Raw genomic sequence first — 576,716 nt, forward strand, 5'->3', positions numbered from 1 at the left:
GCATATACAACTGAGCAAAGTAATCAACATTACGAGCAAACTGTATACAATGAAAAGCTCTATCATGGCGAATTATATATTTGTCTAAGCCTACCCTCACTACGTGAGCACAGGAATATATCAATGATCGCTCGGATTAGAAGCATATCCCATACCTGGTATTTTGTAGTTAGGTGGTCCGCATCATAAGCGTAAACTCAGTTTACGCAAGGCTGGGGCGCCTGTTTCATGACCTGTCCCTCTGCAAGAATCCTACTCTCTGTTTTCCAAAGGGCAAGTCTTGGTTTACATAAAACAAAATGCTGTGCTGGAAAAGAGCAGCTGGGCCTCTGTGTTATGTCTAAATGTTACAAGGTGTTACTAACCCAGCACAGAAAATCAGGACTCCACGTTGTTCAACCTTGTACGAAATGTTCCGATTGAATCCCACTATGAATAACTGAAAAAGAATAACATGTATAGCGTATTTCTAAAATAACATCATGGCACAAAATAAAGTGTTACGTGTGGCTTTGCAAAATGAAAGCGGCCCAAAACGTGCAGTTACTTGTTTGGGGGATGTTTGGATAAGTCAGGATCGATTTTCGATCTATTTTTACCTTTATATTCATAGGCTTTCTTCCTAGAGGAGACATAGCAGTCGTCTGTTCTCGGTTTCCATTCCGTGGTGCGTTTTCCACGTACCACGTGATCACGTCACGTCATATCGAAGAAATCCCCATCCGGTGTTCTCCGTAAAAGCCGACGGTATCACTAGCCGCCTACGCGATCCTGGAAACCCGGCTGCAAGATGTATCGTCTTTTAGACCAGGTAAGCAATGGCTACATAACAGGGCTGTAATGCTACTATTTAGACACTCCAGCGATTTACAGGATAGCAACAGTTGTAGCGCGAAGTTTGAACAGCGGTCTTTATTGTACATTTAACTTTAACGATTTTCCTAAGGTAGTGACGTTATGCATCTATGTAGTAAAGCTCTTGGTTTTGGAGCACTATCCTGTATAGCGTTCATCAGCTTGTCGACCTGGCCCTCCATGCTTTTATAGTGGGTGTTACACTCCATTGCTATTTATAGATAGAGCAGCATTTTTCTCCCGCAATCGGACCACTATCGTGGGATTGTTCCGAAGAACTGGTCGCTTTTAACCACTTTTGCACCAGAGGCATATGGCGTCTTTTATTCTTGCCCTAGGTAAACCTACATGTGCTATCTGGCACCTGTCTCTTGCCACATGTCATTACACCTCCATATTCGGACCTTGTATATATTCTTCTTTTTTCTTTTCAGAGTGTTTCTTATCGTTACAGAAACTTTTACACGGTTCCGATTAAATCAGCAACCTTGGATTTATATGTTTTACTGATAGCATAAAGGTAAACATATATATACAGATATGCATCAATTTAATCCTTGGACCACACCTACATTTTAGTAATTTAGGCTTTTTTTTGCCTTCACAGAATTTCATCCTGGTCATCATACATAGGGACCATTTTGGAGGACCCGGCTGGGTTGCCCTGGTGAATTGGATATCATATCATATGTATGCATCTGCAATAGTAGGCTTTATCTGGTTTTAGGTGATTTATCCCTTTTTCTTACATTGTTGTACTCATCAGTCTTTTAACACTACTCCCTTTAGTTCGTGATAACATTGGGATGCCATTTCTATATTTTATAGATAATTCTGGTCTCTCTGTTTACAGTATTATTTATCCTTCAGATGAATGACTGACTTTCCATATATCCTTGGCTTGCCAGTTTTCAACAAGTAGGTACAAAGACACTACATAGAGAGATATAGCATATTTTTTCCTCTTCTCTCTGGTTAGTCTAAAGGTCTCTTCATCATCTTGTCTTTCCTACATAGGTAATTGAGTTACCTTCAGTCCAAACACAGCGTGTTGGTTCAATTTGCATACCTCTTCTAGGTAAGCTTGTGCCACATCAAGCCGTTTCATCTTTATATCCACCTCCAGTTATCCTTAGTTTGACCGTCTGTCTCATTACATGCTATTGAGCTTGTTACTCACATTTTATTTTCGGTTGGTACTATGGGCCTTATCTTTTTTCGATTCATTCTATCCTCCATTGCTTGTTCATTGATATGCTCTATTCTTTCTTCTTTCAGCGCACGCTTAGATTGCATGCCTTATTTACACAGAAAACTGCTGTTATCATTATTGGTTTTATATGTACCATGTGTTGTTTAGTATAGGTTTGTCTGACTCAGTGTACTTAGTTTGTATGTATTGATGTTATATATTGTGTCCATCTATGTTTGTTCAGGTTGCTGTGGCTGTCCTGAAGAAGGCGCTTACAATCCGAAACGCGCATAGACAAAAATAAGAACTTGTCCAAACATTTAGCCACGTTTGTCCGATAAGCAACAATGTATTCATTTCGATATGTTTATATGTCGTAGGTCTGAAATCTATATATTGTATTAAAATTTTTGTGCATGTACGATACATGTGTTAATATGTTGTCAAATGGAACATGTCGTCATATTTTGGATCAGATTGTGTTTTTATGAATTTACAAGAATAAAATGTATATTTTAATCTAAATGTTGAGTACACCGAGTCACTGAAATGTATTAGGTCCTTGCTTGACTAGTTAATTGCCTAGGTATTTACTGTCTTCAGTTACTTACATCCCCTCCATGGTCCGGAAAGTAACATAGCGACTAGCTAAATAATAAGAGGCAGAAGCACAAGGCAAGAAAAGTCAACGTTTTGCTAATAGGCATGGTATGTATTAAAAAAATTATAATTATAATAAAAAAATATAATATAACAATTTCGAGAATGTAGCCAAATTAAGGTGAGCCGGAGGCACACAGGATTTTTTCCACAAGTTCAATGGATAGTGAATCCAGAATGATTTTTCCTCACCAGCTGATGATTCCACAATTGCCCAATTTAAAAACTCCAGAGTTCAGTGTTCCATGTGCCGAAGCCCTCCTCTCTGGTTGAAAGTGTGGCTCATATGGTGCTCACTGTAGCAACTGTAAGTTCATGGGACAACTCTGAGCATGGGTATGTATAGAATCCATCAACAGTTTTATGTGCACAGGAACCAGCTTCCACATAGCTAGTCAAAGATACAGTGCCCATTCAAATGGGCATCACAGGCAATGAAACACAGGTTGTACGCAGGTAAACCAGGCAATTCAGAATGACAATGACCAGTTCCTGAGGCAAGGAAATTCCAAATATTCATAGCATGCGCTTATGGCCCAGCTGGACCGGTGGTATTTCCAGTGGGCTTTGAAACGGAACATCCATTGCGGGGAAGCAAAAATAGAACCAAGATGCTGCAAATGAGGAATAAAACCAATGGTATGCCTCGGAGCAAGACCACTGACTCGTTGTCAGTGAAATTGCTCTCCTCCCCTTGGTAGCTCCACCATCAAGTGAGGCCTTTCCCCGAGCCTCTGCACTCTCAAGTGCTGGTGTTCGAGGCCCTCCTCCACCCGCAGGTTTTACCTGCGCCTCCTTCCTGGTGGTCCAGTGGACCTCTGTCTCCTTTCTCTCGCTCTGCTCTTTCCCTCTGTTTTCACTTGTTTTTCACTAATTTCAATCTCCCCCTTTTACTCTCCTTCTGTGTCTTTCCTCTGTTTTCTCTCGTTTTTTTACTGATTTCAATCTCCCCCTTTCACTCCCCCTCTGTGTCTTTCCTCCGTTTTCACTCGTTTTTTACTGATTTCAATCTCCCCCTTTCACTCCCCCTCTGTGTCTTTCCTCCGTTTTCACTCGTTTTTCACTGATTTAATCTTCCCCTCTCACTCTCCTTCTGTATCTTTCCCCCACTTTTTTTGCACCTTTCACTGCCTCAGTTTCACACTTTCCTCTCTTTTTGACTTTTCTGCATGTTTTTCCCTGCCGCTGCCACCCCCGCGCCCCCCCCCCCAGCACGACCAACGCGACCGGCCCAATCCAGCTCTCTTCCCCACTCCCACCTCCCAGCTGTCCAGCCCTCCCCGACCCCTACTTAACAGCGGCTGCTGCGCACCCACGCAGCAGACGCGGGCAACGGGCGAATCGCTGGCGTGCCAAAGGCGCACCATAGGCAAGCCCGTCTGCCCCCGTCCGTGACCCGACCGTGACTAGCGCCAGGAGCCCTGGACCTCCTCAACGCCAACGCTATGATCCAGCAGCACTCCACGCTCTCAAACCAGGACGCAACAACAACTGCAAGCTAGCATCACCAGCCGACACCCACGGACCCTTCAGCTGTCACCGCTGCCGACACACCTACAGCACCACCAAGATCATGGACCCGGCGCAACCCGCCCGCAAGACCACAACCCAACCAAAGACCCTCCAATGCATCCTCCTCAACGTCCGATCCTTAAACAAACATGCCACCGAAATCTGGGACCTGCTCGACAGCACCAACCCGGACGTAGCGTTCTTCACCGAAACATGGGCCAACACCACCTCGGGACCGGACATCGCCATCGCCATTCCCCAAGGATACAAGATCTCCAGAAAGGACCGCCCCACCCGCCTGGGAGGAGGAATTGCCATCGTCCACAAATCCAACCTCCGCCTGAGCACACTCCCTGACGAGCCCACAGACCTGATGGAACACCTTCACTTCAAGATACTGGCAAGCCCTACCACCACCCTCTGAGGAACCCTCATCTACCGACCCCCTGGACCCCACGGACTTTTCGCCAACTCCATCACGGACATCATCTCCCCGGATGCCATCGCGTCCACCAACTACACCCTACTGGGAGACCTCAACTTCCACCTCGACAACCAACTGGACCCCAGCACCACATTCCTCCAGGACAACCTCCACAACATTGGACTCTGCCAGATCGTGACCGAACCCACGCACTCAGCAGGACACACCCTCGACCCTCTCTTCACAACAGGTAACTCCATCACCTTCAGCCACACCACCGAACTCCCATGGACTGACCATCGATGCGTCCACTTCATCCTCAGAACACCCACCATCCACAGACACCTGCACCTGCTCCCACGAAGAAACTGGACCAGAATCACCGACGACCAGCTAACCTCCTCACTCAGCAACTCCACCCCAACCATCGTGGAAAACGACGATCCCAACACTGCAGCCCGAACCCTACACAGATGGATCTCCGACAGCGTCAACACCATAGCCCCCCTCAAGAAAAACAACAACACCCACGCCAAGAAAGTCAGATGGTTTACCACCAAACTTCGAGAGTCCAGACACACTTGCCACCACCTCGAAAACGCCTGGAGGAACACCAAATCCCCAGAAGCCTACAACAGCTTCAGAGCCACCACCAACGCCCACCACCAACTCATCAGGAAAACGAGGAAAAAAGCGATTGAAGATAGAATCTCCACTCACGCACACAACAGCAAAGAACTCTTCAACATCATCAAGGAGTTCGCCCAACCCACCAGCGAGTCCACCGACATCCCTCCCTCACAAGACCTATGCGACAAACTCAGCACCTTTTTCCACCACAAAATCAAGAGCATCAACGACAACTTTGATGAAGACAACCAACACACTGAACCCTCACCAACCACCCCGACACCCTTAAGCCAGCGATTGACAACTGGACAGCCCTCACCACCGAAGACACACTAAAGACGATGAAGTCAATCCACTCCGGGGCCCCCACGAACCCCTGCCCCCACCACATTTTCAACAGAGCCGCCGACACCATCGCACCCATGCTCTGCCACACCATCAACCGCTTCCTGGCAACCGCCATGTTCCCCAATGACTGGAAACACGCCGAGGTCAACCCCCTCCTGAAGAAACCCTCGGCGGACCCCACCGACCTCAGAAACTACAGACCCATCTCCCTGCTCCTGTTCCCAGCATAAGTCATCAAGAAAGCCATCAACAGCCAACTCGCCACATTCATCGAAGAGCACAACATCCTCGACTTTATCTAAATTATCTTGATCAATTTGTCTTAAACGTGTGGCAGCTTCCATTTGTGATAATTTCCAAATTTCGTTATAGGTGGCATAAATAAATCTTATAGAACACTGAGGCTTATGACCCCACAGGAAATCACATAGGCCCATGTCTTCCAATAGGAGGAAACATTTTTGTTTTACTGCAGACAGTGTGGAATTTTCCAACCATAGTTGACCCAATTTCCCTACAGAATACCTGGTAACAATACCTGAATGTTGAGAGTGGGAATAACAAGGGTCAGATCTGCTTGCCTTAAACCCGGACTGGAATTTAAAACAATGAGCATTGCAACAATTTGTGTCTATTGGTTACAATAACCAGCCGTGAGGACCTGAAAGTGTGGAATTAAACGTACAATTCGGCAACACCTTATCGAGTTGTTCTTCAGTGTAATCTGTTAAATGTTGCTAATTATCAAATCAGGCAATAGAGGGTATGTTTGGTGAGTGCATCCATGTCTTTAATTTTTGCTAGTCCCAGACATGCAGTGTGCTGAACTGTATTCTGGAGAAAAATCATTTGTGTTAGAATTGAGCGAGCTCAAAACAAATGTCCGTCCTCTGAACTCGCTAAGGTTTGTTACCCCAAATGGATTTCATGTCAATGGTATCATTCCAATAATCATAGCCTTTTACAGCTAATTTTGAGACAAACAAATCTGTACATTTTAGCTTAGTTTGTATAAGCATATTTGTCTTTGGTGCTGTAGGGACTAGTTGAAAACAATATGATTTCGGGACTGATGTGTCATATCCAGAAATATATGTGACTTTATCTCTATATGGTTTTGAGCTCCCTTGTAGGGAGGTGGGGCAATGTTCCTATTGTGTGTAATTCAAAAGTGTGTGTTGAACACTAGCTCGATGTAAAGAGTGATGTCTATACTGATGGTAACAGAACATTTCACCATAATTAGCAGAATTTAAATATAGGTGCTCTGATCAAAAACAGTATAGTATTTCAGCTCTGCAAGCATGGAGTTTATAGGTTACATATACCAATCATCAGAATATAACCTAGGTACAATTACATCACCCATAGAAACCCTAAATACTTAAATAATCTACAGAATTTCTGTAGGACAGAATTTATTATAAGGTACTTTATCCCAACCAATTCCATCAGTTACTGGAACAGCTGAAATGTTCACAAGAGGCAAGTCTCTTTTTAGCTTACGCAAAGATGAGTGAGGCATCAACAACTTATCAACCAGTTCTGTAGCAGAGCCTTCTGGAAGATAATGGCTATTTATCGCAAGAAGAAAACAATCAAAAATCCAATCCACAGAAATAGAAGAAACAAGGACAGTGTGATCCAACATGTATCCAAGGTGGGGCCAGATAAGTGTGTTGCAGCCATGAAAAGAAAACACAGACCTTTGTAGGTGGAGTGTCTATAATGTAAGAATTATCAAAAGAGTCAGAAGAAAAATCATCTGGACCTACATAGTAACCTGAAGCAGTTTGTTGAAAAACTGGTGCCACAAGCACAGTAAAAATACCGGAAAAATCCAAAAGAGGTAGACAGAAACAACATCAGCAGCAGTAGACACAGTAGTAAGTACAGTACTCACTTAAGTCGTGTGGCTAGAAGTTGTAGCGGTATTGGGAAGTCATTGAAGTTCATTCTACACCCCCCACCCCAGCTGGGGAGAAACAGCTTCAGCTCACTAGCTGTAGAGGAATTTCCTGTATGGTAGCGAGAGGAGTTAGGGAATTACCAGGGACTCCTCGTGGCCTCTTGTTGAGAATTGGCCACATGATGTAACTTGATGTGATCAATAGAGACAAAACTATTGTATTTAGAACCAGGAAGTGGTGGCAAGATTACAGTTCTTGTACCTTGAATGCGAAGGACAGGCACTGGTGCTTGGTATGATGGGCCAAACTCCTTTTTCATCGCAATATTTTCCAGTATGAGATCCCTAACTTGTGGAATCCAGACAGAAGATTCTGGCTTCTCCTTAATTGCAAGAGAGCCAGACGTCTTCAACTGTTCGTTGGGTTGGTTGTCACAGATGTTCTGTACATCCTATAAGACACCACAAAAATTATTTATGTAAAAATGCATGGCTGCCACCACAATGTTTGGAACGTCAAGGTCTGGAATGCACATGTTGATGCCAAAGAGGACCTCACGTGGGTCTGGCCACCCAGAAATCTTTTAGGGAGATTGTTAAGTGCTCGTTGTACCCCATATAGGTGATAGATCCAACTGCACCCTGTGCCCAATACTCTAACTGTTAATGAATGCTTTAAATCATGGTTCATCCTCTACACAACAAAATTGCCCTTGGGCGGATATGAATGAGAAGAATTCATTGATACACCCAGGGAAGTCATAGTTTCTCTGATACGCTTTTGAAGCGAAAGCCATGCCCAGGTATGAGTAGAATGTAGAGCATGCATATGTTCCGATAAAAACTTGCATATGTTTAAAATAGTGTGGGCGTCAGTCAAAAGTTGTGGCCAAACACAGAGGAACCTGGAGCAAGAATCAATTGCAACTAAGATGAATTTTAATGCAGTATCTGAAATGAGGGGACCACAGTGGTCCATTTAAATGAAACTGAAAGTTTTGTTGGAAATCAACAGGTGTGTCTGCAGTGAAAGAGCCACAGTGGAACCTTTAATTTGTTGACAAATGTCACAAGAAAGGACATCGTTTTTTGCCTCTGTATATTAGCCTGCCACCAATAAGGTTGCAGTAGCAGCAAAATTGTGGCCGCCACACCTGCATGTGCAGAAGCAACACCTTCATGCGCAGCTATCACTAAAGCTAGTCTGTGGTCTTGGTTGGGAATCAAATGAGCACCAACCCCTAGAATCATTACAAAAGAAATGTTTTGTTCACTTAAGTGGTATGTATATTTAGATGCAAAGCCCTTAGGTAAAGGAGTGCTGTCTTTGTTAGCATTACCGGCAGCTAGTATGTCATTATCTATCCTCGTTTTTGAACAAGTAATGGCAGCAACAACAGCAGGCACAACTGCAAATTTGTCCACATCATCGGCCAGATAATTCCCTCAACGTATGAATAAGGTGAGTCAGTGGCAACCTATCTTTAAGGCCCACCACTTTCATCTAGAGCGGTTTATGCTTGATTGTGTTGCCTTCAGAATATTTTAATCCATTTTGGCACCAATAATTTAAATTATCATTTTAGGACTGGACAAAGTAATACAAATCACACACTATAAGTGTGGGGAATGCAGGATCCATTTGTTCTAGTGCAAGAAGCAAAGTTTTCAGTTCAGTCAACTGCACAGTGCAGTCTTCTTAAGGACTGGGTGAGTTAGAATTTTCCGTCAAACGTTACACCAAGAACAGTGGTGCATGCTGTCGAATATTGGTGCCTGGTTCCCATAGCAGGCTGGAATTAACCATCGGTATAAATAATATATTTATACTGTTCAAGAGGTAAACCAGTGCTGGCCATGTGATACACATGCTCATATTGTAGAAATTCTTGTGTCTGTAAAGACGGGTCAAAGACTAAGGGCCTTATGACGACTATGGTGGTCTATGGGACCGCCATAGTCGTGGTGGCGGTCCGACCATCGCCACACTGCGGTACCGCCCACAGTATCATAAGTGTGGTGGTTGGACCGCCACTGAACTACTGCTACTGCCTTGGATTAAGGATCCTGCGGCAGTCTGGCAGAAGTTTGAGGCCAAAATATGTTGACGGTGCCGCAGAGGCACAGCTGAACATATTTTGAGTTGCCTCACCTCCACCCCATTCAAGGTGCACAGGGGTGCATGCAGGGGTCATATGTTGTGCCCCCGAAGTTTTGCACCTCCACTTTGTGCATGGGAAGAAATGCACGACATGGTGCATCCTGCCCATGCATGCTTGTGCACTGGTGGTCCCTTGGAGGTGCTGTTTAAGGCTCACAATGAGCCTTTAAACATCACTGCAGTGGGACCACCATGCTGCCCACCTACCAGACCACAAGATTACTTTCAGGCAGAGGTAAGTTTCAGCAGTCCTGGAGTCCTGGAGTGGAGCGGTTGCATATCGCCCGCTCCAGGGCCGCCGAAACTCGTAATGAGGACTAAAGTCTACATCAACAGCTGTTAAGGATGTTGCCCACTGTATCCATCTAGGATGATGGGCTTTAGCATTAGGAAAGTTAGCTTTTTTGACAGCCTCTAAGGCTGGTACGGGAGTAATGACAATGATGCGTTTCCCTTGTGCAACTGGGTGCTCTTCAAGAATAGCCGTCTGCACTTCAGTCAGTATTTTTGGGTGTGAAACGCATTTCCACATTGGAATATAAATACCATGTAAATGCACTGTTTCACCTTTGTTAAAGTTGTTATAGTTACACTCATTATGACACGGCTGATCAAATTTGTGTTGTTTACAGGTGTATGTAAATGACGTGTTGCAAGTAAGTCAGATTGTAAGGATATGAGTGTTCTGATGTCCAAAAAGTGAGGGGCAAGACTCTTCCCCTCATGAGTAAGTTCATATACCAAGAAAAAGACACATAGAAATGCTATATTAGATTTTTAAAATTGAACTTGGAGCCAAACTCAGCAAATCCCAATATTATGCAATCCACTCTGGCTAACTGTAGATTTAACTGATCGTCCGTCAGGGAGATATCATCTACATAGAACAATACGTCTGGGTCAATACCTTATAAAATTGACATTATACTGGCAAGAAACAGTCCTGGGCTTTTTCTTAGAATTGGGCAACACACCCACTCCTAAGGACTCGGTCAGGAATCTAGGTGTGAGGTGGGACAAAGATTTGTCCCTTCCGACCCATGTTCAATCAGTCTCGGCGGTTTGCTTTGGCAAAATTAAAACTATTAGGAAATTTATAAACTTCCTGCCTGATGCAACCCGCAAAACCATGATCCATGCTCTAATCACCTCCCACCTTGATTATGCGAATGGCCTGTACATGGGCCTGCCGCTCGGTTTGATTCACAGACTTCAGATCATTCAAAATACCCCAGCTTGACTGGTCTGCGGCGTCCCACTTCGACACCACATCTCTCCTTACCTCAGGCAACTTCACTGGCTGCCAATAGCCAAACGGATTGAATTCAAGGCCCTGACATTTGCCTTTCGAGCAGACAAAGGGAGAGGGCCGATTTATCTGAGAAGGAGACTCCACCTTTATCAACAAGCCAGACCTTTAAGGTCCAGCAACAAATGCTTTCTCTCCATACCACGTTTTGCGAAAGCTAGAATGGGAGGCAGAACATTCGAGGTGGGTACTACCAAATGCTGAAACAACCACCCTCCTCCCCATTTACGTATGATACAGTCCGAACAGTAATTCAGAAAGACCCTGAAAACCTGGCTTTTTAGTCAGAATTACTAGTTTTGCACCGTCCTCTACCTTGTACACTGTCTGTTATAGCGCCGGGACACCCCATTTGGGGTAGCTGCGCGCTCTACAAATGCCTTTTATTATTATTATTATTATTAGAGTATTTTTCTAACAGGTGCTTTAGAATCTCGTTTGATAGGATATTGTGGTTTCACTTGCGAGTTGGACCTTATGGGTATAACATGGTAAGGAAAGTCCTTATCTCTGCTACATAATAAGGAGAGTCCTTATCTCAGCCAACATGATTGTGATATAAAGCTGGGGCTTGTGCAAGAGGCCATTCTGCTGTATAGGCTTGTTTGACCTAATCAGGCACAAGCGCAGAAAATGAAGTAATTATTTCATTCTGATCTTGTGGGCATGCTTGGACAAATTACGGGGGCCAATCGACTTCCGCTAAAAGGATGTCATAGGACAATGTCTCCCAGAATATTACTCTTATGGTGCACGATATGTCACCCTCAATTTCTATATCCAAATCATATAATCTGTCTGGAGGTGCTCCGTGCCTATATGGGGTTTCAACTGTGACAAAGTAAGTCTCGATGCCAGAAACTCCTGAAGATTCCGGAGCTATAGGGACTTCTGCAGTGCTGTACAGGAGAGTCATTGCTTAACTCCTGTTCATGAGGAGAGTTCTAAGTATTTGTGGCATACTTTGGGGTTATAGCCATAAAACAAAATATGTGAAAAAGGGGGTTTAAACTGAGGAGGTTTTTCCTGCCTCTTTTCCTTTACATCAGAAGAGCGCTGTGAGTCCCTCTTTGGTTTTACATGGTCTTCTTGCCTGCGATCAGATCACCCTCCTCTCTCATACTGCTTGTCAGTTGAGTCCTGAAAGGAACAAGGAGAACTCGTATCAGAAATCTGATACCTGTATGGAGCCTTGATTTGTCTGTCACCATACAAATTATACCATCTCTCAGAGAGCTCTGGGGGTGGAGAACCTCCTAGAGGTTTCTGTTTTGTTGAGATTTGTCCCATTTGTTTTTAACAAACTCAGGGTTCTGCTTGGCTTTTTTGTTGGTACTAGGTTTGCCAAGTGGTGGTTTAGTAGATCTGGTTTCCAAATAATTATTGTGTCCTAACAAAGTATAGACATCTGCAATAATTATAGGTAGCTCAAGTTCTCTGCAGTAAAGTTACGAGTGCAGAGTCTACGCACTCAGGTTGAGTCTCCGCACTGAGCACTGCAGTGCGGAGATTCCACCACAAGACATTCTGCCACAAGTGCAGAGACTCCACCCCGAGTGCAGACACTCCACACTCGGAACTTTACGAGTCATAAGTTCCTTTGTGAATCGGGTCCTCAGTAGGTGGACATGGCCTAAGGGAGACTGAACAGGATGCACAGGGATTTACAGACTTGCAACTTGGATATATGGGCTGATTCTCAGGTTACATAAATGATACAGCAGGTGTAAGTAACAGAAGTGAGCTATGTCTCAAGATGCACTATAATTATAGGCTTGCACATAGATTGCAGGACTGTCTGTCACGTTACATAAGTGATACAGCTGGTGTAAATAAGAGATTATCTATTTCTCATTATATATTGGAATTAAAGGTTTGCACATAGATTGCAGGACTGTATCTAAAGTTACGTAGACGACAGTGGGTATAAATGAGAGATCAGCTCGGCAGCGGTCCTTAATGGTGGAGGGGCCAAGACTTCCCACCTTTTTTCCCGACATAAAAAGTATGTGTCAGGTAGAGAGAAGGTAGGCCTGACAGACACACTTTATGTTCATGTCCGGCAGGCCGGTGCTATAAATGTGCAAAATATTCAGGCACCTGGCTGCCTGAGCTGAACTTTGCTGGGCTGATGATGTCACAGCTCCTCTGGGGGTGTGACCTCTTTAGCCTGGAAAAGCACTTGGAGGACCTCCCCCCTCATGACCAAGGTAGTGTCACTGATAGCTCCACACCTGGATACTACAGTTTTAAGCCCTGAAGGTCCCAGGGCCAAGTGTCTGTCATTGACACCTCATCACAGAATGGGGTTGTGTCATCAACTCTCACTGACTACATCCCGGTCTGTGGCGTGGTAGGGACCTAATGTCAGCCAATGAGAGGAGATGAGAGTCCCAACCCTACTGGAACCTATGAATCTTTCCTCCAGTGACGCTGCAGAAAGTAAGTGTTATGGTTTTACTTAATGTTTTGTGCGCGTATGTATGAATGTATGTGTATATGTGAGTGTGTGATGTCAATGGGTGTGCGTGAATGCATGGGTGTGAGTGAGTGTGCATGTGTGCGTGCGTGGCCCAACCAGTAATCCCATATGCTCTAATTACTGCCCACCACTGGATGAGCTGTGTCTTAAGATGCACTGAAATTAAAGCTGTAGGGCAGTCTCTCAGCTTACATAAGAGGTATAGTGGGTGCAAATGAAACAGTAAACCAATCTCTTGTGGACACAGGTGATGCAGGTAGATGCTTCTCCCGGCAGGGACATGACTGCAGACTGCTGTTCTAATTAGTATGTGGGTGTCAGTACATTACTCATTCTGTGATGTGTTAAAGGCGCTTCACTCTGCTTAGGGGCTGACGGGGGAGCTGCTACTGTTGTGTAACACTTGTACCTTGCTGAATGAACTTTACTCAAGGTAAACAGCAGAGCTGCTTCTCAGTCTGTAATAAGTGTGACATTTAAGAGGACTGCAGAACTATCTGTGTTTTTTTTTTCATCAGTCCGAATTGGATTGGTAAATAAAAGAGAAAAATAATCATTAGGATGGGTGGGGTAAGCAACTTGAAGTGGGAGAGCGAAGCAACACTGAGGGAGGGCATGCTGTGGTGGTGAAACAAAATTGAGATCAAGTGGGGGGTAGGCGTAGTAACACACCTGAAGGAAGTGACCCGAATAGGGTTACCTGGGTCACTGGGGACTACCTCTCAGCCTTCCATACAAATGAAGAGTCGGTCAGACAGTAGAGAATATAAACCAAGTAATTTATTAGTATTGCGCTGCAGCGGAGCCCGGTCCGAGCAGCCTCCTTAGATGAATGCAGAGGGACTGACTCTTCTCAACATAACATCAGATATTATACATTTCCAATACCCAATGGGTCCTGCCCAGACTGGAAATTTCCAGTTGGAGCAAGTTAACAAAGGAGGCACAGAAGGATGAGCTACCATCCTGAGACCAAGAACACCTTATCTTAGTCTCAAGGTTGATCAGCCCATGCCCGTCTCTGAACAGTGGGAGTAGGGCTACATACGAAGAAAAGTATGCAAACACAGAACAAGCTATTCATTAGTGTAATGAAGTTCAGCCTTGAATAATAAAGGAACAAGCGAGGCTGTTTTCCACTGAAGCAGACAGCAGAGAGAGAAGTTTGGCTTCGGTCATAGAACTAAATGGCGGCTGCTAATTAAATGGCACCATGAATGCTAACTTAATACAGAATGAAAAATGAAGAATAGGATAGTAAAGTTTTCAATTCTAACAGACCCTCCTTTTAGCAGTCATTGCTAAATGTTATTATTGCCAGCAGGTTTACAATTCTAAAGGAAGGGAAAATGTTCGAGCATAAGCAACAGTTTACTTTAACGAAAGCTACATGCAATATATAAAGGCCATCAATATATATATTACAACAAACAAATGATGGACGGAATGCTGACAATGCATACATTCTCCCCCAGTCAAGAGATCTGGGTTAAATCCATCGTTCTTTTGCCCACTACACCACCCCAGTTTAGTCATGGCCATATGCAAATCAGTCTTGACCCTGTGCCTCATGGGAACAGTCCAGCCCGAACTGCCAAGCCATGTCTTCCCTGGACCGGAATCAAGCATCCTAGGACCGGTTTCTGGCTATCAGCCGTCATCAACCAGGATAGCTTAACTCCAGTGGCGTAGTGAGCACGGGTCCCACGTCTGGGAATACCCATCCCACTTAGGGCGAAAAGCGTTACAACAAACAAATGATGGACGGAATGCTGACAATACATACATTCTCCCCCAGTCAAGAGATCTGGGTTAAATCCATCGTTCTTTTGCCCACTACAACACCCCAGTTTAGACATGGCCATATGCAAATCAGTCTTGACCCTGTGCCTCATGGGAACAGTCCAGCCCGAACTGCCAAGCCATGTCTTCCCTGGACCGGAATCAAGCATCCTAGGACCGGTTTCTGGCTATCAGCCGTCATCAGCCAGGATAGCTTGACTCCAGTGGCGTAGTGAGCACGGGTCCCACGTCTGGGAATACCCATCCCACTTAGGGCGAAAAGCGTTACAACAAACAAATGATGGACGGAATGCTGACAATGCATACATTCTCCCCCAGTCAAGAGATCTGGGTTAAATCCATCGTTCTTTTGCCCACTACACCACCCCAGTTTAGACATGGCCATATGCAAATCAGTCTTGACCCTGTGCCTCATGGGAACAGTCCAGCCCGAACTGCCAAGCCATGTCTTCCCTGGACCGGAATCAAGCATCCTAGGACCGGTTTCTGGCTATCAGCCGTCATCAGCCAGGATTGCTTGACTCCAGTGGCGTAGTGAGCACGGGTCCCACGTCTGGGAATACCCATCCCACTTAGGGCGAAAAGCGTTACAACAAACAAATGATGGACGGAATGCTGACAATGCATACATTCTCCCCCAGTCAAGAGATCTGGGTTAAATCCATCGTTCTTTTGCCCACTACACCACCCCAGTTTAGACATGGCCATATGCAAATCAGTCTTGACCCTGTGCCTCATGGGAACAGTCCAGCCCGAACTGCCACGCCATGTCTTCCCTGGACCGGCATCAAGCATCCTAGGACCGGTTTCTGGCTATCAGCCGTCATCAGCCAGGATAGCTTGACTCCAGTGGCGTAGTGAGCACGGGTCCCACGTCTGGGAATACCCATCCCACTTAGGGCGAAAAGCGTTACAACAAACAAATGATGGACGGAATGCTGACAATGCATACATTCTCCCCCAGTCAAGAGATCTGGGTTAAATCCAACGTTCTTTTGCCCACTACACCACCCCAGTTTAGACATGGCCATATGCAAATCAGTCTTGACCCTGTGCCTCATGGGAACAGTCCAGCCCGAATATATATATATCAGCACACACATGAGTAATATTCATAAAATAGCATACAAGGACATACATTAAGTCGTTGACAGCCTGTATATTCATTAGGGGTGTTATTTGAAATGCATAGAGACATCAGCATTGAATATTATCCGTGATTTCAATATCAGGAATAGAAGTTGCAAGGGATGTGGTAGAACTGAAGATGTCCTCATCCATCTGCATCATTTAATAAATATCCTTCTGCAACATAATTGCAGTAGTGTCACGGACTGTCTTCTGCAGCTTAGGGGTGAGGAGCGTTGTACAGTAAGAGCAGCATAAGGGGAGGCACTGCACCAGAATGCAACAGACAACCAAAATCACAACAAAATAGATGGCCATTGTAATCCTGTGCTCTCTTTAATCTTTGCTGCTTCAATTTGATGGTACCGTTGTACTTCTCAACTAAACCTGCCGACTGGGGATGATTAGCGGCATTAACTTTTTATCTGATGTGCAAACCATCGCTCACTAACTGGATAACTCTTGCCTTGAAGTGACTTCTGTTGTCACTCCAGATCAAACGGGGTGAACCAAAACGCGGGAAGAACTCTTTCATGAGTGCCTTCGCTGTCGCCATGGCTGTGTTTTCTTTGGTGGGGTAAGCGTCAATCCATTTACTGAATGCAGAAACAACCACTAACACATATTTTAGATTGTTGACTCATTCCATTTTGATGTAATCCATCTGGAGAACCTCGAAAGGGAAAAGGGGTGGTGCAAACTGACCAGAAGGGGTAGAAGTACCTTTTCCAGGTTTATGCATCATGCATACCATACAATACTTCACCAGGTGAGCAGCGACCTTAGGTATGTGATCATTTTGCCATACAGGATCTAACACTTTACATATCTCCTTCGCACTTATATGAGCTGGCCCGTGCGCCATAGTGACCACAGGAAGGACATCTGCATCTTGTAACATCCATCTCTGCTTTTATGACGTATCTGTCCAAAACCCATTTTCATCTAAGCGTGCTGTGCTCTCCTGCTTTACAGCTAATTCCTCAAGCGTTGCCTCACCAAACATAGCAACCTCGGGCACCCACCTGGCAGGACCCGCTACAAACATTCTTTTCATCTTCATTTGAGCTGTCTCCTTAGCTGTCTGGTCTGCAAATGCATTTCCCTTTCCTATACCGTCAGTAATTGCTTTGTGGGCACTGCACTTGATAATGGCCAATTTCTTAGGGAGCGTCAGAGCAGTCAATAGCCTATGTATCAGAGGGTCATGTTCTATGCGTGTCCCATGCGATGTAAGAAACCCTTTCTCTCCCCAGAGCCACCCAAAATTATGGGCGACCCTGAATGCGTACTGGCTGTCAGTATAAATATCGACAGCCAGTCCTTCGCTCAACTCACAAGCTCTAACTAAGCTGCTTGGGTGGACTGATAAGGAACTTGTGATGTTTCAACCACCATGTGCAGTGTAGTGAGTGCATATGCTGCAGCAGTGGTGCTATCTGGTAATCTGAAACAAGAGCCATCAACATATATTTCCCCTTGGGGGGTTAGATAGGGGAACATCAGTCAAGTCTACCCGTCCCTTCGTCTCCGCCTCTGTCCGAAACAGACAATCATGTATGTCTATTTCGTCACTCTCCGCAGGAAGGGGTAGTAACGTGGTAGGGTTCATAGTTGCACATCTTATGATCGTAACATGTGGGGAGAAAGGAGTTAGCTTGTAACCGGTCAGACGTGCACTGGTAAGGTGCTGAGTCTTGGTCTTATTCAAAAGAGTGTCCATAGCATGCTGTACCATGACTGTGAGATCAGTATCAAGTACAAGCCCAGCCGATTGCCTTATCGAGACGGCCACAGCCGCGACCGCTCTTAGACAGCTTGGGAGGGCTCTGGCGATGGGGTCAAGCAAAGCGGAGATATAGGCCCACTGCCGTTGCTTACCTCCAAAGGCCTGTGTTAAGACAGAAAGTGCACAACTAGCCATCTTGTGCAGATGCAACATGAACGGCTTGCATAATCAGGGGTGCCTAGCACAGGAGCAGAGCAAAGCGCAATTTTTAGTTGCTCAAAAGACTGCTGGCATTCATGCCTCCAAGGCAAGGGCTCACGCACATCTTTAGTGGTTAACGCTAGCAAGTGCTTCGTTAGTAATGAATAACCAGGGATCCAATGCCGACAGTAGGAAATAATACCAATGAAGGCACGTACATCCCTTTGAGTTTTAGGGATGGGCATTTTTACAATGGAGCTAATGAGCTTAGGGGTCAATCTCCGCCCCTGTAGGTGACCTAAATCGGTGTATGTCCATGGTATGCCAAATGAAGCAACAATTTAACCGTACTGTTGTTGCATCCCTGTTCAGTATCAGGGGCTATTAGTAAGTCATCCACATACTGAAGCAATACATTACCTGAGGAAAGCGTAAGGGAGTCCAGTTGACTTTTCAAGTCATGGCTATATATACTAGGGCTCTCAGTATAGTCCTGAGGAGCGCAGCAGAATCTAAAGCTTCTACCAGCTAGTGTAAAACCGAACAAATAACGGCTATCAGGATGAATTGGAATACTAAAGAACGCATTCTTCAAATCAATGACAGAAAAGATTTGGGCAGAGGAAGGAATCATTGTGAGATGGGCAGTAATGTCAGGGACTACTGGGAATTGAGGAACCCCTATCTTGTTAACTGTGCGCAAGTCAATCACAAAACGATAAACATCGGCATTGCCATTGGGGGAGTCTGAGGAGGCCTTTTTGAGACTAGGAAGAATAGGGCTATTACACAGATTTGATGTTGTCTCCTCAACTACCCCTGATTGAATCAAATCCTGTATAATACGTAATAAAGTCAGCTCCACCTCTTGTGGTATTTTGTACTGGGGAATATGGGGCAAAACGGCATTGTCCTTAACCCTGATGGAGACTGGGGAAATTTGTAAGAGTCATACATCCATATCGCCCGTCGCCCACACAATGGATGGCACACCCTTAAACTCATCAGGAAGGGGCGCATCTTTAGACAAACACTGCTCAGAACTTACTACATTTGGTCCCATTGTCATGTAGACACTGTCCAGAGAACAAAAAATAGTCCCATGCAATTGCTTCAACGAATCTAAACCCATTAAATTTTCCCCACAATTGGATGTCAAAAGAAAGGGCGAATCTACAGTAAAAGGACCAATAGTCAAGGCTAGTAGCTTGGAAATGGGGCTCACAACCGGTACACCTGAAAAACCTGCTGAAACATTAGTTTGTCCAGACAGAGCTGCCCAGGGACCAGGGAACGAGAAATAGAGTTATTCATTGCACGTGTGTCCACTAAGAATTTCTTAACCGAGCCTTGCAAATCTGTGGTGACATAAGGACCGTACTGATCTACAGGTATCTGAACTTGGTCCTCACCCTGTCCCTGGCTGTCCTAGCTGTAGGACATCCCTGTCGCCTAAGTCCAAATAATAATCATCATGATAATATTGCCTTCCTCGAGGCTCATCTAAATAGTTCTGATCAGAGCGACCCTGCGATGTCCCATCCTCCCAAACTTGTCCTGATCACTTACTCCGCAACCCTGTCCACGAGAACCATGTCCTCGAGGGGCCGCAACCTTCTGTAATAACACCGGACACTTGCTACACCAGTGACCCTCCTCTTTCCAATACGCACACTGATTCGGCCCTACAGGCACAGCATTCCTGCTAGTACGGGGAAGCTGCCGGGCCGGACCAGCACCACGTCCCCTTCCATTCCCCCTAGACGCCTGCTGTAATAGCACCTTCGATTTCAACTCTTTATGCTTCTTCTCCACCTTCTCCTTTTCCGCATTCTCCATGTGTTTATAATACTGTGCCATACTCAAAATTACGGAAGGGGAGGATGTTGTCCAGGTGCCCTCTGAAGCCTGTAACCGGGTGGCTATCTCTGGGAGCAAGTTTGTAATAAACCTATTGACAAACAATCAAACACCCCCTTCCACTGACAAATCCTGTCCACTAAAATCCCAAAAGACCCCCTCAAACAGCATGAAAAAGTCGGACAAGCTTTCATCCTTCTTCTGATGACATGCCGCTAACTTGTCCCAATCGACTCTTTTCGGAGGAATAAGGGAGTGCATATATGTAATATTCCAGCCGGGTAAAGCTAATATCTCGGCCTTTGGCTTCTCCCCAGGCTTCCTTACCTTATCCCATGCTTTCATCTGATCCCATGTACCACCCAATTCTCCGGCATGATCCTGCGTATGCACCTGTCTCCAAATATCGACAGGCACCAATAACCGCAAAAACATTTCAATATCAGCAAGTGTCATTACTGGCGACGAAACGGCCTCAGTCAATTCCTTATAATATGCAGTAGGATTTTTTCTAGGGTCAGGTAACTGGGTCTTGAGGGATAACACCTCACTCCTCTTCCACTGTTCTTGGAAGTGTGCCTCTACCTTTGGTCTAATGACAGCATCCTGCTGAATTTGAAGCTCTGGTATCTCTGGGTGATAGATGGGGTGCACTTCCCTTGTTGGGAACTGGGATACCGTGGTTGGACTCTTTTTGAACAGCCTACTAAGCTACCAATGTTGCGACGTTTCCGAAGACCTCCTCAGGTGCCAAGCCAGCTACATATACATTATCTCTGATATCATAAATAATCCGTGGCGCTATAGCATTGAAGCACTGTTCCCATAATCCACTCAGGGTAGCTGACATGTGCTTAAAGGCATGCTACTGCACAAACGGCTCATAATCCCTCATCACACTCCACACATCTTCAGTGCTGTAGATGGGATGACGCACCCACTGCGCAGCCTGATTCGCTACTGCTTTATTTTCTTCCTCCCCCACATCAGATCGTATTAGAATTCGCCCCAACCGCTCCCTAGCTGTCGCCCATCTGTCGTCTCCCAGCCCGCGCACAGGCTTTCCACTACCTAATGCAACTGGGGAGTGAGGAAAGAGGGAAAGAGTGGTAACCAAATGGGTAGGCACCAATGTTGCCAATGGCTGGGTTGTGGGTGTAAGGGCTGGAGAAAGAAAAGACATCGACACAAGGGGCACTGCAGAGACACTAGCACTTATTGTAGGCGCGGAGGGCGAAGCTACAGAATGGAAAGGAGACATAGTTAGTAAAGCAACTGTGTCTACAACAGTCGAAACAGAAACAGCTGGGGCAGAAGAGACTGAGACAGCTGGTGAAAGATGCGGCACAACAGGATATATTCTCTGCGGGGCATATGGAGGCAGGGGCTGGGTATCTAACAACTCCTCCACAAATGTATCGCCTTCCTCTTGGGCAACATAAGATTTGTCACATTGCAATCGAAACTGTCTATCAGCACACTCTATACCCATTTCTATTTTCTCTCTATCATACGCTACTGTTTTCTGTGTCACTGTCTGCATTCTTCCCCTTCCGGCCTTCTTTTCTGCCTTCATCTGTCTCTGCTTAGCTTCCTTCTGCCATACCTGAAGAAAATCAAACATTGACTGTTTACTCTGTTTTGCAAACAGTTTATCTTGCAGGAAATTCAATTTTGTACATCAAAGGTACCTGTTAGCGGCCACTGCAACTTGGCATTGTCCCTCGTATATTTGTGCCATAATGTACAAAATATAATAGGGCCAAGGCCGTGCTTTACATACCTGTTGAATTTTGGGGAACACACTGGGGGCGCCGGCTGCCTTTCCGCCAATCGAGCATCAGCAGAACGACAACGACAACTCACACCAAATAATTGACTAAAACAAGTCATCTTGCGGTCCACAAACTAAATCAAAACAATACCATGTTTACAAAGAATTCAAACAAATGTAAGTGCTTTTCCAAAACGATCCTCAGACTGTACCAAACTCAAACAAACAATGCCATGGCCCAAAGCAAACCCACCTGGTGCACACAGGTCAAACGAAGTGATTCTCCACTGCCAACTCTTCGGACCAAATGGTCAAATCCAAGGATTTCGTCTTTTCAGGACCCCAGCTGGGATGACCACTGGGCGAGGCACCGCCCGATCAGACAGGCGGGCAGCTGCGAGTTCTAGGCTCTATCATGCAGGGATCCTGGATCCGCCAATCCAATCTGACGCGGCCCTGTCCTCGGAACCCGTCCGTGGGCGAGGATGGGTCACCCCATGGAGTCCCTGTTCGGGCACCAACTGAAGGAAGTGACCCGATCAGGGTCTCCCGGGTCACTCGCGACCACCTCTCAGCCTTCCATACAAATGAAGAGTCGGTCAGGCAGTAGAGAATACAAACCAAGTAATTTATTAGTATTGCTTTGCAGCGGACCCAGTCTGACCAGCCTCCTAAGATGACTGCCAAGGGACTGACTCTTCTCAACATAACATCAGATATTATACATTTCCAATTCCCAACGGGACCTGCCCAGACTGGAAATTTCCAGTTAGAGCAAGTTAACAAAGGAGGCACAGAAGGATGAGCTTCCATCCTGAGACCAAGAGCACCTTTTTTTAGTCTCAAGGTTGATCAGCCCGTGCCCGTCTCTCTGAACAGTGGGAGTAGGGCTACATATGAAGAAAGGTATGCAAACACAGAACAAGCTATTAATTAAAGTAACAAAGTTCAGCCTTGAATAATAAAGGAACAAGCGAGGCTGTTTTCCACTGAAGCAGACAGTAGAGAAAGAAGTTTGGCTTCGATCATAGAACAAAATGGCGGCTGCTAATAAAGTAGCCCCATGAATGCTAACTTAATATAGAACGAAATATGAAGAATAGGACAGTAACGTTTTCAATTCTAACACACCGAGGGAATACAAATGAGGAGGGCAGGGGCGGAGAGGACACATACATGCCAATATTTTAAAACTAGGAAGAGAAATATTTTCCTAGAAACAAAAATCTATAGTCTTCATTTTCCCCAATGACATATATCGAAGCTGTAAATTTTTAGGCAGGAGATTGTTAAAATAAAGTCAGTTTTTTAACCTAAAAAATCAGGTTAGTTGGCATGCATGAGAGCCTGCGGGGGTAGGGGGTAAAGAGTACATGAGGGTGACTGAAAAAGACTCACACTCTATTAGACAGCTTAAACATAAACAAAAAAGTAGCTCCCGAAACGGAAGCAATGGCAGGACAAAAGTATTTTAGCTATGCTCCAGAGTAGGAACAAACACAAGAACCTAATATCAACGCTTCATGCTCCAACTAATGAAAAGCAAGCAAACGAGATTGTCAATGAAGCCAACCAATCAAAAGCAATGAACGGCTATTAAACCCACTGCATGTAATTCCCTGGATACCCATTGGTAATCGGCCTTACCTTTAGTCCATCTTGTTCTCATCACAGTCATTACAAGCGAGGTGATGTTACTATACAAAATAAACAAAGCAGGAGAATCCTGGAGGCCAGTTCCATCCATCCCACAAGATGCGATAAAGAAGGCTGGCACCTTTGGCCCCTCCTGTATATATCCAAAGGACTGTAGGGAGGGAGGGTGGTTGGAATTTAATGACTTCGACCTGAATGAGATGGACTAAGGGTAATGCTGAATTTACACAGCAGTACCCAGTTATAACTGAAACAGAATTACGGCTATAATGTTTTACAAATGTGTGTTCAGTAGCCCAAGTGGTGGCACCACAGATTTCCTGTATCGATTCGCCCTGCAATTCCACCCCATAAGTGGTTATCCTTCTCGTGGATATCTGCTGGATACATAGACCTGAAGCAAGATCTTGAAATGCCAAAACAATAGTAGATTTGAGCCATCAGCTGAGAGTTATACTGGTTGCTCTTTTACCTCTTCCAAACAGCCCAAAATTTTCAAAGAAATAATCAGCCTTTCTGTATTGTTATGAACTGTTAACATGAATCAAAAGAGCTAATTGAACATAAGAGTATTCAACAACTGTTCCTCTGCATTAGAAGGAGAGGGAAAGAAGGAAGGAAGAATTATCTCGAAACTTATGAAAGATAGAGTTGATTTTAGAAATAAAAGTTGGATCAAGGTTTAACACAACCCCATCAGCCATAATTATAATGAACAGAGGAATACATCTCAAGGCCCCTAATTCACCACATCTAAGAGCCGAGATAAAGGACACTACAAAGAAGACTTTAAAGGAAAGAAATTTCTCATTCACACACTCCAAAGACTCAAAAGTATGAAAATGTAAGGCCTTTAATAATGTAGGAAGAATGAATTCAGGGAAGTGTTGAAACAGTAACCGCAAGTCACGACTCTTTGCCTATGTATAATGTGGTCGGCGAAAATGTTAACAAAGATGATACTCTGTGTGTGATTATTGCAAAATTTCAACAAAATGTTATCACAAAAACAATATAATAATGTAGAAAGATTTCAAGTTGGAGAGATAGGATTCCTCCTAGATTTTGCCATCAAAAAGATCTTAAATAGTCTAGCAATTAAAGATTAAATCATAGTTCCGAAAATTCCTGAAAGGCTTTGCTAGGAAACCACTGACATCTGAGCATTCAAATTGAAAGATTTAAGTAACAGCCATCCAAAAGAAATTGTAAAACAGATGAGAATTTACAAACAGATGCAGATAGATTATGAGAAGAACATCAAGTGTCAAAAGATGGGGGGTGATTATTCCTGAACTGAGCCACTTACCTGCGGACCTGTACTTCGATTCTTTGGCCATCTTGCCGCTCCTGGGGTGCTGACGCTGTGGGTCTCCCCAGTCGCCGCTTAGTTCAATCGCGGCCGTGACAGGGGGAGACTACAGCTCCCAGGCTGCTTTGCGGCAAACTTCCGGTTCTCTTCGCGCCCGGAGGCGCTCAAAAGGTCGGAGCTCCCTCGGTGGAGCGGGGGTGATTATTCCTGAACTGAGCCACTTACCTGCGGACCTGTACTTTGATTCTTTGGCCATCTTGCCGCTCCTGGGGTGCTGACGCTGTGGGTCTCCCCTGTCGCCGCTTAATTCAATCGCGGCCGTGACAGGGGGAGACTACAGCTCCCAGGCTGCTTTGCGGCAAACTTACGGTTCTCTTCGCGCCCGGAGGCGCTCAAAAGGTCGGAGCTCCCTCGGTGGAGCGGGGGTGATTATTCCTGAACTGAGCCACTTACCTGCGGACCTGTACTTCGATTCTTTGGCCATCTTGCCGCTCCTGGGGTGCTGACGCTGTGGGTCTCCCCTGTCGCCGCTTAATTCAATCGCGGCCGTGAGAGGGGGAGACTACAGCTCCCAGGCTGCTTTGCGGCAAACTTCCGGTTCTCTTCGCGCCCGGAGGTGCTAAAAAGGTCGGAGCTCCCTCGGTGGAGCGGGGGTGATTATTCCTGAACTGAGCCACTTACCTGCGGACCTGTACTTCGATTCTTTGGCCATCTTGCCGCTCCTGGGGTGCTGACGCTGTGGGTCTCCCCTGTCGCCGCTTAATTCAATCGCGGCCGTGACAGGGGGAGACTACAGCTCCTAGGCTGCTTTGCGGCAAACTTCCGGTTCTCTTCGCGCCCGGAGGCGCTCAAAACGTCGGAGCTCCCTCGGTGGAGCGGGGGTGATTATTCCTGAACTGAGCCACTTACCTGCGGACCTGTACTTCGATTCTCTGGCCATCTTGCCGCTCCTGGGGTGCTGACGCTGTGGGTCTCCCCTGTCGCCGCTTAATTCAATCGCGGCCGTGAGAGGGGGAGACTACAGCTCCCAGGCTGCTTTGCGGCAAACTTCCGGTTCTCTTCGCGCCCGGAGGTGCTCAAAAGGTCGGAGCTCCCTCGGTGGAGCGGGGGTGATTATTCCTGAACTGAGCCACTTACCTGCGGACCTGTACTTCGATTCTTTGGCCATCTTGCCGCTCCTGGGGTGCTGACGCTGTGGGTCTCCCCTGTCGCCACTTAATTCAATCGCGGCCGTGACAGGGGGAGACTACAGCTCCTAGGCTGCTTTGCGGCAAACTTCCGGTTCTCTTCGCGCCCGGAGGCGCTCAAAACGTCGGAGCTCCCTCGGTGGAGCGGGGGTGATTATTCCTGAACTGAGCCACTTACCTGCGGACCTGTACTTCGATTCTTTGGCCATCTTGCCGCTCCTCGGGTGCTGACGCTGTGGGTCTCCCCTGTCGCCGCTTAATTCAATCGCGGCCGTGACAGGGGGAGACTACAGCTCCCAGGCTGCTTTGCGGCAAACTTCCGGTTCTCTTCACGCCCGGAGGCGCTCAAAAGGTCAGAGCTTCCTCCGCGTCGTGGGACGCGCGCGGGCGGCGCCGGGCTAAGCCTGGGCAAAGGGCGGGCCCGTTTAAGCCCGTTCAAGACCGGGTAAGACTGGACTGGGCTTCCCCTCTTATATTTGCTCTTTGGACTGCCGTGTTATTCGTATGCTGTACATTGTACCATTGTTGCCTATTTGATACTATTGCAATTGATTGTGTGGTAGATTGATCACATTAGTAGTGGTATGATGACTCGAGGCAGCAAGAATAAATCTTCACAAGGGGTAGTGCATGCAATTGGCCCAATCGATCAATACATCACCAGGGCCAATGAGGCAATCAATCATGGTATATCTCTTCTGGAACGCAGGGTGTCCCAGGACCTAGCCTTAGCTAGACGATCCTCAATAGGCCCCTTGGCACTAGCCAAAACACCCACTAATCATGGGGAGATTAGGCCCCTAATTGACCTCTCAGTATCACTGGCACTCTCGGATGCGCAATTAAGCGAGGTGCCCGAGAGGATACCGCAATCTGTCGCGAGCCCAAGACAGGAGGTTTCCACTATTGAGCACTCAAGAGGGAAGAGGGAGGGTGCTGTCCTTAAACGGAAGAAGTCTAGGGCAATGAACAAATGTAAACCTAATAAAAAACCTCCAATCATCCATAAGCCTACTAAGAGTGCACCCCTCCAAAGCACCTCTACCAATTCTGTAGTTGATACGTTTCCTTGTTCTGTGATCCCTACTAATGCCAGTGGGTTAGACAGTTCTGGTGAGGGTTGTAAAGTTTGTGAGGTAAATAACCAATTATTATATATACTGGGTGAACTTATTAAGATTCATCTGCAGCCCTTACAACTTTCACTCTCTACCATAGAAAAGCAGATAGCTTCCCTGAATGCAACCCTTAAGATCCAGACGGAGGTTGCGTTGGTTCAATCAGGACAGCCAAAAATAATCAACACAAATCTAACGGTGGGGTCGAAAGCATCTAATATAACTCCTAATGGCTCTAACACAAGCTTAAAACCACCCCCTGCTGCATTGAAGAAGGGTATACAGCCATGTGAATCTCCTGTCCACCCTAATATTAACATCATGGAAACTGCACTTGCTAAACAAACAGCCCCTTTGCCCCTTAATGCCAAGAGTTTAGGTGCTAGCGGGCTCCCTATCCATCTACCATCTGAAGCAGGCCCATACGTTGCAGTCATGACCGGGGTCCCTGAGTTAAATCCAAATACAGAAGAACTGACATTGTCCTTAAAAAACAAGGTACTTCATTGGCTTACCACCAATAGACCGCTCCCAGCTCATTGTGGTAGCAAGATTTTAATGGTGCGTAGGGTGCCCTGGCTAGGTAATGAGATGAAATCGATTCGGGGGGATTGTGTTATAGTAAAATTTGATAACCCCCGTACTGTTGACTATATTTGTAATAGGGGTATGTGGGATAAGATCGATGGCATAGAAACAAAAAGGCTTTCTTTCTTTTATCCCCCTACAAATAGGTACATTGATAACCCGGCTAGGAATTGGTCCCATATTAGAACTCGTGACAGAAGAAGGGAGTGGGACGATTGGTCTGTACAGGAAACTAGAAATATAGCTTCCTCTGTAGGCTGGAGTGGTGTACCAGTTACTAACAGGTTCAGTTGTTTGGAAGCAGTGGATTGACCACCATTGCGATCAGGTTATGGTCTTGAGGGCATTGAACAACCCAGCCCCAAATTTCTACAAACTCTTGCCAGACCTATGATCGAGAAAAACTCTGTCAATTGCTACATACCTCCGGTTTTCCAGACTAATAATCAAGAAATTCTGCAACCCATAGTTCTATGCCCCTCCCCTGCTTCTCAATCAGGGCTTATCGATGCCCAGTTTTCCTCCCCTATTGAATTTAGTCCACCTGTTGCACTTCCGTCCTCTACTGACTACTTGGGCACTCATATTAATACTGCTCACGAATCTATGGGCACCCTCAAGATCCTCAGTTGGAACCTAGCAGGCATCCATAGGAAACTATGCATGCTCGACTGGAATGCTTTAGTGGGGAGGCATGAGATCTGTTTATTCCAAGAGACTTGGAGTCTGGAACCCCTACACCGAGTTGGTTACACTACATATTTCGTCCCAGCAGTATCACCTAGAAATGGGAAGGGTCCACCTTCGGGAGGCCTTCTCATTTGGGTAAGCATTGATCTAAATTGCAATACAAAACCTAAGCAAATTAATAGCCTTGACATCCTAAGACTATCCTTAAGAGGCCCTTGTAGAGGTTTAACCCTTGATTTGTACAACATATATGTTAGAGGCACTAAATATGGGGCTATGTCTCCGATAGTGGCAATCCTAGAAACGGAGCTTAGAGAAAATATAGCCGGCGCCCAAGTCCTGGTCGCGGGTGACTTTAACCCCTTCAGTGCCCATGACGAGCTGGACTCGTCATGGGCCGCGGTGGCGCTGTGCCCATGACGAGTCCAGCTCGTCATAGACCCCGCCCGCTAATGCAACGGCCGGCACTGGGCGGGGAAAGGGGCGGGCACTGAAGGGGTTAATTGCACCTATGAGCCGTTACAGATTGGTGATACTCTTGACCTGGGCGAGGAAGATGCTAGATGGGGGATTCCAGCTCTAACGATCCCCCCGATTAAAAAATGGTCCCACTGTGCGATCCAGCTCAATGCTCTCTCGCTGGAGTTTGGCCTACGAGCCACAAACGGCCGTACAACCTCAGACACCATGGGTGCCGCTACATATAATAGAGTCAATCACACTTCAAGGATTGACTATATCTTGTTAGATTTTATACTTTGGGGTATGGTACAGGATATGGTGGTTTTACCCTCTGTTGAAAGCGACCACAACTCGCTTTCCTTATCCCTTAAAAATCCTTGGATCAACAATTCAACCAAAACTTCTTCTAAGCCAACCCAGAATATTTCAGTCTCCGCATGCGGGAGGCGTTTGAAGTGGAATATAGTCTCAGTTGATGAAACCAAACTTAATACTATCAATACTGTCCTTATAGTCTCACAGACGAAGTTGGACAGTATTGACTTGGCTTTGTCAAACTATGGAAAAGCTACATCTATTTTCGAAGGAACACTTACGACAATTGGGAATGTATTCTTGAAAAAGGAGTGCATGGCCAAAAATGTGGTAACTCGAAAATCAAGAGGCATAAACGAATGGTATACATCAGCTTGCAGGCATGCAAAAACCCTCTTGATTGGGGCTATAAAAAGCAAATCCCAAGTAGCTATACAGCGAGCTAGGAATAAATATAAACAACTATTGGCTGGCGCAAGGAAGGACTGGGAAGAAGATTTCTGGCGCTCCCTAAAAGAGGCAAGCCATGGGAAAGATTCAAGGCGCTTTTGGGACACAATCAGGGCTAAAAAAAGACCAGACTCTGACCTTATAACATGTAACATCTCTAGTCAAGTCTGGGTTAACCACTTTGCCAAATTGTACTCCTGCCCTTTTAGTAGTATTATTACTGGCACCCCCAAGGATGATCAGGAAATGGAGGTGGCCTTAGTAAACCGCGACCTCTTAATGAGAAGAGTAGAATGTGCTACTGACACAACTGGTACTACTACTTTACAAAAGGACTGGGATGTAGACCTAGCTGATCCCGGTTCCAACTTCTCTATAAAAGAAATTGAGTATGCCATCAGTACTATTAAGCCCCAAAAGGCGGCTGGGCCAGATGGTATCCCTGGGGATTTGCTACGTTATGATGTCTCGAAATGGGCTAAACTTATCCACTGCTTGCTTATTCAATTTGTAAGGGTGCTCGAATCCCTTCATCTTGGAAAGGGGCCGAGGTCGTACCCATTTTTAAAAAAGGGGCTAGGGACGACCCAGCAAACTATAGACCTATAAGCCTGCTGGACATAACCCAAAAGGTGGTCGGTAAAGTACTGTTGGTTAGAATATCACAATGGATTAGTGATAACAACATCCTTTCCGACTACCAGGCAGGCTTTAGAGCGGGCACTGGTACAATAGAGCAAGCATTTAGATTATTGTTAATTTATTGGAAGGTGGTGGTCATAGGCAAAGGCAGCCTTTACCTTGCGTTTATTGATTTAAAGACTGCCTTTGATCTTGTCCCTAGGCAGACCCTGTGGAGAGTGCTTGGTAACATGGGGTTACCCCATTATATTTTACGGCTAATTGTAAGACTTCATGAAGACACTTTTGCTCAGATTAGATGGGGATCAGAAGGCGAGAAGACTAGTAGAATCCCGGTTGAGAGAGGGGTTCGCCAGGGATGTGTTCTTGCTCCCACCCTTTTCTCATTATATGTTAATGGTGTGGTCGAGCATCTGCTGAAAGATCCTTCAGACGAACCATCCCTGGCGGGGGAGCGTATTCCCACCCTCCTCTTTGCGGATGACACGCTCTTACTGTCTAAATCCCCGATGGGCCTACAAAAATTACTTAATAACTTTCAGCATTTTTGTGTACAAAGGGGCTTGGTAATTAACATCGAGAAAACCAAGTTCCTTGTGATGAACCCCCCAAAAAAATCTGTGCGTTCCCCTAAGTTGAACGCCACACTCCTGGAAAGGGTGGACGTATTCGACTACCTGGGTATTCGATTGTCACATAATATGCAGTGGGCTCCCCATTTATGCAAAATGCTGTTAGCACATAAGAGGGTAACTGGGGCACTTCTGAAAGAGCAGCGCTCCTGTGTATTTAGACCTATTGCCCCTGTTATTGAAATTTATGCTGCAAGGGGAGTCAGTTCTGCTCTTTATGGGGCCGAACTGTGGGGCTCATACAATATTAGCGAGTTAACAAGATCTGAGAGGAAGTTTTATAGAGTGATTATGTCACTCCCCCAGGGCACTCTAATGACCCCGCTAATGTTGGATTTGGGTTGCCAACCTATCAGCGATCTAGCAAAACTTCGCCCCCTACTTTTATGGGCTAGGTTGTGGAGGGTCCCTGAGTTAGCAAAATATGCAAAGGGCCTTTCTGAAGTAATGTCATTTCCCGGGTGGCACAAGATAAAATGGCTGAGAGACATGAAAGCCCTCTTATGTAATTTGGGTCTAAGCGAAGCCTGGGAGAATAGGTCTTCTCCTCCGAAAGCAACACTGAAGAAGCTATTCTGGAATTGGATCACGACCCAACGGAACACCAGCAGTGCTCTGGGCAGCCTCACGGAGGACTTCTTGAAATTTAAGGATATGCCATTCCGGGAACCATATTTAGACATCATTGAAAGACCCTTTGACAGGACCCTTTACTTCAAATTCAGAACTGGTTCTCTTCCACTTAGTGCTTTTACTTCTCGGTGGAAAACTAAAGAACAGACCACTGAATTTTGCCCCTTTTGCACGCTTAGAGAAGAATCTGTGGCACACTTTTTGTCTGAATGTAAGGAGTATGCTCACCCAAGAAGTAGATGGCTAAAGCAATTGTGTCGCTTGTTGGGTACCAGGTACCATGCTGAAGCATTGCGTATTTTAATGTCTGACTCCCGCCCTTTTTATGCTTGTGTTCTTTCAAAATTTCTATCATGGGCGTGGTCTATTAGAACCAAAAGGCTAAAAACAATTGTTTAATCTGTTTCTTAAATATTTATGATGTATCTATTTTTTACTGAAAAGGCATATTTTTAGGTGAAACTGTAATCAAATTCTTTTTTAATTGTGAAGCTTTTATGATAAATTTTATCGAAATAAAGCATTTGACTGACTGACTGTGTCAAAAGATGTCCAGTGTTTGCAGTAAGCTTTTAGTGTGGAAAGCCTCCTGGATCACTGAATAACCTCTTTTCAACTTCCAAACACTGTGAGTTGAAGTTGAAAGAGCAATGGAAAGGTTTTGAGTGGAGAAGGGAATCTCAAAAGTACTAAAGTGGACAGGAGTGCCAGGGATTTCAGAAGAGGAAACCAAGATGTCTAAGGCCAGTATAGAACCACCAAGATCAATTCTACTCCCTGCAGCTGAAACTTGTGAAGAAACATCTGGATCAATAGACAAGGAGAGAAAGATATAGAGCAGGCGTCTTGGACATTTGATCACCAAAGTGTCCACTCCCCAGCAATGCTTCCTCCCATTTGCCTCCTCTAAGTGCGGCAATAAAGGTGCTATGTGCAGTGCTTATTTACTTCTTCCTTTATTTATCTCACTTCCATAGCTCATCCTCTCCATACATCCCACTTTTTCTCTCCATCTTTGCATTATTTCTGTCCTTCCTACATTTCGCCTAGCTATCCAGCACCTTTTCTTTCTTTCCTAGCCCGGTTCTTATCTTTACTCCTTTTTTCTACTCTTCCATCTTTCTTTCCATTCTGTCTTTTCTCACTCCTTGCCCATTTTCTAATGCCTTCTCTTCTCTTCTTTCATTCTCTCTGCCTCATATCCTGTTCTCACCCCACCATTTTTTCCCTCTTTAATATCACACCACCATTGCTGCACTCCTCTTCCCAACCATTTTCTATCCTTGTCTATTTCATTCCACCCTTCTGTTTTTCTTCATTTATGCTGCCTTTTCAACTTACCCATCACCTTCTACCATGTCTCCTTGTCCTCTTGCACAAACCCATTGAATGAATGTTTAGCCTCTGCTCTGCTGTATCCTCTGTTCGAAGTCTTACCAGTGGTTGTCGGGGTCTGGTTTCATTCTCAGTGGCAACGGCTCTTCCCCAGCCCCTCACAGAAGAAGAGACCACACAGAGCTAAACCCAGGGAGGCACTTCCAAAAACTTCTTAGCAAAATCAGGGTGAAACTGGTCTTAGGTTTCTTGTGTTCCGGATCAGGGTTGATCTGGCCCGGTAGTTCATCTGGACTGTTCCTATTGCAGCACGGTCAAGACAGATTTGCATATGGCTGGGTCCAAACTGAGGTAGCATGGTGGGTAATAGATTAATGGATTGGAATGCTACCCAGAGCGATTGTCAGGGGTTAGACTTATTGCAACAATTCATCTCATCGTTTTGTGTGTGTCTGATGTTAAATAAATGGCAGCCAGTGCACAGAAGACTGGGCCTCTCTCTTATCAAGGATGTGGTCCCTTTACACTGGCAAAAGCAAAAAAAGCCACCCTCTCACTAAAATCACATGTAAAGACTCAGTATTGGTTTGTACTGCCTTTCTCCTCTGCCCCACTTGTCTAACCCACTCTAGAAACTTCACAAGGTAATGGGGCAGGTAGCCTTAGCCTGTCCAAGTGCCACCACTCTTGCTACCATTAAGAGGCGCGCATCCACCCCTCACCATTTGTGATGACTTTAGAAAAGGAACATTGATATGGTTGGTTGGTCCTCTTGCAATTATATAGTGCTTAATACTCTGGACAAAGGTGTGATGTATTGTGATTCTGGGCATCCTTTTGGACTGCATAGTTGATAAGGAAGTTGGAAGTAGTAGTGCGGCCTATATGAGAGGTGTGGGGTGAAGCACATACATCTCAAAGGCATGATTCAAACATGCTTCTGTGAACATCACTGCAGATAAATATGAGGTGCTGCAGAGAATGAAAATTGACCTATCATTTTGATAAAAAACAGTAATGCGCGGTTAAGTGAATTGGCACAGCTATATTTTCAGTCACCCCTGAAATTTTGGATTTTTATAAATGACATTTTATGAATTAGCACTCTGTAAGAACCATAAATAAATGATAGCTGTAAGAGCAAGTTTATATTTTCTACAGAAATTTGAAACGCTCAATGTCGGGCTCAAACCATTTTTTCTCATGCCTCAGGGGCCTCTTATCTTTGGCTTCTTCATTGCCTTCTGATTTTATATAGCACAGCAAACTTTGCTCTGCATTGATCATTTGCTTTAGCAGGCAAAAAGAACATAAATCATCCTAATAATATTGACAAGTACCTGTTTAGAGATTCTGTCCCAGATTTACTAACACTTTGTGCCGAGTTTGCATTACAAACTTGATGTAAACCAAGCACATAGTGTTGTGGTGGGATTTACTTTCCAACTCATATCATGATTTGTGTGGAAAAGTTGCCCACAGTAACGCAAATTAGCACTATGCCTTACATTGCACTACTTTGTATCATCGGGGCATACCATGGGTGGTACATGGGCATTCCCATGCAACCACCATGGGTTTTGGGGTAAACCGCTATCTACTAACATTTATAGACAGAAATTTGAGCCCAAAAATAACTTCTGCTTTAGGAAGGCGTAACAGTGGAGCAACTTTTAAAAGTCTCCATATTTTTCAAACTTTGCATGTATGTTGCACTGTACAGCACACATATAGTGGGAACAGCCTTAAGGGATAGTTTTTGCACTGGAAGGATCCCCTTCCAGTGCGAAGTCTATGCTTTGCAGAACACCCTTGTACTAAGTCAGGGCCACTGGAATTATACAACTTTGGCAGCTATATTTTCCGCATAACTATGGATTAGCTACATGTGCCACATAATCCATCATCTGTAATTTAATCTGCAGATATTAATCCCCAAAAATTATTTCTAGCTTGAATTGATCAAGAGTTACTAACACCGTGACAACCCGTACTGTGGAGTGGAAGACCCTTTACAAAGGTTGACTGCTCTCTTTCTCTCGCTAATTGAGCAAAACTCTATTCTGTACCCCTTGGAGACCACCTGAAGAACCCATGAGTCAGAGGATATTTCTCACCACTCAGAAATGAACTATCTTCTTCCCAACACAGTCAGGACCTTTAATTGTTGCTGTTGATGTCCTGCTTCTGAAAGATTGGAAGGACAACTTTGCTTAGAACATCGAGGACTGCTATCGGCTCTGCTGTCTCCTTGAAGACTGACAAAAAAAAGGAATTCTTTGATTTTAACAAACTGAAACCACTATAGGATTGTCTCTGAAATGATGACAAATGCTTCCTCCCCTTAAAAACTATGATGGAGCTTATCTTCCAGCTCTGCACCAAATAATCTGGAAGCCTCCAATTGCATCTTAAGAGCAGTCAAATTCTGGGCAGCATTGGTGTTCCAATCTTTCAGGTACAAGTTTCTTCTAGCCACTGTAGAAGCTTTGCTTACTAAAGCAGCCGGTCTGACCACATCAAATGAAATATCAAAAAGAAATTCAATTTGATGCTCCATATCCTCCAAAAGTGGGAGATAATCCGATTTATCCTGGATGTCAAGAAAAGATTCTTAAAATCTGAAATTAGAGATTGAGCTATGTATGCTTAATAAATCTCGACTCTCAATGCTACATGTGAACCAGAAAAAAAACATTTTCAAAGCAGAATCCACTTTCTTATCTGATGGATCCTTCAGCATATGCTCCTCCGCAGTAGAAGAAGGACCCACAAGGCTTGCCACTCAGAATGCACATGCACATTATCTGGTAACACTGTATCGCTATTCTCCAAGAATAGGCACTAGCCATAAATCTTGGTAAAATTATTGTCTGGATCTTTCCATTCTTGATTGATAATGTCCAAATGAAACTGATAAATGGGCAATCTCACATTGTAAGGCCATTGAAACTGCCTTAGTAGAGACTCATCTGACGTTTCTGGTTTCTCTAAGGCAGTAAAGTTCATATTAGCTCTAACAGGAGCCAGTATGTCCACCATCATCTCCTTTGAGATATATTTGCCCTTTAATTCCAAAGGAAGATGGAGCTTCATCCATAGAACTGGAATTATCAGAATCAGGCAATATTACTGATGACTTATTCACTGGGACTGGTAAGGGAACATTATTTTTAAAGGCTTCCAAACTCTGGAGGACAATTTTTCATGGTATCTCATCACACCCTGATAAGAAGACTGCATCACATCAGTATCCAAGATAACGCCCTCAAATGGATCGCCTCCTACCTCACTGGAAGAATGCCTACCTCCATTTACCACTGAACCCAAAGAAATCATCTGCAGTGCCCCTTAATGATCCTCCCTCAGCCCTACCCTCTTCAGTACCTTCATGACCCCTTTGGCCAACATTGTCAGATCCCACGGACTAAACATCATATCCTATGCAGATGAAATTCAGCTCATCCTCTCGCATTCAGAAGATCCCGCCAACACAAGTACCAACTTCCACAGGTGCATGAAGAGCGTCAACAACTGGATGAAGGACAACGGCCTGAAGCTTAACATGGAAAAAATGAAGTCCTCATCTGTGGCAACAATACCATCCCAGGGAACGACTCCTGGTGGCCCTCGTATCTAGGACCATCACCGAAACCAGCAGACCACACCAGAAACCTCTGCATAATTCTGGACAGCAAACTGACCATGAAGTTCAAGATCAACACAGTCTCCTCTGCTTGCTTTATCACCCTTTGCATATTAGGAAAAAGACTTCATATGGCTCCTCCTGAACACCAGATGTTCCGTCACTCAGGCCCTGCTCACCAGCCGATTAGGCTACGGCAACGCAATCTACACTGGGATCCCCAAACACCTTCTGCACAGAGTCCACACCATACAGAACTCTGCCGCCAGACTCATCCTCGACCTCCCCAGACGGATGCACATCACTCCCATCTCAGAAAACTCTGCTGGCTCCCTGTACAGAAGAGATGCCTATTCAAGCTGATGATCCATGCCTAAAAAGCACTGCACAATCACCACCTGAACTTCTACCATCCTACCAGACAACTATGCTCCACCTTCCTCTCACTCGCCCACACCCCTGGCTTCCACCAAAGCAACAGTGAATGACGCTACTTCTCTTACCTCGCAGCAAAAACTTGGAACGACATCTCTCTGCAGCTACGGACCTCCACCTCTCTCCTGGAATTCCAGAGAGCACTTAAGACCTGGTTGTTAGATTGAGCCACCTGAACCATTATGACCATCAAGCACCTGGAAACGCTCTTGGGTGATTAGTTGCACTATATAAATCCACTTATTGATTGATTGATTCTTGTAATCCTTTGGAGGAGGTGGATGATCAGACGACAAAGATGAAGAAGGTAAAGTAGAAGTATGCCTTCTCTTGGAAGAATGCTTGCTCATAATTAGATTGGGAAGAAAGGACTGCTGCCAACAAATAACCAGTATTAATACACACATGCACACCACAACAACAAAAACACTTACCCGGGAGCATTTATATGGAGCAAAAAAAGCATGCTGCTCTCTTTCGTCAAAAATGAAAGCTCATCTTCTATACACCGGAGTGCTGCGACGGAGGACTAGACAGGGGTGCCCATTGTCTCCGCTAATATTCTCTCTTATACTGGAGCCGCTGGCGGCCTGGGTGCGAAGAGACGTTGGGGTGCGAGGGCTGCGGTGGGTGGAAGGCTTGGAAGACCGTATATCCCTATACGCAGATGATGTGCTGTTATATCTAGCCTCTCCATACAAATCTATCATAGCGGTACTCGGCATATTCACAAATTTTGGTAAATATTCGGGATATGCCATTAATTGGCATAAATCCATATTATATATGCTGAAAGGTCGGGCCCCCCGACTCCCGTCGCACTGTAATATAACAGTGGCAATGGAGGGCTTTCGCTACTTGGGAGTCTTCATAACACCGGACCCCGACTGTTTCTATAGATCCAACCTGGCTCCCCCTCTAGCTAGGCTGCGAGCTGATGTGAAGCATTGGCGGTCGCTCTCCTTGTCGCTGTTGGGGAGGGCGGCGCTTTTCAAGATGCTGGCTCTGCCTCGTTTCCTCTATATATTGCAAAATTGCCCACATAAGGTCCCAGACTCGTATTTTAGAGCTGTCGAAGGGGAGATTCTCAACCTGTTGTGGGACGGAGGGGCCTCCAGGATTGCACTGAAAAAACTAACGAAGGGCTGGTACGATGGAGGCATTGCACTCCCAGACCTGCAGCGCTACTACTGGGCGGCGCAGCTGGTCGCGGTAAATCACTGGATCTATCACCCTCCGGATGACCCAGCTTACGTGCTTGATCGATATCAAACAGACAGGTCCGGCTATCTGGGGGCTTTGTACACTCCTGATAGGAAGAGAAGGGAGAGGTTCTTCGGTCCTACACAACATACAATAGAGACCTGGCATCTAGTTAACTCTCGGTTGGGATGGGCGGGGACTCTCTCGAGGGCCACGCCGCTGTGGTTCTCTCAGAGGCTAGGCATGTTATGCCGCCAGCCCGGGTTTGATAAATGGGACCTTGTTGGGATCTCAGCGGTAATAGACCTGGTACAGAGGGGAGCATTGCTCTCATTTAAGGACCTTCAGAAACGCTACCAGATGGCACCGGGAGAAGTATACAGGTATATGCAGATCAGCCACGCGATGAAAGCGGCGTTCCCATCTTTTAAAGATATACCGGAAATATCACCATTGGAAGACCGTCTATTAGACGGACCCCTTAACTCGAAGGCGATATCCCATACCTATAAAAAGTTGAGCAATAACTGGCCAGATACCTTCTCACAGCTCAGAGAATGGTGGCAGGAGGACCTGGGCCCACTGGATGAGGAGGATTGGCAAACGGCCCTCATGTCCCCCCGGGAGGCTGCCATCACGCAAAGATTCAGGCTGATCCAGCTTCGCATACTGCACCGTTCATACATCACAGGGAAAGTTCTGGCGAAAATAGGAGCTAGACAGGATAACTTATGTGCTAGGGGGTGTGGACAACAGGCTACTTTTTATCATACATTGTGTAGTTGCCCAGAGGTGAGGGCACTATGGGAGGGGGCCTCGGAGCACATGCAAACCGCCCTGGGCAAAGAAATAGGATTGACCCCACAAATGGGACTGCTAAACATATGGGAGGCAACTGACCTTACCGAAACCGAACAACACTTCGTTACACTGGGATACACGTTGGTGAAATGAGAACTGGCCCGGGGATGGGGGGGAGTGCACTCACCGCGGGTCGCCGCGTGGGCAAATGAGATGGATAGATGTATGCTGGCAGAGTCCGCAGTCTTTGAGGCCAGGGGTTGCCCCAAGAACTGGGATATAAAGTGGTCACAGTGGAATGTGTATCGAGGAAATCTATGTGTGTCACCTACTGTTGCAATGGGAATGAACACTCGTATGGGCCGGGAGGAGAGGTTATAATCCACAGTAAGTACTAACAGTTGGCATTTGATCTGTCGAGCATATTAGAGTTGTTGTCCGATCATGTATGTATGGCTTTGATGTAAAAACCAATAAACAAATGTAAAAAAAAAAAAAAAATGAAAGCTCATGCATGCGCAGACCATATCAGCTTGCTCCTGGAAGCACTAGCAAACTCCCTCTGCCCACACAAAAAGATGCACAGAGAAACATAATTGGTTATCCCTCGAAGTCTGCAGAACTCTAGTGGCCAAGAGGCCAGAATGCTTAGCTTAGGAATTAGTGGAGTAAGGAGGAATTGGAAGGCTGTCTCTTCGGACTCCATCGCTGAAATCCTGATGTCTTTCGTACCCCCCTACACACACCGACATAAATCAATCCTTGACGTCGTACATCAGTTCTCTGACTCAGGTCTCTGATAATATCGCTCTACTCAAATGACCATCTCCAATCTCATCTAGAGGCCACTTTCCTTGGAACTCTGATGAACTGCACCTGAAACAATCTGAATTCAAACATCTAGAAACACAGATGGCCCCTGACTAAATGTTCTACGGACAAAGAAATTTACAGGGTGTTGCTTAAACGCTACCACAAACACATTAAAGTCATCTGTAAACACTACATCACAAACAAAATAGATCTAGCAGGAAACTCTACTAAAGAGGTTTCCAAAATGCTGAATGAATTTGTGAAGCCATGGGCTCCTCAATTGTTATGGGACTTTTTCGCAAACTTTTCAGAAGACAAGATCAGTGCCATCTATGACAATTTTCATGCCACACAGGGTCAACCGAGAGCTGCTACAGATTTCAATGTACCTTCGTCTTATAGTACCTCTATATTAGAAAAATTTGAGTCATGCTCACAGTGGAGCAGGTTCAAGCGATACTGGCCAGTGCCAAAGATGGCTCCCCTCGGGACATATGGCCCCTAAGGCCCCTTCCTCCCTTGCCCATTGTATTGCACCCAATCTTCCTGACCTTTTTAATATTTCTCTAGACTCTGCCTTTCTCCAGGGTGAGTAACGTCAATCCTAAAAAAATACTGAAAAAATCAAATGTAACCCTGAAATTCTTTCTAATTATCGGCCTAACTCTTTGCTTCCTCTGTTAGGAAAGTGTGTAGAATCCCACATAAATAAACAACTGGCCACCCATCTGGAAGAGTATAAGATCCTAGACCCGGCACAATCAGTCTTTAGATTAACGCACAGCATGGAAACTGCACAAGTGGCAGTCACAGATACCATTAGACTCTCATTGGATGAAGGTATCTGTAGACGGCACGATGTGGGTATACATGATAGAGCACTACATTGGCTCAGGGATTTTCTCAGCAACCGTACCCAAACCATCTCCATAGACTCCTTTAAATCCTGCACTATGCTGGGCAATAAAGGAGTCTGCAAGGGTTCATCCCGGAGCCCGTCATTATTAAATGTCTACATCGCCCCGCTTGCACAGATTGTTATTTCTTGAGGGGTTGAGGTCGTTTCTTAAGGAGTTGACATCCAATTAGTCTTCTCTTTTGGGCAGGCTCCTGATATGGCTAAAACATGGTTTGCGGACAGCATGGAAAAAATTGCTGACTGGATGACTAACAACTGTGAAAAGAAGATGGCACGGTTGGTACAGCAGAGCTTCTTTATTCCGTCCGGTAGTACAGATCCCCCGGCAGCAACTGCCGTCCCAGTCTGTTCCACATTCCCTGCACGGAACCTTCATTCCAGGTTCCGTGCAGAGAACCCGAACAGAACACCCGATCAGAACACCCAACACACCCCCCTCCCTTCACAAAAAACACACCAAATTGCATAAAAACAATTACAACCCACATGAAACTGCATTGGTCACAAAATACAGAAAATCAAAATCTAACATAGTCCTGTAATTTAACAGGAGATGACCTGGCTCTGGCAGGAAGAAACTTAGTCTTCAAGGAACCCTGATGGGGAGCAAGGTTGCTTCCCGATGCACGACCCCTAGGAGTATCAATGCTGGAAGGTAGAATTGTACCTTGAGTATTGACACCAAATTTACTTCTCACAAACTCCACTTTGGGCTTAGGCACAACTGAAACAGCAGACTTATTCCAGACCTTGCCATTTTCCAGAACGACTACATGATCTCTCACTTTACTGACCTTAACAGGAGCAGAAAAACGAGAGACACCCTTACGGACAAACACTGGTTTCTTGATCCTTACCCAATCCCCTTCACACACAGAAGACTGCTTGGAACAATTAGAACCATACCTGGCTTGAGTAGCAGCTCTAACATCCGCCACCACTCCTAACCTTTGTGGATCCACCACCTTCCTTAGCATCCAATCTTTGTTGAGTTTGGAACCCGCAACTCTCCCCCTTAACAAGGAAAATGGAGACATTCCAGTACTACAGTGTGGAGTAGTTCTCATTGCCCACAGCACATCCGAAATCACTACCTTCCAATCAAGACCATTTATGGAGGCCAACTGTAACTGTTCCTTGATGACACGATTAAAACGCTCAACTAACCCATTACTACCTGGATGATAAAGGGAAGTGAGTGTATGTTTGATCCCATGCCTCCTCAGAAAATCTTGCATTTCAGTAGACACTAACTGAGTACCATTATCCGTTATCAATTCCTCCGGAAATCCCTCCCGAAGGAAAACCTCCATCAAAAATTTGATAATGATACCAGAGTTGATTCCATCCACAAACCTAACCTCTGGCCACTTGGACATGTAATCAATTAGAACTAGCACATACTTGGGAGAACCCCCCAACCCACTGAATGGACCAGCCACATCAAAAGCCAATTTAAACCAAGGAGCTTCCTTGACAGGAATGGGACTGACCGAGGACGGGCATGTTACTTGAGATTTGTCACTCAACACACACGCACCACAATCTCTGACGCAATGTTCAATGGACCTATCAACACCAGGCCACCAAAAATCTTCCCTGACTCTTCGCTTCATTGCTCGAATACCCAAATGGCCTTCATGGGCTAAGTCTAAAACCTTCTTCCGTAATGACAAGGGAACAACCAGCAACCCACCCCTGTGCAAAATCCCATCAACCAGAGACAACTCGTCACCAATCCTCGAATAAGGAATCAGTTCCGAAGGAATAGTAGTACTGTTGGGCCACCCCTGAGTTACAAAATCAATTACCCTGCAAAGCTCAACATCCTCAGAAATAGCCAGTTTCCAATCCCCTTCCGATAAAGCAGCTCCCGTATCAGCTACAGTGCTGACTGCACACACCATTTCCAAAAAATCATTTGCAGGTTCACTGACACTTTCAGAAAGAGGCAACCTAGACAAACAGTCAGCCACACAATTCTTCACACCCGCCACATACTCCAGACGATAATTGAATTCATTTAATCTGTACTGCCACTTGGCAATACGAGGCGTAGCTCTCCCTCCACCACTGGTGGTAAACAGGTCTACCAAAGGCTTGTGGTCAGTCCTGAGAACAAAACCATTACCCCACAGGAAATTCCGAAAATACTGTACACCCCACCATAGTGCTAAGGCTTCCTTTTCAATGGTAGAATAGGTTCCTTCGGCACCACGAAGTGTTCTTGAAGCAAAAGCAGTAATCTCTTCCCTATTGTCCGATCTCTTCTGCATTAAAACGGCACCAAGACCAACATTGCTGGCGTCGGTGGTGACAATGCACTGGTCATTGATGTTGAAAAGTTTAAGTGGCTGTGCATGTACTATAGCCTCTTTGAGCAACTTGAAATCGGACGCACATTGATCAGACCACACATACTTCACATTCTTCCTAAGAAGACCACGCAGACATACAGTTCTATCTGAAAAGTTGGGTACAAATTTTGCGTAATACTCAATTAGCCCCAGAAAGGAGCGTAATTGATCCTTGTTCGTAGGTTCAGGTGCTTCCTTAATGGCATCAAGTAACTTCATTTTTGGTTCTACACCCTTAGCGGAGATATGGTGACCAAGTTAATCCACCCCCTCTTGAAGAAATCTGCATTTGTCTCTTCTTAACGTCAAACCACTAGACTTGACTATTTCTAATATGTGCTTGACCCTAGCATTGTGCTCCTGTATGGTCTTCCCGTGAATAAGAATGTCATCCTGGAAGAACATCACCCCCGCAGTGTTCTTGAACAAGTTTCCCATGAGACGTTGGAACACTGCGGAAGCCGATGCTAACCCAAACGGCATACGTAAATATCGGAAAGCTCCATCAGGAGTCACAAATGACGTAAGATATCTGGAGTCCTTGCACAGTTCGACTTGGTGGTACGCAGAAGATATATCAAGAGAAGAAAAATACTTGGCACCCTCTAAAGTTGACAAAATCTCATTGATGTTGGGTAGAGGTTGGCGATCCACCCAGATACAAGCATTCAGATCGCGCAAGTCTACACACATCCTAAGAGACTTATCGGCTTTGCGCGCTAAAACAATGGGTGACAACCATTCAGACCATTCAATAGCTTCAATCACCCCCAACGCGCATAACCGTTCTAACTCATGTCTCAATTCACTACGCATACTAAGTGGTACCTTCCGTACCTTGTGCGCCACAGCTCTAGCACCTTCTTTGAGAACAATGCGGTGATGAAACCCTTTAAGTTTGCCTAACTTTCCATTGAAAACCTCAGGGTAATTTTTGATCCAGTCATTCTCGACGCACACATCAATCGTGATAGTATGCACCGGAACAACATCCGAAAGACTGGCATAATACTGTCTAGCTTCCCGTTTGGATAGAACCATGTCAGCATGATTTGGATCAAGGATGATTCCAAGTTCCCCTTGTTCATGCCATCCTAGCAAATTCGCACCCTCCTCCACAATGAATACCGTACCGAAAATGCAATCACTCTTGAATTCTAAGTTCCCCTTGAATTTGCCTATTACCTTCACTCTTTTGCCACCATAAGCAAAAATCCTTATACTAGAGTGAGCTACTGGGATGTCGCCCAAACCTTTAAAATCCTTGACATTAATGAGAGTAAAAGGGGACCCGGAATCGGCAAGAAACTTCATGCCTTTGCCATTCACATTTATAGTACACATGGGACTTTTCCTTCTTTGACCCTCTCCAATGGAAGCTATTTCTCCTACCCCTTCTTCTTGTATAGATGACGAAGATAGCATTAATAACTCATAACATTCATCATCTTCATACACGCAGTCCTCTTCTATGGCCCTCACAGTAGGTGGAAGTACTCTGTGGGGTAAAGTTGCTTTGCACATACTGCTAAGTGTCCCTTCTTCCCACACTTGAAGCAAGACTGATTGATGGCGTAGCAAAACTTGAAATTTCCCAGATGAGAGGTGCTACCGCAACGATAGCATGAAGGATGTTGTTCCACTCTTGTTTTCGGGGAATTAGGCACGGAAGCATTAACGTTAGTACCCTTGACTGATTTAACAGGAGCTTTAGTGGTAACCAACTTAATTTCAGATGCAGATGTGGTTTCAGACGCCGATAAAGGTGTATTTAACTCCTTCATACAGAGTTGTGAATGTTCAACACTCTTTGCCAAGATAAGAGCAGTCTCAAGGTCAGGATCATCAGAAGATAGAAGTTTCTGTTGAACTTTCTTGTCACATGTGCGTTCAATGAGTTGATCGCGAATTATTTCATCACGAAATTCCTTGAGAGCCAAAATTCTGAGAGCAGCAACAAAGTCATAAATAGATTCACCAGGCATCTGTGCACGCTGCAAAATTTTGTGCCGTTCCAGAACAACATTGCGCTTAGGATTAAACCTTTTGTCCAGAGTTTTTACCAACGAAGCATAGTCATCAACAATTAGTGAATCACCATCTTCACCTCCGCTGGTGCACGTCCACACCGACTCCAGGGGTAGAGTTTGCAAAATTGACCTGGCCTCAGCACCAACATTGTACATAAGTAAGGCCTTCTTTTTTTTAGATGTGAAAGTATCACCATCGATTGCTGCCAGATAAGCTTCAAAAGTGGCCTTCCATTGTTGCCATAGCATAGGAGGAGGACCAGGTAACTGTAAAAATGGAGGTGGAGCAGCAATGTTATCCATTGTTAATCTTGCGTGGGTGAGTTGCTGCCACTTAAGATAAACACTGTCCTGCAGATGTCACCTTGAAATCCTTCTACTGTTAGTGAAAGTGTCTTTTAAAGGTAGAACATCAAAATTGTCTAATTTACTTAAAAATGCCTTCTTGTGTACATAGCTTTTATTTCCACAGAGTTTGGATATTTTCCTTTTATATTATTGTATCAGCAATCTCCACTGGTGATACTTCGCTCTAGCAAGGCGAACTGAACTTGATAAACAGTAGCGCATGAAATCCGAAAGCGCTGAAATCCTCACACGGCCTTCGACCGAAGCGCATGCTTTAAAAGCGCAACGGTTGCCAAGGAGACCGTAAACAGCAGGAGCAAGGAGAGAAAGGCACGCGATGACGCTCGCGCTGACGCCGCGCGTCGATATACGCGCCGAACAACTCACAAGGAAACGGAAAGGAAAGGCAAAAGGACGTCTCACCCCTGAAGATCGCTGGCAGAAAGAACAGCAGGGAAGGATTCCAGATACACCAACATCCCAGCTCACAAAGTTCAATTCCTTCGTGTCTGCCGCATCGACAGCAATCGAGAAGAGAAAACAGCAGAGCAGGAACACATGGAGGGAAACTGGTCACCGGACCAGCCCATCGCCAATGAAAAGAAGATGGCACGGTTGGTACAGCAGAGCTTCTTTATTCCGTCCGGTAGTACAGATCCCCCGGCAGCAACTGCCGTCCCAGTCTGTTCCACATTCCCTGCACGGAACCTTCATTCCAGGTTCCGTGCAGAGAACCCGAACAGAACACCCGATCAGAACACCCAACAAACTGTCTTCAATTAAATGGCAAAAAAACAGAGATAGTGCTGTTTGGCAAGCCTCAGGAGTCTTGGTCAGCGGCCTGGTGGCCTGCTGAATTAGACCCTGCCCATTGCCCAAAACAGGTGGTAATAAATCTCGCCATCAATTTAGAACAGGCATTTTCTATGAAGAACCAAGTTAGCACAATATGCTTTTCCACTCTCCTTGGGAAATGTTTCCACGACTCCCCACATCATCAAGAAAGACCCTAGTCCAGGAAATTATTGCGGGATGCCCGGACTACGACAATGCACTAGTGGCAGCAAATGATACAGAATACCGCAGTCCAAATAATTTGCAACCTCCCCTCTCGTTCATCCTCTGCTCCCATTTTGAAAGCCCTCCACTGGCTTCTTATCAGTAAATCGCCATCTTTAAACTGTGCTGTCAGATGCACAAAAGACTAACCAAATGGCTTCCCTCATACTTGCATGACATACTCAGTCTATACCAGCCTACGCAACTGCTTAGATTGTTGAATCAAGCTTTACAAAAAATCCATTGTAGCCGCACCTCCAGATTTTGGCAGATCATTTTCATATCTTGCCCCAGTCTACTGGAACGAAGCTTTCTTTGCAAATCCGGATGTGCCAAGATCTTCAACATTTTTTTAAAAACTTCTAAAAATGTGGATGCTTTTAACTGATCAACCTGCACTTGACGTTTTCTGGTTGCAAAGTGCTGAGATGCACCTTACTGGTGTGAGTGGTTTGCGCAATATAAATGCATTTAACATAACATAACAACATATAATATAACATAACCAAGGAAGGAAACAAATACCACCTTAGAAGGGCTCCACGGCGACCTCTCTTTGGGAATCGATGCTCCCCAGCGCAGGCTTGAACCTTCCAGGTTTGAGGAAAGGTAAATCGACCCAACGCGATAAGGGACCTCCCCCGTCCTAATCCCCGTCATGCAGGAAACAAAATATGGGGAGCCAGGAGTGTCAGCCCTCTTTATGACACCCAGGTGCATACATGCCAACAGACCCAATCCACGCGGAAGACCCCCAAATTTTTAAGCCAAATTTGGCTTTATTTTTAAGCAATCTCGCGCCTAAAATTAATTGCCTGTGCTTCTGTAGTGCCTTGGTCTGACGCCGGCAGTGTGAGGGTACTGTGGCTTCGCTATGCAATAATCACTCGAAGCCAAAAGTATGTGTCTCTGCTCCGGCACACGTGGTCTCCCTGGACCCGCATGGCCTTCACCGTTATTTATTACCCAGGTCACGTGATACGAAGGACATACCACCTCCAGGGGAAACCAGTTCTGCAAACATGCAGAACACCCCTATTAAACGGGTCACATTTAAATAATTTATCAGTCCAGTTCACGTCACTGGGTTGACACTACATTCCTTCCCACACATAGAAATCAAATAACGATAAGCATGAAATTGCAGCATGACAGTGGTAGCGAAGTGGTGGGTGCATAAACGGTGTACTACATCCTAAAACTACCACTGTCCACCTTGAGTGTCCTTCGTATCACTTTGAAATGTCAGTTTCTGTCCACACCATACCTGTCACGTGGTTTACCTGGTACCCAAGAAACACTTTGTGTCACACCACATGATCCTGCAGCCTGCTCGATGGTGTAGGGTTGCTGTAAAGCCTGCTCATGGTGTGAGTGTCACGGCTGGAAAGTAGCTCAGGCTGTGATGAACCAGGGCATCGCAGATAGTCGCAGGTAGATTGGAGCCATCTGGCTTACAGTTCACGGGTCCTGGCAAGAAGAAAACACTTTCCCCCTGCTCAGGGACATTGTATTGATCATCTGATGGAACCTCAGTGCTGGCTAACTCGGGATGAGCAGGGGCACTAGAGTAGAACTGTTTAAACACTGAAATGCTCCTTTAAATTTCTTCAGGATGTCGCTGAGCGGTTACCTTAGTGCCATGCAGACGTGTAATGGTCCACAGAGCTGGCTTGAAAGGCAGACGGAACTTGCTTCCCGTTGATCAATCTTTGACCAATACCATATCTCCTACTCGAACAGTGGACTTCTTGGCTAGCTGGGGCTTAGTGGCTCTAGAATTGGACTCCATTCTTTTGTCGTGCACTCATTTGTCATCAGTGACACCAGGGCACCACTCCGGGTAATGAGGGATGGAATCAATACGAACTCTTCCGAATGAAATATGTCCTGGAGCTTGTCCTGTTGTAGAGTATGGAGTCTGGTGGTAGTCTCGCACAAATGAGTAGATGGCTAGCTCTCAGGGCCGGACTGGGAATCAAAACCGGCCCTGGCAAAGTGCCGGCTTGGGGGTGCCGCAGAGTTCTTTGCCAGGGCCCGTTTTCGGCCGATTTTGTTACAGGGCCGATTTTGCAGCTATGCTGCAAAAACGGCCCTGTAACAAAAACGGCCCCCAGGGGCCCAAAACCGGCCCCCACCCGTGCGGTGCACCGGGGGATTGCCCGGTGCCCGCTACGGCCAGTCCAGCCCTGCTAGCTCTGGTGACTGTTGGGTTGAGATGGCAATCCAGATGACTTTATTCAAAGTTCGCATTAAACGTTCTACCTCTCTGTTGGTTTGGGGCCAATGAGGGGTGATCCTTTTTGTGAGTGATGCCCAGGGATGTGAGGTACAATGCAATCTCTTATCCTTGGAATGGCGGGCCATTATCCGCCTGCAGCTCCTGAATCAGACTATGAGTGGCTATTATCTTCTCCAGCTTGGGAATTACTTCTTGAGCATTTAGGGATGGAAGGATTTCCACTTCTGAAGTATTTCGAGTGGTCATTAGTGTGCTTCCCATCTTGCAAGCTCACAAAATCTAGGCTTACACATTTCCATGTGGGTTGGGGTCCCACTTCAGTCTCCACTGGTGCAGGCGGGTTGGCTTCACCAGTGGCTTGGCACCAGTTGCAAGATCGTATCACTGTTTCAACGCGAACGTGTTCATCCATTAAAGGTAACAATACCTTGCTCCTTAATCCGTTTTTTTTTTTTACTATTCCTTGATGCCTGGGATGGGCAAGTTGAATCACGTGGTTGGTTAGACTCTCTGGGAATTAGATATTGTCTGAGAAGGCAGGTCTCTGGGTTGACACTCAGCTTGTGTCGGACATTATATAGGCATTCCAATCTCTGGCATGCTTCTGAAATGTACAGGGCCCACTGGGCTTTGAGTGTGTGCAATTTGTTAGTTCTGATGTGCTCCAAGGCCTTTTGCAGACAGTTGTTCTGTGTAGGGGCGTGGCGAATTGTGGCCAATGACAGTGGCCAAGGGCAAGACCTGTTATATTCTAATGTAAGCCACTGTTTCGTCAGTGTCATCTTCTCGGATTTAGCCGCTCGAGGATGACCCGATAGGTTATCTGCATGGTTTTTGGACCAGGCCCTGTATTACACTTGGCAGTTGTACTCCGGAAGTTGGAGCATCCATTTTTCAATCCATGGGGGTGGTTTGGATGCCTTCCCTCGAAACAAAGGAATTAAGGGCTTGTGATCAGTAGTGACTGTGAAAGGATGACCATACACTTACAAATGAAAGTGGGGGCATCCCCAATGTATTGCGATCACCTCATTTTCAATTTGAGAGTACCTCTGCTCAGCTTCCTTCAGGGGCCTACTGGCAAAAGCTACTGAGGTCCAAGCTACTAAGGCCCATTCATCGTCCCTATGCCGCTGCATCAACACTGCTCCAAGGCCTCTAGGAACGGCATCAACAGCTATGGTGGCATCTTTCCGGAGGGTGAAATATATCAAAGTCGTATATGTAGAAAGGGCATCATTCGTTGCCTGAAAAGCCAGTCCTTGTTCCTGACCCTGGGAACTGAGAATTTCATGAGCTCTCTCAGAGGTTGATTCAGTGTGGTCACATCCTTGATAAATCTCCTACAGTAATTTATCATGCCCAGGAAAGTACAGACTTCTGACATCGAAGTTGGTGGGAGAGCCTTTTTGATGCACCTTTTCAGGATCAGAGGCTACTCCCTCAGATGAGAAAACGTAACCAAAAAAATTTAGATTTGGTTTGAGAAACTCACATTTTCTGCAATGCAGTATCAGACCAGATTCCTGAATTCTTTGGAGGACCTTCCGGAGTCGTAAGTTGTGTTCCGGTATGGACTTTGTGTGTATCCTGATGTCATCACTGACATTGACGACTCTTGGGAGATCAGCTGGGTGTTTGTGGATCACATTTTGGAACACTTCGGTGGCACTAGAGATGTCAAAGTTTATCTACCTATAGCGCCGTAGTCCTGCGCGGGTCGAAAAATTTGGTATATTATGGGACTTCTCTGCCAGGACGATCTGGTGATAGCCAGAACATAGATCTAGCTATGAGAACCATCAGGCCCTGCTCGACTCACTGATCAGTTTGTCAATGGTGGGAGTGAGGTGCGGCTCTTTCTTTATGGGCAAATTGGGGAGGTGCATGTGAACACAAATGCGCACCTCCCCTGATTGTTTGGGCTTCCCGGCCACCACGATTCGGGACAGCCATGGTGTGGGCCCAGTTATCTACTCAATAATCCCAGCACTTTCTAGTATGTTCAGCTCTTGCTACACTTGTGGCCTGAGGTGAAAAGCAATGCGTCTGTGCCGGAGGGCCATGGGCTGCACTGTTGGATCTATATGCAGCTTTTACTCTTTACATTGGAGGCATCCTATGGCATCGAAGACTTTGGGGAGTTCTTTCAAAAGGTGCATGATTTCTTCCTGATAAACTCCAAAAGCAAAAGTGACTATGCCTAGGGCTTCTGCTGCTCGACATCCTAACAACAATCTCTGGCCTTCTGCCACGGACACTAGCACTTCTATGGAGAGCTCCTTATGGCTGATGGTCATTCTGAACTTCCCTCTTATTGCTGAGGGTTGGTCTTGACCATATGAAAACACTTTAATTTTTGCTGGGTGCAGATGTGGTGTTTGTGATGCTGTGCCGATGGTGAAAATGTTATGGATTGTATGTTTTTCACTATCATCGTCATCCATGTCGCTGTTCTGTGCTTGAACTTCCGAAACAGTGTTGCCCGAGAAGTTTTTCCTTTGCTCCTGTGGCACCTTTGCTAAGTGATTGAATTTTCTGCACCCTGCTCACTTTTTTCTCTCTCACTGGGCACTTAGCTGGGTGGTATGTTGGGCCTCCGTAGTATCCACAGGATTTAGATTGTGTTCCACTCTTCATCGATCGCCCAGGGCTTGGGATTGAAGAGATTGCATTTACTGGTTCCATCGTGACTGTTTTGTTGAGTTTGGCCTCCATGTGGGACGCTCGAGCTTTTGAGAGTTCCTCGGTCTTGCCCATGGTGAGAATGTCAGCCACAGATTTTCTGAACTCCACCAGAATCAGCTCGCAAAGCTTCGCCGAAGCGCACCCCTGAATTATCTGGCCTCTTTTTTCCTAATTTTCATCCGTAAACCCACATGTGCTGGCTTGTTCCCTGAGCCTTGTATAGAATGCATATATTGACTCTTCTACCTGTTGTCTGGCTTGGCGGAATACGAACCTTTGGTAATCGAGGAATAACATCGGTTCAAAGTAGGCATTCAGGGGCGCATCGAGCGTGACATGTGTTTTGGGTGCGGCTTCCACAATGATTTTGGAGACTCTGTGCACCTCTTTGCCTCTGAGATGGGGGCTCATGGCCCTCTTTGGCACATCCTCTAGCTTAGTGGCTTAAAAAAAAAGAAATACCCTCTCGATCCAGCCTCTCCATCTGGGTGCTTGATCTGACGGGGCACCCTTAATGATGAAGGCTTCAACAGGGGGGATGATGGACATGATTGATTTGGTTATGGGTTCTTGTATTTTTTTTGTGTTTTTGTAACCTTGGAGTCCTTCCCCTATTATATTCTCTCCCTTTTTCTTCCCCGAATAATTAACAGGTGAAGGAGGATTTGCAGGGTGGGGCTGTTGGCAGCCTGGTATATAGATGAAGGAGTGTCTTGCAGTGGGATTTGACAAGCGTTGAGGCCAAAGATTGGAATAGGCACACTATTCTTCCAATCCTGGGTAGTGAAGAGCGGAGGGGGAGTGAAAGCCCTACAAGGAGAGCGTAGGCACTCTGTGCTGCACAGTCTGTGGGCTGCGTGGGCTGCTTGTAGACAGAATAAAGCTCTGATTGGGAGCACTGTGCTTGGCATGGCTAGTTCGCGCCTCACTGCCTGGCTGTCCGCAACGAGATGCTGGTCGGCGACGGAAAAGCCACTTGGGAGGTTGTAGGGCGTTCAGGATGAGTAGCCGCAGGGAGGGGCGGCACTCAGTGGGCCATTGGAATCTAATGCGCGGACTGGCCCTGAAACAGCTCCACTGCGATGTTGGAACATCTACGGGCGGGGCAAACAGCATAACTCCTTGCGACGTGAGCATTGCTCACCTGGGCTGAGTATGTGGCTGCCGCACAACAGGGCAAACAGCTCCTGCACCCTCATTGGTGTGGTGTCCAGGCCTGGCTGGACATGCACCTGGCTGAGGATAGGCCTCTGGCGTGATTACGCAGCACAAAATGAAAGACACACACACACAGTGGTTATCGTGTGTGCCAAAGACCCCGAGCGGTCTTGCGCTCATTTTTTATTTAAGCCTTCGGGCGAGCCCGCCCTCCGTGTGCGTGCTTGTTTGAAATACAATGTATAGTGCAGCCCGAGTGGCACCATCACTACATCTCTCCAATCTTTTAAATGTTAAGATCTTTTAATGTTGCATCTTCAGTGCTTGTACACACAGCATCCAAAGTCTATTAGTCTTTGGCTGGGGGCAGGATTCGGCTGAAGACCATACCTCTGGCTCCGGGAGTTGTTTTCCACTCCTGTCGCTCCAGCGTCCCCTTCCAATGACGGGGGGCTTGCACTCGGGTTTATCTGCTCTTCACCAGCAGTTGATTGTCCTTCTGGACGTTGTGGCGCCTTTGTCTGTCTGCTTCGTGGGGTGCTCAGTGGTATCATTTTTTCTCCCCCTTCTTCGATTCCCGCCTCTTCACCTGTTGTTGTGAGTTGGACCCCCACCTTCTTAAACCAGGACACATTTCTAGTGACCACTCGAGTCCTGTGCTTGGCCGACACCATGGTTCCTTGCACATCGATTACCTCCCACACCTCCGGCTCGTACGGGGTGCGATACTTCCATCCCGGGTATCGATCCTTCACAATGACTCGGTCTCCTAATTGAATGTCCATCATTTGTGCCCGGCGCGCTTGGCTTTCCATGTCGTTGGTACTTCTTCTTCTGTAGGGTCTTGATCCAGCTCAGGTGGATTCCAGGACGGGTCATTAGGAATGCTGTCCCGAGGCACCTTCCGGAACAGCAGGTGCGCCGGGTCACATTGTGTTGTACAGTACGGTGTCTGACGGTATGCACTTAAGAACTGCTGGAGGCAGGGCTTGACATCATCGCTCTTTTTGTGGCCAATCCTGAGAGCCCTGTTAAGAGTCCGCATGAAGCATTTAACTTCTCCATTTGCCTGCGGCCATTGTGGCGTGATATTGCGATGTCGATTGGCGCAAGATGACAGGTACTCCTGAAACTCTCTCCCTTGGAAGCGTAGACCATTATCTGACTTTTTTTATTGGGAAGACGCGGTCAAACGCAGCCTTGACATGGAGAAAAGCCGTTGATGACACTACTTCCACCACAGGGAATTTTGAGTGAGGGTCAATGAGGACCAGGCTGCTCCGCCTGTCGGGGAATGACCCAAAGTCAATACTAACTTGTGTCCATGGTTTCGGGCATAGCGCTTCGGTGATGACCGGGTGTGGTGTGGGGTCACCTCCAGGGATGTTGCACGAGCGGCATGTGCGGATAGCTTCTTCAACCATGGCGCCCATGCCAGGGAACCATACCTTACTTCTGAGACGGGTTTTGGTTTTAGCTATCCCTTGGTATCCTTGATGCGCCAGGCAGACCACTCTCTCTTGAAGGCTCCTGGGGATTACTAGGGTGGTGCCGTGTAGAACAACCCCATGAAGACCCTTGCTGAGCTCGGTTCGGGCTCTCCAAAGCTGTTGACAGAGTCGTCTTTCCTCCTCTGTCAAGGCACTGACTCCATCGAGAAAGTGATGCCAGTTCCGGTCCACCAATGTTGCTTTGACCTTGGTCAGACATTGATCAGTCTCAGTGGCTCTACCGATGTCCTCGAGCGTGACAGCATTCGGGCAGGCCTCTTGAGAGATCATTCGAACAAATTCTTTTCAGATTACTTCATCTTTAGAGATCACAATCCGCTAGTCCTGATTTTACAGGATTCTGACCAAGTTAGGCATCCCCCCTGTAAACAGATTAGAGGCTCCATTAAAGCCACGGACCAGGGAAGGAGATTAAGATGGGCAAATATTAATTCTGATAAACTTTGCAAGGTATTAATAACAGAGGAACATCAACAGATATGGAAGTGCCTAGACCTCGCTATCGTGGGGGCGGGCTTAATCACTGCTTTTGAGGGGGTTGCACATTGTTTAGATGGACAGCTTAGAATTAGAAGCAGAAAAGAAGCAGATGACACCCCCAGGTGGTTCGACCAGCAATGTTCCAGCGCCTTGAGAGACCTAAAAGCAGTATTAAAGATCGTCCCCAAAGATAATACCAGGGTGTCCATGTGCAGGGGGAGGTATAAACAGCCTCTCAAACAACGAAAAACCTCACTGCAAAATGAGGCATGGGAAAATCGGAGGGAAGCAGCCGAAGCGAGGAACATGACTGCCTTCTGGAAAACTGTCAATGATCCATTCTTCCAAGATTAGAACAAATCTAAAATTGCCTGTCATGTTTTACCAGAGGCCTGGGTGGAGCATTTCAAAGGACTTTACAATCATGAATGCTTAAGCATAGCACCTCCACTCGAGGGGGCAGGAAATCGAATAGTTTTGAAAACCCCTTTCGCTTTAAGTGAAATAAAAGCAGGAATTGAAGGCTTGACCCGTAACAAGGCCCGAGGCCCGGATGGGATCCCCCCGGACCTTCTGCTTTCTCAAGTAGACTTATGGGCGCCTATCCTAGTAAGAGTAATCAACACAGCAGTGGAGGAAGGTATGCCCCCTTCATGGTCCACTGCGATAATTGTCCCAATCTTTAAAAAGGGTAATAAAGACAACCCACAATGTTATAGGCCAATTTCCCTCATTGACGTCTCAGTGAAAGTCATGGGGAGAGCAATTCTTAACCGCCTTATGGATTGGGCGGATGAGCATGACATCATCTCGGACATACAATATGGTTTCAGGCCGGGTCGTTCAACATCTGACCAATGCCTGAATCTTTATCTCCTTGTTGCCAAATACACTGTCGCTAGTAAAGAGACAATGTTCCTGGCTTTCATGGACTTGACAGCAGTTTTTGACCGGGTTAATCGTACAAAATTGTGGGAGTTATTGGGGGCCATGGGCGTGGACCCAGGATTGGTTAGTATTTTATGTACGTTACACCAGCACACCTCAGCCCGAGTCTGATATAATGATGAGGGTGACATGTCGTACTCCTTTCCCTGCTCCAGGGGGGTTAGACAGGGCTGTATATTGGCACCCTTTCTATTCACACTATATATTAATGGCCTAGAGAAGTCATTGGAGGTATTGGGGGCGGATAGCCCAAGGATAGGCAATAGAGAAATACCGGTTTTACTGTATGCGGATGACGCAGTGCTTCTGTCACGCACCGCGCGGGGCCTCCAGCTACTAATTGATGGTTTCGTTATTTTCATGGAGAAACTGGAGTTGTCCGCTAACCTCTCCAAATCTTACATCATGGAGATGGGAAACAGACCAGGCAGGAAAGTCACCTTTAGGATTGGCTCCCACCCCACAGAAAAAGTGCAGGCATTTTCATACTTGGGAACTGTGTTTGATACCAGCATCAGATTTAACAAATTGATAGAAGAGAAATGTACATCACTCACTAGCTCTTCGGGGGCAATTATGAAATTCGCACACAGGTTGGGACGATGGGCCCCTGAACAAATCGTGAATTTGTATAGGGCTATCTGTAAGGCAAAAATGCTATACGGTAGCGAGGTATGTGGATTCGCAGACCCATCAAGGATACAAGTTGAAGAAAACAAATGTATGCGAAGGTTACTTAAGAGTCCCACAGAGCACTCCATCCTACTCAATTCACGAAGAGCTAGGTCTCTCTTATATCAGAGATGAGATACAATTAAAACCTCTATTGTGTTGGTTAAAAATATGGATTAACCCAGAAGCCACTTTGGGTAGGCAGATTTTAACCGATTGCATCAACAGGGAGCATGGGCATAATATTCATTGGCTGAAATATGTAAAGGAAACCCTTTCTGGTTTGGGTCTAGCCAACTATTATAATAAACCGGAACTGTTGGCAGCAAGGGATAAGACGATCATCAAGTTGGCATTTTTAAACCAGAGGGCATCTGCCAGAGAAGACACTGAGATGGTTAAACCTATTGTGAGAGCCCACTTACTCACAAAATCTAGCCCAGGCTTGGAACCATACCTGGTGTACCTTTATAACGCCCATGACAGATTCCTGATGACTAGATTTAGGATGAACCTACTCCACCAAACATTGGGGAGCCCATCAGGGTTTTTTACGTCAGTCGAATTGCGGGGTCCATGCGGCTGCGACTATAAGTCTCCGCAGGACACGCTTCATTTTGTTTTATTGTGCTCTTTTTATGCTCACCCCAGGAGGCTGTTTTTAAAGAGTATTTTAAAGTTCTTGAGGTTCAAACACGCAAGGGTTGCGTTGTTATTTTTAAAACTGTCCAAGGAGGCTCTTACACTTTACTGCACTGTGAATTTTTTAAGGATGGCCACGAGATTAAGAAATACGATAGATTCTGGCTGCTGAATTGGGTTATGAAATTCCTCTTCCGGTATTTGGGTGGTTCTGTATGCTGTTTTATATAGTTTTTTTTTTTTAAATACAGATGAATTCTTTTCGTTGTGATCGGGCGTAAATCCCCCCTTCTCAGGTTGGACTTATTGTTGTTTCGGTCCGGAAACCCATATCCTTGCTTTTTACTGTGACGTGGAGCTTCATTTAAAATAATTGTTAGTCTGACCTAGTAGTATTCTTACGATGTCTTGCACTGATATCCGTACATAATTATATTAATTATTTAAACAAATGTAGAGTGTTTTATTGATTGTGTTTTTAAATAACTGTTCGGCACTTTTATGGTATTGTTGGATACCGAATAAAGTAAATTTTAATTGAATTGAATTGAGTGAGAGTCAATGAGGACCAGGGTGCTCCGCCTGTCGGGGAATGACCCAAAGTCAATACTAACTTGTGTCCATGGTTTCGGGCATAGCGCTTCGGTGATGACCGGGTGTGGTGTGGGGTCACCTCCAGGGATGTTGCACGAGTGGCATGTGCGGATAGCTTCTTCAACCATGGCGTCCATGCCAGGGAACCGTACCTTACTTCTGAGACGGGCTTTGGTTTTAGCTATCCCTTGGTGTCCTTGATGCACCAGGCAGACCACTCTCTCTTGAAGGCTCCTGGGGATTACCAGGGTGGTGCCGCGTAGAACAACCCCATGAAGACCTTCGCTGAGCTCGGTTCGGGCTCTCCAAAGCTGTTGACAGAGTCGTCTTTCCTCCTCTGTCAAGGCACTGACTCCATCGAGAAAGTGATGCCAGTTCCGGTCCACCAATGTTGCTTTGACCTTGGTCAGACATTCATCAGACTCAGTGGCTCTACCGATGTCCTCGAACATGACAGCATTCAGGCAGGCCTCTTGAGAGATCATTCGAACAAATTCCTTTGTGTTGACTTCATCAGCCAAGTGCCCTGGTGGAGCAGTCGTGCCAGGGTGACACGACAGAAAGTCAGCCCGGGTTATCGACCCCGGTTCGAAAGATCACATCAAAGCGGTAGGCTTGCAGTTGAACTGCTCATCTCTCGATCCTTGGGGGAGTCAACATGGACGTGCCTGCGAAGAGTGGAACGAGAAGCTTATGGTCAGTGACCACACAAAATTCCTTTCCATAGAGATAGAGATGAAAATGTTGGCACGCCCATTTGATGGCCAGGGCTTCACGCTCTATCTGGGCATACCGCATCTCTGTTTCTGTGAGTGCTCTTCTAACATAAGCAGGTGGGACCCACTCCTTCGCATCCGTTTCCTGCATGATAACCGCACCTAACCCCATGGGCTTAGCATCCACCACCCCCTTCGTGCATCTGTTGGGTCGAAAGTACGCCATAACTTTGTTGTCAATGAGGGCCTCTTTCACTGCATGAAATGCCATGTCTTCTTTTGCGGTCCACGCCCATTGCTGACCTGACTTCGTAAGGTTGCGTAGAAGTTCTGAGAGGGACGCCAGATTGGGAATGAACCGTCGGCAATATGTGGCCATGCCGAGGAAGCTACGGACTTCTGTGGGCGACGTAGGTCTCGGGGCAGCGCGTATGGCCATGGCCTTCTTTGGATCGACCTGAGGCCATCTCTGGAAAAGATGTAACCGAAGAACTCCACCTACTCTTGGTAGAAGGAGCACTTCGCTTGGTGAAGGGTGAGTCCACTTTCCGCCAGCCATTGAAGGGTGTCCCTGAGGTGTACATGGTGCTCTTCCAGTGTCTTTGAGAACACGAGGATATCATCACTCAAATTGATAACACCTTGCAACCCCAAGAGTGTCTCCCTTATTGCGTTCTGAAAAACTTCCGCCGCGGAGGACACCCCGAAGCACAGTCGCTTTTAATGACATAGCCCCACATGGGTGGAGAAAGTCGTGATGTTCCTGCTATCGGGATGAAGCTCCAGCTGGTGGTAGCCGGCGGTGTGGTCGAGTTTTGTAAACCACTTGGCCCTGTTGAGGTCGGCCACTATGTCATCCATGGTGGGCGTGAGATGGTGATCCCGCTTCACAGCTTTGTTCGGAAGGCACATGTTGACTGCTTCGGCTTGGGGGCAACGACCAAAGGTGACACCCACGGAGTGGGGCCTGACACCTTCTCAATTACCCCCAACTGCTCCAACTTTTGCAGCTCCTCCTCCACTTGAGGGCGGAGGTGGAATGGCACCCTCCTGTGCCTCAGGGAGTAGGCTTGACCGTTGGATCGATGTGTAGTTTGAATAGCTTTCCTTTCAGGCACCCCAGCCCTTCGAATAACATGGGATAGTCTCGGAGGATGCCTCGGGCGTGCAGGTTATGCACCTGATTGGCGAAAAAGACCAGTTCCAGGTCTTCTGCCATGTGGCAACTGAGGAGCGTCCCTCGCTTTCCTTCGGTGACATGAAGCCGTGTGTGCAGGTGGCGCCCTTCGCTGGTGACCTCAACCGCCGTGACTCCTCATAGGGGAAGTGGCTCCGTCCCAACGTAGGTGTATATTTTTGCTTTGGAGGGTGCGAGCGGGGGTCGCGGTGACAACTGCTCTTATTGATCGCTGTCCATCACGTTCACCGACGCTCCGATGTCTATGAGCACTTTTACAGAGGAGCCTGCCACTGTGATGGGGAGGGTGGAGGTCGACGCGTCGGACTTTCTTGACTCACAAATGACACAATGAAGACGTCATCGTCATCTGCACCTAGGCCAAACCCTGGCAGTGTCGTGTCCACTTGATCCAACTGGTTTTCCAGCGTCAGTTGCCTCACTGCCGTTGACGGTCCACGCTGCCCTGCTGTGTTCGTTCTCGCTCTACCTCCTTGGCATACGTTCGCGAAGTGGTTGAGCTTTCCTCATTGGGAGCCGATCTTCCCCCTTGCGAAGCATCTCCCCGCCGGTGGGTGATCCAAACCGCAATTACCACATGCGATCTACTGTGGCGGCTTTCTGGACCCTCTTGGTGTCTCTGAATCACGTCCACTCTCTCCTCTTTTATCACTGGAGGACAGGAGGTCCCAGATTGCGTACTGGGCCGGTTGAGAGCTGCCTCCATCTCGTCAGCATGAGCGTTGGACAGCTCGTGTGAGCTGGCGAACACGAGGATCTCATCCAGGGTGATGCCTGGTTGCCTGAGTATCAGGCGTCGCAGCGTCACCGAGCGGCACCCTTGTATGACTTGCGCCCTGATCTCCTCCCTCTGGTCATATAGCATGCAGGAGCTCGCCAGCTTTCTCAGATGGGCATAGAACACATCTATGATCTCGACCTCCCCTTGTCTTGCTTGGCGGAGCTTGAATCGTTTGAAATCAGAGTTTATTTGCGGGTCAAAGTGCCTGTTTAAGGCCTCCACCACCTCATCATAGTTGTCATCTGCCCGTGTTAGGTAGCATCTCGAATAAATCGTACAATTCTCCCCTCCATAGCACATGTGGAGTGACCTTTTCACCTTCCCGTCCGTCTCCCTCATTCCCACAAAGTAGTGGTCTAGGTGGCCGATCCAGAATTTCCATCGCGCTGCTGCAGTGTCCGGATCTGCGAGTTCGCTGAACGGGGGCAGGGGGGCTGCCGTGGCGTGACCAGGTTGCGGTGGTGCGTGCAGGGGCACCTGCTGTAGGACTGGCAGTTGCGCCCTAGGAGCACCAGCTACGTTGGGCATGCTCATGTCTGCTCCTCCTACAGTGGCGGATGGCTGGGCTAGGGTCTTGACTGCTGTGGGTGCTGAGCAGGGACAGACTGGTGATCAGTTGCACTTGCCAGTGCTTGTTGGTGGTTGCAAATGAGCAAACTGCAGGGCACAGGGCCAATGCAGGCAGTGTACTTTGCAGTTGCCAGTTGTGAGCAGAAACAGACCTGTGGACAGATGCATCTGCCAATGCTTGATTGCTGTGGTTAGCGAGGGTGGTCTGCGTGCTGCGGGCGCTGGGCAGGTGAAGCCTGGGTGAAAAGCAGTTAATGCCCTCCGTGGCTGGCGTGGTTAAATGTGGGAGGATCTATGCACCGTTCAGTGTTTGTTGCCAAATGCTTGTTTATTTTCTCTTGGTGCAGGGGATGTGCGTGTGGGAGCGCTGTGCCGCTACGGACACCAATCTGCAAACTGCTCTGTAGAGATGGCCACACTTTTCGCCCGCCGGCCGCAGGCTCGACCACGTGACAGTGGGAGCGCTGAGCACAGTCGGATCAGGTCTTGTAAACGCTGAGGCCGCAGGCTTGACCACGCGGCAGTGGGTGCGCCGCGCCCAGCTGGAGCAGAAGCACGCACAGGGCTGGTGCGGCCTCACCTCAGTGACGCAACTCCAGGCGCCGCCCCGACAGCTCCGCTCGTGTTCCGCTGGGTCTCCACGGTAGGACAGGGCACCAGGCAGCTTCGCAGTCCGGGGTGGACACCTGGTGATGCAGCACATGCCGGTGCTCGATCGACCGGAACTCTCCCGCCGCACTGAAGGCTGCGATGGCGGCGACCTGCCACGATCCGCGGCGCTGGGGAGGCTGTCAAAGCAAGTAATGCGCGGCAGAGGCATGGGTGGGACCCGCCTCGTCGCCAATGTGGTGTCCAGACGAGGCTGGACATGCGCTGCGCTGAGGCTAGGCCTCTGGCGTGATTACGCAGCACAAAATGAAAAACACACACACACAGTGGTTTTCGTGTGAGCCAAAGACCCCGAGCGTTCTTGCACTCATTAATTTAAACCTTCGGGCGAGCCCGCCCTCCGTGTGCGTGCCTGTTTGAAATACAATGTATAGTGTGGGCCGGGTGGCACCGTCACTACATCCCTCCAATCTTTTAGATGTTAAGATCTTTTAATGTTGCATCTTCAGTGCTTGTACACACAGCACGCAAAGTCTCTTAGTATTTGGCTGGGGGCAGGATTCGGCCGAAGACCATACCTCTGGCTTCGGGAGTTGTTTTCCACTCCTGTAGCTCCAGCTTCCCTTCCGATGACGGGGGGCTTGCACTCGGGCTTATCTGCTCTTCACCAGCAGGTGATTCTCCTTCTGGACGTTGTGGCGTCTTTGATGGTACTGTAGCTTTGCTATGCAATAATTACTCAGAGGCAAAAGTATGTGTCTTGGCTCCGGTTGTACCCTTCGTCCCGCCTGGCCTGCACCGTTATTTATTACTCAGGTCACGTAGTACAAAGGACTTAGCACCTTGCGGGGAAACCAGTTTGCTAACATGCAGAACACACCTATAAAACGGGTCACTTTTAAACAATGTATCGGTCAAGTTCACGTCACTGGGCCGGCACTATGTGCTTCAATGGGAAAAATAAAGTCCCCCGATTTATTTTTCAAAAACTCCCTCTTTGTAGTGTTGAAATGTTAGCATGTATGCAGGTGGCTTGGTGGGCAAGCTTTCTGGATTCTCCTGCTTTGTTCCAGTTGTGAGATAACAGCACCTCACACCTCAATTGTAGTGACTGGGACGAGGTGGTAATTGATTACCTCTATCTTAGGCGCGACCCAAAAAATGGAAAATGTATAAATAAGTCTCTGTTTAGTTTGCACATTTATTATTAGCACATTTCATTATCTGTATTTACAAGACGCTGACTCAAGGCTGTTGGTGAATAAAATCACAGCTGAGGCCACAGTAAAATAAGTGAAAGTCTACAGTGTTTTAGTGATGGTGTTGTGCAGCACAAACATCACAACGTTGTAAATATGTATTCTATACCTGTATTAACCTAATTTTGCCACCTTTTATCTTATTTTTTACTTTTTAGGACTCGCCTAGCGGTGCAGCACATGCGCTGCTCGCTTTGAGAGGCATGGCGTATATACTATAGGTGCGGGAAGCCCCTCCCACTCCCCCACCCACTTTCTTATTGGCTTAGGTATTGCCTTGCGGTGCAGCGCATGCGCTGCTCGCTTTGCGATGCATGCAGTATACACTATAGGTGAGGGAAGCCCTGCCCACTCCCCCTCCCACTTTTTCATTGGCTTGTGGCTTTTTCCTTTCTAAATGCTGCCTTCTGATTGGTTTAGAGGCTGTTAAACCCGGCTTATGATGGCCATGTCTCCTTCCACGGCTATTGACCCCTTTACTGCGTGTTTCCTGAGCACTACTTTGCAGTCGATCATCATTTGGGCTTCTTTTTGGTAGGATGGTAGGTAGTTTTGGGCTTTGTTTTAAGGAGGATTGGGCATGTTCCTCTTGTGAAAGCTGCTGCTACAGCGCGCTCTGTGTACAGGCAGCATGCTTAAAAGGCATACACACTGGGCACCTGGTGATTTGTAACTTTTAATTACTCCTCACGGTGCCCGCTTTCACTTTTAAATATTCAGCGTCAGGGCAGCCTTAACTTTAGAATACTAAGTCTGAGCCTGCCTTCGCTTCTACATCCAAGCACAACGGCCTCCTTCACTTATCCCACATTCACTTTTATTTCTAAGCGTCACAGCCGCATTCACTTTTAATTATTAAGCGCGATGCACTCCTTCACTTTTAATTTGTTAAAGCTTCCGAGGCATTCTGCGTTTTAACTCACATTCCATTCAAAATATGGCCGTGAGCTTTGCTGCTTCTAAATCACGCCCCCATTTGCAGCTCCCCGTCTGTATGTGCTCCCCCCTTGTTTGTGCGCATGCTTAATATTACAAGCATACGCACAAGGTTTGGTCGTCCCGAGCCTCAGGGTGCAAACAAGTAAGACACTCCTCCCACAGAAGAGCAGCTTTAGTGCTTTGAAGTGCTTCTCGAGCTTTTTTGTGTTCATTTTTCAGTGCTTCACGCGATGACCCTTTCCAACCTGACAATAACCCTAGCTCTAGGACTGTCCCTTGGACAGCTGTGCATCCTCCGCCCTAGGCTAGGTTTCCAATGAGGCCCTGGGGCGCCATTAATTTTTCCCGACCCGCAGGCAGCACACGAACCCGGAGTCTGCACTGTGCGAGGGAGGCATGCATTGCTTCTCAGCATATCGGCTTATGCGATCTCGAGGGAGGTGATTAAACGCATGGCAGAGGTCCGTTATCACACCCCTGCCTCCAGCGCTCTTCACAGGAGGAGTTCAGTCCCGAAGCATTCGGGGACTTGCGTGCTTCAGTCATTCCACTTGCTTGTTGTTTTGCTGCAGGTTGGTGGGCAACGCATTCTGTCCTTGCCATGACAACAGCTATTGTGTTTCCATTAGCGATCTGTTGGTGGTGTTGTGATCTGGCCATAGCAGTTTGGGCGTGGAGATATGAGGCAGCGAGGTTTGAGAGATTTACAACCAGTGTTTGAAGTGGTGAGAACAAGTGTGTCTTCACCGAGTCCACTTCCTAAAGAGAAGTGTATGTAGAGTGTTTGTGTCAGTAAGTATAGCAACTCATCTGTGATTGGGAAGCACTGGCACTGAGGCTGAGAAGTGCCACATAGCGTGCCATTGGATACATAGAGGCACCACCGAGGAATGCTTCTGTACACTTGCACATACATCACTGCTGACAAGTGACAGTACTGTGCTATTCTTAGTAAGGCAGAACTGCACAGAAGAGGTGCAAGAATTGTGCAATTATATGTATAACCGCACTATTGAGAAGGCCATGTACTGTCTGCAATATAGGTAGAGCAGCACCACTGAGAAGTACAGGTACTGTGCCATTATAATATTGCAGCTATATTAAGACGTGTCTAATGTGTGACATTAGCCATTAGCATCTTTGGTTAAAAGTCATAGGTACGGGAGCTCAGCTGGGGGATGGCAGTACTGTGATATAATTACAGCAGCACTGCTGTGAAGTTATGGTACTATGCATTATAAATATAGCAGGATCACGATCTAGGGGTTTGCCCACGTTATCCCACCACAAGCTGGGCAGAAAACACAATCAATCAAAACACGTGTAAGTGTAGGAAAAAATACACTGGAAAAATTAGGGAGAGAAAATATTAATTAATCTCTCTCCTGCCATGGCATTATACCCACCAAAATATCTTTACTTTTTTAAATCAAAAATGCATTAAATAAAGAAATAAATAAACATCAGGTACAACGGATAGCCTGGCAGAGGAACTCGAACAGCACTGCCCACGACGTATTTCTATAGCAGGATTATCTCGGCTCGGCGTGCAGCTGCTTCTGCCTGAATCAGAGAAAGGGCTGAGGCTTGCTCTCCCTGATTGGGCGGACCTCCGGAAGAGCCGTTCGAGCTACCCAATAGGGCACTGCTCCGAAGACAGCTGAAAAGCAAGGGGAAACGGAATTTCGCTGAGACCCCAAATATTTTACAACACAGGTAAGTTACCGGGACAGTGCAATCGATTACGTACTTTTATTTAAAAAAAAAAAAAAATTCTGTAAAAGAAAAGAATAGTCTGGTGCTCGTCCGTCCACTTCATGTAGTCTCATCTTATTTCATGGGTACGATAGTCTTTTTACTGTGTTCATGTAACCTAGGACTCGCACACAGTTTGGAGAGGAGATGAGGGAGTGCTGTTTCACATACAGGCAAGTAAAATAACTTATTTACCATTACTACTACTCCCCCGCGAAGTTTTAGACAACACAACTCCCCGTTGCGCTTATAAAAAGTAAAAGCGGAAAGGGGCATATTACTGTTGTATATTATCCTTTTCTTCAGTACTATTCTTACCCTGCTGTTGTATCCCTTTCTTTCATCCGCACAATTAAGAGGGGCGTTGAAAGGCAGGAATGGAAAGTTTTGACTTGAAAAAGAAGAGGCTTCTGCAGTAAGGGTGAATGCCACCAGACGTCCAGGATTTGCTCAGAGTGTTTTTTCTGTATTTTCGAGGATTAGTAGTGGTTATGCAGATAGAAATCCAATAGTCTGGCCAGTGGTCGAAGTGGGGAAAAAAACAGTAGGGGAACTGTGGGCGTGGCATCAGGGGGCGGGAATATTCCGAGGATTGGGTCAGTGGGCGGAGTCAGAGGTGTAGCTAAAAAAAAGAGCAAAACATCCCAATTTTTAGTATGTTTGGCATTTCACTGACGAGTTACAGCTTATGATGTTATTTAATGCAACCAATAGATACACGTTTATTTGAGGTTTAATAGATGAGTTATTGACATTAAAATACATTTACAATGTGGGATACGTATTCAATCACAGAATGTCCCAAATACGCATATAGATGGAATCATAAGCCATTTCTTTCCGAGTCATGCAGTTTCTTTCATTAGCACTTCTCCTTCCTTTTTCTAACCATTTCTGAACATAACATTTGGCTTTAGATTCGATGACAGGAAGCCCCACGTGTTGGGGAGCACTGTTGATGACATCATTCTGTGCCCCACGGTCAATGCAAAATTGTATTCATGTGTTTTTACATGCTTCACGTAACATGTCATTAAGCCAGCATTAGATGCCTCTTAGTTTCCAGTTATTGTATCTAGACCTACCACTCTAAAACAACCCAGACCTGTTGGTTTTGCAGATGCTTTTAGCAGTATCAGTTGAATGAGATACAACTAATTTATGAGTAGTTTGTGTAATTACCACTCAAGTTAGATAGCTATCCGAATTGCAAATGCATCAATTCTGAATTATGAGACTCAAACATTGGTAGAGTCAAAAATAGGTAGTGGCCCTCAGATTATTTCAATCAGTTATTTTCTCCCCTACAGGCTACTATCCTCTGCAATCACTATTAGGCACCTTCCTCCTTTGTCTCTCCATGAGCACTGTAGGTGTATAGGAATACCACCCACCAGAGACTGCATGAGAGAAGTTCAAACATGAATGGCAAAATATCCTAGTTTGCAAATGTTTTCCACATAATTATAACTCTGCCGTGTTTGCCACATAAAGCACCATCTGCTTCATAAGCTGATGGTTTTACCTAAAAATGTGTTTGCATCTCAAATGGATCAAAACAACGTGACTTGTGTTGCTGTGAAGTGCCGGGCCCTTTACAAAGGTTGACTGGTCACGTTCTCAGGGCTGCTATTAATGAGGCGAAAGCTTTACAGAGACTGTTAGTATGTGTAAAAATTTCAAAATAACAAAGTATCAGAAAATGTACCACATTAAGCTGCAGTCTTTCTTTGCTGCATAATTTAGTCAACACTGCAACATAATGTTGCCCTCCATTGCTGCGTAATTGCAGCGGCCCAAAAGCAGGCAGCACATGTTAAAAGTGCTTGCTGCTTGAAGCAAAGAGACACCGTGAAGTTTGAGAACTTAGGGACATATCTACGGGAATGGTGGTGCAACGCATCAAGTTACTTTGCTGTGCTGCCCTGGGTCACAGGGAAAGGGCAGAAATGCACCGTCTTTATCCAAGACGGTGCATTCCTGCCCTTTCCAAGTGTGCTGGTGCCGTTTTGTCAGCCTAGCGCCAACGCAGGCACCCTTGCACCAGGGTGCAAGGGTGCCTCCATTGCATGCAGCGTTGTTTTTGTGCACAAAAGCAAACCTGAGAGGCTTTTTCCTCTTTGTATGAGTGCTCCACATATAGAAAGAGGAAAACAGGGAGAAATAAAGATGTTTCTCCTTGTTGTGCCTCCCTTGGGGAGGCGTCGGATTTTGAATCAGTCCCAGGTTTACAAGTCCTTGTAAATCTGGGAATGCATAAAAAACGTGAGAGTTGAGTGGGAACACCCACTGCAACGCCTCCCTTGTGCAGAGTAAGTCAAAGCAGCAATTTGCGCTGTGTTGATTTACTCCATATTTATGAAACCATTCAAAGCCATGCAAAGTGGCTTTGCGTGGCTTCATAAATATGATTTGCAGATTTGTGACGCGCATTTACCACGTTCCATGGTGCAAGCATGACGCAAGTGAAGTACTGGAAATTTTAAGCCCAGCGGTGCAGGGGAACACACACTATGACTTCGGGTTCTTCCTGTTTCAGACCTACAGAAACACAGAGTCTTCTGGGTGAAGTCAAAGATCAGTTCAGGGGAGGGGAATTCATATCGCCCGACGCCCGAGACATGTTGATTTCTGTCAGGGGCAAGAAGATTTAATGTCTATTTTGTCCGATGGACAACTAGACATTAAATCAAAGTAAATGGAGACCTCCCTACTTGGCCCCGCCCCTACAGCTATCGGCTCGGTGAGTGGCCGGTAGTGTTCTCTCAGATGCACTTCTCTTCGCTACTGGTAGTAGCTTCTGCACGCATGCATAGCTCTTGTGCGCACAAGAACAATTGTCTGCCTATGAGAGCTCTACAAGTCTCTCTCGCTCCATTTACTAATGCCATAGTATTCGTGATGGCACGGGATGCCGAATACAGAACTTGCAATTTATTTTCCTTGCAGGCTAGGATTTTAAAAACACGTTTTTGTGTTTTACTAGCAGCTAATGCCTGTGTGGCTAGTGCTGATAACTGGACACTTTTGCTCCGCAAGCCTATGAAGTAGGAGATAGAGGCAGCAGAAAGAGAATGAAACTGGGATGAGCAAGGAGCGAGGTCTTAGAGAGCGGCCGTAGACTCTGCCAGTATATGTTTTTTTCTCACTAACTGCCACAATAATACACGAAGGAACTCAATTGTAACGTTATTTTTTCTTGCCTTTTAGGTTATAATAAGACGCAATATAAAATCTGCTGAGGCACGGCTGTAACTCCTTTCCTCCGTCTGTTTTGTTGTCCGTTTTCACTTTCTCCTGTGGTGCGTCTGTTCAAAGAAATCGAAAGTGTGGTGGAGATTGCTCATGCAGGATAGTGAGTTTGCATTTACAAGCCTTATTTGCTGGTGCGCAAGGAAGCATTCCTGCATGTGTAACACTGGAAAGGACTGTCTCATCTGGCGTGCGGGGTCCCATTTGGCTCAGATTTTCTCCGGATCTGACCATGGCAGCTTTGCAGGGGTTGGAGCAGTCGGCTGTAATTGTGCTAAAGAGAGCAGAGGAGTTGGCTGGTGCATCAAGTTCCAAGAGACCCCGATTTGCTGCTCGGAGGGCAAAGACCTTGTTATTCAGGTTCTGATAGGTGAGCTTTTGTTTGGGAGAGGTGCTGACAAGTTGTCAGTGTGCTTAGGCATTTCAGGGTATTTTTTATTTAGTGTGGTCTTAGTTTATGTGTAAAAAGGAAGACTTATGCTTTTGGCTCTTTTAGCTTTGGCTCGTTTAGCTACACACTTAGCCCAGCATTTTGAAGGCCTTTTGTGTGATGTGATACTCATAGCTGCCGATTTTTCATTGCTTATGGGTGACATTTCCGTGGTTACAGTGTACTTAAAACGAGTGACATTCTGCTGCCAAATGTTGGACACCTCAAGTGACATTTTATTGTGAGTAAATGAATAACAAAGACATGTAAAGAAATGCATATCAGAAATTAACCCTTTTGAGAAACGAGAACTGCAGCGAAACACCTGAAATGGACGACCTAGCCTACTGGGCATGTTTTGAAAAGAAAACAAGTAAAGAATGTGAGGCTGTCTGTCTGAGGAACCAATGCATAATATTAGGAATGAATATAATCTACAATTAACCAATGTAGGAATAGGTTCAATTTAATTCTCAAAAATACTTTGCCATCTGTGGTCATTTTGAAAGTCTGGCCATTGAGTCTGACCTGCCCTCATGGACCTATGCTGGACATCATTGCCACCTAATCCTAAACTTCCTACAAATTATTTCCCTTCTGCAACATACATTTGTATTTTTTATACATCTGTAGAATGTCCTACCTTAGAAGAGAAAATGAGTGGCTTCTTCCAGCCTTTTTTTGGAAATCCGTGGATATCTTTGCGGGCAGTATCTCTGCTCCAGTCAGTGCCAAATTAGGGCACATGTTATGCAAACCGTTCCTGTTAGGTACAGTTTGTTTATAGAGAGCGCTTGGGTCTATCTATAGTGGGTGTGTTTATGTCTGCACGGGGGCAAGTTTCTAGGGGTGTGGTCCTGCATGTGTTTGTGTGTTTGTCCATTAAGTGATGTATGAGTCTATGCATCTATAGCGTAGCTTTGTGTCTGTGCCATGGCATTTGAGTGTGCAGTGAGTCTGTTTTTTCGTCCCGGGAGGGTGTGTCATTTTATTTGGGTTGTGTGTATGTGCAGTGAGTATGTCAGTTTGGCAAGATGAAAGGAAAGAACCAATTAGGCTGGAAGCAGGCCAGACATCTCGTGACAGACAACACCTCCTCAACTGCACAGAATTTCTCATCTATTTCTTTTTTACTGCAACCCTGAGGTACTCTACCTAAATTTTGCCTTCAGAATATCGTGCTACCAGAATAATATATACAAAATATTGAGGGCCAAAATTTTGAGAAGGTAATTGTTAAGTAAAAATTTACTATTCTTAACTCCAGATTCTATATTTTGGTTCTCAATATTTTGGCAGCATGTACTTCCACATACACCCAACATGGATCGATATGCAAATAAGCTGCAGCTTGTTTTTGGACCAGTATATCCAAACTACCATACCTAAAGTCAGCTATTCAAGATCCTTCCAAGATAATACAGAGGCAGCTTTTCACAATTTCAAACAATGTCTTAGAGCAGTCGCAACTCGAATGGATGCAAATTGTTTAAACAAAATTCTGACAAAACAAAAGATTTGGTTTTTACCAAAATGGCTCCTGCCACCTTTTGTCTGTTGGCCTGCCAAACCTGTCCTAATCATACCACAAACCTGCTAGAAATGTGTGCATCATATTTGACTCAACCCTCTCTTTTACGTCACAAATTAAACATATTTTGCCTGTCTGAAAATTATAAAGACGTTTCTTGGTCTGGTTCCTGAAGAGACTGGGAAAACAATGTATTCTTTAATTATGTCCCACGTTTACTTTAACAGTCTCTACCTTGGTCTTCCTGCATATTTGACTTAAGCTAATTCAAAGTGCAGCGGCATGACTAATCAGGAGAGTGTTGAGGCACCATTTAACGATGGCTTCCAGCGCTTATCATGGTGAGGCCCCACATATCTGCTGAATAGACAGTCCCTGTATACTCAAAAGTGGGTGCGTATATCCAACAATAGTCATCTTCAGAGGCCTACAAAAATTCTCAAGTCTCGCTGTGGCGGCAACCGCTTTACTGTACACAAGGCAAAATTAATTTTTCAGTTAATGTTAATTGACTCGTCAGCCTAAAAAAGGCAACTTAAAACTTGCTGTTTGACTCCGTTTAGTTTCGAGTTACTTTGGCATGCCTTTACGGTCTGCTAGAGTGCTGGGTTGCTGCCTTCGAAACAGCTGTGCGCTTTAACAAGTGTCATTTGATTGATTTATTGAAGATCATTTATTGTTATGTTTCAGCACTTCAGGAGAATATCGCTTTTCTCAGCAATAAAGTCAAGTTTGCCAACAACATTTTTGAAAATCACTGATTAACCACTGGTCAGTTTTATGAAAAAAATCCACTAATGGCTGTGTGTCATCCCACGTAATTGATTTGTGAATAGGTGGGACAAGTTGATTGCCTTACAGGACATGTAGGTTTATGTTGCATTTTGTCCCATGGACAAGTAGATTATTTTAAAATTTCCACACCCCTGTCAGTTTATTGGCTGCAGACCAATTACAGGTATCCTAGAAGTACAACAGCGTGTATGTTCTCAGGAGACTGCTAAAAGTTACAGAAACTAGCTTCTCCTTAAATACAAAATATCATGCTTCAGGCACACATTCCTTGTTTTATGGCATGGTCATTCATAGGTATACATTACAAACGAAAAGGCAGAGTCATGATGACCATCCCACATTCCAGTTAAGCCAGCCCACAATTATTTACCCAGCAAGGCTCAGATCCCACATCAGATATCGATAGGCCCCAATAAACATGAGCATCTCCTGTTTGGAAAACAAGCCATAAAGCAGGAAGAGTCAGGTGTGAAAGAGATTAGCTGGAGGCTCGTGTAGGATGAAAAGGCTTTATGGTGTGTCAAGCCCTGATGCTAATCACAGGTGGCCAGAGGACGGGGAGCTCGTGAGACCGGACTGACCTGGGGCAGCGGAGCCAAGCTGCCCAGGTCACAGAGAAGTCAAAGGAAGGCACATGTGCTCTAAAAGGCCCGTATTTGCTTCATGATATGTAGCCTATGTGAGGGCAACCATAAGATGGCCACCGCTCCAAGATGGAACCCACGTAGTGATGTATAATAACGTATACACAGTGCATTCATAGCTAGAACGTTACACAAAGCACTTGTACATACCGCATTGACCATTCGCGGTTCGCTAATACCGAGATAGACAGGGGTAGGGCCCTGCCTCCTACGTGGTACCAAATTCTAAAGTACGACAGACCCTCCTTTTGCCCTTACATAGGCAATAACTATACTTATTTCAATCCGAGTGTAGGTCAATATTCACGAAGTCATGGAGATGTTGCTGTAGCATCATCCTATTACTTAACTCGTCCCTCGATACAGGTTTCCTTACACATAATGTAGCACAGAGGCCACATATCGCAGGAGCACACTGTATGCACAGACAGAACAGGAAAAGGATGGCTAAGATCATTCCAATGACCATCAGAACTTTCCAACCCCAGGCAGATATCAGTTCCCAGAACCACCCCACCAGTGACCAATCTCCTTTATCCACGTGTATGGATTCAGATATTTTATGCAGTTTGGAGATGGCTTGATAAACTGTTGGAGCGTTGTCTGGTATGAAAATGCAACAACTAGATTGGATAACCTTACATACCCCACCGCGGTCTGCAAGTATAACGTCTAGAACCATGCTGTTCTGCAAAGTCATGAGGCGATCCGCTTGGGGCTCAGCTGTCAAATTACCAAGGGCACCAGCCGTAACATTAACGGTGGATTCAACCACACGAGTCAGTTGTCTCAGGTTTCTACTATTGACCATAGGTCCCCAAAACGGCAGGAAACCCAAAAAGAAGTCTCCCGCTTCCTGACCGGCAGTATCCTCCTTACTAATCACGCCTCTAACAACTCTGGTCTTGTGATAGTCAGAGGCAGCAGTAAATGTTGGCGGTAGCAGATTTGCAATATAGCATGTGCCCGAAAAATCAGGGGGCAACCATGTATATGCTCGGTCATTGCAGATAAAATATGTACCCTTGGCAGCCAAAAACGCAGGGGAAAACTGTGACGGAAAGGTGTACGTTTCAGTACAGTCACATCTCCCCAGCTGAGCTCTTGGATTCTGACCATTACCTTGTAAACAGAACCGACCTATGTGGGGTACGACCCAGATTGGGGATGACATTTTTCGCTGTCTTTCTCCCAGACTAATACTATACCCCGTCGCGTTCCACCCTACATAAGCTCTCAATTCCTCCTTAGGAATAGATGAGTATGCGTCGATATCTCTGCTCATATCGGCAACTCCTTTCATTAAAGCTTTATTATTTGTGCTAGGTCTGATGGAACGCGGTTTTTGCGGGGAGTACGCATCTAGAGCAAAGAGAAACATGGTCTGGAATGCCCACGACGATCCATTGTAACTAAACGGCAGCACTAGATAAGGAATACCCTTATTAATGGTATGTGGCATTAAACCACACACCCAGCAATTGGTTGTATTCATGACTAGTTGGTGCTGGTGCAGGAGCTGAATAAACGAGTTGTTTACAAACTCTGATCGTCTAGCTTGTTCGTGTTCAGGCAGAGGGTGAAAAGAGTGTGAGGAGACAGTAGGAGGAGGTATAGGCTGTACAGTGGGTGCAATGGGCTCTTGAGAGGAGAAGAATACAAATCCTACAGTAAACACTACCATACCACATAATATAAACAGACATAATAATACAAAACGTTTGCTCCTCATTATTTTACACATTCTTGCTTTAAAGTTCATTTCCTCAGCGAGTCTCTCCATCTTGAAAAACTCCATCCTCTAATCGTGCCGCTCGCGGCGGGTGAGTATCTTCTGCTAAGGAGTACGCCTGTCAGTCCAGGGAACGCCCTAGACCAACCAGAACCGTTGACCTAACGTCTTCGGCCTATACCCCAAAGTCTTGGCACCGCGACCCTGCGGCTGAACCCGGATGGTGGTTCGAAAAACAAAAATCAAGAAAGTCCTTCAGATGGGAGAGCTATGGTATCAAAAAATAAAAGGGTAAGAAAAAAGAATATTTATTTGTCCATAGGCCTTGGTCTTAGATTATAATGAAAACGGCCAGGTACTGTCTGATCTTGAAACAAGAGTTCAGGCTCTGTGGTGTCCAATCGAATTGACGGTGGCACAGCTTCTTGCAAAATATCGTCACTCTGTTGTGCTGAAGTTGTGCCTTTTATGCGTGCATCACTGAACGGCACAAAACGAGGTACAGTGTCTGTTTCAGAGTCAGCGATACCCTCCTGGACCCACTGGTCATACGGCAGAGGCTAAGGTATCCTTTTGACGTGGGCGCCGTGGATCCGGTTCTTCTTCCCCTTTACTCGAACAGCTGATCTTGTAGACAGAAGTACGAGATGAGGGCCGATCCAACGAGGCTCATCGTTGCTTTTGCGCTGGAAATTTTTCACCAAAACCCACGTGCCAGGGTCGACAGGGTGTCCTGGAGCTTCAGAGGCCTGGGGAAGAGTATCGTGCACCTGTCGGTGTAAAACACGCAATTTAGCCGTCAATTCATACAAGTAATCAAGCAGTACTGGATGTTCGATTTCGCTGAATTTCGTCGGGCTTGGCACACCCCATACATTGGCCGGGCAGCCAAAAACCACCTCGTATGGGCTAAGTCCCACTCGTGAGTGTACGGTCATTCTGGTGGACAGGAGTGCTAGAGGCAGAGCGTCAGGCCATTTAAGACCGGAGCTCGCCTGGATTTTGGCCAGCTTGAGATTTAGAGCGCCATTGTAGCGCTCTACTAATCCAGCTGATTGGGGGTGATTTGCAGCGTGGAACTTCTGCTTGATCCCTAATCCCTCACACACATTCTTCATCACTTGACCCACAAATTCACTCCCATTATCACTCCACACCATTCTTGGCATTCCAAACCTAGGGAAAAATTCCTTCACAAGGGCTTTGGCTGTGGATAGAGCAGTGTTGTCTTTTAGGGGATAGGCCTCTATCCATTTTGAAAAAGCGCAGACAACCACCAATACATATTTCAGGTTGTTGCACCTTTCCATGTGGATAAAATCTAGCTGCAAAACTTCAAATGGATGTGATGGAGGCGCAAAATGACCAGCTGGAGTTGGGGTTCCCCTACCAGGGTTGTACTTCAAGCATACCATACAATTCTTGACCACATTCTCTGCACACTTGGGAATTCCAGCATTCTGCCATACTGGAGCAAACAACTTACAGATTCCTTTCATACTGATATGTGCCATTCCATGTGCCATAGTAACCACTGGAAGCACATATGCATCAGGTAACAACCATCGCCTATGTTCTGACAAATCGACCCAACAACCATTCTCATCCAACTTACCCGTACTTTCTCTCCACTTGCTCAACTCTTTCTCTGTGGCTTCAGCTTGAAGAGACTTTACACTCTCTATTGTGTTTTCACACATTCCAACATCACTAACCCATCTTGCAGGGCCTGCAACATACATTCGAGTCTTCACATCTTTTGCTGTTTCTTTCGCGACTTCATCAGCAAACGCATTACCACGACCAACATCATCAGTGATTTTCTTGTGCGCACTGCATTTCATAATCGCAGCTTGCAACGGTAGGGTCAGTGACTCAAGAAGATCATTCACCAACTTGCCATTCTGAATCTTAGCTCCATGCGAAGTCAGGAACCCACGTTCTTTCCACAATCACCCAAAACTGTGCGCCACGCCAAAGGCGTTCTGGCTATCCGTATATATGTTCACTTTCATTCCTTCAGACAACACGCATGCTCTCGTAAGGGAACATCAATTCAGCTGCTTGAGCCAAATTTTGTGGCACACGTGCAGTTTCCACAATCGTGTGCAAAGTCGTGATAGCATATGCAGCAGTCGTATCACCATTTGGAAGCTTGAAACACAAACCATCCACCCATAAAGTACCATCACACTCAGTCAGGGGAGTATCTTTAAGATCTACTCTCCCTTTCGTCTCTTCTTCTGTTCTGAACAGACAATCATGTTGCTCAATCTCATCTAGGTCTGCTGGGATTGGTAACAATGTAGCTGGATTCAACGTGTTGCATCTCTTTATGTGTATATGATTTGCTAACAGTGTCAGCTCATATCCAGATAATCGCGCACTAGTTAAGTGTTGCGTCTTGGTCCTGTTTAACAATGTGTCCACAGCATGTGGAACCATAACAATCAATGTATTATCCATTACTAGGCCAGCAGACTGTCGAATAGACATAGCTGCGGCAGCTGTAGCTCTCAGACAACTTGGCAATGTCCTAGCTACTGGATCCAAGGTTGACGAAAAATATGCGCATGGACGCGGTCTGTTGCCAAAAGGCTGTGTTAACACTGATAATGCGCAACCGTTCTTTTCGTGAACATACAATGTAAAAGGCTTGCTGTATTCAGGGGTACCCAACACAGGAGCTGAACATAATGCATTGCGCAATTACCAAAAACTTTTCTGACACTCTTCAGACCATGGGATAGGATTCGGTGTGTCTTTGCATGTTAATGCTAACAAAGGTTTTGCCAGCAAGGAAAAATTGGGAATCCAATGCCTACAGTATGAAGTAATGCCCAAGAAAGCACGTACTTCTTTCTGTGTTCTAGGCACACTCAACTGTGCAATGGCCTGAATTCTTTCTGGGGTCAGTTTCCTTCCCTCCTTCGATAAGAGATGACCTAAGTAGGTCACTTCTTGTCGACAATATTGCAGCTTTGAGAGAGACACTTTGTGATGGAAGGCAGACAAATGACGCAACAATGACAATGTAGCTTCTTTGCAAATCTTTTCAGTATCCGCGGCGATTAGCAAATCGTCAACATACTGAATAAGGATAGCGCCACTGGGCAAAACCAGTGCATCAAGCTGCGCTTTTAAAGCCTGACTGTATATTGATGGACTTTCACAGTAGCCCTGGGGAGCGCGTTTAAAGCGGAAGCTTCGGCCTCCTAAACTAAAGCCAAAAATGTCTCTGCTCTCCTCTGCAATTGGGATGCTAAAGAAGGCATTCTTCAGATCGATCACTGAGAACCATGCAGTGGAGGCTGGAATCATGGTTAACAAGGCAGTTATATCAGGGACAACTGGAAACTGTGGCACAACAATCTTATTAACCTCTCTAAGATCAATCACAAATCTGTAAACAGGTGGCTGTGAAGGGTCCGTTCGTTTTAAGACAGGTAAAACAGGACTATTGCAAACGTTGTCTCTTGTCTCTTCAATTACACCCTTTTTAACCAAATCGCTGACAATTGCTAACAAAGCTTTCTGACCTTCATTGGAGATCTTGTACTGGGGAATGCGTGGCAATCTGACATTGGCTTTTAAAGTGACCACATATGACGGTATTTCCAGGAGACCCACATCATTGGGACCAGTAGCCCAAAGGACATCCGGAAGGGATGACAATTCAGGTGGCATTGCATTCTTAGACAAATACATTGGGGAAATCACTTTCTTACCTAATGTAAGTTGTACTCCTGAGGGAGAACAATACAGCGTCGCATGCAATCTTTTTAGCAAATCTAATCCTAGCAAATTTTCACCACAACCTGTCGTTAAGATGAGGGGTGCTTTTAGCTCACAAGGTCCAACAGACAGTGACATAGGACTAGAAATCGGGTTCCTAACTGGGGCGCCAGAAAAACCTACTGAGACATTCATTTCGCCAGACAAAGGCGCGCCAGGGAGTTTTGAATGCATGATTGAACTCTTTGCTGCACCAGTATCCAGCAGAAAGGGCTCCGTTACATTTGCTGTAGTTACTTTAACATAAGGTCCGCTCTGATCCACTGGCACTGAAACAACTCCCTCTCTCTGTCTACGGCTGTCCTAGTAATCATTATCTTCTACATTGTCATTTTCTGCATAATAAATCATTATTGTAGTACTGAGCTGTATTACCAGTCGCGTTGGCTTGCTGATCAAAGCTATTTATGGTATTTTGAGGCGGAAGAGGACGCGCGTTCTGGGGAACATTTCCACGCCCTCTGCCTCTAGGAGCTTGCTGACCACCTCTACCTCTTGCGCCATACGCATTACTGTTACGCTGCATTAATTTAGGGCAACTATATTTAAAATGACCTTCCTCTTTGCAATATGAACATTGGTTGGGACCTACAGGGATTCGTGGTTGATAATACCCATTCATTTGCTGATTACTCTGAAACTGTTGGGGTTGCTGATAGATACCTTGTGTTTGCCTATAATTATTCTGTCCTCCACGTGGCGGATAAGCCTGCTGTAAGAGGACCTTTGTTTTCAGTTCTTTCGTTTTCTTATCTGTTCTATCCTTATCATCTTTGTCTCTATTTTCATAATACTGTGCAGTAGCCAGTAATTGTGCTGAAGAGGAAACAGCCCAGGAACTTTCTGAGTCTTTTAATTTTTTACACAACTCGGGAAGTAGATTCTGCACAAATTTATCAACAAATAACCGTTGGCCACCTTCAGTGCTCATGTCTTGACCACTGTGGTCGATAAACGTTTCTTCAAACCTGGTGAAGAAATCAGACACTGTCTCGTCCTTTTTCTGCTTGCATGCGGACAGTTTATCCCAATTTACGCGCATCGCAGGCATTATAGTTTTCATGTAGGTAATAATTCGACCAGGGAGTTCTGCTACCAAAGGATCAGGTTTCGCGACACCAACTTGTCTAGCGTCTGCAGCAACAATATTAGCCCATGTACCCCCTAGTTCTGCCGCATGATCCGTATTACGGATGGATCCCCATAAAGGCTGTGGAACAACATTCCCAAATAACATGTCTATGTCAGCCAGATTCATTACACATGATTCTGCAGTTTGTGATAACTCCTTATAATAACCTGTAGGGTTTTTACGGGGGTCAGGCAATGTCTGTTTAAGCGCTAAGACCTCAGAACGCTTCCAAGGGACATGCACCCAAACACGCTGAAAATGTGCTGGAGCAGCAGCAATACCTTGAGCGGCATTAGCCGCAACGGCTTCTTTCCATACCGGAGGGACTTCTCTCATAGGGTATTGTCGCGCTTTTCCCTTCTTCCCCACAGGGAATTCCTGTTCGAACAATGATTGCTGACAATCCCCATTTCTGAGGGACAGTAAAGTCGCAACTGCTTTATCTACATTGGGGCCCACAATTATACCTGTTTCAAAATCAAATCGCACTCGACACAATTCCTGTGGGTTTGGGTTTGCACCATTATCCTCCAATTCCTCACAGAGGAATTCACACATCTTATCAAAGACATACCTCTGCTTTGGGGCATCCCATTGGTGAAAAACGTTAACAACTGATTCCACATCATAGAGTGAAGGGAAACCAATCCACCTACGCGCCAGATGATCTAACACCTCTTTCTCGTCGGGACCAGGCAGCTGACTGCGCAATTGCTTACGCTGTAAGCCAGGAGTCGCACTAGATGACCCAAAGAGAGGCGACATTAAACTAGTAACTACATTAGCTAGTCGTTGTCGTGCTGAAGGAGAAGTGGAGGCGAAAACGGGGGGATAGACAGAGGGAAGAAAAACGGATTCAGATACAGGTACCTGGGTAGTGTAAGAAGGAGCGCCAGGGGAAGCCGCTGGCGTGCTAGGCAAAGTCGCAGGAAGCGCAGGGGCAACAGGTAGCAAAACTGGCGGCCCTTGAGAGGGCTGCATTGCAGGGATAGGAGCCAGCTGAGGAGGAGCTGGCGGCTGTGGGAAGGCTTGCGGCATATTTACTGGAGGCTGCACATTTACAAGCTGTGGAGGTGCGGTGGCATTTTGCGCATACGGGGGTGGCGAACTTAACAAATGGGACATTAGGGAATCTTTTTCTTTCTCTTTTGTCTCATCTTGCACAAGGGGTGACAAAACAGGGTAACATTTATCAATCCCTAGTTCGCGCTGTCTGTGCAATTGCTCATTCATTTGTTCCTCCTCATTATCTTTAAATTGCACAGCTGCTTGCATCACTGACATACCTCTTTCTCTCTTGTTTCTTTTCGCTAGCTTAATTTCCTTCTGTTTGGCTTCCTTTCGCCATAGGCGGAAAGAATCAAACCTCGCCGGCCGGGCTTTCTTTTTAAACAATTTCACTTCCAAATTATCTAAGATATCTGTATCGAAACTACCATTTTGGGGCCATTTTAAAACACCGTCCTTTCTGGTATATCGGATCCATACTTCATTATATGCAATGGGGCCCACGCCATGTTTTACATAAAGCTCATAAGTTGGAGTTCCAATTGGAGGAACCGGACATGAATCCTCTAACTGGAAATCCCTTCCACAACTCAAACAAAACAATCTTCCAAATACACTAGCACCAGGCATCTTTGCTCACTAGTCTAGTTCCAAACTTCAAAGGATTATCGATTACGATAGTCTCGTGAATACACGAGTCCTCTGGCTTTGGCGTTTGCAAACTCCAAATCGAAATGTTCCCGAAGGATACCAAACAAACCGGGAGACGCTCCACTTATACTTAACTGAATATCGATGATCGATGGCCTCACCAGAAGACTCTCTCGATTGTTTCGCTCTACCAAAATCGTCAAGGGTCCAAAACAGGGCGATTAATCAGGGCAGCAGTCCTTCGTAGCCGTCGGGACACGGAGAACCTCGCAGAAAAGACTTTCGGACCACGTCGACATGCAGGGGTCGATGAAGTGGCGGCCTTCCTCCAGAATTTCCACACGAAGCTCCTCACGAACCTCTGGCTTGGACCGGTACCGCTGAAATCGCCCTACGTTGGGCGCCAACTGAAGTACTGGGAATTTTAAGCCCAGCGGTGCAGGGGAACACACCCTATGACTTCGGGTTCTTCCTGTTTCAGACCTACAGAAACACAGAGTCTTCTGGGTGAAGTCAAAGATCAGTTTATTGGCTGCAGATCAATTACAGGTATCCTAGAAGTACAACAGCGTGTATGTTCTCAGGAGACTGCTAAAAGTTACAGAAACGAGCTTCTCCTTAAATACAAAATATCATGCTTCAGGCACACATTCCTTGTTTTATGGCATGGTCATTCATAGGTATACATTACAAACGAAAAGGCAGAGTCATGATGACCATCCCACATTCCAGTTAAGCCAGCCCACAATTATTTACCCAGCAAGGCTCAGATCCCACATCAGATATCGATAGGCCCCAATAAACATGAGCATCTCCTGTTTGGAAAACAAGCCACAAAGCAGGAACAGTCAGGTGTGAAAGAGATTAGCTGGAGGCTCGTGTAGGATGAAAAGGCTTTATGGTGTGTCAAGCCCTGATGCTAATCACAGGTGGCCAGAGGACGGGGAGCTCGTGAGACCGGACTGACCTGGGGCAGCGGAGCCAAGCTGCCCAGGTCACAGAGAAGTCAAAGGAAGGCACATGTGCTCTAAAAGGCCCGTATTTACTTCATGATATGTAGCCTATGTGAGGGCAACCATAAGATGGCCACCGCTCCAAGATGGAACCCACGTAGTGATGTATAATAACGTATACACAGTGCATTCATAGCTAGAACGTTACACAAAGCACTTGTACATACCGCATTGACCATTCGCGGTTCGCTAATACCGGGATAGACAGGGGTAGGGCCCTGCCTCCTACGTGGTCCCAAATTCTAAAGTACGACACAAGGCCCTTGTAAACATGCCCCTTAGTCTGGTGTGCATGCAAATCCTGCATTGCCAATCCCTGGTGAGTTGCATTAATACCACTGGAACAAGGCCAATGGAGGCACCTATGTGTGAGGCGGACTGGCCTCAAGGGTCCTGTGACCTCAGTGACAAAGTCACTGCTGTTCTAGGGTGTACTGCTTCGTAGGCCTACCCACAAGACTGTAGGTGAACTTCAGTATGGATTGTGGTGGATAGGCCTTCAAGGTTAACCCACAATGGCCACCGGTAGGGTCCACCTGCTAGTGCTAAGAGACCAGGGCTTCTATGGTCTAGTATGGCCTTCTAAGGTCTAGTAGGGGAATGTGCTCCCTCAGGAGAGTGGTCTGGTGGACTGGTCATGAAGCCCGATTCCCCAGTTCCAGATTTTGTAGCTCTGGCCGTAGTGCCACATCCTATCCTCCTTGAGCACCCTTCTGTCCCACTGAGAGACACTTGCACTGCCTTCAGCTACAGCCCAATTCTGCCCCATTATAAACACCTGGGTGTGACTCAATTCAAATTACGCACTGCCTGAAAAAAGTAACAACATCCTTGAAAAAGCAAACACTCATAGGCACAGGAAGATTATGTAAAGCGTGCGAAATATAAGCAGGAACGACATGGCTACTTTAGTTTTGACACTCCTTTTTTAGAAATCAATGAGTGTTTTTTGCCTCAAACGTTGAGGACATGAAAACTGTGCTTTTAGTGTACACAGGTGTGCCTTTGGTGTACTCGTGGACAGCAAGGAAGGGCATAAGCAGGGCTCAGAAGATTAAGGTATTCTTGAGGAAAATCTGATCTGACTCACAGAAACCCACAGGGCTCCTCTACATTCATGTATCCAGCAAGCTGCTCAAACATCGACATTATGTATTCAGGGGTGTGGAAATTTTAAAATAATCTACTTGTCCATGGGACAAAATGCAACATAAACCTACATGTCCTGTAAGGCAATCAACTTGTCCCACCTATTCCCAAATCAATTACGTGGGATGACACACAGCCATTAGTGGATTTTTTTCATAAAACTGACCAGTGGTTAATCAGTGATTTTCAAAAATGTTGTTGGCAAACTTGACTTTATTGCTGAGAAAAGCGATATTCTCCTGAAGTGCTGAAACATAACAATAAATGATCTTCAATAAATCAATCAAATGACACTTGTTAAAGCGCACAGCTGTTTTGAAGGCAGCAACCCAGCACTCTAGCAGACCGTAAAGGCATGCCAAAGTAACTCGAAACTAAACGGAGTCAAACAGCAAGTTTTAAGTTGCCTTTTTTAGGCTGACGAGTCAATTAACATTAACTGAAAAATTAATTTTGCCTTGTGTACAGTAAAGCGGTTGCCGCCACAGCGAGACTTGAGAATTTTTGTAGGCCTCTGAAGATGACTATTGTTGGATATACGCACCCACTTTTGAGTATACAGGGACTGTCTATTCAGCAGATATGTGGGGCCTCACCATGATAAGCGCTGGAAGCCATCGTTAAATGGTGCCTCAACACTCTCCTGATTAGTCATGCCGCTGCACTTTGAATTAGCTTAAGTCAAATATGCAGGAAGACCAAGGTAGAGACTGTTAAAGTAAACGTGGGACATAATTAAAGAATACATTGTTTTCCCAGTCTCTTCAGGAACCAGACCAAGAAACGTCTTTATAATTTTCATCTTCAAAAGGCAGACAGGCAAAATATGTTTAATTTGTGACGTAAAAGAGAGGGTTGAGTCAAATATGATGCACACATTTCTAGCAGGTTTGTGGTATGATTAGGACAGGTTTGGCAGGCCAACAGACAAAAGGTGGCAGGAGCCATTTTGGTAAAAACCAAATCTTTTGTTTTGTCAGAATTTTGTTTAAACAATTTGCATCCATTCGAGTTGCGACTGCTCTAAGACATTGTTTGAAATTGTGAAAAGCTGCCTCCGTATTATCTTGGAAGGATCTTGAATAGCTGACTTTAGGTATGGTAGTTTGGATATACTGGTCCAAAAACAAGCTGCAGCTTATTTGCATATCGATCCATGTTGGGTGTATGTGGAAGTACCTACTGCGGAAACATCATGCTGCCAAAATATTGAGAACCAAAATATAGAATCTGGAGTTAAGAATAGTAAATTTTTACTTAACAATTACCTTCTCAAAATTTTGGCCCTCAATATTTTGTATATATTATTCTGGTAGCACGATATTCTGAAGGCAAAATTTAGGTAGAGTACCTCAGGGTTGCAGTAAAAAAGAAATAGATGAGAAATTCTGTGCAGTTGAGGAGGTGTTGTCTGTCACGAGATGTCTGGCCTGCTTCCAGCCTAATTGGTTCTTTCCTTTCATCTTGCCAAACTGACATACTCACTGCACATACACACAACCCAAATAAAATGACACACCCTCCCGGGACGAAAAAACAGACTCACTGCACACTCAAATGCCATGGCACAGACACAAAGCTACGCTATAGATGCATAGACTCATACATCACTTAATGGACAAACACACAAACACATGCAGGACCACACCCCTAGAAACTTGCCCCCGTGCAGACATAAACACACCCACTATAGATAGACCCAAGCGCTCTCTATAAACAAACTGTACCTAACAGGAACGGTTTGCATAACATGTGCCCTAATTTGGCACTGACTGGAGCAGAGATACTGCCAGCAAAGATATCCACGGATTTCCAAAAAAAGGCTGGAAGAAGCCACTCATTTTCTCTTCTAAGGTAGGACATTCTACAGATGTATAAAAAATACAAATGTATGTTGCAGAAGGGAAATAATTTGTAGGAAGTTTAGGATTAGGTGGCAATGATGTCCAGCATAGGTCCATGAGGGCAGGTCAGACTCAATGGCCAGACTTTCAAAATGACCACAGATGGCAAAGTATTTTTGAGAATTAAATTGAACCTATTCCTACATTGGTTAATTGTAGATTATATTCATTCCTAATATTATGCATTGGTTCCTCAGACAGACAGCCTCACATTCTTTACTTGTTTTCTTTTCAAAACATGCCCAGTAGGCTAGGTCGTCCATTTCAGGTGTTTCGCTGCAGTTCTCGTTTCTCAAAAGGGTTAATTTCTGATATGCATTTCTTTACATGTCTTTGTTATTCATTTACTCACAATAAAATGTCACTTGAGGTGTCCAACATTTGGCAGCAGAATGTCACTCGTTTTAAGTACACTGTAACCACGGAAATATCACCCATAAGCAATGAAAAATCGGCAGCTATGAGTATCACATCACACAAAAGGCCTTCAAAATGCTGGGCTAAGTGTGTAGCTAAACGAGCCAAAGCTAAAAGAGCCAAAAGCATAAGTCTTCCTTTTTACACATAAACTAAGACCACACTAAATAAAAAATACCCTGAAATGCCTAAGCACACTGACAACTTGTCAGCACCTCTCCCGAACAAAAGCTCACCTATCAGAACCTGAATAACAAGGTCTTTGCCCTCCGAGCAGCAAATCGGGGTCTCTTGGAACTTGATGCACCAGCCAACTCCTCTGCTCTCTTTAGCACAATTACAGCCGACTGCTCCAACCCCTGCAAAGCTGCCATGGTCAGATCCGGAGAAAATCTGAGCCAAATGGGACCCCGCACGCCAGATGAGACAGTCCTTTCCAGTGTTACACATGCAGGAATGCTTCCTTGCGCACCAGCAAATAAGGCTTGTAAATGCAAACTCACTATCCTGCATGAGCAATCTCCACCACACTTTCGATTTCTTTGAACAGACGCACCACAGGAGAAAGTGAAAACGGACAACAAAACAGACGGAGGAAAGGAGTTACAGCCGTGCCTCAGCAGATTTTATATTGCGTCTTATTATAACCTAAAAGGCAAGAAAAAATAACGTTACAATTGAGTTCCTTCGTGTATTATTGTGGCAGTTAGTGAGAAAAAAACATATACTGGCAGAGTCTACGGCCGCTCTCTAAGACCTCGCTCCTTGCTCATCCCAGTTTCATTCTCTTTCTGCTGCCTCTATCTCCTACTTCATAGGCTTGCGGAGCAAAAGTGTCCAGTTATCAGCACTAGCCACACAGGCATTAGCTGCTAGTAAAACACAAAAACGTGTTTTTAAAATCCTAGCCTGCAAGGAAAATAAATTGCAAGTTCTGTATTCGGCATCCCGTGCCATCACGAATACTATGGCATTAGTAAATGGAGCGAGAGAGACTTGTAGAGCTCTCATAGGCAGACAATTGTTCTTGTGCGCACAAGAGCTATGCATGCGTGCAGAAGCTACTACCAGTAGCGAAGAGAAGTGCATCTGAGAGAACACTACCGGCCACTCACCGAGCCGATAGCTGTAGGGGCGGGGCCAAGTAGGGAGGTCTCCATTTACTTTGATTTAATGTCTAGTTGTCCATCGGACAAAATAGACATTAAATCTTCTTGCCCCTGACAGAAATCAACATGTCTCGGGCGTCGGGCGATATGAATTCCCCTCCCCTGTGTATTCAAGTGTCCTGCTAACTATACCTTTTGAACTGTCTGGCTTGCTAACTCTCCTACCCACAAAACACTTGAAAGAGCTCTTGAGGGTAAAAGGCAAAATTATATTTTCATTCGGGAAGTGAAGGATACATCCAACTTTATTTTTTGTGGCGACACAATCGTACATTAGTTAGGCTGTAATGCATTGCTAAAACAAAATCATAAACCTAAGAGGTCCCAAAGGCAAGACCTATTGGCTTTGCCAATGCTTGTTTAGATATCTCATTTGCTAAATGGGGCACTTTTAATTTGGTGCCAGACAGGGCCAAACTGGGAACCCAAAGCAGCCCTGGCAAATTTGTGTCCATCCCCTGCACAGTGTGATGCGAGCGAACGCAGCAAGCAAGCCTGATGACTGCAAAAGGGACCCGGGGAGAGGGTGTTCTCTCCCCTAGAAAATTTTGGAAAAAATTACATAAATAGTGCATTCTACAACACATTGTATTATGTATTCCATTGTATTAGCTTTTAGAGAACAGTAAATGATGACCTTACGGTGCACCAGGATGCGACAATCTTGTTGGGGCCCTTCAAGGAATCCCTCACTATCACCCTCCAACAGTGCCCCTCATCTCTCCACTGCCCCTTTCTCACATGTATTTAAATTGTTTTATAGTGCCTCTCATACCAGTGAGGGACTTGGAGCACTTTACATCATGCACACATACAGAGACAATTAATCATACGTGTGTAAATCAATGTTTAGAAAATGTTTACAAGACAAAAGGGGCTAGAAGGTGTTAGGATTCACATGCCATCAATTCTGGTTGGCATTTTTTTAAGATCTGGAACACAACCCGAGGGTTCAAAATGTAACACAGTAGTTGGCTTTTCTAATAAGAATGTATTTCTTCCCAAACAAACCAATTTTAGCAGTATTAGGATAATGAATGACTGGGGAAAAAACATAACTTCCAAACCCTCACCATGCAGTTTGCATGCAGCTCTCTGTGACAAAAGCAGTAACCGACTGAGCTTTGCCCATTAAATACAGTTCTGTGATTTGTATGGTACAGGTTCTTTGCAGCAGGCATTTTAACCCTCTGCGCTACAATGGATGGGTCAAAACTGGCAATAGACAATACTCCAATCTCTCTCCAACAGGAAGTCAACCACCAGAGATATAAATCTTGACTCTTTTATTGTTGCCTGAAATCTGCTGGGCTTACAAGGAATCCTGCAGTAATTTTTGCGTTTTTGAGAGTGAGAAGTGAGTCATTGTGCTGGACAGCCCTGCGGGTTTTGTTACTGGGGGTCGGTTTTGCAGCCTCCAGTAATAAAACCAGCCTCCCTTCCGATGCCAAGTACACCAGCCCGGCCTTGGTGCCTGGACTGATTTGTTTTCACAGTCAGACCCTGGATGGGGTTCACAAGGGGCTCTGGTGCTCGGTGTCACAGAAATGGACACCTCGGGCTGCTCTTATGTTATATCCTTAGAAAAGGGTAAACTGTATTTTCAAAAAGACCACATCCCTGAACATAGACAGAGAAGCAATACACATTTTATAAAATATAATACGGAAAACAGCAGTTAAGACATTAAACATTTTGCACATTTTTTAGGTCTCGACCTTGCTATCGCGTAAGCGATCGCAAAGCGAGACTATTGTAAAGGGGCTTTTCAAAGTGCTCCCAAAAGCGGATTGCATGGCTAGCACGCTCCCAATCACGCGCATCGTGCCGCCATGCACTCCGCTTTTGGGAGCACTTCAAAGGGTCCGCTCCCCCGCCTGGAATGCGCTCCCCCCGCCAAGCGCGCGCGCCACGCTCCGCCGGGCTTGTCTTGTTTTTCAATGCCTTCCATAAACTGTCCAGAAGTTTCCTTTTGATCTGGTCTTCATTGAGACCTCTCTGATCGGCAGGATTCTCACTGCTTAATGAAGCAGATAGTGTAAACAGCTTGTTAACTGCCTCCCTTCGTTTAACTTCTCTTGATGTTGCCATACTATCGATCCCTCTATAATCATTCGGGGATCCTGCAGTAAATGCCAGCACTCACGCTGTTAATGACCAACTCTCTTCGGGTGAATTATACTCCCGTTTAGCACGCCGCACCTTGGAATAACCAGCCCGAAACCACAAAGTTAGTGTTGCCGCTCACCTGTGTAGTACCGGTACCAGGGAGGGGGGTCCTCCGACTCCGACTCCTCACTACTCACGCACTTCTCGATGCGAGCAACTGCTACAGTTCGTTTCCGGTTAACACTGCTTGGAGATAATTCGAGTGGTTTTTTTTTCTCATGTAACGTAACTTTTGTTCTTGTACTATGCATACTTGTAATTTTTTCCTCAGGTAACGTTACTGTTCCTATTGTGGAGCGCTCTAACACCTTCGGGTAAAGTCCGGGCTATATAAAAACGCATAAATAAATAATAATAAAACAGGTAACTGCATGTGATAGCGTTCCACATTCATTATTGGTGGAACGCTATCACATGGAGTTACCTGTTTTATGGATTCTCCCACATTAATTCGATCAAATCATTATTGTTAAAACCACTCGCATTATCTCAAATGCAACTTTATTCAAAAAGAAAATTGCAGAAACTGACAACAATCTGTTGTCTATGTTTTTGACTTGCACGACAGCACTTGTGGTGGTCTCTTTAAATGAAAGAAAGTAAAACCTAACCCGTGACCAAGGAGCGAAGGCTCCGAAACGCGTTGGGATGTTTGTTGCCAATTTGTAAAATAATCACGCTGATTTATTGAAGCCTCCACACTGTGATTCTTCTGGTTGGAGTTAAAAGGACCTGGCCGTACCAACAGACTGTTGTATGGTGTATGTATATATATATATATTCACTGAAAAAACCATAGGTTTCACACACGTTATAGTTAGGAATTAGCATTTAAAAAACCTTGCAAATTCACTGAAAAAACCATAGGTTTCACACATGTTATAGTTAGCGGAAATTTTACTGATAAAAAACCAATGAAATTCCCCCGTTATAGTTAGTGCAGGCAACTATAACTCACGCGACCGCAATCCTCTGCTGATGCTAATACTGTATTTAGACACTTATTTGCCCATGTCTTCTTCCATACATTTTTAGCTATACATATATTACAAATATTTTTTTTTCATAAAGACACATATGTCATCAGCAGAAGATTGCGGTCGCGTGAGTTATAGTTGCCTGCACTAACTATAACGGGGGAATTTCATTGGTTTTTTATCAGTAAAATTTCCGCTAACTATAACATGTGTGAAACCTATGGTTTTTTCAGTGAATTTGCAAGGTTTTTTAAATGCTAATTCCTAACTATAACGTGTGTGAAACCTATGGTTTTTTCAGTGAATTTGTACGGTTTTTTAAATGCTAAGTTACTTTACGCCATTCGTGGCGTGCGCGCCCACTTAACGCAGTTCGTTCCGTGCGCGCACCGTGCGCGCACAGTGAGCACGCGGTGCGCTTCGCGCACCGCGCGCCCACTTTACGCAGTTAGTGCCGTGCACGCACGGTGGGCACGCGGTGCGATGACAAAGCAAGAAAGCACGTCAACAAATCTGTTTCTGCTTTCCTCCGTGACTATGGTATGGGTGCCATTTACCACAACAACTTGCGTTATGACATGCAAGACATTTATAGAGGAGATGGTGTGCACTTCAATGATGAAGGGAACAGAGTCTTCCTCTTGAACCTTAGACTCTGCATCGGTACTTACTTGTAGGTACCACTAAAAAATCATTTCATAAACACAACGGCTCTTTTTAGAGCCCCCTAATATCTAAACACTTAAATCTGATTTTCATTTTTTTTTTTTTTTTTTTTTTCTACCGTACGCTTACCGTAAGCTTACCGTACGCGTACCCCGTGATTTTTTTTAAAATCAATAAATGTTTTCTTTGTACTTTACAGTCCTTCTTTGACCCCCTCACAAATGTAAGGGGGTCTGTAACTCTCCTCATTGCCCCCTTTTCTTGTTTTCACTCTTTTTTTTCTGAGTGAAATACACAAAATGGCGGCCGCCGCTTCCTGGTTTCGGCCGATTCGAATGTTTACTAAGATCTAAGAGCCAATCGGAATCGCGCTCGCGCACGCCACCGTACGCTTACGGTAAGCGTACGGTAAGCGTACCGTAAGCGGGCTCAGATATATATATTGATTTAAAGGCTATTTTCTCAGAATCTACTGAACAGATTTACACCAAACCTACAAAAGGCACTTCCTTGACCTAGGGACTACCTCTCTGCCAAATTTCGAGTAATTCTGTTCAGCCGTTCGGGCTGTAGCTCGTTCTAAAGGTCCTATGGAAAAATGCATGGGGAAAACGCGTTTTGGGACCCCCCTTTTATCTCAGCCCCCGCTTGACGGATCCCCCCGAGACTTTCAGGGTAGGAGCGGAGCGTAGCGCCCCACCTATTTTGAGAAATTCGCGAGGATTCATCGACCGGCGCCAAAGTTATTCAAAATAGAATGTTGAGGTTTTCCTATGGAAAAGGGGTCCTAACTATAACTACCTACTGGCGACCGCCAGTAGGTAATATATATTCTTTCAAATGCACTTATAACAAAAGGCGTGGCGCACACTGCTCCAATTTTCAAAATCGCTTTATTGTGCTTTATTTATTTTTTTACAGGTGTTGTGTCAGTAGTAAATCGTAAAATGTGATGCTGAAAATCATCAGTGTGACGACCCCCCCAGCCTAATCTAAGTCAGCATGAGATCTAGAGGAATACCACTTTACGGGGCATTCCTATATTATATCACCAAGTATTGCAGTGAAGGTGTTTTGTTCATTAACCTTACTCATACCCTGAAAAATCTAATTTTATAGATTTTTTTTTTTTTTTTTTTTTTTGCATCTTTTATACAGCGCGAACTCAACCCAAAGGTATTGGAGCGCTGTACACGAGCACTGTATTTACATTACATATTCAGGCACGGGGAGATTAAATGATTTGCCCAGAATCACAGGATGTGGACGCGACCTCGAGGCTCGAACCCTGGTTTCCTGCACCAAAGTGCCCCCATAGGTTTGTGCCAGATGTCTGTTCCTTCCTCCACTCACAGCTGCTGCCCAGCTCCTGCCAACAGGCTAAGTTACTTGCTGTTTATTACCTTCATCATAAATCTGCTTGCTGGTAGATAAGCAGAACGTGAGAGCTGTGACAAACTAACCTTTCCCCCAGCTAGGGGTTCAGCATACACTCCATGATGGGCATATCAATGTAACTAGATCTCAACAGTCCGAATCTGTATTTGTTTTCATAGGCTGCTGTTCAATACTCTTACAGTTGCATCCATCAGAGTGGTGTACTCACAGGTGAATTCACTACGGGGGAACCACCAGAGTCGTGCACTCACAGGTGAATTCACTGCATGAAATAGACCAGAGGCGCGCACTCACAGGTGAATTCACTGCATGGAATAGACCAGAGGCGCGCACTCACAGGTGAATTTACTGCACAGAATCCACCGGAGCGTGCACTCACAGGTGAATTCACTGCACGGAATCCACCAGAGCCATGCACTCATGAGTGAATTCACTGCATGGAATAGACCAGAGCTGTGCACTCACAAGTAAATTCACTGCACGGAATCCATCAGAGCCGTGCACTCACGGGTGAATTAACTGCACGGAATCCATCAGAGCGGTGCACTCACGGGTGAATTCACTGCACGGAATCCACTGGAGCCGTTCACTCACAGGGAATTCAGTGCATGGAATAGACCAGAGCAGTACACTCACAGGTGAATTCACTGCACAGCATCGATCAGAGCCGTGCACTCATGGGTGAATTTACTGCACAGAATCCACCAGAGTGTGCACTCGCAGGTGAATTCAGTGCACAAAATATACCAGAGCAGTGCACTCACAGGTGAATTCACTGCACGGAATCCATCGGAGCGGTGCACTCACGGGTGCATTCACTGCGGGGAATCCACCAGAGTCGTGCACTCACAGGTGAATTCACTGCATGGAATAGACCAGAGCAGTACACTCACGGCTGAATTCACTGCACGACATCGATCAGAGCCGTGCACTTACGGGTGAATTTACTGCACGGAATCCATCAGAGCGGTGCACTCACAGGTGAATTCACTGCGGGGAATCCACCAGAGCCGTGCACTCACAGGTGAATTCACTGCATGGAATAAACCAGAGCCATGCTCTCATGGGTGAATTTACTGTATAGAATCCACCAGAGTGTGCACTCACAGGTGAATTCACTGCACAGAAACCACCAGAGCCGTGCAGTCACAAGTGAATTCACTGCATGTAATAGACCAGAGCCGTGCACTCACAGATAAATTCACTGCACGGAATCCATCAGAGTGGTGCACTCATGGGTGAATTCACTGCACGGCATCCATTAGAGCCGTGCACTCACGAGTGAATTCACTGCACGGTGATGAGGAGACAAAAGGGAACAAACATGGCTATCGACACTTCCTAAAGGCTCACAGAGGCAGCACGTGCGGCTGTTGCTAATATGTAACAGACCACCCAAGACATGTTCAGACCACAGAGGGCGAGTGCAGTCTTATAGCGCCTCGCTCATTAACCGTAAGACGTGCAGCTGCATCTGTGCAGTGACTTGCATTTGTGGCAAAATGTAATAGGCTCCGCGGTATAGTTTTATAGTCCATTAAATCAAACATATGAGATGCTTTTACAGCACACATCTAAAACATAAGTATTTAAAAATGTTCTGTTACGTAATAATTAAGAACAAGCATTTGCAATGCAATAGGTCTCGCGTTTACGCGAGTTTAAGCTATCGGCATTGTAAATGATTGCCTTTTATTTATGTTTTAAAAACGAAAACAAAAATAAAAGGCATTGTTATTTGCTATGTCAATAGCTCAGACCCACGTAAATGCGAGACCTATTGCATTGCAAATGCTTGTTTTAAAAAGTTCCAAGGTTTGAGCACAGTCTGCCACGAATTCCACATGAAGTCCTCTTCCTTTCCGTGTGGCATCGTCAGTCTGGGTGAGCTGGAAAATAAAGGGCAGATGAGGTCAAGGGCGGGGCCGCCAATGCGTCCTAATGTGTCCATTGTATTGGTCACAGTGAGGGCAGGTGGGTGGCCTCCTCACTAAATGAGGTGTAAATCACCGCACAGCCGGGCCCATCAGAGGTAGCCGGGTTTTTGTGCCGATTGATTGCTCCTCCATTGCACCACGGCTCCTACAGTGTTGCTGGGCAGGTCCCTGCCCACAGATAGGGTGGGGAAGGGGGAGGGGGTCCTGGCACACCGGCCTGGATGATCCTGTAGTTTTTTTTTTTAGCTCAGAGCATTCCTGCCGTCCCGGGACGCATTCTTGAAATGAAGAAGTAGGGGAACGTACTTTGTTAAATTAAATAAGTAGGGGCACGCCGTGCCCCTCCGTTCCCGCCCACTTCGACCACTGAGTCTGGCACATTCTCAGATATCCACGGAGCTCTTGTGTTGCCAGATCCATACGTGAGTAGCTCAGTACAACTTTTTTTGTATTCTGAGATTTATAGTTCAGATTTTTTTAATGTTCTCGATAGAGCTACAAATCACAGAATGCAAGGTAAAAAGATTTGACTGCCCCTAAACCATGGACCTGGTAAACTTAAGAGCTCTATCCAATGGCCTCCTCAGGTTGTGTTTTTTAGAAGAGAATTGTTATTTAAAAGAAATTTACAGTAGGTCGTCACAAAAGGTGAATGTGATGGTGTCATCACTCTGTCGGTTTGGATGCATTGAGAGTGTTGTGAAATTACAGCAGACATTTGTGTATAGAGCCCACGTAATGTTGCCAGGTTCTTAGCATTTCTCAGGACTTTGTTCAATGTCTTCAAGAGGCACTTGACTTCCCATTGGCTTGGGGGCATTGAGGCATGATCTAAGGGAGTCGGTATGAATGAAGCACGCTCATTGTTTTGAAATGGCGCCATTATACTTTAAGATCTCGAATGTACTTGCGCAACCGGGGTATTTGCTGTGGTCATAAGATAGATGACGTATTTGGGAGGGTTGGAGGGGCGTCAAGAAAAGTTACCACATATGCAAGACCCTGGAGATGGGGGATCTGGCATCTTTTCGTGGCCAATTTGCTTTCTTTCTAATTCAGCCATATAGCTAACTTTTCACCTGCTGGTATCCCACGTCAGTGAGTTTCAGAATACCTGGAACCAAGGTTGCCGTGATGCCATTATGGCATCTATTAGGAACACATCATGAGCCTTTCCTCATTTACAGATAGTTTGTTCACTTCGCGCGTTGTATGATGCCGTTAGCATTCTCATGGCTTCCTTCCTGCGGTGATAGTACCCTTTCAGGATGTCCTGACATTCATTCTTCATTGTAGCCATCTTGGTAATTGAGAGGTATTTGTTCTACGGAGTCCTGACCACCGTGCCATCAAGGCAACAGTCACAACCAGCTCCTTTTCCTCAATCTCAGTCACTTGGACAGACTATTTAGCATTATTTTTTTATTGTATGATATCTCAAGAGGTAATCTGTGAATTTGCTCATTCCAGGGGCTATAAACCTGTGGCATTGCCGCACAGGAATGTGAAACATGGGGGGACTGGCGTGTGCCAGCATCAAATTGGAATGGTGGGGAAAGGGAGTTCGCGGGAATGACAGTTGAGGGACAGTTGGTGGGTATAAGCGGCGGTGAATGGAGCGCCACTCTTCACCTGGCACTTTGTTATTAAACCTGTACCTTTGGCGGGCTCTTTAGCAGTTGTTTTTTTATTTGGGGGGGATGTCTCAAGAGGTAATCTGTTGATTTGCTCATTCCAGGTCTATAAACCTGTGGCATCCCCGCACAAGAATGTGGAACGTTGGGGGACTGGCATGTGCCAGAATCCAATTGGAATGTTGGGCAAAGGGAGTTCGGGGGAATGACAGTTGAGGGACGGTTGGTGGGTATACGCGGAAGCGAAGGGAGTTGTAAAGTGGAGCCAGACATGAGTGAAGGAGAAAGTTCTTTATTTCAGAAAACGAAACACTGATGCAGCAAGAAGGGGAGACCCTTCATCCATCTCCAGCTCCTAACGTCCACTGCCAACAATCACGAATAGAATCACTGACGTGGGCAAGGAGCTGGGCGCGGAGCATGGAAAACACACTTGTAATAAATAGCATACATAAGAATGGTAAACACAGCACATCTTCCCCCTTAAAATAACAACATAATAAAAAGAAAGAAAACAACCAAATAGAGGAAATTATTATTTACATACTTCATCGCAAATGAAATCTGATATCCATTTGAGTTTGGTGCGTACACCCTTGTCACGGTCCTCAGGGCACTCGCCTTCTCCACCAACCACACCACCAGAACAAACATCCATGCTTTGCTCCACCACAGCAAAACCACTGTCAACGACTTCGTCACCTGTGGTACCTGAGGAATTCGCATGATTATTATTGGTGGCATGATCACTCAGCCCTGCATCATCAGCACGCACGCCCCACTCTTAATGAGCGTTCCGAGACATATTATTGCAATCTCTGTTACCATTTTCCACCGAATTCAAACCATTGTGAAAAACAGTAACACATCTCAAATTGCAGACTGACTTTACCATCACTCAATTGCACAGCATTTCTCAAAACTTACGTGGCTCCTAAGGGTTCCGAACATTGGCTCTCACCGTTCCTCACCTTCCAAGGTGTTTTTAATTTTGACCCAACAACCCACATTGATGGCAACGCCCATTGGACCTCGTCTACGATCAAACATCTCCTTATACTTCTTGTGCTTCTTCACAATTCTGGTTCTCACAACATCCACGGGTGCAGTACTTCTAACATCCACTCAGGGTTACACTTGGTTCTTGCACCACAACCTCTCATAACCTCAAAAGGAAGATTCTAAGTTTATTAAATATAACTGGATTTCTCAAATGGCTTGCTCTCTGGCAGAACATAAAAAAAGGGTGTAATTACTCTGATATATAAAAAGTCTAATATTTCGCTGGAGTCACAGACTCATGCTAGTGAGGGTAGGCTATTGGTTACCCACTTTAAGAAAGGTGAAGATTTTATTCATGTGGTGAACATATATAGAACTAACACAGATGATCCTGTCTATTGGAATGGTATCTCAAGCACCATAGAACATCTTCATCAAGATGATTTTATCATAGTTGCTGGTGACTTTAATATCCCATTAGATCCAATAATCGATAGACAGTCTACTTGCCATTATCATCCTACCGGCTCACATGCCATAATTCAGACTATATGTTCTAAATTTAATCTCCAAGATGCGTAGCGTCTTCAACATCCAGAAACCATAGATTATACTTTTTATTTCACTCCCCATAACTCTTATACTAGAATTGATTACATTCTAATATCTGATTCGTTTACACATTTAATTGAACACTCAGATATACCCCCCAGGTTAGTGTCCGATCATTCGTGTATTAGTGTCAAATTGGCGGGTAGCTACGATGAACCTACATCTAAAAGATGGCGTTTTAATAATGATGTTCTGACAGACCCGGAGGATAAAAGAAAATCGAGGAAGCTATCATAGATTATCTTACACATAATGACTCCACAGAAACCAATGTCAACACTCTTTGGGATGCCTTGAACACTACTATTAGGGGAATAATTATTGAGATTAAAACAAAGATAAATACATGTATGAATGCTCGATTGTTTCAACTAGAACAAGAAATCAAAACTTTGGAGACCTCTCATGCTATGTCTTTACACAATACTACTATTCTCACTTTGTTAACACAAAAGAACTATGAATGTAACAACATTTTGAGCAAACGAGCTGGAGTGTGGATCAATAAATTCAAAGCCCTTAATCTATGTGAAGCCAATAAAGCGGGTAAATTACTTGCTTCATATCTTAAACCTAAGCAGAGCCAGAATGTTATCTTATCTATTAAAGATGCTCGTAACCAAATTCCCACAAAACCAAAGGATATCCTCCGTGCTTTTAAGTCGTTTTATGAGGGGTTATACAAAAACGAACAAAACTTTAAATTGGAGGAGTGTACCTGATATTTAAATAGGCTTAAACTTCCCTAATTGTCTGAAGCAGACAAGTTAGTTAGGACAACCTATTTGCCTTTCGGAAGTTGAGAAGTCAATCAAATCCTTTACAGCCACCTTTTATAAAACCTTTTCAGATCAACTAAAATCGACCATGCTGAAAGTCTTCAATCATATAGCGTATAATGGGACTACGACAGACTCTATGTCAGAAGCCAACATAATTGTTATACCAAAAGAAGGGAAGGATCCCGTTTTACCTAAGAATTATAGGCCAATATCTCTTATCAACGTAGATTGTAAAATGTATGCAAAAAATAGCTACACGACTTAATACTGTCCTCCCACAATTAATCAGTAATTCTCAGGTTGGATTTCTCAGATCTCGTATGTCTAACGATAATACTCAGTTGTTGTGCCATATTCTAGAGAATGCCCTGTTTAAAACAGATCCATCCATTGCTATCACATTAGATGCAGAAAAAGCCTTTGATAGGGTCTCTTGGGCTTTTTAAAAATATTGTATGCACACGTTTAATTTGGGAGAGCCCTATATAAAAATGGTATGTCCCTTTATCTGAAACCTTCGGCCTGTATTGCTGTTAATGGCTCTCTCTGTGAATCTTTTACCCTTCAACAAGGTACTAGACAGGGTTGTCCCCTGTCTCCATCTTTGTTTTTGTTGGCATTAGAACCTCTTATGCAGGACATTAAATTAAATACGGACATAAAGGGAGTTAACATTAATGACGTCCAGGTTAAATTAGCTGCTTATGCAGATGATATTCTAAGAATGACGTAACAGCCGAGACCTTCAATTGCAGCTTTGATGTCCACGATCGCAGAGACAAATCGGAAGTAAAACCACTGAATGCGCACTATACCAAAGATGTTTTACGTGATTCAGGTCTGATGTGGCAATTGGGATATATAAAATATTTGGGAATTGAATTTGGAAGTAATATTATTGACACACTTCATCATAACCAGAAATTATTACTGGAAAAGATTACAAAAAAAGAATAGAAACCATAAAAATGATGATCACTTCTTTAGTTAATTATCTTATAAGCATGCTGCCACTCCTCCTGATGGATGACTTCCACCGTAGATTAGATAATCTTCTCACTAAATTTTTATGACGTGGCAAGAAGGCTCGAATTAGTATTAAAAGACTAAGACTTGATAAATCCTTGGGTGGTGTGAAATTGGCTGATTTTAGGATATATCAATTAGCTTTTTTAGCGAAGCACGGTTCTTATTGGATTTCTCCCCCTGCCCCTTATATTCCAGTGTGGTTGGAAGCAGAAAAGCTATTCTTGATACCCTTAATCCTCTGTCACTTCTCACATCTAATTAGCTTCATCCGACCTGTTCTAAATCGATCTTTAAAAACACAAAAATGGTACTTCTGCGGATAGATACGAAACTCGATTAGAGTATCGGGGGATCTAAAATGGAATCCTTATGGTATAACCGTAGAATAGTATATAAAGGTAAAAACTTTTGATACTTGGATTAACCAAGGTATTTTTTTTCCCTTATCAGTTGGAACATGCCTCGTATCCAGTTAAATTTTCGGATCTTCAAACCAGATATAATCTAGATAACATTGAATTTTATAATTTATTGAAGGTGAGAGCGGCATTAACAAAAGCCAAGCTAGTCAACAGACAACCATTCTTACCAATGTTCGTGACAAAAATCAACAGATTGGGCCATCAGGTTTCCCATATTTATAAACTTCTTCGCCCCAAAACCTCTAACCTCAATAATAATCTTATCACTTTTTGGGATTCGCATTCCTCTGACCCGCTATCTAAATCCTTGTGGCCGCAGGTCTGGAGTTCAATATTAGGTAATAAAATATCTTCAGCACTTTCCCAATCTAAGTGTTGGCTTCTGCCCAAAGCTTATTGGACTCCTGCTAGGTTACACTCCTTAGGTATTCGAGATGACCCTTTGTGCTGGAATTGTAATTTAGAAACTGTTGATTTAGCCCATCTTATTTTACACTGCAAGTTTGTGGTGCCATTTTGGGACAAGATTTTTGATTTTCTATCTAAAATATTTAAATGTGAATTGAAGAGAGAATTCTCTACATTATCTATGGGTTTTCTAATGGTTGACACATGTACTGATACAGACAAAGCCCTCCTCGATCTTCTGCTTACGTCAGTTATGAAGATGGTTCTTACTAATTAGAAAGACACAAGTAAGACTTCATATAAGGGTTGGTTAAATTGGATCGCGCATCTTAGGGGCACAGACAATATTGCTTTACAGAATTCTCCATGGAAACCCTCGTCTAGGTCTCTGAGGAATACCTTGGACAATTATTTCAACTCCCATAAACTTCCGTGAATTCACAAGTATGTTTGCACTCTAGGTCAAATATACTGTATTTTGTGTCTTTGTTCTTTTCCTTGGTTTTGTTTTTGTTTTTGTATTTACATTTATAATGTTGGTTTATTCCAGCTCCATGGGTCTATTGGGAGAATTTACCAACTGCCTTAGTACATGGTACTCGTATTTTCATTTAGGTTGCCTTTTGTTGTTTAGTTATATAGGAGCTCTCTATCTTTCTTCTTCTTTTCTTCTTTCTCCTCTTTTCTTTTTCTTCTATCTTCTTCTTTCTTCTTTACCATTGCTTATATATAGGTTGGAATATTAGGCTTTGTAATTGGGCGAACATTTCAGCCTATGTTCTTATATAATATGGGGTTGTTTGTTTCACATATATGTTATCCTAACCTTGATATGCTGATCATTTGTTTATTGGAAAATACAATAAAGCATTTGAAAAACAAAATATATATATAGCACTAAATGATGAATTTGCATAAGTAATTACTGGTACCCCCAAAAAAGACATTATAGATCATCTTCTCTTAGGAAGATGATCATTCTAAGATTTAGGAAAGCCGGATTGGGTGGCCGTTCTTTCTCAGGAGCTGCAGCCATACTATCTAGAACACTCTGCCCACTCATATTGCGAGTCTGGATTCCTTGGCAGTCTTTTAGGAGCAATTGAAAATACGGCTCTTTTTCCTTCCGTGATGGCAGCTCTTTGGGATGTAGTGGATGCCCTTTGCCTTGCAACCTTAGCGCTGGCACAATGCTCTTTATAAGTTTTCCTCCATTCCATTCTGTGCTTAATTTCTTTGAAATTCCGTGTAATTAAGCAAGAGCAAATTATGCGAATTTCGCACACCTCTACACAAAACTGTTTCTATGGAGGAACAGCGAAAGTGGACCCAAACGTGTGATGGGGAGAAGGATGGAATACTAAGAGATGCTTTGATCCTTATCTAACAAGAAGAGTAGTTTCGTTTGCATTATTTTCCATGTAATAGACAGGTGGAATACAGAAACTCTGCATTGTTCCCTCTAGACAGAATGATGGCTAAAGCAGAGTCTTTGTTGGTCTCTGTGCAACAGAAGGGTGGTATTACATTATTCCTAAAAGAACAGGACAAAAGAAACGTGGAACAAAAATATCTGCATTACGCCTTTTGAAAAATGGGAAGTGTGTAAAAAGGAAAGGTTACATCATTCTCTGTAGAACTGGGTGAGCATGGAATACAGACTAAATTGAGTATTTAGTATGGGATGCAACACGACCCACTTAGATTCTTTCACAGCTCAACCCACGGCTGTTAAGCTAGGATCTTCCCCACTCTCACTAACCGCATCGTACTCACTTCCCTGTATTCTAAAATACCATAAGTGACCTTCAGTCGAAGCATAAAATACTAATGAAAAGAGCAAGCAGATCTCATTTACAGAAGAAAATAGAAAAATACAAATGACGCAGAGTGCACTTGTAGAAATCCTGCACCACTGTCACACTAATCAAGACCAATTGTGTCCAAAAAGCTATCATCGAGTGGCACCTGAAATTAATTTGTTTTTGTTAATCCAGGGGAGACTGGAAGAGCTAACCATTCCGAGGGTGCATTGTGCAGTGTGTGATCAGACAGTATGGTCTCTTATCACAGCTTCCTCACTTGACCAAATTGCGTGATCACTTTACTTGACAGGCCTCATTTTACAGGATTGAGCAATTTGAGAAGACCATGAAGTAATTCTGTTCAGGATGTGCATAGTACCAATATCACTTCTATATGACCTAAAAGGCAACAGTGGTGCTTCAAATAGATCAATCCCGTTGGGTTTATGCACAAGGCAAACAGATTCCTTTGTTGGTTGACTCATGACATGACTAGTGGTTGGATTGCAAGGGGGATAAAGATAGAATGCTGATGCGACCACGCAGCATAGAATCATTGTGAAGTCAGGAATCCGCTTGCTTGGTCATATAGCTAAATGTCACGCCAGCCTGCGTTTTTTAAAGCATTTCTCCTAGCTAAGTTTTAAAAATCACTCTTACCATTGTTCAATTGTACCTGCACCTTGGACTTTCACCGCTTGTTTAGAACGCCATTTTTAAGATAACCTGGGCGAGTTGCTCATCCCTGTACCTGACCGCTGTGCCCGTATGTAAGAGCGGGCCCGTCTCCAAACAGTCAGCGTATTAGTGGTTGGACTGCAAGGGGGATAAAGATAAAATGCTGACGCAACCGCGCAGCATAGAATAATTGTGAAGTCAGGAATCCACTTGCTCGGTCATATAGCTAAATGCCGTGCTAGCCTGCGTTTTTTAAAGCATTTCTCTTAGCTAAGTTTTAAAAATCAGTCTTACCATTGTTCAATTTTACCTGCACCCTGCTCTTTCGCTTCTTGTTTTAGAACGCCATTTTTAAGATTGCCTGGGGGGAGTTGCTCAGCCCTGTACCTGACCGCAGTGCCCGTATGTAAGAGCGGGCCCGCATCCATACAGTCCGCGTACTAGTGGTTGGATTAGAAGGGGGATAAAGATAGAATGCTGACGCAACCGCGCAGCAGACGCACGCAGCGGATGCAGCGCCAAAGGCAAGCCCGTCTGCGCCCATCAGGGCCTGGAATGTGCCATGCGCCAGGACCCCTGCCCGTTTTTTTTTTTACTTAACCTACACCAGGGAACAGCTACTGTCCTTACATTTTGGTAGGTGTGGCAATGCTGCGTTTCTACTCAGTGAAAGGAGCAATAACGCCCAGCTATGCCCCCACTCCAAGTATGGACTTTTAGCCAATAACCTCCTTGCCACCTCCCCGGCCTTCGGCTTCCTCGAAGAGATGGGTCTGCAAACGGACGCAGTTAGGGGATCCAAGAACCTGAACTCCCCGTGTACGTCTCCATCCCCGGATTCCATAGAGGGTACTAATGTTCCACAATCCGAGGGTGGTTTACTTAGCGCTATTCTACTTAACGCTAGATCTGCTATTAAACACAAATATGAATTTGAATGTCTGCTCCAAGCCGCGAATCCCGATGTAGTGTTTCTTCCTGAAGCATGGGCTACTGCTTCGTCTTAACCGCATTGGGTGGTAACACTACCAATGGGTTACTCGCTTGCCAGCCTGCCCAGATCAGGATAAATGGGTGGTTGGATTGCTATTATCTATAGGTCCGAGTTTAAAATAGCTTTTGAGCCTGCTCTGCTGCCAGGAGCAGAAGCCATGACATTCAACATCAAAATCAGGAATGTGTTAACCTTTCCTGGGCTGCTCCTCTACAGACTCAAAAAGAACTATTGATGGACAGAATGCAGAACAATGTCATACATTCACCCCAGTACAGAGATCTGGGCCTAAATCATCAAATTTCTTTGCTCACCATGCCATTCCAGTTTGGACCCAGCCATATGCAAATCAGTCTTGACCCTGTGCCCAATGGGAACAGTCCAGCCCGAACTGCCAAACTGGGTCCAAACTGGAATGGCATGGTGAGCAAAAAAACGATCTGGGTCCAAACTGGAATGGCATGGTGAGCAAAAAAAGATGGATTTAGGCCCAGATCTCTGTACTGGGGTGAATGTATGACATTGTTCTGCATTCTGTCCTTCAATAGTTCTTTTTGCATTTGTCACCCCGAGTGGGACAGGTATGCTCAGACGTGAGTCCCGTGCTCTCCATGCCACTGGAATCAAGCTATCCTGGCCGAAGAGGGGTGAAACCCCGAAACCGGTCCTAGGAGGCTTGTTTCCAGTCCAGGAAGGACCTGGCCTGGCAGTTCGGGCTGGACTGTTCCCATTGGGCACAGGGTCAAGACTGATTTGCATATTGCTGGGTCCAAACTGGAATGGCATGGTGAGCAAAAAAACGATGGATTTAGGCGCAGATCTCTGTACTGGGGTGAATGTATGACATTGTTCTGCATTTTGTCCATCAATAGTTCTTTTTGCTCCTCTACAGACAGCCCGTACCGAAGTCCCTATTTTCTCAAGCCCTAACGTCCTTATCGGAATGATGCCTAGACTCCCCCACCTTCACCTAATTAGGGGATTTCAACTTTCATCTAGAACTTGGGGATGATGCTTGTACCTCATGCTGACATTCGCGAAGCCTTTGGTCTTAGATAGTCTCAGAACCAACTCATTAGGCACTTCATACGTTGGATGAAAGTAACCCCTCTATTAGTATCAAAAGAATTCAGCCACTTACCTGGACCGACCACATGGCAATTTTTTTCAACCTTCCAAATGAGCACAAAAAGGACCCGCCACTATCCCCCCGCCTCCGACCAAGGTACGGTCCTAGCGTAACATCAAGTCTGAGGTTCTAACAGTCCTATTGGACAACAGTATGCCCACCTTAGTGGCAGATTCAAACTTGGCGGCCAAAAGCTATGATTACTGGATTAGGTCAGCCATTAATCAACTGGCTGTAGAATGTATAATTGTCAAACAACGTAGGAATAAACCCACCGCCCCATGGTACAACCTAGAGTTGAAAACATTAAAATCCACATACAGTCGCTTAGAACACGTTTGGAGGGTGGACTACTACACGACGGTCAAAAAGAATTATAACCAAGCACTGAATGACTATAAAACAGCTATCATCAGCTCTATAAAGAACCTTTACACTAGCAAAATAGAGGGGGCCAAAACTTCTGCAAGAGAACTCTTTAAGACCATCAATGCAACTCCAACAGGGTGATGCTTTTGCCCCAGATCAAGTGCTCTGTGATAAAATGGCCACTTTCTTTCAGCCAAAGGTTCAAATAATATATCAGGAGTTAGGGAGCCAGATTTCCAGCCCTCCCTCCCCTCAGATCACACTCTCGGAAGACGTGACCTCTATCGCCTGTCACCTGACCAGTTTCTCCCCCGTGAGAATCGACATTGTAAATGACCTCTTAATGACGATCAAGTCTGGCTCTCCAACAGACCCATGCCTGCTGGACATCATTCATGGTGTCTCGAACTAAGTCAGTGTCCTACTTGCCCCCTCCTGAACAATGTTGTTAATACTGGTGTCTTCCCAACCTCCTGGAAGAAGGCCTGTATCCGATCCAATATAAAGAAACTCTCCCTTGATCCTCTCACAGTAACAAACAACCGCCCGATCTCTTGTCTGCTTCTAGCAGCCACAGTCCTGGAAAAAGCCACTAATTCAGAGCTCACGAAATACCTAGATACTAACAACCTCTTAGACTCAACACCACATGGTTTTCGATCGGGCCACTCCACAGAGTCTGCATTAATCATGGCCACTGAGGAAATACGATGGCAAATTGACTGAGGTGGTAGGACTATCCTGATCCTACTTGTCCTATCATCCGTGTTCGATACGGTTAATCACACTGTACTTATACAATAGCTGGAGGCAGTAGGTATTGGAGGCACTGCACTCAAACTTCTCACCTCTTTCCTCTCAGCTAGAGAACAGAGGGTGTGCTGAGACACCATGGAATTGGGCAAATTCTATCTTCCTGGGGTAGTGCCACAAGGTTTAGCACTCTCTCCAACGTTGTTTAACATTTATGTAACCTCATTGGTCACACTAATCAGGGACCATAGCTTCTCGCTAGTATTGTATGCTAACGATACTCAAATCATTATCTTCATTTCATCAATGACAGATCTGGTGGAAGACAGATTCCATAGCTGTCTTGGCCACATCATGAATTGGATGTATAAGAACTATTTAAAACTAAACACGAACAAGACAGAGGTCATGGAATTCGGAAATGGGCCTCCTATCTGGACCCAAACATGGTGGCCAGCAGCAGCAGGAGCTTGTCCTGTCCCTGGTACCAAAGTGAGAAACCTTGGTTTTTAGGTCTCGCCTGACCCAGCACATGAAAGCAGAGGCGCCATATGGCTTTCATCACCATGCTCATTAAGCGCGCCGCGATCACTTTCACTTTAGCGGCCGCTTTGCTGTTTTCAGCCTCCCCCCCCCCCTTCCTATACTGAGCGCGAGGAGTGCGCGTGGCCAGTGCTTGTTTAAAATGTTTACTTTCCCTCGCTGCTGCTCACTCAGGCACTCACATGCATGCGCTTATGTGTCCTTTGTTTCTACCGCTTATGTGTCCTTTGTTTCTACCTGATAGTGTGCCTGAGTTTCCTCCTCTGAACGTGTCTTCCCCTGTGAGTGCCGATTCCCCTTCTGCTTCATAAAAGCCCTCCCCACACCCTCCGAGCGCACACAGCTCCTGCAGCAGTTGTTTTTTTATTTTAGCCCGTCGATGTGCCCTTCCACACAAACGCAGCATTTCCCGGTTTGCAGAGAGACCCCGACACATGCTGTGTTGCCTTGGTATCCTTCTCTATTTTGAATAACAGCTTCCACTACGTGCTCTGGGAATTATGGCTTTAGAAACACGGTCGGAGAGTTTGCCTTTGTTTCTCCCATGCGAGTGCCTCGCACCCTGATGCCGGTATGTTTATGCTTTTGGTTGTCACTGGGCCTTTTGATTCCTCATATCTTCATTATAAGCCTTCCCCCTACCCTCCGAGCACCCACAGCCCCTGAAGCACTAATTTTTGATTTTATTTATTGTAGACCATCAATGTGCCCTTCCACACAAACGCAGCATTTCCGTGTTTGCAGAGTGGGCCCGACACATGCTGCATCACTTTGGTATCCTGCTCTATTTTGAATAACAGCTTCCACTTGATACAGCTGGATTCTTGCCTGCCTTACAATTGCCAAGAATCCTTTCAGGTTGCCAGGATCTTTTTATCTGCTAAATAGTGTAGAGGGGAGGAAATTCAATTCTTGGTACATAATCGACAGAATCAAATCTCAGTTCAAAAGGACCACTGACTCCAAATCTAACATTTTTAGGATTTTATTACAACCAAGAATAACTACACATACAAACACCTCAATACAAGGTGAAGAAAATAAATGGGCACTAATACAAAGGAAAGTCTACGCAAGAGTCTAATTCGACTCAGAATAAGAAGAATAATCAATTCCAATAGCATCAGAAATGCCATAGTTAGTCCAATCTCTATATTAGAAGTAATTAGCCTAAAAGAAAAAACAGTTAGTCTATCCCTACTCTATCTCTAAGGTGACATCCCTACTTAGCATTTCCCTTCCAGGCATGAGAGTAAAAAGGTGTCAGAAGTGAAGACTTCCTTAGAAGTACACTCACTTAGTCAGAGCTCGTTCTAAGATGCTCCTTCTAGCTTCCGATCTAAACCTCAACTGCTCCACCCTCGGGGCACTGTCCCTAATACAAAATCCCAAAAAGATAGAACACGCCCTTCGGCACACCTCTACAACCAGGTCTTCTTCCAGTACTTTTCCAGCGAAACTTGTACTTCAACCATCGACGGTTAGCTTGACCTTGGGTCCCAGGCACCATCTCTGCTGAAAGTATCATCCGTAAATTCCAATGTACTCCCCTGTTGGCTTCTCGTACCATCCTAACTCCTAAATCAAAGACCTAGTCTCTCAAACAAGCTAAATGTCCTTGCACCTGCAACAGAAACATGGGAACGAAAAACTTTTCACTTCTCTAAGGTTTTCCATCCTCCTGAAACCCAAAGCCTTTACCAAGGGAAATCATTTTCGGCCTACAATATTTAGCTAACATAAGAATTGAACAGGCCTTTCTCTTTAAACGTATATGCGATCAGGCCTTTACACTGTTAAACACACTCCTAAAATTACACTATAAGCATTAGTTCATTACTCCTATATACATGAATAAGCAGACGGTACGTGCAACTTTAATATGGTGCACATTTAAACCTAATACATTGCATTACATAAAAACCAAACACTATGATTTACTAAGAATACATTTGCAATGATCTACGACCTTATTCTTCATGAAAAGCATGGTTACATTTCTAATCACTCTTATGTTTAACAATTCTAGTTATACAATTTCTATGTCACACCTAAACTACTTTGATTAATATGTGGGTGCGGACTAACAGTGAATATGGTGCACCCCTACAAATTTCAGAATAATGTGGCGCTCTACCACACTCGTGCTCAGGGAATTCTGGCTTTACAAATATGGTAGCGTTGAGAGCGTTCTTGTAGCATACATAACGAGTGAATAGAAATGTGTGATTTGCAACATGCCAACGATTTGTAGGTTCTCATCAGCATCGCCAGAGACTGGCATCGGCGTTTAAAGGATTGTGTTTCCCTCCGTGTATGCTGGCTCGAGATAAACGAAGCTCACCACTGCATAAAATATTTTGAATAGTGCACACTTCTTTAAAAACATCAGCCGCATACCTCTGTTTAGTCTCCCACTGTAAAATGTCTTTCCCGTTTATTTAAACTTGCGGTCTGTGGCCCATTGTCTGCGCTTAAGAGATTTTTACGCTCTTCGATTGTAATAAAACAGTCGCGATATGTCAGAGCTTTAATTCAAAAGTAAGCCTGACATTTTATTTGCTTCTTGTAATTTGTTGCTTAGATCTCATAATTTAACTCCACAAATGCAAATGGCACAGATTTAAAAGGTAACGCTAAGGATACATAAAGCAGAACAAACCATAGAATTCCTGACCTCCTTCTTATGGTTTTCCGTTTTCTCATGTTCTTTCAGTATTGTTAGTGATGAGTCATAATAAAGCTGTGCAATTATTTAAAACAAACCAGTGCTTGCGTTCGTCTTCAGCTCCTAATGAGTTACTGCAGGGTAGGTGTTAGTTCAAACATTCGAGGAAGAAACTAACCAAGTCCCTTTTAGTGTAGCCAGGTAAATTACCTGCCATCGATCTTGGAGCAGACAAGTGGCAGCAAACTGGGCAAATGTGGATATATATTGTACGGAGAAATCAAGAAACACAAATAGTTGTTTAGTATTACACCGTGCACATTTCGCGTGCGACCATGTTTTGCTAGCAAGCAATACAGCACTTGCTTGTTTAGCATTTTACATGATCCCAACTGGAATCAACTGGTTTTCTGATCCAGGCTGGTGATGTTGGGTGACAGTGTCTCCAGTGCGTACATACATTTCAGTTTGCTCCAGCTCTGCATTTCACATTATAATTCTAAGCATTGCATATTTATGTCCCTCTATCTTCACATGCTGAAGTTTGTTAGGTGTGGAGGCAAGACAATCTGTTTAAAATTTCGTGACCGAAGGTATGAACACATTTTGCCATCTTGAACCTTGCACCATCACTCCGTACATTAGCATTCTATCAAACATTTCCGTTTTATTGTTTGGAAAGCTTTAAAAGCAGTGTGCTGAAACTGTCCGTATTCCTGCAATGGATCACATGGTGCACAGTGGAACATTAAAAGGCACAGGCAATTAGATGCGACATCAGTGGGCTGGAATTTCCACAGATATTTTGCCTTCATATCGCTTGATTTGGTGAATTCGTTTTTTGTTGGCTTTAGGACTGCAAACTTTACCAGTGGTAACCACTACTAAAGTGCTTATGCTCTCTCCTTCAAACATGGTAACATTGCCTTACATCGGATTAGCAGATTTAATTACTTTAAAGTCCCTAGAAAAGTGGTACCACCTTTACCCATGCCCTGCAGTACTCATTGTGCCACCCACTAAAGTAGCTATCACTCATGCCTGGTACTGCAGCCTTTAGTGCAGTTTTAAACTGCCATTTCAACCTGGCAAAATAAACCCTTTGCCAGCCCTAAACATCTTACTTTTTAATGCCTATTGGTCACCCTAACATAGGGCATACCTTAGGCATGCCCTATGGGCACATAGGGGAGGGTGCGTAGTATTTAACAAGAATTTGCAATGCAATAGGTCTCGCATTTGCAATAGTTTGAACTATTGCCATTGTACGCACCGCTTGCACCTTTTCAAAACATATAAATAAAAGACATTACCATTTACAATGCCAATAACTAAAACTCTTGCAAATGCGAGACCTATTGCATTGCAAATGCTTGTTTATGTGATGCCCAGCTCAACTTCTCAGGGCAGATCAATCCGTTGACATCAGCCTGTACTTCCTTTTAAAAATGCTACAAAAAATCCTACCTTTTCTACCGATGGAGTTGAGGAAAACAGTTGTGGTGGATCTTATTCTCTCCCGCCTAGACTATTGTAACACCCTTTACCTAGGTGTCAACAAACACCAGCTGTCTAAGCTTCAATCCCTGCAGAATGTGGCTGCACTTATCCTGCTAAACATTCCAAAATATAGTCATATTTCCGGTGCCATTAGAAATCTGCATTGGCTTCCAGTTAAGCAGCGAATTGAGTTTAAGTCACTATGCCTTGTCAATAAAGCCTTATGTAGGGGGACCCTGGGGGGTAACGACTACCACAAATTACTCCAATTGCATGCTTCCCCGCCGGATATTAAGATCTGCCTATAAAGCTCTGGTCCACAGCCCTAGAGACCAGATGGGAAGGCAGATGTCTCTCTCATCTGGCAGCTAAGCTTTAGAATCAACTTCCACTAAATATTAGGCTTCTATCATCCAGGTCCCAGTTTAGGATCCAGGTTAAAACATGGCTTTTCCCTCCCCAATAGCGACCGAGCACCTCCTGACTTCTGCACTTTCCTGCTTCCTCCAGCACCAAGACGCCTTGGCATTCGCGTGCTTTTTATGTTTAAATCTTTTTTTATTACTGACAGAGTATCATCAACGGCATCAGCACCTAGCGCCTACAACCCTGCGGGCCGGCGGGTTACTGCACATTTATATTAGCATGTCAAAAGCCCCATCGTGATCATTGCGGACAGTTCATACCTAAACACAGCATGCCGCCTACAACCCCTCTGGGCCGGCCGCGTCTCAAACTGGAAGGGACGGGAAAACACCCTGTCTACTTGAGGCTGATGCTGGAAAACCATCCTTTAGGTGTAACACATGCTATGAATATACGATGTAGAAGAAAAAACCCAGAGGATACAAGCCACTACTTGGCGGCCAAGGCCCCATACTGGGCGGAAGGCTCTGCAACTAAAAACCGTCCATTAGATCTGCAAACCGCCATGATACTCAGAAAGAAGGAACAAATTCCCCCCCCATAATCACCCTCCCAGAACCCCAACTCCCGAACCCCCCCTATCCCTGACCCTCCCCTCGTCCAGTGCGTAATTCTGGTCAACCCCACCCTTCCCCGTTGTCCCCTCCCAGGTATCCCCGTCTCGAGCTCATTCAAGAGGCCAAGTCCTCTGGCTTGGTGAGCCGTAGGAGTCGAAGATATCTCGGGCAGGTCAGCTCTCTGAATTCTGTGACCAGCAAGGACTGGAACGGTTGCCAGATGTCAAGGAACTGCCCCACATCCCCTGCCACTGTCAACAACATCTTCTCCATCCCCAGCACATGCCATAGTCTGTGGAGCCAGCCCGTAACCGAGGGGAGTGTAGTGGAACGCCAGTGTACAAGAATGTTCTGTAGCGCCGACCCCAGCGCAATGGCTATCTGCCGACATCTGCGGGATTTTAAGGGATACATCAGCCTGTTCGGGAGACCCAATAAGATATAGGCTGGGAGGCGCGGCAGTTCAGTATCAAAATGGGAGTCTACATTGTCTATCACCTCTTTCCAGTAGGTGTCGAGGAGGGGACAGTCCCATAGGACATGCGTCAGCGTACCCACCCGCCCACATCCCCTCCAGCAGGTGTCCTCTTTACTATGGTCCATGTCATGTGTGCGTTCCGGGGTATAGTACCAGTATGTTGAGACTTTAGTGAAGGTTTCTGTGAGGCCCGTGTGATATGCCGAGTGTCTGGCTCTGTAGGCTATCTGTTCCCATTCTTTATGACTCCGGGACCTACCCAATTCCTTCTCCCAGCGCTCCCTCCCTGGATTATAGAAGTGCGAAGAAGGTGTTTGGAGAAACTGATAAAGGTCGCTGATGAGCTTCGTGTCAGACGTGCGAGATAGAAGCCAGCGTTCATAAGGGAGAAATCTCCTATCAGCCGTCTCTCGCACCTGCGGGTGCATCGCCCAGTGGCGAACTTGCATGTAACGCAACCTCTCAGTCTCTGGGAGTGTATATTCTTGTCGGAAGCACGTGAAGGGAATGACTCCTTCCGAATCCTACATATGGCACAAGGCCCTACATCCCGCCGCACGCCAGTGAGCAAATGCTCCCCCTTCCATTCCTGGGGTGAAGTCAGGATTGTGCACCAGGGGCGTTAGCGGCGAAGGAAATGTCGTCAGGCCGTGCGCGGTGTTTGTGGCGTCCCATACCCGCAGAGGCACCCTGGTGATAAAGGAGGCATATTGATTTGCGGGACGGTGAGCCCTGCGTAGGAACGGCACCTCCTGTAGAGGCCTACCCGCCACCGCTTGATCCTGGAAGAGCCAGTGCTTGTCAGACTCCCACCTGCTCCATTCCACGAGATAGCGCAACTGCGCCGCTTGAACGTTCTTGCGGAGATCCGGAATTCCGAGTCCTCCAGCCTCCGGTGCCAGCATTGAGAGTGCCCGCATCATCCTGGGCTTCTTGCCCTGCCATATAAAGCGTGCCAGGTCAGACTGCATCTTCTGAATCCATCCAACCGGCGGCTGCAGCGGAAGCGCCCTGAACAAATACAGAATCTGCGGTAAGATCGTCATTTTAACGGCCGCTATTCTACCCAGCAACAAAAGGGTGTTACGGTCCCACCGGGCTAATTCCTCCCGTATCTTTCTACCTAAGGCGGTATAGTTAGCCGTTACCATAGCGGGCAGGGTGGGGGCCAGCTGGATGCCCAGGTATGGCACCGTGTCCTTCGACTAGACTATCGGAACAAGGCTTTGTAAGTGGGTTCTGGTTGCTGGCAGGAGAGACAGATCCAAGGCTTCCGACTTTCCCATGTTCATCTTGAAGCCCGCGACCGCCGCATAGGAGGTCAACTCCTCGATGCAGGCCGGAAGGGTATGGAGCGTATCTTCCAATGATAGTATAACGTCATCAGCGTATAAGCTAACGGTATGAATAAAGCCGCCAAACTTCACCCCCCGCCACTGCCGAGTTGCGACGTATCCGCTGTGCAAAAGGCTCCCATGTATAAAGCGAAGAGTAGAGGCGACAGCGGGCATCCCTGCCTCGTGCCTCTTTCAATGTTAAAACTCTTGGAGCTATACCCATTCACCCGTACCACCGCTGTCGGGGACCTGTAGCAGTTAAGAAACATGCAGCGGAATTTTTCCCCCATCCCTACCTTCAATAACACCTGTTCCAGATAAGGCCAGTGAACGCGGTCAAACGCCTTTTCTGCGTCGACCGATAGTAACATTCTCTCCCCCGGAATCCGCGATGCCTTTTCTATGAGATGAGTAATCCTTTTGGTATTGTCCACTGTTTGCCGTCCCGGGACGAAGCCCGCCTGATCCGGGTCTATAAGTCCCAGCAGATGGGGGGGCTAAGCGAGCTGCCAGAATCCCGGTGTACAACTTGAGGTCTATATTTAAAAGAGATATTGGTCTGTAAGAGCCGCATTGCGTCCTGTCCTTCCCCGGTTTGGGGATAATCGCGAGAGACGCTCGCAACAGGTCCGGCGGAATGGCCCCCGGCTCAGCGAAGGTATTGAAAAGGCGCGTGAGGATCAGCGCTAGCGATGCACAAAACGTCTTATAGAAGAGGGGCGTATAGCCGTCCGGCCCTGGGGATTTGCCATGCTTAAGGTTGGCAATGGCGGAAATAACTTCTTCGACCTGTATATCCTTATCGAGAACCTCCGCCTGTGAAGGGGTCAAGGATGGGAGAGAGACCGAATCCAGATACGTCACCGTTGCAAGTTCATCCGGAGGATCCCCGGCGTAGAGGTCGGCATAAACCCTGCGAAAGATCTCAGCTATCTGGGCATCCTCCATGACTGTCGATCCCGTGGGGTCGGAGATCACCCTCACCAGCCGTTTCTGTCGTGCCACCCGAAGCTTATTCGCCAGCACCCGGCCACACCTGTCCCCCCCCCCGTGTAATAGGCGTGCCTTAGGCGCAACGCTGCGTATTCCGCGCGATCCATGTCTAAAGCCGTCAGGAGCTTTCTCGCTTCCTTGAGCTGCCGGCAGATCCGGGGAGCCCCCGTCCTGCCATGCATTTGCTCCAGTTCACGAACCCGCTGGGTGAGTTCCTCTCGCTTATGCCGCCGTTCTTTATTGTCCGCTGAGGAGATAGCGATAAATTCCCCCCGGAGCACCACTTTCAAAGCAGCCCATTGGGTCGCCCGGGATGTTTCGGAGTCCTCATTGTGGGTCAGATATTCCCGAATCGCGTTCGTTATATGCGTGACCACTTCCCGCCTGTGTAGTAAGGTGTCCCGGAGACGCTAGACCCGAGGAGGGCAGGAGATCGGCGGCAAGCAAAGCGTGGCCGTGACTGGGGCGTGGTCCGACAGTGAGACCACCCCCATCTCCGCTGCCGTGACCAGGGTGCATACCGGCCCTGTGACCAGAAAGTGGTCCAGCCGTGCGTACGTTTTGTGTGCGTGGGAGTAATAAGAATAGTCCCTATCCGTAGGGTGTAGGCGGCACCAGAGGTCATGGAGGTCCATATCCATCAGCTCTGCCTTGCACCCTGCCGAGAACTCCCCGGTCTGCGGCGAGCGATGTGCGGATCTATCGAGAGCTGAGTCAAAGACCATATTGAAATCACCTCCGAGTATAATGTGCCTGTCCGGTGTAGCCGTGACGTCCCCCAGTGCTGAGCAAAGAAAGTGCTCCTGCCGGTCGTTCGGGCTGTAGAGGGACCCTACCGTAAAGGAGAGACCCGCAACTTTGAACCGATAGACTAACAGCCTGCCCTTCTGTTCCGCTTGTTTGTGGAGGACCTCTCCTCGAAAGTGCCGGGCTACCAGGATCGGCACCCCCACTGTCTTAGTGTTGCAGGACGAGAAGAATTGTGTCGGGAATGTGTGTGAGCGTAGTCTAAGGCAATCCCGGGGTAAGAGGTGCGTCTCCTGAAGGAGACAAATATCCGCTTGGGTGCTTTCTAACAGGGACAGTACAGCGCGCCGCTTAACCGGGTTGTTGAGGCCCCGGACATTAAGCGTCACATTCTTAAGAGTTGTGGGCAGCATGTGGAAGGACAGTGGTGACCGTGCGGGCCGTCAGTAGACCCAGAGTCTGTGTCATGAGTGCCGCTGCCGCGGCCGGAACCCCGAGCACGCACTGGACGACTCCCCCTCCCTTCCTGGTCCCCCCCCACCCTCCCACCCTGCACCGAGGCCTCCCTCCCTCCCCCTCCCTCCCCAACATCCCAGAAAAAAAAAAAAACTACCAACCATCCCGTCCACCGGCAACGTGCCAACAACCCTGGGTCCCCCCCTCTCCATCCCCCCCTCCCCAACCCCAGACCCTGGCACATCATAGTCCAAGTCAAGTCCCCAGGGGAACAAGTCTTTGGTAAAGTACTCAAGTGGACGTCCAGCCACCATCCCCACCCCGCCAGCCCCCACACCTGCATTATGAAGTAGGCCATGGTGATCTCCCCCCGGAGTGTTCTTACGCTGTCAGTGCTACGTCGCTGGGGCCGGTGTCCTCAGCCACTTCGAGCACCGCGTTGTCCATGCCGGCCTTAATGGTGGGCGAGTCCGGCCTCATGGAACGTTCGTGGGAGCGTCGCCCTGACACCCGCTGCCAGCCACCCCTCCCAGAGCGCCGTCGTCGCTGCGTAGTTGCGTCGTCCTCCATCGCGGTGATGCCCAGGACCTCGCATGTCTCTTGCAGGGAGCGTAGTTGGTGCATAGTGCCATTCCACCGAAATATAAGTCGAAAAGGGTGACCCCAGGCGTAGGGCGTTCCATGTCCTCTCAGAAAGTCAGTAGCGATTTTGAATGCTTTGCGTTTATGAAGCGTGATGGCAGATAAGTCCTGATAGTGGGCGACTGGGTGTCCCTGGAAGGTCAAGGGCTGCCGCTTCCGCGCTTCCGCCAGGATGCGTTCTATGAGTGGAAAGTCGGGGAGAAAGGCCAGAATATCCGGGGGTGGCGCAGATGCCCTTCGCTGCGGCCCCACTCTGTGCGCCCTGTCGATCCTGATGGGGAAGTCCTCCGATTCTCCCAAGACCTCCCTAAACAGGCCCCGTGGATAGCTCGCTACGTCCGTCCCCTCTTCTTTGGACGGAATTCCCCGGACCCGAACGTTGTTGCGCCGGGATCTGTTTTCGAGGTCTTCGGCATGCGCCTGGAGGTCTATCTGTTGGTCCCTGAGGCGCAGCACCTCCTGCTGTAATTGTTCGAACTCTTCATCTCTCCGTTGGCCTGCATCTTCCACCGTTGCCACACGTTCTCCCAGGCCATCCACCTCCCGCCGCATCTCCCGCACTTCACTGGCCACCTCTTTTTTCAACGTTTGGAAGTCTTCCCTGAGGGAACCAAAGAGGGACTCCATAAAGGACCTGGTGACCGGAGGCTCCCCTCCGCCAGCCTCCTGCGAACCTCCGGCGGAGCATGGCGACGGCTGCCCCCTATCCACTCTCTGTTGGTGCCTGCCCAGTAGCTCTGGGAGAGTGCGTTCCCCCTTCTTTCCTCCTTTGTTGCCTGCCATGGTTGTGGGGACGTAAGGCAGCCCGAGCCGTCGGCGCCACCAGCACCCTGCAAGGTCCTCTGTCCGCTTCTGCCGCTTTCAGGCCTCTTAGGCAGCCTCCACGTTCAGACCCTTTTGCAGCCCCGACCTCAGGTTCCCGGCGGCTCCCTGCGTCAGGCAACAGGACCCTCCCCAGGCCCCGGTCACCCGGACCAGCATCCGTTCACTCACCGCCGCAGCTAGGGCTCCGCACTCTGCTCCGGTCTGTCCGCAGCCGGCCCCGGGCCCCCCGGCGGGCGGCTCCACTGTATGTTCACCCGCTCGTGGCCGGGCTCAGCCACTGGGGCAGACACAGGCCTCAGTTCCCTCCACGCGCTCCAGGCCCCATGTCGTCATGAGCCTCGGGCCCCCGTCCACTCCGCTGCTCTCCCTCCGGTGCCAGTCTGTCAGGGAAACAGCCGGCGGGGGGGCCCTCACCCCTGCTTCCTGCGTTATTTGTTGGGCTGCTCCCTGCAAGAGCCCCTCTCCAGGGTCAGGCAACAGGCCTCAGGGACCTGGTCGCGCTCGCGCGGACCCCCGATGGGTCCCGCCACCGCAGCTCCTTCTCCTCGTAGTTCGCTCCACCCCCTCTCCGTGAGCTAGGGCCTCGCCGCCTCCGTCGCTGTCTTCTCTTGTCCAAAGTAGTCCCGCTCCCGAGGGCCCGGAGGTTCACTCAAGACCGCAGCCCCGTTGGCCAGCCCCCTCACCTTCTGTCCGCCGGGAGGGCCTCCGTGCTTGCCAGAGGCTCCGACCGACACAGCGTCCTCCGCCGATCACCCGCTGAGTTCTTCGCCTGGCGCTGCTCCACCGCCGGCACCCGTCTCGTAACCACAGCCACCCGGGCCTCACTCAGGGATTAGGTCACCTCTCGTAACTGCTTTGTCGCCGGCCACGTGTGGGGGGGCGACATATGCCCCTGGGCTCAATAGCACCTCCGATCATCGCTAGAAGGCTCCGTCCCCCGCGTGTCCCTCCGCAGCTCTCTACAGCCCTCCACCAGGCCTCTCCGCCGTGTAGCGGCAGTCCTCGCCTTGGGCCCGGGCACTCGAGTTGTCGACAATCCGGGGCCGCGTCTGCAGGGCCCAGGCCGCGGCTCCGCCTCCTCCCCGCTCTTTCTCTTGTTCAGGCGGCTGGGCGCCGCAGGCGCTTCCCGGGGACCTCAGGCTCCAGAACAACATCTGCCAGCACTCCGTAACCTTCTCCGTCAATTCCCCCGCAGAACAGGGGGAGATTCTGCAAAGAAACCCGGTCTAGGGGCTTAGGGGTCCGGGAGCCCGCGGGGAAGTCGACGGCTCACCGCGCCATCTTGGCCACGACCCCTCGCGTGCTTTTTAAGCCCGTACTTAGTTACTATGACATCACTGGCACGGCACAAATGTATTCCTGAATGTTTCTGAATTCATATTTAAAATGTGTTATTTTCAGTCAATGTGTTTAATCTACTGTAGTAAAACGAAACACTTACAAATGTTGAAGAAAAAGCCTTTTCTTAAATATCAAAGAACCTTCCTCATATTTTTCATGATTTACGTGCCAAATCTTTCTATGGCTTGTATCTTGGCTCTTAGGACTCTGGCTAAGCTTTCTTTATGAATTCTAGACTTGCCATCTCTGAGAAGCCATTTTATATTTGACATGATAGCAGTGGAGAATTCTACTAGATGAGGCTCCTTTCTAATCAGTAACAGCAGCAGTAAATAGCTGGGGTGCATTATGGATGAGGGCAATGGGTTGAAATAGTACCATAATATTCATCATGACCTAAATCTGTCTTCAGGTGAGGTTTTTGAAGTTGACAACTGTTAATTCTAAGAGAACACACATGGATGTGCCATTTTCAGCTGACGTTAAGCATCCCTCTAATCTTGCAGGCTTTCCGTAGGCCTCCTCAACATGTCACCTGCTCATAGTCAGGGCTTTAAGTGGGCCGGGTCTGTCCGGGTCGGAGCACCGGCAGTTATTTTTAGGGGGCCTCAAAACTGGTCTCTATCGGGCTCTATTTTCGGGCCTCGCAGAGGTAGTCCGTTTTCTTTTTTTTTCTCTTGGACTATTGTTACACACATACTTAAGCAAAACAAGCTAATGCGCTCCCAGTACCCCTGGCATCCCCACACCAGCTTGATCAGAGGCGCAACTAGAGTGCCCACAACTCCTTATTAGTGTGCTTTCATTGCACCATTGTGTCGATCAATGGTAACTCAAGTGGGATCATTTAGCAGCTTAAACCACTTCATGTGAGAAACTGCCTACATTTTGATATCTCTTCTTTACTTCTGATCATGGGAAACTTGCTTGTAAAAGTCCAGTCAAACAAAAGTTAGACGTGAAATAATACAAACGTGTTTGCACAGAAGGGCATTTTATGTGACCGCATCATAATGAGGATGTGACAGCCCTATTTTGCAAGTGTGAGAACAGGAGGCTGATTTCGTGCACTGCGACGCTGGCCTGCAGCATCGCCCAGTTGTTTGGAACACCACAAGCCTCTCGGCGTGTTTACTGCCAGTGTTAAAGCCACCGAGGGGCCTATTCAGTGTCCTGGCGACAAGCACCCACTGGCATACCCACGGGGCGACGAAGGGGAGGAGGGAGCGTTTGCACTGTTGAACAAAACGCCCGTGGGCACAGTAGTAGGAAGCGTGGAGATGCAGGGGCTCTAAGACAGGTTGAAACAAGCATTGGCATAGCCAATAGGTCTCGCCTTTGGGACCTTATAAGTGTTTAGCCATGCACAGTTGCATAACTAAATACTTATAAGGTCCCAAAAGCGAGACCTATTGGCTATGTAAAGCGGCCCTGCGGCCGTGATCACGCGCAAACATCAAAGCGGCCGTGCGGCCGCGAAAGTGAAAGTAATCGCGGTAAAGCGCGGCGCGCGCGCCCGCGTACATGCACTGTAGCTCTAGGCTGGCCTGGTAGCACTTTTTGGAGCCCTCTCAATAAGTCTCGCCAGACCAGCGCATGCGCTGGGTCAGGCGAGACCTAAAAACGACAAAGAATCATTAACATGCAAATGGTCTTTTAAAGACCTGTGAAGTGCTTGGGTGCGGCTGTGTGTGTACCCGGGAAGCTGTCTCAGCCTGGGCTGCCACACACGGGGGGGGCGGGGGGGGGGCTGAGGAGTCCTAGAGCTGACGGCTTGTCAGAGCAGGGGGTACTGCTACACTAGTTATCTTAATTTAGACCACGCCCCTACTTAGCCCACACCCCTTTGAGGTTTGCCTGCCCGTTTTAGAGCACCCCCAGTTTCTTTTCCCACTTAAAGCCCTGTCATAACTACTCAGTTTCTAACCTGCTGACGGAGGGCACCGGCATTGCTGAGTACGTAGACAACCCACATTTTTTCACATTTTGTATTTAGTGATCTAAGCACAAAAAAAGTGTAGAAACTGTGACGCAGGACGCATAGCCTTGGGAATGATCATGACAACTGGGTCGGAGGGGTGGGGTGGGGAGGAGGCAGCGTGGATAGAAACAGACATTCACTAACCTGTAATATAAAAAAAAATACAGAACTACAATGTCCCGGATGCAAAACGCTGATATCAAAAAATCTAAACCTTGATTAAGGTGTCACACATGAGAGGGGGTCGTCTAGCAGCATACATTGATTTTCCATGCGTAACAAGAAGTCGCATTTTCTGAAATAGTTCACACATTCTAGGAAGAAGTTAATGCTAATCCAGAGTAGTGGGGCAAATGGTATAGGTAGTCTTTCAAGTGCAGATGTGTGCATCAAAATGCTAATCATAAAAATCTACACAACAACAAAGGGGCTTGGTATCGAGCATTATTGGGCTGCACAACAAGTGCCTGGAGGGTCCTGAGCCCTAGGGTAAGCGCTACTTCCCGCCTCACTCCTCCGGTGATGATGTCTGCAGCAGAAGCCAAGTGCCTGAAAAGACATCATTCTCTTTTACTTTATCGAATTGAGCACAGGCTTGTCAGTGAATTCACGAGCTGCACCTGTGGGTCTTTGCTCAAATTGATATGTTTAAAGATAACCGAGCCCGTTTTCGAACTCTGTGTCTCTGGCTACTCGTTTGAGTGCAACAGGGCCCTCTCTGGTCCCCTCACCCACTGTTTCTCCACTTGCTATGATGAGTGCACCTGGTACACGATCGTCCACTTGACAGTCCCTTATGTAATGCCCCTGTACGTGACACTTATACCAAGTGTTCACCTTAAGCCTTGATAAACCTTTCTGTTGCCCCTTCTCCAATTGTTCCTGACTTGGAACCGAACTCCCTATTTCCCTGTGCCCTCCCTTGGACACTCGGGGATTACCCTGGCCCTTACCCTCTGGTTTGAAACTAGTCTGTGGAGAGTTCGTCTCTCCTTTTGTCTTCGAGCCAAGCTGCCCAACCATGTTAACTAAGCACATGTCAAGCAGCACAGCTCTCCTCTGGATCCTTTTCTGTCAAGTCTGACAGGGATTGCCTAGGTGGATTAGAGCAACCCTTCTTGAGTTGGTTAATGGCATAAATATCCTTTGCCCCATTCCTCTCACCTACTCATCCAATCATGATACTCACTGTGAGTTAAATTTTTAAACGGAACTCCATTTGCTCTCTTGTTCTCTTTGAACCTCTGGAGGTACTGTGTGCGCTTCAGCACAACTCTCGCCTAATCAGAGCTTCCTTCATAGTTCATTTATCTGCTATAGGCATCCTCTAAATTACTGCTGTGCCTGCTAAGGGCAAGCAGCTCATTAGAGTGGCTCCCATAGGTTTGTCATTTAAAGTCTGCACTCTACAGGTGATCTTAAAAATAACAAACCATTCAAAAATATCGTGGCCATCCACACGAGCACCTGCTGTTTTGGTACTTTTACAGGTATTGCGAGTTCGAATCACTCCCCCTAGATGTAGCTGCCTTTGCTGCACACCTGAGCTTTTCCCTCTCTAAAGCTGTTCTTTCTCTCAGATTGTCTTTTTCCCTTGCTTTTACGTTTCCTGTTGCTGCCTCTTTCCTTCCTCGCAGTGCCGTTTCTCCTTACTCTCGCACCTCTTTTCCTATTGTTCCTAGCGTGCTACTCTCACCTTCACCCCTCAAAATGCCTGGTCTTCTCCTCTTCCCTACCCTTTGCTTTCTGGAGAGCCAACTGCAAGTTCGGGGTCTCAGCTAGACTTAACCAATCCCAGGGAATAACTCCTGGAGTTAGTGAAAGGGTAGAGGGAAAAATGCCTTTGAAGAGTCTCAGCTACAGCACTCTTTCTCTGGCTTTCAGAGGCCCTCCCAGTTTTCTCCCTATTGCCCAGTTGCTCGGTGTCTTTAACTAGTCCTTAAAGAAGACTAATAAGGATCTCTCTATCCTTGTTCACGGGAACCCCCCACCCTAAAACTGATCCCTTTACTGATTTATGGACAAGGTGTCTACTCCCACCAATCTTGTATCTATGACTGTGCTGTGCAGGTGCTTTGTTGAATGTGAATGTATTGTACTGTTCAAGAAGTTGGAACTGGCAGTTGCTGCCTATTTCACACAATGTGTTCCCAATTGCCAGACTCAGTTTGATGGGCTGATGGGAGCACAGGTCTAGCAGGGGTTACCGGCTCCGTGGCCCCACAGTGATTAAGGTCATTTTCCACATGTGTTCAGCTGGGAGTTCTTCCCTCTATGACTCTGCAAACTGGGCCAAGTGCAAACCTTTTCGCACTGACTTTCAGGCTTGTGAGGGTGAACAGTCACAGGCTTCTCAGGGAGGTAGTGTAAGGACATGAGTTCAGAACTAAACAACTGATTAGTAGACAAAACAAGTTAAATGTCCAGCTCACTACTTGTCCTTTTAGAAAAGAAAATACTTTTTTAATTTGCTGCAGTACTAAATATTACAAAATTCAATTTAGTATTCCAAGTAGTGATCCTGGTCATTAATTTCGCTTGCAGCACTACAACCACTTATCCCACTCTGAGCCTTGATAAGCTTACCCCCCAGCAATTATTGAAGAAGTTTGAATCTGTCTCAGTCGTAGATTCTAGTGCCCCATAAGTTGTTCATGCGTAGGAAGTTAGCCTCCAGGTCTCTTATGCTCGAGTAGTGTGATCTGGTGGCTTAGTCCCCCCCACCCTCCAGGACAGAGGACAGTGGCAGTTGAAGTCAGTCTTTGGAAGCCGTTGAGGGGGCCAGGCGCAGCCTGTGTCTCTTCTCATGTGGTCGCTTGGGCTTAGTCCATCTTCGATCCTTCATGAGTGTGGGCCCGACTGCTGCGGCCATGTCCGGCCAGTGAGACGGAGGGCGCCTCGCTTAGTCTGTTCGCTGATGCTGAATAAGATACGAGCCCCAACCAATATGATGAGCTTTTCCCCCTGCCGATCTCTTCTCTGGCAGGACCAGGTAGGCTTCTAAACCAGGGAATGGAGCGAATAAGAGTGTATGCACGCCAAGCTGGATTATAATATGATGAACAAAATGTGTGGTAGACTAAGGGTGTGCTTCAGACTTTTTTCAGTGAATTAGGCTTCTAAACCAGGCCATGAAAAATATGAAACATGTTACTAGACCTGCAGGTCAAGTGACTTGAACAATCTACTTGACGTACCTTTAATGAGCTTGACCCATAAACTCGTCTCAAATTTTGTGATCCTAGGCAAATATTTTATTTTACAGTCGCCTTTTTCTTAATTATGACATACAAAAGCACTTTAAAATATGTGAGTTCAGCATGTCTGCCACAAACCTTCCCACTGACATACAGTTTTAATGATAAAACTACATAGCGTACAGATGATAATGTGTGGATATCAGGTTTCAGCAAATATTTACTATTTGCATATCGCCAAGTAAAGCATTGTGATTTGGTTTGATCCTATTAAAATCTTTGTTTCCATCACACTTCAGACTTTAAAAAAAAGTGCTTTCCTAATTACTGAAATTTATTTTGAAATATTTGTACATATCATTTACAAGCTATTTAAATGTTGTTTGCCTGCCAGGTTGTCAAACAGCCCACTTTACAAATCCAACTTTGATGTATGTACAAGATAGACAGGTAAACACCAATCTCCTGATAAAATATGCAGCAATTTATAAGACATAAACTGAAATTTGATCTCTGTCTTAGAATGAACAGCCAATGTGACAAGAGAAGCAAGATTTAAAGGCATACATTCACTTACTTAATTAACAGAATACCTGTTAATTTCTCAGCTGAAGCTCTCGCCAGACCGGGCTAGTAAGCCCTAAAAAAATCTTGCCCTGATAAAATCTCACTCGCCATAGCGAGTGAGCGAGTAGACACCAGCTCTCGTCACACAGCAGTCCTTAAAGTACTTTGCAGTGAACTCTCTTCTTTGGTCATGAAGGATAAGGGAATAGAATAAAGTGGGGTGGGCTGTTTTCTACATTTATATGCATTTTCTACACAGAGAATGCACTTTCATAGTTCCAATCTTCAGAGCTAATTTGGAGTGGGTCTCTTGCAAGTGTCCTTCTTGTGCTACTCTCCGGACACAGCTTTGTATAGAGTGATGCTTCTTACATCTGGCAGTACTGGGGCTGTATCAAAACTGGGGCATCCACAACTTGGGGACAATGAAGTGTGTAGTTTCTTCACCTTACTGTATCAGCATTTCAGAAGCAGTCATCAAAGATACTGAAAAGGGTAGGCCTGACCTAGAAACTTTCTTGCCTTGTGCAACATAAACGGCAATCTTATCCCTCACCCCAACAATTGTTCAAATGGTAGTAGGCAGAACTGATCAGACGCCCCTTGCTAACTAAAGTCTTCATGGAATTTCTAAAGGTTGCCTTGTCTCCATCCGCCCCCCTTTAGTGTCTGGTTCACCACCCTTCAGTCCCAGGAATGCATTCAAACAGTTACACTGCTTCTAGAAGAAAGCTGGCCTGGAGCCCAAAGAGATGAATGTCATCCCCACCCACTTGATGGTTATGGAACAATTTGTGGCCACATGAAAATATTGAACAGTCACAAATATTTTAAAATAATGTGGTTATACCCTGTTCTGTAATACCCTTCTGATTGATTAGGAGAATATTTTTTGGTGCAGTGGTACTCAATAAGCTGTTATGATTTAAATATTCTTAAATCTTAAATGTGGATAAGATATTTGATCCCTCTACTCCCCCCCCCCCCCCCCCTGCCACCACTTATTTTTATTTGTTTTGTATGACACAGGGATCGAGTTTCCGTGTCATTAACCCCTTCCCTGCTCATGACGGAACCGTTCCGTCATGAGCCACGGTTGCCGTGTGCTCATGACGGAACGGTTCCGTCATGACACGCCCGTTGGCGGCCGCTCCGCCTGCGCGGCACTGTTTCCCCGCCTGTGCGGGGGGACAACGCAAATGGGCGTAGTCATGACGGAACCGTTCCGTCATGAGCACAGCCCAACCGTGGCTCATGACGGAGCGGCTCCGTCATGAGCACAGCGCCACCGCGCTGCCCCCCGCACCCCCCAGCACCGCGGCGGGATTCCCGCCGCGGTGAAAGGGTTAAATGGCACCCCCAACTTTCTCTTCATGTTGCGGCCAGTCAATCAGATCACGTATTTTGACCTCAAAGTACCATGCTAGCCAATCGGACAACATATTTTCAGCTCACAATACTCAGCAGAAGTACCGTGAAGTCACAGCCTCGCTAGATATCTACAAATGTTAAACCTTCATTCCTCAAACACTACTGAAAACAATTGCACCAAATCACAAAAAGCACAGTTTCTGGATCAAGACCTAGCTTTCTGGCAAATTTGGTGTAATTTAGTTCAGCTGTTTTAGCTGTCGCAGTGTCTAAAATTCCTATGGAAAATTGTACGGGGATTAACCTTTTTATTTTCTTTCTTTTATTTGGGAACATTGAAGATGTGTCAAACTGTGACAAAGTTATTTGCAAACCCCAAAAAATCTGCTTGCTATGGATATCTGGCCTTAACTATAACAAGACAGTGGCAACAACCAATGTGTTATTTTATATGTGTGTGTGTATGTATGTATATATATATTCACTTAAAAAACCATAGGTTTCACACATGTTATAGTTAGCTGGACATTTCACTCATAAAAAACCAATGAAATTCCCCCGTTATAGTTACTGCAGGCAACTATAACTCACGCGACCGTAATCCTCTGCTGATGCTAATACTGTATTTAGACACTTATTTACCCATGTCTTCTTCCATTAATCTTTAGCTATACATATATTACAAATATTTATTTTTCAGAAAGACACATATGTCATCAGTGATGTAATATCTGACGTCATCAGCAGAGGATTGCGGTCGCGTGAGTTATAGTTGCCTGCAGTAACTATAACGGGGGAATTTCATTGGTTTTTTATGAGTGAAATGTCCAGCTAACTATAACATGTGTGAAACCTATGGTTTTTTAAGTGAATTTGCTAGGTTTTTTAAATGCTAATTCCTAACTATAACGTGTGTGAAACCTATGGTTTTTTCAGTGAATTTGTACGGTTTTTTAAATGCTAATTTATTTATGTATTATTTTTTTTGTATATATTTATTTTACAATAAACTACGTATTAAAAATTATTTTTTTTTTTTGGGGGGTTTTCACCCTGCGAATTTTTTTTTTTTTTTTGTAAAAAAAAATTTTTTTTTTTTGTGTTTTTCAGGGTGCGCGCACTGTGCGCGCACCCCCGCGATTTTAAAAAAAAAAAAATTTTTTTTTTTGCCTTCGGGGTCCTTCAGGGACCCCCTGACAAAGGCTAGGGGGTCAGGAACTCTCTACCCTGCTCCCTTTTCACGTTCGCCACCTTCCTTTTTCACTCTCGCACTGAAAACAAACAAAATGGCGGCCGACACTTCCTGATTTCGACCGATTCGAACGTTGACTAACATGTAACCACCAATCAGAATTACGCTCGCGCACGTTAGGGTGCTCGCATGGTGCTCGCACGGTGCGCGCACCCTGCGCGCATATAGATATATATATGCTTTTAAATGCTATTTTCTCCGGAAATACTGAACAGATTTACACCAGACCTGCAAAAGGCACTTCCTTGACCTTATGGCTACCTCTCTGCCAAATTTCAAGTAATTCTGTTCAGCCGTTCGGGCTGTAGCTGTGTCTAAAGGTCCTATGGAAAAATGCATGGGAAAAACGCGTTTTGGGACCCCCCTTTTATCTCAGCCACCGCTTGACGAATCCCCCCGAGACTTTCAGGGTAGGAGCGGAGCGGAGCGCCCCACCTATTTTGAAAAATTCGCGAGGATTCGTCGACCGGCGCCAAAGTTATTCAAAATAGAATGTTGCGGATTTCCTATGGAAACGTGGTCCTAACTATAACTACCTACTGGCGACCGCCAGTAGGTAATATATATATATATATATATATATATATATATATTTTTTTTTTTCCTAAAGTTTTTCTTTAACCACCATTTTGTGAAGTAAACATTGACGGTATATATACCGTCCTATGGAAAAAAGATTACAGGGACTTTATAGTTAGGCTCGCATTTCACTCAAACAAAACCAGAGAAATACAGCAATTATAGGTACCTGAACTAACTGTAACTTATGCCCCTGCAATAAACTGCTTAAAGTTTGTAGATTTAAATAGCGCAGCTTATCACCCGTGAGGGTATCCAGGCGCTGCCCATGGGCATGGGAAGATTAAGTGATTTGCCCAGAATCACAGGATTTTGTATCGAAGCTGAGACTCGAACCTGGATCCCAGGCTCCTGAGTCGGCAGCTCTGGCCACTGAGCTACATCCTCTCTTATGACCGCACATATTACATCACCCATGACTTGTTAAACATTTACAATAAGCCACTCCAAAAGTTAAATTAGTATACTAGGTTTACAACTAATGAGTAATACTATTTCTAACATATATTATGTGAGTGGCAGTGTGACTGTGTATCTGTGTGTGAGAGGGTATCTGAGTGGCTGTATAGGTGTATAAATGGGTGTGTAAGTAGTTGTGTGGGTCAGTGAGTGGCTGTATTTAGTGAGTGAATGGGTGCGTCAGTGGCTGTATGGGTGTGTGAGTGACTATAGGTGAGTGATTGGGTGTCTGAATGGCTGTATGAGTGATTGACTGGGTGTGTAAGTGGCTATATGGTTGAGTGAATAGCTGTTTGAGTAAGTGTTCAGTTAAGTGAGCTAGTGTGTGAGTGGCTGTATTGGAGACTGTTTCTCTGTGTGAATGGCTGTATGGGTGAGTGAGCGGATGTGGGAGTGCTTGTATGGATGTGTACATGGGTATGTGAGTGACTGTGTGAGTGAGTGTGTCTGAGTGTTGTATGAGTGAGAGAGTGGCTGTGTTGAGAGGCTGTATGTGTGAGTGAATGGGTGTGTGATTAGTTGTATGGGTGAGTGTGTGCCTGTATGGCTGTAAAGGTGAATGACTGGTTGTATGATAAGCTGTTTGGGTGATTGAGTGGTAGTGAGTGGCTCTATGGTTGTGTGAGTGGTTGTGTGAGTACTTGTATGGATCTGTGTATGGGTATGCAAGTGGGTGTATGAGAGGTTGTATAGTGGTGTGTATTGATGTGTGAGTGGTTGTGTTGATGATGCCATCAGTGATGTCATTTGAGATGTCATGAATGTTGTTATCAGTGATGTCACTGACCATGTCATTAGTGATGTAATATCTGAGGTCATAAACAATGCATTACGTGGACGTAAGTTATAGTTAGCTCAGGTACTGTTACTATTACATTTCTCTGAAGCAGAACCCTAAGATGGCTTCCAACACTTTCCGTGTGAAGTATTGTCAGCCAATCAGAGCTCTGCATTTCCCTTTACAAACTCGTCATGTTTTGTGATTAATCGCGAAGGACCCGCTGCCACAAATATCCCCATCTTTATTTTCTTACATTTCTCAACAAATCCTGAACTAATTTACACCAAATAATTGGAAAACGTGATCTGCATGACCAAATCTTGCTGTCGACCAAAGGTACTATGGGAATTACCATGAAACATGGTCCACCAGTAGGTATATATATATTTTTTTTAGGTCTCGCTGAATCTGCGCGCATGCGCTGTTCGGAGAGACATTTTGTAGGTGAGTTATTAAAGTGCTGCTGGCTGGCCTAGCGCTTGCGTTCACGTGAGCGTGTACGCGCGAACCGCCAGCCTTCAGCAGCACTTTGAAAACTCGCTCCGCCTCTCCACAATCTTTGCTGCTTGATGACGTGCTCAACCAATGGTTTCTTTGCTGAGATGGACGCCGCAACACTCCCTCGTTATTGTTTCGAGCCGCCAGCTTTGTTTACTTTTGCTCAAGGCCGCGCGATGTCATTAAGCATTTTTTTTTAATCCTCTCCCCTACACCCTCCCTTCTCCGACTCCCTCGTCATTCTTTCGTTATTCTAATGCTTTTGTAGCAGGTGCCCGCGCACCACTCGCCAGCCTACTTTTGCCGTCGCGCGGACACCACTCGCTCGGCGCGCATGCTTGTTTTTCACAGTTTGCGCTTTTTGCAAGCGCTCCTGTTTTTAAGTCAAAATTCTACTGTAAGGTTTGTGAAATCAATACACCACAGTAGACATATTTCTAGACTCTTCCCCTGCCTCTCCATCCCGCTTTGTCTCTGCTCTGGCTCTTCCTTCTTTTTGATTCCACCAGCGTGCTTCAGCCTGTGCCGTCACAGAAGAGCAGCGGAGCTAGGTGGACAAAGAAGAAGGGCTATGCTAGAGTCAAAACACGACAAAACCTTAGGGGGCTCTTTGCTACCTACCACTCACCTGCTGGCTTACTGCACTGCAGTCTCCGGCTTGAGACGACTTGGGCTGCTGGCATAAAAAAAGCATGCTAAGGGCTGCCTAATCCGACAGTCACATCTAAATTTACAGCTCCAGGCACAAAGGGAAGCTACCAGTGCTTAGACCCGGGCACAGAGAAGGAGGGCTTTACACATTATTGCACAACTCTGTGCTTGCCTACATCAATAACCAGTGAATTCCTCAGATGTCATGCATAATAACATCAGATATGAGCGCTTTGTTCCTTGTTTAATTACTGTGCACACGCGCCACACTTTGTTTTAGCACGGTGCCCGCATTTATATTTAACAAGGGTGCTGTGCTTTATGTTTGAGCCCAAAGTTTAAACCAAGCATTGGCATAGCCAATAGGTCTCGCCTTTGGGACCTTATAAGTGTTTAGTTATCCAGGACAATATCCTTGGTGCAACAACATCAACTGTTGCATGGCTAAACACTTATAAGGTCCCACAGGCGAGACCTATTGGCTATGCCAATGCTTGTTTTTCATTGAAAAGGTTAAAGTAACGTTATAGGTGTGTGGGATAAAAAGTTCTGTGTTTGTTATGAAAAAAAAAAAACGTAGAAATTTACTGAAAAAACAAAGGTTAAGTAATCTGATAGGTGAATTTGTCAGTGGCAACATTAGCGTTTTGACCTAAAAAAAAAAAAAGCTGAAATTAACCAGTTATAGTTGGCAACGTTAATATTTTCACTGACCTCTTTACCTAGCTATTACGTTACTTTAACTGTGATTGTTTGTGTGTGTAAGTGTGTGTGTATATACTGTCAGTTTGATTTAAGGCATGATATGTAGGTTTATTGAACTCCATATGCTAACAATAACTGAACACAAAGCACTGACCTAGCTTGCCAAATTGTGTAATCCACGACCTGTCAATTTACTTCACTTTGTATAATTTTCCTTAATCATCCAGTTTGAGAGCGCATAGAGGTAATTCAGTACAGGATCTGCAAAAGCCTCACTCTTAGCTCTCCTTAAGGCTATCAGTACCACCTCTTCCATCCCAGTAGTTTAGTGTCTTCTACGGCTTTGAGACCCCCTGTTCAGATCACGCAGAAGCTCAGGTAAAAGCTATCAAAGTGTAGCAAACAAAACTTTTTGCAGATGTCCCCCCCACTTTTTTCAGCTAGATGCTGTGGTAATTGATCTGAAATGTGCTGGGTCCTTCTAACCAGACCGTTTACCAGTGTTTATTCCCTCAAGCTGTTAATGTGAATTTGTACATCCACTTGGCAAGTGCTTTTACGCTCCCGTACGGCCCTTGTATATGGTGGTACCCAGGGCAGGGATGTAGAAACGGAACCAGGGCTTTAGCACTCATTTTTCCACACTGAGTGATCCGAGTGAAACCAAAGGCTTCAGGGCCGCCGTGCCAGCCCTGCACGAGCAGCTTTCCTGCTAGAGTTCGGCCCTGCAGCTTTCCTGCTAGAGTTCGTCCCTGCACACAGCATGTGTGACAAGGTCACCTCACTGCATTTAACATATGTCAGTCACCCCTAAGGTAGGGGTCCTGTAGCCACTCTTTCATAGTAAAATCTAGGATACAGTTGGCTCACTGTAAAGGCCAGCACCTGTGTTTTTAACGATTGGAAGCTGCCCTGTTATTAAAATTATTTCTGGGTGCAACTTGCCATCTTTTAAAACTGCACCTCCCTTTTTTTGCACTATCACACTGTCAAAAAAACTCAAAAATAGAGGTTTTTTCCATCACACCTGCCCCTCTTTTTGTTGTTACTTTATTTCTACACCAATAGTCACTCTTTTGTTGATTAATAGAAATATATTTGCAAGCACATATTGCCCAGTGGTGGAATTCTAAACGTAATTCTACCGCAATTGACCAACCCTCAATATGATAACTTGGGCTGGACACTGGAAATACCTCAGATGACCAGCTCCGTTATGGAACGTTCGATTTTCTCATGTTTGGTATCAAATGGCACCAAACACAGTGCTTTTTAACCCCTGACACTATGGTGGTGTCGAGGTTTAACCTAGGTTGCTTCACCGGTGCCATGGGACAAAGGAACTTTCCCCCACTCGAGGACAAAGCCTCCCCCGGCCCCATGCACTATTTTTTGCGGGCAGACGGGAAATTAGCTATGAGGCATGTACATCCACAAGGCTGACCACACCTCTTGGTTGGCGCAGCTGAGGGATACAGTTAAGGATGGGTTTGACCCTCTTGAATTTAGACTAAAAAGCAGGTTCTCACTAGTTTTATTGAAATACTCCCACCGGATATGGTCTCTACTGGGGCGAATTAGCTGCAGGACTAGATGCCCATTGGCTACTAGTTCTCACACATACTAGCACCCCCTAAATCCAGGATTTAGGGGGCACCCCAGACACCAGACCTTCAGATTTGACATGATAAGAAGACATGTTTCCATGACAAGGGAGGACTCCACGAAGAGAGACGCTAAGCTGTGCACCTGTGGCAGCCACCCTGCACCCACTGGATTGCGACTCGACCAAGGGAAGAGACTGGTTTTAAAAAGGAAGGTGAACCCCTCTGCAAACTACAGACTTCACAAGAACTCCCTTGGGCTACAGGAACTAGTCTCCTGCAGTTGGCAGGCACAAACTGCTAAATCCATGACCTTGAAGTACTGTCTACCGAGCCGTCCGCCATGGCCGCTCAGTCACTGGGCAGGTGGCTTCTGGGAACTGTAGTACTGACCCTCAGTAATGCTCAACTTTTGACACCTTTCTCCTGGTCCTCTGCAGTGCTTGCCGGTAACAAGGCTTGCTGGTGGTCAATCTGAATGCTACCTTCTTTACTCAACCCTTCAAGAGGAGAGATCCAACTGCTCGAACTACCAACTACCGCTGTGGCTTCAATGTAAAGATCCTGTATTTGTTTTCACCCTCTCTTGGCACGCCTGTCAGTACCGATGGCTGCGAATCTGTTTAGAACCAAGGATAGCCAAGAGCACCTCTGCACCCAGGTCCGCCGAGCCAGGTAGAGTTGGCCATCTTCTTGCTTAAGTTACAAAGGTTTTTGCTCAAAACGACCCGCAAGTACCTTTTTCACTAAGGTAACCATTTACAGATCTCAAGCCTGGTTGACAACTCCATTTGAGAGCTAGAGTGAACCTCCGCATCCTGCTCCTCTGAGCAAGGTTAAATTGTGCTAGCTTTCGTGAACTGGTCTAGGGACTGTCAAGGCCTTAACCCAAGTGGGTTCAGTTGAACTCACTCTCTTAGTAACAGATTGCATATATGTGTTTTTCCCATTGTCCGCAACTAATGTTTTTCCACTCTGCAAAGTACAGATTTATTCAATGCTTTAAAATTGATAACGCTGGTTATTCTGTATGTATCTATTTTGTTTTAGTGTCTAAAAATATTTAAAAACCAAATCTATTTTTATAAATTAGATATTAACTGTTGGCCATTTACTGCTGCCATAAGCATTCCTGCTCCCCCCCCCACACTTTCCTGACCAAGTGGTTATTGATCTGCCCTTGTTTCCTGATAGCTATTTCTAAAACTGTTCTTTCCATTTTTGTTCACATGCAACAAAACGGTATAAAAGGGACAATGGTTTGTGAATTCAGTGTACTACCTCCTGCAGCACTTGAGAGTTTTGTGTGGATGTGGTCCCACTTTAGAGTGATTTATAAACTAGTTATTTATTCCAACTCCAGTGCTGATCTCTATTTTGTTGGACTTTGGACCCGTGGACAAGAGGGTGACCCTGCACCAGTGTGCCCACTTTTAGGCACATTTCCTTAGTATGTCTTGTCTGCATTGAGTTTTAAAGCAGCTCTGCCAAGTACCATGCATTGTGGGACATAATACCACATTTCAGTACCTGTCCCTGGTCACCCGTGAAATGCAGTGTCACACAATTAGATTGCTGCTGGGTGTCCAGGCAGTGACAGAGAGTCTGTCCGGCTTTGAACGGAGGTAAGGTTGATGGATATGGCAGTGCTAGGGCTTGTTGTGATCAGGGTGTGATTAGCCCCCATCTTCACCCTCTGCTGTGATGGCGGGCGCTGCAGGAAGTGGCAGCCTAACATTCTTCAGACATTGCACTCTCACTGAGTCTATGCCCCTCAAGTGAGACTGACTTTCAGGCCGGGGCTTCTTAATGAGGTTTGGGCAGCAGCTGAAGGGCGATGTTTTGTCACCTTGGAACGGATCACAACCCACTGGGCCACAGTGTTATCTCCCTTCAGCTCCATTCAGAGCTACACTTGAGGATTTTATATTTTAGATCTCACCTGGAAGAGCTCATGTGCTGTCGCTTGCTAAGATCTTTTTTACTTTTACAATAAAAAACTAAAAAAGCTTTTTGAAAACCCATTGCTTACCGTTGGTTGACTTCAATGTCTATCACTCTTATTTTTATGCTTCTAAGCGTCGGCTTCAGTTTGTCTTTGTGTGTTTGTCTCTTCCCTGGAGCATGGACCAAGTACTGTTTGATATCATCATTGGTCTTCTTCGCTGCTTGGGCTGGGATCATGGGATTTTTTTGTTTGTTTCTTTCTTTCCGCACAACTTGATTACTAGTTGGTGAGAACTTTTCAGGTGCAAATTACACTGTTAAGCTGTTTCTGGAAAGCATGCAAACAAGTAATAAATCAGTTTATGATCTAAAGTAATTTTGAAGCTACAACGTTCTGTCTGATTAGTAAGCATGAAAGGATATTTTATTCATAATCCAATATGCAATGTTTTCAAAGGGTTTATATTTTACCGATACTTCCCTTTACACACCCCTAACATCACCTTTAAATCCCTTTTACCTCTACCCACCCTATAACCCTAAAATCACCTTTACCTTTCTTTACCTCTACCCAGCCCAGATCTCTAAAATCTCCCTTACCTCCCCTTACCTCTACCCATCCCTAAACTCACCCTTACCTCCCTTTAGCTCTACCCATCCCTAAACTCTAAAAGGACTCTTACCTCCACACAGTCCTGAAACCCTAAAATCAGCCTTTCCTCATTTTACATCTCTGCATCCCTAAACCCTAATATCACCCTTACTTCCCTTAACATCTACCCATTCCTAAACTCTAAATCCTTTTTTTTTGTAATAATATGTTAGGCTTTTGCACCTCAGGCAAGACACATTCCTGCCCACTCCTTTAACACCCTCCTGCCTTCACCCTAGCACCCATTAATGTTTGCAGTGCACTGTCAGTTGTTTTATGCCCTACTGTATGTTTGGTGGCACCTTCACTTCTTTGACAATTTGCCACATCCCTCCTCTCCCACATCCTGTACTTTAGGTCTGGACTGAAACAGTGCATGCACTGTTGCTTGCAAGACATTTTGTTTACTTACAGGGGACTTAGAGCCCGACCATTTCTTACTATTAGTTGACTTCATTGACACGCTCATTTCCTTGCTACTTTGGTCAGTGAGTGTTGGCTTTACTTCCTCTTCGTCTGCTTGTCCGTACCCTGGAGAATGGCCTAAGAACTACTTCCATTTCCCAGTGTCCTTGCACTGCTCACCGCTTTGAGAGGTACATTTATTTTCTTTTAGTTATGGCCATCCACTCTCACACCTCCCGCGTTGTTGCTTGCAACCCTCTTGCACCACCCTTCTGCATTGTTGCTTGTCTGGTCTGCCCTGCCCCCTCCCCTATTGTTGCTTGACCTGTCTACCCTGTCACCCCCCCGCTCACCATTCCCCCATTGTTGTGTGACTTCTCCAATCCCGCCAGAAAAAAACTCGTAAAACTCATGCCAGCGGGTCTGAAGATGATACAGAAATGCTGAAGGCACTGCGCTCCTTACTCTGCATGTACTTTTTGGCTCTGTCTTCATGATGGGACAACATGGCGAACTTCAGCTTGGAGGTTTCTCTTTGAATGCCTTTTATGTATTTGTGAGTTTTAGACATAAGAGCCATGCCGTGATCGTTCTTGCTTTTGACAATTTCAGACTGCTTTCAGTAGATTGCAACCCTCCACCCATTTATAGATGGCGGTTGTCCAGATAACGATGAGAAACATTGTGCTGACCTTGTTTGGTGCGCATGGTTTAGAAATGGCAGTGAGCTGCTCTTGGGTACATTGGTTCTTGTACTTTTTTCTTAAATCTTTAGAGAGATATTTTGGCCGTAATCTGCGTGAGCCCTTTTATGATTTATATCAAATCAAATCAAATCAAAAACAACGTTATTCGGTTTTAAGATAAAACCATAAAAGTTACACATTTCCACGTTACAAATAAAACATGCAGTTCCGATAAAATATATACACAAAATACAGGAATAATAAAAGGAGAGAGAACAGAATGCCCATGGCTAAAAATCAACTTCATAGGGTGATGACGGGGAGTGCCTACCATCGTCAAGGGGGAACTAGCTGTCCATACAAGTCCTGAAGTTCAATGTGGATTTCAGGAAACCTACTATAAAAGGTATACAATCTGGTTTCAGCAGCTGCAAGTAAAAAAGGGCTGGACGAACCTGGTTAAAATGCAACCTTTATGAAAGCGGTGTTAAAAAATGTCTACGAGGTACTTCATAAAATGTACAAAAAAACATAAAGTGTAGCAAATCCTGTGGAGATAGGCCGTCGCAGCCACAGGATGCTAACACCTGACCTCTACAGCTCCCTTTTGGAACAGCAAGTAATAAATGGAAGAAATCCAATCGGAACCTGGACAGTAAAAAACGCTTGTGGGTTGACAATGGCCCCAGAAGATATGGCTCTGTAAAAGGGGTTGTTTTAAGCATCACAAATTTACGGACACTCGATTTACAATTTCTGACTCATCTCTTTCAAACTTTTTTAAGCTGATAAAACTTTTCTTTACAAACTCCACGTCTTTCGGGGTAATAGAATCAGGCTTTGAGAAGAGATCCGGGCGCCCCAGCTCTTCAAAACATCCCTTGATGTATTTCAGCCATGGTATACGTAGCATGTGATCAAGACTTAAACACTTCCTTAAAGATCGGATGGTTAAGAGCTAAGTCATTGTTTAACAAACATTTGAGCCAAAACACCAGTGGACGCAAAGTCAGTATGTCGCATAAGTATGGATCCCCATTCCTTTGTGAACCACCAAGTTTGATGTGCCACTAGGCACCCCTAAGAGGTGTTTTAAAAAACTGTTCTCCACCACCTGCAGTGCATCTGTAGCTTTATACCCCCAGATTTCACTCCCATAGCTGGCAGTAGCAATACTTTTAGCCTGATATATTTTCAACATCGCCGTTATTGGGCGCTTACCCATTTTGGCAGCGAAGTTTAAAATAGCGGCATTCACCCTTGTAATCTCCCCCTTTTTTTCTGTATGAGGGGCCCCCAGTTCAAGCGATCATCCACTAAAACCCCCAATAAGAAAAAATGTATTTCGTTGGTACTTTCTCCTTGCCCACTTTAAAAGGGTACTGTATCGTAGACCGAATCCCGACCTGCAGAATATACGATTTGGAGTTGTTAATTGCCAAATCATGTGCGTTCATAAAACTCAGGAAGGTATCAAGCAGAGACTGGAGTCCCCTTGCAGTTCTGGCAATGAGGACAGCATTGTCCGCATAAAGCAGGACGGGTAGCCCTCTTCGCCCCACATATGGGAAGTCAACCCCAGTATTTACCAAAGTTTCATCCAGTTCATTAATACATAAATTGAATAAAAAAGGGGCCATAATACATCCCTGCCGAACCACCCTCTCAATTTTAAAATCCCTTGATACACGGAGGTCCTAGGCATATCTGATGTTAGCCTTGGTTGCTCTATGCAGATCCTTCAGAAAATTGACCAAATTGTCGTCTACCCCCATGGCCCTCATGGATTGCCACAGCTTCTCACGGTTGACACAGTCGAAAGCAGAGGAAAGATCCATGAAGGCCATGTAGATCGTGCCTGGATGAGCAATCGTGTACTTCCCCAAGATCATATTTAAATTAAGGCATTGGGCCAGGGTCGAACGACCTGGGCGGAACCCATGTTGAATGTCGGAGATGATCTTAAACTCCTCTGCCCAGGAAGATAATCTTTCCAATAACACCCCTCGCCACCTTTACCACGGAATCAAGAAGGGAGATCGGTCTATAGCACAAAGTGCTATTATGATCGCCCTTCTTGAAAACCGGCACAATGGTTGAGGTGGCCCAAGAGGCCGGACTGCCTTCCTTGGCTGCCGCATTAAGCACTGTCACCAGCATCGCAGCCCAAAAGGATGGGTTTGATTTAAAAAGGTCTGGTAGAATGCCGTCCAGACCAGGGGCCTTGTTGCATGTCAACCCTAAAATACCTGCCTCAACCTCCTTCTGCTCAAAAATCACAGGGGCGGTAACATTGGGCCTATCGTGGTGATATGATTGATCTATAGGGCACCTGAAGATGGATTTAAAGTGTGCCACCCATTCGTCCTTGGTTATATGGGCACCTAATTCACCATCCCTGTTCTTCTCAAACAATGGGCGATTAACAATACCCCAGAATCTCGAGCTGTTCCCTAAGGTACTAGACTCCAATAAGTCTCTCCAAATCTCCTCCTTCACTTTTGCCTTACGGGTGGCCAGGGCCCGTTTATACTCAATTCGACGCGCACGAATTAAGGGTTGATTTCTTGGGGTAGCTTTTAAGGCTTCCTTCAGATTTCTCACAGCCCTAGAGCAGGAGGGGTCGAACCACCTAGGAACAGTGGACACTATACTATGTGAGGGGACACTTAAAAGTTCCCCAATCTTAGTAATAATGATATCAAAAGCACTTAAAACATCCCCCGAGGATGAGCCAGATGAGACACAAAGTGCTTATTCAGTTGCACAAGAAACTATTACCTCACCATGGAAAGTGTCCGGGGATATCTATGACCATTTTAGGCAACGCTTTCCATCCGTAGGTCTTAAAAGGCCAGGTACTACCAGCCTATCTTGTGTTAACAGCCTCCCAGGTGCACACAAAGGGGGTCACAAAATTCAGACTGAGAGCAGGAAGAAATCAGAATATGATCAATAAAGGATCCCACACCTCGCCCTTTGAAAGAAGGGACAGAATGTATGCTATGGGGGGCGGACAGGGACATTAATGACATCAGGTCAAATTCATTAAGCAAATTATTCAATACGTCCCCCTGGGTGGAATGCTTAAAATGAAATCCCCGCATCCTTGCATATCCCAGCCCAGCCATACATACAAGATTAAGGTCTCCACAGGGGTGAGTGTTAAAATCTCCTGCCACCATAAGATTGTGCGTAACGGAGCCGCACGACTGCCTTATATAACAGCCCAACTGGGCAATCTTGCAGTCTCCCTGTGGACTTATCGCGTTATAAAAATTAATAATGCCCATACTATCGTTTCCCCTCCTCAGGACAATAACTTGAAAATCTTTACTGGCAGATGAAAGCTGCTGGATCTTACAGGACACAGCCAGAGTTACAAAAATAACCAAGCCACCCCTAGCTCTGCCACAAACGGACGGGGAAGCAGGAACAAAAAAAGCTTTATAGCTCTCTAAAAATAGATCACAGTTCACCAGCCACGTCTCCTTGAGGCAAATCACCGAGAATTGTTTGATAAACTTGATCCATAATGGATCCTGAAATTTAGCCGCCAGTCCTGCGATGTTCCACGACAAGACATTATTTAAGACTACATTAGGAATCACCCCATGATTTACTCCCAATGGAGAAACCCTCTGCTGTGGTTCAGTCCCCCAACCATCTCTGTCCCACAGCCCACCCCACTTAAAATGGGATGGCCGGGGGACCCCTGTCGATGGGAAATCTCTGCACAGAGCTCTACGTTCTTATGAAGTCAATCACACTCGTCCAGCCTTGATAAAAGTGAACATTTATTGGACAGCTAAAGTAGGGGAACGGGATAGTGCCCCGTTATTTGAGACGAAACCCTTGGAATTTGAGGGTACATGCCAGTAGTACTTGCAAAAGGTCTTTGAGTCGACTTTTCCTGTGGAACACTTGAGTTATGGAGCCGTATGGGATCAACCTTATAGAAAAATCCCAGATTAAGGATCTGAATATCCGAACCCCGATATCTGTGGCTAGAAATATCATCCCGTAGGATACTATCCACGAGGAAAGATCTGGTGAAGTTCACAATAATGCAATCACCCCCTCCGGGTTTCCTCAAACTCCCTATCCAGCCAACACGACGCACCATAATGATATTGCGTTCCACTCTTACACCCACAGAGGTATTATTCGATAACCAATGAAGAACCTTATTTTTAAGTTGGTTAAAATCCTCTTGGGACCCTGGCGGTAGCGGTGGCACATTCCCCAGGATTACTACAAGGGGTGTGGATTGCGGGGGAAGGTTGATAACCGATAGATTCTGGATGACACTTGTTTACTGCCCCTGCATCTCCTCCAATGGGCTGCCTGATCTATGGGGACCCAGACCCTGATGATGAATGGCTGGAACCTCCCTGGATGCCTGTCTATCGCGGGTATCATCTACTATCCCACCTACTACTTTGGAGGGTAAACTCTTAAAGTTGGACTGGACTCCACTAGGGGGCCCACGATCAGGGAGGTCTGTGGATGGACCGGGCACAGGTATAGCACTGGCGGCTGTGATGTCTCTGGTCCTGTCTAAAATCACAGGTTGAACGGGTTGAGCAGGCCTGTTACGCTCTGTTAAACATTTCTCAATAGAATCTAACCTATCCATAATTGGACTCAGCTTGGCATCCAACAAGCTATTCAAAGTTGAATTAAAGGCTTCCATCATAGCCGCATGAGCTATATTTTCAGCTGTCGATACAGGTGTCAGGTTTTTATTGGCTGCCTTAGCGGATACGTTAGGTTTTACTTTTTTGGCTTTACTCCCTAATGGCTGAGATTTTCATTTTATACTCCCGCAGGGCCTTGGTTATTGGGGAGGGTTATCACTACTGGGCACTTCTAAGGGTGGCATTTTTACCAATGCCACCGATTCCAGATATAGGACAAGAAGCACCACTCCCCCTGTTCTCAATGACAATAATTGGGGATAGTGGTCTATGTGGCACCTCATTCAAAGTTCTTCGCGAGGGTGATGGAGCAACATTATCTGGTGAACCAACCCCCAACCCAAGACTACAAGGCGAACTTGAGGATTCAGAAATTACTTCCCTTAATGGGTCTGTTGGTCCAGCCAAACTAGAAAGAAGGCCTTTTGATGGAGATCTAGAGAGACGCCTATTCACAAGTTCGATCTCCTTGTCAATAACCGATGTAGCTCTTAACAAAAAAGCATCCATAGTTCCAACATTAGCCCTCGTAACAGTTTTAGGTCCTTCTTGGGTGGCTTGGGTCTTCCACCTCCCCATAGTTCGGAAACAAACCAAGTCCCCAAAATATAATTAGTAAGTAACCACTAACAAGTTACATATGGATGCCAACACAACACGACACAAAAACCTTGAATATTATAAGATATGCTGGATTAATAAAGTGTTCCCACAATGGTCCCCTGCCGTGTGACTACGGTGGTTCAAATAAGACCCGTTAGTATGATGCTCCACCTGCAAAAATAGCACCACACTTGTGAGAAGTTGGCCTGATGTATGATGTCACTAGTTATAGTGTACACCTTATATCAGTCCAAATACCCTTATGGTGATTGGTTGTAAAGTCAACCTTATAGACCAGCTATCCTAGTGGTAGCATGGACAAGAGCAGTCTTAGGCTAAACTCTGAATGGCATGTGAAGCCAGCTGTGATACCATATATAATCCCTTGAATACCAAATGAAAGGACACCACAACAGATATATATCTAAAATAAAGTGTATTTATTCTAAGCAAACCCTCAGCACTCTTTATGAGATTAGAGGTAAGTACAACACAGTCTTATTTATGCATACATTAAGTCACACAGGTAAGTAATACAGTTAGGCCCTAGGGGCCACGCAAACCATATACTAAGTAAGTGGTATAAGAACCACTGTCACGGAAATAGAGTAGGCCTAGGCCTAGGGAATCGCTGGGGCTACACTACACTAGCGTTAGTTAGGAAGTGGGAGGCCCACGGGATTCGTGTGCAGAGTGGAAACACTCACGCGTAATGCGTAAAAGTCAATAGCAATAGTACAGTTTAGGAAACGGTAGATTTAGGACACTTCCGGAGTAGCTAGGAAGTTGAGACTTGAAAACTAGACACTAGGATAGTCACTATCCTGATGAGCACCGGAGTACCCAAGTTACCTAGCCCACAGGCTGCGGGTGCATAGGGGTGAAGATGCGTCGTTTTCGTCGTCGACTCCTATGGATGCCTGAAGAAAGATGCTGACAGGCAGTCAGTGAAGAGTGTCCGGTGGATCCCAAGGCTGGGATCAAGAAGATAAGAAACCTGCAAGCAGAAGGGACAGAGTCAAGGTCACTAGCCAGTGACCACGTGGAACCAGGAAGGAACCAGGCGATGTCGTGAAGACTTGCAGGTGAAGGTGAAGCTTGTCGCTGCAGCCAGGAGGACCAGGAAGCGTCGAGGACGACCAGGACCAGGAGGCGAGCTGTCCCACGAAGGCTCTTGCTGTCGGCGGCGTCGAAGTTGGACTAGGACTCACCAAGCCTTGGCAAGCGGAACCCACGAAGAACGAAGGACTTGCTTCTGGTGCAGACCAGGAAGGTCTGGGGTGCTTCTTCTTTGCAGAGAAGCGGGAGCCAGTCTGGAGGAGCCAAACCAGTGCAGAAGATTTCAGGGTGCGTCGTCACAGAGGCCACTAGCCAGCGGGCAAGCAACCGGACAGACGCGGCAAGCAGGAAAATGCTGAAGGGCCCCACGCAGGACTCGTGGAGTGTGGGGGGCTGATCTTCGGTGCAGATGGTGCTTGGGGTTGGGGCTTCTCAATCCCCGGTGCACAACTTCGAGGGTACCTCAGAAGCTGCGCTGTAAGTTACTAGCCACTTTTTCCAGGTAGCCGGTCCCACGTCGCTCGTCGCCTCCACGGATCTCAGCTCTGCTGCAGATGTGGATGAGGGTCGGAGAAGTCTGGAAGTCAAGGTTCTGGTCGGGCTCTGCAGTCGGTTCCTCGTAGAACGGTCGCAAAGCAAAGGGTAGTCTCTTGATGGTGCCTGTTTGCACAGGGTAGCCACTCCTTGGCTACAAGGGAGATTCTTCAGTCTTCTTCTTTCGTCGAATGTCGAAGGTCCAGAGTTTCTGTTCAGTTTTGCAGGTTCAGGATAATCTAAAGTCTTGAGGCCCAACTCCCACTCTTATACTAATCTGGGGGGCTGGGATACCTGCTAGGTCACGCCTTATGGGTGGGACCTGGGAGGGGGTGGTTACACCCACTTCCCTTTGTCCAGTTTCGCGCCAGAGCTGGGGCTGGAGTGCCCCAGCGCCGGTTTGAACTGGACTATGCAAGGAACACCTTGTGTGCCCCAGGCATGTCTCATTCCTTTCAGCCCACCCTGCCCCAATACACTAAAGGCTGTCTGGGGAGGTGCTAGCACCTCCCCAAGCAGGAAACCTATTGTCCAGGCCTCCCTGGCTGGGATCACTCCCAGCTGCAGGAGGTCAGACTTGTGTCGTGGCAGCAGCATCCATTTTGTGATGCTGAGGCTTTGGTCAGAGGCTAACAGTTGAAGTATGATTTTAACATGTCTTTCCCTCTAGAAGGGGGGAATAATATTCTCATGTCCAGAAATGGCATGGGGGTATTATTCCCTAGTGTTAGACACCTTACACGACATGTTTTGATAAAGCCAAACCATAGTTACCATAACCGTCTAAGATTATAAGGCACTTTAAGAGTATATGGTAGGCTATATCATAGAACAGCTATAAGGACTTGGTTCCGAAAGCTGCAGACAGGCTCAGCTCATGCTAGAGCACCATCTCACATGTTACCAAGCACTCTGCCTCCAGGATTGTTAAGGCCTGCCATAGGAGTGACTGATAGGTACACATGTGTCTATATATAAGGGTAGATATAGGCATACTATACTTAAGCAAGGGGTGATTACACGACCTTGCCCCAGCTGAGTGATCAGCCAGTTGTGTCTGATTGGAAGGCCAGACCAGGGGTGGCATAATACATGCTGCAGCCCCTGGGAGGCCTAGGGCACACCTATGCCCTGGGTACCTAGGGTACACTGTACAGGGGCTAATAAGGTGATCCTTACCAATTGGTTATGTACCTAGGGTACATGGAGTCCATTTTAAAGAGAGAGCAGACAGCCTGAGACCCTGAATGGCAGGATCTCAGGCCAACTAAGTCGAAAAACCAGCTAGACACTAGGCAAAAAGTTGGGGGTAACCATAGTCAGATATCCACCTTCCTACACAACCCCCCCCCAAACGAAAGGAGATAAGGCTGGCCTTGACAAGGTAAGCCTCTATTGCCTAAGTGGCCATATAAGGAAGAACCAGCACTGGCATGGTTACCCCCTGTCTCATGGTCCACTAAGCAATCCCTCATCCTAAAGATATCATAGGGTCTCCACCATAGGGAATCTCTACATTTGGTGTGTCTTTGCAAAGTAAAAGGCTGGTGTTGAGATGGAGTACTGAAGTGAGTGCCCTCAAAGTGAGGCCTCAGCTTCCTCCAATCATCCTCCACCATGGATGCCTTTCTTTCTCTAACTGAGTTGCACTGTGCTCTCAGGGTCAGCCTCTGGCTACCTAAAGCTGGAGGCTGGGTCCCTTTTGTGGGCTTACTGGAGGGACAGGTCAGGTTTGGGGCCCTAAGGTCCCATGTTTGCCTGTGCCCAGCAGAATCCCTCTGGGGGAGGTCCCTAACTACCTGTAAAGGGGATCCCTCAGGAATGTTTTTACCCATCACCTGGCTAGGGCTACTAGCCAGGCAATCCTCATTCTTTTGATGGGGGGGTTCTTGTGGACAGGGGCCCTCTTGGGGTCCACTGGCCTCCCTGACCTCTGCAGCCCTGGGCTGACTGAGGCAGGGTAGAGAGAGGCAGGCTACCTGCACCAGACTGGGTCCCACCTTGGAAGGGGCCACTGACATCAGAGGCTCTGCCAGGCCAGGCCTGGCTACCTCTGGGGCAGTTCCTTCACAAGGGGTGAGGTCAGATCCCTGAGGAGGCTGACCTTTTCCTAATGTCTGGGGAGAGGGAGACTTTTCTTCCTCCCCACTACTCTCTGTTTGTTTGGAGTGATCCATAGTTTCAGGCTTCACTACACCTAAGTCAGTCTGAGTATGGGCTGAGACCATTACAGCCTTGCCAACCTTTTCAGGAAGGCACTCAGTTTGTGTTTGAGCTGTGACTGTCACAGCTCTGCCAATCTCTACAGGGAAGTCTGTCTTTGCCTGGGCTGTGGCTACCACTGCCCTTCCAACCTTTTCAGGGAGGAAATCTACTTGGACAGGGGTTGTGACTGGCACAACCCCACTACCCTTTTGTGAAAGGCCTACCATTTTAGAATGGGTGTCTTGTTCAACTCCAGCCCAAGCTGAGAGTTCTAAGTCATTCCCCAGTAAGCAGTCCACAGGCAAGGTTGGAGACACTGCCACCCTTTTAGGGCCAGTGACCCCTCCCCAGCTGAGACATACCTCTGCCATGGGATGACTGTTCTGTTTGCCATCAATGTTAGTTACCTGGTATGAGAAACCAGGCAAAAGCTGCTCAGAGGGAACTAGCCTATGGGCCACCATAGTGATGCTAGCTCCAGTGTCTCTGTAGGCCTCAGCTTTTCTACCATTGATGTAGGGTTCCTGTCTGTACCTACCCAAAGTGTTGGGACAGGCAGTGAAGTTGGCAAACCCCATGCCACCATCACAGACAAGAGTAGCTGCTGTAGGGGAATTGGCTAAGCCAGGATCCCCCTGTGTTCCCCAAGAAAACCCAACCAAATTTTTGGGGGCACTCCCACCACCTGGGGGATTACTGCTGACAGTAATAGGTGGTGTGACAGGAGTAGTTGGAGGAACAGTTTTGTTTTTAGCCTGTGGGCAACTGCTGTCAGTTTTCCAATGCCCAGGTGTTTTACACACATGGCAGTAAGGCTTTTTAACTGTGGTAGAGGAGGGAGCTTGGGACCCACCACCCTGTGTGGAGTTTTGGGGCCCTGAGGAAGATTTCTCTTTTGCTTTATCCCCACCCTTCTCTTGAGGCTTGGTGGTATCTTTCTTTTGGTCACCACCCTGATTCTTAGGCCTAATCCTGGTCCTGACCCATTTATCTGCCCTCTTTCCCAATTCTTGGGGAGAGGTCAAATCTGAGTCTACCAGGTGTTGATGGAGAAGCTGGTTCTGACAATTACTAAGGATCTGCTCCCTCATAATCAAGTTGTACAATCCTGTATAGTCCTGCACCTTGCTGCCATTTAACCAACCTTCCAAAGCCTTAGTGGCACAATCCACAAAATCAGACCAGTCCTGTGTCTGTGTCTTCTGGGTGTCTCTGAACAACAACCTATATTGCTCAGTGGTTAAGCCAAACCCATCTATCAGAGCACTCTTCAGGACTTTGTAATTGTTTGCATCCTCATCACTGACTGTGAGGAGCTTGTCTCTACCTTTGTCAGAAAAGGAGAGCCACAAGATAGCTGCCCACTGACTCTGGGGTACCTGCTGTACTTTGCAGGCCCTCTCCAAAGCAGTCATCCACTTGTGGATGTCATCCCCATTCTGATATGGGGGGACTATCTTGCTTAGGTTTCTATGGTCATAAGACCTATCCCTATCTCTAGGGATATTGCTGCCACCAGTGGGTTCTGACCCACACACTTTTTGCTCTCTAGCCAGAGCAAGCTTCTCTTTGGCAAGGGCAAGTTCTTCCCTCTGAATCCTCAGATTAGCTTCCCTCATTCTGGCTTCATGTTCCTTTCTCTCAGGGGAAGTCATTCCCCTGTGAGAGGAAACACTAGAGATGCTAGAGACCTGGGAGTGGATGGATTCCCTTGAAGGGGATCTGTCCCTCCTGCTTCTCTGGTTAAGCCTACTTGGGGGTCTGTATGGGGGTACCCCATGCAAACTCCCATGCAAACTTAGGTTAGCCTGGCTAAGTCTTCCTACTTGGCCCTGGCTGTCTACCTCCCCATCTGAAGCCCCATCTGACTCCTCTGTGGTGGGTAGACCCTCCTCTGTACCTAGGGCACCTGCCTGAGATGCCCTAAGAGTATCATACTCCTCTAGGAGTTGTCTTAACTGAAGGAGGGTAGGGTTTGCACCCTGTTTTATTCCTCTGGAGGTACACAAGTGTCTCATCTCCTGGAATGTTAAGGTATCGTATCTAGAGGGGGTCTTTTGCAGACCTGATCCTCCTGAGAGAGCATCTACTTGATCTCCTCTCAGAGACATGATCTAGTGAGGGTGTGGTGTGTGCACCTACCTACACTAGTTGTATCTACTAAACCTCTCTAGTAGTTGTAGTCAGGGTGTGTTACTCCCTTCAACCTACAACTACAAAGTCCAGTAGGACTTAAGTATAATAATCTATGTTATATGTACCTAGACGATATCTGTGTGATCTTTCAATTTAGTATCTCAAGATTACAATGGTATTACAACAGCAAGCTCAGATCCCAACCGCTGCTCACCAATGTGAGAAGTTGGCCTGATGTATGATGTCACTAGTTATAGTGTACACCTTACATCAGTCCAAATACCCTTATGGTGATTGGTTGTAAAGTCAACCTTATAGACCAGCTATCCTAGTGGTAGCATGGACAAGAGCAGTCTTAGGCTAAACTCTGAATGGCATGTGAAGCCAGCTGTGATACCATATATAATCCCTTGAATACCAAATGAAAGGACACCACAACAGATATATATCTAAAATAAAGTGTATTTATTCTAAGCAAACCCTCAGCACTCTTTATGAGATTAGAGGTAAGTACAACACAGTCTTATTTATGCATACATTAAGTCACACAGGTAAGTAATACAGTTAGGCCCTAGGGGCCACGCAAACCATATACTAAGTAAGTGGTATAAGAACCACTGTCACGGAAATAGAGTAGGCCTAGGCCTAGGGAATCGCTGGGGCTACACTACACTAGCGTTAGTTAGGAAGTGGGAGGCCCACGGGATTCGTGTGCAGAGTGGAAACACTCACGCGTAATGCGTAAAAGTCAATAGCAATAGTACAGTTTAGGAAACGGTAGATTTAGGACACTTCCGGAGTAGCTAGGAAGTTGAGACTTGAAAACTAGACACTAGGATAGTCACTATCCTGATGAGCACCGGAGTACCCAAGTTACCTAGCCCACAGGCTGCGGGTGCATAGGGGTGAAGATGCGTCGTTTTCGTCGTCGACTCCTATGGATGCCTGAAGAAAGATGCTGACAGGCAGTCAGTGAAGAGTGTCCGGTGGATCCCAAGGCTGGGATCAAGAAGAGAAGAAACCTGCAAGCAGAAGGGACAGAGTCAAGGTCACTAGCCAGTGACCACGTGGAACCAGGAAGGAACCAGGCGATGTCGTGAAGACTTGCAGGTGAAGGTGAAGCTTGTCGCTGCAGCCAGGAGGACCAGGAAGCGTCGAGGACGACCAGGACCAGGAGGCGAGCTGTCCCACGAAGGCTCTTGCTGTCGGCGGCGTCGAAGTTGGACTAGGACTCACCAAGCCTTGGCAAGCGGAACCCACGAAGAACGAAGGACTTGCTTCTGGTGCAGACCAGGAAGGTCTGGGGTGCTTCTTCTTTGCAGAGAAGCGGGAGCCAGTCTGGAGGAGCCAAACCAGCGCAGAAGATTTCAGGGTGCGTCGTCACAGAGGCCACTAGCCAGCGGGCAAGCAACCGGACAGACGCGGCAAGCAGGAAAATGCTGAAGGGCCCCACGCAGGACTCGTGGAGTGTGGGGGGCTGATCTTCGGTGCAGATGGTGCTTGGGGTTGGGGCTTCTCAATCCCCGGTGCACAACTTCGAGGGTACCTCAGAAGCTGCGCTGTAAGTTACTAGCCACTTTTTCCAGGTAGCCGGTCCCACGTCGCTCGTCGCCTCCACGGATCTCAGCTCTGCTGCAGATATGGATGAGGGTCGGAGAAGTCTGGAAGTCAAGGCTCTGGTCGGGCTCTGCAGTCGGTTCCTCGTAGAACGGTCGCAAAGCAAAGGGTAGTCTCTTGATGGTGCCTGTTTGCACAGGGTAGCCACTCCTTGGCTACAAGGGAGATTCTTCAGTCTTCTTCTTTCGTCGAATGTCGAAGGTCCAGAGTTTCTGTTCAGTTTTGCAGGTTCAGGATAATCTAAAGTCTTGAGGCCCAACTCCCACTCTTATACTAATCTGGGGGGCTGGGATACCTGCTAGGTCACGCCTTATGGGTGGGACCTGGGAGGGGGTGGTTACACCCACTTCCCTTTGTCCAGTTTCGCGCCAGAGCTGGGGCTGGAGTGCCCCAGCGCCGGTTTGAACTGGACTATGCAAGGAACACCTTGTGTGCCCCAGGCATGTCTCATTCCTTTCAGCCCACCCTGCCCCAATACACTAAAGGCTGTCTGGGGAGGTGCTAGCACCTCCCCAAGCAGGAAACCTATTGTCCAGGCCTCCCTGGCTGGGATCACTCCCAGCTGCAGGAGGTCAGACTTGTGTCGTGGCAGCAGCATCCATTTTGTGATGCTGAGGCTTTGGTCAGAGGCTAACAGTTGAAGTATGATTTTAACATGTCTTTCCCTCTAGAAGGGGGGAATAATATTCTCATGTCCAGAAATGGCATGGGGGTATTATTCCCTAGTGTTAGACACCTTACACGACATGTTTTGATAAAGCCAAACCATAGTTACCATAACCGTCTAAGATTATAAGGCACTTTAAGAGTATATGGTAGGCTATATCATAGAACAGCTATAAGGACTTGGTTCCGAAAGCTGCAGACAGGCTCAGCTCATGCTAGAGCACCATCTCACATGTTACCAAGCACTCTGCCTCCAGGATTGTTAAGGCCTGCCATAGGAGTGACTGATAGGTACACATGTGTCTATATATAAGGGTAGATATAGGCATACTATACTTAAGCAAGGGGTGATTACACGACCTTGCCCCAGCTGAGTGATCAGCCAGTTGTGTCTGATTGGAAGGCCAGACCAGGGGTGGCATAATACATGCTGCAGCCCCTGGGAGGCCTAGGGCACACCTATGCCCTGGGTACCTAGGGTACACTGTACAGGGGCTAATAAGGTGATCCTTACCAATTGGTTATGTACCTAGGGTACATGGAGTCCATTTTAAAGAGAGAGCAGACAGCCTGAGACCCTGAATGGCAGGATCTCAGGCCAACTAAGTCGAAAAACCAGCTAGACACTAGGCAAAAAGTTGGGGGTAACCATAGTCAGATATCCACCTTCCTACAACACTTATACACATCTGTGGGTTAGCCGGCCTAGAAATAATAGTGTCCCAGTCCCGAATGACCAATGGTACCCTATACACAGTAAATGTTACTCCTAGTTGGTAGCAAAAACCGGAATCAGGGGAGGTGGCCCAGCCCAGCCTCTTCCAGCCCCTGATGGCCACAGACAGGCCCGCCCTTGGCCCGGGCTTCGCCCGGCACGTCCCGCGCAGCGAGGTGCGAGGCAGCGCTTTGTGGCGCGATGGGGAACACCTCCGCCCTCAGCAGCTGCGGGTAATTTCCAGGGATGCACTCTAGGACACCGAGTCCCACCAGAGTGTGAGCGCCACCATATCGGGACCAGCAGCGGGAGATCCAGCGGGGTCCAGGTACACCTCAAAGCGACCAGGTCAGTTCAAACCACCACGCGAGACCAGGTGATTGTCCCCTATATATCAAATAGCATGATATTATTACTTTGTATATGCCTCTTTGCTTTTTTTTCATATTCTCACTTTGTACTAGTCTAGGATGAGCATGTTGAGGATGTTGAGGATGACCTTAAGGGTAGCTGTTGTTTATTGTTCCTGGGTTGTTATTCCTGCTGTGTGCCAGGTGCCACTTATTGTAGCAGTTAACTCAGGTTGCAAGATATCCTTACCCATTTGACATATGCCTCTTCGCTTTCTGGTGAACGAATGTTGAGTTTTCTTTGAATGGCAGTGGAAATTGATAGATGTGGTGCCGTTTTGTCCATTATTACCTGCATGCAACAGTGTTCTGTGTTGGGTGAGGTGCTCTGCATATGATGTTCACACGATACCATGCCACTGGTGGGGCGAGCATTGAGCTCCACTTGTTTGTGATGTTCTGCAATATCCCCTGTTTTAGTGGTCGAGTTATATCTGTAGCCCGCTGCTGGCACAAAGATGTTGTCTATACATAGTTGTTTTATTCTTTTTTGCCTAATTGTTCATATAAGGTGCATAGTTTGTATTGTCGGTGGTTTATGCAGGGGTATTAGATCTTGCTCTATTCGGAGAGTGGAATGTTGTACCTGAGTGGATTGGGAGGGTGAACTTGTGGTTAGTAGTGTGTGGTAGTATTTAGGGCCATTAAAAGACCAATCCATTGCAGAAAAGGGGTTATTTCCAAAATGTATTTCTTTATGCGGATGTTACTCGTTTGTTCTATTCGTCTGGTGTGTCACTCGTGAGTGTTGCACATGAGGCACTATGAATATGGAAAGGTCACCCATAAGCAAACCAAAACTTGGAAGCCATTCTCTTGAGAAGGGTACTTGACTGGTAGTTAGAGATTACCCAAGAGTCCCGATGTTCAGTATTTTTCAGGGGGTCTTGGATAATAATTCCTTTTTTTCCAGTGCCGATCACTCTTAATAAAATTGTTCTAAGGTACTCCTGGACAGACTTTGCCACCGCTGGTTTCATAGCCTGCAAGATGCGCGGAGGGCAAGGGTCTAGGTGTGAGTCTAATGTAATGCCTAAAATGAAGTTTTCTAATATCTTTTCGTCCAGAAGGTCAAAGGATGATCAGGTGTTCTTTAGAGCTCCCATGACCTGTTCTTGGCCGAATGGTTGTATTGATGCTCGTGTCTCTTCAGCCTCAGTAGATACTTTGATTGGTTTCATTGAGAAAACCTGAGCGCTTCTACTAATCCTAGTGGCTTTTGTGGTGCGATTTCAAGGCCTTTTAGTTTTATAAAGGTTTCATTTATGAGGAAAACGTTTGTTGTACATTTGCTATGGGCTTTAGAATCCGCAGTTTCTACTTATTGAACCGGGTGTAGCAAGCTATACAATCCTTCTCAATATACAACCTGTTCCATCCTCATTCCACTTGTCTAGTGCGCAGTTTTACAACTTTGGTTTGATTTGTGAACCACCTTGTTTTGGGGTCCGTGGCATGGGGCCTCGCATGCACTAGTGGCATGTGGGGGCGATTATTTGAATAAAGTGGAATAATCACTGATGTCTTCTCCTTGTGTTGAAGCTAATTGGGCGACTGAATTAGTTATTACATTCTGGACTTCAAGTCAATCCAACTAAATAACTGCATTCATTGAATTGAATTTGTTGTTGTTTTCGGATTAGTGGAGATCTTATGACATTAAATTAGGCTGTGATCAGTCCAGGCTGTGGCAACATCGTTAGTGACCCTTCTGGTGCAAAAAATAGATCCATAGTATATTTTGCGACATTTGTATTATCCGTTACCTGAGAGCTTAACTGTTCACATGCATTTTCAATACGTCAAAAGTGACACAAAGTGTGGTTACATCTCCACCAGATACTGTTGAAACGTAGCACTAATTGACAGTCAGCAGATGTAGCCTGTTAGCACAGAACGTGTAGTTAAAGTTTCTGTGCTTGCATACTGTTTTTGGTTTAGAATGCATTAGGTAATGGAAACCTGCGTTGATTAAAGGCCATCGTTAAGATGTTTAATGTAAGTGCCCTTTGGATTGCCACTGAAACTAATGAAGAGATTGAATTTCCCATCATCCAACTGAGAGAGCGTTGCACTTTGGTCAGATATTTAGCAATGCGTGCTACCTATATTTTAGTTTTGCTTTATATTTTTTTCATTATTAATTGTCGTAGAATATCAATGGCCTACATTCAGTTCAGGCATACATATTATCACAGTTCACATAAAGTACATTCCCGGATAGATGACCAGGTATTAAACTCTGGAAAAAGGCAGTTGTATAGAAAGATATCAGTTTTTTTTGTTGCATATATTTAGTGTAATTGATAAAACATTTAATACGTTTGCTGCACAGTAAGGCACTTGCAATATTTTCAGAGGCTGCTGCCATGGAAATGTTTTGCAATAAGAGCCAAACCTTAATTGTTGTACAAAAGCAATATAATCATCTGTAATTGAATTGTCAGAAATGCAAATGTTATCTGTGTGACATTTAGTATTGCTGTACTGCCCTTTCTAATTATCTTTATTAAAGGCTGAGTCTAACAAAAGAGATGCTTGAAAATTAGAACTGGTTTGTTGCATCAGGTGACATTTATTTCCTGGGTAACTTTGTCTAGACCTTGATGTTTAATTATTGGCTTTTTTCACCTCAAGGGTTTTTGTGCAAAATTGGAACTGTCTACACTGTTCTGCATTACGGAGTGCCTGCTAAAGATGCAACAGCAGGTTGGTGTTTTTCTTTTTCCCCCTCTTTTTTATGTAAATACGTCTGCATTGCAATCGCATGAACAGGAACGTGACCACATTTTTGTTACTATGATGACCGCTTTTAAATGGGAGATTTTTGCCTGCTTAAGAATAGGTGTGAAAAATTCTCCATACCACACGTCAACCAGAAGATTTTCTAGGCGGTGTTAGAATGTTGACTTTGTCAGCTTATTCCCATGGTGGAGGGGTGTAGAATTCAGATAGCTACTGAGCATGTAACCTGTGGGATGTCTCCATGTGAGTACAGACTCCCTGTGGGACTGTACAAAACCAATAGGAAGACCAGGCTTTCCTCTCACGTATGAGCTATATTTGCTGATGCAAAATCCTCTGATGCGATATCCCTTGAGTTTAGCAGGGCACTAATCTCGCTCATCTCAGCTGCTTTGGTCCTAATTTTATGCATTGCTATCAAATCCTCCCTGTAGATGGTTACAGTTATTCCTTTCTGCAAACAAGGCATTGTCTTACATCTCCGAGAAGAAGCAGGCCTGAATCCCAACGAGATTGTGAATTGTTATCACCCTCCTGATTATGGACCGTTTTGTAGCCAGGTGGCTGGCCAAGAGGCTAGAAAATCTTGAAGTGTCACAATAATTTTTAAAATAACGTTGTTATGGCCTTGTCCATAATACTCTCGAGATTTATTTGCAGAACATTTTTTCTGCAGTGGTACTATTCTCAAAATAGCAATGACAATAAGCAGGTATAGCTTAAATATTCTTAACTCTTAAATGTGAAATGGCCCTGATATTTGGTTACTTGGGTCTGCCCCAGTCTCCTGGTGGCCTCTCTTACTCCACCTTCCCAACTGCCCAGTTTAGTCATTTAATTCTCTTTATAATGCATGTCTCCGCCAACCTCCAAACGATAGCCCTTCCTTCACCCTCATTGTTCATACAGCCCGGCATTCATCTTTTTTTCCAGTTGCGCTGTCCCCCTCACTGGGTGCTCAAAATTGAGATCACCAATTCTTTGAATATGGATTCTCTTGGATTCCATTTTCTCCACTTCTTCTAGAGGCATTCTTCCCATGTTCACTTAAAGGGGGGCGTAACTTAACTTGAACTCTCCAACACCCGCTCATTGTCATGGCAAACTACTGGACCATATCTTATGCCTCAGCTCCATAATAAGCACCCCCACCATCTTTTCATCTGACCATTTCATGTTTACTGTTCCTACCTTTGACACTTATGAAACCGCCCTATGCAGTTACCTAAACTTAAAATCTACTGAGTGACTTACCACCGTGGTACTGTCCATCAAATGCCCACTGGGATTCCTCCTTCCCCAAAAGCTTGCTCACTGCTCTCGTCAAGTACGCATGTAATGCCCCTCATCTGCCTTGTACCGCAGTACACCTTAAAGTCTGATACCCTCCCCTCCTGCTATCCGCATACTGAAAATCGATATTCAATCTCACCTTTGCGAATGGAGGACATCTTGCACACAATGGCTCTCAACCAGACGAAAGCCTCCTGCTCATAGTGTGTATGCACAGTCATCAACTGATTTGTATCCTTTTGTCTCAGCTCGACCCCTTCCTCAAGCATCTTCCTTAGGCAATGGCTCTCTACACTTTGCTCCTAAAGAAATCACTAATATGTGTGCTCCTTTAAGAGATTCTGAGTTATCCTTACTTCTCCCCTTAAGGTACCCATTTGAGAGGATTTGTGTATATATCTTTCACCACAAACTTGCTTAAGTTTCTGTTCTTTTTTATAGCTTATGCACGTTGTTACTCCAAGTTAAACCATTTTATTTTGACCTTGACTTTTCAGAATTATTTAAGTAAAGTGCATCAGTCAACACCAGCGGTAAGACTAGAGACAAAGGCTTCCCACAACGTGTCAAACCAGCTCCAGGAGAAAGAGACGTCGCCAAGAGCAAGAAGCTACGAGCAGGCCACGGTAGCCTCCAAATCGCGATCTCCATCTCCTTATACAAAAAGACGAATGTGTGAGCTGTCAGACGACGCCAGGCAACGACTAGCCCATTTAAATTTGGGTCCATATGAGTTCAAAAAAGAAACCGACTCTAAACCGCCATTTGTAGTAAGACATGTATGTGTCCCTTTCTCTAAACTGTCATGCTTTGATTGGGATTATTTCACTCTATGATTTGCTTTACAAAGGTAAAGATCAAAGATTACAGTTCAAGAGCCAGTCGATCCCAATTCAAACCTGAATAGGAAGCCATTTTTAAGTGTATATACTAATGCAAATATCAGTCTTGCCTTGGCCATGCAGGGCCTAGAGGATTCCCTGGTAAGATGTCAGGGGAGGGATCGATTTCAGGGCTGGATAGGTCATATATTCACCCCTGATGGATTGTCCCCTGCCATACAGCAATCCTGTCCAGGCTGCACGTTGCTGGCAGGTTGAGGTTATAGAGTGGCACGCTCGATCCCCTCATCCAGTCCAAGGGAAAGGGGCTGTAGTTGGATGTAATGGTCTGCTAAATGAAATCACTAGTCCATTTGTTGTGCCAGGTTTCCTATGATCGTGTGTTGCTTCTTACTTCAGTAGCCCATGTGCATGTGAGCGTTTGCTGGCTCTAAGAACCAGACTCCCAGACTGGAAGGCAGAAGCAGGTGGAAAGAACTGTGGAGAAGAACTTGTTATTTTTCTCAGTGAGACACCCTAGATGAGACAGGTATGCCCAGATGTTAATCCCATTGCCCAATGTGCGCCTGAACTCAAGCTGCAGTCACTGATAATGACAAACAAGGCTGAAACCAATCTCTGGTTGGTTGTGTTTCTTTTCGGAGAGAACACTGCGATAACAGTTACGTATGGTTAGATACTTTAATTTTTTCTTTCTCTCAATCTCAGTTCATCCCCCTACTTCCTCATTCATCCCCACTTACCTTCCCCCTTACTCGTAGACAGAATAGTGATGAGCAGGAGAGGAGTGGCTTAAGCTGGCAATGGCGCTTGACATGGATAGAATGTGTGCAATACCTAGCAATGGTGCTTATAATTACAAACAAAGTAAATGCAGCTACTACTGGGGGTCTTCTCCTTTTCTTCTAAGCCTTGTCTGGATTTAGTTTTTTTCCCCCCATTGTGCATTTTGCTCGATCCTTTGATCACAAAGCCGGGCACCTATTAGAATATTGTAAGCTGGAAAAAAATCATGAAAGGTGCTTCTTTATGATAGTGGAGAGAAGAGGTGAAGCAGGAGGGTAGGAAGGTAGAGAGGAGCAGCTGAGGAGAGGGAGGAAAGGTGAAGAAGAAGAAAATACAGAGGTGCTATTGGCAACCTGGGCTCCCTAAAGTGTAAAAGTATCTACAGTGTGAGCCTTCATTAGACATACATGAGATGGACTTTGGGGGTTATTTAGAGCCCACCTTCCACACTTACTTCCAGCCAGGACATGAGTGACACAAAATGTTACCATGGCCTGTTACAGAGTGCCTCACTGTCCGTGGCACCTCCACAGAGCCCCCAAACTAAAAACGCATCAATGTTTTAACAAGATGTTCCTCTTTGCCAGTACCTGGAACCCCTCCCCCAGCCCTTGTGATCATTCGATCCTCCCTAGTTTTAGACTTCTGCTTTAGATTCACCGATAATCATTAATGAAGTCTTGCAGGCAATCAAGCAGCTGAAACCAGCTTAGGCCTCACGTTCGAACATCTTTTCAGCACATTGAACAAAAACCTTTGTCCCCAGGATAGTCACCTCATTGACTGAATTGTGTAATGGATTCTGTGAGGCCGGGTAGAGCACTACCTGGCTGTGCTCTTATACCAACCCTCATCATTGTTCATTCCAGATGCATTGATGAGCGCAAGAATCTGGGCAAACCGACCAGATGGGGATCTACTGGTGCTAATACATGCAGATCAGCCTGGTTTCATGCATGGTTGTAACTGCAGCGATAATACAAAGAAGGCAGCCTCGCGCTGATATTGCACAGCAGAGAGCGAGATGCTGTACTGATCTCTGTTGACTCTAAGAAAATGTTCAACAGAGACGTCTGGGGCACTATATTAGATGCCTTACAGGCATTCAGGGTCGGCAAGTGTTGAACCAAAAGCAAATGTTAGAGTGAATGTACACCTTACGGAGGATGTGGTCATTTGGGGGGTACTCTCCAGGGCTGCCCTTTCTACCCCCTGCTTTTCGCCCTCTTTCTAAAACAACAGCTTCAAAAGATCAAGTGAAATGAAGACCATAAATGGAGTCTAGTTGTGGCATGACATGTTCAAGGTCAAGCTTTCTATAATGTCATTCTGGTTAGTTTGATGAAACCTGCGTGCTCCTTACTCATAGCCAAGCTGAAGTCTTTCAAGCACTGTCTGGATTTCATATCAATCTGGGTAAAGCCAATTATTCATACTGGCCTGGGTGGGAGCCTGACTACTGACAACCATAGAGGTGCCCCCACCACCACCTTCTGTTTGATAACATTTGGCATTCATTTTATGGGTATTAGGTAAACCTCCAACTTACGAGTCTCTACTGTTGAGAGTATAGCAGCCCTCATTAAAACTGCCATCCTTATGTTCTTGTATGTTGTCACTGGTAGGGAGGGAGTATAGCTGGATTTAAAAATCCTATCCTTCCTAGAATTGTAACTTTCAGACTGTCCTTTACTTAAGAACTTTAGTGACATTATGTGGCTTCTGTGGTTTGTAATGCGTGTGTCTGGTGAGGGAAGACCCCTATACAGAGCTGGAAGACGTGTTAGGAATCCTAGTCGAGGTGGTCTTGGGGTCCTTCACCTACCAGTTCTCCCAGCTAAGAAACTTGATAGAGTGGAATGGGAGGAAATTGGATAAATGATGGTGTTTTATCAATCAGAATCTCAAACTGTTGCCTGGGCGAAGTCCCATGTGTTTCAAGAGTACATCAAGGAGAATATGTGTATCACTTCCTGTCACAAGTTCCTCTCGCAAGGTTTGGGATAGTGAAACTACTCTTAATTCGGGGATAAAGACTGAATGCCAGGAATTTACAGGTTTACATTTCAGTTTTTTGAGAGAGGTTGAGTGTAAAGAAGCTACAAGACCTATTTAGTGCCAGATTCACTCATTTGTAGTTATCATCGCAAACCAGCAGGAGTCATAACTGTGCACATCATATGAATATATAAAATACCTTGGCTACTTGGTTTCAGGAAAGTAATGTTGTGTTTCTTTAATCTCTACCCACTTGCCATCCTGCTTGTCTAGTACCAATGCATGTATACCACATTACTATGTGGAAATAAAAGCATTGAGGGTGCGAGTGTCAATGGAGGGCTAATATGAAGTACACGCATGACTTTCGATGACACATCTGCTCGCGTTTTGTTTTAACATAACTCAGTTAAATTGAAATATCTTTGTTGTAATCACTGAAAATCAACATCTATATTTACGATCACAGATTCTCAAACTTTGTAGTGTCTATCTACAGGCATTTTGTAATTTAATGCCAATTGTTATTCAAAAGGGCCCTTCAAAATATTTAAGCTTGTGAAAAGTGATGTGAACATATTCCTGAATCTGAGAAATTAAGACAACCGAGTTGCTATGCAGCACCCTCTCAGAGAGGAGAATCTGTACTGGCAACCTGGCTGACCCAACATCCCAAAATGCAGTGCAGAAAGCACCAAATGTAGAATATATGTGTTCAGATGGGAAGAGACAGAGTGGGGTAATGTCATTTCTGTACATCTTTCTTCATGCTCTTATAGCAATTTAGTGAATGTCGGAGTTGTTGATCCGGGTAAAGTGTTTCAAGACCAGAATAATCCTGATTTCATCAGGGTTTGCTGTGGTTCCTGCGCCCACTTCGGCTCTCAGAAGAACCACATCTGATATTGCTTTGCAGGCCTGATCTCCTGTCCAGGCTCTAACACATGTTCTTAAGTCTCTGAAGTCTCGCTCCTCAATACCTCAAAACAGTTGAACTTGATTCCCGGTTATCATTTTTTTTTCTAGATTCTTTTAACCTTTCAAGTTGAAAAAGATTTTGCATCTAGTCTTGGGAGATGTCCATCAACGCCAAGTCATGATAAGGAACATATATATATAGTTGCTATTCTGTTTGACAACATCTGGATTCCTGAATTCGCTAGAATTCACACATCCATCACAATTCACAGGAAAATCCTTCTGAAACCTTTTTCATAATTTAATTCATAAAGCATGTCAATGTAACATTAAAAAATTGTATCCATCAGTAGATAGCATAGGAATAATTTTCTCTCCAAGCTAATGGGGCCAAAGGTCCTTTAAGTTAATGAGATACCGTACTTGTGTTTTCATTAGCTTCCATGTGAGCTAGGTTGCTTTAAGGCAACAATGCTTCCTTCTGATGGAATTAATATCGGTTTTCATTTAAATTAGTTATCTGATTTATAATCCGTCTTCCCAGCAGAGGTGCCTTTCATGCCTGCTTGGAGAAAGGACCTTTCTTGATTGTTTTAACAAAACAAAAATTGGATGAGAAAGTGTAATCAGTTATGTTGCTTACCACACATGCTTAGGAAAATCTGAAGATTCCACAACATGACTGATTGAACTTTATATAAATGTAACTAGAATGCCAACAGGCCATTTCACTATAGGCGAGTTTGTTAATACACTCCTCATTAATATCCATATTGGCATACTTTATAGAGCATTTAACTGGCCATTAATCTATAAATTTGCAAGACCGTGCTATTTAGACTCAACCTTCAGGGTGAAATGGGTCGAGCTTCTCTGATAAATCACGTTCAGGTCATCTTATTTCTGGTCCCTAAAGTGCCATTCTCGTGGCTTTCCCATTGCCTACTGGTGGGGAATAGCTTTCTTTTCTGTCAAGTGTTAATAATATCATTGAAGATTCCCTCATAGAAAAGTAAGTTGCTTATTTTTAAGTGTCGTTTCTTAATTTATTTAGTTATCTTTATTAAATTTATAAGCGAAACTCCGCCTCCCAGTAATCCACTGGTTTGTACTTGGTCTCTGGGTTAAGACCCTACTGCATGCACAACGCTGTCAAAATAAGCTGCGCTAATGCGACTGGAATGTGTTTGGGCAAAAAGTGGATCGAGCTGCTTTGAACTGAAAGTGTAGATTTTCCTTTCTTTCCAATTAGAGCTGGGGTTCAATTGGTTCAAGGTTACCTGATCACTAGGGCTATTAAAATAGGGCTATTTATCTCGGGGATTCCAGGTAAAGGACGACAGGTTAAGGGTTTTGCCTGTTAGGGTCTGAAAAGGGCATAGGGCCAGAAACTCTGCATCTCCACCATAAGCATTTCAGGTAAGCAACCTCCCACTTACAAAATCTTTCTCAACTAATAATCCCTAAATCTCCACCTTCACAAATTGTACACCCCTAACACTTAGTAACTGTGACTAAAAAAAAATCTCCCTATCATCCATCTAACGTTTTGCAAAACAAAAACAACCAATACCCCAACACTACACAACCTATCATAAACAATATAACAATTCAACAACCACAACCCAAATAAGCTACAAACACAATGTCACTTGCCAGAAGGAAACTAAAAGTCAAGTGAAGGCGTGAATTTGTGATCACAAGGATCCCCATTCATACCTCCCCACCAAAACTCACCACACTCTACACAGATCACCAGACAACACCGCAATTACAACGCCACCGCCCACCAAAATCAGCCCACACACACATATCTCAAAGTGTCACTTTCTTTAAACAAACAACCTCCCATGCACCTTTACCAAAAGCCGCAAGCGCAGTAAACCTCTGTTAGACCTGGCGTCCTTGGCGTGGCTTTCCCCCTAATTTTTTGCCTTCAACCCTCCTGTTTGTTGGCTTTGTTTTTGCTAACTTTTAGACTCTGCACACTTTACCACTTCTAACCAGTGCAAAAGTGCTTGTGGACTCTCCTGAAAAGATGGCAGAATTGGCTTATACCCAATTGGCATATTTAATGTACTTGTAAACCCTAGTAACTCTGGCAATACCTGTGCCCAGGGCCTGTAAACTAAATGCTACTGTTATGCTCCTCCCCCCCCGAACATCGAGCGTACCGTGTAAACCTCTGACCTCGCGGAGAGGTGGTGGGGGCATACGACAAGAAATCAAAGCAAAGGCCCTTTGGGGATGGCTGACCGAGTGGTGGGGGCGACTTGAGAGAAATAACAGAGACGGACAGCCCGGACAGAACATGCGCCAGGCAGCAGGACTACAGTTCCCAGGTTACTCAGCTCGCCGTTACTGACGCCGATCACGTGGGCGTAACCCGGAAGCGGCTCCTGTTCAAAACGCCGCTTGGCGTTTCCTTCGCTGCTGGTTATTCCTGGATGCAGCCGAGAACTTCTAAGCAGCTATTCGATTCCCAGATCTACAGACCACCCGTGTAGGGTAAGGGTGCACCTGCACCATCGAGAACCTTGTGAGCCGACCGGCTCTCGTGACATTAACGCGGAAGAACGCGTTGCTCTTGGCAAAGTCGTACGCTACAGGCATTGCTCGTATTCCTGTGTGCTGAGTACCGGAAACATTGTAAACTAACTTGAAATACCAATGCAATTCTTAAGGGGGTTAGGGGATTAGGAACCAGTACCCCTGTTGAGGCATTGTAACCCTGTGATCAGAGCAACATTCATGGAGTTGAAAGACGTATTTTAACTCACCTTTCCTTGTATGCTTTAACAGGGGGTTTAAGAGGCGGCAGTCTGCTCTTCCCCTGTGACGAGAAGCACGGCATTGGCTCTGGTGTGTATGGTTACCGGGCGAGGCTGGGAGTTGTTGCATGGTTGAGCTGTGAAGGGTGCAAGTACTTACCAGGTCTCCTTTTCTCCATAGAAACCATAGTGGCATACAGAACCTATTATTGATTGTGTGAAGTCCAGGATGATTACACCTGGAGAACAAGAGTTTTATTGATTTACAGGTGTGTTAGATACGATATTCCAACAAGCTGGAGTCACCTCCATTGAGGGCCAGGAGGCTAATGTTTTAGTGTCTTTTTCTTTTCAGATCTCCCTCCCTGCTGTTCCCATCCTTTCCTTCCCCCGCTTGACCATCCCGCTCTCCTGTGCTTTAACAGCATTCAGGGTTGGGGCTGTCGAGAGGTGGACCCCTTTTGGCATCGATCCGCTCCCGAGGAATCTTCGAGGCAACAGCTACTAATAGGCATGCAGCACTGGCTGTGCCACCCACTTAAGTAGCACTTTAAGCACGTATCAGGCCTGCCATTTCAATCTGCTTGTGCAGTTTTAAGCTGCCATTTCGACCTGGCAAATAAACCCTTTGCCAATCCCAAACCTACTTTTAAATGCACACAAATCACCCCTAGGTTAGGCCGTGGACAGCCCAGAGGACGAGGTGCAATGTATTTAAAAAGTAGGAGATGTACTTTAAAGTTTTACATGTTCTGGTAGTAAAAAAACTCTTAAATTCGTTTTTCACTACTGCAAGGCCTGCCTCTTCTATAGAATAACATTGGAGTTCCCTTATTACATTCAATAAGCTGTAATTTCCAAATGGGAGCAGGTAACCAGTTCATTTTTTTTGTCTTAGTTGCAATTCTAAAAATGCCACTTTTTTGAAGTTGGTATTTTCCTGCCTCAGCCATTTTGTGCCAACAGCCTGTCTCTGGGTCACCTGACTGGGTGTAGCTGACAGTTGGGCTTTGTATATTTCTCCTAGCCAGTCACACACAATAGAGAGCTTAGGTGTGTCTGGATGGGCCATCACTGGCAGGTTGGGAGGGCAGAGCTTGACACACCCCTACTTATACTTGGACGGGCCGCATCCTGCCTCTACACAAAGGACTGCATGCCCCCCTGTAGTTAATCTGGAGCCAGAACAGGAAAGGCAGGATGCCTGGGGACTTCATAGGGAAACCTCTAGAAGCTTCTCCCACTATAAAGAAAGGCCCAAGTATAAATATTGAACCCCACACACCACCTTTTCAGTACATAGGTTAATGACAACATCAGAAGAATGAAAACACAACTCTGCATACTACAATGAAAATCAGGAGATGAAACAGACAAAAGCTCACTGCAGCACAATAACAGAGCCTACAAAAGTGACATCAGTATGACAAGAAGACACACACATAACTGAAACAGATTGCTCTTCTAAGGAACTCCTTAAAATTCTAACAGAATTCCACAATCCAGTATCTAATCACAGACGCACAATGATCACAATTCTTCTGTGACAAAAAACGCCACTGAATTGATCTAAAAAATTACAAAGATTGAAAGTCACGTGAAGGAGAACACACACAACACATGACATAATCGCCACAGAAAAAGACACTAATAATCATACAACAGTGAATACCCTCAGTACCTTATCACATAAAGATTTCCTCTATATATTTCATTGCAGCCTGACAGACCATCAGGGTCCCCTTCAGTCCCAGAGCCACCAAATCTTTAAAGATATCCTCCACTCAACCTGTGCAGGGGTGGTAGCCAAATGCCTACTCAACTAGTCCATGGAATTAGGTTCATTTCACCTGAACTCAAAAGTTCCTTAATAAAACCTCTCTTCAGAAAAAAAACATTGTCCTCTCTGACCCAGCAAACTACAGTCCCATATTAAATGGGCCATTCTAAGGAGAGAAAAAAATTGAGGGGCAAGTGTTTGCTCACCTGTTTAACGAACGTTATAGCTTACTGTTAGACCAACACCCCGGTTTCAGACCTGGCAGGGACACAGAGTCAGACATCATATCCATCTGGCATGATCTAAAACTCAAAGTGGGCGAAAATGGAGTTACTGCTTTATTACTTCTCAATTGCTCAGTTGCATTCGACACTGTCCACCACCGTATCCTACTGCAAAGAAATGGAATCCTTGACATTTCTTCAAAATGTATTGCTTTTTATTTCCACAGACAAAGTGTGGTCTACCTACTTTGTTTCACATCGCCTCCTCACACAGAACGCTGTGGTGTTCCTCAGGGGTCCATCATATCTCCTCTATTCATCAATATCTACCTAAACATGTTATGAAAGCTGATGAAATCGTACAACCTCGCCTGTTACAACTTTGAGGGGACACCAAAATCATTTAAACGTGGATATCCCTGAAGACCTCTACAATTCACAAAACAATGACTGCCTTCGTGCTATAAGCACATGGATGATGACTAGCCATCTAAAGCTCAATACCACAAAGAATGATTACGACCTTTGGAAGTAGCAAAACTACCAGCTTTCTTTCATAAGGACTAAGGAACTTGTAGCTCCTCCAATAACATCAACAGAAGGTAGAAACCCTGGAGTAACCAAGGATTTGTGCCTATCCTTGATAACGCTTGGTAATAACATCACAAAGAGTACCTTCTACACAATGAAAACAATGTCCTATCATCATACGTCATATACCATGCACACTAGTATAAACAGCAAGCCATCCTCACACTCCTCATCTCCAAGCTCGACCATGCCAGAAAGCTATACCATGGTGCACCGCTTTCATTGTATGCAAAATACAACTCATCCAAAATGATACTGCAAGGCTTCTTCTCTGCCTTCACCCAAGAGAATGCATGACTCCAGGCCTGCAATCACACCACTAGCTACATTCAGGTAGAAGGGCAAGGTTCAAGGCAGTCACTCTGTATTGTGTACAGAGCCTCCCAAGGAAAAGGACAGCTATTACCTACAAGTTAAATTCAAGCAATGCAAACCAAACAGAACTCTGTGCTCCAGTTTTCCATCATTTTTCGTCATACTGCTTTACCATAAGAAATCTGTAGGAGGCATGCTTTCTCAATACAAGCCGCCAAACAATGGAACTCACTACCAGCCAGCATAAGAAGCACCCAGAAGCATATACATTTCTGAATACAGTTGAAAACATGACTATGTCTTAGATACCTGCATTACCCACACCCTAGCAACTGAGCCAAAGAAACAGTTGCACCATCAAGCGCAATCCTCTGCTTACAATGACGAATTACAAACTACACAACCTGCTCTTGTTATGCAGGCAAGCAATGAAGATCTGACCTATGGTTCACAGTGGCATCATATAGTTATGTACATCCTCATATAACAGTTATGGCCCTCAATACTGAAATCATAATGCAGAGTGATCAGCAACAAGCTGTAATGTATGCCTCTTCAAATCACATAAGACATATATTCTATGAGGGTTGGCCATCACCAGCACTATACAGCGAAAAAAAACAGCCATCACCAAAAGAACAGGCATGTAGTAACTGATAGAGTAACAGAGAGATATGTCACTGCAAGGCCTGTCTGTTCCATAGAATAACATTGGAGTTCCCTTATTACATTCAATAAGCTGTAATTTCCAAATGGGAGCAGGTAACCAGTTTTCGAGTACTTTAACGTAGTCCACCACTGCATGTTGCAAACATCTTTACAATCTGACCACTTCTTTACAGCTCAAAGAGGCACTCTGCTATAGGATGATAAAAATGCCCACTCCAATAGATCTATGCACTTCGCTCTTCCTCCAGCCGTACCAGCTCATCATCACAACCATACACACAATCCTAGACAGGACAATCCAGTGCAAAATCGCTTTAACCTCTTTGACCTGATATCAGAAACAACACTGCTCCTCACCATCATAACAAAACCCTCGCTCAGCAAAGACTCCACTCCCAATTACACAAAGCCGTCCCTCCTAATTTTCGAATCATTAACAAAAATCATATTGTCAGAACTGGAAGAGGTCTAGCTGTCATGCATAAGCTGACTGTATCATAGAAATCAAAACCAAAGGAAATGATGGACGGAGTGTTGAACATTGCAAGCACTCACCCCCAGTCAACTGATCTGGGTTTAATCCATCACCGTTCTTTAGCCCGAGCGCCACCCCAGTTCGGGCTGGACTGTTCCCATGAGGCACAGGGTCAGACTGATTTGCATATGCCCATGTCTGAACTGGGGTGGCAGAGTGGGCTAAAGAACGGTGATGGATTAAACCCAGATCAGTTGACTGGGGGTGAGTGCTTGCAATGTTCAACACTCCGTCCATCATTTCCTTTGGTTTTTGCTTTGTATCATAGAAATACCATAAAGGCACCTACAGAGCTGTTCAAAGCTACCAGCATGCTGAAAAACATAAAACTGCTAGTCTGTCACTCACACTTCGCCACCCAACACACTGCTAGGCGCTGCGTCACATAACACGATAACAGCACTTTGGTGGGCATCACACACGACATGGAATCTTCCCACACAGTTTCAAAACAGAGTCAACATTCTGAAAACCACACACCTTACATAGTTTAGCGTTCTCCTCATGTAGGCAAGTGCTTCAGCGCCCACAAAGGGGTAGTAAGTGCTATTTAAGTGCTGCAATACAATACAATACTATTCAGAAAAAAGTGAAGAGGAAGCAAGGAGATTAAGTGAGCACAGGAGGCAAAGTGTGTGCAGGCACAGACTAGTGGAGGATGTGATGACGGGGAGAGAAAGGGAAGAATAATTCATATTTGTAAAGCGCAAACATATCATCACGTATGGTTTTCAAGGCGCAGGTGGTCGTCGGGGAGCTTAAGTGAGCTATTGCCTAGAGTCACATGATGAGCTTAGCTGCAGCCAGTGCCGGGGATCGAACCGTGAGCCCCACTCTCTGGGGTCTGCCGCTCTGTCCACTGTGCCACACCTCTCTTACTTGAGAATGGGGCACTGATGGCTAGGTGAAGTCTGGGAGCGAGCAGAAAACTAATGGTAACGATTTTGAGTGGCAGGTGCAGGGCCTCAAAAAGCAAGGCAAAACTGCTCTATAATCTTGGACCTCCTCAGTTCCTTCAATTTTATGTTAAGGCACCTGTTAGTCAAGATCTCCTAGCGTCTTAAGGGAGGGTGTTGTACCCTTTTCTTTGGAACTCACTCTTGGTTTTGAATGATATCCATTTTCTAGATCACGTCACAGGTTCATCTGGAGCACGTTATTAAATGTAATCTAAACTTTTTATGTCAGCCACTTTAAGTGACAAAGATCAGGCCCTTCCATGGCTGCTGTGCGTACATCCTTGGAGTGCCCCTTCAGTTCCTTCCAGAGCACACAAAGCAGTGTTCTAGCTCCATTAATCGTACTTGAAAGAAATTGACGTTCGGATTGAAAGCAGCAAGAGAGGATTTGAAAGGAGCGCAGAATATTTTATGGCAAGGAAGATTTCCTCTCCTAGAGAAATGATAATTTCAAGTAAGTTATCTTTGAAACAAGCTTCTCCTCGGGGTGGACGCTGTACAAAGTCCTGCGAATCATATGAAGAAAAGCAACCTTGAGGGGAGAAAAAGCTTTACAAATGCATCAGTATAAAAATGGCATCCTAAACCTGTTCGCTAAGCTTTCTGGGTTACGATTACCCCTGTTGAGACTTTGAAAATAGGGTCAGCATTGCCCTTTAAGCAAATAACGAAAAATAGCTGTTTTTTGTCTCTGTTTTGCAAGACATAGTCGTTTTATTTTTTGCATTCCTCCTGCTGCCTTTCCTATTCTTGCTGCTCCTATGTTTTGTCCCAAATCTGCGGTGAGCGAAATCGTATGTATGCCAGAGCCAGCGGCTGCATCTCTGGGAGCCTCACAATGCATTACCATTTTTCTTGCCTTCCAAAATCCCACTTGCTTAGTTTGTTTATGTCCCCAAGCAATTCCTTTGTATATAGAAATATTCTACTGCCGATAAGAATTGCTGCTCATTTCCTGACTTCTCTTGATGCAAATTCACAGATCCCTCTAGTTCCTCTCATTACACTAGCTCCTATGACTCTGTCCAAGAACCTTTTGGGCCCATTAGCTGTTCCTCGGTGCCACCCTCTTTGGTGGTGGTACCATACCATCACAACTCTTTCAATGAACACTTTCTTCATACTTCTCTTGAGACTGTACTCACTTCTACAGCCCCCCCCCCCCATTCAGCCTTAGACCCATGAATGTTAGTGACATACAGGAATCTTAGGGGTCCCGTCACCACAACACACACCGGTACACATCATTTTGCCTTACGTTACTGCGTGTACGGGTGATCTTCAATGGACCTTCAGTGCAGTCTTCGTCACACCTGGTCCCTTATAATGGCAAAATCATGTCTGGAACTTAGGCCCTCGCTTGACAATTTTGACCCTTTTCCCAGAAATGAAGCCTAAACACTTTAATTGAAGCCAGTGGCTCCACAGGGGGATGGGAGGGAATGAAATTAGGACTGATGATGTTTTAGCAAAGACTACTGGCAAGTATTCAACACATTACCACTTAGTTCTTGTATCACACACCAAACAAGCTGACAAACATGCTTACAGACCTCCTGCTCCTGTTTCCCCCATACATTGTAACTGTACTAACAGTACAGTTTATGAACTCAAGCTGCCGTGCAAGAGAAGCTTTCAAGCATAGGCCCCATTGCTGAACTAAAACTAGATTTTAGGCCAGATTTGCATATGTCCCCCTCATGTCTCCTTCCCAGGGGACTGTCTAAATAGGCAACAAGAAAGTTGTTGTTCAGAACTCGGCAGATTAGTCTATGACATCTGCAGGATCACATTTAGAATCCGCCTGTAGCCTAATTCTCAAAAGGCATAAGAAAGAATATAGGCGCTACACACAAATTAAATATCATACCGGTCACCTAAGATCCAGATAGAGAGCCAAGTCATTGGAAGGAGAATGGCTATGGCAAGTTGGGTTTGAAGAGAATGAGGAAATCTAGCTACCCCAGAACGTGACAGTCACTGGTTGGGGAGATTCTTGTAGGAGAATAAGGTAAATGTAAACCCCTCGAAATAGTAAAATGTGCTCTAAGGGAGAATCAAGACCGAAACACCAACAAAATTGGTTTCTGATTATTGAAGAATATGCCCACCAACTCATCACATTTCCAAAAAGGTGTGTCATTTATAATCTACACTGCCTTCATCTTGGCTGACTAAAACTGACCTCAAAGCCAAAAAGACCATTTAAAAAAATACTTTTCGAACAACCGCTGCTAAAGCCACTTCCATAACACAAGGTTAGCGGAGCACGTGACCACAGGAACACGAAGAACAATCACAGCATTTTAACAGCCCTTTTAAGAATTACGTTGTTGATTAAAGACAAAGACTGGCAGTCATCGCTTCTTAGAGCTGCAATAGAGAACAGATATTTGTCAGAGGCATCCAAACACCTTAAAAATGTTCTTCCTTTTAATGCAGCGTGGATGGTCCCTGCCTACCCTGGTTGCGATTTAGTCTATCCTTGACATTTAAAAAAAAATACTGTTCTGTACTTTCCCCCTGTACTCTTCAACCTATATGCTGTCAACTTCAAAATGCTATAAGTTCTCCTTGAAAATCAACAACTTGCTGGCACTGCTTTCCTGCTGGTGATGCAAGTCTGTGAGGACCTCTAACCTCTTGTATTCTGCAGTGGAAAGAAATAAACATTTTTTGGTAGATACTTCTAAGCACAGCTTCCTCCCCTTGAGAATATCTCCAGGTGCCAGACTGGATCTGTAAGATTTAAAGAGTATTCCTCCAATGCCCAGATGGCACTGTGCAGCCCCTTCACTCTGCCAGGAAATGACTATGGAGTAGCGTATAAGCGCCACCCCTACTCACCATTGTAAGTTGCTTTCTTCCCACGCCTTCATATGAGGATCCAGAGCTTCCTCCCTGTGTTTCACGTCAGTTGGTAAGTTTTTTTTCTTCAAATAATTTTTTTCCAGTGTGCAAGGGAACTGTGCCCCTCCTAAAACTAAGGGGCTTAAACCTTGTAGGAACTGTGGAAAACAGATGTCTGTGATAGACCCCCGCCAGTGGTGTTTGGCTTCGCTGCGACTAGTGTCCCTTTATGAATCTGAAGGTGATTGCGGAAGGTGAAGTGAAACTGAATGTCACCGAGCAACAAAGGAAGTCACAGAAATCCCACTCCTGCTCCTGATCATGGGGCTATTCTTGTGACCACTCCTCATCATGGTCTATATCTTGGAAGAAGTCAAAGTGGAATTGCAAGAAAGCAAACTGGACTCACTACATCCAGTCAGTGGCTGAGGTTAATTCAACAGATTATGCAACAGACTGAAGCCCTTAGAGCAGCATTGTTGCAAATCTATAGCACTCTCCTGGCTCACACCAGCGTGCTTTTGGACCCCTGGGATCCATGGATACCTATAGTTGGGTAACTGGTGGTAAGTAAAAAATCGAATACAAAAATATTATTTTTAGATAAGCTAAATAATCTCTAAACGTGCTTTGTAAACCTAACCCCTGTATTCTTATAAAAATTGTCACATATGACAGGTTTTCCAGCATTGTTTTTTTCTGCAGCTAAATTTAACAACCCATTCTTTTTTTGAAGTTTATTGTCAGTACACACACAATAATATAAAACGGAATCTGGAAACCACTGTTCACTGATAAACATGAAACCATTACCGTGAGCATACCTGCACAACCAAATAGTCTACTACAGGGAGCCTTTACAGATGAGACCAGCCGACAAATGGGAACTTATGTTAGTTCAGAGGCGAACTGAGGCAAGGGTATCAGCCATTATAAATCAAGAAACCTAAAACATAATACAGAAAACAAATGAAAAATACAGAACAATAATTTTACTAGGGCTGGAAAGACCTGCTTCTCCCTCGACATAAGCTATTCTGCTACAACCGTCTTAAATGGACTATAGGGATAACGTGCATTTTACTGAAGAGAAAATCATAGGTTTATACGAATGGATTGCTGTGAACCATCAGTCTGTTCAAGGGGAGTTGAGCATAGACCTGGAAAAATGGCACTAGACTTAAATACATAATTTGTAAGCAGTCCACCTACTAACCATTTATCCTCAATTGGCACAAAGCGTATTAATAGAAAACTCCAATGCATTTCTCCAAGGCTAGTGTGTCAGGAACTTAGACTTCAGGATTTGCTTTCATGTTGCCTAAAGAGTCCCCATATGTGTCCAAGATGCCAGTTTGATCATTGACCCTATGACTAATGTGTTCGCAGTAGGCAATTCGGAATAGTTCTGCTAATCATTGTTTAGAGGAGGCAGTTCCACTAATCTCCAGTGTTTTATTATGCATTTCCTGGGTGCTGGAAAGAAACTTACCAGACAGCTTTTATTATGAGACAAAGGTCTGTTGATATCCAACATACTGTGAAATAGGGCTCTGTGTACTGATGGGATAATATGGAGCCAACTAGCGTACTCCAAATGCCAATCCAGTATGGTGTAATGTTAAAGCAGGTCCACAGAATGCATAGTACGTTACGCCCTGATTGGTTATATCTCAAGCAGTCCGAATGCTGGAGAAGGCATGCCTATTGCAGGCTAAGGTGAGACCAGTACCAATTGTGCAGCTTCTTGAAATACATTCATTTAAGTTGTTTCTCTTATAAACCTGTTATGTGATTGCAATTTGGGCCAACCAGTCTTTAGGGTAATATGTGCTTTTTAATATATCCTGCTACTGTAATCCAGGCATATATTCAACATGTGAAGAGTATAAATGATTATTAATATTGTTTATAATCCTGACACCACAACTTTGAAATTACCCCCATTCCGATGCCCCTCCCCCCAACACATTTATAAACTGTTGAATAGGGGGTAGTGGTCGTCCGTAGAAAAGAGACATAGATGTTGTCACAAACATTGTGACAGTTGACAGACTTGCCATATGGTGGCTAGCTCTGGCCAAATTCAGTACACAAAGGTAGCATATGGGATCCATAAGTGAACAACTGGTCAAGAATTGAGATCTTCCTGGCTCTCTACTCCATCCAGTGGATCGATGATCCTCCAAGGAATATTTCATCCTTTTTGCATATGGGGACAGAATGGTGTACTAAGGGGTCAGTTCCACGTTTCTTGTGTTCGTTTTTTCAGCAGGCCAACAAGGCTCTATTCACGAGTGTGTCCAATGAAGGTGATAGTGATTTTTATAAATAGATTGGGGATAACCCCTCCGTATGTCATCTCGAGGAGGAGAAGCTGTAGTCCGATGTAGGCGATAGATCAATCGAATCACTGACAGAATATCGACGTCAAAAATACCGACGTCAAAAATATCGGAGCCGAAATATCGATGTCAAGAATATCGAAGTCCTATCTATATTATGGTAAAAACAAAAATATCGGAAACAAAATATCGTCAAAAATATCGTTGTTAAAAATATCGTTTTTTTAATGTTAAATAATGTAAAATAAAGTAAATCATACATATATTTAAAATAAACATAGTTAAAAATATGTTTAAAATTATAAGTAATACATATAATGTAAAAATAAATAAACATATACATATAAAATATAATATATATACTTAATAATATTTACAAGTAATTATTGTAATAACTTATAAATTGTTAAAAACATTTTATAAATTATAAATACATACATACACATACAACAATAATATAAATAAAAATATAAAAAATATATATAACACATTTTTTTTAAGATTGTTAAATTATACACTACATTAAAACAGTAAATATTGGATAGCATAGGGGTAAAAATTACTATTCCCACTCCAGAGACTGCAATAATAGGGAAAATGTTGTATAGCGGTAAAAGTTACTATTCCAACTCCAGAGAGTGCAATAGTAGGGAAAGTGTTGGATAGGGTAGAGGTTAAAATTACTATTCCAACTCCAGAGAGTGCAACAGTAGGGAAAGTTTGGATAGCATAGGGGTTAAAATTACTATTCCAACTCCAGAGAGTGCAACAATAGGGAACGTGTTGGATAGCGTAGGGGTTAAAATTATTATTCCAACTCCAGAGAGTGCAACAGTAGGGAAAGTCTTGGATAGCGTAGGGGTTAAAATTTCTATTCCAACTCCAGAGAGTGCAACAGTAGGGAAAGTCTTGGATAGCGTAGATGTTAAAATTACTATTCCAACTCCAGAGAGTGCAACAGTAGGGAAAATGTTGGATAGCGTAGGGGTAAAAATAACTTAGAAATAATTACAATATTTTTTTTTAATAAATAATAATTTAATTATTAAATAACAATAAATTAATTACCAATACCAATAAATAAGTACTTAAAATTATTACCAATTAATAATTACCAATTAAATTGATGATAAATACAATTAAATAATATTCAACAATTACCAGATAATAAAATAAAAAATACTTAATTTCCAATACCAAAAACCAATAATTATTCAAACATATTTAGCAATTAATAATTAATTAACAATAAATTATTGATAAATACCAATACATAATAATTAATGACTATTAATTACCAATTATTAATTAATGAAAAAATTAATGTCCAAAACATACAAATACTAATTATTAAAAAGGTATTACCAATTAATAATTAACAATAAATGAATTATCAATACTCAACAATAAAATAAATAATTACTTAATTACAATTAAATTACTTCCCACCCTATTGCCCTATAAACTCACAACACACTTCAATAATAAATGAATACACTTAGGGGCCGATTCCAATCCTGGAAAAAGGCTGTACAAATCGTTGTATGGAGCGTTTTTCCCCGTACAACTCGTACACGGTAAACTTTTCTTACAACCTAGGAAGTACGATTCGTACAGAAAGCCTCTTTCCACACAAATCGTACAAAAGACCATACAGCTAAAATAAACCAACGATTCTGATCCGGAACAGCTTGCACGCGACGTCTGTATGTATTTAAGCAGCGGTTTCCAGCCCAGCAAGTACGATTCGTCCCTACGGCACTCCGTACAGCTCTTTTCTTACGGGAGCCAAAAACAGCTGTAAAAGCAGAGTCACCAGGGGTACGAGTCGTACAGGCATACACCCCCGTGCGTTGTGTATGTACGGTGCATACCCCAACATCGCGTATGTACTGTGCATACCCCCAACATTGCGTACCCCAACATCGCATACCCCAACATCGCGTATGTACGCACCGTACATACGCGATGTTGGGGTATGCGATGTTGGGGTACGCAATGTTGGGGTACGCAATGTTGGGGTACGCGATGTTGGGGTATGCGATGTTGGGGTATGCGATGTTGGGGTACGCAATCTTGGGGGTACGCACAGTACATACGCGATGTTGGGGTACACACCGTACATACGCGATGTTGGGGTACGCACCGTACATACACAACGCATGGGGGTGTACCCCTGTACGACTCGCAATCCGGGAACAACTTTACCCGGGATACGAGTCGTACAAAGTTCGCTTCGTAGTGGGTAATGGCATTCCCCGTGTACGGGACGTTTTCCGTACAAATCGTAAATCGGAAAGCCGGTCCGGATCGTACTACTACGGTTGGACTGCATTTTTACAATTTGTATGGAAAAGTGTCCAGGTCCGTCTGGTACAACTTTTCCCGATCTGATTTGTAAGGATTGGGCCGATCCGTACAAATCGGATCGGGAAAAGTTGTATTTTTCCCGTATGAATCGTACTTCACGGGTCGGACGGGAATTGTACGATTTGTATGGAAAAATTTACCGATACGAGTCGGGCGGGAAAAAAAAATACAGGTTCGGAATCGGCCCCTTAATAGAATGACCAAATAATAAATTAATAAAAATTAATTACCAATTAATAAAAAATAATTACCAATTAATAATTATTTAACATAAAACTAATTATCAATACCAATAAAAAAAAAAATAATTACACAATTCCAATTAAATTACTTCCCACCCTATTCCCCTATAAACTCACACCCCGCTACGGTACTAAAAGGCTTAAGTTACTTTAATTTTTGTTTTACTAACTTCTAAAAATGTTATACATATATTTTAAAACTAGTACAATAATTAACAAAAAATATAAACACAAACATATAAAATACATAATAAAATACATAACACTAATATAAATATCGAGATTAGTAACATCGATATTTTTGCTATTGATATCACTAACTTCGATATTAACAAAAACGATATTTCTTACCTTCAGGTAGTCAATATTCTTGACTTCGATATTGTGTCCCTACGATATTTCAAATTCGATATTTTTGTAGGTCGAAATTAAAAACTCGATATTTAGACTGTTTACCAGATCAATCGTAATAGATCATGAGCCTCATAATAACATGGCATGTATTTAAACCTTAGTCCTCCACACCTGGTATGAGCATATAATGTATATGTTTTTATCCAGGTGCGCATTCCTCCCAAACATATCTTTTCGTGTCGGAGTCTGTCAATTAAGCGATATTTCCCCCGCCTGCGGACTGTAACAGCTGTTGGGGTGGTGGTACTTAACAACCATTATTGTCCTACAGGTAAGTGAAGTAAGGTTCTGAGCTGGAGTCTCTCATAGCGCCCCATCCGCCTCTTCACATGCAGCCGGTTAACACAGGCTGTTGGTCCCCCTGCCTTGCTTTTGGTGAGAGTGTGCACCTTTTGTGAGGCAGCATTAACCACTTAAGCATTTTCTTACTATGCTTAATATAAGGAACTGTCAATGAGAAACCACACTGCTGATCTCAGAAGCAAAGCATAGTGGGTGTTGAGAAGTCCGTGTGTTCCCTTCCGCTAGTGATCTGTGCCGAGTCCAACCTGTGCTGTGTCAGGGCAGGTTCCACGCATTTCTCACTGAGATGCCGATGATGATTTAGTTGTTGAGGTTGTGGTGAGCATCATTTCGGCAAAGGCTACTTTCAGCATTCAAACTGAGGAGACTTTGCACCGAAAGAGGTTGCCTCCTAAATTCTTCCACTTCCACTGTGTCTAACCATATCTGTCGAAAAGCTTGTCTTCAATGCGGGCAGGTGATCACCTGAATATGTGAGCAACCACTCCTCTTGCAAACGTATTGTAATGGAGATGTCTTTGAGAGCTGCTCGTTCGAGGATGCAACTAGCATATTTATGTTTTGTAAGAGTTACTTGGTGAAATGTACTTAAATAGACACTTCAATTGAGTCGTCAAGCAGTGTCTCCTTAGCAGTTATAATGTGAAATGGCATAAGAAGGCTGCCCAGTTAACAATACAATGCAGTTCCTTTTCTTCATATTTAAATAATTCGTGTTTTGTACATGATAGCTATCAATGTTCAAATGTTATCCCTCCATTTTCTGCTTTTCCATTGCAGATTGAAAAAAGCCCTTCGCCCGACACGTCTCTTCTCACATGCTCACCCAGAGAAAGAACATGTGAGAGCTGGCCCGATCAGGAAGGTGAGACCTCTTTGTAGAGTTTGTTTGAAAGCTGAAAATAGATGGGCTTTTTTTCATTATTGCCTTTTCCGTGCGGTCCCCTTAAATGCTTTGCCCTTTTGTAGACTGCTTTATGCTGGCATTACATCTCAGTGCGCTGTGACCCTGTCGTTCAGTGTCACAATGTGCGTGTTGTCCCTTTAAGCATAGGTTAAAATTAGTTACACCAAATTGCCTTACTTAACGTTGCTGTAAGGCCATGGTGCGTCAAACAGAAAGCACACCGGTGGTATGAAAGTTCAATGCCATATGTGGGCTTCAATGTTGATTTACACCACTCATATATACCACTAAAAATGTATGACTCCAGGGAAACCGTTTTGACCTGGCTAATTGCAGTTTAAAACTATAAAATGTCAGTGCAGCATTCTGCTTTGTATAACAAAAAAAAAATTACATTAGCTAAGTAACCTCTAAATGTATGTTTTAAGCCTACAGGGGTGGGTGTTTAATGTATACGGGTGAGACATGCTACCAAATGGTGTTTGCCACTGTGTAGGTAAAGTGGCATTTTTCTGTAGAGAGACCTGATTGTGAATAAAAGCTAACTTTCAAATTTTGTCTACGAAAATGCTAGAACATTGCTGATCACGTTTTTACTTCTTATCAAAAGAAGTTCAGGGCTAAACGTAGATTTTTTGGTTTCTGTAGGGGAAAATGTCAACATGTTGTGCTGCCTTTAGGCCTATCGGTAGCTAAAATACATCTGCTGGCTTCATCTGCCCTCCTTTGGTATCCATTTGCATTCTAAATATGTGTGAATATGTGTGCTGCCAGGAAACAATACAGCAATTTGTAAAGTGAGGAAGACTGTTGTGGCAAATTCTTTGAACACTACGCTCTAATGGGGTATTTGGTAGAGGGCAGAAACAGATGGCATACCAAAGGACCAGAGCGGAAGCCTGACCAAATGATACAAGCCTTTTATCCTGAGAGTCCTCTCAGGCAAGTGTATGCTCCCGCACCTCTACCCAAATTAGGAATTCGCATGGGAGCCACATGCAAGAGGGCTCTTCACTGGGAGAGCTCCGATGGCTACCCTGACAGACCTGCACAGTTGTAGAGGTATCTCTGACCACTGGCAAGCACGGATCGGAGGTTGCGAGTGGGGGGAGGCGTTCTAAGGAGGGGTGTAAGAAAACAAAAAAAACCTCCAAAAACGTACCTTCTCGTTGCGTCCCTCCCACATCGTCTCTCCTCCTCGCCTGAGACCATCAGGAAGCACCCAGGCCCCACTGAGCCAATCACAACTTTGCAATGCAGTGTTGTGATTGGTCAGCGCTGTGGCTCTGCGAATGGGAATGGGGGCCTAGGCATGTTCTCCACCCAGGCTGTAACGCCCGAGACGGCCGGCCAAAGCGTCATGCGCACTTACAGTGTGCCCATCACTCATCCCCTGCCCAGCTCTGTGAGCCGAGCAGACCCACCCCCTCAGCCAAGATGCTGCAGCAGGAACAAATAAAATGATAATAACATCGTTATTATCATTTTATTTTTCCTTTCTTTCACTGCTGCTAAGCAGTGGGGCGATGCTTCTCCACCTTAGTGGAGGAGCTGCCACTGTGGAAGACTCCAGTATAACCACAAAGGGGCCGATTCCGATCCGGGTCGAAAGGGCACCGAACGCGATCCGGCCGGAAAAACTATGAGCTGTACGCGTGTTTTCCGGCCGACTCGTACAGCAGTACGAGCGAGCAAGTACGAGGCGAGCTACGTGAAATTCACCGACCGAGTCGTTTCCGGGTCCGAACCGCTCCATACGTCTTGGTCGTAAGCTAACCGTGGCGTGCAATAGATGCAATTCACGACCGAGCCAGTACGATGCACGCGTCGGACAGCCTGTGCTAGACGGAGTGTCCGGCTCGCAAATTGTCCGGGTGGTTGCCTTTGGGGGTCCACATCGGACCCCCAGCCCTACGACTCGGACACAGGGGGAGACCCATGGGTCTCCCCAACACAGGCATGTACGGTGCGGATGGCACCGACGCGTACCCACTGTAGGGGGTGCACTTGTCCGCGACATACCCATTCAGTCAATGGGAGCTCATGTACGTGTCGTACGACCGGCTCCCATTGACTTCTATGGAAGTCCGACCGAACCGAGTCCGGCAGCATACGGCTGCATCGTACTCGCTCGGTCGGACTGCAGGACTCCGGCTCGGTCGGAGTGCTTTCCGAGCCGGATCGGAATCGGCCCCTAAGTGTGTTCCCTAATGCCCCTATTGCGGGCTCTGCAAGGACTAAAGGCCTGAACTGGAAAGAGACAGATCATGGATCATGCCACCACTCAGTTGCCATACAACAGACCTCGACCTACTATTACATGTCTGCTGAAACACCATCATTCCTGGATGATCCTGCATCTTGCCAAGAAAAAATGTGGCACTTTCTGTTTTGAAGGGCAAACCATCCACATCTGGCTAATGTCTCTCACGATTAAAACATTAATCAAATACGTTTTTGCCTATCCTCCCTCAGTTGGGAAAGGTGAGATAGTAAGTATTGCCTATTTGACTCACAGTAATGCTGTGGATGTCAAAAAATGAAATGCACTCACCCAGATTTGTTAGAGGACTACATGGACTCTTTTGGCTCCACATCAATTGATTGTTAATGGAACATGATGATAATGTGCTGATGCATCGTGATATCCTTTACGTGCATGATGCCATATAGGTCCTGTCCTGAATTTGTCATGTATCGCGGTTTTAAGAGTGGAAGAATGTATGATGGTTGCTTGTGTGGTTCTGATAGAGTTTTTGTTCATAGATGCCATCACTGATAGACATATATTACACGTAGTCTCAGACCCCTCTGGCTAGCCGGCTCTCAATCATACTTAACCTGTATGGCGTCCAAGCTTGGTTCTGTCTAACTTTAGCTGGTAAACAGATAACGCTCTACTTTTGCTAGCCTAGCCATATTGTTACCTAACATAACTTGAACACTCCCATTTGGATCCACCCCAACGTGAATAGGCTCTGGGGATTGCCGGCTGGTGATGCTAGAGTTCAGCACACAGACATTAATGCATGTGAAAGGCTTCTTCCACAAGAAGTTTTCAATTACCCATTTACACTGTGGACTTTGAGACTGGTTGATGCCTCAACACTACTATAGAATCAGGTGTGGCATAACCTCAGGTGCCAATGTTTTCTGAATGTTGTTTTTCTAATTTGGGGAAGATGAAACACCATAACATCTGAGACATTGGAAGCAGAATAAACTTAACAAAACAATAAAATAGAAATTTTGCATTGGCCAGCCTATTGGCCGCCCGCCTCAATCATGGCCTCCCCTCTCTCATTCATCATTTGCAGGTGGGGTTTGTCCAACCATCTTTGAAAACTATCGCTGTCTGGTTAGCAGCGGATCTACCAGATGAGGCTCTTGCTTTGTCATTGGACACTGAGAAAGGCTTCAACTGGGTAGAATGGGACTACCTGTTTGCAGTGCTCGAAAAATTTGCCTGGGTGATGACATCATCTCCAGAGTGAGGCGGCTTTGCAACTCTCCCCCCTCGGTGCAGGTCAACTGTGGGGCTTCCTTCCTGACCCTTTCCCGGCCAATAGGGGAACCGTCAGGGCTGCCTGCTATCCCCCCTACACTTTCTCTGTGCAGTGCAGCCCTTGGCCGTGTCGCTACACCAATCGGATCGGATTGCGGGGATCCCCACGCCGGGTGGTCCACCATGGTACTAGAACTTATTGACACCTTCGTGTCAATTTCTGGTTATAGGGTTAACTGGGGGAAGAGTGAGGTCATACCATTGTCAAGGGTCGCCATGTGTGCCGGCATTGCAGGCTTTCCCTTCCAGTGGAAGACTTCTCGCCTCAGGTACTTGGGTGTCCTTATCAACAGGCTTATCTCCCATAGATCAGCAGGTGGTCTGGGTTGCCATCAGTGGAACATTACTACCTGCCTCTTCATTTAGGGCAAATGATGTACATGCACCACGCGTCCAGGACCCACTGCTACGGGTCGCAATCGAATGTGGGCTCAAGGATGGCCCAGAAAGACTGAAGGCCCTCTATCTTCCTAGCCCCGCCTACACGGAACCCCCCAACCCCATGCTGAAAGCCATGCACACCACCTGGATTCGGGCCCACAAGCTCCATTCGGTAGACGCTCATCTTCATGACAAGGCTCCCCTATGGAACAATACTGGTCTCCGCATAGGAGGGGCCATGGTTGACTGGAGCCTTTGGTACAGGGCCCTACACCTAGCCCACCTGATCTCCGGCTGCAAAATCAAGTCCTTTGCGACCTTGCAAGGTGAGGATGCCTGCCACACTCCAAACAGTCAAGGAGGTAACCTGTAAACCCAGTTGGGACCTAGGTAATAAGTATATGCAGCAAATAACAATATTTGGTGGCAAATATTTATAAACGTGCACAACAGTTGTAGGAAAGCAATGGAGACAGGGAGACATCGATGATTTATGTAGTAATTGGTGGAAGCAGTTTATATTCAACATTAAAATAGAGAAGAAGCACTGTATTACATTAAATGGCATGTAACCTGTACCACTTGTGCGAATTTGTGCTCGTGAAAAAGTGAACGGCGCAAAGTGACTAGTGAAGCCAGCGAGAGGCGGCGCAAAAGAACAGTGATACCAATATTTACAAAGGAGCATATATAGTGGTCCAATTTCATTTGATAACAACTTAGAGATGAATCAGTTGGTTAATAAACCAAAACAAGTATGCACCAAACAATTGCGCTAGTGAGTCAACGTCTTTTTTACCTGATAGCAATACAGATCATCATCAGGACCAGGTTACTAAATATTTGCAGTGTTGCGTGGTATTAGAATTGCAATCATGGAGGGGCCAACATATAGGGCACCTAACTGGTATTCCGCGGAGCAAGGGGCGAATGGATCGCCTAATAGATCCAATTGGAGACCAAATTGTTTGTTAGGGATATTTGTAACATGCGACCATGAGGAGGGATCCGTAACAAATAAGATGCCAATACAGGGGGTCAAGAAGGAATTTTGTCGGCACGGCGTCCAGTGAAGTCGGGGTCTGGCGTTGGTGTCTTAGGGTACAATTATTACTGTCATATTGATAATTCAGCACGGTTCCGCCGAGAGCATCTGGAACCGCAAAACGGAACTGCAGATAGTGGCTCGATGCAGGGCGTTGAGTAGGGATATTTACGGGACCGGCATCCAGGGTAAGAGGCGTCCGGTGTGGGCCTCTTAGGGTACAGTGAGTGTTGTTGTATCGGTAAGTCAGCCAGGTTTACCGACGGCTGGAACTATAAAGAGCCTGAGAAACAACGGTGTGAGTCTGGGTAGGCTCAAGGGGACCCCGGTGTGTTCAATCAAGACACTCCAAACAATGGTGCTACATGTAACTCCCCGCTGCCTTCTGATCAGACTCTGTCCCCAGCCCTGGACAATCCCCCATTCTCCTATACTTTCCTACTTCAACACCTGAGGTCAGTTTAGAGACGTAATATCCGGATTCTGCAACCTCCTAGTACATCACCTCTACTTGTGGCCGCAGCTGATCAGCTTCAGGAGGACTTGGCAAGCATGTCTGCAGGTGAGGAGGAAGAGTGAGATGATGGAGGACCTGGACCGAGGCATCCGAAAGGCATGGATAAAGCTCACTTTCTTTAAGATTCTCCAAAGTTGGCATTTGTCCCTGGCACAGCTTAGATGCGATTATGCGTCATGCAACATTGTTAATATACTACTTATTTGTTCTGCCATCTGCCCCTACTGGACAGGAGTGGGATCGACCCTCTGGGAAACTATGGACCTAGCACTGCCGCTCCTGAGCCCCATGATTCTTTTCCATGACCTAGCGGACCTTTCTAATTTGGATTGTCGTATCTGTCGCCTGCTTGTCACCGCCCTCACAACTGCCAAGATCTGTATTCTACGGTACTGGCACTCCCCTCAATTGTCACATGAGGAATGGCTTGCCTCGATGTACAAAGCTGCATTCTGTGAGAAAATCATTTACAACATGATGGACAAGGCTGACCTTTTCCTTCTCACGTGGTCCTCCTTTTTTTGCAAAACTACCCCCACCGCACCTGATTAGCAATGACCCTGACTTTTGTGTCCTTCCTCTGCTGCCCTCCAGTCTGTCGTTTCACTTGCCCACCCCTTCTCCATCCCCCCTTATTGATGTGGTACGCGTCTTTGGGCTCTGCCTAACCGACCTGCTGCCCCTGCTCTCTTTCAGTTCAACCCCCCTTCTCTGTCTCGTAGTTTTGTTTTTTCCTCTCTTCTCTCTTTTCTATCCCCCTCCCCCTCTCCTCTTCTTTTCTCCCCTTCTCTCTGTTTATAGTTTACCCCCCCTCTTTGCACGCTTTCATTAGGTCTCGCCTGACCCAGCGCATGCGCTGGTTTAGCGAGACTTATTGAGAGGGCTCCAAAAAGTGCTACCAGGCCAGCCTAGAGCTACAGTGCATGTGCGCGGGCGCGCGCGCTGCGCTTTACCGCGATTACTTTCGGTTTCGCGGTGCTTTGATGTTTGATCGAGATCGCGATCACTTTAACTTTCGCGGCCGCTTTGCATAGCCAATAGGTCTCGCTTTTGGGACCTTATAAGTATTTAGTTATGCAACTGTTGCATGGCTAAACACTTATAAGGTCCCAAAGGCGAGACCTATTGGCTATGCCAATTCTTGTTTTTCTCATGTTCCTCTTAATTGACTATTGTATCCGTATTGTGCTCACCATTTGTATTACTTTATGGTTCTTTGTTGGCCTTGCATGTCCTTGGACTTTTTGTTGGTTTTTTTGTGCTGTATTTTTGCTAGTAAAAATTATTGCTACAAAGAAATAATGATTTTGGAACAGGAAGGTCCCCCCGCATGATATATGGACATATTCCACTGCCCTGAGTGCCCTACTATATGTATACCTCAGGTCCTGGGTTTTATTTTGGCCCAAGTGTCATGCTCATTTAGCATTTTTGCTGAGGCACTGGCCAGTCCCTGACTATGTGGGGGGTGTATCAAGAATGCCCTTTCTGTGGGCAGTAGACTGGAATCAAGGGTAAGCACTGCTATTTGGTAGCTAGTTGGAGTGAGACTGAAGTCGGATGTGAGGGGATTTCTAAGTTAGGCCTGCCTCTTTTGTCTGTCTCTGATTACTCCTTCAGTTGGGCTGTTGACAGCCAGGTGCTGAATTCTCACACCTTTTCTGTTTCTGTTGTGCGTGCACCAGGTTGGAAACCGCTCCGGTGCTACGTGCTGTTGTAAGAATCACTCTACACAAAGGTTGTGCCTGGAGAGGCACATGAGAAGGACACTTGAAATTAAAACCACCCCAAATTTGTCCACTGAACATCCTAGAACAGCCCTACATACCTCCCAAGCTGATAAACTGACTGAAAAACATTAACAAATAGGTCAAAATGAACACACAGAGTCAGTGAGACCGGGTATATGCGCAAAGAAGATCTGAGAAAGACTATCTGGGCACATCGTAACGCACATAATAGTATTATCCATTCTTAGCTTTAGTGTGTTTGAGGGGATGACTTGCTGGATCCAACCGGAGTCCTTTGTGGCATAAGAATGGATCGATGGTCAGGAATTCTCAGGAGGGGAGTTCCGCCAGGAAGAAATTGTTTTGTCAAAGCAAGTACAAAAGGTAGTGAAAGGTGTCTTGCAGAAGGATTGGTGTATAATTGAGACGGTTTATATCAGGAACTTCATTTTTGTGATAAAGGAACCATCAATATTTTGGGGCTATTTTGAGACTAGTAAGTGGTTCTGGAGTATGTCTGGCTAGTCAGTTGCTGTGATGTTAGTTGGAAGATTGGTGTATGACTGGGATAGTGGCCATTTCCTCTGAGCGAGAGAATGGCTGTGCAAAGAACTGGCTGGTGGTAGTAGGGCTGTGCATGAAGTAAGATTGTGGTTCACGTTTTCTTTGCAGTACATTGTTTGCTTCTGAGGATGTTTAATGCATTGATAACTGTTCTAGGGCTGTATAAAAGTTAGCTCATTGATGATTTGTTCATTTTCCATTTCTTTTACTTTGTTGTTTTTCTTATAATTTCTTAGCTGATGAGGTTTTGTTCTTTTGGGCTGCCGGGGACGATGTGTTGTTGGTATGCTATTTAAGGGTGGTCATTGGGGTTAGAATATTTCAAGTGGATTGTTCTAGCACTATCTTCATTTGGAGCATGGTGGCCAGGTGGTTGGCTGTATCTTGATGGTGTCTTGTTTTATACTGTATAAATCTGACAACTGCACTCCTCCTTATATCAGAGTCTGCTTGAAACAAATTGTTTAGCATCTCTGTTGTTAACCCTTTCGCTGCTAGGCCTTTTCCTCCCCTGTGCAAAGCCTTTTTTGGGGTTTTGTGGTAATTTGCGCTTAGGTCCCTGTAACTATAATTGTTTTTAAACTAGACACCCAGGGGAATCCAGGAGGGGGTGACTTATGTTGCTCTCATCAGGATCTGTTACCCAGAATCTTTTGCAAACCTCAAACTTTGTAAAAACAAAAACACATTTTCTTCACATTTCTGTGATGGACAGTTCTGGAATCTGTGTGGATCCACAAAATTCCACCCACTCCGCATTCCCCGAAGTCTTCCAATAAAAATGGTACATCACTTACGTGGGTAGGCCTAGTGCCCATTACAGGAAATAGACCAAAACGCCACGTGGATACACCACATTTTTACTGTGAAAACTGTCCCTTTTTTTGCAAAGTGCCTAACTGTAGATTTTGAACCCTGGCTCGGCCGGCACCTAGAGAAACCTTGCAAAACTATACATTTTTGAAAACAAGATACCAAGGGGAATCCAGGAGGGGGTGACTTGGGTGCCTCTCACCAGGTTCTGTTACCCAGAATCCCCTGCAAACCTCAAACTTTATCAACAAAACCACCTTTTCCTCACATTTCTGTGATGGAAAGTTCTGGAATCTGCATGGATCCACAAAATTCCACCCACCCTGCATTCTCCAAAGTCTTCTGATAAAAATGGCACCTCACTTGCGTGGGTGGACCAAGTACCCGCAACAGGCAAGGGCTCAAAACGTATTGAGGAGACATCCAATTTACCTATCACAAAACAACCTGGTTTTGCAAGGGGGGGGGGTCACCTGGGTTTTTGGCCCCGGGCTCGGTGGCCATCTTGGGAAACTACCAAGCCCCCAAGTTTTTGAAAACCAGACACCTGGCGGAGTCCGGCGAGGTATGGCTTGCGTGGACCCCCCTATGTTTTCTTACCCAGAATCCCCTGCAAACCTCAAATATAGCTAAAAAAATCAAATTTTCCACATATATTTGCTTGGGATCACCGTGCCGGCACAAATATCCTACCACACAGCATTCCACACAGTCTTCCGAGTAAAAGGGCAATGCTGGGTGGTAGGAAATGTGTGCCAGCGCGGTATTCCTACGACCTACCCATACAGAAATATCAGGAAAATGTGAGGTTTGTGAGCGATTCTGGGTAAGAAAATGCTGGGGCATCCATGCAAACCACACTGCCAGCCATGAGTCAGTATACTCACACCCCCATCCACACATACCACCAGCCAAGTGCCATCCACGCACACCGCCAGCCAAGTGCCATCCACACACACCGCAAGCTAAGCGCCATCCATGTACACCACCAGCCAGATGCCATCCATGTACACCGCCTGCCAAATTCTGTCGATGCACACTGCCAGCCAAGCGCCACCCACACATTCCGCCAGCCAAGCAAGCGTCATCCCCGCACACCGCCAGCCAAGCAAGGCCCCACTGGGAAGAGCAACCAGCCCTGATGAAATAGCGAAATGTGGACCTTTGCCTATGGGGCTTCCCTTTTGGCCCCCCGGGGGGTGGGGAATTGGGGGCTACTGCCCAAATCTGCCACCCAGGAGGGGGCAGAAAGACTGGAATTCCGCTGGGGGCATTGGCATGCCCATCTTGGGCAGCCCCCACCCCTAAACCAATTTTCTTTTTTTTAAATCCCTGGTTTGAAGTGAAGACTGGAACTTTGCTGGGAGTGGGGTTGGGGGCATTGGTATGCCCATCTTGGGCAGCCCCCACTCCTGAATCACATTTTTTTTAAATCCCTGGCTTTTGCAGATTGGGGACTACTGCTCCATCTGCCCCCCCCCAGGGGGCAGAAAGACTGGATTTGTGCTGGGGGGCGGTGGGTACATCTGCATGCCTATCTTGGCTAGCCCCCACACCTACATAGTATTAAAACAAGCATTGGCATTGCCAATAGGTCTCGCCTTTGGGACCTTATAAGTGTTTAGCCTTGCACAACAGTTGATGTTGTTGCACCAAGGATATTGTGCTGCATAACTAAATACTTTTAAGGTCCCACAAGCGAGACCTATTGGCTAAGCCAATGCTTGTTAATGTAATTTACTTTCATTACAGCCCCACCATTTTATATGTCACCGACTGCCGCTGACAGACACTCATTTAGGGCCTGGTTACGACCATATGTAGTAGTTATGGCACATGATAAAAAAAACAATACTATAGGATACGTTATGTATTAAGTTCGATAAATACTACCTATCACGAGATGTTGGAGAAGAACATGCGGATTTTGGTGCACCAAAACCTGGATGATACGGAAATTAACTATGGTTTTTCCCTGTTATTTTTCTGCAGGTTTGTTCTGCTGAAATTTAAGGAAGGTTGAGTCATTTAACACATCCGATAACGAGAACTATGCATTAAATACCTTCAATCTCGTAATGAAATACCTTCAAATCTCTTAAATTCATTACCTAACCCACTCGTAATCAGGCCCGGAGTGCTGGTTGAAAACTGGAGTGAGGGTACCTGCGTCCATGGTCACTGGATTGGTGTATGCAGAGTGTAGATTTGTGGAAAGCAGGCCTTTACTTTTAGCTAGTGCCCTCTTTCCCAGTGAACCGACTGACCGGTGCAGCCTGAACTTTAAATAGTGTGTGCTTTATAATTACGATTTATGAGACTGGGCCGTGTTAGAAATTGATACTGTCGTGATGGTAACAAATTATTTTGGGCACCTTGCATTCAGAACGTTTTGATATTTACTTTGCTAAGGAACTAGCGTGATTCTAGTCTGCCTGTAATACAATAGGCGCCGGTGCTGGCTCTTGCTCCGTGGTCGCGTGATCTGCAGTACTTTTGTTTCCATTGTTGCCGAGGGAATGCGCAGACCTGCAAAATACATACGCATTGCAAGAAGCAGAAGTGAGGAAGAGCAGGTAAAATATTTCATTTAAACTTTTATGTAGAAGTTTCGGTGGAGGGAAGGAAGGCTTCCACTCTGGCGATGAATCAAAGTGGCTAGAGCAAGGGAATCAGTTGAAAACCAAGGTGAGGAAAAGACTAGAAATAACAAGTGGGTGGGGTGGGGTTGTGCGGCCGAGATCAGGGACACGCAGCGTTTACCTTGCGGGTGCGAGCGCGATAATAGCTAACACATGGCGCTGCTGCTCGCTCCCACAAGGGAAACGCCAAACGTGCACGTGTTGCAATACAAAGCAATGCAAAACGTGCACGTTTTTGCCCAAAAAGCTAATCGATTCCAAAAGGCCCCCTCCTAATCAACGCATGTGCGCTGCCTAGGAGAGACCTAACTAAAACTGACCCCATCAGGACCCCTATGAGGGCTTACGCCATAAAACCCCACCAGCTGCATAAATCACAAACAATCCATCAGGCCGCTCGAAACCTCAAGATGTGAGCACTCTACAGCCCTCCCCTCCACCAGCCCCCGCCCCCTGCTCACCCACTTCTCCATCAGCCCCTGCCCCCTGCTCACCCACTCCTCCATCAGCCCGCCCCCTGCTCACCCACTCCTCCATCAGCCCCCGCCCCTCCATCAGCCCCAGCACCCTGCTCACACACCCCTCCATCAGCCAGCGCCCTTCCATCACCCCCAGAGCCCTGCTCACCCACCCCTCCATCAGCCCCTGCCTCTCCATCAGCCCCAGCACCCTGCGCACTCACCCCACCATCAGCCCCTGCCTATCCATCAGTCCCAGCACCCTGCACACCCACCCCACCATCAGCCTTCTGGGATGTCTGCACAGGTTACTTCCACCAACAACAAGCATTTTGGGCTAACCACTAGGCTAAAGGTCTGCGGTGTAAAGGAGAGTGAAGTGTCGCAGAGTGTTATGGAGTGGCGTAGAAAGCCCTGGAATGGCGTAGAGTTGGGTGGTGTGAAGTGGAGTGGAGTAAAGTGGCATAGTGTCATGGAGTGGTGCACAGCAGAGTGGCACAGAGTGGTGTACAGCAGAGTAGAGTGACAGTGTTGTTGGGTGGTGTACAGCAGAGTGGAGTGGCACAGAGCGGTGTGCAGCAGAGTAGAGTGACAGTGTCGTGGAGTGGTGTGGCACAGAGGGTGAAGAGTTGAGTGGAGTAGCGTGTAGAATAGAGTATAGTGGAATCAAGTGACGTAGAACACCGTATGGTGGAGTAGTGTCATAAAGTGGAGAAGAGTATCAGAGTGGAGCAGAGTTTAATGGAGTAGAGTGTCAGAGTGGAGTGCACTAGATTGAAGTGGTGTAAAGTACAGTGGCGCAGAGTAGATTGGCGTAGAGTGCATTGGCTTTGGGTAAAGTGGTGTAGAGTTCATTGGCGTTGAGTACAGTGGTGCAGAGTAGATTGTAGCATCGTAGAGTGGAGTAGGGTGCAGTGACGCATTGTAGATCATTTCAGAGTGGAGCAGGGAGGGTACAGTGGTGCAGAGTAAAGTGACGCCGAGTGTAGAGTAGTTCACATTACAGTGACAAAGAGGGCAGTGGTGCACAGTAGATTACAGTGGAGTATAGTGACGAATGTCAGAATCGAGTGGTGCAGTGTAAAGTGACTTGGAGTGCAATGATGTAGATGAGAGGGTCGTAAAGTGCAGTGATGCAGAGCAGATTAGAGTAGCGTGTTGCCGAGTAAAGTTGAGTGCAGCAGCGTGGAGTTGTGCAGAAAAAAGTGCAGTGACGAAGTGTGGAGTGGTGTAGTGTGGAGTGATGCAGAGTAGAGTGCAGTGACGCAGTGTTGAAGTGGTGTAGTGTGGAGTGCACTGCCATTACAGACAACACATCTTCAATTCAAATGACCGCTACATTTGCACCGCCAGACAGTTTAAGTGATAAAAGTATACAGCACACAAACGATAATGTATGGAAATGTCATCACGTAGGGTATTGATTTCTTTTGGTCGTATTCAAATATTTGTTTCCACCACAATTCGGAATTACCAAAAAATGTGCTTCAGTTGTGTTTTTTATATCCTTAAACACATGCACAGTTCATTTGCTGACATTTACATTTTGTGCTAGAAAATAAGACATCTGTACAGCCTTCCTCCAGCACACCCCCAGTATCCAGCATGACTGTCACATATATCATCTCACTTTGAAGTCAAAGAAAGTAAAGTAAAGCCACCGGGCAACGACCGCCCTGACGTCATTAGCTGATGGTGAAATGAATGGTGCAGTAGAGTCGACTGACAAGTGCTTCTGCACTGCACTGGGGTTTGCAGGTCAAAGGACACCCACCTGCTGCCACAGCGCCTAGAGTGGGCCTCAGGGCGCCTGTTAAGCCAGGCCGCAGCCACATTCTAAGTCCGGAGTCTTAGCCCTGATGACGTCACCACACCACTTCCCCCTAAACACAGGCCCTGGGGGCTGTAACGTGCAGACAGTGCTGTAACGGGGTGAGGGGTTTGGGGGCAGAGCCTGCAACGCGCAGTCAGTACAGTAACCTGGGGGGTGCAAAGCCTGTAACATGCAGACAGTGCTGTAACCTGTGGGGGGGGGGGGTCAGAGCCTGTAGCGCGCAGACAGTGCTGTAACCTTGGAGGTGGGGGGGACAGAGCCTGTGACGCGTACAGTACAGTAACCTGGGGGGTGCAGAGCCTGTAACGTGCTGACAATGCTGTAACCGGGGGGAGGGGGGGCAGGGCCTGTAACATACGCTGCAATGACCCCATATCTCAACACCTTACAGGAGCCCACCCCATGGCATACACCCCCCTGTTCACCTACACCTCACCACCTGGCATGAGCCTCAAACCACCGCGTCCAAAAGACTGCCCAGGCCCCATCCTCCCTACCAACACCCCCCCACACACCTCTCAACGTCCTTCAGAATCAGTATCACTCCCAGGTCTGTTTGGAGACCTTGGCAGACTCCCAAACCTTCCAGGTGTGCCCCTTCCCCGTCCCCCCTCAGCCGCCTATGCCGGGTGTCTCCATCCCCATCTTACCCCATTCCGTCGGTACCCAGTTCACCCCCCCCTTTCCACACAGTCCTGCAATCTCACCTGCACGCCCTCCCAGAAAGCAAACACCCCCACACACACACTGCAGGGATGTTACCCCCTCACCCTGCAGGGAAGCTGCCCCCCCTCCACAAACACACTCTGTAGGGTCGCCGAAACCCCTCACCATCACCCAGTTAGTGGGACTAGGAATGTTTTCTCTCAGCCTGAAAATAGATAATACAATATATGAACCTTAAAGTTCAAAGAGATTATTCAGGACACACGACAGAGGTGTGATTAAAAGGAGAGAACCTTTTATTCACCGGTTGAATCAGCATAAAAAAGGACGACCTGTTCTTATGTGTTTTACGTTTCAATACTTAAAATCTCACGGTGTATAACAAATTACCAAAGTGCAGCGCTACAGGCACAAGTTCGACTCAGAAGCGCCTGCCCAATGGCCTCAGTGCGCTCTCCCATTGACGTACCGCACTTGTGGAACATCACAAAAGATTTCAGTTCTGCAAGAGCGGATTTATTGTCCCATCAACAGCCCTGGACACCAACATTAAGTAACACCCACCATTGTCCCCTAAAACAATTAACGATTACTTGTCTACTCCCACCTCCCTTGCGTGCCCGGGTCACGTCTGGGTCATATCCATCCCGGGTGGAATAAAAGGAGCGCATATTTAATTTGCACCGTTTAGTTTATGTCACCGTGTACTTAAGGGGGCGCACACAGACTCACACTGGAATAACGCACATACACTGAGCTGCTGAAGAGAAACAGCTGGCAACGGGGGAGGGTATATTCAGTTTGTAGGAGAGACCCCCCAGCACCTCTGAGGGGCGGGGGGCACATACAGAGCTATACAACGGTGTTGTGTGGGTGGGGGTATTTTGAAAGCCGCCGGTCCCACCCAGCCCAGGGAGCTGCCGCCGTGGTACACACCCAGCCCTCACCTGGCAGGGAGGGGGCAGCTCCCACACCTGAAAACAGGCGCACAAACTCCTGAAAGCAACAACAACTTCCGAACCGACAATCACACAAGGTGCAAATAGACGCACGACCCACCCGTGCGGGAAAAGAACTGCAAAACTTCAAATAAACACACAAGGAAACCTAAAAGTTTCAGACAATTCCAGGAAGGGCCGACCCACACCTCGTGTCACTTCACCTCGCACAGGTACAATGTTTAAACTCGGGACCATTTCTCGTAAGCGCAGGGGGGCACTCACCTCCTCGGCCTAGCAGCCCTGCGCCTCCTCCGGTTACTTTCTTGTCGTTTCTGATGTTTTTGTTCCAATTCAAGTCACAACAAAAGCCCAGAACGTGCAGGAAAAACTGAAAATAAACACAAGATATCCCCGGGTGACCTTGAGTTCCTGTCACAGCAGAAAAAGGATAACAAGCGCGGTCCCGAAAGTGAAAGAGGACCGCGCTGGAGCCGGAACATGGGGACCTCTTATCTTTATGAGGCCATGTGTTTCTAATTAGAAACACATGGCCCCATAAAGATAAGAAAGTGCTTTGTGACAGCAGCAAAGCAGGGGAAAGGGAGTCCAATGGAAATGAGGGGTGGGGCTTAAAGCCCTCTTCTGAAAGTCCTTGTAAGCAGCAACACTAGGCGAGACCTAAAGAATCCCTGACTTTTAGTGAACTTTCTGCCCCCCAGGGAGGGCAGAAAGGCTGTTTTTTTTCAAAATATTTTGGGGGAGCAAAGGCCCTTGCCGAAGGGGCTGCTCCCTCCTCCTTGTTGCCTAGTAAGTGGATCCCAGCTTGGGGATCACCCTCCTGGGGCGATCCCCAAGCATGGTACCACTAGGAAGGGGTACCATTGAAAAGGGTAAATTCTCTCCTTTCCAATGATACATCTCCTGACTTTCTACGTGCTTGGAGGGTTGAGATAACCCCCTGGGCACGAAGAAAGTGAAACTGAAATTAGCCTATCTGCACATTTCGGTTTCTGTGCAATGACGCCAGCACCACGTGCGCGCTTATTGTCATTGCACAGAAATGAGAGAGACAGCCTCGTGAGCTGGGGAAGGCCTTCCCCCAGCTCCTGAGGCTGTTGGGGGGGGGGGGAATCCCTCTGGTGCCCGCCCCATCAGGATTCCTTGTGCCTTGTGATCAGATGGCCGGGGGCTGTCCGACGCACATGAGCACTGGTGCGTCAGATGGCCTGGGGCTGTCTGAAGCACTGAAGGGGTTAATGGGATACAACCTCCTTTGATGTAAACATTCTCAGTAGTTATAAAGTATTCCCCTTGCTATGCAGTGCTGAGAGACCTGTTGTACATGTGAATTCTGAAGTAAATATGAAAATTAAAGCCAGTGTCACTTTTTTATAATAACAGTAAATGTTTGATGGGGCGACTATTGCGTGTCTGATCATTTAAGGCACAAGCGCGTGCCCATGCCGAGTCAGCACTTGATTATGTGCTTTGGTGCTTAGAGTTCACTGTTGCAAACAATGTATTACTGTTAAAAGGAGCTTCGGTGACATTTGTGTTCCTCTCTTTAAGATCCCTCTCTCCTGGGAAGCTACAGACCAAAGAATGCACTGGTAAGAATTCATTTAATCTTTGTGAGCGATAAAAGGTTTGTCGAATTGTAATAAGTGCAATTTTAATGTAAACTTTGTTGGTAACTTTAGCTATGTGTGGTATAGCTTTATTTTTAATGTGAAATGTTGCCACAATCTAAAATGAGCCTCCGTGCATTAAATGAGAGGAATGTTTAAAGAATTTAAAATTTGGTATATCTTTGAAATATATAAGGGGATGACAAAGCACAAGGAAATGTAACCCTTTGGCTGACTTGTTAACATGTACATAGGTCAGTGGACTGCGTTATAGGTGGAGCTAACAGTAGTGATCACTGCCTACAGCTTCTTCCTAGCCATGCCCACTGGTCCAATCCAGTTTCTCATCAGTCTTCCCTTCTACAATCCCTCCCACTTCAACAACAGTTATAAAATACTAGAACGAGAGTAACTAGCCCGGTTTCTAGTTCCTCCCTTTCCAATGTCCTCTTTCTGGTTAATTTCACACAAGTCCTTTGTCTCACAGTGTCAAGCATTGTGAAAGAACTGAGCTGTGTGGCTGTACCCCAGAAAGGAGCCAGACGCTATTTGGATTTTTTTTTCACAAACCATACAGTGTAGAGGGAAATGCTTGTGATTGACCATTCAGTTTGCCAAAGGCTAGACACTAAAACTGAAGAATGGTCCTACCAGTAGATATACTCCTGTATTACCAGTCTCCTACAAGACAAAATAGTTCTTAATTTTTAAAAAGGAGTCTCTCCCACCCAATGTGTGCTTGATGCCAGGATCGAGATGTCTAAGGTAAAGTCCGCAAGTGGTCATTTAGTCGAATCCCCAGGGACTAGAGCTCAAATGGGCCGAGGTCCACAGCATACTTCCAGCGACCTATTTTAGTTGCAGAGTCTGTAAGGCATTGGCGCTCATTCTGGAGATCCTCTATTCCCTCATCATTAGATTTAGATGGGAGGTCGCCCGCCACCTCTTGTAATGTCCGCCACTCTGGGAGCACCTCACCAGTCGCGGTGGGGGCCACGTTTCCGGCACTTCCCCAGAGTCCGTTGTATAGAGTTCTCATAAGGATCATTTCCAGGGCGTGGGGCACTTACAGCCAGATGCATCTCCAACCAGTCCCAGACACTTTCAGAGTTATTAACTGTCTGTCATAAAGTACCTTTTGTCATGCTGGAAAATACAGCCTAGACATTAAATGCACATTTTTGTTTGACCTCCTGAAATGAACAACGTTGCTGTTAGATCTTCAACGTATAGTTTGTGAATGCCATGGTGGGATTAGCCCCAGACTTCAGGATGCCTTTCCTCTTAGCCGCCTGTGTCCCGGAACATATAGTTCAGGAGGCGGAGTATGAGAGACCAACGAAGAGCACCCGGGGGAGCAGAGGCTTGCGGCCAGGGATCGATGCACCCTCTCCACTGCGCAGCACTGAGATAGATATTCCTTCGGCACCCATTATTGAAGCCTCATCATGGCAAATAGAGTTGGCTGGGGACCCTCTGCTCCTTCCAGCAGCCCAACCACCCATATATTATTCTGCCGGGTGCGTCCCTTAACATCTCTGCATGGCTCTCCAGCTCTCTGATGGTCCTCAAAAGCCGGGTCACCTAGCCCTGAAGGGTCCACAAAGAATCCTCTGCTCAAGAGATGCATTTAAGTAACTCTATCCACGGCATTATGGAGGTTTTGGCATAGGAGAGAAAGAGATCAATGCTGACCTCACTGGTTTTAGGTCCAGAGAGGGGTGTTTGTCCTTTATAGTCTGCAAAATGTTTACGTCCCTCATTACTCCGCTCTCACCTCGCCAATTCCGCCATAGAGGTTGGTATGGTAAACCTGTCCATGGTCTTCTGCCCCCAAGGTGAGCCCACTTTATCCTTACCCATGTAAGATATAGATTGAAGTAAAAAAAAACAGGCCCAAAGAAATATCCTAACTCCACCTCCATCCGGGAGGGTCTTCTCAAATCCTTGGGGCTGCAGCAGTCCAAAGCAAGGACCACCTAGTACCCCTGCATGTTGACAACCCTCTCCAAAGGAGCGGGAGCATTGAGGAATGATAGATAAGGTGAGGGTCTTCTTAGATCACAGATCCAGAAAGGTGAGATGAGCTTTCCGGATCCAGGTGAGGTTTTGGGTGAAAAATGTAAGATTGAGTATTCCTTAGCACGTATCCATTATTTAGTTTCCTCACTGCAGAGGTGTAGTCGGAGCCCTCACAGTACCGCAGGAGGGCTTGTGCAACTCCGGATGGGGGCCGACGGTAGCTCACTCAGTCCCACTTCGGTGGGGTCTATATGATCTGTGTTCCCCCATGGGATACACAGTGGTACAATACCTCACTCGTGTCACACACAAGTTCACTTTTCATTAAGTATAATGGGGTTACCCAGTGACCCTTAGAATCTGGGTGTCTGAATTCAAAGGTAAGGTAGGTTCTGCCAGGAGTTAGATAATTACTTTAACAGCATTTATAAATAAAAAGGTAATACACCTAGATTGATGTAATCAATATCAATTGTATTAGTTAAATTAATTCATTTTTCTGGTATACAATTAGGGTTACATCTTAGGCTGTCACAAAAAAAATATTTTTAAAAGGTCGGCACAAACAATAAACTAATCAGTGATAAGGTGATCTAGAAGTGACAAAGTGCTTTGGGTGAATAAGATATATACAGTGCTGTACAAAATGTATATAAAATGTTCATTCAGTAGACATCAATCCCAATTTCATTGAATCTCCAATCCATACATGGTTCTGCTATTACATGGAGTGTAGAGAATGGAGAAGGATTGTGTAGGCACGTCGACGTTTCACCCAAGAATGTGCTTGATTCAATTGAAGTCACGTTGTGTCTTCTTCAGGACGAGGTAGGACAGCCAGTAGTAGTAACCATCAAAGATCTGATAAGTGCTTCGATTGTCGATCCACCAGGAGTTGGATTCTAGTCAAGAATGAAAAACTGCGTCATTTTAGAGCCATCAAGGGTAGGTTTAGTTGGATTCTGAATGCCGTGTGAATTAGGGGCTCTGGCCAGCTGGTGAAGTTCACAGCTAAGATGTTGGGTTCAAATTCAGGACAGATTCACTCCACTGTAGGCCCAAGAGCAGGTGCTTTTCTCCCACCCAGTGTGCTCATGGGGGTGCAGCAAATGAACTGGTGCACCAGGGCCTTTTCGAGTGGACCCCAACTGGTTTAATCCATGTAACAGAAGACTCTGCCTCAACAGTATAGGGGGACCTCCATTCCTCTTCCTGCCGCCAGGAAACCCAGTGCTTTGTGGCTATTTGCTGAGGCTCAAGTAAGGTCATGTGGGGCCGTGGCCTCAGATCAGGTCCGGCTCCTCCAATACCTCCCCCTCAATGAGTGTCCAGAGCACGAGAGCACTCGAGCAGCCACCTAGGAGGCCACGCCCAAACTCCAACACATGGGAACTCGGAGCCGCCAGAAGAATCTTCAGTCTTGTCTCCCGGGATCAGTCATGTCCCCACCCTAATCGGGTTTTGCGGCGGTACCTCAGCTGATTGTGGACCGTCAGTTTGAATTCAGGCAGTGCCATTGGCGATGATCGCATATCAACAAGATAGGAAGGCCTCCGTCCACAAGACGCATGCGGCCGGCCCCTCTTGCTCATCTGTGATGCACGGGCTGCAGATGGCAGTAGTTGTGGTAGTTTCAAGCAGCAAGTTGGTTCGGGACAAAATCCCCAATGGTTCAGTGCCTCACAGATATCAGGAATACCAGATATTGACAACAGCTGCACTTCAATAGAATCAGGATTCCAAGGACAGAATACTAGTGCTCTGATGGTGTCTATCGTTCGCCAAGCATTTACCTGTCAGAGTTGTGTCAAACAGATATTTGTACTACCCCATACACATTCCAAGTGCAAGGAAGCCAAGAGTGTTCCGCACAATCTCCTTGCCTAGGCCTAAACTGCCTGATGCTTCTGATCGAGTGCTCTTGGCCAACCCTCTCCCCATTTGTCCTCTGATTAATGTTTTCTTCGTCACCTGTGAGGTAATGGGAGTTAACATTACATTTATAAATTTCAATTAACAGTGTCACCCATTGAGCTACACAACAAGAGCCGGAAATCAGTGACTATAGCCAATAAGGTTTATTACTAACTGAAGTTGTCAGAATGTACAGTTGATCTGCTGAAAACCTGGACCCCGGCACATTGAAACTCTTTTTAAAACACTTGACTTCAAGAATAAGCTATGATCTTGATTTCCAGCACTGTACAAAACTGCAATGTTATAAGATATATGCTGAGTCAATTGAATTCAAATAAAGGCAACAATATCTCTCTTTCACTTTAAGACACAGCGCCCGGCGTTGCATGATTTTACTTCGGTTTGGGATCCTTCCTCTCAAATCTTTCACCTGTAAATGGACAAATCACAATAATGCAGTAGCTTATGTGACCTCTGTAAAGGAGGAGTTCAAGATCTGATGCATATTTTGTTTGTAACTCCACAGTAGTCGTCGCCAGAAAGCGCTTTTTAAAACCAATTCAAACTAGTGTACAGAGTTTGATTTCCATTCTTAAATCACCTCCCAATGAATTTGTATGCTACAATCTGTTTAAATTTTTTAAAACTTTTTAAAATTTGTATTTGGATAAGTGTTCACAATTTTGATAAATTATAAATGTAATTTTATTGTTTTATCATCTTATTTGTTATTCTCAGTAGAGAACTAAATCAAAGAAATTTGAATTTATTATTAATTATTATTAATTATGATTTACTAATTAGCAGCACCGTGATGTAAAGGTACAGAATAACAACCGGGAAACCCAACCTCCTAAAGAGGTTTAGGCGTACCAGTATAAGGCACACGAGTAGTTCAGTCACTGCAATACAAAAGACCAATAGCAAGAGAAGAGTTTCTGGTTTTCTCTTCTATACGCGAGTAAAATCTAAAATCATCCAAGAGCCTACCACTAAGAGTTTCACAATCATCATAAAGGTAATTGTGCTTTTGGTCGCACATCTCTGTGCTGTGGGCCATTTTAGTCCCTGTATTCCATTTTTTCATAATAAATATTAGGGTGCAACTATTTAATTGTTAATGACCACACCGTTCCTACTCTAAAAATGTTGACATATTTTGTAAATTACTCCGTTAATGCAGAATTGTTTTATACATCTGAATCCGTTCTTCATAATGATATTCTAATTTAACACAGAGAGAGAGAGAGAGAGAGTGTGTGTGTGTTATCTCTATGTATCTATAATATACAGAGAGAAAGGGATTTAGATAGCGAGAGAGATAGATGTATTTACCGGCTTTAAAGTATATGTATTTACTGATGCGATCAAAGATGTAACGTGTATCTCTGTAATGTGTCTAAGGTGGCTTTTTGTGCCGGATGGGCTGGTAGTTTCGCCCTCTAGCCGCAGCCAGCCTTCGCCGTTACAGACACGCCGCCACCTGCGGTACATATTAACTTATACCCCTGCCACCCTAACTTCACACTGAGAAATGCCAGACCATGAAAATCCAATATGTTTTTCTTGCTGTGGACACTTGCATTCTTATAAATCACGATCTGCTCAAAGAGAACTTTTAGAAGACTGTTTTTTATCATAGACATTTTAATTAAAATTGATTTCTGGAAGGGAAAAAGTTATTAGCAGCAGCTCTTATTCGACGCCCACAGACAGTAGCGCTGCCGGTTAATTCATCACTCCCTCTGTGCCCCTAAGCATCTCTGCTTCCCGGCAGTGGGGGCAGTGGGAGCGGAGGGTGGGCCCTTTTGGGTGCCTGGAATACTGTGCTGCATTTAAAGAAGAGGCTTACCTTCATTTCTCTCCCCCAAGAAACCCGTTCCAATAATGTTCATTTGTAACATTAGGAAGGAGGGCTGTAGGTGTCTGTTTTCAGCTCTGACGTCCCCGTGGTGCTTTGTGTGTTCTTGGCCAATTCAAGATTTTATCTTTTGTTTTGTTCAAGTCCAGCTCACTGGTTGTCCTTTAGAATGGGCGTCTCTGCAAAGACCAATGGGGGTATCTTTTTAGTGCATGGTTTCAAGGCTAAATAACTGAACATGCTACCACTGCGGGCAGAAGAAAGAAAACGGAAGCTGTCGCGATTAGTTAATTGCATTTGAAGCTAAATGCAGTGAAGTGCTTCTGTGTCGCTGCAGTGCAAGCACACACCCCAATAGGGTGCTTCGGGCCGCTGGTACACCCAGCTGGTAAATGTTGCATGTGGAAAGCTGAGGTTCTAGTATGAAATTCTGACCATTACAATATGTTCCCTTGCAATGAAACCGGTGGCACGATTCAAAAGGTAGGTCAACCATGATTGATGTTGGGATGAACATGATCGTTTGGGTTCATTCCATTAGATAGATCACATTATCAATCAAGGATGTATATGAGATCATTGATCTGAAGAGGTTGTACGTATATGTGTTAAAACCATTTGAGCTCTTTGTTTCTGCCTTGTTTTCTTCTGTGTTCTGCATAGCCTACTGAATACACGTCACACCCCCTCATGTGTCGCTGTAGTCTTATTAGGTGCTTCTCTAGCACAATAATTGTGTTCGAAATACTTGCTTTTGAGTATTGTTTACCATGTCTAGCTTGTGCAAGAACTGTTTCCTTTTTACAAGCATTATCTATGTTTGTCTTCCCTTTCTGCAACGTAGCTGTGTTAGTACCTGAAGGTTGGACATTGTTCCTCAAGCTCAAGGCTTGGAGTCCAGTTGATACCCCTGTAATAATCGTGGTGATTCACGTGTGAGCCATTGAGTGGGGGTTATGAAGCCTGGTTCTGCAGGAGAGATGTGTGAATAACTAGGTTTCCCTGAATGTTGACATTTTTTGTTCCCATGACTGTTTCAGAGGACTGCCCTTGTGTCCAGTGTTCTTAACGAAGTACAGGTGTGAAAGATCCCCTAAGATTAGCCAGCCTCCTGTCTTTTCCTTTTCCGGTATCTTCTGCCTCATGTTTTCCAAAAAATAGCATAACAAAAATACATCCTCCACCACTCCACTATGCAAATTAATTCCATGTTTCCCTATACCAGCTCCCCTTCACCTTCCTTTTACTCATACCAAACCCACTCCTACTGCTATAAACTCCCCCCCACAAATTTAATATGTCTAATATTTCTAGACCCTTCCCACTTTGATCCCTCCACTGTTCTTTTTCAATCCAAATAACAGACTAACATGTCCACCACTCAAATTAATTGCATATTTCCCTAAAGTAATTCCCACTAATCTGGCCGAAAATGCGCTTCAACACCTAATCAGGGGTAGCAAGCACTATATAAATGCAAACCTTTTACCTGTTCTTTCCCTCCACTATCCTTCTCAATCCAAAAAACAACCTAACAAATCCACCGCTCAAATTAGTTTCTTATTTCACTATACTAATTCACCACTAATCCTTTATGGGTTCCGGAGTAGCGTGCTACTCACTGAAAAAGCGCTTCAAAGCCTCGTCAGGGGTAGTAAGCACTATATAAATGCAATTACAGTACAATACAGTTAGAGTACAATACAGAGTACTGCATGGGAGCCTAGTACTCCAATTAGATTTCATCACTGTGAGTGGTGGCATTTTGAGCATGCACATGTGCACATCTACCCAAAAAGTAGTCTACTTTAGTGCCAATGCTGGTTGGCCTTCTGCATAATAATAATTTTTTAGGTCTTGCCTGAGACAGCGCATGCTACCTATTCCCGAGCCCTCATGTCACTCTCACCTCTCTTTACCTCTGGCACCCCTGAGCCCTCAAGTCATGGCCACCTTCCTTTACCTCTGCCCACCCCATAACCCTCAAGTCACCCTAACCTCCCTTTACCTTACCCAGCCCTGAACCCTCAAGCCACCCTCACCTCCCTTTTACCTCTGCCCGCCCTTGAACCCTCTAGCCACCATCTCCTCCCTTTACGTCTAGCCACCCCTCAACCTTCAAGTCACCCTCCCCTCCCTTTACCGCTACCCAGCACTCAACCCTAAAGACACCCTTACCTCTCTATACCTCTACACATCCCTGAACCTAAAATGATTTTTTTCCACATTAAAAGTAGTTTGTAAAAAAAAAGGAAACCTTTCCTTACTCGTGTCATAAAGTACTGCTTGATAAAGATCCAATATTTACCTTATGTGGTCCTTAACTGCATGGTAAAGGTACTGCATGGTAAAGGCTGTTTTCTTTAAGGGAAAAGACACATCCCCTCCCCTTCTGTAAACACTCTCCTGGCTACACCCTAGCTCTTCTATTTGTTCTGGGGGCACTGTTGATTGTTTTATGCCTTTCAGTCTGTTTGGCGGTCATCTTAGTCTCTTTTACAATTTCTCCTCTACCCCCCACACCCTATACTTTAGGTCTGTCCTGAGGCAGCACTTGGCTCTATCGCTTGCAAGACATTTTGTTTAGTTACAGGGGGCTTAGAGTTCGCCCATTGCTTACAATTGGTTGGCTTGATCGTCACACTCATTTCCTTGCTTCTCTTTGGTCAGCGAATGCTGGCTTCACTTCCTCTTGATGTGTTTGTTCCTACCGTCGAGCATGGCCCAAGTACTGCTTCCCTTGCCCAATGTCCTTTTGCTGCATGCAGCTTTCAGAGGTATTTTTTCTTTTTACTTGCACCCCCTCACTTCCTCTCTTCACCCGCATTGTTTCTTGCCCTATTTCCCACCCTTGTCCTGCGTTGTTGTTTGTTTGGACAGTCCGCCCCGCCTCTTCCTCATTGTTGCTTGCTCCGTCCATCCCAAACTTCCCCCGTTGCTTGCCCCCTCCAGTCCCGCCAGGTAAAAGAGCAACTCAAAATGACACCCACTGGTTTCAAGATGCTACAAAATGCAGACGGCGCTGCACTACCTGCTATGAGTGGCCTTTTTGGTGCTGTCTCGATGCTAGGATAACATGGCAAACTTCAACTCAGACGTAAAATAATTAAACTTTTCTGTGTGGAGGCAGATAATAATCCCATACTAAGAAAATGGACCACTGCCCCTCATGGTCAGTGCTAGCCCCATCATCGCACTTTTTTCCTAACTTTCAGCAATGCTGCACAGGAGCCTCACTGTTGGTTCACATGGCTAAAAGAAATTGACAAAGCCAATATCTCTCCCTTGGACAAGTCCTGTTGACTTTGCTAATGCTTGTTTATAAATGTATTTTTGTAATGGGTAATTGTTCGGTCCTTTCGATTTTCCTATAATTATATGTACAATCTATTTATAGGGCTTTCAGTCAGCCCTCTCGTTTCACTGGAAAGTTAGTGCATCATTCTGTTCTCTTCCACGCACTGCAGCATATAGCATGGGGCAATGTATCAGCCCACTTCAGCCATTGAATACCTTCACTACAAGTGACCGTATTCTTTCACAAAGAGAAAACCAACACACAAAACAGCTCCCTTCAGTGCAGTGCCTGCTATGGCAAAGTGTGCTTTTTGTGTCCCGAAATATGTTTGGTTCGTGTTAGTTAGCTAGTGTTAGTGTTACGATGATGAAGATCGGGTTGCCTCCCCAACAATAAAGTTTTGCAAAAATCAAGCACTGACCAAACCAGAAGGCTGGTGGTCAACTGTAGACATTGTTTGGTCTAGCATTACTCAAGACGTTCTACTTTTTCTAACATTATATGTATAATACACTTATTTAGAGGGCCTTTTAGCAGGTCTTCCTCACCCATTGACCTGTTGTGTCATTGTTATTTTTTCCATCCACTACAGCTTACACAATGGGGCAGTGTGTCAATCCTGCCATTGGCTAACTTCGCAAAAGTGGCTGCATTCTGCTCTTTCACAATAGTAAATATACACACACAAAATAGGTTCGTTCAGTACCTGTGATTACTATGGCAACGTGTGCTTTTTGAGACTAAAAACATTTCAGCTAATGGTGGCACTTCCCCCAAAAATAAAATGTTACAAAAACCATTACAAACCAAAACAGGCATTTACAAATTCAGAAGGCTGGAAGAGAGCACCAGGCCTATTAGCTATGAAAATGCTCTATTATAAGTGCCGCCACCTTTAGTTAGTGTCTTTTTTTGTTGCTTTTTATTGCTTTAAAAATTGTAATGCTTGTTTAATATATTTGCAAAGATGAAACACTCACAGGCTTGACAAGGCGACTACTATTGACTTTGCAAAGGCTTGTTATGTTTAGCTTGGTGGCAATATGAGCAGCTTCAGATGGATGAATGCCTTCAGCTATGGCCTCTGGAGAGGTGTTAAACCCAGGAAGTAGCTCACTGCAGTGTAATGGTATAGGGGAATATTGACCGTAGCGATAGTGAGTCCACAGTTATGTCAATGAGTGCAGGTGAGTAGTTGCCTCCAGCAATGACCTCTGGAGCGAAGTATGCAGATGTTAAGTACAAGAACGACCCCACACCCGGGTGTTCCCACCTCAATGATGGACGCGGCATGTCCACTGCTACAGTGGCATTGCAGGTATTCCAGGCAGTCAGACGACTGCACCAAAGGCTGGGAGATTCACAAGATGCTGGAGAACTAGTGAGAAGGGAACTCTTTAAATGCTGCAGGAAGCATGGCTGACCAGGCGCAGGTGTAGACCCATTGCACAGATGAGGGCGGCAAGATGGAAGCAGAAGAAGCAAAGCGAGTCCCAGACGTGGAGGGGCTAGCAGAACCAGCCAGCTGTGTGCCAGTTGATGTCAGCCTAAACCTCATGTGTAGGACAAGAGGGCGGTCAAGTAGATCTTTGCATAGCTTGAATCGTAGGATAAGGATAAGGCATGGCGTGTAAATGGAGATCAGAGGAATCGAGTGAGCCAGATGGCTCTGGTCCGGCAGTACTCGCACAGCTATGGATGAAGCCCGACTGCCATTTTATTTTTGTCTAAAATGTGTTGCTACTGTTCCACTGGATTACAAATAAAAGTACAAAGGGTACAATGCATTTTCTTGTCTTTTCTGATATCAGTTTAGGGATTCGTAGTTAATTGCACAAGGCTATTAATACCTACAACATAACAGTACATAGAAAATGGACAGATTATGGCCCCTTGACCATTGTTTCCAAATCATCCATGACACTCCACCTAGTGGACATCTTGTGCCACTTCCCTATCTTCCACCATCTTCGTCCAAAGCTTCTTTCTGCGGAGTATTTAATGCACCACTAATATTCCTTCCGTTTTTAAGTAAATAATCTCATTCTAGGTGGTGCATCTTTAAAAATTAGGTCGATTTGTAATTTTGGGGAGTTCTTCTACCATGAACCAATGCCTGGATGCTGTTATTTATCAGTGTGTTTAAATTGTTTCGGGGAATAGTTCCGGATTTGCTCTTCCATATGCAGTAGGAAGATAACCAGCTCCCGATCCGCTCCTGCTGTCTGCTCTGCTCAAAACTTTGTTTTCTGTGTTTGTGTTAACAGATTATCACCAAGCCTCGCAGGGATGACCTTGACGGCTCTTTTGACAGCTCTGATGAGCGCCTGATAGCTGGGCCAGCTGGCAGGCAGTTCCATTCTGCTAGGTTGTTAATGACCCATTCAGCCCCCTCATCAGCTCAGAAAGATTCCCTAACTCCTGTCTTAAATCGATCTTCTCTTCGGGAAAGGTAATGTTGGCTCCAGTCTTCTCTTTTGTGAGATGGTGAATTGCTTCCACCTTGGCGCGAATTAACTGCAGTTTATTATTATTAGACGGCTGCGCTTTATTGCAAGGAAAGCGCTGGCAATAAATACAGCAGTGGCAGGACTACCTAGGAGTGTGAAGCTTGCAACAGCTGTCTGAAGGAGCTCTTCATGTATCGTTTATTTTGTTGGTTTGATGAAATGCATTTGCTTAAAATTGAAGCATTTGTCTACTGATGAGTTCGACATGGCGCTGTCACGATATGTGTCTTGCATATCGTAGTGGTAGATAAAAGCGCAAAGTCCTAAACGTAATGAAAACATGAAATCAAGCACTGGCATCATTTTGAGTTCAGACTAAAATATATATATTTTTAAAAGTTTGCTCCTGTGTAGAAAATAAAACAAAAGGCTCTTTTTTGTCTGTATACAATGCAGACGTAATAATGTAATGTGTGATGACTACTTTTGAGATGTAAAACCATCCTTCATGTTTTACCATGCAAGCTCTCCATAAGAGATGGAACGACACATCAAATATCCAATAGCATGATGTGAAAGTCATCCTGGGATGAGCCAAAGCCCACTGCATGTATTTGGCCACTTGGTTTTACTGGGCCCAGCATTGCTATCAGTCTTTCAAAATAGTTGGGTTTATTATCATCTTAACACACATTTTGTAGTTCCTTCTTACTTCATTCTCTGCTTTTGGTTCATGTAGATCTTAAAATATTTTCAAGTGCACACCTAGCCAGGCGGCTGTGGAGCTATTCACAAAAACATAAAGCCAAACAAAATATTGAATGTCAGGATGACTGCAGAAGTGTAACAAAAGGGGAAATAATCTTGGTTCAAGAATCGTTGATGCACTGTTTTTATAGAACCTACTTGTATATTGACTTGACTTTTACGAAGTTTAAAATAGCATTTTTTCTTTTGTAGCTTCACTGTCTTGAAAATGCATTTGCTGCTTTTTATTAGTCATTGTTCTCATTATGTAGTGTTTAAACTTGCCAGAATGGTGTTGAGTGATTTCTTTAATGTTTGTTTCTTAGTTGTAGACACTTTAATGTATTTGTTCATTTTATTTATTTACATTGTTTTTCTAAATTGCTGCTTTTCTAAACTGTATTAGAGAACTGCACAGCATTAACATAGAACTACATATGAGGTAATAAACTTACAAAGAACACCAAACGTAATCGGTATAGCATGAAATAAGAGGTTGACGGGTATGGTAGGTTAGAGAGACATTAGTGGGAAATGCCTGATACGTGGATAAAATAACATCTGGAAGAGAGGAGGCTGCTACATTTCAGTTCACTATGGGTCAGATTCAGTGGTGAGGAGTGAGGAAGAGAACAGCCTGATGTATCTTCAAACCAGTTGTCCAGTGAATGAGAAAGTGTTGAATCTTTTTCTGAAGGACAGAATGTCAGAATCTATTCTTAATTGGCTTCGAAGGGAGTGCCCGATTGTAGGAGCATAATCAGAAAGCGACTGTCTTTGAGCTTGAGATGCTCTGAATTTGGGGGGTTAGAACAAGAGGCAGTCTTTAGTGTGGGATTTTCCTGCACTGGCCAAGATGTTCAGTAGGGTAGCTGGGTCTGCAAGAGTGTAGTGCCTTAAAGGTGATAAAGCGGAGTTTGAAGTTGCACCTCTATTGGAAGACCATGAAGATACTTCAATATGGAGATAATATTTTCTTTTGCCCAGTGTTACACCTGGCATTTCTTGGCGTGGTTACCCCTCCCTCTTTGCCTCTACCTCCTCTATTTTTGATGCTGTGATGTATTTCGTTTTATTGGCTTAGATGCTTTGGGCACTTTGCCATTGCTGATCAGTATCGAAGTACAAGTGCTTCCTGTATAAAGCGTTATGGTAATTGGTTGTCCATAATTGGTATGTTTGTCTTACTAGTAAAGTGCACTATGTGTGCCAGGGCTGGTAATGCAAATGCTACTAGTGGGCCTGCAGCACTAATTGTGCCACCAACACAAGTAGCCCTAAAAAGAGATCTCAGGCCTGCCACTGCAGTGCCTGGGTGCAGTTTGTTAACTGCCTTGTTGTCCTGACAAGTGCACCCACTTGCCAGGCCTTACCCTTCCCTTTTTATGCACATCATACACCGCTATAGTAGGCCCAAGGTACCCCCCTGGGCAGTGTGCAGTGTATGTTAAAGGTAGGACATGTACTGAGGTGTGTACCATGTCCTGACAGTGAAATACTGCTAAATTTGTTTTTCACTGTTGCAAGGCCATCTTGCCTATAAGACAGAATGGGGAAGGCTGTGTCACATGTTCCCAGCCTTCCATCCCATAGGCATAAGATGGAGAGATGGAGTTTAGTGTGCCTGAACTCAGAATTTAATAACACATCTTTTTGTGAAGACGGTTTTTAAATTGTGTGTTTAGAAACCACGCTTTTAGAAGTGGCTGGTTTCTTGTCCTAACCATCCTGCATGCCTCCGCCTGGTTGTGTATTGACTATCTGGGTTTGAATGTGACAGGGTCTGGGAAGTGTCCTGACAACAGGGAGGAGTAGGTGAGACAGCAGCAGGCTGTCCTGCATTTGGTGTGGTGAGAAGAGTAGCCCCTTTGATGCGAAGAAGGCTGTGCTGCTGCCACAAAAGAATGGTTCCACCTCCTGCTGAGTGTCTGAGGCCCAGACCCTGATTATCAAAGAAAGAAGGTGTGCACTGGCAGGAAGACACCCAGGTCTGGTTTGGACCGAGCTCAGAGCCCCCTTAATACAAAGACTTCAAAGGCATTTAAGGGTATAAATGTGAGACCTGAAACCCCTAAAGTCAAGACTGAACTCAAGCCTGAAAAAGGATTGAAACTACTTTGTGATCAAGAGGAACCTCTGCCAAGGAAGAACAGCTGAAGAGACTGAGAAGAGAAGGACTGCCCTTGCTGTGTGTTCTGGGGCTGGCCTGCAGTTTGCTGATTTGACTTAGGAGAGAACACGGGACTTTGCTGTGTTCCCCTGCTTGAAAGGACTTTGCTGTGTACTGAGGTAACTTGTCTCCAAGGGCCCGAGAGGAGCTGGCTTCCTGTTGTGGAAACTCAGGAACATAAAAGTTTCCAAGTGTGTCTCAGCGACGCTGTGTGCGTATGCTTTTTGCAGCCAGAGACCTTCGTGAGAATTGCCCCTTGACCGTGTGGCCCAGAGCAGTCTTGCGTTCTACTTCGATCAACATCGTGACAAGAAGTGCTGTGATAGTTATTGCCATCGGCCTGGACCGTCGTCCCAAGGGGGAGCCGTGAGAAATCACTGCCACCGGCCCGAGCCTGTGTAGAAGTGAGATTCCTACCTGTCTCATTGGTGCAGGGACACCCTTTGTCTACAGTTTCAGTAAATGAGGATTGACACTGGAGTGGAACAAAACACAGGTTTATTATATCTCATGAGATGGCTCCGTCATACAGACACTACAAGTGCCTGAGAGGGAACGAACTAGAACTGTTTCAAACCTGCCTTTTATACATTTTGGGTACCATAGGAAGTCACCAGAAACCCCTTTGTCATGGTTACATCACACTTTACATAACCCTCCTATGGCATTTTTTTACTTAACGCTTACACAACCCCTTACACAACGCCTACATGCTGTACTGTGGAATCCTGATAAACCCCTACCCATTATTACTTGCCTTTACGATCTGCATTAGTACTTGCATTACAAACTGCATTATTACTTGCCTTTACGATCCGCATTAGTACTTGCATTACGAACTGCATTATTACTTGCTTTTACGCTCCACATTAGTACTTGCATTACGCACTGCATTATTAATTGCTTTACGAACCGCATTAGTACTTGCATTAAGGACTGTCTTATTTCTACATTACGAACTGCATTACAAACTGCATAGCATTGCATTAGGACTGCATTAGATTATCGTGAACTGCTCATTAATACCGCAAGAACCTAAAAGTGATTGTTGGCCTAATAACTGGACCGTGAAATATTACGAATACGCATATGCTGGATATTTTTATCGTTTGAACTCATCGTATTTCTTCTTGATAAAGATACCGCTATTTTCCTAAATCAATGTGGTGTCCATTTGTGGTGTTATCACTGTTACTGGGAGTATGGTTGCAAATACTTTACACATTGCCTTAGAGATAAGCCCGGCTGCTCGTGCCAAGCTACCGGGGGTGAGCAGGGGTTATCTAAAGGGGTGTCCCTCCTTTCCCTGACTAGAAGCAAGGGTCCCTATTTGGACTAAGGTACTTACCTCAGCCAACTAGAGACCCTCAGTTCTAACATTGGTGGTCAGCGGTTGGTATTTGAACTTGTATTTGCAACTGACTCACAGTGATTGGTGTACATCACTAGTTTTAGCATAGACAATGACACAACCACATATTGTGTTTTCTAATTCTTGGTTCTATTTTTGAGCGACCTTTAAGCCACACATCATGTCTCAAAGGAGTCAAGTAGCCAGTGAGGCTGCAGAATTGGAATTCAACATTGAGCCATTGCTTACCTACAAAGTAGATCAATTGAGGCAATTCTGCAGAGCTTTGGGATGTCTCATGAAAAGTAGCACCAAGAAGGAGGAGCTGCAAACAGGCTTGGGGGCCTGGTGGGAAGCCAAAGAGGCTGAGGAGACGGGTGATGTTGAGGTGGCCCAGGGAATGGACTTGGTCCACAGGATTTGCCGGTGGGAGGACCAGCGTCAGGGGCTGGTAGTAACCATTCAGGGAGAAGCTTTTCCCCAGAGGAGCTGGAGGAAAACCAAAGAGTCAGAGCGCATGAGTTGGAGGTTTTAAAACTTAAGGCTCAAGCAGAGGAGAAGAAGCTGCTCATTGAAAGTGAAAAGCGAGCAGAGGAGAGCAAGAAGGCTCTCACCTTGGAAGAGAAGAAGATTCTCCTAACTCATGAGTTAAGCATGAGGGAATTGGACATTAAGGCTAAACAGGTGGAGTCCAGTTCAAATGGTGGCAGCACACAACCAGTGCCAGCGGGTAAAGTGTACATTTACAAAGACTTAGTGCGAGATTACCAACGGGGTGATGATATTTATGCGTGGTTTACAGCATATGAGATCGCACTGAGGATGAATGAGGTGCCTGAGAAGCATTGGGGGCGAGTCTATGGAAACACGTTGAGGCTTCTGGGAGGGATGTTTTACCACCTTTAGAGATGGGGGGAACCCTGACCTACTCCAACATGAAGGAGGCTTTATGCCTCAGGTAGGGGCTCACTCCTGAACAGTACAGGCAGAAATTCAGGAACTTCAAGAAACTGGAATCCAGTACTTGGGTGGAGTGTGTGAATGCGTACATGCATGCACCGGATGCTTGGATGACGGGCAGCAAGGTAACTGATTTTAAGGGCTTATGCAATTTAATTAGTTGGGAGCACTTGAGTAGTCTGTGTGTTCCAGAGCTGCTCAAAAGAAGCAAGGGCCCCCCCTAATTTACTTCTAGGCCCAAGAGGAGGGGGGAAACAACAGCTAACGAACAACAAAACATCTTATCTAAACTATATTGCTTTGATGCGACCTATTTAGGTTCTGACATGCCAACAACCCAACATAATACAGAAAACCAAGTAATATCAGAGATAGTTTTATTATTCATTATATTGCATCTCTGACAATTATTATTTCATATATAAATAAAACATTTTTTGGTATGTGTTATTTTTCTTTCTTTTTTTGTTTTGTGTGTACATTTACTGAAAAAATACATACATATATACATGTGTCATTGTCTGTACATTTAATTGCTTTAACGTTTTAGCTAGTCCAGTATTAATTTCTTTAAAGAAAACATATGTATCACCCCACAACAATGTATCAACAAAATCATTCTCACCAATCAAACTCCTCTCATACAAACTCAATCATACATAAAAGAAGAAGAGATTCAGCCCTATGAGGGATCCCAAAAAGGTCTGGAGAGAACAAAGTTAGCTGATGGAAGATCTCGTACATCAGTTGCTTGTGATGACACTGTCTCTCAGGGGCCACTCCTCATGGGTATAGTGTTGGTCTACACTTGTTTCAGTAGTATAACCACCTTCCTCATACCAATGTTTATTTTAAAAATGGATCTCAAAACAACAAACGAGCTGGATTTATCTGTGGGGTAATAGAAGAATGATAATGGGTGAAGACATATATGGAATTGCTAATTAAAAAATTACTTTAAACCATCCCGTGCTCTTATTATTGTGCGTTGCATAACAGATTCATAATATGTACTCACTGTTTGTGGAGTTCCTTATCCCAAAGTGAGTAGCAAACCTATAGGTTTGTATCACATCTCTAGGATTCAGTGTCATAGGTGAGAATAGAAAGAATCAAGAGTGCATGTTGCGTAAAAACAATGTCAATAACACCTAAAAATCATGCCCCATCAGATACGATGGCATGCAAGGATTAATCGGCAGGACATGCAGAGAGAGAGAGTTTAGAAATCAGTACATAGCAACACCCGAAAAAGTGATAAAAAGAAGATGAAAGCACTGTCAAAAGCTATCGCAATTGAGTACAGAAAGTAAGTGGTGACTAAGTGTCCTCAGACTAGTTAAATGCCACAGTGAGATTATCTGTTGCTACTGAACCAGTGGGGGATAAATTCAATTTCGACAAATAAGACGTATAATCTGGAGAAGTGACTGCAATTGAAGGAACAGCGCACTGTCTGGTCAGGCGAACAAAATATTGTCTGAAGAATGGAAAAAACATTTTTAAGTTTATTTAAAAAAAGATTTTTTGTTTAGGCTTATAGACTATATCCAAATGTTGGTATCATGGGGATTCCAGAGCTGCGCCAGCACCTTTCAGACAGTAAGCTAACTGATCCTGGTAAGCTTGCTAAGGAGGTGGACCGCTGGACCAGCACCAGGGTCCACAAGGGGATTGGGGGTACCACTGCCAAAGGTGTACAGGGTCCCCAGCAGAAGGTGTGGGAGGACAAGGGTAACCACAAGGAGTTCTCTAAAGGGCCCCAAAGTAGTTCCGAGGCGAAGGAGTCCCAGTCCCCAAGGCTAAGAGGTCCTTAGCCCCCTAAAGGCAAGCGGGACCACAGAGGTCCTCCAACTTGGTATTTTTGTAAAGAGGTGGGTCACATTGCCGCTAAATGCCCCAAGAAACCACCTGCACCCACTGGTGCTCCAACACTGGGTTTAGTGAGTGTAGTGTTGGGGGAGGAATTGAGTCCTTGGGTTGGGGAGGAGCAAGCAGTTATGATCCTGGTCTCATTAGGAGATCAAGTGATGGTCCAAGAAGCCTCTCTGCCTGAGAACACTAGGAAGTACAGGCAGTGGGTGACCATCAATGGAGGCTCTAAGAGACACAGGAGCCAGTGTGACATCTGTCAGGTGTCAGTGAGTGTCTGAGGAGCAGGTAATTCCCAATGTACTTTACCCTGTAGTTGCAGCAGACAACTCCGTGCGTCTCTGCAAGGTGGCGCTAGTTCCCTTTGAGTGGGGGTGAGGGGGTCTCAGGGTCCTTGAAGGTCATTGTAATTCTGTCCATGCCTGTAGACTGTCTGCTAGGGAATGACCTGGAGAGTTCCCCCTGGAAGGAGGTGGAGCGCCATGCGCATTTGGAGATGTTGGGTCTGCCTGAGTGGACTTGTGTGACCACTCGGTCTATGGCAGCCAGTAAGGGTGTTCAAGAGGACCTGGAGCCTGAAACTGTGGACCAGGTGCCTGCCTTAAAGAGAGGAGGCAAGGGGCCCGGGAAACCAGCCCCCAACGTTTCCACAATGCAGGAGGAGGCAAACCTTGAGGAGGATGCCCTGGAGCCTACGGGGGAGCTGACCCAATGGCAGCAGGAGGAAGGGCCCTCCAGGGAGTAATTTTGTGAGGAGCAGAAAAAGTGCCCTTCTCTTGTAGGTTTGCGGCAACAGGCAGCAAACCAGGCAGCAGGTGATCAGTCCGGGTCACATTTGATTTACTGGGAGAATGATCTCCTATATAGCGAGCCTAAGGTTGCTGAGCCTGGGTCAGCCCGTGTGTTGGTGGTACCCCAGTGCTTCAGAGCCTTCCTACTGGGGTTGGCTCATGATGTACCTTTAGCAGGACATTTGGGACAGGACAAGACCTTTTTGAGAGGCTTGTCACCCACTTCTACTGGCCTCAAATGCGCAAGAGTTGTGATACTCATTGCAGGACCTGTCAGACTTGCCAGGCTCGTGGTAAGAGTGGGAGGAAGCGCAAGGCTCCTCTCCAACCTTACCCTGTAGTCAGCACCCCCTTTGAGAGGGTGGGCATTGACATTGTGGGGCCTCTGGATCCCAAGACAGCCATGGGTAACAGGTTCATCCTGGTCTTGAAGGACCATGCCACCCGGTACCCGGAAGCCATTCCTCTCCGTACGGTGACAGCCACCGTGGTGGGCCGGGCACTGATGGGCATTTTCTCCCGCGTGGGGTTCCCCAAAGAGGTGGTGTCAGACCAGGGTACTAATTTCCTATCTAGGTATATGAAATCTCTGTGGAAGGAGTGCTGTGTCACCTATAAGTCTCAACCAGCCCAAGGTAATGGGCTGGTTGAGAGATTTAACTGGACCCTGAAGGGCATGATTATGGGTCCTGAGGAACCCATGAGGCGTAAGTGGTACGTCCTCTTACCATGCCTGCTGTTTGCTTACAGAGAGGTGCCACAGAAGTCCTTGAGGTTCAGTCCCTTTGAGCTACTGTATGGTCACTCTGTAAGAGGACCCTTGAGTTTGGTGAAGGAGGGCTGAGAGAAATCCCCCAGGATTTGTATAGCTAGATGGTGGCCTTCAGGAACCAAACTAGGCGTTTCAGGCAACTCGCTCAGGCAAATCTGGAAGCCAGCCAGGAAGAAATTAAACGGTGGTATGACCAGAATGCCACTTTGGTCGAGTTTCAACCTGGGCAAAAAGTGTGGGTGATGGCACCAGTGGAGCCCTGCATGCTCCAGGATAAATGGACTGGGCCTTATGAGGTGGTGGAGCGCAGGAGCAAAGTGACCTACCTGGTTGACTTACAGTCTCCTAGGGACCCTCTGAGGGTCCTCCATGTGAACCGCCTCAAACCCCACTTTGAGAGGTCTGATGTGACCATGCTCTTGGCTACAGATGATGGGGCAGAAGAGGAGAGTGAACCTCTTCCTGACCTCCTGTCAGCCAGAGAAAAGGATGGGTCAGTGGATGGGGTGAACCTCTCGCCTACAGCACAGAACAGCAGAGGGACTGTCGCCAGGTGTTGGGTCAGTTCGCCTCCCTGTTCTGTAGTAGGGGATCTCTGTGTATAGTTATAATCTAGTGAATAGTCCTGCCCATGTGCGTGGACCCCGGAGCAATAAAAATAATCTCTTAAGTTGTCAAGCCATGCAGACCTGCATCTACACTTAAGAGAGAATTCAAAGACAGACAATGCAGCCTATATCCACAGGCTACACTGTCCAGTACTTCAACTAGAAAATTCCACCAACATCCACAAACAGCACTGCCTGCCCAGCTTTTTCCACAGAGAAAAAACCTGCCTCTACCAGCAAAAGCCTCTGGAATGATAGAGAGGGAGGAATGGACAGACAAGCCCCATAGGCTGCCATTATGTGGGTCAGAACAGGATACTGTGCCTTTAAGAAAACTTTCCAGAACTTTTCCAGTATCCCAGAATGCACAGCAGGTCCCTTTTACTTTCAGTTCTTTTTTCTGGCTCCTGCTAGCAGGACGCTGGAGCATTGAGCTCCCCTTTTCAAGGGTTTATTTGGTGATTTTGTCATTTTTCAAGTGTTTTAGTGTTGGGGGCTTCCTTCTGGTGTTGTCAACATGCCTGGCTTGTTTGACAAGTGCCCAGAGTGCGATAGGAAGAATGCTAAGTCAGACCCACACAGGGTGTGCATCGTCTGCCTTACCCAGTCCCATGTGCCGGAGGAGTGTGAAATCTGCCACTCGTTCTCAGCCAGGACCCTGAGAGAAAGATTGAAGATCAGGCTCCAAGTCCTGGTGGACAGAAGGCTGAAGGCACAAGGTGGGTCAGGAGGGGCTGATTCTGCCCATGCTGAGGCCTGTGGGGGGCTCCCCAGGGGCAGGAAAACCGGCAAACGTCCCCATTCTCCACCGACGTCGATGGGGTCGACTACGGCGTCGAGGGGGATGACTACGGTCTGTTCACCTTCTCCCCAGGGCTCTGGGGAGAAGCTACGTCTACGCTCAACATCGAGGGAGGTGAACAGGCCGCCATCGACGACTTCGTCACCGTCTTCGTCGACGCAGTCAACTTCGTCGTCGAGTCATCGACGTCGAGATCAGGCCCGGCGTCGGCGCTCACCGTCGAGGGGAGGTCGCCTGTCGCCGTCGAGGCACTCGCCGTTGAGGCGGCGTTCGCCGTCGAGGCGGCGTTCGCCGTCGAGGTGGCATTCGACGTCGAGGTGGCATTCGACGTCGAGGCGGTGTTCGTCGCGAAGAGGCGATCTACGTCGAAGAGGCGATCTACGTCCAGGAGGCGATCGACGTCGAGGAGACGATCGACGTCGAGGAGGCGATCGGCGTCAAGGAGGCGATCGACGTCGAGGAGGGATTCATCGACGTCGAGGCGGCGCAGGGGGCGCCCGGACACCAGGAGTCCCTCGGGGTCACGTAAAAGGATAACGGAGTCCCCGGGCTCGGGGTACTCAGTGGTGTATACGCCGCCTCCTCCTCCGCCACCACCACTGCCACCACCACCACTGCCTCCTCCTCCTCCTCCTCCTTCGGCTATTCCGCCTCGCAGGCCTTCGGGCCCACCCGTGGTTCCGACACGATCGGTCTCGTTGTCCAGGTATCCGACGCCGCTGCAGGGAACGCCTAGGCCGCGGCGCCAGGGTAAGCCACCGTCGCCGGGCCCGGCGAGGCCGGCGGACAGACCGAAGCCAAGGAGATCACGCTCCCGCTCCGGACGGAGAGGAAGATCGCGGAGCCGTGGGCGTTCGTCGTCAACATCGGGGCGACGCCGCAGGAGGCGCAGATCCAGATCACGCACTCGATCATCTGCCAGGGACTTCTCACCGACGCTGTCGGACTCGCCAGGGACGAGGGTGTCGTCGGTTGACGATCTAGTCTCCTTCCAGGAGGTACTACTGAGGGGTGCAGCCAAGTTGGGCATCACGGTGACGGTACCGACACCTACGACATCCGTGATATTCGAGATGCTGCACAAGAAGCACCTGTCTCGCCCCCTGCTGCCTCTAGTGCCGGGACTGGTGGAGCCCGCTATGGAGTTGTTCCTCACTCCGGCGGTGACGAAATCCGCCCCCTCCCGGCTCCTGAAGAAGTATCGGGCGCCGGACTCGGACCCGACCTTTTTGAGGATGGACCCGAAGCCGGATTCAGTCATTGTGACGGCGGCGAGGAAGCAGCATGCTACCACCCCTTCATCGACAGTTCCGCCCGACAAGGAGAGCCGATGGCTAGATTCGGCGGGCAGGAAGGTCTGTGGGACGGCTTCTACCACCATGAAGGCGGCAAGTGCCGGGGCTCTGTTGGGGCGTTACGACCGTGCCCTGTGGGAGTCTCTCCAGCAGTACGCGGTGCTGCTGCCTCGCGACAAGAAGGAGGACTTCTTGGAGACTTTGCGCGAGGGGATGCTGGTATCAAACCAGGTTATCAGTGCGGCAGCTGATGTGTCTCTGCTGGCGGCGCATGGGTATTGTCATGGCGTCCACCAACGACGTCACGCGTGGCTTCGCCTTACCTCGCTCAAGCCGGAGGCTCAACATAGAGTGACCAATCTGCCTTTCTCGGGGGAAACCCTGTTCGGCCAGCATGCGGACGACAAAATGGCCCGCATGAAGACGGAGGCAGAGACCCTGACGGCTGTCGGGTTGGAGAAGCCCGAGAAGAAGAAGCGCCCGTTCCAGAGACGGTTCGGGTCTGCGGGCAGAGGGCGTGGGCAGGCCTCGGGACAGCAGCAACACCAGCAGCAGCAGTTCCGGAAACCCTTCCAGAAACGCCAGAAGGGTAGAGGGGGCCAGCAGTCCGCTACTGCTACCAAGGGCCCGGCCGGGTCTCGGCCCTGAGCGTCTACTTCCCCTGCAACCGTTACCCACTCCAGTGGGGGGAAGCATTCAATTTTTTCTGGCAGAGTGGAGAAAAATTACTCAGGACAAGTGGGTGCTGAATATTGTTTGCAATGGATACAGTCTTCGGTTCATCAGGCCGCCTCCAGCGATTCCGCTGGTAAGCTCGCGGTATCAACTGCGAGAGCTCCAGGCGGAGGCAGACATCCTGTTACGGAAAAAGGCGGTGGAAGACGTACCTCTGTCTCAAAGGGGAAGAGGTCTGTACTCTCGGTTCTTCCTGGTTCGCAAGAAGGACAAGAACGAGTTCAGGCCCATTCTGGATTTGCGGCAAGCAAACAAATGGATTCGCAGAGAGAAGTTTCGTATGCTATCTTTGCATCAGATTTACCCTCAGCTGCAACGGGGAGACTGGCTCTGTGCCATAGACCTACAGGACGCGTACTTCCATGTGCCCATTGCACGGAAACACAGGAAGTTCCTACGATTCCAAGTCGGCGCCAATCATTATCAATACACAGTACTGCCATTCGGGCTAAAGTCTGCGCCCAGGACCTTCTTGAAGTGCATGGCAGTGGTAGCGGCGCACCTGCGGAGGAACAAGGTGTTTGTCTACCCGTACCTGGACGACTGGTTGATCAAGGCCTCATCTTTCTCGGAAGCGCAGGCGCACTTCCGGAGGACGTGCGCTCTCTTGAACAAGCTGGGGTTACACGTCAACATGTCCAAATCTGTCCCGACTACGGTCCAGTGCATACAGTACTTGAGGGCCTCCATCGATACACGGTCAGCAAGCGTGTCTCCTTCGGAGGAGAGACGGTTATCGCTCCTTCGGAAGGCTCAGGACCTCATGGCCGCTCCATCGACGACAGTGAGGAAGGTGTCTTCGCTGCTGGGGTCGATGGCCTCCTGTATCTTCCTCACTCCTCACGCACGGCTGCACATGAGACCACTGCAGGAGTGCTTGGAGGATCAGTGGGATCAGAGGACAGGTTCTTGGGACGACAAGATACGGCTGTCTCTACATGCTCTTCAGTCTCTGAAATGGTGGTGTTCGGCGGAAAATCTCCTCAGGGGGGTTCCCTTCCACAAGGACATTCCCAAGACGAGTATCGTGACGGATGCTTCTCTCCAAGGCTGGGGAGCGCACTCCGGAGACTTACAGATACAAGGAAAGTGGTCCCTGTTGGAGTCTACGTACCACATCAATTTCCTGGAACTCAGAGCCGTTTACTTGGCATTGAAGGCCTTCCATCCGTCCTTCCAGACCAACTCGCTGCTGATACAGACGGACAATACAACCACGATTTATTACCTCAACAAGCAGGGGGGGTCGAGATCGCGCACTCTGTCGCAGGAGGCGCAGGCGATCTGGCGCTGGCTTCTGGCCCGGGGACTGATGATCACGGCCACGCATCTGCCGGGGGTGCAGAATGTTCAGGCGGACGCACTGAGCAGACTGCTTTAGGAAAACCACGAATGGGTCATAAACGACGAGGTACTAGGAGAAGTCTTCGCAAGGTGGGGAACTCCAGACATAGATCTGTTCGCCACCGCCGAAAACAGCAAATGCCGAGACTTCGCATCCAGGTACTACCAGAAGGGGACGCTGGGGAATGCGCTATGGATCGACTGGTCGAACAGCTTTCTGTACGCTTTTCCACCCATTCCCCTGATTTCGGCTGTGCTCATCAAACTGTCAAAGTCCGGGGCGCGGATGATCCTGATTGCCCCGGAATGGCCCAGGCAGTGGTGGTTCCCGGACCTGCTTCACCGGCCTCTCCTTCCTCACATGCGGCTGCCGTGCAGGCCGGACATTCTTACAAAGTTCGGGGGGCGGATGGTGCATCCCAACCTCTCGTCTTTGAGTTTGGCGGCATGGCTCCTGAGATAGTGCAATATGGCCATTTGAATCTACCAGAAGATTGTATGGACATACTGAAGGAGGCTAAACGTCCTTCCACTAGGACTTCCTATGCTTACAAGTGGAAGAGATTCTGCATCTGGTGCAAATCCAAGAACTTTGACCCGACGACCTGTAAGGAAGATGTCATCCTTCCATATCTTTTACATTTGGCGCAGTCTGGCCTTAATTTCCACTCCATTAAGGTTCATGCTGCTTTGACTGCTTACAGGAAATGCCCTTCACAGACTTCCTTCTTTCAGATCCCTGTGGTCAAGGATTTTTTGGAAGGCTTGAAGAAGGTGTTCCCTCAGACTTCCCTCGCCTTCTTGGGAATTGAATGTGGTGCTGTCCAGATTGATGAAGGAGCCTTTTGAACCTATTCACAAGGCTTCGTTGCAGCACCTGTCCTGGAAGGCGGCGTTCCTAGTGGCCATTACATCAGCCCGCAGGGTGAGTGAACTTCAGGCGTTGTGTTGCCAAGAACCTTATACTGTATTTTATGCTGCTAAGGTTGTTATGCGTACTCACCCTAAATTTCTTCCTAAGGTTATATCTGATTTTCATGTCAACCAGAACATAACTTTACCTACGTTTTTTCAGAATCCCTCTTCTCCAGCGGAAAGGTCTCTACATTCCCTGGACGTTAGGAGGGTGTTGAAGTTTTATCTTGATAAGACCAAAGATATTCGTAGGTCAGACCAGTTGTTTATCAATTATGGATCAGTCAGGACCGGTCTTGCTACCTCCAAACAGTCCATCTCTCGGTGGATTGTGTCCTGTATACAATTGTGTTACCAAAAGGCTAATAAGACCTTAGGGGGTAAACCTAAGGCTCATTCCACCATGGGCAAAGCTACCAGGACTGCTTTGCTGAGTAATGTTCCGATTGCAGAAATCTGTCTGGACATGGATGCCAGGGCAGATGCTCAGGTTGGGCAGGCTTCGCTGCGAAATTTGTTCGCACAGTAGTGGTATTATTTTGTAATCTTCTCCACCGCCTTTTTGGTGTGGGGATGGGCTTGCCATTCTATTCACTAGATTATGACTATACACAGAGATACCCTACTACAGAAGGAGTAGATTCTTTTCTGTAACTCCAGTTCTGTAGTAGGGGTATCTCTGTTATAGTCATAAGCGCCCGCCCTCCTCCCCGGTGGAGAGATAAATGTTAACGTACGGAATGCTACAGGTCTGGCGTGCTACGCCTTCAAAAAGAACTGAAAGTAAAAGGGACCTGCTGTGCATTCTGGGATACTGGAAAAGTTCTGGAAAGTTTTCTTAAAGGCACAGTATCCTGTTCTGAGCCACATAATGGCAGCCTATGGGGCTTGTCTGTCCATTCCTCCCTCTCTATCATTCCAGAGGCTTTTGCTGGTAGAGGCAGGTTTTTTCTCTGTGGAAAAAGCTGGGCAGGCAGTGCTGTTTGTGGATGTTGGTGGAATTTTCTAGTTGAAGTACTGGACAGTGTAGCCAGTGGATATAGGCTGCATTATCTGTCTTTGAATTATCTCTTAAGTGTAGATGCAGGTCTGCATGGCTTGACAACTTAAGAGATTATTTTAATTGCTCCGGGGTCCACGCACATGGGCGGGACTATTCACTAGATTATGACTATAACAGAGATACCCCTACTACAAAACTGGAGTTACAGAAAAGAAACTACTCCTTCTCACTGACCCCAGGAGTCACCCATTGTTGCGTCCATGATTTGGACACTGGAGACAGCATGCCTGTAAAACAACAATTTTACAGAGTAGCTGATAAGTTCAGGGCCAGCATCAAGGAGGAGGTGTCCAAGATGCTGGCGCTTGGGGTAATTGAGCCATCCAGCAGCCCCTGTGCTAGCCCAGTGGTCCTTGTGCCAAAAGCTGCTGCGCCTGGTGCCACCCCAGAACTACGGTTCTGTGTGGATTACCGTGGGCTCAATGCGGTCACCAAGACTGACACTCACCCCATCCCCAGAGTTGATGAGCTTGTGGATCGGCTGGGAGCTGCCCAGTACCTCAGTACATTTGACTTAAAGTCTGGGTACTGGCAGATTGCCTTGCCAGAGGGGGCCAAAGAGAGGTCCGTGTTCTCAATACCAGAGGAGCACTACCAATTCAGGGTTATGCCCTTTGGGTTGAAGAACGCCCCTGCTACCTTCCAGAGACTGGTTAACGGGGAGCTGTGTGGGCTGAAGGAATTTAGCCCTACCTACCTGGATGACATTGCTGTGTTCAGCTTCAGTTGGGAGGAACATTTGCAACACCTCTTTGAAGTGTTGAAGGCCCTGCAGAGGGCAGTCCTCACTATCAAGGCAAGTAAGTGCCAGATAGGGCAGGGTTCTGTGGTGTACTTAGAACGCCAGGTAGGGAAAGGCCAGGTGGCGCCCCTACAGGCAAAAATGTATACCATTCTGGCTTGAGAACCCCCCAAGACCCAGACAGAGGTGACAGCCTTTTTAGGACTCACGGGGTATTACAGAGGGTTTGTAAAGGGGTATGGCACCATTGTTGCCCCCTTTACAGAACAGACTTTAAAGAAACAGCCCAAGAAGGTGATCTGGACTGATGCCTGCCAGACCTCTTTTGATGCCTAGAAAACTGCCATGTGCACGGCGCCCCTGCTCAAGGCGCATGATTTCTCCAAAGAGTTTGTGGTGCAGACGGATGCTTCAGAGCATGGTGTGGGAGCAGTACTCTCACAATTGAACGACGAGGGCTTGATGAAGATGAGGGGTGAGAACCCAAAACTATTGAGGTGGTCATCTCCCTACAGGGAATGGACTTTACGGTGGAACAGCGCCCTGGAACAGAACATGCCAATGTTGATGGTCTGTCCAGATTTCTCCGCCTCAGTGATGAGAACTCCCACGAGGGTGGGTAGTTCTCCCCACTTTTCAGCTAGGGGAGGACACGTGTTAGACCTGGCATTTCTTGGCGTGGTTACCCCTGACTTTTTGCCTCTACCTCCTCTATTTTTGATGCTGTGATAGATTTTGTTTTTGCTTTAGGTACTTTGCCACTTCTGATCAGTGTCAAAGTGTAAGTGCTCCCTGTATAAACTGTTATGGTAATTGGTTGTCCATAATTGGTATGTTTGTCTTACTAGTAAAGTCCCTAGTAAAGTGCACTATGTGTGCCAGGGCTGGTAATACAAAATGCTACTAGTGGGCCAGCAGCACTAATTGTTCCACCCACACAAGTAGCCCTAAAAAGAGATCTCAGGCCTGCCACTGCAGTGCCTGTGCGCAGTTTATTAACTGCCTGTTGTCCTGACAAGTGCACCCACTTGCCAGGCCTTACCCTTCCCTTTTTATGCACATCCAACACCCCTATAGTAGGCCCAAGGTACCCCACTGGGCAGGGTGCAGTGTATGTGAAAGGTAGGACATGTACTGAGGTGTGTACCATGACCTGACAGTGAAATACTGCTAAATTAGTTTTTCACTGTTTCAAGGCCATCTTGCCCATAGGACAGAATGGGGAAGGCTGTGTCACATGTTTCCAGCCTATCTTCCTATAGGCATAAGATGGAGGGATGGAGTTTAGTGTGCCTGAACTCAGAATTTAATAACACATCTTTTTGTGAAGATGGTTTTTAAATTGTGTGTTTAGAAACCATGCTTTTAGAAGATGCACCACCCGGAAATTTGGGGCCACGGAGCTCTGAATCACGGAGTCTCAATGTGGAGGCACCCATGGAGGATTGACAAGCCGGATGTGCGAGTGGAGGCCCATTGGTGGGCTTGAAACGTCTCGGACAGCGGCACACAACTGAGGCACACACTACAAGACCCACAAACCAACGCAGACTCATTTGAGTCGCCCATTGGAGGGCTCATATTTTTAAGTGGGAGGTGTGGCCTCTGTGCCAAAATGACTGTCGCGCCTCTGAAGAGTGCAATGAGCACGAAACGCGTCAGGCGTGGATCGACAGGCATGCTGTAAACTGGATCCTCATGAAGGTTGCTGCAGTGGATGTCAGAGTGCGTCTCCACAGGTGGGAACCTTGGAATATATGAATATATATATATATATATTATCTACTGGCGGTCGCCAGTAGATGGTTATAGTTAGGACCGTGTTTCCATAGAAAATCCGCAACATTCTATTTGGAATAACTTTGGTGCCGGTTGACGAATCCTCGTGAAATTTTCAAAATAGGTGGGGCGCTCCGCTCCGCTCCTATCCTGAAAGTCTCGGGGGGATTCGTCAAGCGGGGGCCGAGAAAAAAGGTGGGTCCCAAAACGCGTTTTCCCCATGCAATTTTCCATAGGGACCTTTAGTCCAAGGTACAGCCCGAACGGCTGAACAGAATTACTTGAAATTTGGCAGAGAGGTAGTCCTCAGGTCAGGGAAGTGCCTTTTGCAGGTCTGGTGTCAATCTGTTCAGTAGTTCCTGAGAAAATCAAAAGTAAAATCATATATATATGTGGGCGGAGCCTAACCACACATCTCATCCTGAGATCTGATTGGCTGTCAGCACTTCATCCAAGAAGTGTTGGCAGCCATCTTGGGACCAATATACATGATAGCACCTCATTAAAAAGCATTGCAGTTAATAGAAGGTTTTAAGACTTTAGTTACATTATAAATCATTTGTTGATGGTACCATACTAATTTTACGAATTGTTGTATGTTCTAAGGTGATTTCACCATGTGAAAAAGCCTTCTGCTGGGATATCATGATTGAGAGAAAAATATTTTCTCATGCCTTTCCCACAGAGGTTTGGAAGGTGATCTATAAGCTAAACTGAGAGCTTATTTTCTGTAAATTCACATTATCTTTCTCAGTCATGTGAGAATGAAGTCTGACATTCTCAGTAAAACATGTACATCCAACAAGGGCAGAGACTGTCAGTTGATTCCTTTGTGTTCTACTGCAGCTTCCCAGAGTGTTCCAAAGAACAACTAGAGCGCTAACAGTCCTACTTATGATAAACGTATGGCACACCTGAAGCCATCTTGCTTGGATTAAAGTGGTAACTCTTAAAACATTTAATTTAAAAAGGAACAAAATGAGGGGGTTCATTTTTCCATAAAAAGTATGATTAGTGCTGCAGAAAGAAAAATGAGGGAACATTTTGAGTGACTTCAGAAATCCTCTTCTATTTCATTAAAAAATTCTGACATGCAGACTGAAACATGCACTTTCAATACCAGCAGCAGTTTTCCCTGGTGAACAGTAGCTTTACTACAGTGATCTAATGAGCAAAAAGAGTGCTAACATTCTGAATTTATGGCAAATGTGTGACACATCTGAATGCCTTCTTGATGGAATCAAAGTAAAAAACTGAAAGTATTTCCTACTGAGGAGACTGCAGTAAATGAGGAAATTAGGAAACTTCATAACAAATAAGTCTCCCAAGATGGCCACCAGAGACAAAAGAGCCCAAATGTAGCCCAAATAACACCCAGAGGTAGCCCAAGTATAGCCCAATGACAGAATGTCCCAGAGTGTTCTTAAAAACAACTAGAGCGCTTACTGTCTTCATTATGACAAACGTATGGCACACTTGAAGCCATGTTGATTGGAATAAACTGGTAACACTTAAAACATTTAATTTAAAAGGAACACACTGAGGGGGTTCATTTTGCCATAGAAATTATGATTAATGCTGAAGAAAGAAAATGAGGGCACATTTTGAGTGACTTCTCAAATCCTCTTCTATTGCATTAAAAAATTCTGACATGCAGACTGAAACATGCACTTTTAATACCAGGAGCAGACTTCCATGGTGAACAGTAGTTTTTCTACAGTGATCTAATGAGCAACTAGAGTGCTAACTTTCAGAATTTATGGCAAATGTGTGACATATCTGAATACCTTCATGATGGAATCAAAGTAAAAAACTGAAAGCATTTCCTACTGAGGAGACTACAGTACATGAGGAAATTAGGAAACTTCATAACAAATAAATCTCCCAAGATGGCCACCGGAGACAAAAGAGCCCAAATGTAGCCCAAAATCACCCAGATGTAGCCCAAATATATCCCAATGACAGAAGTGTGCAAAACACTTATTATTTTGTGTTTTTGCAGTGTTATATAGTGCAGACTTGTCAGGTATTGGAGTGCTTTACATGAGCATTGGTTACATCACACAAGAACAAATTCATTTTGGTTGTAGACATGGGGAGACTAAGTGATTTGACCAGAATGTCGAGCTGAAGCAGAAACTCCAACCTGGTTCCCCAGTTGCAAAGTCTGCAGTTCTGGAAGTAACACCACATCCTCTCCCCTAAGTGCAACATTTAATCAAGTGGTCAACTGGATAAAAAAACATAAAGATAACAAATAATTTAAAAGTGCTTTGTCGCTATTTGAAAACTCAGAAAATATGTCCTTATTTTAGTCTTTTAGAGCACTAACCATAATTTTGATGCCAATAAGACCCTCTCATATATGTAATTTCTAAAGGAAATGCTCTAGGTATTACAGTTTTGATTACATCAAGATGACGTCAGGCGTTCCACACTTTTGTAATAAATATAGAATGTTAGCAATCTAGTTGTTCATTAGGATACTGTTGAGAGGCAGAGGCCAGGGGCACGGACTCTGAAAATTGAAGGCAGGTAGGAGGGTGCAAAGGCAACAATTTAACCACACTGAGCAGGCAGGAAGGGCCGTGGCAGCACAACAGACTATGGAGGGCAGTGGAAAGGGGGGCAGGGGCAACAAACCAACAATACAGGACTTGCAAGAGAGGCTGTGGCAATGTAATAGACCATTGTGGGCAGAAGGAAGAGGCAATGGTAGTACAACCATACATGCCAACAGACCCGATTCAGCCAGGAAACGTCCAATGTTTTTAAGCTCAAATGGGCTTTATTTGATCTGTCTCCTGTCTACAATCTCCTCTTTTTCAATGTAACTCAAAGGGGAAAATCAATACCCCAGTTTTTTTTCAAAATCTCCCTCTTACCAAGTTCAAAATGTTCGCAAGTATGGTACATTGGATCATGGAAGGGAATGGGGTAGGGACATGGACTTGGATAACAGAGGACAGGAGGGACATGGAGAGGTGCACCAAACTGACCCTGCAGGGCAGGCATCAGGGTTTGCAGCAGCACAATACACCACACAGGGCATGCGGGACGGGAGTGCAGCACAACAATCCATAGAAAGCAAGAGGGAGGGGACAGGACCATGCACATGGACAACAGAGAACAGAGGAGCAAGAGGCAATGGTAGCTAGCTGACCATAATGGACAGACAGGAGAGAAAGCTGCAGCATAACAGACCATAAAGGGCAGGAGGGACGGATCAGGGGCATTACAATGGAACAGACAAGCCAGGAGGGAGGGAAACAGAGGGCTGGGGGCAAGGGGGCAGGGCAGGAGCAGCAAGATAGCCATGGAGGTCAGGCAGGATGGACACTAGAAGCAAGACACACCATGAAGAGCAACAGTGAGACTGTGATGGCATACACACAGACCATGGAGGGAAGGTGGGAGGGGGTCAGGGGCAGCTAACTGACCACACAGGGAAGGTGGGAGGGGCCATGGCAGCACAGAAGACCATGCATGGCAAGTGGGAGGGTTAGTGGCAGCACAATGGCTATGATGGGCAAGAAGGAGGGTGCAGGGGCATGCACAAAGGACGATGGAGGATAGAAGGGAGGGTCAGGACATGTGCACAGACAAGAAAGTTCAGGGGAAGGGGCCTCACAACAGACCGCACGGGGCAGGCAGGAGGAGCAGTTGCAGCACAACAGACCAGGGAGGGCAGAAGGGTGTGGCAGTACAATGGACCATGTAGGACAGGAGGAAGAGGATAGGGGCATGGCATGTGGACAGGCAGGGTGGAGGTGGCAGGGACAGGTTACAGTCATCTGACAATGCTAGGCAGGTGGGAGGGGAGTGGCAGGTCCATGGAACATGGTGGGCAAAAAGGATGGAGCAGGGGCATGCACAAAGACATCGGAGGGCAGGGGGAAGGAGAATAAGGGCAGCAAGCTAAGCACAGAGTTTAAGCAGGAGGTCAATGATGGGGCATAGAATTGGGCAATGGAGGGCAGGAGGAGTGGACTGGTACTCATACTAAATTGAGGGCAGTGGCAGCACATCAGACCATGCATGGCAGGAGGGAGGAGGCTAGTCCATGGATTCACACAACAGAGGATAGGGAGGAGGGGGATGGGGCAGCAAGCTAACTGTTCAGAGAAGGCGGGTATTAGGAACTTTATTGTTTTTAAAACGTGTGTCTGTGCGAACTACTTAAAATATGAACAAGTATGCAGCATAATCTCACTTTTATTCAGGAAGAAGAGGACGTTTGTGACTGTGACTCCGGGCTCACTTGGCAGAAACACCCCCTGACCCTCCACCCCCTATCGCAAAATGTAATGCCCGTGAAAAGGGTAGGTGAACACAGTGTTATATAGAACATAGTCCTGAGAGCACGATTGAAAATGAAAACTAGATATAGTGTATGGTATAAACTATGCACCAAAAAGTGTGATATAAGATGAACCGGGCGTGAAATATAATATGCAATACATTGTGCGCAATGACAGATTCATTGGAGAGCGCGAGATAGCACAGACACTAGCGCGTGCTATGCGCCTTGGAGTGTAATATGCACAGGGCAGTGTTGTGTAACCTAACTAGTCTCTAAAGTTGTAATATAAAATATGTGCTGGGGAGTGTAACGTTGCATATGCACTGTGACAAAGATATGGATCCCAGATTGTAATATGTATGGCATAGCACTGTGTGTTATAACATAGGCATCGAGGAAGGCACGTTAGATTGGGCAATATAACCCGTGCGAAGACAAGTGTGGCATGACATATTCACGGGGTGGTGTTACAGTGCACATGGGCTAGAGAGTGTCATAGCATATGCACTAGCTGGTGGGATACAACACAGAGGTGTGTGGCACTCAGCAGGCAATGGTGGGTGTAACACTGCATTGGGCTCTGCCAGGAGCGCGCTGTGACTCTCAAGTGATGTTCGTCCCCTTTCCAGAGAGTAAAATAAAAAGTATTACACATCCGGCAGTGGATGTGTGTTTTATTAACTGTGAGGGGGGTTTCATGCATAGTTTTGGTCGAATTTTTGTCGAATCCTCTTTGAATGGCTTGGTGTGCATGTGTATTAAATGTGCCCGTCAATGTCTACCCATGTTTGTATAAATAAACGACAAGGGTGTCTACCGGGATTAGGCACGGTAGGGCATCAGACATGTCAGAGCTTCACTAGTGGTGTAAATACATTCCACATGGATTCATTGTATGCATAGTCGCCTTTTAATGAATATCACGCAAATCGTCATGGTGATAGGTACGTACGGTTTGTCCAGCATGTCCTAGGTGTGTCTATAAATATATATTTTTTTAAAATAATAAAAAACAGTGGCCGGCCCTGGGGATTGGGGTCAAAAAAATATAATTAGGAGACAGGCCCTGGGGGATGGGGTCATCAGGGCCAATAAATTAGAATAAGAAGGGGAACCACACAGCCCCCCTTCTTAAAAAATTAAAATAAATAAAAGACTGGCATCGTGCCGGAGGCCACGCCCCCTCCTTGCAGCACTCTGCAAACGCGCCCCCTGGCGAATTGTAAGTTGGGGAATTAATTCCTCTTCAATACTGAGGGTCCCTGAGGGCCAACTAGCCCAACAGGCATCTCCAGTATGCGCTAGGGAGCTGCGCTGCAGACAGGTGTTCTGAGGCCAAGCCCCTTTTTACACCTCTCTGCAACGCAGCTCTGTGGCGCTTACTGGAGGTACCTAGTGGTCTAGTTTGACCCTATGGACCCTTAGGATTCAAGGGGACTTAATCTCTCAACTTAGAACAGCCACAGGGCGCGTTTACATAGTGGTGAAGGGAGGGGACGGGGCCTGAGGTGACGTGTGCAAACACGCACTATGGCACGTTTTAAATTGGGGATATAATTTCCCTTCAATACTGAGGGCCCCTGGGGGCTAACTAGCCCACCAAGTGCTTCCAGTAAGCGCCACTGAGCTGCATTGCTGAGAGGTGGTCCAGGCCGTGCCACTTTTTACACCTCTCTGCAACGCAGCTCTGTGGCACTTACTGGAGGTACCTAGTGGGCTAGTTGGACCCTAGGGACCCTCAGGATTTAAATGAACTTAATCTCCCAACTAAAAACGGACACAGGGCGTGTTTACACAGTGGTGAAGGGAGGGGACGGGCCTGAGTTAACGTGTGGAAAAACGCCCTGTGGCCTGTTTTAAGAGGTAGTTTTAATCCCCCTGCCCTATTATATACTCGGGGCTTACAGAGGAGATCATGCTAATCACAGGGGGACCCCAACGCATAGTGTTCCCTAGTGAATGTAGGTGTTTTCACTGTATTCTGAGTGTCTTTTAACATAGCACTGGCTCTAGGACTGGTTAGTCAGACTCAGTTACCACCAGTATCCGTCTGAAAAAGTTGAGGGTACAGGATGATTTTGCAACAAGGCTTCTTTCTGCTCTTCTGCTTGTTCTTTCTGCACGTTATCCTTCTTCCTGCACTTTTCTTCGTCTTTGAGGACTTCTGTTGCTTCTTTCTGCATTTCTTTTTTTTCTTTCTGTGCGTTTTTTCTTCTTTCTTCACATGGCCTATCTCTGTAGGCATAGTTAGAAATTAGCATTTAAAAAACCTTTGAAATTCACTGAAAAAGTCATAGGTTTCAGGCACATTATAGTTAGGAATTAGCATTTAAAAAACCTTAGAAATTCACTGAAAAAAACATTGGTTTCAGGGGCGTTATAGTTAGCTGGACTTTTCACTCGTACAAAGCCATTGAAATTCCCCCGTTATAGTTAGTTCAGCTAACTATAACTCGCGTGCCCGCAATGCACTGCTGATGACGTCACATATTACATCACTCATGAGATGGTCTGTGACATCACTCATGACATCACTGATGACATCTCAAATGACATCACTGATGACATCACTCATGACATCATCCTTGTGATAGAGTGGCAGACCTCCTCTCCCCCTAATATAACCTTTGATACACACATTCAAAAATAGAAACTAAAATTTTCAAAACAATGGACATACCAATACCAGTTACAACAACCTATTCAGTAATTCTAAGATCCACATACACATCCACTCATTCACCAAGTCGTATACAGTCACTCATACATGTACTCACTCATCATATGTACTCATGCACCTATACATCCTGTTACACAACGCCACTCATCCATAGAGTTACTCACACACAGTCACTCAGGCTAATAAAGAATCAAACATCCATTTACTTGCATATACAGTTATACACACACCACCACACTTACTTCGACAGAAACTTACACATACTTAGTATTTTAAACAATCACTTATAGAAACACATACTTATTCATACAGGGACTCTTCCAATCTCTCACATATACTCACTTATATACACCAATAGTCACATATACTAGTTTAAAACATATGTAGTTACTCATAAAGACACTATTGAGACAGGCATTCACTGACTAACACACTCATCCACCCATACAGTCCTGCACACATGCTGTCTTCAACACATACAGTGAGTCACTCATTCATGCACCTATGCACTATGTAATACCCCCCACCGAACCATTCAGACACTCAGACACTCATACTGATACTCAAAAAACCAACTAATAACCTATATAGACACTCATGTAGCTACTCACCAACCCATGCAGCCACTTATACACAAAGTGAGAGACTGATAGAGATATTTACATATTTAAACATTACTCACTAAGCCATGTATTCACTAAGATACACTTAATCAGTCAGTTATACAATCAATTTTTCAAAAACAAATCATCCATTTAGACACTTATATACCCATTTATTCTTCCATCGATCTTGAGATATACATATATAAAACATATGTAATTTTCAGAAAAACACACATTCACTGGATGATGTCATCAGTGATGTCATTTGAGATATCATCAGTGATGTCATCAGTGATGTCACTGACCATGTCATGAGTGATATAATATGTGACGTCATCAGCAGTGCATTGCGGGCACGCGAGTTATAGTTAGCTGAACTAACTATAACGGGGGAATTTCAATGGTTTTGTACGAGTGAAAAGTCCAGCTAACTATAACGCCCCTGAAACCTATGGTTTTTTCAGTGAATATATATATAGATATTACCTACTGGCGATCGCCAGTAGGTAGTTATACTTAGGACCTATTATCCATAGGAAATCCGCAACATTCTATTTGGAATAACTTTGGCGCCGGTCGACGAATCTTCGCGAAATTTTCAAAAGTCGTGGCCCGCTCCGGTCCACTCCTATCCTGAAAGTCTCGGGTTGATTCGTCAAGCGGGGGCCGAGAAAAAAGGGGGGTCCATAGGGAGCGTTAGTCGCAGCTACCGCCCGAACTGCTGAACGTAATTACACCAAATTTGGCAAAGAGGTAGCCCTTGGTTCACACTCGTGCCTTTTGGTTAAATGGTGTAAATCCGTTCACTTGTTCCTGAGATATTCAAAAGTAAAAAGATAGATATATCTAGGGCCGCGGATCCTCCCGAGCACGAGCTTTATGCTAATTGGCTGTCAACACTTCAAACCAGGAAGTGTTGGCAGCCATCTTGTGCCTCGGTAGAACCGAGGCACAAGAAAGCAGAGAAAAAAACGCAAAAAGGGGGCAGGGTAGAAACACCCTGACCCCCTAGGCCTGCTCAGGGGGTCCCACAAGGACCCTCAAGGCCCAATTTTTTTTTTTTAAATGCGGGATGCGCTTAGGATCCGCGCATACCGCTGCCGAAAAAAAAAACGGCCGCGCTTCGTTTTTAATTAGCCCCCGGGGGGGCCAAGTCCCGGGGATCGCCACCCCCCGGGGCTTTAAAATATGTGGGTGGGGGCTCAAAGGCCCCCCCAAGCCCCGGGGACCCTGGGGCTTTGTGACAATATATGCGGGGGGCTCACTGCCCCCCCGTAGCTCCGGGGACCACCAACCCCGGGGCTTTAAATTAAGTGGGAGGGGGGCCACGTAGCCTTATAACGTTTTTGGCATTTCCTATTCATGCCTCAGTACCTTTCTTTGCACTTTGTAGGTATTATCGGACTGATTTTTTCGACTTAATCCATTTGGTCATTATGATCAAAATCTAAATGTTGTAATAAACATTGCACATTAAAAATAAAGTTAATATACAAGAGCTATGCTATATTTAACTACTAAAAAGGCAGCCATAAGTGCATTTACCTTGCAGACAACAGGGTCATGATTTGAATGGTGCAGCAGGTGAAGTAGCATTTGGCCCAGAAGTTGTCAGAACCCCCAACTAAACACATAATATTACTATATTTGACTACTAAACAGGCATTCACGATGGCAGTTACCTTGCAGTTAAACGGGACTTGATTTGAATAGTGCAGCAGGTGCAGTGGCAACGGGGCCAAATGCTCCAGGCACCGCACTAAACACCTAAAAAGTGTATATTTTTCTACTATGCAGGCAGTAACAATTGCAGTTACCTTGCAGTTAAAATGGGCTTGATTTAAATGATGCAGCAGGTACAGTGGCACCAAGGCCAAAAGTTGTCATAACTCCACTAAACACCAAATACTGCTATATTTTACAACTAAACAGGCTTCCACAAATGCAGTTACAACAGGGTTATTATTTTAATGGTGCAGTAGCACTAGACCCATAAGGTGGCAGAACTCCTCTAAACACACAACATTGCTATGTTTGACTACTAAACAGGCAGTCATAATTGCATTTACTTTGCCATTAAAAGGGGCTTTATTTTAATAGTGCAGTGGCACTGGGCCCAAAAGCTCTAAGGATCCCACTAAACACCTAATATTGCTATGTTTTACTACTAAACAGGCAGTCACAAGTGCAGTTACCTTTCAGTCAACAGGGTCATGATTTGAATGGTGCAGCAGGTGCAGTGGCACCTGGCCCAAAAATTGTCAGAACGCCTCTAAACACCTAATATTGCTATATTTTACTACTAAACAGGCTGACGCAATTGCAGTTATCTTTCACTTAAAAGGGGTTTGATTTGAACGGTGCAACAGATGCAGTGGTGACGGGGCCAAAAGCTCTAGATACCCTACTAAATGCAGAATATTGCTAAATTTTACTAGTAAACAAGACAGTCACAAGTGCAGTTATCTACCAGGCACTAGGGTCATGATTTCAATGGGGCTGCAGGTGCAGTGCCACCGGGGCCAAAAGCTGTCCGAACGCCTCTAAACACCACATATTGCTATATTTAACTACTAAATAAGCAGTCACAAGTGCAGTTACCTTGCAGGCACTAGGGTCATGTTATGTTATGTTATGTTATTGCAATTTATAGGGCGCATTGTTACCCAAGGGTGTCCTGGCGCTGTGTGAAGTCCTACAGAGGCCACGGGAGGGAGACCAAGCCAGATATTACGAAGAGAAAAGCCAGGTTTTTAAGGCCTTCATAAAAGAGAATAGATTTGTTGTGGATCTGAGGTGAAGCGGGAGGCCATTCCAGGCCTTTGCTGCGCAGGTCACAAAACTTCTGCCTCCCCAGCTAGCTTTATGCACTCTGGGTACCGAAATCAGCTTTGCCTCTGTTGAGCGCAGCAGTCTTTTTGGCACATACCAAACAAATTGTTGTTTAAGGAACTCGGGGCCTTCTCCATGTTGTGATTTCAATGTTGCAGAGGCACCGGGGCCCAAAGATCTAGAAATCCCTCTAAACACCAAATATTGCAATATTTTACTACTAAAAAGGCAGCCACAAGTGCAGTTACCTTACAGACAATAGGGTCATGATTTGAATGGGACAGCAGGTGCAGTGGCACCGGGGCCAAAAGTGTTCATATCTCCTCTTAAAACCAAGACTCCCCTAGCCAATCACGATGCTGCTGTCACCAGCATGATAGCAGCGTTGTGATTGGTTTGAGCGCCGTGGTTCGACTCTCAGCCAGGGAGTGAGAGCCTGTGCATGTTTTCCACCCAAGCTGTACAATACAGCCGGGTGGAGAACATGCTAAGTGTGCATGACTGTTTGGCCGGCCCATGACGACCGGCCAAATCTTCATGCGCACTTACGTGCACCAACAACTCCTACCCCTGCTGGCTGTGACGACAGCCCAGCCCCACCCTGTAAAACTGCCTCAAGTAGGGAAAAATAAAATTATAATAACAGTGTGTTATTATCATTTTTTTTTCCTTGTTGCACTGCTAAAACAGCAATAGGCAACGCTCCTCCACCTTAGCAGAAGAGCCCCCGCTGTGTTTGGATTAGGGGTGGTAAAGCTGTCCATATAACACGCATCGCTTTGCATACACTTGTATTTTCCTAATGGATCAAATCGTCAATATGCGTTTGATACAGCCACATGAAAAAGGAAGTGTTCTCTTTCAAATGAAAGTGTTATTTCTCTGTGTAACAGCTGTGAATCTGTGGGGTGCACGCGCCTTACAGGCTGTATGGCTCTACAAGTAATTGGAACATACGTCTGGTAATTGCCCTTTACACAAAAGCCAGCCCTAGTTGTTTTGTTTTATGCAACGAGGGGCGCAGGAGTTCACGGGGCGTCCTCTCTTTGGCTCTTCAGAGGAGTGTGGACTTGTGCCTGTAGCAAATACCAGTTCCTCTGCTGATTCTATTTCCGTTTCATCGATCGCTGGCCTCTGATAGTTTGTCCTTGTGTGTACTTTTAGCTCGGCTTGGCGTTGTAAGCCCCGCGAGAGGATGAACTCTCCTTGGAGCCTAATCCACGTGGGGGAGGAGAGAGGGGCAGCGAACGGATCGAATGGGATGGAGATTACCGAAAACTCTCTGAAGATTAGGGCTTTTTCAGAATGCTTCTGCGAGAGTGTCATCGACGTTTCTCCTGTAATATCTCTTCCTGGCATGTAATTGCCATTCCGACTATTGATCTAAGTGTGGGCCGCACTTAACATCGCTGGCTGCTGGTTGAATAGTTTTTGAGCCAAGGCACAGTTTACAAAAAACCTCTGGGCAGTCTATGGTTTGCTCTGTGGGATTTTCCCCTCTAAAAATGTGTGTTTTCGTGCCTTTTGACATTGACTTATTCTGATAAGCATGCCTTTTAGTCTACCTCTTGAGCAAGCTACTCCAGAGTGGATGAGCTGCTCAAGAGAAAACGTGCCCTACTCCCCACCTTATTGCTCCTTCCTTTTACACTACATCCCCACCAAGCTTTGGTCACCAAATACTTGATTTCATTTTTGTATCTTTCTCCGAAAAAATACAAACAAAACTCTGTGCCTGTTGCTTTGCTGACCCAGACATTGCAGGACACAGATCGGCAGGACGTGCTCCACACGGAGGTGTGAAAAGCCTCCTGGTTAGCAGGGGAGGCTGTCAGAATACTATCAGGTTCTGTCTAAACCGCATTAAATATTGTATCTTTCGAACACCTAGCCCTGTTGCCAAACCATACTTGCAGTGGAGTGTTTGCAACATTTGAAACCGTCCAGGAAGTGCATGAATTCAAAATTCCAACTATATGGCTGATGAAAGTAGGCATAATGTGCAACCATTTTGTGAGCTGTGAAAAAACCGTGGCTCTGTGGATGCGGAAACAGCGACTGGGACAATCCTTCAGGTCTCATTGACCTCCGACCTTCCACTTAGACAACTGACCATGAAGGGCACCATGCGTCATTCTGCTTTCAATCCCATGGATTCAGCCTTCATTCAGTGCTCGTCTTCCACACTCTCAAGGACTAATGAGTAGACTTGTGAAATGACTCAAAACGGGATTGATTTTCCATAGCTTTCAGTTTATGTAGGGGACCACTGTAAGTCATTATAGCTTTCTTTTTATGTAGGGGACCAGTGTAAGTCATTATAGCTTTCTTTTTATGTAGGGGACCAGTGTAAGTCCTTATAGCTTTCTTTTTATGTAGGGGACCAGTGTAAGTCATTACACAAGTTCGTGGAGACCTACCTCTTGTAATTGACCCTTTGCCCTCCGTTGAGAGATAGATGCTATAACAGATATTCTATCCTCTAGCCCCACTGGTGCTGTCTGTTTGTAAAAAGTGCAAAGGAGCGGGTACCTAGGCACGAGTGTTAATGTGCCTGGCCCCACCCTACTTCTCCGTTTACCCTCACTCCTGAAGCCTCTTTCTCCACTTAAAAGGATGGATTCACGAAGCATGGTCGCCAGGAGCAATCTAAGAGATTAGTGTCCATGCTCTCTTCCTCAGAGATCACCCTTTTCGCCTGATAGGCATGGAACTCTTTGGTGAAAGCAATCTGTCCTAAAACTACACTTACATTTCTTCGGAACCTCTAGGGATAAGATTATTTTATCTGCGAACACATCATTCTATGTGCCTCTGGAGCTTCATGTTTTATAGACTGTAATGGACCAGGGTAAATCATCCGAGTTAAGGTATGCGGTCACTCACACCCAACCTCCACCTTTGCATGCCAGGTTGCCCTTGCGGCTTCAGTCTTTTTTTCCATTTCAGAAGATGCATCCAGTAGCCTTCTCAAAGGGCCCACCTTCTATCTTTCACAATCTCTTTGCTCGGAATTCGCCCCGTGGATCACCACAATACTTCATTTATCAATCTTTCACAATGTTATGCTTTAATACTTGGGTCTTCTAGGGGGGAAATTCCTGCTTCTTATCTGTACATCCTAAGCATCCACCTCAATTTTAAGTGTAACATTTCATCTTTCCCTTGAGCTAAGGATGTTTATTGCCATTTATACCACCACAAGCAAGCTCTTCAGGCCAAGAGTTAAGATGGTGATCCAATATTTTGTTTACAGACTTAAAATGTCTAGCTTTTCACATGATCTCAAGGACAAACCTCATAGACTCCACCTCTGACGTTGACACGATGTGCAAGTTGGGCTGCTAGCATGACCATACCCACTTGTCTCTGGTGTTTCTAGTCCTGGGAAAGACCCCAATGTCCTGTGGCCCGACCATATGCAGTCCAGGGGTACCCACTGCGCTCAGTTGAAATGGGTTCCGATTGAAACATAAAAGTATGCTTCCTTCCGGCTCTGCATTACCTTAGACACACTGGAAACATCAGCAGGTATTCATGGATTTAATCTGAAGAATGTCAGTACAAGGCGGTTGCAGAAAGAATATAAGGGACAGTTTGAGTGCCAAGAATGCCAGAAGCAGGCTACTTGGTCATCCATATTGGTTCACTGGTATGGAGCTGCAGAATCGGGCTTCAGGAAACCTTTGGAATCCCTACAGTGCTGCAGGTCTATTCTTGCCGAGCTCTACCGGAATCATAAGTGTATTATGTCCTCCAAGCCTGCCTTTGCTGCAAAGTGTCCTTGAATATATAGTTTATTGTTCACCATGAACATACTCTTTGGTATCTTGAGATCTAGGCAAATGTATTCATGGGGAGAGGATGTAGCCTTACAGCTGGAGCGGTCGACTTCGAAGCTGGGGAATCGGGTTCGAGTTTCGGCAACAACGCTCAACATCTTGTGATTCTGAGCAAATCACTTAATCTGCCCGTGCCTACCAAAAATGAATATGTCCTTCTGTAACGAAACTGGTGCTCTTGTAAAGCGCTCTGATACCTGATGTCTCGGGTCTAGTTCGCGCTATATAAAACTCAACAAAAAAAATACATCTAGCCAATCTTTGCATCCTATAATACATCAGCAGACCTATATGCCCTTTTTACGTTTGCAATATTCAGGTAAGAATGGTCTTCCAGTGGTGTGCTGAATGGTTTTACTGCAGGATCATGCCTCCAGAACGTTAAGTTATTGGACATCCATGTGTCGAGATGTCTGACCCTAAAGGTTGTTCTGCATCACCCTCCCATCCAAGTAATCGTATTGTGGTTGCGATCAATCTTCCACCTGATGTACACATCCGTGAAACGATGATAGCTAACTACAATTGGTCAGGGTTTATCAACCTGCCCTGTGGTGCATCAAAAGGAAGTTTGAGGCATTCACTACTGCATCAATCCTACCCAAGCAGATCTTCCTCACCTTTGCTCTCACCCCTGTTGCCTTTTGGTGGAAAATCAGTTCCTGCCTGTTGGAAAAAACCCCACTCCCACACCGGAAGGGTGGTAATGGGGTTTTCCCGGACATACACTGTGGTAGCTTGGCTCGAGTGGTCAGGGGTCAGGCACCGTGCTAAGCATACGTCATACCCACACAATAACCATGCGTGCATCCGTTCCAAAAACGACACTACACCTTAAAAATTATACTGAAAATATATCTCTTTATCTTCTTTTCTCTTAGTTGCTGATTAAATAAGTAATAATACAATCACAGTACACAAGGCTTTTCCTTAAAAAGTGCAGGTCAAATAAATAATAACACTTTACAGGTGCAATAAATAGGATCAGGTCAAATAAATACTGTGAGGCAATAAATACTGTGCAGGAATAAGTTAGCTCAGGACAATAAATACATCACAGGAATAACTTAGATAAATACAATAAATACAGTACCCTCAATAAATAATATCAGCCAACAATGACATTTGTAAAATCAGATCACATTTAAAATACTATGGGCTGATTTGGCCCTGTCACAGCTTGTGGTTAGGTGGATGGCCTGAGGGGTATACTCCCTGGCTTGGACAAGGCTGAGGCCTAAACTGAGGTAGGTCAAGGGGGAATCTAGAGATCTGGCTCTCCCACACTACACAACCCCTCTGTATTAGTCTCCGCTCACCCCTGGCACAATCAAGCTGGTTCCAGCACCTCTCTAGCCTCTAGGATGGTCTCTTAGGGCTTCACAGGGCCTTAGGCGCCCTCTATTCCACTTACTGCCCTTTTTATGAAGTTCCGACGCCGCTGGAGTCGTGTCGACGCCGTGAGGCGGTTCCGGTTCGATGTCGGCGGCCTCGGCGCAATGACAGTTCTTGACGACGCCGGTAGGCGGTTCCGGTTCGATGTCGGCGGCCTCGGCTCGATGTCGACCTCCGGTTCGATGACGTCGGGCAGTCTTGGCTCGATGTCGACTTCGGGCGGCTCCGGGTCGATGACGTCGGGCGGCCTTGGCTCGATGTCGACTTCCGGCAGCTCCGGAGTGCGATCTCCACACCCGACCTCCGGTGCTCCTTTCTTCAGGTTCCGGCGACTCCGGAGTGCGACCTCCACTCCCGACCTCCGGCACGATTCTCTTCAGGTTCCGGCGACTCCGGAGTGCGATCTCCACTCCCGACCTCCGGCACGCTTCACCTCGGTCTCCGGCGACTCTGGAGGGCGGACTTCACTCCCCCGTCGACGCCGCACACTCGACCTCAGGTGACTTCCTCCTCGACCTCTGGTACTCTCCACGACCTCCGTCGGCACCCTCTCTCGACCTCTGGCGGCTCCGGGTACGACGTCTGCTTTCCAGTCAGCGCCGCTTCTCCACCTCGGGCTCCAGGTCTCCAGGCTTCACGACGTTGGACTTCAAGAAGTTACCAGTAACCAGGTCAGGAACTTGCTGTTCTTTACTTTTAAGGCCTGTTCCGGCTGTACAGGTCCTTAAGATGGTTTTTCTTGCTTTCTCCCACACAGGGCTCCAGGCTGGGCTCAGTCAGCAGGGACTAGTATCAAGGGTGGGTTTCTGGACCCCACTCCAGGCACAATTTTCCACCCCTGTTGCCTCACTCCTTCCTCCTTCAGTTCTTTGCTCCTCTCTCTTCACCAGTCAGGTGCCAACTGCCAGCTCCAACTGTCAACTCTGGCTTAGCTTCCCAACATTCCAAACCGCCTCCAACTGTCACAGGGTTCCAGAATGTTGCAGAAGGTTCTAGTAGGTTCCAGTGGGTTCTGATGATGTCACAGGTGGCCACCATTTTGTGCTCCAGGCCCTCAGACAGAAGTTCCAGGGGTAGATAAAATGGCTCCCTGAATCTGCATCAATACTAAAAAGTCTGGTGGTTCCCAAAAAGGAAAAATTCTAACAGGGTTTGAGGCAAAAGTGGGACAAAATAAATAATGATGAGGAGGGACCACCCAAAGGGCTGACAGGTCTAACACGCGTCCCCCCCCAGCTGAAAGTGGGGAGAGCTACCCAACCCCTTGGGAGTTCTCATCACTAAGGCGGAAATACCTTGAGAGACCGTCTGCATTGGCGTGGTCCACTCCAGGCCGATGTTCCACCTGAAAGTCCATTCCCTGTAGGGAAATAGACCACCTCAACAACTTGGGATTCTCCCCCTTCATCTGCATCAGCCAACGAAGGGGTCTGTGGTCGGTCTGAACCAGGAAGTGCGAGCCAAACAGGTATGGCCGCAACTTCTTCAGAGCCCATACCACTGCAAAGGCTTCACGCTCTATTGCACTCCACTTCTGTTCCCTGGGAAGTAGTCTCCGGGATAGGAAGACCACGGGTTGATCCAGACCCTCTTCATTGAGTTGCGATAACACTGCCCCAATGCCATGTTCTGATGCATCTGTCTGGACAATGAACTTCTTGGAAAAGTCTGGGGCCCTTAAGACCGGGGCCTCGCACATGGCTTGCTTCAGCTTCACAAAGGCCTGCTGACAAGCCTCCGTCCAGACTACCCGTCGAGGTTGTTTCTTGGACGTGAGCTCCGTGAGGGGGGCTACGATGGTACCGTACCCCTTCACGAAGCGGCGGTAGTATCCCGTGAGGCCCAGAAAAGCTCGGACCTCAGTCTGTGTCTTGGGGGGTTCCCAGGCCATGATGGCCTCGATCTTCGCCTGGAGGGGTTACACCGCTCCCCTACCCACCAAGTGTCCAAGGTACACTACCGACCCCTGCCCGATCTGGCACTTGCTGGCCTTGATCGTCAATCCAGCTTGTCTCAGGGCCTGGAGAACAGCTTGCAGGTGACGCAAGTGATCCTCCCAGCTGTTACTGAAGACGGCTATGTCATCCAGATAAGCAGCAGAGAAACTCTCCATTCCAGTGAGGATCTGGTTCACCAGACGCTGAAACGTGGCAGGTGCGTTCTTGAGCCCAAAGGGCATCACACAGAACTGGTAGTGGCCATTGGGCGTGGAGAAGGCTGACCTTTCCCTTGCTCCATCAGTCAGAGAGATCTGCCAGTACCCTGAAGTAAGGTCAAAGGTACTTGGATATTGGGCAGCTCCCAGCCGGTCAATCAATTCATCCGCCCTTGGGATCAGATGAGCATCAGTCTTAGTTACTGAGTTCAGTCCCCGGTAGTCCACACAGAACCTCAGTTCCGGTTGGGCACCCGGTGGTGCAGCTTTTGGTACTAACACCACCGGACTGGACCAGGGGCTGCTAGAAGGTTCGATCACTCCTAGCTCCAGCATCTTAGTGACTTCACCGTGAATGCTGGCCTTCACCTTGTCTGACATCCGGTAGATCTTGGACTTCACAGGTGGGCTGTCTCCTGTGTCCACATCATGGACGCACAGGTGAGTCCTACCCGGAACAAGGGAGAACAACGAAGAGTACTGTCCCAGGACCTGGCGGCAGTCCTCCTGCTGTTCAGGAGTTAGAGATGGGGAGAGAATCACTCCCTCCACCGACCCATCCTTCTCTTGAGACGCAAACAAATCGGGGAGAGGCTCGCTTTCCACGTCCTCTGCTCCGTCAGTCACCATCATCAAAATGACTTTGGGCCTCTCGTGGTGGGGTTTGAGGCGGTTGGCATGCAGCACCCGTAGGGGCTGACGAGGGGTCTTAAGGTCCACCAAGTAGGTAGCCTTACCCTTCTTCTCCAATACCTCAAAGGGTCCTGACCAGCGATCCTGGAGGGCGCTAAGCTCCCCTGGTTCGATCACCCACACCTTCTGGCCAGGCTCCAACTCCACCGGGTGAGCATTGTGGTCATACCACGCCTTCATCACTGCTTGGCTGGCTTCCAAGTTGTCAGAAGCTTGCTTCCACAACTTAGCCATTTGGCTCCGGAAGGCCAGCATGTAGCTCACCACATCCTGGGGAAGCTTTCTGGGAGTTCTTTCCCATCCGTCTCTCACCAGGTTGAGAGGTCCACGTACAGGGTGCCCATACAAAAGCTCGAAGGGGCTGAAGCCCACTCCCTTCTGTGGCACTTCCCTGTAGGAAAACAATAAACAGGGTAGGAGGACGTCCCATTTCCTCCGCAGGCTCTCAGGGAGACTTCTGATCATGCCTTTCAAGGTTTTGTTGAACCTCTCCACCAGACCATTGGTCTGGGGGTGGTAAGGAGTGGTGAACCGGTATGTCACTCCTCACTCCTTCCACATCGCCCGCATGTACGCTGACATGAAGTTGGTCCCCCTGTCGGACACAACTTCCTTGGGAAAACCCACTCGGGTGAAGATTCCCATCAGGGCCCTAGCCACAACAGGTGCTGTTATGGTCCTCAGAGGTATTGCCTCTGGGTACCGTGTGGCATGATCCACCAGAACCAGGATAAACCTGTGACCAGCTGTAGTAGGTGGATCTAACGGACCCACAATGTCGATGCCCACCCTTTCAAAGGGGGTGCTAACGACAGGAAGTGGTTCCAGGGGAGCTTTTAGCTTCACCCCTGTTTTCCCACTGGCTTGGCAAGACACACATGTCCGGCAGTAGATATCGGACGACACTTTCATTTGAGGCCAATAAAAGTGTGGGACAAGACGGGCGAAGGTCTTGTCTTGCCCCAGGTGTCCTGCCAATGGGATCTCGTGAGCCAACTCCAGAAGGAAGGCTCGATAACGTTGAGGGACTACCAAGGCTCGTGACGATCCATGTAGGGGTGCCTTGGGTTCACTGTAGAGGAGGCCATCCTCCCAGTAAACACTGTAGTTCCCTTCAACGTTCCCTGCTGCCTGGGCTGCGGCCTGACGCCTCAGCCCCTCAAGGGTAGGGCACTCCCTCTGGCCCTGGCAGAATTCCTCCCTGGACGGGCCTCCCTCCACGTGCCACTCGTCCGGGATGGGTAGGTCCTCCAGTTCGGTGACATCCCCCACCGCAGACTCCTGGTCCACCACCTCCGGTGGCCTATCCGTCCTACGGGGTGTGGACGCCGAGGCAGGCTCCTCCTGTCCTCGGTTCTTCCCTTGACTGGCAGCTGGCTGGGCCTTTGTTCCAGGCTCCAGCCGAAACGAACTCCCTCTCCGGGTAGTCGCGGACCTTGTGCTCACACAGGCCCAGTCAGGTGTACCCAGCATCTCAGTATGAGTCCGGTATTCCACCTCCTTCCAAGCATTGTGCTCCATGTCATTCCCCAGCAGACAATCAACCGGCACGGCAGGGCTTACGGCAACTCGAAGTGAACCTGCAACCCCCCCCCATTCAAAGGGAACCCCGGCCACCGGATAGTGGCCTGTTCTGCCGTCAGCCATCGCGGCTGGGTGGAGTACATCGGGAATTACCTGCTCTGGAGACACCAGTTGGCTACGTACCATAGTCATACTGGCTCCTGTGTCTCTCAGAGCCTCCCCTCTTTGGCCGTTGATGGTGACCCACTGCCCATACTTTACGGTATTTGCGGGCACCTGGATCTTAAGAACCATCTCCCGTTCTCCCAGGGACACTAAAGTGACACCCGCCCACTCCCTTCCCTTAATTAAGGGCATCTCCTCCCCGAGCACTACACTAGCTACTCCGGGGGTCTTTCCTCCAATGGGAGGGGGTGGTCGTTTCGGGCACTTCGCATCTCCCTTGTAGTGTCCAACGCCACCGCACTCGTAGCAATGGACAACCCTTGGCTGCTGACTCTGGCCAGGATTAGGGTTTCTGGGTGGGTTAGCCCTAGGGGTGAATCCTGTTCCCTTCCCTTGGAAGTTATTTTGGGGGCCTTTGGAGAACTCCTTTTTCTTTTCCCCCTCCCTCTTTCTTCTGGGGGGCGCCCTGTCCGGCCTTTTGAGTATCCCCTCCAGTCCCCCTTGTGGACACCCGGGTACTAGCCCAAATGTCCGCCTCCTCAGCAAGCTTCCGGGGATTGGTCAGCTTGCTATCCACCAGGTGTTGACGCAGTTCAGGGAAACATTTTTCGAGCAGGTGTTCCTTCAGTACTAAATCAAACAACCCCTCGTAGTTCCTCACTTTACTGCCCTGAATCCAACCCTCTAGTGCCTTCTTTGCATAGTCCAGGAAGTCCACCCAATTCTGTGTGCCCAGTTTGTGACTACCCCGGAACTTCTGTCTGTACTTTTCGGGTGTTAGTCCAAACTTTCTTATGAGCGCCACCTTCATGGTGGGGTAGTGGGTCTGCTCATCCTCCTCTAGGGCCAATAATGCATCCCTACCAGCTGGAGGCATGTACCTGTACAATCCCCCTCCCCAGTACTTCTCTGGAACCCCATGGGCCCTTAACGAGACCTCATAGGCCGCTAGCCACTTGGCGATATCGTCACCCGCCCCATAGCTAGCTACTATGTCCTTTGGCAGGTAGGGTTTGGGTTCCCTGGTGATTTCTTGGTCTTTGCTGCCACCATTAGGAACAGTGTGTGCCCCGACTCTTAGGATCTGAAGATCTATCTCTTTCAGCCTTAACTCGTGAGCCATCCTCTGTTCCTCCTTCTCTTTCTCCAGCCTTGCTAAGTCCCATGTGAGCTGTCTTTTCTCCCTCCGGTCTGTTAACTCCACTTCAGATAAGCCACCGCTAGAGACAGTGCTGCCCTTCCTGGAAATGGTTCTGGGCCCCGCTACTAGGTTCCCCACCTCAGGTTGGTACAAACCAGCTCCCTCACTGTCGGGCTCTTTATCCCTGTCCTCCTCCTCAGCCTTGCTTTCTCGTCGTGCCTCCCCCCAAGCCCTCAGGCTGGTCTGGAGCTCACCCTTCTTTGCACCCTGGGGACAAAACACCCCCTCTCTCTGACAAAACTCCCTGAGTTGGGCCACCGTATAAGTCTCCACATCTTCCAGTACAAACTCCATTTTGCCCACTCAGGTTAAAGAACAGGTGTTTACAGAAGCTATGCAGGGGGGTACCTTATATAATACCTCCTCCCACCACCAGAGTAAATTTGGAAAAAACAAAAACTCACAATTAGGAAGGCCGCTTTGAGAAAACTCCAGGTGTAGGCCTATGGACTACCCACAGTTATTGTCGAGTATACGTAGGCACAGCTCTATCCCGCCGCTGAACACCAATTATGTTAGAAAAACCCCACTCCCACACCGGAAGGGATTTTTCCAGACATACACTGTGGTAGCTTGGCTCGGGTGGTCAGGGGTCAGGCACCGTGCTAAGCATACGTCATACCCACACAATAACCATGCGTGCATCCGTTCCAAAAACGACACTACACCTTAAAAATTATACTGAAAATATATCTCTTTATCTTCTTTTCTCTTAGTTGCTGATTAAATAAGTAATAATACAATCACAGTACACAAGGCTTTTCCTTAAAAAGTGCAGGTCAAATAAATAATAACACTTTACAGGTGCAATAAATAGGATCAGGTCAAATAAATACTGTGAGGCAATAAATACTGTGCAGGAATAAGTTAGCTCAGGACAATAAATACATCACAGGAATAACTTCGATAAATACAATAAATACAGTACCCTCAATAAATAATATCAGCCAACAATGACATTTGTAAAATCAGATCACATTTAAAATACTATGGGCTGATTTGGCCCCGTCACAGCTTGTGGTTAGGTGGATGGCCTGAGGGGTATACTCCCTGGCTTGGACAAGGCTGAGGCCTAAACTGAGGTAGGTCAAGGGGGAATCTAGAGATCTGGCTCTCCCACACTACACAACCCCTCTGTATTAGTCTCAGCTCACCCCTGGCACAATCAAGCTGGTTCCAGCACCTCTCTAGCCTCTAGGATGGTCTCTTAGGGCTTCACAGGGCCTTAGGCACCCTCTATTCCACTTACTGCCCTTTTTATGAAGTTCCGACGCCGCTGGAGTCGTGTTGACGCCGTGAGGCGGTTCCGGTTCGATGTCGGCGGCCTCGGCGCAATGACAGTTCTTGACAACGCCGGTAGGCGGTTCCGGTTCGATGTCGGCGGCCTCGGCTCGATGTCGACCTCCGGTTCGATGACGTCGGGCAGTCTTGGCTCGATGTCGACTTCGGGCGGCTCCGGTTCGATGACGTCGGGCGGCCTTGGCTCGATGTCGACTTCCGGCGGCTCCGGAGTGCGATCTCCACTCCCGACCTCCGGTGCTCCTTTCTTCAGGTTCCGGCGACTCCGGAGTGCGACCTCCACTCCCGACCTCCGGCACGCTTCACCTCGGTCTCCGGCGACTCCGGAGGGCGGACTTCACTCCCCCGTCGACGCCGCACACTCGACCTCAGGTGACTTCCTCCTCGACCTCTGGTACTCTCCACGGATGTATGATAGTACATCGCAAACCATTACAATGCGTGCTTTTAGCACGCAGTTTCCACATCGCAAAGACTTTTACTTCGCACGATTTTCCACCGCATGGCGTTTCAACGCCAATGTTGTTTACCCTATAGCACAATCCATTAGGACGCATACAGGTATATCGCACGCCATTACAACGCGTAATGTTTTCTCTTTTTGGCTCGTAAACTCCCTGGAATTCGGCTGCAGCGAAACCCGGGCTTTTTGTGTGGTGGTGTTGTCTTGTAATAGCAGTACATTTACATGACAATTTGCATTTACAATTATGGCTAAAAGTACTCCGGTTTTGAACTCGATATGTTGAAAATGCAAAATGTAAAAATGTGATAGCACTGGATGTCATTTTTTTTTTTTTTGCGTCATACGGATGTTAAAACTGTGTAGTCAAATCAACATGTAAATAAAGCAATTCGTAATAAATACTTGTAAGAAAGTACAATTCCTTGCAAATCAAGCTCATTATTGTTATTGGCGTAGAATAAAGCGAGCAAGACGTGGCATATTACCATTCCCGTGTACATTAAATAATATGAACTAAGGGGCATATTAACAACGAGGCGATACAAAATTATCGCCGCTTTTGCGGCCGTTTTCGGCCGAAAAGCGGCGATAATTTTATCGCATTATTTACAAGGGCACGCTATCGCGTGTTTCCTTGAATCAGCTCCTGTTTAGTTCACGCCTAACTTTGCATCTCTAATGAGATGCAAAGTAGGCGTTCCCTGCAAAAACTAAGGGAAAATTATCTGTAACTGCCCTACTCCGTATTTACAATACGGCCCAGGACACCCTTAGCGATGTAAAATACAGCGTTAACCACTGTTATCGCCGGTATTTTACGTCTGCTAATTTTCATGACTACCCTATCTATGACATGGGAGGTGGATTCAGTGGCTGAATCCACATCTCCCTATCATCAAGGTATCTTCTATCGCTGTGGGAATATCGCTGGTTTACCAGCGATATTCCCGCATAACGCCACTTTTGATGTGAAATTTATCGCCCTGGAGTAACGCGTTGTTAATAACGCGTTATCCAGGCGATAAATTACAGCGATAGGCAGCGATAAATATAAAAGCGCTAAGCGCGCTTTGCGATATTTATCGCCGTCTGTTGCTGATATGCCCCTAAGTTGTAGTCCCTTACCTTGTCGTAGCTCTCCGTTCCACCTGCAGTTTTGTTTGCGAAGAGTCCCGGACAGGCGTCGACGAGTCCCGGACTGGCGTTAGGTCCGTATGCGCGTCATTGTCCACCCCCCCCCCCCCCCCCCCCAACTGTAAAAAAGTCATTCAATGTCATGTGCTCTATATCAGGCCCAAAGAGAATGCGCTTTTCTTTACGCTGTGACCCGTTTTGGTTGTGTGGTACTGTCCAAGGGGCATATTAACAACGAGGCGATACAAAATTATCGCCGCTTTTGCGGCCGTTTTCGGCCGAAAAGCGGCGATAATTTTATCGCATTATTTACAAGGGCACGCTATCGCGTGTTTCCTTGAATCAGCTCCTGTTTAGTTCACGCCTAACTTTGCATCTCTAATGAGATGCAAAGTAGGCGTTCCCTGCAAAAACTAAGGGAAAATTATCTGTAACTGCCCTACTCCGTATTTACAATACGGCCCAGGACACCCTTAGCGATGTAAAAAACAGCGTTAACCACTGTTATCGCCGGTATTTTACGTCTGCTAATTTTCATGACTACCCTATCTATGACATGGGAGGTGGATTCAGTGGCTGAATCCACATCTCCCTATCATCAAGGTTTCTTCTATCGCTGTGGGAATATCGCTGGTTTACCAGCGATATTCCCGCATAACGCCACTTTTGATGTGAAATTTATCGCCCTGGAGTAACGCGTTGTTAATAACGCGTTATCCAGGCGATAAATTACAGCGATAGGCAGCGATAAATATAAAAGCGCTAAGCGCGCTTTGCGATATTTATCGCCGTCTGTTGCTGATATGCCCCAAAATCTCAGAAAGATGAGTCAACTTCAGTGATGTAATCGTTTATGTCACCCATGTCTAGAAGGATGTCAGAGTTTATAATATTCATGATGCCATATTTAACGTCAGGAGCAGTAGTGACAATGGGTGGGACCTAAGTTGCGTCTGATTTTTAGTGAATGTCGTGCTTTTACATGTTGTGTCCTAGAGAATGCCACTCTAAATACATCGATCGACACCCCCACATTCCCCACAACCTCATCTTATGTTGACGTTGTTCATAGTAAGTTTTGAGGGTTTAATGTATGTGCTACTATCAAAGAAACACTTATCCTAAGTGCTATCTTCAGTTTTGTTTTGTTTTTAAACAGCTTGCTACTCCAAAAATAAAATAAATCCACGAACCTTCTAAAGGTCGTAGGTTCAAATACCAGCAGGGTTGGCTCAGCCATTCATCTTTTTAAAGTTGATACCGTGGGGTCCATTCATAGCTTTCACCCAGTCAATGGGCCAGTTCCTGAACGTTTTGTTGCATGCTGTGTCTATTTTTTGTGTGGCTATGGCTGCCTGTGCTGCACGCTGTTGTGCTTACTTTTTGGCAATGTTCACCTGTGTAGCGCAGCTGTGTATTCTAAATGTGTACATATAAATACCGGCAGCCCCAGAGTCTGTGGCGGTAATGAGCACTGCGCCGGGTTCGAACTCCGGTCTGCATGCGTCTCCCGCGGCGCGTTTTCCTGTGGTGGCTTTTCCCCTTTGATTGGCCCAAGTTTGTGTAGCAGAATGATTAAATACACTTTTAACCATACACTTAAAACGTGGTATATTTTGTAGATGGGAAATGTAGTTGTGCTGCTTGGATCGGGGCTCCCATAACATGACCCATAGAAGGAAAAAAGACATAAACGAACACTTCAAATATTTTTTTTAAATCTATCACATCTCAAGGGCTTTTTTTCATGCATCTTTGTCTCCGTATTCTGAAAGCGAAGCACAACTGTATCTCTCAATAAGTTCAGCTCAGTCATGGCGCTGCAGCCTGTGTGTTTAAAGCTGAGATGTGCTTTGGAATCTGTTTGTTTGCAGCAGATGAGCTGACTAAACTTTGATATGCAGTCACTCTGACATTTGTGTATTGCAGCAGTGAGCGATGTAAACTCATTTTCCGAGCGCTTTGATTACTTGCACAGAGCGGTGTCACTGTCACGCACCGTATCCAGCAGCGCGTTGTAATTGCTTGCGATGTAAATGTAAATGCGCAGTTGTAGCATGCGTTCTAAAAGCATGCGATGTAAAGACTCCCGCGATGTGAAAGTTGCGTTGCGAAGGCACCGCGTGAAATTACCGTCGTTGTAATGGGTGTCTCCCACTCTCCACGACCTCCGTCGGCACCCTCTCTCGACCTCTGGCGGCTCCGGGTACGACGTCTGCTTTCCAGTCAGCGCCGCTTCTCCACCTCGGGCTCCAGGTCTCCAGGCTTCACGACGTTGGACTTCAAGAAGTTACCAGTAACCAGGTCAGGAACTTGCTGTTCTTTACTTTTAAGGCCTGTTCCGGCTGTCCAGGTCCTTAAGATGGTTTTTCTTGCTTTCTCCCACACAGGGCTCCAGGCTGGGCTCAGTCAGCAGAGACTAGTATCAAGGGTGGGTTTCTGGACCCCACTCCAGGCACAAGTTTCCACCCCTGTTGCCTCACTCCTTGCTCCTTCAGTTCTGTGCTCCTCTCTCTTCACCAGTCAGGTGCCAACTGCCAGCTCCAACTGTCAACTCTGGCTTAGCTTCCCAACTTTCCAAACCGCCTCCAACTGTCACAGGGTTCCAGAATGTTGCAGAAGGTTCTAGTAGGTTCCAGTGGGTTCTGATGATGTCACAGGTGGCCACCATTTTGTGCTCCAGGCCCTCAGACAGAAGTTCCAGGGGTAGATAAAATGGCTCCCTGAATCTGCATCAATACTAAAAAGTCTGGTGGTTCCCAAAAAGGAAAAATTCTAACAGGGTTTGAGGCAAAAGTGGGACAAAATAAATAATGATGAGGAGGGACCACCCAAAGGGCTGACAGGTCTAACACTGCCTATTGGGAATTAGATTCCATGGCGTGGTACACAGGTGTGCTCCCCTGATCTGAGTGTCCAAATGTGTTTATCCGATATTCTTACTTTGGATAGGCATCACAGTAAATTAGCGCTTGCGCAGAGGCCGAAGCCTGTCTTTAGCATAAGTAGGTCCGCAACTTGACCTGTGACCTGAAAGAGCACACCTTGGGCGCCCTTATTTTATTATTATTTAACGATTTGTAAAGCGCCTGGTGACCCGGAGGCATCCCCGCGCTGTAAAAAACTTGAATAGGCCGAGGAGGAAGGGGGGGGAGAACTTATTTGGGAAACCACAACGTTTTAAGCTGTTTGCGGAAGCGTAGGTAGACAGGTTCTAACCGAAGACAGCGGGGGAGCGAATTCCAGCGTGTGGATGCTTTTACTGAGAAGCGACGGCCACCAGTGCGTGCTCTCCTGAACTTAGGGACATTGGCAAGTCGCTCATTGTCCGAACGCAGGGATCTCGAGGCTTTGTACGGAGTCACCATATCTCCCAGAATGGAAGGGCCTTGTCCATTGAGGAGTTTGTGAGCGATGCACATTGCCTTAAACTCGATCCTCTCTCGCACTGGTAACCAGTGGAGAGCCTTAAGCGCTGGTCTGGCAGAGACTCTGGAGGGAAGATTCATTAGCATCCGGGCAGCCGCATTTTGGGCTCGTTGTAGCTTGCCCAGGGTAGTTTCGGTGACTCCCAAGTAAACAGCATTGCTGTAGTCCAATCGCGTAAGGATCAGTCCTTGAACCAGGAGTTTCCTTGATTGGGGAGGGAGCAGTGGAAGGATCTTGCGGACAGAGCGCATAAGTCCAAAGCAAGTTCCCGCTGTTTTAGTTGCCTGGGTTTTCATGGACAAGTCTGGTTCGAGCCAGACCCCCAGGCTCTTAATTTCCCTCTTAGGGGCGGGCACCTCACCCATAACATCGGGCCAAACTGAAGATGGAATTGCTGACCATTTCTTGCCCATCAGCATAACTTCAGTTTTGGACCCGTTAAGCTTGAGTGAGGACTCGCACATCCAAAGGTGGATTTCCTGGAGGCAGTGCCGGAGATTGTCTGGGCATTGGTCAAGATGTGAGAGCGAGACGACTAATTGCGTGTCGTCCGCGTAACTCACAATTTTGATGCCGAAGGGGGCAACTACGTCCTCTAGAGGAGCCATATAGGCGTTAAAAAGAGTGGGACTAAGTGAGGAGCCCTGTGGCACCCCACTAGTCAAAGGCAGTGAATCGGAACGGGAATTGCCATCCCAGACCTGGAACGAGCGGCCCGACAGAAATGACTCAATCCAGGCCAGCGCTGTGCCCCTAAGTCCCTCCCTGGCCAGCCGGCGGAGCAAGACACGATGATTCACCGTGTCAAAAGCAGTACTAAGGTCCAGGAGGATCACTGCCACTGACCCCCCTGAATCTAAAATGCGCCTTGCCTCCTCGATGACGGCGAGGAGGGCAGTGTCCGTGCCTTGGCCAGGACGAAACCCAGTTTGGGACCGGCGCAGCAGGTTATTAGATTCCAGGAACTGGGACAGCTGGACGTTAACCAGTTTCTCTGCAATTTTGCTGATGCCCGGGAGAAGCGAGATCGGTCTGTAGTTGGCCAAGTCAGTGGGGTCCAGTTGGGGTTTTTTGAGAAGGGCTTTAACTACCGCCCCCTTCCAACTAGGGGGGACGGAGCCTTGGGACAGCGAGGCATTGATCAACTCCAGGATTGTGGGCACAATCGCAGGGGCGACAGCTTTCAGGAACCTCATGGGAACAGGGTCACAGGGAGAGCCGCTTTTCATCTTGGCCAAAGTCTTTCCAACCTCGTCCATTGAGACCGCCCTAAAGGTGGTCAGCAGTGGGCGAGGGGCACCTCCTGTGCAAGTGTCAGGCGAAACGTTGTCCCAGTAAGGTAGCTGGCTAGGCTGCGGAAGTGAGGCTAGGATGTGGGAAACTTTAGACTCGAAGTACTTAGCAAGTTCATTGCTCCTGTCCGGTGAGGTCCCGGTAGGTGAAGGGGGTTGTGGCATTTTCATGAGTTCTTTGGCAATGAGATAGGATTCTCTTGCAGAGTTAGTAGCATTTTTTATCCTATCATCATAATAGGAGGCTTTAGTAAGTTTCAGAGCAGATTTATATGCTCTCACCGTCCTCCGGTAGGAATCCTTACTAGAGTAGAGCCAGTCCTTCCTCCACAGTCGCTCCGCTTTTTTACATTCCTTGCGGAGGGTTCTGAGTTCCCGGCTGAACCATGGGGCTGAGCCTATCTTTCCGCTTTTGTCTTCGCGGGTTTTTATTGGAAGGATCAAGTCGAGTGAATTGGAGATCCACTTCCTAAGATTGCTATCCGCTACGACGGGATCCCCCGAGGGGGCGGGAGCCGTTGATTCCAGGGCTCTGGCCCAGTCCTCTGTTGAGAGTCTGGACCATGCCCTGTCCCGGGTATACGTGACAGGCTTATGGGGCTTCTTAAATTCTCCTGGCAAGAAGAGAGGAACCAAGAAGTGGTCTGTCCAAGGAAGGGGGCAGGAAGTTTTGGCCTGGAGGGTGTGGACATTTGTGAAGACCGGGTCTAACAGATGGCCCTTAATGTGGGTGGCTCCAGTATTAACCAGTTGGAGACCGCAGACAGCCAGGTCTAGAATCAGGTCAGCAGCCCCTGTGTCAAGGGGATCATCAAAATGAATATTGAGGTCCCCTAGCACAGTGAAGTTGGGTGTAGAATGGGCCAATGCTGATATGGCTTCTAGCAGGGCACTGGTAAAGGGACCAGAATGTCCAGGGGGACGATACACCAGGAGGCCTACCAGTGATCTAGTAGGGGTCAGCTGGATGGTAAAGTGGCAGCTCTCTGAATCTATAATATGAGCATCGCTGATTCTGCATGAGAAATGATCTCTATGCAGAATGGCCAGACCACCGCCTCTACCGGAGGGGCGTAATTGGGACTGGATGAGGAAGCCCGGGGCCAGGGCTAAAACCACATCCGAGTCCGAGTGTGTTGTAAGCCAAGTCTCCGTGAGGAACAGAATGTCTAACTCATGGTCAACGAGCAGATGATTGATGAGCAGGGCGTGCATGGGGAGCGACCTACAGTTTAGTACAGCTAATTTCAGGCCAGAGTGTGGAATGGGTGCCTGGATGGGAAGTAAGTGGACTGGGTGGCAGAGTACACAATTAGTAAAAAGTCCATCTGAGTCGTGAAAGTAATTACAGTGTATGTTCTTAGTGGGTCTGAGACTAAGTAGGGCGCGATGCGAATAGTTCACCCTCTTGGCGTCTGAGCCCGGCATGAGGTCTGGCCCTGAGCCCGTTCGAGCGCGGACGGGCGCAGACGGGCTTGCCTTAGGCGCGCCTTCGGCGCGCAAACGGCGCTCCCGCTGCGCTCGTCCGCTGCGCTTCCTGGCCAGGCACATTTTATAGCAGGTTGCTGGTGGGAACGTCCAGGGGGCGTGGCCTAAAGGGGGCGTGGCCACCGTCCTCGCGGTGCCGAGTTGGTTGGGGGCGTGGGAGAGGGTCAAGGCAGCGTGGCAGCGCTAGGGGTCCGCTTCCCGTGCCGAGTGCCGCTCAAGTGCCCAGGTAGTAGTGCAAAGAGTGAATATTTAAAACAATTTACACAGAACACAACAATGTTTAAAAAGGTACAACAGTCCCGGCTTCCGCCTCAGGACTAACAAGCTTCTACGCGCCAGACGCTAGTATTCAGCGTTGTAAGCTGGTCGCTGGAAGGGGGCGTGGCCTAAAGGGGGCGTGGCCACCGTCCTCGCGGTGCCGAGTTGGTTGGGGGCGTGGGAGAGGGTCAAGGCAGCGTGGCAGCGCTAGGGGTCCGCTTCCCGTGCCGAGTGCCGCTCAAGTGCCCAGGTAGGAGTGCAAAGAGTGATTATTTAAAACAATTTACACAGAACACAACAATGTTTAAAAAGGTACAACAGTCCCGGCTTCCGCCTCAGGACTAACTAATTTTGTGACAGAGGTACTGCCCCTGTCATGCATTTAGTACATAGAGCAGTGGGTAAGCCTAATATGACCAGCCCTTTTCATCTGAGTTACTAGATTGGAGGCCTGATGACCGATTTGCGTAAAGTTCTTCTATTTACTTACCCATTCCTTAGCCCTAGCATCTTGAGTGTGTGTTGATGTGGGTAGCCTGCATGTTACATACAGTGTGTGTAAGTAAGCCAGAGTAATTAAGGCCAGTGGCTCCATTTTGGGTACCCTTGGGCTTCCACCAGATTTAAGGACTGTGCTTCCAGACAGTTGAAGTGTATTGCTTCCAAATCTGTAGCTGGAGGGAGGAGACCCAAGAATTAAAGGGAGGGGAGAAAAGAAAGGCCCTAGGCCTTTTGTTAGCAAGGAGCTGCTGATTAGTGGTCCTCAACACTGTGATTTGGTGGATAGAAGGGATGAGCTGTGCAGCTGCAGGCTTTTATGTCAGAAGAGGAAGGTTTTAGGTGGGAGGGCCTACCCTTTTGTCTTACTCCTTCAATTGTGCTGATGACACCCAGGGGCAGAACAGAACACTCACACCTCTTTGTGCCTCTGTAATAGCATCACTCTTCACAAAGGCTGTGTCTGAATAATAGCCTTGGAAAGGACACTTGATCCTAAACTGGTTCTGCCGTTTCATATATTGGCTCCACATCTCCTGTGTGCTACCTTTGTATACATGTGGTACCCCACACACCTCTCTTAATGGTTTCTGTTCCGAGTCCTCTATGGCCAAGGAATGAGTGCTCTGCAGACTACTCAGAGGGCAGCTGTGAAACCAGGGCTGGTGACTGCCTACCAGCCTGTATCCCATAGGTTAGGAGACATCACCTGAAATCTAGATCTCTTGCTGGAGAAGATGTGTATCTAGCCTGAAGCGCCCAGAAGCCTGCCTACTCATCTGAGCGAGGGAAGGAGCCTGTCTAACCTGCAGAAGGGGAGACTGTCCAAGAAGGAGCAAGGTGCAGCATGTTCCCAGAGGAGCAGACTGCTGGAGAGCAATCCGGAAGGACCCAGACATTGGTGCCAACCCTAGACTCTCCAAGCAGTTCTAGGCAGGAACCATGACTCCACAACATTATGATAGCAGAGGCCTGGTTTAGGCTGTAACTGTGTGTTGTGAATGTCCCTTGTGAAGCTGCAGTTGGAAAAGTTGAGATCGGCCCATGCGGGGATATATCAACTACATTTGTAACTAGCCTGAGTGGGGGTTACAACTGCCTAGTGTCACAAGACGTTTTTGGGGTCTTCGTCCATGATCCATTCAACTGTGACATGGGCCTGAACCCCAGCTGATGAGGGCTGAGACACCAACGGTTCAGGTAGGATCTCTTACACTCAGGACTGGTGCTTCCCATTAGCAAAAGGGTCAGATCGGGCATGCCAAAGGCAGCCATGCACCCGAGGCAGGAGGTACTCAAAGACTGCCTGCCAGTGTGCCTCCACTCATCATAGTGTGTTGCCATGCTAAAGAGTGCTGGGTGGACCAGGAAACTGGCCTCCGAGTGCAAAGCTAATAGGCAGTGCTCTGCCTAGCTCCCGGTAGCTCTGTGTTAGACGGACCATCCTTTGTGAAACTAATACACAATTGTACCATAGACACTGCTCTTATAATGTGATCAGTATGCTTTCCTATACTCCAGTAGTGAATTGATGATTGTCCTGTATCCGTGACAAAATGCCTCAGGTGTGCTGGTCTGGGCCATTGCTGTGTCCATGAGAAGACGTGGAGTCACAGAGGAATGGTGGTGTACTGTTGGAGTCTGGTCTTTGTTTCCAAGCGTGATACACTAGGGAAGTGTTTCCCACCTGGCGGCTGGACCCAAGAGGTGTTTTGCTGCCCCGAGTGAAGCAATGGGTGGCCAGGGGGTTTTACTCAGCTGATCAGCGGCAGGCCCACGGAGGGTGAAGTTCATCGTTCTGAGGAGAGTGACGTTTTTCGCCCCATGGGAAATGTCTGTGACCCCTGGCCGGAGTGACTGTTCATGAGTGGGACTGAAGCTCAGACACAGTAGTCGAGCCCGTCTGTAGTAATAATGGGGACTGTGAAGGAAACAGGTGGACATGAGTCAGAAAACAGTTGTTTCCCGGGCAGCAGCACCCCGATTTAAAAATAAATATGGAACTGGAAGGAATAACATGTGGCACAGGAAACTGCAGAGATGAGGTGCCCGAGGCAGGAGCCTATTCATGATGAGATGGGGGTAGAAAGTACAATGATGTAAAGAATTTAGAAGATCACTCCCAGAATGGTGGAGCAGTCGGCGAGAATGTGGATATTTTTAATTTGGTTTGTGGATCAGAGACTGAGATTCCTCAGGGAAAAGGGACCAGTAAAGAGGATTCCAATATAATCTCAATTACAGAATGTGCCAAATTCAAGCCAAATAGGACCCACATGAAGATTCATAAACCCAGTGCAGCAGCTAAAACCAGAAAACCTGCAGAAGAGCATGCGAAAGCCAAGAATGGTATAAAAGAAACAACTCAAAAGGTCGTTAATATAAGAGAGGGCGAAGGGCATGTATTGCGGAGAAGAGAAAAGCTATAAAGGTGTTTTGGGAGAGGAAAATTGTCAGAACAAAATAAAAAAACAAATACACTCCAAATCCCACTGGATCATGCAACTTATGCCCCACAGTTAGGCTCAAGAATTCACTCTCTTTATGATTCTACAGAATCAATTGGAATGAGCAACATGAGGAATCAAGTCGCAGAAATATCCTGGCCAATTTGTCAACATTTGGAAGTGGGGAGACATTTTAAGATATGTACAGGGGGCCTTCCTGCCTCCTCTGGGCAAGATGAAAATTCTGAAAAATGTCTCTTAAGAACTATTTTGAAAGAAGAAAAATAATTTAAAGCTCCTCAAAGGGAATATATAACAAATGTAGAGTTTCAGAACCAGAAAATGAACGAGCTTTCAGAGTAGATAGATACAATTGGGAATGTGATATCCATGAATGAGGGTTAAAAGGACAATTAGAAAGCAAAATTAAGGAAGAGATATCACAAAAGAATCTCACATAAAATAAATGGAGCATAAATTTGAGGATGTGGAGAACTGATCTCGTAAATCTAATATTTGTATTGTTTGACTCAAAGAAGGTGTAAAAGAGAAAATGCAAAAGTTTCTGATTACTTGGAATGCCAACTTCATGTTAAAGGAAGGGGTACAGTTGGGAACAGAGCCTAGAACACCCATGCACTCTCTCACGAAACGCTCTTTAAATCCACACAGTTCAACTAATTACATATTGCGTATCTCTTGCCCTTTAGGCTGAATGTCATAATGTGCTCAACTGACCTGAGCTGCCCCAGATGCACTCTAGATATTGAAGACTTTTGTCCATATGGTGTGGGGCGGCCCAGTCATAGCCCGCTTCTGCTCACTACAGACCTAGAGAGAACCCTTCACAGACAACATCTACATACAGAAGAGGTAAGTCTGCTAGACATATACAAAAGATGACAACCTGTTTCTTTACATAGCCCTGGTGTGCCCCCTAGGGGCACTGTGCTGGAAATCACTGGATGGCCCACCACACAGAGGACTGGGTAAGCTCATAGAAGCTGAACTTTACACGAGGGGGCTAGGAGGCCTCCATTCCAGTGACTCAGAATTTTTAAAAAAAGGTTGGGCTGCTCCCCCCTCCTCTGACAACAAATGGTACTTGATTTTTAGGTTGAGCATTCGAGACCTCTTGTATATACTTTAGTATACACTTATATGTGTATGTACTTTGTGGGCTCTGGAGATCAGCCCTAGGACTTATTTGCCTCTTCTTAGGGACTTTTTTCCTGTTCAACTGCCTCTATTTAACTGTCTTGATAGAAAACGACCAGCAGAGGTCAGTAAAATACCAGAATCACTTTAGCATTCTCTAGATTCCAGTCCATAGAAAGTGTCTTCCACAAGCACCCGTAGACAATAATATTTTTTTCAAATCTTGTATTTTCAGTGTTATGACCAGTGAAGGCCCTAATTTTATATTAAAAACAGAGCTTTGGACTATACCATTTCCCGCTGAAAGGCAATATTTCTCTCCATGTGTTCCCATACGTGGCGTGTCACGCAGTTTGGTGCTTACTTTCCCTCCATGTTAAAGAACAGTAGATGTTTCAGCATTCAGGCTAATGTACTGCATAGCTGAATACATATAAAGTCCCAAAGGCGAGACCGATTGCATTGCAAATGTCTGTTATTATTGAGCCCTTCCCTTGACAAACTCCTAAAATGGACACTGATCGTATTTGCCGAAACTGGGACCCTCTTACTTTGTTGTTTCCAGTACGTGTAACCTAGTTCTGGTACATTTGGTTTCTCCCATGCGCCACCGGGTATCTTTAGCAAGCCAAAGACTACAAGTCCCCATCCTGACATTGCTAACCCCCTTTAGGACTGCTTGGGCGAAACTCCCATAGGATGTGTGAACAGGTGGTCGGATAGATTAAATGAGCAGTGTTTTACTTTACCCCGCACTATTAATGGCCATGCATACCTTAGTGGCAAGTTGCGTAAAAACCAATAGAGAGTTTAAAAAAAGATGAGGAATGGGTACAGATCGAACATGAGAACAAGTCCTACCTGGAGTTATTGTCAGTTACCACATCAGACAGAACACCATTTGGAAAAGAGACAAGAATTTGCAATGCATTAGGTCTTGCATTTGCGAGAGTTTAAGCTATTGGCATTGTAAATGATAATGCCTTTTATTTATGTTTTAAAAACCAACACATAAATAAAAGGCATTGTCATTTACAATGCCAAGAGCTCAAACTGTTGCAAATGTGAGACCTATTGCATTGCAAATGCTTGTTTACTATGACCTCCGTTCCCTTGCCATTTCCGGACCTTCTACTCTCACCCGTCTCTCTTTCATCATTATCTCACCTCTCCTCCTTTCACCTCCTATCCCCTTCCGGTCTTTCCCTCCACCACTTCTCTCCCTCTGCAGTCGTCCTCCCTCTCTTCCTTTATCACTCTCCCTTCTTTTCTTTTTTTGATCTCTTTCCATGCTACACTCACCTCCTCTCACTCTTTTTCCCGGCCCTCTCTCTCCCAAAGTACTCCTCCCTCCACGCTCATAACAAAATGTCTAGAGAAACTAGAACACACTTAATATAGCTGGTACGTAAAATCCCTTATACGTGTAGAGTTGTCGATTAAGAATAAACAACTTGATTGTCAAATTTGACAATTGAATTTCAAAAACATCTGGGGAAAAAACAACTGTACTAAGTGTCTACACCAGTGCCTCTGCTTCCACTTGTCCTACGCTCACCTTCATCTGCTGTTCTGCGTCCATTTAACATGCGTACTGTGTCTTATCTCCTACCCCCCTTCCTTGTGTCCCCTTGCAATCCTAGAGTGCCGTGCCTGAAAATTCCTGTCCATTCTCCTTCCGATTAGTAATCGCATCTGTGCCTTTTTCCTTTCCATGTGCCGTTTGTCTTCACTCAAGCGCCATTTGTGACATCTCTAACTAGTTCTTGCCCCTGCCTTGCGCTGTGCAGGACTGCCTTACCAGTCCTGTGCCATTCGCCCTCACTTCGCTTTCACCACTAGGCTCCCTTTCAGCTTCCCGACCCCTTGCTGCTGTCCCTACCTCTTCTGGGGCACTTCCGGGCTCACTACTGGGCTGGGCGCAGGTTCAGGTTGAGTTTCAGGCTGTTGTTTTTTTAGGCTGTTGGGGGTCAGGCTGTGGTTCATGCGGGATGTGGATGCTCTCGTCAGGCTCCACAGGGCCTGCCAATGGATGAGCAGCCCATTGAGGAGGTTTCCTTGAGCACGGCGCATGCTCAGCACCTGCTTCACCATGACAACCGCACGAGCCCGACTGAGGCCCCCTTCTGTGACTGCTGATAGGACGTAAACATAGAAGAGAGACATACTAAATTAACTTAAGTACTCCGCAGACAGTAAAAGGGACAACACAAACATGCACATATGGAAGAATATACGTGCCATCAGAAAGCCACAGAATGTGACCAAATTAGAATTTCACTGTATGAACGTGTTTCGAGGAGAAAGCTAAGCCATCACAACCACGATAAGGAGAATAAAACAAACGCAAAATAGGAGCCTGGATTGGTCTAGGAACACATTTGACAACGCTATACAGAGAAACTAATCTCAGTGATAAAAGCACACTGCTTTAGTGAGGAGAAACGCTCCCTTTTGCCCCGCGTGGCAAAATAAATAAATAAATAAACGTGCGTGCGGTGGACTGCTGTGAAAACAAAAATAAAAGAGTGCTTGAGTGCTTACTTTAGAGCCGATTACAGTGATAGGAAAACACGAGCACTGAGCGTACATTGTCACATCTTGCTCGCAGTTGCAAGACCGAAAAGAACACGGAACATCAACCACTAACTTTAAGTTAATTTCCAAGTTCAAAAAAGAAAGCGCTACATCGCGGGGGAGACTGAAAAGCGACTCATACAAGCTGTCGCCATTGTAAAACACATAGCAAAAACTCAACAAGTTCAAATATTTGCATGGAGCGCATTGCAAAAATAAACACGCGCTGCTATTGCCAAAGCCCTTAATGGGAAAAAAACGTCCCTACACGAGTAAACAAAGGAGACTGTATCATGCCGCCAGTACACGATCTAGTCCGGGGGGGGGGGGGGGGGCAAAAGTGGACAGGGCGGTAACAAGGAGGGACTAAGAAGTCTCCTTTTCAATCAGAAGCCAGCGTTCAGCATTGAGAATGACGCTACCCAATCAAAAAGATAGGCGGGGCTTCAAGTCCCCTTCGAAAAGCGCATTGATGACAAAAAGCCATCGCAGAGCGAGGAGCGCATGCGCGCTCCAGCGCTAGGTCTGCGAGACCTGAAAAAGAAGAGCTTCCGTAACAGTCTGGCTTTTTTCAAGATTTACTGATTAAGGAAACAATGCTATTGATATCTGTGACAAGAAACAATCGAAAACATGTAAAGACTTTTCTTTTGCGATATTCCTCGGTTATTCTTTTAATACAGCCAGGCCTTTGAGAGCAATCTGAACCTGGCGATGTGAGCTAAAGAAAATGTGAAAACTGACCTCTCGCATCCAAAAGTAGCCTTGTAAATTCAAATTCACATTTCAAAGGAAGCAGATGAAGCATATTGATACTTGGACAATATATGTCCAAATTTGAAATGGACTCTGGCTGCTTGAAAGGTTTGGTGATGCAAGTGAGCTTCTTGTGCGAGGGAGATGATAGTTGGTTCAAGCTCAGTTCAGCACAGGCCTCTGTGAGGTGCCAATCTATGCATTCCTAAAGGCTTTAAGGGGCAAGCGTGTACATGGTTGAGACTGTTCTAGGTGTCTGGTCGATCACATCATGTGGGGCAGAGAGTTTGGTATTCTGGGGAAGGAAGCGTGGGAGGCTGGTGGGGGTATGGCTGAAAGGAAGAGGAAGGGGCACGGTTAAGGGTAGAAGGAGGGGAAAATCAACAGGAGATGACATTAGTTTGGCTCACAACCATGAGCGTTAATGGTTTGAATAATCCCAGAAAGTCTAGACACACAGTAGCCTTCCTAAGGGATTCCTGATCCCAGATTACTAGGTGACAGGGAACACATTTTATACAGGAAAAAAACTTTTTGGATTCAGGAAAACTTTTTTCCTGTGCTTCAGTTGCTCTTAGGGGCCCTACAATGAGTGTTAATGGAGTATGGGATTGACATGTGTAAAGCATGACACAGATAAGCAGAGGAAACGGGTGATTATTCAGATATTAATAGGGCAGAGATCACTCTCCTTGGTTTCTTATTGTGGCCCTACCAGAAATTACCCAGAGGCTTTGATGAAGCTTAACATTGCATAAACTATTTACACTAAATTATTATAGAGGGTGGTTTCAAAAGGACAGTGGCATGAAAGGTTCATAAAGAATGATCATTCAAGCGTATTGTTTGAGGGATATATGGTGGGAGAAGCATTTGAATTTAAAACAGTATAATGACACCAACCCACGCTTTAAATCATAATTGAGACTAGATTATGTGTAACCTCTAGAGACCTACATATTCTTTGTGCATCCAAACAAGCCAGCCATATAAGACGACAGCGCTGTTGAATCAGCAATTAATATTGTACAGGGTTTAGTAGGAACGTTGGAGGCGTAATGGGTTCATGTTAGATTACGAATCAATTAAGAAGCAAGGGGGAAGGTAAAATTCAATAGTATTTTGAATTGAATCTTGATACAGTTCTTCTAGTAATGGTATGGGATGTATTTAAGTCGTTTTTGGAGAGTGATCCAGGACTTGAGCAATCAGCAGAAGGTTTTACAACAAACACTACATTAATTTAATAAGGCAGATACACCAAGAAGCCGTCTGAGGCAAGGAAGCTTCTGAAATCAAATTAGGAGCAAGAAATATGTTACATGTAAGAAATTACTGTCAGCACCTTTATGAGGAAGGCAATACGACGGCCAGGCATTTGGCGCGGTAGGCTAGAAGAGAAAAGCTAGAAATTAAATTTGATGCATAGAAGAAGGGGAAGGTAAAATGCTGGTTCATGATCCTTGCCCAATTGCTGCTGTGTTTCTTAAATTCATTAAACATCTTTAGACTGGGAAACTAATCTGAGGGTAGGAGAATGTGAGGATTATTTACAGGAATCTTTTTAATCCCAACAATGGACTTGCGAACAGTCAAGAATCTAGCTCAACCTATAGCAAGAAAAGAGGGGAAACGCGCAATCCAAGAGCGTTCAACCGTTGTATATCTCCAGGCCCCAGGAGTGCAAAGTATACGTTTCTTGTGCAAGTTTTGATAGCTATACTATTGGAAGATGTTAACCCTATCTGGCTAACTGGGGAACCGTCCTAATTCCTTTAAGTAATGGGACCCTAACAATGTAGCTCTTATTGTCCCATCACTCTTCTCAACACAGATTACACCATTTCCAGCATTTGTGGGGTGCGTGGGGGGACGAGGTCAGACAGGATTTATACAAGGCCGTAAATGTAACTAGATGCAGATGATGTAGTTCTTTACTGTACCCCAGACCATGACAACACGAATATTTCTTTTAAAGTCATCAGTTATCTGTTCTATTGGGCTGCCCTAGACTTTATTAATCTGTTTATATTATTTAATTTTGCCAACCTTCAGGGATCCCCTAAGTAGGTGTCGCAGACCCCCCATGTGTCTGCAGACCCCCAAGTGTCATCGGACCCCAGTTTAAGAACCACAGCCCTGGATAAATAATTAGACAAACTGTGTTTACTTTTCCATCCTCTCGCCGGGGTTCATAATGATGTGTTAGTGTGAAGGAGCTAGGAGTATTGGAGTCATTATTGCCAGTACATTGTTCTTGCCTGCACTTGCTTTAATTTACCACTGTTTAATCGTTTGAATGGAAGTAATTTGTTTAGAAGCAGATTCAGCTTGCCTGTTGGGTAGCATGTCACGCGACCCTTCACCGATCCCCCAGCTGTCATTGGGATATACATTATGATATTTATGAATGAGTAAAGCCCCGTGACTGGACTGCGACTCTGGGCCAGTGGTGCAAACCATTTTGTTTTTTATTTCAAATCTTTTTTATTAATAAACAAAATTGAGAAAAAAAAATGACAAGTCATACAATAAGTGGCAATAACTGACAATAAATGACATATGCAATCCCCAACCAACAGACCCATAGTACATGAGAGCCGACAAATCTATAGGAGAGTCACCCCCAACACAGACCCATATGAGATCATATTCCTCAAACACATAATAATAAAATCCGTAAGTCAGGGCTGTAACTTTGATCGCCACATCCGAATAACATGGACAAATTCGAAACAAATGAAGTGAAATAAAATGAAGTGAAATAAAATGAAGTGAAATTAAAGGAAACCCAATAAAATTAAACTAAGATATGTCATGAAACCACGTTTAGACCCCACACTCCGATTGCGCTATAGTGTTTGAGCGCCACAACTGCCAATACCTTATTTCACTTGTGTTACCTATCCAATTCCGTCTCTCCCCTTACTCTCTAGTCTATCAGCCCTGATTCAGCCACAAATCTGCCACTACTTCCACCACTTCCATTCAGGGTGGGTCAAATGAGAACGAAGACCTGTCCAGGGATTTCCAAAGCCGCCTGTGGGAAGCGCGCCACGGGGATGAGTGTAGAGCTGGATTGTCAGCTCCTCTTAAAAACGAGAGCCGTTCTTGCCATACCCTGTAGGAGACCTCAGAGGCGCTTTTCCATTTACATAGTACCACCTTGCAGGCTAGAGTAAGCAAAATGTCCATCAATTGACGATCATTGTCATTTTGAAGCTCCTGGTCTAGCATCCCCAATAGAACATAGACAAATTCTCGTTTAGACTTGACCTTGAAAGTATGATCTATGCAGTCAAACACTTTCCCCCAGAATAGTCCCAGCGCAGAGCACCCAAAGAGCATATGGGCTAAGTCTCCCACCGCCGAGTTACAATTCCAACATAAGGGGCTATCCCTCAGATGGAGTTTATGGAGTTTTTCTGGCGTCCAATAAGTCCTATTAACGAGAATATATTTGGTTTGGGCTAGAATCGAGGAGATCTTATTCGTTAGGGCGGCAGCATGTATCAAATCCCAGTCAAATACTAAACCTGTAGAGTTAGGCTCAGACTCCCACTTGGATTCATTTTTCTTGAACGCCTTCCTTGGGGCAGGGAGAAGCAACTTATACATTTTAGAAACAAAATGACCCGACCTCAACATTCGTGGAACATGGGTCTTAAGCCAAGGGTCATGCGATTTAAGGGAGCGAGTAGACAGAATAACCTTAAGTTTCAAAAAGTCATAAAAGTCCATTGGAGACATATTGGGGTTGGTTTGAAGCGAAGAGAACGGCAATGGATGCCCTCCTTCAAATAAGTCTTCCACCAGATTATTGCCTTTCTCAGACCAAACCTTCCATTGCAGAAGCTTCCCTTCCAGCTTAAACGATGGATTATACCATAAAGATACCATAGTAGACTTCCTCCACAACAGCCCACCTGTCTGAGACTGATCTAATCTCAGAAGCGCTCTTCTAGTGTTCAACAGGATGTATTTGGAGTGGGGGAGATGGGATAGATCCATTGAGAGTAATGCTGCGAGAGATGCATTACCAATCAAAGATTTCTCAATCGCAATCCACAACGGTGAATAATCTGCATCCTCATTCAGCCACTGAGCCCCTTGTTTACATAGAAAGGCCGTCTGATAGTTCCTGAAGCTAGGGAGACCCAGGCCGCCCTTACCTTTTGATAGCTGTAGCTTCTTCATAGATATCCTGTGTTTCTTCCCCTGCCACAAGAACCCACCAAACAGCCCGTCCACCTTTGTCAAGAAGGCCTCCGAGAACGTCATTGGCAGCATACTCGCCAGATAATTTACTAATGGGGTCACCATCATCTTCAAGGTTTCCGCCCTTCCCCACCATGAAAGGAATTTCGGGGACCATCCCTCTAGCAATTTAGATATTTTTTTCAGAGTCAAGCTTTCATTGACCTCCAAAGTTGTAATTAGATCTGTATCAAATTCCAATCCCAGATACTTAAAGCAGCCTGGTTGCCACGTCAGGCCAGAGTCCCCCATAATCTCTCTAGTGCCTAAGTTATTCAGCAGCTTAACCTCTGTTTTATCTTTGTTCAATTTATATCCCGACACCTTGGAAAAATCGTCAATGGTAGACATAAGGGCCGGTATAGCCTCTGCCGCTCTCTCTGATACTATTAGAACATCATCCGCATATGCTGTCAATTTTATTATACAATCTTCAAATGGAATTCCAGCAATACCCTCGTTAGTTCTCAAGTGATAAAGAAATGGCTCAATGGCCAACAAAAACAATGAAGGCGAGAGAGGGCACCCCTGTCTAGTGCCTTGATGTAACTGGAACGCTGAGGAGAAGGAGCCGCCCGCTCTAACTCTCGCAGATGGACAAGAGTATAGAGACATCACCATCTTCGTAAAGAGGTGACCGAGGTTGAACTTATTTAGGACCGCATTCAGATAGTTCCACTCGACTCTATCGAAAGCCTTTTCGGCGTCAAGTGTGATTGCCACAGTAGGGGTAGTCAACAACTTTGCTCGTTCCAGTACATGCGCCAGTATTCTAGTATTATCACTAGACAGTCTATTCTTTAAAAAACCCGCCTTTGATGCATGTATCAATTTGGGTAGGACCTTTTGGAATCATTGCTAGAAGCCAGAATCATTGCTAGAAGCTTACAATCGAGATTAATGAGCGAGATAGGCCTATAGTTCTTTGGTAGCGCTGGATCCTTCCCCTCCTTCGGTAGCACCGCAATAATGGCTTCTGACAGCGTACCCTTCACCTCCCCTATTGCACTGATTTCTTGGAATAAGTGCAAGAGTGGTTGTGCCAACAGTGGGGAAAACCTCTTGTAGAACCTAGCAGTGAACCCGTCCGGTCCGGGTGCCTTACCACATTTTAAAGACTTAATGACCATCTCGACTTCCTGAAGCGTGATAGGGCCGTTAAGGCCATCACGATCCATGGTGGAGAGGGAGGGAAGATTGCACTTATCTAAATAGCCTTCAATTTTTGAATTGTCTACCTCTGTGTTCTTGGCATAAAGTTGCTCATAAAATTGTTTGAATACCTTCGCTATCTTAGCCGGGTCCGAGTGTGTTGTACCCCCCTGATCTTTGATGGAGTTAATCGTATTTTTCTGTATTTTAAATTTGAGGTATGCAGCTAGGCTCTTCCCTGCCTTGTTGGATTTACAAAGTTTGAATTGCTTCCTCCTAGTTAACCAAGTCCCCGCCCTTTCACTTACTATTTTGTTATACTCATATTTCTTATTTGCTAACTTATTCATTGTCTCTTCCTTCCTGTCGGCCAAGTGTTTCTTCTCTAGCGCGGCAATTTCTCCTTCTAAAGTCTCCAGAGCTTTATTATGGTTCTTGTTTATGGCAGATTTTATTTTAATAACGACTCCTCTTATCGTACTTTTTAGCGCCTCCCAACGAATCAAATCAGTGGTATCTCCCCTACTGTTATGGTCTAAGTACTCCCTAATCGCTGTCTCGATCGCTACCCTATGCTGTTCTTTCCCAAGCACCTCCTCATTAAACCTCCAGATTGATTGCTGGGTAGAGGGTTTGACGTTAGAGATGGATAGTGAAATACATGAGTGATCAGATAAAACCTTTGGTTCGATAGATGTCCCTTCTATTCTAGGGATACCATTCTTTGTTATAAATAAATAATCAATCCTGTACAATGAATCATGCGGCGGAGAATAAAAGGAATAATCCCTCCCATCAGGGTTCTGCAATCTCCATGTATCCACCAAATGAAATCGAGTATATAGATTAGTGAAGGCCTTATGGGATCTATTGCTACGAAAGGAGCATCTGGAATCCCTATCTAATACTGGATCAAATGGTAGATTAAAGTCTCCTGCCAGAATGTGTATGGCTGAGTCAGGAATGGTCTCTAGTTGCTTGGACAGATCTGACCAAAAGGTTAGCTCGCATGTATTAGAGGCATAGACATTCGTCACATAGAATTCAGTGTCATCTTTAGTCAGCTTGGTCGTAACCCACCGCCCTTTGGAGTCAGAATCATGGGTGAGCAACTCTACGTTAGATTTTTTGGCAATTAAAGTCAGGACCCCATTTTTCTTCCCCATCGCCTCTGACCCCACGACCTCAACAAAGAATTTATTCCTGAGTGTATGAAATTGTGAGGCCTCAAGTTTAGATTCCTGCAACAATACAATATCACCTTTCTGTCTACGTAAATACTCCAGGGTCTTCTGACGCTTAACTGGTTGATTGAGACCCTTGACATTAAGAGAGAGTATTTTCAAGCTATTCACTCTTGATACACCCATAGGAGTGTCAATTGTGGATAACGCCATAACGAATCAACAGCTAACATGGTAAATTATTAATAAACTATACTGAACTGCATTGACTCGGACCTCCTTCATTTTCTCTCTTAACCCCTTAATTCTCACAGCACTAGCCAGAAGGTAAAAGTACAATAGGCCTAGGCATTGACAATAGTATGGTATTAGGCCTGGTGTGCATTGGAACTTAACATAGACCCCAACCGGGTCGCGGCAGTGCAATCTGCACAGGCTTTGGCAATAGAGTGATGTTGGACTTGGTATGCATGGAAACATGGCATAAACAATCACATAAAGAAAAATTACCACAAAAATCAAACACGCTCCCCACCCTCCCTCCCTCTCCCACCCTCCCACCTCCCCCTCCCCAACACCCTCCCCCACCCCTCCACCCCGAGATAAACTAGTAGGCATGGTGACACGGAAAAAATAGTGTCCCTCCCATGGCCTCAACTCGTATTCGTGTTAGCGATTCAGGAATTAGCCCAACACGTAAGGCATCACAAACCTGTGTGCCCGATAGGCAACAGTGCCTGTCTAGGTAACAGCTAACTTATATGGACAAGGCTGCCGCTGGGTCACCTCCCAGTGGGATTCTCCACAGTGACTACCCATCTCACTAACCTTAATCCAATACATCAAAGGGTTGGTATGCTCACCTCGAGATGTATGCAATAAATAAGCCCCCACTTCTTCACTGCTGTTGACTGGTCTAGGGCTACCAACACAGACCAAGGATTGCATAATATTTAGTGACGAATCATAACTAGTATCAACACTCAAAGAAGGCACAAACCACCCAAGAACACATAGGGAAATTCTTACGGCCCCTTATACTCCATTACCTTCCTGAACAGGGGCCAACATTGCAACAATACAGCAGTACATCAGGACCCAACACTGCATGACTACGAATGGTACATTGACAAAATAATCTGCTACGGAAACAAAGAGTCCTGTTTAGCGGAGGAAGTAGAGGCCGCTGATGAAGTATCCATGCGTGATTCATCGCTTCCCTCCAGATATTGCCTGAGTTTTAATGGGTCTGCGAAGATCTGCGGAGAACCTTTGATAAAGACACGGAACCTTGCCGGACCTACAAAACCAAATTGGTGACCCAGCGACTTTAATTGTGGACGCAAAGCAAGAAAGGCTTTCCTCGTGTCCACAGTTTCTTTACTGTAGTCTTGTGATATGAATACTTTACTAGATTTCCAGAGCACATGGTTATTTTTACGTACAAACGACAGTATTTGTTCTACATGCTGGTAACGTAGTGGTTTACATACAATAGGCCGCGGTCCCTTTTGGCCCGGCAAGATCCTGCCCGGAACCCTATGAGCTCTATCAAATTCCAGTGGATGATGGAAGCTAAGGTTGGTCGCTTGGGAGAACCAAGCCTCCAGAAATTGAACACAGGACTCGTAAGTCTCTTCTGACCCCTCCGGTATGCCAAAGATGCGTAGGTTCCCTCTGCCATTTCTATCTTCCATTTCCGACAGCTTCCTTGACATTTGTTCTGTGGAGATGTATAGGCGTTTAAGAGAGCTACAAGTTGTGGTCTCCGAGTCCTCTAGACGACTGATTCTTGACTCTGACTCCGTAAGTCTGGCATTAGTATCACGGATGTCTTTACGAATAGCTACAATTTCTTCCTTTGTGGACTTTGCGATCTCCTTTACTTCCTCTAATCTATTCAATATTATGTCTATCGTATCGGTCACATCCTTTTTACCTTTGATCGGCGATATTGGAGCAGGAGGTTCAGCCTTGAGCCTTTTCAAGTTCTTTGTATCTTTATCCCCCATCTTAAACAGCACCGTGAAAAGCCTATTGAATCGAATGACAGAACTGAACTGATAGCCCTGCAATAGACTTAAGCAGCACGTGACCAGGAGCTTCCACCATATGCAGAAGGTGCGCACGTACCATACATCACCAGCACAAGTGAACTCCTGCCCCAGCCAATGACGTGATTAGAGATTTAGGAGTGCATAACAGACACCATTGCCTTACTCGTGACCAGCATGACAGCAAACATCAGACTCCCAACGTGTAACTGCACAGACCCTCTTGCTCCACTACTCGTAGTAAGTGACCTGATCTCTTGACAAAACCGAGCTATTCGGTTATTCTCGCAAGTCTCTTGTGCACCAAGCACTGCTCAAATTCTGTGCACTGTCCCTCGGAAATGTTGCTGCAGCCTCTCCAAGCCCTCCACAGATCGCCGTCATTAGTTTCTCAGATCCGCAGTATAAAATAGTACGTTGGCCGCCTCACTAGCTACGCAGCCCGCCCAGATCATATGGAGCAAGCCCCGACACTTGCGCTGTCTGCGATACAGTGTACATCACCCTCTGCCTTCACTCGCACTCATCAGCATGTAACATACACCAAAAGCGCACTCCGCGTGTTGATTGTGTGTGGATTGACCGCTATATTGCCGAAATCAGTGAGAGAATGATTCGGGAGGAGCCTGCACAACCGCCATCACTGCCGCCATTTGCAAACTAGTGTAGTGATGATCCCAAGACCGGCACAGACTCTGCTCCTCGTATTATGCATCCGTCGCTGATGTGTACATAGCGCTTGAACATGCAGCATTCCACCCTCATTCACTGCGATCGCCTCGTGTTCCACTCAATACGTAGGGTCCCCGGAGCCCCGGAGGTCCGTACATCCGCCATTTTGCCACTTCCAACATCGATAGTTGGCGGAGACGCCCAGCCTATATTAGGGTGTTCCAGGACAGGTTACATGCACATACTTCAGATCCCCTTCTAGCGAATACCTCTTCGTTCTCCGACACGCGCCGGAACGCTCAAGATCTCTCGGGGCTCTCCGCAATCGCCATCTTGCCTGCTCCACTCACCGGCATTTCACTGCAGAACAGGGCGAATCTATAGTCCCACTGACCAGACCAGATCCACACTTCTGCCCTTCACTCTCTGTTACGGCAGCGGCCTCCCCGGGTCACGAATCTTCCAGCTCCGTAGCGGTGACAGCCTCAATAGCGTTCGCCCGGTCTCCGCCGATTCCAACGGCTGCGCACTCCCTCGTGGTCTCAGGGCTCCCTGCCCATAACTCGCTTCCAGGACCTCCTTGGCGGCTCAAATTTGTCCCAGAGATGGACCTCAATCTCCGATTGCCGAAAACATTGTTCTTAGTGTGCACACGCTAGGTTATAACTCCAGAATCGCTCCTCGATTCACTGCCACGGGAGGAGCGACGCGTTATGCCGCCATCTTCTCCGGCGTCCAAACCACGCCCCGGTGCAAACCATTTTACCTATATTAGCATGTATAGCACAACAGTATTAACCCAGCTGGGCTTTCGTGCTGCTGAACCCTGACCCTTGGAGGTGAGGGGTTATTCTAGGTCGGAAGGAAAGAACACTGCAAAGTGGATTAAAAAAAAACACCAAGCATGTCTTTGATCGCAGTTTGACACGTAGTACTTTTTCATCACAGTGACTAACTAAACAAGCATTGGCATAGCCAATTGGTCTCGCCTTTGGGACCTTATAAGTGTTTAGCTATGCAACAGTTGCATAACTAAATACTTAAAAGGTCCCAAAAGCGAGACCTATTGGCTATGCAAAGCGGCCGTGCGGCCGCGAAAGTGATTGCGATCGCGATCACAATCAAACATCAAAGCGGTTAAAGATAAAGTAATTGTGGTAAAGCGTGGCGCGCGCGCGCCCGCGCACATGCACTGTAGCGCTAGGCTGGCCTGGTAGCACTTTTTGGAGCCCTTTCAATAAGTCTCGCCAGACCAGCGCATTCGCTGGGTCAGGCGAGACCTAAAAATGCTTGCAGTTTGCTGAGGTAAAATAGTGTGGCTTTCGCAACTGCAGCGAAAATACAACAAAAAACTACGAACAGGCTCCCCAATGAACCCTGAACTCACCAACACATTTTGTTTTATTAAAACATGTCGTATGGACTGCTCTCTGAATGAAGAGTGTAGAGATTTTGCGTTCAATTAATCCGTGGGACCCCTTAAAATGACAAAGATGAATTGTGGAACAAAAGTAAGGGTTCCCTGCCACCTTCAGAATGAATGAGTGAGTGATTCAGGTATAGTGAGCGTAAACCGCCTTCCTCTTTGATCCCCACATATTTAACAACTAGAGTAAACGCAAAGAACCCCATTATAAAGTTTAATTGTTGTCAGGTCTCTTTCTTTAGTTTTATGGGATTTAGAATGTGACCCAGATTGTGGTGAAAGGTAACAGTGGCGGGATAGATACTGGAAGTACATAATGAGCTGGCCATGAAAAATGATTTCCTGTAATTTTGTGCGTACTTGCGGTGTTTACTGTGAATTCATGAACTATTAATATGATCGATAAATACTGTCATTACAAAATGGTGTACGACAGGTACATATATATATGTGTGTGTGTGTGTTATTTTATGGTATACGGGTTCTGTTGCACTGAACCCCATTCCCAAGGGTCGCACCCCGTGCTGATGGGTATACAAAGAAGCTTCGTTTGTTGTCCACCTTGGAATGTGAAGCAGAGCCCGCCGCCCGTGCTGGCGCGAAGCTCGGCCTGCTGTGTGGCTGGCGCATCCTTGAAATGAATTATGAGGCCTTATCTGATTGATCCAGTTTTGTCCAGGTCACCGAGCAATAATTCTAAAGTGTTTATACAATCTATCGGAATCGATAAACAATTTCAGCCGATGCACCCTTTGAATGTTCGCCACGGTCGGAACAAATGGAAAGTGCGGCGATGAATACAGAGACGGAAGTTTATTTTGTTTATCAGGGCTCGCCGCCTGGCAGGTGAAATGGGTTTCTTCTAACGTAGCAATACAAACTTTATCGGATAGAACCGAACACCTGCGCGTGCTGAAAATGTGCCCGTTTTTTCTGTTTTAAAAAACAGCAATGCTTTGGTATTCACGGCTGAGGTGCAGAAGTTTAAACCGTTTTTGAAAACATATGGCACGTTATAAATTGTTTTCGATTTATAAAGATGAGTTATTTTTATTTGGGATGTAGTGCCCTTTCATATTGCGTTTTAGGTGGCGCCAATAATTATTTTATGACAGAAAATTAGTTTGAGCCTTTACTGTTTGCTGTTAGGCAATAAAGATACTGCTAAAACTAATTAAAGGAGACCAGGTATTGTTTTTAATCTTAAATGAGAATGTGCTTCTCGTGCTCATGCTTTTGAGCTATTTCTTTGCCTACAGCACAGACTAGTGGGCTTTGTGATGCTTACATGCTCGTGCAAGCTTGTAAACCCTACCGGTGACCTAAGTTTGATAAAATAAGGTCTGCACAGAGAGTAGTTTACAGATTTAAGAATTTGATGCACCTTGTAATACAATGTACATTTAATGTATGCTCCGCACTCTCGTTCGCGACGAGCCCGTTATGCTCCTGAAAACAAGACTTTCTTTTTAACGTTCTTTATATGGACATAAACGTGTCAGTATTAAGTATATATAGTTCCGGCTCTCCCGTTTTATAGGTGCTTCGGGTAATTCATTTTTTTACATTTTTAAGCACATGTGCTTACTCCCTTTTTAAGGGTTCCCAGATGGCATTCTGTGAATTGTAGTCTTGTTTCAGTTCAGTTAAACCAGTTGGAATTCCACATCCGAAAACAATGACAAGATGAGAGCACTAAACTCGCTGCCTGGGTTTCCAGCTCACAGTTCCAATGCAGGCTGCAGAGCGAGCACCCAGCTTTCCACTTGCTTGTGGCTTCCAGTTCCTGCTTGTTCCGGCATGAGCCAGTGACCTCGCCACTTCACGGGTTTTCTGCCCGGATGTTTCGGCTAACTGTTTTTTCCTCCCACCCCAACAGAAGCCCTGCAACACCAGGACCTACTTATTGCAGGTCGCAGCATGACCGTGCAACTGGCTCGCTGCTGGCACACCAAATACGCACCAAAGACAAGCTTGTCTACGCATGTCCACGTCTGGACCACACCCAGTGTCCTGACCCTTGGCCCTCCCACCCCCTGAAAATACACCATAGCTAAGCTCAACACCCTTGACGTCGGAGCACAGTCTCTAAGGACACATGGATCAGCGCCCTCACCACCACCCATCCACCCCATCTCCTCCAACAACGAGACTTGAAAATCCTAAACTTCAACAATTGGATCACCAACTTCACCGACAGCCTCACTCCCATTGGCAACAACACCCACAAAAGGTCCACCAAGCAGGCTAGCTGGTACACGGAAGACCTCAGAATCACTAAACAGCACTGTAAACAACTGGAAAGGCGATGGCACACCGGCAAGGGCACGACCAACAATACCGCCTTCATGAAAGCCCTTAACTTATACCACAGACAGTTGGGAGAATCGAAGCAAAGGCCTTAGCCTCCTGCATCAAATCAAGCTCAAATAACAGCAAAGAACACTTTTACATTATTAAATAATTCTCCAACTCCTCAGCTGCAACAAAAAACATTACTCCCTCACAGGAACTCTGCAACAACCTTGCTAACTTCTTCCATGACAAGATTGCCAACATCTACAGAAACTTCAGACTCCAGCCCAAGGCCACCAACTTCTTCAAGCAACACAACGACGCCGCTACCACCACAGACATCCAACTAACCGAATGGAGCCAGCTCGCCCCACACGACACTGCCTCCATCATGAACTTGGTCTACTCAGGTGCCCCAACCAACCCATGCCCTTACCACATCTTCAACCTAGGCGAAGCCAGAGTCAGCCACACACTCACCACCCTGTTCAGCACCTCAATTGATATGGGCACCTTCCCCAAGGACTGGAAACACACAGAAGTAAACGCCATACTAAAGAAAACATCGGCAGATCCCAATGAACTCAGCAACTTATGACCGATCTCCCTGCTCCCTTTCCCAGTTTAAGAATTAGAAAAAGCCATTAACCAACAACTCTTTTCACAACTGGAACGGAATCTCCTACTTGACTCCTCCCAATCTGGATTCCGCAGCAACCACAGCACAGAGACAGCTCTCAACGCGGCTACCGATGACATTTAAGCCCTGCTCGACCGAGGAGAGACGGCATCTCTTATCCTCCTAGACCTCTCGGCAGCCTACGGTACGGTCTCCCACCACACACTCATCACAAGCCTGCACAACATAGGCATCCGAGGAGCTGCTCTCAGGTGAATCACCTCTTTCCTCACCGGACAAACACAAAAAGTCTGCCCTTTCCCCCCCAACCCCCTTCATCTCGGAACTCAAGGAAATTATCTGTGTATTACCCCAAGGATCCTCGCTCAGGCTCACCATCTTCAACACCTATATAGCACCTCTGGTCAACATCGCCAAAACCCACAGATTCAACATCGTATCTTATGCCGACAACACACAATTCATCCTCTCTGAAGGCACCTCCAACACCAAGAACAACTTCCACAACTGCATGTCAGACGTCGCCAACAGCATGAAGGACAACTGCCTGAAGCTCATCTCAGAAAAGACAGAGGTGCATCCTGGTGGTCCTCAGAACTCTGACCTACTCCTACCCCCACTGACCACACTAAGAACCAAGGCATTGTTCTGGGCAACACGTTTACCATGACAACTCAGGTGAACTCAGTCTCCTCCTCCTGTTTCTTCATCCTCTGCATGCTCCATAAGATATTGAAATGGCTACCTCAAAGCTCGAGACGCACCATCACCCAGTCCCTCATCTCCAGCCGACTGGACTGCAGCAGTGCTCTCTATGCAGGGATCGCAACGAACCGCCAACGACTACAGACCATACAGAACGCTGAAGTCAGACTTGTCCTGGATCTTCCTTGACGAACCAACATCACCCCCTAATCAGGGAATCCCAGTGGCTCCCTGCACAGAAAAAATGGCAGTTCAAACTCCTGACTCATTCATACAAGGCCCCACACAACTGCAGACCCGCCTACATGAACCACCGCTTAAACTTCCATCAACCCACCAGACAACTCCGCTCCGTGTCCTTTTTCCTAACCCTCATCCCCGCATTCTGACGTGGCAGATGCAGCGGTCCCCCCTTCTCCAACCTAACAGCAAAGACATGGAGCGAGCTTCCCTTTCATCTACAGACCTCCCAATCTCTTTCGGAGTTGCAAAAGCCATTGATGACCTGGCTATTCGGCTAATCAACTGGTCCCTGCCAGCACCTGGATACCCTCAACGGTGACCAGAAACACCTTGCAAATCTACCGATTGATTGAGAGCTCGAAGAAATCTTAATCGTGACCTGACCCTTGTTACTTTGTGTTTTAGCCAATGACGGACTGTAACATCTCCACTGTTGTATGTATTTCTACACTCCGTTTTATCAGTTAGAATCTTTTAACTACAAGAAAGCAGTTACATAATTCAAAATGATGGGGCCACCCTGCAGAATGTGTTGAGGGGCATCCAAGCCTCCCATATCTCACAGATATTCATTGGCTTTGGGCTAGGTGCCCCCGCACCAAAAGGGCCTTTCTTATGCCCCTGCAAGTAAGCTATTTTATATGTGGTCAGATAATTGAAATGTCTCATTTTGCGCTGAAAGTGATTTGCTTATCTCTTACGTATGATGACATTAACCATTTGACTGGTAAGGCTTTCAAGGCTGCCTCTGAGCCTGGGGATGTTTGGGGCAACTAGGGTAGTACAAGGTAGCCTAGCTTGCATGGATCTTCCTCATTTTTATTACCCACATTGCTTTTTAACCCTTAAACCTTGGCAAAACATGCATTTTCCTCCCATTTAAGTGAGAGGAAGTTCTACAACTATCTGATGTCTAGTCTAATAAAAGCAGTGCCCCAATTCTGTGGGTGGGCCCATCACCTGTGACAGGAATGGCCCTAAAATGCAATATTGCCAATTTTCTATCACAAAACCAATGCCTTCTTTGCAATGTGGGTAACTTTGGATTTTGGGCTTGGGCTCGAACGCCACCTCTGGAAACCTACCAGACACAGTAATTTCTACAAATTAGATATTGAGGGGAGTAGTTGGTGTTGTGCCCTGTGTAGATCCCACAACATTGTTTTTCTAAAACTTAAACTTTAACATCACACATTTCCCTCTCATTTCTGTGAGGGAAGATTCCAGAATCTGTGCAGGTCCACAAAATGCCTACCACCCATTATTCCCACCCTACTCCAGATAAAAAAGCTCTTCCAATTGTCTGACTCGGTCCAGTGTCCACCACACAAAAAGCTCCAAAATGCATTGTGCAGACATAAATATTTCCTGTCACAAAAATGACCTAATTTGTCCATGGGATGGCTGCGTTATTTGTGCCTGGGCTCGACAACCATCCAGGGAAACTTATCAAACCAGACATTTTTGAAAAATATACACCTGGGAAGTTCAGCACGATGTTCCTTGCATCCCACATCCTATGATCTTTTTTTACCCACAATGCCCTGAAAACCAAAAGCTTTGCCTATAATCATGCATTTTCTTCATATTTCTGTGAGGGAACATTCCAGAATCTTTACAGATTCACAAAATTTATTTCACACAGCCTTCCCTCAGTTCTAATTAAAAACGACCTTACTTGGAGATACGCCAACAACGGGAGCAAATCAAACCAGGCACCCTTTATGTAATGGTTCTTAGATATCTCCCTTGTGTCTTGTAGGGCTTTCTGCCCCCCACCTCCCGCCCTGTTTGTGAATTGGGGGTAAACACTGCCTATCTGCCTCGAGCAGCTGCAGAAAGACTGTTGTACCTGCGGGATGGGACTAGCACTTGTGCATTGTCGGAGGGGGTGGATCCCTGCTTGGAGATCACCCTCCTTTTTCAATCCCCAAGCAAGGATCCACTAGGAAGAGAGACAGTTGGAAATTGGAGATTCTGATTTTTTTCAAAATAACCTAGCTCATTGAAATCTGTACTTGCGGAAGTGTGGTGGGTATACACCTGAGCTCCGATGCAAGTGATAGTAAAGTGAAAAGATCGGATCATTTCTCTTTCATTTTAATGGCATCAGGGCGCCATGTGCTGATCGTCATTGAAATAAAAACAGCCTCTGGATGGGGTCTTCCCGGCAGCCCAACCTCAAATGGAAAAAAGAGAATACCTATGGTGCCAGCACCAGAGCGCTCCTCTGTCCAGGGTGCCTTGGTGTGATCACATCAACAGCATCTGGAAAAGGGCGCTTCTGACATGCAAGTCACATCAGTAGCACCCAAGTGGTTAAAGAGAGCTGCAGAAGAGCATTACTTTTTCCAGTGAAGAAAAGTAAACAGGGACTGTAGGCAGTCAGCCTGTTTTGGCAAGTTTGCACCCTGTCTGGTCGAACTCAATAGCAGATTTAAGTTTAGGAATCCCCTTCATTGGTATACGTCACATCATGGAAGTTTCAATTACAGGCTTGGTTCTTTTATCTCCCGCTGTAAAATATGTTACCTCTTCCCTTTAACCGTTTTGTTTTCGTCAGGGCTTGACACTTTTCAAGATATATATTGAAGTCACTGTTGAAACTAGTCAAATCTTGGGGCGTGAAAGTTTTAACTTATGTGGATGACACCTAGCTCCTCCTGGCCTTCCAGGAAAACACCCACATCCCTGTGTTTCTTGAAACTCTGCTTCAAAGCAGTGGTTGACTGGATGAATACAATCTGTCTAAAACTTAACTCGGAGAAGACCAAGATTCTTTTCTTTGGTTTAAAAATCTCCCCCGACCTCAGCATTTGGTGGCCATGTGAAATGATTGCCCCACCAGCACCAGTGGTAATAAATCTCAGGGTGAAATTTGACTCCAACCTTACCTTTGAGCACCAAATCAAGGCATTATCCTAAATGTTTCTTCACGCTTAAGCCCTTAAGAAGGATGCTGCATCTTATTTACTTGGATTTTCGCAAGCCGATAGTTCATGCCTTGAACACCTCCAGGTTGGATTATGCCAACAGCATGTACCTGGGGCAGTCTGCTTTTCTGATTCAGCGTCTTCAAACCATTCAGAACACTGCTGCCTGGCAAATTCTCAAGGTTCTCGCCCAGGTAGCCCTGTCATGTCTCTTACGTCATCCTCATTTACTTCTAGTGAATAAAAGGATTTAGTTTGAGGCACTCATCTTTGCCTTCAGGGCCTACTACACCCACAAAGGCTTGTTCTATCTCTGGCGAACTTTTAAGCCATATGTCCAGGAGAGTGCGCTGAGATCTAACAAACGTAACCCCTTTGCTGCCAGGCCTTTTCTCCACCCTGTGCCACACATTTTTTTGGCTTTTTGGGGTAGTTCACACTTAGGCCCTAATACATTTTTGTCCACATAAGGTATCGACGCCAAATTAATGTTCTTTTCTCCAACATGCTGAGAATTCTAAAGGTACCCAGGGTTTGCGGATTCCCCTGGAGGGGTTCGAGAATTTAGGCAAAATACAGCAAACTTTGGGGTTTTTGGGGAAAAAAGTGCTGGAGAAGAAGGCATCTGTTTTTGCACTACAAATGGTACCAATGAACGTGTTGTGGTGATAAGATCACAATCTTCCTAGCTTTCAGGAACAGGCAGACTTTTGTCAGTAAACCAACATTTTTTACACAGTTTTGGCATTTACTGGGACATTGCCTATTTTTACTATTTTTTGTGCTTTCAACTTCCTTCCAGTTAGTGGTAGAAATGGGTGTGAAACCAATAATGGATCCCGGGTAGCTATACATTTCTGAAAAGTAGACACCATTCTGAATTCTGCAAGGGGTCACTTCTTTAGATTCTTTAAGGTTTTCATATAGAAAGTAACAGTTGAAATAAAATTATATTGAAATTTAGTTGGGAAAAACAGCCATTTGTGCCTACATTTTCACCTTTAACTTCTTCTAACTATGGTACATATTTGAAAGCTATATACCATTACGTCCGCGTGACCCTCCTGGTTGCAAAGATATAGGAGTAGGCTGTCCGGGTTTAGGTTTAAACCTATAATAACTGATAAAACCCCACCGGAGGGGAAATAGCCCTCACAAGTGTAAGCATATAAACACTGAAAAAAAAACCTGCCCTACCACAAACTAAAAGCCATTCAAAGGAAGGAAAAGGAGAGTGAAAGAGTCATTTATTTCTTCCTGAAGGGGCCAATACAATGTAACTTTGTTATATAGGGTAGCAGTAAGAAAGACTGGGCTAACATTATTCTGCTTGAGTTTTGTTGTTTAGGGATGTCTCTAAAATATAGTTTCTTCTTCCTTGTTTTAGTTTTGTGGCCTTTGGTCTAAAGATAAAAGGGTTAGAAGCATGTTTTAGGTGTTGTTTATTTATTTTATAAACTAGGGAGAATCAGGAAATATCAAAATCATATTTGATTTTTTGGCTACATTTGAGTCGTTCACTGATAGGAAAAAAATGTGTTTCATAAGGATCTTTCCCAATATGTACCATCACTTTTACCCACAGAGAATGGGTAGAAACCCTTGATACATCAGCCCCCTTTTCTAGTGAGCCAGTGTTGATTGCCAAACACCCCAGGCTTTAAACATTCAATGCAAGGTATAGTGACAGGTATATGTGCTAAGAGTGCATTCACAAAGCATCTGGGATACTGATGAGAATATGACACCAGAGTTTTGGAAAACATGGAACGCAGTGTCACTTGTAATGCTGCTGCAAAAAGTTTTACCAAGTTCAACAAAGATTGGAGTGATTTTGTTGGTATTTGCAGTGATTCAGGTACGTATATGAAAAAGTTATGTGATGACCAGTCAAAATCGACACCTGCGCTGAAGTGCTTCCCTGTAAGAGATGCTTGCCACTTGTTAGATGATATGCTGAAAGCATCTTTACAATCTTCAGAGTTAATGAAGAATGCTATTGAACTTTTTAGTCCATTCTGGTGCACTATTTTGTTATGCACGCAAACTGAAACGCAAATAATTCTCATTTTGTGTATTGTGTGGCATCAACGAAAGAGTCATCCCAACTGTGTCACTTAGCTGGTGGTTCTCAGTCCTAGAGGCCATGAACGCTATATTATTCATGTGGCAACCGTGTACTGAACTTTTGCTGAGTGATGATGCCAAAGGCAAGAAATGCCTTTGGCACATATTGGAAGTGATTTGAAAAAACTACACTCTACTGCATTCTTAGATTTTTACAGGAAAGACTGACTGCTGTAGTGGACAAAATGAAAAATCTAGAGTTTGAAAACACCCTTGTCTACCAAGTGTTCAGCATAATTGGTGTAGATGTGAAACATCTCCTTGAGAGTAGGCTGGGAGACACTTTTAGTGACTTCGGCACTGCAACATTCTCCATGTTAGAGTGCTTGCCACTTGGTAAGCAAATAAATGTTGAGGAGCAATTCAGGAACTTTTATTTTACAATTTATGAGAAATAGCCCTTCACCAACCGTGGCATTTAAAGTCAGTCAGTCAAATAACTTTATTCGATTCATTCTAATCATAAAAGTTTGCATACATACATAAAATAATTAGGTATTCTTAAAACTTATGCAAGAGTTTGACACAGAATACATACAAGGACTTCAAAATTTAAAACTTTAAAACAGTATATAATTTGCCTAACTTAAAAAGTTAAAAACACATCCTCTTACATGGCTCTTGCTCCCCCTGCACAAATTCTATATTATTAAAATGAATTCATCATGTCAGTTTTCAACGCATTGATACAAAATAAATTAAACTATAAAATCATTTAAACTTAATTTCCTATTACATTTCATAGCGTTTCCTAATTGATAAAGCAGTTCTAATGAAGTTAAGCACAGCAATACAAATAGCAGCAGTAGATAAAGATCGTAAGTAGTCAAAGCCCTCCTGATAAGAACAAGGTTGAATTTCGCTCAAGACAGGCTTGATGAAGCATGCCCTTGGATCTATATAAAGTTTGCAAAAGTGCATGGTGCTTTGTTGGGCTAAATTATTGCATGGACAGGGAGTTAGTCTCTCACACCAACTTGCCTGTTTGGGAAAAGCCACAAGAAATTGAAATGTGCAAAGACGAAATCTAGGCATAAGGAAACGTGATTGTACATGAATAGTAAAAGACAAATATAATTGCTGATGGTTTAGGCGCCCATCTACACAGTTTTGTGTTCCACGATCCCGATTAGACCTACTTGATTCAGCAAAATATGCTTTTTTATGATCAATTTCATGTTAGATTGAATACAATTGGGATTATCATAATTAGTGCCCTAAACCAATCTTATTAAAATTATCTTTATTGTAACAAAGCCAGGGGATAGCCAGAGCCTTTTCAAGGTTCATACTGTCTCTGAGAATACTCCTTGAAAATGATAAATCCTCTGAGGTCCAAACTTTTCCCCAGAAAATCAGTGGGGCAATGTTTATTCTATCTTCTACAAAATCCAGCACGACTTCCGAGTGCCAAAAAAATGTAGGAGAACTCATAGGGATCATCAACAATCTTTTTAGGAATTTATTTTCTAAAATTTGTATCTGGGTACTTTTATGATGTCCTCATACACCCGCCCCATAGGTAGCTACTGACAGGCATTTTGATTTGTATAGGGCTATCATTTCCGCTACAGGCTTATTTCCCAGTTTGCAGGCAAAGCGAAACAGCCTCTCTACTATTCTGCCGGTGTGTTGGACCCTGGCCACAATCAATTGCTCCCAATTCAATTTATTAATAAAAACATTCCATAGGTAAGTAAAATTGGCTACCTTATCAATAATCTTTTCCTTCACCACAAATTTCCTTGTTTTGGTTTGGTTGGGACGACATACCATGATAAAAGATTTACTAAAATTTACTTTTAGGTCCAATGCCAACAAAAAGTCAGTAAAAGCGTTTTAGGCTTTTTGGAGGCTGTTGGCTGTCAAAGCCATCAAACCTGTGTCATCAGCATATGACAAAATGGGTACTGGTTTGCCTCCTATGCTAGGAAAGTCTAGTTGCTGCTCTAGCAGAAATGACTCCAAACCATTTGTGTAGATTTTTACAGGAAAGAATGACTGTTGTAGTGGACATAATGAAAAATCTAGAGTTTGAAAACACCCTTGTCTACCAGTTGTTCAGCATAATTGGTGTAGATGTGAAACATCTTGAGAGTAGGCTGGGAGATACTTTTAGTGACTCAGGCACTGCAACATATTCCATGTTAGAATGATTGCCACTTGGTAAGCAAAGAAATTTTGAGGAGCAATTCAGGAACTTTTATTTTACAATGTATGAGAAATAGCCCTTCATGGATTTTAGCTATTGCCTGTCCGGTTATGAATTAGTAATCATTGCTGGGTGAAACATTGCTGCTGAGGGGTTAGTCTTCTCATTACATTCCTGCCCCAACCAGTCTTAGTAACTGAGGCAGCACAATGTGTGTAATCCTGTAAGATTGCATTTTGAAACTTGAGTGGCAGATGAGGACATAAAAAAAAAAATACTTAAAAAAAAAAAATAGAGAAACAGCCCTTCACCAACCATGGCATTTGAAGTCAATGAAGCCTCACTGTGGTACTCTGCACAAGTTATAGATCACTTCTGTAAAGGGAAATTTTCTCCTGAGTTACAAAAGTGCTGGCTCAGTTTTGACTGCTTCAATAACATATGTTTCAGAACCTGTCGCAGTGAATAACAATCTTTAGGTGTACCAGTATTGGCATAGAAAGATATGTCAGTGGCCAGAGCTAGCAAATTGTATACTGACTGTTTTGGCTATTTTGGCGTTGTCTCAAGTGCCAATGTTGAGAGGGCTTTTCACAGATAAAAGTTTACATGGGAAGGAAAGAGCGAGCTTACATGACCAAAGACTCACTGAAGAAGTATTGTATGGTGTACTACGATAAGATTGATTTGTAAAAATGTATTTGAACCTCATTTACACTGTACGTACACTTTCTATATACTATGCATCAGTGCAGAAAGCAAGTAACAATAAATGCAAAACGTTCCATAAACACAGGAAAAACACTCTTTCTGTTGTTTTTAATGGTGCGAAAATGTGTAATCACTGATAACCACTGTTTTTTAAGGTATTGAAATCACTTGAAAACACTCCACCAGAATTTCCAAAAATAGAAACTGAAAACAGGAAACCTATATATGAGGCTTGTAGTTTCACCAAGAACCTGAGGTACCCAGAGCCAATAACTGAGTTACACCTTGCAATGGTTTTTCATTGTGTACCGGCTATGCCGTGATTAATTTGATAAAATATATAAAGTGAAAAATAGGTATCAAGGAAACCTATCTATATCTGAAATGGGAACAAGTTGTGGAGTTTAGAAGCAGTGGTTATTTGTGCATCTGAATTTGCAGGTACCCATATTAGCATGTGAATTAGAGGGTATTGTTTAAATTGACTTCTTTTTAAGCATTGTCTTACATTTGGAATGCAGAAATGCATAGAAAGACAAACGGTAATAACACTTGTTCTTCTATTCTGAGTTCCCCTAAGTTACCCGATAAAAATGTTCCCTCACTTGTGTGGGTAGGCCTAGTGTCTGCAACATGAAGTGACCCAAAACGCAACGCGGACACCACATTTTTCCACTGAAATTGACCCTTTTTCGCAATTTGCCTAGCTGTGGATTTTGGGCTCTAGCTCACCCAGCACCTAGGGAACCTAGCAAACCTGTACATTTTTGAAAACTAGACACCCAGGAGATTCCAGGATGGGGTGACTTGTATGGCTCTCACCAGGTTGTTACCCAGAATCCTTTGCAATCAAACTTTGTCTGTGATGGAAAGTTCTGGAACCTGTGGTGAACTACAAACGTCCTCCCAACCAGCATTCCCCCAAGTCTGCCGATAAATATGGTACCTCAGGTGGGTGGGTAGGCCTAGTGCCCGCAACAGTAAATGACCCAAAACCTATTGTGGAGCCATCAAAATTATTTTTCACGAAGCAACCTGGTTTTGCAAGGGAGTCACCTGCGTATTTTGTCCCGGGCTCGATGGCCATCCAGGGAAACCTACCAAACCCAGACATTTCTGATGGGATGGAATCTAAACTAGGCGGTGTTTGCATAGGACAACCCCAGAATTCGCAGGGCCTAAAGTGAGCTACTAAGAAAGACATTTTACCCCTGCACTTATTGCTGTTGTTATTCGTATTATTTTTTGTGTGCAAGTTTAGCACTTCCGCCAGACTCCTTGCCGTAAAATTGCAACTTTTCATTTTTAAAAGTGTACTACTATTAGGGGCAACATTGTAGTAACTGCAGAGCAAGATGGTTGAGTCGGTTAAGCCTCCTATCTCCGCATCCACCTCTTTGAGTGTAAAGCCACCAATGTCACAAAAGTTAAAGATCTTTTAAAAAAGGCAATACCCATATATCACCTACATATTACAGCCCCAAGATGTGCTCTGTGACATTCTCAGAAGATAACTTCAGCAAATATAATGAAGGGTAGGAATGCATCTCTTAATAGGACAATACTCGTGAATCGTGAAATAAAAGCTACCACCACCGTATTGCCCAAGAAACCTAATGGGATTCTGGAATGCTGAACATGACAAAAGGCTCATTAAGTCGGACTCAACAATAGACCTTTTGTTTTGGAAAAAATACAGAGTGGGTTTTGAGGTAACTTCTAAAGTCTTGGTTTGCTTTAGTCTTTCCTAATCAGCCATTATTTTGAGATAATGTCAGTCTCATTTTGGTTTAAATCACACGAGAATGTCACTCTCAATATCATGCTATTGACTGCTGAGCTTATAATGCTGCATCCCATAGAGTGCTTCGTTGCAGTGGGCAAGGTGCATTGTTTACAGCACCTTGGAGGTACTATTTCGTGAACATAGAATCCATTGTGACACAAAGGCGTTCCAAACTTAAAGCAATGCATTCTGTATGATATCCAAACATTTACTTGATGTGTGATGTAAATTAGTTTGTAAATACCCTATTTCGCTTGTTAGTTGTTATTTTTCAGCATGATCTTTTTTGTGTCGAACAAATTCTAAATGAAAAATACAAACCATGACTTTTCTGGTAAACAACACATCAGAAGTAGTGTTTGCATGCGCATTCCGATCATACTTGATATAAGTGTTTTTCTCGTATGTGGCTTTTGCTGCATTTTTATGTTTCAGTCCCTCCTGAACATTTTCTTGCCCTCTTCATAAGTTCACGAGGGTGTTATTTAGTTCCGTCCTGTCACCTGGCTTCTCTCCACCGATGTGCAAGAATGAATTACTGTGCTAGTCCTTCGCATAACTAACCCCCTTGAAATTGTGCCATTTTCTAAAAATGTATTAGGAACTATACAAGTAAAAACATATTGGAGCACTCTGCAAAGTGTCACAAAATCGCCATTTTAGTTTTTTTTTGTTGTTGTAGGATACCATACTTGTGTGGCTTGTTTTGGGCTTTTCCCAGGGATGGTTGTGTTAGGGTTGGGAGTCTATTGGTAGTATAAAAGCATTGTTCGGAATCATGTTCGGCCACATGTTTAGGAGTGCGCTACTCCAAACTAAGAAATCGTACAGAATGAAAACCCGGGGATGAGTTCATCGTGGCCCCTACCTCTTGGCGCTTGTGCCTAACACTCTCTCTGACTCACTCTGTCCATTTTGGTGTGGGGGGTGGACGTGGTAGCTGGGGATCCAGTGGCCTGAGAGCATGGATATCAAGCAAAGAGTTGGGGCCTGCCTGTACAAGAAGCAGCCGTAAGCGGCGACCTAAACTGTGGCAATATCTCCGCCTCCCCTCTACCCTCTCAAGGGACTGGCAGCTGAGTGTAGCCCGAGCTGTCTTTGCTCAGCCGGGAGAGTGAGTGAGGAAGGGAGCTGACGTGGAAGAGGGAGGGCGGCAGCTCCCTTGACCCGAGAACTGCAGTGAATCACTGGCCCGGGCTGTTAGCTGTGGTGGTCTGCAGCTGGGTTCCCCAAGAGACCTGGAGCGGGCTGGGGGGCACGGAGTGTCTGCATCTGGTCGGGATGGAGCGCATTGAAGGTAATCACTGGTGTGTCGCACCCCTGGCCTGTAAATTCACAGTGGGGAGATTCTGGGGTCAGAAGGGGTCCCAACATTTTGCACGTGCCCCTCACCCACTCTTATTGGCGTAGCATTCGTCCAGGCCTGCAAGAGTTGGTGGCCCCCTAGGAAGATCATGGGGAATGCGTCATATACTGGGGCTGGCGTGGATTGACTACTCTGGCTTTCCTCACTCCTGAGCACAAAGTCCGTCGAGTCTGGGCCCCAGCAAGGTCTGCCACCCGGTCAGGATGGTGAAGGACAAGGCTGTCCTGGTACAGGAGTGGACAGACAAATGCACAAGGCCAGCAGCACCACTTGAGGATGAGGGAGCACAGGGTCCCCCCCAAACCCTGACTCAGGAGGATTCAGTTTCGCTGGCTTTTGGAAAATGGGTCATTAGTTGTGTGACCTGCACAAGTAATGGATACACATTTGTGCTCCACTGGGAACCAAACACCCTATTGTATTGCTTGACTCTCTCGGGGTAGCGTTACAGAGCAGTCCAAGGCCTACTCAACGGAGGGGGTATGGGCTAGCGATTACCATTCACAGATATAATAACACTCAAGAAATGATTGTCTTGTGTGTGCTTTTTCTTTTGAAAAATGAAAAGTACATTTATTACATACATACTACTCAATACTATGCAACAATTTACAAATATGCATAAGCAGATGGCAATACTTCTTGATGACATAGCATGATCATTCTTATCCCTGCCAAATGAGGGCGTCTAGTACCACAACTCACGTTTAAACATTGTCTTGTCCCTAAATGCCAAGGGTTGAATATAACTTGGAGTGGGAGCAATTAATACTGGCACCAAAGCAAGTGGCTCTCCACCTTATTATTTTAACAGCAGCGCCTTGAGACCCTCACGGGTGAGTAGCGCGCTTTATAAACCCCTGATTGATTGATTGATTGAACAAGCATTTCATTATAGGAATAAATGCCGTCATTACACATAACCATGACTGAGAGCCCTGAATACTAAATTGGCAATAAAGTTTGCAAACTGTAATCACAAGTTGCTGTCAGTCTCATTATTGAAATAAAGTATTAGCAAGAGTAAACGTCCAAGCATCACTGGGAGTGCAGTGTACTCATCATAACTGGAAACATGAATGACGCAAATTAATTCCCTTAATAATTGCCCTAATGTGCAATTATAATAATTCACCCAGAAGGTGCTTGCAGCAAACTTCTTAAATGCTTCTAACATATGATACCGCATTTTAAACATTGTCCCTAAAGGACTTCTCTCTGTTAAACGCACACAGGTGTAATTGGCACCTTTCACCCCTAGAGCGTGTCTCTCACCTTGAGAACTCATTTTAAATACTGTCAGGCCACAACTGGTTACAGCCATAATATTCACCTGCTGAGGGCGCAGCCTCCCCAACTCCAAAACAAAAGTTTTAGCTTGGAGAAGCTTAGTCAATACTTGAAACCTTCGAGGGGTTATCCTTCATAGAGTCCCACCACACTTAGAGTGGCCACTGGCTCTTTAGTTGGGGGGAGGCTGAGTTGTTCCTACAGTTTCCCCCGCACTTTGGTACCATTTTGGTGGGAACCGCACTCTCCTGCGGTCACCATAAGCCAAAAACTAGTTGTTTTTCCTTAGTAATGCGGGAAAAACTGATGAGCCCCGCAGGGCATTATGGGGCTTTCCTCACTCTTTGTGAATTTTTGAACAGCGGCTTTCCCGCTGAGCTGGGGAGAGCAGTATCAGTTTCAGTTTCTTTTCCTTTTTGCTGCCTTATGATACGCTTCTTTTTCTGCAGCCTCATCTCTTCGCTAGGGGAATGCGGCTTCATGCAACACCGTCCCCGTCTTTGTCTTCTTTGCCAGGGGACGCGAGACGGCGCTCCCCGGCAGGTTTTCATTTTAGGGGCAGCCCCTGGACCCTGACCTAACCCGGGGGCAAGGCTAAAATCGGCAGTGGAGCCGCATGCTTCTTTGTTGCAGGTCCTCCCAAGGGTTACAGGTTGCCAAACTTTGCACAGTGATATCTTGGGCCCCATTGGGCCTATTTGGGCAGTCTTTGGCCCACTTTGCTCCTGGTGGCGATCACTAGCCACCTGGAGCACTTTCATTAGGCCTCCTGGCCTAAAAGGGTGACAACTTTGCTGGGGGTAGTTTCACTGGCTCAGTGTACCAGCCTTTTGCTTTGCTCTCCTTCTGGGCCTTTCTCCTCCTTGCACAGATCCCACTTTTTCCCCCACTGGTCCTAGGGTCAATCAGAGCTAGAGTCCTTGGACCTGGAGACAGTCAGGGGGTTCCTCCTTCCGTTTGTCCATGGCCTCAGCCTCCAGTCCCAGTGTTCCTCAGAAAAAGCACATCCAAGAGACAGCTCTCTCTCGTGCTCAAGGCCTTTTATGAGGGTAAGGGAGGGGCGAGCAGGAATGTACTTCTGGCCTATCCTGAGGTGTCACATCACCTCTCCGCCCTTGTTTTAACCTTCCTGCACAGGCTTCTGGGATACTTAAAGATGACGCCACTCAGTCACTTGCCAAACATGCTCTGGGGGTCTCAGCTCCACCCCTCACTGACATCACTGCCAGGGCATCCCCCCAGTAAATCTTCAAAGGAGCCTCCCTCTATGATCTGCCTCCAAAGGTCTGAACTACCTCCCTTGTGGAGTAGCCTGGGCAGGCCCTCTCCCTGGCGCTGGATGACAGCGGGCTGATTGCTGCAGAGCAATTACACCCTTTTCCCTTCCTCCTTGAGATTTGACCTAAACACTGTCAATTGCTTTCTCGTAGGGGTGCAGCCTCTGTTCCTGCACCTGGGGAGAAAAGTAATTAACCCAGCCAAGCAGGATCTCAAGCGGCCTGGGCTCTGATCTAGAGCTGAGCCAACGAAACATGACAATTCTGAAGGACTCTTAAGTTTACAGATATACTTTTGGACTTTACAGAATTGTTCTTTCCACACAGTTTACAGTGTACAATGGTGCGACTCTGGAATTCGTGTACCCAAGGGAACTGAAGCTGTGCCCTAAGGCAGCCTTTCCCATTGGAGTATAATGCAGTGTTGCTACCTTTAAGACGGTAAAGCACACACACTTCCCTACATGACTACCCCTTCAATTATAAGGGCTATTCCAGGAGAACACTACCTGTAGGAGAGTAGGATCTGCTTCACATGGGTACCCCCACTTTTTGCTGGTGTTTCGCTGTTTTTCGACCTTAGTCTGGCTGTGGCCCTGCTAATCAGGACCACAGCCTAGCTGCTTCCTCTCTAAAATGGTTTCCATGTACATTAGGTACATATCTAATTGGATTCTGGAGTGCCTTATAAGCCCCTAGTATATGGTATACTATGTACCTAGGGCATAGGTACCTCAGAGGCCTACCAGGGGCTGCAGCATATATTATGCCACCCCTGGGAAGCACCCTCAAATGGCACCACATGTCTGCTACTGCAGCCTGGGTAAGGTTGTGCTTGCACCCCTTACAGTGGTATAGGCTACCTATATCCACACATATATACAGACGCATATAAACCTATAAGCCACTCCTATGGCAGACCTTGACAATCCTGAAGGCAGAGTGCTTGGTTTTATGTGAGAGGGTGCCCAAGCATGAGCTGAGCCCCTCTGCAGCTTTCGGAAATACTTCCTTATGGCTGTTCTGTGATACAGGCCATACCATATACTCTTAATTGCATTATAACCGCGCTGTAAATGCTAACTTTGGAATAGCTGCATCAAAACATGTCGTGTTTGGTGTCAAACGCTTTGGAATACTACCCCCCACCCCGCCAGTTCTGGCGGCGGGGGTAGCATTCCACCCTTCTAGAGGGAGAGACATGTTCACACTGGCTAAACCTGGTAGGACTTTCCTGAGCTCTGGCATCACAAAATGGATGCCTCTGCCACCGACACGGGTCTGGCCTCCTGCTGCTGACCGAAACTCCGGCAGGGGAGGCCTGGACAATAGGTTTCCTGTCGAAGGGAGGTGTGACCCCCTCCCCAGATAGGCAGATGTGTATTGGGGCTGGGCGGGAGCACTCTCTGGTGCTTTGAAGTCCTGCACTGGGGGGCACGTTTGCTGTCCCTGTGCATAGCCCAGTTCAAACCGGTTGCAGGGGCTACCTGCCCCTGCTCTGGCGCGAAACTGGACAAAGGAAATGGGTGTAACCACCCCTCTTTCCAGGCCCACCCATAGGTGGGGCCTTAGAGTTAGTCCATCCCCTAAACTTACTATAAGTATAGGAATCCAGTCCCTAGGACTTTAGATTACCCTGGACGAAACTCTGCTACAGATATCCTGGACCTTCAACGTTCTATCCTGACTAGAAGCCTGAAGAAATCTCCCTTGGGGTCAAGGAGTGACTCCCCTGCTTTGCAGGCAACAAAGAAGCAACTGGCCGGTCTGCATCGCTGAAGCTCCCGCCGGACCCTGAAGTCTTTGCATCACCAGAGGTGGATTTCCAGACTTCCCCGAGGCTACCCTGAGTCCTCAGCAAAGCTGAGGCCCGTGGCTATCGTGGGTGACGTGGAACCCTGACCCCTGCACACCGTGAGCTTTTGCAGCAACACTATCTTCCTGTTCTTCCTCGAAGTTGTGCTTTGGGCTCCGAGTAGCCCCAGCCTTGAGCACCTCCTGCACCGAAGATTGTTGGCCTCCACTCCACGAATGACCCGTGGGCTAGCTTCAAGTGCGACCGCTCGAGGCTCCTTCACGATCACTAGCCCGTTGGCTAGCAGGTCCCCACGAAGGCAACTCCTTTTCTGCTTGGGCTTTCCTGGTTGCTCCAGACGTGCCCTGACTTAACCTCGCTGGGTGAGGCCCTCAGACCTTGCTGGTCTGCACCGCAGTCCTTTCTCTAAATTCCAGTGACTTGCCGTTGCCAAGGCTTGCTGGGTCCATCCTGTACTCCGACACCGCAGCACTCGACAGACTTCGTGGGACAGCTCGAATCCGGCTTGTGGACTTCGTCGACGCCTCCTGGACCTCGTGGCTGAAGAGTCAAGACACCCATCAACTCACCTGAAGCACCCGACATCTGTGGGCATTGGTCCATCCTGCCCTTGGTCACTGGTAAGTGACCAAGACTCTGTCCCCTCTGCTTACAGGTTCCTTACATCCTAGATCCAGGCCTGGATCTCTTCGGACACTTCTCCTCTTCACGGCAGCAGCAGTTCTTTGCAGGCTCCCATTGAAATCGATGACTCGACCCGACACCAAAAGACACCTATGCACCCGGCTTCCCTGGGTGAGGTAACTCGAGTACTCCGGTGCTCTCGTGTGTGCTAGCCCTAGAACTTCTTAAGTCCGAAAGGGTTTGGGCCTGACTCGATTAGAAGTGTCCCTAATCTTTAAATTTCCAACCGCGACATTGCCCATAGAAGATAACGGGAACCCGCGGTTGTGTTTACACACTGCATACAGTCCCCGTGGGTCCCCTGTTTCACTACCTTGGGTGGTTCATTGGGGTCCTAGTGATTCTACAGGCTATAGGCCTAGTGTCTATTCCAGTCGTGATTCTTATACCACTTTTTTGGTATATGGTTTGGTACGCCCCTACGGCCCAAACGTGGATTTGTGCTATTACTGATAATTGCTAACTTGTAAACAAAGTACTTCAAACTCCAGTCTCATAAAGAGACTAGAGGGGTGTGTTTTATACTAAATACATATATTTTAAATATATACCTGTTGTGGTTGTCTTTTCATTTGATCATTCAGTAGATTATAGACTGGTAAAACAAGCTGCTTTACATTCCTTCAAGACTTAGCCTGAAGGCTGCTCTCCATAGCTACCACTAGGATAGCTTTCAATAAAGGTTGTCTTTAACTTATCACCATAAGGGGTTGTTTGGACTGATACAAGGTGCCCACTAGAACTAGTGGACAGCATATATCAGGCCACCTTCTCACATTGGTGTGCAGCGTGTGGGATTCCAGCTTGCTATTGTTTTACCAGATAATCTCAATTGAATTGATCAACTGAAAACCACTAAAGGTACCTAAGGTACATATAATATCAAGTTTAGCTACACTAAGTTCTACTGAACTTAGAGTTGTGTGTTAAGGGATAGCACACCCTTTCTACAACTCGAGAGTTTAGTAGGCCACTCTAGTGTAGGTAGTGCAATACACCACACCACATTAGTAATGTCTAACCAGCCAGGAACCAGTGGGTCCCTACCAGGAACCAGTGAGCTCCTTCCCTATAAATATGAGGATCTCTACTTTGCTCAGCTCAGGGCCTTATTTTCCATTAGGAAGCTGAAGACAGGCAAAAGTCCATCCACCCAGCATCTCATAAAGATACTTAAGCTGGATGATATCACAGGGCCTGATGATGTAGACAGTGTAGGTGGGGCAGCACCTGAGGGTGGGTCTAGGGGTGGAAACTCCCCTGACCCTACCTCTAATGCTGACCTGACTGATGGCAATGACCAGACTCTGATGAACACAGACCTCCAGGATGAGAATGAGGAGGATGACAATAATGCCACTTCCTTTATTCCTCCAGGTAGGCCTGACAACAGGGCTAGAAGGGATAGATCTCTGTCAAGGGGATCTATCCAGTCTAACTCCTCTATAGGAACCTCTGTTTCTTCTCACAGAGGGAGGGAAGCCTCCCAGGAGAGGAGAGAGAGACTGCTGAAGTATGAGCAAGACAAGTTCAACCTCAGCAAGCAGCAGATGGCCTTAGATAGGGAAGCCCTAGAGCTCTACGGAGATAGTAAAAAGGAGGGACTAGAGTCCCTTGATGGTAGCAATTTCCCCTAGAGATAGGGAGAGGTCTTATGACCATAGAAACCTAAGTAAGATTGTCCCTCCCTACCAGAGTGGGGATGACATCCACAAATGGATAACTGCCTTGGAGAGGGCCTGTAAAGTACAGAAGGTCCCTCAAGGTCAGTGGGCAGCAATCTTATGGCTCTCCTTTGCAGACAAAGGTAAAGACAAGGTTCTCACTGTAAGGGAAGAGGATGCTGATGACTACAAAGTCTTGAAAAGTGCACTTATAGATGGGTTTGGCCTAACCACTGAACAATACAGGTTAAAGTTCAGAGACACCCAAAAGGCACACAGTCAGGACTGGGTTGACTTTGTTGACTGTGCTGCTAAGGCTCTGGAAGGTTGGTTATTGGGCAGTAAAGTGTGTGACTTCAAAGGATTGTACAATCTGATAATGAGGGAGCAGATTCTTAATAACTGTCAAAATCAGCTGTTGCACCAGTACCTGGTAGACTCGGATCTGACCTCTCCCCAAGAATTGGGAAAGAAGGCAGACAAATGGATCAGAACCAGGGTGAGGCAGAAGGTACAGAACCAAGGTGGTGAGCCAAAGAAGCAAGATTCCAAAAACTCTGACAAGGGTGGGGACAAGGGTAAAGACCAGAAGTCTTCTCAAGGGCCCCAAACATCTTCTTCAGGTGGGGATTCACAGTCAGGAAAGGGTAAAGGCCAAAAGAAACCTTGGTGCAAAATCTGTAAACAGAAAACTCACTGGACTAGTGACTGCACCAAGGCCAAAGAAAATACTCCACCCCCCATCAATGCCCCTAAGGCACCTGTCCCCCCCCCCCCCCCCCTCGTGCAGTTACAATTGGTGGTGGGAATACACAGAATAAGGGTGTAGTAGGGTTGACCCTGGGTTTTGAGATGGACTCTGGCCTAGTCAGAGTGCCAACTCAGGCTGTGCTTGTCAGTGATGCAGGCATGGATATGTCCCCCTTTGTGAGACCCAGTAACTTGGGCAAATACAGACAGCAGCCTTTAATTAATGGAGTAGAAGCTTGGGCATTCAGGGACACAGGAGCAAGTGTCACAATTGTGACAAAAGATCTTGTGGATCCTGGGCAGATTATACTTGGTGAAATGTACCAAGTGACCAATGCTAGCAATGTCAGAACAGACCATTCTCTGGCAGTTGTTAACTTCTCTTGGGGAGGGGTAACTGGCCTTAAGAAGGTTGTGGTAAGTGCAGACCTACCAGTACAGTGCTTGCTTGGCAATGATCTAGAGCTTGGGCTGAAGTGGAGCTCAGGACACATGCAGAAATGTTAGGGATCCCTGCACATGTCTTTGCTGTGACCAGGTCACAGGCTAAAATGTCTAAAACTGGACAGGCCCTGCATTCTGGAATAATGGACCAGGTGCCTCACAAAAGAAGGAGCAGTAGGATTAAGGCAGAGCCTTCCCACCTGTCTCAGGATATTGATCAGTCTCCTCAGGGAGATAATCTTGAGCCTGAAGAAGGAACTGTCCCAGAGGAGCCTGAACCTAACCAGGTTGATTTCTTGGGGACAAGGGGCCCTTCCAGGTCTGATCTGAGCTAGGAGCAGAAAACCTGCCCCTCTATTGAAACCCTCAGACAGCAAGCTGCTGATGAGGCTGCTGGGAATGCTAGTGGCACCCATATTTATATATATTTATATTTATTTATTGGGATGATGGACTCCTATACTCCGAGAGTAGAGACCCCAAGCCTGGTGCATCCAGGAGGTTGGTTATACCTCTGAAGTTTAGGGGTTTCCTATTGACACTAGCCCATGATATTCCCCTAGCAGGACACTAAGGCCAGAACAAGACTTGGGACAGAATTGTTCCTCACTTTCACTGGCCTCACATGTCTGAAGACACAAAGGAGTTCTGTCGCTCCTGTGTAACCTGCCAAACCAGTGGCAAAGCAGGTGGCACTACAAAGGCTCCCATGATACCACTACCTGTGGTGGGGGTGCCCTTTGAAAGGGTAGGGATTGACATTGTTGGTCCCACTGATCCCCAAACAGCATCTGGGCACATATTTATACTGGTGGTAGTGGATCATGCCACCAGGTATCCAGAAGCAATTCCCCTAAGGACCACTACAGCACCTGTAGTGGCAAGAGCTCTCTTGAGTGTGTTCTCGAGAGTAGGCTTTCCTAAGGAGGTAGTATCTGACAGGGGTGCAAACTTCATGTCTAGTTACTTGACTGCTATGTGGAAGGAGTGTGGAGTGAACTACAAGTTCACCACACCCTATCACCCACAATGCAAGGGTTTAGTTGAGAGATTCAACAAAACCTTAAAGGGCATGATGAAAGGACTCCCAGAGAAGCTTAGGCGAAAATGGGACGTGCTCGTGCCCTGCCTTTTATTTGCATACAGGGAGGTGCCTCAGAAGGGGGTTGGCTACAGCCCATTTGAACTTCTGTTTGGTCACCCTGTCAGGGGTCCATTGTGTTTGGTGAAGGAAGGATGGGAGTTACCTCTCAAGTCCCCAAAGCAAGACATAGTGGACTATGTACTTGGTCTCCGCTCCAGGATGGCTGAGTACATGAAAAAGGCAAACAAAAACCTTGAGGCTAGCCAGGAACTGCAAAAAAGCCTGGCATGACCAAAAGGCTGTACTGACTGTTTATCAGCCAGGACAGAAAGTGTGGGTGTTGGAGCCTGTGGCCCCAGCAGCTCTCCAGGACAAGTGGAGTGGACCCCACACTATTGTTGAACAGAAGGGAGAGGTTACTTAATTGGTAGACCTGGGAACTCCCAGGAGTCCCCACAGGGTTCTCCATGTCAACAGGCTAAAGCCATATGTCGACAGGGCTGACATGGGCTTGCTCATGGCTACTGATGAGGGGCAGGAGGAAGAGAGTGACCCACTCCCTGACTTCCTCTCACAGAACCCTGATGATGGGTCAGTTGATGGTGTAGCCTTGGCAGGCAGCCTCACTGCCCAGCAACAAACTGATTGCAGACAGGTGCTCAATCAGTTCAGACACATGTTCTCACTGACTTCAAGTCAGACTACCTGGTGCACTCATGAAGTGGACACTGGGGACAGTCTGCCTATTAAAAATAAGATTTATAGGCAACCTGACCATGTCAGGGACTGTATCAGGACAGAAGTCCAGAAAATGTTCGATTTGGGTTGTTATTGGACCCTCAGATAGCCCTTGGGCTAGTCCAGTGGTCCTTGTGCCAAAACCTCACACCAGTGGTGGAAAAAGAGAGATGAGGTTTTGTGTGGACTACAGGGGTCTCAATGCAGTCACTAGGACTGATGCCCATCCAATACCAAGGGCAGATGAGCTTATAGATACTTTGGCCTCAGCCAAGTACCTTAGCACATTTGACTTGACAGCTGGCTACTGGCAGATCAGACTAGCTGATGATGCAAAGCCAAAGACAGCATTTTCTACCCCAAGTGGGCACTATCAATTTGTGGTAATGCCCTTTGGTTTGAAGAATGCACCTGCCACTTTCCAAAGGTTGGTGAATACAGTTCTCACATGTCTGGAAGCCTTTAGTGCAGCATATGATATTGCTGTCTTTAGCACCTGGGAGGATCACCTGGTCCACCTAAGGAATGTTTTGGAGGCCCTGCAAAAAGCAGGCCTAACTATCAAGGCTACTAAGTGCCAGATAGGGCAGAGTCAGGTTGTGTACCTGGACCACCTTGTAGGTGGAGGCCAGGTTCACCCATTGCAGAGCAAAATCCAGACCATAATTGACTGGGTTGCTCCAACTACCCAAACTCAGGTGAGAGCCTTCTTAGGCCTGACTGGGTACTATAGGAGATTTGTCAAAGGGTATGGATCAATAGTGACACCCTTGAATGACTTAACTTCTAAGAAGATGCCCAAAAAGGTTTAGTGGACAGCTAGCTGTTAAAAGGCATTTGATGACCTGAAGCAGACCATGTGCACTGCCCCTATTCTGCAGAGTCCTGACTACTCCAAGAAGTTCATTGTTCAAACAGATGCATCTGAATTGGGGGTAGGGGCTGTACTGTCACAATTGAATGAAGGTCAGGATCAGCCAGTAGCTTTCATAAGCAGAAGGCTGACCCCTAGAGAGAAACGTTGGTCAGCCATTGAGAGGGAGGCCTTTGCTGTGGTTTGGGCTCTGAAGGAGTTGAGGCCATACTTGTTTGGTACTCACTTCCTTGTTCCTAAGCCCCTCTTATGGCTAAAACAAATGTTATGTTATGTTATGTTAAATGAGATTTGTAAAGCGCACTGACACCGTGGGTTTCCTGGCGCTAGAGGCAGAAGTGAGTGTGAAGTATGAGGAGGCGGGGATTAGCCCGAGGGGGGGAAGAGGAAGGTTTTTAGCAATTTTCTAAAGTGGGGAGGGAACTACTGGATTTGATGGACAGCGGGAGAGGGTTCCAGAGTATGGGAACTAGGTGGGGAAACCGGCGGCCGCCGAATTTATTAGTTTTAGTTTTAGGGGCGACAAGCAGATGTAGGTGAGCTGAACGAAGATTGCGGGTGGGGTGGTGTGGAGTGATGAGTGTTTTCAAGAACGTTGGGCTGGTGCCATGGAGGGATTTGAATGTGAGGCAGCCCAGCTTGAAAGCCGCCCTTTGTTCTATGGGTAGCCAGTGGAGTTTGTGTAACAAGGGTGTGGCCGACTGACAAATGGGAATTTTGTAAATGAGACGGGCTGCCTGGTTCTGCATAACCTGGAGGCGACGCAGTAGTGACTGTGGAAGTCCATAGTATAGGGAGTTGGAAAAGTCCAGGCGAGAAAGTACCAGGGAGATAACAACCTGGACCAGGGCAGCTGGAGGTAGAAGGTGACTAACTTTACAAATTTTACGGAGCTGGAACGTGCATGAGGAGATCACCGCACCCAATTGCGGTCTGAGGGAGAGTTCAGCGTCGAATGAAGGGTGAAACCCCCAAACTGCTTAGGTGGTCCATTTCCCTACAGGGGATGGACTTTACAGTGGAACATAGACCTGGGAGTAACCATGCCAATGCAGATGGACTCTCTAGGTATTTCCACTTAGAACATGAAGACTTAACTGGTCAAGGTTAGTTTAATGTCCCCGCGTTTGGAGGGGGGGTTGTGTAGGAGAGTAGGATCTGCTTCACATGGGTACCCCCACTTTTTGCTGGTGTTTCACTGTTTTTCGACCTTAGTCTGGCTGTGGCCCTGCTAATCAGGACCACAGCCTAGCTGCTTCCTCTCTAAACTGGGTTCCATGTACATTAGATACATATCTAATTGTATTCTGGAGTGCCTTATAAGCCCCTAGTATATGGTATAATATGTACCTAGGGCATAGGTACCTCAGAGGCCTACCAGGGGCTGCAGCATATATTATGCCACCCCTGGGAAGCACTCCAAAATGGCACCACAGGTCTGCTACTGCTGCCTGGGTAAGGGTGTGCTTGCACCCCTTACAGTGGTATAGGCTACCTATATGCACACACATATACAGACACATATAAACCTATAAGCCACTCCTATGGCAGACCTTGACAATCCTGAAGGCAGAGCGCTTGGTTTTATGTGAGAGGGTGCCCAAGCATGAGCTGAGCCCCTCTGCAGCTTTCGGAAATACTTCCTTATGGCTTTTCTGTGATACAGCCATACCATATACTCTTAAGTGCATTATAGCCTCGCTGTAAATGCTAACTTTGGAATGGCTGCATCAAAACATGTTGTGTTTGGTGTCAAATGCTTTGGAATACTACCCCCCCCTCCTCCCCGCCAGTTCTGGTGGCGGGGGTAGCATTCCACCCTTCTAGAGGGAGAGACATGTTCACACTGGCTAAACCCCGTAGGACTTTCCTGAGCCCTGGCATCACAAAATGGATGCCTCTGCCACAGATACAAGTCTGGCGTCCTGCTGCTGACCGAAACTCCGGCAGGGGAGGCCTGGACAATAGGTTTCCTATCGAAGGGAGGTTTGGCCAGACAGGTAGATGTGTATTGGGCCTGGCCGGGAGAACTCTCTGGTGCTTTGAAGTCCTGCACTGGGGGCAAGTTTGCTATCCCTGTGCATAGCCCAGTTCAAACCGGTTGCAGGGGCTACCTGCCCCAGCTCAGGCGCAAAACTGGACAAAGGAAATGGGTGTTACCACCCCTCTTTCCAGGCCCACCCATAGGTGGGGCCTTAGAATTAGTCTATCCCCTAAACTTACTATAAGTATAGGAATCCAGTCCCTAGGACTTTAGATTACCCTGGCCGAAACTCTGCTACAGATATCCTGGACCTTTGACGTTCTATCCTGACTAGAAGACTGAAGAAACCTCCCTTGGGGTCAAGGAGTGACTCCCCTGCTTGGCAGGCACCAAAGAAGCAACTGACCGGTCTGCATCGCTGAAGCTCCCGCCGGACGCCGGAGTCTTTGCATCACCAGAGGTGGATTTTCAGACTTCCCCGAGGCTACCCTGAGTCCACAGCAAAGCTGAGGCCCGTGGCTATCGTGGGTGACGTGGAACCGTTACCCCTGGACACCGTGAACTTTTGCAGCAACACTATCCTCCTCGAAGTTGTGCTTTGGGCTCCGAGTAGCCCCAGCCTTGAGCACCTCCTGCACTGAAGATTGTCGGCCTCCACTCCACGAGTGACCCGTGGGCCAGCTTCAAGTGTGACCGCTCGAGGCTCCTTCACGATCACTAGCCCGTTGGCTAGCAGGTCCCCACGAAGGCAACTCCTTTTCTGCTTGGGCTTTCCTGGTTGCTTCAGACGTGCTCTGACTTGCCCTCGCTGGGTGAGTCCCTCAGACCTTGCTGGTCTGCACCGCAGTCCTTTCTCTAAATTCCAGTGACTTGCCGTTGCCAAGGCTTGTTGGGTCCATCCTGGTCGCCGACACCGCAGCACTCGACAGACTTCGTGGGACAGCTCGAATCCGGCTCGTGGACTTCGTCGACGCCTCCTGGACCTCGTGGCTAAAGAGTCAAGACACCCATCAACTCACCTGAAGCACCCGACATCTGTGGGCATTGGTCCATCCTGCCCTCGGTCACTGGTAAGTGACCCAGACTCTGTCCCCTCTGCTTTCAGGTTCCTTACATCCTAGATCCAGGCTTGGATCTCTTCGGACACTTCTCCTCTTCACGGCAGCAGCAGTTCTTTGCAGGCTCTCATTAAAATCGACGACGCGACCCGACACCTATGCACCCGGCTTCCCTGGGTGAGGTAACTCGAGTACTCCGGTGCTCTCGTGTGTGCTAGCCTTAGAACTTCTTAAGTCCAAAAGGGTTTGGTCCTGACTCGATTAGAAGTGTCCCTAATCTTTAAATTTCCAACCGCGACATTGCCCATAGAAGATAACGGGAACCCGCGGTTGTGTTTACACACTGCATACAGTCCCCGTGGGTCCCCTGTGTCACTACCTTGGGGTTCCTTGGGGTCCCAGCGATTCTACAGGCTAATGGCCTAGTGTCTATTCCAGTCATGGTTCTTATACCACTTTTTTGGTATATGGTTTGGCACGCCCTTAGGGCCCAAATGTGTATTTGTGCTATTACTGATAATTGCTAACTTGTAAACAAAGTACTTCAAACTCCAGTCTCATAAAGAGACTAGAGGGGTGTGTTTTATACTAAATATATACCTGGTGTGGTTGTCTTTTCATTTGATCATTCAGGAGATTATAGACTGGTAAAACAAGCTGCTTTACATTCCTTCAAGACTTAGCCTGAGGGCTGCTCTCCATAGCTACCACTAGGCTAGCTTTCATTAAAGGTTGTCTTTAACCTATCACCATAAGGGGTTGTTTGGACTGATACAAGGTGCCCACTAGAACTAGTGGACAGTATATATCAGGCCAACTCTGTATAGTCCTTCTGCGCTAGACTACCTGTGCGCTGTTCTTGGGCTGCACACAACAGGAGTCTCCCACATGCAGCCCTCACATGTGTCCACATGTAACCAGCCCAGTGCCACTTACCCTGGCTGCGTCGCAGTGGCCTGATCTCTAAAGGCTTCTGGTGGTAAGCACACACAGTCCATTTTTCCATGAGCTTACAGCGGGTGAGTCCCAGGTTAGGAGGCTCTCCCACAGTAAAAGGTAAAAAACCAGCTGATCAAAAAGCAAAAAAATTCAGGCAGATTAGATGGCCAGAGCCGTCTTCTCACACTGGCCACAATACTTCAGGTCATTAAGGACTCCCACAGGGATTTGAATGATAAAATCGGAGGGGTGGGGGTTAGAGGTCTCTCTCCTCCGGGAAGACATATGTAATTTATCCAAATACACCACAGAGGCAAAGGGGAGAATTTTGTCCCTGGGGGATGTGGCGGGCACCACGAGTAATGTGTTTAAGTGGATGAGAGACTTAGTGGCACTGCTTGAACACCACATGGAAGATGCTGAAGGCCAGTCATGCAGAAATAACTTGTGGCTGGTGGGCCTGCCAGAGGGCATGAAGGGCAGTGCCCGGAGAAGTCCTTAACAGACTAGTTTAAATCATCGATCCCAGAGAATGAGCTTTCATCCTGCTTTGTCCTAGAAAGGGCCCATAGCGCTCTGGCCCCAAAACACCCTTGCCCTCCCTTCCCCCCAGGGTACCACCCCGACCCATCATTATGTGTTTAAGTTTGTGAACAGGGACAACATACTGCAGCAGGCACGCCTTCTCTACGGTGTTCGATGTGCAGACTCCATGGCTATGCTCACTCATGCCTACAAAGCTCTCCATGACGCAGGACCAGAATATCTGAACTACCGCCTCCCATTCCACACACCTGCCTGACAACCCCACTCCATCCAACTCGCCCTGGCCTCGGTCCCACGTATCCAGAGAACCAGAACTGGAGTAAGATCCTTCTACAACTCGACAACAAGACTTGAAACACCCTGCCCCTCCACCTCAGGCAATTTGTGTTGTTGACGCTATTCCTGAAGGAGCTCTTCAACTGAACCTCCACACCCAGACACATCAGCAGCACCAACCCCCCTTCAGCACCTTGAGGCCCTCCTATATAGCTACATAAACTCCTGATTGATTGATTGATGCTTTTCCCTGATTATATGGCTAAGCGACAGCTCCTTCGCAACTCTTTTCTCTAGGTCAAAAAGAAGATTAGGGCCATGGATATCCAATATATGCTTATGTACCCAGCCAAATTGAAAGTGATCTTTCAGGGGACAGTTATCTTTTTTGAGAGCCCTGAGGAGGTCTAGGACTGGGAGGCGGAGAGGAAATGATTACTAAAATTAACTAGAGCTCCAAAGACATCTCAGACGGGAAGGGGAGGTGGTGACCAGACCACTCTAAGAAAAATCAGAGCTGGGAAAGATGCAGCATGCATCACTGAAGTCAACAAGGGCTGGCTAATGAACACAGGCGCAGGGCATCCTCCTCAGTAAGCTATAGAGACTGCACACAGGGAGACCCTATGGGAGACTGAAGGGAAGTCATTAATTGAGATGTCGCGGTGTGTGCCTCCTCAGCCCCACTTAGTTGTGATATAGGGTCCATTCTCTTGTGATACCGCCGAGAAGACATCTTCAACCCTTGAAAGAGAGACTGGAGTCGGGCAGGATATCCCCACTACTTATGGCTTTGGTGATCATTTCTTATTATATTTCATTTTCTTATTGGTAGTTGTTTATATTGGTATGTTTGTTGTTAGGGTGACAGATGCTTCCATTTTCAAAGTGTTGGGTGGAGAGATTTTGGAGGGGGGCAGTTGGGAATACTTAGGTTAGCTCTAAAGGCTACACAAAGCCACATGCAGGACATGACTTCTGGTGCCCAGACACACACGTTAGATAACCTGCTATGACCACAGCTTACACCGCCACATGGTATAGAATAGAGTCTTGGAACGACAATGGATTGTTCGATAAAATTAAAAGGACAGCAGTCCTTTAACAAGTACAGAAGCTGAGCCTGATGGCCCTACTGTTACAAGAGACGCACTTGCTTGGGAATAGGTGCACCTTTGTAGCCCAATACGGTTTTACTAGGTTACAGCGGTCTTCCCAGATATGATGAAACAATGCCTTTTGGTCACGGGCTCACTGCCAGGGCTGCCATGGATGGTGGTGTCGGTGTACCAACCTTGATGCCGACTACAAGGACAGGTTTGACGAAAGCCATAGCCTCAGCCCTAGAGGTGAATCTCATAGTGTGGGGGGATTTCAAAGAAGTCATGCACCCGCAAACTGATGTAAAGGGTGTGGCTGGTGCAAGGTGATATGCTGTTTCTGCGTCATGAGCTGAGTCACGTTCTACTCCCACAAGTCTCACATATGAGGGTGCTGTACAATCATTTGCCAGTTGAGCTCACGAGGTGGCCAGGGATCAGAAGGTCCAATATGCAGTGGAGCCTACAAAAGGGTGGTTAGGGGACACTCAGTTTCAGGAACACCTCAATGACAAGCTAGAGTTGTACTTTAAAGTAAATACCACTCCAGAAACCTCTCCAACTATACCTTGGGAGGAAGTGAAGGTGGTCCTTAGGTGGTGGGGGAGAATAATATCATGTATATCACTGGGAGAAAAAAGAACACATGATAGAAATAAAGGCTTTGGAAAGATGGGTCTGGGAACTGGAACATCACCTGGCCGCAACAGGGTACAAGGATGTGTCATGGGCACATTAGTCCTGGGCAGGAACACCACCGTTTTACATGCTTACATTGAAACTAGACATCTTTTTTTGAATGTTGACATTTGATGGACCTTTTACTTTCGTGCTTTGTGCGGATAATGTTCAGTGAAATAACTTTACTTTCATTTACACATCTTCATAGGCACATTATCAGAGCCTTGAACATTCTGTATGAAAGCTAAAGTTCACTGCTAAATGATGTTGTTTATTATTGTTTTCTCTGCGGCTGCTTTTTCAGGGTAGAATCAATAATGACAGCCTGACTGAGACTTTGGGATGGCAACAGGGGTGATGTTTATTATATAAATGGCATCACTCCTTTGTGTTTAGTTAGTTAGTATTTTTGCTGAGACTGTTGAGGTCACCCCATGCAGGAAATCTAACCCAGCTTAATCTTGTTTACCTCCTAAGAGGGAAGATGCCCAGCTCTGAACCAAGACAGGCTCTCTAGGCGTAGAGCTCCCACCTTGCTCCGCGGCTAAGCTTCACCGCCGGAGGAGGAGTCGCAGCCGCTGATTCTCTGGTCTTGAGCTGGATGCGGACGCATCGTCTGCGAGGCGAAAACAATGCCGAATGCGGTACCGGCCGTTCATCTGCCTTTTATTGCCATTCCCTGAGTGTCGGTGCAGCTACGGCAGGGGAGGTTACGCTGCTGGCAGTGGAGCCGATTTGGGGGCCAAATCAAGTCTTGGAGCTGAAGGCTGCATAACGAGAGAGGAAGGAGGAGGAAAAAAAAAAGAAAGGAAAACGTGATCAGCTTCTCTTTCTCCTTCACTTGCGATCTGGGCGTTGCTCTGCTTTATTTCGTTGAAGGACATGCAAGGAGGGTCAGAGGAGTGTGATGCCTGGATCCAGCCTGTGATCCTACTCTAGGACACGGGATACGCGATTAGAGCGACTGAATACAGGTGTAGATGCGGATTTCACCCCCAGACCTACGCTGCTAAGTTGCCCTTCCACTTCCCTGAGCCAAGAGGGCCAGCGACCAGCAACCAGTGTTTAGCAGACCAGACTTCACTCCCTATGCGTACAATTCGCCCAATGGGTCTAGTGAGTCCCTGATCGAGGAGGAGTGATTAATTGGTCTGCGTACTACTTATTACACTACTATATCCTCTCCTAGCCCCCTTTTTTTCCCCCCCCTCTTTCCTAAGACACTTATGCTCAATGTCCAGTTCCCGGTGCTTTTGTTCTGTGCTGATGCTCTGCGAATGCCATATATATATTTAATGAGCATATAACAACACAATAGGGACATAATACCTTAACAGCTCAATAGCACAGAGAGAAGGGAGATGAAGGGAGTTAAAGAAGAGGAAAGAGAAGGTGAAAGAAGAAACCCCCATGCGGGCTTAGGGCTGGCTGGTCCAAAAAAACTTGATCAATAATTGATCATTGGCATTCCTGAAGATCGTGAAGTGGGCAAATCGCCGGTCCAATTCATGAATGAACTGATACGGAAAATTGTTGTTGGAAGCGCCAAAGATATTGGGAACTTGACTATCAATAGGGCCCATTGAGTACCATTGAGTACCAGGATTTCGCCCTCCCAACCCCAAATTTCCAAGAACAATTCTGGTTAACTTCGGTCGACTGCCGTATCAAAGAACAGATCTCATCATAAGCATTTCTAAAAAAAATCATTCTCTTTCCCCGAGAACTTCACTTTTATTCTGATATGTCTTTTTTAGCAGCACGAAGGCGCAAGGATTTTGTGGGAATGATTGATGAATTCAAGCGCTATAATGCACCGGCTGGAATAATACAGCAATCTTAGCTTAAAGTGTTGTTTGAAGGGAGGTCATATATATTTCAGTTCGTTGAGCGGGCTCGCGACCTCCTCCATTCAATTAAGGAAGGGATAGAGACAGAAAATAGTAAGTAGAATTTGGGCCTATAATAGGTATAGATGGAGGGAAAATCATGTAAGTTGGAGGAAAGAGCATCATGTGTCCGGTATGCCTACCCATCTTGGTATAATTTAGCGATGATATCCTCAGTTTCCTGCTATTCTGCTCTCTTGGCTGCCATCTCCTCTGGGGGATGCTCCCAGTACCATATCAAGGTACAATGGTAGAGGTATGGGGGGGCGGGATCCAGGGCACAGGGGGGCCGAGGGTCCATGGCAGAAAAAGGCCTGACTTGTAGGGAGGGAAAAGGGAATGGAGGCACTCCAGGATGGGTGGAGGGGAAAAAATAAAAAAATAATCACTGATCCAATTAAGAGCAATTTTCTCAACTGAAGGGTTGCAAATAAAGGACCCTAAAATCTGAATAAAATAAGGTTTTTATAGTATATACAACGGATAAAAGTTGAATAATAATAACCAACATGAATGGCTGAACAAGAGGTGCTACTTATTGTTTCATGTAATTTTAATGGGGGTAATAATTCAACAAAATTAAGAGCCATACTTCAATGGTTAATGGCAAATCAACCTCATGTAATTCTTCTCCAAGAAACGCATTTTAAAAAAAGTATGCCTCTACCCAAATGGCCAAAATTTATAAAACAGGCCACTTTTTCCTGAGTAGATGCCGCCGTTAGGGGGGTTGCAAATCTTTTTACTTGTCATTTTCAAGGGGAAGCCCTTGAGATTATGAGTGAGATGGGTGATGGGGAATTTGAGACTGGGGGATCAAACTATCCACTTAATCAGCTATTATGGCCCCTTACGTGATGAAACTCTAGCATTGTAAAAAAATGGCTGAACTTTTAATTCCTGTACAAGGAGCCATAATCATCGGAGGAGATTTCAATTTTTTTCAGAATTTAGGATTGGTCTCCTCCCGAAAGAACAAATACCAAAATAATCGTTGAGCGCCAGATACTTGAATAAAATGATGCAGAACTTCGCGTTAGTTGATCCATGGCGGTCTCAGCACCCCACCAGTAAGGAATTCACGTGTTTCTCTAAAAAATATAATACAGCATCCAGAATTGACATTTATTTAATTTCTCACAAGTGCAAAAAGGAGAGTCTTGGATTATTCCTAATCCCTTTTCTGACCACTCTGTCCCAGTAGTTGATCTAAAGTAAAGGCAAAAATCGGTCCAAGGGAGCGACCCAGATGGACATTAAACAAAACCCGGCTATTAGATGCGGACTGGATTAAAAAAATGCAGTTTTTGCTCACTGAGTTTGACATCAGAAAAGTGGGATCCGCCTCACCTTTTACGATATGTGATTCCTGCAAGGGGGAGGCAATCTCACGTAAAGCCAGAATCATTTAACAGAAACAAGAATTAGCTAGACATCTTCAATATAATCTTGATGAGGCAAGTCAAATTAATCTTTCATTCCATTCCGAAATAACGGCACTCAATTTATAACAGGCCAGAGTGAAAACTGGTATGAGGTAAGTGAGCATTCAGGCACATTTTTTGCATTGTCCGTAAAAAAAAAATTTGTAATAATACAATGCTGAAATCCATCTTTGATGATGCAAAAGGTCAAACTGTCCATCAGGCCGACGAGATCAATAAGGTCTTTTTATCATATTATGAAAGACTATATACAACTCCAACACCTACACCACTAGAAGAAATTGATAATTTTTTTAATAGATTCACGCTACCATATTTAACTCCCTCTCAGAAAGCCCAACTGGTAGCACCAATTTCAGAAATATAGATCTGTGTGACTGTAAAAAATACACCTATCGGCAAAGCCTGTGGCATTGATGGAATACCGATCAAATTCTATAAAATCCTTTTGCCAGAGTTAAATTATTTATTGCTTTCGTTATTTAATGCATCTTAACAATAGCTGCAATATCCCCAAGACTTTTGCCGGAGCAGTAGTAGTAAGCTTTTTAAAGAAATGGAAGCCATCAGATAAACCCAGATCTTATCGGCCCATTAGTGTTTTAAATAATGACTATAAAATTCTCTTGAAAATACTGGCAACAAGAATTACTCCAATTGCTCATAATTTGGTGCACAAGGACCAATGTGTTTTTTTACCAGAAAGATCTCTCACCAACAATACAAATTCTTTAACCCAGGCCATTAACTTTTTCTCAAATAACACGAAAGCGGCAATCATTGTGATTGACGCAGAAAAAGCCTTTGACATGTTAAACTGGAATATTCTTTTCACAATTTTGAAAAAACGTGATTTCCTCCCAGGCAAAAATAGTTATTAACGCTCATACTGCTGGTACAGTGGAGTTTCAGAGGGGAACCCGGCAAGTCTGTCCTATGTCCCTGGTTTTTATTTGCCTTGTATATCGAGCCTTTAGCAAATTCGATACTGTAAAACCCCTTAATCACACCTCCAATAACAGGGGCTTCCAAATTGAAATTATTCACAGATGATTTAATCTATCTTGAGGCAGAAATGACTAATATTAAACAAACATTTGACACGATTGAAACATTCTCGAAGCTTGGGGAGTATAAAATGAACGACAGCAAATCGGAGATTTTACTATATAGTTGCCACAACCAGATACTGCCCCAGGCCCTTCAGAGTCGGGTGGCAAAACTCAATCCTATTCGATTTTTAGATATCTGGGTTTCAAATGATTTTACATAACTTTTTGCACTTAATTATACTGCAACGTTTACAAAAGTTAGCAAGATCCTCAATAGCTGGCATAATTTACCTTTATCTTTAATCAAATGTTATCAAAATTCATTACACTTATTTCACAGAAATAGATCAATTAATTCCGAAAATCTATTTGGAGAAGGGAGAAACCACGGACCAAATTAACAACATTGCAATTGAGAGCGTAAGAAGGCGTTCTAGGGCTTCATTTTATACAAAAATATTTCTAAGCCACTCTCTTGGATTGGTGTAAACAGGCATCGGCACAGGACTATGGCCATAACTTCTACCCACATCAAATGCTATTAGAAAAAAATATAGATCTAAAATCTTTTATTAAAATCCCTAAATTAATCCCCGCGTAATCTATGACAGACCCAGTCGACTGAAAGAAGAGTATCAATTTACACCCTTACAGCCAGAAACCAAACTGATACATTGTAGGGAACTACGAGTTACAATCAATCCACAGGCATTGAAATATTGGGAAAGGCTGGGAATCTATCAAATTAAAGATTTAAAAATACAAGGAGAGATGAAAACTTGGAAACAAAAAAGACAAGATAAAATAGAAGAAGTCTCAACCCTAATTTTCTCCTAATTTCAAATTTCGAGCCTTTTTAAGAAATTACGACTCACCGAGGGTCCACTTCCTGAAGCTGTCACCCATGCGCTGTATATGAAATAAATGGCTGGAATCGGAAAGTGGTACTACATATTACAGTAACATATATATGATAATGTAGTCCTGAGCGCCCTTCTAAAAATAAAGGAGACTACTGGTTGTCCCCTAGACGCAACCCAACAGCAGGACTATAATAAATGGTCTACCAAGGCCATTTGCTGGGCGGGCTTTAAACGACTGTCATTCTTCTCAAAATGGCAACTATACTATACCCCCCATAAATTGCACAAATTGTTCCCAGAACAATCATCGGATTGTCCTAGTTGTAATCATTCAAGAGGGGACTGGTTCCATATGTGTTTCTACTGCCCGAAATTGACCATTTACTGGACTGGGGCCTTCAAGTCTGTCAGTCAACAACTTGAATGTAGCATAGATCCCAATCCTATAGTAATTTTATTTGGGTTCTCCAACACTAATTTAACGGTGCGACAAAGGCATTTCATTTTTAATGCTTCCTTAATAGCTAGATCGTTGATTTTACAAAATCGGAGATCTTCGGATCCACCAGAACATTCACACTAGGGGGCCGATTCCAATCTCACTCGGAAGGGCTCCTAATGCGATCCGGCCGGAAAAAGTACAAGCCGTACGCGTGTTCTCCGCCCGACTCATACTGCTGTAGAAGCGAGCAAGTACGATGCGAGCAACGCAAAATTCACCGACCAAATTGTTTCTGGGTCCGAACCGCTCCGTACTTCTCGTCCGTAAGCAAACCGTGCCGTGCAGTGGAGGCAATTTCTGACCGAGCCAGTACGATGCATGCGTCGGACAGCCGGATCGAGCCGATGTTTCCGGCTCGCAAAACGTCCGGGAAGCTGCCTTTGGGGGTCTTCGTCGGACCCCCCGTCACCCGCAGCCTTACGACTCGGACACCAACACAGGCATGTACAGTGCGGATGGCACTGACGCGTACCCGCTGTAGGGGGCAGCCTTGTGCGAGACGTACCCACCCAGTCAATGGGAGCCCATGTACGTGTCATACGACCGGCTCCCATTGACTTCTATGGGAGTCTGACCAAACGGAGTCCAGCAGAATGCGGCCGCATCGTACTCACTCGGGCGGACTGCAGGAGTCCGGCTCGGTCAGTAAACACTTCGGATCCGGCTCGGTCGGAGAGCTTTTTGACCCAGATCGGAATCGGCCCCTATGTAGTCAAAATGAGAAACTTAACAGAAAGAGAAAACATTTACTCCTTCTGGATAGGGGCCATCTGGAAGTTGGCACAAATATGGGGAGCAGAATAAAATCAAAGTGACAGGTACTGAAACAAAGCATAAATAAAGAAATAGATGTTGATGACTGATCGTAGCTATAAGAACCTACAATCTAGTCTGCACGTTTTTATGATCTATGTATTGCATTGTTTTTATATTTGTACTTGGGTATAGATGTCCACCCACAAATATCAATGGACTACATTTTACATGATGATTATTTATGGTATTTGAATTCTGAATTGTCGCAATAATACCCTTTCCTTTAATGTTTTATTTTCTTCTTTTCCCGAAAATATGTTCTGTGAGTTTTATGAATGGTCTGTGATTCATAGAATAAATTAAGTAAAACATTTTTTTTTTTTTTTAAAGGATGGGCTCCCTGATGGCATTAAACCACAGGTAATGGGGTAGTTAGATCACCCTAAAGGGATTCTGGCAGATTCATCCACCCTAGAGACACTAGGTTAGGGAGTGCTAGGTAGAAGACTAAATATCACTATACTTATATGCAAGCATATATTCTATGTAACAGCAAAATGGATGAATTGTTCATCTTCTTTACCATTCTCGTAATGCTGATTACTCGGTCTTGTTTCCTTCAATTGATTATTACAGCACACAAATTTTACACAAGAATCATAATGCTTAAATAAATATTGAAACTCCAAGTTGTGTATTTCTTGTGTATCATTCCTTGGGGATTTGTGGGTTGTCATGTTCTGAGGATGCACATACCAGCTTTTGCCTTGCTAGGCTAGGGGTACGAATGGTGCACTGTGACTAGCCAGGATTTAGACCCACATATGGTGATTGTGTGCGTGGGCTCAGCCTCGCACAGTTTTGATGTTTATGCTGTCCAACAAGCGCACAATTTTACAGATTAAGTATGAACCGTATAACATGGCGCCACCAATGTTCTAGCTTGGGTTCTTATTTAAAGGATCATCGTACTAGTTTTGTTTTGTGTACCCGAAGACCATACTCACTTACTGGAGACGTCTGTGGTGTCAGGGGAAAATCCTCCTTGGCTGAGTAGGTAAACACTATGTATTGACTGTAGGTTGTTGAAGCTCGAATCTTTAAAAGGATTACCCCACAGAGGTACCTTCTCTGAATTCCACATATTCAAATGGCTAACGAAGCACCAGTAAACCTACCGGTGAACTGCAGCTCTATAGTCACACAGATGTTCCAACAACATAGGCTCCCCCTTACAGGAGGAGGAGACGTTGCCTTAATGGTTGAGACCTACGAACCCTACAGGACAGAGGGATTCTATTCATGGGTTACATTCCCAGCAGTCATTGCACAATCAAGACATTTTCATACTTACTCTGTAGCTGCAGTTCCTAACAACTACACATCTTATGAATCACTAGAAATACCATTAACATATCAAGAACACCAGAATTAGTTTGAAGGCGCCCTACCACATATAAGAAATGATGTTAGACTAGGTCCCCTCAGCAAAGAGAGAGCAACATGGCCAGTCTTTAGCCGGTTACAAACCCTACTCAGATATACAAATCTGACCATGGCAGAGCTATGTACACAGTAGACAAGTCTGGTTAGAATATATAAATGTTTGACACAATACTTAATGAGTACAATGACAATAAATCCCGCAAGGACTGTTCAGCAGCACAACCACAATTGGCTATGCTTGGAATTAGTCCAGTGACCATCAATGCAGTCACAGATAAGGTTCCCATCAGATGAGAAGAGATTCATCCATTGCACAAAAAACAAATCCGCTTGAAGCAGTGTTTCCCCATACAGCACCCCAAGATAAATATAGAATTGTCACAGTATGCCTGCCAATGGGGATGGCTCTCCTAGTGCATGACTGTGCCACTTGGGGCACAATCTTTGCTGCAGTATATACCAGAACACATGGTATACCCCAATTAGCTGTTTTGCCTGAGCTGCTTCAACAGATCCAAAGTACATGGCATCCCCTTCCCTGGATTTGGAAACGAAACTGATGACTAATTCAGCCACAATAATGCTAAGTAATATAAATGGAAAAGCAGCAGCAATGGCTTATTCGCCAGAGACTCACGGAGGTTGCTCTGGGAGTCCAGGAGTGCAAATTACCGAAAAGTATTGAGGAAACCTGTGCAGCCATCGGTATCGAATATTTGGGAGCCAGACCTAGTAAACCACTGATTAAAGGGTAATTCTGAAAAGGATATCTCGAAGCAGGCACCAAGTCTTGTGAGAAGAAGTGGGATAGTTAGAAAGAAAAGAAAAGACTAATGACTAATCTCCTCAGCAGGGGTCCACTGATAACAGTTACTATCTGCGTAACTATGAGTCAATTAACATACCTGATAGGTATCAGGATCCTGATACGCGTCCCTCTTGCTCTTTTTAGGAGTCATCAGAAAAACGATTGGAGAGAGGAGGATGATCAAAGTGCAGAACAGGGGAGTACTTGAAACCGAAAGACTCGCAACACTCATCTGACTTTATAATAAAAAAAAGGAAAACAAACCTAAACAGTCCAAGCCTCCATTCAAAAAGAAAAAAGTAGCTGCCATCAAAGTCAAGCATGCCACTGACATTAAAGACACTGCTTCTGAAAAGGGAGTGGGCTCTGACCCTGCTGGATGATGCGGCAGAAGTCACAATAGTTATCTGGAATCCTATGGGGTGTCTGGCGACAGTGGCAACGAGTGACTACGTCCAGGTGGAAACACCAGACTGGAGACTGTGGCCCTAGTCAATTATATGATTTTCAACTACAGATGGAGGGTGGGATACCATGTACCATTAATTTTCTCTTATGATAGAATTTATCTTTCAGCTATGACATTCTCTTGATAAAATGGATTGTCCACCGGAGTTTGTTATGGAGTGCCCATAGGGATAAACAGTAATTTTACCTGCTTTTTCCAACATTGTTGCAGAATCAGTTAAACATTCATTCCCCAAGGAGTGGTCCTTAGCGCAAGCACTAGCGGTATATCATGTGGGTTGGGATGATGGATCCCCTTATCACATCATACTGGTGAGGTCCAGGCCACAACTACAGTGGCAATACCCAATTAACCATGAAGCTAATAAACAAGTTAGATCCTCACACAACTTGAATACCAAGGTGTATTAGAAAGTTGCACCTCCCCAATGAATAATCCCTTGCTTCCAATAATTAAACTGGACCATTCATATCATCTGGTCTACGATTACAGACACTTGAACACCGCTACATGCACATTCTGTGTACAAAACACGCACAGTGCAGCACTACTGAACTATATAGTGCGTAAAAAATACAAATCCACATTAGACATATCAAACTGATTTTGTTGCCAAAATATAGCGCCTGAAAGCAGGTACTTGACCACATTCAGTGCCCTCAGTTCTCAAAAAGAGTTATGTCGATTGCCCCAGAGGAATAAGAATAGCCCGGGTAACAGATCTTTTACAAGATTTTGATGACCAGGCTTTGCCCTATGTCTATGACGTATACTTGACGGATGATGGCCTTTCAACACCTTGACTAGAGTAGATCGCATAGTTTTGGAATGTGGTCGCATTGGCTACTAATTTTCTTTTTTTTTTTTTTAAATCAAAATTGTCTATCTCAGTGTCCTGTTCTTGGGATGCAAGCTGTAAAGTGAAGGCAGAAGCCTTGTGACTGTCCGGCTCTGGTGGGATTACTAATTGTGCCAAATCCATGGGAGCGAAGATTACGCCTCTTCCTTCCCTCAGCGCTATGACACCTCCAGCTACTATATGCTGAAGATATGCAAAGCCCCCAGGGAGTGGAGAGACTGGAAAGGATCACCAGGACCTCGACGGGTAATTTCAAGGAACCCTGCAGAGAAGAGAAAGAACAGACAGATAGAAGGTTATAGCTATCCCGCCCAAATATTTAGTGTAATAAACAAGAAACTACAACCTAACAGAAGTTATGCCTGCCCGTACTCACACTCTTCACCCTGACTCTACGTTGGATTGAGGATTCTGTGGGTCTCAGATTAATCAGAGCGAGTTCCATAACAGGATAAGAAGTTCAGCAATTCCTTTCAGGGTGCAAGAGAGTTGAAGTAGTTGCTGGAGAACAAAGAGGGGATAACCAGCGAGAAACACCTCGCTGTTAATAAAGTTTGTTCAAAAATAACAATATTCCCGAAGGGGATTGATGGCTCTGAAAGTAACGATGGTTACAGTCCATAGAATTGGGAACGCGGTCGTCAGCGCTTATGTGCAACGCGAAGCATTAGTTATGTTCTGAACGCGATACACTGGACAAAAGAAGAAAAAAAAAGGTAATGAAGTCGGGTACTCCGGCAGGGAGAACTTAACTGAAAGGTCCGTCTCTGTTCCACGCTATTCCAGGCTCTGATGGTAACGCCGATATCGTGTTCGTGAAGAACAAACACTGCGGGTGCACGTGATCAGATCTCTGCTCCGGAGCCGATGGCAGTCTTTTCCTTTGTAGCAACTAGCGAAGGCAGGAGCAGAGGTTTGCAGACGGAATCGCAAGGGAAGGTACAATTTCGCCGAGGAGGGGTCTTGAAAGGCGGGGACGTGAGCAGGACTCAGGTGCTTGCAAAGGAAACTGGAAACGCAGAAGAAGACAAATCCTTCAGCCGTCCGTGAACTGTGGCTTACTCACAAGGTACTTGAACAAGGGGGCGTGATCCTCAGCTGGATGGAAGGTCAAGCACCTGTTACAAGGGGCTGCGTGATTATATACAATAACGTGTTCTCTGATTGGTCTCACATCATCATGGGCAGGCAAACTATGCGATAACCATCGCACTTCATTCTGGGACATGTAGTCTTTTGCTTGTTTTCGAGCCCAGAAAGCGTGCATGAAGCCCGACTGGTAACAGTGACACATTTCCTAGAAAAGTGTGCACTGTTATAACCACCAAACGCGTTGAAGAACCACCAATCAATATTGTGTTTGCTGAATTTTGGCAGAGCATACAAACCAGATTATGCACCACGGATAAAACCGTTTGGATGCGTCCATACTTTTCGAGCACACATTGGACAGCTGAACACACACACATTCTACGTTCAGTACAAGCTGGCATGCTAGCTTTCAAACACCTACACATTTGTGTCAACACCACAAATCTGGTGATCCGCATAATTGTGGGTGCATCAGGATATACCTATGTCACGTTCAATGAAGGAGACACTGTATCCATTGCATATAAATCACATTTATATATATTTTTATACAAATGCAGTAGTCAAAGAAAGATCATTGGCTCAGGGGAAACAAATAATTGTCGTGACTCCCTTTTCGGCCTTAGAGGTTGTTGCAGTGGCCAGCGTTCCTAAAGCAAAAGCTTTACATCCAAGATGGATTCAATGGGCCAGCTCACTCACAGCAACAGATGTAGATTACATGATTGACTGTACACTACAAATACAATACAATACAATACAATACAATACAATCCCATTTATAAAGTGCACAGCTACCTCCGGTAGGTGTTAGCGGAAAAAGAAACACCCAAAGAAGGGAGCAGAGAAGGGAATTTCAGCTGCCTTAACCAGAATCAAAAAGCAGAGTTTTTAAGAACTTTCTAAAGACATCTTCAGGCAGGCTGCTACTCAAGTTAAGAGGCAGTGTGTTCCAAAGCTTAGTTACCAAAACGATGGAGGATCTGCCTCCTCTTCTGACCCTGTGAATATGAGGGATTTTGAGGAGTTTGAGATTATTGGATCTCAAAAGTCTCTCTTGTGAATGATTTGAAATGGCTCCTAAGTTAGAGAGGCCCATTTGATGGTAGACCCTGAAGACTAGGTTCAGATCTTTGTATTGTATTATCTTAATGGGAAGCCAGTAAAATGCACAACGATGACCAAACACCGAAATTAGAGACAGGATTTTCAAAATCAGCTGAGCAGCAGCCTTCTGAATGGTTTGCTGGTGCTGAATCAAAAAAGGTTGGGAGGCCCAAGTAAAGAATGTTCTAATAGTCCAGCCTAGAGATTATAAAGGCATGGGTAATCATCTTGCGATGCTCTACTGGAACGAAGTGCAGCATCCTCCTCAAAGACCTAAGACCTGTACCTATCCTGGCTGTTGGAGGTACCAGAATTATACTTTTACCGCCCTTACTGGTACTAAACACAAGAGATTTGTGTCCATTGATCACTTCAAACCACATCACGTGGCCGGTTCTACATAGTAGGCCTAGAGGGCCTCTGGGTACTTACCTGCCTCCTCTCACTACCCTACAGGAAGTCCTGTTGAAATCGTTGTCCAACGATGAAGCTTCTGCTCCATAGTAGGGAACAGCTAACACTGAAGTATCACTTCTCCTGTTACATCAACAGATACCATATAATCATCATGTACGGAAACACAGATTTCAATTCTGCAAACACAGTGATGGTGTTTACCACAATGTACCACCATTAGAGTCATCTACCACTTCTACACAGCTACACGAGCGTTCCAGTTTGAAAAAAGAGCCTCTGGATATTTTTTCGACTTTATTGACTTCCCTTCGACTTCGTCAGACCCAGGTCCACCTCCACAAAGGGTATCATGTGAACATTTTATTTGACTAGAAAGGCATATTTTATCTCTCTATGGTTATACTTTTGGATTATAATTTCATTACTTTTCCTCTTCATCTGGATTGATATTGTGACTGTCTTTTTTGTGTGCTTCTGAATGGACATTATCTTCCACAACCATCTGCTGTAGAACTGGTAAACAAGGTTTTGAAACCCTATTCTTCTTCACACAGAGTGCAAAGAGGCTTTTCCATGGTGAACATTTCAGTTGTTCCGGTTCATGATTGAATTGTTTGGGATAAGGTATCCTATGATATATTTGGACCGACTGAAACTCTACAAATACCTTATGTATTTCTTATTTCTTTGAATGATGTTATCAGTCCTGGTACTATCTCTGATGACTGGGATATCAACAAAGTGCATGAAATGCATGCTGATCTAGAGCATTACACAGTTTTAATATTGAAGAAATGTATGATGGGACATCTAATTATGATGAAATGTTTTGTTTTCACCATTATGGTCACCATTGTTTACATAAAGCAAGTACTTCATGTGCAATATTTAATTACACACAATGGAAACACTGCCCTTCACCACCACAGGGTATCTCAAAAACATTTGCACACAATCCAAAAGATCCAGAGTCTTATTACTATAAACTCACACCTTCATGGACGAAGAAAAATATGGTCACTGATACCAAATTGATTTATTCTCTATCTTTTATTTCCCTGTTGTCGATACAAGGGTTTGACTTTTGGAAAGACAATGTTGATTTAAAATCTATATAGGGAACTAGAGATGGGTACGTTCAGTGGAATGAGGCTTTAGTTAGAGCATGCCTTTACCACACCAAATGATTTTCCTGAATAAATCTGTTTACAGACGTCCTGTCTCGGCTTGGCCAAGATGAAGGATCTTAATAAAGCAAGCATTCTCAGATTTACACACTTTGTAAATTTCCAGCAATTCGCAAACTACACAGAGGACACTTTTTACAACATACTTTGAAATGGGACATACAATTCTTCACGTTCCAATGAGGAGGGATGCTTAGTGTGGCCGTTAGATACTAACGGATGTCAGCCACATTTTCTTGGCAACACAAAAGGGTTTAGGTTAAATAGGCCTGACCCACATTACGTGCAGAAGAACTCACGGAAGTGAGCACAACATACAATGTTGGAAAATTGTGCATAGATTGGCTAAAACATTAAACTTTGTCTTAGGTGAAACAACACCTGTTTCTATTTTTTGTTAGATCTTTGAAAGCCACGTCAAAAGCGCTTTCTGTATGCACTATACAATGAAGTGTAGAACGTTTCACAGCAGGAAGCTGCTGAGAGACTATGTGAGCTTGGCAGAGTAAATTTAGAGAAGGCTCTAGTAGCAGTTGACATTGGTATGGCTACAATATCCACTAGGATATATTCTCTGGGCAACATTGTGTCATGTGCTATTGGCATCATACAGAGTAACATGTCCTCTTTGCAGCATAGGCAATCACAGCCTAGGTCTTTTATGCTACTAAGTTGGACTCTACAGACTTTAAGCACTGGTTGCGTTCCATAAAAACACCTGAATGCTGTTACGTTCCATGGAAACACCTGAATGCCACTAGTTTGTTCTCACCTTACATCTGAACAAAGACACAGACCATTATGGCCAAGAAAGACCCAACTTACACATTGTTACACATAGAAAAGTTAGATAAATTAACCATTTACTGTTACAGAAGTGCTGAGTGCAGATTGGATAATACACAGATTTCTCTGTATCAACCTTCCCCTTCAAATACTGCTTGCAGCACCATCAAGTAGGCAGATACGAAGCGTTAGGTGAAAGGGTTATATATGAGGCATGGGTCCTACCTTTCTCTTATTGTTGCCAGAATGGTGCAACTGAGGGTTTTTTAGCATCACAGACTGCGAAAATACTTTAGACCATTCTTTATTTTGCAGGGATGTTACACTGCACGGCGCACGCAATGCGTCCAAGGCAAACTTGTCATGTTATCTGAAAGGTTCCCCAGCTACTGTGATTCGTCCGACATTCAGATTGCTCTTTAATGGGAGTTATTTGATGTTGAATAGTCAAGGTTGCTGTGGGATGAGACCGGGAATACCATTGCTGGTTACGGTTTTGTTGGGTCGTGACCTGTTGTGCACAAGTACTTTTTCCACCTGCCCATACAGTTAGGGTTGTGACAGCTTGGCCTTTGATACAGATTTCAATTGTGAACTTTGATGCTTTAAGCCTTATTGTTTCAGAAGGAAGTGACCTTAACATCTGCACAGGAGATGTTTGATTTTCAAGTTGCAAGGTCTTCCTCTCAGAAAGTTGCTACTTCGCACCAGTCTGTCACAACATTTCGGGGAGTTAGTGCATCACATTATTAACATTTTCAATACTGTGGGGATAGCACACTTTTTAAAGTCATTTGGCTACAGTTTGGTTAGTACCTCCCAGACAGTATTCAGGGTTATTCCATCTTTCATACACTCCGTGCTTGAAAGCATTTTTTAAGCTTGCCGCTTGTCCTGTTACTAATTGTTGGGACGCTGATTTTATTCTATATGCTGCGCAATGGATGTTCTGCCACGCGACCGGAAGGGGATGGCAGTATCGCTTACGCTACAGTGTCGTGAGAGAATGGTACAGTCCTTTGGTGCACCCTTGCTTTGAAACCTTAGTGACAACAGGTTCTTGTCCTTTCTGCCTCTCTAGCTACTCTACATGCAGCCTATATTCTACTGTCAGCTGTGCCCTGGATATATACTGGGGTATGCAACCAGTCCAATCTACTGGCACTACTACTGGGTCCCCTAAAGACACACCTGTATTGATGCCTTGTGCGATTGCCGTTGCTTCAGAACGCATATTATGAGCCTTCCTGTGATACTTCAGCTCCTGGTGATGTGAAAACCTGGCTCATCCTATTCAGATGCAATACTGTCCATCGGTCTTTCAGTAGCTGCTGAGGGGTTTGGATTTGAACATATTTGTTCCATGGAGCTGGAAATAGGGGTGCCATCAGAACGGTCATCTGTGGATGCTGGGAACAGCATTTATTAGGTCGACTCCTCTGAACATTTAAACAACCTGGCATTTTCGAGCAGTGGAATTTTTTTTTATTCAGCTATGTTTAATTTGCAAAATTGCTTAAAAAAATGTAGTGTCTTTACTTATCATTTATTGATTGCCGTTTTTAACATGCAATTTGGCTTTCTGTATGATTTTATTATTAAAGGAGCACAATGCCCTCTGGTTTTATATTATCTCTATATTCTTAGCATGCATTTTAGGAAGTTTTTAAGTCGCTTCACATCCAAGGAGTGGGTGTCGTGGGCACATTGGGCCCGGGCTGGTACACCACAATTTTACATGCCCAAGTTTAAACTGGACATCTTTTCTTTAATGTTGACTTTTGACACACTTATAGCTTTTGTGCTTGTACAGATTATTTTTCTTGTGAAATAACTTTGCGTAAATTTACACATCTTCATTGGCACATTGTCAGAGCCTTGAACATTCTGTACAAATGGTAAAGTTCACTGTGCAAAATGCTGATGTTTATTTTTGGTCGCTCTGCAACAGCTTTGTTAGGGTAGAATAAATAATTACAACCAGACTGGGACTTCTGCAAGGCAATAAAAAAGTATATAAACTGTGCCACTCCTTTGTTTAGTTGGAGTAACATTTCTCTGACACTGTTGAGGTCACCCCATGTCAGAATTCCAGCCCAACTGAATCCTGTATACCTCCTGAGAGGGTTGCTGCCCAGCTTTACACTAAGATGAGCTCCCTGATGACACTTACCCACAGGAAACGGGGGCGTTAGGTCACCCTACAGGGATTCTGGCAGATTCACTCACCCTAGGGACACTAGAATTGGGAGTACCAGGTATGAGGCTAAATATCACTATACATATATGCAAGCATATATTCTATGTAACGGCAGAATAATTGAATTGTAAATCTTCTTTTCCATCCTCGTTACGCTCGTTACTCAGGTTTGTTTCCTTCTATTGATTATTACAGCGCAAATATTTTACACACGAATCATAATGCTTCAATAAATACTGAAACGCCACGTTGTGTATTTCTTGTGTATCTCTCTGGGTATGCATGTGTTACCAAACAAAAAGCTTCTGGATTGTTATCCATGATTTCCTTAGGGAGTCAGTGTTGTCATGTTCTGGGGTTGCACATACCACCTGTTGCTTTGCCAGGATAGGGGTATGGATGATGCACTGTGAACTAGCCAGGACTTAGGCCAACATATCCTGATGGTGTGTGTGGACTCTGTCTCACACAGTTTTGATGATTATGTTGTCCAACAAACACACAGTTTTACTGAGAAAATATGACTTTATGACAGTTGACTGGAGGACCTTAGGAAGAAATTGCTGAGTAGATGCAGAGTAACTCTGCTGACATCCCTGCACGGAGTATACGAATTTGGGAATAGGACCAGTAAACGGATCCATTGGCAAGCGACTAGATCGATGGAAGACAGGTTTTTCCCGTAGGTGTGCAGGAAAGACAGCGAAGTATATTACGACTCAATTGAACTTGGCAGCACCTTTGCACAGTATTATGGGAGACGCTACTCGAACCCGCCAGGTAGGGCGGAAAAACAAAACCACATAGCACAGGACCGGGTGTTGCAGCAGTTCTCCCAGGATGTTAGAGCCAAACTGGATGGTTCCCTGATGGAGGAGGAATTGCTGGTCACCTTACAGAAGATGCAGTCGGGTAAAGGCCCCAGCCCTACTATATTTCAAGTGGAATTCGTGAAGAAATTTGCAATCGCATTGATTGTATGCATTCTTGCAATGGTTGATGCTGTGGGGACTGAAGCTATCCTCCTCTTTGATGTTCAGGGATCCACAGTGGTGGTCTTCCCTAAACCCGACAGACTGCCCACGGAATGGACATCATAGAGACCAATCTCTTTAATAAGCATAGAGGCGAAAGTAATGGCAAAGGCCCTAGCAAACAGACTAATCAAGAGTGTGAAATCTCTGGTGCACAGTGACCAAAACGTCTTAGGAATCTGAACACGGTCGTAGCCCGGCTGGGCTCCATTTCCGAACAAATGGCTGTTATGTTGCTGGACTTTGAGAAGGCCTTCAAGTTTGTCGATTGGTCCTTCTTACGTGACTCCTGGAACAAATGAACTTAGGCTTCTGATTCGTAATTATGTGGGACTATTGTACACAAAATCATTGGCCAGTGTGAGAGTAAACGGCACCCTTTCTGCATATTATTTTACGCGCACGATGTCCTCTTGTGGGTGCAGCGCCAAAGCCAATTGATCCCATGGTTGAATGACATGTTGAACGTCTACGGAGAGGTATCCGGTCTGAGGGTAAATTGGGTAAATTCGGCTGTAGTCATGGTGGTAGGTGGCACTAGCCCCCATCCCCAAGTCCTCCCCCCCCCCCCCCCCCGAGCTGCCTTTGTTTTCTCTAGTAGTCTGGTTCTTGTTTGTAGTATTTAAATATCGGTGTAGATATATATATATATATATATATATATATATATATATATATATATATATATATTAACAAAGACCAGGTAGAATGTCGGGACCACATTATCACCCCTTAATAAGCAAAATTAAGGGGCATATGATCGTATTGCCCTCTTTAAAATGGTGGCACTGTTGCAAATATTATACATTCTACAGCACTATTCCTGCACAATGATATTATATTGAACTACTAGGCAGACCGTCTGTTCCCCAATCAACTACTAGATACTCGAGGACCGGGAGGACCCAGCCACGAGGCTGGAAAGGTCTTCATCCACCAGGCAAACACCGTGGTCCTGGTTATATGGGGGGCCCTCCCACTTGATTGTCCAGCCCTCACAACTATTCCTATCAAGCTGGAGAGAGGTACTGCAATAAATGAGGTGGTGGTGGGTGCTCAGCAGGGAGACGCTGCTGTGGACAGGCACTTGTCTATCGGAAAGTACAAGGCTTCAGGGTTTTAGGAATTGGGACAGGTTGAGATCTCCACATGATGTCCTATGAATAAAGAACTCATGAGTTCCACCTCCATAGGTCGCAGTTCTTCCTGTATGTGCAACTCTGCCATGCGCTGGAAGAATACACAACCCGTGTTAAGGCACTTCCAGAATACAGCCCATAAGATGTCCAACTTACGATGTCTGCCATTGGCAGGAAGGGCTTATCCAGCCTTTATAGGACACTGGAGATAATTGTCCCAGACCCATTAATTAAACTGAGGGAACAGTGGGATTCCAGTTTGGGGCCCTTCGAGGAGGAGGACGAGTGGATGGAGGGGGAAACAGTGTTTACATTGCATGCGCTACAACTCATGCGATTACAATGCAGTCGTTACAACGACTGCGTTGTTACAATGCAAGCCATTACATCGCAAGTCGTTTCTACGACTTGCTGTAGGAGGCGCGCTAAACTAAGGAATAGTATCATTTACTATTCCAACACCTTCCCTACTGTTGCACACGCTGGAGTTGGAATAGTAAATTATACTCTTCTTAAGTCCATCTTACCCCCTACAGCAAGTCGTAGAAATGGCTTGCGATGTAATGGTTTGCATTGTAACAACGGGTTCGTTGTAACAGCCGCGTTGTAATTGTATTCGTTGTAGAGCATGCGATGTAATAGCCCATATTTGGATGGAGGTTCAAGATGGCGGCTTGTGAATTGGTCATCCTGGCCCGCCTATGGTTAATCCAGTTTAAATATTTCCATTGTATGTATTATACCCCTGATAGGGTATGGAAGAAGGCTCCCAAGTGCCTCCTTTGCAGTCAGGCCTGAGGCTCCTTTTTAGGTCTCGCCTAGCGAACGCAGCGCATGCGCTGCTTTTGCCTTGGCGAGACTATTGTTGTCGGTTTTGCTAGCGAAGGGAGACAAACCAAGTGCGCGCTCGGACAAGCGATGTGCACGTGCATGGTGTCTCCTCTGCCACACACGCTCCCACCGCGCGCTTGATTATGGAGAGCATGATAAACACGTTCCTTCATCCTAGCTGTCCTAAAATAACTTTTAACGATAGCATTCCAGAGCAAGACACTAAAAGACTATTTTCAGAGTAGCAAAAATTCGGAGCACCTCATCGATGCAACTTTGTAGAGAATCACGGGTGCAGAAGTTTAGGAAACTTTCAAAACTTGTTTTTGAAGAAAGTAGTTACTTCCCTTGCTATGTCTCTGCACAGGGTACATAATATGCCCAAATGTACAGCGCCAAGAAATTGCGGTATAAAATCTTTTTTGTAGCACAACTGTCACGTTTTATCCCGATTTGGTAACAAATATTGTGTGCTTACAATGGTACCCTGGGGCTCGTGGTGCGGGGAGTTGCAGTTAAACACACTGCCAAAAAGCCAAAATATGGAAACAATTGTGTTTTTAAGTGACTTTAATTTGTAGAAAAATGGAGAGTGGCCTTTATCCCTGAAAGCTAAATGGCACAGTCAATAGATGTGTATCTTAAGCTTTCCAAACCAGGTGAAATTGGGGAAAAAACATATTTTTCTTGAGTATTATGAGCACTTTCGTAATAATAAGTGTCTTATGTTTTGATCCACCTGCACGTTTACATTTACTTAGGTAAAAAAAAAAATGGAATATACACACACACACACCACCCCCTACCTTGAGCGGTCGACCTCAGAGCTGGTGGAACCGGCTTCGAGTCTGAGCAATGACGCTCAGCATCCTATGATTCTGGGCAAATCACTTAATCTCCCCATGCCTAACAACAAGCATTGAATGCAATCGGTCTCACCTTTAATTAAGCTAAAGCCATTTGCTTGCTAATGGTATTGTATAGCAAAGTAAATGGCTTTAACTTAATAAAAGGCAAGACCTGTTGCATTTTTAATGCTTGTTACTTGTGGTCAGGGAGTGCTGGATAATACCAAGGTATAGGAAATCAATATTTCGTCACTTAGACAGGGTACTTGGCTTCACGATAGCATGCAATCATAAACTGGCAATTGCAAGAGTTGTTCCTGGATGGGAGGGGAACAAAGGACAGAAATTGTTGGATGAGACATAGCAGACCACTGGACATCTAGGGTGTCCTCCCCCCAATCTCCAAGTGGCTATGAGGGATGGATTACTGTTTACTAACTGAGTAAGAAATATAACAGGCCTGAGGTTGCCCTGTTGTCTGGGGACAGTGGAAGAAGTACAACGAAATCCCATGATCTAGCTGACAGTACAGAGGTTCTTTAAAACAGGAGGTCTTTTACTATGGTGGTTGCTGGACATGAAAGGAGATGTTAAGGCAAGGGTATGTGTTGTGGGTCGACGGTACATTGTTCATTATCGTTCAAACATATTGTTGGATTTTTTTTTATGTGATTTTTCATGTAACTGATTTTGCTCACAAATGTTAATTGTGCTCTTAAATGGGTGCCTGGTGAAGTTACACCTTCAAGTGATGTTGCAACTTAAAGTGATGTAGCACTTAAAACCAATGTTGCACCTATACTTGACTTTTCGCTGAAGCATGATTTTGCACCTAAATGTATTTTTGCATCTAAATGTGAATTTTGTTCCTGTGGGTATTTCGACGCTGTTGCACTTAAATGTGCTTTGGTACATAATGTTATTTTGCAATTAAATGTGATTTGTCGCACAAAAGTGTTTCCTCCTAAATGCAATAAGTAGTCCTAAAGGTGTTTCCACACACCTGCTGTCATCCAAATGTGATGTCATACTGATGCATGCCTTTTATACCTAATAATCCCTTTTTATTATCATATTTTCTCTCTGCGCGTAAATGTGATATCACAGTCCGTTTTAGTATTGCACCGAGAGTGATTTTGCACCTAAATTTGCTTTTGAACTAATATGCTTATGACGCTACTCAAATGAGCAAGCAGTCTCAACGAGTTCCAGTAGCTATGCCAGCTATCTTGAATAAAGTGGCTTCATGATTGAGTTTATTTGTTCACTGGCGAATTGCTTTCTGCTATTTTGATACTACACATATGTTTCAAACTACACTGAAAGTTTTGCTGCGTAGAAGTTGATGACCCTTCACCATGCACACTCTAGCACTTTCAGATCGGTCCACAGAATTATCTGGTGAAGTCTATTATTATTTCAGTCTGAAGTTATATCCTTTCTGTGTCAGAAGGAAAGCATATCAGCTCTTTACTGCGTGAACAACTATATTCATTTTTCTTTTGGAACCACAAAAATGGTATGAGACACCAAGTCACCATCCATTTACATTCAGAATTTCGACTTGTGTTTATCAGTGCTGAATACATACAAAGTATCAGCATATCACTTCTTCATGCATGTTTAACTAGTTTTCTCTCACACTGTTACACAAATGGTAGTCTTATGAAATGGTTATATTGTGATATTGATACAGTGCATATGGCCTGGTACTCCCCCAAGTCCCTTCTTTAACTTTTGATACCCACAGCCCTTGTCCAGATGAGGTCTCCCTCCCTCCTTTAAGGCAAGTATTGAGACCACACCAATGTTTGAATTTTTTGGATTAGGGGGTGTAACCCCCGGCCATATTTATTGCAAAATTAAAAAACATTATTTATTAACCTTATGTACAATTACGCAGAAAGGCCAAATACATTGTTAGACCAATGATGTCACATGGCTATCCTTAACTCTAATACACACGACACTCCTACCGTAAATCTAACAATGCATATATTCACTTTCTGCGTGTCCCCTCTAGAGTTTACGGCAAAGTCAATGACTGGCAGGGGGTACAGCTTATTGGACGGATATTTTCCCCCGGGCCCCCCCCCCTGCGCCCTGTGCCTTAAACTCCATGACGGGGGCTGCAGAAATCCTGCATACTTGCGCCCTAATGCGCGTGCGGGGGTGGCCACAGGCCCACTGGAAAGAATGACTCCCCCGGCCCCCGCACCCCGACAGCCTACCTACCGGCTGTCACTGCCCCTGGAGTTACATGGTTCTGACCGCTAAGGACCGAAGACTATGCTTACCAATCATGACCTTACCGCCTGACCGGAGACACACACACAACTAAATACGACATTAGTACGTGAAATCAAATAACATGTACTGACATCTATTTGAACTTTATATTTCAATCACATAACTCTGTATTAACCAATCCTGTACTTGACAAGCTTACAAATAAGGACACTTTTATTATTATCAATTCACCGAAACATCATATTTTCCTTAACTATCTCCTGAGATACCTTCAATAAAAGTAAACGAACAAAGCAAATACATTACTGACAAACACATTTACAATGTACCAAATCATCAAATTTTCATTACTCCCAACTCCTGCGATACCTGTAATCAAATCAATAGAACAAAACAAACACATTGCTGATAAACACCATTAAACGTACCCAATCATCAAGTTTGCATTATTGCTATCTCCTGACATACCTGCAAGGAAAAATGTTTTAATAGAACAAACCAAAATACATTCCTGACCAACACCATTAAATTGCCTGCCTTAGGGGATGGTGGGTGGGGAAAATACATTACGGGCTGCGGGTGGCCCGGGTGCTGTGCCCGTGGGGAGAGCAGAACAAGAGACTGTTCTGCTCCTCACACCCCCTTTTAAAAGGGGGGGGGGGCACAGGCCAGGCCGGTCTAAACCGTCCGGCCCCCTACGCTGTATGCCCGTGCTTCCGGTTCACGTCCGGCAGGAATGCCACCTATTGGACGCCTAATGGGGGAGGTGGGAGTGCTCCCACCTCCCCCTTTCCCCCGGGGACCGGTCCGACCGCCATTGGGGCGGCGTGCGCTAGTTAGCTGTCTGCCTTGCGCATTTGCTTGACAAAATGATCAAATTGTCAACAAACTCAGGGTTATCCAACTCAAAAACTCTGTTTTAATCAAATGTTCCCTTCCACTTTTTTTTTAGATGTTCTACCATGTGTTGTAAATAAGTGCACCTGTACTGTATTATATTCTAAAATAAATCATTGTTTGTATACATCTTAAAATTGGGGTCCGAGTTTTTCCTCTGGAGCCCATTTTGGGCCCAAGTATGATGGAAACCATTAATTACTACACCTATTTTTTAAACGTTTAAACATATTGTCATATTCTTCATAGGAGAATCACTATTGCTATTATCTATTTGTACCTACATGTTTTTGGGATATTTTCTTTTTCTATGTGTAGTTTCTCTTAAAAGCAAAACAGTTCTCATTATGATCCATGAAAATAAGTTTATTTCTAAAATATCTGATTTGCAAATAGGAAGTTTTGAAGAGTATTCATTTCCTCCAATACCAATCTTAATTGATTTGAATTTCAAATGTTATGGTACAAACGTAACACTTTCTTTTTTAATAGAGCAGGCTATCAGTTATCAAGTGAAAAGGCAAAATACTACATTGATGCTGTTGAGTCTACCAAAATGTTATGCAATTATGTATGAAAAAAGACAGAAGTCAAACATATACTGTTTGGATCCTCTAAGGAAATAGTGGCAAAATTCAAGAATTTTCTTGTAAACTTGACAACATTTCAGAATAACATTATAGGTCTCTAGCGCAGTGTGATCTGTCATTTGCTTCTCCGGAAGGTAAAAATGAATTTGAAACTCCTGTTGTTAATGAGAAATTTAATTTATGATTGAATCTCATTTAAGTTGGATAAGACTCCGAACTAGATGTTGTTCCAGTAGATGTTTATGTAGTTTTTCTCTAGTGATTTGTCTTTACTTACTGTCATTATTTAGTAACTTTCAACATAATGTGGGTCACTTTCAACATAATGTGGGTCTTTCTGATTCTTTTGTTGAATGATTAATTTTTGTATTTACTAAAACTGATAAGATCACATACTTGTAACTTATATAGGCCTATTTCATTAAACAACCCAGACTGCAAAATATCTACAACAAATAGCACTAATTCTTTCAGAGCTAGTGAGTTCAGTTCTTCTGATCAATTACGTTTTAAGGGGTTAGTATCCAAACACAGTGTATACATTTGCATTTGTTGTTTGTATCTTGGCCAAAGCCAGCAAGCTAGAGTAGTGAATCCTGTTCAGTGTCTTTAATTAAACTAGATGAAACTCTTTAGAGATGCCTCTTGGGTGCTGCAATATGCCCTACCAATCTACAGCCTTCTATGGGTACATACCTCATTCCCATCCTACCTTCATGTATATAGGGTATGTATTGTAATGTGTTATAGATCATGGATATTTTCTTTATGTGAACTTTGTCTTTAAAACGTCTACCCTCTACTGGGAAACCTTCTATCAGTTCAGTGTCTATGAGTATGTATTTGGACATTGTATGTCTTAGTTGCTATTATCCAAATGCTTGTGAATTGTGTATTTCAAATTCTAGTTTTAACTTTTCAAATGTCTAAATTCTGTGCTCACTTCCCAATTGTTTTTAAACTGAACAATGTATAATTCTTTAAAAACCGCTTCCCTATCATACATTTGTTAGTTTGCTTTTCCTTCACATCTCTTTAGTTGTTTATTACTATGTCTTGATCATGGTATTCATGGTTAAGGGTAATGCACACTCTCTCTTCCCTACGTAAAGTATGTGCCATTTTCTCTGAAGCCCATATGTATGTCCTTATTTTATCTAAGCTGGGTCAGCATGTGCTTAATATACCCAGTTGTGTACTACCAATAACTATGGTGCTTTGTAGTATTATTCCCTCCTACTTATTCAAAAAAACTATTTGAAACGCAGGAAGTGTTCTGGTTTTGTTAGAAGTAGCATCTGGAGAGATACTTCCAGATGCATTTTGAGTTGAATAAAATACCAAAATTAGCATAAACATAACTTAAAGTATTGTATGTTCAGTCCCTGACCGTGTAAAATGGATGATGATCTCTACCCAACTAACTAATGCTATATCCTCATTCAGTCATGTTAGTAATATTGCATTTAAATTGTACGTCGAAAATGATTCTCACTTTTGCATGCTTTCTAGTAAAGAGTCTGTCAAAATTAGTTCAATCACCTGTCTTTTCCAACCAGCTGTTTCATATTATTGCTCTTCGATCTACTTGGCCTCAAGTTAAACAATTGAGAATACAATTTAATTTAATAATCTGTACTGTAAACATGATATAAAATCTAAATCAGTGAGAACTTTTATAATGTTTTCCCACACAGTAGCAGAAAAATATATTTTAAATTTGTCCCATGGACAAAGCAAGGCAAAATGGATACAAATAAGCACTGATTTTGAATAGTTCTACTTGTGCCGTCTTCTTACCAAAATGTCTTTTTTTCATTTCACTTTATTCTATATGCAAACATTGTAAAATGTTTCATGGGAAAAATGTGAAAATGTTTCTGGTGGCCTTTGTCACCGGTAGTTTAAAACAAATCTTAGGGATTTAAAATCTTTTGGTGCGGTCTTGCATTGCTGCCTGAACACTGCAAACTGTGATATTCTAGCATAACACTGCACATGGAGGCTACAACTTTTGCTACACCATCTGAACTATGAAAATGATGCTACCTGTCTGAGCACTGAAAGATATTGTCAAGTCAGCAAGGTTTATAAGCGGCATCTTGCACGAATCTGCAAAGCCCTGTTCATTAGGTCACAGACTAAAGGCCTTATTACGAGTTTGGCGGTCCAACCTCCGAAGGTCCGTGACCTCTAGGAGACTGCTGCGCCTGGTACCTTCCGACCACCGTATTAGGAGTTTCCAGAGGGGCCAGCAGTGTGGCTGCGGCAGTCTTGCGAAGATGGCCAATGTATTTCCATATATATCAATGCCAGTGTGTACAGTCTGATTGCATGTGTGTCGAATGCACACATATGCACGATATATGTGGAAAAATACCACCTACCCATTGCCAGAGTCTGACCCATATGTGGGCAGTCCCGGTAATGGGTACATGGCACCAAAGTAATTACCTGTATTTTGCCGAAGACACAGTCTTTTTCCTCTGGGTGAAAATGCTCCTGTGTCAGAGGGACCTGGAGAAAGAAAATCATGTCAAAATCTGCTGGGAGGAACTGGAAAGAGGTGAGCATGCACCCCAAATCCTTCGTTTCCACCTACCTTTAGGTGGCAATCCAACCACCGCGGTCGGCTCGTCTGAAAGTCAACTCGTAATACAGACGGTGGTGTTGAGCCTCTGTAGCCCGCAATAGAGGCGGCCTTCTCAGGACCACATCCCCAAAAGTGTGCTGGTGGTGCCAGCGGTCCAGTGGTGGTCTTTGCAAAGCCAATCTGCCCAATTCCTAATACGGCAGACAGCTCCCTGTCGTCTGACTGCCACTGCCAAACAGCTGTCCACGTACCGCTGAACTCATAATAAGGCCACAAGATTGGGTTTTTGGGTTCTTTCTTAACATCTCCACACATGTTGCCTTCCACAGCTGTATTTGTAGGTCATTCCACTGCTTAAACCTGGTAATTTCAGCATTCCCCTGCTTTCCTTTTAACCATATGCCCCTCTACCTGTCTATTGGCCTGTGATGTCAGACACCACCCCATTACCCATTGTCCCAGCTAAGATCTCCCTCAAACAAAATCTGTATGGTGGATGGTTGTGTGGACCGTTGTTAGTTCACGGAAGCCCAACTTGCTTACAATTGGAAACCAGTTAGGTTTACGAGATTTCTGTTTTTTTATAAGCACCCTAGTAAATCTTTAGGGGAAACCGCCATTACAATGTAGCCGTTACCGCGCATAACCATTACAACACGATCCTTACAACATATGCACCATTACCACACATGATTCTACAATGCATATACCTTTACCACCCATGCCTTTAGCATGAATTTCATTGTAAATGCATGAATGGTAAAGATATAAAGAAATAATGCACCAAAGTTTTATTAAGTGGCTGACTTGTTTTGACCTCGCTGTCTTTGTCAAAGGCTTTGACAAAGACCGTGTCAAGGCTTTGACAAAGACCGTGAGGTCGATACCCATCAGCTGTTTTTTTTAAGGAGCACGGACCACGTTTTTAGTGCATCAATGGAAGTCTTTAATAAACTCCTCCAACACCAGCCATCATGACGCGTTTCGAACCCCAAGGCCCTTGATCACATGATATATATATTCACTGAAAAAACTATAGTTTTTAGGGATGTTATTGTTAGAAATTTGCATTTATAAAACCTTAGAAATACACTGGAAAAAAACGTAGGTTGCAGGGACGTTATAGTTAGTTGGACGTTTTATTCGTACAAAAACCAGAGAAATTCGGCTGTTATACTTAGTAGAGCTAACTATAACAAGCGCCCCCGCAATGCACTTCTGATGACGTCACATATTACATCACTCATGACATGTCAGTGACATCACTGATGACATCTCAAATGACATCACTGATGATATCATCCAGTGAATGTGTGTTTCTGTAAAGTTTAAATATGTTTTATATAGATATATACATACCAAGGTGTTTTGAAGAATGAGTGGGTGTATAAGTGTCTGAATGGATGATTTAGTAGGTGCGTGACTGATTGTATAAGTGACTGATTAAGCATACCTTAGTGATTGCCTGGGTTATTGAGTAAACTGTGTAAATGTCTGTATCAGTCTGTCAATTGGTGTATAAGCGGTTGCATGGGTTGGTGAGTAGCTACATGACTGTCTATTTGGGTTATTGATTGGTTGTCTGAGTATCTGTATGTCTTTGTGAGTGGGTGGGGGTGTGTGACTCTGTGCATAGATGTGTGAGAGGGTGATTCACTGGGTGTATGGGATCAAGAGTGCATCTGTGAAGGGCTGTATGGGTTGGTGAGTGTGTGTATGGGTGTGTTGGTGAGTGAATGGATATCTCAGTGATATATATGTGAGTAACTACATTTGTGAATGGCAGTGTATGTGAGTGTTGGAGTATATAAATGACTATACCTGAGAGTGAGTGATTGTGAGAGTGGCTGTATGGATGAGCGTGTGCTTGTATCAGTGATTGTATAAGAGAGCAAGTATGTTGTTACACCCGGCCCTCGTAACATAGTCAGACCTGACCCCTGCACCTCACACCAGCCCCGAGCCCCTGGCCTGGCCGATCCTTCCCACCAGAACACACACACCCAACCCGGACTTCCCCCGTCCGCAGGCCTTCCCCCTTCGGCCACCCCGGGCCCGCGTGCCCACTTCATGCACCAAGATGGCCGCCTGGCCCCAGCGCGACCCTAGCCTACAGGCGCCACTCCGGCTGGAGGACATCGCGCTCTCCTTGGGATGAGAAAGGGAGGAGCAGTTTCCATCACACCTCTGCGCTTCCCTGGGAAGGTGGGTTTCGATCGACCCGCCGGCCTCCCCGAGGGCTGGCTCCACACCTGCTGGGTGTCTGGGGCTCCTCCCGACCCGGCCCTGAAAGGATCAAAGGACAATGGCAGGAAACCCCCAACAAGCGACCCCCAGGTGACAAGACCCCTGCCTGCACAGACTCCGGACATCAAAGAGGAGTCGCCCTATAACAAGGGGTGCCCTGGGACTGTCCAGCAGATTCGCCTTGGAAACACCTGAGCCCTGCTGAGTGACTCGCGGCTCCCTGAAGATCGTAAGACCTCCGAACTTGTGCTTGAGCCCTGCTGAGTGACTCGCGGCTCCCTGAAGATCGTAAGACCTCCGAACTTGTGCTTGAGCCCTGCTGAGTGACTCGCGGCTCCCTGAAAATCGTAAGACCTCCGAACTTGTGCTTGAGCCCTGCTGAGTGACTCGCGGCTCCCTGAAGATCGTAAGACCTCCGAACTTGTGCTTGAGCCCTGCTGAGTGACTCGCGGCTCCCTGAAGATCGTAAGACCTCCGAACTTGTACTCGAGCCTGCTGAGTATCTCGCAGTGCCCCCAGACTCCCTTGGTCCCGCCGGACCCCACGACGACAAGCGCATCCCCCAGCTCGAGGATTGTGAGCTGTGCGCCGGATACGCTCCTGCATTTGATCCATTCCCCCAAAGACTGTCCCGCTACCTCCTAACCCCCCTCCAAGACTTTGTGAGCCCGCGCTCTACTTGTATATATATTGCCTTGCTGATCATAAAGATCTTACCACTCCGACCTGATAAAGATTTGATCTTAAGAACTCTCGGTGTGGTGTCTCTTTGTCGTGTGGTGCCGAGTGTACGATCCTAGATACGAGATACCTCCCCTGAGGAGTCTCCCGCCAGTGCCCGGCTACGATACCTCGAGGGTTGGTCTCAGGACAGTCAGGGCCCCCTCCGGGCCCCTCTGAGGTCGCCTTCTAACATTGGTGGCAGCGGTGGGATTCGGGCCCATAATCTATAGATCGTACCGTGAACGGCTGACGCACTACCGACAAAGATGGCAGAAGGAAATGCCGTGGTTCTCGTAGAAGACGACGCCAGTACCGTGTTCCAGGTGGAACAGCTGGAAGAGTACACTCACCGGGAACTAAAGCAATTCTGTAAGGAACTGAGAATCGCTACCACTGGTCTCAACACCAAAGAAGATATGCAAAAGGCACTGAAAGCTTGGGTGGATTCGGGAGCCCCCCGCCCAGAAGGAGCGGTGGAGCCCCACAACGAAGCAGGACCCTCCCAAGGAGAACGCAGCAGCAACCAGGTGCGAGGCTTCGTACCAGACGGGGTCCTATCCCCGGAGGAACTCGCAGACAGAGAAAAAAGTCACCATCACGAGCTCGAATTAGCCAAACTCAAAATTGAGGGCGAGTTGAAATTAGCCGAGAAAAAGCTAGCAGTAGAACAGTTGCAAGTGCAAGGAGAACTGGAAGAGAAGAAACTCCAACGAGAACACGAGGGACGGAGACTTCAACTAGAACATGAACGCAGTTTGAAGGAAATAGAACTGAAAGCAAGAAGCGAAGAAGCGCGGCCCCCGGGGAACCGAGAGGCGGCCGCCCCGACGGAACAGAAGGTCCACATCCCCAAGGATGTGGTCAAGGAATATTACAAGAATGATGACATTCAGCAGTGGTTTCGGGCCTACGAGGTCGCCATGACCTCCCATCGGGTCCCGCAGAAAGATTGGGGGGCTGGGTTATGGGGACGGTTCCTGAGCGAAGGAAGAGACACCCTGCTCGACCTACCCACCTCCATGCAGACCTCATATGAACACATGAAAGCGGCCCTCCTCACAAGGTACGGCCTCACCCCGGAGATGTACCGCCAGCGGTTCCGGGACTGCCGGAAGATCCCGGGTACCACCTGGGTGGAATATGTGAATTTCTTCAGCCGTGCCTTCGATGGGTGGATCAAGGGCAGCAAGGTAACCACCCTGGAAGACCTAACTGACCTTATGTTATGGGAACACCTGGCTGCCAACTGCTTTGTGGAACTACGCCTGCATCTGCTCGACAGCAAGCTCATGGACCCGAGAAAGCTGGCTGTCGAGGCGGATCGCTGGACCAACACCCGGGTCTCCCGGGGCCCTGTAGGAGAGTACCCCCGAGCCAGTCAGGGACCACCCCGCCAGAGAGGGGGGGGAAACCAGGGAGGGCAGAGAGAGCCCCCAGACTAGTCCCCCGAAGTCCCAACCTCCGTCTTTCCCGGCACCCCACCAGCCGTATCCGGCCCCCCCCTGAGACGGGACACCGGGTAACCATCACTTGTTTCCGTTGCCAGAAGCCCGGGCATTACGCCAACGACCCTGAATGCCCCATGGCCCCACGCACCAACCAGGCAGCACCCCCCGCTAGACAGATAGCCAATGTAGCCCTGGGGGAGGAGGTTGAGGAGGCCGAGGAGTGGGAACCCGCCGCTATGGCCCTAGTGTCCTTAGGAGATAGAGAGATGGTCCCTGGGAGCCTCCTGCCCTCTAACACAAAGAAATATGGGCAGCTCGTCACGATCAATGGCCACCAAGTAGAAGCCCTCCGTGACACCGGGGCCAGCATCACCGGTGTCCTCAGCCATTTAGTCCACGAGGACCAGGTCCTCCCCAACGTATTTTGCCCGGTCATTTCAGCCGACAACACAGAAAGCCTATGTAAGGTAGCCCTGGTGCCTTTCGAGTGGGGAGGGGTGGTCGGTAAACTGAAGGTCGCAGTGAGAACATCCCAGCCCGTCGACTGTCTCCTGGGGAACGACCTGGAAAGTTCCCCCTGGGGGCAAGTTGAGCGCAAGACCCACCTAGGGATGATGGGCCTCCCTGAGTGGGTGTGCGCCACCACTCGATCCATGGTGGCTCGACTGACCCCCCTGAGGGACGTCGACGACGCCCCGACCCCTGAAGATGGGATGGTCCTGGCCGAGGGCCCCCACAACCCCCCACCGGAAGAGTCGCTCGCCAGTGACGAACCGCCGCCTTCCGACTCCACCCCAGACACCGAGTTAGGCGATCTGCCTGAATTAGCATAGTGGCGCCACGAAGGGGGCCCCTCCCGAGAGGAGTTCTGCCGAGAGCAGGCTACCTGTCCCTCCCTGGTCGGGCCCCGGCAACAGGCAGAGGCCCAGGCCGCAGGCGACCAGACGGGGACGCACCGGGTCTATTGGGAGAATGACCTTCTGTACAGCGAACAGAAGTCGGTGGAGCTAGGGTCCGGCCGAGTGCTGGTGGTACCACTACGCTTCCGAGACCTCCTCCTGGGCTTGGCCCACGACGTCCCCCTCGCAGGCCACTTGGGTCAGGACAAAACATACAGTCGCCTCGTGACTCACTTCTACTGGCCCCGAATGAAAGCGGATGTAGAAGCCCACTGCAAGTCCTGTCCCACGTGCCAGGCCAGTGGGAAGAGTGGAGGGAAGCGCAAGGCTCCCCTCCAGCCCTTCCCTGTCGTCAGTACCCCTTTTGAGCGGGTCGGGATCGACATTGTAGGACCTCTGGACCCCCCAACTTCCCAGGGGCACCGGTTCATCCTCGTCCTGGTGGACCATGCCACTCGTTACCCTGAGGCCTTCCCCCTGCGCACCGTCACGGCCCCCGTGGTGGGCCGGGCGCTGATGGGGATCTTCTCCCGCATGGGTTTTCCCCGCGATGTCGTGCGCGATCGCGGTACCAACTTTATCTCCCGATACATGAGGTCCTTATGGCAACAGTGCGGGGTGTCCTACAAGTTAACCACCCCGTACCACCCCCAAGGAAACGGCCTGGTAGAGCGGTTTAACCGGACTCTGAAGGGGATGATCGCGGGCCTGGAAGAGCCCCTCCGGCGTAAGTGGGACCTCCTGCTCCCCTGCCTCCTATTCGCATACCGAGAAGTTCCCCAGAAATCCTTGGGTTTCAGCCCCTTCGAGCTACTCTACGGGCACCCCGTCAGGGGGCCCCTCAGCCTGGTCAAAGAAGAGTGGGAGGCGGCGCCCCGAGGCACCCCCCGAGACGTGTTCCGTTACGTCCTGACCCTCCGCAATCAGACTAGGAGGTTCCGGGAAATGGCAGAGGCCAATCTGGAGGCGAGTCAGGAGGAGATGAAGCGCTGGTACGACCAGAATGCCGCGCTAGTCGAGTTTCAGCCGGGCCAGCTGGTGTGGGTCATGGCCCCCGTGAAACCCTGCGCTCTCCAGGATAAATGGACCGGGCCCTTCAAAGTAGTTGAGCGAAAGAGCCCGGTCACGTACTTGGTAGACGTCCAGTCACCCCGGGACCCCCTCCGGGTCCTCCACGTGAACCGCCTCAAGCCCCACTTTGTGCGGACAGAGCTGAGCCTCCTACTGGCCACTGACGACGGGTCCGAAGAAGAGTCGGATCCTCTCCCTGATCTTCTATGCACCAAGGAGAAGGACGGCTCCGTAGAAGGAGTGAACCTCTCCCCGTCTCTCACTCCCCAGCAACGTGAGGATTGCCGCCAGCTCCTAGGGCAGTTTCCGGACCTTTTCTCCCTGGTCCCCAAGGTCACCGACTGGTGTGTCCATGATGTGGATACCGGGGACAGCCCACCAGTGAGACACCGAGCCTACCGAGTCCCTGATCGGGTCCGGTCCTGTATCCAAGCCGAAGTCTCGAAAATGTTGACCCTAGGCGTGATCGAACCCTCAGACAGCCCCTGGGCCAGCCCCGTGGTCCTGGTCCCAAAAGCAGCCGCCCCCGGGGTCGCCCCGGAACTCCGCTTTTGCGTGGACTACCGGGGGCTCAATGAGGTCACCCGAGCCGATGCCCACCCCATTCATTGACCGGCTCGGAGCTGCACGGTTCCTCAGCACCTTCGATCTAACCTGCGGCTACTGGCAAATTGCGCTCACAGAGGGAGCTAAGGAGCGGTCCGCCTTCTCCACCCCGGATGGGCACTATCGCTTTCGCGTAATGCCCTTCGGGATGAAAAATGCCCCGGCCACCTTCCAGCGACTGGTAAATAGAGTCCTGGCCGGGCTGGAAAAATTCAGCGCTGCATATCTCGACGATATCGCAGTTTTTAATTCCGAATGGAGCGAGCACCTCCAACACCTCCGGAGGGTGCTAACCGCCCTACGCCAGGCGGGCCTCACCGTGAAAGCCAGCAAATGCCAGATTGGGCAAGGTTCGGTAACCTACCTGGGGCACCAGGTCGGAAGCGGGCAGGTCGCCCCTCTACAGCCCAAAATCGACGCCATCCTAGCCTGGGAACCTCCCACTACCCAAACAGAGGTCCGAGCCTTTCTGGGCCTCACGGGCTACTATCGGAGATTCATCCGGAATTACGGCAGCCTGGTCGGTCCCCTCACGGGGCTCACGTCCAAGAAGCAGCCCAAGAAGGTACAGTGGTCCCCTGCCTGCCAAGAGGCGTTCAATGCCCTGAAAACCGCCATGTGTACGGCCCCCGTCCTCCAGGCCCCCGACTACTCCAAAGAGTTTGTGGTACAAACTGATGCCTCCGAGCATGGCATCGGGGCCGTCCTCTCCCAAGTAAATGACCAGGGTCTGGACCAGCCCGTGGCCTTCCTCAGCCGACGGCTGTTGCCCCGGGAACAGAGATGGAGTACCATCGAGCGCGAGGCGTTCGCAGTAGTCTGGGCCCTCAAGAAACTACGCCCTTACCTGTTCGGCACCCATTTCAGGGTCCAGACCGACCATCGCCCCTTGCGATGGCTCATGCAGATGCGAGGAGAAAACCCCAAGCTTCTGCGGTGGTCAATCTCCCTCCAGGGGATGGATTTCACCGTGGAACATCGCCCTGGTACGGACCACGCCAACGCCGATGGCCTCTCCCGATTCTTCCGCCTCAGCGAAGAGAACCCCCAAGAAGATGGGTAGTTCTCTCCGGCTTTCAGCTGGGGGGGACGCGTGTTAGACCCGGCCCTCGTAACATAGTCAGACCTGACCCCTGCACCTCACACCAGCCCCGAGCCCCTGGCCTGGCCGATCCTTCCCACCAGAACACACACACCCGACCCGGACTTCCCCCGTCCGTAGGCCTTCCCCCTTCGGCCACCCCGGGCCCGCGTGCCCACTTCATGCACCAAGATGGCCGCCCGGCCCCAGCGCTACCCTAGCCTACAGGCGCCACTCCGGTTGGAGGACATCGCGCTCCCCTTGGGATGAGAAAGGGAGGAGCAGTTTCCATCACACCTCTGCACTTCCCTGGGAAGGTGGGTTTCGATCGACCCGCCGGCGTCCCCGAGGGCTGGCTCCACGCCTGCTGGGTGTCTGGGGCTCCTCCCGACCCGGCCCTGAAAGGATCAAAGGACAATGGCAGGAAACCCCCAACAAGCGACCCCCAGGTGACAAGACCCCTGCCTGCACAGACTCCGGACATCAAAGAGGAGTCGCCCTATAACAAGGGGTGCCCTGGGACTGTCCGGCAGATTCGCCTTGGAAACACCTGAGCCCTGCTGAGTGACTCGCGGCTCCCTGAAGATCGTAAGACCTCCGAACTTGTGCTTGAGCCCTGCTGAGTGACTCGCGGCTCCCTGAAGATCGTAAGACCTCCGAACTTGTGCTTGAGCCCTGCTGAGTGACTCGCGGCTCCCTGAAAATCGTAAGACCTCCGAACTTGTGCTTGAGCCCTGCTGAGTGACTCGCGGCTCCCTGAAGATCGTAAGACCTCCGAACTTGTGCTTGAGCCCTGCTGAGTGACTCGCGGCTCCCTGAAGATCGTAAGACCTCCGAACTTGTACTCGAGCCTGCTGAGTATCTCGCAGTGCCCCCAGACTCCCTTGGTCCCGCCGGACCCCACGACGACAAGCGCATCCCCCAGCTCGAGGATTGTGAGCTGTGCGCCGGATACGCTCCTGCATTTGATCCATTCCCCCAAAGACTGTCCCGCTACCTCCTAACCCCCCTCCAAGACTTTGTGAGCCCGCGCTCTACTTGTATATATATTGCCTTGCCGATCATAAAGATCTTACCACTCCGACCTGATAAAGATTTGATCTTAAGAACTCTCGGTGTGGTGTCTCTTTGTCGTGTGGTGCCGAGTGTACGATCCTAGATACGAGATTCCTCCCCTGAGGAGTCTCCCGCCAGTGCCCGGCTACGATACCTCGAGGGTTGGTCTCAGGACAGTCAGGGCCCCCTCCGGGCCCCTCTGAGGTCGCCTTCTAACATATGTGTTAGTATTTGTATAAATAAGTGAGGTGGTCTGTGTACAACTGTATAAGTGAGTAAATGGGTGTGATTGATTCTTTGCATGATCGAGTAGGTGTGTGAGTAAGTCTTTGGACGAGTGGTAGTGTGTGAGTGTATGTATAGGTGTATGAGTGCATATGATAGTGTTGTATTGATGAGTGACTGCATGTATGAGTTACTGTATGGGTGAATGAGTGGATATGTGTGTGTGTTGACTTTTGAATCACTGAGTGGGTTTGTACTAACTGCTATTGGTCTGTCTATGCTTTCAATATTGGTAGTCTGTATTTTAGAGTGGGTGTATAAAAGGTTTTATTAGGCTGTGAGGAAGTGCATCAGATTATCACATGGATGATTTCATCAGTGATGTCATTTGAGATGTCATCAGTGATGTCACTGACCTTGTCATGAGTGATGTAAAATGTGACGTCATCAGCAGTGCATTGCGGGGGCGCGAGTTATAGTTAGCTCTACTAACTATAGCGGCTGAATTTCTCTAGTTTTGTACGAGTGAAATGTCCAACTAAATATAACGTCCCAGAAACTTGTGGTTTTCTCAGTGAATTTCTAAGGTTCTTTAAATGCTAATTTCTAACTATAACATCCCTCAAACCTATGGTTTTTTCAGTGAATTTCATAGGTTTTTTAAATGCTAATTTCTAACTATAACGTCCTTGAAACCTGTGGTTTTTTCAGTGAATTTCAATGGTTTTTTCAACGAGATTTCTAATTATAATGTGCTCAATCCTTTTGTTTTTTCAGTGAATTTCTAAGGTTTTTTAAATGCTAATGTCTAACTATAACATCCCTATTAAGTCCCCTTGAATTTTGAAGGTCCCTGGTGGCCAAGTAGCCCACTAGGTACCTCCAGTAAGCGCCACAGAGCTGCGTTGCAGAGAGGTTTTCCTAGATCACGCCCCTTTTTACACCACGCTGCAAACGCAGCTTCTGGCGCACTGCTGCTCGGAGGATGAAGTCCACTTGTGTTCAGAGGTCCTCAGGACACAAGAGGACCTCATCACTCCACTAGCAGTGCACCAGAAGCCGCGTTTGCAGAGTGGTTACAAAAGGATTAACAAGTGTTCAGCACATTTGTAAGACTTTACAGGACCTGGCCTGATAGAGGATACTGCGGAGAATATTGCTGCGCCTCGCCTTGCTCCATGTAATGTTTGGAGTGTTTGGGCAGCATTTAGGGAAAAAAAGAGACCACATAGACACCCTTGCTATAGAGACAAATGAAGATTAATTAAAAGAGATGGAAATTGTCTTTGGGTTGCAGAAATGGTGCATGGATATTTCGAAGCCTGCAGAGATTTTGCAACTTTCAAAGGGGATGTATTTTCTCGGGCTTTTAAAAAAAATAATTCCTATCATTTCTGTGGACAGCAGTGGGATGCCGCCTCTAATGGGCATAATGGAGTGCCAGTCTTCTGTTCTGGGTAGGAAGCAGGTCATTACTAAGCAGTGTTGTAAAGCTGAGTGTGAGGCGAAAACCAATAGAGTGCAGACACTTAACGGCAGTGTAGGGATAGTATGACTTTCTGAGCTGAAATATTCTAGTGTCCTTTGTGTAATTAAATTAAAAATGAATCTGAAGGGTGATTGTTTGGGCACAAACTGTGAGGTACATGGGATTTTTGTCAGAGTTTAAAAATGTTATGACGTGAGAAAGAATATTTTTGTATTTCCTCATGTTTTGTTTGGTTGAATATTTTAAGTTAGGGGTCTTTGGAAAGCAAAGGTATTGAGGATTGCTTGGAACAAAGCTAAGAGGTTGATTATTTAGGAGATTTATGTTTGTTACTTCAGGACATGCTTAGTGATGTGGTGACTGCGCAGCCCCGTGTTGAGATGAACAGGATTCCACCAACTATTCCTATTCACCTTCAAACACTGTTAAACATTCTGCTACAAGCTAGCTGCCACACTTCCAGTGCCTGGCTTCCATCATTATCCTCTGATTTCACCCCCATTTATTACTACTCATTGACATCTCACGCTCAAGCCAGGAGTACCACATGAAAGCTTCACTTTTGAGATTGGGAGCCAAAATACAACAAATATATTCAAATATAGCAGAGTGGTGGTAGGTAAATAATAGCGTCCAAAGTAAATGAACATATTTGCATATTTAGAAAAACTTAAAAATATATTGTTTCTTTGTTGATTCTAGATTTCACCCTGACTTGAGTATGTCAGCAAGCTGGGAGGAAATACATGCAAGAGTAAAGAAGATCTTAAGGACACATGGAGCGCGACAGAGGCTAACATTTGTAAGTTCCTGCATGAAAAGTTGAACGTGATTTTCCTAAATGAAGGAATAATATCGAACCATGTATCGTCTCCAAGATATGTATTTCACCTCCTAATGCTTGAAAAATGTCTTCCTTATACTGTTTTCTCCGGGCTTTTTCATTAGGTACAATGACTACAAGCTTCTCAGTCATTTGCCTCTTGCCTGAAACTGCCCTTTGAGCAGTGTCAAATATGAGCTAAGGACGCGGAAACAAGTTAGCAATGGCCTTCGTGAGAAGATGGGGTAACGTGTCTGTCCCTCTGCCTCAAAAACACATGCACCCTCTCCAAGTTTTGCTAAGATATTGTTATTTCAGTAAAGTGACCACCAGGGAGTGAGATAATGCCACTATTTGACGTCTGTAGGTATAAATATTGTTAGGAAGGAATTCTTTAAGGTAGGTGGTGAAAATGGCAATTCCTTCTCTCTTTTCAAAATCACACTTCTTATTCATGTTATGAATTCCTTTCCAAGCCATCACCCCTTCATCCATCTCTCTACTCTTCAACTTTCCAAAACCTTTCTGCCTCTCGTCTCTGCTCACCTATCTTATTAGTGGGTCCTCCTCGTAGGCTAAGGGGCATTAAAACCCATGTAGGGCATACAAAGAAATGAAAGGCGGTCACTTTTGAAGTCTCTCTTGCCTTTAATATCATCCTGGTTTTATTTCTATGTCAAATAAAGTTCACAGGACATGGGGGCCTTAATTATAGTGCCCCTTTAATTTCCATCAAATACAAAGGAAGGACTATAGTGAAGATTCCCTTTCCACCCGTCCTTCTTTGACAAAGAAACAAAAAGAGGAACTATTGAAGACATGTGAGCGACCCTTGACCCTGGTTTCAGGCAGGTCGCGCCGCACGCCGCGCAGCTCCACCTGACTGCGCCCGTCCCCGTGCCGCTGCTGTAGAGTGTTCAAGGCCCCCCTGGGATGCTGTGTCACTGCAGGTTCTGTTTTTGCCTGAACTGTAATTGTAATTGTATTTTGTATTTCACACTGCTTGTTTATTTCACTGCTTGTTTCCTTTCTGTGCCCTTGTTTGTCCTCGGCCCCCTTTCGCCGTCCCTTCTCCCACCGCTGCCTCCCCTGCGGCCCCGCCCCATTGCCTTCTGTTCCCTCGCCGTTTCCCGCCGCTGCATCCCCTGCGGCCCTGCCCCCGCTCCCATTCGCTTGTTCCCACCCTCCTCCCAGCTACTCCTCCCTCCCACCTCCCCACTTATGGCGGCCACTGCGTGGCAGTGAGAGCGACCCTTGACCCTGGTTTCAGGCAGGTCGCTCCCCACGCCGCGCAGCTCCACCTGTCTGCGCCCGTCCCCGTGCCACTGCTGTAGAGTGTTCAAGGCCCCCCTATGCTGCTGTGTCACTGCAGGTTCTGTTTTTGCCTGAACTGTAATTGTAATTGTATTTTGTATTTCACACTGCTTGTTTATTTCACTGCTTGTTTCCTTTCTGTGCCCTCGTTTGTCCTCGGCCCCCTTCCGCCGTCCCTTCTCCCGCCACTGCGGCCCCGCCCCCCGCTCCCATTCGCTTGTTCCCACCCTCCTCCCAGCTACTTCTCCCTCCCACCTCCCTACTTATGACAGGCGCGCCGCTGGCGCGCCTTAGGCGCACAAGAGGCCAGCCCGTCTGCGCCCGTCCACTCCTGGACCGCGCCCAGCGCCAGAACCCCTGGCCCCCGTAAACGCCACGATGCTAGACTCCGATACAACGCCAGCACCCTCCACGCACTCAACACCGGCCGAGACCACAGCTGCTTCCAGGCCGCCCCGAAACGCACCCACAGACCCTTCTCCTGCCGCACCTGCAGCTTCACCTGCGACAGACCACCTAGGACCGTACCCAACCACCTCCGCTGCTTACTCCTCAACACCCGCTCTGCCCGCAAACATGCTGTCGAGCTTTGGGACCTGCTCAACACCTGCGTCCCAGACGTCGCCTTCCTGACCGAGACCTGGTGGAACGACTCCTCAGCTCCCGACATCGCCATTGCCACCCCGGATGGCTACAATATCGCCCGCAGAGACCGCACCAATGGAGTTGGAGGAGGAATCGCCATCTTCCACAAGTCCACCCTCAAGGTCTCCACCCACTCAGACGACACCCTCAGCACCGCCGAACACCTGCACTTCCGAATACACACTGACCCCAACACCACCCTCAGGGGAACCCTCGTCTACAGACCCCCCAGACCCTGGCCACAGTTCAGCTACACCATCGCCGACCTTGTCAGCACCCACGCACTTGCCTCCACGGACTACATCCTCCTCGGAGACCTGAACTTCCACCTCGAGAACAACAACGATGCCACCCTGATCGAGAACCTCGCCAACCTCGGCCTCAGACAGCTCGTCACTGACCCTACCCACGCCACCGGCCACACTCTCGACCCCCTCTTCTCCGCTAGCAACCACGTCTCCTTCAACAACACCACCGAACTTCACTGGACCGACCACGCTGCATCCACTTCACCTACAAGAAGGCCACAACGCACCACCGCGCCCAACAGCTGCCCTGTCGCTGCTGGAGCAAAGTCACCCTCGCCCTAAACCCACCCACCGAACCCACCGACCCAGATGCCGCAGCCCGCAACTTCAGACATTGGATCGACGACTGCGCCAACACCCTCGCCCCGCTCAAGAAACCCGCAGACAGCCGCACCAGCAAGAAAGCTACCTGGTTCACCGAAGAACTCCAGACCTCCAAACGCACCTGCCGGAAACTGAAGAAGAAATGGCTCCACGTACGAACACCGGACAGCCACACAGCCCACAAAAACGCCACCCGCAGACACCACCACCTCATTAGACTCGCTAAGAAATCTTCCTTCAAAACCCGCCTGGACAACAACGCACACGACAGCAAAGAGCTCTTCAGCATCGTGAAGGAACTCTCCAACCCTAGCACCAATGCCAACGACATCCCACCCTCCCAGGAACTGTGCGACTCGCTGGCCACCTTCTTCCACCGCAATATCGCCGACATCCACAACAGCCTCAACACAACGACCAGCCTGACAACTCCAGACCCCACACCACCTGCGAACCCCACCCGCCTCAACAGCCAGACCTCCTCGACCAACGTCAACGACGACGAAACCCGCAAAACAATGAACTCCATCCACTCAGGATCACCGTCTGACCCCTGCCCTCACCACATATTCAACAAAGCCGACGCAGCCATCGCACACCAACTTCGGAAAGTGATCAACACCTCCTTTGAGACAGCCACATTCCCGGAAAGCTGGAGGCACGCTGAGATCAACGCCCTCCTCAAAAAACCCAAGGCGGACCTCAAGAACTTCCGACCCATCTCCCTGCTCCCGTTCCCGGCGAAGGTCATCGAGAAAATCGTCAATAGACAACTGACCCGATACCTCGAAGACAACAACAACCTGGACCCATCCCAGTCCGGATTCCGAAGAAACCACAGCACCGAGACAGCCCTCATCGCCACCACAGACGACATAAGGGCCCACCTGGACAACGGCAAAACATCGGCCCTCATCCTCCTGGACCTGTCAGCCGCCTTTGACTCGGTCTGCTACCGCACACTAAAGACACGCCTCCAAGAAGCCAGAATCCAAAAGAAAGCTCTGGACTGGACCACTTCTTCGCACTCCGGCAGAACCCAGAGCGTCCGTCTCCCCCCCCCCCTTCCGCTCCAAAGCCACCCACATCATCTGTGGCGTACCACAGGGCTCTTCCCTCAGCCCGACGCTGTTCAACATCTACATGACCCCCCCTTGCCCACGTTGCCTGCCAGCACGATCTCAACATCATCTCCTACGCTGACGACACCCAGCTAATCCTCTCCCTCACCGGGGACCCACACACCGCCAAAACCAACCTCAATGAGGGAATGAAGGCCGTCGCAGATTGGATGAGGAACAGCCGACTGAAGCTGAACTCGGACAAGACGGAGGTCCTCATCCTCGGCTCCACCCCCTCAGCTTGGGACGACTCCTGGTGACCGACCATGCTAGGAACAACACCGACACCCACCGACCACGCACGCAACCTGGGTTTCATCCTCAACTCCTCCCTCTCCATGTCGAAGCAGGTCAATGCCGTCACTTCCTCCTGCGGAGCATGCGGAGGGTGTTGTAGCAGGATCTACAAGTGGATCCCCACCGAAACAAGAAGAACAGTGACCCAGGCCCTCGTCAGCAGCAGGCTATACTACGGCAACGCACTCTACGCAGGTATCCAAGCCAAACACCTACGACGACTGCAACGCATTCAAAACGCCTCCGCCCGGCTGGTCCTCAACGTCCCTCGCCGCAGCCACATCACCCCCCACCTGAGAAACCTACACTGGCTCCCCGTCGAAAAGAGGACCACCTTCAAGCTACTCACCCACAAACAAAAAGCCCTCCACAACACCGGACCAGCCTACCTCAACGGCCGACTCAGCTTCTACACCCCCAGCTCCGCTCTGCCAGCCTCGCCCTCGCCGCTGTCCCCCGCATTCAACGAACGACCGCCGGCGGAAGATCCTTCTCCTTCCTCGCCGCCAAGACATGGAACACCCTCCCCACCCACCTGCGGCAGACCCAGGACCTGCTCGCCTTCAGAAGAATCCTCAAGACCTGGCTCTTCGAGCAGTAGCAGCACCCCCCCTCACCCCCCACCCCCAGCACCTTGAGATCCTCACGGGTAAGTAGTGCGCTTTATAAATGCATTGATTGATTGTGAGCCTTCAGTATATCTCGCCTTTATTTTCAATTAAATGAAAAATAAAATGCTCCATCTACTCTCGGTGGGAAGAGTAGCAGGGCAAAAAAGGGTGTGGCAAGCAGGGGAGGAAGGGGTGCACATAGGAAGGAGGGAGTGACTGTAGGGAGATACAAGAGTGTCTGGTGGGTGTGCAGAGTTTATTGAGGAAGGGGCAGGAGAGTGATGCGATATAGTTGTGGGTAAGGGAGAGAGGAAGTCATACAAGAAAGATGGCGGGAGGGTTAAGAGGGAAGACAAGGTGCAGGGATGGACTTGGAGTATAAGGAGAATCAGAGCAGTTGTACAGAAGGAAGCCAGCAGTAGCAAACAGAGGGCTAACGTTTTATGGTAGTCCCCTTTTCAGTTCAATTTAAGCAAGGGTTTTGGATGTGAAAAGATACTCCCTAACATCCAGTAGCAGCGGGTGAGAGAGAAATACTCCCCTTCACTGAGCCAAATCTGTGATTGACGTAGTCTCATTCCCTTTACCGAAAGTTTCTTGTTGAAAATGGCAATGGTTCGACCCAAAACCCACTGTTAGTCTAATGTAAGCCAAAGATCTGTTTGACAGCTGTGATGTCAATCCAGACCTAATGACTAAGTACCATTGTGGAACGTTGGCTAGGACCTGATGCTCAGATTAAGGCTGACCTGTGAGTAACATGCAGTCAGGTGGCTTTACATTATGGGGCAGTTAACTTTATCTTCATACTTAGTTTTCAAGGTAGAGCATTGACTTGTGCAGTAAGATGAGACACAAGGCTGTATTCGAACAAACTTTCGGTGGTTTCTATACACTGAATAAGTGAATAAAAAAATTCTGAAGTCAAAATCTCCAGATTGGAGAAGATGCTTTTCGATGACTGAGGTGTGGTACAAGGTTGACAAATGCTCCTGTTTGCCTGCCTCATTGCGTCGTGCTTTGACTGATTTGCTGGAGCTCATACTGGTCCATCGGGCGGGTAGGTACATTGTATTGAGAAAAGCTCCATGGACAGAATAATGGACATACATTTTGTTGAGGCCAGTGTACTTCACGTAGGACATTACACTTCCTCCGTCTGAGAAAACAGTATGTTTATTGTAGGGTTGTCTCAGGGTATTCTAGTTTATTCAGTGTAGGTTTTCAATGTTTTGTTTGTCTGGCAGTAACATTATAACTTGCCGTTCTTTTAGTTGTAGGAGCAGTTCTACCTCAGTGATCATTATGAAGAATTAAGGACTGGTTGTAACAAACAGAGTTGACTTGGGCACAGCTTCTGTGGGATCACCACAAAATGCAGACACTGATTAAAAGTAATTTAGGGTCAGAGTTGCAAACATTCCCCTCGGTCAGCCACAGTTGTCTGTTTCCAGCGTATTTCAGGCATCAGCCACAGGTTGAGGGCAACAGTGTGAACCAGAAACTCAACATCACCTGCTGATGAATCAGGAGGTTGGTGTCCTTTCCTGTGGTACCAACTTAATGTTTCAGCAGACACTGGGATTCCAGACCTCTTCCCTCATCTTTTCTGCAGTAGGAGAAACAAGTAATATTCTTATAGTCTTAACTTTTAGGGATTGTAAAAGGGTGATTAGATCCACTTTGCCATTCTACCTAAACCATAGCTCTTCCTGATTTATCCCAAATGCACCGTTACCACAGTGCGATGTAGGCAAATTGCTATGAAATTTGACATCGTATAAGGGAACTCACGTTGTCTATTTCCTGTTGCAACAAGGAGGAGAGCAGTGGTGTTTGTTGGTGAGGGAAGCTTCAATCTGGACCAGTTTTCTCTACCACTGAAACATTTCACAGTCCAGAGGAAAGGGCAGGCTGGAACATCCCCGCAGCCTGCGGAGCGAGAGAGTCAACAAGTAAGAACTCATGCAGGTGGAAGGAGATGTATGATGATGCACTTCATTCCCTTTTTAGGTCGAGCATTCGAGATCTCTTGTATATACTTTAGTATATATACTATAGTATATACTGGAGATCAGCCCTAGGACTTGTCTACTTCCGCTTAGGGACTTTCTTTTGTATTCAACTGCCTCTTTTTAACTGTCTTGATAGAAAATGACCAGCAGAGGTCAGTAAAATACCAGAATTGCTTTCTGCTGAGGGACTTACTTTTTTTATTTTTCTGGCAACTGTCTTTATTTAACTTTCTTGATAGCGAATGACCAGCAGAGGTTAGTAAAATTCTAGAATCACTTTAGCATTCACTAGATTCCAGTCCATAGAAATTGTCTTCCACGAGCACCCGTAGACAATAATATTTTTTTCAAATCATGTATTTTCAGTGATATGACCACCGAAGGCCCTGATTTTATATTAAAAACAGAGCTTTGGACTATACCATCTCCCGCTGAAAGGCAATATTTCTCTCCATGTGTTCCCATACCTGGTGTGTCACGCAGTTTGGTGCTTACTTTCCCTCCATGTTAAAGAACAGATGTTTCAGCACCCAGGCTAATGTGCTGCCTAGCCCAAAGGCGAAACCGAATGCATTGCAAATGCTTGTCCGGTGCTGGCACGGCAAGAAAGCCTCATTCCGCTCCACATATATAAATATACATATATATATATATGCTATTGTTAGTTGTAAACACACACAAAAGAGTAGGCAAATTGATGTGTACAATAGTTAAGTCACAGTTTCTGCCTGCAAATTGGCATTTGCTTTGTATCATATTTTTCATTTTTTTTCATCAAGTTCCCTCAATTGACATAATTGGATCTACTCGCTGAGATTCGATACACGAATGAATCTGGCATATGGCGCACCAACCGTCCAGTTACAGGGCATGGATTTGTCATACATGAACGGCGCAGTATCAAGTGTATCATAAACACGGGTTGAGCGTGTTTGCCTTTCCAGCTGAGACTAGTAGGGAATTCTTCTAGAAAACCTCCACTGGTTTGTAACATAGGCTCGTGTAAATGTATCATCTCCTGTCACCCCCTATCTCACCAGCTCCATCTGTTCTCTCCTCAGCCTGGCCTCACTTGTTCCCCCTCTCTCACCAGCTCTGCCTGCTCTCTCCGCAGCCTGGCCTCACATGTTCCCGTTCTCTCACCAGCTCTGCCTGCTCTCTCTCGGCAAGGCCTCACTTGTTCCCCCCTCTCTCACCAGCTCTGCCTGCACTTTCCCCATCCTGGCGTCACTTGTTCCCCCTCTCTCACCAGATCTGCCTGCTCTCCTCAACCTGGCCTCACTTGTTCCCCCCCCTCTCTCCAGCTCTGCCTGGTCTCTCCTCAGCCTGGCTTCACTCGTTCCCCCCTCTCTCACCAGCTCTGCCTGCTCTCTCCTCAGCCTGTCCCGGCTTGTTCCCTCCTCTCTCACCAGCTCTGCCTGTTCTCCTTAGCCTGGCCTCGCTTGTTTCCTCCTCTCTCACCAGCTCTGCCAGCTCTCTCCTCAGCCTGGCCTCACCTCTTCATCAATGTCCATCCTCCTTTGGTCCTGGCCCACCTCCGATCCCCTGTGAAAGGGTTCATGAATCAGAAGTTCTCAGGCTTTTCCAGGCAGAGGACATGTTCAGCCCTTGGGGTGGAGTGCGGGGGTAGTGTGAAACCCTTTTTAGGTCGAGCCTAGCGTGCATACGCTGCTCAAGGAGATGACCTTTAGGAATCGGTCTGCAGTTTTCAGAAACTCGTGCATGCCACGGCATCCACCTTGCGGGAGCAAGCAGCGGCGCGCAGGGGCCATCTGTTTGTAATTAGCGTGGCTGCGCTTGTTCTTATTATTATTATTATTATTTTTGAAACTTGTAGAGCGCTCAGCTACCCCCAACGGAGGTGTCCCGGCGCTAGGACAGTCAGCAGTTGTGGTTATCACTATGTGGCTCCGAGTAGGTGAACAGCCAGGTCTTCAAGTTGCGTCGGAAAATGGATTCAGATTCTGTCATACGCAGGGGCAGCGGTAAGCTGTTCCAAGTTTTGGCAGTAACTACCGCAAAAGCCCTGCCCCAAATCTGGAACAACGAAACCGGGGAGTCCTCAAGAGGCGGAGGTGGTTCGATCTGAGTGAGAGGTTAGACTGAACATGCTTAAGTCGAGCTCTGAGATAGGCTGGACCCTGACCCTGCATAGCTCTGAATGCCAAGACCAGTGCTTTGGGTAGCTTGTTAACTCTAACTTTCCGTACCACTTCAAGCAAGGCATGCCACTTTATATTCGAAAGTGGAAATCAATTTGATTATACAACAATGTTTTTTACATGATTGAAAACGATAAATTTAGCTGGTGAAATAATAAAAGTTTAATTTTATTGTTCCACAGTTTTCTTAGCCTTATTTGTTTTCACATGTAAATATTGCCTTCTCCCTGTACAGAGGGATTTTATGATCACTCGAGCTGCAATTCAGAGCAGCACAGAACAGTGATGTGCTTCGTAGTTTTCATCGGAAATCTATCACAGTGAGACCGCATTCATTGGCTAGGAAATGCTGTGACGTCACCCCTTACTACAGTGAAAGCCGGAGCTTGTGAAACTCAGCGAAGGGGTTTGCTGCATATTTCTGAAGGCTTTCTCCTCATTCCTCCTAACCTTTGTCATAACGGACACTTCGGCCTCAAGATTCTCGAAAGGCTTCCCTCACAACCAAACAGCACATGCCTACAAGAATGTGACAGTAGTGTTATGCATACATGGCTAGAAGGCTAAAACGGTGTCCCTTACCTAAATGTGGTATCAAGTAGCACATTCACACTGTTTAGCAACCAAAGCCGTCTCTTTATTAACTTACAGACCTACTCTGTTTTTTAATTACTAATTTTGCTTTCATTTAATATTTTTAATTTATGGGTACTTGAAAATCTCATTAACATTGTAACAGAATGGTACCCAAGTCTTAATTTCAACAAGCATTGGCATAGCCAATAGGTCTCGCCTTTGGGACCTTATAAGTGTTTAGTTATCCAGCGCAATGTCCTTGATGTAACAACATCAACTGTTGCATGGCTAAACTCTTATAAGGTCCCAAAGGCGAGACCTATTGGCTATGCCAATGCTTGTTTCTATTGCACCGTACGAGGCCACCTCCCCTTTGGGAGCCATTGTCACCCTGTAAATACATCCATTCTGTATTGGAAGCAGAACGCCCTTTTGTCTTATCCAATTGTCTGCATCCTTTTCAGGTAATGATACTTTGTGATGTATTAATGCTGACATACGAGAGACCACATTATTGAACTGAGCCAAAGGTGCGTCTTCTGGGACCTAAATAAATCATTGGTTCTAGGGGTGCACACAGGCTGGGTGATGGCCTCATTCTGACCCCACTGGTACTTGATATGTCAGTGGTAGATTGAAATGAATGTCAGGGCTGGCTATCAATCGTTTAACGCAAGACATGAATTATTTGCTTCAGGATGGAGAACTAAAGTCCAGAAAACCTCTGCAGTAATGCGTTACTGGCACTGAGTAACTTCTTCACCGCACCATCCTTGAGGGCAGGCTCGTATCCATGCCCCTGTTAATTATTGATACGTCCCCTAATCAATGTCTGTAGCCGCCTGTTCAGGCTGAGCTGTCCTTGTCAAGGTACTTTGATAATGGCCCCCGATAAGTTTAGCAAAGCCGCAGCTTTCATTTAGATTTTAGCCCAGACTAAAAAAAGTCTATTGCCTCTTATCTCAAAACATCAGTTATGTTTCTTTCGATTTAGGAAAATATGGAAATAAAAATTCCAGAATAAATTCGCAAGCCCCCTTCCCAACTTGTTTACTGAGGTAGCTATGGCCATGCCTCCTTCATCCCAGTATAAACTCTTTCTGCCATTTAGGCACAGGAGAATAATTGCCTTTTAATTTCATTTATCCCACCCATAGAAGGCTGCAAACCTCCCTTCCTACCTCCTACGTTAAATGTATTTTTCGCTTTCACAAAAGGCAAATGCTTTTCCACACATTCCATAATTTCGAGTTCATGATCAGCTCCCTTCAGTTGCTCAGTGCATAAAGGTCTTTCGCGTCTCTGTGTCTGCCATATTTTCAAAAAAGAAAGTTACTACCTGAGAATCTAAGTAGAGCTCTGAGTTACAGGCATCTAAGGGCAGCGGAGGCATTACAGCGGTCTGTAATTAGGGCTAGGAGGATGGGGTAGTGAGCATTCTCAGACTCGCCTCATTCTATTCGAACTGAGGTAAATGCATGATACACCCATGCATTCTCGAAGACTTAGCTGGAAGACTTATGCACAAGCTTTAAGAAACGGATCCGACTCAGATCAGCAAATGAAAAGAAAAACAAAGCAGTTGTGTCATTTTGTAAGCATGAACACGAGTGGTGCGCATGCCTACAAAATATGCAGTAGCCTTTTTTTTCTTAATTAGCCATGCTGCACAGCACTGGGGATGCTGTATAGCATGGCTAAATGGTATTGGCAAAGCCAGTAGGTCCCAAAGGTGCGACCTATTGGCTTTGTCAGTGCCTGTTTTAAATTCGGTGAGTCAACCCAGTGTTGTCAATCATGCTCATGATCATGCCTTTTAATAATATTCTATTTTAACCCCACTCCCTAACGCAACCATAGTCTGCTGAGATCCCTTTGTCTGATCTCTGTACTTTCTGAAAATAGCGCACAATAGATATATTGCATTTTCACATTTCTAGATACAAGTAATTACATTTTAATTCATTACAGCTTCTGGATGGTTCTCAATGGATCAAATCTTGTTCCTAATTTCAAAGTGCGCGTTGGTTTGTTTTCAACTATATATTTCCAATCATATCTAACGTTTACCTGGCGAATTAATTTATGAGTTTAAATATGTTGTTCCTTATGCCTTTTCACAGTGAGGGAAAATCAGACTCTGCTTTATTTGCCTAGTCACATGCTCCACCGTTTGGTAAAACCAGATTCTTTGAACAAAGGTTCAGCCAAAAGGGCTTCAGTGTCCAAGATCATAGCTGTCCATGTTGTGTCACTTGCATTACAGTATCCCGCCCCACGCGGCAATGTTGCTGGCCAGGATAAGGCAGTGGCAGCACGCTGCACTTAGGGTCTCCACTATCACTAAATATCAAGTCTTTTTATGGTATTAAATTGAAAACCATAAGAGTCCTGAACCAGTGGCATAGCCTCTCTCGGTATGTCCACAGGACCTCTTCGTTTAGAATGTAGAAATTACTAGATTTGAAGAATAAGCAGACTTCTTCAGTAAGAGTTTGAGGAATTGTCAAACATATTTGCAACTGAAAGCAAAAAAATACAAGAGTGAATTTGGTAGATGAAATGAGAGGAGCCTATCTAAGTATGTATCAGTGAAATAGTTTAGAAACCAGCTATGATTTATGCAAATCGAATCAGAGCATACCAACATGGGTTGAAAATTGAATAAAATGATGGCTAGAAAGATCCCATATTACAACTAACCAATAAAAAATGAGATGTATAACATGAGCTTATTACCTTGAGAAATCACCAGGCTTTTAAATCTGGCTCTCACGTGGAAGATACAAATGTTCGGCTGTCACGGGGGTGTAATAGAACTTACCCTTTTGTGATGAGCATCAATAACTTGGAGACCTCAACAGAATCTTCCCATGTTCAGCCCTGAGGAATACTCCTGCCTTCACACTATTCTACACTGTTTAATTAAAACATGTTCATAAATGTGTGGCTCATTACACATTTCCCTTTCTTATGAAATGTAAGCCTTTCAAAAAATTTACACGAAAATGTCTTATGGCAGAAGTGGATTAGGTTTAGATGTATGTTTAAGTAATTTTTTAAAAATGGCGCTAAAGGCTTGGTTACCCACGAACCATGATTTAAGAGCAAACACCAAGAGATTAATACCATGTAATTTTTTTTATAGAATGAAAGCGTCTCACAAAAAGAACACCTAAGCAGGAAAAAAGAAGAGCCATACAGAAATGTTGCTTGTGATAGTAAAGTACATGACAGGTATGGTGTATGTATCTTGTACAAAAAAATGTACTAATGGCCTGACTTAGTTTGATGCAGCACATGCCCAGTCGTTATTAACAGTGCAGTAAACTTGCTTTATGTTCCATGTTGTTTGGTGATGTAAAGTCCCTTTCATATTGGGTAAGTCGTCAACATAAGAACCACATATGATATTAAGGCATTGTCTGTTCTGCGTGTGCACTTCCTCTGATGACAATGGTACTTAACTTACAAGATAAAAATACATACACCACAACTCCCCTCTTTCAACATGGACTAGCTCACTCGGACCACATGACGTTTGACGAGTGCTGAACCACTATGCTAAGATGTTTACCCACTATTTTGGGTCAAATCTATTTCCTCCTTGATTACTTTTTTACGCACCTCTCCCCGCCCTCCCCAAATTCGCTCAGATACCAGAAACGTATGGTGTGACATATCAGACCATGCTCTGTTTGAGCTCATAGTTGCAGGCGACCTAGGAATACATTTAGGGCAATGGCACCTCAGTTCCTGATGACGAACAGACTACATTCGTAGATTACTTTTAGGATGAGATAGTGAAATATTTTAAAGTTAATCCACATCCTGTGGTACATTGTAGGCAGCTTTCAACAGAGTCATATGCACGCGTACCCTGGCTTATATTGCTGATCCAAGTAGAAATATAGAGGTGGCCATTATCCACCTTTAAATTGAACTCCTGTGTATGGGAATGTGACTTTGTCTCATTGCCATAAGGACCTTCTCCTTTGTCAAATGTTCACTACCACCAGCCCTTAGACATGACAAAATGCTCTGGATCTCCTTGCAACAGAAGGTATATGAGAGCGACAACAAAACTGGTAAACTTTGCTGCCTTTCCTCAGGAGTTGACGTTTTAAGAGGATAATCCTGGGAGTCCTTGATGAAGCAGGGGAATTTGTTGGTCCCTAATTTGAGGCAGCCTCTGGTATCTGACCCCAGTTCTGTGATGAAATTATTGATGAGCTTCTGGTGCAGCGTGTGGACATTGAGTACCACAGTCTTCGATTGCCCTTTGAAGGATGACAATCCATTGGAGCTCTCTCCTCCATGCGTTCCGGTAGAACTCCTGGAATAAATGGTCATCCATTCAAATTTTTTAAGTGATTGGCCTCTATCCTAGTGCTGCAAATGTGTAGAATGATTGTGGAAGCTGTAGAGATATGGACCCTTTGTAAGGTACTCTGCATAGTTACTATTGCAGTCGTCTCTAAATCCAGATGTACTTTGGATCAATGCAAATTGTTTCATCATGCCCATTCAATTTACCAAGGTCATAGATAAGTTAATATCCCTAAATCAAATTGTCTTAATGCCACTTTGAGGGACTAGACACAACGTACCTAGAATACAGTTGACATTAGCTCATGCACTTGAGCTTTTAGGACCAGCAGGGTTCCTTCCGGTGGATACGAGTTCAAAGTCCTACCAGGATCAATATAGGCCTTGCTTTCTCTTATATGTCAGACCTCGTGTCCGACTCAGACTCTGTAATTACCCATGATATTGGCCAATCATGCGGCACAGGAAAGGCCTTGAAGTGCAGCGTGGAAACATACAGAATTTCCCCTTGAAGTTAAATCTTTCTGGGGATGTGTGTAGGTTCACTATTTGGTGCCTGGATTCAGCCAGCACTCTATGAAAACTTTAATCCCCAGACAGTTACAAAATCTATGTTCCCGGGGCAGTCCAGGGTGCTGTGGCTTGTATGTATTACTACTTTTTAATTCGTAGATTGCCCTGCAGTTGTCAAACTTTGTCTAAAACACTGGTTTCCTCCTCATTTCTGCAGAGAAAAGCTGCAGAATCTGTGCGGTTCAACACAAGTCCTGGTACTCACCTTTTCCTGATATAAACTACCAGATTTGTTGTTGGGTCGAACAGAAATGGATGAAAACTCTCTACGAGTGAAGTCAATGCAGTGTCAATGTGATCTTCACATGTTTTTACATGTTTTCATAACATGCAATAGGCTCATTCACACTTGTACGGTATGTCATCTGGAGACGGTTGGGAATTCTGGATGGCAAGGTTTGCCATTAGCTGTATGTTCCTGAATTCTTCTGTCAATTGAATGTGTGGAAATTACATTTTTTCAACCATACTTTGAAATTTGTAGGGCATATAGGTAAGAAAGTGAGCATAAATCCAAGCGAGCTCCACCACATTTGATTCTCCTGGATCTCTTGTTTTCATAAATCCGCCAGGTTGGTATGATTCCCTGGGTGCCAGCCAACTCAAAACCCAAATATTACAGCCAGTTTTTTTTTAACTTGGGTTTGACGATGGCAAGGCATTCGGTGACAGAAAATGTCCTGAAATATGTGGGGATGCTGGGTTTCTCTAGGTGCCAGTCAACTCTGGGTTCAAATACTCCAGTCAATCAATCAATCAAATGATCTTTATTCGGATAATTTGAAAACATCCATAAAAGTACATACAAATGCATCACTCATCACTATACACATTAAAAATTACATCGAATGTGCAAAACAGCCAGATAAGTGCAAATAGCAATGTTCAGATTATACAAGGATGCTTCTAAATATAGCGGGCCATGTTCATTTTGTTCTACATCAAGGAATAAGAGAAAGGTTCGACTTTAACATCTGCACTAATTTTAACCCAGATGGATAGTCCCCCACTGGGTCTACCCAAAGCTGGGGTTGGTACAGTTTGGTTAAAACAGCTGTATCCATCAAAAGTCCAGTCATTCCCTATGTGAATTCAATATTGACTGCATATGGGTGGAAATTCAGACCTTTGCTTGCCTGGACAAAAAGCACACCCATACATATTGAGTTTAATTTTTGTCAGGACATATGTGGGAAAGCAGAGTGGTATAACATTCCGCATAGGCAGGTAATTTGAGGCTCAGATCAGAGACGCTGAAAATGCACTACAGACATGCAGGTAAGAGCGGTGGGTCAATGGGGCCGGGTCGTTTCAACAGACGACGACAAGGGGAAATTAATTATTTATTTTATTTCCCCTTGTGGTCGTCTGTTGAGTCCCCCCAACCTGGCCCCATCGCTCTTACCTGTATGGGCCGCGGCTGACTACAGAGGTACGCGTTAGATTACTCCATTTCTTTATTGTGTCATTTACTTACTGACTAACATTTTTTGGGTGAGCAGGTGATCATTTACTAATGGCTCCACATGGCAGCCTGGACAGGCTCAGTAGAGTGTGTCTTTATTGTGCCTTCAGCATGCACACTGGACGGGAGTTAGGCTCGATCGACCATCCAGTCAAAAATCCCGAATGGGGAACCTCATGCCTCCTCTAGAGCATCTTAAACGAGATGTGATACACTGGGGAATACTGCCGTTGACACTCCTAGGAAAGGCGGCGCTTTTTAAAATGATGGCGCTTCCTCGATTCCTGTACACACTGGAGAACGCACCATTCCTGGTACCCCCAAGCTACTTCAAAGTGATAGAGGCACAGGTCTCCAGCTTACTGTGGGGAAACAAACCAGCGCCAATTGCGCAGGGTATATTGGTAAAGGGGTGGTACGACGGGGAAATAGCGCTCCCAAACATACAGTTATACTACTGGGCAGCGCAATTAAAGATTATCAATTAGTGGATACACGCTCCGCAAACGGATCCCGCCTTTAAAGCCGATAGACGTGAATTGGGGGCAGAGAGTATAATGTCAGCGCTTTACAACGAGAAACGACCCCCTTCTTTGCTTGGACCTACAAAACACACAATCACTATGGCATAAGGCACACGCTAAATTAGGCTGGCGGGGTGTCATAACCCAATTTACTCCACTGTGGGATACCAAACGGTTGGGATGACTCAAGAACAGTAAGGGATTTGCGCAATGGGACGCGATTGGCATCTCCACGGTGGGCGACATGTGGAGCAAAGGGAAAATAATCACATTTGAACGTCTTAAGGAACAATATGACCTGGCACCCTCGGAAATATTCCGCTATTTACAGGTAAAACACGTACTTCAAGCCACCCTTCCGACGGGTACAGGAGTCCCAGAGGCCACCCCCTTAGAAGATAGATTACTTACAGACCATATGCAAAGGCGAGCCACTTCTTTTACCTACCGTAAGCTAGTCAACAACTTACCAGATCCCACCACAGCACTCAGGGGACAATGGTCCCGAGACGTTGGGGAACTAGACGATATCGACTGGCAGGACGCAACGGCATCCCCGCGGGAGGCGGGCATATCCTCGAGGCTAAGGTTAGTACTGCATAAAATATTGCACCGCACCTACTATACTACAGTCACCCTCTGTAGAATAGGGAAAGATTCCCATCCGTATTGCTTGAGACACAGTGGGGATGAAGGGACCTTTTTCCACACATTATGGGAGTGTCCCAGAATAGCGGACTACTGGATTAGAGTTATGAGGACAATATCTCAAGTGGAGTGGGAATCACTTATGCCAGAGCCCAAGAGTTGCCTGTTAAATATTTGGGGACCGAATGATCTCACGCGTCAGGCACAGAATGGGTTACACTAGGAATAATGGTGGCTAAGCAGAACATCGCGCAAAGATGGGGCTCAGAGGAGCTACCGACTATCAAAGCTTGGTGTAAAGACATGGACGTAGCCATGTTAACTGAAAAAACAGTATACGCTAATCGAGGGTGCCCGCGTAAATGGAACAAAGTGTGGGGGGCATGGAATGCATTTAGGGGATACATCTGTGAGCCCCGTGGGATGCAATCGGAAGAGGTGTTGGGAGCCGAGTAAGACGAGGATTTATAGAATTAAAGTACGTAATGTTATTGTTTGCTAAAGTTTGTCTAGCCAAGACTGCGCGAAAGGATGTAATGATACTCAATACTGAAACACACTTCTACTGTATGTCTATGGAACGAATTATGCAAAATTTTGATTGTAACAATTAAAACAATACAAATGTTTAAAAAAAAGCCACTGCATGGTAGAAAGTTGTAAGTTGTCCGATTATTTGTCTGGGACCCACTCCTCAGATGCTGTGAGCATAATTGCATTTGCACATACAGGTAGAAATTCTGGGACAGGCTTACCTAGAATCCCTAAAACCATGACCAGAAAGACCTAGGCAAGTGAAGCTGGCAAGCAGGCCTCAAGTGGCATCAACATGAACACTTTTGCTTAAGTATGTACAAACACAACGGCCCTAAAAATTAGGCATTATGCTAATTCTTTGGGTGAAAACGGTATATAGGATTTTCCAATTCAGATGTACCAACTTTAGAGGCAAGTCAAAATGTGTCCCATTTAAGATATTTATCTTTTCATATCTATTTGAGGCAGGATACGAACTCTCGAACAGACTTTGCAAAATTAGTCAGTTTCAACGCACTTCAGCTTTGCGGGGCACAAAGTGAATGGAGAAGGCGAGGGCTAGAATGGACCGTACCGCCATTATGGCGGTCACACTAGTCCCCGGCGAGGAGTAGGGGCGGGGGAGGCCGCGTCAGCAAATGACGCGGCGCTCACTCCCGCGCATTGACCAATGGGCGAGGCGGCCTCTTTGAACCGGAAGCACTTCGGTGCTTCCGGCTCGAAAACGTCCAACCTGCGCCCAGGTAGACCGGTCTGATCCGGTCAGCCTGGGCGCCCTCTTTAAAAGGGGGCTTCCCTTTTCTGACATGTAAGGCACCCCTAAGGTAGGCCCAATGTTCACTCATGGGCTGGGTGCAGTGTATGTGAAAGGTAGGACATGTACTGGTGTGTGTGACATGTCCTGATAGTGAAATACTGGCTATTTAGTGTTTCACTGTTGAAAGGCTATCTGTCCCATAGGCTGACATGGGAGTTGCTTTGTAACATCTAACAACTGTAATTTTCATTGGGACAAGATAGAAAAATGGAGTTTAGGCTCTCTGACCTCTGATTTTAATACTGCATCTTTTAGTAAAGAGTGTTTTTAAATTCTGTGTTTGAAAATGCGACTTTTAGAAAGTGGGCATTTTCTTATTTAACCATTCTGTGTGCCTCTGCTGTTTGTGTATTGACTTTCTGGTTTTGGAGTGACAGGGCTGTTCAACTGCATTCACTGTAGACAGCCACTAGTTCCGGGTGGTGGCACGGTGCATCAGTGGGTTGGAAGGGGCAGGGGGCAGTGAGCTTTCAGCTGCTTCCTGCTGAGCTCAAGTCAATGAGAGAGAGAGAGAGGGTGGGCTGATAGGGGGTGGCCAGCAAGCGGGGTTCCTCTTTCATGTCTGCTTCTTGAACCCACGGGACCCCAGTTCCCGTGATCTGATTTTTTAATCTCACCATTGGATACATTTCGCCCTTTCCTACTTGTTCTTGCAAATGACCACAGACGCCTGTGCAACAGAAACAACTTGTTTTTTAAATAGACCTGCATTACCCGTGGGGACCCACAGGATGTATATATCATGTCCCTCTGGCCCAGCTCAATGGTACTCATATCATGGACTTCGAATGATGAAAGGCTGAGCCTGGAATGCCTGGATTCAAATCTGTGCCGTTGGTACACAGGCCACTGAGCTAGTGAATCACACAACATACAATAGGATCTTACAGCGGCTTTGAGCACCAGACACACCCGGAGGGTCTGAGCGCCCCAGGAGAGGGGTCAGTGGTCCAGGACCAGCACCTGTGGACGGCTCGCCCACCTCAGGACCCTGGAGAGCGCCCTCTGGTGGAGCCAAGAGACGGCGCGGGGGCAGGGCCCGGAAACTTCTTGCATTCTGTAAGTGTGACTCTCTCCAGTTCTTCTAAGTGTCTCTATGCTCATGTTATTCATGCGCTCGGCTGTGCTTCTGTGGGCTGTGAGTCGGGGAGGGGCGGTGATCATCCCACACACCTTCAGCACACTGTATTATGTACCCCGCCCCTCTTCTCACATGCTCAGTAGCTCAGCTGAACTTGGTTCTGCATGGGGGTGGCACAGAGGAGAGTGCCCGAGGTGGTATTCGGAGGCATCGGGAGCCCCTCTCTCCTGCTGCTCTTTTTATGGGGTCACCCGGGGTCTCAGTCTAGAGAGTGGTTCCATGTCTGAATGACAGATTAATAGGGGATGGGTGGGGGCGGGTTCTGCTGACCCCGGAGTCACTTTCAGCCCAGAGAGTGGGTCCATGTCTGAATGACAGATTTAGATGGGCTGGGTAAGGGAGGGAAGGGGTTCTGCCCACCCTTCCCGTGTGAGCGATGCAACCCCCCTCCCATTTGCACAGTTCACCCTGGCCCTCTTCCCTGCATCTCAGTGTGTACGTGACTATATGTGGGCGCACTTTCGTGGATACACGTGGTTGTGCGTGCGTGGGTCTATCTGATCGTGTGTCTGGATCTGTATGTGTGTGTGCCCGCGTGTGGGTCTGTGTGTGTGTGCCCGCATGCAGGTCTATGTGTGTTTGTCTGATGTCATGTGTCTGTGCATCTGTCTGATGGTGTGTGTCTGGATCTGAGTCTGTGTGTGTGTGTGATTGTATGTGCGTGCCGTGTGGATCAGTGTGTTGGATGGTGTGTCTGGATCTGAGTCTGTGTGCCTGTGAGTCTGTGTGTCTGTGTATGTTTGTCCCTAGTACGCGTCTATGCTTGTGTTTGCCCGTGGTCAATTATGAGTACGTGTCTGTATGTGTTCGTTTGTGTTTGTATGTACTGACATTTGCATAAGTGCTTGTTTATCTGTATATTGATTGGTGTATGTATGTGCACGCATAAGTGCATATGGAGTTGTTCATATATAGGATGTGTCTAAGTTGGCAGGTGTATGTTTGCGAGCGCAGGTATGTGTGTGTGTCGATGTGCCAATGTAAACCTGTCTCTTTATGCCTGTGTCGTGTTGTTGTATGTCTCTATATTTGTTTATACTTGCATATGTACATATGTCTTCGTGTGTCCATGGTTGTGTCAATGTGTATTGCGTATGTGTTTAGGGACATGCCTGTGTATTGGTACAACTTAGTTCAATTTGTGTAAAATGATGTTTGTGCTTGTGTGCCTGTAAATCTGGTTTGACAACAGTAATTTGTGTGGGTGTATGTGGGTGTATGTGTGCTTGTTGTCATTCACTGTATTTGTGGGCTTCCATTCCATGTGTACTTTTGTGCCTGTGTCTGTTGTGCCTCGATGTGCTTGTCTGTTTTTGTGTCTAAAACATGTCTGCGTCTATCTATGTATGCCTGCCTGCCTGCCTGTAATCTTGTGTAGGTGGCAGTGCCTATGCATGTGTGTGTACATCTGTGTGTATTTCTGTGTGTTTGTGTGTGTATGTGGTCAGGTGCCTGTGCGTGTGTAATCATGTGTCTATGCATGCGTATCTGTGTGAGCCCATGATCATGTGTCTTCATGCCTCTGTACATGTTTGTGAGTGCATTTGGCCTTGTAGTTGGGTGTATAAGCCTGTGTTAATGTGCGTGTGTATGTTTGCGTCACAGTGTGTCTGCGTGTTTTCTTTGTGTGCCGGAGTATGCATCTCTGAATGTATGTACATGTGTGTCTGTGGCAGTTTGACCATGAGTGCATGGGTGTCTGTATGTGCATCTGTAGTGCTGACGGTGGTTGTTGTATGTGCGTGTGATGTCTGTTGTGCATGACTGGTGATTGGAACAGAGGGGGGGGGGAGGGTGACGCCGATCCCTCCTTTACCGATATTGCAGTCCCTCCTCCATTGATCTGACCCTTCTATCGGCTCCCCACGCCTCTTCAGTCAAATCTTTGAGACTAATCTGGAATCCTTTTAGGGATCATACCCCCATAATGCCAGAGCTGGACTGGGGGTTAGATATGGATGGCAGGGAAACAAGGCCTGCCGGACAGCATCCTTGGCACCAAGGAGCAGGCCAGGAGGGGACAGGGGGTTCTAGAGGCATTAAAAGATCTCTATATTACGAATAACAGGAGACATTGGCCTATGCTTAGGATGTCACGCAGGATGACGCGTGAGCAGAGTGCCACTAACATTTTGACCCACGGCAATCACAGGAATAACAAAGAAGGCAGGGGTTTGATGGTAGCTGCTGCTGGGCCCGTAGAAACCTGAAGCAGCAGCCAGGGAGGAGGACAAGATTAGGGCACAGAGGTGAGCGTACAAACAAGCGATGCAGCCGAAACAAGCATTGAAAATGCAATAGGTCTCGCCTTTGATTAAGTTAAAGCCATTTGCTTTGCAAATGGTATTGTATAGCAAAGCAAATGGCTTTAATAATGAAAGGTGAGACGTGTTGCATTTTAAATGCTTGTTTCACTGTGTTACTGTGTTTGGAGTACAAATACTTTATACAGGAAGAGTTGCAGGATACTGCTGCCTTGCAAACTCTGCACCCATACTCACCGGTACCCATTAATATTGTGCATACCAGTCAAACCCGATTGAATGGGGAAAACTGTGCAGGTCCACTTTTACTGGGCGTAAATGTAAATAGCATTTTCACTTCCATGGGGTTCAACGCTCCCATTTACCACCTGCTCTGAGCAGATGGTAAATGGCATCAGGGGGTGTAGTGTGGTTTTGAGTTGGGGGGGAATGGGATTTTTGGATGTCCAAGAGTTCGTTGGGCCATGCAATGGTAGGGAGAGAAATCCATGCTTCCCTTTGCCACAGAAATGGGACAGGCAAGTGCTGACCAGTGCTTGCGCCGACGGTTCCTAACGACAACGTAAAGGATTTTACTGGCTGGATTGTCAGGCTGGTAAAATAAAGCCTAGTGTTCCCACAACCAAAGATCTGATTGGCATTAGCAGTATCCTTCATGGGGACATCACTCCAGCAGATTCATAATCGAGGTTATAGAATCTAGCTTTAGTTTGGCTTTCTATTAAGTCATTTAATTTCCTTCACGGGATGGCATGCACTTTTGAGTTAGAACCATTATCAATAGCGGTGGTTCCACTACAAGTGTGTTCCCCACCTTAACTATTACATTTTAGGTTAACCCATGTGAAGCACTGAACTGAGGAGATTAAAACCTCTGATAGAGCAGGAAGGAGTTTGTGTTCTATATCAATGAATATAGTATTTTGTTCCCTTTTAATGTGTGAAAATATTACTGATGTAATTCTTTAGCATTAATATTACATTTGATACATTACAGGATGTGTACTGGGGTAACATGCCCTGTAATCCTGCCATGGGGAGACTACACTGACATTTTATGCAGAGTCCCTAAACTCAGTGTAAAATAAATGATTACAAAGGGATCAAAGGCCGATTCATTACAAATTGTGTTCCCTGGTGACTGTTCTCTTCTAAACTAGTTTTCCCTTTCAACTGTATCAGGTAAAAAAAGACTCAATTTCTCTGGGAATGTTTGGCTACCCAAGGAGGTTTTGAGCTAGACAAGAGAATATTCCAATCTTGGAAGTAACAGGCACAAAAATGTTGCAGCTGCATGCAGACTGAGCAGTTTGGCAACTCATCTCTAATGAACCCAGTGATCACCTATGAAAACATCCTTGCTTGTGGGAGAAATAGCCAATTTTTAGATCTAACAGACAGTGTGTCTAATTGCTTGAGACATTTACTAATTACCGTGTGTTGTTCTGGCCCAAGAAGGCATCATCAGCCTGGCTGCCATTACTGGAAAGCAGCAATCCTGTCAACATTCAAGATGCTTGATCCAAAAACACAAATAAAACTGATTTAGAAATACTAGGTAAAGTAGAACTGTTGTTCAGAGGAGAAGCGGTTGTACTGACAGCTTAAGCCATTTAGGACCTCAGGTCCTAATGGATTGCTTGACTGCAAGGGTACATGTGAGTCACAAAATCAGATGCCACAGTGTATCAAAGTTACATTATCTTTGTGAATCTTAGTGTACAATTTGCGACTCATCATAACTTGAAAAAGGGCATGACGTTGATGCTTCCTAATGATTTAACATGGACTGCATCAATCATTTGCAACCAAAGTTGTGGTCACATACCATTGATTAGATACCAATAACCGAAAGCGGTAGTATCAATTCTCAAAGCAGGAGTTGTCCATGATGGCAAAATAAGTTAACACCATTCATGCTTGACAAAGGTATGCCTCAATAAATACCATAGAATAGACAAAACCACAGGAGTGTAACCCGTAGACCAAACTGAGATCAGGGTAATAACAATGTAATTGCAACAATATCTCAGCAGGAATTATTGAATTATTTGTAGTCGTATGTACAAGACATTACAAACACACAGAGAGAAAAAAGAGGCTGCAAAATATTTTGATTAATGCGCCCGTGGGCGTCATATATTAAGGGAAGATTAACGAAAGAGTCAACAGATTATAACAGCACTTTTCGGTCCAAGTACCAAAACAACCCTAAGGGAAAAAGTGTACAATGTGCTCGTGACATAAGTGTGACGGCGCAAGTGACAACGTGAAGAAAACCATAGCAAGGGGCGCAACACAGTATATACAAAATATGTACAAATTCAAGGTTCCAAGCAACAATTTCAATTGTTCATTTGAAAGTTCTCAAGGAGTTATTTTCGGGAACCAAAAGATCAAAGAGCGCCAAAAGGATTTGGAGCTGATGGGCACAGGTCGACGACGTTTCGATCCTTAATAATTTCGGATCATCCTCAGGACCAGGGTCGTAAATTTCAGGGAGTGCTGTGTAAAATAAAGGTCAGCTGTAAGGAGTTTTTTGTCAGCAATTAGCGCGGGGATACACAGTTGTGCAGCCATGCGCTTTATAAAACGCTTTATTATTAGTATCAGAGCGGAGGTGAACCGGACATTGGGAAAAGAAGGAAACAAGGGAATCTAGACTAGAGCCTACCTGTGGCCCGGGGTATGGGGACTCTGTCACGGAGGGTTCCGGGTATAATGATAAGAAGGTCACGGTGTGTCCAGGAGAGACATCAGAGGACTAGAGATTAGTTCAAGCGTCTCTGGGAAAAAGAGGGTAAAATAAGCCGGGGAAAGAGGGAGGGTGAATGAGCAGGGGAGGATGAACAGCGGTAACGTATGGTTCACTTACCGCGGGCAGGAGCGGAGCTGCGGAACCGGAGGGGCGCAGAAAGGCGCTTCAGTGTTTTTCTGCGAATGGGGAATAGAGAGATCAAGGATAAAGATCGAATCAGTAATAAGCAGAATGAGGAAAGGGAAGAGAGGGAGGGGGTGGGGGGGGAGAGAGAGATATACGGGTGTAAACTTACAGAAAGCAGGTCAGGGGAGTCGTGGTCCAAAATTTCACGAAGGTACATCAAGCCGCCACGGACGTGTGCGGAGCTCTACCGAAGCCTGTGAAGAGAAGCCGAGTTCTCTTCTTCATAAGAGAAATTCAGCGTCGTGGCAACGGGCACCGATTGGACCATTACGAGGGGGGAGGAACGGTAGCTACGGACGCCGGGACAGTAACCAATGCGGGAGCAGAAGGAGTGGACAGGAGGAGGTGATAGGGTCCTGAGCTGGTGACCAGGGCTGGTAACCAAGGACGCCTAGGGATCGTGAGTATAATCTATATATCTTTTATCTCTCTGTGTGTTTGTAATGTCTTGTACATACGACTACAAATAATTCAATAATTCCTGCTGAGATATTGTTGCAATTACATTGTTATTACCCTGATCTCAGTTTGGTCTACGGGTTACACTCCTGTGGTTTTGTCTATACTGTGAGCAGCGGCTTCGCTGCGAGAGTAGGCCTTAGGGCTTGTTATCTCCAACTAATTGAATTAGTTTTTTCTGTCAGCATTTTTTCTGATTGAAAATGTCTAGAGAGGCTCCCAGTTACACAGAAGATTATATACAACGTATCTTGAGCGGTCCCTCTCTCCTCACGAACCCGACATCCACCCCCTCCACCTCCTCTGCCACTACCAATTCCTCCAAGATCCTCCTTGACAGACTTGAGAAACTAAAGAAAAAACAAATCCGTACTACCCTCCATGCTCGTATGCTCACCGAATATCTCAAGTCTGGAATTATTCCGTTGGGCTTACAAATTCGCAACGTCCCGGCAATATTCACCCAAGACCCAAAATTCCGTACTGGGTTCAGTCACCTGGCCACCACTTGCTCACGCCACTGGATGGTGCTAGGAATCGATACGGCTTTAGAACACAGCCAAAAGGAACTAGAAGAAATTGCCGAAATTGAAAAGCTTATCTTGGAAGACAACTCCATCCCTGAAGCCAAGAACCTTTTGGATAATAAACTCATCCATTGCCACTTTCAACACGTTTGAAGTGAATAAGAAAATTACTAAAATACAAAAAGACATAAAATATTACAATATAGATAAAACCTACCCTTACCTGAAGGAAGAGTTTTACAACACTCCTTATAATCCGCCAAGAACACGCAACTGGGGCAGATTTAGGAACAACCAACATATCACCTTCTCGGACTCCTCCAATACCTCAATCGAAGAAGTGGATTCAAACGAGGAACCCAGCACATCCAGAAACATCAACAGGCCTGCACCTCTTTTACCTCCCGGTTTTTTAGAGCAAGGCCGCGGACGCGGCCAGAACCGCCGACGGGCGCGCAATCACTACCAAAATCAATACTCCGGAGAGAGGCAAACCAGAAACAAATTCTACCGCTGGGGCCCCCAGCAATAACTACCCCAGAGATGCCGGTAAATGCCCCCATCCTGAACTTGGATTCTATTGCTCCTGCCTCCAACACTAACTTGGACCTGATCCCCATTTTCAATCTTTCCAAACACAATCTCTCTGAAAATGAGACCAAACTACTCAGTAGAGGCTTAAGCTTTGTACCCACGGAACAAAGTAACTTCTTTGCACTACATACACACCTACTACAGTTCTTCCGACGAATCAGGTTACGCCAATTCTTTGCAGATAAACCTGGACCGATTCATTCAAACACTACTCTCTTTCATCCCCCTTCCACTTTTAATCCACCCTCACACACTATGCCTCCAGAAATTCTATCCTTTGAGAGAATAGTACTACATGAAGTTGCAAATGTACAAAAAGCTTTTGAATTTGTTCCTTACAACCTCCCACTGGTCGAAAAACAGGCCTTAATCAGCCTCAAGAAGAGAACAGATTTGACCATCAAGCCAGCGGATAAAGGCGGAGGCATTGTTGTCATGGACAATGAAAAATATGATGTGGAGATCAAAAGACAACTGACCAACTCTGCCCATTATCGCAAACTCACCCAAGATCCCCTGCCTGATCTCAAAATCAAAATCAACCACATTACTAAACAAGCACAGATCCAAAATATCATTTCACCTAAATAGTTTATTTTCCTCAATAATGCCCATCCACGTACACCAGTGATTTATGTTTTACCGAAGATCCACAAGGACACCCAGAACCCCCCCGGCAGACCCATTGTCTCCGGATGTGGCTCTATTCTGGAACCCCTGGGTAAATACATAGATGCCATCATCAAGGAATTTGTTCCTCTCACAGACACCTATATACGAGACAGTATGGACCTGATCAGAACCATTGAAGACAGACCCTTTGATCCAGAAACCGAATTGATGGCGGGTCTCGACATCGAATCCTTGTACACTAATATTCCACACGATGAAGGTCTTCTAGCTATTCACGAACTATTGGAAAACAGACCAAGACCTACACGGATTCCTACAGAATTCATCATGAGTCTCCTACGCATTGCCTTAGAGAACAACTATTTTCTATATCATGATGATTTCTACCTTCAAGTCAAAGGAGTTTCAATGGGAGCTTGTTTTGCCCCAAACTTTGCCATCCTGTTTGTCCACAAACTTGAAACATGCCTCATACTCAGTTCTAACAATCCATTCAGACCTCAAATCTCCTTATGGCGACGTTATATAGATGATGTCCTCCTATTTTGGAAAGGTGATGCTGACACTCTCACAGCTTTTGTAAACTGGCTGAACAACTCCCAACCACATTTGAAGTTCACCTTTGATTACTAAAACAATGACCTTCCTTTCCTAGATCTTAACATACATGCGGAAGAAGGAGTAATTGGTACATCGCTCTATCGCAAACCGACGGAAAGGAACACCCTACTACACTACTCCAGCTACCATCCACGTGGACTCAAAGATGGCTTACCCTATGGCCAATTCCTCCGCATCCGAAGAAACTGTAGCTGGCGCAAGGACTATTTCAGGGAATCCGATGTCTTACTCAAAAAACTTATAGACAGAGGTTACCCTCGCAGATTGACCTCACGCGCTCGCAAAAGAGCTTGGTATTGCCATCGGGACATCCTTCTCACACCACAGCCGAAAAAAACAAACTCTCGCATTCCCTTTGTTTCTAAATTCAGCCCCAGCAGCAACCAAGTCAAAAAGATTATTTCAAAAAATTGGACAATTTTGAGAACCAACAAATCCTTCCAAGAGCCACCTCTCTTCTCATTCAAACGAGGCAACAATCTTTCCAACCATTTGGTACATGCCATCACCTGGCCCATCAAACCTGCTCACTCCACTGCCATCACCACCGCATGGGGACTACCGCCTGTACTAGGTCACTACAAATGCCAGTCATGCAGTGTGTGCGATCTTACCATCAACACTAAGGAGTTCAAATTTGACAACCAAACATACTCCCTAAACACGCTGACCAATTGTCGGTCACAAAACGTGATATACGCCATTGAATGCCCGTGTCATCTCTTTTACATCGGACAGACAACCCAAATGGTTAAACAAAGGATTATCCAGCATAAGAGCAGGATAAACTGTAAGGTCATTACAGCTCTCTTGGTATCACACTACCTGGAGAAAAATCATGATGTACTTGACATGAAGTGGCAGGTTATTGACCAACCGCGGCTTCCGCCCAGAGGTGGTAATTTACAACAACTCCTGAACAAATGCGAATGTAAGTGGATCACTCGTTGTAATTCGGTGAATCAAGGGTTGAACACTATCGATGAGTGGAATAGCACGATTCATCTTCCACCATGATCTTCCAGTGGTTCTACACCTCATTCGCCCCTTTTCCCTGCCCCCATTCTGAATTGGTCATGCTTAACATTCTCTGACCTGACACATTAATGTTCTCAAATTTTAATGTAAAACAGACTTTCCAGAAAATGTATGATTACTTTACATATGTTGTTGTTGTCTTTCATGGGCCTCCGCTTATACGTAACATTGACCAGGCACCTCCAACAGAAGACCACTATCCTTTCTGGTCTGGCTTTCGCCGTGAAAAGTAATTATCACTCTTAATTCAGTTTTGTACTTGCATTGTGGAGAATGAACTTGAAAATCACTATGATCGTTTCACCACAACTAATTTACATCTATTCCTTCGCCACCCCCGGAGGTTCTATCCTTTAATGTTCCAACTTGACCGGTTTTCACACATCAGCCTAATGCGCTTACAGTCTGACTTCTTTCCTTTCAGCAGCCCCGTAACTCTTCACTTTCCCTTATACTCACGATCCCTAGGCGTCCTTGGTTACCAGCCCTGGTCACCAGCTCAGGACCCTATCACCTCCTCCTGTCCACTCCTTCTGCTCCCGCATTGGTTACTGTCCCGGCGTCCGTAGCTACCGTTCCTCCCCCCTCGTAATGGTCCAATCGGTGCCCGTTGCCACGACGCTGAATTTCTCTTATGTAGAAGAGAACTCGGCTTCTCTTCACAGGCTTCGGTAGAGCTCCGCACACGTCCGTGGCGGCTTGATGTACCTTCGTGAAATTTTGGACCACGACTCCCCTGACCTGCTTTCTGTAAGTTTACACCCGTATATCTCTCTCTCCCCCCCCACCCCCTCCCTCTCTTCCCTTTCCTCATTCTGCTTATTACTGATTCGATCTTTATCCTTGATCTCTCTATTCCCCATTCGCAGAAAAACACTGAAGCGCCTTTCTGCGCCCCTCCGGTTCCGCAGCTCCGCTCCTGCCCGCGGTAAGTGAACCATACGTTACCGCTGTTCATCCTCCCCTGCTCATTCACCCTCCCTCTTTCCCCGGCTTATTTTACCCTCTTTTTCCCAGAGACGCTTGAACTAATCTCTAGTCCTCTGATGTCTCTCCTGGACACACCGTGACCTTCTTATCATTATACCCGGAACCCTCCGTGACAGAGTCCCCATACCCCGGGCCACAGGTAGGCTCTAGTCTAGATTCCCTTGTTTCCTTCTTTTCCCAATGTCCGGTTCACCTCCGCTCTGATACTGACCTTTATTTTACACAGCACTCCCTGAAATTTACGACCCTGGTCCTGAGGATGATCCGAAATTATTAAGGATCGAAACGTCGTCGACCTGTGCCCATCAGCTCCAAATCCTTTTGGCGCTCTTTGATCTTTTGGTTCCCGAAAATAACTCCTTGAGAACTTTCAAATGAACAATTGAAATTGTTGCTTGGAACCTTGAATTTGTACATATTTTGTATATACTGTGTTGCGCCCCTTGCTATGGTTTTCTTCACGTTGTCACTTGCGCCGTCACACTTATGTCACGAGCACATTGTACACTTTTTCCCATAGGGTTGTTTTGGTACTTGGACCGAAAAGTGCTGTTATAATCTGTTGACTCTTTCGTTAATCTTCCCTTAATATATGACGCCCACGGGCGCATTAATCAAAATATTTTGCAGCCTCTTTTTTCTCTCTGTGTGTTTGTAATGTCTTGTACATACGACTACAAATAATTCAATAATTCCTGCTGAGATATTGTTGCAATTACATCAATAAATACCATAACACATATGAACAATATTTATTGGTTTCATTAAGCAGGGAAAAAAGGCACACGAAGTATAGGGCCAATCTAGTTTATGCCAAAAGCGCTTTCCATATTGGCAAGAAATAGATTTTTAATTTGGGAAGAGATAACTCATCCCAACCTAATTAACACACTTTTGTCAGTTCTCAACGCAAGTTTCAGAGAACCTATGCTCAACCCTTATAGCCATAGCACAAACAGCAGGAAATTCCGCAGACAAATCTGTGTTAAGTTCAGCAGTACCAACAATTTCAAAGTAAAGAAATAAACATAATAATATTCTCAGCTGAATTTATAAAAATAAAGAAAATGTAAATGAGCAAAAAAGACCAAAATGATTACAATTGTATTAGAGCAACTGGAGATAATAGTTTTTAAAATGTAAGGCAAAATGTGCCCATAAAAAGTAAAGTGCCATTAAAAACAGAATAGTTTGGAGTTCACTGGGCACAGGGATGATTTCAAGTGGACTGGAATAGAACAAAGGTTGACTACACCAAGCGGTTCACCCCAGTCAAAGTTTTCGACTTAGGGCCTTATTTAGAGTTTGCAGACAGTCTACGCCATCAGAAACATGGGGGATGATCTGTCTACCGTATTGTAAGTGTATTAGAGCCAATGGCACCTGTAAAATGGTAGCTGAGATATCTCAAACATTTTTGCAGGGTATTCCGTCCAACAAACTCTAAATAAGGCCCTCAGTCTCTGAAATGGAAGTCAAAATCATTAAGCGAAGCACGGTTTAAGGCTGAGGCAATGAGGGTCCCTGGAAGTCAGATACGTCGTCGTCAAGTTCCCGCTGAAGCCATTGGTTTAAACAACAAAAACTCAGAGCTGGACAAAGCTCAATTTTGTAGCTGCCGAGGTTGCTTTGTTGCTGAATTTGATTTACAGCCTCGTCCCAGTCCAAGGTTGTTACACTTGGCATGCTTGGCATTGTTTCCTCTGACTTTTTGCCTCTACCTCCTGTATTTTTGATGCTGTGCTGGATTTCGTTTTTGCTGGCTTAGATGCTTTGGGCACTTTGCCACTGCTGATCAGTGTCAAAGTGCAAGTGCTCCCTAGGGAAATTGTTATTATGATTGGTTAGCCATGATTGGCATATTTTATTTACTGGTAGGTTCCTAGTAAAGTGCACTGAGTGTGCCAGGGCTTGTAAGTCAAATGCTACTAGTAGGCTTGCAGCACTGGTTATGGCAACCACATGAGTAGCCCTGTAAAAGTATCTCAGACATGCCACTGTAGTGTCTGTGTGCGCAGTATGTAACTGCCATGCCAACCTGGCAAGTGCACCCACTATCCAGGCTCTGACCTTCCCTCTGTTTTAAAATAATTTACCCCAGGCAGAGTGTATGTTTGGAAAATTTACCCAGGGCAGCGTTTGGCCACTAAGCTTGGGCCTAAATGAAAAACGAGCATTGGTAAAGCCAAAGGTTTACTTCCAAGCTTTGGCTTTACTGATGTTTGTTTCTTTGCAATTTTTTTCATACCTTTATTACAAAAACCATTCAGTGATGGCTGCACGTGTGTGCACACGCATGTGCACTAGTGACCAGCTGAAAAAGTTTTTTATAATTCCCCCAAAATTTTGAAAGATAGCAGCCTGCGCGTCATGATTGCGCACAGCCTTTTTAGGATGTTTTTTTACCTTTTTAAATCTTTGAATTCATTTTTTTATTCAAATAAAAACTTTCAGAAATTGTTGCCAGTGCTTGCGGATTCAAGCATATGTGCATACGAAGGCACACACATTCATGGCCATTTTAGATTGTAGTCCTGGGCACTGATGGGGACTACTTTTGCACAGACTTGCACGTTATACTGAAACAGAATGCCATCACTCCCAATTAGGTAACCCAATGGCTGAAGTGGGCTGATCGTGTGTTCCTGTATGCTGTGGCAAGTGGAAGCCCAATGTGAATGACACTGCAGCAGTTCATTGGTTGTAGAGGGCTAACTGAAAGCCCCGTTATTAGATGTATGTACAGATGTATTCTTGGTACTGGGATTTTCCCTGCATGGTAAATAGACATGCACTCCTGCCATGAGTTACCCAACTGATTCTAATATCTTAACTTTCTTTTGGCCTAGTGCCCACAAAATCTTCTACGTGCCATGTGGCAGAAATTGATCCTGCGCATTGTTCTGGGATTAAAGAGGGAGGATAAGATCGCGGTATTGCTAAAGCCTACCCAGCCAGTGGAAGTGTTTGTATTCCTGTACCGGAGAGTATATCCCCAGACGCTGAAGTGTGGAATTAAGGAGACAGGGCTACCTTTTATGTAACTTATTTAGCTGGGGATTGCTGATTTGACTTTCCTGAGCACTGTCATTAAGGTGATGGTAGAGAATAGGGGTGAGGCAGCAGATTCAATCAATCAAATCAAATAATCTTTATTTTCGATCGTTTAGATCATCAAAGATATAAATACATGACAATGTTAAAATTTTGAAAGTTTCCAATGTACTAAACATGTAAATGTGAACAATGACTTTCAAAAATTCCATAAAAGAGAAGTTAAAAACATGAAAAAGAATGTTCTAAAATCATTTAACATTATACGACCCCCCCCCCCCCTTTTTTAAAATACTAGATCGGACATACCACATGGCCATTAAAAACGTTGCCACTGCAAAGACAATCGGAGGGGACAAATCAGATTTTAGTATTCTAAACGCAGGCAAGAATTTCCTAAACCCCATATTTTTAAGAATGGGTAGGAGCCAATGCTTCCTCGCTCTTCGATAGGCTTTGCAGAAAAGGACCACATGTAAATCACTTTCCCGAGGATATGGACAGGCTGGGCATTGCTCACTTGTTGGAGGTTGGGACCAAGTGGTGGTGAAAGCCCTCAGAGGTAGAGAGCCATATCTCCACTGTAGATAGAGCTTTCTTGCCAACACAGGTGCCATGCCATCCAAAACACTTTCCATTAGGTATGAATCTTTTGATTGTATGAATATATTGGTCAGTGAGCCCACCCGTGTGTTGTCTAGAGCGATGTTCAACTTCGACTGATAGTATAGTTTAGAAAGTGCCTTTCGAGGGATCCTCGTGCTTGCGTTTGCGGGGTCGGTCCATAATTCCTTTAGACCTAAGCTTTCACAAGATCTTTTTATGTAGGTGAACCATGGAATATTACTAATGTTAGGTAGGGCCAGGAACTCCTGTAGCTCGCTTCTGTAATCGCTTAGATCCTCGCTGCTCCATAGTCGTAGCCAAAAAGATAATGGTTTTAAGCCAAGTTCCTCGGCGATGGGCCTAAGTCCTAGGTCCAATCTCAGAGGGAGCAGAGGTGTGCGAGGGGGGAGAGCCACCAACTGCCTGAGAAATTTGTTCTCTGTGGTTGTTAGGTTTTTAGCAGGAGTGTGACCCCATAGTTCGCCGCCGTATGTAACTGAGCCCCGAGCTTGGGATTTATAAATTTGTACCATGGGGCCCAGTTGGCGGTATATAGATTTGCCCACCATTCTGGAAATACCACCCACTTTCTGTGAAAGCTTCATATTTGCCTTGATGATATGTGTCCCCCATGTCATTTTCTCATTCAGGGTTACCCCCAAATAAGTAGAGACCCTCTCCAAACGCACTGTACCCAACAGTGGGTTTGGACGTGTTGAGGGGGTAGGGTTCAAAATCATATATTTTGTCTTGGAGGCATTAATTTCTAGGCCCCTCTCGGTACAAAATTGCAAGAACCCATCCACTACCCGTTGAATTCCCATAGGGGATTTAGACAGCAGCAGGGTGTCATCCGCAAACATTATGGCGGGCACCCTGCTGCCGTTCAATCTGGGGGCGTCAATGTCATCTATCCTGGACAGGTGGGCAATTACCCCGCTGACGAAGAGGCAGAACAGGGTAGGTGCGAGTACGCATCCCTGCCTCACCCCCCTGTCAACGGGGAATCTTTCTGTTAAGCCCCCATCCTGCCGCACCTGACCCGCGCGTAATTATCCTGGTGTAGTTTAATCAGGATGGCCAGGATGTCTGGCGGGACTCCCAGATCCTCAAGGACATTCCAGAGTTTGGATCTGGGCACCAAGTCGAAGGCGGCACGCAAGTCCACGAAGACCGTGAACAAGCTGCCCCCCTCTACGAGAGCCGTCCTCCAATAGATAAGATTGAGGCGAAAGATTTGGTCCATGGTGGATACCCCCTTTCTGAACCCGGCCTGATATGGGCTCAGGGTGGCGGTTTCCTCTATCCAATTCTGGAGACGATCTAGAATAAGTCTCCCAAAAAGTTTTTGGGAGACATCTATCAAGCTGATGGGCCTGTAGTTGGATGGGAGCAGAGGCGAGCCTTTTTTGAAAATCGGAACCACCTCTGCGCCCAGCCAAGTACAGGGCACCTCCATCCCCTTTAGAACCGCATTGAACAATACCAGCAGATAAGGGGCCCATATATCTGGTTCCTGTTTAAAAAGGTCACCAGGGAGACCATCCAAACCGGGTGCCTTGCCAGTTGACAGGCCTAGGATGGCAACCCGGACCTCCTTTTCGGTGAATGGAACCCCTTCCGGGTAGTTATATACGAGTGGGGTTTTACAGTTTCCATGCCCTACTTCCACTGTGTAAAGAGACTTAAAATGCTCCTGCCATGACTTAGGGGAGATATTCGGTTCTATCGTCGAAACGAGTTCCTCAGAACCTGTGTTAACGATTCTCCAAAACCTCCGTGAGTCCATGGAGGCTAGGGAGCTGGCGAGTTCTTCCCATTTATTCTGATCCCACTCAATCTTGGCATTAAAGACCAGCTTCTTGTATTCACGTCTCCTATCTTGAATCTCAGGCCTACTTTTACGGTTCTTGATACTCAACAAAAGATCCCTCCTTGCCCTGCGGCACGCTGCATTGTACCATGAGCGCTGGGTCTTACCACCCACCCGTCTTGGTCCATTATTGAATAAGTCTGCAGTCAGAGTCTTAACGACTTCTTCATGCAGCATCCAGATTTGATTATTTTTCTCCCTTGAGCTAGGTTCGTCATTTAGGCTGCCCATTTTTTCCAATATGGGAATAAGATTTTTGTAGAACCGAGGGAGCTTAACTGTACTTGCAGCTAATTTCTCCCACTTGATTCTCCTCCTATTGTTTTCCAGGGCTAGGTCCGGGTTTATCTTCGGCAATTCTACTTCCCCATGCTCCCGGCCAGGAAGGAGGAAATCCAATTCCAGAGCATTGTGGTCGCTATCTTCTCTGTCTATTATCCTAAAATCAATGACGTTCGACCACGAGGATAGTTGTACTAAAATGTAATCTAATCTTGCCTCCCTTCCCTTCCGGTTGAACGTGGATTTGCTCGGGATATCCGATTTAACACGCCCATTCCAGGCCCTGACCCCATGTTTCAAAGTTAGGGCAGTGATCTGGAGTGCAAGAGGGGTCCAAGCTTTGGGCGATATAGATACTGTTGGTGGTACTCGCCATCTTGCATCTTCCTCTAGGGAAGCCCCATCCAAGAGGCCAGCTAGGGGTTCAAAATGTGAGTTCAAGTCCCCACCCACTACAAAAGGGGTCCCCTTGGGGAGTTCGCCCAGAACATCCGACAGTTCTTCAATGGTAGGGGACTCCTGCGAGGTGGTAACCGGCCTCGGGTATACATTTACCACTGCTAGACTGCAGCAGTTGGACCATTACAGTATAACCACAAGTATGTCCTCTGATGCCACTGGGAAACGCGTGACCTGACATCCCAAATGAGCTGCAACCCAAGTTTCAAGGCCTCCCAATGGACGACCCCTGCCCCCCCATTTCGCAGGAATGGAGAAAACTGCGAAGCCCTGCCTTGGATGTTCCACCCTCTCCCAAGTTTCTTGGAACATGCATAGATCTTTAAGGTTGATATATTCGATCCATTCCTGGCAGTTGGACTTATTTCCCAGGCCTGCCACATTCCATGACAATATTTTTAGTGGGAGAGGCCTATTATTTGCAATAGATAGTGTCACTGGCCATGGTCTCTGTGTGTACTAGGGGGTAGCTTATTTCTTCCACGACATTATTTCGAGACACACCAGTAAGGTTACCCAAATCGCCATTATGTGCTTGGGCATCGTCCAGCTCTATCTCTGAGGTATTTCCCACCACCACCCCCTCCGATGGTATATAATTCCACTGGGTGCTTCTACGTGTGGATAGTCAGTCTACCATATCCAATTGGCTATACCTGTTCTGCATTGGGAGATAGAATGGCTCGGCAGATCTCCGGGGGTTGTAATCTTGCTCATTAGAGCCCCAGTTACCTCCCCTCCTATGACACATTTCCCATCCCTCACCATCCATATTCATAGTGTAGTGGGTTTGCTGGTGTCTTCTGGAGTTGGGGAATTCTCTCCATCCACTTATCAGCCCCACACCCCCTCTCTCTATGTTGGTGCACTGAGCATTAATTTCAGGGGATCCTTGGTATTGGCTGCTAGGATGATAAAAAACTCCCCTTCTATTCCTATCTTTCCAGCCAGGCAATGTTTGTATCCGAGGCCCCCAAATCAAGTCCTCTCTATCATAGACCCGAGGGGGATAAAAAAAAGAAAGAGGTAAGGGTTGAATGGTGCTCCCCTCATCCTCTGATGTCCATCCGCATATATGCTGGACTGTCCTAGGATCTCTAAAACTAACTATTACACAATCACCATTTATGGATTTAGTTAAACTACCCAGCCAAGGCACCCTTCGAACCATGAGGACTATGCTCGATATGCCTTCCGGGAGTGGTCTGTGTGTAGATAGCCAATTTATCACCTTATTCTTCAGTGAGGCGGTGGATTCTTTAGAGGAACTATTCAATTCTGGTATCCCAGCAGATTCAGTTGTTGGAGGGAGAGAGGTTTTTGGTAGAGCTTTGCCTTTTGCTATCCCTTGCACGGCCATTGAGAAAGGCGGATGACACCAAAGTGCAGAGCTCCATGCTTATTTTGCTCATATAACAGGTACTCCTGCTTGGTACTAGCATCATCACTACATACTGTGGGATATATGTTCGCAAAAAACTCTGACCAGAGATCAGCAATCAGTGGTAATATGGTTCTTCACAAGATAGCCACCAGACATCACCTATTGGAGATGATAACACGCTTCTGAAATGAGACACTTGGAAATAACAGAAGCTACTAACCACAAGTGCCGGAGGAGCGTACTCCCCCGGCACCGAGGGGTAAGAGAGGTATTATAAGGAAGTGGATACTTCCTCCCAAATAAACTACAACAAACGTACAGTATCCAGAACCATCAAGCTAAAAAATAAACTTATGTGGCGTACTCTGCTTGATTGCGGGAAAGGAGGCAACTCCTTTTTGTTAATTAACCCTCACACTCCCTATTGGTGTCGTGCTTCATCATAAGGGTCTCCCTGACTCCTAAAGGTCAGGGTGGGCTCGACCGTGTTTCAGGGAGCGCTTAGAAGATGTTGGCCAGGGGGTCTAAAGATAGCCTATGATCACGCTACACCACAGGTATATCCAGTTTTGCATTCAATAGGACCGATTACTGCAACACTAACCAACATGACCAAATCTATGGGAGTCCAACCCACTGCACTGGCAGAGTAGTCACTTCTTTGATTTCCTTCAGTAGAAGTAATTGGTTAAATTCTAGTTGGGATGAATTGCAAAAGACCAACATGGTTCTACAAGCGATGGACTCACATTTGAGCAATTTGGCAAGGCTCAATGTCATAGTCAACCTTTTACCAATTAAGCTGTCCTCCACCAAACTGCCTCATTTACTAGTTCTAACCACTCTTCTTCCACTAGTAAGTGCCACTCCAGCCAAGGTCACTTCTGATGTCTCAATATGTGCTAGTAGCCAATTGAGAGTCGCCGGAGAATCATCCACTGAGAATCCTCTCAAAAATATGCAACCGGATTTAGATTATTGGTTGGATGCACAAGATAATCCTAATAGGGTAGTTATATTGGCTGACACTGGAAAAAACGACCATTCAACGGAAGTATAGCTTACTGCTACAGAAGTAGAATTTCAGCCATATGTCAGTAAACACTGTTTAAAAAGATAAGAAAGCTAAACAGAAAAAACACACCAAAGGACTCTAAGCTCAATGATAGATCAACCAACTCAATTGAGAACTTCTTGTTTCGGCCCAAGTGACTTCTTACGATCTTGAACATGAATATATTTAAAGACTTATCCACGGGATACCACAAGATCTTAACCAAATCCCCACCAGGCATAATAAATCAATGACCAGAACTGCGCTGCATACCTAGTCGCTTAGTAGCTGTTCAGAATTCGCCAAACACTAACCTAAAATGTGTTTTTGGAACATTGCCGGCCTAGATTGTTGTCTATTTTCTAATGAGCTCGATTTTGTTGCTTTTCTTTCAAAGCATCATTTAGTCTGCCTCCAGGAAACGTGTCACACTAACATAGTTACTATACCTGACTATCATACATATGAAATTAGTGCGGTTAAATCAACAGAAGTGTTCCTTTTCTCAAACGAAGAACAGGCATGTAGAAAAACCCATTAGGTTTTTTAGAAAGCCCTCACTCACCAACCTGGTTGGTGACATGCTTCATCATCGGGCCCCACCAGGAGAGGCCGAATGACACCAAGGTGTGCTGCATCGCCAGAATTACTGCGGAGCTGGTAACAGGTGAATTGTGAAAGGTGAAGAGTGAATTTAAAAATGTCTAGACTGATGAAAGCCTGATTAACAATCACACATTGGCAGATACATGTTGACCACACTTCTAGGGATAAAACTGAACAATTAGCTTTAGTTCCTTATCCCACACTATTTTTATTCATGTCTGATTGGCAAAACTAATAAAAGATTTTTTGACACAGTCTAGACATTTTTAAATTCACTCTTCACCTTTCACAATTCACCTGTTACCAGCTCCGCAGTAATTCTGGCGTTGCAGCACACCAGGGTGGCATTCGGCCTCTCCTGGTGGGGCCCGATGATGAAGCATGTCACCAACCAGGTTGGTGAGTGAGGGTTTTCTAAAAAACCGAATGGGTTTTTCTACATGCCTGTTCTTCGTTTGAGAAAAGGAACACTCTTCTGTTGATTTAACTATATTTTTGAGGGGAGTAAGAGTGCTCCTTAGTTGGTTTCCTTTCCTCTCCCGTTGTTTCCTACACATGAAATTAGTGCAACCCACAGTAAAATGGGCAGACCAGCTGATGGACTAATGACTTTGATGAAAAATAATATAACATTCAAATCCAGAGACCTAAAACTTAGCTTGGACTTTATATTGTCAGTTGCTGGGCTCTAAAGGTCAGAAACAGCTGTTAGTACTGAATGTATCGCTTCCTCCAACTTTAATTAAATAAAAATCTAATATAATAAAGGCACTTCAATTAATAGAAGACTTCTATATCAGTTCCGGTCCGCCATCACAGTAATTCCTGGTGATTTTAATAATAATTTAATATTTAACATCCAGAGTAAAATGAGGACTTACCAGACTCACTTTTTGATGTTCCACCACCCATTAATCCCAACTGGTGGCTATCAAGGTGAGTTAAAAATCAAATCATGTGTAAACCTTTATTCGATCTGGGCTTCTGGACGCTAAATGGAAGATTTCCCTCTGATCAGCCCGCACAACCCACGTTTGTATAACTTCATGCAGAGCCTATAATTTACTACACATTATTGCACTTTGCTACTTTTTCCATCTGTGAATTCTACGAAATAACCCCTAGACAGGAAAAGCAGTCATGATCCACAAATATTTACTTTACAATTTGTTTATAAAACTGGGTCACAGACAAATCATATATATAAAGCTCTGTGATATCTATCAATCAGTGTTCCTTGTAAAACGACTGGGAACAACTTTAATCCAAAATCATGATTTTTATTGTGTTAAAAGCGGCATGTACAACAAAAAATCACAAGACTCACATTGGTAACAATGGTATGGGCGCCAAAAGTGAATATCGAAGACAATTACGACAACTTCTCTTCCAGGGGATACTCATCAATAGTCATAAGCACTGAATAGTCCTGCCCACGTGCGGGGACCCCGGAGCAATAGCCAATAATATGCATATATCTACATATATATATATACATAAATACCCATATATATAGATAATATGCATAAACATATTACTAGGCTAAAAAAACTGCCATCATTGCATGTAAATCTTTTACATTTGAAAAAATAAAGACATATAAGTCATAATATACATATGATGTATATAAAGAAAACTGCCCTGAGTTTGCTTTGAAACACACAACCTTTATTTTCAAAGGTAAAAAGTCAAGATCATAGAGGCAGATTAGCCTAGAAAGGCTGCATAGAAAAACAATTGGAACATTGGCGCCGTGCCTTTAAGACCTCCAGGAACCCCCAGGCTCCCATCATGCACCACAGGTGACAGTTAGGCCAGTTCTTTTTTCCGGCTCCTTCTGTGAGGATCCTGGAGCATTGAGCTCGCCAGTTAGTGATTTTTTTATCACTTTTTTTCTGGTTTAAAGTGAACTTTTTTGGTTTCACTCGACGTCTATAGTACTTAGCTTACTAATACTACTATTTTTTCTGACTTTTGGCAATTTTTTCCTGTTGGCCTTATGTAATAAGTACCCGGCCTGTGGAAAAAAGATGGCTGAGTCAGTCCCTCACTCGGTCTGTATTGCTTGTCTACCTTCATCTCACAAGCCAGACCAGTGTTACCACTGCAGCAAGTTTTCAAAAAGAACCCTTAGGGAAAGGGAGAAGATTAAGCTGAACTCCATGCAGGAGATAGGAAAAGAAACAGTAAGTGGGTGAGAAGAGCATCCCTCAAGGAAGCGCTCCTCTCAAACAAGGTTGGAGCGCAAAGAAAAAGGTGAGAAAAGGAGACATTGGTCTCATACGCCGTCAAGGGACAAATCGACATCAAAAATACCTTTGTGCTCCGAGTCGGCGTCGAGATCGACGTCGAGACGTCCTTCGCCGTCGAGACAAGGTGAGAAGACCCATAAGACACCAACGTGTAGGCGGTCCAAGTCTGGCTCGCTTACGACGTCAGGAGGCCGGGGCTCGACGTCGACACATCAACATCGAAGCTCGCCGCCGAGAGGGACCATGGCGACGTCGAGATCGCCGCCGACGTTGAGAGGTCCAATTACATCGACGTCGAGCCGAAAACCTAGGGCTTCGACGCCGGAGAGACACAGGCATTCAACGTCAAAACGCATGATGTCGACACATCCGTCGCCGAAGAGGTCGCCGTCGAGGAGATCGACGTAGAAATCTCGAGAAGCGCCCCCTGTGTCTAGACGAAGATCGCGATCCAGGTCGACGTCGAGGAGGTCGCACTCAAATCATGGGTCTCCCTCTGTAAAGAGACCTAGGGCGACGTCAAGAGACCGTTCAACGCGGGACACCCAGGTGGTGACGTCAAGGAGTGCTTCTTCCTCTCCAGGACTTCAGATAGTGCAAGTCACTCCTGAACCCTCATCAGTACCGTCTCCACCCCCGCCAACTAACATCTCCCCAAGATGGCTAGGGGACATAAAAGAGTGGAAGATCCGCAGGATTACAAGACTACCACGTTCTCCTACAAGATCCAGATCGCCTATAATTCAGTCAGTACACTCTTCTGAAAGACACTAGCGACATGCCACTCCACAAAGATCCCCATCTTTAAGAAGGCGCTCATCACGTTCTCCTAGGAGTCGGGCATCCAGATCTCGACACCGCTCTCCTAGAAGACGGAGCCATAGATCTTCTCCTACTCTTTCTTCCTCTCCTCCAAGTAGAATATCGCCCATTGATGATATCCTGACTTTCAATGAGGTTCTCCATCGAGGGGCTGCGATACTTCACATTGAAATGCCTGTCTCCTGACTGTATGCAGCGGACAGGAGGAACTTCGGGCCGTCTGCCCAACCTCCCTTACTGAATATCGTTGAAACGCAGAGCAATAATCGCTTGGACCCGACATTGAAATTTCCTTGAGTATTTTCCCCGACCTTGGCTGAGACATGTCCGGCCCACCTAGAGCTGTCACCATCCCCTTCCCGACACATTGTTCTGATGAAGACCCTGCGTGACCACCAACTGGGGAACACTTAGGGTTGAAACGTCGACGCTTACTCCAGGCCCAGACTAACCAAGACTCCACACAATGAAAGAAAAGAGTCTTTGGTGTGAAAGCATTATCTGGCCTATCCCTCACCTGTACATAAAAACCTCAACCACCTTGTATATATTGTACACTTGTTGAGCACTGAGCACCTATGTCACAAGATCACCACATATCCATGCAACTATTGATCTTATGTTGACAGCCGCGGTTTACTGTGATTATCTATAAATGAATTGATTCTGATAAAAAGAAACAGCACAAAGCATTTAGATTTCTGTTTCCATTTCTTCAAAGAGAATTGTTTTACTCCACAGGCGCTATGCAAAGGTTGCTACCGGATTCTACAAGTGCATTATGAGCACCATTAAGTAACGTACCTTCTACCCGACAGAACCACTTGTTGTTTAACTGATACAAACCCAGGTTCTCAGGGACACAGGGTTACACCATTATTGTCTAATCTCCACCACCAAGACATCAGTCATCTTTGAAACACTACACCAAAGGTCTTCCTCTAGACCATTGCTTCCCCTAGTGCCTGGCTTGCTGGAGCCTGCTCTGAAAAAATTCCTTACTCCAGCATAGGTGGGGGCGGCCCCATCTCGGATCACTAAAAAGTATAAAGCTCCTGAGAACAACCCTTTCTTTCTGAGGGCTGACCCTCCACCGGACTCTGTTATTGTTTCAGCAGCATGGAAGAATCAGACGGGGCAGCATCGTCTGCAGTACCCCCAGATAGAGACAGTAAGGCCATGGATTCTTTTGGCATGAGAATGTGTACTACCTCAGCCTCTTACATGAAGGTAGCCAGCGCCTCTGCCTTACTGGGTCGGTATGATGGTTCTTTGTGGGACTCTCTTTCACGCTTCACTGAGAAGCTCCCAAAAGTAGACAAGCAAGATTTCCTGGAAATCCTGCATGAAGGTGGCTTGGTAGCCAATCAAGTTATCAGTGCAGCGGCTGATGCCTCTGATCTCGCAGCCCATGGTTATGTGCATGGGAATTGTGCCCATCGCTCTGCCTGGCTGAGACTGATGGGTTTGAAGCCAGAGGCGCAACATCGCATTCTCAATCTTCCCTTTAATGGCACATCGCTCTTCGGCTCTCATGCTGATGACGAAATGTCCAGGATGAAGACCGAACTGGATACGGTGAAGGCAGTTGGGCTCGAGAAAAGGAAGGACTTCAAGAGACGCTACCGCCCTTACGATCGACGACAATACCAACAGAGGGTTCAAACCCCTCTGTGGTCTTCCCAGCAAAATCAAGGAAGATCGCAATCCTACATGCGTCGTCCTGGTAGAGGACGAGGAGGGAGCTCCAGACAGTCCACACCTGCTGCCAAGCAACAACAGAAGCAGTGAGTGCTTGCTTCCCCTAACTCCGTCACCCACTCCAGTGGGGGAAGTGTCCGTTTCTACCTGGAAGAGTGGATCAAAATCGCACTAGACAAGTGGGTGCTGAATATTGTAAAGAATGGGTATTCCATCCACTCCACCTTCTATTCCTCCTCAAAAGACTGTCATCCATCGCATAAATCTTTTGAGAGTAGAGGTGTCCACTCTACTCCTAAAGGAGGCCATTGAGGAGGTCCCATGGCATCAACGTCGGCAGGGAATCTACTCCCGATATTTTTTGGTCCCAAAGAAAGGTCCAAACAAGGAGTTCAGGCCTATACTAGATCTCAGGAGTCTCAACAAGTTCATTCTGAGAGAGGGGTTCAGAATGCTTGCATTACACCAAATAATCCCGCATCTACATCAAGGGGACTGGAAGTGTTCCATAGATCTTCAAGATGCCTATTTCCCCATCCCAATCTCTCCAAAGCATATAAAGTTTCTAAAGTTTCGCATCGAATCAGACCACTTCCAGTATACTGTCCTGCCCTTCGGTCTGAAGTCGGCTCCTCGCACATTCTCAAAGTGCATGGCAGTAGTGGCTGCTTTCTTGAGGAAAAAGCAAATTTTCGTCTACCCTTACCTAGACGACTGGCTTCTCAAGAGTGCGTCTCCAACTCTTCTACAGCAACACCTCGCGTACTGCATTCAACAACTACATCAGCTCGGTCTACACGTAAATTTAAAAAAATCCATCCTCAATCCAACACAGAGGATACACTACCTGGGCGCAACTTTGGACACAGTAAACGCAAGAGCGTATCCTTCGGAGGAGAGACTATCATCCATTCTCAAAAAAGAAACGAAATTCACAAATTGTGCTGATGCACACACGCAATGTCCATATATAGTATAAAAGTTATTAAGATAACGCAAAATTCAATTGGGCTCCTGATCTTTTAGTCTTCTTTTATTTCACACAATTAGGGCTTTGAAAGAACGTGTAAGTGGACATATGAGAGCAGTGAAATACAATGATATCAGATACCCCATTGCAAAGCATGTATATAATTGTATGGCACAAGGCCCAACAAAAACCTTTCAGTTCTTTGATATTGAACATGTTAGACTGGATTCACGAGGAGGTAACAGGGAATTAACGTTGCGGAGGCATGAGGCAAGGTGGATCATGCGCTTGCGGGCCGTGGAAGATGGTCTTAATTATGACCAGGAACTTCAATATTTTTTAGGGGATTAATCTGGAGAGATGTATCGAATCCTCTAGCTATCATGATAATGCATTAATGGTAAATTACAGGATGAATCAGTATACAAATGCTTGATAAATGAATAGTCTGCTGACTATAGGGTAGGAGTATGAAGCACATTTGGGTAGATTTAGCGAGATAATTACGAGATAACTATTATGTTCAAATGGTGCTTACGAGTCTTGAAAAGGGTAGGAATTTGCGCTTATAGATGACTTTTCTGTTCATACTTGATTGGAGGGTTTATTATATAAATGAGACTGTTAAATTATAAGCACGATATACTGATAGTGCAGATATTTTCTGAAGTGATAAAGTATGCATCATTTTAATTGCTTTTCTATTGTTTACTCATAGGCTTTACTGTTTATTTTAACTCGTCGTATTATGTTATTCTTCCAAGATGGCGCTGAACGAAACAGATCGCTCGGGAATATAACAGTGTTATACATGGCAGTTGTTACGTTTATTATTGTGTATATAACACACAGTGATTTGAATTACTATGGTATGTTTCTGGTAATTCTGGTGTATATTATTTGCGTGAAGAAACTTTCTATACAATATAAAATAGTAAGCTTCTGATTGTTACAAGATGGCGCCCATTTAGAACGCCGGCAGGGGGGAGGCGACATACGCATGCCTCTTGCCGTAGGTGTCGTCGCTGTCTATGATATATATTGCAAGCGCTGGTAATATCATACCACCGCTGCCTCACCTGTAATCGGGTGTTGAGAACTTAAAAGGTACGTACTGACTCTGAGTCCAAATGTATCCTTAGCAATGAGCGCATATTCGAGTTGCCTGACTGATAAACTGACATCGTATTTTACCTACAGGTCCCCGTACTTCAGGGACGTGTGAGCTACAACTTTTGATTTTACGCGGTGCAAATTACTAATAGCAACAATTGGACTTTTCCGTGGCAAAATATGCTTTGAAATACGTTAAGAACAGTTGAGGTAAGAGTTCATGTATGATAGATACACATAGTTGAGTTACAACTTATTCTAGAAAGAGAATCAGTTATATTAAGGATTGATTAAATTGCATGTATTCTTTGCAGAGGATATCTTCTTTTGAAACGTGGAGTTACATTACAGTTGGAACTCATACATGAATACGGGAGGTATGATGATTCGGTTTTGAAATGAGAGGTGACTTTTGCGTATTGAGAAACCTTGCTCCATGTGCTCCATAAATCATCCTGTCGCCATTTTTTTATTTGATTTCAGATAAATGACTCAATTGAAGTTCAAGGTACTGATCAATTAATTATTTGTGTGTTTGGTGCACATTAGATACTAATGGTGGCATGATAATATTCCAAATTATTGGACTGGCAATCACTATAGGATTATGGTATGACATATACACATTAATATTAGGGACACCTTGCTATATTTTCTGATGTTACCGAAATAGGAACCACAGGTTAGTGGAAGAGGTGCATGTATGTATACTGAGCACTGAAATTGCTTTTTTGTTATAAGCACAGTGTGTAGTCCTCATGCATAAGGTTTTCTATGGGCTCACCTTAAGTTGTTAATTTTAATTTTTTTATATTATTGGTACTACAATTGTGGTTATTTGTTACTTCCAGCCCTGAGGAAGTCACACGGTTGATTACCATAGCGACGAAACGCGTTGGGAATGAAGACTTTTAAATAAAAGAAGACTAAAAGATCAGGAGCCCAATTGAATTTTGTGTTATCTTAATAACTTTTATACTATATATGGACATTGAGTGTGTGCATCAGCACAATTTGTGAATTTCGTTTCTTTTTTTGGAAATTGTGTGCCTTTTCCCACTGTTTGATGCACCACAGTACAATCAATCTCAACAGAAAAATATTTGTGTAATTTTGTAGGAGCGCCTTGTTCCGTTACACCCACTTTTAAGCAATATCATCCATTCATCACAAGTGTCAAACTCTCCTGACGATACCTCAGCCCACGGCCAGGCAGATCTCATCTCTGCTGGGTTTGATGGCCTTGTGCATTTTTCTAGTTCCAAACGCCAGGCTTCACATGAGACCTCTACAGCAGACTCTGGAGGATCAGTGGTCCCAGATATCCAATCGTTGGGAGGACACTTTAACTCTACCTCTGTATGTCCGGCTCTCCATCCAATGGTGCGACGGTCTCATCTCATCATAAGCGTCCCTTTTGAACAGGAGCTGCCCAAGCAGACTCTGGTGATGGATGCGTCCCTTCAGGGATGGGGCGCTCATATGGGAGCACTACAGATCCAAGGAATGTGGTCTGATAAAGAACAACTATACCACATAAACATGCTGGAACTCCGAGCGGTACATTTATCTCTCAAGGCTTTTTGTCCTTCCATTAAATCGACTACTCTGCTTGTTCAGATGGACAATACAACAACGATGTACTACATGAACAAGCAGGGAGACACCAGGTCCAGACCCCTATCGCTGGAAGCACAGGCGATTTGGAAGTGGCTTCTGGCACGAGACATGAAAATCTCTGCGATTCACATACCAGGCGTCCTCAACGTCCAAGCGGACTGCCTAAGCAGGCATTTCGCAGAAGCACACGACTGTGTGCTAAAACAAGAAGTGGCGCAAGACATCGATCTCTTCGCGGACGCAGAAAAGGCAAAATGCCGCGCCTTCGCCTCCAGGTAACTGCAACCAGGTTCCAAGGGGAATGCTCTGTTGATAGACTGGTCAGAGACATTACTCTACGCCTTTCCACCAATTCCCCTCATTCCCATGGTAATCAGGAAACTGTACAATTCCAAGACAGAGATGATCCTGGTTGCTCCAGAGTGGCCTCGCCAGTGGTGGTACCCGGACCTTCTTCACCTGCCCAATGTACCACACAGGAGGTTGCCATGTCATCCGGATCTGCTGACCAGGGCGGGCGGCAAGGTGTTCCATCCCAACCTGCCGTCCCTGAAGTTAGCAGCATGGCTCCTGAGTTCATCCAATATGGACATTTAGGTCTCTCTCAAGACTGCATGCAGATCTTGAAGGAGGCTAGGAGACTTTCTACGGGGAAGTTTTACGCTTTTAAGTGGAAGCGTTTTTACATGTGGTGTACTGCTGAAGGTCATGACCCTATTAGAGGTCAGGAACAGGTACTGTTACCATACTTACTGTATTTGGCCAAAGCAGGTTTGCAATAATCCTGCATAAAGGTTCACCTGGTAGCGATAACAGCATATAGAAAGTCTCCCACTCAGGCTTCGTTCTTTCAAATGCCAGTTGTTAAGGATTTCTTGGAGGGTTTCAAGAAGGTCTATCCTCCTGTTAGGGCTCCATCTCCTCCCTGGGAGCTGAATGTAGTCCTCCCTAAACTAATGGGTCCCCCATTCAAACCCATCCACAAAGCTTCCCTTCAGCATCTTTCGTGGAAGACTGCTTTTCTCGTGGCAATCACATCTGCTCCCAGGGTAAGCAAGATACAAGCCTTATGCTCTACAGAGCCTTATCTCATTTTTCCCGCAAACAGAGTGGTGTTACGTACTCACCCGAGGTTCCTTCCTAAGGTGGTCTCTGATTTTCACCTCAACCAGTTAGTTACTCTTCCTACTTTCTTTGCAAACCGTGTCGCTCCTAGATCTGAAAAGAGTGTTAAAATTCTATCTTGATAAAACAAAAAGTGTGCGAAAGTCTGACCAACTGTTTGTGAATTGTGGTCCGTTAAACACTAGTTTCCCTGCCTCTAAAAGGTCCATTTCTAGATGGATAGTGTCATGTATCATGTTATCTTATCAACTGGCACATAAGCAGCACCTGGGCAAGCCGAGAGCGCATTCTACAAGAGGCAAAGCTACGACGATAGCAATGCTTAGGAATGTACCTATTCAAGAGATTTGTAAAGCAGCCACATGGCGTTCGGTTCATACTTTCGCACGCCATTACTGCCATGATTCTGACACTCAAGCGGATGCTCAGTTCGGTCAAGCATCCATGAGAAACTTGTTTGGGTAATATATGTTGATAAAATGGTTTTTGGATATGCTGGTATTCGTCCCCAGGGTACGGGGATGGGCTTGCTACTCTATTCAGTGCTTATGAACATTAATGAGTATCCCCTGGAAGAGAAGGATAAGTTACTTACCTGTAATCCTAGTTCTCTTCCAGGGGTATACTCATCAAAGTCATAAGCAACCCTCCCTCCTCCCCAGATGAATACCATGTCCATATATATGTACCTGTTACCCATACTGTGATTACACTGTTATACGCCGTCCAAAAGAACCGACCTAACTGTCACCTGTGGTTCATGATGGGAGCCTGAGGGGTTCCTGGAGGTCTTAAAGGCACAGCACCAATTTTCCAATTTTTTTTCTATGCAGCCTTTCTAGGCTAATCTGCCTCTATGATCTTGCCTTTTTACCTTTGAAAATAAAGGTTGTGTGTTTCAAAGCAAACTCAGGGCAGTTTTCTTCATATATATCATATGTATATTAAGACTTGTATGTCTTTATTTTTTCACATGTAAAAGATTTACATGCAATGATGGCAGTTTTCTGAGCCTAGTAATATGTTTTCATGCTGCATATGTATATGTTTATGCATATTATCTATATATATATGGGTATTTATGTATATATATGTAGATATTCTAAACCCAGGTTCTCACTTCCCAGGAACCTCTTTCAATAGAGCGCACTCAAAGCCATCTGCGTTTAGTAAGCCTGTTTTCATTTATTTTCGTCTCAACTGCATTCGAGTAGACAAACGCGTTTCGGCGTGACCGCCTTCGTCAGTGTCTATTCGACAATTTCAAAATAGGCTTTTTAAATAAAGTTTTCCTACAATACATGGAAATAGAAAATGATTCATTTCTAGATAAACATAGAAGAAGGTACTGTGATGCAGACACATAGATCGTTACTATGGCGGCCATCTTTAAGAGATCATTATATTTCATTCACATCATGAAATCATCTATTGGATATATCTCACATATATTAAACATCCCTTAATTAATGAGTTATATCTCATTGCGATTATATTCCATCAACCATGAAATCCTATTTTAGCAAGCCATTGCTACTTAGTTAATTAGAATTCTTTGATGACCGTGTCTATTTTAATTACGCTCTGTATGGGCTTTAAATCAAAGTGGTCTGCATTTTTTTGTTTGTTTAAACGGGTAAATCGATCTAATTCATTCTACAAGATATTTCTCATCTTCACTTGAAACATAGAATAAAACGATCGCCCTTGAATTATCATTGGGTAGGGAGAACCTCCTATTTAACCTATATGGACCCACATTTCCTCTTCATTATTGAGTCCTTTAGGTGTTTTAGTTTGCAACTTAATGATATATTTCGATTCTAGGATACGTAATTTCTTCACCTGGTCTCCTCCCCTTTCAGATTTTACAATCTGGTCTAGGCAGAAGAACGTGAGAAGATTACTGTTACTTTGGTGTTCCATTTCAAAATGACGGGCAACAGGATAATTATGGTCCTTGTTATTAATCGCCCTGAGATGTTCCAAAATTCTTTTTTTTGTGGGATGTATCGTACTTCCCACATATTGTTTCCCGCATGGACACACCAAACAATAAACTGTATGATCTGAGTTGCAATTTAAAAGTTTGGAAATCGGGGTTCTCCCTGTTGTTCCGGGTATCGCATAATCTTTCACTTTGTGGCTATTTTTGCAAGCTTTACACTTCATGGAAGGAAAGAAACCCTTAATAGGTATTAGTTTCTTCTTCTTGGATACGTAATGACTTTGAACCAAATGGTCTTTGAGGGAATTTCCTCTCCTGTATGTTACTAGGGGATTATCAGTTAATATTTTTCCCACTATGGTATCAGATTTCAGTATCCTCCAGTTTTTTCTGAGAATTTGGAATACCTCTGGTGATTTCTCAGTGAAATTAGTGATAATCCTAATTTTGTCGTCTTTACTTTTTTTCTTATCCACAAGTAAAAGATTTCTTTCAATAGAATTGCAATGGAGCTCAGCTTTATTCAAAATTCCCTTGCAATATCCTCTTTTCTGGAATCTCACTCTGGCCTGACTAGTCGCTTTGCTAAATTCTGGGGTCGTGGAACAATTACGTTTGATTCTCAGAAACTCCCCAAGGGGTATGTTATTAACTACACTCCTCGGGTGACAACTTCCTGCATGTAGGATGGTGTTTCCTGCTGTAGGTTTTCGATAAAGGGCAGTTTCTATATTGTTCCCCTCGATGTACACTCTGAGATCTAGGTACACCACCTCCTCATTACTGATACGGCTCGTAAATTGCAGGTTCTGATCATTAACATTTAGAGCTTTAATAAACTCTTCTGCATCGCTCTGTGGACCACGCCACAGGATGAACAAATCATCAATGTACCGAGTCCACAGAGCGATGTTATCCATCCATTTTGCATTGGTACCGGTCCAGGCCACGTGCTTCTCCCACCAGCCCACGAACAAGTTCGCGTAACTGGGGGCGAATCACGTTCCCATCGCCGTACCTTGTTTCTGCAAGTAGAGTTGTTCAGAAAATGTAAAAATATTATTAGTTAAGCAAAATTCCGTCAGTTCCATCAGCATTTCATTATGCTTTTGATATTTTAGTGGCCTATTTCCCAGAAAGAAGCTTATTGCCTCTAAGCCCTTGGTATGATTGATGGATGTATACAAGCTAACAATGTCCAAAGTTATCAATAGCATACCAGGTTCCCATGTTATTCCTTGTATGATGCGCAAAAAATCTTTAGTGTCACGTAGGTAGGAGGTTAAATCCCTCACCATAGGAAAAATAAAGCAGTCAATGTAAATTGAAATATTCTCCAAGAGACTGTTCTTAGATGATACGATTGGTCGTCCAGGAGGCCAAATCTTGCTCTTATGCACTTTCGGTAAGTGATAGAAAGTTGCCAATTCAGGGTGTTCACATCTCAAAAAGTTCCAATCATTCTGGTCTAAAGTTCCTTTGTCCCTCCATTTTGTAATAAGATCATGGAAGTCCGAAATACTCTTGCCATACTGTTGTTTGCTGATTGGAATTTAATGCTCCAACTTCTTTAATTGGGATAATGCTTTGTCCTCATACTGTGTTTTCCTGAGGATTACTACATTCCCCCCTTTGTCAGAGGGCTTTATGATGATTGATTCATCTCTTTTCAACTCCTCGATTGTTTCCCATTGTTGTTTCGTTAAATTTCTTCTTTTGGCATTGAATTTGTTTTTTTGAAGATTTTCTAATTCCTCAACGACCATATCTTGGAAAGTATCAATCGCATCATATGCTGTCCTTGGTATCGTTTTCGATTTGAATTGAAGATTACTCTTACATGCTTTTTGTGGGATGCCACTTTCTTCCAATCTCTGAGTTAAGGTGATATCTTGTTGTTCATCCTCTAACTCATGAAGTAACAAAATAGTTGAAAGATCAGCTCCTGTTAAATCATCATGAGCCTCCATTTCTGTAGTTCGTGGTAAGCCCTTTTTGGGATGTAGGAGATGCAATTTCATCAATTTCACCTTTCTGATGAATTTGTAGATGTCGATACATGTCTGCGTATAATCAAATGCTGGTGTGGGGCAAAATGTAAGTCCTAATTGTAAAATACCCAATTCGGTGTCTGTCAAGTTCCTATCCGACAGATTGATGACTGTTTGGTCCTTTAATTCCATCGTCCCCCTCGTTTGCTGCGTGTCACTATGTAGATATATGCATATTATTGGCTATTGCTCCGGGGTCCCCGCATGGTTGGGACTATTCAGTGCTTATGACTTTGATGAGTATACCCCTGGAAGAGAACTAGGATTACAGGTAAGTAACGTATCCTCCTAGCGGATCAACCTTCCTCACCCCGAGACCTGCATGTAAAAAAACAAAAAAAATAGATTTTAAAAAGAAAGTACAGGAAACATATTGTGCTGTGCACGATAAAGCATGGGCGAAATTATATCTTGCAATTACAACAAATAACTCAAAATGTTTCTGATCTCTGATCAGCCCGAACAACGGCTCCTCTGCTAAGACGGAGGCGCTCCGCCCCACTTCTTTAAAGCAGTGCAAAGGAAAAATAAAATTATAATAACGCTACGTTATTATCATTTTTTTTAGTGTTGCAGTTGCACTGCAGCCAGGTTAAGTTAGGGTTGGGCTTCTGTGATGTTGTGGGAGGAGTGGTGGCTGCACCTTAAGTGCGCATGACGGTTTGGCCGACCGTCTTGGGTCGCCCAAACCGCATGGACTTTTTGCTAGTTTTCCACAGCCTGTATTGTACAGCTTGGGTGGAGAACATGCACAGCCTCCCACTCCCTGTCTGGCCACCTAACCATGGTGCTCAGACCAATCACAACGCTGCTATCGTGCTGGTGACAGCAGTGCCGTGATTGGCTAGGGGTCCTGGGTGCTTCCTGGTTCCAGTGTCGGAGGAGAGGCGGCGGCTGGCGATGCCGACCACCAGGTAAGTTTTCTTTTCTTTTTTTTTTTTCTCCCTACCAGCCGTCACTGATAGGCCATGGACTTGGCTTTTACCGTCCCTCAAATGATCACTTTGTAGTGTTTAATAAATGGGCAGTGTTCACCAGTGATACGTATGACAATAAATCATTGGTTAAATGCCCACTGCCAGCATATTATATCCCAGATCTGAGAGTTACTGTCAAAGAACTGAGTTAATAAAGGCATGTCTGTCAAAAGCCACAGGGCCGTCACGAATTCCCATTCAAGTAATAAAAGCCGATCCCAATTCCTGGGCAGAACTTTAACATAAATTATTTTCACGTAGTCTGCAAGGTTGTTTGACGGAACAACGAGTTCCTGAACCCCGCATACCTAAACAATGCGGTCTGTATAACAACTGTGTCTTAACCACGCATTCCTTTTCCACGCATGCCTTTACCACAATTTTTAATGGCAATGGCATGCATGGTAAAGGGGTGTGCGTGGCTAAGGTTACCTCCCCTTTTTCCTGAGCCCTAAAAAGGACCCGCCCTCCCCATATCCCTAATAAGTACCCCATCCCCCTCCCTGAGTCCTAAATACAACCCCTTAAAAAAATACTCTGAACCCCCATGTAAACTTCCCCAAAACCCCCACCCTTAAAAACTGCCCCAAACCCCCACCCCTAAAACTACCCCAAACCCCAACACCCCTGAAAACTACCCCGAATCCCCACCCCTAAAAACAACCCCAAACCCCACCACCCATGAATACTACCTCAAACCTCATCACCCCTGTAAACGACCCCAAACCCTGCCCCTAATAACAAACCCGAACACCCACCATCCCCTAAAACTACCCGAACCCCCACCACCCCATAAACTACCCTGAACCCACACCATCCCATAAAACTATCTTGAATCCCCACCAATCCATAGAACCACTACAAACCCCCCGCCCCTGACCTGGCCCCAGCCCCACTTACCTTTCCTTGTCCGCTTCCCGATGCTTCTCTTTCTCCACCCATTCTGAACAGCGCATTTGCCTTAGCCGCGCATGAGCGTGGTTAAGGCAAAGTCGTTGTTAGGGCAAGCGTGGTTACGCTTGCGGGCTTCCGGAACTCGTGGCTCCGGCCTCGTTGTTCCAAATGTTTCCCATTCTGCAATCAGGACAAATTCCGCTATCCTGGAAAGGTGCTGTAGTCCATTCAATTTACAAAAACTGAAGGATTACCCCGAAAACTGCTGTCTTCAGATGGGAAAACTCTTTGCAAACTTCTTACTATCCCATTTGCAAGATTGGGCATTTGATAACAAACGTATTCCTATCAACCAAATTGGCTTCAGACCGGGCTGCTCCATGAGTGATAATATTACTGCATTTAAGTAGCAAGATGTTAAAAAGACATTTATCATTGTATGTAGGCTTTATTGATTACTCACAAGTCTTTGACAAAATTAACCAGAAAAAACTATGGGGCAAACTAATAAACTGACACATTAATCAAATGCTCTTGCATATCTTGATGGCTCTCAACAACAACATGTGGCTGCAAATATAACTCACAGGGAGAGTCTTATCTCCCAGATTGCGGACCGCCAGTGGCTTAAAACCGGAGTGTGTTTTGGCGACCGTGCTATTTTCTTTGTATAAATCCGATCAATCTGTTTTCTTGGATGACGCAAATGGCCCTGCACCCAAACTGGGCATTAAAACTATCAGCTATCTTGCTTATGCCGACAATGTTGCTCTTTTTTCTTTAAAAAAGTAAGAGACAAGGAAAACCCTGAAAGTCAGACGGGACCAAGGGTAGACAAGTATTTTAAAGAAACAGTGGTCCCATTCAACAAGAGTAAGAATAAATATCACAATTACTAAAATAAGAAATTGGAGTTCAAACAAGTGATCAATGTAGATGATGAAAATAATTTTTTAGTTATGATTAGCAACAAGTAATAAACAATTCAATGAGTGAGCTAGCCTTGAGGAGGTTGAAAGGGAAATCAGCCAGGCTGGTGCCAGGCTGGTGACTTAAAAGTTGACTTTTTAATGAACAGTTGCAAATACGAAAAAGTCAGATCAGCATCTCATACTCAATCAACAGATATACAATAAAGTATGGAGTTTAGAGACGTAACTCGACGACGTTTCGATCCCCATACGAATACTGGGATCTCTTCAGGACAAGGCGATGGTAAGGGTGCCTCGGAAGTTAACTTGATGGCAAACGATAATGGAACAAGGGCCGTATGTGACGGAGGCCAGAAGGAGCACACTCGAACTGGAAGCAATTATGCATGTATGCGATCCGTGGCGTGTGGAGCAGGCGTGATGGCAGCAATTAAATGGGGGCCGGAAGGGCTCAGATGCGACGATGCGTGTGGAGCCGGCGTGATGGCAACAATGAAAAAGGGGGCCAGAAGGGCTCAGGTGCGACGACGCGCACACGATTAGGTAAGAAGGTGAGAGTCGGGAGTCCGCAGCGTAAGGGCAGAATCGCGAGAGTGAACGGTGGGATCCTCGCCAGGATCGGCGTACGAGTAGGGAGAGATGCCTCAGGATCGTAGGACGAGGCCTTCAATGAGGTCGGGTCAGGAGCTTCCGGGATCGGAGAGTGAAGCGGATCACATGATGCAGGCTCGCGAATGCACCTGAGCCCTTCCAGCTCTAAACTCCATACTTTATTGTATATCTGTTGATTGAGTATGAGATGCTGATCTGACTTTTTCGTATTTGCAACTGTTCATTAAAAATATAACTTTTAAGTCACCAGCCTGGGTTAAGGAAATCGGCTGATTTCCCTTATAACCTCCTCACGTCTAGCTCACTAATTGAATTGTTTATTACTTGTTCCTAATCATAACTAAAAAATTATTTTCATCATCTGCATTGATCACTTGTTTGAACTCCAATTTCTTATTTTAATAATTGTGATATTTATTCTTACTCTTGTTGAATGGGACCACTGTTTCTTTAAAAAGCTCTTTTTTCTTTAACAAAACAACAATAGACTTGGACCATGCTGGGGAATCCGAATTCACTGCATCAAAGGACCAGGGAATAGGGAAAAACCATTAGGTTTTTTAAAAAGAACCCTCACCCACCAACCTAGTTGGTGGCATGTGTCATCATCGGGTTCCCACCTGGGGTGCCGAATGATTTATCCACATACCACTTACTGGTCCTGAAGAAAGCCTAGTAAATCTTAGGACACAGGCTGAAACATGTAGACCATCACTAGGATATACCAGACCATTTTAGTCCTGTTAATATCCACTCCCTTTCTTCTTATCAACCTTGTCCCAGGACCTCATCATTAAAGCACTTCATTTATGAAGAAGGATCCTAGTGGCACTGTTACATCCTTCACATTAAACTCACGCCCAACACACACACAAAAACAGCTGCTCTGCTGTAACGTAGGCATCGAAGCACACTTGGGATGCACTCTGCACCCCTGGTGGGAACCCGATGATGAATCATGTCACCAACTAGGTTGGTGGGGGAGGGTTCTTTTTAAAAAACCTAATGGTTTTTCCCTATTCCCTGGTCCTTTGATGCAGTGAATTTGGGTCCGCCCCTATTGTTGTTTTGTACATTTCTTTGGGAAAAAGGACGTACACCCCTCTTGCTCCTCGCTCTCTTATTGTTTATACTACCTTTTTTCTTTAACCCCAAGACCTCTTCAATTTCAACTGATGAGGCTTTGTGAGTGTAATAAATAATGACTTGCAGGTCAACTGTGACTAATCCATGCGTTTTGGTAGTTGACAAAGCTCTTTAAGACTGACCCTTGATAACAAACCCCTATAAGAAGTAGCTTCTTATTGCTACCTAGGCGTAACAGTCAATAAAAACCTTACCTGGTGAGACAACCTAACTAACAAGCGGATAAAAGTGCAACTAATCACTTGATCTTTGAAAAAATACTTCCAGATGTACGGTGCTCAGACCATTTTTTCATCAGTCACGACGATCACCAGCAAGCTTATTCCAACTATGTTGCCTGCTTACATTATCTTTAATGATAAAACTGTTCCGCGCTGGATAAACCCTACATTAACAAAGTTAAGGTATTACCTGGTCTTCGCTCCTCAACCCCCCACTGCAACATTTGTTTGGAACTTCCCTTCCCTTCTCTATTGTTGGGACAGGCAAGTCTAGAATTAAATTATGTGTGTGACTGCATTAACGCCAGAGATTATTTGCTGAAAACTTCATATATAATAAGCAGGAATTATCAGAAGACTCTTCTCTAGGCCTGAGCATTTTGGCTGACTCTAAGGTTATAAGTCAGAATAACCTACCCCTCCTACTGCAGCTCTCAAGAATGCCACGGCTGATCCACAAAGATCTTATAAGGAAGAGGTTGAGGGCCAACTCATGACAGACGGACCTGACCCGTCTACTGAGTTATAAGCATTCAGATTTGACCGCAAACACAGAGCTATTCATCTATAACTCTGGATTCAGGGTGCAAACTTAAGTATCTGAGATTTTGCCTCCTGTATATACCAAGTGCTCTATTTGAAAGTCGTTGAAAGAAGAAATGTCATCCTCTAAGAGTGTGCTGACTTTGTGGTTACGAAGACAACACTCTGGCACATATTATATTCTTATAGCCAGTCCTTTTGTCCATCAGGAAAAGTACCCAAGGCATATTTTCATTAAAGCAAACTGCAGTACATTGTGTGAAGCAATCAAAGATTCATTCATTCACAAATTGATCATTGATTCATAGGGAAGTTTGTAACTTTTCTGAACCTTGTCTATCTTCATCTTGGCTAGCTAATTAAATGTTGTTAACTGTGTATGGTCATGCACTATTGGCATAAATCACTGAAGTAGGTTTTTGAATTTATAACGGATTTTATCTTCTGTAGTAGATCTCAGAATTTATAATGGATTTTCTTTCCTATTATGATTGTAAATGATATTTTATTAAATCTATACAATAAATAATTAATTCACTCAAACCTATTGTGAGAGCCACCACCTTACACATAGAATTGTCTGTGTATCAAAAAGAAAATGAAGTTATGAAAAGGAACCACCCAATATGCGTTGATAAACTATAGACAGTCGATCCACATTTCCTGTCTAAAAGCTATGTTTAAAAGTGGGTTTCAGACCTTCCTGCTTGGATCTATTTCCAATCGGCTTCACTGACCAAAGATGGTGGTGCCCTGCAGAGTACTCACAGAGCTGCTGTGTTTCAGTCCAGGTATCGTAGATAGCCAGTCTTCCAGAGTTATTAGGGGATATTGTCTGAAAACTGCACATCTTGCTGGGTGAGCTGTGGATCTACCTGAATTTTGGAGGTGGAAATTTCCAGCCACCATGTTTGGCAGAGGAGCGACCTAGAAGGAATTAAAAAAGGGAGTGTGTCTGGAGAAGACGTGGTTGAATCCAAGGGTCTCTCTGCTTCCCTACCCAGCTAAAGACCAAGCTTGTCAGCAACAATTCACCTAGGTGCCATATTTTGTGACTGCCACAGAAGATTATGGAGGACCTGTGCTGATTCTGCATTGCCATAACTGAGGACCTCATGCCAGTCCCTGGACCGGAGGAAAAGTATTCCCCACCCTGAATGATAAAGCTGCATGTCCAGGCTATTTTCGCCGAACCATAGTAGTCTTCTCCAGCTGACATAGACAGGAGTCGAGCCACTGAGATGTGCCCTTGTAACCACAAGTGTGACTGCATGCCCATGTAGATGACAGCTGAACACTTAATCTTGGACGTTCTGAGTATGTGCTATGATCAGATAACACCAACATCTGAAAGGGTAATTGGCTCAGCAAATCATTTGGTAGGACTTCAATAGATAACCGCAACCTGCACACCAGAATTGCCTTGTCAAATGTTACTTACTGACCTACAGGGTCACAGATGACAGTAAAACTGTTTCACGTTTGCCATTTTAAGCCTGCACCTCCAGCATTATTGACTTTAAGCCTAATGTCAATAGAACCAGATACTATGGTTTGAGAAAAATACTATGACTAAGGGCTGCCATGTGTTTTAGTGAGAGCGCGGTCTTTGGGGATTTATGATCCGACGAGGAAGAGGTGTGGCGCTGCGGCCAGGGCGACTGACTCCGGAATCTGGGGATCACGGTTCGATCCCCAGCGCCGGCGGCAGATTAGCCCAGCACCATGTGACTCTGGACAATAGCTTGCTTAATCTTCCCGACGGCCCCCAGCACCTAGAGACCCTTACGGGTGATTGTTCGCGCTTTAAAAATGTGGATTATTATCCTGTGTGTGTATGAATGGGATCTATACAGGTGATTGAGAGCCAGTTTGGTATGTTTGCAGCACAAGACATACCTTTCGCCATATGTAGCACTGTTACATGTATAACACAAACATACAAATGTTTTTAGATGGGAGAAATTAAAAGTGCAGAAAAATAATCTGCTAAAAGGTTCATAATATGTAAAAAAGTTCTGCACTCTAAATTTCTCTAATTTAAAAATTAAAAATGGTTGTATTTTTCTGTTATACTTATATCACAGTGTCTACAGGCCACTGGGAGTAAGTGGCCTGCTGTTTGCAAATGCAACACTTTGAAATGGGAGAAAATTGAAATGCAGAGTTAATTTAATCAGGTAACTTTCCATTTTAATTTTCTTCCCTTTAAAATCATTCAGAAACATCATTTTGTTCACAGCTCCAATATTGAGTTGACAAAGACTTTTATTTAAGGGTTAAATACCTCAGTGCTTCAGTTGTTCACCTCTGTGAGCCAGCCCTAAGGTGGGTCATACATCTGACTGAGGACTGCTCATTATCAGGCCCTGCTATCTGCAGCCTGATGATAATAATGTAAAATGAGCACAGCCTTCCCTTAACTTTAAAAGGAATATATGACAATGTGCTTATTTGAAAAAATAAACTTGAGGCTGTGAGCTACTCTGAAAGTGTCTGGGAGCTACTGGTAGCTTGATCGACTATTTGGAAACACCTGCTTTACGATTATCTGTGTAGGGAACCATATATTGTGCATCCCAGCAGTGCTGCTTCTTTTCATACCATGTTATGTTTTGTAGTGGTTGAAGTACTTCTTCAATCTTAAAAAAAAGCATTGGGCTGGACATTCACTTACTTTGTCCATTTTTATTATTGTTAGAGACCTGAAACTTTATCCTTCATGGTAGTGCCCTGAGATGTCTTGGACTGCTTGCACTCGCAACCCTGAGAGTCAAGTAGGGTAGAGATTTACTTGACCCAGTTTGCCACACCATAATGAGACAGTCTTTAGGACACCAGTGGTAAACAGCCCCAGTCTCCATGGTTAAGGCCCGTTTTCTCCTGCTTGTCCGTAGCCCCTGAATTGGGTTCAGAAATATAGATTTATAGGGCTCGTCTGAGACTGCGCATGTGCTGTCGCCTGAGACGATTTATTGTTTCTGAAAAATAAAAACTATAAAATCCACCACTTTGTTTACTTACATGTGCTTCCTTTCTTCCCTGTAGCTTGAACCAAGTACTGATTGATTTCTTGCTTACTGTTCCTCCGTGCTGCATGCGCTCCTTTGTGGTACTTTTTTTTTTTGCCTTTGCTTGCAAGACAACTTGAAAACATCAAAGTTCAAGCCCAGGCTTCACTGTATTTCAAATAGGTGATCGCAAACAAGTAGCAATAATGAAACTTTGTGGCATGTGACCAATTTCTAAAACATACATTTAGGCCTCTTGTCGCATTTATGGATCGCAAAGTTAACATACTACCTTCCTCTAAGACTGTTGCTATACAGTGTGTGTTTTTCTGAATTAATGTTTGCACCTATGTCACATTTGCATACTTCTTAGATACTACTTCTAGAATTTAGAGGATGTTTTAGTCATCATCAAACAAGGGTTATTTCATAAGGTTTATGTTCCTCTACCCACACTAACCTCTAAAATCACCCTTACCTCCTTTACCTCTACCTCCCCACAATCTCTCAAGTCACCCTTCCCTCCCTTTACCTCTTCCCACACCTGAACTCTCAAGTCACACTCACTTCCCTTTACCACTACCCATCCTTGAAATCTATCACTTCCATTTACCACTACCCATCCTTCAACTCTAAAGCCACCCTCACCTCCCTTTAACTCTGCCCATCTCTGGGCCTTGAGGTCATGCTCACCTCCTTTTGCCTCTACACCCCCCTGAACAGTCAAGTCAACCTCGCCTACCTTTACCTCTACCCACCTCTAGGCCCTCCAGTCACCTTCACATCCTTTTACCCACCAATTAACCCTCAAGTCACCCTCACCTCCGCCCATCCCCGAGCCCACAAGTCACCCTCACCTCCCTTTACCTCTATCCACTCTTAAGCCCTTAAGTCAACTTCCACCTCAATTAACCTCTACCCACCTCTGAACCCTCTAGTCACCATTACCTCTCTTTACCTCTACCCACCTCTGAACCGTAAAATCACTTTTTAAAAATAAAAAGTATGCTATTTAATAAAAAAACAATTACCTGTGTGGTAAAGTACTGCGCGGTAAAGGTACAAATACTTACCTGGGTGGTACTTACCTGAGAAGTAAAGGCTGTTTTCCCCTCAGGTAGGATAAATCCACACCCCTTCCTTAAACACTCTCCTGTCTTCACCCTAGCGCACCTAAATGTTTTTGGGGCACTGTCGGTTGTTTATGCCCTTCATTATGTTTGTGTGACACCTTTGCCTCTTTCAACCCTCCCTTTCCCCCTCCACACCCTATACTTTAGGTCTCGCCTGAGACAGTGTATGTGCTGTCGCTTATGAGATATTTTGATACTCACAAGGGGCTTAAAGCCCACCCATTGCTTACCATTGATTGACTTCATCGTCACTCCTTTGCTTGCTTCTGTTTGGTCAGCAGATGCCAGATTCATTTCCTCTTGCGGTATTTGTCCCTACCCTGGAGCATGTCCAAGTACTACTTCCATTGCCCAGTGTCATTCCACTGCTCCCCCTTCTAGGTAATTGTGTTTCCTTTACCTGCACCCCCTTCCTCCCTCCCCCTCCTACATTTTTTGTCCTGTGTCCTTGTTGTCACATGCCTTGTCCAACCTGCCCTCCTTTTTGCATGCCCCCTCCTGTCCTGCCAGGAAAGGAGTGGTGAAAACTCTTGCCAGTGGGTTTCAAGGTGCTACAAAGGTACAGATGGCCCTGCTCTGTATGGCCTTTTTGGTGCTTTCTGCAAGCGGAGACAACACAGTGAATTTCAGCTCGGACATAAGATAATTCAACACATTTTTTTAAGGGAAAGAATAATCCCACCTGATAAAACTGATCACTGACTCTTGCGTTCAGCATTTGGTGATTCACAGCTTTTTTTGCCTAACTTTCAGTCATGCTGCTGTACAACATGGCTAAAAGAAATTGACAAAGCCTGTAGCTCTCCCATAGGCAAGACCTATTTGCTTTGCCAGTACTTGTTATTAGGAACAGAGAGTTTTAGCTGGCCCTATGCCTAAAATGGTTTAATGTTGGTGTTCGATTCATGCTTTGTGTCCTGGCCCTAGAAACTGGTGAATTGAATCTGTTCAAAATTATTTCCATTACATTAGGGTACATGCCAGGGACAATTACTGTCACTTTTATTATTCCTCTTCGCCCTACAGTGCTTTTCCAAAAATGAATGTCTTCAACTTGGATACACATGATCCCAGTAAGAGGGGATGTATACATATTGGCTGTCCATGCTGATGATTTGATGTTATTTTTCTGCCAGGTTGATGCCTCTATCAGCAGTACTTTGAATATTGTCATGGCACATTCTGATGCATCATGCTATTCTTTGAAAAGAATACATCGGAAATCAAAGCACTGAATATTCACTGTTTGAACTTTATTGTACACAATTTCTGAGTTCTGGTTGTTCAATAAATAAATACTCCAATGCATATTGTTCCTGTTCTAGAAAATCCAAATAGTCTAAATTTATACATTAGAAAAAAAAGAATCTGGGACCGCCCAAGTGCTATTATAGGTTGACAGGAAGATGCTCTCCTGTTTTCCTAAATCAAGCCTGTCATTTAGAAAAATGACCTAAAGACAGGGAACTTTGCTCCTCTGGCCATATGTCAAAATTATTTCTTATATCATTGATGTTTAGGTTGAGGACGTTGAGACATAACTGTTTCAGTCACTGAATGTGGTATACATTTATTCCTACCTAGTGTGGGCTTTTGTATCTATATTTATGATAGTTCTGCAGTGCAAACCTAGTCAAAAGGCAGTGGAGGGCTGTACATGGTCAAAGACCAGTATAAAGACAATGAGTAACAGGATAGGAAACTGTTTGTGGACGGTCAATGCATGGTGATGTAGTGTCCGTTAAAGAGGTGAGTCTTCAACTCTTTTCTAAATTGGACAAGTGTTGGAGTGGTCCTGATGGGATGTTGTTCCTTTTATACAGGTAGAAAAGGTCTGCTGCCTTTTTTTTTTTAAATACAATTTCTTAGTCTGCATACTGATGGCTTCCTAGCTGTCGGTTTTCTTTCTGAGAACCACCACAGATGGTGAGCTTGTCCGCAAGATAAGTGGGGTGCTGGTTTTGATGGCTTTGTAAATAATACAGTTGGTGTAGATGATGGTGTGGTCCAGCAAGGAGAGCCAATGCAGTTCCATCCGGACGGCTCCTTGATTTTGGTGATTAAGTTAATACCAGCGCACACTTCCCTAGTGTTGTCAACAGCATGATTCCTTATCATATAAACTTAGGCGCTCCATAGGGAACAACCAACAATTCACTCATAAGAAGGGTATCCCACAAAATGACACAAAGACCTTTGAAAATACCCTCTCAATCCCTGCTATGTAAGAATGGGATTTTCTTCCCTCCTTGCTATCTAGATTGAACAAACTTCTGAGATATCGATAGTAGAGGGCAGAGAAGTAAATATCAATATTTTTAAACAGTTGGAATCATTGTAAAACTTTGTAGCTGAGAGATTCGGGATTCTCTTGTTTTCTACATATTTGTGATCAGACTACAGAACTAATTTTGGGAGCACTGTTGTTTTTCTACAGATCTTACATTTGGAAGTAGGGTTATTGTGTCTCAGAAAACTTGTCAAGGTGTTTAAAATTCTTTGCATGCTGAGTGTTTGGAGTATTTATGCATACACAATGCTGTATGAATGCTTGTATACTCTCACTTGGATGGCATATTGCTATTCTGTTAAGAAATACCAGATACTTCTGTGGCTGAAGCTCCTCACACATGTATTTGGTGATTGCACAGTGGTGTGGGATTGTGACAATATTTTTCATGGAGTTGGAATAACAGTGTATCTGTATTATGTACCATCTAGCCCTGAGTAAGTCGACAATAACTGAATTCGTATGTGGCTGAAGCTCCTCACAGATTTATTTAGTGATTGCACAGTGGTGTGGTAGTGTAAAAATATTTTTCATGGAGTTGGAATAACAGTGGATCTGTATTATGTACCATTTAGCCCTGAGGAAGTTGACAATGACTGAAACAGATTGGTATATTCATGAATTGGAGAGCGTGCTCAGGGGTCTTTATATCATTTAATCAGGATGGGGTTGATGTGATCATATTTCTTCTGGACCTGGATGAGACATGCTGTGGCGTGTAGTATGTCATTGAAGGTGGAATGTTGGACGCCATGAGTTGGGCATTACCACCACCATGTTGAGATAGTATGAGAACTGGATCAGCAGTTCTGAAGTTGTTTTCTGGAAGAAACAGTTTGACTTTCTTTAGGAGAGAGAACTGGTACCAGGCCGTATTTGATTTTTTGGCAATGTGTTACTTGAGGATGAGGTTGCAGTCCAAGGTGAAGTCAAGTGACTTGGTATTCAGTGAAGCTGGGGTTCAAGGCCAACAAAGTTCATTTCATTGAGCCAGGTTTGTACTGTATCTTTTTTGTTGTTCTTGGCAAGTAAAAGGAATTTTGTCTTGCCTGGTTTGAACTTCAGTTTAGGCACTGGGCATCCAGGTCTGCATAATGTGTAAATAATGTTTAAGGCGTTGGATGTCTAAAGCAGAGGAGACTTCCAAGTAAAGTTAAAGAAAACTAAAAAGCAGTTTAAAAAAATCGAAGCTAAAACAAAACTTTAATTGATTCATCCTTTAGATATATTATGAAGAGACAACCATTTGGCCTCAAAATGTATACATTAGGAAATACTTTAACTAATAAGATTCAAAATAAATGGACAATAGAGTTCGAGATGAAGAAAAGTATTACAACCTTCTCAGGTGTACATGGGAAACGGCCTGTAAATAGACGTTTGCGTCTAACATTGTGCCCAGCATTGTTCAGAAAAAGGTCTTCACAGTGATTGAACTGCTTAGACACTGAGTAGGATGCATAAGCTAGGATGACTCTCTTTGGATTGATATGGAATTACAGATCAAAAAATTGTGACCTTCCTTTTCGCTTTCTCTGCAGACTGGTGTGCCAATTGTGGTCTGAAGTCTCAAGGAGATATTCAACGACATAGCAGATATGGTGGCTCTTACCTTTTATTCTTTGCCCTGGGCTGTGAATGCTACAAGGGATGTAGATTTTAACGACAGATGGCTAAAAATCTCTTTTAGCATAGGCATCAACTGAGTGCTAAGTGCAAGGAAATACTGTTCACACTTGGTGGGCCTGTTTGTGTTTTATAGCTTTCGGGAACAGGAGCATGTTTAACATCAAATGCTCTCTATGGGGATCCATAACTACTTAGCTGTCATAGTCCAATAATGTTTTAATGTGTGAACTGATGTTTACCTCATCATATGCCTCACCAAAATGTGTTTCCTTTCACTTCTCTTCATCCCAGTTGTAACAATTTCTCCCTCCCTACAATATCTGCCATCTATACTCCTGTTATGCTAATGTAAAAAAATGTTTGTATCGGTTGAGGACGTTGCTCTCCTGTTTTCCTAAATCAAGCCTGTCATTTAGAAAAATGACCTAAAGACAGGGAACTTTGCTCCTCTGGCCATATGTCAAAATTATTTCTTATATCATTGATGTTTAGGTTGAGGACGTTGAGACATAACTGTTTCAGTCACTGAATGTGGTATACATTTATTCCTACCTAGTGTGGGCTTTTGTATCTATATTTATGATAGTTCTGCAGTGCAAACCTAGTCAAAAGGCAGTGGAGGGCTGTACATGGTCAAAGACCAGTATAAAGACAATGAGTAACAGGATAGGAAACTGTTTGTGGACGGTCAATGCATGGTGATGTAGTGTCCGTTAAAGAGGTGAGTCTTCAACTCTTTTCTAAATTGGACAAGTGTTGGAGTGGTCCTGATGGGATGTTGTTCCTTTTATACAGGTAGAAAAGGTCTGCTGCCTTTTTTTTTTTAAATACAATTTCTTAGTCTGCATACTGATGGCTTCCTAGCTGTCGGTTTTCTTTCTGAGAACCACCACAGATGGTGAGCTTGTCCGCAAGATAAGTGGGGTGCTGGTTTTGATGGCTTTGTAAATAATACAGTTGGTGTAGATGATGGTGTGGTCCAGCAAGGAGAGCCAATGCAGTTCCATCCGGACGGCTCCTTGATTTTGGTGATTAAGTTAATACCAGCGCACACTTCCCTAGTGTTGTCAACAGCATGATTCCTTATCATATAAACTTAGGCGCTCCATAGGGAACAACCAACAATTCACTCATAAGAAGGGTATCCCACAAAATGACACAAAGACCTTTGAAAATACCCTCTCAATCCCTGCTATGTAAGAATGGGATTTTCTTCCCTCCTTGCTATCTAGATTGAACAAACTTCTGAGATATCGATAGTAGAGGGCAGAGAAGTAAATATCAATATTTTTAAACAGTTGGAATCATTGTAAAACTTTGTAGCTGAGAGATTCGGGATTCTCTTGTTTTCTACATATTTGTGATCAGACTACAGAACTAATTTTGGGAGCACTGTTGTTTTTCTACAGATCTTACATTTGGAAGTAGGGTTATTGTGTCTCAGAAAACTTGTCAAGGTGTTTAAAATTCTTTGCATGCTGAGTGTTTGGAGTATTTATGCATACACAATGCTGTATGAATGCTTGTATACTCTCACTTGGATGGCATATTGCTATTCTGTTAAGAAATACCAGATACTTCTGTGGCTGAAGCTCCTCACACATGTATTTGGTGATTGCACAGTGGTGTGGGATTGTGACAATATTTTTCATGGAGTTGGAATAACAGTGTATCTGTATTATGTACCATCTAGCCCTGAGTAAGTCGACAATAACTGAATTCGTATGTGGCTGAAGCTCCTCACAGATTTATTTAGTGATTGCACAGTGGTGTGGTAGTGTAAAAATATTTTTCATGGAGTTGGAATAACAGTGGATCTGTATTATGTACCATTTAGCCCTGAGGAAGTTGACAATGACTGAAACAGATTGGTATATTCATGAATTGGAGAGCGTGCTCAGGGGTCTTTATATCATTTAATCAGGATGGGGTTGATGTGATCATATTTCTTCTGGACCTGGATGAGACATGCTGTGGCGTGTAGTATGTCATTGAAGGTGGAATGTTGGACGCCATGAGTTGGGCATTACCACCACCATGTTGAGATAGTATGAGAACTGGATCAGCAGTTCTGAAGTTGTTTTCTGGAAGAAACAGTTTGACTTTCTTTAGGAGAGAGAACTGGTACCAGGCCGTATTTGATTTTTTGGCAATGTGTTACTTGAGGATGAGGTTGCAGTCCAAGGTGAAGTCAAGTGACTTGGTATTCAGTGAAGCTGGGGTTCAAGGCCAACAAAGTTCATTTCATTGAGCCAGGTTTGTACTGTATCTTTTTTGTTGTTCTTGGCAAGTAAAAGGAATTTTGTCTTGCCTGGTTTGAACTTCAGTTTAGGCACTGGGCATCCAGGTCTGCATAATGTGTAAATAATGTTTAAGGCGTTGGATGTCTAAAGCAGAGGAGACTTCCAAGTAAAGTTAAAGAAAACTAAAAAGCAGTTTAAAAAAATCGAAGCTAAAACAAAACTTTAATTGATTCATCCTTTAGATATATTATGAAGAGACAACCATTTGGCCTCAAAATGTATACATTAGGAAATACTTTAACTAATAAGATTCAAAATAAATGGACAATAGAGTTCGAGATGAAGAAAAGTATTACAACCTTCTCAGGTGTACATGGGAAACGGCCTGTAAATAGACGTTTGCGTCTAACATTGTGCCCAGCATTGTTCAGAAAAAGGTCTTCACAGTGATTGAACTGCTTAGACACTGAGTAGGATGCATAAGCTAGGATGACTCTCTTTGGATTGATATGGAATTACAGATCAAAAAATTGTGACCTTCCTTTTCGCTTTCTCTGCAGACTGGTGTGCCAATTGTGGTCTGAAGTCTCAAGGAGATATTCAACGACATAGCAGATATGGTGGCTCTTACCTTTTATTCTTTGCCCTGGGCTGTGAATGCTACAAGGGATGTAGATTTTAACGACAGATGGCTAAAAATCTCTTTTAGCATAGGCATCAACTGAGTGCTAAGTGCAAGGAAATACTGTTCACACTTGGTGGGCCTGTTTGTGTTTTATAGCTTTCGGGAACAGGAGCATGTTTAACATCAAATGCTCTCTATGGGGATCCATAACTACTTAGCTGTCATAGTCCAATAATGTTTTAATGTGTGAACTGATGTTTACCTCATCATATGCCTCACCAAAATGTGTTTCCTTTCACTTCTCTTCATCCCAGTTGTAACAATTTCTCCCTCCCTACAATATCTGCCATCTATACTCCTGTTATGCTAATGTAAAAAAATGTTTGTATCGGATCATAGTCTGGTTTTTTCATGTATGTCACCTTCTTGGTGTTTTTAAGTTAGTGTTTTTTTTTCTCGCTCTTCCAGTATACATCCTATTTGGCTTCGAATTTCTTTGTTGTCCCCAATAGAGAGATTCTAAGAATGTGCTGTCACTTTCTACTGTAAGGCATAATGCTAAATCTTATAAATGCACCAACATAAAATGTTTCTCTTATATTTCTGAATCTGTCTGCCGTTCACCAATTGTTACTCTTGACTTATCCAAATTAAATCCCAAAGAACTGTGACCATTTAATGAGTAGTTTTACAGCATGCATCTTTAATCACTAATATCATATGCGCACACGTTTCTTATTTCTTTATAAAAAGATGTTTGTGTTAGTATTTGTAGAGCTTGAACCTTGCTTGAGAGAAACGCTGAGCAGGGGGCCTGGTCACAGGGAAGGCACAATGCATAAATTGCTTTGAAATCAAAAGGAACACTCTTTGTTTTTTTGTAAGATTTTTATTTAGCCAAAAGTAAGACAAACATTACATAAATACATTAGAAGTGTTAACAAGAGATAAATCTGTATTTTTAACTTAGTAGTCAGGGAAAGGCGACAATTAAATCAGGTGTGGAAGAAAACAATCCTAGCCATAATTTAAGAAATAACGTTCTCCCAGAGAGAAAAAAACAACAAGAAAGGAAAATGAAAAAAGCATTTGTCATAGGGCCGTGACAGAGCTTATTATAAATGAAAAGTGCCTCGTTACTCCCATTGGAGACCGGTCCAGACCAGATTAAATTTAAGCCAAGAGCGTGGCCCTTTAGTTTTGGCCGAAGCAAGTCCCATCTCACAGACCTGTCTGAGTAAGACCCAGAACTCATTGACACTAGGGCTGACATTATCTATCCAGACTCGAGCGATGCAGAAACGGGTGCATGCTATGATAATAGTTGCCAACAAATTCATATCACCAACCTTGCTTGAGAGCAACGCTGAGCCACAGGGAATGTACAATGCCTAAATTACTTTCAAATCAAAAGGGACTCTCACAGGATCAGAAGGATTGACATGGTAAAATAGTGATGCCTTACTATGCCTATGATTTCTTTTTTTTAAATATTTTATTCTTATTCCTCAGTTTTCCTGAGATAAGCCCCATCACTTAAAGAAGCAGAGGAATTAATCAATGGATCCTTTTTTGTGGACCCGCTTTATGGTTGCCATGGAAACCAGGTTGTGAAGGGGCATTCGATCCCATTATCAGGTTGATAGAAGGATATACAGTTAGCATCACCAAGCTTATTGTGATTATAAGAGTTTCACATTACACGCATTTAGTAATTAAAATGTCATCAAAAGTTTACATTTCATTATTCTAGACAATTAATAGAAATATTTTGCTGTCCTTCTCATAGATCGTGCCAGCAGAACACCTCAGTTCATCTGGACAACGGTGAATACTGGTCCAACCGTGCTGCTGAGTACAAAGGAAAAAGTCACCGGGCTATTTTTGAAGACAGTCTAGAAAAAATCTACAGAAACATGTATAGAAATGCTTCGGATGCAAATATACGAAGAAAGTCGTTTCATACATCTTAGTTTAAGCAGCAGATGTAATGCATTGCTTTTACTTGACTTTTTTAGAATTGTTTTTTACGACTCAAATAGAGATACTTTTTATATTTTCAATCACATTACTAATTATGTTATAAGTGCAGTATTATTCAGGCAACAATCTTTTAAGACTTACTTGCTTCTAATTATGTCTAAGTTCTACTTATAATATAATACAAATGCGTGCACAACCGTTAGTTTGTATGTGGTTTTATACTCAAGGTGATCCATGCTCCCAGGTTTCACTCACTGAACCTGAGTGAATTAAATAGGATTTGGCAGCATCTCCACAGATGTGGGGTATGTCCCTAGGGCACAGGTTTGTTGTCCTCTGGTTAGAGATTGTTCATCTTAAACTCCAATTTTAAATAAAAAAACTCTTGAAACCAATGATCGACTGGTCTTCTTTTATTTTCCAATTAATTCTTAGTAATGTTCATATGTTGACATCATGCATGTAGTTTCAGCACTACTTTTCCCAGCATGCAATTCATATATCCCAATGCATTTCGGCCATGCCAGGCCTTCATCTGGGGATATTCTAGAAATAATGAAAAACCATCGCTCAATATTTAGAAGGGCCACAATGAATATGTAAACGCCAACATATAAAAAATCATAAGATTTCTAATGCATATAAGAAGTCATTTCTCTTGAGTGAACGGTAGATAAACTGTTGTAATTCCAAGTTCAGGGTTGGAGCTATACCTCCTTGTGGATGCTATCGTGAGTCAATTATGGTCAACTGCTTATTACTTACGATTGTGCTCGTCTTTGTGCATTTAATTAGTGCTATCGCTGTGTTTGGGCAACTCACCGTTCAAAAGAACAAAATATCCGACAATTATTATATTTGTCTAAAAAGGAAATAAATCAGAGACTGCATGCAAGTACGATGTTAAAGTAGCATAAAGTGCAAAGAATCCCACGAGGATTAAGAATACAGCTTAAGCCATCTTTGTGTAAAAACGTACAGAAATTTAAAGACCGTTGGTTCGCCATATTAAACAAATGTTCCTTGGATTGGATATTGTTAATAATAGAGGAATTATCTAGTATCTTGGAAGACTTGGCTAAAGAAATATCAACATTTAAATCAGAGTTCAGTGAATCGATGTCAATAGAAGATTGGGACAAGGAGCTAAAAAACATCAATGAACAACTGGCAAAACACACCCAGGAAGTAAACGAAAGAAAGATTCGGAAGTTTAGATGAGACACCATTGATTATAAACTCGGGGAAGTTTATACATGGGCAGACATTTATGCCAAGAGAAGACAGACAAAGCCATATACCCAAAACACAGACACCTCCTCAACAGGGAGTGATGGTTCAAATAAATCTAGATAGACCGTAGAACCACCCCCATTATCAAGAGCAAACAACACACAACAGCAACCTTCTACATCCAGAGGGCCTTTTTTAGAATTAGGCCCAACCGAAAGAGAAGACCCAGGCAGAGCAAAGGAAAAAGACAAAGAGAAAGAACACCCTCAGACACGGACAGTCACGGCCAAGAAGGACAAATCAAAAAAATGAATACACCAGATAACCTGGTGATAAACATATCTGACTACCACTTCACGGATTTAGAGATAAAAACTCTTCAAAAAGGAACATCGTTCGTGCCCACTACCCACACAAATTCACTGGAGATGGAAATTCGTTTTTTTAAACTAATGAGAAAATTGAGACTCCGGCACTTTTTTGATAACATCGTGAACAATCAACAAAAAACAGACAGAGACCAACTAATGGGTTTAAAAACAAAGAGTACATTCATGGCCCCTATAAGCCATAAAACCCTTGATATATATGAATCTTTGGTAAAACAGGATTTATATAAACTGGATTTCAAATCCATACCCAAACGACATAACCTTACCCAAAAAGAATATGGGATTCTCAAAGGAATAGCACAGAACACATCTATAACATGCCAAAAAGCAGACAAATGTGACGCGTTGGTGGTATTAAATACAAGTTATTACAATGATCAAGTAGAAGAACACCTGTCGGATCCATACACATATATGAAACTTCACACCAACCCTACGGATCAATTTTGGGAAGCCCTAAAAGTCGTCGTTCTAAAAGCCGTAGATCAAGGCACAATCGATGAAAAACTTAAAAACTTTTTGATACCAACCAACCCAAAAAGTCCAGTTATATACATGGTACCAAAAATTCACACAGACCCTGTCAATCCCCCTTTGCGCCCTATAGTTTCCACTAAAGGAAGTTTACATGAGCCCACAGGAAAATTTCTAGACCGAATACCTACAGGCCTTTGTGAACAAAATGAGAATCTTCATCAAGGACACTACTGACTTTCTGACCAAGATTAATGAAATCACAATAACCTGAAGGAGAGAATGTATTCATGGCCACAATTGATGTGAAGTCCTTATATACCTCCATACCCCACCAAATGGGGATTGATGCAATTTAACAAGCAATACTACACTCACACTACAACGACGAGATGAAAGTATTTCTCATGGAACTTTTACAATATACTCTCATGCACAGCTATTTTAAATGGAAAAAAGGATTGGTTTCTACAAAAAAACTGAACTTCCATGGGAAATTGCGCAGCTCCCTCGTACGCCAACATAGTAATGAACCAATTTGAAGGGACACATATACTGTCGACACCAGTTTGGAAAAAACATACCAAAATGTTTTTGAGGTTCATAGACGATATTTTTGTCCTATGGAATGGATCAACCCTGGAGCTTGAAAATGAACTCAATAAACTCAATCATACTGATGAAAGAATACAATTTACCCATGAAATTCAGACACAATCCATAACATACTTAGACGTAGGAATCACTAGAACAAATAATGGTTTCATCACAGATCTATTCAGGAAAGCAACTGACAGAAACAACACCCTGCTCTATGAGAGCTTCCATCAACATTTACCTTACTCTCAACTTCTAAGAGTAAAAAGGATTGTGTCCGATCCTATAGCCAACACAGAACGCACCAATGAAATGATGCAACGATTTAGACTAAGGGCATACCCGGAGGAAATACTACAGCAGGCCAAAACCCGAGTTCAACAAATTTCTAGAGAAGAACTGTTAACTTGGAAAGAGAAATCCACTCAAGAACGCACAACCATAGTGTCCAAATTTTCTACCATGAGTCAAAAATTCAAGAAGATCATTAAAAAACACTGGCCAATCTTGACACTTGAACCGGACTTCAACCACATATTTGATTTAGCTCCTATCTTCGCATACACTCGCGGAAAGAACATTGGGGAAATCATTAGACAACCCGAACTTCGAGCTTTTCCCAAAACATGTAAAGGGACGGTTCCTTGTTGGAACTGCAACAATTGTCACAATGTTATTATAGGAACAAACATACCACATCCTATGAAAGGACATAACATCAAGCTCAAAGTAAACGCAACCTGCGATTCTACAAACATCATCTATCTACTGAAATGTCCCTGCGGGAAGGTATATGTGGGACAAACGGAAAGAAAACTCAAAACACGTGTAAATGAACATAAAAGTAACATAAGGACTAAACAACTAAAATCGGCCATAGCACACCATTTTATAGAAGCCAAACATAACATCTGGCAACTGAAATTTTTCATTCTGGAAACTATTAAAAGAAAAGAGGGTAGAGACAACCATACTCATCTTTTACAAAGAGAGAACTATTGGATACGACTGTTCAACTCACTTAAACCACATGGGCTAAACGACCGAATGGAATTTATATGTTATATATGAACACCTTGCATCACTCTAAAATATTTCCTGAAGTTAAATGTACTTATACACCTCCATATTTAATTTTTCAGCCCGTTATAATTTAGCTCACATTTTGTATTAACTGCACATATGTGCTCATAACATGTGTAAAACGATATTCGCGTGAACTTTTGAGTTGAGAACCGTTTCTCTTATAAAGTTTCTCTTATAAAGTTGTCACTCCGTTCCACAAGGGTATCCTCCTATCACAGATAGCATGAGTCCACAAACCTTAGTCCACCTTTCTATTTTTATGATTTCTTACGAGTAGTCCGTTATTTATTAATCCTCTGAATTCCGAGGCGTCTCCCAGGGAAGCAACCGGGAACGCGAATCGAAATTTGACCACTTGCCCATAACAGTAAGTAACTTATGAAATGCACATTTAATCACCGTGTTTGGCTTTGGAACTGCCCATAGTCACAGTAAGCATGAACACACCGAGCAACCCCTATAGGTGTACTAACGCGTTTAAACAAACCGCTTACTCAGGGCACGATATTCGAACTATCAATAGCCGCCTCTAGCAAGCATCACCTCCGCATGAGTTCTTTTCGTTTATTTAAAGCACGGTCAATTAAGGTTATCCGGAAGCACTATGATCACCTTGAAATAACAATCAAAAAACACACGCGATTATTGCACAGAGTTTCACTTGTTTTTTTTTGTTTGCCCAAACACAGCGATAGCACTAATTAAATGCACAAAGACGAGCACAATCGTAAGTAATAAGCAGTTGACCATAATTGACTCACGATAACATCCACAAGGATGTATAGCTCCAACCCCGAACTTGGAATTACAACAGTTAATCTACTGTTCACTCAAGAGAAATGACTTCCTATATGCATTAGAAATCTTATGATTTTTTATATATTTACGTTGGCGTTTACATATTCATTGTGGCCCTTCAAAATATTAAACGATGTTTTTTCATTATTTCTAGAATATCCCCAGATAAAGGCCTGGCATGGCCGAAATGCATTGGGATATATGAAATGCATGCTGGGAAAAGTAGTGCTGAAACTACATGTATGATGTCAACATATGAACATTACTAAGAATTAATTGGAAAATAAAAGAAGACCAGTGGATCATTGGTTTCAAGAGTTTTTTATTTAAAATTGGAGATTAAGATGAACAACCTCTAACCAGAGGATAACAAACCTGTACCCTAGGGACATACCCCACGTCCGTGGAGATGCTGCCTCTTCCTAAGTTCTACTTTTGCCAAATCATTTACCCCCGAGGGAAAGTATACATTATTAACAAAAAGGTGTTTTTTGTCATTATCATTAATCTGTTTCTTAAGGTGTAATAAGCTGAAAGGATGAAGTACACGTGGTATTTACCAATACATTTTAGAATCATAGGGTTTGTGCTAACTTTGTTTCCAATATTTGGAGGAATAATGATGCCTGAATTCTAAACCACAGAAAGACAAGCAGTTGATGTTCCCTGAATGGTGCCCTTTTAGGGAAAACTAAGACGTGGTTACTGGAATGAATGAAGGATGTTGAAGTTGCCAATACTGTATGGTATGCAAACATTCAAATGTGTGTATTAATGTAGGAGCAATGTTGATAGCTAATAACTTTGCTTTGCTTCTTTGATGTGTAGCTTTATAAATAAATATAACAACAATCATTTGCAAAGCCAATAGGTCTGGCCTTGGCAAGCTGCTGTAATTATTATTTTTCTTATTGCATGCTTTTGCTACAAAAATAAAAAGGAAATAAAGACAATATGCCTTTGCCTCAATATGAAACCTGCATGTTTGTAATAAAAAGTTAAATAAATAAAAAATATTCACAGATGCAGCTGTTTTCCAAGATGCTTTTTAAACTGCAGGCCTTTCAGTTGTGCCAATCATTTTAATATTATTATTTGTGAAGGGGACAAAAATAAATCCTCACCTAACCAATTGCTCAAATTACAGGCAGGTGCAATGTTACAGTGTCAGTTTTGAAAAATAATGCAGCCAAAATAAATAACTGGTATTTTTAGTGTCCATATAAAAAAATTAAAAGCATTCTTTGAACTAGCTTTAAAACTGAAGGGAATGGATATGTTTTTAGTCGGATGTGAACGAGACGCCCGGCTTTGTGCAATCACTCAAAGTGCAGGGATCAAGTCAGCAGAGTGGGTTGATCCATTACACCATGTTGTATGCTTTGATGGGTGGAAGCAAAATTTTACTGACAATTTAACAGGTTCAGACAACAGGGAGAGAGAGAAAGGTAAACGAGAACTTGTTCGCCTTCCATACCAATAACTAATATAACAAAAAATAATGAGTTTGCTACCTACTTTACTGTCATTGGAATGACAGGTTTCTCCTAATCCTTAAAGCTAGGGTGCCTTGGAACCCACAGGGTGTTTTTAAAGAACCGTCACTCACCAACCTTGTTAGTGACATGCTTCATTTGTGGTTTCCCGCCCTGGTTGCGGAATGCTTCCGAGTTGTGCTACGATGCCTGATTACAGCAGAGCTGGCTTTTCTTGTAATTGTGAAGGTGCGTGTGATGGTGATGTTACAATTGGCTCAGGAACCCCCTAGCACCAATAGTGGTTTTTAATATTGGAAGTCCTGGTCAATTTTCAAAAGCAGTGGTGGATATTAGTTGAACCCACTTATCCTCTATGTCCAGACACAGAGGTTTCTATTTTTATGGCGAGGAGAAAGAGGCAGGGGAAGAAAAGAGAACCATGTCCATTGGTAAGACCCACAATTGAGAGTGAACACCCGGAGCATGTCAAGAGACAACCAACCAGGGATGAGCAGAGGTTCAACATAATAACCAGCCTTTCATCATGGGTTCTGACGGATTCACAGAAACAAGTACTTAACTAAGGACTAGGATTTGTTCTTGCAGCTCATCAAATTCTGCCTCCATTGTGAATTGGCTGAATTTTACAGAAAATTGAAATGAAAAGCCTTCTTCGAAAAAACAAAGCCCTGCAGATGACACCAGTCCTAAAGGGGGTACTGGCCTGAAATTGAAATCAGTATTCTGCCCCCTACATCCATGATCCCTGCAGATACAATCACCTTCGAACAAGCAGTATACAATGAAATTGATGCATAAAAAGAATAGAGCAAAACGACATACCACAATATGACAAGAATGGAATCAGCAGCCCTGAAAGAACTAAGAGAGCAAACTTGAGTGCTTATAAAGCCAGCAAGTAAAAGGGGAGGAATAATCTTACAAATTCACGAAGACTTCAGACTGGAATGTTTACGCCTCCTAACTGACAAAAAGAACTACAAAGTCCTACAAGGGAATCTCACGAGGAGGCTGAAAATGGAAATCAAACATCAAGTAGAGATGGCAGAGGGGCGAAATTGGATCTCTAAAAAAAAAGAAGCTGAATTGCTGGTAACCCATAACTCTAAGAATCCATACATTTACACACTACAAAATATTCACAAGAATAGTCAACCACCCCTGGGACAACCAATAGTATCAGGGATAGGATCCCTCCTAGAATCTTTATTGCAATTGTGTGATAGCTTACTAAGGCCCTGATATCTGGTAGAGACTTCTAGCCGCAGATTTCTTTCCTTTTAATTTCCACAGGCGTCAGACTGAGTCCGGAAGATTTTAGGTGAGCAATACAGCTGCACACCGGTAGGTGTCATCGTTTGGCACCTTGTCCATCGTTGGCGTCGTTCACGCTGGAAGTGGCATTGTGGTACTTATATCGGTGCCACCCAGGTGCGCTGACAACAGTATTTTTTTTCCTCGTCAGCCAGCACTAATTGGAGCGAAGAGATAACCCTAAGTGAGTTTTTGACTGACCCTTTTCAACGTTTTGTCATCAACTTTTGAGGTTTTTCCTCCTGGTGTGTTGAGGATGTAATTGTGCAACACAGGATTCAAGTCCTGTGGAGCCTGTCACCAGCCAATGTTGGTGATAGACCCACACCTCATCTGTCTGTGGTGTTAGGAGCGCGACCACAGCCCAAAGCTGTGCTCTGATTGGCAGGCCATGCACCGGAAGGCTTTGAGGGGGCGGTTCCTAAAGCTCATGGCGGCCTGGCCTGCTGCTCTGAGCAAATCGAGTTTCTGGTCAAGGGAGACTGGATGGTAGTGTTGGACTTGCAGGACGGCTATTTTCACATTCCCGTCCTGCCTGTCCACCTGCGGTATCTGCAGTTTATGGTAGCCACGAGCATTTCAGTTCACCATGCTCGCTTTGGCCCTTACCAGCATCCCTCGGGGGTACACCAAGGTGATGGCGGTGATTGCAGCTCATCTGCGGAGATCTGGTGCCAACCTTCCCCTATCTCGCCAACTGGCTGATGAAGGCGGGCTCGCCCCACGCTGTCTTCTTCCCTCTACAGACTACGGCGAACCTTGTGCAATTGCTGGGGATTACTATCAACGTGCTGATGTCACACCGGATTTCCTCTGACGCTCCCTTTCATCTGAGCTGTTCTGGAAGTGGTGCAGTTTCAGGGTTTTCCACCCTGGTGGCAAGATCAGGATATTCAGGCTACAATGCCAATGTTTCAGCCTCTGTCCTGGGTTTTGGTGAGACTGACTCTGTGGCTGCTGGACCTCATGGCCTCCCACATACTGCTGGTGACACATGCCAGACGGCATATGCGGGCTCAGCAGTGGGACCTGAAGTTCCCGTAGGTGCAGCATCAGGGTAATCTCTCGATATGGTCCAGATCTCGGAGGGAAATGGAAACAATCTGCAGTGGTGGCTAAGGAACCGTGATTGGGTCAGAGGCAGACCCTACTCTCTTCCCGAACCAGATCTCACAGTAGTGACAGATGCATCACTCCTGGGCTGGGGCGGCCATCTGGGAGAGGTGAAGATCAGAAGACTCTGGTCTCTGACAGAATCTGAACTCCACATCAATATGCTGGAGCTCTGTGCAGTCCGACTGTCATTGAAAGCCTCTCTACCCTCCATCAGGATAGTGCAGGTGTTCAGGGACAACACCACCTCCATGTGGTACTGCAACAAACAGGGCAGTTTGTCAAGAAGCCCTGCACCTCTTGACATGGCTGGAACAGAAGGGCATATCCCTGGTGGTTCAACACCTGGCGGGATCTCTGAATGCCAGAGCTGACCAACTCAGCCAAAGATGCCTAGCAGGTCACAAATAGTGTCTCCACCTGATGGTGGTGCAAAATCTCTTTCAACAGTGTGGATAGCCTTGGCTAGATCTGTTCACCTCCGCCGAGAATGAAATGAAATGAAAAGGGCATTTGTAAAGCGCATGGCTACCCGGAGGCCTCCCAGCACTATTCAGGACTACTGAGCGAGTGGACAGACAGAATGATTGATTTAAGGGAATAGAAAGGTTTTAAGCTGTTTCCTGAAGGTGCAGTGACTGGGTTCATTTCGGAGATTGAGCGGCAGAGCGTTCCAAAGTCTGCCTGCATTCAATGAGAAAAGTCTGCCGCCACTTCTAGATCGTTTGATTCTGGGGGTCGCGATGAAATGGAAGTCATCTGAACTAAGCTTTCTCCTAGCTTTGTATGGCTGAAATCAGGGGAGGGCCTGTCCCCTGAAGGGATTTATGAACAATGCAGAGTGATTTAAAACGGATTCGCTCTTTTACTGGCAGCCAATGAAGGAGACAGAGGGCGGGTTTTGCGGAAAGCAATTTGGAAGTTCCCATCAACAATCTGGCTGCATAGTTCTGGATGACCTGTAGTCTATTGATTGCTGAGGTAGGGGCTCCCAGATAGAGCGCATTGCCATAGTCCAGTCTGGAGAGCAGAATAGACTGGACCATGGTTTTCTTAGCTTGGGGAGGGAGCAAAGGGAGCAATTTCCTTGCCATTCTGATCAGGCCAAAGCAAGTTGCCACTGTCTTGCTGGCTTGCACTTGGAAAGTCAGGTTATGGTCTAGCCAGATGCCCAGGCTCTTTATTTCAGGCTTAGGGGTTGGAACTGGACCCATGCATGCTGGCCAGATTGTTCTGAGTGCCATGTTGTCAAAGTTGCCCAGGGTCATGGCCTCGGTCTTTTCTCCATTTAGTTTCAGGTGGGAGGACCTCATCCAATTTACCACTTCCGTGAGACAAGCTTTCAGGGTCGTTGAGTATGGTATGGATTGGTTTAAGGCTACGACCAGTTGGATGTCGTCGGCATAGGTGACCGTATGGATCCCGAAAGGGACCACAATTGATGCCAAAGGGACCATATATGTGTTGAAAAGCGTTGGGCTCAGTGACGAACCCTGTGGTACGCCACACTGGAGAGGCCGGGGTTTGGAGCTCATGCCCTCTTCAAACACCTGAAATGTACTACCTTCCAGGAAGGAGCGAAGCCATCTCAGGGCATTTACGGCTACTCCCAGCTTGCCAAGACGGTGAATCAGGACCAGGTGATTCACCGTATCGAAGGTTGCGCTCAAGTCTAATAGGATGATGGCCGCCGCGCCTCCTGCATCTAAGTTTCCTGCTTTCCTCCACAACCGCCAGCAAGGCAGTCTCCGTGCTCTGCCTAGGCCAGAAACCTGTTTGGGAAGAATGTAGCAGGTTGGAGGTTTCCAAGAACTCGGAGAGGGTGTAATTTACATATTTCTCAGTGATTTTTGAGAACCCAGGTAGGAGGGAGATAGGGCGGTAGTTGCCCAAATTGCTTCCTTCCATAGTGGGGGGACTACTCCTGTGCAGAGAGAGGCATTGATATTTTGGGTGATTGTAGGGCCGATGATAGAAGCAGCTTTGGTTAGGATGTTCATAGGCACCGGGTCTCTTGGTGAACCACTTTTTACTGTGGGCAGAAGTGTCAGGAGCGTTTCCAAGGAGAGAGGGGCAAAACGTTCCAGGCGGTGAATGGTGGAGAGAACGCACAATGTCAGCAGTATTGCGTCCTGGAGTTTCCTAGGCAGCTCTGGAGTTTTCCATGCGGCTCTTGCTCGGAGACGCTTTTCGTCTCGAGTGAAGTTCAGGCCTACTGTATGCCTTTCTGCCCATACCACTCCAGCCCAGAGCTCTCAAGAACTTCAAGAACGACCGGGCCCAAGTCATCCTTGTGGCTCTGGATTGGCCATAGAGTCTGGTATTCCGGGCTACTGAGCATGGCCATCGATTCTCCGATCAGGCTGCCCCTTCAGGAAGATTTTCTGTTGAAGCAGCAGGGGAGTGTGCTCTACCCGAACCTGTACACTGTTTGCCTTTCTGCGTGGAGAGTGAGTGGCAACAGTTTACCACTTTCGACCTTCATTCCGTAGTCTGTAACATAATTTTGAGAGCCAGGCGTCCCTCCAGCAGGATGGTATACGCCTGCTGTGGGGAAAAAATTTGTGGCATGGTGTGCAGAAAAATCTACTAATCCCCTTTCTGCTCCCCTTTCTGAGGTCTTACTCTTCATTCTTTCTCTTGCTCAGCATGACTCTGCTCTGGGCATTCTTAAGGGCTATCTATCTGCCAGTTCTGCCTTCTTGCGGTTGCCTGATCAACCTCCTTTGTTCAAATCCCCTATTGTTCTTAGGTTTCTCAAAGGTCTTATTCATCTGTTCCCTCCTTCACCATACATTATGCCTCAGTGGGACCTTACTTTTATTTTTACTTTTTTAATGTGCTCTCCTTTCGTAAATTACACCCTCTCCGAGTTCTTGGAAACCTCCAACCTGCTACATCCTTCCCAAACAGGCTTCTGGCCTAGGCAGAGCACGGAGACTGCCTTGCTGGCGGTTGTGGAGGAAAGCAGGAAACTTTTAGATGCAGGAGGCGCGGCGGCCATCATCCTATTAGACTTGAGCGCAGCCTTCGATACGGTGAATCACCAGGTCCTGATTCACCGTCTTGGCAAGCTGGGAGTAGCCGGAAATGCCCTGAGATGGCTGCGCTCCTTCCTGGAAGGTAGTACATTTCAGGTCTTTGAAGAGGGCATGAGCTCCAAACCCCGGCCTTTCGAGCCTCTCCACAATTGTCCCCTCAGGCTTCTCTGAAAACAGCCTTCCTTGTGGCATTTACTTCTACCCGTCAAGTGAGTGGGCTGCAGGCCTTATCATCTAAGCCGCCTTATCTCTCAATATAGCCTAACAAACTGGTGCTTGACACATGGGCCACCTTTCAACCAGAAGTGGTCATACCGCTTCATGTAGGCCAATCAATCACCCTGCCTACTTTTTACGCAGCCCCTCACCTGGATATCTGCCAGGAAGCAAAATGGGCTTCACTGCACATGTTCACCAAACATTACTGCAAGGACAGTCAGGTCCGCGAATGGCACTTTGCCTATTCAGTCCTGCAGGGCTTTCTAGTTTGAAATTAGTTTGCAGACCCTCCTCCAGGGATGGTATTGCTTGGGTATTTATCCAAAGGGAAGGAATCTGCATCTAGAAGTCTCCATCAGAGAAACAAGTGATTTACCTTTGGTAAAGCCTTATCTGAAAGAGACTGTTTGTGGCCACTGATTTCTTAGTGACCCAAGCATCCGTCCCGCTCTGTGAGCTGATTTCTAGGGACAGGGATGACCCCTCTATGGGCCCTAGTTTTGGCACACCAGTGCTCAGTGTTCTTCATGGCTCCGCTCATCTGGAGTGGAAAGTCATGAAAAGAAAACTGACAGCGAGCCTGGGTGGTGCCATATGGGTACCACAAAGCCACTTCTTTTTTTTTTGTTTAAGAAATTTTTATTGAATTTTTGAAAAAACAATAAAACACAAAATACATAAAAAAAATACAATCAGATAAAAAAATCAAGATCATACTTACAAATTATAGTAGACCAGTAAATAGGAATCAAAGTACAATGAACCCATATAGAAATCAAACAATATCAGAAGAGGAGGAAAGAAGAAGGGAAAACGAACTGAAGGAAGAAAAGAAAGAAAAGTAAAAAGGCGAGAAAAGGTCAGAGCAGTAAAGAACAAAAATCATAAAGTATGGATCAAAGAATAGCAAATGTCCTAAGACCATATAAGATAATCAGTAGAATTACCAAATTAGGGGAGAGGAGCATGTAGAGAGAGATAAGAAGTGAAAGGTAGCCAAAGAAGGTCTGATTTAATTTTTTGGGAGATGACAGAAGAAGAGACACTAGCAATACGGTGTTCATCGCAAATAAAATTCCACCACAATAATAATGATATTTTCGAGTTGTCTTTCCAAGCAGATAAAATAACTTTAAATGCTAATGCAATAAAAAGATCAAACAATAGAGAGACAGGAGAGGAATCATCCAGATCAAATGATAAAGAGCCTAAGAAAACATTATGAAACGACAAATTTAGATTACAATCAAAGATAGTCATACATTTTGACCAAACTAATTTCCAGAAGTTAAACACATTAGAACAATCATAAAGGAGATGTCTCAAAGTGCCAGTGTGTTTAGAACAGGACCAGCAAAGTGGAGACGCAGGTAATGAAAACTTGGATATACAAACAGGAGTAATAACAGCTCGGTTATAAATAAAAAACAAAAATTGAGTTATACGAGCAGCAGGAGAAATTTTAAATAACTTGGACCATAGTTTATCCCAGATATCTATAGTAAAGGAGAGAGATAGGTCAGCTTCCCAGGCCAACTCAATAGAGGATTTGGGTCTCTCAGTTGTATGTGACATTAATAATTTGTAGACAAGACCTGCTTTAGGTTTATGCAAGGAGAATAGACTATAAAGTGGTGAAGGGGGAGTGAGGGATGGAGCAGGGATAGAAGAGTCAAAAGAAGCTAACTGAGTTTGTATAGCAGCTGAAATTAAAAGATACTCGGTGTGAGAGGTGTCAGGTAAGTGGAATTGTAGCTGTAAGTCCAGAAAGTAAATAACAGAGTGTTGAAAAATTAATTGATGAACAAAAATAATGCCCTTCTCCTTCCAGTGCTTGTAGTAAAAAGATTTACCCTTATATCGAAGAGATTTATTGTACCAGATAGTAGAAGAAAGGAAACACTGAAAAGGGGTTAAACCCTTAGTAAATGTATTGTATAATAGATTTTGGGAATATTTTATAATAGGGTTATTAGAAATGAAAGAGCAATTAGACATGTAAAGCACAGCCTGAAAGGAAAAGTCCTTTAAAAAGGAGCGTTCAAAAACAATCCATCGTGGTACCGGAGTGTCAGTGAAATCAAAGGAGAGAGCAAAGGACTGTTTAATTATGAAAGATGAGTGGTAAGCCTTAAAATCTGGGAAACGCACTCCACCTTCAGATTTAGGGCGAGTAAGTTTGAGAAGGGAAATACGGGGATGTTTCTTATTCCATAAAAATTTTATACAAATGGAGTTAATGCGTGACAAATATGTATTGGGGATACGAATAGGCAACATTGACAAAATATAAAGGACATGAGGGACTATCATCATTTTTATAGTGTCCAATCTACCCCACCAGGATAAATATAGTGGGGACCAGGTAAGAAGCAAAGATTGAATTTTAGTAAGTAGTGCAGCAAACGTAAATTTAATTGTGTCAGGTAGGGATGCAGAGAACCAAACTCCCAGGTATTTAATTTTTGAGGGACACCAAGTAAAATTAGTATCATTAAACATATACTGGTAACATAACGAATTCAGGGGTAAGACTTCTGTCTTAGAGAGATTCAACTTATAACCAGAGATGCTGGAGTATAAGCGGACCTCATCCATAAAGGGGGGAAGAGATGTAGTGGGATTAGCCATATACACCAATATATCATCAGCATAAGCGGATAATTTGACTTCTAACAAATTATAGGTAAAGCCAGAAATACGAGGATTAATCCGAATACGCTCAAGGAAGGGTTCAAGACACAGGACAAATAACAAAGGGGAGAGAGGACAACCTTGACGGGTACCCCGAAAGAGAGAAAAAGATTTAGAAAAACGATTATTTACAAAAATACTGGCTCGGGGGCAAGAGTACAAAAGTTTAACAAAGGAAATGAAAGAAGGACCAAAGCCAAACCATAGGAGGGTTCTAAACATAAATTGCCAATTAATACGATCAAACGCCTTTTCGGCATCCAAAGACAGTGCTGCAAGAGGAGATTTACATTTTTTTGCATGAGATATAATATTAGTAAACATTCGGGCATTATCAGCTGCCAATCTACCTTTGATAAAGCCAACTTGATCAGTTTTAACCAGTAGTGGAAGGAGAGTCTCCAGACGACTAGCAAGAATCTTTGCAAATATCTTACAGTCATAATTGATTAAGGAAATGGGGCGATAATTTTTGCACAAGGAATGATCTTTATCAGGTTTGGGGATGATGATAATGAGAGCATCCATAAAGGAGCCAGAAGCCTTTCCATCATTAATAAAGGAATTAAACAGTGACAGCAGCTTAGGGACAAAAAACGATGCAAAGGTAGAATAAAACTCAACCGATAGGCCATCAGGCCCAGGGGCCTTGGATTTTTTTAAGGATTTAATGGCAGTAATAATTTCATGGGCAGTAATCGGAACTTCCAATAACTCAAATTCATTAGGTAAGGAGGGGGGAGGAGGAAGGCCAGAAAAAAAGGTATCTAAATTTTGATTGGAAGGATTGGTATCGTCAGAATAGAGGGTCTCATAATAGTCATGAAAGATATTTGCAATGCCATCATCGGAGGACATCAACCTGTTAATAGATTCGTCTAAGATGGGACCAACATTTTTACGCTCAGCTTTAATCTTTAAATAATTGGCTAACAACCTGCCAGCTTTATTTTGGCCTCCATGATATTTAGATTTAATTTTAAGAAGAATATTACAAGCTTTCACAGTTGCAAGTTTATTAAGTTCAGACTTGGCTTTAATGAGCTCATGCAAAGCAGAGGGTGATTTGGAAGTGAAATAATTATGCTCAAGAGATTTAAGCTTTTGGAGGGAGGCTATATACTTATTCCTAGCATTTTTCTTTTTCTTAGACACATAAGAAATAGAAAAAGCCCGAAAGGAGGCCTTGAAAGCATCCCAATTATTTGAAACAGAGGTTGCTAAAAGATTATTGAACATGAAAAACTCTTTGACAAAGGCAGTGGCTTCAGTAATATAGGCAGTGTCTGATAATAAGGCATTGTTAAACTTCCAACGGCTAGATTTCTGGGAGTTTAACGAAAGATCAAGATCAGTAAGGACTGGTGCATGATCAGAAATAAAAATTGAGCCAATTTCCGAGGACTGAATCGTAGGGAGTAGGGATTTGCTAACTAAAATATAATCGATCCTGGAACGCGTATGATGTACATTGGAGAAAAACGTGAACTCCAGAGAGTCCGGATTACACGTCTTCCAAACATCAAATAGAGGACGAGAGGCAATGGCCGATTGAAAAGCCTTATAGGACTTGTCCGGTTGGAATTTGGATTTAGATTGCCTGTCAGAAAAGGGATCAATCCATTGGTTAAAGTCACCCGCAATAACAACATTGGGACAATCAAAGGTGGAAAGAAGAACTTTAATATCATGCCAAAACTTGGGATCAGGTTTAACCAGACCATAAATATTCAGTAAGGTCAAGTCCTTGCCTTGCACAACAACCTTGGCCATTACCCATCTTCCATCAGTGTCAGTGCGTAGAAACAATTTGTACAGATAACGATTTGTGAAACAATATAGCAACACCCCCTTTCTTACCGGAGGCTGGGGAGTGAACAACCTGACCAACCCATTGTCTTTTCAATTTAAGAGATTCTTCTTCATTACAATGGGTTTCTTGAATGAAAGATATGTGGGAGGAAAGTTTGGATAAATGAGAAAGTACCTTTTGACGTTTGACGGGGTTGCCAAGACCACGAACATTCCATGTCACAAACTTACACATAACGGAGGAACGAGGGGATAATATAAGGAAGGAGTTGAAACACTTCAGGGAAACAGCTAGAAAAAAAGAGAGACCGTAATTGATTAGGATAAAGAACAAAAACGATAACACAATAAACAATTGCAAAGGACATACATAGTAAAAAGCTTAACATTAGGGAAGTAAAAAAATAAACAAAAGGAAAAAGTATCAAGACAAAGAAAGAAAGCAATGATAGGAAGTAAAGGAAAGAGGATAGATCAAGGAAGAAAATCCAGACCTAAAAGACAAAAACAGAAACAAATGCATGGGGCGTAACAGCACCAACGAAAGACTGGACGGCAGATGGCAAAAATTAAAAAAAATAGAAAGTTGTACTACACAGCCAGAATAAAAGATAGAACAGATAATTTAGAGGGCATTAGGGAGCGGAGTGAGAGCCAGTTGCAGAAGATGAAGCGATGGTTTGAAGAAACAGTTTCAGTTTAAGAGGGTCATCAAATGAGCGTGTGGAGCCTTCATGTGTGATTTTACACAGACAAGGATGGAGGATACCGTAGCGGATATTCAACTGTCTCATTTGAGGGCGAAGTGCCAAAAATTCCTTTCGTCAAGCGTTGGTAGCATTCGATAAATCCTGTGAAATGAAGATGTTGTGGCCCGACCAAGTGAGACGACGTTTTGATTTGGCAGCTGACAGGACTCGCATTAGGTCAGTAAACTCTAGAAACAGCATGATAATACCCCTGGGCTTAGAGGCATTAGGCTGAAGGCGACCAAGACGGTGTGCACGTTGGATGTTTAAAGCGGGGTCAGGAGCGATGCCCAAAAGTTCAGTCAGAAATTTCTTCAGAAAAAGAAGCATGTCCGGCCCCTCAAGATTTTCTGGCAGACCATAAAGGCGCAGATTGTTGCGCCTATTACGATTTTCAAGGTCCTCAGTGAGGAGATTGAGACGATGTATTTCCTTTTCCAAAAGTGGGATTTTAGTAGAAATGTCCTGGACATCACTAATGCGTTGCTCCATGTCAAATACTTTAGCTTCCATAGTAATCCAACGGTCTTCAATTAATTGAAGCTTTTCATTTGTCGTGGCCATGAAAGATTTAAGACCTCGAACTTCATCCAAAATGGTATCGAGAACAGGGTTCTGAGATGATAGAATGGGTGAAGGGGGGTCATTTTTTGCTCTCTTGGGTTTGGTGCCAGACGAAACTGCTCTGGCGGCATGAGGGGTCTCGCTAGCCATCTTGAACTGACACAATGGACGAGAGGTGATTCTCAGTAGGGACTTCTGTCTGCCCATTCGCCACTGGAATGCCAATTCTGATGATATTATGCCCTTATGAGCTAGTACAGCGTGTCAGCATATAGGCTTCTGGGAAATATGACAGAGAAATACCATAAGCAATCCGAAAAAATAGGGCAAAAGTCAATAGCAAGGATAGAGTAGCTCAACAGGCAACAGCACTGAAGAAGTTAGTTCAATAGACACGCTGCATCTAGGGCAAGCGACGATGCAGGAGAGAAAATCATCACCATCCTCAGCACTAGGTGACATCAAGCAAAAAAGTCCCTTGTGTCTCACATATCACAGGAGAAAGAGCGAGAAAAAAGGAAGAAAAGCAACGTTGCAGCGCGCCATTATAGAAGTGCCGGTTTACCTCACGGAGTGCTGGAGGAGACAACAGGTCCACACAAAATGGCGGCCGCCGCACGTAGTCATTGAGGAAGAAGCACCGCCACGGTCCCCGGGCTCAGGAAGGTGAAAGCCAGAAAAAAAACGGCATCAATTGCCTCACCGACCCTTCAGGAGATCAAATTCATCCTCCGTGGGATCCCAAATGCCACATGACGGGCTGTTGCCGGTAAAAAACCTCCGCAATCAAGCGGAGCTCACGGGTCAGCCGCCATCTTAACGCGGCGCGAGACCACGCCCCCCACAAAGCCACTTCTGGCACGGACAACACAGACAAACGCGGAGCCGATCTACGCCATCTACCGGCGCGCAGGGGTACTGCTTATGAAAAATCTTCCAGATCCAGTCTGACACCTGGGAAAATTCAAAGGTAAGGAATCTGCGGCTAGGTTTAGTCTCTACCAGATAAGGCATTACCGAAGGTAAGTAACTTGTTTATTAGGTATGGGCAGATAGGTACTGTTTATTGCGCCCAATAAAATCTGACTCTCCTGTTTTGGAATTTACCATGTGTGGCAAAATGCATCGATACTGAGCTTACAGAGCTAACATTATCATGTTACGGTACATGCTGTACTGTTAGATTCTCATAGGTTTGACCGGCCAGAAGTCCACAAATGGAACAGTCTTTACCGTACACCTGTATAAATAGGGGTTTGAACAGAGGTCACAACACTTTCACCAGTCATAATACTGGCTTCAGTAGGGATAACTTTCACTGCACCTTGCATTGTAAGCAGGACTCCTGAGGATAAATAGCATCTTCTTTGAGAGCTTTCCTTCATCTATGGCTGTCCTAATTAGGTGTATTGTAGTAACAGCATTTAAAATGACCACCTTCTTAGATAGAGCATTATAAACTTGCATTATTTGTAGCAGATTTGTACCTACGCAATAGTTTTAACCTTCCAGAAGTATGGAAATGCGTGTAAGAATAGGAATATATGAAAGCCAAATACCATTGGTTCAAATTTGATCACAGGCATGGACAAATACAGTTGACGTGCACCAGTGGATATGAAGGTTCCTTAAAGGTGTTTTGAGATTTCCCTAGCTAAATGGTCATATGGTCAAAAGACAAAAAAACAGAGGGTTGGAGGTTTCAGAGGAAGAGGTGCTTAAGGTAGAACATCACCTAGTGAGAAAGCTTTAAAGAATTGCTCTACTCCCTTCTCAGTGTCCAAAAAGTAATCGTACAATGCAGAGATAACTCCATGGTAACCAGTCCCCACTTCATTCATAATCTGAACAAGCTGGGAAGACAGAGTATGTGGACAGCAGGAATAATAATCCATGTCAAGGGTGCACAGCCAGGGATGTAGGGACACCGCATAAACTATTACTCATATATACATATATACGGGATTTGAACATCAAGGGCCATATTAATACTACATAGATACTAAACTGAGTCAAATGCACAGAGACTGGTGGTGCCACTGCAGCACATGATCACAAATGTATCTAGACTACATATTTGCTTCATTATTTGTCTGTTGTCCTTTTCCTAATAATTTAGGTGCATACATTTAACTGGTACAAAATGCAGTGTTGTGTAAACTAAACTCCATGATTAAGGAATGCAGATTTGTGATGACAACCTGAACAAAGTGAGGTTGCATGTAAGATCAGCATGTTCACTGCCGTCCTATTAGATTGTCCATGTGTATAGTAATTTGTTATAAAGCTTGTAAACTGTGGGAAAGTGTTGGTAAATCACACTGTACCCCATCCAACCCAGAAATGAAACATCCAGCCCACATTTGTGCACCCAGTAGATCGGCTAAGCACTCTGTAGTCAAACCCAATGCTATGAAAACACAAAACTACACACAGATCGGGAGGGATTGATAGCCATAAGTATAGCTATTGCATTTCCTCCACCCATCACTTTACCACAGAAGTGTTTGACCAGCTGCAGCCTTGTGCTTTATTGTATCTCAATCAATCAATCAGGATTTATAAAGTGTGGCTAATCACCCGATATGGTATCCAGGTGCTTGCAGGGCCCAGAGGCTTATTCGAACAGCCTGGTCTTGAGGGCCATTCGGAATTTTGGAAGTAAGGTCATGGTCTGGAGGTGCGTTCTTTACTGCAATGTAGGAGAAGGAGTGTCCTCCACTTCTGCTTTGGTAGATGCAGGGAGTATTGGCAAGTGAATGGAAGGCAGAGCGTAGTCTTGATGGTTGGTGGAAGTTCAGGCGGTGGTTAATGTAGGCTGGTCCTTGGTTGTGTAGAGCCTTGTGTGTCTGGGTCAGCAGCTTGAATTGACATCTTTTCTGTACTCGGAGCCAGTGTGTTAAATGGTAGCGGCAGTTTCAGTCGATAACCTTTCAAGTATTGCCCGGCAGTAATCGCCTCTTATACCATTCGATAAATTACCAATGAAAGAGGCAGGCGCCGGAGACTGGAAGGCAGGAAACAAAGTTTTTATTCCGTCGGAGAAGAACACATCAGATCAGACAGCAAGGTATCGTCACGAGGTGCTCTAACTGCATCTCTGAGGCCTGGCCTCTTATAGACAGGTTTATGACTTTATTGCAGGTTTATCATACATGGCACATTCTTGAGATCACTTTGATGCATGAAAGAACGTCTTCAGAATCCTTGGCTCAGATCCGATCCCACGCATAGCTACAATAGAAGTTCCCACCCCACCCGCAGTAGGAGATGGCTATCACACAGCAGGATATTCCGCCAATTCCCGGGGGTGTGTGTGACCGGTCGGGTCTCAGGGGGTGGGGGGCCTTGATCTACTGTAATCCCTTTGATGTGGGGCGTTTCCCTTACAGTAGGGACAATAAACTGCATCCGCAGGGCTAGGTGATGGCCTGGGATCAGTTCGGACAATGGGGCGCAGAGGAAGGGGGTTATCAAAGAGATGCATGACCATGTATGGGATGTCGGTCAGGCGTGGGATGCGGTTCCATGGTAGGGTCGCGCAGAAGGAGAGGGTTTATGGCCCGTGTATGAGAGAGCGGGGGTGGCCGGCGCGCGGGGGATGCTTGCAGCGCCAGGGGGACGCGCTGGCGATCGGCAATGAGCAGGGAGAGACCAGGGTGCCTAAAATGGCTGCCGTGCGCTTTCCTGTGTGTCGCGCTGGGGAGAGACAAGATGGCGCAGATAATGTTCAGTTTGCAAGCTAAATTTCCACAGTCCTCCCTTTTAACATATCTCGCCAGCTTGTCTAGTTCGGATCTATCCCCATAATACTACGAACTTCTACCTCATACAGAGCTTTCATTCGTTCCGCTTCAAAGTTCAAAGTCTTAGGGCAGATGCAGTTCATAAAAAGCGAACATAAAGGTGGCAGACACTGAATCCCCAAGCAACATCCACATAGTATCACAATCGGTATTAGGATAAATGAAAACAGCCTCCATCCCCAACTTTTAATAGTGTCCCAAAACCAACTCCCAAGGGACCATCCTTCTTGCTCCTGATGAACCTCTGCGGAAAGTCTGTGGAGGTGTTCAATTGCTTTGTAGACTGAGGGTGAGTTATCCGGTACGTAGGTACAACAGCTGGACCCAATGATGCGGCATGCTCCTCCACGATCAGCCAGAACCACATCTAGAACGAGGCGGTTCTGAAGAGCCACCAGGCGGACGGCCTGAAGCTCGGCGGTGTTGTTGGCGAGGATGCCAGCCGTAATGTTCATCGCCGTCTCGACTGCCTGAGTTAAGTGGCAGATGGCACGGCTGTTTGCCATTGGACCCCAGAGTGGAACAAGTCCCTTTACTGCATCCAGGAACTGTGCCCCGGTGGAGTCGGCTTGTACAAGGTCTTTGGCACGTTTCTGTCGGTGATGGTTTGCCGGAGCCACATATGTCGGAGGAAGGACAAAAGCGATGTAGCAGGTGCCTCCCCAACTTTTCGGGAGCCAGGTGTAGGCCTTAGTACCACAGATGAAGTACATATTCGGGGAGGCAACAAAGGAGGGTGGATCAACTGAGTCCAATGTTCGGGTGATGAGGCAGGAGCTGTGGCCCACCAGCTGCGCCCCCAGGCCTTCGAGGCACACAAATCCAGTGATGTTGATGACGGATAGGGCCACTGTCAGGGTGGCGGCCGTTCGTTTCCGGAGGTAAGAGAAGGTGGGTCTGGCTGGGTTGTTGAACACTTGCATTTCAACTCGTTCTTTGGCAGGGATGTTCATGTGAAAGGAAGTGTTTGATCTCAGAGGGCAGAAGGGGGCAAAAGTTTTTCCAGTTTTGTTCAGCCAGAACCCATGGTAGAAGTGTGACACAGTTTTGCCGGAAGTGGCATTGTCCTTGTAGCTTTCCTGCAGGAGGATTAGCCAGGCGAGGCAGGAACCATGGACAGAAAAAGGTGAAGGGATGAAAGGGATAGATTGTCCAGTGGCATGTGGTAGCAATCCACAGATCCAGCAATTAGTGGCGTTGGCGGCAAGATTGTGTTGGTGGAGCAACTGCACAAAAGAGTTATTCCAGAACTCCTTACGCCTTTCTCGGAGTTGGGGTGAAAGTGAGATCAGATGGTGTTCTTTCATGGTGGTAGGTTGAACGGTGGTCAGCAATGTCTTATGAGCGGGTGTGCTCTCCTCCATGATCCAGAAGGTGACCACGAGGAGAAGGCAGAAGAGAAGGGTAATGAAAAGTGCAATAGTCTTTGAGCTGTGCATTCTGTCAGTCTTTGGGTTTTTGTAGTGGATCTTCGGACGTCCGGTTGCTTCCATCATCTTCATGTCGGGCGCTTCCATCACCTTCAAGGGACTCGGTAGTGGGCAGAACCACAGACTTTGTTTAGTTTCTCTCCTGGTGGCCTTTGAGGTGACTAGGCTACCGCTCTGAGATTTCCACTTAGTTTGTGGTCTGCTTAGCCGAAGTTCTCTCCTTTCGTCGCAAGTTATACCCTTCCTTGGATGGCACGTTGGGATCGGGATATTTCACTAACTCAAGTGTCTCCGTATCTGGGCAGCGGCTCAGGGATTGTCCAGAAGTTCTTCATGGGCGGTGATGTTGTCCGTGGTCGTCAGGGTCGGTGATACCTTCTTGCAGTGGTGTGCATGCAGCCAATTGCGTTTCCCCTCCACTCGAAGAGCTGTTCGGGTGGTGATCAGGACTTGCAGGGGGCCCGTCCACCGGGGCTCCAGACTCTTGGTGCGCTGGAAGTTACGCACTAAGACAAAGTCACCGGGTTGGATGTCGTGTCCGGGGCCCCTGGAAACATCGGGAATGGCTTGCAGCACCTGCTGATGGATAACAGACAACGTTTTAGTTAGGTTATACAAATAGTCAGACATGAGGACGTCCGGGACGTCGTGGATGGATGTTGGCTTTGGTGCAGTCCAAAGGTTCATGGGCCGCCCGAAAACGACCTCGTAGGGGGTTAAGTGGTGTTTAGTGGGGGTGGAACGCATTGATAGCAATGCTAGCGGGAGAGCGTCTGGCCATTTCAGTCCTGTGGTGGCAACTATTTTTGCTATCTTAAGCTTCAATGTGGCATTATGTCGCTCAACCAAGCCTGCAGATTGGGGATGGAAGACCGCATGGAATTTCTGTTTTACACCCAGCCCCTTTAAGATGAGTTGGATAACCTCGGCTACAAAGTGGGGGCCGTTATCGCTCCACAAAATTCGACAAAGGCCGTATCGGGGGAAGAATTCTTTCAGTAGTACTTTTGCGGTAGTCATAGCGGTGTTGTCGTGGGTTGGGTAGGCTTCCACCCACTTGCTGAAGGCACACACAACGACAAGTACGTACTTAAAACCTTGGCACCTTTCTAACTGGACATAGTCCATTTGTAGGACTTCAAAGGGGTGATTGGGAACCCCAAACCCTCCCCGGGGTACAGCAGTTCCTTTCCCAGGGTTGTGTTGGAGGCATACCAGGCATTGTTGGACCAGACGTTTGGCTGAGTCTGGGATTTTGTCGTTGTGCCAGACTTTGGAGATTAGTTCGATCATGGGGGCAGACCCTATGTGTGCAGGGGAGTGTGCCATGGTCAGCATGGGGATCAAGTATGAGTCGGGTAGCAACCATTTGTTCGAGTCTTTAGTTCGCCAGCAACCGTCATCGTCCTTCAATCCCACCCGGGCCCATTCAGGTAATTCGTGTGGTGTGCTGGCTAGTTGGATATCCCTAATCGTTTCCCTAGCATCCTTCCATTTCTCAGTTTGTGACCTGGTCACGTACATATGGGTCGTGGACCTATTCTCGGCTGTGGTTCGGGCAGTAATGTCAGCTAGTGCATTTCCCTGTCCTATAATGTCTGTCACCTTCTTGTGTGCCTGGCATTTGATCACAGCCAGCCGTGTGGGGAGGAGGACTGCTTCGGTCAGGGCAGAGACTAGATCTCCATGCAGGATGGGTGTGCCATGGGAAGTCAAGAATCCCCTCTCTTTCCATAAGAGCCCAAAGTGGTGAACTACCCCGAAGGCGTACTGACTGTCTGTGTAAATGTTTGCGGTCGTCCCTGCTGCCAGGATGCATGCTCGTGTGAGAGCAATTAGTTCCGCCGCCTGTGCGGATCGCTGTGTGATGCGGGCTGTCTCAACAACTGTTCGGGCTGTGGTGACTGCATAGGCAGCTGAGGTGGTGCCATCGGGGAGCTTGATACATGAGCCATCCACCCACAGTTCTCCGTCAGGGTCCGGGAAGGCAGTATCCCGGAGGTCAACCCTACTCTTGGTCTATTCGTCGGTGAGGGTCACGCAGTCACGTATAGGGGACGCATTGGGGTCAGCGTCAGGGAGAGGTAGTAGAGTAGCTGGATTCAGATTGGTGCATCGTTTCAATGTGATGTGGGGTGCAAGCAGAGTTAGTTCGTAACCGGTCAGTCGTGCGCTAGTCAGGTGTTGAGTCTTGGTTTGGTTCAGGAGGGTGTCAACCGCATGGGGTACCAATACTGTGAGGGGGTTCGAGAGCACGATCCCCTCACTTTGCCGGATAGAGACAGCAGCGGCGGCTACTGCTCGAAGGCAGGCGGGCAAAGCTCTGGCTACAGGGTCAAGAGTGGCAGAGAAGTAGGCACAAGGGCGTTGTTTAGGGCCTATGGACTGGGTTAGGACAGACAACGCACATCCCTCCCTTTCGTGGGTGTAGAGGGAGAAAGGTTTAGTGTAGTCTGGGGTTCCTAGGACTGGGGCCGAGCAGAGGGCGTCTCGTAATTCTTTGAAGGAGGATTGGCATTCGGGTGTCCAGGGGAGGGGGAAGGGGACGTCTTTAGCCAGCAGGGAAAGCAGAGGTTTTACAATAAGACTGAAGTTTGGCAACCATTGTCGACAAAAGGAGGTGAGGCCTACTAGTGACCGCACTTGCTTCTGAGTTTTGGGAACAGGGGTTTCTAGGATGGTCTGAATTCGGTCAGGGGTAAGTTTCCTCCCGTCTTTGGATAGTAGGTGGCCTAGATATGTCACTTGGGGTTGGCAGAATTGCAACTTCTTCCTGGAGACCTTGTGACCGTTTTCCGCGAGGAAGTGGAGGAGGTGAATGGTGGCTGTGACGGCAAGTGGAGTGGTGTCGGCCGCCAAAAGAATGTCATCGACGTACTGTATTAACACCACTCCATCGGGTAGTTGGACTGCATCTAGTTGTCTCTTGAGGGCTTGGCTATAAATGCTGGGACTCTCAGTGTAGCCTTGGGGTGCCCTACAGAATCCGTACGAACGGGCTTTTAAAGTGAAGCCGAACAGGTAGCGGCTGTCTGGGTGGATGGGGATGGAAAAGAATGCGTTCTTGAGATCAATAACGGTAAAGGTGGTGGCAGTGGACGGAATCAGGGTGAGGATGGTGGTGATGTCTGAGACCACGGGGTACTGAGGTATGACTACTTTGTTAACTTCTCGTAAGTCAACAATAAAGCGGTATGCTTTCTCATCTCCCTCGCCTTGCTTTTTTACAATGGGTAGGATAGGGCTGTTGCAAACATTACTGACTACTTCTTCTACCACTCCTGCATCGACTAGGGACTCGATGATTTCCACCAATGCCTTCTCGCCTTCGGGCGATATCCGATACTGTGGAAGCTTTGGGAGCACTGCGTCCGGTCGGACGGTTATGTGTACTGGGTCAATCACCATGCGCCCTACATCTGAGTCGGTTTTAGCCCATAGATGTGAAGGTAACGTGTCGAGTAGGGACAGGTCAGCATCGGTTATAGAGAGCATAGGTCGTGTGTGACAAGGTCTGAACAGATCTGGGTTATCGTGCAGGATGACTCGAACTCCGTCTGGGGAGCATCTGATGGTAGCTCGAAAATGTTTTAGCAAATCAAGTCCCATAATAGCATCGGGGGTGTTGGAGGAGAGCAGAAAGGTCGTGTCAGTGGCGTTATCTTCTAAGTCAAAGGAGATTGGTGCTGATAAGGGGTTAGTGGAGGGCGTTCCATCGAAGCCTATTGAGGTTACGTGTGAGCCAGACAAGGGTGCCCTAGGAATCAGTCGTTTAGATAACGCACTACGTGTCGCCCCAGTATCTACCAGGAATGGAGACTTGGTGCCCAAGACCTTAGCAGTGACGTAAGGACCTTGCTGGTCAACACGGAGTTCGACTGGATCCCTCCCTTGCCCCTGGCGGTCCTATGCGAAGTCATGGGTGCTTTCGTAGTCGGACTGCTGACACTGGTTTTGACGGGGGCGATCAAAGGTGTTTGGTCTGCCTGGCCTGTCGTTGATGGCGTCGTTCGTGTACCCTCGTCCCTGTCCTCTATTTCTGGGGTCATATGCTGTGTCTCTGGGGTCCCTATTTTTGTTCAATTCCAGAAGGACCGGGCACTGGGATTTCCAGTGTCCGAACCCTCTACAGAACGCACATTGGTTCCCATCTAAGTCTCTCCGTCCGTTGTAGGGTGCAGGTGTATGGTCTCTAGGGGGTAGCTTTCTAGGGGCGGTTGGTTGGTAATTCCCTTTCGGGGGTTCCCTTCCTATGGTCACCCCTTGCAACTGTGCTATCATTACCCTCTCCTTCAGTTCCTTTTTCTTCCTCTCTGACGCCCTATCGTTCTCATTCTTTTGGTTTTCGTAGTATTGGGCCATCTGGAGGATTGCTGCGGGTTTGGAGGCTGCCCAACTACTCTCGCTGGTCTGTAGCTTCTGGGAGACTTCTTGTGACAGACCCTTCACATAATTCTGGACAAAGAGGTGATGTCCGGTTGCAGTGGTCATGTCCTGGCCACTATAATCGTAAAACACAGTCTCGAATCGAGAGAAGTATTCAGACACATCCTCCTGGGGTTTCTGGCGACAAGCCGTCACTATCGACCAGTCTACCTTTCTTTCTGGGATTAGAGTCTTCAACTTCTGTACAATCTTGTCTGGGAGCTCCAATATGGCTTTCGGGGGTTTCTGTCCCGGTTCTCGCTGTTTATCTATGGTATCGAGTTGTACCCAGGTATATCCGAACGGCTCAGCGTGGTCAACTTTCCGGATTTGCTTCCACACATCAGCCGGCAGACATAACCCGAAGAACAAGTCGATATCTGCTAAGGTCATTATTGTTGAACCTAAGGCTGTACCTAGTTCGGTGTAGAAGGCAGTCAGGTTCTTTCTTAAGTCGGGTAGGGTTTTTCTAAAGGTCAAAATGTCTTGTCGGTCCCATGGCTGGTAGACCCAATTATATACAACCCTTCCCTTCGCATCTTGGTGGTTGATGTCGTCATGTGTTCCCTGACCTCGTGGGGGGACCCAGTAGGGGGCGGCCTCTTTGATGGGCATCATGGTATCAGTCCTTCCTTCCTGGGGCTTAGTCGCTATGGGGGTTTCTGCTTTGGTTGTCTGTCTGTGTTCTTTAAGGTGTCGATAGACCTCGAGTGTACGAGTGAAGAGGTTCGTCACATCGCCCTCTCCTTCTTCCCCAATGTCTACCTTCCTATATAGGGCCGCTAAGCCTTCGGGACCTTTATCGTGGTACCTATCCTCATATGCATTCAGGGCGTGATAACAAAGTCGTACGACAAAGTGTCGTCTGCGGCTGTCGGCATACGAGTTATACACGTCTGTTATATACTCCTCACTTTCCTTACGCTCCACCAGTGTCCCTACTATCTTGTCGATTCCTGCTCGTTCTTCCTTTGTTAGTCGATTCATTCTGGTGGAATCTTTCTTTCTCATCTCAGGGTCATCCAACGTTATTGCCGACGTTGTGTTCAGTACAAGAGGCTCGGCCGGCGCGGAGGCCGTGAGGACCGAGGCCCCTGTACTGCTTTCGCTCGTGTTTGGGGGTTGTGGGTGTTGCACTACCGATTGGGAGGGTGCGTATGGAGGGGGCATGTAAATGATCGGGGGACCTAATAGTAATTCATCATTCGTTCGTTGCTTAGAGGACAACTCAGGGTAGAGCATAGAGGGGGTCCTAACAGCGTACTGGCCTGATGTTTTGGGCTCCTGTCTTAGTTTAGTTTCCCTTCTCTCCTTTATTTCTTCTTCTAACTTTCTAGCGGCAAGGTGAGCTGCCTTTCGTAATTCCTTTTCTGCTTTTAGTTCTTCCCTCTTTTTCCGTTGTGTTGCTTCTTTGCGCCACATGCCGATACTGTCAAGCATAGTAGGCGTCGTCTTATTGCTACGCAGAGCTATTTCTAGCATTTCTATCTTATGGTCGTCGAAGGATCCCATCAGTGGCCACTGACTCTCGGGGTCCTTCCTTGTATATTTATGCCATAGCTTGCTATAAGCTACGGCGACTAGTCCATATTTAGTGAACATGTCCTTATTAGGGGTGCCTTCCAGTGGAGCCGGATGGTCTACCTCTAATAAACGGTCCGGGCAGAACCAACTACCAATCAGTGGGGAGAAGATAGGCATGACGGGTTTCAACGGGGACAAAAGTCAGCACTACCTATCCTTTCACTGCTTGCAAAGACTAGACAGAATATCTCTATTCCTCGTTATTTGTAAGCAGAGAATACCTCCAAAGAACCAATATCGAACAACTAGTGTTCGGACAATCAATCAATCAATGGGGAGATAAAGATAGGCACGACGGGTTACAACGGGGACAAAAGTCTGCGTTACCTACCCTTCACTATCTGCAAAGGGAGAGAGAGAGAGTATTTCTACTCCTCCCCGTTTGTAGACAGCGAATATCTCAAAGAGAACAATCAATGAGCAATACTAGTATTTCAGTCAATCAATCAATTATTTCGCAATTTGTCGTGTTTCACGACCTTACCCGGACCGCGTGGACAGTTTCTCGTCTTCCGCCTCCAGCGCCCGATCGTCCTCTACTCTCCGTATTTGCCGCGGCACTCCTGATGGTTCCCAGTCAGGACCGTAGATCACTCGAGAGAGGTCTGCTCGGAACCAGTGAAGTTCGGATGATCGGCTGCCAGACGAGGGTCTATCGGGCAGGAGCTCTCCCGATCGTTGCAGTCGTTCACTCTGTCGTCGGGACCTCTCCCACTGGATCCACGTGTCGCTGATGGGCCCCATGCTTGGGACGCCAATTGTTAAATGGTAGCGGCAGTTTCAGTCGATAACCTTTCAAGTATTGCCCGGCAGTAATCGCCTCTTATACCATTCGATAAATTACCAATGAAAGAGGCAGGCGCCGGAGACTGGAAGGCAGGAAACAAAGTTTTTATTCCGTCGGAGCAGAACACATCAGATCAGACAGCAAGGTATCGTCACGAGGTGCTCTAACTGCATCTCTGAGGCCTGGCCTCTTATACACAGGTTTATGATTTATTGCAGGTTTATCATACATGGCACATTCTTGAGATCACTTTGATGCATGAAAGAACGTCTTCAGAATCCTTGGCTCAGATCCGATCCCACGCATAGCTACAATAGAAGTTCCCACCCCACCCGCAGTAGGAGATGGCTATCACACAGCAGGATATTCCGCCAATTCCCGGGGGTGTGTGTGACCAGTCGGGTCTCAGGGGGTGGGGGGCCTTGATCTACTGTAATCCCTTTGATGTGGGGCGTTTCCCTTACAGTAGGGACAATAAACTGCATCCGCAGGGCTAGGTGATGGCCTGGGATCGGTTCGGACAATGGGGCGCAGAGGAAGGGGGTTATCAAAGAGATGCATGACCATGTATGGGATGTCGGTCAGGCGTGGGATGCGGTTCCATGGTAGGGTCGCGCAGAAGGAGAGGGTTTATGGCCCGTGTATGAGAGAGCGGGGGTGGCCGGCGCGCGGGGGATGCTTGCAGCGCCAGGGGGACGCGCTGGCGATCGGCAATGAGCAGGGAGAGACCAGGGTGCCTAAAATGGCTGCCGTGCTGTTAAACGGTAGAGGCAGTTTCAGTCGATAACCTTTCAAGTATTGCCCGGCGGTAATCGCCTCTTATACCATTCGATGTTAAACCAATAAAGAGGCAGGCGCCGGAGACTGGAAGGCAGGAAACAAAGTTTTATTCCGTCGGAGCAGAACACATCAGATCAGACAGCAAGGTATCGTCACGAGATGCTCTAACGGCATCTCTGAGGCCTGGCCTCTTATATACAGGTTTATGACTTTATTGCAGGTTTTATCACACATGGCACATTCTTGAGATTGCCTTGATACAAGAAAGAACTTCCTCGGAATCCCCACTTCGAGCTCGTTCCCACACATATCTTCAGTGGGAGTCCCCACCCCTCCTACAGTAGGAGATGGCTATCACACAGCTGGACATTCCGCCAATTCCCGGGGGTGTGTGCAACCGGTCGGGTCTCAGGGGGTGAGGGCCTTGATCTGCTGTAATCCCTCTGATGTGGGGTGTTTTCCTTACAGCAGGGGCAATAAACTGCATCCGTAGGGCTAGGTGATGGCCTGGGATCGGTTCGGACAATCGGGCGCGGAGGATGGGGGTTATCAGGAAGGATGTATGACCATGTATGGGATGAAAGGAGGTGTTGGTCAGGCACGGGGTGTGATTCCATGGCAGGGTCGCGCAGAAGGAGAGGGTTTATGGCCCATGTATGAGAGAGCGGGGGTGGTCGGCGCGCGGGGGGATGCTTGCAGCGCCAGGGGGACGCGCTGGCGATCGACAATGAGCGGGGAGAGAGAGTGGGGTGCCTGAAATGGCGGCCGTGCGTTCGCTGTGCGTGGCGCTGGGGAGAGGCAAGATGGCGCAGATAATGTTCAGTTACAAGCTAAATTTCCACAGTCCTCCCTTTTAACATATCTCGCCAGCTTGCCTGGCCGACATTCACCTTCGTTAACCCTTCAGCTATAATACCGTTAATGTTTTTCATGCATTCCTTAAAGATACAGAGTTTTTAGAGCAGGCAGGAGTAATCTGACACATTTGTACATAGTTACATACAAGTTGGATAAAGTAGGCGAGGAGGTAGTACATACAAAATTACATCAGCTGTGCCGCATGTCAGGCCCAGGGATAGGAGGAGGAGAGAGCTTGTTTGAGCACAAACATGATACTGTAAAGCAAAAAAAGAGAGAGAAACGTTTCTGGCATATTTCGCACATTACTTAAGGCCCAGACTTCGTGTTGATCAAAAATAGTCAGTATAGTCGTGTGCATGGCTTGTGTTGTATGAATGTCATTATACAAAGTTAGATTTTCTTAACTTCTCAGTGTACAGTCGGAAGTGACTGACGCAACATCATGAAAACTCGATAGGAAGATAGTTAATATAAAATGGTGGTTGGGAGAGGAATTCAACTTAACATTAGTTACAGTCATGGGAGGGAGTTCTTCTTTTCAGTGTCCTATTATAAAGAGCCATCACTGGTAAGCTCTTGTTGTTGTTCTTCTTCTGTTGGCACTGTTGAGCACCGGCGGTGGAGCTAAGGTCCAGCTCAAATCCAATTTCTCACGTGGCAGGGTGTGACCATTCGTTGTTCTCCGATCACAGTCCTGTTCTCTAACACAGTTCATCATAGGTACTTTGAGACGGGGTACCCGCTTTTTGTTCTTCGGTAGTTAAGTCAAATTCAAAATCCATATAAAAGAGAGAGAGAGAGAAGGGGTGTGGCGTGCTTCGGGATGCCGGGGGAAGAGGGGGTGGAGTGGGGTCGGATCAAAAAGCAGACCAAGGGGGGCAGAATCTTCCAGCACTGGGCCCATCAATCGGGCCCGACGGGTTGGGACTTCAGGCACGCTGGTCAGCGAGTAGGGGCCTCGAGATAGCCCTTCGTTCCATCACTTTATCATTCTGATAATGGTGCCTCGTCTCACGCCCATTTTGCTTCGTTGCTTCCCCTTGGTCGATGTCATAGATGTTCCATGGTCGTAGCCAGGCTGTGCGTCACGTCCGACCCCTCTCTTCCGGTGGCTGCACGTTATCTTTAAATGAGTACAAGAAACAAATTCTTAGAGAGTTGGCAGGGAAGACATTTACACACTTCATCCTCTCTCCCAACCACCGAGTAGTTGGGGAAATGCTTTTATCGGTTGCTGTATGATTGATGTCTATTAACTCTGATGTTAGTGTGCGTGTTACTAATCTATTAATCATTGCTGTGGTGCAGGTTTCTGTGGGTGTCCCTGTCCATCGTCTGGCCTGCTAGGTGTCGATTCCTGCGCCCTATAATCGTTGCAGGAGGCCTGACATCTGTTGACTTTCTGGTTTATTAAAAAAAATTCGAACCGGCTTCTCCGGTAGAGACTCGTTCATCTCAACACAGTTCTGTTAATACACATTTTCCTCCGAGGACTGCTAAGTTTATGAAAAAAAAAGTGCGAGGTGCTACTGTCATGGGTTCATAGGTATCTACTTCGGGGAGGGACATAAGCTAAACATTTTTCCTTGCTGGAGACAATAGGTAACCCCCGTCAGCTTAGGCAATGTACCTTTAGAGAATAAGGTCATCGCTGTTTTGTCCGAAATACTCTGAGACGGCTAGTACAGGGCTGGGGTTATTTTGGGAGAACGGGGTGCTTAGACATTCTAGTTTGGGGTAATTGGGTGGAGGCAATTCTGGGCGGTGGAGATGGTGTTGTTAAAGCTCTAAAACGAAAACCACTGACATATAGTCCCCGTGATGAGGGCCAAATTGGGAGACATCAGTCGTCTTACCTGTCCTTTCTTTCTCAGCCAATTAAGCTCAACATTTGCAGAAAGGAGAGGTAGTAACGTGGTAAAGTACGGTCGTTTTTGTTTCTGTCAATTTGTTCGAACACCACCGTGTTTGAGGCCAATTATACACAGACTGAGGAGGTATGTGTCGTTAATTTATTCAAAAAGAAAGAGGGCAAGGAAGCCTTTTGATGAGGGAGGGAGGGAGGGAGGGAGGGAGGGAGGGAGGGAGGGAGGGAGGGAGAGTGAGAGAGTGAGAGTGAGAGAGAGAGAGAGAGAGAGAGAGAGAGAGAGAGAGAGAGAGAGAGAGAGAGAGAGAGAGAGAGAGAGAGAGAGAGAGAGAGAGAGAGAGAGAGAGAGAGAGAGAGAGAGAGAGAGTGAGAGAGAGAGAGAGAGAGAGAGAGAGAGAGAGAGAGAGGAGAGAGAGAGAGAGACCGGAGACGGACGGGACGTGTGCATCAAGTAGGCTATTTGGCATATGTACGACACAAAACGAGAGAGAGAGACATGTGTACGATAATAGGCCACTTGGTGCACACACAACATGGAGTAGCATGGGTCTGTTCTATGTAAGAAAACACAAGCGGGGGAAAGACATAAATTTGGTGATCACGCACACACGAATACCGGATAGGGTGTGACAGTACATGCATCAAGCGCAGAAACTTAAGACGGAGACTCAGGGCTACGTTGAGTATGGGGACCTCTCCTTTCCTGTCCTCTTTCCTATGCATGCTGCGTATTTTCAGTATTTTGCAGTTTATCTTGGGGGGGGGGGTGTCGGACCTTTTACTCTCCTCCCTTTGATCGATGGACGAGCACTTCAATCATACGATGACGCTCTCTTCAAGCGACCCAAGCATGAAATGCATACATATTCATACCGTATGATCGTAGCACACACGCACAATCATACCATACAGTTTTTCATGTTCCCAATGGTGGTCTGCACTTTACGCACTATCCCACAACGTTTGTCTATGTTTTTCCCGATATTGAACACGGTGCGGTCCATGTCCACTCCATCTTCAGTCGGAACTTCGTCGTGACCTATAGAGAGGGAAAAGAGGGGAGGGGATGTGCAGTATTCAAAGTACCTTAGCGCGCGTAGACACGAAAAAGTTCTACTTACCACGTACCAGGCTAGCCGCAGGAGTGGGTAATACCACAGACCCATTATTCTTTTCTCCCGAGACAAAGATGCTCTATTTCATTCATCTCCTAAATTCGGGTTCCCTGGTCGTACATACATTTCTCAATCGGTCGTGTATTATGGTGCAAGATACCATACCTTGCATTCGGTATATACCTTAAGCTATGGTTGACCATTTTCTAACAACTCTTGGAAAAGACAGGTGTGACGGGCACAAATTCCGTTAATCAAAAAGATTCATGTAAATGGGGTCTGCATTATCTGTTTTCTATTGATTGGGAGTAACAATCGTTTATTCAAAAGAAAAACCTTTACCAACCTAGATGATTTGTCATGACACTGATTCCGTAATCCCTTTAAGAAGCCCTTTATTTAAAACAATGTCAGTATACAAATACGGGCCTACAACCGTTCAGGCCGGCCACGGTGTGAGAGGCGTCGAGTATCATGAGCAACACTATCTTAGCATAAAAGAATAAAAACGCTAAATAAAAATGGGTAGGTCAGCAATCAGTAAGGTTGTACGTATGCTCGGTCAGTACCCTTCCCGTCCCTCTGCTCATCATGTGTGGAAACATCACATACATATCCTTTTAACACAAATGCCACGTGACTGGAACGCCACAAGGAGTTGTAGGCCTCTCCTACATCGGCGCCATTTTGGGGCGAGGTCGGGCCAGTGTACAGTCTAAGTCTTTCCATGAACTAGCTGTCGGACCAGAATTCTTTTCGGTAGTTCGAGAACTTTTGTTGGCATCGATGGAAAAGAACAGACAGCATGAATCGTGATTCGGGGATGGGGAGGTACAGTTTTGGTTCCTACCGGGTCATGTTGAGATTCCACCGGACCCGATCCGAGCGGATAGGCCGCGGTGTCTTCTGATAATTCAAACAGAAGCTTGCGTCAGCATGGCGTCACCACGGTCTCACGGTGATGCCGTGATCCGTTCTTAGGGCGGGACAGTAGGCGGGTCTTTCTGCCGACGTCCTGCCTCAGTCTTTTTCACTGCACCAAGCGGAGGCAAGGTGGCTGCCGCCCGGGGCAAAGAACAATGGCGGCGGTTTGTCCTTACCGGAAGTCCGCGGGAGTCGAGGGCCAATGACCCCCGCAGAATCTGCAAAGCTGTGGTGGCGTTTTTCCAAGGGTGGGGCCCACGCCCAAGCAGACAAGCTTCCGAGTCCAGAGCCGTCTTTCCAGCGGGCCGGGCCTGAATCTGAAAGATCAACCGCCACCCCGGGGTCCAGTAGCAGCGACAGCAGCAGTTCGGCTGGTATCGCCACCGGGGTGGGTCCCCGATCACTCGGCTGCGGGGGCCCACTCCTCGCGTCGGGCGCTAGTGGCAATCTTGGTGAACCCGTGCTTGGGTGGTTGTCTGGCGGTCGAGTGCAGGGACGCCAACTCAGCTGGACGGCGAGTGAAATGGTTGGGGTGCCCTCATCTGCTGGTGAGCCTCCACCTGGGGAGGCGGGGGAAGCCCGTCCGCGTCGCTTCCCCCCGCCAGGGCACCCTTCGTTATCGAAGGAAGAAGAGAATGGGAAGATCCGCACGACGTGGCAGACCCACCTTGGCGTTGCCAGGGTCTTGGCGCCGCGTGTGGCTTCCGGACTATTCGCACAGTTGTCCGCCACTGATGTCAATGGATTTTTGCATGGCTTTTATAGCCCAAGGCCGACTAAAAGGACCGCCCAAAACAGGCCAATGTTGCAACTTTGAGGAAGGAGAGGCGAGGACGGTGTCACGTGGACGTAAATGCTTTGGGATGCAGGTCGCAGCAGACTGTCATGTAAATAGTTGTTTAAAAACGTGTTTTAACCTGTTCATCTTGTCGGAATGTTGTTATACCTATAAGTTATTAAAATGTTTAATCATACTACTTTGTTGGAGTGTTGTACATATTTGCAATCTAGTTACAGTGTAATCGGAAAATGGCATAGTCCAATTGTGCGTGATCCTAGTCAAGTTCGGTGACGTCGATGGTGGGTATCAACAGGCTTTCGGTCGTGTCTACTGGGCGGGGTGGGTGGTAGGGCAGACATGTTTAGGCAGCGAGAGCGATGGAGCCGGGCTACCTCGTGGCCGTCTTGACCGTGAGCTTGGTTCCTTCCCTTAGTTCCATATATCCCACAAAGGGCTATTTCCTAGCGTTTCTTTAGTTTTGTAGGGTCAAAAAGGATCCTACCAGTGGCCACTGACTCTCGGGGTACCCCTTTGTATATTTTATGCCATAGCTTGCTATAAACTACGGCGATTAGTCCATATTTAGTGAACATGTCCTTATTAGGGGTGCCTTCCAGTGGAGCCGGATGGTCCACCTCTAATAAGCGGTCCGGGCAGAACCAACTACCAATCAGTGGGGAGAAGATAGGCATGACGGGTTTCAACGGGGACAAAAGTCAGCACTACCTATCTTTTCACTGCTTGCAAAGACTAGACAGAATATCTCTATTCCTCGTTATTTGTAAGCAGAGAATACCTCCAAAGAACCAATATCGAACAACTAGTGTTCGGACAATCAATCAATCAATGGGGAGATAAAGATAGGCACGACGGGTTACAACGGGGACAAAAGTCTGCGTTACCTACCCTTCACTATTTGCAAAGACTAGACAGAATATTTCTATTCTACGTTATTTGCAAACAGAGAATATCTCAAAGAGCACTATTCTTCAAAACAATCAATGTTCGGACAATCAATCAGTGGGGAGATAAAGATAGGCACGACGGGTTACAACGGGGACAAAAGTCTGCGTTACCTACCCTTCACTATCTGCAAAGGGAGAGAGAGAGAGTATTTCTACTCCTCCCCGTTTGTAGACAGCGAATATCTCAAAGAGAACAATCAATGAGCAATACTAGTATTTCAGTCAATCAATCAATTATTTCACAATTTGTCGTGTTTCACGACCTTACCCGGACCGCGTGGACAGTTTCTCGTCTTCCGCCTCCAGCGCCCGATCGTCCTCTACTCTCCGTATTTGCCGCGGCACTCCTGATGGTTCCCAGTCAGGACCGTAGATCACTCGAGAGAGGTCTGCTCGGAACCAATGAAGTTCGGATGATCGGCTGCCAGACGAGGGTCTATCGGGCAGGAGCTCTCCCGATCGTTGCAGTCGTTCACTCTGTCGTCGGGACCTCTCCCACTGGATCCACGTGTCGCTGATGGGCCCCACGCTTGGGACGCCAATTGTTAAACGGTAGCGGCAGTTTCAGTCGATAACCTTTCAAGTATTGCCCGGCGGTAATCGCCTCTTATACCATTCGATGTTAAACCAATAAAGAGGCAGGCGCCGGAGACTGGAAGGCAGGAAACAAAGTTTTATTCCGTCGGAGCAGAACACATCAGATCAGACAGCAAGGTATCGTCACGAGATGCTCTAACTGCATCTCTGAGGCCTGGCCTCTTATACACAGGTTTATGACTTTATTGCAGGTTTTATCACACATGGCACATTCTTGAGATTGCCTTGAAACAAGAAAGAACTTCCTCGGAATCCCCACTTCGAGCTCGTTCCCACACATATCTTCAGTGGGAGTCCCCACCCCTCCTACAGTAGGAGATGGCTATCACACAGCTGGACATTCCGCCAATTCCCGGGGGTGTGTGCAACCGGTCGGGTCTCAGGGGGTGAGGGCCTTGATTTGCTGTAATCCCTCTGATGTGGGGTGTTTTCCTTACAGCAGGGGCAATAAACTGCATCCGTAGGGCTAGGTGATGGCCTGGGATCGGTTCGGACAATCGGGCGCGGAGGATGGGGGTTATCAGGAAGGATGTATGACCATGTATGGGATGAAAGGAGGTGTTGGTCAGGCACGGGGTGTGATTCCATGGCAGGGTCGCGCAGAAGGAGAGGGTTTATGGCCCATGTATGATAGAGCGGGGGTGGTCGGCGCGCGGGGGGATGCTTGCAGCACCAGGGGGACGCGCTGGCGATCGACAATGAGCGGGGAGAGAGAGTGGGGTGCCTGAAATGGCGGCCGTGCGTTCGCTGTGCGTGGCGCTGGGGAGAGGCAAGATGGCGCAGATAATGTTCAGTTACAAGCTAAATTTCCACAGTGCGCTTTCCTGTGTGTCGCGCTGGGGAGAGACAAGATGGCGCAGATAATGTTCAGTTTGCAAGCTAAATTTCCACAAGTGGAGGTTCCCGAGGTCGAGTGTGATGTGGGTTCGTAAGGGAAGGCCGAGGATGAGTCTGGCTGTGGTGTTTTGTACGGGCTGAAATCTCTGTAGAATGTGTGCGGCGATTCCTACGTAGAGGGCATTCCAGTAGTCCAGTCAGCAGGTGATGTGGGCTTGTGTCACGGTGCGGGTCGTGTGTAGGGGTAGCCACTTGAAGAGCTTACATAGCATGCACAGAGTGAGGAAGCAGGCGGAGGAAATGGTGTTGATCTATGATTTCATATTGAGCTTGTTAATGTTTATTCTGAGGTTTCTCCCGTGGTTGGAGGGAGTGGGTGCGGATCCTATGTCTGATGGTCACCAGAAATCGTTCCATGTTGCTAAAGATCAGTACTTGCGTCTTGTCTGTGTTCTGCTGCAGGCATTTGTTCTTCATCCAGTTGGTGACATTGTCGGTTGGTTCTGGTGGTGGTGGAGTCATCGGTGAGTGAGAGGATGAGTTGGATGTCATCTGCATAGGAAATTATGTAAAGACCGTGGGATCTGACTATGTTGGCCAGAGGGGTCATATGTGCATTGAAGAGCTTGGCGCTGAGGGATGAGCCCTGGGGGACACTGCAGGTGATCTTCTTTGGCTCAGATGTGAAAGGTTGGAGGTGGATCCTCTGGGTTCTTCTGATGAGGAAGGAGGTGATCCATCTTAGTTTGCCCCTTGGATGTGGTGGAGTCTTTCGATCAGTGTGTGGTGGTATACAGTGTTAAAGGCTGCCGAGAGGTTGAGGAGGATCACAGCTTCTGTTTCTCCTTGGTCTAGGAGGGATCGCATGTCGTCAGCATTAGGATCAGTGTGGTTTTGGTGCTTTTATTGCTGCGAAAGCCATATTGGGGGGCGTTGAATAGCTGGTTCTGCTCCAGTTGTGTCATGAGTTGATTGTTGATGATCTTTTCCAGTACCTTCACTGGGAATGGGAGCAGGAACATTGGCCGGTAGGTTTTGGGTTCGTTGGAGTCGGTGGAGAGTTTATTGAGTTGTGGTCTGACAACAGCGTGTTTACAGGCATCAGGAAATGTTGCAGTAGTGATAGAGGTGTTTAGTAGGGTGGTGAGTTCCTGCCCGATCCTTTGGTTTCTGAGGTTGAAGATGTGGTGTGAGCATGAGTCTGCAGGAGCTCCCGAGTGGATGGATATCATGGTGGGAGAGGTGTCCTGATTGTAGAGGATGTTCCAGGTGGTCAATGTGTTGTTTGTGTCGGTTACGGTGGTGGCATATCTGTTGAGGAAGTCCATAGGTGTGGATTGGGGTTTGAAGTTTCTGTATATGGTTGCGTCCTGGTCATGGAGGAAGTGGGCAATGTTGTCGCACAGCTCCTGTGAGGGTGTGATGTTGTTTTCGCCTGTAGACAGGTTTGAGAATTCAGTAACGATGTTGACAAGTTCCTTAGTGTTGTTGGTGCTGGTTTCGATTTGTGCAGCAAGGGCTGCCTTCTTTGTTGCCCTCAGCAGGCAGTGGTAGAGGTCTAGGGAGGTCTTGAAGGCTGCCCTGTCGAAGGTGTCCTTGCTGGTGTGCCATCTACTCTCCAACTGTTTGCTGTCTCGTTACTCTGTTCGGAGTTCTTGGGTGTACCAGCTGGCCTTTTTGAAGAATTTTCTCTGGATGTTTCTCTTGATGGAGACAATGCTGTCTGCGCAATTGGTGATCCAGGCATTGGGATGTTCAAGGTTGGTTGCGGTAGCAGGGTTCGAGGTGTTAAGGGCGTTCACACATCTGGTCACTGAAATTGTGCTCCAACTCTGGTGGGGGGCATCGTTCATCTAGGGGGTGATGGTGTGTGGGATGGAGATGCTGAAGTGGACGATGGAGTGATCAGTCCATGTGAGCTTTGTGACATGGCTGTATTTGACGAGGTTGCTAGAGGGGAACATTGGATCCAGCATATGCACTGCGGTGTGTATGGGGTCGTGGACGATCTGGGTCAATCCTAGGCTGCTTATACTGTTGAGGAGATGTGCGGTATTTTTGTCATTGGAGTCGTCTTATTCGAAATTTAGGTTGTGGAGGAAGATGAAGTCTAAGGCTAGGGAAGTCTGCAATTGTGTTGCAGAAGCTGGAGCGCAAGCCTGGGGGTAGGTATTCAAGGGTGCCTCTGTTGGTGTTCTTGCGTCTGTGTGGAGCTTGAAGTTGAAATATTCCATGGGGGTGGTGATATTGGTGGTGATGGAGGTACACTCTTGGTCTCTGTGGATGATGGGTGTTCCTCCTCCCAGCTTGTTGGTGTGGTCCTGGTGAGTAATTTTATATCCGTTGGGGATCGCTGTGGCAATGTCTGGGGCAGGTGTGGGTTTGAGCCAGGTCTCAGTGAGGGAGAAAATGTCAGGTGCAAGGTTGGCGATGAGGTGCCATAATTCAGTGGAATCCTATTGAGCGTGTGTTGAGAAGGGCGCAGGCGAGTTTTTTTGTTTTTTGTTGAGGTGGTGTCTGTTATATTAGGGATGGGGCTGGTGTGTGTGCAGTGGCAGGACAAGTTGCAGTGTGTGCAGGTGAAAGATCCTACTGTGGAGCATGGGTCGGTGTGGTGGCAGTGTTTGTTGCGGGGTCAAGGGTATAGGAGCTCGGCAATGGTGCATCTTCGGAGCACAGCGATGGTGTATCTTTTGGGGGTGGGTGTGCCAGGGGTCATGGCACTGAGTGCGGGCCAGGTGCTGACGAGTGCAGATGGGCATGCCTTTGGCATGCATTCACTGCACGCTGCGGCCTGCATTAAGTAGGTCCTGGGGATCTATGGGGCTTCTGTTGGTGGGAAGAGTTGTGAGTGGGAAAACCGTTTGAGAAGCCCCCAGCAAAAGCTGCAGTGTCACTGGATCAGTCAGGACCAAGCAGGAAGTGGAGGCCACAGTCAAGTGGCAGCTCCGTAGAATAGCTAGGTGCCTATCTAATCTACGGAGCTGTTGTGAGATACCTAAATACTGTTCACCTTTGTTATAAAATTGACCAGGAAATCCTCTAGGCAAGGGGCTTAAAGCTTTAGAAATGTCCTGAGACATAATTTCTTTCTCCAGAGAGGACATATAAACAAAATGTGTTTTGTATACCTTCCATTTGAGGGGTAATAGCTGGAAAATACAATTTCCTTTGAAATCCTCAGAACATTTTGTAATCCTAGAAGCGATAATCTTTCAGGTATCATTCAGAAGAGATTAAATATATGAACGATACTGTCTTGTTTAAGTTTTTAGGTCTCGCCTACGCAGCGCGCATGCGCTGCTAAGGGGGGACCTCTTAGAATCGATACGCTTTTTTCCCCAAAAACGTGCACGCGTTGCATTGCTTTCAATGGCAACGTGTGCACGTTTGGCAATTCCCTTGCGGGAGAGAGCTTTCAAACCATCTGTTCGTAATTGACAGATGGTTCCTGCTCGCTCCTGCAAGGGAAACAGGCGCAGGTCCCATCCTCTCTCCCCTCCCCCTGCTGCCTCATCGAATCCTCCTCAAAACTTTTTTTTTTTTTACTTTTAGCCCGAGGCGCGCACGCTTTTTTAAATGTGGGGTTGCATAGTGCACTTTAAAACAGTTTTCGCATACATTTACCAAACAGCCGTAATCTGCGAAAGGGCACTCGCCATAAAAATCTTTTCTGCCAAGACTGTGTGAAGTTAACTCAATTTTTTTCAATAAGTGCAGTGGGTGCCTGACCTTTGATGTTTTTTTGATGCAATTTTTTTTTTTTTTAAACTGCCTTCATTGTGCCTGGGCCATATTTTGTCACACGTGCCCCTTAGACCAAGGACGATGCCTTTTTTCAAATATATTTTATTTGCATTCATTCATTCAAACAGGTTCCAACTTAGACCACGTTGTCTGCCCCATCTTTAAAAGTTGCAGTGGGTGTAAGGCTGTCATGCAAACATTTGACATCAGTTGTTGAGTACATATCGGGCATTCATGTAATATACATTCTCCAATCATAGTGCTTCCCATGAGGTTTATTAGTTTGGTGTCTCTGCCGTGCCTATCAAAGATTCCCAACTTCATTCGGACTGGGACAGTCTGAACCTGGCCTCTGGGCTGTCAATACATTTTGTGCAGTTACGACACCTATTACGACAGTTTTTAGATCCGTGTGTGCCATGTCACCCCAGTTGTGCACTTGTACGGTATAGGGTACGGCTGGTCGGCTCTGTCATCTAACCTCCAATTCCCTTTCGTGTGGCTCCCCATCACTCCCCTCCTCTGTGTTACTCCCTCCCTTCCTCTATCGTGTTCAGGCGGGGCACTTTGTTCAGGGTCTGTGTTCCCTTCCGGGTGCTCCCAGTGACCATGGCTCTGCCCTAGGGCGCCTCCGGACTCCCCCGGCGTAATATCGACACCATAGGTAACCCTTGTGTTACAAAATATCCCTAGTCTTGAAGGGCCCCAGTTACTCATGGTTGTCTTCCCTTATGCCACGACTTACATCCAGTGTACCAGCATTATGCCACGGGTGCCCCATACAAAGAACTTGCCCCAGTATGTCAACACAAGCATTTTCCACAGATGCCTCTTTGCCAAGTACTTACTACCCCTAGTGTGACTGTGTTCCGGGTCCAGTGACCGACCTGCAAGGATTACGACTTTCTCGCTCCCTTATGTGAATTCACTCATTAACTTGAACTCTTGTATTCATTGTGATTCACTTTCACTTTTTTGTGCACTCACTTATTGACACGCTGACTCAGTCATACTTTCTCACTCGCTTTCACTCGCTTCCACTCCCTCTCATGCTCACCGTCTCAATCTGATTCACTCTGACTCACTCATTTATTCGCACTCACTTACATTTACCTAGTCTGGCTCCCCTATACTTTCTCACACGGTGACTTGCATTCTTTGTTAAACTCACTAGTTCTCATTTATTCTTACTCACTGACGCCCTCATTCTCACTCCATTCCGTTGACTGTCACGCACTCCATCTCAGCCACACCAGCTTGCACTGCGCAACACTGCCTCTCAATCATTCTAACGCCTTCTCACACTTGCAGCCACTATTTCATTCACTCTAACTCACTAACACTCAGTCTCCCTCATTTTCACTTACTGCTTGTTCATTCTCTCATACACAAATGCTCGCATTCACGGGCTCTCCCACCCGCCAGTTTGAACACGATATTCACTGTATTTTACTTCTCTCCGCTTCCAGCCAATGTCCCGTCCCAGCTTCTGATGCTCCAGTTTTATTAAGATATTACCTATTAGTATAATAAACATGGGTAGAATATAAGTAGGGCGGAGCCCTAGTGCCCAAAAGGGTGAGCCGCCCCTGGCCCTGGAGGGGCCCGCTCATTTCAGTTACCGAAGCAACTTTCACTCTCCGCAGATGCTTGTCTTTAAAACCACATTCACCGCATGACCAAGGTTTCTGGTGTTGACTAATGCTATAGATAGCCTCAGGGAGGAACTAAGATGGCGGCGCTTTTCACATTCATATGAATCTCTGCTTTGTGACCTACAGACTTTAACAAAAAAAAAGTTTCACGGTCGAGTGGATCAAAAGTTGTTCACATTTCTGCACATGGAGGGCAGCACCAAGCACATCGCAAACATTAACCTGTAATTTTAAAGCGATTTATTACTGTGATCGGGCATTTAAAAAGGTGACCATTAGGCTGAAAAGTATAAAACATTGTTTGTAAATGCTGAAATATTAACACAGCAGATTTGGCACCTAATGCCTCATAATTTGTCACTCCACTGCTGAATTCTTGTATTGGCCTTAGTACTGGGAGTGAATATCTAGGAACCGAAGTTGGCAATACTTTTCGAGTTTCTTTGTGGGTCACTTCTGCCAGAGATGACTGTTGAAATCTAGTTTCACACCTATGACCTCAACTATAAAGAAAGATGTGGCAGTACAGCCAGAGCTGCCTACTTTGGCTTTGGGGAACCGGGTTGGAGTCTCGGCGTCAGCGCAACATCCTGTGATTCTGGGCAAATCACTTAATCTCCCCCTGCCTACAAAACAAGCATTGGCATAACCAATAGGTCTCGCCTTTGGGACCTTATAAGTGTTTAGCCATGCAACAGTTGATGTTGTTGCACCAAGTATATTGTGCTGCATAACTAAATACTTATAAGGCCCCAAAGGCGAGACCTATTGGCTATGCCAATGCTTGTTTTAAAAAAGCAGCAGCTTGCCTACTTTTATTTTTATTTACACAGCTTTCCCGTGGATTATGGGCAGATAGCTAGATGTACTTTCAGTTCCCCTCTTAATAAAACTATTAAAATCCAGTTTCCCTATAAATAAAATCGGGGCCTGTCGGGCCAGAAGGCAGTAGGAATGGGCAGTGATTGAACTGAACTTATTTAACCCACAGAATATACAGTTTTGCTGCAATTTGAACGAATGGAATCACAGAAAGATTTTGAATTGATATACTGTGCTGCAATGAATTAAAGAACATTGGTTTTGAAGGTAAATAATATCTATGACACATAGCGGCTATGTTTAAAACAAACTTCAGAGCCCTGCATGCAAACATAGTTCTTATTTGGCACAGTCCTGAGGCCACAAAACCGTCCCTGGAAATCCACTTCCCAATCATGATTTGGTAAATGTGTAAACCTCCCTTGATGTACACATCTTCCTACAGATTCCTCAGCTTTAGAATATTCTCTAGACTTCAGGCTGATCGAGAAAAGTGCTTCCCCCCAGGAGTAGCTTTCCTTCGCCTCGAGGTGGCCCCATGTGGTTCCAGCCAGGACATCCTTGGTGTACAACAGGCACCATTCCGAATGCTGACATCACTTCCTGATGCTCTGCCCCTCATGGACGCGTTCTGGCTCTCTCAGTGCTTCATCATTGACATTTCTCCCATTTTGACAGCAGTCAAGTCAAATGTTTCCTGCCAAGGTTTCAGGATTCAAACCCTGTCCTAAGTACCACAAAAGGATGCATGTATTGCATTATCAGTACATTTGCAGGTGGAATCTTGGATGGGGACCATGACCTCCGCTTCCTGTGGTACATGTTCCCTGTTGCACCCAAAGGTCATCAGGGAGTTTGAGGTCACGGTATTCTTATCCAAGGCTGGGAGCGACGTGCCAAAGCACACTCGCTATCAGACAGGGAAGCCTTCTGATACGGAACGATTTTCCAGGCGGTCTTCTAACAAGAAACACAAGAAGCATTGGCAAAGCCAGTAGGTCCAGTGTTGGCTTCCAGTCTTTTGGCTATAACAAGGCTTGCTCTGTTTTGTCATGGTTTTTGTAAAACTTTTCTTGTTGGGCAGCTGCTGGGCCTTCGCTGACATGAAAATAAAATTGACTAAAAGCCAAATGTTTAGGTCTCAAAAAGCACACATTGCCATAGTAGGTCCAAGGCACTAAAGAACACTACTTTACATGCATATGTTCTTATTGTGAAAGACCAGAATGCTGTGGCAATGAAGTTAGCCAATTGCTGAAGTGAACTGACCCCTTGCTTAATGCTGTATGCTGTAGTTAAAGGAAAAAAAGTGGAATAACACAATAAGCCAATGGATGCATAAGCCTAGCTGAAAGCCCCTATAAGTATGTTATATATATACTTTGCTAAAATCTAAAGGTCTTGGCTAATGCCTAACCTAAAAAAAGTGCCACAGAAAGTGAAAATACTCGTCTATAATGAGGAAACTATTCAGTTCCCTAGGCCATCTGGAGTAACAGCACTGGTCTCTAGTACTGTGCTCTTTTTCACACTCAGAGCTGCTTCCAAAGCTGCAGATAATGCTACTGGAATTTGACTCCTGCTTTCTACTGCACACAGGTTAGGCCTTCCCTCAGATGTTGGACTGCTCAGGCACCCTCAAGGCTACTCTGCAAGGTGAACCATCTCCTTCAGTCTGGAAAAACTGGTGGCACTGGCTCCAATGCCTCCTGACTTCTCGCCTCCTTAGTCTCAGTACCTAAATAAAAGTTGCAGACCATAGCGCCTTTCCCTGCCATTGAATAGCAAGTTTCAGCTCCACGTTTGGGGTCATTGCTGGCCACTCTCGAAGTTGGCTGCAATTATTCAGGTTAGGAAAAAGATCAGAACTTGCCTTAAAGAACAGTGATTTGGGACTTTAATGCCATTACCATGGTTGCTACGCTTTCTAGGCATTCAAAAGATGATGATTAGGAGGTCAACAATCTGCTTTCTCCTTCATACTGTGATGCAGGTTTGTACCATGACTTACAAAATGCTAGTGGCCTAGATACTTCTCTGGGGCCCAAACAAAGGAAGTATCCTCCTTTTCCACAGTGATCTGAAGAACTACAGAAACTCTAAGTTTGACTTTATCCTCTAAGGTACCAATGTTTGATGCTTTGACTCCAGTATAGGAGATCTCACCTCTGAAAACACTACTGATCAGCCGCTTCACAGCGTAGTTAGAGACATGGCCTGATAATGAAGAATGGGAAAGGAATCAGAATTCCATGCTGCATTCACGGAGAGCCAAAAAACATACAAAATGCAGAAGAATCAACATGAGAGAAAAGACACAGTAAATGCCCGGCATGATCCACCGACAGCGTAAAGTCCACCAACAAATACCAACAGCTCCACTAAGACTCTCTATCCAATCTTTCAATCCAACCGGGCTCAAAATAAAGTCCAAAAAGCTTGCGAGCGAATCGCCCTTCCACCTCAAATATGATCACAGACCTACAAGCAGTGCAACAACAAATTAGAGAGAGTAGCAATCCAATAAAGAGTGAAGGAACTTCAGAGACCCCCAGGAGTATCACGTATGCAATATGCAAGAACCGAGAGGAACTAATGAGCCAAGTGAAGCAAGAATGCCCTCACACTGGGACAAGTTTCCAAACTATAAACATAGTGACATCAGACACCATTAGTATGCCGGAGGGCATGATGTGCCGGAGGACATCTGAAACACGATCACAAAGGCACAATTCGGGAAGCAACAACCCAGAGAAAACTGTGTTTCAATAAACTGTAAGGGGAAAAGTGGGCGTACCCGCAGAGATAAGTAGGCCAATTACAACTGGAGGGTCACTCGATGTCCCCAAGAGGGCTATGCAGGCAATATGTGAGGACCCCGAGGAACCAACAAGTCAAAGGAACCTAGAAGGCCCCTGCACTGGGACTAGTTTTCCAATTGTAAGTACAATGGCATCGGACGCCACTAAGCAGGCCATGTATAAGGCATCAGTGGACAGCCTCCAGCTCACAAAAACAGATATATAGCTTCGAGCTCATGACACAGAAAGCCCCAGTCCATAAAAAAAAGGGGGAACCACAAAAGACAATTGTAGGAAAGTAGGATCTGCTTTTTTGGTTACCCCCACTTTTTGCTGGTGTCAGTATGTTTTTTGACTAGTCTGGCAGGGCTAATTAGTACCCCAGCCACTGTGTTTCCTACCTAAATTTGACATGGTAAGTACTTTAGTACCTCCACAACTGGCTACTGGCTAACGTGATGTCTAACTATATAGTGGCTGCACCAAATGCGTTCATGTTTGGTATCAAACATGTTGGAATCATACCCCAACACCGATTCCAGTGTTGGATGTATGATCCCATGTAATTGGGGCTCCCTTGAGGTACCCCCTGCACTCCCGGTTACATCCTTTCAGGGTCTGACAGCTAGCTAGTGCTGCTGCCGACCACGGACATGATTATGCCCTCCTGCTGCTGAGCCAAGCTCAAGCAAGGGAAGGTAGAACAATAGGTTTCTTGTCACAGGGGGATGTGACCACCTCCCCAGACAGGACTTTGTGTTTTGGGATGGGGTGGGGTGCTTGCCAGCGCCACCAGATGGCTTTGAAGGGCACATTTGTGTCCTATTTGCATGCTCCAGTTGGAACCTGTTCAGGGAACCCTTGGCACCTGCTCTGGCACAAAATTAAATAAAGGACACAGGCATATCCTACCCTCTGTCCATCCTGTCCTCTGGGAGGGTCCCCTGAGTCATTCCAACCCCATTCCCTATGGCAGTGTTTCCCAAACTGTGGTCCGCGGACCCCCAGGGGTCCGTAACACATTCCCAGGGGGTCCCCAGGCAGCAGTTCTAAAAGCACTGCAAAGTTCCTTGTAAAATTAGCAGTTTTTGAGCAACAATAAAAGTGTCAAGAAAATGCCAGTGATTAATGTACATGCTGGAGAGAGATGAGAGTTTTGTCCAGTGGCAGCTTTGACTTATCTAATGTAGCACAGATGATTAATATGCTTACTGCAAAGAACGTGTACCATGCATTTTTTTAAAACAGTATTTTATGTGCATAGATCAGTGGGTTACTGCTTTTGTCAGAGATTATTTTGTTACACTACAGCTCATAAGAGACAATCATAATCTAGCACAGTGACCTATAAACTATCAACAAAGAGCTGCTTGCAAACTGCATGGTACAAGTTAGTAACTTATATCTTTTCCCAGTCTATCATTATCCGGATGCTGCTAAAAAAGCTTATTTGGGTGGAAATAGATTTTCATTGTTAAAGTCAATGCTAACCACTGTGTTGTGTTCTGAATCCAATTATTTTTTTGGGGCGGGGAGACCCTCCCAAAGCCCCCTTTGTAGTGGTCAGGCTCACTCACTGCAATTGGTGTGCATTGTATAGGGACTGGTCTGAGAACATTTGCCAGGGCTGCTTTGGGTTTCCAGTCTGGCCCTGGCAGGAGCAGAAGCCTCATACTGAGAAATAAAACCAACCATTCAAAAGATAATCACAGAGATGCAGCACCAACCTTCCTATTAAAGTTCTTTGTTTTTTTGCAAATTATTTCAATATAAAATACTAAGGGGGATATTTACAACAGAATTGGTGGGGCATGTTGTTAGCCTCCATGGCTTAACAACACGCTCCACCAATTCAGAAACGCAGAGCTGCACCATATTTACAAAAATATGGTGCAGCCCCGCGTTTCCCCCTGCACTGGCGTTACACTTAGCAGTGTAGTGCCAGTGCAGGCACCCTTGCACCATAGTGCAAGCGTGTCTGCGTGCAGGAAAATATTGTTTATGTGCAGGAAGTTCCCTCTTCCTGCACATGAACAATTTTCAAATGCTGTTTTGTCACTTCTACGTGTGCTGCCTAATGCAGCACACATGGAAGTTACAAAATGTCTTTTTTTTTAAAGATTGTTTATGTGCATGAAGGGTCACCTTACTGAACATAAACAATCTAAGGCGTTTTGCTTTTTCAATGGAAAAAGCAAAATTGAGGAGAAATAACGCATTCTCCTCGTTTCGCCATGTTTCTGGTTTACGCTGCCCATGTGAATAGAGGGCAGCATCAAAATTGATGGGTGTTTGGGGTGTAACACACACTGCAGCTCCCGCTATCCACCCCTTTCAAGCTAAGCATTGCGTGAAAGGGGGCCTTATTTACATTAAGTGGCTTAACGCTGCCTTTTAAATAAGACGAAGCACCTATTGCCATATGAACATCGCAAAAATGTATTTTCCCATGGCAATAGGGACTTGTAAATATGCCCCTAAAATCTTCAGTAATTCGAGTATTTGTTTTGTGTGCACACATGTGTTTATTTTTTTTGAATTACTATTTTAATGTTTGAAATTTAAATCCTACAAATTGCTTGGTGGTCCCCAGCTTCCAGTGGTGACTCAATGGGCGTCCTCAGGAGTAAAAAGTTTGGGAACCACTGCCCTGTGGTACTTAAGGGCTTACCTGTGGATGGTTCTTAAGATTCGTCGTGGGATAAGACTCAAGCCTGAAACCACGTCACTCTTCGACTGTCTGGACACCTGGACTTCGCCTGGAACCGAGACTGCATCAAGAAAGACTCCTGCTGCTCCTGGTCTCGCTGTTGTGCAAGTCTACTTTGTCATCTGTGCTTTTTCTAGGATCTTCAACAGACCTGTGGGCATCAAGGATACCCAAAGTAATCTCCCTCGGAGTGAAGGAGTCATTCACCTGCATCTGCAGGGCTCGCAACAAAGCTCACCGGTCTGCTGCTCCTGAGGTCCTACGGTCTTCGAAAGCCTCAGCAACACAGGTGGTGGTTCTGCAACTCCTTTGAGGCCTGACCTGTCCTCTCTGCAACTGGAAGGCCAGTATCCCTCATTGGAACCGCAGGGACTGAATCCTTGTGCACCCAGTCAACTTGCTGTTGCCAAAGGTTGTTGGCTCTGCACTCCAGAGACCTTCGGGCTACAAGAAGCTAGAGCCTCCAGAATCTCTTCATGCCAAGATCTTCATCCTCACCGCATCCTCTGCATCGTAGTCCTTCATCGTTAGTGAGCTGCTCAAGATCCCCTTGTGACTCCTGGCCTGTGGGTCCGCTCGAGGGTCTTCCCTTGCTTCAGTGAGCTCCCCTAATTTCTCGTTGCTTGTTCTGACTCTCCTGCACCTGGTGAGTCCCTTGGAACTTGCTGGTCCCACGTTGCTCCTTCATCATTTTCCACGGCTGTTGCTGCTCCCGCCGGACACAGAGCCCCTGGTTCTCAACTTCTGATGCGGGACAGCTTGTGCACAGCTCCTGGTCTTCCTCAGCGTTGCCTGGTCCTCACAGCTACAACAAGGTCACCATAAATACTCCCTTCATCATCCGTCATCAGTGGGAATTGCTTTTTCATGCCTCCTGGTCACCTCCGAGTGGCATAGACTCTGTCCCCTCTGCTTGCAGGTTCTTCACTTCAAGAATCCACCCTTGCATTCCACCGGAGTCTTGCACAGTCTTCACCAGCAGCATCTTTACTGAAGTACTCCATGGTGGTCTACGGCGGTTTCTGACGTCACTTTGCACCTATGCACCCTGCTTACCTGGTGTAGGTATCCTGTTTCCTGGGTTATCCCCGGGTGGGGTGACTTTCCAGCCTTCTGTCTTTCACAGGGTTTCTTCAGGGTCCACTGGAAAGGGTCCTTCTTCCTCTAAACTGCAACCGGAACTTTCCTGTTGACTTCTATTGAGTACGCGGCTGTGTTTCCACAATGCACACAGCCTCCGAGGGGTTCCTGGATACTTACCTTGGGTAGTCTCTTGTGTCCCCAGCTCTTCTGAATCTCCTGGTCCAAGTCCCGATTTCGGTCGCAGTTCGCATTCCACTTTATTAGCATATGGTTTGGTCTCCCCCTGGAGACCACTGTACTGTGATTGCTTACCTGTTTACAACTGAAGTATTGTGTGTATTTGTGTTGATATCTCTAGGTAGGAGATATACCAATGTGTTAGTGAATGTTGTGTGTAATAAATAGAAATATTTTTATAACTACACTATCTAGTTCTTTTTTGTTTAACCCACACTACATGATTTGATCTGGTAAAACAAGCTGTTTACACTCCTGGACTAAGACTGAAGGCTGCTGTCCACAGCTACCACTTAGAGACCTTTCTTTTTGGTTGTCTAGGACCACTAAAATCACCAGCAGGGTTGTCTGAATTAGTGCAAGGTGCTTCACTTAAATAAGTGTTCACCATATACTAAGCCAGCCTCCGACAAAAGTGTATACTCACAATACGAATCCCGTGGCAAAATAGATGTTCTCAATTGATCCAATACACTTAAACTCCTACTAAGCATCCAATTCGACTCCACAGTCAAGGGAAATCGAGAGAATTCGCAATAATAATTGGAAAAACACATGCATATCAAAAAGAGTGTTATTGGAAAAAGAGCAGTTGGCGAACTGGGGAATTGTAGTTCAGGCCAAAGATGATCAAAAATATCCACACATGCTAAAAATAATTGGCTGATGTTTGCCAGTTACAGCCCACAAAAATAGACATTTTATTGGGCACACCATGCCGACAGCCTAATTCCAGTTTTAGGAATTGTATTATTCAGTACCGACCCGAGGCACATGCAAGAGACCAAAGGATAATCACGCTGCCGGGAACCGCAAGAGACTGACCAAATGACTGGAGCTGGACTTTCGCAAGCCTTGCACAGAAAAAAAACTAGATATTCTTAGCAATACCCAGAAGGCCGTGGAAGCACAAACCACCAGGCTGCAACAATGAAAATATTGTCATGAAATGTAGCAGGAATTTCAAAGATCCTTCAGAGTTAGGGCACCCCCACTCTATTCAATGAAGCAGACGTCTGCCTCCAGGAGACCGGGTCTATATTATTACATGGACATACTGCCTAATTCTTAAATAAATAAGTGTAGGAAGTTTTTGTTGTAGTTTATAGACCTGGTCAATTACACCTGCACTCATACCAGGCTTTGTGGAGATTCATGAGCCCACAAAAAGGTTTCACCTGTTTGGAAAGCCACCTGGTGGCATATCGATATACGTAAAACACTTAGCAAAGCTCGCTACCACTGAAATAAAAGTTACATCAGAAATGCTGCAAACTGGTATTGTCGGAGGCTAATGGAAGTATTTTGCCAATCTTAATAATAAATGCACACTTTAACTTCATTGTAGAAGGACAATGGGAAAAAGAGAAAATATGAATGCCTTCTTGGAGGAATTCATCTGCGAGCATATGTCATCAAATATAATTTTAATGGGCGACTTCAATATGCACAAGGACACCCTATCAAGTGAGCCAGAGATTTAACACTGTTCTTCACACCCATAAATTTGAGTCTGCTCAGAGTACAGCTATGAAAAGCCAACTGTTCATTACACTGCCCCATTCTTTCAATAATTCGACCACAATTGATTATATGTTTATGAGTGCCAATTTGAGTGAAGACCTACTGGACACTCCAGATGGCTAAGCAAGCAGAAAGCAAGCCAGCAGGCCTCTGCGAAGCACCGGTCTCGAGTAGAGCTCTTACCCATGACCTGTACCCGGCAGATGGCGCAGGTGTCGCACTACACATCCCAGCTCCACATAGCCACCGTGTTCCATTTCTTCAGCGAGAACATCTTGTCGGTGGTGCCAGCTCTGGAACTGAAGGACGTGGCGTGGGAGGGAGTAGGACCCGGCTCGTCTCCGTCATCCATGTCTGCCATGGCGTTGGGAGGGAAGTGGAGGGGGAGGGCCTTAGGGTGGAAGGCCGCAACTGCAAGTGGTGAGGACGTGGATGTGGCCCTAAGCCCAGATTTAGAGCTAGGGTGCCGACGGCTGCCCATCACCCCAAAACAGACCCAGCAAGAGGGGGCCTGGGCCCACCCCCGCGAGGAGCACGAGGACTGCATGAAAGGTGAGCCCCCACCCATGCATTCACTGTTTAAGACCCCCTCCCCCCCTGCAATCTGTGCTCTCACGAGAATATAGCAGTGGTGCCGAGTAATACAGCTCTGACGTCATGCAGCATCTCATTGGATTGTATTTTATATATCGCTTAATACCCTTATCTCTCCTGGTATTTACTTAGAGTCACTGTGCGCCCTCACTGCGCACGACAGTGGAAGTGTAGAGCTATAATATAGGAGCCTATCGACTGCATAACCTGGTCTTCCTGGATCTGAATGTTTGACCTACATATCTTGGCAGGTGTCAGCTGTGAGTGTTTAACTCACTCAACCATCTCGCCAGCGAATGTTATTCTGTAATTCCACACCCAGCACTGGGAGTGGGTGCCTTTCCACTGGCTGAGAGTGGAAACGTGACTAGGAAATCACTCCCATATGAGAGTGGCTTTCGGTCACCAGTGATTCGGGTTGTTCTAAATCTGGGACGACCATTGGCCTCGACGTCACCAGGACTCAAACCCCCGCCCCCCGAAAGTAAATAATATGATTTCTGTGTTCCTGTCCTTTGGTGATGCATGGTTTCCTTCAACACTACAATCGAGTCAGCCTAGAGTTAATTGCATTGCACTGTCAATATGGCCCACATAGATCTGAGCAGTCAACTCCGGAGCTAATAGAGTGGGATGGATAACTCCTCCACAGTCGGGTCCGAACACAGCACAGCCAGGAGACAGGGATTATTGTAAATCACAGGTATAATATCACTCCCAACGTCATGCTTTAAACCAGCCCACACACGCACGGCTCCAGTGACCTGCCAGAGGCAAAGACGGCAGACTAAAAAAAAAAAAAACAGTGGTGCGCACGCACCACAGAGGAGCGGGGGCGAGAGAGCCTGTTGTCTGTGCCGCGCTGCTGCGCGTGCTAGACACCAACGGGAATGGGCGCAGCAAAGGCGGAACATGCGCCCGCCTTTGCCCAATTGCCTGCTGCCTTTTTATAAAAAAACACGCAACAGCCGCCGAAAGCCTGAGCGTGTAGTCAGCTTCCAAAGCACCATACATGAGGTCTCGAGCTGCACACTGCAACGTTAGCCACGGGACCTAAAAACCAGGATATCATCAGAGGCTGGTCCAACAAGGTCTCTGACTTGCGCTCCACCCTACTAGGAAATTGCTGGTACAAACACAAAGAATCACACTCTGAGCTTCATGCGAAAGTTAAAACAAGGGGAGCCACATGGGCAAATAAAAGACTAGGAACAATCATTACCCGGCAAGAGCGATCAATAGCTAAAAAGAACCACAAACATCTTGTATGGGCCCAAAAGAGAAAACATCAGAAGGCTGAATGGGTCAAAACTTTTGACTTAATTTCAAGAAACTGATACCTTATAAACACTATGTCTCAGCAAGAGTGAAAGGCGCGCTGGGGCCCAATTTCTTGTTTCCAATTATCTCCAAGAACCCACTCTGGTCGAGTGAACCTTTTTACTTGCCCAATAGCGTAGAGGGAGCAAACACAATTATCAGTGAATACCTTCCGCAATTTGACATAATTAAGGACTCGAAACTCAATCTCTATTGCTCTCGGGATTTTATTATCAGCAAAAACATCTGCAGATACAAGCACCTCAGTACAAGGCACAACAGGTAAATAGGCACTAACACAAATGCTACTCTACGAAGAATCCGCATACGACTAAATACAAACAAAAGCACAAACTCTAAAAGCATGAGGTAGATAACTACCAAGCCAATGTCGATATTAGGAATCATTAAACCAACGCATCTCTGTCCCTACTCTATGCTAGATGACATCCCTACTTAGCATTCCCTTAAGACCCAAGAAATCGAAAAAGGTGTCAGAAGTGAAACTCCCAAAGAAGTCTTCACTTAGTGAGGATTCGATCTAAAGTATTCCTTCTAGCTCCTCGCCCACCTCTTCTCTCTGCTCTGGGCTACTCTCTTCTGCTCAACCCTCGGGGTGCTGTCCCTAATACGAAACCCCAAAACATAGAACACGCCCTTCGACACACCTCCTCGACCAGGTCTTCTTTCTGTACTTTTCCATTCCGCGCTGTCCATCTTCCATCGTCCATCAGCTTGGCCTTGAGTCCCAGACACCGTCCGCGCTAGGAGTTGCGATTGGCACATTCCAAAGTACTCCCATGTCTGGCTTCTCTCATAATTCAATTCTTAGACAAAGACCTTTTCTACTAACGAACCAACTGTCCTTGCACCTGCGGTGAGATCATGGGATGGAGAAATACTTTGCATCTTTTAACTTTGCAATTTACTGCAGCCCAAAACCTCTACTAGAATAAATCACTTGCGGCCTACCGCACTCAGCTAACATAAGAAATTCGAGGCCCTTCTTCTCAACGACCTATGTGAATTCGGGCCTCTACCAGGTTAAACACACCATTAAATTACATTCTAACATTAGTACTTTTACTTTCACATACGTGGATAAACGACATACATGAGTTAATTCAATCAGGTTACACGTTTTAGCCTAATACATTGCATTAAACGAAAACTACTCGTTACACATTTTTCTAAATATGTTCCCATTATGGTTACACATCTCTAACACTTCTATATTGCGATACGGCTGATACATTTCTTAATGCATTTCGCACAACACATCTAAATATACATTGGTTATATGCGAGTGCCAACTAACGGTAGATATGATGCACCCCTACAAATTTCAAACTCTTTGGGCGCTACATCAGTTCCCCCCTTTGATGACAACTGTCATCACACCATCATTCCTCACTTCCCCTGAGCCAAGAAGCTAATTTAAATGGCAGTTACTACCATTCCACTCTGTTGAATCTCTTCCATCCTTTTAAGATTCTGATATTGACGGTCCTGCATTCTCGCCATTCTCTGCTCATTCGCTCTGAGGGCTCTTTCAGCCTTAGTCCCGCTGTACCATTTCCATGCCTTTACGAGTCCCCACAAACAAATCACACAAACCACAGCAATTATTATTGGCTTCAGCACTGATCCAAGAAATCCCATTCCCAGATTCGCAAACCAAGTTCCCACTCGACCAAATCCATGACCAATCTTTTCCCACACATTCTCTTCTGTCAAATCTAATATTTCTTTATGGATTGTGGTGATGTTATCTATGTATTTCTCCAAATCCTTGCTATTGTCTGGAATATACGTGCAACATTCTTGGACCTTCAGCAATTTACAGACTCCGCCCTCTTTTGCCAATAATACGTCTAACGCAAGTCGATTCTGCAAAACCATATTCCGTATCGACAACATTTCTCCATTCACCAACAACAATGACCTTGCCGAATTCATTGATAATTCATCCACCACAGTCGCCAACCTCCTTATTTTCACATCATTCAGGACCACGCCTAAACTAGGTATAGTCGCTCCATATATATCACCAATCACTACTCCTGCACTTACAGCTCTACACACTTTCGAATGACGTCCCGTCTCTAGCAACTTTAAATCCTCGGCATGATAAATCTTTGGGAAGATGATAGCCAAGTAACATGAACCATACCAATTCGCAGGCAATCTCACATAGGCATTCTTCCCACATACATAATACACGGTCGGAATCACCTGTACCGGACTTTGCAAGAAGTTCTTAGCAGAGTCCTCCATGGTAAAAGTATGATCACACGTACTCTGTCCCACTGGAACTTTCTCATAATAGGTTTGAGGACGAGCAATACACAACTTCCCCTTCTGTACTTCAACTAATGCAATTGGTCCATAACTTCCCTTAGATTTATGCAATCTCTCCTCATCCGTCCAATCCACTGGACTATCTCCTGTATTTCGTGTCTGAGTCAGTTTTCTGTACCTGTCCTCTATCTGAGCTATGAACTTCTTTTCTGTCTCGGACAACCAACATGTCAAGTTATGTCTATGAGCCTAAGCTGTATCTAACTTCACCGTCGGTATGAAATACTTCCGGAGTCTATCTTCTGACTTGTAATAATCATACTTGTTCAAATGCTTGTATGCCGGAACTTCAGGAATCATAATTGGAAAAGAAATACTCAAAATGTCTCCTGTCATTAAACAAACTGAGCAATAAACTACAAGAAATCCCATATGTCTACTGAAGCAGGCAACTGCATGCACACATAACAATCCTTCGCACCCATTGCATCAACATACTCATACAACAGTTTCGCATAAGCATTGAGTTTGAAGTCAGCTCGGGACAAATCTATATGAAACATACGACTCTCCTCAAGCATCTGAGCTCTCTGATCTCTACTAGTGACCCCTCCCTGTCTCTGAGTGGTAGGTGTGGGTGTTCCCTGAACCTCCCCCTCCTGTCTATGGGCCACCATGTATGAGGTCACTACTACTGCAAATATAACGGCTATCACTATCCCTAACAGTGTGCCTATCACTAATTTGGCTCTACGGTGTGCATTTCCAGGTTCCGCCATCTTTGAACTGTTCTCAATGTTCAGCACAGTCTCTGTTGATACAAGTCTCTTTCTCATCCAGCAATGTTCAGTTCAGCTGCTTTCTTTAACTGGGGGAACTTTTAGCAAAGCCCAAAGTTTCTCTTGTGCTTTCTTTAAATCAGGAAGGCTTCCCTAGCTCTTCTTCACTCTCCAACGGAAAAATCCCTAAATTTATTCTTCTTCCACTCGGGCCTAGGTTATCTTCTTTTTCAAACTTTATATACAGCAAATTTACACTCAGTCCAGAATAACTGCGGGTCCCAACAGCTATAAGACCCCTTGCAAAATCTCAAGTTTAAGGGTTGTCAATTCTTGGGGAGCTGGTATAACTGCAAAGGTTGGGAAGTCCAGAGTTTCCAGATCAGACCATTGATTATGCTCAGAAGTGGCGGGTTCGGAATATTGATGGTCAATATTCCTTCGATCTCCAATCCTGGGATTTTCAACAACACTTCCACTCTCGGAAACGGAGAGTTGCTGACCAGTGTGATTGATCTCAGCCGTCCCGTGGTCAGTAACCCTGTCATCAGTCACTGAGTATGCCCACTCTGGTGAGGCGTACTTCTGACACGGCACTCTTGTTCTCCTCGATCGCCTCAAAGCACCTTGGGGTTGATCTTCGTCCCCTTGCTCTGCTTCAGATTCTTCGGAAACTGGGGCGAGATCTGTTCTTGGTGCCGATTTCAAGTTTACCCGTCTCTGACTCACGGGCCAAACCCTTTCTGCTTCAGTGGCACCTCCAATCTCCCTACTGGTACCCTGTGCACTGCTTTCTTCTTCCGCAACACTTGACTCGGTACTGCCCACTGCAGCTCTTTCTTCTTCTTCCGAGTCCGTTTCGATGTTACCTTCACCTTCTCTTTCGGCTTGGTTTAGTGCACAACCAGCTGCGTCGGCAACCCCTACAGCTTGAGTTGCCCTCTCAGATGGCTCTGCCACCTCAGCTGGGTTTTCGTTCTCGAGAGGGGCTGTTTCTTCCAAGGGTGCTGGAACTCTACGGGCATGGGAGGCGTGTATCCAGTTCGGAAGTCCTCCACATTTCACTGCTGTATTCGTGATCAATATGACTTGATACGGCCCCCTCCAGCGAGCATCCAGGCAACTCTTCCTCACGTGTTTGCGCACCAGGACCCAGTCCCCTGGGCACAGATCGTGGCACAGGTCACTTACGGCTGGAACCGTTGCTGTCTGCACCTGCTGAGACACAGAACGGACCACGTCAGCCAGGCCTTTACAATTGTCCAGTATCATATCGTCAGTGATATTAATCAAAGCAGTAGCAGGTATTGCTGGCAAGCGCATCGCTCTTCCCATGAGGATCTCATGGGGAGACAATCCAGTCCTCCTATCAGGGACACTACGGAGACTCATGAGAACCAACGGTAATGCATCTGGCCACTTCAAAGATGTCGAAGGACACACTTTCGCCATTCAGGCTTTCAAAGTCCCATTTACTTGCTCTACAATCCCTGAAGCCTCTGGTCGGTAACTGCAGTGCAATCTTTGATCTACATTCAAGGCAGCACAAAGCAGCTTCATGATCTCGCTGTGGAAATGCGTTCCTCTATCTGATTCAAAAGAGGTCGGGAAACCGTACCTCGGGATTAGTTCTCTCAATAATAACTTAGCTACAGTGAGTGTGTCACTCCTACGTGTCGGGTAAGCCTCCACCCACCTGGAAAAGACACATACTATGACTAATATGTACCTCAACCCATTACACTTCTGCATTTCAATAAAATCCAGCTGCTTTCTATTAAAAGGTCCACCTGACCTACCTATGTGACTCAACGTCACAGCGGTCCTCTTTCCTACATTCATCTGTTGACATGTGACACACCTTTGGCACACAGCTTCAGCCACTGTCCGAAACTTTGGATTGTACCACGTCTGACGAAACACTCGCATCATTGCATCCCTGCCAAGATGCACAGCACCATGTATCAACCTCGCCATGGGGCTCAGCAAACATTCCGGTAACACAGCTCGTCCATCATTCGAAACCCAAACATCCACATCTCCCTTCTCACATCCCGCTCGTATCCAGCTGTTCCGCTCCTGATCAGAGACTCCATCCTGTAACTGTTTCAGTTCCTCCCATGAGTCTGCCATGGCTAACATCACATCGTAATTTGTCATCTCTTCGCTTTCCACAACATAGTTTTCGGTGAAATTACATCCTTGTTCTGCACAAAATCGAGCAACTTCATCTGCATAATTATTACCCAATGACACAAAATCGTTTCCTTTAGTGTGTGCAGAACATTTAACAACAGCAATTTCATCTGGGCTTTGCAATGCTTCCAACAATTGGCGTACATAATCCCCGTTTCTGATGGGTGAACCAGAAGATGTCATAAACCCTCTCTGGGACCACAGCTGTCCGAAGTCGTGAACCACGCCAAACCCATATTGGCTATCCGTGTAAATCGTTACACGGATCTTATCAGCGGCCAAACAGGCACGGGTCAAGGCAATAAGCTCAGCCACCTGTGCGGAGTATACTCCTTCTAGACAAGCGGCTTCGACCACCCCTGTGATGGTACACACAGCAAACTCTGCTCTCAGTCGACCAACACTGTCTCTTAAGCATGAACCGTCCACAAAGAAAATCTCGTCTGAAACTGGGAGTGGTTCATCGACAATGTCAGGTCTCGGTTTGGTGCATAGTTCAGTAACATCGAGACAGTCATGGTCCTCACAATCTTCATCTACATCTACATTTGGAATAGGCAACAGTGTAGCAGGATTCAAAACAGAACACCTCTTCAGCGTCACATTATCTGCAGCAAGGATGACTAGCTCATAACGAGTCAACCTATTATTTGTGAGGTGCTGTGTTTTAGTCCTAGTCATCAACAGTTCAACAGAATGTGGCACATGTACAGTAAGCGGATGACCCATCACAATGCTCTCACATCTTTCGATACTGACACCGGTTGCAGCAACGGATCTGAGACATCCGGGCAACGCAGAAGCTACTGGATCTAAAGTAGCTGAGAAATAGGCAACTGGTCTACGGACACCTCTGTGACTATGAGTCAACACTGCTAATGCGCAACCTTCCCTTTCGCAACAGAATAAAGCGAATGCCTTGTTATAATCTGGCATTCCCAACGCTGGTGCACTGCATAAGGCTTCTCTCAGCCTCAAAAATGACCTTAAGCAGTCTTCACCCCATGGTACCGGATCATTCACATCCTTTCGCGTCAGCCGCTGTAAAGGCATCGCTTCAAAGGAAAAGTTCGGGATCCACTGGCGGCAATAGCCCACCATTCCCAGAAACATTCTGACTTCCCTCTGAGTCGAGGGAACTGGCATTCTCAGAATCGCATCAATGCGATCTGGTGACACCTTCCTTTTACCTTTCTCAATTCGGTGCCCCAAATACTGTACTTCACTCAAACAGTACTGCAGTTTGTTTGGAGACATCTTGTGACCATTCTCTCCTAGGTAATTCAACAGAGCAACGGTATCGATTCTGCAGGCGTCTTCCGTCTCCGACGCAACGAGCAGATCATCGATATATTGCACTAAAACAGAGTTTTGTGGCAACACAAGACCTTCGAGATTTTTCTTCAAAATCTGATTAAAGATAGATGGGCTCTCGGTATACCCCTGTGGGATACGACACCACGTTAACACACGATTTTCCAGCCGAAATGCAAAAAGAAAACGGCTTTCTTCATGTAAAGGAATTGAGAAAAATGCTTGACACAAGTCAATCACCGTGAACCATTCAGCTTCACATGGGATCTGAAATAGGATCACAGATGGATTCGGTACCACTGGACAACATGGAACAACTATTTCGTTTATTTTTCGCAAATCTTGCACAGTCCTAAATTTACCGCTTGGTTTCTGTAGTCCCATGATAGGTGAATTACATGGGCTACCCATAATCTCGATTAGTATTCCCTGCCTGATCATAGACTCAATTACAGGTTTAATCCCTGCAATAGTTTCAGGAGATAATTTATACTGGGGTGCCCTCGGAAACTCTACGTTTGGTTTAATCTGGATTTTCACTGGGTCTACTCCCTTGACTAAACCAATCTCCTCTCCACTAAGGTCCCATACGTCAATAGACACTGAATCTCTCAGATCAAGTGGAAGCTCCTCCACCGTCAATGCTGGGTACATTTCCACACACATACGCTGATTCGCAACTTTAAAGGTCGCGTCATCGTCTCTCGTTTCTACCTCCACTCCTTTCGGGGTGCAGTAGATCGTGCAGTTGAGCTTGCACAATAGATCTCTCCCTAACAGGCAAACCGGACTAGAATCGCACACCACAAACTGGTGTCGATCTCTGAAATTTCCAATCCTGATTGGAATTGGCTCCATCAGCGGACTAATCAGTTTCTTATTTGCCACACCAACAACCTGGATACTTTGTCCAGAAAGAGCTAGACCTGGAACCACTGCCGGTCTTATAGTCGATCTCGTCGCCCCCGTATCAACCAAGAAGGTTGTAGGGTGACCGTCAAGGTCTGCCTTCACAAAGGGTCCTTTCTGATCTATCTCTAGGATGGCTCTAAGGATGCAATCCTTATCTCTGTCTGAACATGATCGTGCCAACAGGCTTGTATCGTTCCCCTCACTCACTTCGAACATTGGCATTTGTAAATATGTTCAAGCTCCCTGCTGTACATTCTGTATTCTGGGTGGCTGGGGAACCTGCACCTGCGGAACACCAGTCCCCGCTTTCATCATTCTAGGTCTAGTTACTGTCGGTATCACTTCCGTCCCAGGGACCTGAACTATTTCTCCTTCCGGCTGTATCTGATTCCATGGGTTCAGGGGACACTCGCGTCTCCAGTGTCCAACCTGGTGACACTGATGGCATGCGGTAGTCTTTTTCAATGTCGCCACATCCATGCCTGTTCTAGGGTCTATTGGTCTCGGCCTTCCCTGCCCCTGAACATTCTGATTTCCTGCCTGATAATTCCCCTGTCTCCTCACCAATGCTCCCCCATTAGGCTGTCCTTGAGCGGTTTGCATCTGAACAAGCAGCAAGTTATCTTTCAATTTCCTATGTTTTGATTCAATCACATCTGTGCAATATCGGGCGTACCGCAAAATCTCATCAACCGGCTTATTCTGCCAACAAATCAAATGCTGCTGTATCATGAGACTAACCTCCGGCCTCAATCCCAACACAAACTTTGAGACAAACTGTCCCATGTCCTTCGTGTCCAACGCATCTAGGCCACTGTACTGTTTAAAAGCCTGCAAGAGTCTCTCATAGAACTCATGTACCGTCTCCCTGGGTTCCTGCACTGTCCGGTCTATCTTCACCCAATCGATGTCTTGTGGTGAAACCTTCTCCTTCAACCAGGCGATCACTCGCTCATACATCCTCATTACTAGCGGTGACGGACCATTCGTGATCGTGTTCCTATCGGGCTCATAAGTCGGCCAATCAACGGCAGTCTTGCATGCTGCCCACAAATCCCCCGAAACCACAATATCAAACAAGGTATTCAGATCAATCCACAATACCTTCGAGATCTTTACAAAATGGTCAACCTGCTTGTACCACTCTGCGGGCTTCTCCCTAAGCCGGGGAAAATCGTTCGTAAACGCCGCCAAATCACCCCTGCTCCAGGGTACGTGCACATATCCTCCATTCTGCACCTCCCTTAAGGGGAAGTTTCCTATCCTTGTCGCCCCTCCACCCGGAGGTGGGGTCCCTGCCATCGCTCCCCTAGAGGTTTTCTTCTTGGACCACTTTTCTTCCCATTTATCAAGCATCATCCATACACGCATGGCTATGATTAAATCTCTACTGTGGGACCTCAGTCCAGCAACCCTTTTCTCCTCCAGTTCCTAGTCACTGTACTGCAACCTATGAATTCCTTGCAATGTTTTAGTCTTGGACAGATCCACCTCATACCGCCTAGCCAATTCTGCCAATTTCTCATGTGCAACTCGTGCCTTCCGAGTCACATCCTTCGCTACGAAAAGTAATTCATCTGGTCCGTACATTAATATCCTATCAAGGGGTAAGTTCCCTGCTATTATCTCATCCAATTCCGCCTTCAACATTACTACGTCTATCATCCCCCCTTTATGGGCTCCTTTCAGCATCCCTCTACAGACTGCCCCTTCTCTGTCGCTGTCCTCGCATTCTTGCTCCTGCGACCTACTCCCTTCTGGTATGCACCTTGGAGCAGACCGATTCAAAAGGGCAACCCGCTCTCTTTCTGCTGTCTTCAATACTGGGTTCTGGTTTCTCACGGGTGGTACCCATGATCGTAAATCTGATCTCGACTCCATCAGAGACCTCGGCCTCTCTGGTCTCTGTTCTCCTTGACTCTGAAATGAATCTGACATGGCTGGCAATGGTGTACTCCATTCTATAGGGTTCGGAGCCCAGGCCACTCCACCTTCTAACCCATTTCCTCCCATGAGACCACTTTCCGCGGCCTCTCTCCTTGGCCCTTCAGGTGTCCTCCCTGGGTCCGCAACCTCCTCTATATCTGGGTGATAAATCGAAACAATAGGTCCAATAGTAAGCGGTACTTTTAGAGCATCCGGTAACCTCACGTCTCCCTCAGCCTTTACGCTAGCCACAGACTGGTTCCCGGTACTCTCTGTTCCTATCGAGATTCTTCCTTCTACTCTCGTCGCTGGTTGGAAGGTTAGTCTCCTGCCATCGTCTATCTGGACCAACGTCTCTTCTGGGACCTCTGGGTTATACGCAGGTGGTCTCTCCGATAACAATCTTTCCAATAGGTCATCATCTATATCACTACCATCCTCTTCTTCTGGCCTTGCGTTCCTTACCCCCTCTGATGTGATCACCAAGGGATACAGCCTATCTCCCTCTAGTGCCTGTACCCTCCATTTTTTCTCTACTGCATCCCATCTGGCATCCTGAAAAGCCCTGACCGACTTTTTCACCCTTTCTTGATTCCTTCCTCTATCCCTGTCATGCGCTGCTCTAATCCACGCATGTAGTGCTTCGAATTGTGTTGGCCTTGGCAAGGGTCGTAACCCCGCCATCACAGATTTCAACTGGTACAGCACTGCTAGCCTAAACGAGCCGTACCTCGGGAATGTTAATTCCCCTTCACCTTGAGTCATTTTATGCCAATTCTCAAGCCAAATTATTGTATGCAATCCCACATTCTTAGCCATATAATGTGCTGGAGTATCCTCAGGAGGAGCTTCTTCTCCCTCCCGAGTAACCACATGTTTATCGCCTCTACACAATTCTCGAAAAACCTTAAAACACTTCATGATTGACAATTTCGATTCTTCGCACTGTTTTACCTCTTGGTGTCGAACCCTCCAATAACAGCGCGACTAACACCGACCGGCCTATCACAGCGCGGCACTCTCTGACGTCACCTTCCTTCTTTTGCTGCAGTTCCCTTTCCTTTCACTTACGTCTCACGCCTGCATTCGTCTCATTCATACACCGAAATAACCGTTTGTCCCAAACAAGTTACTTCTCTGGCTGTCCGTCCACAGCCTCTGACTGTTCGTCCACAGTCTCTCGAAATTGTTGACCTCGGTTGGCAACTGCCTGTCCCCGTCCGGCCAGACAGATCGCCTCTGATAGGTTACAAGTACTCGACTCCACATACAGCAACCCACGACCAGCGTCGAGTTGTCATGCACGCACACATTCGCTCCCCCTATCTCGGTCCAGGTGATCGATGGTACCTCACGATCTCCTTTGGGCGGTCAACAAAATCTACCACAGGTGTCTTCTACACCACTATTCCCGGGCTGCGCGCGCTCACAGCCTGATCTCACAATCACTCAACATTCACTCTAACTCCGCAAGACATCACACATCAAATCAACACCGCAATCTACAACATCTCATCCTATTCATACTTACTCCAAGAACTGCTGCTTCCTGCCGCACTGCTACTCGCCGTCTATGTTCACCATCTGCCGTCGTCCGCTGCTCGCCGTCTGATGATTTACCATCACTTATCGTATATGGGTCTCAAGGATCACTTATCTTAATCTAATCGTCCCTCGCTATCGGAAGTAACCATCCGACTCTGCTATCAACTGCTGGGGCCCAATTTCTTGTTTCCAATTATCTCCAAGAACCCACTCTGGTCGAGTGAACCTTTTTACTTGCCCAATAGCGTAGAGGGAGCAAACACAATTATCAGTGAATACCTTCCGCAATTTGACATAATTAAGGACTCGAAACTCAATCTCTATTGCTCTCGGGATTTTATTATCAGCAAAAACATCTGCAGATACAAGCACCTCAGTACATGGCACAACAGGTAAATAGGCACTAACACAAATGCTACTCTACGAAGAATCCGCATACGACTAAATACAAACAAAAGCACAAACTCTAAAAGCATGAGGTAGATAACTACCAAGCCAATGTCGATATTAGGAATCATTAAACCAACGCATCTCTGTCCCTACTCTATGCTAGATGACATCCCTACTTAGCATTCCCTTAAGACCCAAGAAATCGAAAAAGGTGTCAGAAGTGAAACTCCCAAAGAAGTCTTCACTTAGGGCCATATGTAGGTAAATTACATTTACCGATTCGGTATTTATGAATCGGTAAATTTAATGTAGGTAAATTATTACCGATTCGGTAAATATCGGTATTTAAGAATCGGTATTTACCGAATCGGTAATGGCAACTAGCTTCTTATTCATTCCTATGGGCCTGGAGGCCCATAGGAATGAATGGGAAGCCAGTTGCCATTACCGATTCGGTAAATACCGAATCGGTAATAGGGGAGGCATTATCATGGGTGGCAGGGTGTCACATTGACACCCTGTTGCACCCCTGATTCGTGCGTGTGTGCACATGTGGCGCACATACATGCCCTAAGGGCATGTATGTCTGCCACATTGCACATTTCAAATAGCACAATAATGCTTTTTTACAGGTATTCGTCATTTACCATCAACTTTTAGTTGGTGGTAAATAACGAATCCACACACCGACGAGACACTCCCCCTACATATCATTTCTGGATTCGGTATTTACCGAATCGGTAATTTTACCGATTCAGTAAATTACCGAATCCTGCAATATGCCCTCTACATAGCAAAAGCCTAAATACCGGTCGGTAACGGGATATTTACCGAAAATCGGCCGTTACCGACCGGTATTTGGCTTCCTACATATGGCCCCAAGTGAGGATTCGATCTAAAGTATTCCTTCTAGCTCCTCACCCACCTCTTCTCTCTGCTCTGGGCTACTCTCTTCTGCTCAACCCTCGGGGTGCTGTCCCTAATACGAAACCCCAAAACATAGAACACGCCCTTCGACACACCTCCTCGACCAGGTTTTCTTTCTGTACTTTTCCATTCCGCGCTGTCCATCTTCCATCGTCCATCAGCTTGGCCTTGAGTCCCAGACACCGTCCGTGCTAGGAGTTGCGATTGGCACATTCCAAAGTACTCCCATGTCTGGCTTCTCTCATAATTCAATTCTTAGACAAAGACCTTTTCTACTAACGAACCAACTGTCCTTGCACCTGCGGTGAGATCATGGGATGGAGAAATACTTCGCATCTGTTAACTTTGCAATTTACTGCAGCCCAAAACCTCTACTAGAATAAATCACTTGCGGCCTACCACACTCAGCTAACATAAGAAATTCCAGGCCCTTCTTCTCAACGACCTATGTGAATTCGGGCCTCTACCAGGTTAAACACACCCTTAAATTACATTCTAACATTAGTACTTTTACTTTCACATACGTGGATAAACGACATACATGAGTTAATTCAATCAGGTTACACGTTTTAGCCTAATACATTGCATTAAACGAAAACTACTCGCTACACATTTCTCTAAATACGTTCACATTATGGTTACACATCTCTAACACTTCTATATTGCGATACGGCTGATACATTTCTTAATACATTTCGCACAACACATCTAAATATACATTGATTATATGCGAGTGCCAACTAACGGTGAATATGATGCGCCCCTACAAATTTCAAACTCTTTGGGCGCTACATCAGGCGTAATTCTATATCAACAGACAAATGTTTAGCAAACGTTGTGACTCTATACACTGAGACACCAGTTATTCAAATGGGGCAAAGGGAATCTTCATGGACCCTGTGCATTGCAACGGACGCTAAAGTAACCATACAACCTGTAAAGACGGAACACGTACTGCCAGGTGAACAAGCTGTAACCAAAGTACTGTGAAGATCCAAAGAGAAGGACCAACGGGCCCCAATGGCCTTCACAGGTCCCCATTCAGAGAAGACCTTCCATTCTGGGTGGCATTCCTCACCCCGTTGTACCTAGAGTGTAAAATAAATTAAGATGTGCCAGACTCATGGCGGGGTTCCCTACTTCAATAGATTTGCAATAAGGAGGGAAACACAGACCCCCCAAATTACAGGCTAATCGCCTTATTAGACATGGAAGGGAAGGCATATGCAAGCATCTTACTAGAAGAGCTAGTCAAATGGGTCACATAAGTGGGCCTGCTTCCACTCTATCAAGCCGGGATCCGCGAGGGAAGATCAACGTAGACAATATTGTGGCCCTCTCCTATATAGCTTTATAAGCAGCTGCTCCTAACAGCCTGAATGTTTTTTTGCTTGCTTCATTGACTACTCCACCGCTTTGACAGAGTGGTACGTAACAAACTCTGGCAGAAGCTGAAAAACTGGAATATACCAAATAAACTGATGAAAACCATTGTCACTTTACACCATGACATGAGTACAGTTAAAGCTCTCTGCTACCTCAAAAATTGCAACAGGGCCTCAATTTTATTTAATCTGTATACAGCTGATTTGGACCTCTAACTATCAAGAGCCAACTTAACGACCGAGAATCAGACAAAATAAATTATTCCTTATGCAATACGCCAACTACCTCATCCTCTTAGATCACATGAAAACAGTATTCCAGTAGGCATTGGATGCATAGAATGACATAATAAAAACAATGACCTAGTGCCTAACTCTAGTAAAACAAAAGTGGTGATTTTTGAGGACTGCCCAAAAGAACAGGACCCATAAATGGAGGCTTGGGCCTCAGAAGATAAGAGAGTGTCTGGTACTACAACCACCTTGAGGTTTGGTTTAGCGACACTTGGAAACCCACCACACACCAGCAAAAGATGAAAATAAATGGAATAGCGGCTATATATGCCCTGTGTAAATTAAACACCAGCCTCCTCAGCCCAACAACCGAGGGGGTCTGTGAGGTTCAGGGAATCTAATTAAAGGCTAGGTAAGACTGCATTGGTAAAGGAATAAAAATAACCCCACTTCTACTGGAGCCGTATATGCTTTGTTTAATGGAAAAAACTGAGGTGTAAAACCTGAGCTAGGGAGGAGTGGTACCCAATGCACGTGAGTAATTGTCCTCTGATCAGGACTCTACTTTGGGAAGACTTCTGGTCTCAGCAAGAAGGCTGGGTCTGCATCAGAGTCTCCTCAGCGTACACCTCCAGGCATGGAGACTGAGCGGCAGCAGCTAAATGCATTGGATTTGCCGGCCGAGGTAGTTGATACCCTTCATGCAGCCAGTCACCCATCAACAAAGTCTATCCATTCTAGACACCGGGATAGATTTGTCACTTGGTATGCCTGCAATGCTGACCCCTTTGTAAGCTAAACTTTCTAATGTTTGCTCTTACGTTAACCCAGCAAGGCCTTTTTGTGTTTACCTGACCAACAGTATTTGTTAAAGGCACTGGTTATGATATATTTCATTAAAGGTTTGACTTGTGGGTCTCTTCCTAAACCATTTGTTATACCACAGTGGGACCTGAACTTGGTCTTCACAATTCTCATGTTCATGTCCTTCAAGCCGAAGCACAGCTGTTGTTGGAGACTATTTACACTTAAAATCATCTTCCTTATTCCCATCACTGTAGTATGCTAAGTGAGCGTGTTACGTTACTTTTGGCGCAATCACTTTACACCACTTTCATTCCAGAAAATTAACTCAACAACTCCTCATTGCCTTTTTGAAAGATTGCATTTGTAACATTTATCAATGAGTATTCATTAATTAAATACATATAATCCAACATTTGCTCTTAGAAGAGTTCCTGAGTCATAATTATGTCCTTTCTCTTGTTCATACAGAAACCTCTCTAGCTACTGTGCGTCCCAGAAACTGAACTGTGTGGGATGTTTAAGGCTCCCATGGTTGGGCGGCGTGGTCTGCCAAGCTGCGAGATGGCCGCTGTGTGAGCGAGCTCCGCCGGCTGAGATCTAATCCTTCAATTATCCGGACACACCAAGAGTCATTGCAGGCTCAAATACACAGTCTAATGCTGCCTGTGAGGTGCCCCACCGGGGAAGCCAACTTTTGCAGTAGCAATACACCCAGCAGTGGGAGGCGGGCCCCGAAGCCTGGAGGCCTGGATATCTGCAGTACTTTACCGGGCTGGCGTGGACAGTGACGCGGTGGGCAGCTGGGAGACACATCAAGGCTAACACTGGGCGTAGTTCGCGAAGTAGAGCTACGCAAAGTGCACTTCGCACTACGCGTGCTACGCGTAGCACTTTGCGAACTGCGTAGTACCCTGTTCGCACTGTGCAAGATGCTGTTTTCAATGATTGCACAGTGCGGACAAGCATCCGGCACTGTGCAATCATTGAAAACGGCATCTTGCACAGTGCGAGCTGTAGTTTTCTGCAGCTCGAGTAGATTTTTAATCGAGCGGCAGCTTTCTCAACGTGGACTGGTAGTTTCTCATCGCAAGTGGTCGCGAGGATACGCGACCACTCGCAAGGAGAAACCTGACCTCCCCGTGTTGAGAATCTCGCCGGGTGGTTTATTTGTTACGCTCGCGATCGGCAACTTTATATTGCTGATCGCAAATGAGGAAAAAGTCTCGCCGGGATGTGATTTTGCTTGCTCGCGGTCGCCAACTTGACGCTGAGGACCGCGAGCAAGCAACAAATGACCGCTGCACTATGCTACGCTACGCGTGTTTGCACTGTGCTACGTGCAATTCCCGTAGTGCGAAGTAGCGCAAACTTTGCAAACTACGCAAGCGTAGCGTAGTGCTTTTCCCAGGCTTAATCAAGGCCTGATGTTGGTGGGGGACCGCGGTGAGACCAGAACTGATCCATTTCCCCCGAACACAAAAGAGGTGGGTCAGAGGAGAAATTATTGCCCGTTAGTTCCTGTGTCGGACAGGGAATTGAATCTGCGGTCACTAACAGCGGGCCACGTCATAAAATCCGTCCTCGATCTGGCGCTGTATAAGCACAGCAAATTGGTTTAACCCGGGATATACTGGGTTGGGGCTATGGTTAGTATGCGGCTTGATGACTGTATTGCGCAACTCTGTTGTTTCCATTTGTGTGTAATTACAGGCTTGCTGTGACAATGGAGAGCTCCCACCAGTTGTTTCTTGTGTTTTCAGGAATTCCTGATTATGTTATATTGGGGGGTATTTACACAACCTAATTGGGGGGTTGGAGTGGGTGGTGGGTGGCGGGGAGCGGGGGGGTGTTGTTATCATGTTTTTAGCCAGGGTCGTTGGGGGGGGATGGGGGGAAGAGGGGGGTTTGTGGTTATGTTTTTGGCCAGTGAATTGCTATACAGTTCCCTAGACCGCATCTGGGTGCCACTGAATGTGATGCAGTGCTTCGATCCTACTGTACTTTTATATTATATTATGTTAGTCATCATAAAACCAGTTTAAATTTCTTAACGTGGAACATCCGTGGGTTGAATGACGGTAGGAAGTCCAGGCTTGTTCATGCATATCTACTAAGGCATCACGTAGACGTATGCATGTTACAGGAAACGCATCTAAATGTTGTGCCCTCTCCCAGGCTGAAGCATAGTAGATGGGGCTCAGTGTACTCATCCATCTATTCAAATTGCTCTCGAGGGGTTGCCGTGTTGATTAGACGGGGTCTTGACTGGAGGGAAAGGGATCTGCACACTGACTCAGAGGATAGATTCATCATACTCACGGGCACTCTGGGTGGGATCCCGGTTGTGATAGTCGCAATATATGGCCCTAATTTCGACTCTCCTAGATTTTTCCAAGATATATGGGCCAGAGTCAAGGCGACGAACTGTGACACCATTATCTGGGGTGGGGAATTTAGTACAATATTAAATGACGAATTGGATAGGAAAGGTACATCTCGAACGTTACACCCCTCAGCTAGTGCTGCACTGCAGGCCATCATGTCAGACGGAAACTTGGTGGACATTTGGAGATGTAGTCACCCAATGACCAAAGAGGGGACATGTATATCTGAGCACAATAGAACGTGGTCAAGATTGGATTTCTGGTTGGTTTCACGGTATTTGGCCAACTGGACTAGTGAGGTCTCACATCTTCCCAGATTCCTGTCAGATCACATGCCTTGCCTTTTGAGATTAGTACTTCCCGACTCAGTTCCACGTCTATTTACTTGGCGGCTACCGCCGAATGCCCTCTTAGATGAGGCTTTTAAGGAAGAAATCAGAGAAGACATTACTGACTATTTTACCCTCAACATTGGCTCGGTGGACACTGAGCCCTTTTTATGGGAGGCGTTCAAGACGGTTATTAGGGGCAAATGCATCGCCTAGCAGGCTGAGGTGTTGAAGGCAATTCGGGGCACGCTTGTCTCTAGAAAACCAGATCAAAGAGCTGAAAACACGGTTTTACTCCTCTGTCAACCCCCAAACGCTGGCCCTCTTGAAAGAGAACCTGCTTGACTTTGAGGAGGAGGCACAGCGCAAGGTTACATTTCTGGGGAAATACGCTCAGGCCAGGAGGTACGGAAAGGGTGACCGGCCGGGGAGGACTCTGGTGGCAATGGTTCGTGCCCCACGATCCACTGCTTATATATCTGAGCTGTGAGAGGTACACAACAATCTGTTATTAGAGGCCAGACAGGAATTTTAGATGAATTTTCCCGCTTTTACTCTGAATTATACACTGCTACCCAGGAATCGAGTCCAGAGGGCCTGTTACTCTTTCTTGATTCACTGGAACTGCTCTGGTTGAGTCCGAGACATAGGGATTTTCTAGACTTTCCCTTTACGGCGGAGCACGTCACTCAGGTAATCAAGAGCTTGCTGCTGGACAAGGCTCCCGGATTGGACGGTCTGACCACCGCCTTCTACAAGACCTCTATGGAGGAGCTGGCACCGCACTTGATAGCGATATACGAGGAGGCCCAAGCCTATGGCATTTTGCCACCGTCAATGCGCAAAGCAATAACAATAACCCAGCTGAAACCCTGTAAGCCTAAAAACAAACTTGACTCATATAGACCATTGTCATTAATAAACCTGGATGTAAAAATATTGGCGAAGCTGATGGCAAATCAGTTGCAGCCCCTACTCCTCGTGGTCACCCGCCCGGACCAATCGGGTTTTATCCCAGGGAGATCTACTTCCCACAATCTCAGGACCTTGTTTTCAGTGCTGCATTATCTTTATCCTGACTTGCAAGCTGCTGCTGTCTTCCTTGACGCTACAAAAGCGTTCGATACGCTTGAATGGCCATATCTATTTGCCATTCTGGGTCGCATGGGGTTTAGGCTGCTTTTTATAAATTTGATTCATCTGCTTTACACACGGCCAACGGCTCGGATCCGTGTGATAGGTCTCATGTCGGCACCATTTGGTATCTCGCGAGGTACAAGGCAGGGATGCCCACTGTCCCCACTGCTCTTCGCGATAGCGATGGAGTCATTTGCAGCACGCATTAGGCAACATCACACCGCCAGGGGAATTGGGTTTAACACAAGGAGTTTTTTAATTATATTATACGCTGACGATGTCACGTTGTACGTGATTGACCCGGTGTCGCACCTTTACTGCGGGAATTGATTAAATTTGGTGAATTGTCTGGCATCTCTATTAACTGGACTAAATCAGTTATTTTTCACTTGACTGACCCTACTATTCTGGCCCCCTCCGAGTTCCCTCTAAAATGGGCGGACGAACCTGTGAAGTATCTGGGCATATGGTTCAGTAGAAATATGCATGAAATATGGGAAATGAATTACGGACGTGCCATAACATGGCTGGAAGAGAAAGTAACAGCATGGGCTAAGCTCCCGCTCTCCCTAGCCATTAAAATAGCGCTAGTCAAGATGGTGGTACTGCCGAAATTTCTTTATTTATTCGCCAATATTCCCATCCCTCTCATGCAAGCCTTTTTGGAATCTCTCTGATCTCTGCTGGTTTTGCTGGTCTGGGCGGGCGGACAGGCTCGTGTTTTGTGGGACCTACTGATAGGGTGACCATATTCTCAAAACAAAAAACGGGGACAGGTCATAGACATAGAAGTAGGACTATGGTTTGCAGTAACCATCGACATAAAAGTAGGACTATTTGACAGCTGTCATAGACATAGAAAAAGGACTACAATTACAACTCCCTCCACAGACCGAGATGAAGCATTACAGCCAACAAATCCGCGGTCTTTTATTGGCACCCCTCTCCTTTACACAGCAGCATTAGTACTTTTTATTCCATTTACACTTTTAAGGACTATAGCATACATTTGCCAAAAATCAATAAAACATCACAGGCTAGCAAACGCCAGATTTACTAGCTTTATCAATGCTCGTTTCTATAGCTGCGCGTCAGCACCACGTAAAGTACAACTCACCAATGTTGCTTAGTTGCTCATGACAGAAAAGCATGGGAGGTAAACTGCGGAATGCTAAATTGCCAAGTGGCAGCCATGGACCAATGTAAAAAATAAAAAAACACTTCTCTCCAGGTATTACTGCCTTAGGGTCTTAAGGGTCGCAAAGGCTGGTCGACCACACAGTCCTCCCACATTTGCGTGGTCACTGCTGTGATGTCATGTTACCTTACTGGGGTATGTATAGTGCACTCTAGCCATTGGTATCATCTCATAGTGCAATAGTGGGAAGACCTGAGCAAAAAGCTCGAGCAGCGCTGCTCGCCTCTCCCACAGGCGTTAACCCTGCTCCTTTAAGTCCTTTCCAGCTAAACAGTTTGCCGTGATCTGAAAGGTCAGTCAAAAGGTCAAGTCATAGCTTTGATATGGAGAACACAGAGCATGCATCAATTGGTTATGAATAAAACATGCAATGAGCAATGCATTAATCCTTGCACGGTATGCATAAGGGCTACTGAAAAGTTTGTATGGCTATGAATACAAGCTACAGGACGAAGAAATATTGTTTTATCTAAAGTAGAAACTTTGGCTGGCACGATGACGTAGGTGGCGCTGCGTGTAAAATGTCTCTCTTCAAAGGATTTCCCTTCTTGCTACAGCTCTCACCTCAGTGACGACACATGCCGTAAACAGTGCAAAGAGAGCATGCGCGCGCATGCTGAACCGGAACAATGAAAAACAGGGACATTTCTGTGTTTAACTGGGACACTGTTTGAAAACAGGGACATTTGAGTCACTTGGAGAAAAGTGTCGGGACACGGGGATACTTCCCCAAAAACGGGGACCGTCCTGGGAAAACGGGGACGTCTGGTCACCCTACCTACTGACGATTCCGCTACGTCAGGGAGGCCTGGGAGCCCTAGATATGCAGTTGTATGCATGGAGCACTCAGGCTCAGTTTCTCCGCCACTGGGTACACCCAACTCCCTTCCAGCCCCACGTGGCTGTGGAGACAGATGCTGAGGCGCCTGTGCCTCTACCAGTAGCTTTATATCAAACTTACAGGCACCCCAGGTATGGCATAGACACGGTGGAGACCCTGCGGTGGGCGTGGAATTAGTTAAGGAAAAGAGCCGGTACTCCTATACTGTATGCCCCGTCCATACCCCTGGCGCACAACCCCATGCTACCCAACATAGCCGACGGCATAAGCAAGCCCATAGTATAAAAAATGAGTTTACGAACGTTTGCGGACCTATATCCGGAGGAGATATTTTGGCCGGCCTCCGGTCCCAGTAGAGGGTCAAACAGTGCCATTTTCCGAACACTTTGTACATAATAAACTTCGGGCAGCCTGTCGGTCTTTACATGACACTTTCCCGAGCCCCCTGCCAACACTGCTCGCATTAGAGAACGTGCTTAAATCAGCTACACCACGAAGACTAATCACACGGATTTACAATCACATGTAAACCTTGGCCCTGGAAGACCTTCGCCCATACTGAAGCAAGCCATACAAGATGACTGTGATGCTGAAAAGTTTACTATCAGTTATGGCCTGGATACTATGGATTCTATTGGTTGAGCCTTTGGTACTAGCATCTCTGTTCATCACCACAACTAGTTGAGATCTACAGGTTTCTCTGGCAGTGAACAGTACTCAGTGTACCGTAGTCCCTTAAGGGCATGCCCTTTAGCGTAACTATCCTTTTTGGGGGCAAAGCAGACTCTGCTTTGGCATGTTTCTAAGAAAGCAGGGCAATAGCAAGTTCCCTGAGCTTGTCTGCATTGCCCTACCAACCACAAGAGCCCTTTGTGCTTCTGGCAGGGCCATCCCATGCAGACAACCACTTTAACCTCTGAAAAGTGCCCAGTCCTTTTGTGCCCAAGGGCATGTCACTCACTGATACCGCGGTGAGGGACAGTGCGACAATCAGTCTAATGTACCCCCAGGTAGTCCCTTCTGTCAAACCCTTTTATGCTGCCCTTAGTGGAGCACAGTCATCCGGTTGGAGGCAGCATCCAGCCATTTTTACCGGGCTAACAGGCCATAACATCTGACATGTGGGTTCTGCGAATTGTATTGTAGAGGTATGCCTTACTCTTCCTTTCCATTCTGCCGCACCTTCCACCATCCACAGAACTACGGATTGAGGACCATCTGTCTATCTCACGGCAGGAAATGCAAGTCCTTAGGGCAAAAGGGTCTATTGAGTAGGTGCCCGCATCAGATGTGGGTCGAGGACAGACACTACCTACTGGTGCCAAAGAAGGACAAAGGCCTACATCGATTTTAGACCTGTGCCCTCTCAATGCCTTCCTACACAAGGACAAATTAAAGATGCTCACTTTGGCCGAGGTCCTGTTTGACCATGATTCTGGAGCCTGGATGGACACTTATATTCATGACTTGCCGGCCCACAAGCGTGATCTGTGGTTCATGTGGGGAAGAAGCATTTTCAATTTGCTGTCTCACCAGCACCTCGGGTGTTCACAAAAGTGATGACGGTGATGGCAACACGTCTTCAAAGGTCAGGGGTGCCAGTCTTCCCCTACCTCCATGACGTGCTGCTGAAGGCGGGCTCGCCCCAACGAGGCAGTCGTCGCCCAACTCGATACTGCAACAAATCAATCAATCAATCAAGACATTTGTAAAGCGCGCTACTCACCCATGAGGGTCTCAAGGCGCTGAGGGGGGTAGCTTCTGCTACTGCTCGAACATCCAGGTCTTGAGTAGCCTCCTGAAGGTAAGAAGGGCTCTGGTCTTCCGTAGGAGGATGGGGAGGGTGTTCCAGGACTTGGCGGCGAGGTAGGAGAATGATCTGCCACCGGTGGTCGCTCTCCGGATGTGGGGGACGGTGGCGAGGGCGAGGTCGGCGGAGCGTAGATGGTGGTTCGGGGTGTAGAATGTCGTTTGTTGAGGTATGCTGGTCCGGTGTTGTGGAGTGCTTTGTGTGCGTGGGTGAGGAGCTTGAAGGTGATCCTCTTGTTGACGGGAAGCCAGTGTAGGTCTCTCAGGTGGGGTGTGATGTGGCTGTGGCTGTGGCGAGGGATGTCGAGGATCAGGCGTGCCGAGGCGTTCTGTTTGCGTTGCAGTCGTTTCAGCAGTTTGGCCGGGGCTCACGCATAGAGGGCGTTTCCGTAGTCCAGTCTGCTGCTTATGAGGGCCTAGGTGACTGTTCTTCTAGTGTCGGTGGGGATCCACCTGTAGATCTTTCGGAGCATGCGGAGGATGTTGAAACAGGAGGATGAGATGGCGTTGACTGAAATACTGGTACTGGGAAAAAATAAGGATCTCTGGAACCCCGAACACTGGCCTTGTGAAATGGGTGTCCTTCCTTCTCCCTCTCCCCAAGTCCGTAACCTGGGTATCACAATCGACGACTCACTTAGTATGCACCCCCAATCTATCAAAGTCGCAGCGACCTGCTTCACCATTCTTAAATGGTTAAAAAAAATCTGTTGGATGCTTCCGGAAACCACAAGGAAAACCGTAGTCAATGCTCTTATTACATCCAGGCTTGACTATGGAAATGTACTTTATTTTGGCGCCAACAAATCTGTAGTCCAAAGACTACAGACGGTACAAAACGCGGCAGTCAGACTCCTGTGTGGAGTCCCAAAGACCGCCTCCATTTCATCTTATCGATGCAAGTTGCATTGACTTAAAATTGAAAATCGGATTAAGTTCAAGGCACTGAGTTAGATGCACAAAATTAAATCTTGTTGTGCTCCTAGCTATCTTCAGTCCTTAGTCAGTCCTTATCTTCCCTCCTGAAATCTCCGCTCTGCCACCCAAGCAAGGTTTGTCATCCCAAGATTCAAATTAGCTCGGATGGGCGGCAGATCCTTTTCTTACCTCGGCCCTTTGTCCTGGAACTCTTTACCCACATCACTCCGGAACGAGACAAACTATACAAAATTTCGTAAGTCTTTAAAAACCTGGCTATTTAACAGATAAAGTTTCTACCGCTCTCTCATTCCATAGTTTCTGACTTCTGGTCCCTTGCGCCGCGAAACCCTTTTTGGGTAGCTGTTGCGCATTACAAATTTAAAAACTAACTAACCAACTTGACTTGCTTGGTCATGGAGAGCATTGAATCGAGGATGAATTCCAGGTTGCGTACGTGGTCGGTGGGTGTTGGTGCTGCTCCCAGGGCAGTCAGCCACCAGGAGTTGTCCCAGGCAGAGGGGGTGGAGTCGAGGATGAGGACCTCCATCTTGTCCGAGTTCAGCTTTAGGCGGCTGTTCTTCATCCATTCAGCGACGGATTTCATTCGTGGAGGGTGGTTTTGGCGGTGAGAGGGTCCTTGGTGGGTGAGAGGATCAGTTGTGTGTCGTCGGCGTAAGAGATGATGTTGAGGTTGTGTAGTCTGGCGACGTGGGCGAGCGGGGCCAAGTAGATGTTGAACAACGTCGGGCTGAGGGAGGATCCTTGGGGTATGCCGCAGATGATCTTGCTGCTTCGGATCGGAAGGGGGGAGGCGGATGCACTGCGTTCTGCCAGAGAGGAAGGAGGTGGTCCAGTCCAGTGCTTTGCCTCGGATTCCTGCGTTGTGGAGGCGAGTGCGTAGGGTGCAGTGGCAGACTGTGTCGAAAGCAGCTGATAGGTCCAGGAGGATGAGGGCCGCGGTCTCGCCGTTGTCCAGCAGGGCCCTGATGTCATCGGTGGCCGCGACAAGGGCAGTTTCGGTGCTGTAGTTGCTGCGAAACCCGGACTGGGACGGGTCCAGGATGTTGTTCTCCTCGAGGTAGCGGGTCAGCTGTTTGTTGACAGTTTTCTCGATGATCTTCGCCAGGAACGGGAGCAGGGAGATGGGCTGGAAGTTCTTCAGGTCCTTAGGGTCTGCTTTGGGTTTCTTGAGCAGGGTGTTGATCTTGACGTGCTTCTAGCTCTCTGGGAAGGTCGCGGTCTCGAAGGAGATTTTGATGGCTTTGCGGAGGTGGGGTGCGATGGTGGCGCTTGCTTTGTTGAAGATGTGGTGAGGGCACGGGACTGATGGGGAGCCGGAGTGGATGGTGCTCATGATTTTGATGGGGTTGTCGTCGTTGATGTTGGTCTAGGTGAGAAGGGGGTCACCGTGGTTGGTGGCCGTGGGGTCTGAGGTGTCGTTGGCTGCCGTGGTAGACTGGTTGGCGAAGCTGTCGTGGATGTCTGCGATCTTGCGGTGGAAGAAGAAGGGCAGGGAGGTGCACAGGTCTTGCGAAGGTGGGATGTCGGTGCTGGAGCTGGGGTTGGAGAGTTCCTTCACAATGTTGAAGAGCTCTTTGCTGTTGTGTGCGCTGTTGTCGAGGCGGTCCTTGAAGGAGGTCTTTTTGGCGGATCTGAAGAGGTGGTGATGTTGGCGCATGGCGTTCTTGTGGGCTGCTTGGCTTTCTGGTGTCAGTTTGAGGCGCCATTTCTTCTCCAGCTTTCGGCAGTTTTGCTTGGAGGTCTGGAGGTCCGCGGTGAACTAGCTGGCAGTCTAGTTGGTGCGACTGTTGGAGGGTTTCTTGATCGGGGCGAGGGTGTTGGCACAGTCGTTGATCCCAGCGTCTGAGATTGCTGGCGGCGGCGTCAGGGTTGGTGGGGTCTGTGGGTGGGCTTCGAGTGAGGGTGGTGTGTAGCTGGTCTTCGGTGATTTTGTTCCAGCAGTGGCGGGAGATCTGTTGGGTGTGGTGTTGCGTGGTAGGCTTCTCGAAGGTGAAGTGGACGCAGCGTGATCGGTCCAGTGGAGTTCCGTGGTGTGGCTGAAGGAGACGTGGGAGCTTGCGGAGAAGATGGGATCAAGCGTGTGTCTGGTGGAGTGGGTGGGAGTCGTGACGAGTTGTTTGAGTCCGAGGTTGGCGAGCAGGGTGGTGGAGTTGGTGTCATTGTTGTTCTCGAAGTGAAAGTTCAGATCCCCGAGGAGGATGTAGTCCAAGGACTCAAGGGCGTGCGTGCTGACGAAGTCGGCGATGGAGTCACTGAACTGTGGTCTGGGTCCGGGGGGCCTGTAGATCAGAGTTCCTCTGATGGTAGTGTTGGGATCAGTGCGGATCTGGAAGTGCAGGTGTTCGGCGGTGTTGAGGGTGTTGTCGGAGTTGGTAGAGACCTTGAGGGTGGATTTGTGGATGATGGCGATTCCACCTCTTACTCCATTGGTGCGGTCTCTGCGGGTGATCTTGTAGCCGTTCGGGATAGCTATGTCAGGTGCCGAGGAGTCGTTCATCCAGGTCTCTGTCAGGAAGGCGACGTCCGGGGAGGACGTGTCGAGCAGGTCCCAGAGTTCGACGGCGTGTTTGCGTGCGGAGCGGGTGTTCAGGAGTATGCATCTGAGGTGGTTGCGTGCTGTCCTGGTTGGTGGATTTGCTGGTCTGCTGCTGGTGAAGCTGCAGTTCCGGCAGGAGAAGGGTCCTTGGGTGCATTTCGGGGCAGCCTGGAAGCAGGAGTGTGCTCGTCTGGTGTTGAGTGCATGGAGGGTGCTGGCATCGTAGCAGTGATGGGTGCCGTGGCGTTCGCAGGGGCCAGGGGTTCTGGCACTGGCCGTGGTCCAGGCGCCGACGGGCGCAGACGGGCTTGCCCTAGGCGCACCTTCGATGCGCCAGCGGCACGCCCGCTGCGCACGGCCACACAGCGGCCCCCATAAGAAGGGGAGGTGGGAGGGAGGAGGCAGCTGGGAGGGGGGGGCCGCAGGGGCGCAGCGGTGGGAAAGCAGGACCAGCGAAGGACACAGAAGGCAAACACGGGCACAACAATGCAGGGGGAATGAAAGGGGGAGAAAAAAGACGAGCACAAATAAACAATTACACAAATAGGCAACAGCAGCAAAAACAGGCAAAAGCAAGCGAGCAAACCTAGGGCCTACCACTGGCCACCAGGGATGAGGTGCAGGTGGTAGCCTGCGGGTGGAGGCGGGCCTCGAACTCCCAGCAGCAGCTGGGCTCAGGACACAGGCACAGGCTGGTGGAGCTGCGCAGCGTGGGGAGCGACCTGCCTGGATCAAACCTCCTGACATCTTTGAGGTTCATTATCAATGTGCCAAAGTGACACCTGGCTCCTTAGTAGCTACTCTCTTTCATCTGATCCACTCTGTATATGGTTCAGATTTGTGCCTTTCCCCCAAAAAGGAAAGTCCAGGACATGCAGGCTATGATCCTGATCTCTCACCCTGTGTCCTGGATTTTAGTGAGGGCGACCCTGAGGCTGCTTGGACTGATGGCCTCTTGCATCCTGCTGGTCAAGCATGTTAAGTGGCGTATGCGGGCTCTGCAGTGGATCAGAAGTCTCAAGGGGCCCAACTTCAAGAGGATCTCCCCGACCATGTCCAGATCTTGGAGGAGACTGCAAAAGATTTGCAGTGGTGTTTGCTTGAGCACAGTTGGGGTAGTGGAAGACCCCTCTCAATATGCCACTCAGAACGGGCAGTGATGACCGATGCATCACTTCTTGGTTTAAGTGGCCACCTGGGAGAGATGGGGATCAGAAGTCTCTGGTAGAGGCTCAGCTCCACGTCAACCTTCTTGAGCTGCAAGCCATCCAGTTTGCGTTTAAAGCCTTCCTGTCCTCCATCAAGGAAAGGCTGGTGCAGGTGCTCAAAGACAACACCTCTGCCATGTTGCACTGCAACAAACAGTGGTGGGGTGGAGTTGTGGATACTGTTCCTGGAGGCTGTGTACCTCTGAAAATAGCTGACCCATCAAGGGATCTTCCTGGTGTTGGACCTCCTGACAACATCTTTGAATGCCAGACAGGACAAACTCATCAGTTGGCGCCTAGAGGAACACAAATGTCAGTTGTACACAGAGGGGGTGCAACGTCTCTTCCACGCATGGTGAGAATCTTGGGTCAAACTCTACACCACTGTCAAGAATGTGCAATGTCAGCAGTTCTGCATGTTGGAGTTTTCAAGGCGTTTCTCTCTTAGCTGTGTTTCGCCTACAATGGGACTCAGGATATGCCTTCCCTCCAGTACCTCTCTTGACCTGAGTTCTGAAGAAGATCAGAAACGACCAGGGACCAAGCCATCCCAACGGCCCTAGATTAGTCATGGAGAGGATGGTATCCAGAGTCCCTGGGCATGAGCATTTATCTTCTCCTCTGGGAGGATCTGCTGTTTCCCTCCTCGATCTCCACCTTCATGCTTGGAGATTGAGCAGCGACAGCTGAACAAGTTTGACCTTCGTTATAGGTGGGTTGGTGGTTGATGTCATCTTGGCAGCCAGATGTTCCTCAACAAACACTGTATATGCTTGTTGTTGGGACAAATTTGTGGTCTAGTGCGGCATACAACATATAGACCCCCTCCAGGCCAGGTTGACCAATGTTTTACTGTTTGTTCCCTCCTTTGGCTGGCAAGGCTTTGCTTTGTGCACAGTCAATGGGTACCTTTTAGCTTTCTTCACTGTTTTACGATTGCTAGACCAACTCTCTTTATTTAAATTACCTGTTTTAATGTTTTTTTTTAAAGAAATGCAACATTTGTTTCCTCTTCCTCCCTTTGTTATGCTGCAGTGGGATCTTAACCTGTTCCTCACATATTTGATGTCTACTCTCTTTAAACCTTTACAGAACTGTCCTTTGTGACTTCTTACCCTCACAATAGTGTTCCTCACTGCTATAACATGGGAAAAACATGAAGCGAGCTCTAAGCTCTTTGTCAACCTGCCAAATACCACCTTCTTCACAGACAAACTGTTTCTGCAGATTAGGGCACATTTTGTTCCAAAAGTAATAATATGGTTCCACGTTGGTCAAACCATCACCTTTCTGACGTTCTATGCTCTACCTCACCCTTCAACGGAAGAGGAGAGAATCCATCACCAAGATCCCAAGAGAGCAATGCGATTTTACATTGATCATACCAGAGAATGAGTGGACGATCAGTTCTTTGTGGGGTTTGCTGGAGCAATGAAGAGAAAAGTTGTTCAGAAGAGGAACATTTTGTGCTGGATGCTTCTCTGCATAAAGATCTGCTACACATAGGCCAAGAAGAAGCCCTGGAAAGTTGAAGAGCTCATTCCACCAGAGCCAAGCTGCTACCACTGCATTTGCATTTGGAGTTCCTGTCCTGGACATTAGCCAGGAGGATATGTGGACATCTCTCCACATGTTCACAAAGCAATAGTGTCTGGACAGCCAAATGTGCCACTAGGGTCTTTTTGCCAGCTCAGTGCTTTAGGACTCGCAGACGCTCCTTAAAATAGGTATTGCTTTGATATCTATTCAAAAGGTGAGGAATCTGCAGTTAGAAGTCTCTGTCAGAAGAACAAGTTACTACCTTCAGTAACGCTCTTTCTGGTAAAGATTCTATTCAACCACAGATTCATCACCGACCCTCATATCTTCCACTTTCTGTGACTTTTACTCTGCCACTAAAAAGATCCCAAGTCTGGGAATCTACACCCTGTTTGGTGCCAATTTGCTGTTGGGGCTATGTGTCTGTGGTTGCAGGCTGCTGTGAAAGCAACTGAAATCAGTGTGGGAGTGGCAGTTATATGGGATCCACATGTCATTTCCGGAGGGGAGCGGAGCAGCATCAGTCCAGAGCCACATTGGGCCACCTACAGATGCGCAAAGGTACTGCTTAAAAGTTTCCGGATTCAATCTGAAGCCTGGGGAAGTATTCAAAAGGTGAAAGATTTGGGGTTAGACAGTATGCTACCACAAAGAGCATTACCCAAGGTAAGCAACTTGTTCTTCTCAGCCAGTGGCTGTATCTCCCACCATTACAATATTGCATTGCCTGTCCAATTTCCCTTTGCCACCCCACCTCATCTCTCTTCATGTCTAGGAATCTACAACCGGTTCGAGGCCTATTTGTTATTGTGGCTCTGTGTCAGGGAGCACTGACGGCCTCAAAAGCAACTGATGTCAGCACGCAGGAAAAGCCCCTATATGTGATCCCCATGTTTTTTTACAGAGGGCATCGCAGCAGCATCAGTGCAGAGCTGCACTGCGCCACCTACCAGTGTAAAAAGGTACTGCTCAAAAGTTTCAGCAGCCACGCTGAAGCCTGGGGAAATATTCAAAAGGTGGTTAGAGTCTCTACCTAGAAAGAGCGTTACTGAAGGTAAGTAACTTTATTCTTCTTATCCAGTGGCTGTAGTTCCCACCAGCGCAAAATAGCATTGCCTGGTCACGTCTATGCCACCCCGCCACACCCCCATATCTCTCACTGCCGCATTGTTTGGTGATGAGGCATTCTCCATGGTGTTGACGTGCTGGAGAGCACTGCAGAAGCCCCTCTTACAAACGAACCCCCGGCACACATTAGTTCACAGTCATAGCACCGCCAAGCTGACACCTCGCTTGCAAACCGGGGCCGGCGTACTCAGATTATTAAGGTCAAATGCAGGCACTATTGCGTCGAGGATAGATAATCAGTTGGCCCACGATTACCTCACCTGAGACCTTCTAGGGCCAGAACCTCTCACAGCCTCCGGACCCTCGAGAGGGATCTGGGCTGGAACCCCAAAGAACTGCAGCCAACTCACTGGCCACCTGGGTGCGCTCACCCTAGGGCGGTTGGCGACTTTCGCTCTTAAATTACACAGGGAAGTCTCATCTGAGGCTATGGCGTGCAGAACCCCCCCCCCCCCCCCCCCCCCCATGCACATAACAGCACACCCATAGTTGCCAGGTAGCCTCATTTTAGTTGATTTTAGTTGTTGCCAGTGGTGGATTTTTAATCTCAATGTATTCTGCGATTTGCACTTACACTATTGAAATTAAAAATACAGAATCAGAGTCCCAGCATGCACCTACATGGACACTTTCTCATTTGACAACTATGTAGATTCGAAACTATTCAGGAATCAGCTATCGAAATGGTTTAAACTGAAATCTCGAGCAAGAAGTATGCTTGAGTATTACAGGTCAATAATATAAAGTGCCACAACTATTCAGCAAAAAACGTCATAGCAGGCCACAAAATTCCCCAACTTTTGCCGCAATATTCTCCCTGATTTGGCCAGCCAGAGATTTGTTGATCTGAGGCGGGCAGTACCAACAGATGGAATGCAGTGCTGTGTCTGCTCTCGACAAAGTGTAATGCATTTGAATAGCTCTAGTCAATGGACTTGGTGTGAATCTTGGACGACCGACCGAATATTCAACCAGGTGGTTTTAAATGTAATGGTTTTCTGCCAGATCGTGAAGAAACCACTTGAGTACAGGTTCGCTTTAAAAATTAGTTTAGACGAGAGGGCATTATCCAGCACGAAGGGGGCAAATATTTAATGGAAGTTCATACTGATTGGTAAAATGGGCATTAGTTTGGTGCAAGAAACAGAGGTCTGAATCCTGGCACTGCTAGGCACAGAGCTGTTTGCCTGTAGATCCTCTTGGGTATGAAAGCACACTCTCTGCATTAAATTGAGGCCAGAACAATGTCACGTGAGCTTTCAATAACAGTCTCACCAAGGTGCACAGTGCACTAACACAGAGCAGTGGAGAATAATAACTAAGCAAACAGAATAAGATGATGGACGGAGCACTGAAACTTTTCAGAAACTCACCCCGTCACTTTTAGATCTGGGTTGAATCCATCATCGTTCTTTAACTCACTTTGCTACCCAAGTTCAGACCCAGCCATATGCAAATCAGTCTTGACCCTGATCCTCATGGGAACCGTCCAGCCCAAAGTGCCACGCCAGGTCTTGTCTGGCCCGTAAACAAGCATCCTGGGACTGGTTTAGGGTTAACACCCCTCATGAGTCAAGCCAGCTTGAATCCAGTGGCAAAGTGAACATGGGACCCAAGATAACGAAGCAATTTAGCAGCTTGGCTCACTTTTTGAATAAATTACATGGAAGGAGGTCAATGGGACGAGTGTCCAGAGAGCAACATAAATTAAATACTACCAAGAAGGCACTTGTAGGAAACTATGTAATGAAAAGGTGAATTATATTGAAAGATTTAAAGTAAAAAGTGTATGAATGAGCAGCAAACATGGCTGCTTTGTAATTCTGGTTTACGGTTTGCAAGCTGACGCCGTTTTAAAACTATCATACCTGTGGCAGATCACGAGCGATATTAATACTGAGTAAAATGGGACTGGTGCATGGTGTTGCATTTAGCCTGGTGATTATGGTGTTAGATTTAAAAAAATGATCTTGTGTCTTAGAGCCAATGATTATAGTACAAGAAATAAAGGCAGTGGAACTTGAGAATTAAAGTAAAGGAATCAAGGTCTGAGGTGTCACGATGAGTAGATTAGAGAATGGAGAGGAACAGAAAAAAAGAAGGTGTCAGAGAATTACTACTTGTAAACACGTCCTTATGACAGGGGTAAGTAAAGGGCGACCTGGAGTTGGCAACGTAAATGGTCAGCAAGTTCCTACATTGTACTTTGCTGGGTAGACATTAGGACTTCATGAAATGCCAAAAGTCATTCAGTAGTGGAGGATTTTTCTTGGGGGACTCCCTTATCACAATGGGTATATTGTTCCTAATTTTGTAGCAAGGTTAGGGTCTTGTTGGATTGTGATAAATTACGTTTTTAATTCAGTTTTAATTGGTGAATCGACATCCATTTTTTCATTTGATGGAATCAATCAATAATTTATTTTAGCTTTTTTTATGTAAAGCTGCATGTCATCCTCATTGTGGTGGCGTGAGAGGACTTATTTTTTTAGGAAATATTCCCGTGCTCAACATACAGCTTTAAAATCATAAGGACTAGAAATGGATCTTTATGGACTCTAAAGGAGAGAGAAGGTGCTGTTTGCCTTAAAACAATTTCAAAGTGTTTGTCTAGATATGACTCAACCCATTGTAATCCTGCATTACCAACAGTGACCCAGGAAGATAATGTGCTTAAAAGTAAATTTGGGTTTAGCTGGGAAGTTCAATAGAATCAGAAGTCATGTTTCAACATTATAGATCATCTGACAGGCGTCATCAATAATGTTAAGCATTGCTTTTTGTCTCTTGTGCCAGGGTTTTGAAGCAGGATTAGTAGTTGTTCCGTAGTCCCTTTTAATTGATTTGTAAACTTTGTTGTTGTCTATGTACTAAACATGAAAAGCTAGTATTCGCAGGCAAAATTAGCATATTTACTAAAAATGACAAGCTGATGATTTAGAATAATACTTTTGGAAATGGCCTTTTATTCACCAAAATTATCTTTGGATGCTAATTTTTAGACATAACATCCTTGGTGTGGTTCCCACCTAAGCTTTTGCCTTCAACCCTCCTGTTTGGCTAACTTCGACTTTGATGGCTTTAGGACTCTGCATACTTTAATTCTGCTAACCAGTGCCAAAATGCATGTGCTCTCTCCATTAAACATGGTAGAATTGTCTTACACCCAACTGGCCTATTTAATTTACTTGTAAGTCCCTGGTAAAGTGGTACTACATGTGCCCAGGGCCTCCTGTAAATGAAATGCAACTAGCTGGCCTGTAGCACTGATTGTGCCAACCACTTACGTAGCCCTTTCAACACCCCTGGCCTGCATTTGCAGCCTGTGTGTGCAGTTTCAAATGGCCATGTCGACTTAGCAAAATAAACCTTTTTCCAGGCCCAAACCTTCCTTTTTAATACATAGAAGCCACCTCTAAGTAGGACATGTACTTTTAAGTTTTACATTTCCTGGTAGTGAAAACATCCAGAATACGTTTTGCACTTCTGCAAAGTCTACCTCTCCCATAAGATAACATTGGATTTACTTTCTTGCATTTAATAAGCTGTAACTTCCAATTTGGAGCAGATAGAAAGATCAAGTGTGATGGCTGAAGAATTGTAATTAGAAGTCCTCTTTAATGGCAAAGTCAGATTGTTATTCACAATTCTGAAAATGCCAGTGTTTAGAAAGGTGGCATTTTCTTGTTCTAACCATATGGTGCCTGCTGCCTGGTCCTGGGTTTAATGATGAGCTGTAGCTCGCAGTTGGTCTTTGGATATTGCTCACAGACAGTAAGACATAGGGAAGGTAGGTGTTGGTACGGATTGGCCACTCTGAATTAATTAAGGGGAGGAGCTGTCACCTACCACACTTGCAAATCACAAATAGGCTTTGCCTGAGCACTCTTACAAAGGGGTTGTCACTAATTTTTTGTGACCCCAGACCAGCTAGAGCCAAGGCAGGGAATACTGACACCCCAAGGGAGTGGAAACCCCTAGAAGCGTCCTACGCTTCAAAATGGGCACCAGGTATAATTATTGGAGTCTGAGGCTTCAGTAAACCTCCGGACTCTACCGGGAAGAAAGACTGCTGTGATCCTGAAAGGACCGCCACTTTGATGGACTGCTGCTCTGAAGGACTGCTGCCCTGCTGCCCTGCTGGACTGACCTGACCTGCTGCCCTCTTGCCTGGGTGAGGAGGACTGGCCCTGCCTCTCCAAACCCACGACTCTAGAGTGACTCCAAGAGCTAGTTGGCTGGCCTCCTGATCAGAAGGATCAGGGACATAAAAGGCTTCCAATGACTTCGAACCAAGTACCTGGACTCTGCCATCTGTCAGCCCTGTCCTGCCAAGTGATGCCACCCGAGTCCTGGATCATTGGAAGTGGGCCTGAAGGTGTTCTGCCAGCCCACTTGTGTATCCAGCAGAACCAATGCATCTTGTCTGCTGCACAGCGCAACCCCATGCAGAACCACTGCATTGCCTCTGCTGCTTGGACTTTCCCAATGCAAGGACTTTGCATCACCTTTGCAGCCCGTAGCCTCATCGGAACAGCTGTTGCGACACACATCCTCATTGCAGGTGCTCACATCCCAACCTTCTCATTGACAGCAGTCTCGCTGACAACACGAGCTCCACATGAAGGGTTATCACCCACTTCTATTGGCCCCAAATGAGGATGGCCTCAGATGCGTTCTGCAGGTCATGCCCTACCTGCTAGGCCAGTGGCAAGTCAGGAGGGAAGCACATGGCTTCTCTGCAGCCATTCCCTGGAATTGGCCCTCCCTTCAGAAGGGTGGGCATTGACATTGTTGGGCCTCTGGACCCCAAGACAATCCTGGGCAACAGGTTCATCCTGGTCTTGGTAGGCCATGTCACCCAGTACCCAGAGGCTACTCCTCTGAGGACAATGACTGTGCACGCAGTGGTCAGGGCACTGATGGGGATATTTACCTACGTGGGTTTCCCCAAGGAGGTATCTGACTGGGGCACAAACCTCATGTCTGCATATATGAAGTCGATGTGGAAGGAATGTGGGGTAACCTATATGTTCACCACATGCTACCATCCCTAAACTAACTGACTTGTTGAGAGGTTCAACAAGACCCTGAAGAGCATGATCATGAGCCTATCGAAGCCCTTGAGGCAGAAGTGGGACTTCCTCTTGCCATACCTGTTGTTTGCACGCAGGGAGGTACCACAGAAGGGGGTTGGATTCAGCCTCTTTGACCGTTTGAACAGCCACCATGTGTGAGGACCTCTCAGTCTGATAAAGGAAGCATGCTCCCAGGAGAGCCTCCAGGATATGATCAGCTACATGCTGGCACTCTGTACCCAAATGAAGTGCTTCTGGAAGAAGGCAAAGGAAAATCTAGAAGCCAGCCAGGAGGTTAAGAAACACTGATATGAGCAGAAGACCACTCTGGTTAAGTTTCAGCCTAGCCACCAAGTGTGGTTGATGGAGCCTGTAGAGCCCAGGGCCCTACCAGATCACTGGTCTGGGCACTATGAGGTGAAAGAATACAAGAGTAAGGTCATCAACCTGGTAGACCTCAAGACTCCCAGGACCCTTTGAGGTTTTTGCATGTCAGTTGCCTCAAACCCTACTTTGAGAGGTCCGAGGTACCCATGCTCCTGGCCACGGATGATGAAGTGGAGGAGAAGAGTGAACCTCTCCCCATCTCCTTTCTTCCAAGAAGCAGGATGGGTCAGTGGAGGGTGTCAACCTCTCCCCTACCATGACCCTAGAGTAACACAAGGACTTTGCTGATTGTTGGGATAGTTTGCCTTCCTTTTCTCCCTTACCCCAGGGCTCACTACATGGTGTACCCATGAAATTGACACCGGTATGGGCATGCCTGTGAAGAGTATACTCTATAGGCTATCTGATAAGGTCAGAGCTAGCAAAATGGAGGAGGTCTCCAAAATGCTGGAGATGGGGGTCATCAAGCCCTCAAACAGTCCTTGGTCTGGCCCAGTGGTGGTGGTCCACAAGGCTGACCCATAAGGTACCACCCCTGAACTTAGGTTATATGTGGATTACCGAGGACTCAATACAGTCACCAAGACTGACCCACACCCGATCCTGTCAGCTAATGAGCTAATAGATTGGTTGTGAGCTACTATATTCCTCAGCATGCTTGACTAAATGTCTGGATACTGACAGGTTGACTTGACCAAATGTTTCAAAGAGAGGTCTGCGTTTTCCAACCCAGAGGGCTGCTACCAGTTCCATGTGATGCCTTTTGAGCTGAAGTACACTTCTGCCACATTCCAGAGGTTGGTCAAATAGGTTCTGGCTGGATTGGAGAACTTCAGTGCCTCCTACCTAGATGACTTTGTGGTCTTCAGTTCTAACTGGGAGGACCACCTGTGCCACCTCAGGGAAGTGCTTCATGCTCTCCAGAGAGCAGACCTGACTATCAAATCAGTAAGTGCCAGATAGGGCTGGGTTCTGTAGTCAACTTGGGTCACCAAGTGGGAGGAGGCAAGGTGCAGACCCTTCAGGACAAAATCTAAATCATTTTGGGTTGGGAACCCCCAAACATCCAGACAGAAGTGAGGGCATCACTAGCTACTACAGGAGATTCGTCAAGGGGTATGGCACCGTTGTTGCCCCCTTGACAGAGCTGCCCTCTAAGAAACAGCCCAGACAGGTGATCTGGACGGAGGTGTGCCAGAACACTTTTGACACCCTGAAGAATGCCATGTGCACAGCACCCTTGCTCAAGGCCCCTGACTTCTCTAGGGAATTCATAGTGCATGCAGATGCCTCAGAGCATAGCATAGGGGCCATAATCTCACAGATAAACAAAGAGGACCAAAATCAACCTGTAGCCTTCATCAGTAGGAGGTTAATTCCCGGTGGAACCGAGGTGGAATGCAATAAGAAAGGAAGCCTTTACAGTGGTCTCAGCACCGAAGAAGCTGACCCCATACCTGTTTGGTGCTCACTTCTGGGTTCAGCAGACCACAGACCCCTAACATGGCTAATGCAGATGAAAGGTGAGAATCCCAAATTGATGTGTTGGTCCGTCTTCCAGCAGGGAATGGACTTTATGGTAGAACATGTTCCAGGAACTGACCACACCAATGCTCCGGGCGTTGGCAACCCTCCGCTTTAGCAGCTGCATTGGGGATCGTGTTTTTCTCTTCTGTCTGCAACTCGATAGACAAAGGCTCATAATTAATGTAAAAGGGTGAGAAGGTGAGTGAGTGAAAGGATGGATGGATGGGTGGATAGATGCATGTGTGAGTGAGATGGTGGGTGGGTGAGTGGAGTGACAGGTAGATGGATAGATGCATGGATGAATGAGTGAAAGAATGGAAGTAAGTAGGGTTAGTGAAAGGGAGGAAGGAAGGATGGATGATGTGTGAAACGGTGGATGGATGGATGATGAGAAAAAGGATGGATGATGAGTGAAGGGGTAAATGGATGAATGGACGGGTTGAAAGGATGGATGAATGAATGTATGGATGAGTGAAAGGATGGATGTAAGGATGGATGGTTGAATGTATGGATGAGTGACAAGGTGGATGGATAGATGCATAGGTGAATGACTGAATGGAGGATGAGTGAAAGGTAGGAAAAATGCGTAAGTGAATGCAAGGATGGATGAGTGATAGGGTGGAAGGATGATGAGAGAAAGGATGATGGAGTGAGTAAAAGGATATATTGATCGATGAGTGAAAGGAAGAATGGGTGGATCAATGAGTGGATGGATAGATGGGCTGAGTGAAAGGGTGGATGAATGCATGGATGGATAAATAGATGAGGGAAATGGTAGATGGATAGATGCATGGATGCATTTCAACCACTGAGGGTAGAATATTCTAAATTGATTAGTAAGGAACATAAAGAAGAACATTAAAATGGAGGAGCAGAAGGTCTGTACGCCATGATCCTTCTTGGCTAGCCTAGCCTTTTAATGTTCTAGCAATGACGATGCACACATAGCCTACTGTTCGCTGGTCTTCCACTACACTTAGGTGCTGTACTTCTGATTATGTGAGTTTGTTTGACGCGTTCATGAGTGCCGTTGCTTTGAGTCTGATGTTTCTAAGTTTAGAAAAACGAACCTTAAAATTACGAATCCCCTCATTGGTGGAATGGTTTAGTTAGCATTTCCTCTGACAGGAAGTGGCTTTTCAATGAAATCTGGGTGACCCGCTAGCCTCCCTGCCTTGGTAAATGGGTAGACTTGACTTTGTTACTGCTTTGTGAGTGCCACCTGGAAACGCCAGGTCAGACCTTAACCACAAGCTCCAACCGTGAAGAATATTGTTTACTAACGTTGATACAGAAATCAGTGTTTGTCCTGCGTTTTTACAAAACAGTTCAATCTCATTCTGACAGAACATATGTCTTGTGCATTTCAAGAGGCTCCACACTGCTCGTGTGGAGCCCATGTCTGAGCTCTGTCAGCACAGCACCATATGCTCCAGTGTTTACTTAGGGCTCCTCTTTGGCATACGTGTCAACAGAACCTTGGCTGCTGCTCAGCCCAGTAACGCACTGTAATTCTCAACTTCCTGCGCAACTTCAGGAAATATGCCCTTAGCAGAGCTCGTGTCACTCGCTGCTCGTTCTTTCTCTCACCAGCCTTCAAGCACCTTTTTTTTCAAGTCTGAGTACTGACTGCTTCAGCTGTCTTTAACCCTGTGGGTGCTCATGACGAATGGTTCCGTCATGAGCACCAGTGCTCCTGTGCTTATGACGGAACCATTTCGTCATGAGCACATGCTCAGAAACTCCCTCTGCTGCAGACAGCAGAGGGATTTCCCCTATTTTCATTTATTTTTTGCCTTGGGAGATGGGGAAGAGCTTTCCAAACCTCCCCAGGCCTGTTTTGTGATTTCCTTGCAATGACGATCGCACGCATGGCGCGCAATCGTCATTGCAATGAAAACAAAACTAAAACATACCAAACCCACACATTTCTGAAAACTAGAGACCCAGGGGAGTCCAGAGAGGTATGGCTTGCTTGGATTCCCCAATGTTTCCCTACCCAGAATCCCCAGCAAACCTCATATTTTATTGAAAAAATCACGTTTCTCAAATTTCTATGTGGGAAAGTACTGGAATCTACGTGGATCCACAAATTTCCTACCACCCAGCGTTCCCCCAGGTCTCCTGATAAAAATGGTACCTCACTCGCATGGGTGGGTCAAGTACCCACGACAGGAAAAGGCCCAAAACATATTGAGGAGACATCAAAATGACCTATCACAAAACAACCTGGTTCTGCAAGGGGAGTCACCTGGGTTTTTGGCCCCGGGCTCGGCGGTCATCTTGGGAAACCTACCAAACCCACATATTTCTGAAAACTAGACACCCGGGGGAGTCTAGCGAGGTATGGCTTGCGTGGGTCTCCCCACGCAGATTCCACACTTTCCACCACAGAAATGTGGGGATTTTTTTTTTCTTACAAAGTTTGAGGTTTGCAAGGGATTCTGGGTAACAGAACCTGGTGCGAGCCAGACAAGTCACCCCATCCTGGATTCCCCTGGGTGTCTAATTTTCAAAAATGTATAGGTTTGCTAGGTTTCCTTAGGTGCCGGCAGAGCTAGGGTTCAAAATCTACAGCTAGGCACTTTGCAAAAAAAGGGCCAGTTTTCACTGTAAAAATAAAGTGTGTCCACGTTGCGTTTTGAGCCGTATCCTGTAGCGTGCACTAGGCCTACCCACACAAGTGAGGTACCATTTTTCTCGGAAGACTTTGGGGAATGTGGGGTGTGTAGAATTTTGTGGATCCATGCAGAATCCAGAACTTTCCACCAAAGAAATGTGAGGAAAATGTGGTTTGACAAAGTTCGAGGTTTGCAAGAGATTCTGGGTAACAGAACCTGGAGAGAGCCAGACAAATCACCCCATCCTATATTCCCCTGGGTGTCTCGTTTTAAAAAATATTGGCCCTGGGTTTGTCGGGTTCTTGGTGAACCTACAAGTAATACAAGTGCGTCAGAGAGCTGCCTTCAAGCTTCTCTGCCACGCCCATAGAGCCCTGCATAGGACGGGTCCTACCATGCTCCAGGACAGAATGGAATTCTATGTTCCCACCAGGAACCTACGCTCCACTCACTCAGCATTGGCAAGGACTAAACGCATATATAAAGCGAGAACTGGCGGCCGCACTTTTTCTTATCTAGCGGCCAAGAGATGGAACGAGCTTCCCGACGATCTCAGACACACAACCAACTATCTGCTGTTTCGAAAAAAGCTTAAGACTTACCTTTTTCCCTTTCATCACTAAAAATTCCTTTCTAGCCGTCCGCTGTTCTCACCTGGTCTCAGCGCCGTGATATCCCTTGGGATGAGTGATGCGCTTTACAAATATCAAAAAATAAATAAATAAATAAAAATAAATATATATGTAACAGTATATTGCTTTCAAACAGCTGTCATAATTGGAAGAAGTTACAGGTGAAAACGTTGGCATAAATGGCTGTTTTTTTCAACTAATTTCCAATTTTTCCTATATTCAACTGTTAGTTTCTATAAAGAAACCTTGAAGGATATACACATATGACCCCTTGCTGAATTCAGAATGTTGTCTACTTCTCTAAAATGTATAGCTGTCCAGGATCCATTATTGCTTTCTTACCCATTTCTACCATTAACTGGAAGAAGGTTGAAAGCACAAAAAATAGCAAAAATAGGCTATGTCTCAGTAAATGCCAAAACTGTGTAAAAAATGTTGGTTTTCTGACAAAAGTCTGTCAGTTCCCAAAAGCTGGGAAAATGGTGATTTCAGCCCCACAAACCCTTTGTTGATACCATTTGCAGGAAAACAATCAGATGCTTTCATTTGCAGCACTTTTTCCCATTTTTCCCCCAAAAAACAAAATCTAGCTGTATTTTGGCTAATTTCTGGGTCCCCTCCAGGGGAATCCACAAACCTTTAGAATCCCCATGATGTTGGAGGAAAAGGACACAAATTTGGTGTGGATACCTTATGTGGTCAAAAAGTTGACGGGGCTTGAGCGTGAACTACCCCAAATAGCCCAAAAAAGGCTTAGCACAGGAGGGGGTGAAAGGCCTAGCAACGAAGGGGTTTAAGAACTCTTCTTGTTGGCACACAGACCACACACCCCACTAGTCAACATACAGAAAGGGGATTTTGGTCAGCCCGCTTCAGTTATTAGCTCCCTTTGGGACACCCCTCTTTTTCTGGCACTGGTCCTTGGGCTGTTCTTCACATTTTGCATCAGCTCCAGGAATATCATGGATGTGCACAATGCTGCTGTTATTGCCAGATGTAATGGCGATGCGGTGAAGTAGCGCTCGATTTTCCCTCTGTTTTCCAAGTATCAAAAGAAAGTATAGTACTGCCACTTGGTACAGCACACAAGGGCCCCAGGGTCATGTTGTAAGGGACCTTAAAGCTGCATTGATGTCACTGAGTCTGAATCTAAGGCACTCTGCACTCACAAGAACCAATTGAGGAGTGTGTCTATCACTGCTTGTGCAGTGCCCCTAGAGCACTCATCATTTCTTATGGGAGGACCTGATGGAGTGCAGTTTGAATCCGTACTCCGCCATGCAATGAACAAGCCAATGCTGCGGGTCGTACACTAGTGTCCAGCTGTCCACTATTTATTTATTTGTAGGTTTTATATAGCGCGAACATGACCCTTGCGGGTATCAGAGCGCTTTACAAGGGAATTAGTTAACAAAGGAGACAATGTACAAGAGAAACATAGTATTTCGAAATAAAGTCTTATTATATGCAGCCTCCACTAATGCTGCCTGTCAGGGTAGCTCAGTCTGTAAGCACCAGCAGCAGGCTTAAGCAGCAAAATGCCTTTTGTAAGTTAGATCTGCACGAAGACTGTTTCCTTACCATGTGTAGTCTAAAGCCTGCAGTTCTATTATTATAGCAGTTATAAAGTGCGTACTACCCATAAGTGGGGCACTTAAGCGCTTGCCTACATGCAAAGCAATGTACACCATGTAGGGCATGTGGCTGGAAGGTTGTTCCCTATGTGTTTTTAATCCTGTGTCGGAAGAGTTTCTATGTTGTTCACGATGACCACTGAAGTGCGGTTATCGAATGTAGCACGCGTACTTTTACCACATGGTAGGTAACAACGCGGTTGTTGCAACGACCTTGTTGTTACCAAGCATGGCATTACATCGCAAGTCGTTTCAACGACTTGCGCTAGGTGGCGCGCTGGACTTAGGAGTAGTATAAATTACTATTCCTACTCCAGTTAACGAAACAACAGGGAAGGTGTTGGATTTAAAATCCAACACATTCCCTGGTGTTGCAAGCCACCTAGTGTAAGTCGTTGAAACGTCTTGTGATGTAAAGGCACGCATTGTTATGTATCTGCGTGGTATTGTCAGCATTGTAAACGCTGTTTCTCGCTGTTATCGTGTTATGGAAGCAGTGCTGAGCAGTGTGGTGGAAGTGTCAGAGACAGCCATAACGTTTATAGATTACAAGTAAGCTGGCAGCTTTGAGCAGATCTGCAGGTCCCTTCATTGCATTTCTTCTGATAAAAGTCCTCTTAGCTGATTACTGCACTGGGATGTCCAAACTGATATTTTGTTTAAAGTTGCTTGTCCTAAGCTGACATTACTGGAGACAGAATTGGTGGGGAGATCTGTAGGAATGGGCTTTGTTTCTATCCAGTTAGGAATATTTTTGTGATATGTAAAGTAGAGGTCATAGTGCATAGCTAGCCAGGGCATGCAGTGGTGGGCTAAATTACAGTACTCATGTTGGCCACAGTAACTCACAGATTCCTTCAGTTGTTCCATGCCTGTTTAGTTGATGATATCTGGTTTATTGGCTCGTCCAGTACTGAGTGATGGGCAAGACCCATAGCAGAGATGTATTGTATGAGTGTAAGAGTATTAAGCTATAGTTGAGGGCGACAGCTTTGTGTTATGGTGTTAATCTTAGTGTGGCCTGGAAAGGTTTTATCACCCAGGTTAACCATTCATCATCTCTTCTTAGCTTACCTGGATATAGGAGGAAGTGTGTTGATTGTTCAATATCTGTGGATTGTAAACTGTAGATTCAACTTGAAGGTGCGATTATCTTCATGGGTTATATTCCAGGGCTATGGAATGATGTAGTTATCTTGTAAATGGCCATGTTTTCAACTGTCTTCTGTGGTGTACATGATCCCTGGATACATTGATTCTTGGCTGGTAGTGAGTTCCAGAGTTTGGCAGCTTGCAATGAGAAATCAGTGCCTCCTTTGCATTTCTTATGGTAAGTTGATTTGATGATTTATGGTGCATTCCTGGAGCACAAGTTCCTGTTTTGTTTGTATGCTTGATGTAATTTTTAGGTTTGGTAATGATTTTCCTTGGCCTCCTCTGTCAACAATGTGGAGTACTTTGAACATTTGCCTTCTTTCTATAGGTAGCCAGTTGAGTGATTGACAAACTGGAGTTATGCGTTCTCTCTGGTGGAGGTGAGATGGAGTCTTGCAGCCGCATTTTGGATTAGTTGTATTTTGCATAAGGAATACCACTGTGGTGAATGTGAGGAACTGATATGAAAGATGGTAGATAAACTACACTTTGACTGTGTGTGAGGTAAGAAGCAATCAATTTCAGAGCATTTTCACATATTCCGATAGGATGGAGTCGTTGTAGTAGCATGGTGGTAGACATGACAAATACAGCTGATAAATTCCGAAGCAATAGGGCGGCCAAACCATTCTTGTCCAGTGTGAGTTTTAGATCAACTCAAATGGATATGATAGCTGACTTTGTGTTTCTGCATGTTCCAAAGCCACACTGTTTGCCTGACATTGTAATTTTTTTCTGTAAATTTTGAAAGCTGCTAAATAATGCTATTTCAGATATTTTTTGTAAGAATAGTGCATTTTGTATAGGCCTGCAGTTTGGTGGGATGGAGTTTTAATTTTTAAGGAAAGGTCTAGATTTCGAGGTTTTCGACTCAGTGGGGAATGAGCCTAGTTCCAGGGACGTGTTCAGTAAGCATCTATTTACCTCCCCTGCACAGGTAGTGCAAAGGATGTCATTAAAGATTTCTGAAGTTGCTGGGTCAGAAGGTGATCCTGATGGTCTACTTGCAGAGGTAATGTTGAGAAAAAAAAATTCTGAGAGGGTATTAAACGTATGTCGTGGTGGGAAAGTGCTCGTGTTTACTATCTTGGTTGGATCATGTTTTTGGGTGGTGTTTTCCTTAAGGCAATTTCCTAACTTTGTAATTTTTGTGATGAATTCCATGGAGATTTTGTCACAGAAGTCTTGCAATTGTTGTGTTCCTGGATTACGGCACTTTCGGTTATGGAATTCGGCCCAAATTTTGTGGAACTTCTGTAAGAAATTGGGTTGTTGGTCGACTGGCATGTGAAACCTGGTCAAGCAGCAACCACAATCCTTGTACAGTTGAGGCACAAGCCAAGGCCAACCCTAAATTAATCTGTGCTCAACCCTCTGGTAGCATGACACAGAGCAGTCAGGCTTAACTCAGAGGCAATATGTAAAGTATTTATGCAACACTTCAGATAGTAATAAAGTGAAAACACCACACAAAAAGCATCTTACATCAGATTATAAAAGTAGAGCAATTTCTAAAAAAACAGGACCAAAGCAACAAAAATACATTCATAAAAAACGGAGATATGGAACTTTAGAAATGTCAGAGAAAAGTTACAAAGTTACAAAAAACTCAGCAAAGTTCCGCGAGTGGCAGAGTATAGTGCGAACTGCTGTTTGCGCTGGTCTTCCTGCCGCTTGCATTGAAATTCTACCCGAGCTGCAGCTTGTGCCGGCGAACTTACCGTTAGCGAGTACAAGCGTGGAAAAAACTCCACTGCACTACGTGAATCGGAGCTTTCTGCACTCCGCAAGCTTAGCGGGGCGCGGAGTGCAGAAAACTCTGCAAACTCCGCGAACGGAGAGGAGTTCACCGCCCAGGCCTACCTAAAAGCACAAAGTCCCAACTGTGTATATCTGGTGATGCTGGCCCAGGACAAGGTCATACTTTAAGGCTGACTGCAATAGTCCAGCTGCCATGACCAAGTATGGCCTACTGAACAAACTACCCTAAATACTAGTTTGCAGAGGATTGAGAGGGCCCACTTTGAAGATGCTTCATACAGCCAAAGTAAAGCTTTGGTTCTGAAATATTACAAGGCTGCGATGTGAGGTCCTGATTCATTGCTGAGGATCTCATCAATGAGGCCTTGCGATGTGAAGACCGGCATCGTGAACGCCTTGTGCAGTCGAGGCAATGCATTGGCTCCGAGGAGCTGCGAGGCTGCAATGCACAATATGCCATCATCGTCAAGGCTGCTGTCGACGCAGGATTCGAAGACCTGCACTGAGGATGCGTTGCACAGGGATTGTTCAGATGAGGCTGCAGGCTGCAATGCGAGTTTTTGGGGCAAGGAAGACCCACACAGTGGTGATGATGTGTCATTTCTGCTCAGGGTTGCCATGCAGCAGAGAAGATGTGTTGGTTCCACTGGATCCACAGAGGCTGCTTGAACACCTTAGGCCCTCTACCAAAGGCGCTGGGGCCTTGGTTGTTGGAGCCTTTTGTCTCTGAGGATACAGTCAGAAGGCCTGCCAACCATCCCTTGGAGTCACTCTGGGGTCCTGGGATCAACCGATGCAGGTACCCAGGCAAGAGAGCAGCAGGTCAACATACCAGTGCAGCAGTCCTTCAGAGCAGCAGTCAAGCAGTCCTTTCAGCAGCACAGCTGTACTTCTTCCTGGTTAGTATCCACAGGTTCACTGTGACTTTTTTTCTGCTGGTTAATTTCGAAACATAAAAGTGCTGGACTGTGACAAACAGCATACTATGAACATTGCAAATAAAGAGATCCTGATGAATCCAGCAAAATACGGCAATCAACTAAGTAAGTTAGCTTTAAAAAAAACTATTTAATTGAACATAAGCCTGAATTGCTGTCAATTTACCTGTGGCGTGATTTTTGACTTCTTCTCTTAAACTATCAAATAGGCAGCTACATTGCATTAAAAGAATTGCATACTAATAAAGTAGATCAAAGCGACTATCACGGCCTCGTTACATTTGGAAAGGCCAGTACAGACATAGTAACTAGTATGAATCAGATTCTGAAGCTTTAATGTGATCTATTGAGATGAAGCTTTTGATTAATCATGCTTTCTTTCGTAGTCAACATTTTGAACTGTTAACTTGACAACATGACAACGACCAAGCATTTACCTGAAACTGTATGTACAGAAAAATGCACCAGCAAAGTAGGTTTGTGACAACTCCACAAAGAAATGCCATAGTTAAAATCATGAGTACCACAAGTGTATCTTTAATAAGAGTTTTGTTTGTCTTTGACAGTTTCATCTTAACAAAACTGCGACTGATGAACACACCAAAGTAAAGGTAATATACAAATGATTGAAGAGAGTTTAGTTAAATGTAATATAATATGGCAACTTATGTTCTTTCTAATTTTACTCAGTTCTTGGTCCTGAAGAGACCCTAAGATGACCGGGGTCGAAACGTGTCGACTACCAAGCATTAAGGTGTTTTTGAAGTTCCAACTTTTGATAGGCAACCTGTTTGATTGATTTGGTGCCTTGTATAGGCTGAAAAAACAAGGTGTTATAACTCCTCATGTTCTATTTTCTTTGAGGACTGTTAACTGAGGATACAAATTACAACTTCCATTGTAAAAAAAGTCACAAACTGGTACATTTTAAAGTGTTGTTCAAATTGTAAAAATTGTTACATTTTTCACATTTTCTTTTTTTGATTTTAAGCACTCAAACAAAAGTGTGGGTCATTGAAGTATATGTAATATAAACTGATGGTGATGTCATCCAATGTTTATGATTTGTCATGCAAAAAAGAAAAAAGTGTCAAATTATTATTACACAATGAGAAAGTGGTCATGCTAATTACATTTCGTGGTCACGATGAATCAATGTTTGTGTAAATAATTTCAGAAAGGTATATGGTTGTTTATGTAGACTTTCTAAAAGTGGAATTTCCAAAATTGTAATCTAAATCCAACACTACCATCAAAAAAGATTATAAATTGCAATCCATTTGAGTTGAAACATGACATTTCAACCTACTCCAAAACAAAGGTTAGCACTTATTAAATGTAATGAGGTAGCCCAATGTTATTTAATGGGAGAGAGGCAGGCCTCACCATAGTGGTAAACTAATTTAGCAGTTTTTCACTACTAGGACACGTAAAACTTAAGAACACGTGTCCTACTTATTAAAACAATGCACCTTTCCCTGTGGGCCTTTAGGGCCTACCTTAGGGGTGACATATATGTATTAAAAATAAGTTTTAGGGCTGGAAAAATGTTCATTTTGCTAGATCAAAATGGCAGTTTAAAACTGCACTTCAGGCTGCAATAGCAAGCCTGAGACCTATTTTAACGGGATACTTTAGTGGGTGATACTATAGGCACTGCAGGCTCACTGATAGCATTTAATGGCTCTAGGCAAATGTAGTTTCACCTTACTAGGGACTACAAGTAAATTAAATGTTCCAATCAGGTATAGGCCAAATGGAGCCATATTTTATGGTGAGAGTACAAGCAGTTTAGTGCTAGTTAGCATTGGTAAAGTGCACAGAGTTTTAAAGCCAATAAAAAACAAATTCAGTAAACAGGAGGGGTGAAGGCAAATGTTTGGGGTGTCACTACAGAGAGAGCCAGGTCCAACATGACCCCCTCCAGCCACAAGCTAGGGTAGATTAATCAATACCTTGATGACCTCCTATGCTTATACAATAGACCATTGACAATGGCCCTCTTCTGCAGTGGCACTTGTCAGTTCTATGGCCCTAGGAACTATTTGAATCCCTCTGTCAACTCTCTCCTGGGCCACCAGACTGCCACGAGGAGCCCTTCTCCACACCTGTGGATCCCATCGGAGTAGTTCCTCACTTTAATTTGTTCAAATATGCATCCCAGTAGGCAGGCAGTTCCATGATGGCAAACAAAGTGATCTGGCCTATTCCGCTAATTAGTTCAGAGGTCTGTCCCGAACCCAAGGAAATCTCTGCCCATAAGGACATTAACCAGCAGAGTCCATGACAGCTGTCAGTGTCAAGAACCAGGCCTTGAGCCATTCACTGCCAGGTAGTGGCTCCAGTTGCTGTGATTTTGAGAAATCACAGAACTATGCTTGGGGCCATAGAACCTTAGTAGGCAGGGACTGAGTTTTCCTACCACCTTAGTACCAATGAGGCTGGTACTGACTCGCTATAGTGTCTCACTTGTTTTCCTACTCACCCACAGAGGAACAAGTGATTATATACCCCAGAACCCAACTCTCCCAGAAATCGCGGTGACAGAGCACACCCTTTTGCTCTCACACTCGTAGTTGTCCACAATAAGATCTGACAGAGACACGAGAAAAGTTTTAAACATTTATTTTAACTATCGTGCTCTAGTATGCAGTGTACGTGCTGCAATGAGTAAGAAAATGCCTAACACAAATACGGTCAAGTAATCCATAAATCATAAAAGCAGCTGTCATCCTATAAGACAGGGTAAACCCCTCACCCCTTCTACAGAAGCAAAGTGATTATATATCAAAAGATCTCTGGGTGTTTGCAGCAGACCCTGTACCTTAGCATGCAAAGATGAAGGTTCTACATTTCAGGTGTAGTCATGATCCCGTCTGCGTATTTGCCTATCTGTGCATACCTATGTGACAAAGAGAACTTGTTCCCAAACAGCAGCTGCATGTGTGTGTTTTGTCTATGTGCTAGAGCCTGACCAAAACAGAATAACAAGGGGCATTGTTGTTTCACCTTGTCTATGGTCTTCAGAATAAATCCCATGAAAATACAGAACACAAAATAACAGTAAGTTCTGTGTGAAAGTGCAGAGTGGCACAGAGCAAAATACGTATGTATTGTAATGTGTGCAATGCCAAGTAAGGACTGCAGCGTGCTCATGCTAACATAGCGGAAAACAGCAATGGACCTCCACAGGACATTTGACACCCTCCCTTGGTCAGGATGGTACCACCAAGATGATGACAAAATTCAGGTAGTTAGCAGAACCAAAGTGTTCGAACTACGGTTCAGCCATCACGAAGTGGAGGAATTAGATTTAAAGAAATAATTATTGTGAAAAGATAGTAGTCAATTAAAAAGTGTTGTGGTGACCCAAAATGTGGGATGGCAACTGATAAATCAGAAATTCCAGTTCCAGATCCGAACCTTACAAAGTACAGATATTAGTCATCCATTTGAACAAGGCAAATGAACAAACATGCTCCTCAGTACCGGTTGTTGACAAAAGCATCCTGGGAGAACCTGCGCTGATTCCAATGAAACTAAGATCAAGAAGGCGCTGTTCCGATGCACAGGGCTCACTGCCGGCCAATGGCCATAATGGCAGGTTATGATCAAGTCACATACCCATGGAACAGTCCTGGTAATGGGCAACTAAGGGACTCATCGATAGTTTGAAATCAAGGACAGCTTGTTTTGACACAGCCAGGCAGACGTCTAGAGCCCTTTGAAAGGGGCACCGGATGCAATTAAAGACAGATTGTACACAAGTGAAGTAAGCATAGCAGGATGTTAAACCAAACTCGGCATCCAGAGTGCTCGGAGCCCCTACTCCAAAGAGCCGTAGCATATGTTTAGGGTACAGCTGCAGTGATGCCTGTCCGGGTAGGACCACAAAGGGAGCAGCCATTGTGTAATAGCAGGAGCAGCACTACAAAGCCCAAAATCAGACGAGCAGCAGCGGGAACCCACCGAACACGCTGGAAAAAACAGAATGTATATAAGCTGGTATTACTCCAAAAATTGTTTGAAAGGAGGTCACGAGGCCGGAGCCCACAAGTTGAAACAAGTGGGCCAGACCCGTGGTATCAGATGCATTAAATATTTGGTGAATCAATTCACCAAAATGTATGGGGAGATTTGTATTTACCAATGACTGTATTTCACTGGATGTTGTTGCCACTTGGAATTTGAACATTTCGCAAGCTGAAGTGAGAGCCGCCTCTTATTGAAACAATAATGCTTTGATTCTGCTTACTTTTTTGAAATCTGTTTTCAAAGTTGGAGGAAACAATTCGTTATTGCAGCAAGTGAGTAACTGGGAAAGGGACACCACATACGGGATCCCTGCCTGCAAACCGCAACATTCCTGATTATTGAGGACAAGATAGCTGCCATTTGAAAGCAAAGTAAAAGTTGGAATAATAGCTGGAACAGGAGTTCCTTTCCGATTACAAGCCAAATTAGGGGCGGACACATTATACGCGCCATAAATCTTTAAGTGCTGATAAACAAGAAAATGACCACCAGTGAAGTCACATTCCACTCCTGTAAGAATAACTTCCCTCTCAGCCCGTTGATAACGATATGTAAATGGCAGGGACCATAATTCATAAATATAAATATTCACAAGAGGTTTGTATCTACCTACCAGGAAGTGTTTCATGCAAGCAGTGAACTGAAAAGTAGAGATAGGTAATGAGATAACCCTATTTATTAACCAGACTGCAGACGGTGTTTCTGCTATTGTAAAGGGAAGCTGTTCGAGTTTCTCTATGTGTAACTTAGTATAACTAGCATCTTTCATAGCCATTGATTGCAGTTTACTTGTCAAATTAAAAGGTAAGAACAAAGCGGTGGAATTGAGTGATTTTGTCTCAGATGCATTATAACTAGTGAAATGTGTGTACTTCATTTTTTGTGTTTTTGAGCTACCCTGAGGTGGAATTGGGCAATTCTCCCATTGAGGATAATTATATTGGGAACGCTGTCCACTAGTACTATGCAAAAATGATCTCTATAATGTTGATAACAGAACAAATTGGCATAGTTAGCAGAATTCAAATACAAATCCTCTGAGTCAAAGACAATGTAATATTGTAGTTCAGAAAATATCAATTTCACAGTATCAACATCCCAGTCATCTCAATGCAATCCAGGTACGATTACATCACTCATCGAAACCTGGAACACAAATGGTATTTGCAGGGTCTCAGTAGGACAAATACATCCAATGGTACTTTATCCCATACAATTCCGTCAGTGACTGGGACTGCTGAAATGTTAACTAGGGACTGGTCTTTTTTCATTTTATGCGAAGAGGAATGTGGGGCCAACACCCCGTCAATCAGTTCTGCAGCAGAACGTTCTGGAGATAATGGCCGTTGATCAAAAGGAAAAAAACAGTCACAAACCCAATCTACATGAACAAAAACACCATGGAAAATACAATCCAGATATATTCAAGATGGAACAAGATAAGTCCGTTTTAACCAGGAGATGAAAACACAAATGTGTACTGGCGGCGAAGGCAAAACAGAAGACCACAAAGAACTGTCTGAAGAAAAATTATCTTGATTAATATATTAACCAGAGGAACTCAGTTGAAATAGAGGACGCTGTGATTCTTAAGGGAAAGTTAGTTCTCGTACTGACAATGGGGCATCAACTGGCGGATCCAAATATAGAACGTCTATTACTGAATGTGTAGAAGGTGTAACAGGTATCGTATCAGGTCATCTGAAGTCTCGACATCACCTTCCTGCAGCCAGGGAGAATCAGCAAGGATGGTGCTCAGGGGCTGTAAAGCTACATTCTGTGTAGCAACACCTCGCAGCATACTATTTAAGATTGGCCATATGGTGTAACTTGGCATGGTCAATGGAAACGAAGCGATTATCCTTGTAACCACGAAGTGGAGGAAAATTCACAGTTTGGGTACCCTGAAGACCAAGCACTGGAACAGGAACATGGTCGGAGAGAGCAAATTCTTTCTTAAATGCGATCTTCTCACAAACTAAATCACCAACTTTGGGGAGCCAGCTGGTAACTGGAATCGGAACAGCCACATTGGATTGAACAGAAGATAGCACATGATGTTTGGCCAGAATGTCATGACTTTTCTGTAGATCCTGCAAGACAGCTCAGTGGTTATCTACATCAAACGTTGCGGCTGCTGCCACAATGTCTAGACCTTCAAGGTCTGGAAGATACATCTTGACGCCAAAGAGTATTTTGTATGGGGCCCACCCACCCATGATCTTCTAGGGAGATTATTAAGGACTCGCTGAACCCCCATAAAGATGAGTTAACCAATCACACCCGCACCTAATACTCTCACTGTTGAAGACTGCTTTAAGTCACGTTTCATCCACTCCACAACAGCGTTGCCCTCGGGCCTATATGGAGATGAGAAATGCACCTGCACTCCCATTGACGTGATCGAATCATGGTACGCCTTAGAGGTGAAAGCTGAACCCTGATCCGAATGGAATGCACTATGGGCATATGTTCCGACAAAGACTTACAAATCCTTAATAACAGTCTGAGTGTCAGCCGAGTGCTGTGGCCAGATCCAGACAACTCTACAACAAGAATTGACTGCAACCACAATATATTTGAATGCATTGTCTGAAACAAGGGGACCTCAATGATCAAGATGAACACAGCCAAACAAATAATTCAAAATATAAAGGTGTGTCTTAGGTGGACAGGACACAGTAGAACATTTAATTGGTTGACAAACATCACAACATAAGACATAACTGCGAGTCTGTTAGCACCACACCACCACTAACGTTGCTGTAAGATAGAAACAGTAGCTGAAAACCCCACACGTGCAGAGGCTATTCCTTCCTTCATGAACAGCTATTATCAAAGAGTGTCTGCGGTCGAGGTTTGGTAGAAGGCGATCACCAACCCCAAGAAACGTTACAAAGGAAACCTTGTCAGTAGTTAACTGCTAAGTATACTTAGAAGGAAATCCTTGAGGAAAAGCGGTTTCCTCCTGACCTGCGGCTACAGCAGGCAAGATGTCATCGTCAATTTTAGTCATAGAACGCGTAATTGTGGCTACTTTAGTCATGGTTACTGCAGATTTGGCTGCTTCATCAGCCATTGAATTACCAACAGTGTGCGCTGCCTCACTTTGATGGCCCAACATGTGTAAGTGGTAGGCAATCTTTAGGATCTGCCACCTTTGCCCAAAATCTTTTATGCCCTATTGTGATGCCTTTGGAATCTCCAAAGTCATTTTGTTTCCAGAAATGTAATTGTCGTTGTAAGATTGCACACTGTAGAAGGAATCATACACCACTAGGGTGAGTGACTCAGGATTAGAATGTTTGAGAGCCAAAAGTAGCGCTTTCAGCTCAGCCTAGAGACTGTGTAGGAATCAAAGTGGAGTGGAAAACTCTATCAATAATTGTGCCCACAAGAATACAAAAGCTGTAGAATAAATCTTCTTAGGATCAATGGCCGGTTGTGCTGAACCATCACTGTAAATTATACATTTATACATATCAAGAGGAAGAAGCGTAGAAGGTAGAGGATAAACATGTTCATATTGAAGAAACTCCTATGTTTGTAGAGAAGGGTAAGAAAAAATGGAAACATCAACAGACGTCAAAGATGTAGTCAATTGAATCCAATGTGGGTGACGGCCTGTAGAATTGGGAACGCTAGCATTTGTGACTGCCCTAAAGCAGGCACAGGTGAAATAACAAAGATGTGTTTACCTTGAGCTAGAGGCCGCTCTTTAAGGATGGCCATGTGTACCGTGGTCAAAAATATTTCAGTAGACGATGAACGCATCTCAGCCGGTCTGTAAAGATGCGATTTATAAGCAATAGGAATAGTGTCACCCTCATTGAACGTGATATAAAAAAAACAATTGCACCTGGTACTATCCGAATAACCAAATTAGTGGTGTTAAGCCTGGTCTGTAAGAACTGTGTAACTGTGCTGGCCCTAGCTTACTGAGTTCATGTTTGACATAAAGGTAACCTATGTTATATGGATGCCATGAATTGCAAAATTCTGGCACTGGCATATTTTTGGTCATTTATATTATAAGGGGCTACACATGGAATATGGGGCCAACCATGACAAAATGATGGCCATTGGACACTGGAGGTAATCTTTGAAAAAATGGGGTCAACTGCTTGTGCACACAAGGTTTCATTTGTTTGGCACAACATGAAAGGATTTGATTATTTTATGAGTGCTCTTTCAGCGCCTATAGCATTTTAGCTTCTTTATGTGAAAATTGTGCTTTAAAATGCACTATTTCACCTGATTATTTTCAGATTTTTGTCAGTGAGGGGAAAACCCACTAGAAGAGGTCTTGCTTACTTTGCTTGCCCATTACAATTCAGGGCAACTATTATGCCCCAGAACTTTCAAAGATCAAGTCAGCACCATAATATAGGTGGTATCCAAAATAGACATTTTTCTATGTTATGCTGTTATACTAATCATACGGTTATAATGGAACTTCAGGGATGTCAATTATTCACTTGAATAACCGCCCACCCAGCAGAGTTGATTAATTATAGTATTAGAAATTGAGTTTCTGTCATAATGGTTGAAATAAAATCGAGCTATCAGAAGTTTTAAGCACCAATATCAACTGCAGATGCTGCAACCTGATTGCCATGCCTTGGAAGGGCAACAAGACCCACATGGGTTTATTTCAGGTACAGAGTTTTATTGCACAGAGTTTGTCCGGGCAGCCAGAGTCCATGGGCCCTCTTTCAGGCTAAGGCCTATGGATCCTGATGAGAAGTGGGAGTCTCTGCAGGGGAGTCCATAATTTTGCTTCGCGCCACGGACCCAGCGTCAAATTTACTTTTATAGCGCCTGCATTCTCTGCTTACAAATCCCCCAGCGCTTTTCCTGTTGTGACTGGTGCACTTGACCCTTCTTGAGGCCCATTCCTTGTTCCCAGTGAAGTTTAAACAAGGACAAGAGAACTTCAGGTAATGAGGAATAGGGTCGTGTATTTTCTCTGGACACTATCTTATCACTGTGTACAGATATGGTGTTCTCTGTGTGCCCCTGCTAACCAGAGCCGGGCGGCAGTGACGTGGTAGGTTCTCAAGGACTCCTAAGTCAGTTGTTTGTTTATGTATGTGGAGAAGTGTGGCTCAATGGTTAGAGCGGCAGACCTCGATGCAGAGCACTGGTCCGGGACCAGGGTTCGAATCCCGCCGCAGCAGTGTCTTGGGCTATAAATTCCTCGGACCTGATATTCTCGCCTCAGTGCCTATTCTAATCATGAGTCCCACGCTGCAACTCTGGGCAATAGCTTGCTTAATCTCCACAACGGCCCCAACAGCGCTGGGATGCCTGGCTTCACCATGGGGGTGCCCAGGAGTGGACACTTCACATGGATAACCAGGAAGGGTTCCCACAGCGGTATGAGTACAGCGCTGAGATACCCCTAGGGGTGCTTCGGTGCTATATAAGCACATTTACATTTACACAAGGCTAATGACAACCTAGCACGAACCAAAGCAATCAACCGGATTCGTGATTATTTTAAGGACAAAGGTCTTTTTTATAGTGAATTCTGCTAGTGTTGCAGGAAATTCTGATATATCAGTCACTATCATACCAAAGTGAAATCTAATCTATTATGAACTGTATCCCTGCGAGCTATCAATCCGCAGGTGGGTCATAAAATGGGAAGGCCGATGACTCAGTTTTAAAGGTAAAAAGGAAGATGAATTGGTCCTGTTTAGCATTCGCTGCAGAGAGCTTTAGCTGCCTCTCAAGACTTCTTGTCAGCACTAATCCACACACACCACACACACAAGGAAGAAACTACAGCGAGGGGCTTTAAGGGGGCTTTCTTTAAATACTTTCTTGTGTTTAGGTGAGCCCTTCTTAGGAACTGAGCTGTCAGATATGTTTCAGGCACTGTCCAAAGAAAATCCCGGATGTGTACATTCATTTCTCGCTTTAAATCCATGCTTTTGGCTTTTGAAGCATGCCTGATTTATTTTAGAGGCACCTGTGTAAAGACAGGCATTGTTTAGGAATGTGTCCCACGGGCAGCAGAAGGGAGCTCTGTAAAACCTTTTGTTTCAACCACATTTGTGGTTAGTCAGACATGGGGGCATCTTGCCATGACATGAGGGCCAACTTCCCAATCGCCATGTGGTATGTACCATGTGGGCCAGAAGAATTTGGTGTCATGTAGAAGAAGCAAAGGAGGCGATGCTCCATCTGGCTACGCTTCAGTTGTGCCTAATTTCTTCTCCACTATTGCATTACCATGGCTGCATTGTCTTGGAGGCACTCCTGTGGTACTTGAAGAAACTCATCAGAAGCTAAATGTCAGCACCAGTTTGTAATTTTATGTCATCTATTCATTAAATTGCCGCCGCCGCAGCCAAGAGAGAGCTGTAGCCGCTGAGTGCCCACACCCATTGCTACTGTGCATCATCGTGAGTTGTCCAGTGGGCCGCCACAGCCATGAGAGAGCTGTAGTTGCTGAGTGCCCACCCCTTGTGCTATTTTTCATCCTCGTAATTTGCCCCACGGGCCGCCGCGGCTAAGAGAGAGCTGTGGCCGCGGAGCGCCCGCACCATTGACAACTTTGCATCCTTGGGATTTGTTCTGTGGGCCGCCGCAGCTAAGAGAGAGCTGTGGCCGCTGAGTGCCCGCACCATTGACAACTTTGCATCCTTGGGATTTGTTTTGTGGGCCGCCGCAGCGAAGAGAGAGCTGCTGCCGCTGTGAGCCCACCACGGAGCTGCACAATGAGAGTCATCACCACCACCAGCCCGGGCTGCCGCAGTTGTGAGCTGCAGCCACTGAGCGCCCGCCTGCCCCTGAGTGCCCAAACCACTGTGAGTGCACGCTGTGGACCACAGCCTCCAGGACCTGTGGTCGCTGGGAGTCCGCCTGTCACCGTCTCCGCTTCTTCCAGAAGCTGCGTGCTGTAGTCCCTTCCAATGACAGGTACCTGGTGCACAACGGGTTACGTAGGCCCCGACCCTGAACTCAGTCCGTGTCCCGCTTTGGGTGAATACGTTGTTGTCTCTTTTAGTCCCTACGGGTTGATGTGAATTGTAGTTGTTGAAACGCTTTGAGAGTCTTTGAGTTAAACTGTTAGATAAGGATATTATTTTTCTATATCTACCTCAATCAATCAGTCAATCAGAACATTTATAAAGCGCACTACTTACCCATGAGGGTCTCAAGGCGCTGGGGGGTGATGCTGCTACTGCTCAAATAGACAGATCTTGAGGCGTCTACTGAAGGTTAGCAGGTCCTGGGTCTGCAGTAAGAGGATGGGGAGGGTGTTCCAGGTCTTGGCGGGGAGGTGGGAGAACGATCTACCGCCGGAGGTCGCTCTTCGGACATGGGGGACTATGGCGAGGGCGAGGTCGGCAGAGCGAAGCTGGCAGTTGGGGGTGTAGAAGTTGAGTCATCTGTTGAAGTATGCTGGTTCGGTGTAGTAGAGTGCCTTGTGTGCATGGGTGAGGAGCTTGATGGTGATCCTCTTGTTGATGGGGAGCCAGTGCAGGTCTAGGTGGGGTGTGATGTGGCTGCGGCGAGGGATGTTGAGGATCAGGCTTGCCGAGGCGTTTTGAATCCGTTTGAGTTGTTTCAGGAGTTTGGAAGAGGCTCCTGCAGAGAGGACGTTTCCGTAGTCCAACCTGCTGCTGACGAGGGCATGGGTGACCGTTTTTCTTGTTTTGGTGGGGATCCACCTGTAGATCTTGCGGAGCATGCGGAGGATGTTGAAGCAGGAGGACAAGACGGCGTTGACCTGCTTTGTCATGGAGAGAGTAGAGTCGAGGAGGAACCCTAGGTTGCGTGCGTGCGTGGTTGGTGGGTGATGGGGCTGTTCCCAGTGCGGTCGGTCACCAGGAGTCATCCCAGGCCGAGGGGGTGGAGCCGAGGATCAGGACTTCCGTCTTGTCTGAGTTTAGTTTCAGTCGGCTGTTCTTCATCCACTCGCCGACGGCTTTCATTCCTTCGTGAAGGTTGTTTTTGGCAGTGAAGGGGTCCTTGGTGAGGGAGAGGATCAGCTTGGTGTCGTCGGCATAGGAGATGATGTTGAGGTCGTGCAGTCGGGTGACGTGGGCGAGCGGTGCCATGTAGTGTTGCAGGGATTCTGCTGATACACAGAACTATGCGAAGAACCCCAGGACCTCAGTGAATTGTGGTGTACCAGAAACTCACCTCAGAACCCAGAACCCAGTATCCGGCTAGCATAAGTGTCCCATTCGTTATCCGAGATTTAGCTCGGCGATCCCAATGAATAGACAACCCAGAACAAGCGACTCAGTACATACTCAGGAATGGTGGGAATCGGAAATACCTGTTCGTATATTATTCTCACATCAGTCCACAACAATAATCAACAGAGACACGTTGTAAATAAAAGGGGTTTATTTTTATAGACCACGTGTCCTAAGATGCAGTACTTTGGCTAATACAAGCAGACAAATGATTAATATCAAAACCAGCAACATAGTTACAATACCATAGAATATAAAAGGGGTGATCATATTATAATGACAGTGGATACTACCACCTTCCCTTTACTAAGAAGCTAATATTATTATTATGCTAATAGAAGGTCTCTTAGGCTTGAATAGGGGACCCCATACCTCAAAGATCAGCTTAGTGAAATCACATCACAGGAGCATCAGGAGACTTCTCGCAGGAAGGCTCGTCTTCGGTCTGAATAATAAACATGATGTCTGTGATACTAAAAGCACTAATTTTCAGGCATTTGCAGCTGCGCGTGTGTTATGGCTAAATAGTGGGCCGATCAACCTAGAGTGAAAAACATGCATTGTGTAATAACCCAGACTGTTTGTCACACCATGTACAGACCAAGGTCGCTGCGCAGAGCTTGGGATGGTAACAACAGATTGCTCTTGTGTGAAGCAAGTCGCAAGTCAGCAGTTTGTTTTAAGAAATAACATGTAAACGCAGTGCCGTGTGCAAAAGCAAAAAGATGGCTTTCTAACATCTAACGTGGTTATGCTAACTTAACAATGCCTGTACGTATTCAGAGAGAACTCACTACACGCCCCCTTGATCGAAGCACTATTTAGTAGGCAAGAAAAGAGAGAACGCAGAGTTCAGTTTCGTCAGAGCAGAACAAGGCGTAACCAATCCAAAGGTTCAGAATGAGTTAAAGTCTGAAACGAAAAAAATCGAAAAGCAAAAGGGGAAACTGTGGTGTCCGGGAAAAAAAATATAATCAATTAAAAAAAACTCAAAACAACCATCAGGGAGAAAGCAAAAAAAAAAAAAAGGTAAATGCCGCGGCAGGGTGCCGTCCAGGAGCGACAGGCGCCAAGGACGATAGTTCAGTCAATCCATGAATGTATAGGCAGCATATGTGGCAACCGCTTCCAACAAAAAATCATTTGCAGGGCCAGCGAAAGTCTCAGCCATCCAATCCATCAACGAAAAGGAACACACGTGTTCTTCAATCAGCGGAGCTTCCAGCACGATCAGAGGGCACCCGGAATGTTCCTCCAAATAGCTCATAGCCAAGAAGTTGTAGGCAGCTGTAGAGATGTCCCAATTACCCAGGATCCCATGTGCTGCTCCACAAGCCATTATCCGGACACCAGAACAGGTCAACTCGTGAGACACTAAGGGCCTCATTAGTCGATCGAAATCCGGCACCGGAGACACCAGGCTGGTCAAGCACAAATCCAAAGGCCATTCAAAGGGGCAATCCAGGCAGTGAAGCACAGGCTGCACGCAGGTGAAGTAGCAATACCGGAAGGATAATCCATATGCCAGGCTTAATGTCGCCAACGGCAGAGTTCCATAAAAGTCAAGCATCCTATCCCGAAGAAGATGCAGGCGGGACAGGTGCACGTGCGGCACAGAAGGAGCAGCCATTCCGTAGGATGAAAAGGAAAAGCAGCACACCCGCCACTAGCGCCAGAAGCAGCGGAACACCTCCAAAGATGCTCGAGAAAAGGGAATGAAAAAAGCCCGGAACCACACCAAAAATAGTTTGGAAAGAGGTCACGAGACCCGAGCCCACAAGTTTAAAAAAATGAGCCAGGCCGGTCGTGGACGAGGCATTGAAAATAGTTTGGATCAAAGAGCCGAAATGTAGGGGGAGGTCAGTATTCAGAAGCGCCTGTACCTCAGTGCGCGTATTAGCCACGTGAAGGTCGAATTTTTCACGAGATGAAGTCAAAGACACCTCTTTTTGGGACAATAGGGCTCTTATTCTGCTCAACTTGTTGAACTCTGCTTTCAAGGTTGGAATCGAAGGCCAGATGGAAGCACCCAGCCGCCCATGCGGGGGTAGAAAGAGAACATTATTGCAGCAGATCACTTTCTGCGAGACAGTTACAATATACGGGATTCCCACTAACAACCCACAGCAAGCTTCACTATTCAAAATCAAATAACTACCGTTAGCAAGCAGTGTGAAAGAAGGCGTAATCACAGGCACTGGGACACCCCGTAGGACGCATGCTAAATTCGGTGCTTGTACATTGCATGCGCCGTGTAATTGAATGTGCCTACATACCAAGGAATGGTCAGGTGACGTGGTACATTCCTCGCCCTTCAAATAAACCTCAGTCCCGTCCCTAGTACATCTATACGTAAAGGGGAGGGACCAAACCTCATGTATGAAAGCGGTGCCCAGCGGTTCATATCTACCCAAAGCATAATGTTTCATACAAGACGTAAACTTAAAAAGCGCAAAAGGGAGAGTTATCAATCCGTGGACTAACCACGTAGCCGAATTGATCTCCGCTACAGAAAAAGGCAATGGTTCTAATTTTTCAATATGTAACAATGAATATGTAGCATCCTTCATGGACATAAATCGCTGCTTGTCAGTAAGGTTAAAGGGAAGGAATAACGATGTAGTGTTAAGATAGTCCCAAGGGACTCTCCCTGCCTTTAAAGTCTGTAATGTCCAAGCAAACTGCATAACAGAACGCAACTGGTTTTGACCATGATATAACACAGACATATCATCATGCACAATATCAACTACTGATGAAACAATATTATCTAATGTATAAATCCTAGAAGAGAGAGTGCTAATGCTGTTATCTATAACGGCTAAAACCTTTTCCATGTTGGCTTGGTCAATAGCCCTCAATCTGGAAGCCGCCTCAATCTGTGACAACTTCCAGACTTCGTTGTAAATAGCATACGCCCACCTCTTGGTTCTGCCACCCACAGGACCCTTAACAAAATCATTCAAATCTATTTTGTCATGTAATTGTGATAAATGAACTTTGACAGACGCCAAAGTGGAATGTCGCAGCCAAGATTGACATAACTTACCCACAGAGTATGTAGTTACAGTATGTGACGACTCAAACCGAGGGTCTACGCGTTCCTGAGTATACCCCGGTTTCAGTCCCAGAAAACGTCGTTGACAGATATCTGAACTGCTTTGCCAAATTAACCAACCCTCACTATTAACTTTCGAAATATTGAAAGATGTATTTGAAACTAAGGAGTGCAAAGCAGCAAGGGACAGATCTGTGTGGTTATCCCAATTGGGATAAGCGCCCAGATCCGGCACAGAAGGTGATTTTAATTGTTTAGAAGTGGCCAATCCAAAACAGGTGGTTTGGAAGATGGATGAATTCAAAAATAAAATATGATTTGGTATAAGACAGGCACGATGTAAAGCCTCTGTACCCTGTACCTGCCACGGCTTGGAACCCCAAACCGACTTTAGATCAATAGTAGCCTTCCATACATCATAACCTTTGATTGACAACTCGTCCATAAAGGACTTGGAATAAAGTAACTTTGTGTGTGTCAGTCTAACCTTTGTGGCAGACTCAGGCAGCACCTTAAAATAAAACGCTGCCGGGTTGGAAACACTGAAATCGGTAAAATATGAATACTTGTTAACTAGTGTTTGTGAACTTCCGAATTCGGGAGTAGGACAGTGTTCCCATTGGGTAAAATTTACAAAATTTCTAAATGTATTTGCTTTATGCAGGAAATGATTGCCATAATGTTGAAAACAATACTGTTCCGCATAATTAGCCGCATTTTCGTATAAATCCTCAGCATCAAAAGCGGCATAATATTTCAAATCAGAAAACAGTGACTCAATGGCGTGTACATCCCAATCATCAGAACGTATGTTCTGCCTAACCACATCACCCATAGAAACACGAAATACATTAGGTACATTAATGACCTCTGTAGGCCCATGAATTTGGAATTTACCAGCATCCCATGCGATTCCATCCAAGACGGGCCAGGCAGTAATATTCACAAAAGTCTGGTCCCTCTTCATGATGTGGGACGAGGAGTGGGGGGCCAAAGTTCCATTGATAAGTCTAATTGTCGATCTCTCAGTCAGATAGTGGCCATCCACAAGACGGAAAAAAACTATCACGAACCCAATGGACATAAACAAAAAGATACTGAAAAGCAACAGCCAAAGGTATGTCCAAGGGGCAATCAAAAAATGTCTCTTAAACCAGCAGAAAAAAACAGCAACGTTCGATGGGGGGCTTGAGGGCAACGAGTTAGTGTCAAAGGAGAAACGGGACTGTCCAAGCGCCGTAGATTGTAAAACAGGCGAGGGACCACGTGTAGGATAAGCATACTCAGTCTCTTCGGGCAAACCACCAGCCGATGGTATCAACAAGGGATCAGTAACCGATTGCATCTCGATGGCAACATCAGGCAAGGTGTTAGAAGCAAGAGTCAACATTGAATTTCTTTGCATCGTCTGGCATGAAATTGCTGGAGTCATGCTAAGAAGTATCGGCCACTCGCTGAAGTTTGACATTGTCAATAGAGATGTACCTGTTCTCTTTGCGACCAGGAAGTGGAGGTAATATGACTGTTCTTGTTCCCTGCACTCCAAGCACTGGAACTGGTGCACGATAAGAGGGGCCGAACTCCTTCTTGTTCTCCACCTTCTCACGGACCAGATCTCCAACTCGGGGTAGCCAGCCGACTACCGGAACCTGAACTTCAACTTCAGATGTGGAGGGCAAGTGTTCCTTCGATAGAGTGTCTCTGGCTTCTTGTAGAGTCTGTAAAACAGCACAGTGATCATCTACGTCAAAGGGTGCGGTCGACGCCGCCATGTCTAGACCATCAAGGTCCGGTACAAACATTCTGATTCCGAAGAGCATCATGTACGGGGTCCGCCCACCCAGAGACCTTCTAGGGAGATTATTAAGTGCACGTTGAACGTTATACAAATGGGCTAGCCAGTTCCGGCCTGTGCCTAAAACACGGGCTGTCAATGATTGCTTTAAGTCACGGTTCATTCGCTCCACCACACTATTACCCTCAGGTCGGTAGGGGGACGAAAATTTGACTAGGACCCCCAAATTTCTCATAGCCTCCTTGTAAGCCTTAGAGGCGAACGCAGGGCCCTGATCAGAATGGAAGGTACCACACGCAAAAGTTCCCACAAAGACACGCAAATCTCTGATGACAGTCCGCGAGTCAGCACTCCTTTGTGGCCATACCCACAGAAAACGTGTGCACGAATCCACTGCAACCAAGATGTACTTGTACGCAGTATCAGAAGAAAAAGGACCGCAGTGATCCAAATAAACACAACCAAATGGTTTATTGGATATGTACAACTGTGTCTGTGATGGGCGCGCAACAGTAGAAGGTTTAATCTGTTGGCAAATGTCACAATCAAGAACATAAGCGCGCGCTTGTTTATATAAACCAAACCACCAGTAACGTTGTTGTAGCAGAGAAATTGTGGCTGACACTCCGGCGTGGGCTGACGCCAACCCCTCATGAGCAGCCAGAATCAGTGCGGGTCTGCAGTCCGCGTTGGGAATAATTCTGTCACCAACGTCGTTAATCCTCACTAATGGGACATTATCAGGACTTAAACGGTAAATGTAACGAGAAGGAAAACCCTTCGGGTAAACGCCTCCCTGTTCTGTAGCAGCAATAGCTGCCAAGATGTCATCATCAATCTTACTTTTTGATCTGGTAACTGCTGCCACTAAGTATGTAGCCACTGCTGTTTTTGCTGCCTCGTCAGCCAAGCTGTTGCCGACAGCATGGACACCAAGTCGTTGGTGACCAAGAGTGTGAATTACATTCACGAGTGGGAGACGTTCTTTAAAGTCTGCCACTCGAACCCAAAGCGTTTTATGCTTAATTGTGCCACCTTTTGTGTCTCGATAATCATTCTGAGACCAGAAGTGTAAATTGTCATTATAGGACTGGACACAGTAGAAAGAATCACTCACAATTAGAGTAGTGACTCGGGGATCAGCAAACTCCAGTGCAAGCACTAGAGCCCGAAGCTCCGCCAATTGCGCGGTACAATCGCCCAATGACTGCGTATGCACTGCATCAGATTGGAATTCACCATTTACGAAAGTACCTATGACAATTGCGCAAGCCGCTGAGTAGGCGTGCTTTGATCCAATTGCGGGCTGCGCAGACCCGTCAGTGTATATGACACAATGGTATTCTTCGAGCGGGCGCAAAGACAGAGGAGCCGGATGAACGAATTCATACTGCAAGAACTCTTGAGTCTGTAATGAGGCATCAAAGATGTAGGTGACGTCTGGCGACGTCAGTGTCGTGGCCCATTGTATCCACCGAGGATGCAAAGCTTTAGAATTTGGTACACTTGCCTTTGTCACCGCTTCTAAGGCGGGATAGGGTGTTACAACCAGAATCTGTTTCCCATGTGACAGTGCGCGTTCTTTAAGGATCGCCATCTGTACAGCAGTCAGAACTTTTTCGACCGCGGAAAAACGTAATTCAGCAGAGGTGTACAAGTGGGATTTGTACGCAATGGGGACTGTATCGCCCTCATTAAACGTCAAATACGTGAAACCCACGGCGCCTGGCACTATTCTTATCACCAGGTTAGTGCGGTTATCACGTGTCAGCAAATATTGTGAAGCAAGAAGGTCAGCCTGTAAAGACTGTAAAATTTTAGAATGTTCCAGCTGCCAGCTAGACTTCGAAAATGTGGGTTGTACCAAGGCGTAAAGCGGCTTGATACGCTGGGCATAATCAGGAATGTACGTACGGCCGAAATTCAGGAAACCCAGCAGAGATTGTAATTTCTTTAGTGTCGTTGGCGCACTCAAGCATGCGCACTTCTCCAGAAAGTGGGGAGCTAACCCCTTACCTTCATTATTGAGCTCGTAGCCCAAAAACAACACTGTATATTCCGCGATGTGAGACTTCGCAAAATTGAATTTGTAGCCATAGTCAGCAAAACTCACTACAATATTGTCGACTCGAGACAGATGCGGCAACAGCTCGTCATCCGTGAGGTAGATATCGTCAACATAGGAGTATGCCTCGGGGTCTATTCTTTCTAAGAGAGAAACCACGCGAGCGGAAAAGACGCCAGGGCTATTTTTGTAGCCCATGGCTAATCTCGTAAACTGTTTTTGTTTACCGCCCGAAGTAAACGCTGTCCACTGGCTACTCAGTGTGGACAGGTTATGGCTAAAAAAGCCATTGGAAATGTCAAGTGTCGTTTTAAACCTTTTACGCACGAGACTGTCGACTAGAGCCGAGCTATGTGTATTTTGTACCGCGCAGGTCCGGCAATGGGAGTTTAGGTGCCGGTAATCCAAAACTAAACGGTACGAGCCGTCAGGCTTCGTTACAGTGAATAAAGGGTTATTCATAGGGGACACACAAGTTTCAATCACACCCTGATATTCCAATTGTTCAAGGATCGCCGCGACGTGAGGTCTAGCTTCACGACGCATGGGATATTGGGGCTGTGGCTGGGGCATAGACCGCAATGGAATCTCATGGCAGGGGGACAACCGGTCCCAACCCACCTGAGTACGATACACCGCTGGCGCAAGTGCCAGCGCCCACTCACCAGCGTACATTTCAGCTTGTTCCTTAGGCACCGTGTGCGCAAAGGACGGGAGGATTTTCTCCTCCCCTCTAGGAGCTTCCAAAATGAAGGCTGGGGGCCAATCTGCCTCCGCTAGGAGGATATCATAGGTGGTGGTCAGATTATCCCAAAAAATCCCTTTTATAGTACGTTGTATGTCACCCTCTATTAATAAGACTATTTCATAAAGTCTATCAGGGGGAGCCACTCTGGTATCAGCTGTTTCAACAGTAACCAATACATCAGTTGCTGTCGCCGCCAGAAATGGACGCAGAGCTTGACGGACTATGGTAATTTCTGCCGCGCTGTCCAGTAGCGTCAGCGCCCATGTCCGGTTCTGAAGCTGTGTCCGCACTATCTGAGGCATATTTTGCCGTCAGAGCCGCCACTTTCTTCTTCTGAAACGGGGGTCTTTGTCGAGCAAACTCGTCCTGCTTGCCTTTACCCTCAGTCTGTCGGGGTTGGTCACGCTGTTGTGGAGCACCCCGACCTTTGCCACCGCCTCCGCCACCAGACTGTGTAGCCGATGTTTCCTGTGAAGAACGAGGAGAGCGCGGTTCAGAAACCTGAAATCTATCAGGAGACTTAATAGTAGCACGATCTCGCAGATCATAAGTGCGTTCACTACTTGACTGAACGGGAGAGGCAGGCCGAGAGCCCTGTTTCTGCTGCTGCTGCTTTCCCTGTTGTTTAGTCCGCCAAGGTTGTTTTGGAAAAATTGGCCGACCATCCTTACCAAAAGTTTCTGCCTTACCCTGCTGCTTAGAATCGGGATTTTTGATCACAGGCTTAACTCCTAAAGAGCTACGACCCAAATCGCGATATGCTTCTGAAATTATTTTTGCAAATTCCTGCGGCTTGTCCTCTTCAGCAACTTTCTTCAGTTCATTACGAACCTGAAAGTGCAACGCATCACCCTTAAGGTTTCCCATTATCATGGTAGCCACCAGGCCAAAATCTCCGAGGAGCCGCATCCCCAATTCTATCGCAGACTCCGCTCCATGGTCCTCTTGAACCTGTTTAATTATGGAGGGCAGCTGTAACATAGACGGAGTGCCGAAGCACTGCGCGTACGTCGCAGCAAAAATCTTACCCCAGGATACACAATCATCTATATGGGGAACTAAGTCTTTAGGCAAACTAATGGTGAGGATCCTGTGTTTTTCCACAGGAGTTGTATGCGGATAAACCGCCTCTATTTGGTCAAATTTTTCAGCAAGCCAAAAAGGATAATCATCCCTTGTGAGGGGGCGCTTGCCCACAACAGAATTGACCATAACAGGACTAATGACCACCGCGTGACGATCACTAGGTTGTCCCGCACTAACAGGCGCCCCCGCCTGTACAGTGCGCGACACATACTGCACCAACGCCCTATATACTGATATAAGGGCAGTGTGTAGTACACGCAATTCAGCCACCGTCACCGTGAGGTAACGGGGATGAGGCGTAAATCCGGCTAGTACCGGCCAAGTGGCCCCTGCAATTGATAAAGGGCCCATTCTCGGCGGTATAACCACATGGGGGAGGGCGCCATTAAACCAAATCTGATGTTGCCAAGCAGATATTGGTATCTCCTGTGTCCTATACGGCGCATAGTTAGCAGGCACGGCAGTAGCAGTGTAAGAATGAAAGGTATCGTCATCCCCACTGACTGCCGGAATCGTCACCCAGGAATAGAACAACTCAAACGGGTGAGCCGCATCGGCTCCCACCACAAAGATGACGTCCATGCCCGTGTCCGGCACCCCATACTGCGTCAAATGACGTTTCAGAGCTGCACGGCTGTGCGCCGCAATGTCTACTGCCATAAGGACAAGCTATACTTCAAGTATTTAGTAGCACAAGGGTTCAATAACCTTTTTAATGATCAAGCTTGAAGGAACCTATATCAATAGAACTAGGTAGGTTTAAAGCCGTCAGACTTGTTATCCGGAAACAAGAATGAGGGTGCTGTGGACTAAATGTAAGCACTACTAAGGCGTTTCAACTCATAGACCAAACGTTAGGTGCGCCATGTTGCAGGGATTCTGCTGATACACAGAACTATGCGAAGAACCCCAGGACCTCAGTGAATTGTGGTGTACCAGAAACTCACCTCAGAACCCAGAACCCAGTATCCGGCTAGCATAAGTGTCCCATTCGTTATCCGAGATTTAGCTCGGCGATCCCAATGAATAGACAACCCAGAACAAGCGACTCAGTACATACTCAGGAATGGTGGGAATCGGAAATACCTGTTCGTATATTATTCTCACATCAGTCCACAACAATAATCAACAGAGACACGTTGTAAATAAAAGGGGTTATTTTTATAGACCACGTGTCCTAAGATGCAGTACTTTGGCTAATACAAGCAGACAAATGATTAATATCAAAACCAGCAACATAGTTACAATACCATAGAATATAAAAGGGGTGATCATATTATAATGACAGTGGATACTACCACCTTCCCTTTACTAAGAAGCTAATATTATTATTATGCTAATAGAAGGTCTCTTAGGCTTGAATAGGGGACCCCATACCTCAAAGATCAGCTTAGTGAAATCACATCACAGGAGCATCAGGAGACTTCTCGCAGGAAGGCTCGTCTTCGGTCTGAATAATAAACATGATGTCTGTGATACTAAAAGCACTAATTTTCAGGCATTTGCAGCTGCGCGTGTGTTATGGCTAAATAGTGGGCCGATCAACCTAGAGTGAAAAACATGCATTGTGTAATAACCCAGACTGTTTGTCACACCATGTACAGACCAAGGTCGCTGCGCAGAGCTTGGGATGGTAACAACAGATTGCTCTTGTGTGAAGCAAGTCGCGAGTCAGCAGTTTGTTTTAAGAAATAACATGTAAACGCAGTGCCGTGTGCAAAAGCAAAAAGATGGCTTTCTAACATCTAACGTGGTTATGCTAACTTAACAATGCCTGTACGTATTCAGAGAGAACTCACTACAGTAGATGTTGAACAATGTTGGGCTGGGAGAAGAGCCCTGGGGTACGCCGCAGATGATCTTGGTGGCTTCGGAGCGGACAGGGGCGAGGCGGACGCTCTGGGTTCTTCCGGAGAGGAAGGAGGTGGTCCAGGGCATTGTCTTGGATCTCAGAGTGGTGGAGGCGTGTGCGTAGGATGCAGTGGCAGATAGTGTCGAAGGCAGCTGACAGGTCCAGGAGGATGAGGGCCGCGGTTTCACCATTGTCCAGCAGGGCCCTGATGTCATCGGTGGTGGCGATGAGAGCAGTTTCGGTGCTGTGGTTGCTGCGGATCCCGGACTGGGATGGGTCCAGGATGCTGTTTTCCTCGAGGTAGCGGGTCAGTTGTTTGTTGACGGTCTTCTCGATGACCTTCGCCGGGAACGGGAGCAGGGAGATGGGCCGGAAGTTCTTGAGGTCCTTGGGGTCAGCCTTGGGAATTTTGAGTAAGGCCTTGATCTCGGCGTGCTTCCAGCTCTCAGGGAAGGTCGCTGTCTCGAAGGAGATGTTAATGGCTTTTTGGAGATGGGGTGCGAAGGTGGTGCTGGCTTTGTTGAAGATGTGGTGTGGGCATGGGTCTAACAGAGATCCGGAGTGGATGGTGTTCATGATTTTGATGGTGTCGTCGTCGTTTATGTTGGCCCAGGAAAGTAGGGGGCCGGTGCAGATGGTGGCCGTGGGGATGGAGGTCTCAGTGGTTGTCGGGGTGGTTGTGACGTTGAAGCTGTCGTGGATGTCTGCGATCTTGCGATGGAAGAAGGTGGCAAGGGAGTTGCACAGGACTTGCGAAGTTGGGATGTTGTTGGAGTTGGAGCTGGGGCTGGAGAGTTCTTTCACGATGTTCAAGAGCTCTTTGCTGTTGTGTGCGTTGTTGTCTAGGCTAACTTTGAAGAAGGCCCCTTTGGCGGATCTGATGAGGTGGTGGTGTTTGCGGGTGTGGTTCTTGTGGGCTGCGTAGCTGCCCGGTGTCTGTTCACGGTGCCATTTCTTCTCCAGCTTTCGGCAGGTTTGCTTGGAGGCCTGGAGGTCTTCAGTGAACCAGCTGGCCTTCTTGCTGGTGTGTCTGTTGGCGGGTTTCTTGATCGGGGCGAGGGTGTTGGTGCAGTCGTCGATCCACTGTCTGAGGTTGCGGGCGGCGGTGTCGGGGTCGGTGGGGTCGGCGGGTGGGCTCCGGGTGAGGGTGGTGGTTAGCTGGTCTTTGGTGACTTTGCTCCAGCAGCGGCGGGGGATCTGTTGGGTGCGGTGGTGTGTGGTGGGTTTCCGGAAGGTGAAGTGGATGCAGTGATGGTCGGTCCAGTGGAGTTCAGTGGTGTGGTTGAAGGAGACGTGGGAGCTTGCGCAGAAGATGGAGTCCAGCGTGTGGCCGGCGGAGTGGATGGGCGTTGTGAAGATTTGTCTGAGTCCGAGGTTGGCGAGGGTGTCAATCAGGGTGGTGGAGTTGTAGTCGTTGGTCTTCTCGAGGTGGAATTTCAGGTCCCCGAGAAGGATATAGTCTGTGGTGGCGAGGGTGTGTGTACTGATGAAGTCGGCGATGGAGTCGCTGAACTGTGGTCAGGGTCCGGGGGATCTGTAGATGAGGGTTCCTCTGAGGGTGGTGTTGGGATCGGTGTGGATCTGGAAGTGCAGGTGTTCGGCAGTGCTGAGGGTGTCGTCGGTGCTGGTCGAAACTCTGAGAGTACTCCTGTGGACGATGGCAATTCCTCATCCTACATCTGTTGGTGCGGTCCCTGCGGCTGATCTTGTAGCCGTCCAGGATGGCTGTGGCAATGTCGGGTGCCGAGTAGGGGTTCAGCCAGATTTGTGTCAGGAAGGCGACTTCTGGGGAGGTTGAGTCGAGTAGGTCCCAGAGTTCAACGGCTTGTTTGCGGGCAGAGCGGGTGTTGAGAAGAATGCATCTGAGGTGGTTGCGCTCTTTCACGGTGGGTGGCGTGGCGGGCCGGATGCTGGTGAAGCTGCAGTTCTGGCAGGAGAAGGGTCCTTGGGTGCGCTTTGGGGCAGCCTGGAAGCAGGTGGGTGATCGGCCAGTGTTGAGTGCGTGGAAGGTTCTGGCATCGTGGCAGAGGCGTTCGTAGTGGCGTGCGCGGGTTCCAGGGGTTCTGGCGCTAGCTGCGGTCCAGGCGCGGACTTGCTTGCCTTAGGCACGCCTTCGGTGCACCAGCGGCGCGGCCGAACAGCGGCCGGTGGGAGGGAGGAGCAGCTGGGAGGCGGGAGTGGGGCGGTGTGAGAAGTTGGCCTGGCATATGCTGGTCACTAGTTAAAGTGGCCACCTTGCACCAGTCCAATTCGACTCTTATGGTAGATAGTTTTAAGACAACCTTTTAAAGAAAGCTATCCTAGTGGTAGCTGTGGAGAGCAGCCTTCAGGCTAAGTCTCTAAGGAATGTAAAGCAGCTTGTTTTACCTTATAATCTCTTGAATTACTAAATTAAAGGACACCACACAGGTATACATATAAAATATATATGTATTTATTTCTACCACACTCTACTAATCTCTTTATGAGATTAGAAGTCAGGAACATATGCAAACATCAACACTTATATGGCTGGGGCCCTGGGGGTGTGCCAGACCATATACTAAAAAAGAGATATAAGAAGAACGACTTGAGAAGGGAGAAGGCCTAAGGTCTTCAGAAGCGCTGGGGCCTCACTAATCCACCCATGGCAGGTAAGTAAAGGACCCATGGGAGACGCATGCAGTGTGAGAACACAGCCGCGGATCCCAATAGACTTCAATTGAGCAAGTCGCGGTTGGAATTTTAAAGTTTTAGGATACTTCGGGAGAGTCTACAAGCAAGTCACTTACAGGGTAAGTAGTTCTAGAGCCAACACACACAGGAGCACCATAGTGCACGAGTTACCTCACCCAGGGAAGCCGGGTGCATAGGTGTCTTTTGGTGTCGGGTCGCGGCGTCATTTTCAATGGGAGCCAAAGAAGACTTGCTGCTTTTGAAGACAGGAGAAGTGTCCAGTGGAATCCAAGGATGGATTCTGAAGAAAGAAGACCTGAAAGCAGAGGAGACAGTGTTCAAAGTCACTTGCCAGTGACCCGGACCCAGGAAGATGGATGCCCACAGTCATTGGGTGATTTCAGGTGATCACAGGTGTCTTGACTCTTCAGCCACGAGGTCCAGGAGGCGTCGACGACAACCAGGAGCTGGATTCGGCATGTCCCACAAAGTCTGCAGCTTACTGAGGTGTCGGCAACCGAATTGGAGCCAACAAGCCTTGGCAACAGCAAGTCTCGTGGAAAAAGAAGAAAGTCAACGGTGCAGACCAGCAAGGTCTGAGGGACTCACCCAGCAAGGTTAAGTCAGGGCAGGCCTGGAGCAATCAGGGGAGCCCATTGGTTCTGTAGAAAAGTCTTCAGGGGACCCACAAGCCAACTGGCAAGGGATCGCGAAGATGCCTCGGTAAGATTAACTTCACAGAAACCCACGGTCACTCGAGACAAGGTATGCCTCTGATCTTCAGTGGAAATCCTGCTAGAGCCTTGGACCACACGTGGTCCAATGCACAAGTTCGTAGAACATCGTGAAGGGATTGCACTTGAAAATAGTGCACGGTACACGGGCATTGCTGTTCCTCATCACTCGTGGGGTCCACTTGCCTCAGCTTTACTGGGGACTCACGATGGCCATCGAGAGGTCAGGAAATCCACTTCTGGAGCTGCAGGGACTTCGGACTTTGGCAGGAGCAGGGAAGTTTGTGACCGTTGATGCAATGTTTTGGTGCCTGCCAAGCAGGGGAGTCACTCCTTGACTCCAAAGGAGATTCTTCAGTCTTCCAAAGGTAGTGGAATGTCGAAGGTCCTGGATTCTTCTTCAGAGCGTCATCCAGGGATATCTAGTTTACAATGGCAAGGGTTCCCTAACTTATACTAAAGGAAAGGGAGGGACTAGCTCTATGACCATCCTATTGGAGGGTCAGGGGAGTGGGGGGTTACACCCACTTCCCTTTGTCCAGTTTCGCACCAGAGCAGGGGCAGTTAGCTCCTGAACCGGTTTGAGCTGGCATATGCACAGAGGAGCCTACTGCTCCCCCAGTGCAGGACTTCAAAGCACTCTAGGAGTGCACCCACCAAGCCCCAATACACTAAATCCTGTCTGGAAGGTGGTGACACCTCCCTGTGTCAGGATGCCTATTGTTGGGCCTCCTCCACTGTGAGTTTCGGTCAGCAGCAGGAGGGCAGCCCAGTGTCTGTACTGGTGCCATCCATTTTGTGATGCCAGGGCTCTTTCAGGATTCTACTGTGTTTCCACAGTAGGTACATGTCTACTCCTCTAGAAGGGTGGGATCATACTCCCACACCAGTTACTGGTGTGGGGGTATGATTCCAAAGCGTTTGACACCAAACACAACATGTTTTGATGCAGTCATCCCAGAGTTAGCATTTTCCGCGAGGTTATAATGCACTTAAGAGTATATGGTTTAACCGCATCCACAAACAGCCACAGAGAATAGACTCTGAGGACTGCTCAGGCAGAAGCACCTCCTCACACGAAACCAAGCACCCTGCCCTCAGGATTGATAGGTCTTGCCTTAGGGGTGACTGATTGGCTTATATGTGTGTGTAAGGTGAGATATAGGGAACCTATATCTCAGTGAGGAGTGCTAACACCACCTTACCCAGGCTACAGTAGCAGGCCTGTAGTGTCAGATTTAGTCTACTTCCCAGGGGTGGCATAATACATGCTTCAGCCCCTGGGAGGCCTGTGAAGTACCTATGCCCTTGGTACCTAAGGTACCATATGCTAGGGGCTCATAAGGTACCACAGTATCCAATCACTAGTGCATCTAATATGCACTCCAAGTTGTTTAGAGAGAACAGAGAGACTGGGGCCCTGATTAGCAGGGACCCAGCCAGACTATAGCCAGAAACCAGTGTTAACATCAGAAAAAAAAGGTGGGGGCAATATAAGTGCAGATCCTACTCTCCTACAGGCAGCGAGCGGGGGGCGGGTCCGAAGGGAGGCAGAGGCGGGAAAACTGGGATACAGAAGGCAAAAAGGGGAGCGGGAAGAGTGGAAAAAATAAAATACAAGAGAAATGGGAAAATTAAACAACAGAAATGGCAGTAAGACAAACAGTGAATTAGACAGAAATGCAGCAGATGAGACAGCTATGAAACGGACCAGGCATTGATACAGGAATGCGAACTCACAGTAGCGGTGGCAGTGAGGCTGGGGGCACAGACACACAGGTGGCGCTGTGCGGCGTGTGGAGCGGCCTGACCTGAGGGCAGGGTCAAAGGTCGCTGAGTTGTGTCCTTTTGTGGTGTCATTACTGCCTTATTGTACGTGGCCATAAACGCTTCACACACTGGCTCTGAGATAGGCCTAACTGCTCGTGCTACGTTACCACAGGGTTGAGCAGGGGTTATCAAAGGGGGTAGCGTTATCAAAGGGGGTAGCCCACTTGCCCTGACTTAGGAAGAAGGGTCCCCATTTGGACATTGGCGCCAGCCATTGCTAACTAGAGACCCCCAGTTCTAACAGCAGGTATAATGTGGCGTAGGGGCTTACAGTGTGACGCATCTCCCTAGATGCGTCACGTTGTAAATCCGTCGCAGCATGGTGCCTGCTTTACAGAAGTGACGCAGCGGCAGCGCAAATGCATCGCAAGTGCCTCGTAAATATGCCCCATAGTCTTTATTGGGACCCGATTTAAATCAAGTGGGATGGACGACAAGCAGTTTACATGATAGTGAGTCAGACCACACCCTGCTGCGTCCCTCAGAATATTGGTGCCCCAGGCCTGGGCCCAGCTCACCCACGTCCAATGCTGGCCCCGGTCCTTATGGTAGAATTTAAATTCCACTATGATGACGCAGTGAATTCTTTAGAATTCTACATTCACGTGCACTGTCTAGCAGTGTGTTAGTACATCACACGCCAACGCATTTTTGTTCAAGCATATTTTGCCACAGCTTCACACTGCACGGCATGTCTGCATGAAGCAAGGGCTAAAACAAGTACACGTGGACTAGAAACCAACAGCCATTATTCAACCCTCTCCGATTTCCTTTCTTGTCCCTTCTCTCTTCATCCATTTATTCTCAATCAATCATTGTCTCTTACGTTCGCCAACCCCCTCCACCTCCCTCTTATCCATTGGTGCTGGAATAATTTTCAGAGTGGGGTTGCTGCCATTAATGTTATATCACTGAAGTCATAGGGATTGTCAAACATCCAAGCATCCCACACAAAAAACACAAGTGTAGCAAATGAACCACGCCTATTGAGCAGGAGAATGACTAGGGTGTGGTGTGTAGCCAGTGGTGCATTTTGGAGCACTGGATGGGAGCGCCCTGTTATTTACAGAGAGCACATTTTCTGTTGAAATGGGCACTTAGGGGCATATTATCAAAAAACGGCATTAAAATTATCGCCGCTTTAGCGGCAGAAAACTGCCGCTAAAGCGGCGATAATGGGCTTGATAAAATGCCCTTGAGAATTCCCATAGAAGCCCATGTTCTGGTAGTTACGCGACCCCCAGCGACCCTGTTTTGAAGGAGGAGTCACAGAAATTAAGCTTAGTTTGGAAACTCACTGTCAAGTGCGCTGAGAAGGTCCGACAATAACTGATTGAGTCGCAGCGTACCTCCTGGACTATCTCCCAGTGGTCCGTCCTGAAATTATTTGGAGGACACTAGTAGAAATTATTTGTGCTTTTCTAGGGGTTAACTTGTATGTATAAGTTGCTTGTTTTCTTTTGTATGTGAGGTATTTGCATATGTACAATTTATGTGTATATCTGTAATTTCGTGTTGTTGCTCCCTTCTTGATCCGATGTCACTTTTGATGCAGAAATGTTAAAATGTGTTGATATAATTCTTCTAGATTAATAAACTAGAGATAGAGTAACTAAGTGTGCTCTATACAAAAGTAATTCTCCTATCCATCCCTTTATACCACGTTTTGTTTGCATATTATTGTTCCATACCCAGGTATATAGAGGGTCAATTGGGTATAACCCTGTTGTTTGCCACATGTTCTGGTGTCAACATGGGCTTCTATTGGAATTCTCTGCGGCATATTATCAAGAACCATTATCGCCGCTTTAGCGGAAGTTTTCTTCCGCTAAAGCAGCGATAATTTTAACACCATGCTTGATAATATGCCCCTAAATTCCTACTGACATGCAATTTTACAGGTAAAACAATAAAGCGCACAAACAATAATGTGTGGAGATGGTGATTCAGCAAAAATGTACTATTTGCGCATCAGAAAGTGACTTGATTTGTTGTCATCCTATTAAAATCTTTGTTTCATTGCACCTCAGAATTACAGAAAATGTGCTTAATTTTTACTTCCCTATTTGATATATTTTGAAAGATGTGTATAGTTAATTTACAGGTATTTAAATGTGATTGTGTGTTATTAAAAAAACTGAGACACCACAGCCTTTCATTTCGCATCCTGAACCTCAGCAAAATTGTCACCCAGGCCACTTTTACAAAGTTCTCCCACTTAGCAGTCAGAAAAATGAAAGTAAACAGCAATTTGCCTGGAGACATAGCCTGGCATTTGACTTTTTTTTTTTAACCCGCAGCAAATGTGCCAAGATACACACAAAATGTAAAGGCATCTTTATTGCTCCTTCACCGTTTGAACTCCAGCAGGTTTTTGGGGGGGTTGCTGAAGCACCCCTATTTCCAGTGCCTATGAACGCTGAGCTTGCTGCAATTAACCCTGCAGAGATGGAGAATATGACGAATAAACCATCAGTGGCCCTTAATCTTCACAAATCGTCCACAAATGGCTGACGGAATAAACAGCTAGTATAGACTTGAACAGAAGGAAAAGGTTTGAAGTGGAGTTTTGATCCCTGACTGTGTACATACATTGCATCATTTATAGTCATAGTCTAGATTTATTCCCTCATCCTTATGTATGGTCTGCATGAGGGTTGATCATAAAATATTCTGGGGCAAGGAAGGTGCTCAAAAATAGTAAAACCTAGAAGTGTACTGGGCTTACCCGTTTCCCATTGAGGGGCAATGCCTTGTGACATCAAGCCGGTCACCAGGCAGCATTTCTCTGCATTGTCAGTTATTGTCTTTCTACAATATCAAACATGTTTCCATGACTGTGAAGAATTAGCGGCTGTCAGGGAATGAGGGTGGAGAGCTGGGTTTGGTGGTTAGCAGGGGGTGGGGGTGACAAAATAAAAAAAACACTTACCTCTTCCGCGAGCCACATCCCTCCTCTGCTTCTCCTGCAGTCCCGCAACCAGGAAGCACCCAGGCTCCTCATAGCAAATCACAAAGCTGCAATGCACTGTTGTGATTGGTCTGAGTGCCGTGAATTGGCACTCAGATGGGAACTGGAGGCCTGGGCATGTTCTCCACCAGGCTATGTAATGCAGCCCGGTGGGGGACATGCAAAGTGTGCATGAATGTTATGCCAGCCCGAGACCGCCGGTCAAGCAGTCATGCTCACTTGGAGTGTGCAAACCACTCCTCCCCCTGTGCCTCCAGCCCAGCCACGCCCTAACCAAGCTCCGAACCTGCAAAAATTAAAATGATACCAACCAAGTTATTAGGATTTCTTTTTTCTTGCTCGAAGAGCAGTGGGGCAAAGCTCCTCCGCCTAAGAGGAGGAGTCATCGCTGCTATGAAGGGAATGTGACTTTAACCTCCATTAAGGATTTTTTCAATGAAGCAATGAGTACGGAATTTGAAGGGTTGTTATTACCCATTTGAACAAGCCCTGGTAACACCAGTAGGTCTGGCATATAACTGAAAGGGCCCCTTTACTTTCTGATGAGTTTACACACTCAATAATCATACATGTATTTTGTCACTCATACTTTCTCTCATTCATCCACCCACTAATTTTTGCCTTCACCTACTCATCCATCCACAATAAAACATGCAATCCTACAATAAGCAAATGCAAGATAAATTTAAATAAGAAAAAAATGTCATGCAAAAATGTGACAGGCATCTATTTGTGATAAAAACATAATTAAAACATGAAACAATGCAGGAGGTGGCCATCTCGGAATGGGACTGGCACTGTGCATAGGGCATCATTGTTTAGAAGTTGAAACATGGCTTTCATATTTAGAAACAACATGTCACCCATCTTAGAAGGTAAAACAATGATACACTATATACTATACCATTTCATGATACCCAACCCGGAAACATTACATAGGGTAGCCATTTTGGAATGGTATTGTGCAGTGTATCAATGCAGTACTGGCCCAAGAGGGCTGACATGTTACTTCAAAACATGATGGCAATCTGGAATGGGAAAACAGTAATCCACTATGAACATTACCATCCCAGTTCTACTGTCCAGTTTAGTAGCAGTGACTGAATGTGGCATAGTGCAAATAAAATTAGAAGGAGATGAGTGACCCTATAGAAGTGCTTGAGGAGCTGCTGGGTGTAGGAAAATGACTCTTTTTGCATGATCAACCTCACCTTATTTGTACTGATGCTGCTGGTGTTTTGAGTCTGTGCACTGCGGCTCTATTACCCAAACCCCAGTACATGTGCTTGACCTCTAAAACATGTTAAAATTGGCTATACTCCTAATTGGCATATTTATCTCAGATATAAGTCCCTGGTAAATGGTACAGAAAGTACCCATGTCCTGTAAATTAAACCTCAACAGTGGACAGCAGTAGACCCATTGCACAATCCACTACAGTGACAGTGCAAACATGGCTGCAAGCCCACCCTGCCTACCACGGTAGCCTGGCTGTGCAGTTTTAAAACTGCAAATTTAACCTTTTGAAATAACCCTTTTTGACAGGCCTAACCCTTTCTTTTAAAAAGTAACAAACCAAGCCTAATTAAGCCTTATACACCCTGAGTCTGGGTGCATGATATTTAAAAGTAGGACATGTAAACATACCTCAATTCCTACCCACACCTATGGGGTGGTGTTAGAAATGGGGATCTCTAGTTGGCAGAGGTAGGTACCTTTGTCCAAATAGGGACCCTTGTTTCTAGTCAGGGTAAGGGGGATACACTTCTAAAATAACCCCAGCTCACCCCCTTGGTAGCTTGGCACAAGCAGACAGGCTTATCGCAGAGGCAGTGTGTAAAGCATATATGAACACATACAGTAAATACAGTGAAAATACTACAAATGGACACCACACCAGTTTAGAAAAAAAAGTAATCTTTGTCTAAACCAAACAAGACCGAAACAACAAAAATCCACAGTACAGTAATACAAATATGACTTTCAAATGGTAGAAATAGTTCAGTTCAAAGCAAATTGCAGATGCAACACTTTTCACACAAAGTACCTTGGATGTGTCACGCACACACACAAAAAGGGTCACAGGGAAGGTGATGTGTCAGTTCCTTACACTCAGGGAATGTGATACGTTGGTTCCTCGCTCCGGGGGAGGTGATGCGTTGGTTCCTTGCTGCTGGGCAGGGGAGGTGATGCGTTGGTTCCTTACCGGAGAGGAGGTGATGCGTCGGTTTCTGACTGTGTGGGGAGGTGTTGTGTTGGTTTCTTACTGCGTCCCCCAATGATGCGACGGACTTGACACCTCGATGCGATGTGATGATCCGATGCGATGCGTGGGTTCTTGCAGCCGCACAGCAGGGCTTGCGTTAGAATTGGTGTGGTGATCTCGGACTTCAGAGACCGGTGCACTCGATGCAGCGTGCGGCAATTTCTCGCGCCGCGGGCAGGCGCTGCGTCGATTTCTTCGGCGATGCATCAGAAACAGGTGCGGATTCATCACGCTTCTTGTTGTTGCATTGCTTTTCAAGCTCCCAACATCCAGAACAACCTCTAGAGGCCCAGGACTGCTACAGGCATCTCTTGGTAGGTCAGAACTCCCAGCAAGGAAGTTCAGGGGAGCTGGGGTGAAGTCTTTGTGTCCCTGAGACTTCAGAACAGGAGGCAAGCTCTTCTTCAAGCCCTTGGAGATTTTCCTCAAGCAGGGGACACAGCAAACAGCAAAGTCCTTTTTTCCTTTCCTTGGCATAAAGTAGCCAATGCAGGCCAACCCAAGACAGCAGCACATGGGGCAGTATGCCTACTCAGTTTCTCCAGCTCTTCTCCTTGGCAAAGGTTTCTCGTGATTTCCCAGAGGTGATCTTTGAAGTATTTTCTATCCTTGAGACTTCCAACAGGAGTCAAGCTGTACTTCAAGCCCTTGGAGTAAACTTTAACAGCAGGATGATGAAAGCACAATCCAGTCCTTTCCCTACCAAAGACAGAAGCAACCACTGCAGGCCAACCCCAACAGCACACAGCACAGGGGCAGTACTCCTCCTCCAGCTTTCCCGGGTCCTTCTTTCTGGCAGGTGCCTTAGTTCAGCAGTGATCTAAAAGTCTGGGCCCCCTTTTTTATACCTTACATCTCTTTGTTCTCTCCTGACCTAGGGCCCTGAGCCTAGTCCAAACCAGTTCTGGGGGGCACTTTGCAAGTGCACAAAAACCTCCATTGTCAGTGTGAGCCCTGGCTCCAGACACACTACAGGGGTGGCTGAGTCATCATTGTGGAAGGCAGGCACAGCCCTATTCAGGTGCAGGTGCTACTCCTCCCACCACTCCAAATGCAGGCCAGGCTTATTCAGCCTAGCACTGACTCATCCAGACTCTCTGGAGCCACTGCACCTCCTCAGACGCTGTCACTCCAAAGCCAGACAGTCAATACACATCCTACTAGAAGCACACTGGATGGCTAAGTAAGAAAATACCTACTTTTTAAAAGTAGTTTTTTCAAACAAAGAATGTAAAAATCACCCCCACTAAAAGATGCATTTTAACATTCTGAGTTCAGGCATATCAAACTTTATTCTCCGATCTTGCTTCCAGGGGTAGTTATGCTTATAAGATGTTATAAGCAAACTCCCCATTTTATCCTCTGGTAATAGATAGCCTTGCAATAGTGAAAAACAAAATTGGCAGTATTTCACTATCAGGACGTGCCACACACATCAAGGCATGTTCTACCTTTCACATACACTGAACCCTGCCCACAGGGTTACCTGGGGCCTACCTTAGGGGTGACGAACATGTAAGAAAAGGGCAGGGTAAGGCTGGCAAGTCGGTGCACTTGCCAAGTCGACATTGCAGTATTAGACTGCACACAGGTACTGCAATGGTAGGCCTGAATTACATTTACAAGTTACTTATTTGGGTGGCACAATCAGTGCCCCAAGTCAGCTAGCAGCATTTGGTTTACAGGCCCTATGCACACACAGTGCACTGTACTAGGGACTGGATAGTAAATCAAATAGCCAATTATGGAAACACCAATCCATAACAACACTTTACAAAGGGAGCACTTGCACTTTGGCACTCAAGAGCAGTGGCAAAGTGCCCAAAGCATCTAGACCAGCAAAACAAAGTCCAACAGACAGCAAGAACACAGGAGGCAAAGGCAAAAATACAGGGGAAACCCACACCATTGGTGCCAGGTCTAACAGGTGGGCACAAGAGTCTGCACAGGGGAGGAAAGCTGTAGCCATCTAGGTTTTAGGTAGAGAAGGGCACTGTGGAATTGTTTGCAGTGTGGCTCACAGGAACTGCTGCAAAAGTGGTAGGGTAACAATTGGGAACTTTTTCCCTATTGGTTAGGAAGGGGCCAAAAGTCGCCCTCACACACAGGCTAGTGCCAGGCATAAATGTGGCACCCCTGGGCATCCTCTTCAGAACACTATTGGACACTTGCTATTGAGACCTGTGCGGAGGCCAGAAAGGCTGGACCTGCTTCCACTTGTACCCAGAACAAAGAAGTGGACAGTAAGGGCCAGTTGTCTCACCGCCTATTAAGCTACAGTACATGACAAGCTGCTAGGAGCCCTTTCCCAGATGAGCCCAGCTGACCAGTTCCAACTGGACCTGACCTGGACCATTCTGGTGCTGAAATGAGTCTTGACCTCCAAGTGTTGTTTCTGGCTCTTGGCTGCATGTAAGTGTTCTCCTCCTATTACTCTAAAAAGCCTTGGACTTAGAAAATGTTGTCTCCAAAGAGCTTTGGAAGTCAATCTGATGAAGGTACATTGCCGTTGGGCCAAATATTCAGGCTGTTCCCACTTAGAACATTTTTGCAGCAGCATATATGTTTAAACTGGACATTGTGTAGAGGGTATTCAGCCTGGAAGAGCCCTTTTTGCCAACAGCTTGCAGCTTTGCCCCTCTGGAGGAATCTGAGCTCCAAATTGTGACTACGTCTGAATGTAGAAATCTTCACTGGGCAAAAGCACCAAAAATATATGGCTTTTGGCAAGGGACTTTCCTTGGGTGCAAATTTTGAACTTCTCCCGCTAGGAGCATTTCCATCAAAAGTCAACCTCTTTACTGGGACCTTGTCCGGTGTCTATTTGATCTTGAGGAGCCCTTCTCGGCCTCAGCCTGCTCCCTTGAGCCACTGGGGATTTTCAGAGACTAAGTCAGAAGGTATAACTTCTAACTGGGGTGAACCTGGTTTCTGTATCTGACCCACGCTCTACTGCGGTTGGTCTTAAATTGCATCTAGGCGGGTGAAGCGCAACGAGATCACTGCAGTTGGCACTTACCGCTTGTTTCTGCTATTTTTATTTAAAACTTTGAAAATTCATGTTCATTCCCCTTATTGGATTTTTTCATTTCAATGTCATTGTGTTCATTAAATTATACTCTTTATTTAATAATAACCTGGAGTGGATTTTTAGTGTGCTGTGCGCTCAATGTTTTAACTATTTTGGTTCATCAAATGCTTTACACATTTTCTTAAAGTTAAATCTGGTTGCTTTGCAACTTAGCTTCCAGTAGTTGAGTTCAGCTTTAAATTACTGAAACCTATACTGGATCTTTGAAGAAGAGTTACATTAATACATGTGGTGGTCTACCATTCAGCCTGCCTAATAATTCATTTTCTCACACCGGTTTTTTCCAAAAAATAAACAATAAATCTAATACAGGAGAAGAAAACAAATGAAAGAGGACCTATAAAAGAAAGTACCTGCAAATTAAAGAAAAGACCCACCTTCCTGGATTCTGAATCATGCTCAATTTCAGGTGCATGTGTACATGGCTTCAGATTAAATGTTATCGCACAAAGGCTTATACAGCCAATGGCTAAAGTGTGCTGACTAATAGCCCTATGCAATCTGCTGTCATGGGCAGTAACAGAATTTGAATGGCACTCAAACAAACCAGTGGCTGAAGAGCAGTAGCCAAGTACTTCTTTGTACAAGCATGTATTACATTTTTTCCCCATGAGCTTAGCAGTCAGCCAAATCTGCCAAGACATAGCTAAAAAGTTATTGAATACACAGTCAGCTGAATATTATGCACACAATTGCTAACACCTACATAATACCAACTAGCAAAACATTGACCAACTCCTTCTAAGACGGTTTAACAAGGATTAATCACAGTTTAAATCCTCTATCCCCTGTGGTTTTTCAGAGGGTGGAAGCAAAACCAATGCCTACTGCAACATACCTGGGGCAAGCTTACACACAGTATGATAACAATCCATGCATTTAGGACTATTGACTTTAACATAGGCTTTTAACATCAAAAAAGTTAGGTCTACTGTTCTAGTTGTACCTTTTCATACTAAGCATAACCAGACCTATAGCATTTGATATGCGACATAATTGGCAAGTCACTATAAAAAGCTCTAACATACTAAATTTAGCATAAGCTCTCAACAAGACATGCAGTGCAATGCAAGCTCTGTTTTTCAGTGGAAGCACACAGCTTCTTCCCATCGAAGGCAGAAATGAGGGAAACAACATGTGGGCATAGTCTCTGTAGCTCTTGTTAATCAATTTTTCTGTTCATTACTTGCAGTTTTGCAACAGATGTACTGTTTATCCAGACCTAAAAATGATCATGCACTACCTATGCAATTATAGCACCTATTTAAACAATCACTGACAAAATAAATTGGCCTTAAAGGGTCGCTCCTCTTTCCTGGCCTGCTCTGTAATAGTTAGAAACACAAGCAAGTAGAAAGTTGTAGAAAGTGTCATCATGGGGTTCATACATGTAGTCTGATGCACAGTCAGCAAAGAAAATCTGTGAAAAAATTATTTTGTTGTTCTCATTTTATGTTCTTTTTTAAGCAAATAGTATGCTTTCAGATAACTTATTATGCTGCTCACAGGCACATTCAATAGCCAATTCTGTTTTCTTATGCATTGGCTTGGCACTTATATCAGGCCAGAAGTTATTTTTTCCACTTTTCCACTGACAAATGTTAATGCAGGCAAATCAAGTCAAAGGGACATTTAAACTGGTTCACTATAGTTTTCAAAAACTGTAAACTTATTTGAAAGACGTTACACTTGTCCCCATTTATTATCCAACTCCCCATAAACAAGAACAAATGCTGAATGACGATGTGAAAATGATCAGCTGCAAAGTGATCTTTAATTATGTCTAACACATTCTGCCAGGTCTCCAATTTTAGACGACATCATGTTGCATTCTGGGACATGTTGTCCACATTTCCAAATAGAGGTTTGTATTTAAATGTTGCAATATGCAACGTGAAATTAGCTCACAATCCAATATGACAGTTATCTGATGACACGACACAGTCATCAGGAGCTCCCTCGACATTTAAGTGTAGCAACACCAGGATTTTTCGCAATTGACTTCACTTGTTTTACTTTTTACTGTGCGTGAGTCTCACTACCTGAGTCTCACTAATGGGCAATTCATGGTAATTAGACTGAGCATGTTAACCACCATTGTTTGCCTTTTAAGATAAGGCCATTGCTGTGCAACGAGAGTAAGTTGTACTGGGCTGGTTACACATGAGCACAGAGATATGCACATATGTGGGAGCTTCACATGTGCGTTGTGTGCAGAAAGAAATCTGCAAGGATTGCGTTTTACCTAGCATAGCCCTTATAATATGAGTGGACATTCGTAATGTAGGTCTGAAGTGCTTACTAGAAAATTTGTGGTGCTTTCACTGTATTATACATCTAGGCAAAATCTGCTTTAAAGTACATTTTCGCTCCACCTAGGCCAGCAAGGTAACAAACTGGGGTGATACAGACACAACGAGTGTTGGACTTGGCCCTTTTTGCAGGGTAATCCCTGAACGTTATGCATTCCTCCTTGCCTTTTTTCTGACATGGAGTTGGTGGTTTTAGGACTCTGGGCACTTTAGCACTGCTGTTCAGTGTATAGTGTGTGTGCTCTCTGTGGTAAATATGGTAAAGATTAGTCTACACCTGTTTGGCATATTTAATTTACCTGTCAGTCCCTTGTAAAGTGGCATCTCATATACCCGGGGCTGGTAAATTAAATGCTACTGGTGGGCTTGCAGTGCTGATTTCGCCACCCACCAAAGTAGCCTTTCAAACCTATCTCAGGCCTCTGTTATTGCAGGGCCTGTGCGCGCAGTGCTACTGCCGCTGTGACTTGACACCTAAAGTGTGTGCCATGTCTGTGACCCCCCCTTTTACTGCATGTCAGTCACCCCTAAGGTAGGCCCTAGCTAGCCCTATGAGCAGGGTGCATTGTAGTTAAAAGGTAGGACATGTATCTTAAGTGTGTGACATGTCCTGGTAGTGACAAACAGCCATTTTGGTTTCTCACTGCTGTGAGGCTGCCCTCCTATAGGAATGCCTTGGGGATTCTCTGATAACTGTTTCAGTGGTAATTCCTGATATGAGAGGAGCAGCGTGGTTCGGTATATTTGGAATAGTGATAATAAATGCTACGCAATAGTGTGCACAAATTTATTATACCTATTTTAGAGGTGCCACTTTTAGAAGTTGGCATTTTTGTGTGCTATGTGTCTGCCTGCCTGATGTGGATTGCATGTCTGGCTTTGGAGTGACAGGGGCTGGTGAGGTGTGTGTGGCTCCAGGGAGGGCAGGGTGAGTCAGCGCTAGGCTGAATAGGGGATCTTCATTTGGAGTAGTGGGAGGAGTAGTCCCTTGACCCTGAATAGGTCTGTGCCTGTCTGGGTAAATCCCGGCTCCGCCCCCCCCTGTGGTGTGTCGGATCACAGCGACCCCACCTGACAAAGTGAAAGAGGAGCCTTGTCAACAAAGTGCTCCAAAAAACCCCAGAACCAGTTCAGGCTGGTTCAACAGCCCTGTGCCAGGGCAGAACAAATAAAATGTTGGTATAAATATTGGGGCTGTGACCCCATGAAAATGTTGTGCTGTTCCTGTGCTTCCTTGTGACGTGGGTGTTGCTGCTGCTGGGAACGCCTACCTGATGGAGGGCCCTGTGTGCTGGCCTGCCTGGACCCAGCTATGCCCCTTGAACTTTAAGGATTCTCAGCGCCTCGTGAGCGCTATCTTTTTTTGTCAAAGAGAGGAGCGGGAGCCCACCCCGCATTTGAGTTTATTACAGGCGGGAGCCTACCCCGCACTCTTGAGCTACTGAGGAAGCCGCCGCATTCACGAGCGGCGACCAGGAAGACAGGCAAAGCTGCCTGACTGTAGGCATGGTCAGCAGGAGAGCCAGATGTCCCAGGAGGAAGGCCGGGCCCCCGTGTGTTGGTGGGAGCCTGCACCTACGAGGAAGAAGTCAGGCGAGGTCCCGGTTGTGGTTGTGGGTGTCGGGAGAAGCACTAGAGGAGTCCCTGAACAGCCCATTGAGTGGGGCTGATCATTGGTGCCAAGCGAGTGGCACATGGAGAAGCCCAGTGAGGAGGGCTCCACGAAGTATCATGGGTGCAGAGAGGAGGCACTGGATGAGCCCCAGTGAGTGGGGGCTGGGAGCGGAGCTCCCGAGGCACGTTCAGTGCCAGTGTCTTTATTGATCTTCACAGCTGTGCCGTAGTTGTGGGTGGCTGCACCGTGGGGGCAATTTTGTGTCTTAGAGTCCCGGAGTGGGGCTCCACCTTGCACAGTTGTTGCCAGTGCTGGCTTATCTTCACGGCCGCACCACAGTAGCAGGCAGCTGCAACGACGGGGGCATAGTTAGTATATTTCCTGCCAGGAAGGAGGGAGGTGTGCTCCTTCACCCCCAGCGCATTGCGCACTTTGCTTTTGCTGCAGTGGCAGCCAAAAGGGCCAGTGGAAGGCCCCAGTTACAAGCCCTGACTTTCTGGACATAGGGCATTGGAGCCCCAGTGAAAGGCCAGTTGGCCTGGGGTCAGTTCAGTGTGTAGGCTAAGATGCTGTGTGCACTTTTGCAGTGTTACTGTGGTGCACGGTGTATGCCTAATGTGATGCCTACTGAACAATGTGTTTATGGCTCCTTAGATGCATAATGTGTTTATGCTATGATGTTTTAGGATGATGCCTAATGCTAAGGTGATATAATGCTGAGTACAGTATTTTGCCAGTAGTTACTGGTTGTGTTATACATTTGTTACTAGTGCTTTCTAAAGGTTCTGACAGTGGTCCAATTGGCCCTGGCCGGTGTATATAATCCCCTGTGAATATTGCCTAGTGCCAGTTGGCATAGTGTATATGTCATTTTGGATTATCCAAGAATGGGGTACGGGTGGGGTGGGGTGGCAGGATGATTTGACATTGCAGAATTGGCCAGTGGTGCCTGAGCCCTAAAACATTCTACCCCCACTTAAAGAACACTGCAAAAGGAAGAGCCAGGTAAGTAGAATCTGGACCTGGGTGGTGATAACGGGGTGAAGGCTGCCACCTGTTGCCCTGCAATGATGGACTAAGGACCTTCAATCCAACTGACACCCCAGGACGCCTCCCAGCCCCACAGCAAACAGCAGCTGTTATAATATTCATAGAGACAGGTGAGGCAGGGTGTTAGACCTGGCATCCTTAGGGTGGTCTACCCCCAAACCTTTTACCTGCTTACCTCCTCTTTTTGCTGTATCTTTTTTGTTGATCTTAGGCCTCTGAGCACTTTACCACTGCTGAGAGGGCTAAAGTGCATGTGCTTCTCTCCTAACCATGGTGACATTGGTGTATATATGACTGACATATTTAGTTTGCTTCTAAGTCCCTTTGTAAAGTGGTATATCATATACCCGAACATCGAAATGCTACTAGTGTATCTGCAGAACTGGTTCTGTCACCCACACAAGTAGCTTTTCAAACCTGTCTCAGGCCTGCCATTGCAAGGCCTGTGTGTGTAGTGTACTGCCACTTTGACTTGGCATTTAAAACCACTTGCCAAGCCTTAAACTCCCCTTTTATTACATATAAGTCACCCCAAAGGTATGCCCTGGGTAGTCCTAAGGGCAGGGTGTTGTGTAGCTAAAAGGTGGGACATGAACCTTTAAGTTTTACATGTCTTGGTAGTGACAACCAGCTAAATTTGTTTCTTACTACTGTGAGGCCTATGCCTCTCATAGGCTAGCATTGGGAATTCCTTAATACACTTTTAATCTTTAATTTCTGATTAGAAAGGAGTAGCTGCATCATGTTTGATGTTTCATATCTTTGGAATGGTAATGTTATCTCCTCTTTACTTGTAAAGTTGAATTTAACATTACTGTTGTAGAAATGCCACTTTTAGAAAGCGGACATTTCTCTACTCTTACTGCTCTGTGTGCCTTGCAGCCTGTCTCCAATACGCATCTGGGGTGGGTGACAGCTACAGTTTGTGCATTCCCTCTACACTGCCAAAAACAAGAGGGGTGGGTGTGACAGTGAGTTAATCTGCTTTCTGAGAGCTCCCCCTGGGAAGGAAGCGAGAGGGGGAGCAGACACTTACACCTGAAAGTGTTCCGTTTCCCACAAAAATGGCTGATTACCCCAGAATGATAGTCTGGAGCCAGAGCTGGCAAATAAAGAGGGACCTGTGCAGTTCAAGGGCCTGCTTTGAAATCAACCCCACTTCAAAGGCCAAATAGGTATAAGTACTGGGGCTCTGACCCTACCAAGACAGTACACTACTGGACCTGTGAAGAACTCTGCCAGGAGTAAAGAATGCTTTGATGCAAGGATTGCCACTCTGCTTAACTGCTGCTCTAGAAGAACTGATTTTCTGCTTTGCTGTGATGCCCTGCTGCCTGCTTAACTCTGCCCTGCTGAAGAAAAGGACTGAACCCATCTCACATGAACCCAGAGTAACTCCAAGGGCTTGCCGGCTTGCCCTCCTGTTCTGAAGTATCAGGGCCTTCAAAGACTTCCTTCAACTCTGCAACAGCACTTGGACTATGCCATCTGTGATTCCTCCCCTGCCAAGTGCCAAGCCAGTCCTAGGCCCTTGAAAGGAGATTTCGGCTGTCCAAAACCATCAAAATTAAATTGATGCGGTGGCAACTGCACACTGATCGGAACCGACCCATTGCCCTTTGATGCCGAAGCAGGAGCCGAATTATGACATTGCTATGACAGACACAAAAGACACACAAATGATGGACTTAGTGCGAAAGAAATCAAACATTGCATTGTAAAGGGGTCCGTCGATGATGCGTATTGGAACCAACGCATCTTCGATGTCAACGCTTACTCAACCCAAGGTACTTTTTCAGCTGGACCTGCATGAGTCCTGTAGCCGATGAAAGTATAAACCTCTATGCCGACCTATTTGATTTAGCAAACAATCAAACAAGGTTCTAAGTTACCAAAACCCTCTGCATATCATACATTTACATTAAAGCCACAGATTTGTACTAAATTGCAAAACATATTATTGTACAATTTATCTTTTATTAAATTCTTTTTTATTCTATAAATATAAGTACATATCTCTGAAATTTGCAGAATTGCATACAGTTATGGCACATGTAATATTTTCAATTTTCACAATATTTCTTTTGTGATTATTTACAAAGAATATAACATAGGACATCCCACGAAAATACGAACAATGTAAAAAAGCTAACTTTCATCATTCATTCATTACCACTTTCATGCTATCGCGTACTCTCATTCATACAACACAACTTCAGCAGCATACTATAAAAAAGTTTAGGACTCTGTGGTGGATCCCAAGGTGTTTGCAAGGGGACTTATACAGTTGTTCTCAAAAACACCCTATACAAGAAATGAAATTATCCGGGACCACTTTTCTGAAAACTATTCGCGGTCTACGCGCGTTTCAGTGGAAAACCACCTTCCTCAGGACCACATTTTCTGGAGATTAGTAGCAGAGGGTCGTAACAAAATAATTTCAAATGAGGAAGACTTCTAATATTGAAAGTGATTTCACTCTTTGCTCATCTAGGTGCTCACGTAACAGCAAGTGAAGGGGGGGTATTATAGTACATGCAGGATTTGATTTTCCGTGCACAAGGTTGATAAAATTGCCCAAATTCCCAACTGTTAGAAAGCTAACAGAGCTGGTAAGGCGAACAGGAATGGGGTGTGGTGTATATAAAGTGCCGGCCACCCGTGACATAGTAAATATTGTCACAGGTGGATACCGTGAGATTCGCCTATTAAGACCTAGTTTACCCTAAAGGTTGGGCTAACCTTAGAAAAGTTTATATAGGCGGTTCTGTAAAGGAACAATTATCAATTTAAAAATAGGGTCTGCAGCAGACAAAGTGAGGTCTGACTTAGAGAGAGATATGTAGGCAATACCTCCAACTTGTGATCCCAAGCAGCCTGTTTAGATATATGCCAAATTGCAATTCAGCAGGTTGATAGCAGAAAACTGCAAATATAACAGGAAAGGTTTAAAATACACAAAGGAAATGGGTCCAATTAACTATAAAGCTATTTCTCTTTAGTTAAGACTTTTTTTTGCCCCTTATAGAAATGAAGCCTCATTTCTTTTGGTAGATCTAATGAGACGAATCTCTTTCCGTTAGTCCTTGTTCTGGGAATTGTATTGTCCTGTAGCTGGCCTTCCCTCCATCATGGCCATTACAAAAATGGGGTAACCCAAGGAAAAAGGACCTGGGTGGATTAATGATACCAAAAACAGTGGTCCTTAACCAATGATTAATAAATCTGAGACATATATTTCGCTTAGTCAATTATTTAGCTAATCCTGAGCCTAAACGGAATTTTCTTTAAGAACAAAGGCTCGCAATATTCAATAAGTAATTCAATCCAACAGAGGACAACATCCAAAACACTGTGAGCTGGTATACATACGTTTATTTTTGGCAATTTTTTGCAATATTCATAGGACAGAACGAGGTTTCTCCAAGGAGAGACGTGCATCAAAGGAAAGTGATTGAAAAGTGCGTGAATAGGACAAGGAATGAAAGATACATAGTAGTAAGAGTATTTAATCAATTTCAGGCAGTGTGGATCGGTTGTAATTCACCGTCCAGAATCCAAGTAACCTGGTCACATTCATTGGATACAAAATTAGTATAATTCAAAAAATGACCCCATTGATGGTCTTGCACGAAAGACTGTAAATGTGTCCCAGGTAGTAAAGGGTGGGCGTCGACGTTTCGACCCGTCTTGATGGCCTTGGGGGATTTTAAGCCTTGGCCTTGCGGGTCTTCATCAGGACCAAATAGGGGGCAACCTGACTGGAAGGTGATCTTAACTGAAACACCTAGTGGATTAAATTCACTGGGAGAATTCCCGGATTCAATAATTGGAGGGCTTGCTATGACAGGTCAGACAATTCGTGTCGCATCAAGAAATCAATAGAGACTGATAGCGATGTATCCGCTGTCTGTTCAGGGATAGCCGATGCGTAGAATTCAATCAAGGCATGCAAACACAATAGATGTGCAGGAAAAACCGGAGCGTCCGTCTCCGTTCAAGCCCCAGCGCAGTGTGAGCTCGTCCGCGGCTTCCCTCCATCATGGTCGGCCTGAACTTTGAATTTACCACTGTCCAGTGTGACCTCAAGTAACCCCTAAGTGCTATTTGCATCTAAGCACTACTTTTTGATTTATTCTTTAAAAATTCATAACTCTTGTTCTACTTATTGGATTTTTGTCGTTTTGGTCTTGTTTTAGTCATGAACATATAATCTATTTTCTAAGCCTGTGTGCAGTATTTTCATTAAAATAGAAAGAAGCTCAATCTAACACATTACCTTTAAAGCCATGCGGGTGACTTATTTACATATGTGTTGGTTTCTGTGCGACCCTAGAGTGGGCAGGATCACCAACAATGTTTCATCAAGGTTTTGTGTAGGCTGAAGGAGGTGCAGCAGCCACACAAAGATATTTTATAAATTGTCCACAGTTTCTGGGGGCATTGAAACGATAACCCCCAGGCAAGGTTATTATAGATTCAAACTCTCCCAGAGCTGGAGCTCTATGCTCTCAGGCTCAGCAGTGCAGGGACCCCTTGTGATGGGTCATTTGGCTGCATTGTGTGGCCTGCGTACTGTGAAGAAAGACTCAGACACACCTGGTGTTTTGAAGTCATATGCCTAATTGATAATATTAGTCCTGAATAATCAATGTTTATTATTATAATGAATGCTATTGAGGATTAACAGTATGCTTATTTATTTTAATGGTGATCTATGGTTCCAACATGACATATCACTGGTTCTCTTAATATGGTGACACACTGACACAGCCAGTAGACCTGCCTTATGTATAGTGACACCCCATATAATATTTGACATTGACAAATGATAACATGTGGTTATTTTTTTATTAATGTTGTGATCCCCCTGACAAAGCCAGTTGGCCTGCCTTATTTAAAATGACACCCCCTTATATTGCAATTTTGTGCATGATATTGGTGAGGGTCATTATGGGGTTCAGAACACAGTAGGCGTCTAGTGTAACTAGTGTGTGTGTAAAAAAAGTATTTTTCCTTTTCAAAAGAAAAAGCATTGACTGGACAATAATTTGAGTGTTGTTACATGCCAGTGAACTGGGATTGTTAGCCCAAACTACCTTGCATTGCACTGGTCTGCTTTGATATCCTGAGAGAGTGGTCAAGCGCTACAATCCAGTACTTGGTTTGCGGTAATAAGACAATTGCAGACCTATTACTTGAGAAGGACTCACATTTTTCACATTTAAGAACCCAATTTTCTTACGGTAATATTTTAGGTCACAGATTTGGGTAGAACAGGGGCTTGCCAAGGTGGACAGGCAGCCAGTTGATCTGCCCCATTGGAGACTAAACCATTAGAGCTCGAGGACGACTACTGCTCTCATCTGCCAGAGGAGCCAAACAAGACTTGAGTAAGGAGGAAACAGCACAAAGTATGACAGGGGGCGAGGTCGAATCTCCACAGCATTGAGTGCGTCCTCCTCTGTGCAAGGCAGATGTTCAACTGGTGGTTCTCAGGCGAGCATCCCTTCGAGATCTCATCTGCAAAACTTGCAACAGTCAAAAATCAGTGCATTTGGAATCAGCTCACTATTTGGCGGGAACAAGAGTGCTGTTAGAGGACATCACACATTCAAGATTGATGGAGCCGACAAGACTATACAGACTGCCATGGGCTTCTTTAATGAAATGAAAATGGCAGGCTTTGACAGAACCAACCCCCACCCTCTTCTAGACCTGCTACCGCACTACTGTCTGGCAGTCGGACTAGTGGGCGCTCTAGCTCTCTACTTCCTGTGACACAACATGATATACTTGGGCAGAGCTCATGATGGCCACCATGAGAATGTTGATAATGGGGAACAGGGTCGATCAGGTGGTGCTTCTGATTAACTAAGCATAGGGCAAGGCAAGAGGACCAGCCCAAGCACATGACATTGGCGACACATATAACTATTTTAACCACCTCTTCTTAATTCTGGGCAGGCCCATGAACAGTATCAGTTATAAACACGCAGATTCTGAGAAAAATGTCACTTGCCCAGCACTCGCAAAAAAATTATACACAGGCTGTGCATTGTAAGTGATTGGGTAAGCTCAGAGTATCACTGTATCGCCTGACATTCCTTTTCAGTGCGGGAATGTAGGAACAATTTCCATTGTGTGCTAGAGAGAGTAAAATACCCATCGACCAAAGGGGTAAGAAGAAGGGTCATGAATGGAATTACATCAAATTTGGCAGAAAGGTAGCTCTTAGTCCAGAGTGCACTCTTTGCTTTAAATGGTGTAAATCAGTTCAGTATTTCCTGTGAAATTTTAAAATAAATATTATCGCAACTTTTGTTGCGGCTAGAGCCCGAACTGCTGAATGGAATGACATCAAATTTTGCAGAAAGGTAGCTCTTGGTCCAGAGTGCACTCTTTGCTTTAAATGGTATAAATCAGTCCAGTAGTTCCTGTGAAATTTTAAAATAAATAATATCGATATCTGGTGACTGAGGAGGATTTGCGAACCCTACCGATCACGAGCTTCATTCTGATTGTCTGCCAACACTTCAAACCAAGAAGTTTTGGCAGCCATCTTGTGACTCTGTAAAACCGAGTCACAAGAAAACAATAAAAAAAAGGATACAATAACAAGAAAAGGGGGCAGGGTAGAAACACCCTCACCCCCTAGTCCCACAGGGACGCCAAAGCCCCAAAAAAGCATTTTCCTTTTAAACTTTTCAGCTGGAGGAAAATTTAAAAAACACAAAGCGCTGCCTCCTGCCCTTCGTTTTCCATATGCCTCTGGGAGGGCCCAGTTCCCGGGCAATCCAAATTTATGTAGCGGGGGCCAGCAGGGGCCCCTGCAGCCCTGGGGACCGCCACCTCCCTGGGGCCTTTTCTGAAAATCTGCATGGGAGGCTCCTGCCTCCTATGCTGCCCGGGGACTGCCACTACCCCGGGGCATTTAGTATTATGGGATGGGGGTCTCGCAAGCCCCCAAACCCCAGGAACCGCCACCTCCGCAGGACTTTAATAATTTAAATTAGTGTGGGGGGGCTCCTGCCCCTGCCCACACTGACCCAGGGACCACCACCTCACCGGAGCACACTTTATTTAAATATAGGGGTCCGTTGAAGACCCCTGGGGACCACCACCTCTCTGGGGCTATTTACATGTTGGAGGGGGGCAGCATGGCCCCTCTTATGGAGCCCTAGATGGCCTGGAGACTGCCACCCCCCAGGGCCGGCTTCAGCAATGTCCCGCGGTGCCCACCCCCGGGATATTGCAGTTTGCAGTGGTAGGGCGGGAGTAGGGCGGGAGCACTGCTCCCGCCCTGTTATTGCAAACTTCTGCTTTGCTTCGTGAAAGTGACAACAGGAAGCCTGCTCTCACTTCCATGAAGCAAAGCAGATTGCTTTTAGGCAAGGGGAGCTGCATGTCAGCTGCTTCCCTTGTCCAAAAGCAATGCCGGCTCCCGCAGGAGACGGGGAGCCAGCTGGGACGGCGCGGTCATTGGGGCTCCCCCCGTGGTCCCTCCCTTTTTTTTTTAAATGAAAGGCCGGCCCCGGGGGATGGGGTCCCCGGGGCCATAATTGGCCTCAGGAGGGGGGCCACGCGGCTCTCCTCTATAATTAAAAATAAAGGCTGGCCAGGCCCAAGGGTATTGTGTCCCTGGGGCCAAAAGTGGCCCAAAGAAGGGTTGCCACGCGGCCCCCATCCCTTATAAATATATATTTTTTTTAACAAGGCCATGCCCCGAGGAAATTGGCCTTGGGAGGGGGGTGGTGCAGCCCCCTTCCCATTTTAATTTTTTTTTTTTAAATAAATGGGTCAGGCCCTGGGGGATGGGGCCACAACATATTAAGAGAAGTCGGGCCACACAGCTTACTGGAGGTACCTGGTGGGCTAGTTGGCCTCCAGGGACCCTCAGGATTCAAAGGGTTTTAATCCGCCAACCCAGAACGCACCAGGAGGAGCGTTTGCAGAGTGGTGGAGAAAGGGGGCATGACCTGTGTCCACCTCTCAGCAATTCCACTATCTGGGACATACTGGAGGTATCAGGTAGGCTAGTTGGCCCCTGAGGACTCCCATCAGTGAAGGGGACTTTAACCCCTTCTGTGCCACGCCCTTTCCCCCTCCTGTGCCGGCCGTTTCATTAGTGGGCGGGTTTCATGACGAGATAGTCTCGTCATGGGCACAGCGCGACCATGCTCCATGACGAGACTATCTCGTCATGGGCACAGAAGAGGTTAATACCCATCCAAGTACACACCAGGTAGTGCCTCTGCAGAGTGGTGGGGAAAGGGGGCGTGGCCTGCTATGAGAGCTTAGCAATCCTGCTGTGTGGGACTTACTGGAGGTAATAGGAGGGTTAGTTGGCCCCCAAGGTTGATCTTGGGGGCCAACCACCCCTCCTGTTACCTCCAGTAAGTCCCACACTGAGATTGCTAAGAGGTCTTCGGAGGCCACGCTCACCTTTCTCCACCAGTCTGCAAATGCTCCTCGTGGCACAGTACTGGTTTGCGGATGAAGTCCACTTTACTCCTGGGGGACTTTGCCGGCCAAGTAGCCCTCCTGGTACCGCCTGTAAGTCCTATGCAGCAGAATTCCTGAGCACTGGTTGGAGACCCAGCCCCCTTTCTCCACCACTCTGCAAATGCGACTACTAGTTGTAATAGGTCTCGGATTTGGGAGAGTTAGAGCTATTGGCATTGTAAATGTTATAGTTTTTTACTAATGCTTTTTGGAGTGGAGTGGATGTACATTGTGTGTAGTGAAGTTAAGTAGTATGTTGTGCAGTGAAATTATATGGATAGCAAGTATGTGGTATTTAGTGTGCAGGAATTATGTAGAGTGGGATTATGTGCTATGGAGACTAATTATGTGATATGGTATTCTGTGTTGTGGAGTGGTATCCTCAGGTTTAGGCTTCCTCGTTTCTATGGAAGCTAAAGTATAAACTCAATAAGACAAAAAAACAGAAGGAACCTCTGAGGAGCACTTCTAGACCTAGTCAGATGTATGAGCAGGGCCACTGGAATTATGCGTCTGATTGGCTGCACCGACTTTCGCACAATTATACATTTTCCACATTTGCTATATAATCCATCATCTGCTGCATATTCTGCAGATTTGAATTAAAAAACCTTGTTTTAAGCTCAGACGGCTCAAACATTACCGGAAATGCAGCGACAAGTGTTACAGCGTGATGGAAGGCCCATTGCAAACATAGAATGGTCAAATGTTACTTATTGCTAAATGTGGGTGTTAAATTGGTAATAATGGTGTGCAAGGCACTTTCGCTTCCCTCTGCGCCTCTCTTCCCTCTTTCTGCATTTCTCATGCTTCTTTCTGCACATTTCTTCCTTTTTCTGCACTTCTCTTGCTTCTTTCTGCACATCTATTCCGTTTTCTGCACCTCCCTTCTATCTGCACATCTCTTGCTTCTTTCTGGACCTCTCTTGCTTTTTTCTTCTGCACCTCTCCAGCCTCTTTCTGCACCTCTGTTCCTTGTTTCTGCACTTTCCTTGCCTCTTTCTGCAATCTCTTCCCTCTTTCTGCACCTCTCTTGCCTCTTTCTGCACCTCGCTTTCTTCTTTCTGTACTTCTCTTGCTACTTTCAGCACCTCTCTAAGTTCTTTTTGCACCCCTTGTACCTCTTTCTGCACCCTGTTCTCTATGCGCCTCTGTTGCCTGTTTCTGTACCTCTCTTGCCTCTTTCTGCACTTCTCTTGCCTCTCTGCATTTCTGTTGCTTCTTTCTGCACCCCTCTTGCCTGTTTTTGCACCTCACTTGCCTCTTTCTCTACCTCTCCTGCCTGTTTCTGCACATGCCTTCCCTCTTTCTGCACTTCTCTTGCCTCTTTCTGCACCCCTTTTGCCTCTTTCTGCACTGCTCTTGCTTCTTTTTACACGTCTCTTGCACATTTCTGCACACTTCTTGCCTCTTTATGTGCTCCTTTTCCCTCTTTCTGCACTTCTCTTGCATCTGTCTGCAGCCCTTTTCCCCCTTTTTGCACATCTTTTGCCTGTTTCTGCACCTCTCTTTCCTTTTTCTGCAGTTTTCTTGTCTCCTGCTGCACATTTGTTGCCTCTATATGCGCCCCTCTTGCCTCTTCCTGCACAACTGTTGCATCATTCTGCACTTATCTTGCTTCTTTCTGCACCTCTCTTGCCTCTTTTCTTTCTGCACCTCTCTTGCTTCTTTCTGGTCCCTTCTTCCATTTTCCTGCACCTCTCTTGCCTCTTTCTGCACCTCTCTTGCCTCTTTATGCAGATCTCTTGCATCTGTCAGCACCCCTGTTCCCTCTTTCTGCACCTCTGTTGCTTTTTTCTACACCTCTGTTGCCTCTTTCTGCAGTTCTCTTGCCTCTTTCTGCACCTGTTACTTCTTTCTGTACTTCTCTTGCCTCTTTCTGCACCCCTCTTGCCATTTTCTGCCCCCCTGGTGCTTCTTTCTGCACCCCTCTTCCCTCTTTCTGCACCCCTCTTCCCTCTTTCTGTACCTCTCCTGCCTCTTTCTGCATCCCTGTTACCTTTTTCTATACCTCTCTTGCCTTTTTCTGCATCCCTCTTCCCTCTTTCTGCAGTTCTCTGGCCTCCTTCCACACCTCTGTTACCTTTTTCTGCTCTTCTCTTGCCCCTTTCTGCACCCCTCTTGCCTCTTTCTGCACCTCTGTTTGTTCTTTCTGCACTGCTCTTGCTTCTTTCTACATGCCTCCTACAACTTTTTGCACCCCTATTGCCTCTTTCTGCAAACCTCTTCCCTCTTTCTATCCCTCTCTTGCCTCTGTCTGCAACCCTGTTGTCTCTTTCTGCATATCTTTTGCTTCTTTCTGCACTTCTCTTGCCTCTTTCTACACCCCTCTTTCCTCTTTCTGCACATCTGTTCCTTCTTTCTGCACCTCTCTTGCTTCTTTCTGCACCTCTTTTGCTTCTTTCTGTACTTCTATTGCCTCTTTCTGTACCTCTGTTGCCTAGTTCTGCAAATCTCTTACCGCTTTCTGTACCACCCTTGCCACTTTTTGCACCCCTCTTGCCTTTTTCTGCACCTCTGTTGGTTCTTTTTGCACTGCTCTTGCTTCTGTCTGCAACTCTCTTGCACATTTCTGTACCCCTCTTGCCTTTTTCTGCACCCCTCTTCCCTCTGTCTGCACCTCTCTTGCCTCTGTCTGCAGCCCTGTTCCCTCTTTCTGCATCTCTTTTGCCTGTTTCTTCAACTCACTTGCCTCTTTCTGCACTTTTCTTACCTCTTTCTGCACCATTGTTGCTTCCTTCTGCACTTCTCTTTCCTCTTTCTGCACCCCTCGTGCCTCTTTCTGCACTTCTCTTGCTTCTTTCTGCACCCCTCTTACTTCTTTCTGCTCCCCTCTTGCTTCTTTCTGCACCCTTATTTCCTCTTTCCCCACCTCTCTTCCCTCTTTCTGCACCTCCATTGCTTCCTTCTGCACCTCGTTTGCCTATTTCTGCAACTCTCTTGGCTCTTTCTGCACATCTCTTGCCTCTTTCTGCAGTTCTGTTGCCTCCTTCTGCACCTCTGTTGCTTTTTTCTGTACCCTGCCCTTCTCTTTGTACACCTCCTTTGCCTGTTTCTGCAACTCTCTTGCCTCGTTCTGCACTTCTCTTGCCTCTTTCTATACCTCTTTTGCTTCTTTCTGCACTCCTTTTGCCTATTTCTACAACTCTCCTGCTTCTGTCAGCGCCCTTCTTGCTTTATCTGTACTTCTTTTGCCTCTTTCTGCACTGCTCTTGCCTCTTTCTGCACCTCTGTTGCTTCTTTCTGTACTTCTCTTGCTTTTTTCTCAACCTTTTTTCCTCTTTCAGGACATATGTTGCCTCTTTCTGCATTTTTCTTGCTTCTTTCTGCACCTTTCTTCCTCTTCCTGCACCTCTCTTACTTCTTTTTGCGCCTTTCTTCCTCTTTCTTTACATGTCCTACCTATTTAGGCTTTGTTATAAATTAGCATTGAAAAAACCTTGAAAACTCACTGAAAAAAACACAGGTTTCAGGGACGTTATATTTAGGGATTAGCATTTAAAAAACCTTAGAAATTCATGCAAAAAACACAGGTTTTAGGAACGTTATAGTTAGGGTTTAGAATTGAAAAACCCTTGGAAATTCACTGAAAAAAACACAGGTTTCAGGGACGTTATAGTTAGGCTGACATTTCACTCGTACAAAACTAGAGAAATTTGGCCGTTATCGTTAGCCTATCTAACTATAACTCGGGCCCCCGCAATGCACTGCTGATGACGTCACATATTACATCACTGTATATATATCCAACACTCGATTTCCCGTGGAGACCCGAGCCGCTTGGCAATGGCGGGGCCGTTGCAGGGTCACGAGCCCCTCCATATCCAACAGCATCGTTATCTGAATCAAGGAAAACAACAAACCGTGGCCCAAAACTTCTTTAAGTGTGATTTTTTATTGCAATGGCACTCTATGCGTTTCGGAGCGTCGGCTCCCTGCTCAAGATATATATATATATACAAAATCCAAGTCCACGCAGATGCAGAGATTTCAAATGCATAATGTGCTGGCAGCGAAGCACTCAACGCATTTTGAGAACCCATGTTCTCTTGATCACAAGTGACCCTCGTACATGAAAATCAAACATATATAATTTAACTAGTATGTAAATAAAAAGGAAGGCCCACAGGTAATGCATTAAATTAAAAATAAATCTGCTCCATTTTGGAAAGCCGATTTACATACATGATTGCAATACAATGAACTGGAGATGTGAGTTAACAGGAGAAATATATCTTACTTTGACTGTGCCAAATCATACCACTATTATCAGTGAATCACCAAAGAAATAAAAGGATCATTGGGAACAAAATTAAATAAAGACAAAATCAGTTTGTTATAAATCCATTAACATCAAGGAAGTAATAAAGTCAAACAATGGCATACCTGAGTTGCCAATATAAAAATAATCTATCATGCCCAAGTGGGCTGGCACACACTCATCATGCAAAGGCATTAGCAATACAGAGATTTGACACTCAGTCAGGTATATCAGTCAACCTGCCCCCCAATGCAACTCTGTGCGCAATGTAACACAAAAAAACCAATAACGAGATAATGTTAATAAAGCAATGAGTGGAAAGCGCACACTATGCAATACTTATGTTTGGAACATATTAGATGAGGATGTAGGGTGCATCAACCAAATGCTCAATCTGGCCTAAGGGGCAGGCAATGCAATTATAATCTAATAAAATATCGAAGTGGCAGATATGCTTATTCAAGATAAAACGGGCAATACTTTATATACCGTAAAGTCAAGGAGGAATGTATGTCATACAATCACTCTCAAAATATTTGCAAATCTATGCCAATTATCTGATCATATATACAAAGAGAATCAGAGTGCCATCATAATGGGAAAATTGAATACTATCCCAATATTACCATAGGGGGCCTAACATAAACACGCACATCTATACAGCAGTGTTATATTTAATAAGCAAAATAGGTGAATATGAACAGTGCGCCTGTGAACAAATGTCATAAAAACTGTGGTTAAACCTTCTAATTAAAGGATTAAAACAAAGTATAAAGTATTCAGAGGGAGGAGGATAGCTGGAGAGGTATACATATACAGAAACATGGAACAGCCATTCTAATATTTACAGCCTCATATTAAAAATCATCCCAAATGTACAGCTAACTCTATATCCATATTGAATCCCAGGGGATTCCAACCTCCTAAGCGCGAGAACCCTCTCACCGCCCCGAATATTAGCCGGGACCTGATCAAATACAAAACATTGCAGTAAGCCTGCCTTGCTCACCTGGTATTCCCTTAAATGCCTTGCAACAGGACACTGCTTGTCATTCTGTACAATTGCGGTCATGTGTTACAATATGAATTTCTTAACTCTGTGTATTGTGCTCCCAATATAGTAAAGGTTGCAGGGAAATTTCAGGGCATAGACACAGAATTCAGACTTACACTACAGGCCCTTAGTGATCGTAAACTACTGGCTGGCATTCAGTATCACGAAGGAACTTATATTGGTGCTGGATCTCCACACTTCACAATTCCTACATGTCACAAAACCTGCAATCTTAATACTCCCCCTTGTCCACAGATTGACTGGCGATCATATTTTTCCAGAGTAGGTCTTTGAGGGGGTTGCTTTTCTTAAAGGTGATCATGGGGTGAGTGGGCAGATATGTGGAGATAATATCACCAGTGTGAAGTACATGCCAATATGTTTGCAACACTCCCCTCACTACATTAGCTTGTTTGCTGAATTTGGTGATGAACCTAATGGGTTCAGTTTTGCCCGGTATTTTTTCCTTGGAAGTAAGGAGAGCATCTCTCTTGAGTTTGTTAACTTTGGTGTCTGCGGCTCTCAAGGTTTCTGCATTAGAGCTCAAGGTTTAAAAAAATCTATAAATGTCAGATCTAAAAACCTAACCAAGGGAATGTGGATTCCGCTAAATGTGTGAAAAAAGACCCCTGTCCTAAGAAAAGAAAAATTATTTTCTTCAGTCCCCTTACTCACACAGGGTTGCCCCTAGGTGACATGCTTCATCATTGGGGCCATCCCAAACATTTGCTGTTCGGGGCGTGCTGTGACTTGCGGAACAATGTAGGAGCACTTTTTATGAAAAAATGTGTAGTGCAGTGTTGGTGGAGTGGTGGTGGAGTGGTGGGAGTGATGTTAAAAATACCTAGCTAGTGAGCTAATATTTTATTCTTGCTCCTAGTTGGTATGGATAAAAAGGGGTTAATAGTAGGCTGAATTGTTACAATTATGTGTATACAGGTCCTAATATTCGGTCGACATGATTCAAGGTATCCCCTAAACTTGGGTAACACCAACGTTTTCATGATCAGCAGGCCTGACCTACGTTACATGCAGACAGAACATTTGGGGGTGGTAACAACTTACAATGTTGGGAAGCTGTGCCTTGATTGACTAAGGACCTCAACATTCACCAAGGTGAAACAACACTCGTCTTTTTGTCTGATGACATGGGACTACATGATGTTTTTACTAGGTCCTCAAAAACCACATAAAAAGTGCTTCTTGTATGCAATATACAATGAAATGTGGAAGGTTACTCAGCAGGAAGCTGCCTATAGTCTAGGCAACATTGATAGGGCTAATTTAGAAAAGGCTCCAGCAGTGGTTGATAATAGTATGACTACCTTGTCTTCCAGGATACACTCTCTAGGTAACATTGTGTCGTCAGCAATAGACATTATACAACATGACATGTCTGCTGTCTATATCGGCAGTTGCAGCTTAGATTGATCATGCTGCTGAGTAGGACACTTCAGATACTTCATTCTGGTTGCGTACCACAGCAACATATTAATGCCACCAGCCTGTTTTCCCCATACAACCTTACAAAACAGCAAATGCACCTGGCGCGCTAGGTTCAAACATACACTACATTACACACAGAGAAGCTGGAAAATTACCTTTTTACTGTTGCTGAAACTCCTACCATGGATTGGATAATCCACAGCTTTATTACTCCAACAATTTTGACATTTCACTTCCAATGCTGTCTACAACACTACCATGTGGGCAGATATTAAGCACTAGGAGAAGGGTACGTACATGAATAATGGGTGTTGCCTTTTAGGTTCAGTTGTAGGAATAGGGAGATGGGTTTTTTCTTAGTGGTTCTGACTGGAAGAGTACTTCAAGTCATTCCTTAATGTGTAAGGAAGGTTTGCTTCATGGGGCTTGTAACGTGTCCATGGCAAACTTATCTTGCTACTTGAAAGGATCCCCAGTGGCTATGACTGTGCCGCTTTCAAATGACTCTTTAATGGGAGTTATTAGATGTTGAACTATCAAGGTTCCTGAGGGATTAAACTGGACATAGCCTATCTTGTTGCGGTTTCTTCCATTGTGAATTGTACACAAGTACTGTTTCTACCTGCTTGTACAGTTAGCCAGCCTACGCTTTGGGCTCGATAAAGCTTTCAAACATACGCTTTGATGCCTTGAGCAGACCGGAAACCCTAATGTTTCACAACGATGTGGCTTTAGCATTTGCAAGAGAGACCTTTGATCTTCAAGTTGCAAGTTCCTCATCAGAGAAACATTCTCTACTCTGCACTAATTTCCCTTCACATTTTGGAAAACCAGTGCACTGCATTTTTAATATGTGTAATACTGCGGGGTTAGCACACTTTTTCAAAAGAATAGGCTCTGGTTTGTTTAGCACCTTCCAAAAATCTTCGGTGTCATTCCATCATTCATACACCTTGTGCTTCAAAGCGTTTTTGGAGGTCGTCTGCTGGTCCTGCTCCTGATTGTCAAGAGTAGGCTTTTATTTTTCTGCTCCACAATGGATGACCCATCTCGAGGCCAAATAGACATAGCACTACCACTTGCTACAGGAGCTAAATGAACATTGGTTCTTATCCTTCTGGCCTGTTTGGCAACACTGCATGCAGCCAGTATTCCACTGTCTGTTGTGTACTTTCAAGTGTGCCTTGAACATTTGCCTAGGAATGCAACAGGTTCAACCTCTGGAAATGGAAGTACTGGTGGACCCCCTAAAGTGTTACTTGTATTGGTCTCCTTTGCTCTTGCCATTGCTTCTGAACGCATTCTAAGTGTCCTCCCGGGAGGCTTCTGCTCCTAGTGATATGGATCACGGCTCTTCATCTGCGGATTTCATCCTGGCACTGGCTGTATTCCCTCCTTCGGCGAATATTTGAAGGGGCTTGATGGTAACATGTTTGCTCCATGGATTTGATTTGAGGTGCGCCTCTGAAAACATCGCCTGTGGTTGCTGGGAACAGAAATGGTTCAACTGCTTCTCGGAACACGTAAACAATGAGACAGTTTTGAGTAGTGGGATCTTTTAATTTGCCTGTTTTTTTAAATAGTTTTTAAATTACATTGCTGTTATTCACCTTTTATTGGATTTTAAATGTTGGCTTTCTGACTGTTTTCTGATACAAATAGATATGATTGACTTTTTAAACCTTTTAGTATCTTCATATGCATATGAACATATATTTAAGTATTGCTTTTAGATAGCTTAGTCAACTCCCGTCCAAAGAGTGGGTGTCACTTGGCTGGTTTAGACCCGTGGAGAAACGTTAGCACTTTACATACACACATTTCTTAAGTTGCTTTCTTTTGTACCTGTTGTCTTTTGACATACATTTGCTTGTATAACCGTTTAGGATATGATTCTTTGAAGCCGCATATGCTTACATTTCAATTTCATCTAAGCATTATCACAACACTATGAACATTTAGCACAAGGGATAAAGTTATTTGCACAAATGTTGTTGCTTGTTGATCGTCCAGTAGGCGGCATTTGCTATCAAAGCAGGATAAACAAAAAACATCCTGGCTGATGTCTCAGGACGGTAGCATGGATCTGTTTATTATATAAACAAGACTTCTTCTGTATTCAAATCAGAGAAGCACTCTGCTGTCACTGCGAGGTCGCTACTTGTCGGAATTCCAGCCCAGCTGTTCAGCCGTTTGCAATTACACCAAATTTGCCAGCAAGATAGATGCTGGTCCAAGGAAGTGCCTTTTTGTGATTTGGTGTAAATCATTTTCAGTAGTTGCAGTGAAATGTAAATACATTTCCAGTTGTATATATAGGGACGCAGAGGATCAGCAACCCATCCTAATCTCGTGCTGAGATCTGATTGGTTGCCAACACTTCAAACCAGGAAGTGTTGGCAGCCATTCTATGACTCGGTTGAACCAAATTCCAGAAAAAAGACTTAAAAAAAGAAATGGGAGCAGTATAGAAACACCGTGACCCCCTAGGTCTCTTGGGGGGTCCAACAGGGAACGCCAGGGCTAAAAAAGTATTTTTTAAAACATTTTTGGAGGGAGTTGCGCTCAATAAGCAAATCCTGCTGAAATAAAAAAAGAAAATGAAGCACAGTCTCCCTTACTTCTTCATTAATAAGCCCCTGGGTGGGCCAGGTCCCTGGGGCATTGTGGAAATATAGGGAGGCGCACAGGCTCCCCTCCAGAGGCTATTAAAAGCCTAGGAGACTGCCACCTCCCCAGGGCAGTAATAAGATTATATGCGGGGGAGCCTCGCGGCTCCCTCACTGGCCAGGGGATCAACACTTCCCTGTGGCACAGATTTACTTTAAAAAATAATGCAGGGGAGGCTGTCCACAGGGCTCGTAATGTATTAATGCAGGGAGGCCAGCTAGGCCCCCTGCAGCCTCAGGGACCGCTACCTCCCTGGGGCAATAAATAACAAATAAAAATGCAGGGTGCCCAAGTGGCGCCCCCTGTCCCAGGAACCACCACCTTCCTGGGGCAATCACTAACCCATACAGCCACTGACTCACCCACTCACTCATCCATACAGGCTCACCCATATATATTCACTGAGACACGTAATCACTCACTTATACAGTCCGTCACACACCAACTAACTCATCCATAGCGGCACTCATACACCCACTGATTCACCAATACACCATGGTATTTATATTTAACACTCATAAACTTTTAAAAAACACTCACAGTCACTGGATGATGTCATCAGTGATGTAATTTGAGATGTCATTAGTGATGTCATCAGTGATGTCACTGACCATGTCATGATTGATGTAATATGTGAGGTTATCTGCATTGCAGGGGCACGAATTATAGTTAGCTGAGCTAACTATAACTGCTGAATTTCAATGATTTCGTACAAGAGAAACATGAGCCTAACTATAACATCCATGTAACCTTTGTTTTTTTCCGTGAATATATATATTCTAGGCTATTTCGGCCCCGGGGACTACCACTTACCAGGGGCCATCCTGTGCAATTTCAAAGAAAGGGGTAGGCTCCCCCCCTATCTGGAGCCATTAATTAGCCTATGGATCTCCACCTCCCATGGGCCGGCTTCCTATGTCCTCAGGCATAGGTGTTGCTTTCGCTTGGCCAGGGGATTGACAGCTCCTGCCAAGTCAGAGCAAACAGAAAGTCTGCTCCCAGCAGGAGGGAGCAGGAAAACTGCTCCCACTCGCTGTGAGCAGACTTTTAATCTGCTTCCTGGGCATGAAACAGATGAAAAATGGCTCCTGCATGCAGGGAGCAGCATTTTTTGCTGCTCTCTGCATGTGGGAGAAATGCCGGCTCCCACTGGAGGTGGCAAGCCGGGAGCACTACGGGGGCATTTTGTCTTGCCCTGTTGCCCCTCACAAAGGTAAGTCTGGCAGGAACTGGGATGGCCCAACATAACTCAGGGTCCACCAACATTCAAGAACAGACAGGTACGCTGAGGAGGTTCCCCATATTGACTATGGAACGCTGCGGCTAAGCCGGCTCTACAGGGAGAGGATTATACTTCTCTATTCTTGAACGTCGGTGGACCCCGAGTTCTGTTGGGCCATCCCTGTTCCTGCCAGTCTTACCTTTGTGAGGCCAGTTAATCTCCTATTCTTAATTCCTTAGCACAGTGATTTATCATCTGGGTCCTGCCTTAAAATCCCTTTTGGGTTCAATGATTGGCAGAAACATGTTGACCACATAAAGGGGGTATCTTTGTTTACAATCCCCGTCTCCTCTCTTGTTTTCAGCTCTATCCTGGAGGGCATCCAACTGGTTGAGCTTATAGAAAGATCAAAAGACTTAGTGTTAGTGGTAACCTATCAAGAATAATCTGATTGCAGGATTGATGGCAAAGTTTTGAAGTTACTGGCTGATTCTGGTGCCATATGACCATCATCTCTGATGTTATGTTCAAAGATGAAGGGTCCAACAAAGAATTAAAACCACCAGACAGATGTCCTGTGTCGTTTTATGGGAAATGGGTTGAGTTGTCAGGCCTGAGAGAATTATTAGAAAACCAGAGAGGTTCATGGATTGAAGTGTTGTCCTAAATTTATTTCAATAAGTATGTAAAGTATGCATCAAGGGTTCGAAGGACAAGCAGTCTACAAACATTTACCTCCTGTCTATGAAGGGTCGGCTGAAGAAGAGGAACTTAATGAGTATCAAGTAGCAATAAGGAAGCTACAAAAACAGTTTGCTTTCCAACCTAGTTTAATCGTCAATGGACATAAGCTTTTTAACAGAGAGCAGCACCAGGAGGAATTGCTAGATTCATATGCGGCAACGTTAAGAATACTCGCAGCAGATTGTGAGTTTGAAGAGTTTACAAACCAATTCATAAGAGATCAAGTTGTGGTCAGGTGTTGGGACAAAAGTGTACAGGAGAAATTATTGACCTATAAAAATCCTTCACGATCAGAGACAATTGAGACTGTCAAAAGTATTGAAATTTCACACAAGGCTTCGAAAGAGTTGGTAAAGAAAGAAGGTGTGGGTGAGCATATTGTTTCTGATTGTAGTATGAAAGGTCAACAGTCCAGCATATATATGTATCAAAGGAAGAAGTATGAAGTTCCAAGGTATGAATTTCAGAGACGGGAACAAAATATTAATTTTTTCAAACAAAAGAACTTATGTTTTAGGTGTGGTTATACCCAACATTCACCGAAGGTAAAGCTTGTCCGGCAAAGAATGTGGTGTGCAAATCTTGTAGGAAAATAGGGCATTTTGCCAAAGTGTGCTAGTCAAGGTAGAGTGTGGTTAATGTGGTGACTGAATATGATGCAGAAATGGTTGAGCTTACAGAAATATCAAAAGACTTAGTGTTAGTGGTAACCGATCAAGAAGAATCTGATTGCAGGGATCCCTACACTGACATCAGGACTGGTGACAACGTTTTGAAGTTACTGGTTGATTCTGGTGCCAAAATGACCATCATCTCTGATGTTGTGTTCAAAGATGAATGGTCCAACAAAGAATTAAAACCACCAGACAGATACCTGTGTCATATTATGGGAAATGGATTGAGTTGTCAGGCCTAAGAGAATTTTTAGAAAACCAGAGAGGTTCAAGGATTAAAGTGCTGTCCTAAATTTATTTCAATAAGTCTGTAAAGTATACATTCAGTTAGGTTTGTACCTTCTTTTAGGTAACTTATTCTTTTGATCCAAAACAATGTATCTGGTTTAAGTTTCTTTATTGCAAAATGTGTACATGTTAAACATTTCCATGTTTTTTTCTTGTGCTTGGTATTATCATTTTAAAGTTATGTTTGATTTCATTTATATTTACCGTGTAAGAAGGAGGATGTTGCAATAACCTACTACATGCGCTCAATTAGAATGTATGTTTGAATAGGGAGCACTAGATGAGCTGTATGTGGTCATGCTCCTGGTGCTGTTACATGGATCTCCAATATAATTGCAATGGAACAGCAGGATTGTTGTATTAATTGAACGTGACTCTATTACACAGATACCGCTCCTTAACTACCGGCCCCAGGGGAAGAGGTCCCTGGAGTCTATTAAGGCTTGGGGAGGGGGCCACGTAGCTCCCTCCCCATTTTTGTTGAATTTAGCCCGGTAGCAAGGGGACCCAGGGGCCAATAAGGCTAGGGACATGGGGACAGCATGCCCCCTCCCCTTAATATATATGTTTTGGCCCCTGGGAATTGGGTCCCCTGGGCAGATGGCCAACCCTACAATATGTTGCCAAAGGCTGTGCATTGCATGGGGCTGGCAGCCTGCGGGGGTATGTTGCCTTTGGGTCAGATGCCCACGGTCTAAGTCATATGGCCAACACCCCACTGCTCACGACCTTAACACTATGCGCAGCGTGGGTTGGCTGCCTACGAGGATTGTCTTTACGTATTGTAATAAAATATTACTTCACATTAAAAAAAACTAGAAATTCCGTTTAGTCATGTTCAGTAACAACATAGTGCCTGACTTGGATGTCAGTCAGAGGGCCAACTACCAGCGATGGAGGCTCTCCACCTGGCATCCTGAGATTTACCTCCAACCGTAGTATTTTGATTACAGTGGTCAGAGGGAAAACCGCAAGGGGATTCCACTCCTCTTCGGATGGGCTCTGTGGGCCTGTCAGAACAGGAGAGGAATAGTAATCCCTTCAATGAATGCGGAGCCAGGCTCGGCTCTGCCGTCGGGATTATAATGTCAGTTTCTGACAGCCAATCCATGTCGGCCTTTCCGACATTGATTGGCTGTCAGAAACTGACTTTGTGGGCCCCTAGCAATGGCCCCTTCCTCCCTGGCCCTTCACAGATGGGCCCATCAAAATCCCTGCACCGTGTGTGGCATGCACAGTGTGGTGCCTGCCACCCGGTCAGGGATATTTACCACCTTCCAATTTTGGGAAATGAAGGCAGTTTCAGCCCGTCGCACAAGCTCCCGTTGGAAAATGTATGTTTCCGACCTACCAATTAGGGGGTCGGAACGGCCGACCTAGGGTCGAGTGGTTCCTTTCCCTCAATGGTGCCGGGCGGATGCAAGTCTGAACAACATCGTAATGCGGGCCTATAATGTTTTAAACTCTCCAAACCACAGACATCCACCAATTATAGTTAGAGTTATCTCAAGTAACTATAAATTGTTCCCTCGCCATGCACAGGTAATTACACCACATATTGCATTGCTCATTACATCTTCTATGACATCACTGATAATATCACTGCAACATTTGCAATGAAATTATTGATGAGACAACTGTGCATGACTGGGGTGAAAGTTCTAATTACCTTAGGGCAAGGGTTATTGTTACTTGAGATAACTATAACTATAACTGCTGAATTTCTGTATTTTTAGAGCTTAAAACATTACATTCTTACTGAACATTTTACCTAACTATAGTGTTACTTTATCCTTTGGTGTTTTCAGTGAATATATTAATATGCATTACCCAGTGGCGGTCGCAGTTGTTTCAGTTAGGATCACAATATTATAGGAAATGCCTTTTTTGTGTTGGTAATAGTTTTAGAGGCGTTTGCTGATTCTCCATGAAAACTCCCAGAAAAATGCTACTTTTTGACTAGTTTGTGCATGGAAAGTTTCGGGATGATCCATCAAGCGGGGGGCTGAGAAAAACGGGGTGTCCCAAAATGTGTCCTCCCCATTAATTTTTTCATAGGAACTTTAGGCACAGCTGTAGCCCAAACCACTGGCTGGGTTAACACCAAATTTGACTGTAAGTTATGTCTTGATCCAAAAAGAATGATTTTGTATTTTAGTGTAAATGTGCTCAGCAGTTTTGGAAAACTTCAGGCTAACACAATTGCATATATCACGCACAGAGGTTCCATGGAGCAGACAGATCTCATCCTGAGATCTGATTGGTTGCCACCACATGAAT

General features: G+C 45.8%; 1 protein-coding gene across 2 annotated transcripts; it reads left to right on the forward strand.

The window, feature by feature from the left end:
- The first annotated feature begins 65,227 nt into the window (after positions 1-65,227).
- LOC146835003 (spermatogenesis-associated protein 6-like) lies at positions 65,228-417,461 on the forward strand. 2 transcript variants are annotated; one of them, XM_085602664.1, is made up of 9 exons: positions 65,228-65,331; positions 151,887-151,958; positions 153,785-154,066; positions 174,980-175,064; positions 191,832-191,872; positions 203,256-203,440; positions 341,097-341,196; positions 353,739-353,827; positions 411,660-417,461. In XM_085602664.1, the coding sequence occupies exons 2-9, from the start codon at positions 151,947-151,949 to the stop codon at positions 411,841-411,843; spliced, it is 978 nt and encodes a 325-aa protein (XP_085458790.1). In that variant the 5' UTR covers positions 65,228-65,331; positions 151,887-151,946; the 3' UTR covers positions 411,844-417,461. The 2 variants fall into 2 exon arrangements, with proteins under 2 accessions (XP_085458790.1, XP_085458791.1); XM_085602665.1 differs by lacking the exon at positions 65,228-65,331 and adding an exon at positions 65,445-65,543.
- Positions 417,462-576,716: the final 159,255 nt, after the last annotated feature.

The sequence above is a fragment of the Triturus cristatus genome, chromosome 4_2, assembly GCF_964204655.1.
Source record: "Triturus cristatus chromosome 4_2, aTriCri1.1, whole genome shotgun sequence".
NCBI classification, from domain to species: Eukaryota; Metazoa; Chordata; class Amphibia; order Caudata; family Salamandridae; genus Triturus; species Triturus cristatus.

Coding starts and splice junctions, on each gene's coding strand:
- LOC146835003 (XM_085602664.1), top strand. Junction 154,067..174,979: donor CGCCATTTGTAGTAAGACAT/GTATGTGTCCCT, acceptor TTTCCATTGCAG/ATTGAAAAAAGCCCTTCGCC. Junction 191,873..203,255: donor ACAGACCAAAGAATGCACTG/GTAAGAATTCAT, acceptor TTGTGTTAACAG/ATTATCACCAAGCCTCGCAG.